The sequence below is a fragment of the Melospiza georgiana genome, chromosome 2 (genome assembly GCF_028018845.1).
Source record: "Melospiza georgiana isolate bMelGeo1 chromosome 2, bMelGeo1.pri, whole genome shotgun sequence".
In the NCBI taxonomy this organism is placed as follows: Eukaryota; Metazoa; Chordata; class Aves; order Passeriformes; family Passerellidae; genus Melospiza; species Melospiza georgiana.
The window spans coordinates 31,615,941-32,192,656 of record NC_080431.1 but is presented as its reverse complement, the minus strand read 5'-3'; the positions used below and the strand labels follow the sequence as shown (position 1 = coordinate 32,192,656).

At 40.2% G+C, this 576,716-nt stretch overlaps 6 protein-coding genes across 19 annotated transcripts; 2 read left to right on the top strand and 4 right to left on the bottom strand.

Moving 5' to 3' along the window:
- The first annotated feature begins 68,603 nt into the window (after positions 1 to 68,603).
- Positions 68,604 to 111,024, top strand: IPO5 (importin 5). Its single transcript, XM_058045254.1, has 26 exons — positions 68,604 to 68,747; positions 73,707 to 73,787; positions 79,097 to 79,289; positions 79,772 to 79,874; positions 80,101 to 80,197; positions 81,193 to 81,297; positions 84,498 to 84,620; positions 84,706 to 84,826; positions 88,300 to 88,387; positions 91,473 to 91,579; positions 93,953 to 94,077; positions 94,185 to 94,274; positions 94,365 to 94,538; positions 94,766 to 94,984; positions 95,438 to 95,521; positions 96,233 to 96,365; positions 96,459 to 96,580; positions 97,095 to 97,191; positions 97,671 to 97,843; positions 98,263 to 98,374; positions 98,960 to 99,015; positions 102,141 to 102,263; positions 102,840 to 103,059; positions 105,869 to 106,097; positions 107,545 to 107,686; positions 110,293 to 111,024. The coding sequence occupies exons 1-26, from the start codon at positions 68,664 to 68,666 to the stop codon at positions 110,377 to 110,379; spliced, it is 3,288 nt and encodes a 1,095-aa protein (XP_057901237.1). The 5' UTR covers positions 68,604 to 68,663; the 3' UTR covers positions 110,380 to 111,024.
- A 13,880-nt stretch (positions 111,025 to 124,904) lies between these two features.
- On the top strand, positions 124,905 to 326,423 carry FARP1 (FERM, ARH/RhoGEF and pleckstrin domain protein 1). Of its 5 annotated transcripts, none has more exons than XM_058019154.1 (27): positions 124,905 to 125,216; positions 163,691 to 163,886; positions 258,323 to 258,427; positions 262,975 to 263,017; positions 264,118 to 264,196; positions 266,625 to 266,722; positions 271,212 to 271,326; positions 272,487 to 272,634; positions 275,264 to 275,359; positions 275,913 to 276,076; positions 277,657 to 277,725; positions 278,453 to 278,516; positions 280,191 to 280,428; positions 294,600 to 294,787; positions 296,266 to 296,355; positions 298,518 to 298,651; positions 307,616 to 307,697; positions 310,336 to 310,573; positions 312,592 to 312,722; positions 315,739 to 315,807; positions 317,759 to 317,848; positions 318,950 to 319,032; positions 319,375 to 319,487; positions 319,981 to 320,144; positions 322,583 to 322,690; positions 323,691 to 323,842; positions 324,922 to 326,423. In XM_058019154.1, the coding sequence occupies exons 2-27, from the start codon at positions 163,716 to 163,718 to the stop codon at positions 325,001 to 325,003; spliced, it is 3,114 nt and encodes a 1,037-aa protein (XP_057875137.1). In that variant the 5' UTR covers positions 124,905 to 125,216; positions 163,691 to 163,715; the 3' UTR covers positions 325,004 to 326,423. The 5 variants fall into 5 exon arrangements, with proteins under 5 accessions (XP_057875137.1, XP_057875136.1, XP_057875135.1 ...); XM_058019153.1 differs by having other exon boundaries at positions 294,597 to 294,787; XM_058019152.1 differs by having other exon boundaries at positions 278,453 to 278,528.
- Positions 326,424 to 328,622: 2,199 nt separating this feature from the next.
- On the bottom strand, positions 328,623 to 381,834 carry STK24 (serine/threonine kinase 24). The gene is made up of 11 exons (XM_058018300.1): positions 381,517 to 381,834; positions 368,722 to 368,952; positions 346,374 to 346,430; positions 343,438 to 343,546; positions 343,156 to 343,313; positions 338,597 to 338,782; positions 338,207 to 338,352; positions 337,215 to 337,338; positions 336,207 to 336,275; positions 335,173 to 335,309; positions 328,623 to 332,824 (listed from the first exon to the last, which is right to left on the bottom strand). Exons 1-11 carry the CDS (start codon positions 381,556 to 381,558, stop codon positions 332,788 to 332,790), a joined length of 1,296 nt encoding a protein of 431 aa, XP_057874283.1. The 5' UTR covers positions 381,559 to 381,834; the 3' UTR covers positions 328,623 to 332,787.
- A 14,323-nt stretch (positions 381,835 to 396,157) lies between these two features.
- LOC131096858 (solute carrier family 15 member 1-like) lies at positions 396,158 to 437,923 on the bottom strand. The gene is made up of 26 exons (XM_058045499.1): positions 437,880 to 437,923; positions 431,744 to 431,850; positions 422,301 to 422,538; positions 421,898 to 422,127; positions 418,640 to 418,662; positions 415,660 to 415,744; positions 415,435 to 415,576; positions 412,824 to 412,943; positions 412,570 to 412,669; positions 412,245 to 412,335; positions 410,341 to 410,424; positions 409,174 to 409,256; positions 406,598 to 406,684; positions 405,529 to 405,618; positions 404,256 to 404,300; positions 404,126 to 404,155; positions 403,916 to 404,004; positions 402,652 to 402,733; positions 401,772 to 401,897; positions 400,346 to 400,495; positions 399,883 to 399,926; positions 399,127 to 399,237; positions 398,886 to 398,982; positions 398,317 to 398,463; positions 397,366 to 397,473; positions 396,158 to 396,413 (listed from the first exon to the last, which is right to left on the bottom strand). Exons 1-26 carry the CDS (start codon positions 437,921 to 437,923, stop codon positions 396,225 to 396,227), a joined length of 2,742 nt encoding a protein of 913 aa, XP_057901482.1. The 3' UTR covers positions 396,158 to 396,224.
- A 5,107-nt stretch (positions 437,924 to 443,030) lies between these two features.
- Positions 443,031 to 469,224, bottom strand: LOC131096857 (solute carrier family 15 member 1-like). Its single transcript, XM_058045498.1, has 23 exons — positions 468,279 to 469,224; positions 466,445 to 466,467; positions 463,448 to 463,532; positions 463,223 to 463,364; positions 459,951 to 460,070; positions 459,694 to 459,793; positions 458,900 to 458,990; positions 456,943 to 457,026; positions 455,803 to 455,885; positions 454,587 to 454,673; positions 453,239 to 453,328; positions 451,948 to 451,992; positions 451,818 to 451,847; positions 451,608 to 451,696; positions 450,332 to 450,413; positions 449,453 to 449,578; positions 447,553 to 447,702; positions 447,090 to 447,139; positions 446,345 to 446,455; positions 446,105 to 446,201; positions 445,510 to 445,656; positions 444,548 to 444,655; positions 443,031 to 443,930 (listed from the first exon to the last, which is right to left on the bottom strand). The coding sequence occupies exons 1-23, from the start codon at positions 469,222 to 469,224 to the stop codon at positions 443,742 to 443,744; spliced, it is 3,075 nt and encodes a 1,024-aa protein (XP_057901481.1). The 3' UTR covers positions 443,031 to 443,741.
- Positions 469,225 to 480,314: 11,090 nt separating this feature from the next.
- DOCK9 (dedicator of cytokinesis 9) lies at positions 480,315 to 575,979 on the bottom strand. 10 transcript variants are annotated; one of them, XM_058019040.1, is made up of 54 exons: positions 575,345 to 575,978; positions 555,935 to 556,051; positions 548,234 to 548,323; positions 546,421 to 546,503; positions 545,261 to 545,330; positions 541,180 to 541,275; positions 540,447 to 540,581; positions 536,728 to 536,902; positions 535,384 to 535,451; positions 531,447 to 531,521; positions 531,213 to 531,353; positions 530,670 to 530,870; positions 530,420 to 530,542; positions 527,937 to 528,019; positions 527,364 to 527,486; positions 525,564 to 525,643; positions 525,291 to 525,478; positions 525,111 to 525,176; positions 524,480 to 524,572; positions 524,110 to 524,233; positions 523,608 to 523,729; positions 522,156 to 522,242; positions 521,466 to 521,555; positions 520,074 to 520,189; positions 519,870 to 519,939; positions 519,609 to 519,734; positions 519,409 to 519,480; positions 517,028 to 517,174; positions 516,241 to 516,324; positions 515,520 to 515,631; positions 513,024 to 513,202; positions 512,138 to 512,254; positions 511,315 to 511,435; positions 510,664 to 510,797; positions 507,440 to 507,554; positions 506,500 to 506,566; positions 505,024 to 505,071; positions 503,156 to 503,292; positions 500,187 to 500,302; positions 498,352 to 498,489; positions 497,857 to 498,039; positions 497,126 to 497,239; positions 496,772 to 496,987; positions 495,019 to 495,076; positions 493,039 to 493,145; positions 489,654 to 489,776; positions 489,186 to 489,305; positions 488,498 to 488,533; positions 487,558 to 487,704; positions 486,566 to 486,776; positions 485,633 to 485,823; positions 484,352 to 484,452; positions 484,012 to 484,150; positions 480,315 to 481,542 (listed from the first exon to the last, which is right to left on the bottom strand). In XM_058019040.1, exons 1-54 carry the CDS (start codon positions 575,504 to 575,506, stop codon positions 481,420 to 481,422), a joined length of 6,360 nt encoding a protein of 2,119 aa, XP_057875023.1. In that variant the 5' UTR covers positions 575,507 to 575,978; the 3' UTR covers positions 480,315 to 481,419. The 10 variants fall into 10 exon arrangements, with proteins under 10 accessions (XP_057875023.1, XP_057875028.1, XP_057875030.1 ...); XM_058019045.1 differs by having other exon boundaries at positions 503,156 to 503,223; XM_058019047.1 differs by lacking the exon at positions 503,156 to 503,292 and adding an exon at positions 502,594 to 502,637.
- Positions 575,980 to 576,716: the final 737 nt, after the last annotated feature.

The window sequence follows — 576,716 nt, the reverse complement described above, 5'->3', positions numbered from 1 at the left end:
TTAAAATAACCAACCACAGGAGCCATTCAGGTAAGCAAAGTGCAGAAATTTTTCTGTCTAAAACTTCCCTTGTTCGCCCTCCTCCTCTCTGCCTGCTCTTTATTCCTCCAGCTGTCCCCTGGCTGCTTCTGGTAAACACATTCCCACAATTCCCATCATTGGTGGGGGTTTCAGCAGCACCTCCCAGGAAAGTCATCCTCACCCTCTCTGCCTTCCTCACTGCAGGGGCCAGCTCAGTCTGAATATTTCATCTTGGGTGAACTATTCAAAAAGGAGCTGGACAGAAAAGCTCATTAAGACTTTGTAAGAGCCTGAGTTGTGTTAACAGCCAGGGTGCAGGCAGTGACTGCTCCCTGCCCCTGAAGGAGCAGTGGGGATGCAGATTTTGGGGGGTTCCAGGTCTGTGTAGACCAGCTTAAAATTAGAGCCCATCTAAATCTCAGTGCTTAAATATGTTATTCACACATACCTACAGCTCTAAATGGATTAATAATTAATTGGCATTAGATAGGCAGTGCCAAACCACAGAAAGTTTTGCAGAGATATTTGTCCTAAAAATAAAAAAAGGTTTTCTTCATCCCATAGAAGTTCTCCAGCCTGTAGAAGCAGTTACAAAGAAACTGTCTTTAAGAATGGTGAAGACCAAGAAAGACCATGGGGCACTGGAGGAGTGATTCCCACAGGCAGCCTATACATCCTGCAATATCTGACCTGCACAAGTGCCAGCTCAAACCTGGGTCTGCAGTTTTAGGGTTCCTGCTGCATAGCTCATGCTGGAACTCATGCAAGGCACTCTCCCAGTCTCCTCTCTGCAGCAGGACAGGAATCTCTGTGTGCTCTGGGCAAACTCCACTTTTGTGGCAGTTCTGCAGGAATCTCACATCACCATGCGGGGATCCAAGAGGAAAATTTTACCTTGGTAACACTTAAACAGCAAAAAATAACCCTCAAAACAAGCAAACAAGCACACCCACAAAAAAAAACCAAGAGATCGAGAACAAGAAGGACAAAGGAACTTTTACAAGGAATAAACAATTAATATAACTCTTGATTTAGACAAAGGGGTAGAAACTATTTGGAGGCCTCTTGTCTCTTCCCTCTGCTGCCAGATGTAAGGCTCACTCAAGTACTTTTGTTTCTAACAAGACTTCCCTATCTGGCATGCAGCTGTGGAAACACAGACAATGAATTTACATGAGGAGAGCTCCTAGCAGCAGCTTCCACGCTTCTCTGGCAGATTTGTACAAACTGGATGACATTACCAGCAGCCAGCCACATCCTGCTCCAATAAACACTGTTATTTATTATTGAACTAAAGGGGACCAGCTCAGCAAGGGGTAGGGGACTGAGCACTGCTGGTTAGTGTGTGAAGTCAAATGTGCAAGTTTTACCCAGATCTGGGCAGTGACAGTGATAAATGTAAGGCAGAAAAAGACACAAAAAAGAGTTCCACCTTCACTGCAGAAAGCTGCAATTTGGGAAATCCATCTCAAAAGCACAGCAACTCTCATCATCCATCTTACACTTGAACTAACCCTACAGTTTACTTATGCTCTACGAGCTCTTCCATATTATTCCTCACAGAGAAACCACCATGCCTATGCCTGATGTGGAAGTTCAGACAATGGAGATGGCTGGGAGAAATGTTTCTCCCATGAGAAAACTGTCTCAAGTTGTGCCAGAGGAGATTGAGATTGGATATTAAGAAAAACCTTTTAATGGACAGGGTTATAAAGCTCTGGAACTGACTGCCCATGCAAGTGGTGGAGTCACTAACCCTGGAAGTGTTCAAAAACACTTGTGTGTTGGCCATGGCATTTGAAGGCATGGTTTAATGGTGAACGTGGTGGTGGTGTGAGGTTGATGGTCAGACATGATGAACTTAAGGGTCTTTTCCAACGTGAACAATTCTATGACTGCCTGGAACCTGCTAAGGCAGGACAGTCCCCACATCTTTGCCAACCAGAGTCTGGTGTGAATTTCCTGGAGCAGCCTTTGTCTAGCTGTATGTTATTCACAAGGTTCTTCTTTTTGCAAGGGAAGGCTTTGAAAATATGCAGTAGCACCATTATTTCCAGTCCTTACCTTCCCTTAGAAATATCATAATCCCTTCCACATTCTCACTCTTGGCTCTACTAGGCCGTGTGATGTAAGACATTTTTAACTCCATCCCTATGAAATCTCAAGACTTTTGTCTAAAGATTTAGTTCACATCTGCTTTTCTGTGAAATGGATAATGATGTGCCTGACAGGCAGTGGTTACATCACACAAGCAAGCTCTCTATAAATATTATATTCAACAGTGGCAGGAGAGAGCATTCAGAGAAGAAGATGTTGGCAAAGAGGTAAGCTGTGACACGTGGCTCTAACCCTTGCTCTGAATTTCAGTTTTCCATGAATATTGGAAATATTGGAATTGAATATTTCCATGAATATTCAATTCTGAGTCAGGAAAGCAAGTTGAAAATGTAGCTGACAAAGAGGGATTGAGCAACTCACGTGAACCACAGGGCTCCTCAGACCATGTTTTTATCTGGAACTCCACTCTCATTGCATTCATGCCCCACAGAGCCATTCCAATAAACTTATCCAACAGAATCCTTTCCTTCTGACATATCTTTTTTTTTTGCCTACTAGCAATATTGCCTAATTATCTCCTGCTCTTTTTCCAAGAAAAAGTCCAAGTGACTTAGCATATATATATGCAGGAATGTATATATAAATATATGCAGCCTGAAATGTTCATTTGGAAATGGAAAGAAAGTCTGCAAAGGGAAGGAGGTTCTGAGGTAGTGCTGTTTCTGTAGGGGAGGTAGTTCAGATGGCCATAAATACTCATTGTCACAGCAAACCACTTGTATCTATTCTTAAAGCAATGCATTTTTGTACATCTCTTTGCTACATTTTTTTTCCCCAGAACTGAGTTTTCTACCTTCCATATGAGGATGTCAAATGTAATAATTCCACCAAAGTCAAGAAATGACAGGTACAGATTCTCTCCTATCAGCCAAACCTGTCAGAAGACATTAAATTGTTTTCACATTAATTGTTCATTACAATTTTGGCTTCATTGTAACTTCCAGGTGTCCAACAACAGCTTTAGTAACTCCTCCAGTAAATTTTAGGAATTGAGGCTAAGCTGACTGGTTCCATCTTTTTCTTTTGAAAATTAAGTACAAAATTTTCCCATTCCTGATTTTCTAGGGCCTCAGTCTTTTTGGAGGAGCTCTTAACTATACCACCAACAACTCCTGAACTACTGGTGGTCTGTAAATACAATATGATGAATTTTATCAGATATCAGGAACTTGAAACCGTCTATCTTATGTGCACATTCTCTGTCCCCTTGCTGTTATCCCTCCTATCTTCAAAAAGGGCAAAAGGAGAACCCAGGCCAATGGACCTCATCTCAGTCCCTAGTGAGGTGATGGAACAAGTCATGATGGAAATCACTTCTAGGCACATGAAGGACAAGGAGGAAATCAGGAGTAGTTAGCATGAATTCATAAACACACTTGGCAACTAGACAAACATCTATGATGAAAAGGCCATCTCGCAGGTGAGGGGAGAACAGAGAATATTTTCTTCAGTAAGGCTCCTGGAACTGTGTCTGACAACCTCCTCACAGACAAGCTGTTGAAGTCTGGGCTGGGCAATCAACTCTAGGGGGCCTTGCTTGACCAGCAGCATTGGACCAGATGACCTCAGCCCTAATGTGACTATCTTAAAATGTTTTTATTTTAATTCACGGCAAAGAGCTCAAGATTTAACAATGAGCACCTTGGACTTGGGCTCCTGACAAATAGCACACTTCACAGGACACTCAGCTGGGTCATCAGATCCTCAAAGTGAGGACACCCAACCATTTTCACAGTTCATATTCTCCTAAGAGTGCTTGTGGTGCTTGATTGCAAGGGAACAGAACACCCTGCATTGGATGTAGAGGAGCTCATCAGGCAGGTGGCTCTTGTAGGGGAGAGGTTTCTCCTCTCCTGCTGATGGTGCTGCAGCCCCTACTAGTTGTTGTCTTTATTTGTCCTTGGATATCTCCACTAACAAAATCTGATTAACCCGAAAGTTTCTCAGCCTAATCTACAACCAGAGGGATGCATCCAGTGCATCCTCTTGCACTTTTTTCCCACTATTTCCATGAGCTCAGGAAGGGAAACTAGCAGTAGTTATATACCATTAGCTTTACAGTCCTCTTTGCTGCCCTTCCCAATAGTTTTTTCCCAAAGTATTTCCTGCAAAGAATCTGATAAACCATTTATTGCTCATCTCCCAGGAGATTCTCTTAAAATACTCCATCAGTGTTAAGCAGAGTGTCAGATTCTGTTATTGTAACAGTTGTCTCATGACTTGAAAACATTTGCATTATTTAGGAAAGAATCCAGAAATATCAACAAACAAAGCTCATACAGCATATTTTAAAAGCGTGTTAATTGCACAGGCATAAAGCATTCCATTGTACTTGGAAGGCTAAAGGCTGAGTGCTCCTGGGACTTCTTTCATGCATGCGTCAGGACAAGGGTGGGGCATGAATCTGAGGCCAGGCATAAAAATAACCATAACCTACTTCAACTCTGAAAACCCTGGAAATTTAATGTTCAAGCACAGAAATGCAGGGAGACAGTAATAGTCCAGTCCCATGCAGTTTGTCTCTTTTAGCTTCAGGGGCACCCAGCAGGTGGAACTGGTGGATGCAGCTCCAGGCTGTGGAGATGCATAGTCTCCTGCTCTCAGTTACTCTCATTTGCAGCTGCACACAGTAGAAACGTGGAAATGTCCAGCTGTATGCAAAAATGGACCATGATGCAAATATTCACAGAAGAGTTTAATACAGACATCTCATTTTAAATTATGCCTGCTTGGCAATATGGCCATCTTCCAATGAAGGCAAGGAGAGGATCCTGACTGGAAGCAGTGCTCAAATGCCCAGCACCAGCCTGTCTCCTCCATTTGTTTTATTTCAGTAGCCAGGAGTATAGCCAGGAGCTCCAACAGACAGGAGATCACCAAGTCTTCACTGAGACATGTATTGAAAAGTGATTCTTCAATAATATGAGGGTGAGAAACATTAAGTGGAGCAGGAGATTCTTGTAAAATTGCAGTCAGCCCCTACCCGTCTAGAAACATTAGAAATTTGTGAGTGCCCTAGTCAGATATTTACTGCAAGAGCTTTTCTCTCTTACTTTTCCTTTCCTGCCTAAATAACCTCAGCCTCTTGAGTGATTGAAACCCACTAAGAAAGACAGATGGCCTTTTGATAATATCTAATGGAATGTGTAATCTGGAATTCCCTCCCATGCTGAACTCTGTGACCCAGAATGAATATGTGCAAATTTCAGAATTCTTGTTGAATAATTAAATGGAAATATAATACAGTAATTGAGCTGTTCCATTGCAAACTTACACAGAAGGAGACTACTATTGGAGTAAAATTGAGGATTTTACATGGGCAATAAGTTCAGTACAGAATCATATGCAGAGTACATGAGAAATATATTCTAATTTTTAAGACAAAACTACATGTAAGGTAGTCTTCCAAAATAGTTAACTAATTGCATAGATTAGCAGGGTCATTGCTATACTCAAATGCATTAGGGTCTATTCTTTCAAATGCAATTAGGAGCATTCAATTTAAGGACCAGTCTAAATGGGCTCATTTTACTCCATTATTTCAATCTAGCTAAGAGTAAATCAGTGAATAAATCAACATTTCACCATTATCTGATTGTTATGGGATTAACAAGAAGCTGATATTACCAAGCAGTTCTTTATAGACTGGCACTCCACTGTAATAAGCCGTGTTCTGATTAAGCTCCTAGAGTGCGTCTGCACTATTTTATATTTCTGCATCTTGTTACGTGCTCCTAAAAAGTGACAGTGACTGAAGAGGTTATTGTACATAGCCCAGATAAAGTCTATAATTCTTTGGCTGCTCCACAGAGCATATTTGTTGCTTTCTTCAAGCTCCTTATCACAGTGTTTCTCCTCGGCATGACAAATCAGGCTTACTGTCTGTGTTTGCAAGCCTCACAAGCCTTTCAGTCCTCAAAATATGACTAGGAGGAACTAATGACAAGAAAAGCTTATAGCCCCAAACACTGGCTTCCTGAACTAGAAAAATGTTGGCTGTGTCTGCTAGGAATAAAAATGCTTTTCCCTTTAGGTAGATCCGCCCGTGGAGGGAGACACGAACCAATTACCAGCGTGTTCCACAGGTGTGAGCATCTGACAGTGTGCTGCAGGCAGGCTCCAACCTGTCACATACAGTACTGCAAGGATTCAAGTACATTCACCAGAATTTTTATGGAGGTCTTAATACCTACTCAGTAATGTCAAAGTGTTTGTCATTTCAGCAAAGAGGCTTCTTGTACAGGAGTGAATGAAGTTAACAAGAATTAGAGGAGCAGAGACCATTATCTGGGTGTCTGTAGAACATTTTGCCCCAACTTCCTCACAAAAGTTACTGCTCCCCATATAAGGTGTTTCCATCAAAATGATACCAGGTTATATAAAAAGGCAAAGGGAAATTTCTAGTGAAACTAGAAATGGGGTGCCTAAAATTATTATTGGGCTGCCTAAAATTATTATTATGAGCTGCCTAAAATATCAACAAGACATAATGAACAGGTTACTAGCTGTTAACATGTGCCTGAAGTTTCAGTCAGAGATGGCCAAAAATAGACCAGGAGACAGCTGAAATTTTTTTACAAGATTATTCTGCATCTGCAATATTAGCAAGGCAAAGGACAAGTGGACTTAAATTTTCTGGATGGAGCAATATCAGGTGGGTGCAGTAAATGCAAGCCCCTCCAATGTGATGTCAGAAACACCAGTAAACAAAGGTCTTTTCATATGTGCATCTCAGAGCAAAAACCTTTGTCACCTAATGTCCCTGAGAACCATGTTAGTGAAAACAGCCAACCCCTGCAACCCAGATTGAATTCACATACAGAAGAACAGTGCTATCTAGTTGCCAATAGCAGTGCTTCACAAAACAGTCTTTCCATCTTCAACCCCTCCATCTTTACTGGTAAGGACTACCTTCAAAACCATATCAAAAATCAGCTCCAGAAACTACTATTTCTGACTGAATATTAAAAGTCATAAATTCAAGTAGAATACTTGTTTTGCAACACATTAGACTCTGTATGATCCTTCCACAGAAGTTTGCTGACAGGATTATTCCTAATTTCCACTGAAGTTTTTTTTGGATCCAGATGGACATCACAGCACAGCTCCTGATCTGAGCAAAGACCAGCCACCTGAACTGCAGTTTCTGCAGACCCGGATTCCAGAGTGAGCAATTGGGCTGGGACCAGGAGATATCTGTGGATTGACAAGGAAAGCTGAATTACGGATCTCTTTCTGGTTCAGGAGTGAGACAGGTATCAAGCAGATGAGCTCTTTCTAATGGTGGGCAGATACAGACACAGAGGCAAGATTAGGAGGCCTTGGGAAGTTCAAAAGAAAAAAAGCCGCAAAGTTCTCGTGGGGTTTAGGCATCTTCCAGGCTTGCTGATGTCCAGGTCCAGGAGTAAAGGCCAAGACACACCCACACCCAAGGCATGGAGACAGTTACTGGGCTGTGTCCAGAGCTGCCCAGCCTTGCAAATACACTATGTGAAAGCTGATCACAACAGTACCACAAAAGATCTAACAAATAATGTAGACAGATCCTAGAGGAATCTGTCTGTGGTATTTTCAGGGTCCTCCATGGCAGAAAGGATATTATGGATCTGAGTCCATGTTCTTAGAAGGCTAATTTATTATTTTATGATATCATATTTTATAAAAGAATACTATACTAAAACTATATTAAAGAATAGAGAAAGGATATTTACAGAAGGTTTAACAAGATACTAATGAAAAACCTGTGACTCTCTAGAGTCCCGACACAACCTGACCACGATTGGTCAGTAAGTAAAAACAATTCACATGAAACCAATCAAAGAATGACCAGTTGGTAAACAATGTCCAAACCACATTCCAAAGCAGCAAAACACAGGAGATGCAATCAGATAATTATTGTTTTCATTTTTCTCTGAGGCTCTCAGCTTCCTGGGAGAAGAAATCCTGGTGAAGGGATTTTTCCAGAAAATATGACAGTGACAGAGGAAGATCTTATGCACATGGGGTGGTCCAAGCTTCAGACAATGTCTCAAAATCCTTCACCTCTGTCTTCCTCAGAAAGGTGACTATTTCATGTCATTCTTTGCCTTCTGCATTACACTGTGTTGTATCACTTTAGGATGCAAGGGCGCTGAATTTTCAGTTCTTTATTCAAGTTTCTGTGTTGTACAATGGGGAGAAAATGGAGAGGGCTCTTTCAGCAACATAACAAAGTGTTCTAAAACTGGATACTTTCAGAATAGAAACTATTTTGAGGAAAGATTTGCAAATTCTAGTTTAAAATATTTGTGTTGACAGTAGAAAGGTCAATAAAGAGCACAGCAATATAAAATAGAAATTAAATAATAGAAAATAGCATAAAATACTGAAATAATAGAAATGAGAGTATGCTGATAGGTAAGTATTGCTTTTACAGAGTAGAATATGAGTTCTCCCAGATTATAACCTAATTCTTGCCTTCTTGAAACAATATAAAGAAATAAATCATAACAGCCTAGAAACAGCTGCTGTCTTTAAAATAGGACAATACTAATTCAGAGGTGAAACCTTGCCTATGTTAACAAAAATCAGCCAAAGCAAATGATGCTGTGACTTAAGCATACTGAAGGGGAGATTTGTTGGAGCCAAACTGACCAAGTACACTGCCTTTCCTGCTCTGTTCTGCATAATTAACCATCCTTTTAACTAGACAAAAATTGATTCACTGCTTTATTGATTGATTGTTGCATTCATTCTCTCTTTCTGTTTTTTGTTTTGCTGCCAACTTTATCAGTTTAATTGCACAACTTTCTCCCTAAGTGATTTGTTCCCTAAACAACTCTCTCATTCACTGCTGAGCCTGTTTCTCACCCAGCTCCTTGTTCAGCTGAATCCCAAGCCTTCACCTGCCTGATCTTCTTGATATTTGTGACAACCTGTGGAGCCCCTCAGGGTTTAGATGATGGGTTGTGTTTGATGCTTTGGACATTGGGAGATTTGATATTTATTCTCCATGTGCCCGAAGAAAACTGCCTTGTACATCGACAGTGATCCGTTTTTGGTGTTGTGATAGAGAGCTGGAGCTATGAAAAGTCAGGGTAAAGTCTTTGTAAAAAGCCAGTGTTTCTTTGTTTACATGGATGCCTCTTTCAGACAGCACACTTGTCTACATGACAACTGACTGCTATCATACTGCCCGAGGTAAAACTGCTTTTCAAATCTCAATTACAGAAGACAGGCAAATCTGCTTATTGCAGGTCTCGGGGAGGATTTGCAGCTTTGACCTCCTGACTAGCCTAGCCAGGTGAAAAGGGCAGCAAAAGCCACTTAGAAGTTAAATCAGGTTCCTTAGGACCTTGTCTCTTTCAAGTATTTAATACCTCCATGGAGAGAGCATCCACCAGTGCTCAGTGCATCCTGTTTCCATGCTCAACTATCCTTTTTGGAAGACTTTTTCCTCTGTCTCCAGCCAGCATTTCCTCTGGTGCAGCTCATTACTGTTTCCTGTTCATGCTTTGCTGGGAAGGTGGGTTCCATCTTCTCCATAGTCCCCCTTCCAGCAGCAGATTGCAGCATTTAGATCCCACTCCTGTACACCACAGGCTCCAGCAATATGACAACATGGCAGAAAAATGAGAAACTGCCAACTGCTAAAAGCAATGGAAGGGGAAAAAAAGGTTGGACAAATCCAGCTGAGGCTGAACTAACAAAGCAAGGTACTGACAGATATCACACATGGGGAAAGGGATGTACTGGGAACTCGGATGGATGGATGGATGGATGGATGGATGGATGGATGGATGGATGGATGGATGGATGGATGGATGGATGGATGTCAGAGGACGGTGGGAATAGAGAAGATTCCCAGACTTTACCAAGGTCACTGATAAAGACCAGAATTACTAAAATCAACAAACCCAGGGATGCTGGGGAAAGAACAAACAAGAGTGGGTTGTTTATTTTGGAGGGCAGATGGGGAAGGGTAAACCAAATGTTGTGACTGGGAAGCTAATAGGCATCCATCAAAGCAGCCTTACCCAGAGGATGACAACCGCTCTGTTTCTGTGCCTGTATCACATCTACAACTTGCCCCTGTGTTCAGGGAGACTTTGAAGATTTCTTTGAATTCAAAGGAGAGGGAGACCCAGAGGGAAAGGAAGACTGATCAAACCTCTCAAGGTGCAGGAATTTTTCCTTTTCCTTTTATGATTTGTTACCACCAAAACTGAATCCTTTCAGCTGCCCTTAATCCCTTCCACCATCTCTTCAGTCCTTCCATTTTACTGCAGTACTTCAATTTTCCACCTATCACCCCATACTTCCCCTCCTCTTTCTAGGTAAATGCAATGACAGCACAAGCTATAACATGTCACACTTTTCCATCCTCTTGTCTACTGCAGTTAATACTCCCTCTTAGCTTCCTTTTTTAAGAAAGTGAGTTTTAGACAGTCACATTATATGTCTGCCAGTTTTCTCTAACACTTCTTGAACCAATTTGGCTTTTCAACTGAATGTGCAGCAGCTGAGGACAACCGAGTTCCTACAGGTTCTGGGAATGCTCACGGCCAGGCAACAAAGGAACCTAACTTAGTGCTCCCACTGGCAGAAAAGCAGACCAAATTCACACATTATTTATCACCTGGCAGCAGCTGGAAACCCAAACCACAGGAACAGCACTCCTGGCTGGTGACAGTGTTTGCTTGTGCTTACCAAGCAGAAGCACCATAGGAGGCATGAGGGACAGCTGGACTATTGCAGAGGGATAGCTTAAACAAAATGGGACACAAATGCATAGGAACTTCTTCTCAGGGTGATACATGGCTTTCAAATCCTTGAGAAGCTGCCCAAAATAAAAATCACATGAAAGATTTCCACTCAGGGTTTGACAAATGACCAATTGGAACCATTTATTTAAAATCAGATTTGTGATTAAAATCAAATTTAAGCTGTTTCAAATTTGTAATAGAGTTTTTAAATTGAAAATTAAATCTAAAATAATTTAAACCAGCACTATTGTTAATTAGGTCTTTTGTCTTAATATGAGAAAATAGCTACAAGCAATAGCACATTTTGTAAAATATGCATCCCTTTACCTGGAAAACGTGGCCTCTGAGTTTAATGAAACTGCATTTGGAATTAAACATGTGAATTTATTTATAAAACAGAAACTGTTTTATTTTGGAACAACTCTCAGTGGCAAAAACTCAGCAAGAATACAGCTTCATTGTAAAGTGCCAAGAAACAAAACCTGCTTGCACTGATTTCAATGTACCTAATGGATGCAGATCATTTTATTTCAAAAAGGAGCCAAGATCCAAACCAAGCCGGTGTCCTACACTCACATCTGAGCATCCTCAGGGAGGGATTTTAAAGGCACCTCAGTGATTTCAGCCCCAGCCACAGGTACTTGAGTAGCCCCAGCAGTGCTGGCCTTGATTCCTTGGCTTTCTGAAGGGAAGGAGATGCAGCACACTTCTGACTCACCCTTCTTGCAAGCACTTGCCTTGCGGCATTTTGCACAAATGTGTGGCTTTCTAAGGGCAAAAATGTCAGTGAAACCCTGACAGGAGCCAACGCTGTTTCTTTCCTCAGCACAAGTAAACGTTGCAAATGGGAGATTTCTGACAGAAGAGTTACTTCTCTGAGAAATGTGAAATTTTAGGAGGTGTTAGGAAATAAACTGAAAAGGCAGCCACAGGTCTAACACATTCAAAGTTAAAGATGATACAGTGTGAACATTTATAAACATTTCAACTTACAAATGGCTTAATCAGCAGATCAAATTTAAACCTTTTACATATCTTTCTTCCGCTGTTGCACTAGATTCACACCTTAACCTTCCAGGCTCTTCTGAGTTCTGTGCCACCATGTCCCTGCCTACCCCCAGTAAAACACTCCACACCATCTCCCTCAGGCTTTCTCTGAGCCTGCTGCTTCGTCCTTAGCAACCCCAATTTTGGAAATTCAGTAAAATAAATCTTTTGGAAAAAAAACATAGAAGACCACATATCTGTAACAGCATCTGTGCAGTGTCTGTGACACTTGCTGTTCACCATCACCTCCTCTGTACACAGGTTTGCCTCTGGATATGTGTTGTGCCCAACAATATTAACAAAAATATAATTTTCGCAAATTGCAAGACTCGGGAAGTTCAGCATTAAAATCAGTCAGCAAACACCATGAAACCCATGATCAAAGCCTGAGATACAACACAACTGATCTTGTCTTCTGCACAGTAATGACTAAGGTTCAGTCTTCCTTTTAGTAGTGGTCACTGTTATATGAGGAACATTTTCAGATGCTAGAGAAGGAACTAAGGTCCAGCCACCTTTGCGTGATTTCCTCCCAGTGGGGATTTGTCAAATTTCCTCCTGTGCAGGAGAAGCACATCCACCCACAGACCTGGCACAGGAGGACCTTTCCAGCCCAGCAGGTCCCCGCCCTCATGCATCCATGGCCGTCAGCCTGGGCAGTACATAGAAAATAAAAGTGGCTTCCAAATTTTGGTTGTTAGTAGAAAAAGAAGTAAGTAGCCAGTCATTTTAAAGACCTTTCTCTCTTGCTTCTCTATGCCTTTTGTGAAAAACAGATCACCCACTGGACCAGATGTTTACAAGCAACCCTTGCTCAGTCCGTGCAACTTTTATAGAAAAACTGAACAAATACATATGTAACTAATTCTTTGTCTTCTATGGGATTTTCTGATTACTGAAACAAGTTGGGGGTGGGAAGAAAATATAATTTCAGGGCCAAGTAGTTTTATTTGGTACATGTTGTTTTCCAAACAGAGAAAGTATTGTTTCTCTAAAATTAAGGACAGATTGAATGTTGTGTGAGGTCTAAACCAGGATGCATGTTCGATCATTTGAGGTTAGGGAAAAAGAGCAATAGGCTGTCTCTGATTAAGGTGCACCAGGCTTTTTCTTATTTTCTTTCATTTTTTTTTAATCTCCAGCTCTTCACAAAGCACACTTGTGTTCAAAACGAGATGTTTTCATAAGCAAGCCTTTGTGTACAGCAGAGCTTCAGCTGTATTTCAGAAATTAAGAGTCATCCATCTGAGATTCACTTTAATGACTAATTTCCCCACCATAGAGTTTAAAGTACAAAGAACAGCCACTGACTGGCAGAGCCAAGCTTTCAGTTGCCATGCAACACCCCTGTCGCAGGTTTCCCTTCATCTTCCAGTGCTTTTACTCCGGCTCTGTTCCTCATGGATGAAAGTTACGCAATGCTTTCTAGATACTTAACAGCAGATGTATTAAATTTCTAATCTGATAGAAACCAGACTGCAATTTTCTACTGAAAAAGTCACATCAATGAATTTAATAATGTTTTAAATTATAGTCTTTGATAGCAGAGTATCTAGTTTTCAAATTTACATTATGTGGATTTTCCTACCATGTGAATCAGCAACAACTCCCTTTCGTCTGTGTCTTCTTTTAAGTGCCTGTGGGATTTGGACAATATTTTGTGGGGAGAAAGAACCCACCCAAAGCTTTGCAAACCCACCTGTCCACACACTAGCTGGTGACAAACACAGAGCCCTTGGGGAGGCAGAGATGGATGCTGTGGCTCCTGTGATGATAACTAGCTGCTAGTCACCCCGTCCCCTTTGAGCTGACCAGAGTGGAGACACGGGCTGAAAACTCTCCATCTGTGTTTCCATTGTAATCAGGGTCAAGGGGTTTTGCCATCAACTTCAATCAGGTTTGAAGCAAAGTAGACATAAATGACTAGATATTTTCTAATGAGACTCTGAGTCAGAGTTGCCTATGCTGCTGCCTGTTCAAAGAATATCTTGCTATTTTGCAAAGAGCAATTTAGTATTATCAGTGGACTGTAACCAAAATTTAGAGCAATCTAGACATATTAATGGAACTATGCATGCATGCAGGGCTCCAGAGTAGCTCTGAATTGGCATAGGCAACCATTTCTAAGCACAACAAGCACCAGCCATCCAGAAAACAGTGCTGTCACATACATAAAGATGATTTTCCTTTCTCTTTCCTGCATGGATGAATGCACAAGTTCTCTTGTGGTGTTTCTGAAATCTGTTTTGAAAACGTAAGCATTTAATTCTATAAATTAGTGGAACAGTTACATAGGCTAAAACCAGGTGTAAATTTTGTCTTTTTGCCATGTTGATGAATATTTATAACTTTCGTTCTGCTGTTTGAGTAATAGAATTATATACTAGTGGGTTTTACAGTAAAATGAATTTTTGAAAATAGACTACTTACACTATCTAAATTATGTTCAAAAATAGTCTAGAAAGATGCTGCCTGTCTACTTATTTTCTTCTGGTTTTGACCTGATATTTATAACAAGTATTACCATGTGATGCATTTGTATGGATTCAATGATTTTTTCAATACAAATGTTAGGCTTTGTAAGGCATAAAAAGCTTAATAGGTGAAAGCCTTTTCTAAAGGCAATAGTGCTTTAAAACGGTTGTCATTTTATAAATTGGGTTTTGCTTTTTCTCACTGAAAGCTTCACTCTGCTGCAGAGGAAAGTGCAGATGAGTCAAGAAAACAGGATAATTTTCATTGCATTCAGAGTTTTTGAGTGAACAATAATGTGTACCCTGGTTCTGAGAAACCTGATGTAAACCTTCTCCAGTGTAGACTTTCATATGAGCTGTTCTGATTTTTAAGAAGCAGCTTCTCCTCCTTCCCCCTGATGTTTGCTGGCCCAGGCTGGATCAGTCCCAGAGGTTTTGATGGGAGATTCTTATGCCCATCAGTCTCACATATTTTCCCTGCTTGGCCTTAGGTTCCTGTGGAGAAGAAATGCCTGGGGGTCAGAAAAGGGCCCTGTTCATCCCTCACATGGCTGTACACCCAGCCCCGAGTTCAGACATGGCCTTTGCTGATTGAAAGACAAGGGGACTACTTTCAAAGCAATCCAAATCAAGGTGAATTACTTAGCTCTTTTTGTCCTCTTTTTTTTTTATTCCCTCACAGTTATTACTGGGTTTTTTGCTGTCCTTCTTGTCATAGTAAGGATTCTTATCTTAAAAGATAGTGCTCTTTATCCAGGATGCAGGAGAGATTTTATCTTTCTGGATATGCCATTGATGTCCTACCTGATTGTTCACCAACTCCATGAATTATATAACCTTTACGTAAGTTTAGGGAATCCTAAAATCAGTGAATGGCTTGGTTTGGAAGGCACCGTAGAGATGCCCTAATTCCAAACCTCTTGCCACAGACAGAGACACCATTCACTAGACCAGGTTGCCCAAAACCCCATCCAGCCTGGCCTTGAACACCTCCATCAATGGAGCATCCACAATTTCTCTGGCAATCAGTTCCAGAGCCTCAACACCCTCCCAGTAAAGAATTTCTTTTTAATACCTAATTTAAACCTATCCTCATTCAGTTGAAAGCCAGTCCCTCTTGTTCTGCCACATGCCTTTGTAAAAAGTCCCTCTCCAGCCTTCTTTCAGGTCTCCTTTAGTTATTGAAAGGCTGCTTTAAAGTCTTCATGTAGCTTTCTCTTCTTCAGGCTGAAATACCCCATCTCCCTCAGCCTGTCTGCATAGGAGAGATGCCCCAGATCCCTGATAGTGTTTGTGACCTTCCTCTTCACCCATTGCAACAGGCCCATGTCTTTCCTGCGTTGGAGACCCCAGTGCTGGATGCAGGTGGGGTCTCATGAGAGAGGAGAAGAGGGGCAGAATTGCACCCTCCAACCTGCTGGTCCCACACTGCTTTTCATGCAGCTCAGGAGATGTTTGGCTTCCTGGGCTGCAAGCTCTCAATGCCAAGACATTGAACTTCTCATCAACCACAAGTCCCAACTTTCTCTCTTCAGGGCTGCTCTTGGTGTGGATTCCCCAGCCTGTGTTTGTGCTTGGGATTGCCCCAACCCAGGTGCAGGACCTTGCCCTTGGCCTTGTGGAACTTCATGAAGTTCCCACAGACCCACCTCCCAGGCCTGTCAAGGTCCCTCTGGATGGCATTCCTTACTCCACTGTGGCAACTGCCCCACACAGCTTGGTGGCGTCGACAAACCTGCACTTGTACAATCAATGTTCAGCAGATAAGTCAGTAAGTCTGAGCATAAAATTTTCAGAAACCTTGCCTCCAGTTTGGGCTGACAAAACTGAACAGTTAAGTGCATTTGATAAGACAGGCTGATTATTTGACACAGGAGAGAGTGTAATACATAGGCTTTTCCTAAGGCTCATTTAATTTGACAAGGATCACTTATCTGCAGATATTTTTTCTTCCTCTGAATAAAACCACTACTTAAAATCTTTGCTTTATATAGTTTCCCAAACTTAGGATTCACTTTTACAACAGCCAGCCTGCTAGGTAGCTCTTATGGCTCTCCATCGCTCTGAGGGTCATACTGGGGTTGCTAATTCAACACCTCACAAAACAGAGCTTCTCACTTCTGCCATTTCCACCACTTGGTTAGCCTCTGGCCTCCCAGACTTGGGAAACAGAGGGATACCTGTGCACAAGGCAATCTGCATCCCTCCTGCACAAGAACAATCAGGGAAGATGTGTCCATCACAGCATTGACCCCTATCACAGAGCTGGTGGATGATCCCCTTCAGGAGCAGGGAGGGGATGCACATTGCCCTCATGTCCTGTTGCAGATGGGCCCCAGTCTGCCTTGTTCAGGGGTGTCAGCAGAGCCTGAGAGCATTCTGCCAGCCTTGCACAGAGCTATTGGGTTCAGAAGCACGCAGCTGCCAATGTTTGCTGTTTCCAGGATGCTAATCTTGACTTGAGAGCTGGCTGCATTCCAGCAATGCACAACATCTTTCCTTTCTCTGTAACAACAGGATGAACCCTTCAGCTTTACTGTGTAAAATGTGCCACTGCACACTGTTATGTCTGAGGGGGTTGCCCCACAACACCATGTCCCCCACAAAGATGGCAGCAAAACGAAGCAAACCACAGAAAGTGGATATGCCAAAAATAGGTGCACCAACCTGGCAGTCACAGGGTGCTTCCCATTTTTTTGTGATGCAGCAGGCTGTGTGAGTGAGATTTGGGCATCAGCATCTATGTGCATGCAAACATCCACCTGTATACATGCTCATGTGCTCAAGGACAAATGATTTTGGTGGGCACTGTTGCTCACAATCTTACAACTCCTTCCTCTGTCATACAAATAACATACCATTTTAAAATCCTGTGGTTTAGCCTTCTTTATGCCCCTTCTTTTTCAGGGAACCTTAGCAAGAAATCAAACTTCTTGCTCTCTGCTTAACCTCTGCCTAAGACTGGTAAGCAATTATTAAAGCTTATACTGAAAATGCTGAAAAGGAGAATCCCCTAAGTGTCATTTGAAATAATTATGTCAATTTAAACAATTGTAGTTAGAAATCAGTTCACAGATGTCTCTTTCAATGGTGAAACAAACAATTAACATTGGTTAATTTCCTATCAATCAGGTGAGAATTGATTCTGAATGGACAAGGAAGTCCATATTTACTGTGAACGAGAAACCAATTACATGAGGAGAATTAAATATGTAGCTTGTGAGACACTAGTGTACATGATGAAGGACAAAACAGGAGAGATATGAGGGTATAATGAAGAAGAATATACAATACTTGACAGTACAGAGACATATGCACATTACATGATTTTGTAAAAGAAGATGTGTAAACTAGGAAGTTATTTTCTTAGTTTGCAGTTATGAGAGCACATGCGTAGGCAAAAATATTATGGATAACTGGTTGGAACACTATAAAAAGTACCCTCAAACCATAGGATGTTGAAAAATGTATTTCCTTGAAATGTTGTTCAAAGCATCAGTTTTTAATTTTGCTCCAGTTAATAGTAAAAAATGAGAAGAAACTAAGATTGAAGTGGCTAGAATTCTATTTTTCTAAATATAGAGCAGAGAGATTTAATTTTCTACCTTGGACACCAAGTTAATACTTCAGTTAAGCTGTGGTAATGGTGGTAATCCTTTTACATAGACTTTTATAAATTTCTGCAGGTGATGCTTTTATATGGACTACCTTAATGGTGACACTGTAACTGAGGCACAATAAATATTTTAGTAACATATTTAATACAGGCAGTAGTAAAGGACAGAATAAATTATTACTTTTCTAGAATAGCTAATGGTACAAGAAACCCAGGTCTAAACAGATATTGCTTTTATTTTAGAATAAGCACTTCTCTTTTTCAGTGACTGCCCTTCACTTGTAAACATCAGGTTCCAAAGCACCCTACATGTCAGTCAAACTATTGTTTCCATAATTTGCATAAATAAATGTAGCAATTTGGTTTTGAAATTATACTTACATATATAGCTTGGCATGAGGGTAACATTTAGAATGATGGCAGCAACCTAACCCAGAGCAAAGACAGAAGAGAAACTGGGCATGGGGCTGTGGAGCTGCAGCAGAAGGGGCTGGTTTGCATATGCAGTGACATGGCCCTTTTTGCAGAGATGCTGCTGTCCACCCTCCCAGCAATGCTGCACTGCACTGTGGAAAACACAGTACCAGGAGTTTCCTGACAAACTGCAGAAATCTCATAAATCCACAAATATGATTGGGATTTTTTTTCTCCCTAGCATGTGTTTTCTTCTACGGATAAGACATTAAAAACTATCTACATGGAGTATTGCCTCTTAATATTGGGCTAAACTTTCTAAACTTTCTGTACAAGAGATCTTGGCAGGAGATCATTTGTAGAGAGAGTTTTTGTAGGAGATCTTTTGTAGGGGAGCTTTTACCTTGCTAAGTCTAGTGCATGAAGGTCCTGGTTGCCAGAGACACCTTTAGTAGTGATTTGCCTGTCAAGTTGACTTTATTGCTGCGGGTCCAAATATGAACTGTGCATTGGTGGCCAGACTTTCTCTCTTTATGAATGTTATTTTGAAGAAGAAAGTCACAAAACCTATTTATTATGATTGATTTATTATTTAAAATGTATCAAAACCAAAGTCTTGGCTATCTCATGTTTAAACTGAAAAGTCTTTTCCAAAAATAGGATCAGATCCTTCACTGCATTAATCACAGTGACAGCCAGGCTGTCCTGGTTTGGGTCGTAGATACAGTGTTGGCTTTTTTGACTTGCCTGGTGTCAGAACTGAAAAATTAAAATGCTGCCTGGGGTGTTCAAAATGATGAAGCAGCAAGTGTCTCCTCAGTATCAGCAAGGTCCATTAAAGATTTGCGCTGTGAACTTAATGTGAGAAAATGTGCATAGAATCTGAGAAGTTTTTTGGTTGAAAAAGATTATAAGACCTTAAACCATAAACCCAGCACTGCCAAGTCCACCAATAAGCCATGTCCCTATGTGACACATCTGCGTGCCATTTAAATACCTTTGGGAACTCGGTCTCTGCAACTAACTTCCCTGGGCAGCCTACCCCAGTGCTTAACCACCCTTTCCATGAAGGAATTTTTCCCAATAGCCAATCCAAAGCTCCCCTGGCACAACTGGAAGCCATTTCTTCTCATCCTATCACTTGTTGCTGGTGGGAAGAGGCTGACCCCCACCTCAGCAGAAGCCCCTGCCAGGCAGTTGTGTGGAGGTCTGGAACCCTGCAGGAGCAGCTGCTTGTGGCACTCTTTTCCCAAAAATGCACAGAGCCCTGCTGCAGGCCCAGCAGTGGGGACAGCCTTTGGAGGGGCTGAGGCACAGCAAAAAAGCAAAAGCACTGCATTGGCACCCTCTGACAGAGCAACAGACTCTGCTTATCAGCACAGTGTGGGCCTGACTGCTTCTGCCACAGGAGCACCCAAGGACCCTCATTTCCTGGGTATCAAGGCAGTTTCAGACAAAGACAATTTGAGCCCAGCCATTCATCCTGGGACAGTAATGTGTTCTCCATAGGGGTTGTATTCATGCTGACTGCTCCACAAGTGTAACAAAAAGCCAGTGTCTCCTCAGTAAATAGCACAGTGGGCAGAAACCACATCAGCCTGTTGCTAATGCTGTGTGGTCTAAATGCCAGTAAATTCCTGGGTTTTTTTATAGGTGTCAGTCACCTGTAAAGGAGAATTACTCTAAGAGTTTTTAAATGTACTCAACTTTCTGAAACACCACTTGCAGAAAAAAGAAACCCAAACTGGGTCTCCTAAGGAAGTCAGCTGGTCTAGCCCTCTGCACAGAGATTACTTGGAGGCTTTGCCATCATGTTTTGTTTACATTGGTATCCCCCTGGCCCTTGGTGCATTTGGATTTCCTGGGATTTCTGAGAATTACATTTGTTTTTATTTAAAAGTGTTTCATGAGGGTAGGGTGGACATTGGCTTCATAAGAACTGCTGGTTGGATAATTCTGTGTGCTTATGTTACGTCTGCACCAGTATTTATCTCTGAATAGAGGAGGTGAGAAATTGGAGAGATGGAATTGTTGGAGTTGTGAGGCCACCCGGACTATTCAAGGACATAATGGGCAGGGACTTTGAAGTGTGGGTGGTATTTTGCTTGGTAAATAGCTTTTAGGACCGTAGCAAAGCAGCCGTGAATAAAACATTTTTCAAGACTCCCTCCTGTCCTCCAAGTCCTAGTATATTTAAAAACCCATGTCCCCACTTGCTTAGGGGTTCACAATGGAAAAATCTTTGAGAATTGCCAGCCCAAACCTGGGGCCAAGAATGCCCCTCTTTACCACTTTGTTTTTTCAGAGGTGTTTTTCCTGTCTGACCGAAAGCAAATTTTTTTTCACCCTACTTATAGCCTAAAAATAGCAGACTAAGACATTTAAAAGAAGATGCTCTGATTAGCATTCAGTGGCATGGTCTGATGATAAGCAGCCTCAAGGGTTTTTTTGCAGTGCAATCCAGACTTCTCCATGCTCCCCAAATATGTGTGAAGAATGATAAATTTCCAGCAGCTGCAGGTCTTGTCCACCATGGCCTTACCAGCATGCAAGGAGCAACCAGCCCAGGGCTGCAGCTTCTTTGTGGCCTCCCTGAGTCCCCCTGAGCAGTTCCTGCATGGCCTCCACTGGCTTTGAGTCAATGCTGTAGGAGGGCCATCACAAGCTTTTTTGGGCTGCAGCTGTGCTCCAAAACCGCCCAGCATGATTTTAATCTAGTCTTCCAGATGTTTTTGCTGACATCAAATGGGCCAAAATGCCCTCATCTGCAAGCCCATGACTTCAGAAAAATATGGGGGTAAAGGAAGAGAGGAAGAAACAAATGAGTGCACACTCTTCCAGAATGCCAATCCTCCTTGTCTACACTGCACCCCTGCTAGTCCAGGTGAGTTCAGGAATGTATCTGTCAGGTTTCCAGATGTTTAAGCATGTCTGCTCAGACAAGTTGCTTGATGACAGTGCAAAAATTGTCCCAGTTATCCTGTGTCTCCTCTCTGGAAGCAGTTACCCTTGGGCTTTCAGCTTTTGTCACCAGTTGATTGCTCTGGGAAAGAAGTAGGCATTCACTGACAGAACATTGGCAACAGCCCAAGGGGGGCAAGGGCTGAGGTGTTGGTGGGATTTATCAGCACCAGTAGCTGGGTGGGGTCTCACAGGCATTGAAATCAGAACATTAGCTGATCCATTCTTGGACTTTGCTCCCCCAAGTCAGAGGCATCTGATGTGCTGATGCACAGCTACGGAGCTGCCATAAATTTCAGTCCACAGACAAGTTTAGCTGCTTTGTTTTTTTCTGATCATCTCTCCAGAGTAGTGGTGCTCCCCTGCTGGAATTTTCCTTCTTCCTCATACTTCATAATTGGTAGTTTCTAAGTTAAAAAGTTTTCTTGACAAAATGATTTGGGAGAATCAACCAAGACTGTTGGTTGTCGGTGCTCCTCTTTCTAATCTTTTACCAGTTCTTGGTTGTCTAAGTTAAATTAGCTTTAGTTCTGCGCTTTATGACTATATCAGGCACATATCCTGACCAACTAATTCAGGAGCACCCTATCTGAGTAAGAAGCTCAGGACTGAATTGATTTTTGGAAACAGTATTTCTCAGAACAAGCTTCTTCCCTTCCCTTTGCAATGAAGAAAAGGAGTGTTTTGCTCCAAATGGCTGAGCTGCCCTCTTGGATTAGGTGCTGCGGTTCATTTATTGCTTACTTCTCTTGTGCCTATTTAGTCTTATTTATAACAAATTTAAGAGTCTGCATCATTTTATTTTTAAATTCCCTCCAAAATCTGCAGTACTAATTAGAGGATAGTTATCCCAGCTGGTAACCTTTTATCTTTGCTGGATACTTCCATTTACCAGCAAGGCAAAAAAATAGATTACTGCCGTCACTACCATTACAGCAATCAAATGTTGCAGATTGCCAAACACAATTCCTCCCCCCTGCCCCCAATAAAAATCTTTTCTTTCAATGGGAGTAAATCTTTCCAAAGCACCTTTTCTTTCTGATGTGAATAAGTGTTTTGAAACAGAAGCATACACATGCCTATGTGACGTCTTTTTTAACATCAGATTTCTGGGCTCCAAGGAAACCAAGCATGCACACAATATGCAGAGTGACAGAGGACAAGGGGGGTGTTTTTATTGCACTACAGTGACACTCTTTTATCTATTCTGGGCTCATGGATACCATTTTGAGATGCCTACTGGTGGCAATACCATCACATTGGTCCAGTGTTAGGAAAATCATTATACTGCTTTCTGAGGTACCTCACAGGAGGCATCTCCTCCTGTTTGCCACAGGCCATCACAGGAGGAGGTTCAGAGAGGAAAAGCAGTGTGGACCTTAGGACTTTAGGAAGAATGGTGAGCACTGCAGCAGTCAGCACTCCCATCTTCAACAACGAAATTTGTGCTGCCTAAACACTCTGAAAAAAAAATGAAATTATAAATCCTCTTTCCAAAATACTTCCTGAGCAAGCCTTCTGCCATGTCACAGTCCCAGGACCAGCTGGCAGAGGGGATCCCAGGTCTCCAGGCTCATAGTGCAGATGGTTGGGCGATCCCCCCTTCCTCAGGACCCAGTTGAAACCCCTCCCTCTCCAGAGTCTCATCAGCTGCACTGTGAGTAAGTGCACTGTGAGTGCATTTTATTTGAGCAAGAACAATACAATGGCTGTGTCTGGGCACAGAGTAGTACAGTATTCACATCTGAGAAAGCTCTTCTGTTGTTGTGTTGCTCTGTTTTCTGATTGGGGTGAAGAACAATTCTGAGCTCCTTGAAGATGCTTTTGGAGCCAAAGTTGTTTTCCCCTGTGGTTCCGCCCATATGAAAATGGAGGAGCTTTTTAACCCAGCAATGAGCACAGGCAGGTCAGCTGCTCAAAACTCCTCCTGCCAGGAGGCAGCTGCCCAGGCTCCAACAAAAGCCTCCTTGCAACTAACACTTGGAGTGATAGAGAACAGAATGAGAATGTAAAACAGGGGTTTAAAATGAAGAGCCACACTCGAGCTTGGCCCTACAGTACCCCTGCTAAAGGACAGAAATTCGTTAATGTGCAATGCATATATCTACCCAGAGGTTACCTTTAACCATGAGCTTGAAGGAAAAAGCTGTAGTGGAAATAGAGAGAGGGGGGGAAAGCAACACATCTAGAATGTGCAGCACCAGTTTTAAGTATGCCAGGGAAAAGAGAGACAAAAAAATCTCTGTCCAAAAGAGTGAAGGGAAATAAAAAGGGCATTTACAATATCAAGCAAAAATTAGACTGCATGAGGATTCTGAAATGCAAATATCAATTTATATATTGGATTTTCTTTCATTAAAAAAAAACACAAAAAAGAGAGAGTTTTAATGTCTTGGCTTAAATGATTTACAAAGAGTAAATGAATATAAAAATCATGTACAGTCATTCATTCATGCATTCAAAATAATGAATAAAACTATTGATGAGGAGAAGAAAGGTCTGATCTAGTCTGATTTCCCATATAACACAGTCTGTTTATCCAGGCCATTAGCTTGTGGACTGAGATGTCCAACTCCTAGATGTGTCCCAATGCACATTTGGAGAAAACCCGCTCCCTTTCTTGGGACCTAGTAGCTGGAAGCAGACTAGACAAAGCTTTTTCTACATTTTCTCAAGAAATCCAGTCCAGAGAATGCTTGCCCTGTGAATCACATTGTTTTCTGAGTCCAAATAACTGTTTGTACAGCCCCTGTACTTCAGTGCTGGTTCAAAAGGTTGGTTCAAAAGCAGGATAGTGTCCTCTAGTCTCAAAAACTTTCAGAAGCTCCCTGGGACTCTTCCCCATGTTCAAAGGAGGATGGCAGGAGCTGGGTGAGAGAACACCTCCCTCTACCACACACTGCTACTTCAGAAATAAACAAACTCGGGTAATCCCAAAGAACAACAAATCTCCGGAAGGCTCCAGTCCTTTGACACCAATCAATACCAGAATGAACACGGCGCTCAGACACTGCTGCTGTGTTTTGCTGTGGTGTTTTTGGCACCTGCATTTCTAACTACCTCTCTCCTTGATTTTAGGTACTTTCACACTAAAAGAGTTTTGAGACTACAATTCTGAAAAGAGGTGCATGCAGATTTACTTTAACATGGTGAAGTACAAAGGACAAACAGTAATTTATTCAACACAGACAGTAGTGCCAGTCTGAGGCTTATTTTTTTTAATTCCTTATTGTAGGAAAAATGTTAGTTAATTAGGTATTTCAAGGAAATAGGCAGGCCTTGAGGAAGCCCTCATACTTGTCTGACACTAGAAGCCAACATTTATCATCAGCAGCAACCACAAATACAATTTTATAGCGGAGTTTCTTGTGTGCATTAAGTGGATTGTGTTTAATCCCTTGATGACATGCAAAATGACATTAGTCACTATCACTTATATAATGAATCACAAACACATCACTATAGATTCAGCCTCCATGAACACAGACTCTGGCTGTAAAGAACATGTTCTTTCAAATAAAGGGGCACTGGCTGCTCTGATCGGTGTGATGTGGAAGATAGAGGAGTTTTACCCTCTCTTTTATTATCCTGCCCATAGAAGAGTTTTACTGAGACAATTAGCAGTCCCGAAGAGCTTCTGCCCTTAAATTCTACTGGAAAAAGTTTTGTTTAAAAGCAGATTGTGCCTGTAACCTGTGCCTGTTACATGTGTCCCTTCTACCTCACAATTGTTCTGCTGGCGGCAGATGGCACGTAGGAACAAGAGCTGCAAAGCACTGCCTCAGAAATAATAGTCATTAAATCATAGAATGGCTTGCTTTGGAAGGGACCTTCATCATCCTCTGGCTTCAGGCCCCCTGCCTGGGCAGGGACACCTTCCACTAGAGCAGGCTGGTTATAGTACCAACCAACCTGCCCTCGAACACTTCCAGGAACAGGGCATCCACCACTTCTCTGGGTAAACTATTCCAGTGACTCAACAAAACCAGTGCAAGCAAGCTCTGTTGGCGCTGGCATGGGATTTAAGATGCTGGTTTGGAGGAGCTCAGGAGGGTTCTTTCAAATCTCTTAGTGGCTCACCTGTGTCAGCAACCCTTCATTTCTCTCTGGAGTCCTGCAGCAGTACAGCTATAACTAGCTTCCTCACAGCTCCTCAAAAGTTTGGGGGTTAAGAGCTCCTGCTTTTCATCTCAAAGAGTTCCTGCCCCAGTGTCCCCCACTGGCTTTATCCTTGTCTACAAAAAAATGAAAGAAACTAAAGTTCAGAGAAACTGGCACATCCACTGTCTGACTACCAGCAGCACAACAGGCTCAATTTCACAAATACAGATGAACACAGACAACTCCCACATTCTTGCCCAGTGCTCATTACCTTCCTGACTCACCAGAACAACTCAGAAATAATTTAGGGATTCAATAAACTCATTAAGTACTTCTAATTACAATTTAGGATGCTATAATCTGGTCCTGATTATTTGCACAAATTGAATCCTTCTGACTCATATCATACCTGTTTCTTTCAACCTGGGTCTTTACTTAGGGGATTTACATTACATTCTAATTGTACATACTTGAATTTTCTTATTCAAGACCAGTTTTTGTTAAAGTACCACAATAATTTTAAAGGTATGATTAATGGCTTGCCCTTTCACATTATTTGGTCAATGTCTCATTCTTTTCTATTTCTAAGACAATTTTAAAGCAGGATGAAAAGTGCTTTCATTGCCTTTAGTTAAAGCTTTTGCTGCTGTTGCATTTGCACTGTTATGAACCTTTAGTAGCTCTGTGCAAGGCACTTTCAAGAGAACATGATCTCTACTTTGAAAGGTTCAAACCTAAGGGCAGACAAAGAAATAAACTGAAGTTTAAATGAGGGAGACAAAAATACAGTCAACACACAAAGCAATTTGTTTCTCTGTAGCTGGAGGCTGTTTCTGAAAAAGTGTCAGAAAAAATTTCAGACAAAATTTCTACATATCCAACAAAATTCTCAAACACAGGATGTAGTGTAGTGTAGAGAAGGACTTCTACTGAATAAGAATGAACTTGAACTCATGAGTGTCCTATTTGCTGAGTTTGTACCATTCAGATTGAAGTCAGTGGGAGAACTTAAATTAAATGTGTAGGATACAGTACCCGGGGACTTTAGATAAAGAATATTCAAGTAGTGAAACTTGAGATTTGAGGTCTTCATGACACAAGTGAACACTCATTACCTTTAGAAAAATTGACCAATGAACTGTCTTGTGATGATGGATAAAAGTATAAGAATTGCTATCTAAGGCAAGCAGGAACATGACACCAGCAGGCTGATATGCCCTGAGCTAACAGTACAGACATTGTCCATAACACTTGAAAACCAAAAAGTAAGCAACCTAAATGCATTCTTTCAAGGTTCTTGAGATTTTTAAGTTGCTCTCAAGATTTGAAAGGTTTGAATCAAGAAGAGGAATTATCTGTGATGGATTGTCCAGAGAAAGAAGTAGGCATAGGCATGACAGATGCACCTTAGAAGACCAAGCTCTTCTGTCAGTCCTGGGGACAGCCATTGCCAGGCCACAGCAAGATGGGCCCTCTCATGCTGTTTTCTTAGTCACATTCCAGGCAATAAATGCCCAGCAAAAAAATCCCCCCAGGAAAAGCAGGCTGCAGGCCACAGGGGCTTTCTCCTTGTGTCTTTCAGCTCTAGGGAGAGGGCGTGCTCCAAACCTGCCCAGAGCCAGGGACCGCTTCTTCTTTGTGCTGTACCCTCTGAGACAGTTCAAGGGTCCATCACATGTCCCACAACCTTTCCAGCTCTTGGCTGAATGAGACCATTTCATGTTTTCTGGAATCCTGGCCTTGCCTCTGTCTCCTCTGCACTATCTACACTGGGTCCTTGTGAGGGATATCCTTCTAGGTGTGCAGTTCCCAGGGATCCCATATATCCCATATACCTCTATGGCCTTTCCAGTCCTGAGGAGAGGATTATTTCACACATCTTGCAGGCTATGCTCCTTTTTAGAAACTTGGGTAGGATATTCACCATTAAGCAGTAGTGCATTGTCACCTGATGCCCAGCTGTTATCTCCAGCAGACCCAAAGATTTTCCTCTTGGGCTGTTAACCTCTATTGCCTGCTCACTTGAACCTTCACTGCTGAAATCCTGATGATAAGTTATGCATGGAGCACCCTGTCTTATCTGATTTTATTTCCTCATTCTATTAAAATATAAGCTTATATAATACTTGAGGCTTCAAGAAATAATTTCATGTTTTATTGTGTAATCTTTTTACATTCTTTTTCATCCTTCTGAATTTGAATTCAGAAGTATAAACTTGGTCTATAAAAAGCCATTCCTGTCATAAGGAACAAACACAGTCCCCATAAAGGAAATAGAAAGGAGGTACTGGATTTATTATTTACTTTTCAGTTAGAATTATTTTTCCCATGCCAAAGAAACAGCAAATTAGTATAAGGGTGGGCTTGCTGGTACAATGAATCCAGAAAGCAAAAACATGTTTTGCTACCAGAACTACATGATGTGTTTTGTCTTCTCTCATCCTTTTTCAGGCTGAATTTCTCCACTTGCACTCAGGGTAGAAGCAAGTTATTAAATGGAGCCTTACTTACATAAGAAGCACATGACAGAGCATTTTAGCAGCTCCTGTAAGGTCGTAAAAAGGGGTAAGTCTCTATATGAGTAAAACAATCTGACTGGAAGACCAAATAGAAAGACAAAGATGAGATTTCAGATGCCTCCTCCTGTGTGTGCTGGTAATGTGTTTATTCTTTGAAATGGGGGTTACCAGCAGTGTCAGCCACACATAGACTGAGGGCAGATCAGTTCCAGTATAAGAGATTAGCATACTTTTTCTGAGGTTGGTGTGTTCAACCAAAAATAAAATGAAAAAAGCAACAAGAATTTGAAGTGTGTCATGAATAAATCTTTTGTACTCTCTAGCCCTTAAGCAAATAATTGAAAAGCAAATCTAGTTATGAGTCATGATATTTCTTTAACAATGAGAAGTTATTTTTGATGCCTGCAATGACATTATTTAGTTAATTACTGCAGACTCCTTATCCACATCCTATTTGTAAAGATATAGAAATGCACCAAAGGGTGTTTAAATTCCTTTGCAATCCATCCATAAGCCCACTTAAGGTACACTGCATTAGGTATTCTAACAAAAGGAGTTTTCAGGTGCTGTATCAAGCTGTCAGAGCAGTGCTGCTTTCTATACAGATTTTTAGCTAAGCTGAGAGACTGAAGCTCAGTAAAGCTGAGAGGCTCACTCTTGATTACATTGCACCTTGAAATCCATGGTTCAGCTGGTTTTAATTTTTTTCCCAGCACCAGTCGCAATAACATGAAGATGCTTTAAGGCAGAACGTGGAAACTCTTGATGGCTCTGCACAATATGACTGAAGAAGGATGAAACAGGACTGTACATCTGACCCATGGACAGCCCTTGGCAGTTCTGGATGAGCTGGTTCACAGCAGATTAGTAGTGAGGACTCCAAAAGAGTCTTCACTGTAAACAAGTGGATATTGGAAGAACTGAAATGTGTTTGAAAAAAACAAGGAAAATTTTGTTTCTGGTGGAGGGCACTTTAATGTTTGTGACATTTCTTATGTTGATCTAAGGTGGATGCCTCTTGCCTATCCTGCCCAGCATTTGGTAGCCGGGTAACTCACCAAGCAGTTCACAATGTTTATCACAGAAAACCTCTTTGGTAGAAAAAAGTCCATGCTGGGATAGAGTATAATAGAATAGGATGGAGTATTTCAGTTGGAAGGGACCTACAATGACCATCTAGTCCAACTGCCTGACCAGGTAAGGGATGAACAAGAATTAAAGCATGGTATCAAGGCCTTGTCCAGATGTTTGTTATGGCTGTGCCATAGCAATCCCAAATCAGCTGTTTGCTTATCACAGTACCTGTGAGTGCCCAAGTAACAGGGACTTCAGAATACCAGCACTTGTGAAAGCATATCTGTTGAGAGTTCACATGTCATTGGAGCTTTCAGGATCTTATGATTTTGCTGCTGACAATAGTATGGCTCCATGTACCCTACTATACAGTAGTCTCTTCAGAAATATCCCCAGGATTACATTTGTCCGCAGTTTTACTAATTTTTCTGTGATTGGGAAAGAAAAAAATTGCATGGTGGTGGTTTTGATCTAGGTAATAGCAGGCAAGAGCTAAAGGCACAAAGGCCTGAAGCTCTTGCAATGTGGTGCAGCAGTTATTGCTCGGACAGTCCTGGTGTGCTCTGCCAGGGGCAGGATAAGGTTTCTCTTTTTGACTTGTAGGTACTTGTATGCTGCCACCTGTGGGGGTGGTGACTGCCTGGAAGACAGGCTGGCCCTGAGCAGAGGTATGCAGTCACTTAAGACAAAAGAGTGCCATGTGTGTAAAACCAGATAGAGCCAGCTGCCTGCACAGTATAAGAAGATTTCTGTAGTATCCAGTAGCCTGTCTATCATGCAGCCTCTTGCAGGGAGATTGAGATGGGATGAGGACCCCCTTATCCACACCTACAGTGTCCAACACCTCCATCTCCTCTATGCCATTTCCAGGAGTGACCATGGCAAGTCAGTATGTCTGTTACAGCTCACCTCATTCCCTCTGTTTCCCAGAAAAAATAAAACTGCATACTGATGTCAGCTCCTTAGTTCAGGGGAAATAAGACTCACATATTGCTATGCAGCCAATAAACTCTGAGTTGACAGTGCTACAGGTTTGGAATCAGAGTGCCACTCACAGCAGGGGGGGGTGACCTTTCAATATAAAGCTCCATGCACATTCTTATAGGCTTTTTGGGGTCTCTTGTAACTTCTGTAGATGGTAGATCCTCTTTTGAATAGGGAGCAAACTGGCTGGAAAAGGCCCTATCCACATACAGTTTGGGCCACCTTTATTTCAGCTTTTATCACCCAGGAGGATGCGCTGGTCTATGCCTCTTTGTGATCCTCAGCGACTCCCCTGTCAGCTGCTCTTATCACTTAACTGTAGTGTAATCAGTTGTCACGTAGTTATGTGTTTATGGCATATACATTATACCCCCTTGGAGATAAGGAATGATTACTGACACAGACACCTTCATTAACTCGCTGACAGAGGAGTAATAGTGAGTACAACTGTCAAGGTAAAATGACAGGATATATCAGCATTAGGGTGATCAAACAATGCAGGCAAATACTCTCTATAAACATAAACCTGTTACAACAGCAGTACTTTATGACTTTTGGCAGCCACAAAGTCATCAATAAGATCCTAAAAGCTCCAGTGACATGTGAACTCATTCTCAATAGATACATTGTCAGAGCAATTTAATTTGCTTTGTGGTGGTGTCAGTCTTTGTTGGAGAAGGACCTTTCTCATCCTCAGAGTTCATTAATGGCAGTGTCAAAAACAGTCTTATTGCCATGACAACATTGAAGAAAGTTGAATGAAGGCTACTGGATAGCAGAAAACAGATATGCACGTGGCTGTACTTGGCAGGCATGTTCATACCAAGCAAAATGCTGTTCTTTCCAAAATGTATTAAGGTGCATTCAGTGTGCACAAGCAGCTTCTGAATCTTTGGAGTGTGTCTTTCTGGGATTATATTTTTTTAACACACACTAATCTCTTAATCATTTTTTTACCAGAAAAATAGGAAAAACTACTCCATGATTTATGCCTTAAAATCTGCTCGGAGTTATCACTTAAAGATGAAAGTACCTCTTGGATCTTTTTCATCCATCTCATGTTTTCTTTCATAGCAACAATGACCTTATTTATATCATTAGGCAGTGGTTATGGAGGCTCTTTTACTCTGCAGTTTAGTCACACAATCAACATTTGATAGAGTATTAATGGTAAACACAACTCTGGGTTAATGATTTTTACGGTCTAATTATTTTTTCTGCGGCAATGAGATTCCCTTCTATCACTTTGCAATTTTCTCTGTGTGAGACTCAGTGGCTGAAAAAGTGGGTAAGCCCAGACATTTGGTGTTCCAGGCTGGAGCAGTAAAACCCAGATACATACTGAATTATCCAAATTAGAATTGAACTAATTCAAATTAACTGCATTTCCTTTGTCTAAGCCATTGATTTCCCCTTATTCTTGAGTTCCCAGACTCACTTCCCCAGATTATCTGCTGTTATATATGTCGCTATCGTACTCTCACTTTTCCTTGTGTCAAAGGCAGACAATCTCAATCTTTTAAAACATGGTTTCTGCTGAATATTTTAACACAGTCCCAATCATTCCCATCACCCTGTGCTGAAGCTGACATAGATCTGCTTCATAGATTGTCTCTTGAGACTTTGAGCACCCAGTCCTGCACTTTGTTCCCCACAGAGTCACGCTGCCGACCACATAAAAGCAATGCCTTCTTTTTCCATGCCTTCACTATCTATGAACTTGTTTCATTCTTTGGACTATGGCTATGCACATCTGTCCACCACCAGATCCAAGTCCCCTTCCTAACCTGACACAGGCAGAATGGTGTAAGGTTAATGAGTAAATCATGTTTCCCTTCCCAATTAATAGTATTTTGCATTTGTTAGACACTGAGCTCCACCTGTCCTTTTGCTCCCTATTGTTCAGTTCTCTGGAGCTCCAAACAACCTTTCTCCCTCATGACAGGATCCAAGAATATTATTCCAGAGATCAGTACTTGAGTACTCGGCTTTAAATGTTTTTGCTTTATTGGAAATGGATTATTCTGATTCTTTATTTTCTATTTCTTGGCTTTTGCTCCCAGTCAATACATTGCTTCTCCAAAGAGAGACAAGACATGTTTTTACACCTTCTAAGGAATCTTTTAACTCACTTTTTGAAAATTAAAATTAATTTATGTTTAATTTTTTTTTACTCCTTTGCAGTTTTACATTGCATTACTTAAATATTCAAAAATTCTAATAGATTAGTGAGACGCAACTTGCCATTGCAGAAATTGGTGAATTGCTTTTTTCCATTAATACCTCCCTTTTAATAACTTTTTCTTAATGTTTCCCCTTTTAGAGGTGCGAGACATGATTACAAAAGCTACTTTTATAATTTTCCACAGCAGAAGCCTGAGAGCATTAGGAAAAGAAGAAGCAATTCCGGGCCAGCCTTTGATATGTCAGTGAGATACTATTCTGGTGCTCTTTGCTGGGTTCATCTAATGACTGCATGTTGATTAATCAAATTCTTAGAATATTAAGCTGCAATGCAACCCAATTCTGCTCATTGATCATCTACTCAAAACACATATTTTAATTCCTCACACAGGTACAACATAATTTCAGCACAAAATGCAACATGAGAAGCAAGAAAAGAAATAGGGTACTGAAGAGGCACATCGCCATTGAAAGCAGGCTCATGAGAAAGCTCACAGAACCCAAGGATCAGACTGAACATTGCAGATACATTCACATCCACCATCTTCCTTCCTCTACCCATGTTTCATCATTCTAATTTTGTCATTCTCTTTACCAAAGGGAAGGGAAACAGGTGTGTAAGACACAGCACCTTGTCTTGTTGGAGACAGACATCCCATTCACATCACCTGTGCTGTGCCAATGTCCTGCAGCACACCTTGGGTCTTGGTCTCTTCAGACTGGAGACCCACCAAGGTGTGCCACAGGGGTCTGAACTTAAAACTTTGTCTTAATATGTCCCACAAGTAACTTGTCATCCCTGCAAGTCCCAAGAATGATCAGCCTTTTCATGCTGACGTGTTGTTTAAGCACCTGTAAGAGACGTGTGTTCCTTGCTGGCCATGGGCATTCCTTCCGTGACAATATTCTGCCTTTCAAACTCAGGAGTATGATTTTCACTAAATATTAATCAGCCTGGCCAGTGAGGTCCTGACAACACAATCAATTATTTACCAAGTTTTCAGCCACATTTACTTACTATGGAGATGATGCCAAGTGAGCTGTGCATCAAGTGCTTTAGTTCAAGCAGCTCAGGAGTCAAGGGCTTGCTCTGTGTGTGAGCAGAGCGGAGCACGTGAGGGGGCTGTAGCCAAGGGATGTTTCTGCCTGATGGAAAAAATATCCTGAGCTGCTTCCAAAGCAACATGGCCAGCAGATTGAGGGAGGCAATTCTCCCCCTCTGCTCTCATGATGCCTGCTCTGGAGTGCTGCATCCAGCTCTGGGGCCCCCAACATGAGAAGGATGTGGATCTGACAGAATGAGCCCACAGGAGGGTCACAAAGATGGTCAGATGCCTGGAGAATATCTCCTATGAAGGCAGGCTGGGAGAGTTGGGGTTGTTCTACCTGGAGAAAAGAAGGCTTCAGGGAGACCTTTTAGCACCTTTCAGTGCCTAACAGAGGCTAACAAGAGAGATGGAGAGGGACCTTGGAAAGAGCATGCAGTGACAGGACAAGGGGGATGGTTTCAAGCTGAAAGAGGGCAGATTTAGATTAGATATTGGGAAGAAATTCTTTGCTATGAGGGTGATGAGTTACTGGAACAGGTTGCTCAGAGAAGCTGTAGATGCCCAGGGAAGTGTTCAAGGCCAGGCTGGATGGAGCTGTGCCACTTTTATTGTACAACCTTTTTTTTCACCTGAAAAATACTGTCTTATTTGATAAAGGTAATGCTGTAGATTTATTTTATTTATGTTTAATGCACGTCAGGTGGAGATTGTAGGAGTGAATTGAGGACTTGCAAGGGCTCTAAAAGGAGACTGAGCAGATTTTTTTTGACAAAGCAAGTTTGAATTATTTTTACACTGCTTCTAATTAAATCCTTGTTTCAGGTTTTCTACTACTTGCTTGCAGTGGTCAGGAAAGTGATTTTTTTTTCTCTTGTTAAAGTATAACTTGACATCTTAGTATTTTTCCTCCTCTCTTGGAAGTATGAAATGTGATCTAGCTTCAGAAAAAGGGTGGCAGGCAGAGTATATTGACAGTACTGAAAATCTCTATGTTTATATGTCTTGATGACTGGCTCAGGCTTGGACAGATACACTGGGTTTGCATGACCAAACTCTGGGGGCGTGGTGGGGAGTGGCAGGGGTGGCTTCTGTAGGAACTTGCCAGAAACTTCCCCCATGTCCAGCAGAGCCTGTCCTTGGCAGCTCCAAAGACAGATGTGCCACTGGCCAAGTCTGAGCCAATTAGGAATGGTGTTAATGCTTCTATGATAACACACTTAAGAAGAAGGGGGAAAACATCATGGTGTAGATGTGATTGTGGCCAGAGAAGAGCAGAGTGAGAACATGTGAGAGGAACAGCCCTGCAGAAACCAAGGTTAGTGCAGATGAGGGGCAGGAGATGCTGCAGGGGCCAGAGCTGAGATTCCCCTGCCGCCCCTGGTGCAGCCAGCCCATGGTGAGGCAGCTGGGACCCTGCAGCCCATGGAGGGCCCTGGGGATACAGAGATCCACCCCCAGCCCATGGAGGTCCCTGGGGACACAGAGATCCACCCCCAGCCCATGGAGGGCCCTGTGGACACAGAGATCCACCCCCAGCCCATGGAGGTCCCTGGGGACACAGAGATCCACTCCCAGCCCATGGAGGTCCCTGGGGACACAGAGATCCACCCCCAGCCCATGGAGGGCCCTGTGGACACAGAGATCCACCCCCAGCCCATGGAGGTCCCTGGGGACACAGAGATGCACCCCCAGCCCATGGAGGACGCCCACAGCAGGGCAGGGGGTGCCTGGGAGGAGGCTGTGGCCCCATGGGAGGCCTGTGCTGGGCCTGTGCTGGGGCCTGTGCTGGGCCTGTGCTGGGGCCTGTGCTGGGGCCTGTGCTGGGGCAGGTCCTGCAGACCTGTGCAGAGAGGAGCCCGCCCTGGAGCAGGTTTGCTGGCAGGACTTGGGAGCCTGTGAAGGACCCACATGGAGCAGGCTGTGCCTGAAGGACTGCACCCCGTGAAAGAGGGACCCATGCTGCAGCAGTTTGTGGAGAACTGATGCCCCTGGGATAGAATGACACTAGAGAAGTTCACAGAGAACTGTCTTCTGTGGGAGCAACCCCTAACCTGAAGCAGGGGAAGGACTCCTCTTCCTGAGCAGTGGGAGAAACAATGCATGATGAACTGACCATAACTCCCATTCCCTGTCTCCCTGCATTGCTGGGGGAGTAGGTAGATCTGAGAAGGAGGGAGGGGTAGAGGTGAAGGTGTTTTTAAGGTTTTATTTTACTTCTCATTATCCTGCTCTTTGTTAGCAATCAATTCAATTAATATCTTTACTTTGAGTCTGTTTTGTCCCAGTAGGTTTTGGTGAGTGATCTTTCCTGGTCCCTGGCTCAACTCACAGACCCTTTGTTATATTTTCTCTCCAGCTGTAGAGGTGAGTGATTTGTAGAAGAGAGGCTTTGGAGGGTTACAGGCATTCAGCCAGCTTCAACCCACTATGACAGGTCACCAAATCCAGGGGTAGAAAGGACTTTCCTTCCAAGTTAAGGTGACAGCACCACTGGGAGAGATGGTCCCTGCTTTTCTCTGTAGCACTGGCACAGTTCAATCCCCATCACTCTCTGGTCTTTTATTCCTTACAAATCAGCTCCTGCTCTAACAGGACAGGTCATTGGCTCTAGCCCTAGTTCTTTCCTTGCTCTTTTCTGAGACCTTTCATTTAATTTCTCATACTTCCACTTTTGTATTAAAGGTAAGGTTTGCTTGCAATGGCAAAGAAGATGTTTTATAGCTTTGTGATATCTGATCTGTGGGATACAAGGATTCTGCAAATCCTTGTGGATTAAACATTGACCAGATGAGGGCTTTTGATGTCAGGGCACTACACTGATGATTTAGGCAGTCCTAGTGGTCTGTGCCTGAGATGTCTTGCAGAACCGTGCAGTCATAATCCCCCTGCTTTTGGATGATGAGAATGAGGAGTTCACTATGATAAACACAGAGCAGAAATCACAAAATAAGCTCAGGGCAGATTTTTCCCAAACTATTCAGTGGAATTCTTTCTAAAAGATACATGCCTGTAGAAACTTGTTAAGGAGAACAGTCAGAGATTTCTCACCCCTGAATTAAGAAAAAATAGCTTTGTCATGGACTAAATGTTCTTCCTACAAGGGTACCATTGCAGAGTTACTTTTATGTTCATTCATGTCACTGGCAAATGCAGTGGTGATCACTGACTAGTTCCTCATGACCTCTCGCTGGAATCCTCAGCCTATACAGAGAATCCATTCCTCCTAGGAGCAGTGGCTAGACTTTATGTGGGATCCTTCAGGGCATCCTGAATGACACCAGATGTCTGATGAAGCAGTTACAGGCTCACATGTCCATAGACTCCACATTCACACTGGGATAAGTTATACTCTGTGGGCCTAAGTCCCACCCCTAGCTGCCTGTATTGTGTTGAGCTTTCCTGAAAATCCTTTCCCTAAAATGCACCATGAAAACAACAATTCCCAGCCTGCTCTTTAACTAAATTGGGTGTTTTGTTGCCCATCAGCTACAGTACAGATATAATATAAAAAGAAGAAACAAGGTAGTTAATAGGTACTCTGTCCCCCCCATTTTTCTGGATGTGGAGCACCAGGATATTTCTGTCTCCTTCATCAGCAAGGATCCATATGGATGCACCAGTTGCTTCAGAAATAATTGTCAGCTTTCCCCAGCTTTCAGACAGGCCCTATTTCTGGCCCCATGCACGGAGCAAACAGAAGGTGCCATCTAGTGTCTCTGAGCAGTATCCAAAACTGAAAGGAAAAATTGCTCAAATGTACATTTAATGTCTACTTTCTCACTAATTAACACAAAAGTGGTCTTCAAAATGCACAAATGTTTTCATTTCAGGGAGTTTTAAGCAAGACAGCACTTGTGTTTTTTCTCTCCTTTTGTCTCTCCACACTGTTTTCATCCAAGGTCAGAGCCTGAACTCAGTTCAAGACTAGGGTGTTAAGGAGTTGGATCCATTGATTCCATTTCATTAAACAATTTGAAGTCGTGCTAAACTAACTTTTTCAACAAGCCAGGGCTTGAAATATAGTTCTGCATATTACTCATAAACTTTTGTCCCACAGGACAAAAAGTCCTATTAAAAGTGGAAATCAATTTAGTCATTTGATGCCCCACAAAGAGAAAAGAGACAGTCTCAAAACTAGTAAAATAGACAGCAGAACTGCATCTATAAAAATACTTAAATCCAGCTTAACTGCTTCTGCAGGTGCCTTTGACAAAAAATCAGAGCTGAAAAATCCACTCTGCACCTGACAGCACCTTGGAGGTGTATTTGCAGCCACATGTCCATCAACACCTCAATGGCCAAGTGGCGTAGAGGGGCTGTGTGTCCTGCCCAGCCCTCACCCCTCAAAAGCTGATGGGATACACCCATCCAGGGCCACTCTTGGCCCCAGGACTCCCGGAGGGGCAGAGGGATGCTTCTGTCATGCTACAAGTAAGAATGGGCTGAGACTGTGTTGGTTTTGTTTCCATGTATCTCAGGTAACAGGAGGACAGGGTACAATCTCCAGACTGGAATTTTCATGAGATGAAATTGAGAAGTGCTGCAAACGCTGGGCTATGGCAGAGAGGCATGTGGGAGAGCGTGGCACTGGTAGCCAAAACTTGAGGAGGGTGCTGAAAGATGCCATCCAGCAGAAGTGCCCAGATCTGGAATGGGCAGGCCCACACTGCCAAAAGGTCAGCCTGAACCAATCCTTCTCAGGTCTCTTTTGGAGAAGACTGGTTTCTTGGGAGTGACCTAGGAAAATGGTATTTGAGAAAGCAGAAGTTTCTATCTGCATCAATAAGTGCCCCAGCCATAAGGAGCAACTTGAAGCACCTGGAAATTTACTCACAAAAAATATGAAGAAAATTCTGACAGCTGTTACCAGCTTTAACTCTGGTTCCTCTACAAGGAACCCTTGCTCTTTTTTCAGCAAAACTAGTAGAAAATATTTTATCACCTCAGTGAAACTCTTTGAGGGAGCAGCCATACATATTAGCTGTCTCTAACTGGCAAGGATCCTGCTACCTGCGAGGCTGAGATGAGGCCACAGAGGATGGGTCTCCCATCTGAACACTCAGGAACTCATGTTGCTTCTCACTTTTGCAGAGCTTAAGTAAAACAACGACTGCATGAAACAACAATAAAATGAAAATGAAAGAAATCTTTCATAAATGTATTTCTGCTTTTCCTCCTTTCAGGATTAACTCTATTGTAAAATGTCTGCCTGCTTTATAATGTGTTTTGCACAGGCTATAGTCTTAAAGTAATCAAGGATTTTTCTGTGAGAACAAATGCCATAAATTATTCTGCTTTCTTTCCCCCACAATTGTTAACCTTTTTACTTAAAATCTGAAATACTGAATGAGCTTACGTAATAGTTATAACTCTTCTTCCAAAAGTAAATTGTATATAGGGTACTTTATAACACATTTTACTCTGCAAATCTTTTCCTTGATTACTGGGATATCTGTGTATATAAATAGATCCTGCTTGTTTTGCATTCCTGATTCATTCTACAATGCCACCATCCAGTGTTCATGATGTTTCACTATCATTGGAAGGATTATAAACCCCTAGATATTCAACTGGCACATCAGAGAAGGGATAAAATAAAATAAAGCTTTGGAAGAGAATGTACCAAGAAGCACATTAAAAGGAGAGATGAGTTTGCACACTCCTGTGAGTCAAGTTCACTTGCCTTATCCACAAACTAGAGCAGGACTCCCAAGGGCTTAAAGCATTCAGTTGTCTTCTTTTGGGAGGCAAAGATCATGCATCTGTAAGATTACCAGAAGGGTCTTTCTATATCTTTGAGCCAAGTCCCCTGAAATCATAAGAAAAACATGCATCATACCCTCTGAAACTGATTGTACTCCTGCTCAGAGCCACTCAGATTTGCATTTCACTTAGAAAACTGTCCCCGAATGATTATAAGTTTTTCTCCTAATTTCCCAAATAATTGATGTATAGCCAGAATTCACAGGCTCTTTTTATCATTAATATTCCTTAATGTAATTATTCTTATTTCCTTTGCAGTCTCAGCAATCAAAGCTGGAAAAAAATCAAGAAATCATGTAAGTAATTTCCATGCCCTGAAGTGGAATTATCACAATACATTCATATCATCCCTGGAATTTACCAGCAACTGAAGGTCTCCAGCACTGGTGAATAAAATACAGATTTAGGCAACGTGCTCCAGACACTACTGGAGATATTTTTAGTTCATGTCTAATCTGCATCTTCCTTTCCTGAAAAATGAGGTTTGTTTTTCTTTGTCCCATCCAGTACTGACGTGGAAATCTGCATGGAAAACTTACTTTTGCATGCAGCCTTTGAAGACTCCTTTTTAATAGAATAAATAATACAAATTAAGTCTCTATTCTCATAAGCCACACTTTTGAGACATGTAGCCATTCTGGGCTGTTTCCAGCTGGCCTACATAAATATGAGCTGTGCTGTCCAAGAACAGACACAATACCACAACCAAGACCTTACCATGCTCAGAGGTTTGAAATATTTCAGTCTTTTTCATATATGTATTGATATAATGTTTAAATTTTTGAATCATTGTTCTGTTAGCTCCTGTATCATTTTCTAAAGAGCTGTTATATGGCAATTATTCCTTATCTCACTTGGAAAGTTACTGCAAATTGAACTGCATCTTATTTTCCACCTGATATCTGAGAAAACAAAACATATGCATTTAGGCAGCTGCTTTATCTGTTTACCAGATACTTTTTCTTATTTCCTTCAATTTTTTTTGAGCTCATTTACCTCCGTATCTGATTTAGTTGAAGAGCTGCAAAGGAATTAAGTTCTTTCAAGTTATGTGAAAATCAATGACTGGGTAAAGAGAAAAGATGGAAATTACAGCTCCTGCAGAGGTTCAGGCTGCACTCTGTGGGTTCACTGGGCATTTATTTTGCCTGGTCTGCCAGCTGATCTCTCCGCCTTGGCTAGTTCAGGGCTAGCCTTGTGTCCTGCTGCTCCTTGCCCAGCCCAGAGACGGAGAACATGGGGAAGAGCCAGCACCAGTGCAAAGCAGAGGTGAGAAATAATATGTGATGGTGGGAAATGGGAATTTACAGGTAGGGCAGAGGGGATGAGGGGAGGGCTATGCTCACATAATGTGCAGGGCAGATACAGGTATGCCAAATGAACCACAGTTCCATAGATTGCCTGCTTTTCAGATGGTTTCTCCTATCACCAGCATAGCAGTTTCTCTCAGGTTTCAGTAACTGACAAATTTAGTGAGCAGACCTCACCTCCTAACCCAAGACTTCAGTAAAAGGACAGAGTCAAAACTCACCAAGGACAGATGGTGCTGAACCCTCAGCTCTGCCCCTTCCCTGCAGGCACTGCAACAAAGATAACACTCTTCAAATACAATTTTTCAAACCAGTTTTGTTCCTATTCTCTTTCAGGCTGTTTTGGCAGATTAAGCAAGCAAAGCTTTCTCAGTTTCTTATTATGAAAGATGAGATACTGGTCCAGCAGTAGTTTCCACTTACCTTCATAGAGTGTGAGCGAGTCAGCTCCCAAGGCCTGTGATGGTGATTCTGTGTCATTGCCTTTCACATGAAAAAATAGCAAGAACATAATTTTTAAAGATTGCAAGACAAAAATTATCACTTTAACAGTCTCTCACAATTGATACCACAAGGACAACTGGCAAAACAAACCATTTAATTTAATTATAAAGACATGAAAATATTTTTTTCCTCTAGGAAATGCTGATTGACCTCTCAAGCTGTTTTCCAAGCAAGACACATTCCTCTAGTGCATTCACAGAACATATTCCACACCTGTTTTCATAATTCAATACTCTTTCTGCTCCTTATAACAGAATTCACTCAATGCATTCACTTATGCTCTAGTTTAAAAACAGCAGCTCTTAAAGCAGATACATGAAAGTGGGAAGGGCATGTGCTGCTGCTGGCTTCCACTTTAGGACAAACTTTAGTACCTCTTCGCTTGTGGATAAATTCTTGCCCTTTTGTTAAAATAGAAATCCCTCTTCCAAAGACCCCAGGTTTGGAGGTTTCCACATGCTCCTGTGCCCAAAGTCAAGGTGTTCTGTTATCACAGTACAGAGGGACAGTGGTGTATGGTGGAGCTCAGATCCAAGAAGATGAGCAGAAAAGCTGAAGACCTCCCAAGATCCACCAGTAAACCTAATGAAGGCAGATCTTGAATCTGGAAAACACATGATGGCTCTGAAACATGATAACCCATGGCATGGAAAATTTTTCACATAGAACCCGCATGCTAAGTCAGATTCTCAAGCATAGGAAAGGATGCAGAGAACAAGTTTGTCCCCAGGGTTCTGCTGCATGAAGTGGATTTCTAGAGGAGTACTGGTAGCTTCACATTTCTGGAGTGGATTGTCCTCTCTCTTCATCTTACTAATAATTTCACTCAATGCACAAGAGGCAGCCCTACTGCCTCTTACAATACAGTCAATATTTGAAAAATGTTTTCTGGTTTTCTTTCTTGTCTTGTTTCTTATTTCTCATATGCTTTGCATAATTGGAGAAAATTGTATATTTGGACTCAGAAATTTATCTGGGTTTTTTTGTCCTCACTGAAGTAGACTGTAATTCATCATCCATGATGTATCATTACTCACTGTAGATAAATACAAAGTCAAGAACAATAAAACTTCATAGGAGTAATGCTCGCTGTGAAGCAAAGGCATTTTAAGCATCAAGTAGCTGGTTTTCATATTTTCAACAATCTAAAAATCAAAAACATCACGACTCATCTATATGATGAGAAATATTTGTAAACACCAAAGACTTCTTGAGGGATTATAGAGCTCCCTCCTGTTTAATGAACAGCTTGCCTACTAATATATTAGACAGCCAATGCCTTCAAGCCAAAACTTAAATGTTCTCCTCAACTGCACTGATGTTCCATCTCTCTGCATACTCAAATGAGGATTTGGAAATTCTTTGCATTACCTTTTTTGAAGAGCCTATATCTGATTTGAACTTAATCTTCAAAAATTCAGATTAATACAAAGAAAAATGTGAGAAAATAAAATATTTTAATTTCAGGTAAGCTATGAATTATTATCCATCCATCTTACTATCCATCCATCTAACATTGTGTTTCCCTTTTACCTCATCAACAAAACGCTTCAAATTAAATCTTCAGCATAAGGTTTTGGGAAAACTAATGGAACATAATTTTTAAAAGTGAGTGTCTTATCTTCAAAGATGTTGATCCTTTAAATGGCACTATTGGTATTTAGTGCCTTGATGAAGTATACACTGGGACTATAAGCTGCATAAAATAAATTACAATCAATGCCTGTGTACTCTGTGACAAAAGCACAGCGAGCTGTGCATCAAAGAACCTGGGCTCTTCTGAGTTCAATAAAGAGAAGAACAGAGGATTTTACTGAATACCATGCATCAATCAACAATGCCACTACAGCCCTCTTCATTTAATTTAATTTACCCTTGATACTATTTTCAATTAACAAAAGGGCAGCTTTAAAATTTCAACTACTGTGTTGCAGAATCCTGGATATAAAACTAAACTGTAGCATGTGGGAATTGGTTAATGCTTTGAAAACATGGATGCATAGGCTTTACAAACCCACCAACTTTCCATACCTTCTGTCATAAGCACAAATTTAGAGCAGTTCAGACTCAATAGCATGAAACAATCACACCACTACAAAATGCTTTCCATGAGGAGAGGAAAATAGATCCCATCAGTTAAAGGAATATTTATATCACTGCAAATATCCCTTATTATGGCTCATGCAAATATCCCTTATTATGGGTTATGCAAATACTATTCGTTATTAGATTTATGGAAATAAGTGATTTGTTAAAATGAGTTTTATAGTTTCTCCAGGAAAGAGGAGATAAAGAAAGAATTGCTGTGTGCATCAGTGGGGCTCAGAGATCCAAAATGCTGAAGGAGAAAAACTTAAACTTCGGTGGAAACAGAAGCGAGGAAGGATGTGTTTGCTAGTGTGGGGAGTTAAGTGTCTCTTGGTCACCAAGGCAGATGAGACCAACACAAGTCAGAATTGCTTGCAACTATCCAAGAGTCAGCACTAGTGAAGGTATTCAACTGAGCCAAAATTTTTGGGGAAAACATAGCCACACATAGCTCTTGAGATGTTTTGGTTTGTTTAAGAGAGTAGAAGCAGCAGTTAGAGAAGATTTTTGCAAATCTTATCCTTACCAGAAGCAGAGGGTGATTGAGAATGTGAGACTGTGTGTGTAAAGGAAACATTTACATTCCCTAAGAAGGGAAGAGGCAGAAAACTTAATTAAACAGGGATTTCAGGGAGATAGACTTCAATAAGCGCAGAGAATTCACCAGTAAAATCTCACAGGTCTCATGTACAAAGAGAAAAAGGGGTCTCGGAAATTTTATCTGGGTAGACAAGCTGGTCTGCAAGTGACAGTTTCCCCAATGCAAAGGGAGGACAGGAGCTGCAATGAGAAATCAGTTTAGCTATGTTATGGTCTTTCCAATTATATCAAATGAGGGAAATAAGTGCATATCCATAGAAACAAGGTTGGATTGATTGGGGGTACACAAAATAATAGCATAAGCAATTAAGGGAAAAATCAGAAATTCCCAGAGGAATTTAAAAAAAAAAAGGAGATGCAGGCAGATAAATCCATCTGTAGAGATATCAAGTACCAAGAAGATGATGAAGAAAAATGTGGATCTGTTGTTTTATTGAAAAGACAACCTATTGGCAGACGACACCAGGGAAGACCAAATACCTTTCCATGTTTGTCTTCACACAAAGCAACAAATCAATTAGCTAATGAACCAAGAAGAGTGACAAATCACTGTTCAGAATAGAGAAAAGATGGATTGGAAAGCATTTAAGTAAGAAAAGTGTTTTTATAAATCAGCCAGGCCTCATGAACATTATCCTAGTGGATTACACAAATTGATGTGAGCAATCTTTGAGCCCACTTGGAGAACAGACAAGTTGCTGTAAAACTTGAAAGGGAGACTCAACTTTAAAAGGAGACAAAAGCAAGAATAAACACAAAAGAATAGCTAGTTGTCTTCAGTTCCCCCAAGCCACTGAAACATACAACCCAGTATCTTTAAGCATCCGTAAAACAAGAAAACAAATAACAATCAATGTGAATTTGTCAAGGACAAACATTAGGCTAAAATAGTTTTCTTATGTGGGTAGAGGAGAAATAGCAGACATATCACAGCTGAACTTGGAAAACAGAATTCTCAAAAATAAATGAACTACAGATTAAATTACTACAGCAGAAGAGCAAAAGTAATGTTTCTGCAGGGTTATCTTAGAAATAGAACTATCTATTACCAACTGATGAAAAAAGCAGAATCCTATCAAATCTGCAAATTAAAAATAAATACATAAAAGAAGAAAATAAGCTTTTGAACAGGGTTAGAATTCAAAGTAATTACTAACTGAAGAAACCTTTTCTAAAATAGCCTATGATTCAGCAAAGAAAAGTACAGAAGTCTACACTTTAGCAGGAATAATGAGTTGCAAGTCTGGACCAGACAGCAGGCCTACTAAAATCTGGCATTTCAGTGGATCATAAGCAGAACAGAAGTCAATGATGTTATGCTGTTGACAAAACTTTATATTCTACTGGGCCATAACCTTAGAAGTATAACCCATAAAAAAGTAATTAATTATTCATCTGGCCTATCTACACTGGCTAGTTCTGAGAAAGTACAGAGGGCAGCACTCAGAATGACCAGAGATATAAAAAACATCACCTATGAGGTAGGAGGTTGTTCAGTCTGGGAAGAAGACAATCTCAACTCAAGAAAGTCCCAAACTGGAGACAGAGCTGCCTAAAGGGAATACAGGAATGAATGGGCTGCATCCATAACAAAGAAGATACAGATTAGACATTAGAAAAAACCTTCTACCACTGAGGATACATAAGGATGGAAGAAGCTGTAGCAGGAATGTGAAAAATCCAGCTTATGAGATATTAAAGACTAGGTTGCATTACTGCTTGTCAAGGAACACTGCTGATAGGGCAGTTTGTGCTCTTGGCATGGGAATAGATTATATGACTTCTTGGAGCCTCTCCCAACCATGTAATTTTATGATTCCATGCTTCCAAGATGATGAGGCTGATCAAACAAGCTAATTAACATGTCTTCACACATCTCAATTCTAGCCTCAGCATTGCATCAGCCTATCTAGGAAAACAGCTCCAGCAGATTTACTTTGCAGCCACAGTCTTAGGGATGGTCTTTAATGACAGCTGACTCTGTAGAAGAACTAGTCTATGCCAACTCTGTAGGCAAATGGCAAGATTGTAGACTCCTGTATTGAGCCAGCCACCTGGAGCTAAATCCCATCCATCAGATCTTCAGGGCTGTGCAAGTCCCAGTGGCTGACTTTGGTCCCATGGGATTTGGTGCCCAGACCTGCTCTGAGCTGTACTTAACAGCTCAGTGAGGACCAGGCAGCTCCTGGCTGCTCCAGCAGCTTGGGGTTCCACTCAGGGACACTCTCTGTCTGGGCTATTTTAAAGCCAAACAGACTGCTACTCACTTTTTCTTTTTCTTTCTTTTTTTTTTTTAATGTCCATTACTTGACAGCTGAGAGCCTCATCCTATTATTGACTGTACACAGTAAGTGTGAAAAATAAAGCTAATTCATAAAACCATGGCCTAAATACATCTGAGTTTTCTTTTATACAAAAGCTGCTGAGTTACAGGTACAAAAGCATGTTTTGGGTTATAATTTTTACTGACTCCAGTAGGCGTGCTTTAATTTAGTAGCTGCTTGTATGTAATTTTTAAGCAAGTCAGAGCTGATTTCTAGGAAGGGCAACACAAATTTCTTTCACCATAAGAAAAGATAATTATACTGTGCGTGTTTTATTTGCCACTAGGTGGGAGTGGAACATAATCTTCTAGTTAATCTTGAAGCAGTATCAACAGAGAAAGACAAAGTATATTTTCTTGGCTGGTCACTAAAGAAAGATCATTCTGTTAAGAGAATCACTTCAGTGATTCATGGGTGTCAACACCTACAAGCCATGAGAACACTGAATTTTTATTTAAAACTTCAATAAAGTACTGATAATTACTAAGAAAACCCTTTGACTCCTACTTAGAATGTAAATTTTAAACTTTTTTTCAGTCAGCATTAAGAACTAAATTTACATTTTTTTTCTGAAACTTACACACCTATCTGATGCATTTCCAAGGAAGTGCCTTGAATAATATACTATTTCTCAGCCCTATCACCTACTGCTACTACTGCATCTCTTGTTAATATTGAGACCACTGCATATCTATATAAATAGTCTTCACACACATTTCACAATTTGTATACACAAATAGAAATAAAGCTCTTTTTTATTACATAAGGCCCACTTGTGGATTTTGATGACATTTATTTGCAATTATTTTTGAAAGCCTCTATGTTGTAAACAAAAAGGATGTTTCTTACAATAAAATATCCTGTCCAATAATCCTTCTGAATGTGTCTGTACCTGACTTGAGACAAGTACCCTTTTCTTAAAGCACAATATCTCAGTATCTCATTAGTAATCAGCAATTACATTATTAAACTGCAACTGGATCATGAAAAAAAGAATGAACCACAATCACAGGTTACAATCTTTTCTTCCTTCTTTACAAAGCTTAACATAAAAAAATAATACATTTAAAGATATTTTTACTATTTCTTGGAAAAGCACGAAGTTAAAGTATATGTTAGGAGGAATACACTAGAGGTTTCCATAATCATGGTGGTGAGGATGGAAAGATTTTCCATCACTCCTGTTGATGCAAGAGTTTTCTGTGAAATTAGTAAGGAGCTGATTTGAATAAACAAGAGGAAGCAACACAATGAAACCATAGAACACTGCACTAGTGATTGCAATGAAATAAAAACAAATTAGTTAATTATTGATTGATAAATACTCAAATTATGGAAGGATAAATCGGTCATGTTTTTGACTTTGATTTGTTGGGTGTTTTATGTTTATCAGTATTAAAAAACTATGTCTAAGATGGAAAAAACCCTGTAGCATCTATATATGGAACTAGTACAAGATGAAGGAGTGTATTTTCCCCTTGGCTTTAAGAGCATCTCAGTTCTTGCCTGAGCCTTGAAAGTCCAGCCCTGCTTTGGGAACAGCTCTGCAGTGGGATGAAGGAGGCATGGTGCCACTACAGGAAATGTCATCAGTGCTTCCCTTCCAGACTGAGCAAGGCTGATGGCTGCTGGGCAGGACAGGCTGATGTCTCACCACACTTCCACCTTTAGGGACAGCTGCAGGCAGACAAAAAGCATATCTGGTGTCACACATATTTGTGGCCTCCCTCTGCCATTCTCCAGGGTACAACTGGCTCTCTCTTGGTCACCACAGCCAGCTCCTGCCGTGTGTCCAGAAACTGCCAAAAAGGTACACACAGTTTAGCTGGGTTTCCACCAGGCAGCTTTTCCTGGTGAATATGCACAAGAGACAAACAGCTGGGGTTTAAGGTGTTACCAGGCATGACTATGCTCCCCATGAGCCATTGCCAGCCCAGCAGGCATCAGGCAGGTCGGGAAGGGTCAGTTCTGCTGCTCCATGTTCTGACCTACCAACTCCTCACTACAGTTGTCCTTTTGGATTGTATACTTCTCCATGTTGCTGAGGTTTGCCTCCTAAATTACTCTCAACAGCCCCACCTCAGCCTGCGGTTGTGCCTTCCTTATGCTCCATGATTTCACTCTCTGCTTTCCCATCCCAGTGGATGCCTGAGCCAGGGCTGCTCAGCTGGGACAAACCCAAGCTGGATTCTGGGCATTGAGGTCCTTGGGGAGGGGGCTCAGCACAAGGTAAAAAACAATGCAGTGGTTCCATCACATCCCATCTCCAGGCAGTCCCAACATACATTTAGCCTCCCTGGGACACTAGTGGGCGCTTCCGGGGTCAAAAATAGCAGGGATGACGCACACCCTGCTGCTCGTCCCCTCCCCAGCTGCACACCCAGCACAGCCAACCTGTGACAAGGGGATATAAAGCTGTTCTGCCAGCTCCAAGTAAAAAGTGAAGTGTCTTTGTGAGACAAAAATTTTTGTTTGTGATAAGAGGAACTTCTCTTTATGAGAAGGAAATTTTTCTGTGACCTTTTCCTCATGTTTTTGTTCCATGTGGCTGTACAGTTGCACAAAATTTGGTACCACAGAATTGCCCACAGCACAAAGCAGTTTCTTTTGTGACCAGGAGTCTCTAGCTGGATGTCATGGAAACAGCTTGAGCTCTTAAAACGAAGACTTTATTTACATTAGAAAATTGTTTACACTGAGTCCAGGACAGAGTGAGGTGAAGCTGCTAAAATACCTTCTCAGAGCTCTGAGGACGTCCAGTTCCCTACATTATGACCTGACTATTAATAATTTGGAAATAAAGATGCATCTAATTTTAATGAAATCAGAAGAAAGGTTTCAAAGCATACCCTCAAGACACACATTGGGTACTCCTGAGAGCCTGTGCCTCTGCAGTCAGTCGACATGACCTTGGACCCTTGACCCACAGGCACACTGGGACATGGCACCTGCCACACCATTTCTCCCCATCCTCTCAAGTGATGCAAGATTCCCTGCTCTCTTCTCTTCCCCTCTCCCCTTACATTCTTTTTCCAAGGAAGAATCCAGCATCCTCTCCCCTGCTTGACATTTTAGCCTAATTTTTGTACTTTGTGCTTGCAGCGGTGAGCTAATGGGGAAAGGGACACTTCCATAATTAGCAATTTTTAAGTGTGAGAGTAGATGCTTCTGGGACACTGTGACTTCTGTGCAGCAGAGTTCAAAATTATAATCAGGGTGACTGACAGAGACAAGGCGCGCTTGGGGACTGTGGAGGACAGTTAGTAGGACAGAGAATGCAGCGTATGCTGGCACCATCCCAGAGGAAGCTTCTTACCCAAGGATGTGTTTCATTAGGGTTGTATCAAAAATACAGGGCTTGTCAGCATGGAACAGGAATACACAGAGCCATGAAGAAAAGACTTCTTTCCCAGAAAAGCTTTAAATGCTCATCCTTTTATTTTTTTTTTTTTTTCTAGTCCAGACCTGTTTCAACACAGATAAGGCTAATTCTCCCCTGACACATATATACACACACCTTCACCTATATATCCTGGTCTAACTTGGAAATCAGTCTTGGTTTGAGCATGCTGTTGGACTAGATGGTCCTTCAGAGACTCTTTTCCAGCCGAAATTATTTTGTGATTTGATATTTTAAATAGCTAGAAAGCCAACCATTTTAGCTTTGTAGCCAAAGCTAGCTTTGTAGTCTAGCTATTGCAGCCAACCAGTTGGCTTTTAACATTGGTTTTTCACTCGCAGTGCCTTCATACAAGTGACAAATGCAATGCCAAGCAGTCAGAAAGCAGTTTCAGGTGTTTCACCATTGCCTCTGACAGCTCAGAGCACTCCCCAGCAGTTATCCTGGCTGGGTCTGTCTAATAGGGCCAAAGGGCAGGATCAGGGGCTGTCATCTCCAAAGGGATGATGGCTGCCTCCTGTTTGACCTATCTTCCTTTTATAACAGCTGACAGTAACCTGAACTGTGTTTCAGCTCAGATACTTTCTCTTAGCTGCTTCAAAAGAACAGCAGGCAAAGAGGAAAAGAATCTTACAAAACAGCTAGAACACTGTATTTACCAGGATGATTTTTATGCAGTGAGACATAATTAACTTTAAATACTATTTACAATTTTTGAAATTTACTCAGTTTGGTCAGTAATTCCATTTTTGCACTCAGAGGAAGTGCCCCTGGTGATTCAACTACTCTCAAAGGAAGAATGCAAAGTATTTTCAATATCCTAATGCCAGCCAACAAAACACTGATATACATTAGTTTGGAAATTATGGGGTGAGGTGTACAATAATTCTCAGGAAGAATAAGCAGGAATTCCAATTAAAAGTAAAATTGCAAAATACATCCAATCAAATTGTGCAAATGACAGGGAAATAGAATCATATATTTTACCTGAGATAGAGACTGCTACAGCTAGAATTGACAGGACAATTTTTCACATTTTGAAATAGCTCTGGAGAGAAAAGCTTTATTTAAAAAGTATTTAGGCCAGAGGTGCTCCTGGTGATTAGCTGCTTTGAGAATCTCAGTTACAACAATAAAGAGAGGTACAGTAAAAGGAGCACCTTAAATTATAATTTTACCCATGAAATAAGTGTACACAAGAACTAAGTTAGAATAAGCAGAGCAAACAGATTCACATGTACTTTGTGGACATGTACATTTAATTTTTATCTTACTGAAGAGGATTTTACAACACAGCAAAAGGAAACATTCTTTGCAATGAAGTAGAATAATGCAAAACTGAGGGGAAATGGTTGATCTTGAAGGCTCTTAGAAGGACCTGTTAATTTCAACACAAGTTCATATTACCTTGAAAGCACAGATGAGGGCAATCCAACAGTATTCAATTTCAGAGCGGAAAAAAAAAGTGCAACTAATCCTGCAACGAATTCACCTCTCCTGTGACCTCAGTGGGACTCCTGGCCTACAGGTTTAAAAACAGCAAGGAGCACAACACATTAACAGGGTATCAGTTTAACTTCAGAAAAAACACTAAATGCTGTGGTTAGTTGACCTTGTCTGGACACCAGGTGTCCATGTGCTGCTCCATCACTCTCGTTGTCACCTGGACAGAGGAGAGGGAATATAACAAAAGGCTCGTGGGTCAAGATAAGGACAGGGAGAGATCACTCACCAATTACTGTCTTGGGCAAAACAGACTTGGGAAAATTTGTTTCATTGATTACCAGTCAAATCAGAGTGGGGTGATGAAAAATAAAACTAAATCTCAAAGGCTTTTTGCCTCATTCCTCCCTTTTTTATGGGCTCAACTTAACTCCAAATTTCCTCTACCTTCTCCATCCAGGAGCTCAGAGGGAATGGGGATTGTGGTTAGTTCATCACATGTTGTGTCTGCTGCTCCTTCCTCCTCAGAGGGAGGACTCCTCACACTCCTCCCATGCTCCAGTGTGGGGTCCCTCCCATGGTCCTTCATGGACTTCTCCAACCGAGTCCTTCCCATGGGCTGCAGTTCTGCACCAATTGCTCCAGCATGGATCCCTTCCATAGGGTGCAGTCCTTCAGGAACAGGCTGCTCCAGCCTGGGTGTCCCACAGGGTCACAAGGCCTGGCAGCAAACCTGCTTCAGAGTGGGGTCATCTTTCCATGGGGCCACAGGTCCTACCAGGAGCCTCCTCCATTGTGATCTTCCCACATGGTGGTCATTCCACACTTCCCATGCAGTGCTCATTCCCTCCTTTGGGCACACACCTGCTCCAGCATGGGATATTCCACGAGCTGTAGGTGCATGTCTGTTCCACTGTGGACCTCCTTGGCTGCAGGAGCACAGCTGCCTCACCAAGGTCTTCACAACAAGCTGCAGGGGGATCTCTGCTCCACTGCTTGGAGCACCTCCTGGCCCTGTTCACTCTCCTGTGGGATCTGCCTGCACAGAATAAATTGCAAAGGTAAAGACAACTGCCCATGAATTAGCCATACCTGCTGTCAGAGAGATCTCTATTTTGGTGAGCTGTTGTTGACACAAGGAGCAAGTTGGTAACTCATGAAACATCCTCTCAGCTGCTTCTTCTTTCTCACAGAATTTAAGTGCCTCTGGAGATGGCAGTGTTTTTTCCACTGGACAAAAACCATATTTTCATTGCTTAGATGAAAGAAAATATCTTTGTGACTCAAAGCCTATAATTTCATGCAGATATATAGAAAGGGTAAGGACAGATTTGATTTATTAATGCTCTCTCATCCTCTTGTCCTTTGCCCAGACATGCAGTAGGGACAAAATTAATTTGCTTCCATGACATGCTCCTTCCAGGAGACTGACTTCATGGGAAGAAGGGGGAGTAGACTTGTAAAAGGTTCTTAGCATGCAACCACAACTGCTGCATTTCAGTCCACTGAGAATATAGAAGAGCCTGGTTAGCAAGACATCTTTCCTCCTTTCTAGTAAGTTACATCAAAACCTATTGTCATGCTGGGAGAGTTCTTTGGCATTTAATCTGGTTATTTCAATAGAGTTAACTTTACCAGACCACTTCACAAACTGATGCCTAAACAGGCTTCTCTGCAGCATCTCATACAGAGACAAGCACCAGACAGAGGCTCTCCATGCTCTGCATGGAGTCTATGCATGGATTCCTGCAGCACTCCACTTGCTGGATCCACTGATTCCTGCAATCCCTCTGCCAGGTTTCTGGAATTGCTAGCACAGAGACAAAGCTATGTGGCTTCAGTCAGCAACTTCTCCAAGTTCCCAGCCAAAGGTTCTGCCAAATCCCTCACACACAGTTTCCCAGTCCACCAACTTTTCAAGACCAATGGTAGAATCAGCAAGCAGGGAGGACAGCAGTCCTCCTTCTCCCAGCTCTCATGCAATGGGACAGAGGATCTCGACCCATCCTACCTAAATGGCATGATTACACTGGAAATCTATCATCCTAGGCTTTAACAACAGAAAGAAGAGAAGAACATCCTGGAATAATCCCAGAGCCAAGTGAACTGAATTGCCCTTGGGTGGCAGCTACTGCTCTTCTTTAAATAGATAGGAAGCCTGCAGTAAATAAACACCAGAGAGATGCTTTGTGGGGAGATCTGCCATGTACAAAAGGGGATTAAAAAGGAAGGAAAACCACCCAAGCAGGACACAGATACATAAGGGTTCTTGAATACATTCAGGACAGGACAGCAAAGCTGGTAAAAGGGTTGGAAGCCATGTCCTGTGAGGAGCAGCTGAAGATTTTGGGCTTGCCTAGTTCAGAGGAAAGGAGGCTAAGGAGTGCTCTTTTCACCTTCCTTTGGACAGGGAGTGGAGAGGGAGATACTGATCTCTTCTCCCTGGGATCCAGCAATAGGATGTGTGGGAATGGTTCAAAACTGTGTCAACAAAAGGTTTAGACTGGACATTTGGAAGCACTTCTCTACAGAAAGAGTGGTCAAATCCTGAAAGAGGCTTCCTAGAGAAGTGGTTGATGCCCCAGGCCTGGCAGTTTTTGTAAGACATTTGGACATACCCTTAACAACATGCTTTAACTTCTGGTCAGCCCTAAAGCATCAGGTAGTTGGACTACAGGATCAACACAACTCCCTTCCAACTAAAACTGTTCTATTCTTTTTCTACCATTACACCTGCTTGAATTGGCTTTTACTTTGATTTTTCAGATAGCATTTTGATAGCTAATTAAGACAGCTGACAGCTGATAGCATTAAGACAGCTAATTTTCTTTTTGTAAAGAATTGGCCATCTCCAGTTCATGCATAACTAATTTGTATTAGTATAAATGAGTGGGTTTAATTGCACTGTTTATCTAACCACTGTTTGTTGTCCACTCGACTGGGAAGAAGTAAGAAATGGTAGTCATACTCTAAAGTTTTTTCATGTGTAATGAAACAGCAAGCAACCCACACAAGCCAGTAAAACCATGCCAAATAAAACTATCACAGAATATCAAGTTTGGAAGAGACCTTCAAGATCATCTAGTCCAATCATCAACCATCACCATTTAGGAATGCTGCTGAATAGAGAGATTTACACATTATATTTGGTAAATAACATTGATACTTCATTTGGCAAATAAAAAACCATCTGGAAATGCAAATAAAGTGAATCTGGAAGGTGGTGTCCATATCCTCACCCCAGAAAACTTAAACACTTGCCACCATCAGTAACCATCAGTTACCCACCACCACCACCCCCCAAGAGACCCTCACACATATTTCATGCTGTTTAATCTCAAAGCAGCACACACAATGATAATTGCTCAGTGCAGTTTTTACATGTGGCATGGATATGTGCACAGTGATTTACTGTAGTGATTTCCAGTAATGCAAATTCATTGTTTGTGGTTCATTCTGTATGAGAAAAAAAAAAAACAAAAACAACATAAAAAATAAACAAACCCCTGGCATCAGAGAGGTTTCCTTTATAAATCTGTCTAAACTCAAAAACAGTCTTTCCTGTAAAGAACCTTTTTCATCAGGGAATCATTAAGATAGAGAATTATTTACCTATGATTATTCATTATTTAGAAGCCAAATTAAGCAACCCCATATCTGTCTCACTTCTTAAAGACCCTTTTATTGATTCATCCCCAAACCTATTTGTGCTGCTTCTCTCTTCTGGGAGGCTCAGTTAAGTGAGGAAGTGAACATTGCTTAAGCATCCTGAGTATCCACTCAGCCCAGTGCTCCTGGACAGTCTTTCACTTTTCCATTATAACAATGTCTCTGCTGTGCTGCCTGGCTGACACTTTCCATGATGTGCCAGAGGTCTGATTCACATGTGGCTCCATTTGTCTGGTACAAGGCTGCCTCACTGAAGGCTCCTTTTTCCAGAGTCTTGATGTTGCCTCTTTCTCCACCTAGCAGGAAAATTGTTCTTTCCCACCACAAAGCCACCCTAATCTGTGCTAGCAGCTCTACCAGGGCACTGTACAGCATTCCCCACAGGTAACAGAACATGGACCCTCTGTTGGCAAAGGCACTCTCATGATCATGCACGATTTCTCCATGTGAGTTACCTACCCTGTAGGAGGCCAGTTGCCATCAGACCTGCCATGCACTACAAACAAGTGAGTAGACTGCTGACAGGCATATGAGGAAACTGGTGACATTGCTGGAGGGAAGAGTAAGCCAGCTGTATGCACTCTGACTGGCTTTGGCATGGAAATAAATCTTCCACAGCATAAGATCTCTAAAAACAGAGATGAACCAAGCCATAGCATGATGCCTCTCCTATTGCAAATGCCATGAGAGAAGCAATGCTGACAGCCCTCAGAGCCTGATTACTTGAATCCAGATGGTTGGTAGTCCCAGAGGCTGTGCACATTTCTTAAAATCAGCTAACCCTCAAGATAATCACAGCGAAGCATTTCCTTGCCTAAAATATCAAGATGTGCTCATAGTCAAAGCAACCACACCTTGACTGTCATGTCTGCAGAGCTGCTTCCTGCTATCACACAAATTAGACTGTGGTTTACCTGAGAAACCAAAGTGCTACCTGCCTTGAGACTCTTCTAGTCCTTGATGTAGCAGGAAAATAAGTACCTCTTGACTGCACCCTCACACTTTCCTAGATCTAACCATTGAAAATGTTCTTGAAACATACAATTCACAAGCAGATGCTTTCATCAGACAACTCACTTGCTCTGCAGCAGGTAAGTCATTCTGAGACATGAGGGAACACTACTCAATATAACTGAGGAAGAGCTGCTGGTTGCCTGAACAATACTACCTACCTACTATGTAAGATACTGTTGCATCAGCATGCTGATTTCTTCCCTAGCATTGAGGACAAGCAGAGGTCCATTTCACTTCATAATCTGTTTTGGGGAAGGAGTGTTTCCTTCTGAGAAAGAACTTTGTGATACCCTCCAGCTGCTATATTCTTTAATTGATAGACAACCAACCCATCATGTTAACATTTTCCCATTAAGATCAAAATTTACCATATTAGGTCCAGCTTAAAATCTTTTTAACCTGGCACCCTCTCTGGAAATGAAAGCACATCCAGACATTTTATGGGAAATCAGAGAGTTGGAAGGAACTCTCAAGCTTCTATTTTTAGTGGTCCTAATGCCTCCAGTTTAATGTCTCAGATGTTTTGTCATCTTCCATTCACAGATATTCCAGATGAGAGTGTGGCAGATGCTTAATATTAGAGGATGATGTGCCCAGGGACAGGACATGTGTCTTACTGCATTAGGAGCAAAGCATGCAGGCAAGAAGGCAGAAGTGAGGACCTGCATACTCACAGACAGAACCCTAATGCAAGTTTTATCCTGCCACTTCCCTCCCTGAATATTCCCAGGGGTATTTAATTACTATATTTTTATTCTGGATCTTTGTTCATATTTTCCAAAACAGAATTCTATCCTCCCATGGAAGCACATTTATTTATGACTGTGGTGCCAAAGGAGACCAAATATAGCAAGAGTTGTGAAGATGGTTCTCTTCCTGTCCCTATTTCCATACAACCTACTTTCCAAGCTAGGCAAGGCTTGCCTAGAAAGACTTCTACAATTATGACACATCCAGGACCTGGAACTTGGGCTATAGCAGACAAAAACAGTGGCTGAAATATGTCCAGCATCCAAATAACAAGCACATAAAACACAGAGATAAAACATCACACATCCACTTTTCCCATAGATTTTCTCTCTACATTGCACTATATGCCTAAGGGAAAAATCTGGGGCAGAGTTTTTTGCTGGTCCAGCATGTCATTGATTTCCTTTGAGAATTTTTAAGAACAACAGAATGTGTCTGTCCCTGTATTTTTGAAGTATTTGTATCAGCAAGTTTAAAAAAAAAGTAAAAAAAGTGATCTGAAGAAAACAGAAAACAAGGAAAAACCCTGCAGGAGAGTTTTCTACAAATTTATCAGGCTTTCCTGCAGACTTTTTTAAATTTAGTTTTCTTACATTAATCTTTTAAAAACCCAACACATGTTCATCAATTTTTTCCCAACCATTTTATTAGACCATTGCCATGGCTAGACTTTAGGACAATAGAAATGCTGTGAGGAAACAAAAAATCAATTGGACCTTATTTACCAAAAACTATCAGAATTTAAATACCCTGTCCCACAAAAATCTTTCATTAGATAAACATGATCTTCCCTGAAAGATCTTAATTTATCTATACTGAGATTCTGTCAATATCAAGTAAATACTGCTCTGTTAAGGCTAATCAGAGGTGTGGTGATTTCTAAACCTTCTATTTAGATGGCTGTTACTGTTTGCCAGTATTTATTACCTGCAATAGAGCTCACTCGAAAGAGATAAACCATCCATCAATAGGACATGCCCCTTCAGCAGTTGTTTTATCAACTGCTTCAAGTATCATTCTTTTTCATTAACTGTGGCATCAAACATCTGTCTGTCTTTCATCTTTTTACAAAAAAAAACTGCCACAGCAAGCTACCATTGACACATCGCCCCTTGCAATGATGATATTGTGGTTTTTTTGGTTTGCATTACACTTTCCATTCTCCCTCACAGAAAGAAGGCAGTATATTTTACTGTAGGATAGCATGTTTTACTGAACCATAAAAAAAAATCCCAGTCCAGCATGCATTTTCAGATATCCAGCCCTTCAACACATTGGTTAAAAAAGAGTAAAATCCTTTTACTATTTACACTTATTTACATATTATATCAAAATATGCAAATGATAGAACCATAAAATGAGGAATACTACTAGGAAGCATACTCCTGTTGCTGTAGAAACTGAGCTTGATTTTTTCCTGCTACACCAGTGAGAAGTTAATTGAATGGAAATCAAAATCTTGGCGACTCAACATTTTAGGATAATTAAGGCGTAAGACAACAAAGAGATATTTGTTGTGATATTTGTTGTGAAATACTTTTGTTAAAAAAATACATTAGAAAATGTTTTCAGGTAGAGCTGGAGGGAGAGAAGGTGTTATAAAGGACAGAAACAACCATTAGAATCACAGAATCAATACAGATTTGAAAAGACCTACAAGATCATCAAGACCAATTTTTGGTTGAATACCACCTTGTGAACTAAGCCATAGCACTAAGTGCCATGTCCAGTTGTTCCTTGAACACTTCCAGGGATGGTAACTCCACGAGGGATGGTAACTTCCAGGGATGGTAACTGGGCAGGCCATTTCAATGCTTGGCCATCTTTTCAGTGACGAAAACCTAGCTGATTTCCAACCTGAACCTCCCCTGGCACAGGCTGAGGCCATATCCTCTTGTTTTGTCACTTGCTGCCTGGGAGAATAAACTGATGCCCTCCTTTCAGGGAGTGGTAGGGAGGGACCAGGTTTCCCCTGCTCCTCTTTTTCTCCAGGCTAAACACCCCCAGCCCCCTCAGCCACTCCTCATAAGACTTCCCTTCAGGACCCTCCCCCAGCTCCATTCCCTTCTCTGGACTCACTCCAGCTCCTCAATGTCCTTCTGGTAGTAGAGGGGCCCAGAACTGGACACAGAGCTCGAGGTATGGCCTCACCAGTGCTGATACAGGGGGACAATCATGCCCTGGTCCTGCTGGCCACAGGAGCTTTGATACAAGCCAGGATGACATCTGCCTTCTCTAGCACACGCTGGCTCATGTTCAGTGGCTGTTGATCAGAACACCCAGGTCCTTTTCCACCTGGCAGTTTTCCAGCCACTGTCCCAGCCTGTAAGACTGTATGGGGTTGTTGTGACTCAAGTACAGGACCCAGCACTTGACGCTATTGAATCTCACACCTCTGACCTCAGCCCATCAATTTAATATGCCCAGATCCCTCTGCAGAGCCTTCCTACCCTCCCACATATAGGCATTCCTGCCTGACTTAGTGTCATCTGCAAACTCACTGAGGATACACTCCATCCCCTCATCTAGTTCACCATTAAAGACATAAAGTATCTTTACTGGCCCAATACTGAGCTCTTGGAACTCCACTGGTGACCACTCGCCAGATGGATCAAACTCCATTCACCACCACTCTCCAGGCCTGGCCATCCAGAGAGTTCTCAACACAGCAAAGAGTGCTCCTGTCCAAGCTGTGGGCTGCCAGCTTTTCCAGAAAAATGCTGTGGGAGACAGTTCCAAAGGCTTTACTACAGTCCAGGTAGGCATTATCCACAACCTTTCCCTCATCCACTAGGTGGGTCACCAGGTTGGTCAAGCAGGACCTGCCTTTCCTCCACCCATGCTGGCTGGGCCTGATGCCTTGGTTGTGCTGTGCGTGCCATGTGATCACACTCCAGATGATCTGTTCCATAACCTTCCCAGGCACTGAGGTCAGAATGATTGGCCTATAGTTAGTTCCCCAGATCCTCCTTCCAACATTTTTTTTAATCCAGGCATCACATTGGCCAACCCCCAGTCACCAGGGACAGGCTCAGTTAACCAGGGCTGGTGATCAATGGTTGAGGGTGGCTTGGTGAGCTCTTCCAGCAGCTCCCTCAGTACGCTGGGATGGATCCCATCAGCCCCACGGAGCTGTGAGTGTCTCAGTGGCACAGCAGGGCACTCACTGCTTCCTCCTGGACTGCAGGGGCTCTCTTCTGCTCCCTGTCTCCGACTCCCAGCTCAGGGGCTGCCTGTCCTGAGGAAAACCAGTCCTTCTGCTAAAGACTGAGGCAAAGAAGGTATTAAGTACCTCAGACTTTTCCTCAGCCTTGGTTACAATGATCCCTCAGCATCCAATAAAGGACGGAGATTTTCCCTGGCCCAATTAGAATGCATTTCTTCCCCAATACCATAGATGATCTAAAAACATATTGTTCAAATTTTGATACAGAATCATAGAATATTAAGGGGTTGAAATGGACTTTAAAGATCATCTAGTTCCAGCCTCCCGTGCCATGGGCAGGCACACCTCCCACTAGACCAGGCTTCTCAAGGCTTAATCCAGCCTGGCTTTGAATATCATACGGGTTGAGGCATCCACAACCTCCATGGACAGCCTGCTCCAGCATCTCACCATCCTCACAGTAAAAAAATTCTTTCTGATATCTAACCTAAATTTCCCCTCTTTCAATTTGCAGCCATTACTCCTTGTCCTATCAGTACAGTTCCTGACAGAGTCCCTCTTGGCTTCCCTGCAGGCCCTTCAGAAACTGGAAGGCTGCTCTGAGGTCTCCACACAACCTTCTCTTCTCCAGGCTGAACAGCCCCGACCTCCTCAGCCTGTCTTCAACAGGGGAGATGCTCCAGCCCTCTCACCCGCCTTGTGGCCCTTCTCTGGACTTGCTCCAACAGTTCCAGGTCCTTCCTATGCTGGTGGTACTGGAGCTGGATGCAGTGCTCCAGGGGGAGCCTCAAGGAGCAGAGCAGAGGGGGAGAATCACCTCCTTTGACCCACTGGCCATGCTGGTTTTGATGCAGCCCAGGATTTAATTGTCTTTCTGGGCTGTGGGCTCACACTGCTGGTTTATGCTGAGTTTTTCATCAACCACCAACCCCAAATTTTTCTCTGCAGAGCTGCTCTCAATCATCTCTCCACCTTATCTTTGGCATAGAAAAGAATCACAGGCTCCAAACAAATAAATTCGGTGAGAGCACAAAGAACAGAGATACCTGAATTACAGATAGCTTATGTAAGATTTATTTGATGAAAGACAGCTAGAAAAATGTAATGTTAGAAAGCTGGAAGAGACAAAAAGAAAAACAAAGGACTTCCTAGACTTCTTAGATAAGTTTGGTATTCAGGGCAATTAAAACTAAATTAAACTAGATTAAACTGAAACTCTTTGGAGCTCAATATATCTTGCAGACTGTTCTCAGTCTCCATCCCTATTTTAAAAAATCAAATCTTCTTTTAATTAAACAATTTGACCTTCATTCTTCTTAGGGAACAACTTTCAGTTTCTACAGGATAATGAAAACAAGGGAGCAGAATCAATGCCACTTTGTACTCTATGTCTAACAGACCCTAGGAGCTACAGTCAAGAATGCAATTTAATAGCTGGAAGATATCACAACTATTTGAGACGAGAGAACAACATAACTTATAAATAAGAAGGTAATTAAAGCATGAGATAAATACAGCTGGTACCCCAACTACTGCTTAAATTTTATTGAACTCTACAACCTGGACTAAAACTTGCCATGTTTGTATCAAACATTTTGATTTCAAGCAGAGCCGTTAGGCAATCCCAAGAATGGAACTAAGGGACGGTATTTCCATTTTCTCACGTCAAGAAACTTTTACAAGCTTTTGTTTGAGACATGCCTTGTTGAAAGGCCTTGAAATTTGAACTGAAGAATATTTTGATGACATAAAATGTCCCTGGAAAACGTAACTTTAAGTTAGCACACTCTCAAAATATTGCTCAACCTTCAAAGAAAAAAAATCACAGTTTATGCATGCTGAATAGAGAATTGTTATAAACTTTTCCAAGAACATTTCAGCAAAACGTTGATTAAAGTGAGAAACCTGTGGGCCACTGTTGAGCTGAATTTTTATTCTGCAGGACCACATCTGAGCAGGCTTTGCCCAGATTAACCCCTGGAACCAATCTGTAGTATCTGAGAAGTACAAAAAGACAAGTTCAAATATCTACTCACTGGAAAGCCAGGCCGGAGGGAATACCATGAATTTGCAATGTTCTGTCTTAATCCTATATGATAGGTGTTTTTATTACCTTTTTAAAATAATATTTAAATGTATAAAATCTAAAATTTAAAAAATATTTAAATTTACAAAGCTAAGCACTTAGAATTTGGAAAATACCTGTGTTTCCTGTGCAAAGACATATTTTGGAAATCTTTTTTCCATTTCTGCAATTACTTACATGTGACCTCATATGATCAAGGAAGTACAAGGAAAATTTTCCAAAAACATAGCCAAAGGAATTTTTCCCCCTTAATTTAGCCCATTTGTAAAGACGTAATAATTCATATCACTCTCAACAGTGTAATTTGTGTTTGCAGAATCTATCATGGTAATTGCTGATTATTGCTTCTAGCTTTTCCTTTTAAATGCATCCTCCCAGACTCCAAATTCTAGCTTAGAGCCTTTCCTGTGATAAGCACATTCAGTTTTCATCAAAGGGGATGGAAATGCCACATGCACAACTTGTAATCTGCACTTGTGCTTGCCACTTTGCTCTGATCACAAGAGGTGATGTTTGCATAGCAAGGAGCATCTCCCCGTGCTTGAGCAACCCTAAACTATATTGGTGGTTTTGCCATTCTATTCTTTTACCATGTCAAACCTAATTTTCTACCTTTCTTGTCTCCATATGTTCGTCCTTTTACTTACCAAAGATTATGACTGACTGAATTTAATGTCTTTTTTTCCCTATATGGATTATTTAACAGTTCCTTTACAATGAGTCACATTTTCATGTTTTTCTTAGTCTCTTATTAAAACTACCCCTATTAAATTTGCAATTGACCTTTTCTTTAATCTGAAGATCTCAATGTGTTCTTTCAGAGGTGTGTTGAACCAGGTCAACAGTAGGTAAGCTGTTATAAAGATGTCACAAATGCAGGATATTATATGCAAAATTTTAGCAAGTGATTTATGAGTTAAGCCATAGAATAAATGAAATTTGACATTCAACTCATGTTTGGACACATCAATCTTTGTAATTTGGAAATGCACTTCATTATAATTATGTGCTTCCAGACTCTGCTTCCTTCCAATGGATTTGCCAGTTATAAGCCAACTGATATGCCAAATCAATTGACACTCTGTCTAATGCACAAACAATTAAAAATTTGATTCCTGCTGAAAGGGCTATTTTTCTACCAATATAGCAAAATGAATTGTTGAATTGTGACTATTTGAGCATCTCTTTTCTCCCATACGCATGGAAGCTGGAAGGAGAAAGGAAGTTATGCAACATTAAGGCAGAATCAGCTCCAGAGGGAGCAGGAATCTTGAATTCTAACAAGATGAACTAGATATAGCAGTATGGCATTTCCACAGTGGTTTCCATGATTTTACATTATTTCTGAATAATACCTGATGAAATGTCAAACCAGCTGAGAGCAAAGAGGCTTTTAGCATCTTAATACAGCAGACAGCTTTCAATTTTTCAGTAGGAGCAGCAAATTTTTTCGTGGGAGCTCAGCAGGTATTCCACAGCACCTTGTTCATTGCTTCAGAGAAAATATGACTTTACTATCATTCTGTGTGCTCATAAAACATGCTATACAATAAAAAATGTTATTGAGTAACTAATAGAAAGTTCTGAAAATGGTTGAGAATCTGTCTATTTCCTCACAGCTTGGCAACATGCTTGGAGCAGAGGGACTTGCCAAAGAAATAAATATGTAACCAGACCTGCCAACATTCACTGATTCAAAACTACACTTTCATACTGAATTCATTTTAATGTTATCAAGTTTTTCCCTTTAGGGATAAAGAACATTTACCATTAATATTATGAGACATTGACAAAAATGTCACTGCTATTTATTCCCTGCAGACACTGAATTTGTGAGTGAGGAAATGGTATTTCACCTAATAGCCCACACAGTGGCAATGTACTCATTCTGGAGTAATTCTGTTCATACCTTGGTTTTAAATGCAATACTCCCTTTCCATCTCAAGAAAAGCATCCTCCATAGACCTACATCTGAAGCACTGACAGGATCATTCATGCATTTTCCTGCTCCTTTCCAGGCTAGCACAGGGAGGGTCAGAAAGCTTCTTTAATCTGCTCAAAGCTTATGTTCAGATTGTCTTGTCAGAGGGATGCTTTTGACAAACTGCCTTAATAAAAGCAACAATACCACTGAAGCCATCTACAAATCTTCCGTAATAATTGAATTCTATAATATTGAATTCCATTCTAAGAAAGAAACTCTGTGAATGGTCAACTTTTGTTTGCTGGGGTTTCTTTTAGTTTTTTCTTTTGGTGTGGTTTTTTTTTTTTTTTTTTTGCACAAGCTAATTCCCTGTGTCTCTATATTAGTCTCTCAGAGAGACGTAACATCTCTCCCTACTCCTTATTGCTGTTAATGACTAAAACTGTATTATTTTTTCGTAATTTATCCATTTTTTTCAATTCAAAACTCACAGGTTTTCCACTCTTCTCAGCCTCTGTGTTCTCAATACATCAAATAATGCAGTTCTACGAACACTGGGTTTTTAAGTGTCGGAAAGTTGCCTCCTAAATTAACAAAATCAGTAATTGTCTGGAACTCAAAGGCCTACATTCATGATGCATGTAAACTACTATTTTTGTAAGTGCATGTGCAGCTTTGTGAAGCTTGGCAAGTTGTAGAACTTAGCATTGCTCAGGCTGCTCAGTAAATTATCTGCTTTGTCTTCTGACACAGCAGGCACAGCCTCTGTGTAGTATTATCTGTAATCCACACAAAAGCCTTGTCTCCTACTTCTTCCACTGTATCACTCTTTGGTAAAATGACCTGGGACAGAGCCCTGTTCAAGAAGTCACTTATCTCCACAGGTTATCCCAGCCCTTTACACTTCATTATTCTGCACTGTCTGGTGGTCTCTAGTGAGGTTAGAGTGAACTTTTTAACAGGTATATGTGTTAGGAAAATACTCCTAGACAAATATACAAGACATTCTGCTTTCTGGGACTAGCAAAATTTCATGTCAGTTCCTCAGTTTGATGTCCTCTAAGGGATATCTGACTTCAGTGAGAAGAACTGGGAGGAGGGAAGTACGGGATGCCTCTTTGCAGCTCTACAGGATGTTCAAAGCTTCTTCACAGGAGCTTTTCAAGCCTGCAGTGTGTAGGACCTAGAGAATAACCTGCATGTGGAGCTTTCCTGCCTTTGTAATTAAGCTTATTAACCATTTCAGGGGTTTCAGAAAGTTTCCACCCAAGAATTGTGGATCTCATTAGTGGTTGATAGCTATTCTCCAGACCCCCAGCCTGCTCCCCAGTCTAGTAGACCCCTCAGCTTGTGGCTAGACACTGTTGTATCACCTCCCAGCTCTGCCTTACCAACACAGAAAACCAGTAAGAAGCCACAGGTCAGGGTTTCTTGGAGCAGAATTGAAAGAGCAGCATCTCCCCCAGCACCCTTTATAGGTACAGGCATCCCCTCCCCATGCTTTAGGCACAGGAACTGACCTAGGCCCTTTGTGAGCTCCGAGCACACAAAATAGATAAACAGTTGAACAAGTTGTGCAAACTATAGTCCACTACTGATAGTCATTGCTGACAGCATTGTAATTCTTTGCCTCACCCCACACATTGGCCAGAGCAATTTTCAGGCACTGCCTGCTCTTTGCAGAGAGCTTGCTCTGCCAAGATAACTTCAAACAGCCCCCGCTAGAGCATAGCTTCCCACTGACATCAACTTACTCTGTTCTCTTGACTTTCGCTGGAAATCTGCCCTCATGCACTTTCTAACTCTTCTCTGGCCTCTGAGGCTGTCATGGTTGCACTTTTTGGTCATATGTAGAGTATATGGAATCCATATAGACCATCAACAGTCACTTTAAGCTTATGGTAGATCTCCTCATATGACAAAGCTGACCTGTTATTGTGCTTTGCAAATACGTTTGAATTTATTTTGCTGTATTTTCTTTTCTGCATCTTTCTTTATCATCATCTCATTCTTTGCTTCTGAATGTTGAAACACAGACATGTCAAACCCTTCACCCACAGAACAGCACCAGAAAGTATTTCACAAGAATCTGAGATGCCTTTCCTATTTTGTCATTTCACATCTCCTACTATTCTATAAGAAACATTATAGCATTCCTCAGGTATAATAAACAGTTTTCTAGCTTTCCGTCTCTTTATAATCCATTTGTATGCAGAGTTGTAAAGTTTAATAAATACTAAACTAAAAATTCTGCTTATCAAAGACTTGAATTTACAATTTCAGGGTCTGTCCAAGTTTTAAAATGGCAATAAAATTTCATTGGATAAACTACAGTTGAACACACATCTTGGGCCTGAAGTGTTTAGAAGAGGTCAAGGTAATTATTCTGATTTCTCCTGTCTTTTTTGATGTTTTTTAAACAGACTGTGGGAATCAGGCAATATTCAGTAATACCAACATTGCTGCTGGCTGCTTGGTGGCTGTATCTATTTAAGCTCTCCTCAGGTGCTTGTTCAAACCCTCCTTAGTGCTTCTTTGGTATAGTTTCTGGCTGCTTCCCAAGCTTCAAACTTGTCCTGAGTGGGAACGAGCACCTGATGTGGCAGACTCTGATCACATTGCATTAGTGACAACTTTGTTTGCTTAGGACTCTCTCCAATATATTAACTGCTTTTTACCTAGGTGCAGTTTTTAATCTGCCTTCCCCAAACTGTCAGGATTTGACATGGAACATCATTAATCTGCTGAGTTTACCAGCAGGTTCTTCTGAACCCAGTATAGGTGCTCCTTTCTATGCTTTGAATATCAGGGTGAAATGTATTCAAATGTATTCCTAGAGCATTACACAACTAAATTTATTGATCATTACACACACAAGAACAGAAACAGACACACATACACCCACAGAGAGACACTCTCACTTGGCTTGCACTAATGAACTGCATCAGGTCATTCCTGCCTTCCCTGCCTTCCCTTTCCAAGGGAGCTCTACTGGAATCTCATGTTCATCACTACTACTCAAAGATAATTTGACAACTGTTTTTCAGGTTTTAGGCAAATTTCATACACCTTGCTCTTTTTCAAAGACAACTAGGTAGTTTTTATATAACAATCCACTCCCTGCATCTACAGATGCAAAAACCAGCAGGAGTAAGAAAACAATTTTCCATATCCTGTGGTTTACATTCTCTTCCCAACCCCCATTAGATACTGTATTCTTTAGCTAACAATCCTACTACAGATTTAAGGTGAAATCATTATTAAGACAAGTCAAGATGAAAGCAAATACATTTATTTGTTTATGCATGGGAAGCAGACAGCGATGTTACTGAAGTTGATACAAACCTGTTTACAAGTGATAAAAAGGCAGGAAAACCATGCCTATTTCAAGAAGACATCCAAAAGGCCCTCCAGAATGTGTAACAAGCTGTACAAACCTAATCCACATAGCTGAGCTCTGAGGACATTTACAGGAGTGCACTTCACACTAGAAAGCATGCCTGCTTTTATATTTCATCTTCACTTATGGCCCTTCTGAGTTTTCAGTCAGCTTAAAATCATTCTCCAGCCCAGCAGACAAGATATTTCCTTCCTTCCTTCCTTCCTTCCTTCCTTCCTTCCTTCCTTCCTTCCTTCCTTCCTTCCTTCCTTCCTTCCTTCCTTCCGCCACTTCCGCCACTTCCGCCACTTCCGCCACTTCCTTCCGCCACTTCCTTCCGCCACTTCCTTCCGCCACTTCCTTCCTTCCTTCCGCCACTTCCTTCCTTCCTTCTCCATCTCTCCATCCATCCATCCATCCATCCATCCATCCATCTTTGCTCCACCATATCACTACCGGAGTCCTCCTGCTTTTAAAGCATGGCACAGCCAAGGCACAGCAGAAGGAGATCCTTGACCTGGCCAGCCACTCCCACAGCTGCACACCAAACAGCTGGCTGGTGAACAGCTGGCTGGTGCACCCCAAACAGCTGGCTGAACAGAACCCTCCACCAATGAGCAGGGTAATGCTCAAAGCCTCTCACCATGCATGTCACAAACCTGTGATATCCCCTGAGATCAAAGGGAATACTAATTAAGTTTTATTCAATCCATTAAAACCTCAATGGGTTGGACAGATGGGCAGAGAAGAACCTTCTGAAACTCAACGGGAGCAAATGCAAGGTCCTGCAGCTGGGAAGAACAACCCCCAGGCTGGGGGCTGATCTGCTGAGAAACAGCTCTGCAAGGAGGACCTGGCGATGCTGGGTACAACGAGCTGTCCATGAGCCCTGGTGGCCAGGAAGGCCAATGGTATCCTAGGGTGCATTAGGAAGAGCAATCCCAGCAAATCAGGGGAAGTTGTCCTGCCCCTCTGCTCAGCCCTGGTGAGGCCGGATCTAGGGTGCTGTGCCAGTGTTGGGCTCCTCAGCACAAGAGAAATATGGAGCTCTTGGAATGGTCCAGCAGAGCGGGATGAGAGGACTGGAGCAACTCTCCTACAAGGAAAGGCTGAGGGAGCTGGACCTCATCAATATCTATCAGTATCTGAGAGTGCCACGATGCTGGAGCCAGGCTCTGCTCGGCGGTGCTGAGCAATGAACAGGGACAACGGGCAGAGACCGACGCACGGGGAGTTCCACCTGAACGTGAGGATGAACTTCCATACCGTGCGAGTGACTGAGCCCGGGAACAGCCTGCCCGGAGAGGCTGCGGAGTCTCCCTCACTGGAGATATTCAAGACCTGTCTCCGTGCAATCCTGTGCCATGTGCTCTAGGACGCCCCTGCCTGAGCACAGAGCTCGGACCCGATATCACCGCGGACCCTGCCAACCCCAGCCGTGCTGTGACTCACAGATTCCCAGTGGCGGGACAGCAGCACGACGTCACCGAGCGCCGGAGGCGACGCCCCGCGATCTCCCGCGCTTTCGGTCCCTCCCCTTCCCGGCCCTCCCCTGCCCGGCCCAGCTCCGCGTCCCGGCGCGACCCCTCCCTGCCCGCGCCGCCCGACTGCGGCTCCGGCCAATCCCGCCGGGGCTGCCGGAGCCGCTCGCCAATCAGAGCGCTCCGCCGCCCATGCCTCCCGCCCCCGGCGCTGCGGCCCACCAATGACACGCGAGGAGACAAACCCCCATTGAGGGTCGGTTGAGCCGCCGCTCCCCGCTGCCCGCCTCGCCCCGAGCCGCCGGGACGTCAAAGGGAGGCAGGGCCAATCGGGGGCGAGGCTCCGTGCGCCGCGACCAATGGGAGCGCGGCTGGCGTTGCGGCCCCGCCCCTCGCTCCCCCGCCGGCGGCGCGGCCGGCGCTCCCCCTTCCTCCCTCTCCTTCCCTCTCGCAGCAATGGCGGCGACGGAGCAGGAGCAGTTCTACGCCCTCCTCGGCAACCTCCTCAGCCCGGACAATGCGGTCCGCAAGCAGGCCGAGGTAACGGGGCCGCCGCGTCAGCGGCCGCCGGGACGGCCTGTCAGACCCGCCGGGCCTCGTCGGAGGGCGGGAGGGAGGGAGGCAGGGAGGGGGGCAGGGAGGCGGCGGGGCCGGCCGAGCCCCACGTGTGAGCAGCGGCACCAGCTGCCGCCCGGGCGGCCCGGGCCTTGCCCCGGCCGGGGCGGCGGGGCCGGGCGGTGGCGACCGTTTCGCCTGGCGGGCGCAGGGCCCGCGCCGGCCCTCGGCCCGTGAGGGCGCGAAGGATCCCGTTACTCCCCTCGGCGCCCGCCCCGGCGTGTCCGGCGCCGCTTTCGCCGCTCGCCCGCCTCGAGCCCGCCCCGCCCGCGGCCCGTGTGGGACCGTCGCCAGGGGCTGCTTGTCCCCGTTGCCGGCTCCGCCTGAGCCGCCCGGCGTGACGGAGCGCGGCCCCGCGCAGGGGGCCCCGGGCCGGTGGCGGCAGCGGCGTGTGGGGGGCCGGCTCTCGCCGCCTCGGGAGCGGAGGCGGCTCCCGAAGGAAGGAGGTCAGAGCGGGTGCCCGGCGCGGTGAGAGCGCTGTGGTGTGCGCGCCCGAGGCGGCCCTCGCTGGGGCTCCGTGCCCCCGCCCCGCTGCGCCGGCAGCAGCGGGACCCAGGTCCTTCTCCCTTGCCGCGCAGGAGTTTGGTTTTTTAACTTCTCGGAACGGCCCCGTGTGTGTTCAAGCGTTTCGTCAGCTAAGAAGTATTTCACCCAAAAGAAGTGCTTTCAATATGCTGAGTTTCTCTTGTTATCAGCAAAAAGTTTTCAGACGTGTTGTTTCAGCTGAAATTCTTTGTGGCGGCTAAGCCACGTTAATTCTTTCTCTCTGTCATGCTTAAGGCTCCATTGTCAAGCCTGGTGGGGAATCTCTCCCGTTGAATTAAATACCAGCGTCTAGGTTTAGCATGAATTCCCGCTGCATGGCTGCATCGGGTCTTTTATCGCTCTCATCACTCCAGCGGTCAGCAGAGTTCAGCGCATTGTTTGGTGAAGAATAAAAAGCATTATTCCTGATGCTGCTGTGAAAATTCCTCAAATATGAATCGAGGGTGAGAAGGAGGCGAGACATACATTTTTAGAAAGCTAGCGAAGTTCGGTATTGATAACTGCACTTTCTAGAGTCAGCAAGAATTATTCCCACATTCCTGAACATAGAGCTGCAATGGAGGCCATTCTCTGGGAGCTGAATTTCTTTCTCTTCTCAACTGCCTACATATAACCTAAAAACATTTCTAAAATTTTTTGAACTTTATTGGAATTGTAACAAAGGAAGTTCGTTGTGCACCTGTGTCACAATGCTATGAAATAAAACATTGGGTAAGAACTCTAAAGCTTAGATTCTTAAAACTGGTATATTTTGTCTGAAACTTGCTTGAAACTGAGTTGGAGTTCTTTTTAATTTTCTTAAGTATGTATTTATTGCATATGCACTATGGTCAATCAGAATAAGAAACCCTAATGGGCATGATAGATACCAAGTTTTTCAAGTCTGTTAGCTTCCTATAAAAATACAAGGAATAGTATAACTTTTTACTTATTTATCTGCACTGAATTTGCCATTCGTTTCTGAATATTTCCAAGGTGTGCTGCAAATGATTTTATGGTTTAGCATCATTCAGAGTGGAAGGGTCCTCAGGAGGTCTGCCCTGCTCAAAGCAGTGTCAGCTATCAGGTCAGATCAGGTCACTCGGGGCTTTGTCCTGCTGACTCTTGAAAACCTCTAAGAATGGAGACTGCACAGGCTCTTTGAGTTACTCACTCCTGCTTGGCTTGTCCTCATTAGGACAGAGAGATCTGGACCTTCCAGTCTGAACTTCCTTTTTTCAATTTATGCCTGTTGCCTCTCATTTTCCCCCCCATGCATGGCTGTGAAGAACCCCACTTATCTTTGTGGTGGCTTAATGAACTTTCTCCTGGAAGCACAAATCCGTCTCTCTACAGTGTAGCTAGACTGATTTAAGTTGTATATTCCTTGAAGTAAGATTTTTTTGGATAAAAGTATTGCATAACCTTTAAAATATTTGCTTCCTAAAATCATACAGGACTCATACTTGGTTATAACATTGGCATAGTCCAGTCAGTTTTTCAAAGTGTACTTACTGTTGGAAGGTAATATTGAATACATAAAGGATTCAAATAGCTGCAGGTAAATTGAATAGCAGGTTTTCATTTGTATCTAGTGAAAACCAGTCAGAATGAGAAATGGATAGACAGAGAACTAAGCAGACTAAGCAGGTTATTCCAAATAGGTCTGGTCATTGAAATGAGAATGATAAAATTAATAGTCATATCCTGTTTGGGAGGATTGTAGTGAAAGATGTTAAAAAAAAAAAAGGTGAGGAAGAAAGCCTGATGAGTCCTAACTCAATAGATGTGTATGAATTTATATGTGTATAGTCTGCTCTTGTGAGACCCCACTGGAACTGTGTCTGCCTCTGTGGGCCTGCTGGAGTGGGTCCAGAGGAGGGTCACAAAGATGGTCTGGGGGTCTGAGCAGCTCTCCTGTGAAAGGCAGGCTGAGACAGCTGGGGGTTGATCAGCCTGGAGAAGACTGGAGGCACCTTAGAGCAGCCTTCAAGTACCTAAAGGGAAAGAAGAAAGGTGGAGAGGGGCATTTACAAGGGCATGCAGTGATAGGACAAGGGGCAATGGCTTCCAACTTGAGGAGGACAGGTTTAGATTAGATATATGGAATAAATTCTTTACTGTGAGGATGTTGAGGCACTGAAGCAGGCTGCCCAGAAAAGCTGTAATGCCCCATTCTTGGAAGTATTTAAGTCTAGGTTGGCTGGGGCTTTGTGTAACCTGGTTTAGTGGAAGGTATCCCTGCCCATGGCAGAGGGTTTGGAACTAGATGGTCTCTAATGATCCTTCCAGCCCAAAACATTCTGTGATTATGTGTATCAGCTAGCATGCTCATAACTTAATCTGACTAGTTGGCTGAAATCCTGGAGTGTTGTCTGTTGACTATAAAAACCTGTCTTCTTACTTGTGTGTCTGCCTTCTAATAGACAAACTTTTGATTATTTTGTTTTGGTGATTTTGTGCTCTTTGAAAAAGCATTTCTCGGGTTTGAGAGAACATGGGTAGCAAGTGTAGAGGATAGATACTTTCTTGCACTTGTTATGAAAGTTGGTCATGGTGTGTGAGAAATTTGTACTTCTGTATGAGATAACTGGGGAACTAATTGTAAACTTAAGGAACACAGTGAAATGTAGCAGGATCCAGCTACATAGTTAGAGGGCAGGCAAGGCTAGTAATAAGATGGGTAGGGCCAGTCTCCCACCAGCCCAGAGGGAAGGTTCTGTGTTTGGCCATGTATTCCTTGTGCCCCTTGGCTTTAGCATCCTCTGAATCCAGTTTACAGAATTGACAGAGTTATACCATTAAACAACTGCTTAGGTTGCTGCCATTTTTAGTGAGTTAAACAACTCAAAATAGAATTTTATGGTGATCAGAATTGACATGAGGGAAGCCAGCTTTTACTGTGCTTCAGTTGTCTGTGAAAGCATAACAAGTCTGTGCTGGGCCTGGGTTTAGGGACCCTTTGTGTTTCTGTGTTAGTTTTTGGATTTGTAGATAATAGTGCAGTATAAATATATGCATTCATGGAAGAGGTTAACCTGAGAATTTCTATTCTGACCCTAAACCTCGTTTAATTTTGCAGTCTCCATGAAATGATTAGATTAAATGCAGGGATTCATTGGGGATTCAGTCTCATTGACTGTGAGTGTGTGTTGGCAGCTAGGGAGAATATAAAATGTGGATTCACTTTGTGAAGAAGGCCTACTAGGAAGCAGGTACAGAAAGGGAGGAAGATGATGTCTAATATTAAATGCAAAACTGCTTAATTGACAATAGCAGGTATCCCATCAAGGTGGATAAGAGTTTGTTGGAGTACTGAAAGGAGCTGCTGCAGAGTTGGAAAGAGGAAGTGGGCCGGCAGAGAACTGATACAAATGAACCTGAGCTTTGCAGAATAGGCTCATTCCTTGAGTTCAGGATGGGATAATGAATTTTTGGAAAGGGTGAAGTAATTAATCTTCAAGATTGTCAGTAAAAAGTAACTCGGAGTTACTAAGTATAGAACTATTTCTAGATGTTATGAGGGGCTGCTCTTGAGCTTGTGATTCTGCTGCTCCTACCTACACGGGTTTAATATATTTTTTAAAAAACATTGTTTCAAAATGCACTCATATACCATGTTTTGGATAGCAAGAGTTGTTTTGCTGTGTTTTGACTCTAGCTTCTAAGTAACAATATAATTTAAAAAGGAAACATGTATAAAATGCATGCCAGGAGCATGTAAGACAATGTAACTGAACTTATTAAGCTTCTCATTTTGTTAAGAGGGTTTTCCTGAGGGTTTTCCTGAGGAGGAGACTAAATAGCTCTCTTTCTGAAATTCAGGGAGGAGTTTAAAAATAAGACATTCTTATACAGAATGTATGGTTGACACATGTGGCTGCCACATAGCACTGTAAAAGTTTTAAAAAGGTTCAAACCCAGAACTGATCCAATTTTTGGACTATACATTAGTCTGTGATTATTAACCTGTTGGTCACAACTCAGTCTCAGGCTTCCAAAGTTCTTCATTCTTTGATATGATAAAAGCTATGATGGATTCCCAGTAGGACATGTTTGTTGTATGTTGTATTTGTACGAGTTTATGTTCTATTTATATTTTGTAATTAATCTCCTAAGTGACCATGCATATGTAGATCATTCCAATATGGCAGGTCTTACCAGATAACTAAGATTTTACTCATAATTTTAAAATAGGTCTTACATTTTTATTTTGATAGGTTTCATTTCTTTTTTCTATGTTATTTTTTTAAAATTGAATGGATACTGATGTTTTTAAAAGGAGAGTCAATTCATATTAATGCTTAACACATGCTTTCTGATAAATGTTTACAGTGAGCTGCATCTCTTTTTGTGCAGGAGACCTACGAGACTATTCCAGGCCCATCAAAGATCACTTACCTCCTGCAGGCAATCAGGAACAATGCTACTCCCGAGGAGGTATGCCTCAATAACCTTGGATTTGTGCAGATTTCACGGGGACTTGGAGAAGAGGGGAAGAAATCAGTGCTGATCATTTTGGGATAAATGAGCAAGTTTGGTGTTAACTGAAGCATCTTCATTTACTGCGCATTTGTAGAGGGATCAGTCTTTTTGTCTTGGTTGTTGCATGCCCATTTCACTAGCTGAGACTCTGTGGTGCAGGATATTTAGTTTCAGGAAGAGTTTTTTTTATAAGCAACTGCTTGAGTCTCCATTGTTTTCTGTTGTGTGCTTTGCTCAATGAGTGTTATTTTCCATTAAGTGTATAACTACTAGGTGACTTACTGTCATGTTTGTTTCTTCAAGTTACGGTTGAGAAATGATTTCTACTTGGAGTCCTGTGCTTAACCATTAAACTTGTGTGTTGTCCGTAACTCGCAGTGCTTCTTAAGTCATCTGGCAATATTATGGAATGAGTGGAGAGTAGTCTAAATATTACACATTATTTTAATCTGGGCATAAAGTAAGGGTGCCTTTTAGTTACTCCTTAGTTTTGTAAGGCTCGCAACTGTAGCAATCATTTGAAGTACTTACTGGTAAAACTATTATGCGCTTGGATATGCAGAGCAGAGAAGTACTAAACTTTCAAGATATTACAAATTTTAGAGTCACCTAAGCAATTTTTGAACAATATTATAAGAGCATAAGTGTGCTTTTTCTCTATGAATAACAGCCTCTTCTGGCAGACTGTATTCAATTTAGAGCTAGTTGCCATTTGTGCTTTTTAATGCTAAGAAAGTATCAGTTTACCCATACTGATGCTTATCAATCTACAGTGTTGTGTTCTTCTGACAGACTCCTTCAATATTATACTAGCAACTGGAATCTAGTTTTCCTTTTTGCTCCTTTAAGATGTTTCAAATGATAAAAAAATGTAGAGCAGTGTTAGTACAAAGTATAAATAAATACTTGTTTTATGTGTTTGCTGATTTTATTCCCTTTACATCAGCTAAGGAAATAGCCCAGTGTAAAACTTAAAAATCTTGCCAATGACTTGGATTCTGACTTGCAAAGTACAAAAGAAACTTTTCACCTATAGAAGTTACTCTTGTCAAAGACATCAAAGGCTAACATTTGCAGAATACCTTGACATTTAACTTTACACACGGATTACTCGAAGAAAGGTTTAAATGTTAGCTCTTACCCTAAGTAAGCCTTAGGTGCTGGACTCAAAAAATCCTGATTAATAAAACCAGCAACCTCTTCCCTGTAAATCCAACTACTTAGTAGCCTAATTAGAGCCTAAGTGAAGTAATCCCCATGCTCAATCACGCTGCATATAAACACTGCATATGCTGGGAAGCATTCTGTGTGTGTTTAATGTGGTGCTGATATCAACAGGTAATTTCTGCATGTGTTTTATAGAGATCCAAATGCTGTCACCAGTGGATAGAGCTTTGGGCCTGGCATGTGTCCTCTGAGCACATTGAATGTACTGGTGCCACCAAACACAGGATGCTGGAAGGAGCTTCAGAACTTTAAACATGCCTTGTCCAGGCTATGTGGAAGCTGGGTTCAGATCCCTCTTCATCTTGAAGCCTTTGCATTGCTTTACCTCCTTGCAGGAAAACTAGGATGAAGAAAATGCCCCATCCTGTTTGCATGAGTTGTGTGTCTGTGTTGTAGAGACTACAAGACTTGTAGGACTATTCAGACAGCAGCTGGGGAAGTCCTGCCTCTGCAACCCAGTAGTTTTGGCATTTAAATGGAGAAACAAGGATGCAGATCATGCTCCCAAGTACTCCTTGTATTTAACATAGAAAACACCATTAAGCCAGATTTGGAATAACTCTTTTAACTAACTATGTAACAGGTTTTTTCCTGCCTAACCAGATGCCTAAGCTATGGAAATATTCACCTCTTTCTTCTGTTCTTATTTTACACTTTGCTAACAGCAAAGTAACACTGTTCACAGAAGTGGAGGGAAGCATGTGACTTAGCAGCTAGAACACTTCTGTGCCAGGTGATGTGCACGTTTGTACACCAGACTGAGGAGGGGCTTGTCCTTTCTTCCTGCATTTGTAGTCTCACTGTTATGAAATTTAGACTACTTTCCATGCAACTGCATTTTAAAGAGCTGTACAGAAAGATGATATATATTCACAGCTGAATTGATTTATTTTATTTGTAGGACTTAAATATTTTAGACTGTTACTTTGCAGTTTTGATTTACCACATAAATCTTTGAGAGGAGCAGAAGTTCTGCATTTTCCCCTTCATTTGTTTTTTCTTAGTTAACTCTGGTTTGGCAGGTTTTGATTGTGTCCTAATTTAGAGATGACTAGTAAAATAACAATGCTCTGTAAAACTGTTTCTGCTGTACTCACAGCCTTCTTGGGGCCCCTGACCTCTCCCAGACCTCTGCCCATATTGTCACATGAAGGGATGCATTTCCCAGTTTGAAGACTGCTGTTGTGGACAGCTCCCTGTTTAGCCTTTGGGAAGGAAGGCAGCCCAAAGATGCACCACAATTCTGCCTTTGAGATGTCTGTGGACCTTGGGCATTCTGTGCTTTGAATTCCACACAGGACTAGATCTCTGAATGACAAGTCCATCTTTGAACCATGTGCTAAATGTTCTTTACTTCCATCTCTGCATGTTTTCCTCCTTGAGGACTTGAACAATAAAACAAAAGTAAAATTCAGTGTGACAGTGCTACACAAGATAGTCAAACTTTTTGTTATAAAATATGTAAGGTTACATGGATGCTTTGAATATTAGTGGAGAGCATGGCATCCCAGATTGCTGTCATAATTCTGCTGCTGCCCTGCTCAGCAAATTGATTTGATTTTCTTATGCTTTATTCCCCTCATCCCTGAAATACTAAAATATTTTTAACACGCTATAAATTCTACTAATCACAAGCAGTATGCTGAAATTTGAGTATTGTGACTACTTTTTAATATGACTACTTATATTAATATAACTTTAACACTTCACTTACATATGAGCATCTCAGTAATTTAGACATGCAGAAGACCCAATGCTGGGAAAAAAATGTGCTCTCTTTATGCTTCATTGGTAGCTGGAATTCCTTCTTTGGGGATGTATGCTTTATATTGTTCCCCTCCTCATTAAAAGCTATTGCTACTAAATTGCAGAATTTTGAAATGCTATTTTAAGTACATATTTTGAAATACTTAAACTTAATGAACCTTTGGGGTCTGTGAAAAATACATATATTCTTTCTCAGAGTAGAGAAAACAGCCCTGGAAGTGCCATTAATTCAGCCATGTTTGTAATTAAATTGTCAATGATAGTTTTCTTATGTAAGTGAGTATCTGCTGAGGAAAATATGCCATTTTTTATTATTAGAAGTCAGTAGTCAGTTTGTCACTCCTTAGAACACTTGAATTTGCTTTGGGGATTTTGGAGATTGTTTTTTTTTTCCTAAGCTAGTAACTATAACCAGGAGATAATCCGTGTAGTGCTGGTCTTGTGTCTTTCTGCTTGCCTTACTGCTTGTGTTTTTACTTTGCAGTCAGCCTTTTTATCAGTCTTCCAATATTTTAAATTCTTCAGAGTTGGAAATTCTTATCCTTGTTTTCATAAAGCATGTAGTCTTCACCTCTGTTCCCTGACTGTCCCACCTGTTAGTACTTCATGAAGGAACATAATATAATGTGAGTTCAGTCATTATCAGGTGTCAGGAAATCCTCACTGAAACACGATGCCTTGAGTAAGGGAAGACAACATCAGAGTTTGTGCCCTCTGTAGTCCCAGTGAACTTGCTCCCTACTCAAGGCATTTCTATGTAAGTTTACCATACTAATGAAGAAAAATTTAATCTTTCCCAATATTGGTGCTCCAAGGGATGGGAGAAAGAAAGATATTATTATATTTTGGTACCATGAAGGTTTTTGGACGCATTGTTAGTGAGATTCCCACAGGCAGTGGGGGAAGAACATCCTTCTGAACTCACATTCCCCTATGACAATATTGCTGGAGAATCTTGGCTTCTGATGGGAGCTACAGCACAGGTGGGCACTGTGACTGTTCAGCTGCTGCCTTCCTTACATCTGCCAGGGAAGAGCTGAGCCTGCATATGTGGGGGCCTTAGTCCCTACTGGAGATGGTGACAAGGAGATAAGAAATGATAGAGTTGGATCCAGTTCTAGTCCTTTCCTTCTGCTGGTACAGAGACACTTTGTGTGCAGTACTCTTCAGCTGTACAGAAGAGAGCTGGGTAGATTATAAAAAGACACAGTGAGTCTGGAGACTGCAGAACATAAGAGTAGTATCTTGGGTTTTAGCAATACCTGATAATTACAGGGTATGTTAGAAGTTGACACTTAGCAGCACTTTGTGTTTCACTTCTATAGTAATGTCAGTAACACTATTGAGAAATTGGAATTGATTACTTTTGCTGCTCCTTGAAGAGTTTTGAATTTGAAAGCCTTATAAATGAAACTGTCATTCATTTGCACATTAAATAAGAATGTCTTAGGAAAAAATTGAGTTTGGATCATTTTTTTCTGAGAATTTAGCACAGATAAGGTTTTGGTACATGTGTTAAACTTTAGAAGTTTGGGTGGTGATCTTTAATTACTGTGTGTCCTTAAACACCAGTTGGTGAACATTCTGTTAAGTTATTCACTGAGCTTCATGTGTCTTTTTACCTTTACTGCATGTGTTGCTCTATTAATTTTGAATTAATTGTATTTTTTGCTTCTAGTTCTTGTACAATTGTAAATGAATATGGATATAGAAATGATACTGTTGTAAAATAGGTATATGCATCCAGGATACAAGAAAGTGTCATCATACACCTACAAAACACTGAAAGCTTTGGTTTGACTTGGATTTGGGTTTAGTTGTTTGAGAATGTGAAGGAGGGTTTACAGATTAATTATCTGACAAAATTGCCCCAATAAGTCAATAAGTCACTTTTTAATCCAGAAACACATGTCTGGATTATAATGACTGCATTAGGCCATTTAAAATAGAAAGAGTTCATGCTTTAAAGATCTTTCAATAGCATAGCTAAGTTCTTAACTTGCCATAAAATATTTCTGAGGTTCAGCTATAGAAAAAGCCTGAATACCTCAGTACTGTCATTATTTCTTTGAAGGGATGTAATTGTCAGAAACATGGTTGTAAGCTGTTGTTTCTTTAGTATCATAATTGTCATCTGTTGCTTGAGAGGTATTCCATTGACCAAAGAAGTCTACACCGTGGAAGTGTCATTTGGGAGCACGTGTGGATGTTCCCTTGCAGGAGCACGATGATCGTGTCAAACATTTAACACACACACTTCTCCCTGACAGGCTCGGCAGATGGCAGCCGTCCTTCTGCGCCGCCTGTTGTCATCTGCATTTGAAGAAGTTTATCCAGCTCTGTCACCTGAGGATCAGACATCAGTCAAGAGTGAATTGCTGCTCTTTATCCAGTTAGAAGGGCAGTCCACTATGAGGAAGAAAATATGTGACATAGTCGCTGAATTGGCCAGGAATTTAATAGGTACTTTATTGATATAAGTTGATACTGTAGTAAAATGTTTATGTATTGATAGTGGTTGTGTTTGTATCTCTGCTTAGGCTTTTGCACATGATGTGCTAACTAATTCCATGGCTTATAATAGAACCTAATGTTTGTTTACACTATCCTTGACCAGATGAAAATAAGATTCTTAAACTCTGCTTTTTAAATTGCTCAATTTTAGGTGAGATTGTATTAAGGTTTATAAATCCAGTTTTGTGTAAATTGTCATGAATTATGCTGAACATTGCATCAGTTTCTTTTTTTGAATGTTGCTATATAGCAGTAAACAGAGATCACTTTCTGTTATGAGTGTTTTTAGATTAAACATTTCACAATATTTTACATTGTGACTTAGGTACATCTTCAGATCAGGGAGTCAGTGATGATTGGTTTTCCTGCCCCACTGATATCTCACCATTCTGAAGTTTGCTTATCCTAAAACTTTGTTGTGTTTAATGTAGATGAAGATGGCAACAACCAGTGGCCAGAAGTTCTGAAATTCTTATTTGACTCTGTCAGCTCTCAGAATGTGGGACTGCGTGAGGCTGCTCTACATATTTTCTGGTAAGCTACATTTTTGTAGGATAGCCTAATCATGTGTGAAAATGAAGGAAAAACTGTCACAATGTAATTAACTAGCAATCATATTTATTTAATTTAGTTTCTTGTATTGTGGCTTACTTAACTCAAATGTGTACAGTTACAGTCTGGAACTTAATGGATAAGTTTGACATACTAGTTTAGCCTCAACTTGTGTCAACTTTTATTAATGGTTTGGTCTTATCCTTAGGAATTTTCCTGGGATTTTTGGGAATCAACAGCAGCACTATTTGGATGTCATTAAGAGAATGCTGGTTCAGTGTATGCAAGATCAGGAACATCCCTCAGTAAGACCTTTATGTTCTTTGGGGATTTTAGTATGTTCTGAGCATAGAAACTCAGTGCAGTAGTCTCAAACATCAAGTTTAAACCATAGATTTCAATCAGAGAATTGCATTACCTGAAAATGATGTACATATAGAGTTTTGACTGTGCCTGCTGCAAACCAAAGGCTCAGACCCTTGTGTGGTCCTAAAGCTGACTGGCTGCCCATATCTGCGTTGTTTAGGCCCAGATTCTTCCCTAGTTATGCTTGGAGAAACCCAGTTGCAGTGGCCCCAGGCAAATGGGGTTTGAGCCAGCAGCATTGAGGGGTCAGAAACTCCGTGTTAAATTCTCTTTCTGACCTTTGTGTTTAGCAATGTAAGTCTGTCATGTCTCTACATACAGTGTATGTAGATTGTACATGGTATGCCTCAAAATTCTGAATTCTGCATGTTTTGCTCTAAGGGTGTGTAAGCAAGCCTTGCTTTTCTGGAAGGCTTCAGATTAATTGATTTGTGCAGAGAATTGTACTTTGAAAATGTTTCTCTTGTTATGGAAAATGCTGGGCAAGGATAGGAAACCCTGCTGTGATACATGGGTTCAGTTTGCTGCTCCCCCAAGGATTACTTTTTCTGACCTTTGAAAGTCAACTGAATAACATTTTCTAAAGTACCACAAGTCATGCCTTTAAAGAGGAATGTCTTAAACACTTAGCTCACACTTCTTGAAAAATGAGACTGACACTTGCATGCACATTTGAAGTTTTGATAGAAGTTGAAAACAATAGGGTTTTTTCCTCTTTTCTTTCATAAAATGAAAACCACCAAAACAAAAAAGCTAAACTAGGGACTACTTGCTACCTCATATGATAAACTTTTTATAGGCAATGTAGATGCTGAAGGTCTTCATTATCACTTTACTTTATTTGAAGTAAAATTCATAATCCCATGTTAAAAGCTAACAGAGGCATGCTTCAGTACTAGTTTCCCACATTTATTTTGTCAATCATGTCTTTTAGATCAAGACTTTGTCTGCTAGAGCTGCAGCTGCATTTGTGCTTGCTAATGAGCTCAATGCTCCCCTTCTTAAACATTTTGCAGACTTGCTGCCTGGAATCTTGCAGGTAAGAAACCAAACTAGTTACTCTTACTGTGCCATTACTGGTATTGTCTATATACAAATGTATGTTATTGATCTGTGAATCCATTAATTTTTGCTGAGACCTGAATTAACTGACTCTTTTAGCCAGACAGCAATTGCCAGCAAGATGAAGTGGAGACTAATAAGCAATTTTGCAAACAGAGGATATTTGATAGGGTTTTAAGGAAAATAGCTCAATGCTGATCAATTTACACAGTGTTACAGAGATTAATGAGTTAAAATTCTTTGTAAGGCATATAGGTCAAAATCATACAGCTTTTAAATTAACCATGATATTGAAATACAAATATGGGCTACCCTGAGATTTGAAATAATCTGTAATTGGGGAATTCATGGACTTGTGATATCCTGTATCTCTTCAGTTTAAAGGAAAGCATAGAATTATTCTGAACATAGATGCTCAGACTGAGAACAAAAGTCTGTAGAAATGATCTTTATTGTTTGATAAATTAGGAAATTGCAAATAAAATGCCTTTTTAAGCTTCATGTATTTTCTGGGGCTGGATTACATCTCTTGGATGGATGAATTTGAGCCAAAGTTGAAATTCTGGTGTAAGGTGATTTACTTTTGCAGGGAAGCCTATTGTAGATCAAACCAGAGACAGAAATGGTTTGAGCTCTGAAGGCTGAAAAATTCACAGTACAGTTCCCTTTCTATATCAAGAAACAGTGGAAGCACTAAGTACCTATGATAACGCAGGAAGAGAACTTCTGGTGATTTTAAATAAGGCTAAATTTACATTAAAGACAGACTTCTCACTACAGTCAGAACAGCAGGTTCTTGTTGACAGTGTGGCTGTAAACTGCGTGTGCTTTGTGGCAAGCTGAAGAAAAATTTTGCCAAATCTAGTGGCATCTGCAACTGATGGAATTCTGCTTGATCTTAAATGCAAACTGAGAGCAATTTATCCAAATCACCTGAACTTGAAAATGGGCTGTAGTGTGTATAAGTTTTTTGATATTGAGGTCTCTATTTGGTGATTAGTCCCTGTCCATGCCTTTTCAATAACATTTGTTGTTTAAAAGTTGTAACTGCCTATGAGAGGACCTTGGCTACACAGTACTACTGTGTAAGTGGGGGCGAGGCAGGGTTTGGGGTGGTCATGCCATTTGTCTTGATGTGAGGCACTTAAAAAGTCTATGGGTTTTGGATTTCAGGCTAATAGCCCACTCTGTGTGCTATAACTTTCAATGCTACTCTGACACTATGAAGACACTGTAACAACACATGCAATTGGCTCACATTTTCAAGCTTCCTTTTGCTAATACAGAGCACAGAGCTGTGCTATGAAATCTGTCTTTTTAAAGTACATATTGCAAGAAGAACTAGATTTTCAGGCTGTGGTAACACAAGATGGATATGAAGATCCGAGTTTATAAATAGGAATGTGTTAGAATAGTGGTGAGTGACCTTTGGAGACAGTTGGATGCTTTTTTTGTTGCTGTTGAAACTAATTTTGTTGAAACACTGACGCTAAAAAAGTTAAAAATAAAATTCTGACTTGGCATATCAGTTCTTTCAGTAGAAGATCTATAATGGTTATGCTGGAAGTTGAACTTTCAAAACTGACAGTTGAAACTTTTACCCAAAGCTTTCTGTTGCAAAGGGAGGTAAAAGCAGATAGAACTTCACTGACTTCTTGGACATTGTTTGATACTATAGAAAAGTACTTTTGCCTTTTAGGGCTCACTTTTCACTTTGAGCTGCTTTCTTCAGAAAACCACTCTTAAAAAAACTGTCAGAGTTGCAACTGATATAAAATACAGTTTTGCAGAAAATTCCAGTAAATATTACATTGTCCTTTAAGAGAATCAGAGGATGTTATAGCTGTTAGACCAAAAGGCCTTAACCGTGACAGATTTTTTTTTCCCGGATTTTTCCACAATGTTTCTGGTACTAGAAGATGATGCTTCTGTTTTGAAAGTGTGGGTTATATAAGTGCCATTAACAAAAATGTTGAGTTATAGACTTAAATGTTAAAAATTATTTAGTCAGTTACTTCAAAAATGTTTCAACATTAAGACATAAAGTACATCACTAATGAAAATTCCTTTCAAAATCTCAGAAGTGAGTGTAAAGACTTTTTTCTTTGGAGCTTTGTTTCCTTCTGAATTCTAACACCACTGAGTAACAGCGTTCTGGTTTGGCACTAAAATATCACCCTGATCAGTTGAAACCAAGTTTTAAATTACTTTTCAGATTGTGGACATGAGTTAGGAAATATAGTTGCAAAAAGCTTGATTTCTTTCTCTCTTTTCCATGTCTGTGACTGAAGGCTGAAAGGTCTGCTTTAATTTGGTGGCTCTGGAGGGATGTCTGGAAAAAACTTCTTTAATCTTGTGGTTCCTGGTGTTTGTAAGCATAAGCTATTCAAAACTTATCTCACGTAACAGGCGAAAGGGAAGTTAGGCTCATTTTCCTTCTTTCAGGCCAAGTTACTTCCTTTTAAATGGATTTTGAAGTTGTCAGAACCAAGTGGTTTTGCATGTTGGAGCCTCTGATGTGTGAGCTTAATTCTCTCTGGTTGTCTGCAGTGTTAGATTTGAATATTGTGAGCCATAACTTAGTTGTAGAAAACTTTTAGTTTTGGATGCTGCATGTTATCCTGTTATGGGTTTATGCACACAGGTCACCATAGCAGGGTCTGACTCTGGGATCCTGCTGAAAGTTGGAGTGAAGGCTTCTGATTAATTGTATTGTGTTAGTTCTCAGGTTACAGCTTGAGCTGGTGCCTCCAGAGAGGGACCCCTATCCCAATTCACATCTCTCAATTGTACTTGTGTTGCTGATGGCCTGGTCCCCAGCCACTTACTTCTGGTTGGTGGTCTCTTGATTTCTCACTGGTTTTTTCACTGTTGCAGGACTGATCTTCTGATGAAGTTACTTCATTCTCTTGGAATTGTCTGCTTGATTCTTATCTTCTTCATTCAGCTTGTATCTGCTGCAATCAGCTAGTTCATTGTTAGAAGCATTAGCTTTAACAAAAAGTTTACTCTGGTCAGTTCTTGTGGCCTCAGGCTTTGGCTGCTTAGCTACTAATACTAAATGAGACTGTTCAGAGAAACAAGAATACAATTAATGAAATTTCTTCTATAACACTGGTCCTATTCATAATGTTGTTTGTTTTTATTTAATCTTATCTCCATCTTATCTTTTTATAGGCTCTAAATGATTCCTGCTACCAAAATGATGATTCTGTTCTGAAATCCCTTGTAGAAATTGCAGATTCTGTTCCCAAGTATTTACGACCACATTTAGAAGCTACTTTGCAGCTAACTCTGAAGGTAAAGCTAGGAATGTTTTTTAAGAATCACTTTTTCCACCCCAAAACCTCTGTTCTAACCATTTGCTCTAACTTTTGGGTTGTAGTTGTGTGCAGATGCCAGTCTCAGTAACATGCAGCGTCAGTTGGCACTTGAAGTAATTGTGGCCTTGTCAGAAACTGCTGCTGCTATGCTGAGGAGGCATACAAATATTATTGCACAAGCCAGTAAGTATTTTCCTCATTTTCTTTGTTGAAACAGTCTTCTTTTACAGAATTAAATTGACTTTGCTGTTGGTCAGTGGCAAAACCACATCTAACTGAAAGTTTGCTGGTGCTCATAACTAAAGAAAACTCAATTCAGTGTTACCTAACAGAGTAACCCCCTTCTATTATGACTCTTCATAAATTAATCTGTGCCTATGCAGCACCAAAAATTTGAATAAGCATACAGTGGGCTCTTATTAGATATTTCCAAGGAAAACTCTACTTGCATGCTTTTCAGCTGGCTTTGGAAAATTTTACTGTAACAAAAAACAGCATTTAGTCCTGAAGTTCTAAGTTTGGAGTTTGGTATGTAGGCCAGGTACTCTGTGGTGCTGGCAAGTCAAGCCTGAGGAATTCAGCATGTATGTTGAACATCAGTGGTTATTATTATCAGTGGAATTAAAAAATCAGATGCTGGTATAAATACATAGAAATAATCTAATTAGTCTATTTAACATGTGGATGGTAAAGTCTTTGAAGAGGCACTTTTAATATCATGCATTATTATTTGAAATGCTAAAAATAAATGTCTTCTGGGCAGCTCCAGCATCAGTGCTGCTTGCACTGGTGTTTCTTTGCCTTTTAAACCTTTTCTTTGACTAGATCAGGGCCCTGGCTCAGCAGCGTAGCCTGCTTTTCCCTCCCTGTCAGACTTGCATTTGTCTAAATTCTTGTTTTCTGAAACCTGCATAAAAGATAACTTTTGCTGTGTGCTCCACTCAAAAATACTACAAATTTTCTGTGTCCTCAGCATGAGGAAAGTTGTACAGATGTCACTAAAATTATAAAGCTTCTGTTGGAAAATGTTGCAAACTGAATGTACTTGGCTTAAGTGTTAAAAATATTGATGAGAAGTTCTGTCTGCTAGTAGAATAGTTTTTTTAAAGAAGAGGTTCTTCAGAACGTATTTTGGAATCTGTAAATTTTCAGAACACTCTGTTTTCACTCCATCCTGTAGCTTGTTGGAATTATTAACACTTGACACTTGCTGACCCCAGATCATTACAAGCTTCTTATTTGTTCAGGAGAGAAGTACCTCTTACCTCTTTAGAATGTGCTCCTGTTATTTTGGTTGCTAGTTGCTGTTCAGGGATGAAATACTTCTATTAAGATAAAGCACCATATGGGAAAGAAATGCCTTTCATTTGCAGTTCATTGTAAAGTTAGTCTTATTAATATATCATTAGGAGAAAGACATTTATTTTGCACAACTGGTAAAGCAGTTGTGTTCAGGGCCTGATAAAAAGGTAGCAAAAAGGGACTGCTTTTGTCTTGGCTTTGTATCTTAGTTTAAAAGGCTTTCTGTTTTCATTCAACTGAGAAGTTGCTAGATCCTTTGATACCCAGGACTAGAGCTGGGACTTGGGCAACATTGTCATCTTGTGCTGCTTTTACTGAGCACAGTGCTGGTTTAGGAGTGTGTGTCCTGTGTGCCAGTTAGCTGCTCAGGAATCCACTTGGATTAAGAATTCCCTTCCTGAGCTCACAGGATTGCAGAGAGTTTTATTGCTCTGATAAGAAGCAGGCTTAGTGGGCTCAAGCTTAACTTGTTTGTAAGAGTCTATATAGTAGCAGTAATTAAATTTTGAGGGCTTGTTGGGACAATGTTGAAATTTCTATGCACAGTCTACATTTTTTTAAAAACTCTTTGTGAAATTACACTTACTGGCAGTCACATTCATGCAAAACATCAAGAAGAAACAAGAAATTGTAGGTTCTAGATATAATGATGGCCAGAGCACGTTGGATGAGTGTGTTCTTAGCCTTGTTTGTTTGTAGCAGCAAACACTGACATGACTTTTTGGAGCCACAGAGCATTTCTGTTAGATGATGTTTGTCTTCCATATTCCATAGCTGTTGTGACAATCCATGTTTGTCATCTGTGTACTTATATGTGTCTGTGTCCGAAAATCTTCTGGACTGCAGTAATTTGATGTTTTTTGAAGTCTAATCAGTGTATATAAAACTGACATGTGGGCATCATGCCAGAGGGACCATAGTGTCTGTGAAGTTATCTTGATAGTACATAAGAGCCCTCTGGAGGTTTTTGTAGCCATAGGATATTTTCTATCTGAAAACACATACCCACATCAAGCAAATAAATCCATAATTTGATCTTTTTTGATACTTGCTCTACAATGCTATCAGTGAGCAATAGTTTTTTTCTGTCATCAGTTGACCAGAAGTTTCTCATCTGTCCAGATATGTGGTGGTGAGTTTGCTTAGAGTGTTGTCTGTGTGTTAGATTACAATAGTGTGGGTGTATTGTGAAATTCAGCAATTGCAGTATACTTGATCAGTTCCAGTAAATTCATTAGCAGCATGAACAGTGACTAGATGCCTACTGGTTTTTCAGGCAGGTTGCTGTAAAGGGCAGTTACCTGTGGTAGCTGTCTGTCTTCAAGACGTGTGGTAGGCTGTGCTGAAAAGATTGTTAAAGGTCAAAGGTTGAATATTTGATTGAAACCTTTCGTCTCCAGGTCAAAGTGAGACTTTGTTGCATAAATGATACTAAATTCAAACAACTGCTCTGAGTGATTGATGTGTAGTACAGGGTAAAGAAGTGCTTAAGAGCCCCTTACTTTGCTCTGGAAGTGCAAGGTAGACTTTTCACCCCTTGTGCTTCTGAAGGGCACAGCAGCAGGTAGACTTAGAGCAAACAAACCACTGTGCTCCTTGCTGTGACAACTGGTAAGAATTGCTGATGCTTATTGCATAGGAGTTTAATGCTGTGATAGAGATTGTGTAATAGTCTCTATAAAGACTTAGAATGAGAAGAGGAGAAGAGTGGACTGTCTAGAGATAGAAGAAGAAAACTGGTGGATTATAGTGTGCAAGATATGTTCATTACACAGAAGAAAAATTTGCATTAGGTGGGAAAAAGGAAATCTCAAGTTCTAAACCATGGCCTCATTGTAAGAGAAAAGCTTTATGCTAAGCGACCACTATATAAATACATAAAAAAATTTATTGTGTTAAAACTAAGGGTTCAGTAGTATTCTTTCTTAATTAATAGTCTCTTTCATTAATAAGTGTTCAAAGGATGATGCCAGAGTTTAAGGAAAACCAAGGAAGTATATCAGAGTTCTTAAGGCATATAATACTGTTCTTAACTGTTTCAAGAATATAGACTTTATTAAGGACTTTGCTTTTTATAAGATCATTGTAATGATCTACAAAAAAATTTTGAGTCTTGGTAAGTTATACACAAGACTTTGTTACTCTCAGTTTGAATGTTCTGGAAATACTTCTGTGGCAATCAGTTCTGGATTATTGGCTGATGCAGTTTGACAGACCTGACCATCTGCTACTGGAAGAAAAGCTCGTTTTCTTCAAAAATTTTTGAAAAAAGAAAACTTGAAATTCCTACTTTTTATTTGAGAATCTATTTTAAGAGATCAAACTGAGTTAAAACTGTTTTTTTTTTTTTTTAGTTCCTCAGATGTTAGCAATGATGGTTGACTTGGAAGAAGATGAAGATTGGGCAAATGCAGATGAGCTTGCAGATGATGATTTTGACAGGTAATTATGAAACCAGTTGTTTCAATGTGTTACCAAGGCTGTGGCTAAAGGCACATTTAAAGTGCAGAATGCAAATGCCTGTAGTGCATTACTTTTTCTTTATTCAAATAGCTATTGTAATTTTGTTCCTTCAGTCATGAGCAGTTTATTTGTAGGTTACTTAGGCAGTGTTCGGCAAGGAAGTAAATTATCTCAGTTTTCATATTTGCTGTAATTAGACAAGTTGCATGTCCCCATGTTTGCTGTTTTGTACTGTTGTAGCTTTTCAAAGCCTTTAGCTTTTGTTTTTCTGTCATTTATATTACTCAGTTCAGAAGTCAGTGCCTCCTAATCCTCTAAACTGAGGGCTAATCCTGAAGTTAGCTGGAAGCCATGTTGAAGCATATTGGCCTGTTCAATTATCCACAACCAATGTCTTTTTATTTTTCTGTATCTATGCCCTTGAAAATGTGGTGTTTTCAGAAAAAGGTGACTTTGGAAGGATGTCGTCATGCATGGCAGAATTCCTTGTTGGATTTCACCTAGACCAAAAATACTACAATTTTGCTATTATTTTACATCCCTTGGTACGGCTAGCAATAGCTTATCTTGCTGTGTGTTAGGCAAGGAAGATCAAAAGATGTCCAGTCATTTGGATTTGCTTATTCCTACATGCTTTGCAGCTTGCTCCAACTTTTTACTAAAATAGGGGTTTGTATAAAGCATCCTGTTACATTTACTCTTTTCCAGCTACTGTTAGAGTGAAGAAAACAGAAATAGGTGTAGGAGGTAACTATCCCCGCACTTGTATAAAGACATGGATGTTAATTTACCAGTCTAGACATTTCTTTGACATACCTGGTTCATCCAGACTCATGTAATTAGTGTTTTGAGACAATTTATCTCAGAACACTTACAGATTTCATAGGAAAATACACTAAAAAAGAGATGTTCATTTACCCTGTAAAGCAACTTCTGATAGATAGCAGGCATGTAAAAGACACCTGTAGAACTGATGTATAGGAATTTATGGAATAATCTTTGCCTTACTTGAAATAATCTTTTTAGTTCTCTTTGATTATGAAATTGAAAGTGAGCTGTCCTTTCTTCTCTCCCTCACATAGTAGACCATACCCTTTTAACCTGTTTCCTGAGTGCTGAAATTTTGCTATACAGGTGTCAGACACCACCACTACATTCAGGTTTGTTAAGTATTTGAATCTCTTCAGTGAATAAAATTTCAAGGGGGAATAGAATATTCAAGTTCATATCCTTATCAAGCCATTCAGGGTGTGGAAATTTATTCAGATGGCTTGCTGTAGGCAGCTTAGTAAGGATGCTGAATCATGCACTTGAGGCATGTCATTTTCTTTTTATTGTCAGCAGAGTAACTTTGTTCTTCTAAATACAGCTTAGCTGCCTATGAATGTTCTTCTAAATACAGCTTAGCTGCCTATGGATTTTGTAATGAAAATTTTCCTTTTCTTAGTTAGAAGTCACAAATAGTGAGCACAGATCAGAAAACAAGTTACTCTCAACAGCCTTAGCCTGAAGGAGCTCCTTTGGCCCTCGAAGTAATAGGAGAGCTTGAGGCTTAGGCACAAGCTGCTGCACATGAGCTGGTCTCTGGTGATGGTGTGTGTGAGGGCAGTTTTTCTTTCAGCAGGTTCACTCCTGGTGCTGCTATGTGCTTCCCACCATTGAAGCTCACCTTTGTGGAGAGCTCAGTGCATGGCTGATGTGCATGCTAATGTCTCCTTGTGTTTGAGTCCTTGTAGCTTCCTAAGAGGACTGAAATTTTTGTGCAGACCCAGGAGCAGGCTAATGATCATTGGGCTGTGCCCTAGTTAGGGTGTGTTCAGATCTGATGAATGGGGATATGAGTCAGCCTGCACAAAAGCAGCAGGGAATACTTTAGCATTTCCAGTTTTTTGTTGCTCCAGCTTCATAAAGGCGTGACATTGTAAAGGAGGAAAAGATTAATCCGACTTCCTCTTTTCTTGGAAAAGCCTTGCAAAGATTAGAGGGAGATGTGGGGTCATTTTTCTGAGATAAACTATCTTTATTTCTTAAAACTGAATGTGTGAATTAATGGTGGGAAGAAAGCTCAAGGAATGGAATTTCAGATGAAAGTGTCTGTTAGCTTCAGTGAGTTTGCTCCAGTTTAACCCTGTGTGCCCATGCTTCATTGTCCTGCTGGTGATGTGTCTGTTTTTATTTGAACATGACCAATGTGAGGAACAAATACAATGCTGTCAATATCTTTTCACAAACACCTTTGTTCACAACATGTGAGTTTCTAGATTATTTATGGCTTGTAATGAGACTTGGAGATTCAAACATGTTTCTGGCCCAACTGATTGAAACTGTAAAGAAGGGGAGATTGATCCCTTTGTGAACCATTACTCAGCTTTTTCATCATCATGGGTGTCCAGGATGGACTGTAGTAACCTTGAGTTACCATACTCCCAGCCATATCCAGACTGTAACAGTAGTTATCTGTGTCCTGGAAACTTTCTTGCTTTTTTATAGGGAATAATTCTATTGAGTGGAACAAATCACTTTGCATAGATAATGTTGGGCTATTCTAACTTCTGTAACTGGCCAAGAGTCACAAATTGCTCACCTGGACGGGATGTTTTCTGCCCAGTCATTGACAAGAGACCATGCTACTGAGTACAGCCATCCAAGAAAGGCCTCTTGTGTGCCAAAGTTTGAATTCTGCTGGTTCACCTGAATCATAGCAAGTCTGAACTGGTTTATGTTCTTGTGACAAAAAGACGATGGCCAATATTATTGCTTCATTCATTGCAAATTTTTTCTGGGTGTGTGTAACTGCTGAGAGATTCAGTCTGTACTTTTGGACCTACAGCTAATAAGACTCAAGCAGTGGCCTGCAGATAACAAATGTTTCAGTGAATAGTAAATAACTATTTTGTGGGTGGTGTGTGTGTTTTTAGATGTGGATATGGTGTATTTACTTAAAGAGGCTCATGTTTTCAGATGGCAAATTTTGAAGACTAGAACTGCAGGGAAGAGCTCTCTGTTGGACTGCTTGTTTTATTGTAGATCTCAAACCACTGATATTTGTGTAATCAATATTTAGCAATGCGGTGGCTGGTGAGAGTGCACTGGACAGGATGGCATGTGGCCTTGGAGGGAAACTTGTTTTGCCAATGATTAAAGAACATATTATGCAAATGCTTCAGAATCGTAAGTAACTGCTTTTTCTTTTCTTGTTTTTTAACAATTCTGTGCTTGCCAGGAGCTTCAATACCTCTTAAGTCTTTTTGTTTAGCTCCTTGATAGGTTATGACACATTTCCACTTTTGATGTCAGCAGCAAAAACTGTAAATGCTGTGAACTTGAAAGTTTATACTTTCTCTTAGACTGGTTTAATAAACTTACATAGAGTGCATTATAACATTTCTTCTGATACATGGACAGCTGAGCAGAGATGTCATAAAAACAATACAATTTTTTAAAAAACACTGGAAATTACATAAAAATAAGGGAAGAGTTGGGGTTTTTCTATTTCAGAATATTCTCTCTAAATCTCTAAACAGATCCTCTCACAGTACTTTAAGTTTGTCTTAAGTGCCACCTGTTTTTCTGTAGCTCAGTGTTTTTGCTTCTCCAGAAGTGCTGCATTTAAGTGAAATTTTAATGCATTACAGTTTGTAGAGGAAAACTTGTTTTTTCCCCCTGGAATTTGATGGACTGAGGTCAGTGGTAGTCTGTCTGTCTATTTGGTATGCTGATTTTAATACTTGTTTCATGAGGTGTTTCTATATATTCTTATCAGTTATTTTGGATGCTTCTTTTCCTCTTGAAATACCTGTAGTGCCTGCTCAGCCAATGAATCAAAACGTACTGTGTATTGCTTTCAAGTTCTTTCATTTGACCTATGGTTTGAGCCTTTGGAGTAGAAGATAGTGCTGAAGTTCTGGGTTCTGCCTTCTTGGTTTAAAACCCAGTCCAGAAAAGGCTGTTAGCATTTTGGGTATGGAACAGAGGTCTACTCAAGGTAGCACCAGCTGTGTGTGTGAACACTCACAAAGTCTGTTTGGAATTAAAGTGGTTTTTTTTGTAAAGAAAGTTTTATTAATGAAACGAGCTAACCTGACTCAGTGTTGGTAGCTTCTAGGATAGTAACTAACTAATTTTGTAGTACATTCAGAGAAATGTGGAGTCTGATAGTCACTGAAGGCCTGACTCCTGTAAAGGGGAGGTCATGCAGTTCATCCCTGATGCTTGTTTTCTTGTGGGTCAGAGCTGTCCATAACCATTAATACTCTTTGGAGAAGGGAAGTGCAGAAGATGTTGTTTGGATTGGATTGGAAGCTCTCACTGGTAGGGACAGAGGAAAGGTGAAGATGCTTAGATTAAAGTGTTGAGAGTACTCTCAGAAGTCAAGCTTTTCCTTCTCCTATCCCCTCCTTCTTACAATTATTTATTGAAATAATAATTTAAGACTTTGGAGTTGAGATTGGGTGGCCAGATGGTCCAAAGAAGATTGTGTTTCATTTTGTAGATTCATGAATTTCAAGTTTGGAATACATGCTAACAGTAATGCAGTGGGAGTGATGAGGTGTAGGCTTAACTAGGAACATCTAATGAACTGAAATAACACAAAATAAACGCTGTTTTTCTATTGTGCCTTCTGTCAAGATGATACTTCATTGCATCCTGGTCAGACAGAAGTTTGAGTGTCAGGATTCTACTGCTCTGAACTGTGATGTTCTTCATTCCAGGAATGTAATATGTTATTAGCAATAATGAAATATTGCACTATTTTGGGAGATAAGTTCTGTAACATGCCTTTCTCACAGGTCATTTGGTAAACCTGTTTATTCCTTTGGTTTTCTCTTCTGTAATCCCAATGATTTCTAGCACAAAGAAAGATTTTTATAAAAAAGAAAATAAATTAGAGTTTATCACATGTTGCTCAAAAAAAAAAAAATGAGAGAGGGACAGGCATGGAAGATTAATTTCAACAGTACCCACTACTCTGAGAATAAGCTAGTATGACTTGGAGGTGAGCAAAGTTTACATCATAAGTAGAATATTGTTGTTCCTACAGTTTTGGGAAGACTGCTGGAAAGTTTGATACCAATCATTTATTTGTTTTAAATTCAGGTACTGTTTGAGTCATTAGACCTTTTTCTTGAGGAAGATATGGGCTCTTCTGATCATACTAAAACAGAAAAAAAATGGGGGAGAAGGAAATAAAAATACTAAAAATACTGTCCTGATGTTTGCCTGGTCTGCTCATTTAATTAAAAATGCAGTTTCCAGGTATTAGTACTATGTATGTACTTGTATCAGCAGTTAAGAATTCTTTTTTCTAGGTCTGGATTTGGCCTGGATTAGACACTCAATTTTTTGTGCATCACTGGAAGTATGTATGAGGAAAACAGAAGAGTATTTAACAAATCAAGTAGATGCATTAACTTCCCTTCCATCTCCTGTTCTTCACTCTGCCTTCTCCTGTGTCCCCCAGCCCCTGCAAAGATAAGGTGATTCATCTTTGAGGTTCTTGGTAGTTTCCAAAATGAGTAACTCTTCATTTTTACTCTTCTGCAGCTGACTGGAAGTATAGGCATGCTGGCTTGATGGCACTCTCTGCCATTGGAGAAGGTTGCCACCAACAGATGGAGGGAATTTTAAATGAAATAGTTAATTTCGTTTTGCTATTCCTTCAGGATCCTGTGAGTATTGTTCTAGTAATTATTTCAAAATGTTTTCATTTCTGAAAATGAAAGGTGACTGCTTGTTATGACTACTTGTTAACTGCTTGAGGGAAATACTTTTTCAGCATCCCAGAGTAAGATACGCCGCTTGTAACGCTGTTGGACAAATGGCAACGGACTTTGCACCCGGGTTTCAAAAGAAATTTCATGAGAAGGCAAGTAGTAGAGTGGTAGGGGGAAAAAAGTGGTAAAATTATGTCCCTTTCAGAAACTTGTTGTCTGAAAAAGGAGTATTTCTTTTTCAGGTGATAGGAGCTCTTCTACAAACCATGGAGGATCAAGGCAGCCAACGTGTTCAAGCCCATGCAGCTGCAGCACTCATAAACTTCACTGAAGATTGTCCCAAGTCACTGCTTATTCCATATTTGGATAATCTAGTGAAGCATCTTCATTCCATTATGGTGATAAAATTGCAAGAGGTATAATACCCTGAAAAAATTGTTTGATGGAGGGTAACCTTGTCACATAAGCAGAATAAGTATAGCTGAACTGAGACCTCAGAAATGAGCCAGTACACATATCTGCTGATGCTGGTCTTAACTGACGAGAATTAGCATATGTGCAAAAGCAGATTTTCACATTTGGCATGCTTTTAAGTAAAATGTGTGCTTTTAAAATATAACACTTTATTCTTCTTCTTTCCAAGTTGATACAGAAAGGCACTAAGCTAGTTCTGGAGCAAGTTGTGACTTCAATTGCATCAGTTGCAGATACAGTGGAGGAGAAGTTTGTTCCCTACTATGATTTATTTATGCCCTCCCTAAAACACATTGTTGAAAATGCTGTTCAGAAGGAATTAAGACTTTTGCGAGGAAAGACTATTGAATGCATCAGTCTAATTGGTCTTGCTGTTGGCAAAGAAAAGGTAAGCTTAGATTTTGTATAATGGTCTAAATACACTTTTTAATGCCTTTATTTTTGTGGTATTAGTACTGAATTAATATAATCACTTGTTAAAAATGCAGCTGTATTGTTGCTGATTTCTGTGCTTGTCTTTGTTGCATTTCTGAGATGACTGTGTTGCTGCTTAGGTTCACAAATTTGCAATAGAATCTTTTTGTAGTTTAGGTAATTCTTGTCACACTGAAAAATGTTGAAAGCAAGAATTTTTTCTTCCTTTGAGGTTTTTTGGGTTTTTTTTGCCTTAAGAAAAATGACACAGCATCACATTTAGGCAGTGTCAGGGGCAAAATGTATGCAGTTCAAAGGGAACTTAGTTTTGTATATGGATTCCTGAAAAAGTTTAAGTGAGCATCAAAGTCTCTGAGAAGTAGCATCTTAATTTGCCTTTTAAAACATAGTTGTTTCCTGTATCTAGTTTATGCAGGATGCATCAGATGTTATGCAGCTGTTATTGAAGACACAAACAGACTTCAGTGATCTAGAAGATGATGATCCACAGGTATGTTGAAATTGTGTATTTACAGCTCATTGGTATTAAAAACATTCCTTGTATACATGATGTTTCTGCCCCTTCCCTGGCCTTTCAGGCTAATTGTCCAGCCTGTGTTACAAAACCTGACATTGAGATGGCCCTAGAATCTTTCACAGAAGTGTGGTTAGGAAATGAGACTTCCAGGACCTATATTTGCAGAAGAAATTTGAGCTTGCTGTCACCTTCTTATAAATAGATCAACAAGACTTGTTAAGCAGCTGTTCTAATGAGCAGAGAGCTATTTTAACTTGTATATTTGAAAACAAATACTCCTCTGAAAACATAGTACTGCAACCTTTTTTAGTTTTTGCTCTATTTTACCATTTTCAGGAATGTGGCTTGGCAGTATTGTTTAAATTTGGGAAATATTTCAGAAAAAATATTTTGTAGAACAGGCACTTTCAATGTAATCATGAATCTTACACTGTCACATTTTTACATGTATAGCAACTTTGATTGGAGGTGCTGTCAAGGTTTTGCCAGATTTGGGATGTCTTTTGATGATGCATTTTTATGTGGATTGCATATTGGATTACTTCTCTTTGAAATAAGCTTTAGGGACTGCTGACAAATTCTTTTCAAAAGTCCTAGTGTGTAAAGCATTTCCTTAATACTTTCCTTTTAAGTATGCATTAAAATAAAATGTGGGACATGAAAATTCTGCTTTCTCTCTTCTAGATTTCTTACATGATCTCTGCATGGGCCAGAATGTGTAAAATTCTTGGAAAGGAATTTCAGCAGTACCTTCCTGTTGTCATGGGACCTTTAATGAAGACTGCATCCATTAAACCTGAAGTTGCTCTTTTAGACAGTAGGTTTAAGATGATGTTTTGCTTGAAAAGCATACTGAAATAAATTATTTTGTAGTAGTTTTACATTATGTTTCCTTCCTTCCGTATAACAGCACAAGATATGGAGAATATGAGCGATGATGATGGTTGGGAATTTGTAAGCATAGGTGATCAGCAGAGTTTTGGAATTAAAACTGCAGGCCTTGAAGAAAAAGCAACTGCATGCCAAATGCTGGTGAGCAATAAAACAGTTTTGGTGATCAATGTGTTTCTGGTCAATCAAGTCTGAAGCCAAAATCTGCACCTAAAATATTTTTTGTCTCACGTGAAAGAGTGTTTTGGGTGATACTGCTTAGTTTGGATTACAGCACTTAGTTGTGTGTGGTTTACTTGATTAAAAACAGTTAATTTACTTAGGAGTGTAAATTTTTCTAAATGAATAGATGGTTTTTCTTTGTTAGCAAAACTTAAGGAATTGGATATGTTTAAAAGTAGTTCCTTTTTGCAAATATTGCTGTTTTGGAATTTGGTTTGAAAAATACATGCATGCCCTAAGAGTGAGAACTCATGCGGCTATCAGGATTTGTCAAATTACCACAGTTGAGGGAAAGGGAAACAAATTATTACATGTTTTTTAAAATAAGCTAAAAAAACCCTTGCACTTTTAACAATCTCCCTCTCACCTTTACATAGTTGAAAAATGTAAGTATTATCCCTTAAAAGAGGTATATCTGTGCTCTATTTTTCAGGTTTGCTATGCAAAAGAGCTAAAAGAAGGATTTGTGGAATACACAGAGCAAGTTGTAAAGCTGATGGTTCCATTGTTGAAATTCTATTTCCATGATGATATCCTATTAACAAATACCAATGTGAAAACAGAAACTCAGAATCAAGATTGTGCTTGCTGTTTTCCTAAATGAATTGAAAGTGTTAATGTTAAAATAGTCTGTGACTTTATAGCAGAAATGGTTTCAGAGAATGTTGGTTTACACACTATATTTTAGGCAATGGATTCCTATTTTTCCCCCTAGTTTGTTTTTTTTTTTAAATAAGCAATCAGTAGAAAAAGGAATATTTGTGTAACAAAGCAGAAAAGAACTTGAACAGCTTTTCTGTCATGGCCTGAAACAGGCTTGAAACCGCTTCTAAAGAGCAGGCAGTGTAATTTTCCTATGATTTAATCTATATATAATTAAGAAATCAAATGCATGGATTGTCATGAAATGAGTTTCAGGTAGAAAACCAAGAACTTCATCATGGTGGTGGGATGTTAAATTCTAAGCACTTTGTTGGTGTTGATTGCTGTATTTCCTTAACAATGGCACGTGTCCGAGTGGCAGCCGCAGAGTCGATGCCCCTCCTGCTTGAGTGTGCCAGGGTTCGTGGGCCCGAGTACCTCACACAGATGTGGCACTTCATGTGTGATGCTCTCATCAAAGCCATTGGGACAGAGCCAGAGTCTGATGTCCTCTCAGAAATAATGCATTCTTTTGCAAAGGTAACATTCTACAGATTTCATGGCGTTACTGTTTGTAGCTTTTTGAAATAAGAAGGGACAGTTTGGTGTTCCTTTAAATGGCTCAAAGAAATGCAAGGCTTCCTCTACTGGAAATTTGTTGTGACTATAAATGTTGTTACAGCTGATGAAAAAAGTTTTGTTTTGTTTTGTTTTGTTTTTTTTTCAAGAATAAAACAGTTACCAAAATTTTTTTATTGTAACCATGAGCAACTGAAATTATGGGTATGAAATGTACAGTGGTACTGTGCCTTACTTGTATAATTTGAGCATTGATTACAGTATGACTGTTCTTCTAATATTATTCCTGCATGTATTAATATTCTTTGTGTGCTTAGATTTCATTAAGGCTGCTCATGTTAAATTTTAAAGCTGAAAAACTGGTTGTTTTGTTTCACAAGTGCATTGAGGTAATGGGAGATGGATGCCTTAACAACGAACACTTTGAAGAACTTGGAGGAATACTGAAAGAAAAACTAGAAGAGCACTTTAAAAATCAAGAATTAAGACAGGGTAAGTTAACACAAATCCTGTTAACATGGGATGTGGCTGTTCTTTAAAGCAGAATTTCTAATTATTTCTGAAGACAAAAAAAACTGTTTCAATTTCACTGATTTGTATATTTATGTGAAGTAATTGGACTGTGAACTCACAGAATCCATGAGTTGTATTCTTAAGCTTGTGGAGGATGAAGATGGCGTAATTTTCAGCATACTGTGGTTTAATCAAAAGTTAATGGACAGATTTACTTGAGAGACAGTGCACTATCTATGGTGTTATCATTTCCCTGGGGTTTTTTCATCTGAAGTCTGCAGTTTTCTCAAAGCAATAGTAGTTTGTTGTTTCTAAGTTTGTGGACAAGCTGGTGTGTTTGTTTCTATTTCATGGGCATTTTTACACATTCCTTAACTGGACTATCCTGTACTTCTTCCTTTTCTGTGGAAGTTTTTTGAAGCTTCTTAAAAATGGAGAATTCCTGTTGCATCTTCAGCTACTGTTTCCTGTTTTCTAAATTTGTTTCTGCATAATTTTTCCCTTTCACAGGCTTCTTACGCACTTATAGAAAGGCAGTGGTTTAATTTTTTTCTTTTAATTTAGTGAAAAGACAAGATGAAGACTATGATGAGCAAGTGGAAGAGTCATTACAAGATGAAGTAAGTTAGTTTGAAGAATTTTTCTGCTCTACAAGCACCAGGATGGAATATTGCAAAAATATGCTTTTGACTCATTTAGGGCATAGTGCATCCTTAGAATTATTTCTTCATAGAAGAATCTTGTTACCATTGTCCTTCAAAACAGTAAGAAATGAGTCACACTGCATTTGTGAATTAGAAAATATGAAAGGTTTCCTTGTCTGATATGCTGAAGTAAGAAGTTCAGGATATAGCTTTTTATTTTCTTCATCTGCTCAAACAATTCTTGGATGACATTAATACTTATACAGATTTCACAGCAGATTACTTAATTACAGAATAAGCTGAGTTGGAAGGGACCCACAATGATCATCCTGCCTCATCACAGGGCATCCCAGGAATCACACCATGTGCCTGAGAGCATTGTCCAAATACTTCTTGAGCTCTGTCAGGCTGGTGCTGTGGCTGCTTCCCCAGGGAGCCTTGTTCCAGGGCCCAACCATCATCAGGGGGAAGAACCTTTTTCTAACACCCAACCAGAACCTTTCCTGACACAACTTGAGGCCATTCCTTTTGGTCCTGTCACTGGTCACCAGAGAGAAGAGATCAGTGCCTGCCCCTTCTCTCGCCCCAGTGAGAAAGTTGTAGACTGCAATGAGGTCATCCCTTAGGTCTAGCCTTGCTGACTTGCTTTTTCTTTGAGCCTTGCAAGCTGGGTGGCTCTTAACCTTGGGCCTCTATACCTCTGATCCCAAGACATCTGGTGTGTCATATCAGGAGCCTGTCTCAAAAAGAATAGCCTAAAACCAGAAAAGGACAGCGGGATAAACAGCTGCCATCCATCATGTGTTTGCTTATGAGGGAATACTAAAGTGACTACTTAACTACTTACACACGAGGGTACCAAAGTGAGTTAATAGTTTAAAGTGGAGGTGATTGTAGAAGAGATACAATAATTTTATTAAATCATTATTAGTATGGAGAGAGAGTAATAATGAATGGCTGCTGCTGTTTATAACACAAGACAAAGGGTGCTCAGTAAATTTAAGAACTAAGAAATTTTTTTGCTGTACAATGCAGGTATGAAGCTTGATCACATGAGTTTAACTTGGATTCAGACTCCAGAAATCACACCCCTATGTAAATACTGTCTTAAATAACAGTGTGGTTCTTGACTCTCCTTTTGGGCTTTTGAGAATTAGGCCAGCATTCAAGAGGATATATTTTTGTTTCCTCCAAGACCCTTTTATTTCCTCTGTGTCACTCTGTACTTAGAAAAATGCAAGCAGGCAGCAGTTTCAGAAAAGCTGAGTCCCTACTCTGCAACAGAGTTGCAAGGCGTTTTTAAAAATGTTCTAGTGTTTGCTGGTTGTTCTGTAAAGTCTGGAGAAAGACTTATCTGCATTACCCTGTGAAAGGAGGTGTGGGATGAGGACATCACTTGCCATATGGACAGAATTAACAAATTAGTTACGTTTGGATATACACCTTTGGTGTCAGAGTATGTTCATGTAGCCCTTACCTCAAGGCAGCAGAAATAGAAGAAGCACAGAAGTCATGAAGGTTATTCAAACAGTTATTCAGATCCAGCCCTCACTTCAGCAATAACTAAACTGCTGATTTGGTAGGGAGTGTGAAGCGTACACCAAGCAAGTGTTACACTCTCTTCCTGCATCTGTTATCAGCTGTTGGTCAGCAGGCAGTACCAGGCTAGGTGGACCTTGTGGTGTGCTGGAGCAGTTCTCTACCTCTTAATGTCATTGTGTGCATGTGCCAGGGCTCCTGCTTGAGCTGTGCCTTGATGGTGCAGAAATTGGCTCGCTAGGAAGGGTTTAAATATCCAGTTGTGGGAAGCTGCCTGTTGCACAATAAATAGTTACTAGTTTGTCACCAGAAGGTGAGAAAGGTGAAGGTCACTAGGGACCAGAAACTAGCTGTACTGTTTTCCCTGCCTGTTAAACTGGTTGAAAGGACGATACTGAGTGCAATAGAAGTTGCTGTAAAAGAAAGTTAAGAGTTTTCCCAGCATAAATATGTCCAGGGGATAATCCTCACCTGTAGATGTAACTTGAATTGATAGCTCTGAGGTAAGGTTCTTTATTTGACCGGTTTGTTATATTAACTGGGCAAGGTGAAAAATTTGAACAAAGGAGGAGAATAATATTTGTTATAATTTTGCCACAGTCTTTTATTACAAAGGCTATTATCCATTTCCTTTTCCACAAAAGCTTCTTAGGATATCCGTAGGGTACAGAAGAGGAAAAAGGCTTTTTGCCTTCTGTAAAGGGAACCCATTGAAGCGGCAAATTTGCACAAGACAGTTTTGTCTTGATCTGATTTTTCTATCTCTGAAATAAATCTAGGCAACTGAGTTCTAGCAATCAACTTAAGAAGGGTGAAAAGGAGGACTCCTGGAACTAGCAGTGAGTCAGTCTCACTCTGTGCCCAGTACAGTCTTTGAACACATCTCCCTGGCAGCAGTGGAAGACAGGGAGGTGATTAGAGACAGCTGATACAGCTTCCAAAATGCAAATCATGCCTGATTAATTTAGTGGGTTCTGTGATGGAGTGACTGTTGAGGGAGCAACTGATGTCATCTGCCTTGACTTCTGTAAGGCCTTTAAAAGGGTCCCACACAACATCCTTGTCACTAATACGAAGAGATCTGTATTTGATTAATTCAGCAGATAAGGAATTGATTGAATGGCCATGTTAAAAAAGTTCAATTCAGTGCCTCAGTATCGACATGACAGTAACAAGTGATGTCCCTCAAGATACTGGAACATGTTGCCTAGAGAAGGATGTGGATGTCCCATTCCCTGGAACAATCAGGGCCAGGTTGGATGGGGCTCTGAGCAACCTGCTCTAGTGGGAAGTGTCCCTGTCTGATGGGATGTGTCCCTAGCCATGGCAGGGGGTTTGGAACTAGAAGATTTTTAAGGTGCCTTCCAACCCAAACCATTTTGTTTTTCTATCATTCTGCAATTAGACGAAGAATTGAAAATTATTGAACTTTAAAAAAAGGTTTTACCTAAAAAGTCATAAATCAACTTTTTTCCATTAGTTTAGACACTTAGCACTTCATGTGACTTTCACTCCATTAAAGATTGTTAGTCTTCATGTGAATTGTATCCTTTTCCTTTCAGGATGACAGTGATGTTTATATTTTGACTAAAGTGTCGGATATTTTGCACTCAATATTCAGTAGTTACAAGGAGAAGGTACTGCCATGGTTTGAAAGGTTACTTCCACTAATTGTCAACCTAATTGTAAGTACCTTGTTTTCCTTTAATTTAAACATAATTATTTTTTCTGATGGGTTAATATGCCATCCATGCTGAAGTCTTAGAGAACTTGGTAGATAGAATGTAGCAATTACTGTTTTACGAAATAGAAGGTTTATTCTAGATCAAGGATGAAGTTGTTACCCCGTGCTTTCCGAGCAGGGTCGTTGCTGTGCTACTTAAAATCTGTGTCTCAAAGATCCAGGATCACTGACACACACAACTATTTTCAGAAATTAAATTTCCTTGAGACTGTCCAGTATCTCAAAAATGGATTTCGAGAGCAGGGACAAAAAAATGTTGCAGGCTCGTGGAGAAAAATTGAGACTGATACATGTAATGGAGTGTGAAACAGAGGTGCAAAGATGGACACCTGGATTTTGTTTCGTTCATGGTATTGCTGGAATATCACTACTGCAAATTACATGGTTTTAGGATTGAGTTTCACACCCTGAAGATTTTAACCAAAGCGTTAGACCCCTGTTCCTGTGACTGTTTTGATGTACTCATTGGCTGTACAAGGATTCGGGGTGTCTGAGCCGGTGGCTGTTTGTGCCGCAGTGTCCCCATCGGCCGTGGCCGGACCGACAGTGGGGGCTGTGCATCTTTGACGACGTGGTGGAGCACTGCAGCCCCTCGTCCTTCAAGTACGCCGAGTACTTCCTGCGGCCCATGCTGGAGGCGGTGTGTGACAGCAGCCCCGAGGTGCGGCAGGCCGCTGCCTACGGCGTGGGAGTCATCGCGCAGTTCGGCGGCGACAGCTACCGGCCCGTCTGCCCAGGTACTGCGGCTGGGGACGGATGGGAACGGCTCACCTGCGGGTGTGCAGGGCGACAGATTGCTGGCTCTTAGCTGTGTCACAGACAGTGATGGATTGAGTGATAAACCACCTCAGTACCTCAAGCTTTTATTGTGGCTCTGCTTAGTAGCATTCCTGTTGCAGCACTGACTGCTTAGCAAACTTGATTTACATATTCTTTTTTAAAATATGATCTGGCATGCAAATGTTAATTTCATAAAAACCATCTTTTTGATACACAGCTGTCTCATAGATGCTTTCTAGTAATATTGATGTGGTTACATATTAATGCAAAAGCCTTTGGATGTCTGGAAAAACTACACAAGAGACCTATATTAAGGAATGGCCTAGAATATGACTTGTGTGGCTCTCTGCTTTCTGATTATATAAAAAGGAACCTGATTTCTGTAAAGTAAGAAGTGAAATGAGTGTGAGAGTACTTATCAGCAACATTTTGTCTGCTGTCTGTCTGAATTTCTTTGAAACTTCAAATTCATCTTAAATTTAAAGAAATTATTGCCTGCTTGCACTCTTCTTGCCAGTCACCAAAGTTAATTTTGCACACTAAGTAGCACCCCTTATTAAAGGCTTTTTTTTCCTTTTTTCTTAATAAAATTATATAAAGTATGTATAATAGATACTTAGATGATATAGTATATCATCTAAGTATGTATTTAAAATATGTATTTTGCATTAATATTATATGAAAGCTGAATTAAGAAAATAAGAATCATCTGATAGGGATTGACACAAGTCTTGCCTAAATCAATCAGGGTTGTAATTTTCATTGTTAATGTAACTGTTACATGATAACAATCAGGATAAGGTGTCTTTTTAAAAAGAAAAGGAAAAGCAGTGTGGGAAGCCTTGCAATGAATCATTAAGAGCATGAAAAATTAGAATTGTCTAGACAGTTCTGATTTTGAAATTTTCTGAGCTTTTTAGCCTCTGTTGAAGTCTAACAGTCTTTTATTTTTCTCTAATTACACTTTATCTTACCCCACTTAAACTTTGTAAAATCTTTGATGCTTCTCTTTGTACTTGGGCAAATAATTCTTGATTATGCCCAGACACCTGGCTTCTCCTTAAGTTGAATTTTGGATAAAATAAACTTTCGCCTTTACAGTATACAGTTTATTAGCAGACACCTCAAAAGTATTCCAAATCCTTTTTGCATACATGAAAGAACTTTATGATTTATTGTAATAGATGAAGATATGCTGTGATTAGAAACAAATCCATGTCATGAGACATTATCTACCCCAGAGGTTTTGCTATATCTCTGAAAAACACCATGTCTGTGGGCTTTTATTTGTAACTTATTTTCTTTACTGGGTGATATATAGCACTGGCATATTGTTCTTTTGCAAGTTTGAAGAGTATGTAAATACACTTCAGAAAAAGCAGAGGTATTAATATAAGCATTTTTGGCAGTCAGTTAAAAATGTCCAGGAATATAGCAAGAACTTGTAAATGGCATGTGAGTTACCTGATGAAACAAACATCACAAAAACCAGATTTTGTAAAGGGCAAAGAAATAGGATGGAAGGGAACTACAGCAAAACAAATCACTTTCTCGACAGGGGTACAGGGTTACAATTGATGCAGCTGGCAAGGTTGCTTCTGTTATGTTGGTGGAAGAATATGATTAGCTGTTCTCTGTGAAAATTGTATCAATCAACTGCATGGATTTCTTCCTAATTCACATCAGTGGCCTCAAAACTGGGTGGTGCCAGATGTCAGAGCAGTCAGTCCTTGGAGAAAAGCTTAACATTGTACAAGATGGGTCTTCCATTGTCAAAAGGCTTTTTTAAGGTTTGTCTAACACAGTATCTATGTGAGAATGCATCTGTTTTATAGACAAGAGAAAACTTGTCTGGTAGGCTGTAGGGAGAAAATTATGCTGATTCATTTTGATGCCCTCCTAATTTTACAGTTTCAAGGACACAATACCTACAGAGTCATTCATTAGTATTAGTGAGTGGGATACAGATGAGATGAGATTTAGCTTCAGCAACCATGAAAACCTGAGGTATAAAATGCAGGCTCAGTTGTCCTGGACATTGTAGACCTCTCTGAAACAAACTCTGCTGTGGAGAATAGCCCAGCATCATTGTCCTGCATTCAGTATACATAAGCTAGCAGGTCTAATGTTTCTGTAGTTCTGTAATGTTTAACAGCTTTTCCACAGCTGCTGAATTCTTCAAAAATCTAATGCAGTGGACTTAATATAGAAAGTGGATTGTGCATTCTTTAACTGCAAAGCTTCTACTTACTCATCCAAATTCAGAAGTGAGAGATCTTACTCTTCCTCAGTAATTAGAGTTATTTTGAAGTGTACTTTCTGTACAATTCCACAACCTGCCTACTGTGCTGATAGAGAATTTCACAGCTTTAGTATTTTATTTTTAGCAGAAGAACACAAGGACAATTGTTCCTGCTTGCATGTAGTGTGCTTGGAAGCCTGCATGGACACTAGTAGCTAAAACTGTGACATTAATTGTTCTTTTAGAAGGGTGTGTGTGGTTACCCACACGACTGTTTAACAAAATATAATTGCTATTAACCTAGGAGAAAAACTGGCATATTTCTTCCATTGAAAGATTTCCTTGATTTTTATGATCCTAACTATGTCAAGTTGATTCACCAGGTGAGATTACTCCTATGACCTTTTAGTGGTGGGTGGTGTGTATGTATACATCTATACATATTTTATATACAGATGTGTGATAATAATAAAGTATACCTTGATTGTGCAGTTAAACTTTATTCTTGTGTTTTTAACAATTAGAGGCACTTCCATTGCTGGTGAGAGTCATTCAGTCACCAGATGCCAAAGCCAAAGAGAATGTGAATGCAACAGAAAACTGCATTTCAGCAATAGGAAAGATAATGAAGTTCAAGCCTGACTGTATAAACGTTGAAGAAGTCCTTCCACACTGGTTATCATGGCTTCCACTTCATGAAGACAAAGAAGAAGCTGTTCATACTTTCAATTATCTGTGTGACTTACTTGAGAGGTAAGGCAAAGTCTTCACACTAATGCAGAAAGTAAGCCTGTTTGCATGCTCTTTCCTTGCCCTCTTTTTCCAAAACTGAGAAACTGTGAGGTTAATCTACATGTGCTTTAGAGAAGATAATTAGAAATGTCAGAACTGAGCCTTCCCTGATGTTATTGCTGCTTTTTTAAACAGTTCCTGTTCTTGTCCTAAATAGTGTCTCTACAGCTGGAAAAAAAAATCCTGGCTGCTTTATATATCCATAATGACATAGGATCTGCAGAAAACTTTTACAGAAAATTTCAGGAAAACTTTTTGATACTCTGCTTACATATCAGGACCAGTAACTGATCAGGTTTTTGCAACCTTTTGCTTTCCAACAAAGTGAAGTATAAAGCAGAGAAATAATATGGAAAAATTCATTGTACAGTGCTGTCTCCCTTAATAATTATTTCAGCTATCATTGAAAGGATCTTATCCCTCAGTTTATTCTTCGGGTTTGTGCTCTTTCCTGCAGGTAAAATGAAAGAAAAAAGTAAACAGTTATTCTAGTGTGATGCACTTCATAAATGAGTGAAAAAATGTAGCCTCTGAGGTGTTGTGTAGTAAGCACATTCTGGCTGGCACTGTATTACATCTTAGGAGAAAAATATAAGGGAAATAACTTAGATTTCTTACAGTCTTTTGTATTTTGTGAATAGCTTGTATCTCTGGGTGCTTTATTAAGGCAAAGTCTCAAAATTGCAACTGAGGTCCCTAGATTCATTATAGAGCAGTGAGATACAGATGAGACATAACAATGCTGCCAGGTGCATGTGAACAGGAACATAGAAATTGGGAATTGCAGTAGCAGCTCACTTCTGTACCCACGTCTGTGCAGGTGGCTCTGCCTGGCTACCTGCTTCTCTGGAGCTCTGCCAGTCCTACATTCACAGCCTCTGCATTCCAGCAATGGTAGGTGGCAGGGCTGCAAGTAGATCCTGTGTTCCACACAGATTCCTGATTGCTAATACTCCTCCACTCCAGCATTTGGCTGGGAAAGAGGGAGCAGAACTGCTTGCTTGCTGTGTCATGGAGAGTGCTGGCAGAGAGCTGAAGTTACCGACGCTCCTGACGCCAGTAACACAGCGTCCTGGGAGGCACAGAGAGAGGAACAAGTCCTTTTAGGCAGGGTATTTCTGTCACACTGTTTACAGTTCCATCTGCATGGAACTCAGCCATTCTGTAAAGTTCAGAACTTCTTCCTGATAAAGTTTAGGCTGAGTAAAGAATCAGCTGGTTAAATATTAACAGAAGGGGGAACACGCTGTCAGCAGGCAACAAAGCTGTGCATACTTATTCAGCTGTGTGAAACTTAAACCTAACTAAGCAGCTTCAGAATAAGATCATTCAAAATCACTTATGTGTAAAGTGTTTACATTATTTTTAGATAACCATTAATTCCTTTGCAATATGTCTTTTGTAACAGCAATAACCCAATTGTCCTGGGTCCCAACAATTCCAACCTTCCCAGAATACTGGGGATAATTGCGGATGGTGAAATCCACGAAGCTATCAAACACGAAGATCCGTGCACCAAGCGGCTGGCTAACGTTGTCCGCCAAGTGCAGGTAAATAAATGCTTGCTTAAGGAGAAAGGGAGCATTTAGAGTCTGCTTGCAGAAGGAGCTAAACTGTTCAACCAGTTTTGAGAGCCTTATCTCCTTAGAGAATAAGGGTTCAACCAGTGATCTTGGAGATCCTTTGATGTTCCTTGAATGATTCATGATAAAACTTGGTGACATTTGCACTTGACTAAAATAACTGTAACTAACTTTCCTGCAGCAAGTTGGTTAATATGTGAACCAGTATTAGTTTTTGTGGGGGTTTTTTTCTGAGTCGGAAATTAGAATCTGGAGAGAAATCTGCATGTCCTTTTATCAGTGAACTGTACTGCAGGATTTGGTCCAAGATGTGATTCTTGTGAGGGTCACCAACACCTTTTGGTGACTTTCTAGTACAGCAGCAGCTTGGGATCTTTGTTAGATAACAAGTGCAAACCACAAGTTATTTTACTACGGCCCTTTTCAGTCCTGTGCAAATATAGGTGGCTGTTTGATGTTTTCCCTGCCTTTGGGGAGCTGCTGTAAGGTTTACATCCTTTATGCCATAATGAGTCACTTAAGGATGATGGGGATGTCCAGGTACTTAAACAGTGCTTCTCTACAGTGCTGTAAGTGATAGTGCTCATAGTGCAGATCTGCTCCAGGGCCAAATGTTGTTGGGTAGATGTAGTACTAATGAGAGAAAGGTGCCTGGCAAGCATCTTGCTCATAAAAAAGCATGGAGGATTTTATGCAGCTGATCTTCAATTATTATCTTTCTACCTGACCTGCTTTGGCAAAATTCAGGTTCAAGAATTTTAGAAACACTTGACATTAGAACTGATTCACCTGTATGAGTGTGTCAGCCTGAGAGATCCATTCTGTCTGGTAGGAAAAGTTGTTAAAATTCTGAAGGCATAAAGAGGAGGAAATTGAGCAAGTTTCAGAGTGAAAGTAGTGTAAGTGACTGCTCTAAATTCTGCCTGACAGATAAAAATCCTTGCTGTTGGTACTCAAAGTCTAGGAATGCACCTTTGTATTAGGGTTTACCTAATGCATTTGTTCACTTTACCTCAAATCATCAAAGTTTTTTTTTTAACACTACAGTGGCACATACATGTATAGATTAGTTGTTTACAACAATGTCTGGTTCTGGCCAGGATTGATAGAAACTTTAATGTGAGATAAGACCTCCAGCACTGGCTGAATGATTTACCTTTGGACTGAGGAGAAAAACATAATTTTTAAAGTAATGTCTTGTAAAAAATACAATTTTAGCACAGTGTTACCAATCCTATTTCTCTTCATACATGGTATTTTAACTTTAGTAAAGGTGTAAGAATTTGATACTCTTACTAACTGTAAGAGTCTTATATACTATGATAGGAATTTTCAAGGTTGTGGAGTTGCTAACAAGCTCCTACTTCCCAGATTCCAAGAGAATTTTTTAACTATCTCAGTAAGCTGTTTCACTGCCAGTGTCTAACATGATCAACATAGTCATTATTGGAATTGAGTATAAACTTCTTTGCTTAGGTATTGTCAGGCCAGAAATATTTCAGCATAAAGTATCAATTTAAATATGCATCAGAAATGCAGGAAGAGTGCATTTAATTCTACAATATTTCATCATACATTAAGAGTCTAAAATGCCTAATGGTATTTAAAACTAAACCCACAAATTTACATGTGAGAGCATTTATTTTTTATTTTTTAATACATTTTTATTTTTTAATCCATTTTTATTTTTTTAACTTTAAATTTTGAGAAAAGTGCATTATAATAGAGCTGAATGTAAAATATAACAAATATAAATTAAACATTTTTTTAAATTTTACTTAAATTATACAGTTATTGCAAAAGCCAATCTAAAGACCTAAAGTCAGTCACCTGGAACTTTTTTCCCTGTCATTATCCTAAAGAAAGCAGGGTGCCAATTGCTTCCAGCTTCTGTTGATAAGCTAATAACTACTTTTTCCTCAATCTTGATTAATATTCAGCACTTTCTGGCACCATTAGAACAGACCTTACTGATGGTGACTTTTAAAGCTAATGTCTCAGCTGAGGGCTGTGCTAGCACAGATGAAGGGTTTACATTCACCCAGACAGATGCTGTGCAGGTCTCTCTGGGAAGTAATTGACCTTTCCTTTCACTGCAGAGCCACACCCTGTGTTGGCAGCAGAATTTTGCACACCCTCATGTAGCACATCGTGCTGTAATCCCAGAGCTCACCTGGAAGCTCTGAGTGTGTTACTGCTGCACCAGTGCCCAAAACGCTCGTGGAAGAAGCATGATTCAGTTTTGCCTGAACATTGGTCTTTTAACTTCATTGCAAAACCATCAAATGCTTTAGCTGTGGTTGACACAGACATGAGTGCCATTTGTTAACCCACACAGTTGTTACAGGGAGTTCCCAGAAGTCCCAAATCAATTACTCTGCTGCTGTTCAGCCGTTTGGAGCATCTCAAGGTGAACCCGTGTAGCCCTGTGTACCCCTGAAGATTTCAGTCTCTTTGGCATGTGTATTACAGGACTAAGCTGAGTGAATGTTGAGCTTTGTAAAATAGCAAAGCTTAAGATGTGCCTTGGACACTTTCAGCCTGCATAAAGACGCCTTCTCATTTTTTTCTAGACATCCGGAGGACTGTGGACAGAATGCATATCACAGCTCAATGCAGATCAACAGGCAGCCATACAGGAGCTCCTGAACTCTGCTTGAAGGGCCTTAATTATCATCTGCAAGAAAACTAACTCCAAATAAACGTTTACCCTATTGTTTAGGTTTCTTTTGTTTCTTTTCTGAGTAAAACCAGAACTGTAGTGCGTGTAGGCCATTCTTCTGCAACCTCCAGGCAGTGGCAGCAGGAAGAAGCATTCTTTCAGAACGGTGTTTAAATCGGTTTCTATCCCACAACATGAAAGAAGTTTCCTGTAAACCCTACAATAGCACTGAAGAGTATTTTTCTAACGGTATCAGCCATCCATACGATGGTGAAAGGGAAACAAGTTGAATTTTCTCATTAGACATAAGACCTTCAGCAGTAGATGTACGTTATAACAGATAAACGTTTCTCTACATCTAGTGTTAATTGTATGAATTGGAGTGTGAGTCTTTGTAGGGTAGGAAGTGTCCTTCTGCCCAACAAGGTAGTAGATCAAAAGATGAAAAACTGAAGACCAACATCGAGCATGAAGACCTCATTGATCGCACTTTTGATTCCCAAAAACAACTTGTACAGTGACTCAATGAGGAAAGCTGTTCAGCTTCCAGCCCTTGAATGTGAAGTCTCTTTGGCATGTCTGACAGTCTCTCATTCACTCCTCAATAAATGACATTGAAACACAAGAAGCTTGTGTAGAAGTTCAGTGATGTGTGGTTCTTTTAATTTTCTCTTGTGAAAAGATGAAAATAACAAACTATACAAGTCACGATTTTATATATGAAACTTTGTATATTGTTGCCTATTACAGATTTTATGCTTTTTTGTTTCTTGACTTTTTAACAAATTTTTCACCTGAGTCTGTAGAATGGAAACTTAATGGCATTCCTGGTGTGACAGTATATATACATATCTTGACTTTAAAATGTTTTTCATGTTCAGATGCAGTTGCATTTCTTAACTTATAAAATGTAGTGTTGTACCAGCTGCAAATGTGCAACGTGATCTGGTAGGCAGCAAACCTGTTGTAGTAGCCTGTGTTCCGTTTAAAGCAATCATGCAGTTGACAGCCTGACCTGAAAGAATCAAAAAACCCTTCTCAGGTCTTTTCTGGTACGTCAAGAGCAATACATCATCTACCAGCAGACATAGGCATAGGTTACCTGATTTCTAACAAAGGTGAGTGAGGTTTTCCCACTCTGTTACTTCAAAACTGTTAATATATGCATTGATCTTTAAAAACTGAAGTTCTTACTGAAGTGTTCTTCAAGTAGATCTCAATTGTGTCTTGAAACATCTTTTCACAAAGAGAGTGTAAGTTTTCTCCCTTTATAATAAGAAAAGGTAGAATTTTACATGTAATAAATCCCTCTCGTATTAAAGAATAAACTTAGTTTTGCCTTTGAAAGTGTTTCAGAAAAGAAGATAAAGAATGAGGTGTACGAAAACCAGCCCAGAACTATTATACCCAGAGGTTTGTGAGACAAACTGCCTTAACCATAGAACTTGACAATGTAGTTTGTTTAGAGGCAGCTGAAATAGTGCAACAAAGTGCTGTTCCAGTTTTCATTTTGTTCAGTATCAGTAATCTCTTATTTACAGAAATTCAAGCATTCATGCAGCTGGAAGATGAATGCTTAGGACTGGATACCAGTGCTGTGAGAGAACTAGTAAGTCATGTCAGTTATCTCAAGCACTGGTCCTAACAATAACAATTTTGCTATACTCTATCATCTTTCTTCTTTGTGGGGTTTGGTTTTTAGGTATTTGTTATTTCAATTTCCCCTCAGTCTAAAACATGTAAATTTTGCCCTGCAGCAAACTTTTTGTACTTTTTCTCAGATCTTAAAGCTTAGATTTTTTCCCCTTTCTTTGGACTGTGTGGTGAGAATCGTAGCACATTTGGCATTTCCCAGAAACAGCGTCAGCTTTGGCTCTCTGTAACATAAGCAGCATTTGAATTGCTCTCCTAATGGACCAGCTGTAATCCTCTTGCCTTCCTTTTACTCAGAGTAACTGAGAACAAATAGAACCAGGGGATGGGGCTGCTCTGTGTGCTAGAGCCAGCACAGAGCATCTTTGTGCAGTTGCTTTTACCCTGTTAATCATTTGATCAAAGCAAAGGGCACTGCTGTCAGCCTGACAGGTAGGTTGGTTCTGGATCCTACCTGGAGATCTCTTCTTGCCTGTCCCCACTGAACTTGCCAGGGTTAATCCAAAAGCTTCTGTGGCATTTTCTCAATTTGCTCAAGCTTTAAACAATGCTTCCTTTCCATATTTAAAAGCTGTCTGGATCACTTATATTGGCTTTTCTGGTTCCTTAATAGGGAATTTTTAAGCAGTCAACTGTTCCTGTTGTTCATTGCATTTAAGTACTGTTGCCCAAAGAAAGTATAGTAGCAGAACAGTAGCTTAGCTGCAGCTATCTATTTAAAAAATAAAGTGACATCTTTATGAAGGAACCAAAGTAATCTTAAGCTGTTGTACTGATACGGGAAAGGTAGTTTTGATTCAACCATTTTTCCTGGGTATAACTCCAATCTTTTTTTAACAAACTGCTCAGCTGTTGCATGGGGTTGAGAGATGTACCTAGTGTGGTGTGAAGAGCACTGCAAACAATAGCAGTGTTTCACTCTGCCTGAACAAAGGAGGTACCAAATCCACCCCAGACATCCACACAAAAGTGCTCCAAGTTGCAGTCAGAAACAAAAGCACAACTAGAGAACACCATGCAGGTGTTCCGGGACTGGAGTTCCATTAGCCTGTTTAATAAGCACATGAGAGTAACTAGCATTCATGAGCACTGCTTTCAAAAGTAGCTCATCTCCCTGAATGTGGGTGAGTTTCCATCTAAACCCTCACCCTTTCTTACTGTTCTGAAGATGAAGCTGCTTGCTTTGTGTTTGCAGCTCTAGGTTGGTCATGACAGATAATAATGCAGATAAATGTCAAGTCTCCTTTACCTGGCTTGGTCTACAAGATCCTCCAGAGAATCTGTGCCAAATCTATGTAAGAAAGTGACTTGTAGCCTTCATGCTTACAGCATGGGGTTTGTGTACTGCTGAGGTACTCTGTCATTGCTTTTTTCCCTGCAGAGATTTCAAAGTGTTGCTGAGTGCAAGGGCTGGTATTCCCCAGCATAGAACAGTTGTTGTTATGCCAAATGTTGTCTGTTCTCTACACATCTAGATCTGTCAGTCTCATGTATGAAGTACATGCATGAGAGTAAGACGTGTTGCACAGTTGGAATTTTTGATGAAATAAAGAATTAAGGAAGGTGAATTTCCTATTGACTCTGTGTATGCTTGTCTGTATTGGCTATGCAGCTGCCTCAGGCTCTTGAACTGGTGCTTTGTTTTCCCTTAGTGGTATCTGTAGGGGTGCACACGTACACTGATTCTTCAATATACAATAGGGTGCTATTAAAAGTAATACAAAAGTCAAGTACTTGACACAATGTGTTTTTACAGCTTTGAAATATTTTTTGGACATCTTTATGGAGGAGCCTTATCCTTTGCTATTCAATCATTTGGTTTGCTTTTCCTTTGCTAACTTAGAAAATGCTACTTCCTTTTATGGGGCTCAATGGTACCTTAAATTCTAATAAATGTATTTGTTGTCTTTCAAGAAGCAATAAACAGGATCTAAGTGTGTCTAGTACAGGTCCTTTCCCCTGTTGGTTATCAGGAAGATGTTTGTGTTGCTTCAAGGAAGAACATCTCTCAGGACAGCTTAACTTCTGTTGAGATGTAGGGATATGGGCTCCATATTGAATAGCAGTAATGGGATTTGTTCAGGAAAAGGCTTCTATAGCATCTTCTCTAAAGCAAAAGAGAAATGAGGAATGGAGGCATACTCAGAATATGAAAGCTGTGTTTCCTGTCTTTGAATACTAAATGCTAACCTCAGCCACAGTACAGTTATTCCAGTCAAAATCTGGGTTTGTCTCTTGAGTTTTCAACCACTTTTGTGTATCAGAGTTATTTGCTTTTCAAAGGTAATATCTTGTTCCTCACAGCCCATGAGGCCTGAATGTTTGGTCTTTACATTTGTCACAAGTTCACAGATTTTGCTCACTGAATTAAATCTGATCTTTTTAATTACCTGGTAGAGAAGCCACATCACCTCTCAGCTCTTCTGAGCCTATTTAGGAAATCAGCATGGGAGTGGCAGCCTGGGATATCTCCTCCTGATGAGCAAACAAAGGATGCTCTGCAATTGCTCACTACCCACGGAGTGATTCCAGACCCATGTTCCTAAACCCAGATCAGCCACCCTTCCAGGTAACCCCCCTCCCAGTTTATACACTGTGGGCATGGCATTCTGTGGTGTGGAATATCCCTTTGGTTAGTTTGGGTCACCTGTCCCAGATATGGTCCCTCCCAGTTTTTGTGTTCCTCCTCATTGGCAGAGCATGAGGCAGAGGGAGAAACAAGTCCTTGACTTGGGATAAACACAACCTGGCAAAAACCAAAACATCAGGGTGTTATCAGCAACATTTGCATTCCAAATCCAAAACACAGCACTGTAACAGCTACTGGGAAGAAATTTATGCTACCCTAGCTGAAACCAGGGCATCCTGCAAGGCTGGGGTTAGTGTGAAATTCATTTCTTTGCTTAGGAGATAAGGAATTGCAGTTTCTGCTGTGGGGAGACCGTTTCTACAACCTCTGCAACAGATCATTTCCTATCATTCTGGTTCAGAGCAGTGATAAACTTTCTGCATGTTTTCAGGAAGGAAAGGTAGGACCTAAGAGGGACAAGCCAGTTTGGACTTTCATGATTTTGCTTTATCACTCCAAAGGCTACCCATGACTTCAGCTGAGGTGCAGGGAATTTTTGTGGCTGCTGAACCCTGAAATCAGAATATCTTTGAGTTTAGTCTTATTACCACTCTAGGCTTAAGAATAACTTGTGCTGATGTAACACTAGATGCAGACAGTTACATGTAGTGGAATTTTATTTACTTAAGGAGGTTTGTTGGTTTTGTTCAGGGTTTGTTTTGGGGGAGTTTTTTTGTTTTGGTTTTTTTGTGGGTTTTTGTTAGTTTGGTTTTTTGTTTGGGTTTTTTTGAGGGGTTTTTGTATGTTCTTGCCAGCAGAAGAGGCTCAAAGCTCCCCTGAGGCACCAGAAGAGCCATACTCATTGATGGAATGGAATTTTCTTCCAGAAGAGTGGAGAGGGTACATGTCAGCAGAATTTCCTCAAGGGATCACTATCCATGAGTATATAGTGAAATATTCCCAACTTAATGGTGACTGATGGGAATTATAACTTCAGTCAGTTTTGCTCTGAAGCTTGTTACTTGTCTCTCATTTAGCCAACACTATTACCACTGCTTGCCACCTACTACAGATGGCCATTGTGTTCTGATGGTGGGCAAGAAGCAAAAAAGAAGTTATTTTTTCAACTTAGCATTTCTCTACTATGTGTGGCTGCTTTTTTTTTCTATCAGGCAACAGGAAGTTTTACTTCCAATATATCTGAAGTACAATTTTTCATGTAATATGTGCTGTTAAACAAAATGCTGTTCCTCAATAACTACACAGGCCTATCTTGTGTCTGGTGGTGATAGGATTTGCTGTCAATTAATTAAAAGGTTTAATATTCAATTCATATACTGTCTTAAAAACCAATGCTAATCTTTCAACCACAAAAAAGCTTGGAATAAAATTCACATTTGGATTCAGATCAAAGAGAAATAATGTAACACAGGATATTGAATCAGGGAAGCTAACCTTGCCTATATTACGTGACCTAAATTATGCAACACCACCCATTTTTAAATACCTGAGAATAAAATGCCAAAAGAAATGTTTTACTGTGAAGTTTTGTCTGTTTAGAGAATTGGTATCCCTGGAAAAAAAAAAAAAAAAAACAAAAGAAACACCAAACCCCCCAAAACCGCAGTTTTTGTCAATAGCTAGTGTGAAGACCTGTGTGGATGCAGTGGTTGTGTTTCAGCAGTTTTGTGCTCCAGCTAAAGCTGCTTCTGGCCAGTAGATGGAGATGAAAGAAAACAAAGAGAAAGTGAAGTGTTGAATCAGTACAGGTTTAGTCAGGTCTTCTCCCTATCCCTGTTTCTCCTGTCATTAAAGAGTGTGAATAAAGTACGTGCCCATGGATAAATGCATTCCTGTAAAATGAGACAGCCATAGCACCTTTCTCCTTGCAGCTACAAAGCCAACCTCTGTTTGGAACCTGCCACCTCGCCTTGTCCTCAGGATAAGGAGGAATGAGTTTCATTTGGGATGCCTGTCAGTCTCTGGGAGCGAGCAAAAAGGAACAGCAGCTCTGCAGATGAGCTCCTGAGGCTCTGTATTAGCATCAACAATGTGGATTCCTGTCCTTAAAATGAATAAAAGCTCAAAGACATAGCTGAAGTGGCAGTGTGGTGAGAAAACACATTTCAAGTGCAAAGCTAAAAAGGGTTAACTGGTAAAGAAGTTACATTAGATTTTGAGCGAGGATCTTCATCTGCTCCTTTTTGCTATTAAAATACTGTATTTTGATATTACTGGGGGAAAACAAAACAAAACAAAGAAACCAAACAAAAGACTTCCACAACCTCAATCTCCAAACTGTTGAAATTGGACTCCTCTTATCATTCTTATGCCACTCTTATGAACTCTGAGTAGTTGCAGGACAGTGGTTGCAGGGGAGTTGGTGAATCAGGAACAATTCACTGTTTCTCATAACACAAGACTGCCCAAATAAAGTATAAAATAGGACATTTAAAACCAACAATATTTTTTCATGCACTGTAAATTCTAATGGATGTGTTTGGAAGTCAAAAATAGATTATTAAAACCAATTATTCAAGGGTGTGTGAATGGTTAATAAGCAAGGTGCTCCTGAGGAAACTACTTACTCACGAAGTCCATAAATCTTTGGCTGTCAGAAACTGGGAAAGTAGGCTAGGAAAAGATTACTCTACCTTTGTCCCATTTGTTGTTTTCTTTCCCTAGAGCTCCACTACTCCATCTTCTGTTAGACACCCAGTTCTCTGATCAGGCTTCACACAGCCCTTTGTACACATCCTTCTCTACAGCACTCCTCACTTTCCCCTCACTGGTTTTGTTTATACAGATCAAAACTCGCTGTCTTTGCATGGGGCTTTGGGAGATACAAATAATTGGTCACCCAGGTCATACAGGATCAACTAGAGCAGGATTCACTTTGTATAAAACACATCTCAGTGCTAATATTTATGGAGACACTTGCTCTGGGGCCTGAGAAGGAAAAAAAAGTGTTTTCTTACCTTGACACTTACATGGATTCTAAATAAAAGACAAAAGACAAATCTATAATTAAGTACAAACACAGTAAAATCTCTATCCTTTATTCTCTACACTATTTTGAAGGAGATAATGGATTAGTTTTTGTGTATTCAAATATGGCAAATCTGAAATGCTAAATATTTGTAGCTTACACAAAGGATTAAAGTGCAGTAGAAAGTAAGGCATGTGGTGAGAATCTGGCATTTCCTAGTAGAAGATTAAACCAGTTTAATATTTGGGCAGTTTTATGAGAACTGCAGCTCCTTTGTTACTGATCTGCCTCTTTAGGATGAGAGGTGACAGCAGGAAATAGGGATTAAGATTTCCTCTCCAGTGCCAGAGGGAGATATGGCACAGAACAGATGTGTGACACCCAATGTTGTTATCAACTGCAGAGAAAATATGAAGGGAGCAAATTAAACAGGCAGGGCTGAAGCAATTGGAAATATCAAAGAAAAGACTGCATTTCAGAATTTAAAAGCATAAGATAATAGGGAGCTTCTTTTTCATAAAGTTAAATTTAGTATGGACTATTATTACAACTCCTGGTGCTTTAATAGAGTTCCTGGGAACTATTCTGGCTAAACCTGTCCCATTTCAGCAGAGTGAATTCAATCCAATTCTATATTAAGCTCATGTCCATTTTGAAATCTAGTATTTTTTTAAAATTACATTTTTTTTTCTTTTGGTTCACTTGGAAATACCAAATGGTCACTAGAGATAACTGAGACATTTTTAAAGGACAATTGTTTCCTAAAGATTACTGATAAACTAAAAGTGATTGCTTTCTGTATTTCATTGTCAGAGTAAACCATGAATCTCATGTTTAAAATATTTATAGAGTGGAAAACTGCACAATAAACTGGAATCCTATGGGACACCAAAATGCTGAGGGGAATGAGACATACATGGCATGCAGACACTAACTGAGAAAACAAAAAAATCACACTACTACCAATGCACATAAGGGAATTTTTTTCTCTTAAGTAGGGTGGGAAAATTATCTAATTGGAAATAGTCATAATGAATTTTGACTGATGGTATTAGGTGGAAAAAAACAGGCACGGGAAAAACTCATACCCTCTGTACCTCTGACCTGCATCTCAGAATATGAAGATGGTGTAAACAAAAACTTTTCTATGTCTGTCTTCAGCATCAGAATCCAGGAAGCAGGATAGCACTCGTCACTCACACTTAAAAGCTACAGGCAGACACAGAGAACAGGTAAAAGAACATCTTTGACAGTGAAAGACCGGCACTGGGAGGAACATGACCAACAGTTCTGGACAGCTTTGTCAGCAAGTTGATGGGAGAGAAAGTGTATGCTGAATATACCTGACCTTTCAGGAAAAATTTCCTTCCTGATGTGAAAAGAATCTGTAGTAGAAAATAGACCATATCATTGTAGATGAATTTTCTCATCAGTAAAATGGAAATGATGCTTCATATTTTTTCATCTAAGTTCTACTTTCTAGAGCAGTTGTTTTGCTTACATTCATTGAAATTTTGTTTCTGAGAAAAACAATAATAAGCAGGAAAAATGTTTTTCAAGTCTCTAATAATTTTATTTTATTAAACACAGACTATGCAGATCTTGCTAAGCTTTCTACAGTGAAATGTTACTTCTGTAAATTATTTAATGCTTTTCACTTTCAGAACAGAAAGTTTCACAGATCCCTTTTGAAGAAGGGATTTCACTAATTATGTTAAGCACAGATAGAAAATTGATGGTCTTGTTTCTCTTCATTCTGTTATGCTTTTCATCTGGGACGCATAAAAATTACCACCCTGAGAAAACTGGGCTTCTGCTCTGACATTTAGGAATGGGCTGATTTTAGAGGCTGCCTTCTGAAATAGTAAATTAATAGACTGAATTGATGTTTGCTTTGACAGGTTTTACAGTTGCTCCCCACAGCCAGATTCAGAGGTTCTAGACACTAAAACAGAGAATATGACAATGGAGAAGACAATAACTGAGCCACCTGTTGTAACGACCTGTTGTAAAAATAAAACGTCTGCCAGCCAGCATGAAACCAGAAAGGACCCATGGGAGACCCTGAATGCAACAGAGCCCCAGATAAGGCTCCCCCAGCACTACTTTGAAGTGGGGATTATCCCAGAGGGATCTATTCAAACACACTGATGTGTTCCAGATGTATTCCCCTGTAGAAGGTCACAGCAAAAATATTGGCGGGAAGTGTTGAGGAGAGAAGAGATTTATTGTTTTCATGGGAATCTTTAAGTCTGATAATGCTAAAAGCCATGTTTATTGCTCTATATTGTTCTCATTTTCATATTTGCAAGGGCACTCATTTCAGCTGTGTTTAGTTATGGTATAAATTATAAGGGGCTGCAAAAATTGGGTGTTTTTTGTTTAAAACCATGCTTTTATCAGTCCAGTTATTTAAAAGGTTCTTCTTCATCATGCAGTTAATCAGTTTCAAAATAATTTAATAAATTCAGTTGCACTTTCCTCCTGGACAAGTACAACATTTTTTGTTTCTCTTTTGTTTGTTTCATTGTTTCTTTAAACAGATAACCAGTTTGCTCTGTCCAAAATTACAAAAACAATGGCAGAGAATGAACTATGATGCTGGGAGTTATACTCTAGGCTCTGAATTCTAAAGACACATTCCTATTTAAAACAACATATGTAGTTTTCTTCTCCAAAGTAGTATTGAAAGATTAATGTGGCCAGTTTGTATGAAATCTCTTCAGCTCTGCTAAGACTTTCCCTTATCACTTCTCTCTCCTCACCATGACAGAGTTTCTGATGAAAATACTGGTATAGAATATGCATTTTGTCATGATATTCAGTGTTCTGCTTCCCTTCTTTGGAAGAAAAGGTGAATGTGGATTGTAGGAGAGGAAGCCTGAATTTGAACAGCAAATTGAATTTTTTTTTAACTTAAGAAACATTTGTATTTTTCCTTGGCTTTTTTTTTTTTTCTTGAATATTAGGATATTTGTTATTTCATAAATTATTATTTTATCAATAATTTTAAAAATTATTATTTTTTCATTTATACTGCAGTAGTTGACAGTTTTGTCCATTAATGAACACTTTGGAAATGTCAGTGTCATTTAGAAACAAACATTTTTTTTCCTAACTTGGATTTGTGAGTGGGAAAAAGCAAGCACCAAAAAGGTATAAGATGATGCAGTCTGTGTAGTTTTGAGGAGTATAAATTGTTCACAAATTTCAAATGAACTTTCTAGCTCTGAAGTTTCAGAGACGATTCCTCTGTGAACTGTTGCACTGTTGATGGCCTGAGCACAGACACGCAGCTAAAGTAACACTCATTATCCTGAAACAGGCAAACTGGACCACACAAGGTAAATAGGACAATGTGCAACCGAGGGGATGTTGTTGGTGTGCTGAGGCTGGGGAGAGGAGCTTGTTACAGCTACTTGACATGCAAAATTCTCTTTATATAAATTCTTAGGGACTTGGGAAACTTGTAAGCACCATTAAAAGGCTCTCTCTTAATTCATGATATTATACGCCTTGAGCAGGCAGTAAACAAAATCTGTTAATTAGCTGGCTCTAAGTGTCTGAATGGTTCCTTTTCAATGTTTGAGTATTTCTTTCACATGGAAATCCTGAAATTTGAGCCTAGAAATTCACTCCTGTGCCAACTGGCTAAATACTTGGGTTTTTTCTCAAAAGCTAAGACAGTAGTACTGCTAGTACTATACACTATTATGAAAACTAAAAGACCACTGCCTCTTGCTGTAAGTTGAACATTGCCTTCCAATGTAGAAGCAAGAAAGACACATTGCTTCAACATTAGTAATCTTAACAGAATAGGCAGGGGTAATCTTAACAGCTGATCACTCTAATAATATTTCGAGAAGACATGGACAAGAATATATTGCAAACAAAAGCCTTTGAAATGTAGAGGGAAATCCAAATGCTACAAAATGTGTAATAAAAATAATGGTGGAAGATGGATAGCTCTGTCACATTCTTGCACTGAAATCAGCAAAAACTGATGGGTTACACAAGTTAACATAAAGGCATATGAGAGCCTAAAAGTGACCAATCAAACACCATAAGCTTGCAAGACTGAGTCCCAAACCACGTTTATGCAAGAACACACTGATAAATCTAGCAGGGAAGTATTTGCTGAAAGCATCTTTGAAACAAAATTTTAAGCTCCAGGGAAAATATCTGTGGAATGTTTAATGAAAAAGAATTACTAGACTTCTGAAATAGATGGATTTCACTTTGGGCATCATCTTAGCTTCTCACCTTAATGAAACATAGCAAAACATGAACTCAACACATATTGTAAAGCTCACAAAAGAGGCATAGATTTTAAGGTCAGAAGGAGCACTGAAGAATCCAGTATGACCTTAGTGTAAACCAGACCAAAGGATTTAATCCAAATACTCAGTGTTTGAGTCCAGTAATTTAGTTAGAAAAGCACAGAAAGGCAAACAAGCTCCTACATGGGAGGTGAAAACAGAAATTGCAAGTACTCTGCCTTAACTGCCTGCATACACACACACACATACCTTGTAGAGCCTCACAACATACAGGAGAAAGTGGTGAAAAAATAACTGCACATCATCCCAGGATATGAGAGCTGTGAAAAAGTGAAGGCTTTCCAGAGATCTGCGTTTGTATCACGTTGTAGCTGCTGCTATTTCTTTCCTAACAAGAAAAGGCAGAAGATGCAGAGATGCAGTCTCTCAAGATGACAGAACCCTTTAAGCACACTTCTCTCCTTCCCTTCCTTTTCCTTGGGTTCTCCTTTATCTGGTAAAGCAGAAACTAATAATCTGAAATCCAGTTCCAGCTCTTCTCTTCCTTTTCAGTGGAGGTAGACAAAGCTTGTCTTGTTTGCTTTCAGAAACATGAACTAATTAGAACCATTTTTCTAATTTCAGTGACTTTTCAAAAACAAAAGGCTTTTCTCTCAAATTCTCCTGGTTTTTTTTTGATGTACCAACAAATTCCACATCTTGTTCAACAGGGAAGAAATGTAACCTACTGTGCTACAGGAAACTAACAGCAGCAGTGAGGGCTTTTCTCAGCTATCACATCGGAAGAGTGCAAGATGCTGCCACTTGCAATTTACAAGACAGAAATACGTTTTAAGGAAAGATTGCTGTCTTCTCAGATGTTGTCATTGGCTGTCATTGACAGCCTTCAGAAGACGCAAGAATCGAAAGGTTAACTAAATAAACACGTGCAAACTTGCCCATGGCTGCTGGAGAACTGTCCAACACCTTACCAGCTTTAAGGTACACCACTCAAGGCAGTATTTCGCTGCTGCTTTTTGGAGCTTGGTAAGAAATGGTCAATAGCGGCAAGGCAACCTGTTACTTTTGTTCACTGCCGAGAAATGCCACTCAAACTTGGAAGGCATTGAAGATGACATCATACATTCGAATAAGATTACAACAACTCTTTTGTTAGGTGCGAATGAGGCATTAGCGATCTGGAAGTGTAGATAAAAAGCACCAGGAAATTCTAAATGTTAAGTCCTGCCACTCTTGAATAAGAGTTAAAGCTGCTGATAAAGTAAGAATTCGGGAAAAGGCAATCTTTTTATTATGTCAGTGGTTTTAATCACAGTTCCTATGGTCAGGCACTCGGATTAGCTGGTCCTCATTGGTCCCTTCCAACGAAAACACTATCTCTTCTTACTCTATTTCTATTCTATTTGCATTCTACGTTGTCAGAATGAGATGTCTTTCTTCTATAGACCGTTCATATTGCATGGAAGAAGTTTTGTGGGAAATAACATTATTTTTCAGGTATTGACAGGTAAGGCTGTCAAATTCCAGCTTTTAACTCAGTAATTGATGAACTTTTGATTAAGGTTTCAGGGTTGATTAGAGAAATTATGATTTCTTGATCTCAGGAGGTTTGCTGGCACATGCACTGAGGTATTTGTAGTGAGGTTTGTGCACAGAGAAGCCGTGCTGTTGACAGCAGAGGAATTTGTCTTTTGGAATTAAGCAAGGTCAAGGCTTGGACAAAGAAAATATAGAGATTGCATTATTTTTTTTCCTCCTGTGATTAAAAACTAGATAGCAGCATGGTTCCTCAAATAGCCTTTAAGCGCTAGTTGCTCAGAAGGTTTGCTTTACAAATACATCCTAGTTTAGCGCTCACTCCTGGGTCACTGAGAGAACTTCAAAGACCTGGAGGCTCTTCCCTGCATCACTCATTCGTGTGCACCACCCCGTCTTTTTCCTGGAAAAGCATGGGATGAGAGACCGGAGAAGGCTCAAAGAGATGCATGCTGTAACCCTTCAGGCATGCAAATGCAAGGGGGCGATTTAAGAGCTGCTGTATGCAGACAACTCTGCTGGCCCTAGGTGTGACAGCCTTTTCGCCGGAACTCCAGATCTGAGGGAATGCAGTCTCTGAGGAGGCGGCACCCAGCCCTGCCCTCTGCCCGCTCTCGGCTCCTTTCTTCTGATGTGCTGAAAACCGGCGAGAGGCAGAACCTGAAGCCCAGATTGCTGCTACTGGTTAAACTTTACTGATCTATGTTTGTCTAACGAGGACAAAAATAGAGTTTATGACAAAGCTGTACCTATAAATGTGAATACAGTTCACACACGCCCCGTCCTTTGGTTTCCCTGGCACCTCAGACAAGCGCTTGGGGCTGAGTGTGGAGGGACACCTCCCAGCACATGAAGCACGGCTCTGTTCCCTGCTGGCTCCTGAAGCCTCGCTCCTAGAACAGAGGAGCCGGGGCACCATTAATGCACACACAGCCCCTGAGGCACCGTCCTGGTTCCTCCTGCAGCACCCGCCTACTTCCACAGCCTCACGCCTGTCGGCGAGCAATTCCTTCTCTGAGGAAGGGTGGCGGGGCACGGCCCTCCTGCGGGGTGTCCCGCTGGCGACCTACGCCCGATGGTCCCCAAAATCCACAGGAAGGGACAGGGACCTCCGGGGCCTCCCGCTCTCCCTGCCCCGGGGCTGCAGCCAGGTTTAACCCTTCCCGTACACCGCGGCCACCTGGGCGCTGCTCGTCCCTGCTGGTGCCCGGGGGCGGAGGTAGAGCAGAATGGGGATATCTGGAGCCCCCCCGGCCCCGCAGCGGTGCAGGGCGGTGGTCGCCGCGCCTCCACCTCTCTCCGGCTCGGGCTGCCCGGGTACCGCGGCCGGGGCGGGCACCCCGCTCGCTGCGCCGCCGGCAGCGCCGATCCGAGCGGCCGCCGCCGCCCGCGAACGCTGGAGGGGGCTCTCGGCCACCTCCTCCCGCCGGCGGCTCCCCCTCCGGGAGGGGGCAGGGTTAGGGGAGGGAGGTGCAGCCGCGGCAGAGCGGCGGCGAGCGGCGTCCAGTTCCCGCTCCCCCGGTCCGCGGGCGGCAGCAAGACCGGCTCCTCCGCCGCCGCCTGCCTCCCTTCTCCGCGCCGGCCCGGTGGGCTCCCCGCGCTGCCAAGCCGGACATGGCGACCCTGCTCCTGCGAGCCCCTCGCTGTCCTCCTCTCCCTGCCGCCGCCGCTCCTGCCGCCGCCTTCTCCTCCTCCTCCCCGCGGAGCTTTTAATGGCTCGGACCTCCGGCGGCCAAGCGCGACTGCCCCTGCACCAGCCGCAGCGAGGAGAGCCGGCGGGAGCCCGCGCCGCCCCAGCCCCGCGCACGGTAAGGGCGGCACGGCAAACAATGGGGCCGGGCGGGAGCGGCGGCGGGTGGCGCCCGCCCCGCCGGGCACCGCGGCCGGGGCTGCGGGGTGAGCGGCGGGACCCGCCCGCGGGGCGGCCGGGGCGGGCGGCAGCCGGCGGCTCCGAGCGCCGCCCCCGGCACCGCCGCCCCCTCCCCGGGCGGTGACAGCGCGGCGGACACCCCGATCGGCTCCGAGTAATCCCATTACCGCGGGTAATCCGCGGGCAGGCTCCGCGCAGAGCGGCGCCCGGACCGCTCGCCCTTCCCCGCGTCCCTGGGCTACCGCGGCCGGGCGCAGTCCGGGCGGCGGCGAGGGCGGCAGCGCAGCTTGTGCCTTTTGTTTCGCCCCGGGCTGGGACCCGGCCCCCGGTGCCGGCGGCGGGGCGGGAGCCCTGGAGGTGCCGGGCGGAGTTGTAAGGACGGCCCGGGGAAGGGTTTAGCCCGGCCGGCAGCCGGCGGGGAGGTGCCGCTCCGGGGGGCGTGCGAGGGCAGCGCCTCCCTCCCGCCTCGGTTCGGGGCGGCCCCGCGGAGACGGGATGGGACGGGACAGGCTCCCGCTCGCTCCTGGCCAGGCCCACCACGCCGGGTTTCCCGAGTGGCTGCAGCGGCTGCAGCCGCCCGGTTCTCCCTCACTCCCTCCCTCACACGCAGGGGTGCGCAGCCTGGGGGACTCCGCACCTCTGCCATCACCGTGCCCGGGTCCAGGCTGGCGAGTTCGCCGGTTCCAAACCGAACGTTGCCTTCTTTTCGTTATGCTCAGCCTCAGAGAGCCGGGAGCCGCTGGGCAAAGTTTAGCGTAAACTGCAGCTTATTTCCAGAGCGGGAGCTCATGTGCGGTAGGCCTACTCAGCTTCTGTGATACGGCTGCTTTCTCTCTTTTCAATGCACGCGTAAACTCCTTGGAGTTGATTTAAAGTTGCCGGATTTGCTTGATTGCCGGCATGAAATTACTCTGTAGCGTATCTTTTTCGGTCACAGCCTTCTTACTTGGGTTACCTTCAAAGAGATTTGTCCCTCGAGTGTGGAAAAGTGGTTGCTCTAAAAGAGCAGCATCGATCAGCTGTTCTGTTATTCATATCTCTCAGATACCTTGACTCCTGCTCCACATTGCTTCCAATTCACAGCAAGCAGCTGATGCTGGAATCAAGCCGAGAAAAATAAATTTCTGGAGCAGGTCACTTAAGAAAAGCCCCAAAAGTTCTCTTTGAATTAAGATACCTCTTTCCTCTACTTTATGCAAGAATTGTGATATCTAGCTAATTGGTGGATCTGAGCCTTTTAGAAATGCTCCTGCCTCCCAGGAAAGTCCCAAATCCTCTTAGCTGTGCCTCACGTGTCCGACCTGCCGGGCTCTGGGAGCTCGGGGCTGGCTCACAGGACAGGACAGGACAGGACAGGAGGGGGCTGTGTGTGCTTTCCCTGCCGTGCCCATGAAGCGACCGCGCTCTTGGTGAGAGCTCCTCATTTTCCCCCTTTTGCCCTGGCCTTCTCCAGTGGCAGAAGTGCCCAGCAAAGGGTAACAACTCTTGTGGCTCAGGAGTCCCGCCAAATGTTTGTGCTTTCCAGTTGAGAACTTCATTCTTTTAGATACGGTTTTGCTCCAGGATTTGGCAGACTCTCTTTTTCTTTGTAAATAACTAAGATGAGGGGTTATATGTAATATATTGAATTACGGTGGCTATTTTTGAAATCTTAGACGTGGCTGTAACGGTCCAAACATGGTGCAAATTCTTCTGTCCCTATGGAATTAAGTTCAAATGTAGAACTGCAGATCCCTGTGGAAGGCATAGTTGGCAGTAGGGCGAGTTTGTCATAATGAGAAGGGGTCGAAAGTTGTATTTCTCTGCTTGTTTTTTTGCAATAACTTGTACAATCAATTAAATTACTGTTTTTCTGCACTCTTTTTTGAACAAACCAAACACACTAGGAAAGTGGACAACATATTCAACAGCAACGTAAAACTTCAAATAGTCAAAAGTTGGTATGAGATTGAATATGTAGTATCCAAGCTTGACTTTTATTTAATGGCTGGACTTCAAATTGGATTTTTTCCTTTTTTTTTTTTTTCCCTCAGGTTGACAGAGTTCATTAGTCATTTTGTAATCAATATCTTTAAGCATGCTACTTGTAACTAAACTTTTTGAAATGAAATTGTGGAAGATAAATGACCTGAGGGGAATCACCGCTTAAATGTGATGATTTGAAACAAGAAAAAGAAAGACTTGCCCTATGAGATGTATTTCTGCATTAAAATTCAGATAGAGAATTCTGAATTTGTAGAGTTACTCAGTAAATTTTCCCTGCTGATTTTTAGATTAATTAAACTTAGTAAAAAATCCAAACTTCCACTTAAAAAATTCATGTGTGATGATAATTAGCGAGTCTTCTAAAAAGAAAATATATAAAAAATTTTGACATTGATGAATACGAGGCTGCCAGTTCCGGCAGCTTTTTAGATAATGTATGCTTCATGATGGAGCTATGCAAAAGAAATGCTTCTCTGGTTTGAAATATCCTTACATTAAGTCTTTACTTGCTCTTGGGCATGCTTTTCTTGAAGGGCCTGGCTGCTGTGGAGAGTCCCAAGCTATGATGTGTTAGGGCATGGAGCTGGGGAAGGTGCTCCTGGGGTACCCATAGTGTCTGTAGGTTGTTGGGCAGAGAAACCCCAGGGTTCAAGAGTCAAATGTTCATCACCAGCTGAGCTGGTGCCCTCAGGTTTTACAAGGTAAAAGAGAACAGTGTTGGCTGTTCCTTGCTTGTTAGTGGTTGTCCTTCCCTCTTTCCCGAGACTGGAATTTGCAGTGCAGGGCAGTGCTCTGACCTTGGCCTCTCCTCTGCTCCATTTGGGGAAAAGCAGATCTGCATCTTGCTGACTGCAGCGGGGATCTGGATCCAGAACTTCCAGAGGATTGACTCAACTCATCTTTTCAAGCTTACGTTCATATTTAGGAAGTATTTTTTGTAACTGTAGGATTGGGTTACAAACCCTCATTATATACATAAACGAAGCTCTTGGTGGATGCTTTCAGCACTTAAACCTCTGTGTTACTAATCTTGGTTAAATTCTAGGGCTGAATCAATGTATTAGCATTGTGCTTTTCATGCTGTGCTGTTAGCATTCAGGACTAAGCTTACTGGGTTTGGTTTCTGGTTTGATTTTATTCCCCCAACTGTTTTTTCATGGTTCTTGTCTTTGCCAGTGCCCTTATTTTATATTGGCTTTTTTAGAAAAGCATGATGAAAATCCTGTTTATTGAATTTGGGTCCACCAACCGGTTCTGCTTTTTCTGTTTCTTCTTTTAGAAATTGGCATGTTTATTTTAAACGGCCCTTTCCAGACTCAGTTTCTTGACTTTGAAAGCTTGCAGTTTGTGTATTTTCTTTCTTTATATTTTTCCTTTTTTTGTGTACTTTTTTGACTGGCTGAGTAGATGGTGAAGTTTGTAGTTTACAGATGGACCACTGAACTCAGGCATAAGGGAACAGCTTGTTTTTCTGGTTGTAAAGGCTCAGAAGACTAATTACAGAGGTATAAAAGGTCATCAGGCTCAAGTCAGCTTTGAATTTGTGCAAAATGTCAGTAAATGTGGCCTGCAGAAATGTAGGCAAATCAGACAGATCAGTCTTTGTGGGTTGTGGGCACTATCTTCTTTGTCATCAATTGCAGCATGATGAGCTTTCTGACCTTGTCTGCAATGAAGCAGACTTGATTAAATGTTATGAGAAAGGAAAATATGATATGCCTTTTGGGGGATTTGAGAAGCAGGGATGATCCTTTGCAACTACATTTCTTTTCCCTTATTCTGGAAATATAAATGGAGGAAATTGTTCCTCATGCTTGGTTGTCAAAAAGGACTTAAAGAAAAAAAGAATGGTGTCTCTGTTAGCTGGTACTCAAACAAAATGAAGCTTTGTTGGCAAAGTTCAGGAAGGTGCTAAAGTTCTGTTTTCTGTTGATCTCATGTGGGAGCTGATTTTTGTAGTGTGCCCTTCAGTGTTACACAGTGAAGTCTGTACACCAAAATCTGGTTTTGTGTCGCTGTATAATACAGAGGAAAAAAACTTTCTCAAGCTGTGAAATCTAGATATTGAGACTTTCAGGAGATTTTTGTACAATACCAGTTTGTTACTAGGCATGAGGAAAACCGGGGAGTTGGGTGATATTTTGGTGTAAGGCAGGGATGATGTTTGCAGACATTATCTTTCTCAGCTTATAAATTGGGTGTAGTGATAAAAGCCCCTGGAACGTGGGAGGCTGTGTCTCTGAGATGCTGCTTCCCTTACTGGTGCCTATGCTCTGCTCTGGTGCCTGCCATTAAAATCAGGTTTTTGGTGTCAGCACTGGAGGTTGCTGACCCATGGCACAAGATTTATCAAATGTGTGGCAATGTTAACAATGACTTCAATCCCCATTTCCTTCCAAACATGCTGTCCTGGGATGGGGAGAAATTAATGGTTTGGACCTTGGAGGGTGACTGAATTTGCCATAATGGAACTGTGTTAAGAAGCTATTACACTCCCATTTGACATGTGATCCTGCTGTCTTGTAAGGCTCTCTAAATTGCTGTTTCAAGTTCACTGCCTTGTTAGGGGTAACAGAAGTGAAAAGTTATGCAACCAAAGGGGACCCCTCCTCCCCTAGGTATAGGTCTCCCCAGAGCATCTATTTCTATAACACCAGGTGTTGAGGTGTATAATACACAAAATATTACAGAAATTCAGCAGCAGGAGATGTGTCCCATGGCCAGTTTTATCTGAGGAAAAGCTGTGACTTTCTGAGCAGATATACCAGTATCAAGCCATCCTTGTTTGAAACAATTGTGTTTGAGCTCAGGCACAGTGCTCTGTGTACAGAGGGAATATGGCATTGCTGCCTGGGGACCTGGGTTATCTTCCACAAAACATTGCTGGGGAAGAACACACTTTTTTGTGGGTCAGAAGGTGACTCACTGGTAAACTGGAAACCCTAGCAGTAACAGGAGGGAGTTGCTATTGTTGGGTGCTTCCTTTCCTGCTCTGGGGTGCTGCTTCTGCTGGCCACCACTGGCCTTTCTGCATCTTTCATGGCTGATTACTGCAGGCCCAGTAGTTTGATCGCTGGTCACCAATAATACTGATGACTGTGTCTCCTTAATCAAGGGCCTTTATTTTCAGTCACCTGCACCACAGACATGGGTCAAGAAAACATTTGTCAGTGTATTCTGACAGCACGAAGGGTCTGTCTGCTGAGTAACCTGAGTGCATTTAACTGGCTCTTTCTGTGCCACATCAAGCATTTTTCTGTTGGTTACACTCTTCAAATAATTTATTTCTGTGCCTGGATTAAGAACCTGAGCTGCCGATGTTATGTGTTCACTCTTTCAACCTCGGAGTGTTATTTTTGGACGTGTCCCAGCCTCTGTCTCTCCCCTGAACAATACTAAAGGTGTTCTGCAGGGACCTTTGCTAGCCTAGCAGTGGAGCACTGGCAGGCTGCTCATTAGTCTTTTATGTCTCTCCTTATCAGCTTTACTGAGAAACTCCCTATCGCTTTGGTTGCACATGTTAGAATAATTAGGCTTCCTGTTCAGCAGGTTTGTGTGGCATTGATTTTGGCCTGAAAGTTCAGGGGAGGGGAAGGATACCATTAAATTATATGCAATAGGATACCATAAAATTATATGTCTTCCATAGTTGCCTTTTTTTCATTCTGAGTTGGGTTTAAAACATATTATTACACAAAGAGAGGCAGAAATCTCAGGCAGACTTTAATGCTACTTAAAAGGGAGGTGGTTTCCCTTGCATTAATAAATAAGTGAACATAAATCTTGAATTTCTTAGAGGAAAAGAGGATGTGATGATTTCACTGTTCAGTTGGAAGAGAGCTTCTCATAATTTGGAGGCTCTGGGATCACAGCAGGTATCAGACAGACTTGGAGCATTTCCCTGGCCACCCTGGTCTTCCTATGATTATGGGAAGGGAGGATGGGATGTTGTTTGGGGATTAAGTATTTTTTTTTCTGTCCATCTCTCTCGTATTTCCAGTTATTCTGGAGTTTGCTGTTGCTTGTGGCTTACCATCAAAGTGAACTTAATTTGATTTGGTTTTATTTTGTTAATTCTCTACAGTCTTATGATTGCAGTAACAGTGATTACAGCTGAGGAGTCTCTGACCAGCTAGTTCTCTGTATAATAGCAGTGTCTTTTTCAGATTAAGGAAAAGTAAGATTTGTTTAGTTTGTCCTGCCTGAGGTTATTTTCTCAAACATTCAGCCTAAAAAGGAAGGTAAAGCTCTTGTGAAAGTAAGAATGTACTGAAATCATGTTGATTTGTTTTTTCCTCAGGAGTTTCCTATTTTCCTGGAAATGGCTAGTGTTCAGGCTCTGAAAAATACAGAAAATATTAAAGGGAGAAATGGAAAGGGGGCATTCAGTTGCTGTACATTTTAGAAAATGAAGCGTTTTTGAACTAAATAGTCCCCTTGCATTTTAGAAGTTAAACTTTGTGTGAATCTCTGGGATTAGCCTCCTTAGTTAATATTAATTAATTATTTTTTCAATTTGAAGACCTCAACTCCTATTTTATCATGGTGGGAATTCCTGCTGAAAATCTGTTTTACACTGTGTTTGTAAGACCTAAAGCCATTGTGTTTGCCTTTAACATATTAAACATTCAATAGTGCTTTTTAAGCAGAGGCATCAATTAGTGCATGTGGGAAGATCAACTCTGTGGTTATGCCATTGTAGCCTGTGTTGTTCATTAGCCATTTTGGGTGAATTGATTGGAGTAATATGGAAAATAACATTGTTTAATGTTTTGGTGCAGAGTGCCATTTTCCCCTCCTGTGTCCTTTGAAATTTTGATCATAATTTTCAGTACTATGAAGGAGAAAATACTAGAAGCCATTAAAAAAAAAAAAAAACACAAAATACTAGAAGCCATTAAAAAAAAAAAAGAGCAAAAAGGAAAGTGTATCTACAATGTGAGGTCAATAAATATTAAACTTGAAGCTAGCAGAAAATACCTTCAAAATGTCTCAATAGCAAATAAATAAAAGAAAATCAAAACAGATGGTGTGATAGTATTGCAGTGGGGAGAAGAGCAAGTGACTCTACCATTTGAATGCAAAAAATGTTTTAAAAGGCATTCTAATTAAGTGCTGCTCACAGCTCTGCTTTTAATAGTAATATTTGAATACTGAGATAGGTCCCGAATGGTACAATTCCAAGGGTGTAGGATCCATTTGCCTAAAACATGTGAGTCGGAAGTGAACCTCTAAGAGAAGCATTTCTAAACAGACCTGAGAGAGAGGAGAAGCTTTTGGTGGTAACTTTGTGGGGCAGGCTTTTCCATCTCAATATTTTTTTTCACACTGTTTACAAATAAGGCTTGAACAGTAGTGCTGCGCCTTTGTTTTTGAGTGTTCTCTGTCTGTACCTCAGTAAACCGGCAGGCAGGCAGCTTCAGCCATGCCAGGCAAGCAGTGAAGCTTAATTAGAAAGTGAGTGGTGGGTAGAGGAGAGACTCGGATGCCTGCAGCTGCTGCTGGAGGTCACCTGTGCTGCCTGTCAGCTGTGCCTGTGGCATGGGCATGTGTGTGGCTGGTCCTGTCCGGAGCTGATGCGGCCTCCTGCCATCTAATTAGCAAATCAGTAAACAGGACAGTGTCAGGAGAGGGTCTGGCAGGACAGGGAGGGTGGGGTGGAGCCAGCAGCGCTGGCTTTTCACCCCACGGGGGCTGAGGGAAGAGCATCGCTTGTGTGGAAACCAAAACATCACTTGTGTGGAGACCAGAGCATCACTTGTGTGGAAAGCAGTGGCTGTTATTGGCTCTGTCACCACGCGTGAGCACTTCTACACGCTGGCTCTCAGGGGCAGGAAATAAGTGTGGCACTGACGAAGCCTGTTCAGAAAGTGACATCTTCATCAAAAACCTTGCCCATATTGACACCAAGCACAGTTTCCCACAGTTATCTGGGAATGCTCCCTGGAGCTGTGAAGTTGTGTGACTTTATCTAATGAAGTACCGAAGCCACGATGCAGGAGACGGATATCTGCATGATTTTTAACTCCTGCTGTCCAGCTTTTAAAATGCAAATCAAGGACTATTACACATTCTGAACCAAGAAATTATCCAGTGGGCAATGCTGTGGACTCAAGCATTTGTGCCTTAATTTTGTGTGCAGTGTGTGCGCACTGAGGCAGCAGAGGAATCTCTGGAGCAGTTTCTAGTTGTAATAATGCTTCAAGGATCATTTGAAGCAATGGACAAGCAACACTTGAGAAAACCCAACACAGGGAAGCCATTCCTGTCTTCCTGAATGAAGAGAATGTGCATGATGGAGGTGAGCTAGGGACTAATAGCAGCATTCTGCAACTATATGACTGCAATATTAGATCACTGTTGTGATGGAGTAGGGTGTGTGTATGTTTTTCTACATCTGATGAGAAGAGGGAGCTCAGAAGAATTTTCTTTTTCTGGAACCAGGATATGTAGCCTTTTCATTTTCTCTGCTTTAAAAAAACCCTAACAACCCAACAGTCTATATATTCAAGAAAATTCAGACATACATCTGAAAGCATTAAAACTGAAGACACTGTTGTTCTTAACTGAGTAATTGCTAGGCTTGCTTTGACTCCCTTAAATCCGTTAGTGGAATTTCTTCGGGCAGTACATAAAACTAGTAAATTTTATTTCAAAGTTCTTTTCCTCAAAAGTGAGAATAATGTTTGAACATACATGCATTATGTTATTATTTGAAATATTTAAAGCAGAAAATAGGTGATATAACGAGAACAGCCAATACACAGAGAAAGAATGACATATTAAAGAATAATTATTAAAAGCTGGAGTAGTTAGTTGTAGAGTTGGTGAGCTGTTTGAGCATGTACCACAATGGATGGATATAAGTAACAGCACTACATTTTTTTCCCTTCCTGTGTCATGTAAAGAAAATAACAGAGAGCTAGGGATGCCTCTTCATCTTTGTATTTGAATTTTCTGCATGATCAGTGTGATATGAGGATATTTAGAGCTGCGGGGTGAGATAAAGTCTGTCCGTCAAGAAAGCTCAAAAAATTTAATTCTGGGGTAAACATAATTCAATACAAAAAATCCTGAGGAAGGGTCTGTATTGTACTTTTCTGCCTGCCTTTGTCAAAACAAAATGCCTCCTCTAACCTGAACAAAGTTCTTTCCACTTAAAAGCACACCAGGATTTGAACTGATGCTTGGATATATGCCATGAAGGGAAAATGGTAGCAGTACATCTAAAAAATGCCTACAGAAAAATGTAAAATGTGCCTAGAAGTTTTAAAGCCTTGTATCTGTGGCAGTTTTTGGGCTAATCTTAGAGAAGAAAGAATTTCAGAAAAAAAGGTGATCTGAGAATGGGTCCATTTTGGCAAGGAAAATGGGATTTGGAGACACGGAAGAGAAAATTAATCAGAATAATAGCTCTAGCTCTTACAAGGAGAATGAGTCTAGTAATGAAATTAATATCTGAGAATTAATTATGAAACCAACCTTTTATATATATATATAGGTATCTCAGGACCTAAGATGTGTGCAGATGTGTCCTGTTGCAATCAGGTGACAGTTTGGTTCAACTCGGAAGAGTCTGAAATGCCTGAGAGCTGGATTGTATTGAATCAGAATTCAATTCAATGGGTATTGAATTCTGGGTAGAAGTTCCCTTAAGTCTTTTGGCAGTGTCTAACTTTCGTGAGATAAAATATGCTGCAGCAATTCCTGGTTTGCGTGTATATATGTTCACCAATGAGTGAGTTTATTTTAAGCATTAACTTGCTTGTTTATGGAAAACCCTGGAATAGCCTGTTTTTTTTTTCACTAAACTTCCAGGTTAAATTTAATTGCAATTTTGTCAGGAGGACAAGCTAGTCTGGTTGCTTTTGAATGTGTTTAAAGAAAGTTTCGTAACTCCTTCTTTGGTATTCCTCCAGTAAGGCCTGATCCTTTTTTTATCTACAGAGTTTAAAGCTTGAGGGAACAATAAAGACTCAAATCAATTGGAAGTAATTGCAACTAGATCATCAGCATAGTTTTGTTTAATTTACAGTGTTTATTTAGTGCTCTCCTGTTGAGGAAGTTTAATCAAATTGCTCGGGCTCTAGAGGACTACGGGGAGCAATAGCAACGGCCCAGGTGCTTGTATTCAGGGCTGTATCTTATTTATATATAAATATAAATAAAAGTATGTATATATACACACACATATATATATATATTTGTGTTTGAGAAACAGATTTTTCATATCTGGTGCAGTGGCCTGGAGTGTTTCCTCTGTAGCTAATCATGGGGACAACAGGGGTCCCACTTGGCTGTGTGCTTTCCCAGTGGTGCCAGTCTTGTATTCCATGGATGCTCTTCAGACATCAAGAGACAGGAGCTCTGCTTTTAATTTAAAGTCACACAACAAGATAGGTGAAAAGAATTCTTTAAATACAGTGAAATGAGACTGTGTTAGTAGCATGTCTCTGCTGTTTTGGAATAGCCTTTGCAATAGCCTTTAGAAGCTCTTGGCTCTGTGTTTATTGTTTGTACTTCTTGTTTAATTGTGCTGTGTGCTCATCTGCCCTCCTTGAGGGCTGCAGTGTGCCTGGTGCAGTATTTCACTGTGCAGGGCTAGAATCCTTAACCCTCCCATTTGAGAGTGTCTGTGCTCTGGGACAGCTTCAGGCTGTTTTCCTCAGGGAATAACATGTGATGGGGACGGTTGAAAAGCAAAAGTCTTGACCTTTGAACACACGGAATGTCATGGGGATTATCCTTACCCAGTGTGCAATTAGTTCCTGTTAGAGGGAAAAACACTAACCCATTTCTTTGTGCCAGTTTCTTTTGTCCACCCTTTAGTTCCTCCTCTTCTCCCTCCACGAAATTCCCATATGCATAGACTGTTAGTGTTTTAGCAGGATTTGTGGGATTTTTTTCAGATTCATTAATAAGGCTGAATTTCTTTCAGGGTGAAAGAAAAACCTGATGTCAACTGAGGTTCTGAGATTCTATTTCTGTATGTCATGTGTGCTGCTGTTGACATACCAGGAAGAACAATTCCACCTGTGTTAGTTTTAATAACAGTTTATTAAAAAAACCCAACCAAAACAAACCATACTGTTGCTATTGTAAGGCTGATTAGGGAAATGTATTTGAGCACTTGAAATTAATTAATCTATGGCTTTTCTACTATAAATAGAGGGAGAGGAGTTTGCTATCTGAAAAATTCCACTAATGAAAGTTGGATGTTAGTGATGCTACTCTTTTGGGGTGTTAAGGATTATTTGGTTTTCTCCAAACTTGGCTATATTGATTATTTGTTCAGTATTAACTTGTTTTTCTTCTTGAATTCTGTTCATGTTTTAATTTCTCAACTCCTCTTTTTTTTTAATGCAGTTACTATCTGTGACAGCATTCCATCATATTTATCCTTAATATCCCTAGAATTCATCATTTCCATTGATAAGGTAAATGTAGTGGAAGGACACACTGTGTATGTTTTTTAAGTTTCAGTAAGCTTATAGCCAAAACTTCTTCTGACATGGAGTCCTGGGACTTGTAAGCAGTTTGTTTATATCTTCAACAAAAGATTGAAAGTGCAAGTATGTAAGTTTTGAGTAATGCTCTTTTTCCATTAGTCCTACAGCTTTCTTAACAGTAAGGAAGGAATGCACATCCTTGGAGGCTCATCTGGCATTTTGATGGCCCAATAAAACTTCAGGTTTTTTGGCATGAAGCTTTTAAACGTAACAGATCTTGTATGTGATTGGTATGATTTAGACTCCAAATGGCAAGCCTAGATTTGGAGAGTTATCCTAATGGATGTTTTAAAGGCTTTTTTGCTCCCCTGTGGCTGAATACAGTCAGTTAAAAATGTTCTTTGTGATCATCACAAGATTCAAACTTAATGTTTTTAAAAAGTAGATTCAAACTTAATGTTTTTAAAAAGTTCTGTTCTTTGTTGTGTAAGTTCTGCATATACTTTGTTCTGTATGTATGATTAAAATGCGCTGATTTTGAGACAGTTATCAGCTATTAATAGAATATGACTATTAATGATCTGATTTATTTAGATATTTATTTTATTCAGTAGGTTTTTTCCATAAAGAGAAATAATATTCTTTTTCTCTATGGACTTACAACTCAGTATCTTTTTCTGTCATTTAACATGAGACACTTTGACCAGTAAACACTTACCTTTCACTCTATAATGGACAGTCTCTTACATCCTGAATGGTAATTACCTTTGATTTGATTACCATGCTTAATTATTTTCAGTGATTTGTGGTATGAGCTTTGTGATGATTCCATTGTCTGCATAACTGTACTTTCAGTTATTGACTAAAGGACAAGTTTTAGGTAACTACAGGCTGGAGCCAGTGTTTGTAGAATCTTGGCAATGGGCTTTTCTGTATCCATAATCTAGTTCAAGGGTGCTCCCTATAAGGACTCAAGTTTTTGTTCAGGCATCTTTCAGATGTCTGAAATACCACTACTTCCATTAAAAGGAAAAGAAAAATCTACTTCATAGTTTGTGGTCTTACTGTTGGGGATCTTTCCTGCTGGTAAACTGGTCTGCTTCAAACTGCTCTAGTTCCTTCCTAAATCTTTTATCTTCCCACTCAACTTGCAGACCACATCCCTTACATGCTCCCACAATTCTGCAGATAGTTTGCTCCCATTATTCTGCAGATAGTTTGCTCTCTTGCTGCTCGGCTGTGTCAGTCTCCTCTGTTCCCTGGGAAGCTTTTTCTCTGCCCTGGGTTGTCCATTTCTAGAGCAGGGAATTGTTACCCTTGGGACAGAGAACTACAGGAGGACTCACAGAGGAGGGGTTTTTCTTCCTGGCAGCTGGCTTTCCAGAAAGATCATGAGTAACCTACTTACCGGACCACTGGAATTAGATCTGTCAGTCTCTCTTCTGAATTTTAATAATTTTTATCTCACTGTTGTCTTCCACAATACAGGAAATATTACATGCATTTTCTTCCTTGAAGTGTAATTACTCATTATTTTTATGCCTAGCTGAAGCAGTTTGTGATTAATAACCTCAAGGTTCCCTTTTGTTACCATATGCTTAGTCATTTTATCTGTGTTAGTAAGGCATGATGACCTATTTTGGTTAGTATGTCTGGCTTTTCAGCTGCAGGATGATAGCAGAAGCATATCTTGGAATTTCTGGGGTATGCTAGAGACAAAATAGGAGAGTAAAATACCAGAAATGTTAGTGGAGCCTGGATTCTGTTCTGTAAGATGTTAAAGGCCTGTGAGACTATGAAAGTTTTAAAGGGTCACTCTTGTTTTTAAAAACTGTCTTTAATAAGGAATTCATTTATGGAATTCAGATCATTTTAAGACCCTTGAAGCAAGGCTGACTTTACTACAGGAATTCAGTAAGGTGTCACTGTGCCTTATGTACATTAACAGAGGTTCTCTGCTTCCTGGCAGTACTGAGTTACTGAGAGCCGCTCATTTTTTTTTTTTTTTTTCATTAGATGAATGCAACGTTGAAGGCTCCTTACTGAATGAATCCATTAAGAGAGCTGCCTAAAGGGTATCTAATTTTTGCAGAACGTGCAAAAAGTCAGAGTCACTTTGCAAGCTGAGGGATGTGGTAACATACTATTTATTTCCTTTAAAGCAATATTGCATTGGCTGCTTTGCTGGTTCTTCATGCTTAGAATTTACTAATTGTGAGGGGAAAGACTTTAAAAGAATTGAATACTCATATGCATACTTTTTTTCCCATTGCATTGTCTTCCATTTAAATAAAAATTCTTTTTTTTCCTTAACTTAGAAGACTTGATGGCTTCATAGGTGTTTGGTTTTTATCCATCTCACCATCTTATGCACTGCAGAGATGAGAACAGAGCCATAAGCCTCCTGAATTGTATACACGTAGTATTCCCTGACTGCTAACTAGTCCTAGTAATTGCAAAACTCTCACTTCACTGTCAGAAGGATGAAAATATCAAGTTCATGACTGTGTGCCTGCTTTGTCTAGTAGCAACCTTAGTGCTTTTTCTGGAAGTTTCGTTGAAAATTGACTTGGTGAACAAAGAAGTGTAATTCACTTAGAGGCTGTACTAAACCCAGGATCCATCAGAGCAAGCCCAGGAGATAATGTGGGTTTGGCCTCGAACACAGTTGATAATTGAAGGGCAGGAGCAGTTTATCTGCTGTCCATGGGATGCTCTTGCTGGCCTTGCTACATTCCATGTGCTGAGAATAGTGTGGTTTTCCTAAGCAGGCCAGAGGTGATCCAGGGAAATCTTTCTGTGAGAAGGGGAGAATTAGGGCTTGTGAGACACCAGCACATGGGGCTCATGTGGCATTTTTCTTTACATTTTGATCTCTTGCCTATATCCATCATCCCTTACTGCAGAAATGAAGTGTGTGGTAGTTTTTCAGTACTGTTGTACAGTTATTGAGCAGAAGGAGTTCTGGTTCTGTAATCTCATAGCCGCAAGTAGAGCTTATCAAAATCATTGCAGGGCTAGACAGCAGTCTGGTTTGTACTTAGTGTCTATTTTAACATAGTGAGGTCTTCAGGTCCTTATTGGTGTGAACCTTTTCTTCTACAAGTGGGCTGCTGTGTGCAGCTTGGCTGCTTGCACGCCTTCCAGGGATTCCACCTTCCTCTCAGCTCCCCTGAGGAGTCAGCCTCAACTGTTCTGTTCAGCTTGCAGCTGGTACCACAGTCACTGTTTCCTCTTTGGTACCATTCCGTAAGCACTTTGAAAGTTGTCACAAGTTGACTCTGTACAGTCTTCTCTTCATTTCCCAGAAACATCACTTTTTCCAGGCAGAAATATTCCAGGTGGTGTTTCTTGGAGGAAGCGGTTCCATGCCTCTCATTAGGTAAATGGGCTCTCTTCCAACACCTGCTACTTCTCTGTTTTATTCCTAGGTAATCATCTCCTGCATTCCTGTTCCTGCATTCTTACAGACTATTATTGCAGAGTTGGCAGAAAATTAGGATTATGTGCACGAAAGCTTGAAGCACAAAAAGAATTTCAGGTATCTAACTGAAGACATCACATAAATTAGGTGTCTCACAAGCTTAGTGTCTTTTAGATAATTAAGGAACTTCTTGATATTTCAGTATATTTGAATAGTAGTGAATAAAAAATTAATTACGATCCTAAAATCTGAATATCTTTATGTATCAGCAATCATTCTGTTTTAAATAACAGTCTTGTTTGTGGTAGTGTTTTGTGGTTTGTTTTTTTTTTTTAAATTTCCTCTGTTGCATTTTTAGAGTTGACTTTTAAGGCATATCTTAGTGATTTTAGTTCCTTCCAAATGCTGTAGTAAAATTGACATTTTGGTATAAAGAAACAAGTTCTTTGCTAATTTCTAAGACAAAATGTTTCAGAGCAGTTCATGTAAACAAGATGATATAACACTGAAAAAGTGTGTAAATGTTGTTTAACCTACTGGTTGTGGAAAAGGAGATATTGAAGTAAAGGCAAACACATAATTACATTGCAAATGAATCTTTGAGATTTATCAGCTGATGGAAATGGACTTCTAGGAAAATGGCAACAGCAGTTGTAATGTGAAATTTTGTTCCTACCTAATGTGTTTGGTGTTCAGTAATAACTTAAGTCCTCTTGTTTACCTTTCTTTCATTTGAACCAAAAAAATTATCTAAAAATACTTTAAAATATAATCTTGTGCTGTCTTTTAGATTGTTTGGGTGTTTTTTTGTTTTGTTTTGTTTTTTGGTGGGTTTTTTTGTGTGTATGAAGTGGGGTTTTTTTGGTTTATTTTTCCTTTTTTGACTTGACCAAGTTTCTTGTCTTGCTAGTAAAGTATATATTAAGTTGTGGAGAGGAGTGGAAAGGAACACTGCCAAGATGCAGACTACAACCTAAGGTTATCTTTCTTAAATGATATGAAGGACACTTGCATAAAAAGTTTGGATTTTGTGTGAATTTTTTTTGTTTGTTTTGGTGGAGTGTTTTTGTTTGGGTTTGACGTTTTTTTGTTATTACATGTGTTTTGCTGCAGGAAAATGACCAGTTCTTGCCAAGCAAAACTCATGATGCTACTGCTGCTAGCCCTGGTCTAGAAAGTTCAGCATCTTAGGAGATGCGTGGTACCCTTCCAGTGTGCTTGTCTCTGAGAGATTGTCACCTCCCCTTCCCCTGCAGGCTGCTTTGTGCATGGCTGCTTGTGAATTCAGAAGGGACTTGTCCCCTACTCATGGGAACTTCAATTTCCTCTGATTTCTCTTCTTGGGGGGGAAAATGAAATAAACTACAAGCAGATTCCCTTCCTAACCACAATTCCTGGAAACTGTATGCTGTTGTGGGCATGTTTATTTTCTACTTTTCTTTCTTGCTGTGATCATCTCAGAGTTTTGAGGAATGGAGCAGTCAGTTTATTTAAAAACCTGTTATAGCAAAATGTCATTTACATAAGCAACAGTAGATGCCTTCATGCTTCTGAACTCTCTTCTCCTTTGCAGAGACTCAGAAGATTTTTTTGTCAGTCTAATCAAAGGATACCCGGTAATGTTAGAGTTACATTTTCAGAAAGGCAAGACTGAAAATTCAAACGTTCTCATATACACTTAAAGAAGGGCTCTGCTTGAGCTTTCCTTTTCAGAGTGATCAGAGCTCAGTCCAGCGCTCAGATGCTACTTGTGTTTGTAGTCAAAGGCTGTTTTGCCTTCAGTTCTTAGTAAAGTTGAAGGATGAAAAAATGTTCTTGGTGTGTGATGGGGTTTTGCAGTGTTTTTTCATGCCCTTCTCCCTTCAGCCAGCTGCTTCTCTTGTGCTTACATCCAGACCTTAACTTTACCTGATTAAGACCTTTTTAGGTTTTGTTTGGATATTAGTTGATACTTATTTCCATTTCTTTGTAGTAGTGTTTGTTCGGAAAATACAAGGATCATAAGTTGCTGAAATTGGAAACATAAAGGAAATTTCAATTGGTGAAAAAACCCAAGATGGGTGAGTATATCTTAAGAATAGCTTCAAAGGATGTGAAATACATAGGAAATTGTTAAGGCTGATTTCTGATTGTTTATGGAAAGAGAAGAGTTAATGCTGAAAGCATAAGAACATGCAACAAGGTAAGAGAGGCCTGAGAGGGAAAAGCTGGCATCTTCCCTTGCTAACATAGTTTTCCAATATCTTCTGTTTGGAGTGAACAGTTGACCACACTAATGAGGTCTGGTTTTTCCTGAAGGTGTTATGCTTGCCATAAAAGTCCCAGGTGGTGGTGCATGACTGAATAAACATGATTCTGGGTGTGTATAGGAAAGTACAGATCACACATTTTAATGGCCTGTTTCTGTCCTGTTTGACTGGTTGCCTAAGAGTGGCTCCAGAATAAAATTTACCTGTTACTAAATGATCTGGAGTCGTATATTCTGATCTGTATCTAGCACTGGTAATGTCCAGAGTAGTACCAGGGAAACATTCATTCATGGAGACATGCCTCATTTTGTTTATTTGAAAACAAAGCAGTGCTGCTTTTATTTAAGAAGCAGTCTCAGAATTAGTGACAGTTCAAAGTTATGCAAAGAGGAATGAGGTACCAAAAGCTAGACTAGAGCTGTAGCCCAAACACTTTTGTGGTTTTGCATGATCTCTAGATAAGGCAGAGCGTCGTGGGAGCACAGTGTCACCAGAAGAGGCGGGGAGGCATTTGTGTTATGTTGATGCTCTGGATGAAGCTGCACACTGGTGAGTGGCACTGTTTTGAAATCACAGTGGAGAAGTAGAGGTGAGTCACTGAATCAGTCATTTTAGTCCCAGTTTTGAAATTTTTGGGATAATCACTGAGTGGAGACAAGTAAGCCCAAGACCATGACAAAAGAAGCACTAACAGATTTACTGTCATCTGGTAAGTGGTGCTGGTATCTCAAGGAAGAGTTGCCCAGCGGCATGATGCGTGTTGGTGGGTGGGCTTTGTTGTTTGACAAGCAGCTCAGATGTATCCCATCTCATGCCTGAGTTATTGTTGGTGGTCTCTCCTGTGCAGGAGGAGAAATGTGGGCCGCTGTTCTGTTGCAAGCCTGTCATGGGAGCCAGTAGGAACCAGCTGTGGATTTATGTGGTTCATGTAACCAGGCTGTACAGCTGAGAGTCTGGGCAGAGGATGAAGGGCATCTCCAGTCCCCCTGGCTTCAATGGTTTGTGCAGAACAGGAGAGCCACCACACGCTGTAGAATTTATGGGGCGGCTGAAGAGGCAACCCCATACAGTGTTGGAACAGACTGGTTGATTTCTTGGAGTTTGAATTTTTTTTTTTTTTTTTTTTGAGTTCTGTGTGTCTGCATGCAGAACATGAAAGTGTAAGAGGCAGTGTATGAGGCAGAGCAAGAATGCACAAAGCAAGAGAGAGCTTGTTGATTAGCCTGCTGTCTGAAAAGAGATTTCACGTTGGGAATTTCTGCATGACTGATTCCTCCTTCCCAAGGGAAGGATTTTCTCTGGGTTTCAGCTCAATCAGTTTTTCCCAAGAGAAATAACATACATACGGTCTAAATATTTTCTAGTTACTTGAGCTAAAAATGGGTGGTGATACTGAAAAATGCAAATTTACTTCTCTCTGGAAGCTCACTTTCTGCAAGGGAACCAAAGTTATATACTTTTTTTTAAGGTTCTTTAAGCATGTTTTTATCAACAGGTGAGAAATGTAACAGAGTAGCTACCCTTCATGTACTATAATTGTATTTATAATGTGGTAGTAAGGCTGTGCAAGTGGGTAAATATCTCATCGTATGAGTGGGTGCATAAATCTGTTAGTGCTTCATAAATCTCATCAAGAGGTCATTTTCTTGACATCTCCCAGATTCATAGTTTGCCTGACAGCCATTTTAGGGAGGAGAGCTACAGGCATGGCTGGGGATGTGAAGGCAGAACAACCTTTAATGCTGTTTTTTAGTGTCCCCGGTTTCTAAATCCCTGCAGAAGTACAGTGGCCTCTTTCTTCTTCCCCCTTTATCTTCCTCATCCCCTTCTGCTACTGACATCTGGGAAGTGTGCAACTTCTCAAATTACTTTCAAATTCACCAGCACAGGACTGTAATTGAGCTCAGCCACCTGAAATGGGGGACAGGAGCTCCTCTTGTATAACTCACCTCTAATGAGGTTTTCAGTACCAGGCCACAAAACAGAAGTAGGTAAATCAGATTGTTCAACGTAGGCAAAATTACAGACTTTCTACACCTAACCCAGTCCAGAAACATGTAGCTTAGCTGTGTTCATATAAGAGGAACATGATAAAACAAGTGCAGTTCTCCAATAGGAAGCAAACCTTTGTCTGACTTGTGGCTTCAGCAGGTGCTGCTTATGCATGTTCCTTTTCAAAAGAGGGGGTTTGCCAGCAATGAAATTATTTACCCTCGATATTTCCAGGCAGAGGTCTGGCTTAGCCCAGCATTTCACCTCTAATAATAGTCAGGAGTAATACATATGGGGAGAAGTGTTAGTAAAACAGTGATCCCTCCCAACTTTTGGCAGGCTGTAGTTCAAGGACTTTGAGCAAGAAAGTCGTGTCTGCTCCTTTGTTTAACAATCCTTGACAGACTTTCTTTTGTGAATACATCTAACTGTGTATTAATGTATTTTAAATTTTTGCCGTCATAACATCCTGTCACAATGCCATTAACTTTGGTATGGAAAAAGTCCCTCCTTTTCCTCTTGTTTTTAAACCAGGTGCCTGATAAACTTCATGTTATACTGCTTAATTCATTTATTCCGAGACATGATTTCCTATTTAGTTTTTCCATAATACCATTCATGGTATTATGTCTGTCATTTTATCCATCTTTCCTCCTAATCTAATTGCACTTGTTTGCTCAGTTCTCCTTAGGTTGAAGTTGTTTCAGACCTCCCATTCTTGGCACTCTGAATCTTTTCATGATCAGCAGAATGCTTCTCTGAAAGTTGCTTGGTGCAGCCTCTGTAGCTGCAGAGCTACTGTGGTGTTCTGTCAGGTGCCCCTGAGCTGCTCTCTCCTGCTGCTCCCTTTGCTCTCCCAGCCAGCACGGAGCTCTTCATCTGTGAGTGTGCAGTTCCTGACTTTAATTAAATTGTGGTGACTCCAGGGTTCCCGTTCCCTGTATTGGCTGTGACTTTGTGGTGCGTGTGAATAAATACCTGACAAATCTATCTGCAGCTCAACGTAGTGAGCTGACTTTATAATTTTGCAGCTTGCTCCATTTTTCACATAAATAATGACTGTATTGAGTAGCACAAATGCAAAATCAGGGCTCTAGTGAAAACTGACTGTATATGCCTGTGCTGTTTCTTTCAGTCTAACCAATTGTTAATTCACATGAAGACCTTCCATTTTATCCCATGACAATTTAATTTCTTTAAAAGCCTGTGGTGAGAGACATTGTCAAAGGTTTGTTAGAGATCCAAGCATGTTATACATATCATACATACCACATGTCCCTATATATGTCACAGCAAGTTTGCAAAAGAAGTCATGCCATGGTAACATTCCTTTGTCATGTTTATTTGCATACCTGCTGATCTGTTCCACAATTTCTATCAACTTTCTCAGGGTAGAAGTGAGCCTATAGCTACCAGCCTGTTGTTCCCTGGAGTTCTTTTATTGAAATTGGCAGTACATCCTCAGCTTTTTATGTCTTGTTTTTTGAGTTTGTCTTAGAGGGAAGCTGGGCAGCACGGTAAATAGTTCTGTGGTGGTATGTTGAAGTGCCTTTAAAATTTCTGGGTAAATAGCATCTAAGTCTGTTGGTCCTAAAGTCTGCTCTAATGTTGCTGTGGTTTTGACAGTCTTGTGCCTGTGCCATTTTCTTGCTCCCATACACACCCTGCATTTTCCTGAGTTTTGGGAGAGTGGTGGCCAGTTTGTCTCTGTTGTCCCTTGGCCCTGCTCAGTAGCTGAGCAGACTTTCCTTCTGTGCCCTGAGTGCTTCCCATGTGTGAAACAGGAGCTGAAAAGGAGGAGGTTGCTGGAAGGCAGCAATATACAGCCATGGAGGAGCACCTCTTTCTGCCTCAGTCCTAGTTTGCGTTGGCTTGAGCAGATCCCAAAGATGTGGCAATAATAATATATAGACTGGTATCAATTGGCATTTATTGCATGGGTAGTGTAGTTGTATGTAATCATTTACAGTTCTTATCACTCAGAAAAATCTCCATTGCAATTAAAAAGCTTACACAAGTGGGTTGTTTTCAAATTTTTGGATTGATCATGGATTTATTTAGTATACTAATGTAAACTGTTTTGTTTTGGATTGTATTCATAACAGGATTTAAATACAACTCTTCAAATGTTTAAGACATGCATAGAATTTCGGATCAGAATGAAGGGGAAGATGTTGATTGTTCTGAAGAGTTAATGCATGTTTTGATTTTGAAACAGTTCTCAATTGAATGTTTGATATTAATTCCTGCCATTTGATCTTCAGTATTTGTAACAAAGATCCTCAGTGATGTGCAAGCTCTGTTTTTGATGAGGATCAGACTTAGCCTGCCATGCCTCTAATGGCTTTCTGGCTGTTTTACTGCTTTTTACTTCCTGTAAAGAAAGAGGTAGTTCTTTGTTCTAGTCTTAGAGTACTTGAGGTGAGACAGCAGCACTCTTCTCTTACTCTTTTACTGACTTCATTTCCCCCTTTCTTCTGTCTTTGTGTACGTGGTTATTATTTGTTCTTCAGTTTGTGTGTTCCCATGGTTTTCTTTAATTGCTTTTTGCTCTGACTGCAGGATCCTTGCTTCTGTGTGTGTGAGGTTTGTGCAGCTGTTTTTATCTAGATTCTGCCTTCTTCAGTGGCTCCTGAATCAGCTTCCCTCCCCTGAATCAATTGAGGTAATGTGGCGTGGTGTTGCTTAGCAATGCTGGAAGCTGATACCGCCTGGGTGATGTGTGTGCTGGAACAGCACTGAGCAGGAGAGACTACCTGTCCTCTGTGCTCTGTGCAGAGAAGAAATCTTGCATTTTCTAATGTTTTCAGCACACTTACCTTTATGTGCTTGGGTGGGGTTTTTTCCTTTATGTTGCCGAGTAACAGTTTTAAAGACTGAGATGTTCCTCCCCCCTTCCTCCAGATCCACGCAGAAAACTTAGTAGCATGTAGAATCAAAATATAATTGGGGTGTCAGTCTTTAAAGAGCTGGGTATTTAATTAACTGTCTTGAGATAGGTATGTTTTCTGTCTTCCTCCCCCACGTACCAAGCAAAGCTGTTATGAAGGCAGAGCTGAGCTTTGTAGGATGTTTCAGCCCTCCAAAGTGGCATAGATTGGCAGCCAATCTGGTGTGCATGGCAGTGGATTAGAAACCAGGATGAATTTAATACCACCAACCACATAAGAGTATAGAATGAGCTATACTGGCAGTATAAACAGAGGTGTTAATGGAAATTATTAGCTCTGAAATATTTCTTTAAAATTGTTGAAATCTCTAATTTTCAGCTGTGGGATTTTTTACTCTCATTTAAATTGCAAAAGAGTGAAGTATTCTCTCTTCCAGCTTTCTTGTTTTTTTTTTTTTTTTTTGTTTTTTTTTTTTTGTTTTTTTTTTTTTTTTTTTTTAACAAAGCCAAGGGAGTATACGTTTTTTAAAATTTAAACTATCTGCTTGTTTTCTTTTTGTTCATTCTTTTTAATAAGAAGCATTAGAAAAATGACATATATTGGAATCAAATATCTTTGAGGCCCATTTTTACCAGGTGGTAGCTCTCATTTTCACACAACACCGAATAGCATGGGTGATAACCCCATGTTTAAGTTGTAGACTGTGATAACTGTGAAGGTGTTATTTTGCTCTTTAAAACCAATCAGAATTCAAACCAAAGGTTTTAGTTGAAATCCTGAGTGGAAGACAGAGGGGGGTTTTCTACATCAGCCTGGTAGGATTGTGAACGATGACATCTTTCCTTTCTTTGATGGCAGTTATATTGATTATATCTGAATAGCAGGGATAAATCTTGGTCAGACTCAATTTCTTTGTTTGTTTCATGCAATAATGTTTGTGCTTCAGTGAGCACAAGCCCACCATTCTTTTGCAAAAACTCTGTCTTGGAGTTGGAAGGCTTACAAACTCCGTACAAAGTTCTTACAAATTTTGTGTGCAGTTAGTGATTGGGTGAGCAATTGCAGCCCTCAGGTGCTTGGTACCTGCTGTCTCAGTGCTGCTGCCAGATCACCTGTTCCTCTGAGCCTTAGCCCCAGCACTGCACTGCTGATGGGGTGGGAGAAAGGTAATGGTGGGATGGGGACATGGCCCTCCACAGCTGGGTCATGGGAGCCCAGCCTGGAGAATGGATCTGGGCACTGAGGGTGCTCTTGATAAGGTCAAAATACACCCAGAAGTCAAGGATGGTGGAGGTGGAGAGGTGCTGATCAGGAGGCTGATCCCACCTGAGCACTGTTTATTTGGGCTATAAAGGATTACTTATGAGACATGGGATTGTTCAATGGGGTGGTCTCTCTGATCAGCTGCTCCTGCCTCTCTTAACCAGTAGTTTTCATAACCAACAAATGCATTTCCAGTAGCCTGATAGTTTATTCGTTTCTGGTTTAGACCATTTAGTCCATAGTGTGTACTCATTTATCTTCTCCTGTAAGGAAACAAAACATCGAGCTGGCAAGGGGATTTTATAGCAGGTTCATTGCCATGGTTTCAGACAGCCTTACAAAGCCTAAAAATAGATTCAGGAAAGAATATTCTCTTCCCTTCCCTGCCTCCCCCAGCTCTAACTAATTGGAATTTCCTTTTTTTGTTTGTATATTTTTGTTGTTGTGGGTTTACTGACTGACAGGTCAAGCAGATTTGTTTGATGTTTTGTTTTAAAGAGGAAAGTTCATCGTAGTTTCTAATACACTGGGGAGTGAGTTCCCTGGTAGTGTGCCAAGGCTATTACCCCCTGCCCCTGTCTCCTACACTTCAGGAGTGCCACTCTGGCAGACTGCAGCTCATTACAAACCGGTGTAACAGTCTGAGATGTGTGAGGGACCATCCTGGGCATAGCTTGGATAATTGTAACCTTGACATTGCCTTGTGCTGAGCAGGGGAAATGCAGAGAGTGCATGATGATGTGCCTTTAGCAGCCTGCTCTGCTGCCTGAACAGCATCCTCTTGCAGAGGCCAGCTGGCAGCTTTGCTGTGTCTCCTGCAACCCCACAGCTAGGATGTTGCAGACAGGTTGAGGATCATGGATGTAACTAGCAGGACAAGTTTTAAAATACTGCTTTGTGTACAGCAAAGCCTGGGCAGCAGCTGCAAGGGGCTAGGGAAGGCAGACTGGGTGGCCTCTGCTTCCCCTTCTTGGTGTCCTTGCTGAGACAGCACTAGAGCTACACAGCCTTGGCTGGCGTGCCTAGAGCTGGGCATGGCTTCACTGCCTCCGGATTGCAGTGTCATTTGTCTTTGAATGTCAGAAAAATGGAGGTGGAACACAGCTTGGCAATCAGTGTGGTCTCCTCTGATGTGTACTGGCTAAACTATGTTTAGCTTCGGGTTGGGCAGTTGAATTCCTCCCCCCCACACACCGTGGCCTTCAACAGAGGTGTTGACTGCTTCTGTTAGCAGGAGTCCTAGATGCTTTTAGATCTCTCTCCTCAGACAGGAAGGGCATGGGTTGGAATCACACCGATGCCTTGGATTTCCTGCATTGCTTCCTGTTGAATTGCTGGGCCAGAAGCTAATGGTGGGGGGGATGCTGTACGCAGTGTTCCACTCCTGAGGCTTGCAGTGTGCCTATTTATGTTGGAAAGCAAGTAAATAGCCCCACAGCAGCCTTAGCAACTCATATCTTTCAGTGTCAGGTTTTGGAGCAGAGGGAAAGTATTCTGGGTTGAATTGCAAAGGGGAGAAACCCCATGTGGTCTCTTAGTCGGTTTGGTGAGCTAGGTGTTGGTTCTGCTGATCCATTTCTCATCACCATTTTTCTTTGACTGCCCAAGAGAAACTGCAGTAAGTCTATTTGTTTATGTGTGTTGCTGCTGTTACAGGGCTTTTTCTTTCTTCCTGCTGCTACTTTTGTGGTCAGGGTGCCCTGACCTTCCCCAATAGGGACTGAATGGAGGAGGTCTGATGTGATGTCAGGTTGCAAGTATATTAGTCAATGGGCTGCAATGTATTGCTAATTCCTTCTCTTCTTGGTTTATTTACCTGTTGTAAATACTTTCAGACTTTCCTCTGTTTCTGAACCAGAGTAGTGAACTTCAAAGAAGTTACGTCTTCTTTGTCCATATGCTGTGTACGACAAAATTTGTGTATTTAGGAAGAAGATGGTACCAGATAGATAGGACTGCCTAAGGTACAGCTGCTATTCAGATGAGATGAAACCTTTTGAAGTCTTTGTTTTTGTTTGTGTGCTGTGTTGCTTTGCATTTGGCAGCTGCAACATGTGCCTATGTTTCCCTGCTCCTCCCTGTGATACTCTGCAGTATTTATATGTTTTATGTTTTGGCACCTGAAGAGCAGAAGAAGAGCAGCCCCCAAGTACAGATGAGGGAAATGTGCCTTCTCAGCCTTCCACAGAGGCAGGGACCTGCCTTGACTTGTTCATCACCAGTACAGGACAGGTGGGTCAGGCTGGCTGTGACTTTGTTCTGAAGAAATTCTCTTCCTCTTGGAGTGGAGGTGAGTTTGCCATCCCTTTGGAGGATGCACACTGGGATTTTCACAAAATGCAGGGGTTCATGGTTCTAAGGGATAGCAACGGATTGTTTTTACAGTTGATAATTTGTTTTCAATGTCCCAATCCAAACTCAAGCTGAAGGAGTTCTTCCAAGGATGAGAGCATGACTACCACCCCATCTGTTCAGTGATGTGCACCCTGGGGAAAAGTGCAGACATTTGCATGCAGGCCGGCCCAGATTGCAGAGCCCAGGTGTGTTAGTGACCCTATGAAAATATAATCCTATCTGATGCTAGAGGGGAAAATGTTCCATACCTGGTAGATGTTTAAATATTCTTTAGGTGCACCACCTTTCTGCTGTAGTGATTTAAACCCCTGAAAATATTCCATGTATGAAATTACATAAAATTAAACAACCTACATAATACTACATCAGAGTGCACAATAGATGGTAATTTCCTTCCCCTCCCATGTGTCCAATGCTGATGTTATTTTACATCCATTTTTCTTCCCTCCAACACTTCCAGCACTTCCCTGCTCTGCTCACTGGGCACCAGTGTGCTCCACATGGGAAAGCTTCTGTGTGTGCATGCTCCTGAAGTGTGCTGAGCTTTGCACAAGTACTCACCTCCTCCACTGAAAGATGAAGAGAGTGGGGTGTGTGTCTGTGTGTGTGACTGGATGGCTGGAATCAGAGACAGAGGGTGTATATATGAGGAGATCTCCGGTTGCTGGTGTCTCTATGGGAGTGGAGCAGTTGGGGGCAAGGTGAAAGGAATGCCAAAAGCAAATCCTACACTGTTTATTTTATGAGGTGTGATTTGAAGGCAGATGCTTCACTTGTAGACCTTGGGAATTGAAATACTCATATTCAGGAGTTACGAAAATTAGGGATAGTGTTTTCTGGACTCTCAAGGTAATGCCAGTCATGTGATTTGCTTTCTTTAAAGTTCTCATGAGAAGTCAACCCACCTTAATACTTGGAATATAATTGTAGGTCAGCTGCTGTTTAAAGAACATGATTAATATTGCAAAGCAGAAGTTCGTAATGTAAAGATGTAGTTCTCCCTTTTTGTGATTTACAACACAAGTGTAATTATTTAGTTGCATTTACCCACCTAGCAATCTTTATGTTATTTGTTGGGTGTGGAGGTAGTTCTCCTACCCCAGGGCACTGTTGTCTGTTGCACTGTCCATGAGAAAGCTCTCGTTCCTTGCTTTTGGCAGATGTTGAAAGGGAAGGGTGGCTCAACGTGGTGATGGCCTCCTGCTTTTAAGGAACTCCACTCAGTTCTCAGCAGAATTCCCTGCATTGTTAGAAGTTATTTAAACACCCAGAAAATGGTTAAACTCTTGATAAGCTCGAGAAAATCAGCAAGAGCTAATTTTCAGAAAGCCTCATGCTCCTAGATGTACTGTAGTTGTGTCTAAAGCAAGCTGTGGGCTGTGAAATACTTGAAGCATAATTTGGCCCTAAAGAACCTTGCTTTGCATGTACAGAAGCTCTGGGTTTTCATGCTGTTTGACCTAGATCAATAAATGGATTTAGACTCCCAGCTCCTGGTGAAGCCAATGTCTCCATGTCTCTTGGACACTTGGGTTTTCTGTCTGTAATTCTCCCTATAGGAAGTAAAGATATTGTGATGCCTTCTCCTGAAACAATCATGAAGTTAGAATAAGTGCTTTTTAAGAGTAAATCAGCCTTCTCTACAGAAAGATAATTGTTAATTCTGTCTTAACAGTAGAGTTCAAGGAGTTAGTTAGCCTTAAGGATAGATCAGGGTGGAAAAAAGAAGTCCTGAGTGCATTCCTGTAACTGTGCTTCCTTGTGCAGTGAAATAGGCAGAGTGGCCTTTGGCGGATCCAGGGAGGGAAACTGGTAAAGGTTATGGTGTGCAAGAACAGGAAAAGGGTAACTTGTAGTTTGATGACATGCTTAAAATGCAAACAATTCCTGATTCTCATCTCTTCCTTGTGCAGGATTCCTTTATTTAAAGAGGAAAATGAGAATCTGTTCTGTTTGAAGATGAAGGCTGCCATAGCAGCTCTAGGGTTTCCACCCTTCAGTGGGGATTTCTGGCACTGGGGTAAGAGATGACAGCAGTGGCAGCAGACAGTCTCTCTGTGCTCCTCTGTGCTGCTCTCACCCTGAGAGGGGGAGACCTCTGAGTTGTTTGTAAATGCAGGATAGGGCTGTTGACTTTGGTCCTGCCTCTGGAAGGAAATCATAGAATATCCTAGGTTGGAAGGGACCCACAAGGGTTCTGAGTCCAACTCGTGGCCCTGCACAGGCCAGCCCTGAGAATCACACCGTGTGCCTCCTGAGGATGTTGTCCAAAAGCTTCTTGACCTCTGACAGGCTTGGAATCAATCCGGAGGAATCTGTCAGGAATAAAACCTGATGTCATTGTCCATGCACAGGAAATAAGCTATTTTCTATTAAATGTGACATACTTCCCCCCTGCCTCCCCCATTTGTCTTGCCCTTCCTGACTATCCTTTTGCACTTTTTGGGACACCTCTTCAATTTTGGCTTCTTTTTCTCTTATCTTTCACCTGCAGTTTCACCTCCCTTGCAGAGTCATTGTCAGACACCAGCCATCTTGTCTGAATGACTGCCCCTTCCCCATCCTTGTCCAATTTTTCTTTATTGCATTTAGTCAACTTCTTCCTTTTTCCTGCCTTGTTTTGTGCACTGCCTAAAGATCCCTGGCTCCCTTCCCTGCCTGTTGCGCTTGCTCTCCCTCCTGTTTTGGGCCCTTGTCCCAGTCTGCTCCCTCAGGCCTGGCATTTGTCCCTGCGGCACTCCAGATGCACTCCTTTCGCTTCCTTGCTGCCCGGGCGCCGGCAGCCCGGCCGCGGCCAGCACAGGAAAGATGGGCTCCTCTGCTCCAGGGCCTGGATCTGCTCCAGAGCCTGGCCCTGCTCCAGTTGGGCAGCCATGGAAATGAAAGGAGTCTCGGGCTCCTCTGTTCCCGGGCTGGCGCGTGCTGGCCCGCTCTGCGGGCAGTCCTTGGCTTGCCACTGGGAAAGAGAGCGGCGCTGGAGCGTGCTCGGCCAGGAAAGGCTCCTGGGAGATCCTGGCTCCTTAAAGGTCTTTGCCTGCTGTGAATGCCCTGTGTGCTACCATTGGATATGGGTATAAAAACTGATTTCTGTGTTCAGCAGAATCTAAAGTTACGTGAGACTCAGGAGCCAAGAAGGGAATATGAGGAGTATAGGATGTTCTCCAAGGGAAGGAAGAGCAATCTAATACCCAGCGTGGCTGCTTTGCCCAGCACAGCAGTGTCCTCTGCCTTGCTGCCTTACTGGGAGCCTTGTATTGAGTGAGAAGACCTGTTAAAATCTTCCAGGCAGCATTCATGTTGGATTATTTGAAATGTATTATTTATTATGTGCCTCTTTCTGCTTGATCTTTCACTGTCAGCTTCTGCCTCTTGATATCTGAATTTTAAAAATGAATCCAATTCCTACACCTCTCTGTCTTGCTTGGATTGTAAAGGCTGTTTTGGAGTGTTGCTTCCAATGACATTTCAAGGGGTCATTGCAGACTGGTGGGCTGCTTTGGCAGTACTTCTGCTAACTCTTTTTGCCAATGCTGCAAGGAAGAGAACAGAACAGGAGAATCAGTGCTTTCCACTGTCCCCTTTAGTAGTAAAAAGTACAGATTCCACAGATAATACTCTTTCACACCTCCAAGCAGGTGAGTAATTAGTTTTGAGATGTAACAAGAAACCACAGGGATGTGATCTGTACTGAAACAGGTTTGTTGATAAAGAGACAATGGTGTGGTTGAGCAGGAAAGCCCTTTTCTAGGTGCAGCTTCTAAAGCTTGCTCTAATAGTGCTGTGCTTTGGACTGACTTGCATCAGTTTTCATTGTGAAGTGAGTTACAGTGGGAAAAGGTGTTTGTTCTGCAAACCTCATACATCTGTCTTAAGGGAAAACCCACCCTTGTCTGTCTCCATGCAGCATATATAATACTCACATTTTAGCCAAACATAAAATGAGGCTGTACCTGTAGTAACAGTATATCTGTGCATCTCTCATCTGTGTATCTCTGACAGCTGTTCACAGAATAAACACAGTGTTATCAATTATCTAAAGACACAGAAGTACCCTATCTTGAAAGATCAGGAGAGCTGTCGTAGGACAAGGCAGTGTCTGGACTGTGGTGCTTAGCACAGGTAGAGTCTTTCACTGATTGAAGTATTTGCACAAAGAGAAATGAGTTAGGAACCCACGGAAGTTTGAGAGTTTTGCAATAATTTTTAAAAGAATCTTTGAATTCTTTTAAAGAATATGTAATAGCATAATAATGGCATAGTTTAAAAACACTCTAGGGTAAGTATTATACAATCACACATCATGACCCATTTTGTCTCCAGCAGGATGCAAGTGAATATATTAAGTTATTTTCTAAACAACAGTACATGAAATAATTTTTTTCTTCATGCTACAAGTATTTCTTGCTGGTTCTGTGTCATTATTAAATGTGGTATTTCCTTGGTCAAGAATAATAAGGGCTCATATAAAAAGACTTAATTTAAAAAAAACCCAAACAAAACAATCATTGTATATTCAGTTATAACAAGCAGTTTTACAAACTTATAAAAAGTCTCTTTTGGGAGCAGACGTTTAAATATTTAAAACATCAGAAATTCTTTTCTGGTTTTATAGTGGGTTATATACTGAGTGTAGGGCTTTGGCCATAAATACGTTTTTCCTGGTGCACAAGCTATGTAATAATTTTGTGGGAGTCTGATCACAAGCTTTGGGCATAAAGGAAACTAGTCAAGGCCATTATGGCCTCAGTTTAACATGTTTGGGTATGCATCATCGGGGGCTGCCCAGTGCTGAGCACTGATGTCATTGCTGCTGTGGTTTGGAGCCGCTGGGCCATGGGGGTGCCCAGCCCTGAGTGAGCACAGAGTGGGCCCTGCAGCTCCCGGGCTCCTGCTCCCTGCTCGTGCAGCACACCAGCACAAGTGTGGGGCTGCTGGAGGGACACCTCTGATGGCTCTCAGCAGGAGAGAGAGCAGGGCCAGGCACACTGACCATGACGGTCTTCTGGTAGGGGTCTGTGTGCTCAGGGCAGGGAGAAGCTCCCTTGAAGGGCTGCTGAACGCTTGAATTAGTCTCTGGTGCTCAGCAGTTCTCTGGAGGATCTGGCTTGCATTTAGGCAGTGTGAATACCTCTACTGTATACTCATACTTGGTTCAGAGAAATAGCATTTCCCCTGAGCTGTTTTATTTCTCAAAACCAGGACTGTATCAGATTTTCCCCCAACTGCTGAACAGTAGTATTAATGTAGTGTGTTATTTATTCTTTTGACATATTTTTATTTCATGGAGAACGTCTACGTTATGCTTGAAGCTGGGTATGAGTTGCTGGATCCCTTTCAGAATTCTGTTAAATCTGGAAATAAATCAGATTACTTTGTTCTACTATAAGCACATTCGGCTTGGCTTTCACATGAGGTGTTGTATGGGTGAATGAGCCCAGCGCACTCCAGCTGGTGCAACAGCTTTATTTATGCAGAGTGATGGCATGAAAGGGTTTTGGGAAATGCTTTTAATGGCTTCAGGATTGATTTGTGCCACTATTGAACCACCAAACTGCCTAAAGTTCTTACCCACTTCATTTTGTTTTCTAGTGACAAACTGTGGGCTCAGGTCATGACCGGTTAATCAGGAAACTGTGCTGGTTGGAAACACAAGAAGTAGAGGTTTTCTTAGACTCTCCTTATAAGTTCCTAGCATTTACCATGTGGCAATAAAACTTCCACAGTCTTTCTGTTCATAATGTGAAATAGATTTTTGCCCACATGGTGTTGGTTTTATATCTCAACTGTAAAATGCTTTATGTCTTCATAAAATGATAGCATGTACTTTCTCACTTCTACAACACATTTTATCATCAGTGAAGGATTGGCTGGGTCACTTCAGCATGTATTTCATGTACTCTTTACTCTTAATATTTTTTCTCCAGTGGGTTTTTTTTAAAATCACATTTTGTTACTTGTACGACTGTGCTGAATTTCATTTTTTCATAGGTTTTAGTGACAGAATTGGCAGGTTATGCAAAACAGAAGGGGTGTCAATAAAATCGAGTATATAAGTATATGATATGTGCTTGCAGCTTCTTCCTGAGCATAATTTCTTATGCAGGCAGTTTTGTCAATGGGTTGAAAAACATCTAAGAAAGCAGGTTGGGAGTTTTACAGTGAGGAAGAAATATCTTCCCCCTGGCCTGAGAGAAAGTAGAAATTTTGTGGAAGAGGTGTGGTCTTGTCCAATTGGGAAAGCAAAGTGTCAGGGAAGTATTTTCAATGGAAAACAGTGTTGAACTTCATATATAAGTATGTTATAAACACATACATAGTAGTTAAATGGTGATGCAGTAACTGCAAAGGAAGTGGGAAATATTTAATTCAAGTTTTAACTTATCAAATAACAAATGAAGCATTTGTGTGGAAATACCTCCCTCTGGTCTATTAAGGGATTCACAGCTCCACAAGATCCCTGTTTTGCTCAGACTGTGCCTTTGGATGAGAAGGGAAAACATAGTTGGGTGAGAGTCACTAATTGAGCAATTGGAGCTAATCATCCCCTTGGCTTAGCAGATGAAACACTAATTTTCCTTCCAGGTGTAGGCAGAATTACCTGTTTGTACAGTGCCTTCAAGTTGGCTGATTTAAAATCTGAATTAAAAACTTTAAAATTGGCAGCGTTGGTTTGAATATGATGTTGGCATTCCTGATTCAAGTAAGTGACGTTGATCATGGTACAGGGGTGCCACGTAGGGGTAGTGAAGAACAAAGCGCAGACAAGTCTCCAGAGGTTGGGAAACAGTCACAATCAGACAAAAAGAGTAACTTTTATGAAGAGGTTTTTCAGGAGTTCCTTTGAGAGGGTGAGTGTAAGAAGTTTTGCTTACTTAATTGCTCACTTACATATGTACAATGGCTCTGCTTGCTTGTGTGAGGTGCAGGGAAGGAGAAAAGTTTTTTGCCTTCAGTCAGTTTCAAACGCAACATTGTCCAGAAACATAACACAAAGTGAATCAATATGTCTGCTGGCTTGTTCAATATCACTGATGGCCATCAAAAGTAATTGCAATGTTGTGGGTTGAAATAAAGTATTTGTAGACCAGATTGGCTTAATTCACGGAGCAGTCTGTAGTTGTGCTTAAGGGATGAGGATTTTCACAGAGGCAATTGGGAAAGCACAGATTTATCTATCACTGCACTTGTTGATAGATCTACTGACAGGTGTGTGGGCTGAGGAAAAAGGATAGCACACATCCAATTTGTGCAGGATGGGACCGTTCTTTGCTGACATCTGGCAGAAGAATTGGAATCTGGGACAGCTGCTAGTGCCACAGAATTGCAGACAGTTTTAGGACCTGAATGCAGTGAAGATAAATGAGTTCCACTTGGAAGCTGAATGGCCCTAAAGCCAGAAATGAATGTGGGCTCTCTGAATGCTGTACTGATAGGCTTGCAAGAGGTGTTTTTTATCCTGTACAGTCAAAAATGCTCATTATTCTGGACTTTGGGCCACATTATTGGCATACTGAATAGTTTGAGTTTTTAAAGCTTTGTTACTGCTCAGGTGCCTAAATTTGACATTGGTTTCAGGCTCAAGCTAGTTTGGTGTTCACTAAGTGTACTCTATTGCTTTACAAACCTGAGCACTTATTCTGTCCAGCTGCATAACCATCCCACAGAAACTGGGTCAAGGGATAAGACAGTGTTGTGTAGAGATTTTTCAGAGTCTGACCAAGATGGGCAACTTTGTAGGCTCTATTAATTTTCAGTAGAAATGATGAATTTTATTCTTTTAGAGATAGTGTTGCATAGTTGAGGGAATTTCTTACTGCTGCAGATTTTAGGAAGTCTTCAGAATGCTGAAGAATCTGATTCTAAGACTTGCTTCTGCAAGTCTCTGTCTACTTTTTGGTAGGCAGCCATGGTGTTTTCTTGAGCAGGAAGGTTTTTCAAGGTTAATTTTCTGCATCTTTAGGGACAGAAAAAAGATCAAAAAATAAATCTGTGTTTAGAAATAAAGCCTGGTTAAGGACTTCACCCTCCATCCCCTTTTCCACTGACAGTACATGTCAGTGGACTAGACATGACCTGTCTTCTTGACCATACCTCACACTGAGCTTTTCTACTTCTCACTTCATGAAGCAGCCATCACTTACAGTGTTAACCTTATCTGTTTTGAGGTAGAAGACAGTCTAACGGTACAGAAAAACTGAATTTTTATTGCCTGCCTTCTCTATCTGAGTACTGTGGATGTGAGCAGAAAGGGCAGACAAGAAACTGAACACAAGTCCCTTCAGCTGCAAGGTTGCCTTTAGAGTCAGACTTAGTTCTGCTGGGTGTAAGCAGAGAAACAGACACCCAGCACCTGTGTCTGTACTACTGCCCTTCAAGCTTGAGCTATTTTTCTATTAAGCACTTTTCCCATTTCCTTGCTTCTGCAAATGTGCTGGGTTTTATCAAAGAAATTATAAATTGGACTTCACTGATCCTTTTAGGTCCCTTCCAAGACAGGATATTCTGTAATTCTGTGATTTACATGAATAATTTAAATTTTTTTAATCATCATATTTGCTTTGTAGAGCTCTACCAGGGACTTGCACAAATTAAGTAAGATAATGCTTTGCAGTATAAAAACCTGAACTGTCTGCTTCCCATCATTTCAGCTGAATTGTCGTTTCAGTCTTCCTGGTCCTGTTGCCTTGTTATGCTATCATTGTTTTTTAATATGGGTTCAAGAGGCTTGATTTCATTTTTGTGTTAATTCTGATGTACTGATGAAAGAGCAGCATCACTGACCATTTATGCTGCATGTATAGAATTTTCTCTTACTGAAGGTGTACAAGTCTGCTCTGTGCTTTAGCAGGGCTATACTCACACCATCCCACTGTGCCTCAGGCTTCCCCACCTTTAAGAGGAGTGTCCTGAGCGCTATGCTTCCTTCTGTTTCTTGCTGTGGAAATGTGTCATAAAGGAAAGCAAAAGAAGTGGAAAGGGCCTGGATACAAGGTGCCATTCTCTCCCGTAACAGAAGTCTTCAGGCTTTGGGAGCCTCTTACATCAAATTCTGAGCCCTGGTCTGACCTAAAGAGCAGAGTAGGTGGGAGGCAGACTGGCATCTATTCCATCATACTGCTTCTGTTTTCCTCAGTATTTTGTAATTTTTGTAACCCTTTATTCCTGCCCCTGTTTTCCCTGCCCTAACCCCAACAAGTGCTGTTTATATTCACAGCTCCCTTTAGACTAAGTGAATTTGATACTTTTTTCATCCTGCCAGAGGAAAATATGTGGAAATTTTAATTGGCCAGAACCTTTCTGATGCTATAAAATGTGCCTGCTTTGAACATGGGGAACTGAGGTGGCATTATGCTGAACCACATTGTGGCCTTTGTCCAGCTACTGCATAAGAATCTACAGACCTTACATTTTTAATCTAAGCGTTTAGTATCTGTATAAAAGGGTTATTAATGTGTGATTAGAACAAAACAGCATCTCCTAATCTATCTAATGGCAGTTGTAGGGCTTTTTTGAGTTTTTCAGGTGCTGTAAGCAGGAAAGCTTTAGTCAGCCCACTGGCCTGAGAGCAGCTGGCTGGGCTTAGCTCACCCTGGCCTTGGATTTTCCAGCCTGCCGAGAGCTGATTTAATTTGCTAACCCAGCCAAGAACAAAACACTGAATTGTTTTGAGTTAGAGAGGTGCTGTGGCTCAGCCTGAGGAGGGTGAGAGTCAGTGCTCAGCACCAGCTGGGACTGTATGGGTGGGAGCTGGGAAGGAGCAGAAGGGGACAAGACTGCTCTGTGGGCAGCTCTGCTGTGTCAGTGACTTCTCCCCTCACACAGGTGAGGATACAGGTTCATTCTCTGCAGCAGGCTCTCTCCATCTTGCAGGTGCTACAGCACTACTGAGAACGGCACTGACATCCAGTGAGCCTGCAGCTGAAACAATAGACTTGGTTTTGGCCCTGGTTTCAACAGCTGTCAGAAAGAGCAGGCAGAAACTCCTAATTCAGAGTTCAGATGAATCCTCTTCTGTTTGCCACTCTGCTTCTGTATTGGTTGTCTGTCTCCGCATGTTTTGCTTAGAGCTGCCTATGCTAGAATCTGGTGTTCTGCTGCTCCTTCTTCTTGATTAACTCCTTCCCCAATTTACTGTTGTCTTTCTACTAGAGAGTCTTTGAATTTCTCTATTGTTTGTCCAGACCTGATCCATCTCTTCATCATGACAGACGTCAGGCATCCTGATCTCCTCAGGTTTGCTCAATGTTTGCTTAATACTCTGTGGTTGTATTCTGTGACCTTAGTTCACTGTCTCCTAGATCAAAGTGATATAAAGCTATACAGCTTGACTGATGTGCTCTGTTATTTTAGAGAGGGTAATTTTTAACACCTCTTACATAAAAGTGTAGTAAAAATATTTTGCTGATGTTATGACAGCAGCATAGTGAGACTAGTGGCATGCAGAAAAAAAACCCTAAATAACTTCCAGTGCAGCATGCTGATGTTTAGGCATATAGGTTAAAAAATGGAAGGTCTTCTTTTAATTTTCCAAGTAGCAGATGGTTGTGATGAGGGTAGCCTGAGTACAATAGTTCTTAGATCTTTTCTTCCAAATAAAAGTGTATGTTTTTAACCAAATGGTTAAATATATATATAAAGCAAGAATTTCTATATTACTAACTTAATAATATTAAAAAAAATAAGCTGTGTATATGGAGTGGTTCTGCTTGTACCTTTCCTCCATGATTTTTTTGGCTCCTAAATTTGAGTGGTTTTTATATGTTTCATAAAGTTTATTGGCCTGTCTGATTGTGTGTGTGGGCTACTGTATCATCTAGTCAGAAGAACATTTATAGAAGGATTCAGTGTCTGTAATATTTCCTTGCATGGATTGTTTAATGGTATCACTTGAACTGACTTGGTTGATTGCTGCATTTATGATTTAATGGAAAGAACATAGCCAAAAACTTCTATAGTAGCACAGCAGTTGTAGAGGTCCTGTCTGCCCTCTTGGCTGGGGTTTGTGGTGACTTCAGGAGAGCTCTTACTTGCACCAGAATCCTTGTGCACTTCTAGACTGGGTGCCTGTGCTACCTTTTTAGATGATCCTGTGTACTCCACACACAGGAAAAACAGATTATTTTCAAAGGGGCTTGGAGTCTTTGTACGTAGACCTTGGTGTCTTTTCTTCTGGAATTCCCGCCTCCAGCTGAGGCTTTCTTGTTGTCACTGCATGTCTTATAAAAAGATGTAATTTAATAATTTTTAAAGAAGAAGAAGAAGATAAATATAATTGATTTTATAGATTTTTGGATTGCAGTGATAATTGAGGAAAAATTTGCCTCTCTGGTAGTGGTTGGCATGTGCTTGAGTAAGTTTTGCTAGTGTCTCTCTGACCTTGATGGGCATGTTTGTGCTGAATCATTGCAAAAGCTTGCCTGCATTTATTTCTTCTCCTTCACTTGTGCCCATTGAGCTGTTATTTAGAAGTGTGGGATCCATAATTTTTTATTCCCTTCCTTCTCAGCTAACATTTCTTTTAATCCAAGCGCTGTTTTAAATTTTTTTACGCCTAGTATTTGCTGTGTAAAAAATCTGTGGGAACAGATTAGTCAGGATATGGAAGAGTAATGTGTAGTAAATAGTGTATCCTGCCAAAGACAGGGCTGTTTTTATTCTATCCTTATGGTGGGAACTAGTGTCTTATTACCTGTCACTGTTCTTTATAGAATCCTGTAGAACTGGTGTTGCATTCACAAATTCATAGGCTGTCTTGTCTTCCTTTTTTTTCCCATACAGGCCTCTCAATAATTGTAACCTCGGAGTTAAGGCCAGGCAGTGATTGGCAGTACTCTTCTTATGCCTCTGTTCAGCTGGAAAGTTACATTTCCATTTGTGCCCATCTGTGTGCTACATGCTTTGGTCATTGATCACTGTATAAAAGTCACGCAGAATGAAAATGCATTTACTAAGAAAGATAAATGGACAGTAGAAGTGGGTTTCATCAGAAACCCATCTGGAGTGTCAAAAAGCTGGGTAGGAAAAGTGAAATAAAATTCTAGTGTGATGTGTAACATTCAACAAGTAAAACTAATGGTGCTTGAATTAAAAAATAAGGTTAATGGTTGTGCCAATAATGAAGAATTTCCCAGTCAGGGTTGGGTTTTTTTTTCCTGGCCTTCCAGTAGCATGTCCTCACAGTTCTTGGCTAATCAGTGGGATCAGGCCAGGCCCCAGGTCTGTAGCAGCTCTGGTCCCCAGTGTATAATTGGTGTAATCTTGTACCCCTTGGCTTTCCCACTTTGCAGACCCTTACCAAGGTGGCAGCTGCAAAGTGCCAGAGAAGGCTGGAAGGAAAAAGTGCTGATGTAGCCAAGAGGGAATGATGGTCAGCAAGTGTTGAGTTGTCTCACTTGCTCTTCTCGCCTTCCTACCTTCTCTGGGAATCCTGTCTGGGGGTGATAACAGCCTGATTCATAAATAATTGAAAATGTACATAATTAATTAAAATCTGGGCTCTGTCGTGCTCTATTTCCAATGTGGTCTTGTTTACTTTTCCAGGGGAAAAGGAATAATTTTCCCTAGTGCAGTCTGTAGCCTATCAGCCTTACCCCAAGGAGGTGATTAGGCTGTGCATATTGAAAAGTACAACGTTTGTCTGATTTTCTTGTTTTCATGTGAAACATTAAGAAAAGAATTGTGATGCTCTTACTTGTTAATGGTCATACAGTTTACTACCTGCAAGCATATATAGCATGATGCTTATGTGCAAAACATCTTCCTTATGACTAATATGGTCTTCTTTGCCCTTATTCTTTTATCAGATATAAGAAACAAGTTTCCCTAAACATGGGTGAAACTGAGCAGAGACCAACAGCAGGATCCCGCTTAGGAGCTCAGGAAAATGCTGGGATCAGTACTCTGGAGCATGGACAGAAACCACCTATGACAACTCCAGGAAAACTTGTCTCTATCAAAATTCAGATGCTGGATGACACACAAGAGACTTTTGACATTCCGGTAAGGATGTGGAGGTTGGGGTGGCCAAAGATTATTCAGGCATTTCTGATAATACATATTCTCAAACCAGTTCTTTTTATTTCAGCTGTAATTCTTTGGCTAATGAATTCATGTTGCAGAGAAAATGGCTGTTGTGTATATCAGCATTAAATAGATCATGGTGCAATACAATAGCATTAAACAGGGAAGTGAACTGTAGATTACAGTTATTAATTCCTTTTCTGTTTGAACAGCTTCAGGAGAAGTTAAAGTCCTTGGTGTTTCTTTTTTTCTTCAAATATTTCATTAGTGGTTTCCTCTGCTTTTTGAACAGTGGATGTACTTCCTTGCTGCTGTTTTGCTCTTGATCCTGTAAATTGTAGATCTATACAGATTTTTTTGTCTTTCCTCTGGCAAGTCCTTGGGATATTAGCTTGGAATCATCAAAGTTTTCAGTAATTTATATCACTCTTACAAGTGCTTGGTGCTCTCACAGAAGTTGAGTGCAAGGAAAGAAGCAAAGCAGTCTCATCTAAAGTTTCTCTGTACTCTGTTGAGATTAATCTGGGTTTGTCCTTGTCAGGGAGACAGAGCTGCTACTGCTTTAGTGTGTGATCAGTGAAATCTGTTAGAATTAGTTCTGATACCAAGACCGATCCAGTTTCACACAATCTATCTGTTGGTAGCCACTAATGATTTTAACATGCCATGCTTACACAATTAACATGAAATGTGGTTGAACACTGCTGCTGTTATGGAAGTGTACTGGAATGTATATTTTTCAAAGTCTTCAGACTTCAGTGAATAGGAAAGTGGAAACCTGAGTTCAAATTTCATCCTTTGTTACTTGCATTTTCTGTAGCTATGGTAATTTTCATGCCTTCATTGGCTCAGATTTCCCTTCTGTAAAATGGAGGATCACCAGCAAGATACAGAGGTCTTAGACATACAGTGCCCTAAACTGTATGTTTAGGGAAAAATGTTACCCCCTGTATTAACATGAAGGAATTCTGCTTTTAAAAATTATAATTTAAAAAATGTTTATAATGTTTTTATGGCCTGCTTATGAGGTTTTGTTTGTCTGTTTTCTATGTGTACGTACAGATGGTTTTTGATCTGCTCTCTGCTGCTGTTTGTGATCCAACTGCAGCTATGTGTTCAGTCTCAGATTTGATTTTAGTGGAAGGTACATTCTCTGGGCAGGCAGGTTATGGGTGAACTGAACTGCCATCAAGTGAAATGCCCATGTATGTAGCAACTTGTTACACTTGTGTACCTTTCACAGTGCCTGTCAAATATCCACAGCAAACAGTCTTTAGGTAAAAAACAGTCTTTAGATAATGGTTGCAGCTCAAAAGTGTCGTTATAGTTTAAACCATCCAACACTGATACTATTTTGGTGCTCTTTTATATGATATAAATATCTCTATTATTCCAGAGACAATTTTGGGGTTTTTTTTAACCCATCTGTAGATACTAATTCACTGTATTTTGAAAATTGAAAAAGATGTGCAGACATTTCTTGATTAGGTCCATTTAATTAAATTGTTTAGAAGAAAATACAAGATTATGTAGATGCAAAGCACCCTGTAACTCCAGCTTTGCTTCTGGGAGTTTGAGAAAACAGTATTTTTTGGCCTTTAATATTAGAAGATAATCAGCATTTCATTTGTTTTTAACTTCAGCAACACCTGAAAGACCTGGGGATATAAACAATTTTCTGTTGTGATCACTTCAATATGATTGTTTTCAGAGACTTTTATTTCATAACGATCACTATTAAAAGAAAGCCCAGTTGGTTTGAAAGTCAAATCTTGTGGTAAAACATGCAGGATGCTTAGATACAAAATCTTTTACAGCAAATCTTTTGTAAAGCCTTTTGTCTTTAACCTATGCATAGTCGAATGGAGGAATACATGGTGTTTTCAGTCTGCTCTAAAAGACATTAGTTGTTTTAGTCCCATCTCACAAAAATGATTAAGTTTTGATGCATCTAAGTTGAGGTGTTTATTCATGTTGGAAACCCCATGTTCCTATTTATAAGCTTCATGTTTTTAGCCAAATCGGTGCAGTATACACAGAAAAGGAAAGTGATACCATTTCAACAAAATATTTTAGGAGCAGCAAGTGTGGCCGTGGGCAGAAGACATTAAACATACATGCCTAAGCACATCTGTGGGTTTGCTTTTCAGGGGAGAATTAAAGACTTTTTGCGTGGTTGAAGATCTGAATTACGCTTCCCAAAACCTGATCTGCTATGATTATGAAAATAATTTTGCAAATATGATACAAGTATAAACTGAGAAGAATTTGTGTTTCCTACAATTTCAGGAATTTTGCTGCACAAACCTTTCTGTGTTAGCAAATGAGCCATGCTTTGGGTGGTTTTATTGATGCTTGTAGTGTGTCTTGTAGGATGGTATAAAGTTTAATGATGCCTGTTTTTTATTTTCTCATGAAGTCTGCATAAAAACAGAAAGAGATGCTGGTGCTGCTTCCTCCTCCTGAGTTTGGGGGAAGTGGTGAAGTAGTTGGGACTGTCCATCTGTCTGATCCTAACACTGTGCTACTCCTGTTATACCTTAAGCACCACCACCCCATTAGCTGTAAGACCTTATCTATGTAGTATTTTTATAGGGTTTGTTATTGTTTTGTTTGAAAATTGTCATGGTTTTAGGTTTTTATTTCGTGCTTGTTTATTTTTTCTTGTTTATTGAATTTTGGTTTGGTTTGTTTTTCAATTATATTCCAAGAGACATGATTCAATATCCTTGCTCTTAAGCAACCCCTTCTCTCACATTGTATACAGATGACTTGTTACTATGAGTGCCAAATCCATCAGATTTTTGTCTGTTCTGTATATAAAAAAACAGGAGGAAAATATGGCCTACTTCCATTACCCCTCAGTGCTGCTGCTCTTTGGGCTGTTTAAAAGTAAAGTAACTCCAGTGCCATTTGAGTTTCTCAAGGAATATTATTCTTTAGGTGTTAGTACTTTGGTGCCATAAAATCATACCCTGTTTGGCTCACTGTATTACTTCTCACAAGAACAAAACTCCAAGAAGAGACATCCACATGCCTATATATGGACCCGTAAATTATATTTTTTTTAATAGGAAAAACCCCATATAGTATGTGGGGAGAGTTTGTATGGGAAACTTAAAAATAGAAGCCACAATGAAGGCATTTTCATCAATTGTTGTAAATGGAATATTGTAAAAGAAAGGGATGCATAAGAAAAAATCTTCTATGCTGCTTGCTGTTAACAATCAGTATTTTCTTGAAGAATCTTTCAACATTCCTACATTCCAAAAAGCTAGTGAAAACTTGAATAGATAGTCCTGAATCCTTTTACACATATCCATTTAGCTGGTTGGGTACACATGCTTGAAGGAGGAGGGGGAAAGGTAGGCATTGCTATTAAAAAAAAAGATTAGATGACTTCGACTTTGTATTTCCTGCCTTTAACATATAAGTATAAAATTCTTCAGTTACCTTTTTTGAGCACATTTTTATCTCTTCAGCTATGAGAAGACAAATTATGTAGAACATCTTTCCCTCTTTTAAGTTATTCAGCATTTTGTGACTGAGTCTCAGTATGTTTGTTTTTTTGTCTGCCACAAACTCTCAGACAAGAACTAGATGTCAGCTGCAGTTGGAGGTGATTAGTGCCTGAAAATCAGGCCATGAGTCAAGAGGTCATGACCTGCTGGTCATGATGTTGCATGCAAGTGTGGAATATATTTCTCCCGTTTTTTGTTTCTAATTTCCACTTTGGCTGTATTTACTGACAGATTGGTTAGATATGCTAAGTGGAGACTGCAGAGGTCCCAAATGCAGCATTCTGTTTCTGCCAGTGTTAGGCTGACTTATGTGATAGAATGAGCAAATACATTTCCTTTCTGCTAGGTGAGAGGATGACACCTTTAGCTAAAATTATTAATAGGAAGGAGGAAGAACATTTTCCACCTGTGTACACACAATGATAATCATATATAGAGAGATCTTGGGCATTTTGAAAGGTTGACATGTCAACCTGAAGACTTGCAAAACCCCACACTGCAAAACAGAGGTTGTGTGTTACATAATAGAAAGTGAAGATGTACAGTTCTGTACTGCTTGATTTTCCTCTGCTTTTATTTCTCACCTAAGGTAGTTGAAAGAGAACAGGATTGATTCCATAAAGCCATAGCAAACCTTAGATTTTCATATGTTTGTTCTGATATGATCTCCCCTATAGATTCAAAGCAGTTTAAGTGAAAACGGCATACAGTTTTTAAAGAACAGTAAAAATAGCTGATGATTGCATCTACTTCAGATCCTTCTGGGAAAAAAAACCCCTTTCATGTTTAGTGTCTGCCATTTATATTATATTTACTTTTATAGTTGTTTCATTGCCTGAAGTAATCTGTTTTAAAACTGCTCCTAAGTGCAGAGTCAGTGTAGTTGCTGTCTGGGTGATGCTGAAGACAAGACTGATTCTCTGGTGAGGCTGCCAGGATGATTTGGTGACTCAGACCAGGTTTCACCCTGACTGATATGATGCTTGCTGCTGATCATGTCCTGCTCTCTGGGTGAATGAAGCTGATGTGACTGGGATGATATATTGATGCTAAATAGCAATTGAGAGCTGTTTCTTTTTGGCATCAAAGGTGAGATCAAAGTATGTCACAGGAGGTTAGGATTCTTCTTTTGGTTAGGATCTGATCTCTTTAATTAAAACCAAACCAAAGTCTTCTTTATCGTGTCTGCAAGAGAATATTTGCTTCCTTTCTGTAGCTGTCTTTTGGAAGGACCAAAACGTGCTTGCCTGTCCAATTACTCAAGTTTATTAAACATCTGTTTTTTGTATTGTGTCAACTTCCTTTCCCTTTGAATATATTCAAGCTTTGTGAAATATGCAGGGTTGGAAAATGTCATCTGCTTTGGGGGATTAACACGGGTTTCTTAAGCAACAGGAGTCCCTTAATAGAAAGCAGGGTAAAGGTGTAATCCTCTGTAAACGTCACTTGTAAACATTTCATTTCAGTTTGCTCTTCTCTTGGAAGAGAAAAGCTTCACATTACTTGAGAATACAGAATAAAGACCAAATGGTCTTGGATCTACAGCTATTTATCTTCCACTGGAGTTTGGATGTAGTACCTTGGCAGGGAATTTCTCTGCCTCAATCTCAAATTTTTCAGAGAGAAGGACTTCATAATCCTCTTGGGGGGTCTGTTTCTTAAGGATTATGTTCTGGGTGAGGGTTTTTTTTGTTTGGCTGGTTTTGTTTGTTCATGCAGTCATATGGTGGTGGTTCATATTCCCTTTGTGGGGAAACATAGTCTGTTAACTGTGCTCCCACCAGCTTCAAGCCAAAATGTGTGCCAGGAAAAGCTAAATATTAGAAAGTCTCAATAGTTAATAACAAATATTACATGTGCGTTCTTATAAATTTCCACAAGTGCTGTGTTACCTATTAAATTCAAAATTTCAGCCACAGTTTTATAAATGTTTGAATTATTTTCTTTTACATTTGTGGGTAATGATAACTGCCTTGTCTAGGTATTTACATCTGTCCTCAATATGCAGTTATAACCAGTGAAATAAACAATTTATTAAAAAGAGCATGAGACAGCATGGCAATACAGAAAAGTAAAATAGTGTTTTATGCTTTCTTAGCCAGCTTCAACTTCAGTTCAATTATGAATTGCTTTTTTTTCCAGCTTAGGAAGTGAACAGCAGGTCAAATGTCAGTTATTCATCAGTCTGAGACTTTCTTTTCTTCTCGTGCCTGAAATTATTTGGCCATTGCTGTCAGACTATTTCCAGTGAATATCAAGCACTTAAATATTCACTAATTGTCACGCCAGCTCTGCTTGGTCTTCTGAAATTACAAGAAAAGTGATGATTTTTTTTTTAACCCTAAAACACATCAGTTGTATTTTTCTTAGCAGAATATTGTTAGAGGCTACCCAGTAAACTGATTTTTGTTGACAAATGTTTAGAATGTCTTTGTTGAAAGACAGGGTATTTTAGTGATGTGTGTTAATAATTTATGTGCTTTTCAAAGTGGGAGAGAGAATAATCCGCAAGCAAACTTCTGTAACCTGAGGCAGCAGACTGTTTAAACTGCTGATTTCTTTGTTAAGATTCTGTAGAATGAATAGAATAAGTGGGAATGTAATTTTAAGTGCCAACAAATCCAGTCCGTTCTCAGACTAGATTGATGTATTTGAATATATCTGGGAAATGCATGTAATTTTCTTGAATGAATTAGCCTAACTTGTAATCATGGAAGGCTTCTCAAGTATTGCCTTTTCACCTCTCTTGCTGAGCTGACTCACCAAGTCACGCAGCAGAGTGTGAGCCAGCTCAAAGCAGAGGATGGAGCTGGCTCAGGAAGGGCAGCTGTGGATGCAGAGCAGTTGTGGGAGCGTTTGTGGACTCTGCTGCCCTGACTGAAGGGCTCAGTGAAATGATGTTGGTAATTTTGGTAGTAGTGTCTGGCCTGTAAGTTGGTTTGCACTGTACTGCTGAGACTGAATGGATGATCCGTGTAGGGAGCATGGGCATCTCCCCAGTTACAGGGCATTTCCTTGGGCCACCTGTTTGGAGGTGGCAGATGTCCAAGGAACAGTGAGAGCTGTTTCCCATCTCTCCTCTTCAAACTGTACATGTGTGGGTGCCCAGTGGTACAAACTCTGATTTTGCTACCTCTGCGTTTTCCTGTTCCGGGGTGATGGGAGGGATGTTCTGCCTCTGGTCAGAGGCAGGAGGAGAGCTGAACTGCTTGTGTGCATCCTTCCCCTGAGACTGAGGTTCACCTCTTCCATCCTTGAAATTTTTAAAAGCTAGATGTCAGAGCCCCAGCTAATCATTTTCATCCATACTAGGGTGAAAGTATGGTACATTGAACAGACTGCTCATCATGCCTGTCTCAAATGTGTATTTTAGGAGGAGATTAATTGCTCTCTGGAGGTGCTTGTGTATCCCTAATGTTGCTTTTTCTGTTCTAATAGTAACAGGAAATCATAGTCTCATTTAGGTTAGAGAAGGACTTTAAGATCTTTGAGTCCAACTGTATTTATGTGGCATTTAACTATAAAACAGTATCATACAGTTTAAAAGGAAAAATACTGTGATATATTATTTGTAGATACAGTGTAGATGTGGATCCCTCATACCTGAAACAGATCGGCTGGATATCAAGATAAGGAACATCCTTACCACCTGCATGCAGTCAAATGACATGGATATAATGGTTGTCATCATCAATAAAACCAAGCAGAATCAGCAGCCAAGTTCTAGTTCAAATTGCTTGGTTTTGTTCACTTGCTTGATTTTGTCATTTGGTACCTCTTGTTCTTTCCTTTGTTGGCACTAGAACATGCCCCCTTATATTGCTTATCCTTTTTTTTCTCTTCCTCTCTGCAGCTCCTTTGGAACTGCTGGTTCAATTCCTTCCTATTGGTATTCTCCAAAGAAACAGGAGACAGCAGTGGAAAGATGCATTAGTCCTGGGTGTATCTCCTGGGTCCTTAGCAGCTCCATTCTGTGGTGATGTCCTTCTCAGTGCAGTATCAGCTCTCTCTGTTACACGCCACGTGCAGTGCTGCACAGGGGAGAAAGTGCTCATCACCTGGAAGGGCTGTATCTACAGTCAGAATTAGGGATGCTTTCTGCAATGGCATAGTCACATTCTCATTCATACTCAAACTTTCAGAGTGGGAGGAAATATCCAATTTTTACCTAAGATAATTTGTGGTTTGAAAGTGAAATTTGACTAGCTTAAAATTATCTAAGGAAACCTTTATAGCTAGGATGCAGTGATTAAAGCAGTGTGTCTTATCTTGGTACAGGATAAAGGCCTCCACCAGTTCCCAGATTTAAAAGCCTTCAGAAACTTATTAATATGCTGCTTACCTGTAGACTTATCTCCACTGCTCCAATGAGCTGCCTCCACCAGGCTGTGATTACAATACACACGCACAATTAAATGTTGTCTTTTGCATGCCAATGTGTAAATCACATTAAATGCATGGCTGAAAATGTCTGCCAAAGCTTTTGTGTGTATCTGAATCAGGCTACCGTGTTACAATCATTCTTGGATAAACATGTCAATTTTTGAATAAAAAATGATGCATGAGGCACACATCAAGTGCCAGATAACTCGGCAAATACAAACAGCAGTTGCAGAAGTAGATTACAATATCTCCTTTTCTTATCCCATCCCCAAAATGGAGGCTGTGATAGAAATTGCACAAACATAATGCTGCCAGAATATAAATAGCAAATGGTGAATTATGACTTAGTGCCAGTTTGCTTTTTGATGGCCTGTTGGCAGATGCAAATATTCATGCAGAGGACAGCAGCAGGGAGTTTTTCTTCTCATTTCTTTCACTGTTACCTTCTCACCTGGTTTTCTGGTTGAACCTGCAGTAATTGCTTCTTTTTTTCTTCAGTTTGCCCTGCTTTTATAATTCTGGTCTTGTTCTCATGCCATTATATTTTCATACGGTTCTTATTGAATTTACAATTATCTCCATTTAGTAGATAGTGGAGTACTATGTTTTTGTATGTAGATGTTGCTTAGCATTCAGGGGCTAGTTCTTTCTGCATAAAGGGGGACCTTTTGCTCTTCAGTGAACTCTTCACGTTTCATTGCTTCATTCCCTGGTGCAGAGGCTCAATTTTATTCCCTGCTGTCATCGCAGTTTTGTCCTTTCTTAGTAAACATTCACCTTTGTATCCTCTGTGTGGACAGGTCTAAGCATAGCTCCTTGTAGAGCTCTCTCTCTGGTCTTTTGCAAGGAGGACATTTGGGCAGAGCAGCAGGTCCTGGATCTGGAGTGACTGGGATTTAAGGAACACCTTGCTTTCTGCCTGCTGGCAGGGATGAGCAGGATCCTCATCCACTTTCCATTGTCTCTGGTTGATTTGAGTTACTGGACATAAGCTGGGTTACATTATATGGTGATGTCATCCAGGAGTCTCTTTGAGAGGGCTGCCTTTTGAAATGAATCTCAGATACAACCATTTTGGTGAACAGAATTGAAATAAGAGGGATTCTGCAGAATTAATTAAGGTAATACATGCAAACTGATGTAAAAGAGAATGCTTTGTCAAAGCTTTGATATAAAGATACAGGTCAGCAAATATAAAAGGACATTATCAAGTAGTTTTTATTACTGGATTCACACAGAGTAGCTCTGCAACCAGAAGTATATGTAGCTCAGTAATCTTTGCTGTTAGATGTTCCAGAGTAATTCAGAAACACCTCTGCAGTCAATGACAAACGTGGTGGCTGGCAAAAGACAGTGGTTTTCATGAAACCACTTGTATACTCACAGCATGATACAGAGTGGAAGGGGCTGTGCAAGTAGTCCGGTCCAGCTCTTGGCTCAAGGCAGGGCCAGCAGTGAGCAGATGGTCCCTAAGAAACATTTAGCTGTAAGAATTGAGGACTGATGTGTTCTTCTTTTACTCTGAGAGCCTTAGTTGGATTTCAGAGTCACCAGTTGAAGATCTGGCACTTTTAAGCCCGTGGCTTGTAGTTCTGAGATAGAAACTGTCAGGTTTTCTGTATAGCAAATGAGTATTTGCCATGCAGCCATATCTGTGGGCTTCTAAAAGAAATGAGGCAGTAGTCATTTTATAAATGAGAGATCTTACTTATGTTCTAGAGTTTGTCAGATCCTTCAGCTTTTCTTCGTAGATTTTTACTTCATGTCAAAGTGTGGGTACGTGTGCTTTGAAAGACTATGGGAGATTCTAAAAATAAAATTCAAGTGAAAAGCAAATGCTTCAAATGGCTGATTGTGTCACAACATACTCAACTCTGTGACTTTGCCAAAATCTCAAGAAGAGCAAGGTAGAAATAGCAAGCTGCAGGAGAGCAGCTTTTATGAACAGGAGAGACTTTAATAACTGCATCTACTTTAAAAAAGTCAGCAAACCCTTCTGAAGATCTCATGAAAACCTGAATTCACACCAACTTTGGAAGAGCCAAGTTTTCAGACTTTTTTTCATGTGAAGCCATTGGATTGCTGTTATTAGAGAAGTAGAATTAGAAGCAGGTAATCCTTTTGTTTCTCCTAGATAGGTAGGCTGAGTAGAGCCATTGCCACTTTTTCTGTGTCTGTTCCATGCAAGGAGTAACTTTGAGCAGATATATATGCCTTTGTAACTTTGAACAGGTATGTATGTATACCTTTCAGTGGAAAGGTCACTTTTCTGCAGAGCATTTCAGATCTGTGCTGCTTATGTTTCATCACAGGGAAGATCATATACACACAACTTAGCCAGGAGAAGTGACCAAAGGTTACTGAGGAAACGGTTCAGCATTTCCTTGGGCTGAGAGAACAAGTCTTTGAGGATTAGCTAACACTGTTGTTGCTTGTTTCACTGGAGTGATTGATTTCCTGTATAGGTATAGCTGTGAAGTAAATTCCAGGTATGTTTTGGACATGGTGGGGATATTTTTGTGTGTGTGGGGGCTTTTTTTTTGTTTGCTTTGGGTTTTTGTTTGTTTGTATTTTCTGGGTTTTTTTTTTTTTTGTTTTTAATTTTTTATTCCTTTTTTATTTTGCATTCAGCTTCTATTTAGGATGCCATGGGGGAAGAAAAAAACCAGAGATCAAGTCCTCAGCAGTAGTGTTTTACTGAGAGTTAAACTGAAGGTTAACTCCTTCAGCACTCAGCATTAATTCACTAGCTACTACCTGTTCAATACTTGAAAATGAAATTTGTTCATCTGAAAATAAAGCAACATGAAAGGATGAAATAACTAAAATAATTAATGCAAACTTTTTTTTTTAAATCTGTAGATAGCTTAGGTATTAATGTTTAAATTTCAAATTAGCTAGACATTTTAACAGAAGATGCTGACTAATTTTACTATGAATTATGATTATTTCTGAAGATACATAATTTGTCCTCCTCTCTCGGATCCATCTCATACTACTATAAGTACATACTCATACTCAGGTAATCCATTTGTCCTTTGTAGCCATCAGATCCCCACATTGATATCTCCCAGGTGAACAGGTGTCACCAATTTTCACTGTTTTCCTCTGTGGGCATTTGAAGGCCCCAAAGACTGGCTCGTGGTTGTGCAAATTCATTTGAAAAGGTTGTGCATGTGGAAGGCCATAGCACATCAGTGAGCTCCCTTCTTGTAGGAATGGTCCATGAATTCCTGGGCACTCGCTGCCATCAGCTGAAAACCACTGCACTGGGATATGAAGTGCTCGGGTGTGTATATAGCTCTGTACCTCAGCATATAAGTTGTTTTTAACTCTTCTTCTTTTGGCACAATTGTAGACTTATAGCCCTGAAAAGCATTGTAGGACCAAGTGGAGTGCCCTCTCTGTAAAGAAAATACCTTTGCCTTCGCTTTCAGGCTTCAGTCCAGGAGTGGGTTTCTTTTACATTCCTTTACTGGTGTCTAAGAGGACCAGATAATGAGCTGGAGCCCAAGGCCCGTGATTTTCCATGTTCCTTAGCTGTTGGCTGGATTTCTGGCTGTGATTTAGGCTGTTCTGAGGAGAGCTGACTGAGCTATGGCTAGCTCTGAGCAAGGGCTCATCCTGACCTGTGAGGCAGCGTGTCCATTTCTGGATGGGGTTGGAGTTGATCCTTTGTCCTCTTTTACTTGCAACTGTGAGGATACAGCCAACAACTGTAAGGATACAAGTGCATCTATAAGGATAGCCCTGGGGTACAGCTGAAGGTGTGGCAACATCTTCTAGCATGACAGATAGTAAGCTTGCTGACTTTTTTTCCTTCTTGCTTTTTTTCTGTTTCCTTGACCCTTTCTGATAAAATCATTTCATGGAAATATAAATACTACACTAAGAAAGGCTGGCTTAACATTTTGTCTCCCAACGTGTCACAACCACTCACTCCTCTGCCTTTCTCTCCTTATTCCCCAAAGCCCCTTTTGGATTTGCTGATGCCTCCTATCTCCACATTCTTTCTGTAACAGAAAGTTCTAGCAGTTTGCTTCTTCTTTTACTTCCTCTAAATGGATGAAAGTAATATTAATCTCAGCTTTGTAAGGTTTGAACTATTCTGTTTAAACTGCATCACAGAAATGGGCCAGTTATTATTATCTGTGATGATTGTTTGGTGATTGACTGACTAGAAGAAGGTGAGGTGAAGAAGAAGGATTTATTTAGAAAATGGCAAGTCTGCTTTAGGGGCAGATCAAGTGCAGACAAGAGAATGATGGAAGAAGGGTGGGATAGGTGGGAAAAAGGAGCCTCTGAAGATGCAGAAGTATAAAAAAACCTCAGAGTAGGAGGAAAGCATTGTGCTGGACTTGTACAAATATCCGACTTACCTGAATTCATTTTTTTGGTCTGTACTTAAACACTGGAGGTCTGGTGCTTTTGTGTCCTAAACATCACAGCGTGGCACAGTCACATGAAGGAAGAGCACTAGAAATCAACAGTGCAGTCTCTCAGAACCCTCACTTGCTCCTCTTTTTAATTGCCACCTATTGATGCTTACATACAGCAGAAAGTTAATGATGCAGCTCTTAGAAATTACTGCAAATTGCAAGTCTGTTACATTAACATGATTAATTTGAACTCAGAGCTGTACCTAAGATTCTGCTAAGGCACAGTTGCATATTAGAGCCATAAAGTTGTATGTGCAGCCATAATACAACTGCCTGCTCCTTTTAATTGTATTTGGCATTATCAATGTTGATGTCAGGAGAATGATCTTTTAAGAAATATACTGAATCCAAATTACAATAGTCTAAAATATATTTGTGTGAAGAAAATATCTTCATTAAAAATACCCAAAGTCGCCAGCTCAGCACAGGCCATTTCACATATCCCAGGACAGTGGAGAGTTGACTTCCAAAGTGGAACCTAAGTGGTAAATTTAACAGTAAGGTGGTGTAAATCAGCTTATGTCAGTTCCATTGCTTTTAAATATTGCAAGCTGCAGCAGTTTAAAAAGAAACTTAGGTTTCTGAAAATGCAAGTGATCAACAAAAGAGTGATTTGGGGTTGTTTTAATTTTGGAACCTGTTTGTTTGAGAGGCAGTTTAATGTTCTGAGTTCTCAGAATGGAGGAAGATTGGGAGATTTCTTTTCTCACCAGGCACTTCCTGCCACAGCTGCTTGAGTGAGTTAATCTACTTGGCTTCACATCTGTTCATTGCCTCCCTCCACTGCCCCCATCTTCACACCAGAGCAGGAGCCCTGTGGCTCTCCTGGCCCCTTTTTCCCATGCCAGGGCTCAACTTCTCATTTCCTAGGCTCCTGCCCTTATTCCAGCGTGTTGCCAGCTGCCAGGGAAGAGCTGCCTGGGATGCTGATTATTTATTGCTTGCTGTGTGAGTGCTGACCCTTGGGCAGCAGAGAGAGGAGGGTGCAGGGTGGCATCTGCAGGACAGGCTGTCTCTAGAAGGGCTGGGAAATGAGGCAAAGTGAGTAGCTGGAGCAAGTTTTCCAGCATCTGACTGAAATGACCAACAAAGTGATTCCAAATTACTGGAAAGGTGGGCTTCCTGCTGCCATGGCAACAGAAGTTCCAGTGCTGACTGAATTTGTTATTCATTAAGAAAACAAAGTAAGAATTGGCAAGTCCTACTTATTCTTCCACTATTTCATTTTCATTTTCTTAATGATAAAGTGTTTGAGATAGAGTCTTTGAAAGGGAATATTCATGTTTAAAACAGAATTGGAAATCTTTGCTTTTCTTGCAGTCTTTTCAAGAGAATGGAAATGTTTTCACCTTTGATACAAGAAAGCTTTTGTTGAGCCAAACTTGAGCTAAGTATGATGAGAAGACAATATCATATGTAAGTAGCTTGAAGGTTTTTCAGATTCGCCTGAACTTTCGTCTGGTGAGCCTTTGTCCTGGAGAGAAAATATTTGGCTTAAAGGTTAAGATGAATTAGGTGACTTTTGATTGTCCAAAGAATGAAGGCTGTGTTTGTACCCTCATTCCTGTTTCTTTGCATATGGTTCTTTCATCCATTCAGTCTGTGCTAGTCAAGGAGGAGGACTGTTTGAAGAAGGCACTATAGAGTGCTCTGTCTCTCATCCAGCAACAGCTGAATACTTTATGGAAGTATATTAAGTCCTTGACAGGAGAAGGTAGCCAGCTGGCTGCTGCAGCAGGATATTCTTGTTCTCCCTCACAACTGAAAAGGAGGAGTTGGCAGAGTGCCTGCTGAGCGTGCTGGGGAAGAGTAGAGGCACAGACTCTTGCAGTATTTTAACTAGGTGGGCTGTTAACCAAAAAAGTAAGAGAAGAAAGCACACATTTCAAGTCTGTCCAGGCCACCAACTGGAAGGTGGTAAAGGGCTGACTCTAATATGAATAATTACCATCCAAGAGTCTCCGTGCTTTGGGATAGCTCAAGAATGTGGTTACTTTAAGGTTTGAGGCAAGTGAAGTAACTACACTGGTGTTAGTTCAGCATGTGGAGTGGTGATGTCTCACTGGTTAGAATAGTGCTCTGACAGTTCTACAAAATTTGGAGTCTGGACATAATTTGATTGTCCTTTCTTGTCCTAATAAATACAGCTCAAGTCAAAATGTCTGTGTGGGTCACCAAAAATATATTGAAAAGAAAGGAATTCACGTTAAAATTGGCAAATTAAGGAAAGAGAGAACACAAGAACAGTGCTTGCCATTTCATTAAGGCAAGTTTTGAAACAACATGAAACACTATCCAGTCAATCGTCCATTTCCAAAAAGCAAGCAGGTGAAAACAGGCTTAAAGCACAGCGAATTAGCACAGAAATGGGTGTGTATTTTGGGTGTGGATGACCAAGTGTGCTGAGGTACAGGTATTTGAAACAAAACAAGCCTCAGGTCATTGTTTTATAGTCTGTTCTTCCTTGTATGCTTCCTTTAATGAAGTCTCCCAGGAAATGCTGTTGTGGATGCTCCATTGACTGATAAGTGGAGCTTCTTCTTTAAGCACTGAAACTAGTGGTCCAGGAGATGTTTTCAGTAATTTAATGACGGAATCCTGACCTTCTGTATAGACTCAGAGGACAAATCAGATCTAGGTTCTGTGTTTGTAAATGCACTTCAGTGACCTCCACTGTATTTTGGAACAGACCTTCTTTGGTTTTTTCCATGGTTGCTGAAGATAAAGATATTAACAGTAACTAGTGAGGCCTGTATGGATTTTTGGTGATGCAGTTTTGTGTGCTTAGAAAGTATTTGAAACAAACATCATAGAGGTTCAACATTCAACATGCACTGAGATTATAGAGCTCTTTGATTACACAGCCTTACTTACCTTTGATGTCCAAGATCTAGGTCACCATTTATGAAGATAACTAAATATTCACATGGTCTGGACTGACCTTTGAAAAGGCAGGAAATACTGCTGTGAATTGCTTTCCCCTAATTTACTTTTGATGGATCTCATGGGTAGAGTTGGAAAAAACACTTGAATGCTGGTATCAATTTACTCTCCCTTCCCAAACTGACAAAATTAAAGTAAGCTCTCATTCCTTTGTTCACAGTGAATCATATTTGTTAATATAAAAGCAGCCTAACACCACACTCTTTTGATGCCAAAATGAACTAGTTAGACTCCAGTGTAAGATTACAGGTTATTATAATAGGTGCTGAATTTAGTGCTATCTTATTGTCCACTTCACAAAATTAGGGTTATCTGGCAGTGTTTGATTCAAATAACCAGTCTGCCTTAAACACAAAAGAATCTTACAGAGCTGGGTGAACTGTGTTGTACATTCATCTGAAGTCTGTTTTTCCTTAACTTCCATTAGCAGCAATTGTAGTCATGCTGGGAGTAATTAAAAATATGGGAACATTTAATATATAAATGTAGATGCATGATGTAGATGTAACTACTAATTGAGATGTTGAATGTAACTCCTCGCTTCTTGTCAAGCATCGTGTGTAGTCTTTGCTTGCAGGTTTATTTTGCAGCTTGCAGCCCCACTTGAGCTGCTCATGGAGCTCCTCAGGCAAAGGCTGCAAAGAAGGTTGGGAATTTATTGTGCTTTTTCAGTTGTTCAGAGAAGAGGCAATGGATACATCTCAGGTTTCTCTTAGCAAGGTGAAGGAATTTCAGTCCTTGTTTTTAGACTTGCAACTGCTTGAGGCTTCAAAGGCCTCAAGCTTATGTGTGAAAGAGGAAAAGAGGGAAGGAGGAACACATACCCCTGCTAATCTTATGTTAACATAAACTGAAGGGTTGAAATCCCACTTGTAAGAAAGCAGCTGCAGTAGCAGAGAGGCCATTCAAAACATGCATTCACTGCTCTCACAAGCAGGTAGTGTATCATAAAGACCTTGGTATCCTGTTCAGCAGGATATATGGATTGCTTATTCAATTTTTTAAAAATCTGTAGCTCTTTTATAGTTTTGCTTCCAAGAAGACCAGGGTTTTTTTAGTTATAAATTTGATCTGCAGTTTGTTACTGAGTAATCTGTGTGTCATCTGCAATAAGGAAAACATTTTAAAGAATTTGTCATACATTGAAGAATCAGATATAATGAGAGAGGTTAACTTAAAAAAAAATTGCCTCTAGTTTCATTTGGAAGAAAAAAATAGGAAGCTTTAGTTGCTTGTTTTTACTTCTGGTCCAAGTGTTGGGAGCACTTAAATGTCTCTCTCTCTCCTGTTTTTTCTTACTCTGTGTGTTGTCAGACTTTTAATGTCCCCAGCTGAAAAAGGAAATTTACCAGGAATCCCAGTTCCGTCTGTTCCTTTGTACAATGGCACTTTCTCACAACAGGACAGCTACTTGAAGCGGAGCAAGAATGTTCTGCCAGTTTGTCACAAACTCTTGCTCACCACATGGGAAAAGCTCAAGAGCACATAGAAGAATCTTGGCCTTAGTCTATTTTTTGCCCTTTGTATGGGGGGCAGAGGAAGTTACAGACATGAAGCAGCACTTATTACTGAGTGCAGGAGCTAAAATTCTTTGTGGTTTCTGAGAGGGAGGTAGCTTTGCTGTAGACTTCTGCAACAAATCTAACTCTGCAAGTTGCATTAAAAGAATACAGTTTAAAGGCAGAATAAACCTGAGAATTACCAAAATATCTCATTTTTCTTCTACAGTTAGGTAACCTGTTTTGAATTCCAGATCACTGAGCATAGAATGGTTTGAGTTGGAAGGGATCTTACAGATCATATGGTTCCAACTCCCCTTTCTTGGGAGGACACCTTTCACTAGACAAGGTTCCTCAAAACCCCCTCCAACCTGGCCTTGAACACTTCCAATGATGGGGCATCCACAATTTCTCTGGGCAATCTGTGCCACAACCCTCAGAGTAAAGAAGTTCTTCCTAATGCAAAATCTAAGTCTACTGCCTTTCAGTTTAAAGCCATTCCCCCTTATCCTATAACTACATGCCCTTGCAAAAAGTCCCTCTCCAGCCGTCTCTCAGGCCCCCCTTTATTTCGTGAAGGCTGCTCCAAGGTCTTCCCAGACCCTTGTCTTCTCCAGGCTGAACAACCCTGACTGTCAGCTCTTTGTCCTCATAGGAGAGATGCTTCAGCTTCTGATCATCTCCTCTGTACTCCCCCTAGTAGGTTCCTGCCCCTTCTCTGCTGGGGACCCCAGAGCTGGATGTGGTGCTCCAGTCTGAGGTCTCACAACAGTAGAGGGGAAGAATCACCTCCCTCAAATTGCTGTTCATGCTTTTTTTTTGAGCAGTAGTTGGATTTTATATCAGTCAAACAGTTTTATTGGTACACTATTTAAAGAAAAAGTGAGAATGTGTGTATCAGTAAATGACATTACAGTATATTATTAGTATGTGACAGAATCACAGACTGACTGAGATTGGAAGGGACCTGGTGTCATCTGTCCAACCTTCCTTCTCAGGCAAGACCACCCAGAACAGATTGCCCAGGAACACATCCAGATGGCTTTTGAAAACCTCCAGGGATGGGGATTCCTCGGCCTCTTTGGGCAGCCTGTGCCACTGCTTGGTCACCCTCACCATCTCCAGGTGGCTGGTGGCTGTACCAGCACTCACTCTGCAGGGCCCCACATGAAGCAGAGTGCGGTAATCACAAAATAACTGTTTTCTCTAATTTGAGAAATGATGGTTGTTATAGCAGAGTTCCTTGCCAAAGATGAAGCATTTGCATTTATTTCTAGCAGTTAAAAGATATCTGCAGGCACTACTGTAATCCTCTGGGATGAGGCTTCATAAGCTACAAAACCTTTTGATAAATAGATATGAGGCTCAGTCAGGACTCTTTTCCCTAGAGCTATATTAAGCTTGGGTTTATCTCATGTGCCATTTGTTTGGGATGCTTTTATTCAATAAACTGTCTCTGATTAATCATAACATTTACTCAGACCCACTCAGTTTAATGTGCCTTCCTTTTTCCCCCCCAGCTTGCAAGAGCACAGCACTTCAGAGGGATGTAAGTGCCCCTGCACTGCAGAAATTCTTTTCTGAGAGTCCAGAATAGCTCAGGTCTAAGACTTTTGCTGCAAACATTCCCAACAAGAGTTTTAGTGAGTCAGAAACGTTGAGTTACTAACTTCATTGATTATTTTTGTCACATTAACCTTGACCTACTAAACCAGGCAGCAGTTGCTGGTTTGAATGCAAGCAGAACCGTAGCTGGCACCAGCAGCTATTGTGCTGTTCTGCATTCTCTGTCTGTAGCCAGATTCTTCTGTTTCACTTTGGTACCTGCTGGCATCTGCATACCCAAATCGTTGATTGGCAGGTGCACTGTGGCAGTCAAAAATATTTATGAAATGGATATGATTGTTAAATGCCTTTACAAGGGAAGAGAACCCCAAATGCAAAGGCAAGACAAATTATCTGTATAACTTGATACTATCAGCAGCTGTTGGCAAGGTCAGGAAAGTTATTAAAAGTTAAGTGTTTCTAAAGCATCTAGTATCCCTCTACCTGAATAATTTACTGTAAAAAATATTAAGAAAGTGTAAGCATTATTCTTTTGAGATATCTGCAGAACAGGGTAATAACAATTTCTCAGACTGCTCCTGTAATTTTTAAAATTGCCTTGAAATTTTCATGATTTAAACTCAGATGCATATACTTTTTCTTTAAATTAAAGAGATAGGCAAGTCTTTTTCCTTACATTTTATCCACTATCCACTTTTTTGCAACAAGGCGAAAAAACGGAATCTTTTGTTTTTAAAACATCTCTTCGTGGAAATACCCCATAAAGGGGTATTGACCTCCATATGAGACAATATTTGTTCCATTTTTAAATAAGAGGAAAATACAGCCAAACCCAGGAGTCTTTAGCTTTATCATTCTTATTCCAGTGACTGCCAAACCATTGGTTTCCCATGACAGATCTGGTTTTTTAATATCCATCAGTTACAATTTCATGAATTCTCACTGCTGGCAGTGACACACATGTTTTCATTTACTGCATTACGGGTATTCTCTAGACAACCAGTCTGTTGAAAAGAAATTAATTCCAGCAGTGAACTAAGATACTGAATTCTCAGCAGTTTATGAATTCATGTTTTTACATTGAGGCTATTTATATCTGGATTGAATTGATTTGAATATGTAACCAGGTGGTTGTGGTTATGTCTTTTATTATCCACTGGATTTGAAAAGCCAGCAGAGTGCAACTGCAGAATGGGAAAACTCACTAATTGCAGTTGGTAAATATAGCATTGTATGGTTGAAATCTCAGCTTGTATTTTCTCATTTCTGTTCATGACTTCAGGCATGATTAGCTTGAAGGAGTACAATATACCTTAACTAGAGTATCCTAAGTAAGGCATAGTATATACATTTTTTAGATCTGACTTATTTTAAATTTTTACTAAAGATGAAAATCTAATAACCTGTTTCTATTTTATTTTGTGATCCTCATTTAACCAACAATGAAAAGTGGCAACATTTTAGACAAGATCTTTTAGAGCAGAGCATAGACTTTATAGATAACTTGCAAAGCCTGTCACTAAGTTGCAGGTTCTTACTCAGCAGGGTTATGCTTTTTATCTTTGTCTTCTCCAATGAATATTCAAAATTGTTGGGTCAAGGAAGAAATGGGGTTATCCCTGAACTGGGTTTTCCATGGAACAAAGAAAATGAGAACTTTTAGTTGTTAGAGAATAAGCACTTTATCCTGTCAATTTTTTGAACTTGGAACTTCATTGTTCCTTTTAAGAGGAAACTTGCATAAAATGTGACTTCGTAATCATCATCTTCATGTCAGTAAAATGGAAAGGATTTTTATATCAAAAAAGTCTTGATTTGTAGTTTGAGAGGCTTCTATAGCAAAAACTGGAGAAAGTGACAAACTTTGAAGATTGTAAAGGCAAGTACATTTCACTGGCAAATTCTTTAGGGTTACATTAAGCCCCAGTTAGGTGTGTCCCTGTGCTGTTGGTCTTGACTGTAATATTTGGTCATTCTTGCTGTAACTAAACAGCACAGGGTATAGTAGTCATTGCTGAAATCTTTGTATCTCTCTGTCTCAGGAAGTGACTGTTTTGGAGGTTGCCTTTGGTAGGACATGGGTGATGCCCTTCCTAAGACTAAGCAGTTTCTGATTTTTGCACAAGAAGGGATTTAGGAAGATAGATATCCTGGTCTTTTTTTCCCTAGAGGTTGCATTGTAACTAGCCTTGCTTCCCTCTCAAAGACTTGTACTGTAAATTCACTGTTTATGATGTATTACTTTTAGTAGCTCTCTATGGACACAGGCTGCCTTTTTCAAGATGCTGTGTCTGGAATCAAAAAGTTTCTGAAGTGTTAGAAAATAATTGCAATTTGTTTGAAAGAGGTATGCAGGCTGTGAATCTGAGTACATGCAGGTAGCTCAGTGGTTTTAGTGGTAAGAGTATGCATAGCTGGAGGATTAGAAAACATCTGTTTTAGAAAGTGTTCTGTTGGTTTCTTTTTCACTATATTGGTTTTACAAATTCTTTTATCTATTGACTAATGTATGCATGAGGAATATTTTTGTAATCCCTTGTGTCTGAGGGGCAGCATCTCTATTGAAATGTGTTTCCCAGATCAATCTCAGTCAGACTATTCTCTTCTATCTTGAGTCAATATAGCAAGGAGAGGAAAGATCATGCAGTTTTATTTTTTAGGTGGTAAAAAGAGTAGAAGCTGTATGGTTGTTTTGATTTGGAAACACTATGATAACTTTATAATTGACTTTTTTTCCTGCTATCCATGGACAGATACATGTTGATAAAGCAATGCAAATGATTTTGAGAATACCAGTCAGGCTTTCTGTAGTCTCACTGCAAACACTGACATATATTTTCTCCAGAGAACATTGCATTGTATTCTAGTTTTCAGTCCACAAATTGCTGTATTTGAATGCAATCAGTATCTTTGTTACTCATTCACCTGCTCCTGTGTATGTCTTTCTTGGATTAAATAATTTCTACGGGAGGAATTTGGGAATGCTGGCTGTGCTTTCTTACACCTCAGCAAATAACACTTAATATAGAAACTGTGTTGGAAGAAACTTTTCTAATAAGAATAGCTGATATCTCAGTAGTGAATACCTGTAGTATACATTGTGGCAATGCAGAGAAAGACATCTGACACAGAAATAATTTGTTTTGAGGTTTAATTTATGTGTGCTTCAGGGAGCAAGCAAAGCCCAGCAGCTCTGACTTGTGCTGCTGCCAGGCCTCCTGGAGTTTTCTCTCCATGAAAAGCAGCTCCTGGCCTTGGCTGAGGCTCAGCTCCCCTTGGTGGGGAGCACAGGTACAGAAGGTAGCTGCCAAGATATGTCCACTCCTTCCATGGAAAATGCTAAATCAAGAGCCACAAGCCTCCACCACGGGTCTAATACACACTCTGTTAACAGCAGCCCTGAAATTGTGAGATGCTGAAGAGCATAGAGGAGTTATTCTTCATTTTTTCCTGGCATTGCCAGGAGGGAGGTCTGTAATTGGAAGAGCTGTCTAAGTTACAGTACATGTAGTGAAACCAAAGCTGAGGCTGGTGTAGGGATGGGGAAAGGTCAGAAAGCTGATTTGGGGATGAAAACTGGGCTGTTTCAGTCTGTCCTTGTGTTTCAGCCCCCTTCAGCAGCTCAGCAGTGTTGAATGGCAAGTGCACGTCTGGCATGCCCCAGTGCTTCAGACGGATGGCTGCAAGCAAGGAGCTCCTTACTTGTGTCTGGTCCTTCCTTCCCTCTGCCCCTCACAAAGCTGCAGTTTCTCTCCTGGCTAGAAGAAGAGCAAGTTCTGTCAAGTTATGCACTGCTTTCATGGTTCTGCAACCATAATCTCTTCCTGCTGTGGTGTTTAACGCAGTGACTTCTCAGAGAATACGTCCAAGAGCTCAAATAAATAAGTTCTCTGCAGTTCCAGAGATTCTCTTTGGTTCTTCTGGTCTCTGCAGGAATGCCAATAGACTCTTTATCTTCCCACTTTATCCATAAGAAAGTGTATGCAGGGCATACTAAAGCACTGCCTGGAAATGCAGTACAATATAGAGCATACACAGAGTGAAATTAGGTTGTTCAGAGCAGTCAGGTTTGGTTTTCTCCCAAATTACAGAGTAAGTATTGGGGGTGAGACGGGGGAAGACTCCCACCATAGGTTGATAGACTTCACATGTGGATACAGTTCTGTATGTGTAAAAAACAAAGACAAATATTCTCTAATAGATATCTGTGAAGTCCGAATCTATGAGAGCTTCTGTATTCTTACAGCTTTCTAGCTCCTTCAGATGCTTTAGGAAGGGAAAACAGTCTGGGGGAAATTGTGTGTTCATGAAACTGAAGAGTGATCCTAAGCAGCTCTGTGTAAAAGGCATCAATTGTTTTCACACCAATTAAAGACTAAATAGCCTATTTCATATTAGATAAGTCTAATTTTGTTTCTAATCAGGAAAATAAATATCAAAGCAGAAAGGGTTTTTTTTTCTGATTTCTATTTAGTGGCAATTACATCACATTTCATTTCAATGCACCTGTCTAGGAAACAACACATGAATGGAGCAGTTCTGAATCCTGCAATTGTTTTTGGAGTTGGTATTTTCTACTGCTACCACTGGGATTTAGAACAGCTTCTAACTTCTGAAAAATTCTTAACAGATGTACCATCTAGGTAAAAACACCATTCAGCATAGCTTTTTAAGAAAAGTTCTGCTTTTTCCAGTGCGTTATTGTGCTGTGTTTCTCTCTCAAAGTTAAAAGTCTCACCCTTCTAATGCTGTCATCAATGTCACATTTTTCTTCCAAATCAATCAAAACAAGCGTCCTTTAAGAAGAAAAATCAATTTAGTCTATTAATTAGCTGAACTCAGTATAGTGCCTGAAGGCCAGAATGTCATTTCCCATAAGATTTGCTTTCAAAATACAAACAAAATTGGAGCACTCACAGGTTGTCATCAGAAAGGGCTCTTAATACTTCAGAATACACTGGTAATCCTTATCCTACCTGATACAGACCTATTTAAATATTCTGAGTAAATGTTGTTGCATTTGTTCTGGTTTTGTTTCTGCCACATGGTAGATAAAGGAACTTTAGTCAGTCAGTGTAGTCAGTGCCTGGGCAAAACATCACTACAGCAAGCTACCAGAAGGTTGTATCTGATATAATGGATTACTTTCCTGTGGTATAAGGCTCTTTATTTTCTCATCCTTCAACAAAAGAGATTATAAAATTTAGATTACCAACTCATAAATAAAGGAAAGGAAAATGAAAAAAAGTTATTAAATTGAAAGTGGGTGTGTTGTAACTGTTGCTATATATTCATGGTTACCAGGGTTCCTGTCGATGAAAGCTGCTTGCAGAGTTAATACATCTTAGTGAAAATCTGCTTTACTGTTGTATCTTTTTGTTGACAGTAGTAAAGTGCATTGCAATGAACATTCAGAGTGATTTCTCTTCTGAACCTCATGGTTGGTACGTGCAGTGTGGAGTAAGTTCAGGAACAGAGACAGTAAATTCATCTCAGTGTAACCCTTTATAAGAGCTGAACTGTGCTAACAGCAGCCATGTAATGGGCTTGACAGAGTAGAAGGGTCCTATTCAAACAACAACAAAAAAAAGAACAAAAAGAGACCCAACAAAACCCCCACTTGATTAAAAGGTTTATTTGTCAAGAAACTTTACTTTCCTTCTTGCTTTCTTATGAATTTTAGGCCATGTTTAGGACTTCAGTGATTAACTCAGTATAATCTTGAGCAATGAAGCTTAGTTAAGGACTGTATGATTAAAGAAATAAGCTCTTCCTGTGGCCATGCCATCAGTGTAGTCTTTTGTCACTTTCTCTTCTCATATTGTTTGCAGGGTTTAGTTCTGTTGTTTGCCCTGATTTGTGTCTGTATTGGGCAGTGTTTTTCCAGAAGTTCACCTGGTTTGCACTGCTTAAAATAAGAAAGAAAGAAAACCTCAAGAGCTGTTTATCCATTAAGTTCGTATTAACCACCTGAAAAACTTCCCTCTAAGGAAATGCATCTGAATATAATTTAAGCAAAGTTCATGTTCTACAGCTGATCCTCTTCTTCAGGAGGATACCAGTGGGATTCTCCATAGCCACACAGGGAAGCTGGTGGGATTGGGACTGAAGAATCATTAAAACCATTCAAATATTAAAATCATATGCAGGTGGAAACAAGAAAATAAAAATGGAAACCACAATAGTTACAAAAACTGAAGCTTGTAACTTCTTCAACTTGTATGTTTAAAGAAAGGCAGAAATATTCTCAGGTTTGCCAAACCCAAGAGGTTAAACATGCAGTTGGGAAGACTTAAGAATGATGCCAGTAGTTCTTAATGTTCAAAAAAATCTTTCAAGTGTTTAAACTTTCTCTGACCTTTCTGGCAATAGATACATGTGACATTTTGAAACTGAAAAACTCAACTTGCAGAATATCCAGAATATCCACATGAGGATTCTCCACCTTTTCTCAGGTGCCTTCCCCACCTTGTCAGGGGTCCAAAAAGTGATGGCATCCTTCTGCCTTGTGAAAGGATTTGATACTGGGCTGACTCCTGTCCTCCCACATGGCTGGTGAGAAGGAGTTCAGGTTACTGTACCAAGTTCTGAATTGTGTCTGCTTTGGAAGTGATTGGCATTGGAAAGCTACCCTGCCTGTGTAGGAACAGTTTACACTGGCACTGTTAGAAAAGTAGATCACAGTCCTGCTACATTCTGACAGAGTTGGGGATTTTTCTTCAGTCCCTTTTGGGGAGCGAACTACAGCAAAAGAAGATAAACTTTTATTTAAAAAATAATGCCTGCATGGAGTAATGACCTATGGTGGTGTAAATGAGAAGTTTGTTCCACCTATTTCTGAAGTTTCCCTCTGTTTTTAAAATGAGGCTATTTTAATTCACTTGTTACTCTACTGGGTTTTTAAATATGCACAGTGCTTTTTGTTAAGGGTGTTTGCCTGACCCTGAATTTTTCCTGAACTTTTTCAACAAAAGTGGTTAATGAAGTCACAGAAATTCTGTTAAGTTATGAGGTGCTGTGCATCATCATAATCATGTCCTTGTTCATCTCCCTAGTTTGTAACAAATGTAATGCAAATACAGAGGCTTCACTGAATTTTAAACTAATTCATTTTAATATGTTTTATTCTGGCGTTGGGTTTTTTTTAGATTGTTCTGAGATATCAGTTTTGAGAGCAAGAGAGAAAGGCTTTGCTGTGCCTTTTAATGGTTTTGGTTTATTTGTTTGAGGTTTTTTTTTTTCCTAATGTCAGCAGAGGGCTGAAATTTTTGTATAGAGGGCTAAAGGGTTAGCTACTGTTTATCTCGACTTTAGCGAAGCTTTTGATACTTAACAGCCTTACAGATACTGGTGAATTATGAGACAAGTAAGTAGGTGGGACAGTGGACTGAAAGGACTGAAATGTGTCTGAGCTGCTGGTGCTTCAAGATCAGCAGCACAACATTCAGCTAGAGGCAAGTCACTGTAAAAATGCTTCTGAAGGGTTTGGATGGTGGGACAGGATGCACCCTTAGTAAGTCTGCAGGCAGCTCAAAATTAGGAGTGGTAATTAATGCACCAGTGGCTTGTGCAGCCGTTTAGATGCTGGCATTTAGACTTTGGCAGGCTGGAGAAATGGGCCAATGGGAATCTCATAAAGTTCAGCAAAGCCCTGCTGCTGGGAGGAATAACCCTGCACACCAGTACAACTGGGACACACTGACTGGGAAATGGTTTTGTAGAGAGGCCTTGGGGTCCCAGTGTATAACAAGTTGAGCATGAGTCAGTAATACATCTGTGACAAGGAGAAAGCTTTCCCCATTAAGGTGGTCAAACATTAATTACCCAGAGAGGCTGTGCTGTCTCCATCCTGGCAGGAGATACTCAAAACCCTGAGGAACCTGATCCAACTTTGAAACTGGATCTAGCTTTGAGGCTGGCCTTGCTTTGATGAGGTGGGAGGACGGCTGAACCAGATGATCTTCAGAGCTCCCATGGAACCTAAGTTATTTTGTAATTTTCTGATTGTAGCACAAATGTTATAAACAGTATTCCTTTCCCTGCAAATAGCCCCGGGGGAAGTTACAGGCAGTGGTCTTTCATGTTTGTTTGCTATAACACAAACTAAATCAAAACAGATGTTTCTGTGCTTTACAGTTTAATAAAGATTTTCCCACGTGTTGAATGTATTTAGACTAAAAATGTACAGTTTACTCTAGTGTCATCTTCAATGTTATATAGTTTCTTTGCTGCTTTCTGTTGTTTACACTGTGCCAAATGCTGTTCCAAGTCACTTTTCCATTTCTCATGGACAGTGTGTTTTACTCTTTTCCCCTGTAAATGGTTCTCCTTCGAAGAATTCAGTGTTACAGTTCTCCAGGACAATTGCTGGAGTTGTTATTGCAGTTCCCTTCCAAAAGGTACAAAGGCATTGTTGAAGGTGTTGCAAACCAAGCTCTCCTCAGTTTTTGTTGTGACTGTAATGGGGGAGAATAACATAATTACAAAATTTCTTCTTCACCACTCTTTTCCTCACCCCTCAGTGGAGCTGGATTGATCCTGCTTTCACCATCTAACCTGTGAAAATTTATTATAGACCATAAGGTGACGTTCCAGACTTGAGTCTGGAAAAGAAGAGAAAGGGCAAATTTCTTCTGAGGAGACCCTACTTTTAATACCCTCATAACATTATTGTTCTCTGAAATCCACTAAGTCTTAGTCAGTAATGTTAGATACTTGCTTGTGTGCAGTTCTCGCTCTTGATTATCTAGACATTTGAGTAGAATGAAAGTTCTGTAAAGAAAGACTTTAAGAAATACTACATTCATTGACTCAGAATCATACCTGAACTGTTTGTTTTAATCCAAACCACCCCGTGTCTAACAAACTTTCAGTCCATCCAGACCAGGACACCTAGTGATACCTTTAATTTGTGCTGGTCAGTGTGAGGGCTGGAGTTAAGTAATTAAGAAAGAATTATTCGAGGTCCTAATTTCCTGTTCATCTCCATAGAAGGTTAAGATTTTTAACATCACTGGACTTTTAACAATTTGCTTGTTTATTTGTTTTGATGGAAAATCACATTAAAATTACTGAGGTGCCTGGAGGAAGAGATTGTAAGGACTTTGTGTAGGTTTGCTCTATTTTATTCTTGTGGTTAAAGGAGGGAAAAAAGTTTTGGCATGTGGATTCTAGAAGTACTCTATGTGAAACTTTCCTGCTAGAGGAGGTAAAATGCTGATAATTTGGGATCCAGCAAGTACTAACTTTACCATGAGACATCACCATGAAGAAGCATCAGTTTGTATAACTTGTGTTTGCTGTTCCTCACATTGGGAATGTTAAGTGTTATTTGGAGTTACCCCCTGTCAATAAGAAAACTGATCCCTGGGTTTGGCAAATATTAACTGAGATTATATTTGCTTCTGAATAGTTTGTTTTATTAAAAGTTCAGCCTTGTGCATAACTCTTTGAAGGCTTTGGACCAAAATTTGTTTGGTGAAGGTGAAGCAAATAGATTCTAACATGTTGAACTGTAAGAAATTTTAAAACATTTTGGAAATCTGGGCAGCAGGTGATAAAACTCAAGAAAATATCCACTTTTGCTGGGGGGAATTGAAATCTAGATGTTTTCTTTACCCACAGTGACAAGCTGATCTGTGGAATGAAGAGGAGACATGCTAAACACCCGTGCACAGTCATGTCATTTATGGCATCCTGCATTCATCTGCACTGATGTCACCCTAGATTGTAACTTATTCTCATTGTGGACCCTGTAAATAAATTAACATTCATCTGTTGCTACATATAAATATTGTTGGAATTTTGACCCTTTGAGAAACCATTTTTTAAAAGATAGTATTTAAGAGCCAACACATTTTAACATTCCAGTTGGTATTTATGTTAATTTGAGCTCAATTTGTTCCCTAAGCTTTTGAGATGAGCTATTTTTAGCCTGGTTTCCTGAGGAACTGAAGTTTATAGGATGCCTGTATCTATCCATCTGCCTTCCACTGAGCTTTTTGAAGCCAGTGATCAATTATCTTGATTTGGCAGAGAGAGTGAGGTTTTAATGCTGCTAATCTCTGGCAGGTTTCATTGATAGCCTTGGTTTGTTAGAGGAGAGGCACACAAATACCTGCCCCATCCAAGGGAAAAGGTGTAAGGTAAGCTCACCAGTGGTGTTGTGTGGGGTTGGTGGGAAAACAGCTGGGCCATGACTCAGTGCTGCTTCTCACTCCTGGGGCAGTGAGAGAACATCAGCCTGGGCTGATGCTGCTGTGGCTGGGGGAACTGGGAATGTGTAGGTTGTGAAGCATGGATGTGGATGATCACAACTGGGTGATGATGCATGGAGACAAGGGTGAAGGACCCCCTGTTCCTGTGGTGATGGCAGTATGTGAATATGTAGCAAGGAATCTGTTGGACATCGGTTTTATTGGTCTGAAAACTATTTGCCTTTAACAAGGGAAGCTATTGTATGGACACTGTTCATGTCTCTGGAAGCCTGCAAAAACATATAGCTTATTTTTCCTGTAGGGAGAGGATTCTTGGTCATGGCACACAGGCTTTTTTATGGAGAATGTACACCTACAAAACAAATGATCTCAGAGTCCTTTAGAAACAAGTTGGGCTTTGTTTCTCCTTAGCCCAAATATAAATAAAGTTAGGCTTTATTGCTCTTCGGGAATCTGGGAATGGGTGGAGAAATGAGACATGGAATTTTAGTTATGAATGGTAATATGATTGCGGAAATGAGCTCTGAGCTCTCAGACACTACACCTAGAGATTATTTAAAAAAAAAACCAACAAACTTTCTAGCTAAGACTTTTTCAGTAGCCAAGGCTTTTCCAGTAGAGTTTGCTACCAGAGGACCGTTCTTTGGTTTCAGTGACTGAGCTTAAAATACTTACTTACTAAAATACAGCAGAGTGTTGGGGATTTTTTTTCAGGTGTTTAACATTCTTTTCTTCAGTATTTAAAACCTTTCTTGAGATCAGCATCTCTTTGTTCATCTATATAATCAATAGTCATAACACTTACTAGAGAAAGAGCATTTTCTCTCTATGGAAAGAAAAGTTCCATGTGTTCCTATGAAGGGAGAGTTAGCCCCAAGAATCATCATGTGGCCTCTGCAGTTGTGCTCATCATAAAATACAGGATGTGAGTTTTGTTCAAATGCCTGTCAGCTGAGATACTCTGCTTTATAAGCTGTGTTACCAGCAGTCTGTTCATCTTTAAATGTCCAAAAAACCATCTTGGGCTTTGCACTGCCATTTCACTTCTATGAATACTTTTAAACAAAAAGCAGGCACAGGACTAGACTGTTGCACTGCATTTGTCTGTCTCCTCCATAAAGCATGTATGCATTTATCTGTCTGCTTGCAGATAAGGTTGTACTGAAGCCTCCATGACAGGTGAACACTCTGTGCTTCAATCTGGTTTAGTAAGTTTTGGGTTACTTTACAGAAGCCATTTCTCGAGGAACAGAAAGTGTAGATTTTGGTTATAACGAAGTAGCAGAGCAAGACAAAAGTGTGTTTCAGTTTCTCTTCTTTAAAGCTGATAAGCTGATTATCTCTTCAATTTTCAGAATCCAAATCAAAACCCCTGCTTATAAGCCTTAAGTCAGCTTGTGTATCCATTCTACTTGAAGAAGGGCTGGATAATTTGTAACAGAAACTTAGAGATCACCCAGTAGTCAGCTGGAATGCAGAAAATGAGGTCATGCTTCTTGACCTGCAGTTGATTCTGCATTGGCCTGTTGCATTACTGACATGCATTAATAAAAGTCATTGCATGCACAGGTTCGAGCATTTGATGTTTTTGAATTTTATTTTTTATTACTGTTTATTTCTGCAGTCACACTTGGAATATTTATCCTAGTTGACCTTTATGGTATACTTTGTGTAGATTCTATAAAATACTAGCAGATCAATCTGCTGTACAGATCTGTCTGCAGTAAAGATCTATCATGATCTTGTATTATGAAATGTTACCAGTTTTGATAGTGACAGTGTATTAGGAGTTGTGGCTTTGGTGTGCCAACTCCTAGAGTCAATACTTACTTATACTTAGGTTGTGCTAGCAAAGCTGTTTCAGCAATGAAGATCAGGATGTAATCCATCCCAGTAATAATGCCCCTTCTCTTTTTTTCCCTTCTTCTTCCTTCCTTCTCCTTTTCCCTTTCCCTTTGTCAGCCTGCTGTTTTAGCTGAATCAATTCCCTGAATCTCTTTAACAGCCAGTGAATTTCTGCCACATATGTGAAGTTCAAGAGGCTAATCTGCAAAGCTGAAGCTTGGGACTCATTGAGAAGTGGGCTCCAGGAGCCTGAGACGTGAGGTCCTGACTGCCTGTGCTCTCACTGCTGGGAGTTTGCTCTGCTCTTGTGCTGTTGCATAGCCCAACTTGCTGAGCGACCTGTCACTGAAAGATAGTTCTGCTTGGAAAGCCTCTCTTGGTTGTCTTCTCCAGGCAAACATCCAGCTGTCCATCAGCTGGGTCTGGAGGTTTTTATTGACCTTCCTGGGGGAGCAGCAAGAGGTGGAAGGAGAGAGGTATGGGATTAAGCCAGAAAAGCTTTGGGAGGCTCTGACCCAGAAGAGCATCTGCAGCTCCTACCCTGGAATCATCTGGCTGTTTTTCCAGAGGAAAGGAAAGTGCTGAACAGTGTAGTCTGGGGGGTTTATACAGGGGCTGTTGCAGGATCAAGCAATTGGGGTGTCATGTGGAGCTGAACCTTACCAACAAGTACTAAAAAAATCTAGATATTGTATTAGTAGCAGAATTTCTCCTATCACTTTTTTGTGGAAACTCAGTTAACTGAAACTTACATTTAAATGCCTGTTTGAGAGTTCATAGATCAAATTACTAGTGTACCAACTTGAATTTTTTTAAAGGAAATTGAATATGCTGAATATACTAGTATTTCCTGGGCTGTCTGTTGTATATGTTCCATATATAACTTGGAAAAACATTTTTCACTTCTTTTGTCAGATAAATATTACTACAAGTGGATAAATAGTTATGTGCAAATACACTGGCAGTTTCATATAATTATAAATGTATGTGCTGGTTTGAAGGGGCAGAAAACAATATTTAAAGACATGCTGAGATCTGAGAGCTGAGTATTTACTGACAGCAGTAGTACATTTGCCACAAAGCTTGATGTAATGCTAGCAATGTACATGGGCTGCACACATTAGTACTTTGTGCAAAAGTAAGCATAAACATGGATGAGAAGTAGGAAAGTTTAAGGGTCTTAGCTTGATGTTTCCTTGCTGGTTAAGTGTCTAAGCATACTGTTGTTACTTTGCTTCACAAAGGAGCCTCACGTGTTTTCAGCATAGGATATGCATCAAGTCCCTGTCACTGAATTTCTGGCAATGTATTTACCTAAACTGTAATTTGTCCCAGAGTTCATATTTGAAGGCCACAGCTACTCTCAAAGCTGCAAAATCAGAATCAAATTGCATTTCTTTATCAAATACATCTTCCATATCACACACCTTTCCATTTCTCTCATTCTGGTTTTGGCTGCACGGAAGCTGAAGAGGCATTTAGCACGGTAGTGCAATGTAAGCAAGAAAGTTTGAAGCTATCAACAGCCACTACTTACATTTAATATCTTTACTGGAATCTTTACCCTCCCTGCTAGGCTTTAAAAATCCTTTAGATAATCAAGAGCTTAGCCAACAAAATTAATTGTATCTTTTTCCACTACAATACTTGCTGTTACAGAGGAAGAAGATAAAGAATCAAATATTTCTATTATTTTTCTTAGCTGTAGGTAATTTTTTATCATATCAAGAGCTATGCTTGCTAAAGTAATTGTAGCAAAAATCAGAATTTGATCAAAATTAATCAGAGCATAAAGTAGCTGTGCTAGGAGATTGAGAAGACATCTGTGTTCTCTTGGACCCCAAGCTTGGTAGATGATAATTAACGGGGAGGTGACTGAAGACTTTGCTTTCCTCTGCAGGGTCACATGAGAGGCTGGGTGTTGAAATGGATTGACTGTTGATAGGATTTGCCATAGTGGATCATGCTTTCAACTGTGTGCTTCTCTTCTAGCCTATTACAAACAGGCAGACTGGGCACAAAGGCTGCGCTGAAATATAGGTTAGCTTATATACAGCACAATAGTTAAAATAGCCTCCATTTCATGAGAAGTGTAGTCTGAAAGTGTTAATTTAATTTTATCTGCAAAATGGATCTGTTCAAATTAGAATCTGTATTGGGGTGTTTCACAATAATTTTTCAAATATTCCTGAAAATTAAGAATGGAATGAATGTTTGCATATATGTTAAAGAGATAAATTATAAGAGTTTGAAGCTTATTCTTTTGCATTGGAAAGCAGATGAAGTACATGGAAGGGAGAAAATAATAGCCCAAAGTTTTCTGTTCGTTATTTCTTCCTTCTGGAATGTGAATATAAATTGTTGGTTAGAGCTTTAAAAGCTGACAGAATGCATTCAGAGATTTTCAAATTACTTTTGGATTTGCTTTAAAAAAGTCCAGGACCTGACACTTCAACAGAGTTTAGAGATTGACAGACTATTTTTTTCAACTACCTTACATTATTGGTCTGCTTTGGCTGGTTCAGTAACTGAAATACCATCAGCATGGCAAAACAAGGTGGAGTTAGCAGAGCAGTGGAAGAGCAGGCTGACCTGGTACTGACCCTGATTTTTTCAACTGCAATGTTATATTCATGCTTACCTGTAGTGTCAATATTTAAGGGACAGAGATCCCTGGGGTGATGATAAGAATACCATAGTTACAAATGACAACAGTTCTGCATGGAGTGCTTTTCTGTCCATTCTGCAGGGGCACCACAGCCATGTGCTGGGTGCAGTTTTTCTGTACCTTATCATTCTTTTGCATTCCTTATGGGTGTTCAGTCACACAATTCACAGGTGCCTTTTAAGATAGTCAGTAATCCAGAGCAGTTTGATGGTCGTCCAGCTGTGTTGTGACTCTTGAGGCTCAGAGCAAGACCCTCAGCTAAAAACAGTGATGCCCAGTAGAAATGGGCATGCCTTGTCAGCTCCCATCTCCGTGTCACCAGAGGCCACGACACCTGGAGGGGCTGCTGAAATACCAGGCTGTGTCCTGGCCATGATCTGGTGAAGCACTCTAATCCTACAGCTCTTGCTAAACTGGGAGATACTGCCAGCTGAAAACAACATGAGTGATGACAGTGACAGAGAAAAGGCTTTTCTGACAGCTCATTTAAACATCCAGCGCATTCAGAGAATGTACAACAATGTTTTGTGTGCTAGATAAGGAATGGTGCTCTGAGAGGCTAAAACATTTGTGATCTGCTTATATGAGCACCCCAGTCCTTGCAGGATCTAAGAAGATAATTAGATAATAGGCTTCCAGCAGCTGCTTTTGTTGTATCTAGTCACGAAAAGAGAAAGAGGTGGCCTGTAGCATATCAGAAAGTGACGTAGGAATAAATGGAATTTACAGAAACAATCAAAAGGCACAGGTCATCATGGAAAGGACTGCATGCAACAACCCTAAACATTTTGATTACTCAGCATTATATTCTTGGCTCCATGAGACTTATTTTACCAGAGGACATGGTGACAAAACCAAGCAAATTGCTCTCAATCAGGGAAGATCTAAAGGCCAGGTTTCTAAGGGCATTAGAAGTCATTCCTGACAATGCAAATGATACCTCTTGTCCTAAATGCTTATGTTAGTGTGAGTGTTTTTTTTTTTTGGTTTTTTTAGGAGAACCAAATGCTAGTAGTATAGATGAAAAAAAAACCCAGTAAAAGTAATCAGTAGCTTCTTTATGCATCTGCTGCCTTTGTCTGTGTATCTACTTCATTTCTGCATCTCATGCATTTTCTTACAGAACATTTAGTTTTCAGAGATTAGATGAAAAATAAGAATATACTTAAGCACTGTTTGCCATCCTTTTTTTTTTTCCCAAAACCTTTCAGACTTTCTTTAGTTTCATTTTCACGGTTTTGTTTATTACTATCCATTTATTAGCTTTTCTTTCATTCCATTCAAAACTCATATGCATAATGCAGTCTCTCTGTAGGGCCCTTATTCAGAGTGTATTTAAGTCTCTTTTAACTCAGTTCATGGAAAGGGAATCTCTAAATTACATATTTATTACCATTTTGTCCCATTTCCCTTAAATTCTTTATGACTTCTTTGGCAAGCTTTAGGTTTTGACTTCTCTTAAGGCAATAAGTCCTATGTTGAAAAACTAGGAAGGCTTCCCACTTGTTAGCCTTCATAAACTAACAGCTGGACACTGAAGCACTGTTATGGCAAATGGGAGCACGACAGAGTTGTTTCCCACTGAAGAAAAGAGAATGGCAATGGTGCTCCAAGACAAAGCTGTTTAGGTTATCATGATAACTTTTCTAGCCAGCAGAGTTGGTTGAATAGAATTATCAGCTGCAGACACAGTAAATGAGGCACAAATCATGCTCACTAGGCTGGGTGGTTTCAGGGAGGAGGGTGAAATTTGCAGTGACATTTCTGCATGTAATAGAGCAAAGCTCTGGTCTGTAAAAAAAGGGAAGGTATCTGCTCGCAGGTCCTGCCCTGTGGTGAAAGCATAGAGAAACTTGGGAAAATTACAATTCTTGCAGTCTGTGAATTATCCCAGATCTCTGACTCTACACGTGCATTTGCTTCAGATAATTAAAGAAGCCGAAAAAATCATGTGCCTTTTTTCATAGAAATAATTTGTTATTTGAGGTGACTGGTGTCAGTGGGTAGCTACAAAGCGTGCCTTGTTCCTGGCGTCTCTGAGAGCTCCCTTTTCAGATCCACAATGATATTTTGAAGTTTGTGTCTCTGTTAGCTCCTGTCTCATGTCCCTCAGCTCCCTACAGCCGCTGCCAGATCTGACCCTGTTGTCCTTTGGGCAAACTCTTGTTGATGGGCCACGTCTTGTCCAACTTGATCATACAACCTCAGGAAATCATTCATCCATGTCTGTTTGCCCTGTAAACATTTACATTACTGTGCTGGGCTGAGCACAGGGGGCAACTTTCATTCTCTGCAGCCTGTCCATTGAAAAATGCTAATTCAGAGTGGTCTGGCACTGCTCACCTGTTATCTTCAGCTCAGATCACACTCTTGATTATTTAGATTCACTTAATGGCTGCTGTCTGAACTGTGTCTTCCTCTGTGCTCAACGATTCCTCTGGGAGCTTTACTCCATGCAAGTAAGATATACTGCAGTCTTTTTAAGAGGCCTGTTCTGTTGTCTGTATTTTGTGTGTTATAGCTCCTCAGGGATTCAACTGCAAGAGTTAAGTATTATGGTAGTGACTTACAGCATCCTGATGTTATGTATAGATCACTCAATTACATTTGAATGCCTGAGGACTGAAGAGATGCTTCCCTTTTGCAAAACCACCAGCCCAAAAGAGGTATTTTCAAATTAAAGCAGCCCTCCCTCAATTAAATTTTTTAAAGTCTATGCCCACTGTTGGGAAAGTATAATTTGTTTCAAATGTTACTGCACATAGTGTAGCCTTTCTTGAGAGCTGTATGAGAAGATGATACTTTGATCTGAAGTTGGATCACTTGGAAAAACATTTTCTGCATGAAATGAGGAATTGTTCTGCATCCTCAAGGGAAACAAGCTTTTTTTTCAGTCTCTCTTAATCCAGTACACAAGAAGGAGCATTTATTTCAGTCCAAAAGTATAAGATCTAGTCAGTAGATTACGTGAGTGTTGTTGTTTATCCGCTAAGACTGTAGGGGGAAAATGTGATAGTGAATGCTTGTCAGTGAGATCCTTTTCTCTTGGAGAACTGAGACAGAGCCTAAAGTAAAAATGGCATTTTCTTGTACTTGTGAATTTAAAAAAAATGTCTCCTAAAATGCAAAAGAATTTTAAATAAAACTTGCAACAGCAGGTTGTAGTAGGCAGAAATGTAAGTGTGATGGTGTATTTAAAAAAAAATATACCCCAAAGCTGAAGATTTCTTTTCTCTCAAGCAGAATAAAAGTAAATTTGCTATTAATATGGACAAAAATTTCACAAGTGCAGCTGAAGCAAAAACTGTCACTGACCTGATTGTAAAGATACAGCAATGTTTAAAAGTGTTCTAGGCAGGATTAATTCCCACTTAGAAGCAAATTTAAGGTTTAGAGGGGGCTGGTTGGAAGGAGACATACATAAATAATTGCCTCCTGATCTGGAATTTCCGCTTGGTTTCTGGCTAGCTGGAGGAGTGGACGTTTTTAGACAGGACAGCAGTTGTTAGTTTTTCTCATCATTAGCAGTCAAGAAGGTTTGTCCTTCGACTTGCAGTTCACTGAGAAAGGTGTTGAATGGTAAAAAATTGAGCTGTCCTTGAGTATGTTCTGTTTATGCAGCAAGCCACATCTTTTAAATGCATTATCTTAACTTAGTCATTAAAAATAGTTACCTTTGAGGGGAAGGAGGCGTGTTTCATCTACATTGTTTCATTGCGTATTCCAGACATATTTTACTACACATTTAAATTATTATGTAGTACAGTATTGATGTCCCAGATGCAGGTGTGGGCATACACGTGGCCACATTTGTAGCTCTGTAAAATGAGGAGAACAGTGATGTTAGGGACAGGCCTTGCTGGATCAAGGCCTGGGGAACAGGTTGTCTATTAGCACTGAAATAAGTACAAGGGACTTTCATTAAAAAAAAAAAAAAAACCAAACCAATCAGCTTCACCATTTTTTTGGTGCATGTTGGAGGAATGTTGGGCTTAGTTTGTTGTGGGCTACAGGTGCGGCTGCGTTCCACTCACGTGAGCCCAAGTGGCGCCTTGAGCTGAGTCCATGTTGTCAGTGCTGGGAAGGATCTGGTAGCCCTTCCCTCCCTGCCAGGCCTGGCTCCCACACCCTGGCTGGCCCAGCAGGGAGGGCAGGGGTGCTTCCTTTCTGCCTGGCTTCCAGGCCCCCACCAGCCCTGGCTGTCCCTGCCCATCCCAGCACTCCTGCACGGCAGCCCTGCCCCAGCCGTGCCCCTGCAGGGCTGCTCTCCCACAGCCTGGCATGGCAGTGGGCCCCCTGAGCTGGGCCCCTGTTGATGAAGGAGCTGTTACCATTTTCCTTCTTTAATGCCTGGTGGGAGTAATAGGAATTGAGGTTGTTTTCTGTTGTCATACAGTACTTTCAGTGCCAGGAGCCCTGCTTCTGCTCCCTTCATTTACTCTGAGTCAATGTCTGACTTTCTCCTGAGCAATTTCTGTTCAATCCTCCCCCTTTGTCTTCAGGAAGAAGTTGTCTTTCTCCTCCTCACCTCCCCCACACTCTTTAAGTGAAAACTCACAGGCTGGATTTCCACTGCTAGCAAAACAAAGAGAAGTTTAAGACACTTAATTATTGAAGATGTGCTGCAGTAAGTAAAGGGATTATCAATAGCAGAATTAAATCTTGGAGAGTAAAAAACTTGAAGTTCACGTGTGGAAAAATTAATGCTATGAGGATCTCAAAGCCAATTAAAATAAATCAGTGACTTCAATGAGCACTACTGTCTGCTGCTAATTAAAGCTGTTATTATAGTAAAAACTCTGATCATTAAAAAAGTTCTTTTCTATGTGGCAAGACACTGTTGCAGACACACTTGTATCTGCAGTAATCTACTTATTCATATTCTTCATTTAGTTCTATATTGCTAAAACTCCCTGGATTCTAAGAAAAAATGTGCCACAGTACTGTATACTTAAATATTGTGGTGTGACATAATCTAAAACAAGTAATGAACCAGAGGTGCAGTGAGTGACCACCTCGTTACAAACCTTTCTGTCTTCCCCATTGTTCAGCCTTTGGGAATAGGAATAATGACCATTTTGGCTGCAAATAATGTGCTTACCCAGTAAATTGCCATGAGAGAAGTCCCTCTGTATATATCTGTTTGCTTATGCCTCCCTGCAGGGCATAATGCATGCATAAAATCCTGCATAAGGAACACACACTTGGTTGTACATAAGATTTATGTAGTAAATTTTATCTATGCCTGGAATCCTTTTGTTATTAATGATTATAACTATTAGAGTGTGTGAGCCATAGCTGCCATTCCCACAGGCAGCAGTCCCTCACCCCCATCTTCACCTCTTTGCAGCAGCAAACTGAGATTTCCAGGTTTCTTCATCTTCTTCTTTCCATCCATTCTTTACTTTGCCTTATCACCAGTCCTAGCTCTCCCCTGTCCACTGCCCACTGTGGACTCTCAGCCCTGACATGGGTGGTATAATGCAGTTTGCCAGTAATGCATTGCAAACTATATTTGAAATGGTTTTCCTGGGTTATTTTCCACTTCTACCAGGGCCCGGCTATCAATTTGTGGGATAAGCAGCAATTCTTTTTCAGGTTAGACTTGGGGAGTCATTAGTTTTTTGCAAGTTGTTTTTGTGTCATGTTAGATTTTTTTCCAAAGATATATTCTTTTAAAGTGTTTAAAAAAAGAAGGTTCTAAACAATTACTGGTATTCTTCCTTCAAAAGCAAATTCACAGAAAGAAAGTTCTTTAAGGTTTTGGTTTTCTCTTGGTACTGTAAACCTGTGTGTTACAACTTACCTTGGGTACTCCAGACTCCTCTTGATGGTTATGTGTCAAATTATTCTGACAATGAAAGTGTCAGGGAAGATACCTGCCCTTCAAGAGACTTGTATGTGAGACAAGTACTAAAGAAATGGTTTTCTGATTGCTATGGGAAAAGTCAGGCATAATGCTGCAGAAGAAGAAAACCATTGCAGAAGTGTTTAGCCTCTGTATGTAGGAAGTGCTGACCATTTTCCCTGTCCTTCAGGCTTCTGATTGAGTTGAAAAATAAGTAGTACTGTGAAAATCAGAGGGATAGTGGGTGCTATCTTCACTGGTGCTCATTTACCTGTTGCATTAAGGCCATACTTGGTATAGATTAAAAAAAAAAATTGAGTTTTTTGAACATCAGAGGGTGTCAACAGCCAGTGTTCTGTTAGCATGGTCAGATCCAGAAATGCTCAGTATTTCTCTCTCCTGAATGTTTCCTGCATGTTTGGAGTGCAGATCTGGAGAGTGATCCAAGCTGGCTCCATAAATCTGTTGAGGGGTCCACTTCTCCCAGATCTTTGTCTCCTGGCCCCTCTAGTGGATGTCTGTGTAGGCAGTGTGTCTTTGCAGTGGGACATCGTGTTCTTTGGTGGAGTGTATTGCAAGACCTGAGAGGTAATTTTAGCTCCAACAATGGCCTTGTTTGGTGCCAATCTGATAAGAGCCATCCTGGTCTGCGGAGATCACAATCTACTTTATGCTTGGTGTGCTGTCAGTCTTTTGCATGTTAAAAATCAAATACTGTTTATATAAAGAAACAAAGTGGAAAAATAGTTTTGTTCCTGTTGAGAACTTGTCAATTTATGTTACTAAATGTCATGTTTTTCCTGCCTGCAATAATTTTTTGCTTCGTGAGCTTGCAGGGGAAGCACTGCACAGCATCTCGCGGAGAGGAAGCTGCTCATTCTCTGCCCTGACCTCGGAGTGTCTCCTGGCAGCCCAGCCTGGGCCTGCTTCCTATGGGTTTTCCCACTGCAGAGCCTTTCCTCTGGGGACCAATCACTCTGGGCCAGTGCAGCTTTTGCCTCATGATGCTCAAAGTCTGCTCAGTCTCTGCACAGCATGGGAGGCTTTCAGAAGCTGTTTGCTGAGTGACATCAGTGCAGTGGTTTCTCTCCTTTGGTGGGGAGAGCTGAGGATGAGTTCCCAACCACAGAGATGCAGCCTCTGGTGGTCCTGCCACCCACCTCCAGCTGGGTGTTTGGCAGGACGTGCAGCTGCTGAGAGCCAGCTGGCCACACCTCCCACATGGTCTCCAGCCCTGGGTGGAGAAGCACTGGTGGCATAAGGCAGAGGAGAGCAAGAACAGCAGTGCAGAAGGTACCTGTGCAGTCAGGGGTTCCTGCGTACCCTAGCCAGGCCCTAGGCTGCAGTCTTATTAAACCCAAATTCTCTTAATCCTTCAGCTCATGCTGCTCTATCTATAAAGCACCATTGCCTATTCATGAGAAGAAAAGCCTTCAAAATCTTATTTGCACACTTAAAGTCACTTCAACCCAGCAGTGTGCAGATGCTCTTGCCTACTCCCTCAGTACTCTGAGGCGTAGCCAGACGCTGTTTCTGCTTGTGCTGCAGAAACAGCTGGTGAGGAGGTCTCATGCTTTTGCTTCATCATTTAGTAATTAAAGGCTAATCTTACAGCTGCCTTAAATGGCAGAATGGAAGCTAGGTCTGCCATCTTCAGATTTTTTTTTTAATTAAATAGATTACAGTGCAGCATGCCTTGAAAATCCCCTTTTCAAATGTCTTCTTTGCTCTTTGCTTAATACGTATCCTGTGGTCTTACTACAAGTTGATGGACTCACAGCTTTAGATCTTTATATGATACATGAGAATATTTTACCAGTGTGAAGGAATGGCATTGGTGCTACAGGTCTGGTAATTTAGAGTCTCAAATTACATTTGTGTCAGTAAGAGCACAATATTTCCTTTACGCCTCTAAGGGAGAGGAAATTTAATTGAAAAGTCTTTACATTTCAAATATTGAAAGATGGTATAAGGGCTACATGAATTGCCTTAAAAAAATAAATAATACATTCAGTCCTTTTGCATATAACTGAGCATAATTATTTAGATATCCAAACCCATTTCTTGTTGGACAAAAACTGCAGGATTGAAGCTTTACAGTCCCTTGTTGAAAGTCTGCCACAGCATCAAGGTGTGATGTGATGAAATCAAGACAAGGAGCACGTAATGTGGCCTTTCTCTTTTCTTGTTTGGGGGGATGTTTGGTGCAGTCTATTCACCCCTCCACACCAAGAATAAATTGTCAGCAGTTTCTTAGTCTGCTGAGTGTGATTGATGTCACAGCAGTGTGTGGCGTTTCATTATTTTCTTCAGTATTCTTAAGAAGGTCTGTAGGAGAGGTGGATTTACCATAATGGCAGCTAAGTAGTTTAACTTAATCCTGAATAAACAAAAATATGCTCTCACCAAGGACCTGGCATCTGGTTCTGTCAGCATTTATTACTGCAAGGCTCAGAAGAGATAAAATTATCATTAGCCTTCACAGAAAGACTGGAGATATTTTGAAAGGCATGTACTTCAAAGCACAAACTAGCCTCTCAGAGAAGCTAGTTAGATACTTAGATGCCTGTATTAGTAATGACACAAGCAAAATGCTCATCTCTTCACTTGATTTGTGCTTCAGAGCTCTCATTTTACATGTTTGTGGTCCTTCCCCATGGGCCAAGGCTGGAATGGGTGTGTTTACTGTTGCACATATGTGCATTTACAATTGTGTGATTTTGTACTCAAAGGTTTTATCTACTTCTGCTTCTAAGGCTTCTGCTGAAATGTCTCCATGGGGGAAACTGTATTTAGTAATTAACTGAGGTTTGGTGGGGTCTGGCCATCTGGCAGCATGCTGCTGTGGATAAGCAGGCTGGGGTGCAGTGCCCATGGACTGCCAGGTCCAGGGGACTGTGTTCAGTGTCATTATTAACAGATGCTTGCATCAAATACCGGGGTCTGGGATTATTCAAGCTTTTCGACCATCAGTTGTAAACCTGTATCCATCAAAAACCCTAAACCCATAAGTACACACTTTGTTTATTGCAATAAGGTGTTGGGTTTTTCCATTGTTCTTGTTAGTGGTTTAAATAGTGAATATCAAACCTAGATTTCATTCCTGAGAAAGGAATTGTAGCGAATTGCAGAAGTATTTGAAAGTGAATTTGTAATAAAATAATAAGTTTAAAATTTACTCTAGATATTTCTTTGAGGGAAAACACCAGCCCACAACAACACTTGGATTTCAGTGAGTGGACTAATGCTTCTTGTAAGCTTGGGCTTAAGAGTCATCACTGCAGTTCCAGTGAGAGGGAAAATGTTTTCTGAAGGAATCTCTCTTCCTCCAACCCATGCAAGCTACCTCTTTTACAGCAAAGCTAAAACCTTTGGGACTCTGCTAGGAGCACTTGTGCAGGAGGATTGTTATCAGCTGTTGATTGCACCATGCATGCTGAAGCCTGGGTCAAAAAGGCTGCTCTCTGTGTTTTACATAGGAAAGCCAAATACTCAGTGGAACTTTATGCCATCCCAAGGTCGCATCTTCTATTCATAGCTGTCCTTCCCTAAAAGAAACTGATAGATAGATAGATAGATAGATAGATAGATAGATAGATAGATAGATAGATAGATAGATAGATAGACAGACAGACAGACAGACAGACATCTGAAAGCAATTCTGTCCTTCTGAAAGGCTGGAGAGATGTGTGACACAATCAAATTGCATCTTCACAGCAAAGTTTTCCAGTAATGTATTAGGTGAATGAGTTCTGGAAGGGTCAAGTTATCCACAAGAGGAAAAGATGACTTTCTGGTCAAGCTTGTCATGAACAACTATGCTTGATGGAGTGGAAAGTATTTTTATTACAAATTCTTCCAAGATTAGGTATTAGGGGTTTTTTTGAGAGAGTATCTGTAGCAGGAGTGTGGGTACTGAAAAATGGCTTGAACTCAAAAATGTCTCACTGCATCAGTGGACTTTAGTTCTTGCTTTCCTATTAAATTGAAATTAAAATTTGTTTCTGAATTACCTCTTTCAGAGAATGACCATAGAACAGAAATTGAATTGAGCAGATCAGAACAATTTGGATAAAACATTTGGAAACTGTGAAATTTCCTCCCAACATCTGAGAGCTCTCCAGTCTGCACTGCTTCTGTTTTCTTCTTGCTCCCAGTTGGCAGTACCTTTTGCCAGGGGTGGTTGAATTAAAGTCAATAGGCTAGATTATGTCCTGAGGACTTGACCCACAGTAACTGTGGCATGTTGCTGAGCAACCTTGCAGGGCTCCCAAGGAATGAGCTGTGCTCAGGGAGCCACAATTTACTGGGTTTTTTTTATTTTTTCCAAGGGTTTTAGCAGTTTGTTGCCAGTAAACTTCTACTTAGCTTTGTTCCAGTTCTTGCACAGTTCTAAACCTTAGCTGTTCTCCAGCTACCTGTCCAAGGAGAAGCAAATGGGGACCTGTTTCCTGGCCCCCCACACACTTACATTCCAGCAAGCAGCTACTTAGAGGTCTTGTTCAGAAGCCAGCCATCAAAATGAATCTTGACATTAGTTGTAAAGAAAAATTACAGACTGTGTTAATGTTATGATAAAAGCCAGACTTTTTTTCCCCCCCATGCCTACCAAGAAAAGCAACTTTTAAGCTTTCCTTTGAGCAAGTTATTTGCATCAAGTTCATATTCTGTGGTTCTTTCTGTTATGAGCTGAAAAGAGCCAGTTCTTTCAAGGCCAGATATACTGCTGAGCTTTGTGAGGGAAATAATTATTTTCAGAACAAAGTGACTTATTTCAGATCAGTGTGTCTGCAGGGGAAGTGGAGCTACTCCAATTCAGTTTATTTTTCAGCAATTCTTCCCATTAACTTCTCCATATCCAGTCCAGCATTTTCAGGAGTTGTGCCACTACCATTTAAATTTGATGCTTATCAGAAGAGTTTATAGAGCAAACCAACACCTTGATTAGAGAATGATGACATAAATTATCATTGAGACTCACAGTATGTAACAGGTGTTTGTCCACAGGCACAAATCAGTATTGTAAAGAGCTTACAGGGAAATCTTTTAATTTCCACAAATAATAAGCAAAAATTTTTAAGCCTTTCTTATGGAATCATAGAATATCCTGAGTGGGAAGGGACCTAGAAAGATCACTGAGTCCAGGTTCTGGCTCTGCACAAGGAGATGCTTGGACAGAATTGATAGGCTGAGAAACAGTGTGGCAATGGGGCCTTCAATGTTTCAAAATTATATTGCTGCAAACCCATGGTGCATGCTATTGATGTTCAGAGGGGGAAACAAGCCTCTGTAATATTCATGTTCTTACTGTTTATGTGAACTCTATCTGTTAGGATTTACAGGTAGTGACTGCTGTGAAGCTGCTTTTTCATTGTGTTAATGCACAGAATTTCATGTCTCCTGTCTCTCTGTAAGCTGCATAAACTTGCAAGAGGTATGCTAGCTTGTAAGAGTTTTTTTAAAATAGCTTTTTTGCTATTGGATATGAAATTTGCACCTGCAAAAGGTGAAATCTCTCCACTGCTGTCTTTCCCCTGAGAAGCAGTTCCAGTAAACTGCTCCAGATTAGACTTAGTAGTCTTGAGGGCCTTCTGTATTTGAACTTGACCTGATAGCACACTTTTTGTAGGTATTAGGTACTGTGACCTGTTGGGAAGGTGCAGAAGGGATCTCAGGAAGAGCCTTTCCCAAAGAAAGATTTGAAATGTATAAATGGGAAGTCAGGAGGCGTTTTGTTTAGTGATGCTAGAATTGCAAATTATGACTTAGTCTGCTCACTTTTTCTTTGCAAAACCTTTTTGTGTTTCTTGAATTCAGTAAAGAGGAAACAAATAGAAAACTGAATGAAATGAAATTACAGAAAAGACACAAAAGGACATTTTAGGCCCTGACATTGGCAAATTTATCTACACAGTAAAGGACTGCAGAAGTACTGATAGCAGAAATAAACTGAGCTCCACTGAGAGAGGACTTGGGGGTTTCCTTCCCCTGCACAAATTGCCTGGAGCTGAGCATGTGGGAGCTGCTGTTCCCTGCTCTGATCTCCCACTGAGGCACCACTGGTTTGGTTCCTAATGAACTATGGACTGCTGAGAGCCTGTTAAGCAGCTGGCTGTTAATCATTATGGACTCCTACCAGGTTTGGGTTTGGGAACCTGTAAATAATCAAACTGGGGTTACCTGTAGCTGTGTCTGCCTGTTGGTCAGTCATCCCCAGTGTCACACAGAAAATGGGGAGCAGCTGGCCCACATTCCATAGCAAGCTGCTGTCTCATTCCATGCATGTCTGCTATACAGTGCTAAAGCAGGGAGGCTGGTGAGTGTCTTCTTAAATGGGTGCAGTACTAAATGAGTGTGTGTGTGTGTAGTGGGAACAGGGCAAGAGACGACATTCACTGCTCAACTTCAGAATCTGTTTAGTCAGTCCTAACTTAGTTAATCCTAGTACTAGTACACTTCAACAAAATACTTGGGAAAAAAGCCCTGCTTGAGGCTCCCTGGAGGCTCTTTACTGTTGTGTTGCTTCTGTTCTATGTTCCCATCACCATTACAGTCTGTAGAACAAAAAGCCAACATGACATGGGGCTGGATCACAATTAATAGTCAGATAAGCAAAAACTGCAAGTGGGGTTCTTCCATCATGACATTTAGTGTGCTCCATGAGTCCATCATCAGGAAAATGCCAGGTATTTTTGGAAGACTGTACCACATCTGAATTTCTCTTAATTTGGCATTAAGAGAAATGCTGCTGGAGTGTAATGGCTGGATTTGGTGCATGGCACTGGAGAAGATAGCTGAATAATTTGCAGATGTCTCAGGAAAGAGCTGCAAGAATGAATAAGGGGAAAGAAAAAAAAAGTTCACTGCAGATAAAAGGAAATATTTTCAGAGAGAAAGCTTGAAGTGGTGTTTGGGTTGGGGTAATAGAGGAAACAACTTAATATATGAAGCATTCTACTGCAGTGAAGGAGAGGCAGTGCTGACGTGCAGGTGAAGTACAAGCAGCAGGTGGACCTGTCCTAAACATTATACAGGGATTACTCAACAGCAGGATCGGAGGTAAAAATGAGGATTTGGGACACCTGTATTAAGAAGCTGCAATTGGAAGTTGTTCCAGCCACCATCACAGTTTTTCCTTATGATTGTTAGAAAATTGTTCTTGTCACTCTGAAGCGAACCAGACCAGACCTTTTCCAACCAGGTCAGTTGGAAAAGTTTAGCAGAAGTTCACAATTACACCCATAAATTTTACTCCATATTTGCTTGGCAGAACTCCTCTGGGTTGTCTGGCTTCTGCAAGCTTAAAATAATTAATTGGTTTCTTGCTTCCAAGACTTCAGTCAAGCTGAGATTCACTGATTTGTGATGCCACCAGATACTGGAGTGTGGCTCCATCTGCTTTCCATGCAGAGGAGACATAAAGGAAATTACTAAGTTAAAAGCTTGGCAGCTGAAGAAATATTGGCAGCTGAAGCTTCCTTGGTGGTATTTCTTCTCATGTCCATTCTTTCATGTATGTAGGTCCTTTCTCTTCTCTGTCAGAGAAGAGACATTTCAGAGAACATAAACTGGAGGAGCAAAATAAGTAAAAGTAGCTGAATTTACACAGTTTGCAGAATGATATAAGGTTTTTTTTGGCCATATTGGCTGAAAGCAGATGGTGAGTGTCCCTCTGAAATCTGCTTCTGGCTGTTAGTTTTGGAGACCTTTCTTGACGGCCAGTGCTTGGGGATTTTTTTTATCAGAAAATGATTTGGTAAGCTGCTGTCTGCTGCTCACAATAGAGTATGCATGTCAGCATGGTGTCTAATCATGCCTTACTGCAGATTTGTTGGTATCCTGGCAGTCTCTCCTAAGAGACTGCCCACAGAGTTTGTTAACAAAAAAACCCCAAAAAACTGCATAAAGTAGTAGGGATACTTAAATCTTAAGGTGAGGGGAAGCAGATGTTTTTGGTGCAGCCATTACAAACATCTTTCTGATTAAGGTAATTGCTTGACACTACGTTATTGCAAAATTTTTGTTTTGCTTAGCTTTTTCAGCATTTCCAGAGAGATGGGGAGAGGGTTGTGTTTTGTTGGCATCTCCCCTGTGATTTTGCCACAGAAGCATTTTGTAAGTTACATGTATTTTTCTTCCACTCTCTGAGATGTAGATGTATTAGTTTATCTGTGCAAAGGTCCAAGTTAAAACATCTCTGAAGCAGAAGAGGATTATTTGGCTCTGTTTTTAAAGCTGTGGTGGAGGAGGATTTCAAGGGCATTATCACCTTCATCATTTAGAAACCTCTCCCCTCTGGAGAAGGTAACTTTACAGGAAGACTTTTACTCTAATAAAATAAAAGATACCACTCTATCTTGTATTGCTTTTTAATGATTCCTGTTAATCTGGTGACATTTTAGGAATTCTGCCTTTTTTGGCTTATTATTCTTAGCTAATGCATTTCAAACTCAGGCCAGTCTTAATGCAAACTCAACTTATGTGTAGAGTGAGTCCTGGCCTTAAACTTCTGAATGAACTCCTGCTATGAATGACACAGTATGTTTCTCTACGTATATAACTCAGTATGAAAATAAATATAGTAATTTGGTTATCTCTATGGTCAGTTGGTCAATGGTGTGATATTTAAGAATGAATAAAATACAACTTACTTAATGAATTGCATCATGTTACTTCAGTAATAACATGGACAACAATTGTAGTTTCTCTGTAATTCTTATATACAAAAGACAAATGGAAGTTTTTATAATTTGTTGTTGCTAGATTTTGCAGTACAATACAATGTACATTAGTGGAGGAAGGATGGAAAGGCAGGTTTTAATTTCAGCTTTCCATGTTGCACCAGGATAACGTAACACTGCTTGTAGTTCAGTGTGTGGCCCAGAAGAGACTTGATGTGAACATAAATACAGCAAAAAATCACAGCTGTCCCATGCAGGAATGCTCCAAAAGACATAGTTCAGAAACAAAAAAAAAAAAAGTTTGAAGTTAAATACTGCTCTACAAGCTCTGTACAATGTAATTGGCATCAGTGGGAGTTTGTGTGCCAAAATAAGTGGATGAGAGACTAAAAATATTACTTGTGTGTGTAGAGCACCTAGTGACTGGCAAGAGGCAATCTTGTGGCCAAGTTTTTATGTACTGGAAAAGTGCAGTCTTAAAACCACTGAAGTGACATACTCAACCAGCTGAAGAAGTGAAGCAAGCAGAATGTGACTTTCATGGTAGTTCGTGTTCAAGCTGAGCAAACTTGCAGAACTCATTTGAAAACCAATTCCTGAACACTCCTCTAAGCCCCAAAAATTTAGAATAAGGTCCAACCTTTCTCTCCAGTAAAATCTTTCCATCTTTACCAGGATACCTGCAAAATTGACTTTGCTACTCTTTCCCTTTTCAGTAAAAAACTGACATGCTAGAGTACAACTGAGCAAGGTGTGAGTGACTCTGTAGACACCTCCAGATACAATATGGCAACCACACTTTTGATTTGGAAGGCAATCAGGTGTTTATGAGTTAGGCTAAAAGTACACTCCTGTTAATTAGGAAGAGAATGGATTTTTAAATTAATAATGGCCCACAATTAGCATACATCTAGTGTAAGGTCTAGCCATAAATTTTAAAGGATTGTTTGCTGAAGTGAAAAGTTGTAAAGGAAGAAAAAGGTGTGGTGATGTAAACCCTAAAGTAGTGTCATCCTGCAATTCCCAATTTATCTGTTGTACATTTCAGAAGCATTGCCTTTACCTAAGAGCTTGTACATTAAACCCTCTGCCCTCAGTGTTACAGATTAGCTACTGCTTGAGACACTGGAAAAACACAGAAGTAAAAGAAACCAGAAGAATCTGCTGTTTTCACTTTACACAGTGTGAGTTATGATGCATGTAGGATGTCTGCATTGTTTAATACTTTCTGCATTACTGTAAGCAGAGTCATCCTGACAGGAGCAAGAGCAGGTCTGTGCTGTGTCCCACAGCCCAGTGCAGCCCAGTGAGATGGGGAAACAGCAGCAGCACTGCCTGGGGCAGCAGTTCCCACTCTGTGAGAGGAGGTGTCCTCCTCACAGAGAGTATCAGCCCACACCTCTGTGCTCCCCGTGGCACATCTCTGCTGGTGCCCTAATTAGCTGGGCTGTCATGTGGGTGTCACACAGACACATCTGTATCTTGAATTGGCAATGACTAAAGTTACTGTTTCCCAGTCATACAGGAAAATAAAATGGCAATTTAGCTCCCATGGTAAGTTTGCTTGTTGGCTCCTACAGGGTCCCTAATCCTGAGAGTTAGTGTAGCTCCCACCTACTTAGTTCATGCCTTAACTTCCTTTATATTTCACGTGAACAGGCTGCTGCTAGTCTCAAATGCTAGGTGTAGTGCTGGCAGTTTAGGCTGAGCAGCTCTTTGCTCTTTTGGTAATGCCTTAATTTTGATATTTATGAATTTAGATGCGGTGATCAGTTCCCACAATGATTTTGATTACATGAACTACTCACCTTGGGAATATGCTTTCCCAAAAGGTTAGCTTTCTGTGCAGTCTTCTCTCTTGTATCAAAGTCTTGATCTTCCCTAGGTGCCGCTGTGCATGAACAACACTCTTGTTCCTGTTAGGATGGGAAAGGGAAACAGCTGATTGCACAAATAACAAGTTGAGGTGAGGTGATACTAAGAAAATGAAGTTAGTTTGTTTCTCAGAAGGTGGTTCCCTAAATTTATGGATCTAAACAATAAAGTTGATATGTCTGTTTGTTCTGAATGTTCCTCCCCCAATGTAGTTAAGTACCTGTAGCTCTCACTGCTTTCACTGACAAGTGATTCTGATATTGCTCCAGTTTTATGTGAATTTTGAATTCCAAACTAAGCTACCTTCTGAAATTTTATCTGAGTTTCTTTGGTTTTACTGCATCCTTCCTGCTTGGCTTACACCTTCTTTATAGGAGGTAATTCTACAAAACAGGTGACCTTCCTGTGCTGAAAACTGAGATTTTTTCCTGCAGCGCACTATTGAAATTTCCTTTTGTTCTGTGTTTTGTCCCTGCAACAATTCCAATAGAAGATACAGGCACTGCACTTTTGACTTTTACAGTCTTGCCGTAATGCCATTGCTTTGGGGCATGTTGTGAAAAGCTTACCACATCCTTGTTCAGTGCCTGGATCTGCATTCCCACAGCAGAGAGACAGACATTCGCTCCAAGTGTAAGCTTTGGTCTGGTGTTTAAATATAGCTCAAATATTCAGAAGGATTTTTCCCTTCTCATGCCCTCCTACCCTTGAGCAAATCTCTTTTATGGTGCTGCTTTCCAGATGTTCTTGTGAAAAGCAGAGGAGAATCACTGGAGTTTTCATGATGGGAGATAAGTTGTGGGATTTTTTCCGTTAACTCTGCCAGGCAACCTGAAGTGTGAGATCTCAAAAAGTTAGATGTGCTTCAAAACTGGAATGAAGGAGAGGAGACAAATATTCCATCAGTAATAGGATTTCTTGATGTCTCTGGCTTGTTCTGTAAACTTATTTTTTATTACTCCTGTTTTCCATGCAGCCAATAACCACTGGTGCAAAGGTGAAATCTATAAGGATGAAAGATCTGTAGGCTTTGCATAGGTCATTTCACATTCTGGGTTTGCAATTGAATTTGTGTGTATAGCTAAATATAAATGTGAAGGTTTAGTTATGCCAGTCCTGAGACTCTAAGGCATGAATCCAAACCTAGGAGTTCAGTGGCAGGCTGCAAGCATCACGAGTTGTTCTGCTGTCTCTGAGGTCTTTGCAGGGAGCAGTGGAATACTAATGATGGAAACAGGACAAATCCCTCCAGAGTCGAAGTGTTCTTCAGTTCCTTTTCCGGCAATTTCACTCTTTGAAAAACTGCACCCTTTCCTTTTGAGCATGCCCTGGTTGCCAGAAGAATACTTCTAAGATAATATTCCTGCTACCTGGTTTGTTCCTCCCTGCAGTTAGAAGGGATGTAATGATAGTGCTCACCTGCACTATCCTGGCTCCTTTTTTTGCCTCACAGATTTTTAGAGACTGAATCGTGCACTGTTAAGTCTTGAGTTTTTCTCTGACTGTGTCTGTTTGCTAGGGTCATTGAAGGAATATTCCTGGTGGTATTCCACAACATTAGAATTTGAGTTGATACACAGCACACTCACACAGCACTACTTTTTTTTCTTGCCTTTTTGAGGTCAGAAATGTATGCCTAGCACCTTTCAAAACAGTTAAGGCCATGCAAGACTTCACAGTCTGCTTTTTACCATAGTTGCAATAGTCAGAAATAACATATTTGCTCAGAAGAGAGGGGAAGGCCACTGACTTACCAGTGTCAATTTTTAGCTTATTAAAAAATTTAAAATATATGCATTTGACTCTCTTTTTGTGTGGATGCTGTGTTAAAAGAGTCATCCAAGAGTTTTAGCCAAGGTGAGCACTGTCTACGTGAAAAGGAATGAAAAGGATAAAGCAGAAGTTGAGAGAAATGAGCATGTTGGATTTTGCAGATGGAATGGACCCATGTTGGTAATAAGGTACATAATTTATGTTTGACCTGTAAGAGTTTCTGCACTGAATCTTCGCAGTTTCTAAAGAGCTTTCAAGATTTCCTTTATTTCCTCAGGAACTAGCAGTTTGCAGCAGCATGTGGGAAATGTGGAGTAGCTGTTTTTGTGGCTCTTCACTATATGTTCCCAGAACAGCTTTCATGAAAATGAGGATTTCTGCAATGAATTCAGTACTGGCTTTCCTTCTGTCATTTCCAAAGTTTTAAGTATTTTCCAAGTGAAGTGGTAACCTAAGTCAGATAAATACTCCTTCCTTTGGTTCTGACCCTAACAGGTTCAGGTTATGTTATGTTATATGTTATGTTATGTTATGTTATATGTTATGTTATGTTTATGTTATGTTATGTTATGTTATGTTATGTTATGTTATGTTATGTTATGTTATGTTATGTGCCGTTTATTTCCACTGACTCCAAGAGGGAGCAGAGAGTGCACAGGATCTTGCCAATTCTGGCCTTTAAATTGCAAATGACTGTGGTGCTTTTGATGTTCAACACTCAGGGATGCCCTTCTTTTTACAGAGTTGCTAATTACCTGGTTCATTAAAAGTAGTAGTATATTGCTATGAATGAGAGTTAAGCCTTCCTTTCAAACCTAATGCTAAACGTCCCAAAAGAACAGTAACCTGATGTCAACCACCTGCTGATTTTACACCCAACTCACGTGAAAATTGGTGGTTCAGAAAGGCTCCCCACTTTTTATAAACTGTATTTGATGAAGCAGCTCTGACACCACAGCATATGTGCTTGACCTACTTAACAATTCAGATTTCTGATGTTTCATATGATGGGATTGGTAGATACTAAAGGGCTTGGAAGGTGATGGTGAAACACCACCTTCATTCTCTTCGTGTGTGTTCTGGTAAATTTGAATCTCTACTTCCCTCTAGCTGCTGTTCTGTCTCCATGTCCTTATTGTTGTGGGTCCAGCAGAACTTCTCGGTTTTTTTCTCACTTGCATGCTAGGTGTTTCTCCCTGTAGCAGTGTCTTGCCACCTGCTGTGGCTGCTTCTGCCTCAGTCACACAGCTATTGATGTTAAACAGGCATAACTCCCAGCTGCTTTGCTTTGACCACCATGCTGTGCTCTGTCAGCGTAGCAGCAGCTGTGCCATTTTGGCCTCTTGATAATCCCACACTGTAGCTCCTTAACTACACCTCAGAGCATTCTGTTTATCTCAGACTCTAGAATATGGCTTTGCATTGATACATGCTTGGCTGAATATCCATGAAGGTATTTTTGCAGCCCTGAGAAGCCAAGAGTAATCCTAGGCTCTGTAAAATTAGTGTGTTAGGTCCGTGCACACAGCATGTAAAGACTCTCAGATGTTCCCAGGGAGCTGAATTCCCATGCACCTCAGAGGATTTTTGTCAGAGCACTGCCAGAGTGATTTGCAAGAGTGAGAATTGATCATGCAAACCCTGTTTGGCAGAAAATAGCGGAGGTAGTACAGGTAATCTCACATAGCTGGTATTTAGATAATTTCTGCTCTGCTGCATGCTTGTAACTGAGTTTTACAATTTCTTAGTTGGTTTAGGTGGAAGACAGAACTTCCATGAGTTCAGCTACTGGATCAGTTCATACACTAGGTCTGATTTATTTACTGCTAGCTTAACTGCCTCATTTTCTTTCAGTTGCAAATAAAATGTGCTTAGAATAAGCCTAAAGATTATGAAAGAGTCATATGGGGCTGCCTATTTACAACAGTGAAGTAGGCTATGCCTTAGTAACACTATCAAAGTTGCAGAACAGTAAGCAAGAACATCAGAGTGGTTCAAAATTTATTGTGTAATTTCTAGATTCCTCTGCTGCTAAAAATGGTTCTAAGACCTAATGAAGGCTCCACAGATTAATGAAAATGTGAGCCTATTTGGTACATGGTCATTAGGTGGAATATGATTCATATCACTACAAGCCCTTAGTACAGCAGTGGCCTGCTAACTTTAAAAAATATTGAACAAATTACTCTGTTAATTTGCACTCTTGGTGAATATTTGAGACATGATATGTAAGTGTATGTACTGCAAGTACCATGTAAATTTTCTCTCACCATCTCACATTTCGTCCCCTGGATTAACGGCAGTGCAGCATAAGGAAATCTGTGCTCTCTTTTGTTATTAAGTGACTGGGGTTTATGAAGTCTGCCCTGCTCTGTGCTTGCCTAAAACCTTCCAAACTGGCTTTTCTCTTGCACAGCATCACAGCCATGTAGTTCTAACTCTGTTCTGGTGCCCAGCGATCAAGTACAACCGATAATCCTTTTTAAGTTTGAAAGCATCTTCCTCTTTGCCAGTGGGCTGGATGTTTACTTTTGTGGGTATAAGTTTTTGGCCTCCTAGAGAGGTGTGCTTGAGGAAGCAGGCACCTGGGGTAGTCTGTGCAGCCAGGTCCTGCCCCAGGGAGGAGATACAGGAGCCCAGGTGCCTCCTCTGCTGCAGGCTAAGTGGCGATATAAGTGAATATGTGAAAATACCTGCTGTTCTAGGGACTGGAAAAGTGTCCCAGACACTGCCTGGTTTCAGGCATGCCTGCTTTGGTATGCCAGCTCTGACCTTGAGGGCAGCCAGAGGGAAGGTGGTGGGATGTGCCAGGATCCAGCTCCCCAGGAGATCAGGAGCACAAAGGAGCCCAGCTCCTTGCATGGCCGGTGGGTGAGTCATGCATTAGAATAGATGGCATTTCAACACTTGCAGCCCTGAGTTTCCTACAGTGATGAGATCCAGGGTTCAGTGGCTGGGCTTCTGTGTCTCCCCACAATGAGAAACCCAGGCACATGCTCCTGGTGCATGTGGGCTAAACATTAAACATTAAAACATTGCACGTGGGGATACCATGTTAAAAGGAAAACAGCCTGGCATGGTGGTCTGCAAAAGCACTGTATAACAACAGCTCTTTTTTTTGAGATCTGAGGCTGTGACTTGAGGCAGCATGCTCTGTGCTGTGCTCATGGGAACTGAGCAAGGCCAGGGTTCCAGAGGTGTTCCCACTCCCCTGCATGCTGGTAGCATGACTGCCCATGGCTGATGGTCAGCTCTGCTTCCCACAGAAGCATGGCTGGATCTCCCCTCATCCTCCCCAATTGTTTGCCGTGGTCTAATTAAAAAAATTAACAACACAACTGTTCTGATTTAAAAAATAACGCTTCCTTTTTCTCCTACAGATCATGCCTGGATGAAAGTGTGCCATATAAATTCAAGCAACAATGGTTTCTTGCAACTGGCGTAGTTTTTGATGCTACGAGTCAGTTTGAGCTACTCTTGTCCCCATCATCTGTGTTTTTTTCCCTCCTCTTTCCCCTTCATTTATTCAGACCAATTACCAGTGCAGTCAGTTCTGTAAATTGGTTGCTGTTCCTATTGATCAGAGAATTGATCAGCCTATAGCCTAATTTCTCCATGCTTTTCCTGCCCCTGAGGTCCCTTTTGGTTAGCCTGTGCACTGAATGGCTCTGTGGGTGCAGATGACAGTGGCAGGGACAGCTGGGATGAGCCTGCTCCTTCCTACAGGAGGTCAGAGAGGACTTAGGTCTGCTCTGTTTGTGGGATTCAGCCTGGGGAGGATGGTGATGGGTCGTGAAACATGTGAGAGATTGATTTTCACCATCACTGAAAGCACATGAGTAACTACATCCAGTGGGGGTCAGATCACATGGCTTCATATCCTTAATGAGGGATTTGTTTTTTGTGTTGACCTCTACTGCTAATTAATTTGGAAAAGTTAACTGAGATGGCCCAAGTTTTTTAGTATTTTACTTGTAATTGATGACACTGCTCAAGGCAAAAAGCAAACAAACCCTTTATCAGTTTTATTTTATGTTTACCATGCGCACATAAGTGTTTGCTGAACTGCCCAGAGCTTGTGAGAACAGGAATGGGATGCGGAACACATTCCCCTCATAGCAGACCTGCTTCAAATGTTTCTGGTAGAAGAGCTGCACAGCCCTTTGCAAAGGGCCTGGCTTTCATTAGAAGGGTTTTTTTCACCTTTTCTTAGCACTTTATCCCTTGATTTAATATTCCCCACCACTTTACTCTAGCTGCTTTTATTTCTTTCAGAAGGAAGCAAAGAATCTCACCAGCTCTTCCATTTCTGTTTTGAAGTTGTTCCCTCATCCCCCACTCACCTCCCAGCTCATGGTTTGTAAAGGTGTTTATGTATGAAGTTACTATGGGAACACTTTTTTGATGAGAGGTTTGTATGACTTGTTTTACATATTCAAGAAGTAATTTCTTAAATATACCTTGGTGACATGGTCTGCAAACTGTGTTTTACACCAAGAGACTTTTCGATCTCTCCGACACTTAGATAAGATCTCTCACTTCTTAGATAAGAACCAAATTTCTATGGTGTTTATCAGGGCTGTTTTATTTGGTCTTTTCTAGCCTCCACATTAGTAAAGGAAGTTGAGGAGTTGAGTTAGAATGCTATTTGATACCTAGAGTTTTGTCTTCATTTGAAAATATGCAGCTTTGCATGTTTAGAACCCAAGTGCAATGCTGAAAAGGTTGTCCTATGGCAGCTTCAGCAAGCATCTCTTAAAATTGCAAGTTTACATTCATTTAGACTGCTTCTTAATTTTCTTAGCACAATGTGATGAGTAATTTTGTTCTTCAAAGACCTAAGCACTTTCCAGAGTTCATATAAATCCCAATTGTAAAAAATATTATTATTTCTGAGCACAGAAACTTCCTGGGCAGGGAAAGAATTTAAAAGATTGTACTGTTTTCCCAGACCAGCAGCCAAAACACCTTCTTAGTTTGTACACAAGGGAGGCTTGATGTAAAAGATGCCAAGGAAGTTATGTGGATGGATTCCCACACCACCTCTGCCAGAAATGTTTTATGGTTATTACTGCATTGCAAACAATGTTTACCTGTTTACTGTCATTGCTTCATTTGCCTCTTGAGTATTTTCTTTTCCTTCTGCCTGTGTTTCTGCAAGTACCACTGTCCTTTTTAACAACTCTTCCACAGTCTCTCCTAGGAAAGTTCTGATTTAGGTGAAAAGAGAAATCACAAGCTGTTGGCTGATAGCATATGGGGAAATTTAATTGATGCACTATTCTCCTTCCTTTGTCCTTGATGCTAGAGAGGTTTGCATGTGGTGAGCTGTTAAAATAATCTGCTCTGCCTTTACACAGTTTGTTTGCATTTGCTGCTACTATTAGCCACAGAAGCGTTCTATATTGTTAATGGTATTTATTTGGTTTTGGCATAGTACTCAGTTTAAATGTTTATTCAGCTCAAGATAAAGGTGTTTTCAGATTTCTGTTTTGGCTTTTCCCTTCTTTTTGTCTAAATCTGCTGGGGATCAAATCAATGCACTTGAATTCTGGGTTTTGTGCATTTTATCTTTGAAGATTTTTCCTGTACGGATAGATCTGGATGACTCAGTGTTCGTTTGATGGGCCATGTAAATTTTTTTTCATGCTGAGAGAAGAGACTTTTTGAAATTATGATGATTTTATTCTCTGTTAATAAATTTGCAGTATTATCTTTATCACCTTTAAAATGTTGATATTTGGTCAACTTCTAGCTTACATATTTGTAGCACTTCTGTTCCAAACTAGGTATCCTTCATGTCAGCCTTTTAGTTTTTATTTTGCAACTTTTTCTACAAAGGTGGAGTATGTGTCTTGTGAATGCTTATATGTGAATACTTTTTATGTGTATAACAGTAATCACTGCGTCTGGAAACTTTCTCTGTTGTAGAAGGGTTGTAGCCTTTGGGGGTTTTTTGACACTGACAAGCTAATTACTAGCTTCCTGTGGTTTTCTTCACAGGCTTCTGGGCTGGCTAAATAAGAGATACCAGCTTTCACCAGGGGTCTGCTCTTTGCCAGTGATAGGATTCTCCTAAACCCAGGGGAATGTGGAGATTTTGCTTCCTACACTGTTGGTGTTTTCAGGCAGTTGATTTTCTGTTAAAGCAGTGAGGCAGCGGAGTCCCTGTGATAAAGCATCTCTCTGATGTTTATCCAGTAGCTGATCTTGCCAGAGTGAATAGACCAAGAAATGGAACCTGCTCCAGAGCGACTCACTTGAGATGTCTCTGGTGGTGCCAGTGCAGTTGTGTTGAGAAATGAAGGTCATCTTGATCTGGTAATTTCCTGTTACCATTTACACCATGGTGTACCACTGACACGTATGTGTGAGGATCCAGATACATATCAGAAGAAACAACGGCCGGAAGGTTTTGATCCCCCTTGTTCTCTGGTTTCTGGAGTCTTGGAAAATCCCCAATTCTCTCCTCAGTGTCTGAAAAATAAGGACATATCCCTTTTTCTCTTTCCATCCCCCAGCTTTTATGGATGGATGATTGCAATTACATGTTGACTTACTGATGGTGAAATTTGACACAGATGAGTACAGTTGAAGGGAAGTCACTCAGCCTTTCTCTCTGAGGAGGCATAAGCAGCACTTTGAAGTTGGAGTTTGGAATGGGAATGGGTATTTATTAACAGGAGTGCAGGCTGTGCTCCCCACCCCATGAAGCCGAGGGCTGTAAGATGCCAGATGAGCTGTGGCAGAGCGCTGCTAATCACACACTGCCCGGGGTAAGCGTGTATGGATTGCCCTTGTAAATCGCTCTCAGAAATCCTTTTAACTGGATGATGGGCCTTAATTTTGTTTTATGACATTTGTTCTGGCAGGTCAGTAACTGTTTATGGATTTGATGACATTTCTGCTGTCGCAGGTGTCCTAACATAAATGTGTCCATTTGCTTAGTTGTCCTGAGAAGCCACGGGCATTTGGCAGAAGGCACGACCTGCTGGGATTTTTTTTTTAACTGAATTGCTTCCCTTTGTGGCAGTTGCTCTTTCTCAGATGTGAAGGCAATGAGCATCCCAATGGAGAGTAACAAGCTTGGGTGTGAGGAGCAAATTAATGTTTTAAATATTGTGACAAAAATCACTGCATTTCATTGTCTTTACACTAAAATAAGATGTAAAGATTTTTGAAATAGTGGTCATTTTGGAATATTTCCAATTAATTGTTATTTCTGGAGGGGGTTTTTTTGGATTTTGTTGTGGTTTTTTGTTTGTTTGTTTTGTTTGTTTGTGGGGGTTTTTTTTGGTTGTTTGCTTTTGGTTTCTCTTTCTTTGTATCATTTGCACTTTCTGTAAATGGTAGTCAAACCTTTTATTTCTTATGGAGCACTTACTGTAGACAGTATCACGCCATAATCTCCACTTACATTACAGAATTAACTTGCTTGACATAGATCCTCTGTTCCCTTAAGGGCTTTAGATTTGTGAGGAAGGATTTTGATTGTTTTTGTCCTGTCAGGAAGTTTTTCCACTTTCACATGCAAGTCATGAACCCTTTACAATTCTTTTACATGTGCAGCAGTGCAAAATCTTCTGAGTGTACGTTTCTCCCATCAGCTCAATTTCTACCGTGGTGCAGAAACAGTCCTGCAAGTCTTCTAGAGTACCGAAATTATCTGCTACTCTGGGAGAAAAAGCTTGCATGTGTTCATTTAGAGAAAGCTGCATTTCCAAAATGATGGGGTGCTTCAACCACCAATGTTCTGAGATTTGAAGAGCCTAGCAAAGAAAGTGGTTGTATACAACTGCTACTACTGATATAAACAGCTTTGCTGCTTTGTTTGGTTTTCCCTCCATCCGAAAACCATGTGTTTGATTGAAACAATCATGTAGTGACCTTTTATATATGTTACATGGCATGCCAGACTAGAACAATGATCCCAAGTGCCTTTCTGGCAGGAGGTCATTGACCCAGCAGCTCTCTTTGCCTTCTTCTCACAGCTGCTCAGAGCTGTGAAGGGATGGAGCTGTGGCAATACAGACTCCAGCAGTTTTCTCCCTGGGCCTTTTCCACCACCTTGGGATGGGACTGAATCTGCCAAGGTGCTCAGCAGGGATGCTTGCATGAGTGTGATGTGTGATAGGGATGTCCACATGCAGGTCAAGCAACAAGCACCTCTCCAGTCATGCCATAAAACTGGGGAGAAGCTGCAGAAGCTTGCCTGGCTCTCTGCAAGGAAAGCTCTTTGCCGGAGCTGTTGTCCCTGCTGTTTTCCTGATTGAGAGAGAACTGGTATTCACAGAAGAACATTTGATATTTTTAATGTCCGTTTCTGAGATGAGTCCAGAGCTAAATAACCATGTTTAAAGTTCTGAATGGATCAATGTCAATCTTGGGGAATTTGATAAATCCTTTTTTAGGTCAGCCCTTCTTGGGGCGACCTGTGCAGAACGGTTTTTTAGAACCTGTGGAGGCTTAATAAGCCAACCCTCTCTGGTTGGCCTGCTATTTTTTAATAGACCTGACAGTACACAGCGGATTTCTATTTCTTTTTAGCAGGTAGACAGCTCTCATGGCAGAGCTGTGCTTTCCTCTTACTTAGCAAGATAGTGGATACATGTTGCAAGGTATCCCCTTGCTGGCACGGTAAGGACATCTGAGGAACAAGGGGTCCTTTGAAATGCAGCTTTATCTCTTAATGTGGTTCTGCCTCTTTTCCAGCCTAAGTACTGCAGAAATTGAGCAGGACTGGAGTAGGCAAATGCTGCTAAAAGCATCTAATCACAGCCTCAGTCACTGGAGTACCTACTTGCTGCCCACTGTCCTGCTTCAAAGACTGTGAATTTTCAAGAGCTTGAGCTGGATTTCGTGGACCTAAGTGTCAGACAGAAAAACATTTGCTGTTAAAGTCGAGGGCACCCTCTTCCTGCCTGGAGCAGCCTGAGCTGGTTATGAGCACAGAGCTACTATTGTTCTGCCCTGGGAGATTGTGCTAAAAGCTTTGAAGCAGCGTTTGCATGTAGGTGTCCGTTTTCTAAGCAGTTTTCTTTCTTTCTTTCTTTCTTTCTTTCTTTCTTTCTTTCTTTCTTTCTTTCTTTCTTTCTTTCTTTCTTTCTTTCTTTTCTTTCTTCCTTTCTTCCTTTCTTCCTTTCTTCCTTTCTTCCTTTCTTCCTTTCTTCCTTTCTTCCTTTCTTCCTTTCTTCCTTTCTTCCTTTCTTCCTTTCTTCCTTTCTTCCTTTCTTCCTTTCTTCCTTTCTTCCTTTCTTCCTTTCTTCCTTTCTTTCCTTCTTTCTTTCTTTCTTTCTTTCTTTCTTTCTTTCTTTCTTTCTTTCTTTCTTTCTTTCTTTCTTTCTTTCTTTCTTTCTTTCTTTCTTTCTTTCTTTCTTTCTTTCTTTCTTTCTTTCTTTCTTTCTTTCTTTCTTTCTTTCTTTCTTTCTTTCTCTCTCTCTCTCTCTCTCTCTCTCTCTCTCTCTCTCTCTCTCTTTCTTTCTCTCTCTCTCTCTCCTCTCTCTCTTTCTCTTTCTTTCTCTTTCTCTTTCTCTTTCTCTTTCTCTTTCTCTTTCTCTTTCTCTTTCTCTTTCTCTTTCTCTTTCTCTTTCTCTTCTCTCTTTCTCTTTCTCTCTTTCTTAAAAAAAAAGGAAGAAAATGAAAGAGAGAACCCTGCCCCCTCACCTCCCAGCCTCTTTTCTTGGCATGGCTCTTTGACTTGGTAATTGTTGATTTTACAAGGTGTTGTTTATGCTTCCTAGTTTTTCTTTGGCCTGGCTATTAAACTTATGCTCTCTGTGTGGATTAAAATAGAGTATACTCAGTGAGTTAGTGCAGGAACTTTGCCATCACAGATAACAGAGGTGCGTAACATTATATCATGCAGTACCTTTTGTGGAGCATTACAGGTGATAACCAATAAACTGTTGTGTACGTCTAGCACCCACATTTTAAAACTCCTTGGTGAAATCAACAGGCTGCAATAAAAAATGGGCAGGAGTTTAAGGACTGTCATGCACAGCACTGCTGTTGTGTCTCAGCTGCACTGCACAGCTCTTGGGCCTCTTGATCCCGGCCTCTGTGAGTGGAGTTCATTAAAGTTTCAGTCTAGTAAGCTGTCAGTCTGAAAGGTGTCATCCTGCTCTACCTCTGCATAAATCTCAGTCAGGGGCTAGAGGACACATCAAAACTGTTTTTAATCTAGAATTTCAGGGCTGCTGTAGGTAATGTAGGATAAGCAATAATCCTCCTTCCTATGTGATTTTTCTCAGTCCGCTGACCTGCACCTGACTTGCATTGTATGGGGAGCAGCAGTCATGGATATCTCTAAAACAGTGAAGTTCAGCCAGTGTTTGAGAAGAGCTCGGGAAGAATTTCTCTCCTGTTTCACCATGTGATAGTTTCCTGTTCTCTCTTAGCAAAATGCAAGCTCCTACCCAAAGTGGAAGAGAGAGGCATCTGTTTACAACTAAGAACATGAAAGTCAGTGGGAGGGGGAAGGGTGGTATAGGAAAGAGCCTGGTGTGTCATGCTTTATTACTCTTATCCCTTTCAGAAAGCAAATCTAGAGTGAATTAGAGCAAATGTGAAAAGCGTGACCTTTCTTTCTTCAAAGAGCCTGTGGGGAACAGGGGGTGATTGAGCACTGGTAGAGAGAAGCTTCCTCTGAGCTAGTAAATGTGAGTTATTGGCCATGCAGGACAGGGTACCCCATGGTCTATTCAAAAACATGATTTGCTGTACCCAAAAATCAAAAAATAAATTCTGCAAGTGTAAAAAGTGGGAAAAGTGATTCCCCCTCTGTGGTTTTTCTATATTTTAAAATTGTGTTTGGATTGGTCCTTTAGTCTTTCACATGAAACTGTGAAAGCAAGGCCAGTTTATTTTTCTGAGTGGATTGTCAGTGTATTGGACAACATGACTCCAGACACTGAAATTTTAGGGGAATCATCAGGACATGTTTAAAAGGGTAAGTGCTGGCAATGTGGAACAGGGCTTACTAGAGACATTCCCTCTAGTGATTCCTTGAAATGAGCAGGAAAGACTTGAATTCTTTACTCTGGTAGTCTCTTGGATGGTAGATAAATGTGAATTACTCCCTGGGGTGAAGCAGTGCAGCTATGATGTGAGGGAGACTGACTGTGTTCCTGTTTGCCTGGGTGTGTAGTGTCTTAGGAGAAGCAAGGAGGAGAAAAGTGGAGGAGGTCACTGTCAGGAAGGGTGTGGTGCTCTTGCAGAGGTTGTGCTGACTTTCTGTAGAGCCCTCCAGACCTAAGCTGCCATTAAGTCCTTGATTTTAGCACTCCTTCGGGCAGCTGAAGAGGTGTCTGGAGGGAGTGGGCAACACTGGATGAGTTGCTGGTGTCTGATTGCGTGGGACCATTGTGAGCCCAGAAGGATTCACGTGGAAGGTTCCATGAGGGCCACAGAGGAGTGTCTCAGTCAGTCAGGGATTGCAGCATCTCATGGCTTCCCTTTACTGCATCCTTCTGTGGCCATATTATGGCCTTGCTCAGAAGCTGTGGTCTGTTGGTTGGCCTGGTAGTGCCTCACCTGAGGTGGGTGTCCCTTCTCCCAAGGAAGAAGAGACAGGATGAGAGGACACAGCCTCCAGTTCTCAAGTTTCACAAGGGGAGGTTTAGATAGGATGTTAGGAAGAATTTCCTTCCCAAAACGGTTGTCAAGCATTGGAACAGACTGCCCAGGATGTGGTGGAGTCATCATCTCTGGAGGTGTTGAGGAGATGTGTAGATGTGACACTGAGGGATGGAGTTGAATGGTGGACTTGGCAGTGCTGTTTTGGCCTTTGTGATCTTGGAGGAGCTTTCCAAACTAAATAATTCAATGATTCTATTCTTTGGCCCAGGTTTTGCCAAAATGCTTATCAGTGTTGCACTTTGCTGCCTTCCCCTTGCTCTTCCAGAAGTCCATGTCATCTGTGGGGATGTGCATGGAGCTGCATGGAGGGAGGTGAAAGTCCTGCCTGGCAGCACCTGCTCCATGGGAATAGCCACTGGATTGCCTGCAGGAGCTGCCTTCTGGCTCTTGGCCAGTGGGAGTGCATCAGGCTTGTGCCTGCTGGGTTGCAGGGAAGGGTGGACATGTGAGGGGGTCTTGCCAGGTCCGTCTGGGCAAGAGTGGGCAGCCCTCTCACACAGAACATGTGGAAAGGAGCAGGAACTATGGTAGTGGTAGGGGATGCACAGCCTGTGGAAAAACAGGCAGCAACAAAATACAAAGTCATTTGGAAGTTCAGTAAAGAAGCTCGAAAGAAAAAAATCAGTAATAACAAAAAAAAATAGTTTAGTAAAACTAGGGGGAAGAAAAGATACAACAAAATTAAGATATGCTTAAAAAAAAATTAAGTTATAAGGAGTTTAATGGATTGCAAGAGATTTTTGGGTGGGAAAAGAAATTATAAATAGTTCTACATACCCTTAATCTCCACAGTAGGCATAATATTCAACTGAGAAAGTAAAATCGGTGAAACGTCATTTTATGGCTAATAAATACTTTTTTCTGGGATGCTTATTAGGGATGTGGAATTAACAGCATTGAAAATGAGGCCATTTGCCACCTTCAAATGTAATTTTTTTTCTCCAATAAATAATTCAGTAACTTCTTATGAGCTTTAGAGAACAAGCACTAGGATGGCAAAGTTAAGTTCTTTATCATCTCTTTTTTGATCTCTGCTAAGTTCCTGTTGTGAGAAGTGTAAATTGTCCTTGAGTTGAAGCTGCTGCATGCAGCACCTAAGTACAGAGTGCTAATTTAACTGGGGCTGCACTGCCTTTGCAGCAGCCAGCTGAGGGGAAAGGGCAATTCTTAGGCCACACTTCACCAAAGCAGGATGCAAAGGTTTCGGTGGAGGGCAAAAGATCTGGTGCTCTTTCAGAAGACCTGAGGGTGTTGAGGATGTGTGGAAAATGCTAAGGAAAATCTGTTTTGAAAGAATAATGTGGAACCCAGCAGAAAAAAAAATTAAAAATAGACAGTGGGTGCAAAGCCCTGATGTGTGTCTGTGTTCTGCTTGTTCAGATGTGCCCAGAGAAAAGTTATCTGTAAATGGCAGTGTATGTTCTCTGCTGAAGAGGTGCAGCTGGGTTTGGCAGCAGTCTCCCAATGGGCTGATTAAGAGGAAAAAAGTGGTATTGCTAAGTGAAAAAGGAGGCCAGTAGACTGATCAAAGCACAGAGAAAGAAAAGTACTTTCACCAAATGTAAGACATTCACTTTCCTTTTTGTCCACTGAGCTTATTTGGGAAAGCCTTGTCAGCTTTGTGTTGTGGAAAGTGCACATCTGCATGTTTTGAAAATACTGCTTTTAAATGACACCTTCATTCTTCCATCTGATTTTTACAGTGTAGGCTTCAAAGCAACTCCTTAATTAATCTTAACTGTATTTAAGCCATAATGAAGGAAGATCTCCTTGTGTTCATCTTTCCAGACTGCATCATGGAAGATGAAGGAAGGTTCTCTAATGAGCTGTGGTGGGACCAGGAGACAAGATAGAAAGGGGAGAACCAGGGTGTCAGCAGCAGGGCAAATGTTTGCTAATACAGCCCTAAAATAAAGAAATAGTGCATTTTGATGTGTTTTTTCCAAGCAGCTTGGGGGGAAAATTTGTGTTTGATATAACAGAATTATTTTATTCATAAGGTGTAGATTACAAGGAAATAAACTATGGTGACCTTCTAGAATGTGTTATTTCTTTCTGGATTCAATAGGAAAAAGATCAGTGACATTTCAGTGTTCCTGATGTGCCATTAACAAAATTTATGTTTATTCATGCATTTTTCAGTTCACTGTTGAAGTACTGCGTACTTTAAGAGGAAGAGAAGTCTAGCATAATCCAGGCTGAGAAATGTCCCCAATTTTCTTCATTTCTCTTTGTGTAATGTGGAATTTTAGCTTCTTTGCACCCTACCTGAGTGATCTTCACACTTCTTAGTGAAGTATTTGACAGTAACCATAATTTTTTTTCCTCTTGACAGCTGAGTGAGGAACAAGATGTTTATCTCATTCGTTATGCTTAATTTATCATTAGATTCATATGATGTTGATAAAGATGAATATGAGATGTTTCCTCTTGTGCCTGATCTGCCCTTGGTGTGGTGGTACACTATGAATCCTTGAAAGGAAAGGGAACGGGAACTTTTAGCTGCTTCCTTATTTCTGAGTACTGCAAAGTTGCTAGTGCACAGTGCACTTGAGAGTTCAGTGATCAAGAGTCATGAAATGTGGTGCTCTGCCATTTTCCCTCCTTTGTAACTGTAGAATAGAGATGGCAAAGCTGTTCCAGCACGGAATTTTGTTTCTCATCTGTGGTCCTTTCTTGATAAATTAATAGCAGTGTAAGCAGGTACTAAACAGCTTGTGTTTGCTGTACAATAGGAAAAGAAGATGTAATACTCAGATTAATTAGCAGTTTACAGTCCCTACAAGCAGAATATCTATAAGGATTTTACAGAATTTTTTTTTCTTTTTTTTTGTTTGTTATGGTAGAAAAGGGAGTGACAAGGTCTTGTGAACCCATTTAAGAGGAGGGCCTTCTCAGGAAAGTATATACTTTTCAGAGGGAGCATGTCATGTTGCAGCAATGTTACAAACTTTGTGTTGAATATGGAGTTGGCTTTGCGTGATAAAAATCACGACTCTGTATGTCAGAAGCAATGTTTCAAGTACAGCTGAAGTATAACTGAATGTCTGCAATTATTTTTCTGGGCTCTGCAGGCATGTCTCCTAAGAATGATGAACTTCATCATTCAGCTTGAGAGAAACCGTGTCAGAGAGACATATAGTGAGGCAGGGAGGTTGTTTGGCACGCTGGGGTTGCAGAAGAGAAGCTGGCCCTGGAAGCAGAGTGTGCTGCTCAGAAAGCAGCTCTTCCAGTGAAGGCCTTGCCAAGGAGCCCCAGCCCAAATGACAGCCATGTGGAGCAGAGGGGAAATGATAAATTTGCTGATGTGTGAAAAAGCATGGCTCAGAGAACTGCAGGAGTCATGCTGTGAGTATGAGACATACCAGGCCTGTACCCTGCTTATGCTTAAAAGTTTTGATGTAAGAGAAGTAGGAATCTTCATTTCTGACAAAATGGAAGATAGTACAGGTTCCTGGAGACTGTTCTTTGCTCTAGAAGATGCGGGGAGTTTTATACATAGGGGTTGTATAACTCTTCGTGTCGCCCCTAGTTATCTTCAATTCCAAGTACCAGCCTAAGAAGGAAAAGAAGAAAACTCTTGTTGTTTTCAGGTAAGTGTGACTGGATGGGGGCTCACCTACCAGCTGAGGTCATCCCACCACAAGGCAGAGGGTTAAGCAGAAAGAAATAAGCATAACATTTTTAAAAGGGTCAACTAATTTTAGGAAAGCTTGCTTGTTATGAGTGGCACCCACATCCAGCAAACCTGCTTGGGTGTACCAAGGGTGGGCACTGTGCACAGAGCCAGGTGGAATGGAAGCTTGGGTAGGATAGTGGCCACAATCCAACTGTTCCTCAGAGGTCCTGCCACCAGCAAGGATCTAAGAGCACAGCAAACCTCAAGGCATATTTCAGAAACTCTTCCTTTTTTGTCTGGGTTTGATTCTGCCAAGTTGTATCTACCCCAGCCAGTGCTGGGGATCGTGGTTTCTGACTCTTTTTTTCCTGGTTCTTGACTCTTGGATTTTTTTCAAAATTATGATTCTGCGTGCTCTAAGAGAAGAGCTAGCAATGAACTGCACACATTCATGCCATTTATTTGCTTTGGTAGAGTACACTTGTCAAGTGACAGCGTTTGAGATCTACTTCAGCGCAGGAAAAGATTTCACCTTCTGATGTGAATGTCATCCTGCCAAAGGGAAAGGAGTGTTTTCCTCTGACAGATTGTTTCTTCTTGGTTAATCAGCAGGCAGACGGTACCATATTCACTTTACCTCTGAAGAGGTGACTAGACAGTTTAATCCTACCCAAAGAGCATTAACATTTCTACAAGTTTTTTGAGGGCAGGAAAATAACATTTTAATTAATACTCTCTTCTGTCCTTCTGAGGCGCAGAAGATTTGTGAAGATTTGCATAGATTTGTGTGAAAGTCTCCCAGGGAAGCTCTTTTTATGGGATGTACTGCCTCTGGGCTAGGCAAACCTCCAGGACTTTGGACTAACCTAGGAGCTGGCAGGGCTTATGCCTTCAGGGCTAGGAAGTACAGACAAGGGGAAAGCCTCCTGGCTCTGATCTGCAGTACAGTAAAGGTGAATTTTGGTCTCCTGTTCATGTGTTTCTAAAGAAATTGTTGTCGCTACACTCCATGTTCAGATTGTGTAAAGGAGTTTTCAACTCTTGCCCTTTTCTGGTTTTAGGGGCGATTCCAGAATGACTGTCAAGCACAAAAGTCTTCAGTTGTCATCAGTGTGAGGACATTCAGATGTTGGGCTTCCCCACACAGCACTCCCGGGCATTGGAGAGATGATACAACAAGAAGCTGCAGTCCCTGTTGGGAATTAGTAATGCAAGCTTCTCTGTGATGGAGATGACTCTTAATAGGATACAGCAGTGTAGTCAGAGGGAGAGTGAGAGGTTGAAACATGTGAATCTCCATGGGGATTTTGAACAATATCTCAGTTGGGTTTTGCATGCCTGTCTGGGTATATGCAAATGACAGCTTCAAAATAATTTCATTGTATTTCATTCTCTCTACTGCCAAAACATCTAATGCATCAGTAGATTCTGTGGTCATAAAGCTAAATCCTACATTAGTTTCAGACTATAAGAAGCTGAAATCATTAAGTCCTTCTAGAAAACAATGTTGGATGCAAAGAGAAAAGGATCATTTGATAATAATTTTCACTCTGTTCACTGTCTTCAGTGCTCAGTCAATCTTTTGGATGTTTTCTGGTGGGAGAAGGTGGATGTGTGCTTGTGTCAGTCCTTTTATTGCAAAGAACTTGATTCATTGGGATGGAGCAGAAGTGATTTTTGAAATAAATAAGTCCAAAATTGTAGAATAAAAATGCCCAAAAGAATGTTCTCATTGTGAACTTGAGCCTTCAAACACAAGCATATTGTAGAATTAACTGCAGCCTTGTTCCACATTCTGATACTGATAGGTGTCATGGGCCATAAATTAGACCTTCTCAAAACATAATTATAATTTTTCATGCAATGGTTCTGACAGTAGGCTATTCCTTGTTCAGATTTTAAGCCCTTTCTCAGCAGCCTGGTACCACCTGAAACTTTTCAAAGTACTTGCAACACAGTGAATGTTTCCCTCTTCTGATTTTTAGTAGTGTGCCTAAACTGCTGTGGTTGAAAGCTCGCTAAGACAATCTGCTTAGGGTAGAACATGAGCTAGGAAAATTTTAAAATGAGCTGAAAACAGCATTTAATAATGGAAAGTGCCTGACAACCCAACTGTAAATGGCAGTATCCACTTCTATGGCATGTGGCATGTTTTTCATGCACCATCTACTTAAAATAAGTTACCTAAACAATAGCAGGAGCCTTTGGAAGCTTTATAGCTTGCATACCTGGCAGTTGTGTCTGTGCTTGCAAGCGTCATAGCATCAAAACTTAATCCAAGCTGAAATGCTAGCACTCCACCCTTTTCCTCTGCCTCCAGTCTCCCTCACTGGTAGTGGCTGCCTAGAGTTTCTGTCCTTCAAATTTTTGTTGACAGAGTACTGTAAAGGCTAACAAAAATCCTCCTGCTGTTGGGCATATCCAGTTGATTTTTCCCGTATTGATGGTTCAGCACTAAATACTACATCCCTGTTGATTGATACCTGTTCTTCTGTTGGAATGCCGTTCTTTCCTTTTGTGTTTCTTATCCCAGTGAGGAAGTGGTATTTTACTGGGATTTGAGTATCCCTCTCTGTAGCAGAACTGAAGTGTACTCCCTCTCTGAAGTGATGGCTACAGAGTCCTGTGCTCAGGGGAGGACATTTTTGTAAGGATTTGGGTCCTGCAAGCACTGGCAGTAAACCTGAGAGCCTTCATTAGAAGCAGACATATTCAAATAGAGTCAAAAAGATTGTTTTATTGAAGAAATTTGGGTTGCAGTGATTTTGCATTACAATGTAATTTCAAATACACAGAACTTAGGAGAAAGATGATGAAGTGGAGGAAGAGTGGTGGTTACCAAAGCATCAGTTTTGTCGGGACTGGTTGCAGGCATAGTGGCCAGTGATGAGTTGAGTATTTTGTGAAACCTGCTTAGCTGGTTGCTTTCTAAATATGGCTACAACTTTTTAAAATGAGTGGGCATGACTCAGAAAGTCATTGTATGGGTTTAAAAATTCAGAGCACATCAGTGTGTTGCTGGATATTAGGTTTGATGAGAAAAATTAATTCACAGCAATGCCTGTGGTGGGTTGAGGAGCACTGGCATGCAAATTATTATGATCATTCTTTAGGAGGCAAAGAAGACATCACCTCAAGTTGCACCAGAGGAGGTTTAGATTGGATATTAAGTAAATAATTCCTCATGGAAAGGATTAACAAGCATTGGAACAGGTTGCCCAGGGAAGTGGTGGAGTCACTGTCACTGGAGGTATTTAAAAGGCATGTAGATGTGGCACTGGGGGATATGGTGTAATGGGGGACTTGGCAGTGCTGGACTAGTGGTTGCACTTGGTGATCTTAGGGAACTTTTCCAAACTATATGGTTCTGTGATTATGCAAGTAAAATTAAAAGGTTACAGATTTTAACAGGTGATGCTTAACAATTCTTGATTTCAAAGAAAAAATTAGTTTCTACCTTGTGAAAGCCAATGCTATTTATATTGTTGTCTGTTGAAAATAATGCTCTTTCATTAATATTTAAACTGTCTCCATACTCAGCATAATTCAGAACTACTGGACCTTTAAAATATGAATGTGATATACACAAATTAGAGACATTAGATGCTGTTGGCATTAATTATAGATTAAGGACTTCTTGAAGATTTTAGCAGATTTTTCTTCTGCTTCTCTTTTGTATTGTAGTTTGTTGTTCAGATTGGGAGGAAGACAGGCTGTGTAATTTTCCTCCGATTGTGCTTTCAGAAACAATGTTTAAAAAAATATGGAAAGAGATTTGAATTCTCATTTTCTGGACTGCAGACACAACAGGCTAATGCAGCTGTAGAGATGTGCTCAAGTAAGAGAGTTTATGTTATGTAAAAGTTATTTCTGAGTAATTATAAACAAAACCATGGCCCTTGGGATAATATAAAAACCATTACTCACAGAACAGTTGTTTTGTTACCACTAAAATATTTAACTTTTTCTTGCTTATTCAAGGTCAGCAGCTGCTTCCAAGGTCCGAAGCAGCGATTCTGTTATAATAGAATATAGCACAGTACTTGAGGGAAGTGGGTGGCTCAGACTGTCCTTGTGACCACCTTTCCCTAATGTATGAGCAGCAAATACCAACTAACATGAATTTTAAAAATAATCTTTTTTTTTCTTTCCTATTTTTTAATAATTACCTTCTAAAATACCTATAAATCTTTCTATTCATGGATGTGGCACTGGTCACTACTGGTTCTTTGTGGTAATTTTGTGTAACAGATTCTTTGGGAGGCTTTGACTTCACTTTGCCGGGCATTAGGCACGTGGAGAGGGACAAACAGTCCCATGTGAAATGGTGACAAGCAGGAACAGAGTGCTTTAGTTAAGTGTCATTTCTTGCACAAAGTAGGAACCCTGAACCCAGCCAGCTGAGAGTCAAGAAAGTGCTAGATGCTTATCTGTGTTTCTGTGGCCTCTAGAGAGCAGGCTGAGGGGGCTCGGCTTTGGACTGTGCCTATGAAAATGTTTGCAGTCATGAGCTCGCCTCCCTGCTCCAGAGGTCATGGATGCATTTTCGCACTAAACTTGAATTTGATATGAAGTATACTTGCTGTTGGGATGGAGAAAACCAAAGCCCAGGTCTATGCTTTGATGGAATGTATTTGTGAAGGGTTTAAAGGCTGATAATCAATAACTCCTGATTCATCTTGCCCATTAATGTAGTTTAGGATCAAGGTGGAAAAAGCTGAAGAATTTGGTTATGACTTGACAGACCTGAAAAACAAGACAAGTGTAAAACAAGAACTTATTCTTTTCCTACTGAGACACTGAAGGGCTATCTTGTATGTAGCCCGTTTTCAAAAGAATTTTCTAATGCCCCCAGTTTATCAAAGCTCTTGTAATATCTTCCCCAAATTTTGCTTTTGGAGTATATAAGAATGTATTCCTCTACGTGGTGCCAGCACTTGACCTTCTCTTTTTATTTAGAAAAATATTTTCTTTGAACAGTAATGGGGTGCTTGCTTAACCACTAATATGAGATAGTGCCTTCAAACTCATCAAGTATAATTTGAGTGTAAAGCTTCCAGCATGGCACCTACCTTGCATGACATTCAAAGCAAATTGAATTGTTTGTCACAAGACAGAGTGAATGACTTGGAGGTTGGATCTTCCCATCAAGGATCTAATCAAATTTTGAAGCATTTGTGCTCTGCAAGGAATGCAGCTGTTAGTGTAGCAGAGAGGATGGCTGGTTTTTATTGTGGGGTTTTTTTTTCCCTTCTAGGTGCACTTTGTTCAGGCTGTCAAGGTGGTGGTAAGGTCTTGCTGTGTCCTGATGGCGTACCCTAGGAAGAGATTCCTGCATCTCTGATGTGTCATGTCAAAGATGACAGGTGGTATAAAGAGGCAGAGCAGTCAAAGCTGGAGAAGTGTCAGGGAAATGTGAAGGGATGAGACCAGAGAGCCAGGGCAGCTGTGGAGGTGCTGAGAACAGGATAGCATCCACTATTGGTGCGTGAACCTCCTGTCTGCCCACATCTTCGAAAACATGAGAACTCTAAATCATCCTCATTACCTCTAGCAAATACTTGGGTTTGATCCTGCCTTGAGAAATTGCTCTCAAGAGTCTGCCAGGAATAATAGGAATTAATTTTATAATTGTAACAATTAATTTTAATATTACTGCAGTACATGCATCTCATTTGAGTGCAGATATGCAGGGCCAGTGTGAGTAAACAGTTGAGAGGTAAGTTTTCTTTTAAAAACAAATTAAGAAGTAAGCCTAAACCTGAGAAATGCAGGAGCTTTTACAATTAGCTGGAGTTTTAGGAATCTGTTAGTAACAGGATCAAGTTCATGGTTTGCCTCACTTAGAAGCATAATTTTAAAGAGTTTTTTTTAAAATTGGTTTATTGACATTTGCTTAGTAATGACTGATCTCTAAAGGAGGAGGAAGTATGACTGGCAGTGAATCAGGACAAAACCAAGGAAGAAGACCTCAAAACAGCTGAAAAACAAAAAGCATTGTGGCCAGGTCAGTTGGCTGGGTGAGAGCTTTTTAGCAACCAGAGGGCTGTGGTCAAAGCTCATAGCTGCTTCCTGCTTTAAAGTAGTGACTTTCAAGAACTCTCATTTGAAAGCTGAATGTTTAAATTAGCCATCTACACTCTTCCATTTTTAGGCATCATAGTGCTTTTGTGTGCTGAGTTTTGGACTCCTTCACACTTTGCTTCTTTGAATTGTCAACCTAAGCATGCAGAAATCATGAATCAGCCTCCCTCTGTCTCCAGTGGCTTAGAAACCATGAGATTTTAAGAAGTAACAGATGTTTTGTTCTTTTTATTTGCCTTCTGGTTTTTGAGCTTGGAGAGTTCATATTTTAAAAGTGTTTCACCTCAAACCCCAGGCTAACACTTTATTTATTCATTCTTCAAATGTAAAACAGATTCTCCTATCAGCCTCAGTAATGGGGACTTAGAGAAGAAAAATTCTGTGTTCATGAGAAAATGGTGAGTTGGCATTGCTTGGTTCCTTTAGGTTGTGTTTGGGAATATAGGATGGGACTTGATTTTCTGGGTTACTGGGAATGATCCTATTTTATTGCAAGCAGCCCTATTATATAATCCCATCTAAAGTTTGGCTTGACTACATTTATTTAAAGTACATTTCATTTCAGTCTCTTTAGTACTTAAGTTTACTACCCTGTATATTCCCTGTGGAAAACTTCTAGAACCTCACTAATGAAACAGTTAAAAATCTCTTTTAGTTTCTTGTCTGTATTTACTCATGGCCAGGGTAATACACATTTGGTATTGTGTTAACATCCTGCTGTAGCTGCTATGAGTGTGTAAATGAGTTTTATTTCTGCTTCTCCTTGCTTTCCTGACCCCTGGCTTTCATTCAGGTGTGGTCAACATCACCTTCATCATTGCAAACTGTGAGAAAATCATTATAATCTCCAATTGTTTAAAGCTTATAAACACAGTGGCCTGTCATAATTGTTCAAATGCTGACTCAGTTACATTAGAAGTTGCACAGTCTAGGACAAGATAAAGTTATTCTGCCCCTGGAAATCAGTGTAATCGAAGGTATGCATATGCTTTTGATTAACATTTCATTCTAAAGATTTAGTAGGATTTAATATGTGGAGTGATTTAATGGCAGTTTGAGGAAGGAGTGGGGAAGGTATGCTGCTTACCCCCCACGTGCTGTAGTCTAACCCAGTATCATGTCACTCGTGTAACTGGTGCTGTATGGAGAGTTGGAGTGGAAATTATACAAAAATTCAGGCAGAAAAGGTCTTCTCTGGAGATTATTGTCCCAGGCAATCATTGTAGATTATATCAGCTCACATTTCAGTCTAACTTTGAGAACACACTTTTCAAACTCGAATGCTAAGAATAGCAAATTAGGCTGACATTTTGGGACTTTGAGTGACGATTTAAAGACTGATTAAGCTGAAGGTCTGCACCTCAGTCACCTGAAAGATTTAGTTGGAAACTTGTCTGTGTCCTGGGCTTGTTTGATGTACGTACAGCAATGTCTGTGAACATATGGGACATTGTGTCAGACCTTTGGTAATTAGGGTTCTGGTGGATTAGCTCTATGGAAGCTTCTATCTTTATCTCAGACTTTCACCTGTGTGTCTCAAATTCTGGGTCAAGGAAGGTGAAAAGTGAGATGCCTGAAAGTGAGAAAAAACCTTTTCCATGGTTATTTGCTCTCTATTAATAAACAATCTTTTGATCATCTGATTCCTGAGGAATCATGGTTCCTAGTTGCTGGCAAGTAAGATGTCCACAGTGAAAGACACAGGTTTGAAATGGCAAAATGAAGAAAGATCATGGAATTTAATCACAGGATCATTTAGACTGGAAAGGACACTCAAGATCATCAAGTCTTGATGGCCAGTTTCTGCTTGTGCTACCACTGATTTAACTGCTCAGGCTTAGGGAGTTGTCTCCTAGGGAGATAATTCATCATTTAAATACACAAGCTAGTGTTTTTTCAAGCCCACCAATCCAGTGTGTTTTGACAATACCCAGGTTAATTGCATGGCAGTTTACAGTACCAGATTTTCTGGAACTGATTTGCTGAGTTTTTACCAAAAATACTTGAATCATAGTAATAGTGGGAGTTTATTTTGTTTTGCTTTTCTGGATGGTAATCATTATATGTAGAAACAGCAGTATATGATCAGACATATTGGATTTCAGCTGCATTTGTGGAAGAGTACTGATGCCTTTGTCAAAAATATATTTATTCAAGATATCTTGATCTCCCTGGATATATTTTTAATTATTTCTCTTAGGTTTTTTTCTGCTTCAAAACATTGCTTCTGTTTTGAATTGCAGATAGAGGATGGTAATAGCCTAGAAATTTTGTTCAAAAAGGCATAAGGTTTTTACTTTCTTGGGCATCAGTCTCTTTGATGAAAGACCCACCACTTTGAAGATCAAGTGGCAAACTAAAGAACATGGAAATATGTTTTAAATATGTTCTTTCTGTACATGCTTGTTTTTAATTTTATTCTGTTTGCCTCTCACCCAGAGTACAGTTTGTTTGATCTTCAGCTCTTGTTCAGCACAGGATTTCTCTAAAATCCATGTCTACTTCCTCCTCTCCCCTGCACCTTCAGTGAAGGAATACCATTACTTTCACATTTCTGTGATGGGTGTGTCACTAGAGATTGTAAGCAAAGGAGTTTTGGGTCCTGCTGCTGCTGAGGCTTGCCAGCCCTAGTGCAGGAAGGTGACAAGGTGACATCCACTTACAACCCAGCAGCACCTCAAAAAATTTGTCACCTATGTAAGTCCCTGCACCAGGGATTAGTTAGGAAGTTTATTGCCACTCTTGTGACAGGGTCTGGTTTTGCGCTCTGCGTGTCTGTGAGAGGAAAAAAAAATCAAGGTAACTCAGAAACTGACCATTCAGATAAGCTCAAGTTCTTCCTCAGATCTCCTGCTTAGACTTCTGTTCACCTCTTGGGGTATTTACAGTAAGTTTCTATGGTTTCTATGGTTTTGTTATTACAGACATTCAGAGTTTCGAGTTGAAAGTATCAGTAAACTCAGATTCAACTCAGAGCAGCTGTTGCTTTAGTTGTTTCTCTTTGTTATGGCACTTGGCTAAAAGGTTGGGTTTGTTACTTGTTTGTTTTAACCATATAAACAAATGTCAAGGGGAAAAAAGATATGCTTACGAGGCTGAGGAAATGCAATATTTATAATTTCAGTCTTGATATAATCAAAGGTTAATTTTTATTCTACTGGACATGAACTTTTATCTACGAGTAGACTGCTATGGAGTGGGAAAGGCTGGCTCTTCTCTTTGTTTCTGCATGACTTTGAAATGTGCCTGTCTGTGTTAGTGTGTGCCCTTCTGTAGCAGCACAGGCTACAGGTAAAACACATATGTGCACACATCAGAAATGAAGTTGAACAGCCAAATGAGTTTTGGCCCTTCTTCTTGTGAGTGTGTAGGGGAAGTTTTCAGAGAGGGCTGCCACCAAGTTCTAGTGCATTTTTGGAACCTCCTCCTTTTACCTCCCCTGTGCTTGTTCTTAAGGACACAGACTTGTTTTTCAGTAGTAGTAACTTCTGGGCAGAGTTTTCCTGTAAAGGCTGGTGCCCCTAACATGGTTGATGCCTTTGTGACCATAACCCATGTGTTTAAAAACCAGCCTTACAGTAGCCAGCACAGTCACTGAAAGGTTTATTTCTTAAAAGAGAGAGAGAGAGAAAAGTGTGTTGTCATGTTGCTGAGTGTGAAAAGCCTCCTGTTTGGTGAAATCAGTACTCACAAATTATTCCAGACATAGTGATGCTCTTGAGGTGGGAGACATTCCAAAGACATTAAGAATTTTTGGTTCAAGGTGTGTGGTTGTAAGAGATCTAAGTCTATAGTTCTGGGGTTTTCCAGTAAGAAAAGTGAAACTTCTCAGAAAAGTAAGGTAGAATAGTAAGTATGGAAAGGTGAGTCTGAGCACAAAATTTTTGGTGATATCTTCCATCAGTCTTTTCATAGGTATTTGAGAGTTTGAAAATATAATACTTGGTGTTGTAGCAGTGGCTTGGGATTGTCTGTGAATAGTAACCATTCTATTCACATAAGAACCATCAGAAATAGTACTATATCCTGTATGCTGAGTATTCCATTGAGTGCTCCAACTGCAGGATCGAGTCTTTAGTTCATGACACCTGTTGAAAACTTAGCAAATTATACTTTTCTTTCCAAAGCATGGTTTCTGGTATCCTAGCATATAATTGTTATTATATATTAAAGTGTTATTTTAATGAGTATTTAGAAGTAATAGGTATGGTTTTGTTAAAGACCTAGTTTTGGGGTTTTTTGTTTGTTTTTATTTATTTATCTTTTTATGGTGTATGGGCTCCTGTAATGCTTGTAGCTGTGATTTACATGCAATATTTCAAGCCTATTGTGAATCTTTGAAGGTCTTTCCAACCCTTGTGTAGGATTCTTGCCTTATACTTACTGCACAAAACATCTTAAATGTAATCACAAAACCAGATTTCACAAACCACTTAGCAGCAACATAAAAGGTTAATGTATGTTTTATGCTGGATTTGGAGTGTTTTAGGTCTTTTTGCAAAAAAATTCTGTCTGTTTAATACAGTATACTATTGCTGGAAATAACAGTAACAGTAAGCAGATTTTTGCCTGTGGCAAATGCAGTCATTAAAACAGGGCTATAAATCTCCCCTTGTATAACTGCATGCATGGTGTGTGTGCTGTGGATATTTTTCAGCCTGTTACACTAAGTGGTGAAGGGAAAAAAGCATGGCTACATGTATTTTCAGCCTAACTGTATAGCTCTATAATGGTTTTTAGAAGTTGTTTCTTCCCAAATCACTTATTGATCTATCAGTGTGACGGTGCTGCAATCAGAGACTGAGTGTATTGGTTACTTAATTGCTACTTTTAATTCATATTGCCAGTTCTTCACAAGTAGAAAAGTATGGCTCTTGGACAGACATGCTGTTCCCATTATTTGGCATTTATTTTAAGACCTAAAGCAGCAGCCTGTACATAAAGAGCTTGGTTTACATTTTTCCTATTTGACTTTCTTCGTTGTTTTTGAAGACCACTGTAATTTTTTTGCTAGCAAAATTTTGCCCATAGGGCCACATGTGCTCTGGAAAACACTGTGGGAGGTTCCAGCTGGCTGGCCTTGCAAGCTGCTCAATTCCTGAAGAGCATCTCCATATGTCTGCAGCGCTGGGGACTCACTCAGCACAGGTTCTCATCATCTTACAGGGTGCTTCTGCTAAGCTGAAATGTGGTCTTTATTCAGTAGGCTGCTCTTGGACTTTGAATCTCCTTAAAGCCATCACTTGAAGTCTAAAATAACATGGAACTCCTTCTTTTCATAGAAATTATTAAATCATTTAGGTTGGAAAAGTCCTTTTAAGATCATCAAGTCCAAGTGTTAGCCCAGCATTACCAAGTCCACCACTAAACCATGTCCTTAAGCACCACATGTACATGTGGTGGTCTTTTAAAGCTTCCAGGGATGTGACTCAAGCAATTCCCTGGGCAGACACTTTCACTGCTTGACAACCCTTTCAATGATGAAATTTTTCCTCATAGCCAACGATTTGGCCATTTGTGACCCAAGTGCAGGACCCAGCACTCGGCCTTGTTGAAACCTTCACCACTGATCTCAGCTCATCAATCCAGCCTGTCCAAATCCCTCTGCAGAGCCTTCCTGCCCTCCAGTGGACCAACACTGCTGCCCAACTTGGTGTCATCTGCCAGCTGACTGAGGGTGCCCTGATCCCCTTGTCCAGGGTACCAAACAGGGCTGTCCCCAGTACTGAGGCCTGGGAACCCCACTGGTGACCAGCCATCAGCTGGATGTGACTCCATTCAGCACCACTCTCTCGGCCCAGCAGTCCTGAGAGATTCTTACCCTGCAAACAGTGCACCCATCAAAGCCACAAGAAGTCAAAATTTCTCCAAAAGAACACCTCAGCATGCTGTAGAATGGAATTGGTTATTTTTGCTTTGAGAAAACTTGGGACTTAAAAACCAGAATTAGAAGCAAAATGTGGTGGTCAACACATGTAGAAAAAGGAGGATTTTGCTGTTGCTCATAGCCTGTGCTGTAGCTCAGCTCTGGGGACCTGTCCTTCTAGTAATACATTCTCAATCCTACTGTCTTTTTTTCTGCTCTGTCTAGTGTTGTCTTCTTCAGGCTTTTCAAGACCATTATCTTGCTTAAGTTCTCAGCTTTATAAAAATGTATCTTTCTTCTGTTTCCCAGAAAGGGAAATGCCAGATGTATGGTATCTCAGGCATGTGGAAAAGTTGCAAGTAAAAAGTATGGGTCCATAAAATCCTACCTGCAAAATTTTAGATAAGAAAATCTCATCTCAACTCAACTCAACTCAGTCTCATCTCAATCTCATTTTAGTTGTTTGAACATCAGATTCACAAGGAGTAAGAAAGGCTCTCCCAGTTGTCAGTGGGGTCAGAGTTGTGCCAGTGGGCAACGCACCCCAAGTGTGTGAGCCATCTCTCTCCAGATGGGATAAATTTCCTATCAGGATACCTCTCTCTTGTCCAGCTGTGGAGAGACAAGCTAGACAATAACTTTAGACACAACACATAACTTTCAGACAGCTGAATGTGGGTGAGTTAAATTCCACTGTGGCCACTGGTGCAGCTGTGGGAGTGCTCTGCATGAGCCCATCACTTGCCCCACAGCTCTGCCCTGCTGGAAATACATTGCATTTAATGCATTCATTGCCTTATTTAAAAGCATATTTAGGCACATTTGGGTACACAAGTGTATTTAGGGACATTTGGGGACACTGTTGCCAGCAGTTATGAGAAGTGAAGTGGATTTTAATGGTGTCATCTCTTGATCATAATTATCAGGAGTGGAGGAGCATTGGTTGTGCTTCTGCTGAAGTGCAGGTGATGGGGGAAGTGCAAGTCCCCACTGCTTTCAGGATGAATGGCTTTTTGTACAATGGCAAATATGTGGTCTGTAGAATTTTTATATTCAGTATTGATGTCAAACAGATCTTATGATTTCTCAAGCTTTTAAAATTACTCACTCTTATCCTAACCCTAATTATAAATCTCCAGCAAGGGCATATATCCAGATATATTCAGGATCACTCAAAAAGAAATATAAGCCTTTCCTTAAATACTTGATTTAATGTCAGGATATCCTGAAATAGCTGGTGGTGAGAGCTAGCCATTCATAATGGATGTGAACTACATTTTTTTTCAATTGAGAAATATTTGTCTTTAGTCTACTTACTTGAATTCAGTTTCAGAAGACTATTTAAAATATGCTGATTATATCCTCTAATATCTTTTATGTAAGCACTTATCTGTTTCCTAAAAGCAAGTAGACAAAATACGTCATGAATGTTAATGATAACAAGAAATAAGCACACCACCATATTCAAGATCATGTAATCCAAGGGGAGAAGCAAGGTAGCAATGAGATGAAGGCAAGCTTCATCTGGTCAGTTTTGCCTGGTCTGAGTCTTTCTCCTAAAGTACCCTTCCTTTTCACTTGACATGAAGGAATTCTAGGGCAACTGGATGCTTAATTGCTGTTAAATGGATAAATCTCAACTCAAGGCTCTGAGGGTCATGGGGGCAAATATATGCCCTAATAAATAATGGGAAATTGTGTGTCCTGGTTAGCATGTAACTGGGAGTGAAGAGCACTCCCAGTGCTGGGAAATCGCATTTCTTTATGAGCTAGAAGGAAGTGTGTGGGCTTGGAATGAATGGTTACTGACAGTGATGAGCATAACTCACCTTTTCCTGGCCTTAATTGTTCACAGTCTGCTTAGAGTTGTGATAGGTTGCATGAAAGGAATTATCTGGGAGGGAGTTGCATTCTTCCTGTGGATCACTTTCTCATTTTCAGCCCTTTTCTCTCTCCCTGTAGGCAGTGGAGAGAAAGTAGGGGCAGCTTGTGGCTGTAGGCACATGCCTGCATATGGGAGCAGTGGGGTGTTTGTCTGTCAGCATTTGTGCTTTGTTAAACTGCAGGTACTGCTTGCTTCCAGTGTTGAGATGGTGTCCGAGTGTGATGGTCCCACAGGGTGACAGCCACACACTGAACCTGTCCCTGGTCTAATCTCTGTATCATACTGCCACTTGAGGAAACTGTGCTTTGCTCTTGGAGCAAAATGTTCTTTAGCTACTTGTAGCACATACTAATTGCTTTGTAAGAATTTTAGTACCAGTAGAAGGGATGAGATGTAAGTTGCAATTATGACAGACCTCTACATTTGCTGTTATTTGCATGATTTTAGACCTGCTATTGTAGTAAAAACATTTTATCTTTCTTTGTGTTCTCTGGGTAGCTAGAAGCAGAACTGCAGCTGTTTGTTTGGTTAATAAATCCTTGGCTTGCCTGGGACATGATGTCCAACCTCCTCAGCTCCCCCCACTGTGTGGTCTGAAGGAGTCTCCCACTGGGGCTCACTCAGAAGTTTCTGCCTTTGGTTAGCTTGAAAGGACCTGTCAAGGAGTATTGATGATTTGGGAAGAATTAAAGAGCCAGAAGGATGCCAGTGACAGGTGTCTTCACTTACCTTTCTCATCCTGCAAAGCCTGTGCCCTTCTCCTGGCCAAGACCTTGCTTGATGTTTTAGTGTAGACAGGATGCCTCAAGCTGTTTGGTAGCAACAATTCAAGAAATACTTACAGTCTGAAAAGGCAAAATCTGATAGTATTGTCTGCTTAATGCCATATTGGGGTTACATCTCTCCTTAGTCCTGTGGTGGTTTTGTCAAACATTATTACACATTGTGAATAAAAATTAAGTCCAGCACAAGAAATATATTAGCAGTGATCATTGGTCAATGCTGATCATTGTGGTCTTCTGCAGACAAAAGTTCTTTCCCTAAGGAGATATATTCTGAGTCTGACAGGGTTGTCTGACTTTTCTAAGTAAATTATGATGAAGAAAGATAATTCTTGAAGCTGGTATCAAGACAGTGTTTTGGTTGAGATCACTAAAGTATGTATGTATGCTGGCACAGAACTTCACTTGAGGGCTGGTGAGAACATGGATGACCTACACATTTTATAAATAGGCAGAGATGAAATATATTTAGTAGGTTTCATACTAGGCATCTTGGTCATAATCACTGGTAGCACAATCAAGGGGAGAGGATTGTCCTGCTGTGCTCTGCTCTGCACTGGTGTAGCCTCACCTTGAATCCTGTGTGCAGTGCTGGGCAATGCAAAATAAGAAAGATATAAAGCTATTGGAGAATGCCCAGAGGATGGTGAGGGGCCTGGAGAGGAAGCTGTACGAGGAGCAGCTGAGGCCACTTGGTGTTTGCAGCCTGGAGGAGACTGAGGGGAGACCCCATTGCAGTTACAGCTTCCTCATGAGGGGAAGAGAAGGGGCAGACACCGATCTCTTCTCTGTGGTGACCGGTGACAGGACTGAGGGAATGGCCGGGAGCTGTGTCAGGGGAGGTTTGGGTTGGATATTAGAAAAAGGTTCTGCCCCCAGAGGGTGTTTGGGCACTGGAACAGCTCCCCAGGGCAGTGCTCACAGCACCAGCCTGATAGAGCTCAAGAAGCATTAGGAAGAATGTTCTCATGCACACGATGTGACTCTTGGGGACGGTCCTGTGCAGGGCCAGGAGATGGACTCCAGTAATCCTTGTGAGTCCCTGCCAACTCAGTGTATTCTATGATTGTATGATCCAATTATGTTGTTATCTTGTAAATGAAATGTATTGCTCTCACACAGCCCAGGAATCTCTAAGTTACTTGGGTATTAACATTAACAAATTATATTTACAAATGTAAATTTAAAATGAGATGTATGCTATCTCTAAAGACATAAGAAGTAGGGTTTCGGCATTAAGAAAAACCCACAAATTAGATAAAATCAAATCCTTTTCCAGCTACACACATTATCCTCAAGGTCAAATGGATTAAAACTCCTTGTGGAGGAATTCAACTCAGACTAAAATGTGGTCAGAAAAGTCTCATTGTGGCTGCCTGATGTTTGACTTTTGATAGCACATCCCCAAAGACTTCTCTTTGACGTACCTTGAACAGAGAATGCTTGTTTCCCACGAAGTCTGTTGTTGCTGATAAAGCTCATTTATATCTAAGTGGTATCTAATACGGCAGTGGTGGATTCTGGCCTCAAGAAAAAAACAGCTGAATGGCTCATTTGCCTTTTTAAACCTGCTGTGCCTAAAGATGTATTTTAGCAATTTTGTCCAAACCCCAAATCACAGTAACTAATTCTGTACAACACGCAGTTCTTAAACAGAGCATAAAAGAAAACATTTTTGCACAGTAAAACAAAATAGAATCTGTAAAAGTTGTGTTTCAGAGGCTGTGTTTATGCACTTGTGGTAGTAAGTGGTAAGGCTGTGTTTATGCACTTGTGATAGTAAGTAGTGATGCTTTCCTTTGATATTTGAGGCCTCTGTCTGAGTGACACAGAGCAGATCTCCTAGGAATCTCCTTAGCTTGAACAGTTGGTATGGCTGAATGAGCAGTGAAGCAGAAGGGTGTGCGTTGTTGTCTCTGAAGTATTTCACATTAACTGCAGGCATAGGCAATTCTGTAAGGTACACACACACACATCAGGAGTGGTGGGAAATCAGGTGAAAGCTGAATGTTCCACCTTCAACATAGGTAAAAGAAAAATCTTGCTCGCAGTCAGGAGGAAGCTCTCTGGAGATCAATGAGAGGCTTTTGCCTGGCTCAGACCATGTGCTGTTAACAGACACCCTGTACAGCTTAGAAATCCTGCTGGCCTTTCTTGCCTCTTCACCTCCTCCTGCCCCAGAGATATAAGCACAAATCCCTTCTTTCCCTGGTTTGCCATGAATTTATAAGCAGATCCCTGCTCTGGCTGTGCTGCTTTGCTGTTTGATGCTGGGTTGAACATGCAGGTCAGCCCTGGCAGGTTTGGATTTTGAAGGGGCTGGAGGTGAAGTCACTGTTTCTGCAGTGCACAGTGTCACCACTCTGCTTGTGCTCCCCCCAGTGATGGCTATGGCTGTGTGGTATTTGCTCACATAACTGTGCATCAGACTCCTACAGTCTAGAGGCAGTTACACCTTCCAGAGACCTGAGGTGACCCATGGATGGAATTTTTTGGGCGTTTGCTGTGTGAGGAGACACTTCAAGTTGCAGGCAGGCTACAAAGGAAGAGTGGGAAAGCTCCTGAGGATCTTTCTGAAAACTATGTAGTTATATTAAAAGGGAGATAGTTAATATTTATGTTTTCTTGAAATTGTGCCTTGACTACATCATTATGAGCTTCCTTTGAAATCTGCTGGTAGAAGCAGCCATTAATGTACTCTTACCATACCAATTCCCTAACTCCTACATCCACTCTAGTTTGTGTCCCAAACTAAAGGTGGCACTTTTCAGTGATGCCCAAAACAGAGTTTGTATCTTCCCCTTGCAAATACCCTAAGAGTATAGACAGTTCTCACTTCTTCTCATGTCCTTTGCATGTTTAAAAGACAGATCAGACTCCAAGTATATTCAGTTTTAAGGTCTTTCAAGGCTGCTTAGAGAAATGTTGAACACATTTCCTGTACATCCATCAGGTTGGTGACACAGGTCCTGCGTAACCAAACAAGAAACTCTTGTGTATTGGGGATTTGACTGGCAAAAAACGACTTAAAAGTTCTGCCTTTCAGATACTTAAAGAAGGGAGTGCTTTTGAGACTTGTTTTGCCCTTGCAAGTTTTGTTTCCATTAAAATGTCTTGTTGATATGCATTTTGCTCATTAGGAATTAATTCAGATCATCTCTATTTCAGTTTCACACATAAATTCAAGATTACTCCATGTCCAATCTGGAACAGTTGCAGAATGCTGCAGCCAAGCTTTTCTTTACAGAGTCCACATCAGTTTTGGAAGACAGGCTGATATCAAATGGGTCCTACAGAAACTCTTAATTTAAATTGCATGCAAGGTTGTCTTCCTTACCCTGCCTTGCACTTTGGCTGTCAGGGCACTGCATCCAGCTGGAGCAAAGCCTAGCTGAAGACAAAGAGTTAGGGTGTAAAATTATTACATTATAGCTTAGCAACAGCCACAGCCTGGAGGCTTTATCTAGGAGTGTCCTTTTTGGAAACTTCTGTATCCAGTTGTTAAAATGTGCTTTCCTGCCTCTGATAAAGTAAAAGGTAAAATATATACAGTCCTGGATGATGGGAGCTCTTTCAGAGATTAATAGTAATGTTGAAACTGATGGAAAGGTTTTTCCTGTTGCATTTGGTTTTTCTTTAGATTTAGGATTTAATATTTTCCCTGAACACCACTTATTTTTTGTTGGGGTTTGTTGTGAAGTTTTTTTCCAGGTCTTGGATGTGCATTTAAATGAAATTACTTTCTTCAAAGGATTTTAGTACAATCATGGTTGAACTAAAATGTATCCAGATAGAAATAATAAATAGCTGCTTTGCATCTCAACCTGATTTTATAGTAATAACTCCCATATTCTCATAACACTTCATATTCTCATGTTTCCAGTCTGTATATAAAGGTTCTGGTTTCACATTTGATGACTTAAGAATTGCCTACTCCTTCATTCTAGCAAAGTGTTTGTTTATGCGTAAAGAAAATGAGGAAAAATGACCAGGCAAAGAAAACAAAACAGAGAAGCAAGCACTTCTTAACATTAAAAAAAGAAAACTTGAGAAGGTGGTTAAATGATTTTTGCCTTGAAACAGAGAGAGGAGTGGTAAAAGTGGGAGGCAAGGGGTGAGGGGTGTCACAGAGTTTGGGTTTTTTATCCCCAATTATGCGCTGGCTGCTACGCTGCTGAATTACACTGAAAGCACTGAATGGTGCCATTATATTCCTTTTCAAAAGTTGTGGGCTATGAAATTCAATCTGAGGTATTTTTAATGAGTGTTCTGAGCCTCAGTTGCAGCTCTTCCCAAGAAACAACGAGCACAGTGTGCCCCTAAATAGTGCCAGGGCCGGGGGTTAAACTCATTCAGTTTTTTGCTTGCAGGGAGAGAAAGTAATATCAACATTTATTTGACAGGTATGTGCTTGGTTCCAGAGTTCAGCTTTAGTAAAACAGCTTTGCATAAAGAAAACGTTCTGAAAAATGAGGTTCTATCAGCTTCACATCAAACTCCCATCTAGTTTCTGAAAACAAATCTTGTGGTGTGCTTTCCAAAGCCAGTGCCCACAGTGCACAAGCTGGGCTTGTTTTGTGGGCATCCCTGTGCTGCAGAATGCTGGCAGCACATCCCTACGGGACAGCCTCGTGATGGAGGTGCAGCTCATGGCAGATGGAGACGTCTGCCCAGTTACACTCTTGGCTGTCAATTAAACATAGATAATTCACAGATAATCTTTGTTAGAGTGATGCCTGCTGTCTCCTGTGTCTCCACTAAGGGTTTTGGTGTCATAGCTGGAATGGCTTTGGTGTGGCTCTCTCCCTTATTGCCCCTCTGAACTAGACACAGCTTTTCAGTGACAAATTTTGAGCATGCACCTGCTTTTAAAAAAGCCATGTAGCACAAAAGTATTGTTGCCTTCCACCTTTCTTACATGCTGATTTGCAAAGTTGTGTCTTTCGGATCATGAGGAAGGCACTGTCTAATGCATCTGCCTTGCAACTCACACCAAGATCTTAAATTGTGATGGGCTGACTCTGGTTTTTGCAAGTCATCACCATGCAGTGTCAAGGCTCTGAGGCTTGAATACATCATGTGGATGTTACTCCTCTGAATGGAAAATTGTCACTTCCAGCAGTGGATGCTCGCCTTGCTAAGGGGATGAACAACAGCCACAAACCACTTTTAGTTTTGCTAGTAAAATTAGGCAGAGATGACTCAGCATTTACAGGAGCTGATTTAGGAAATAAGATGACATATTTTTAGTAAGTTTTCTCATTGTTCTTGTAATGCCTCACTTTTTTTTTTGTCCACACTGTGCATTTTAATGATGTTCAAGGAAGGTAATTTTAGTAACAGTGGTGCTGCCAGGAGTTTCCCACTGGAAGTCTAAGAATTTAATTGTTGGTGTGTGAAATTTTGCAACCTTAAATAGTAATTTAAAAGACTTGCTCTGCCACTGCTGATTTCCCACAAATGTTTTACACCTATCTCAAGGAAGTTATGGCTGTACTACAAGGAGCAAGGTTTGTTTTTTTCCAGAAGGACTAATTAGTTTCTGCAGAGACCTGGATTTAGGTTTAGGGGTTTTTAGCATTACTGAGATCAGCATTCACATTTCATGGGAAGGAATGCGTTGTCTCCATTGGGACAATGTATTAGAGGATTTTTAGGCAGATAACAGTGAAGTTTTCCAGTTGAATTCATAAAAGCAGATGTGATCAGAGCACCACTTTTAAATTGATAAAGTGAATTTTAGTTGCGTATGTGTGAAGTGTAGGATCTTGTAAAACCAGTACAGAAAAGTTAATACAAGATCACTTCTACTTTCTGAGAGTTAGATGCCAGCTAGTTAAAATGCTGTAAACAGAGCCAAAGGAACCAGTGAACCAGGAAACTTATCATGAAGTATTTCGTTAATGCTTTTCACCATGAGTAACATTTTGTAATAAACAGATGTGTCCTTAGACTACTGCAGCCAAAAGCTGAATATTTTTGGTTTATATGGTTTGTGGTGTTTAGCCAGTGAGTTTCAGTTTTTCTTTGGCATTGATGAAAGAGGGATGAATGTGTGAAACAAATTCTGTGGAATTTTGTCTCTATAGCTACCTGAGGAGGAAGTTCTTCAGGCTCCAAGAGTCTGCCCCTTTCTTCCTCTTTTTTCTTTACAAAGTGCTCCACTACCTTTGTGGTGGTTGCTGCTGATTCTGCAGTAACAAACATCTTGTGCGCTAGAAATTTGAATAATTGAAAGATGGCAAATGAAATCAGTATTAATATCAGTTTGTATTTGTAAGAACTGCAAAAAAATCAAATTATTGGAGGATTACACCTGGAGATGACACATTGGTTTGTGCCCAGCTCATCTCTCCTCCGTTTTTGTGTCCTCTCATGCACATTGAAATGGCATATATAATAAATAGAGTGTGGGTGGTGTTTGCCCATTAAGGTGCAAAGCTGCAATTTTATGAGCCAAATGAAAATAGAGCAAACAGAGGCTCCAATTCCATAGCTTTACTGTAGCGTAATTATGGAGATGTGCAGTTACCTGAGGATTTACTGTAGCTGAGTTTTGTGTTAGTCTTACTCTGCTATAAGAGAAAGCTCTACCAAGCAGTACTGAAAATAGCCTCATCATAAAACTTTTCATTAGCTTTTCTAAATAATATTTTTATTTTTTCTTCCACAGCATTTAACTATTAAGTTGGATAATTTAGTATTTACTGTTGACCTAAATTTTACTGTTGGCTATTTCTACTGAATTTGATTTTTGGGCATTGGAAGAGAGTTTAAGGTGCAAGAGCAGTCCTTCTGCTTCTGCCTATTTTAAAAAATATTTTGATATAAACCAGTTTGTCATGATTAGAAATCCAAGACCATGGTTGCAACATCAAATCCATATTTCAAATATAGAAAACTGCTGTTTTCTTCTGGAGACCATGCCAGAAATTCAAGCAAACGAGATGGTTATTAAACCCCTTCTCCTTGTAGTCTTTGCCTCACTAATTGTTTGCTATGTTGATTTTTGGTTAGCAAAGAAATTCCTAAAATAGTTGTTGTTGAAGATGGGTGGTGGGGGGAAAGTTTAACTTTGCAGCTGCTTTTTTTTAATGGTGGTAAAACATACCTGAAGTAAAAACTACCATGTCTTAAAATTGTGCTGTTTAAGAAAAGGTGCCACCACCACCAAAACTGACCGAAGGGTAAAAGGGTACATCAGAGACTGTGGAAGGCAGCCAGTGGCATTAAGGGAATACAGCTTATGTGGTGAGTGTAAAAGCAGTCCACTAAAATCTTGAAAGAAAAGAACCCTAAATAGTCTCATTGTACACACACAGCAGATGATCAGTCTGTTTTTACGGCAGCATAAGAGCCTATTCTGCTGCTGCTTCTGGCCTCAATCCGCCCTTTGATGGCATGTGCAGAGTCTGTGCAAAAGCACGTGGGATACGTGCCAGCAGTGGAGCCCTCAACTACACTCACATGGAAAATATCTTAAAAGGAACGAGGTGCCTTTAGGTTATCATAAAAATCTGCCTCTCCTGCAGCCTCTTTTCAGATGGGATGCATACCTGGTGGCTGCAGGTCCTCTGCTCAGAAGCAGGGCTGGGAGTGTGTGGCTGCTCTGTTCAAAGGTGTCGCTTCGCTGCCCTTCTTTGGCCTGGTGTGTAGGAGTGATGAATCACACTTCTTCCAGCACTTCTCAACTACCCAGTCTGAGCTGAACAGCCAGGTAAAAAGTAGCAAGCCCAGGTGTAAGAGTTATCTTGGTGGGCTAATGCTATTTTTGTAGTCATCTAATCCTTTCTATAGGATTAACACCTACACTTTGAAAGGGAGAGAGGAGAAGAAGGGCAGAGGGTCTCCAAGTCTCTTGGCAGTATTAGGTCCAGAGCAACAACACTCAGACCAGTGATTCTTGCCCTTAACCCCACCTTTCAGGAAATAGACTTTTGCTAAATATGAATTATGCATTTCATTTTATGCCAGTAAGGAGAACTGTTTAAAATATGAAATTTATCTTCAGATGCTGACAGCATTGTTCTCCTGTGAGTAGTTTTCGAGCCTTCTTTGAAGTATAAATTTCTGACAGAGTTATTTGTTTAAGAATCCTGTGCTCAATCTCATCTGTGAGGTTATTTTTATACTATTTGCTTATCACAAACAGTTCTTGGTTGGTTTTCTTTCATTTCAAAACTGTAGATATGTACACACTTTTTAACAGTTTCAAATAACTGAGAAAGTTGTGCTGTTAAGAGCGTGGGGTTGTTATTTTTAGTAGTGATTACAACTGTGTATGACTTCAGGAATAGTAATGAAGTTACTGAATGAAGTTTTCACGATCATTTCAATGCAGTTCTTAAATTGGAGTATAAAAATAATTTGGCAATCTGGTTTGGCTGATCTGATAAAAGGCAGATCAGTAGAACAGATTTTTTTAGGTCATCAACCCTGAAAGACCAAATATATTTTTAAACCTTGTGCTTAACTTTTGTGCCATATAGTATTTAAGTATTTGTAAAATATTTAGCATGACCAAATTTTCACATTTCATTTTAGACCATTAGAGCATCCAGAATGTGATAGGAAGAGAGCATCAGTGGAAGAAACGCCTGCCTTTATGTGGTGGCAGGTGTGAATTATGAATGCACCTTTTTCTTTAAGATTAACATAAAGGAATTATTGTCTCTCCTATGAGCAAAGGCAAGTACAAGCAAGTGTAATTAAGAGACCCAAACTTCTTTCTGACCCATTCCAGTTTTGAAGAAGAGAAGGAGAACAGAGTAGTCTTTGTTTCCACATGAAACTATTTCTTACTTCAACCAAAAATCAGACTTATATTTTTCAATGTTCAGAAGAAAGTGTTTATTTTATTTGGTTCTTTTAAGCTAGTATGACTGCTCAGTAATGTAAAAACAAACACATAAACAAAAACCTTTCAATCAAAGATCTTGTTTAAGCTGTGATAGGAGATAATTTCACTGAACAGATAAAAAATGGTGAAACCTCTATTTCTCTGTTTGACCATAAACATATATACTTTTTTTTTGTACATAATTAGTGAAATAATTGCTGAATTAACTGTGGGAGGTGGTGTAATATGTGCAAACATACTTCTTTTAAAGTTCTGGATATCTTGCATCGTGGCTATCAGATATAGCCATGTACTTTCTGGTTTTTTTTGTTTTGTTTTTTTTTTTTTTTTTTTTTTTTTTTTTAATGTATTGCAGTCTGTGTCAAAGAATGGTCCAAACAAGTATGTAGAGGGACATTGTGAAAAAAGGATTGGTGTTTACTAGAACAGGAAAGAATTGTTGAACCTGTAAAATATTCACCATTAGAAGATCATAAGCAATGTACTGTTTTGGATTTTGGTGGGAGTAGAGTGAGGCTGAATTGAGTAGGACTGAGGTAATAAGAAGACAGCAAAATATTGAATATATAATGCGTAAAGCAGGCTAGTTTGACTGGGTACCTTCATAGCTTGCAGCTAAATGTGATGATGCACATTATTCATAATTTAGAACTTGACGTTCCCTGAAAATGTAAAGCTACTTTTAAAATGTGATTTCACAGAGCTAAATGAAAGACCGGTTCAAAATGCACTAAGGAATAAGAATGTGTAGCTGGAAGTCATTGAGCTTCTTTTCAGTGTAATAAATTTCTAATATTATCTTGGTATAAGTAAATACCACATCAAGAGAAAAGTAGTAATTCTCTGGTGTATCAGTCTGGCTGGGGCTTGCCTCATCTCAGATGGCTCAAACAGATGTCAGGGCTCCTTGTTGTCAGGGCAAAGGATACACCTGTACTGCTCAGGAGAAGTTCCTGCCAGTGTGCTCACATGGCTCATTTAGGCTGGGAAGAGTTGCTCCCTGGAGCTGCAGTATTTTTCATTGGTTGTACAGGAATCTGGCCGTCAACAGAAACGGGAGCAGGGGAGCTTCCCTGCTCCTGGGGCTGCATGTGACCCTCCCCCAGCTGAATTCCATCAGGATACCATGCCCTCCTGGTTCCTTTCCCTTGCTGCCTCACAGGGTGGTGCTGTGCAGCAAGTGGTCTGGAGGTATAGCCTTGCCACCAGCCTTCGTTGCTTCCATGCTTCCATCTCAGTGACCCCCGTGGAGCAGACTGGTGCTGGCATGGAGCAGGGAAAGCAGCCAGGTTCTGGCTTATGCAGATGCTGCCATGGGGCTGTGGAGCAGAAACCAGTGTCTATGAGACCCAGCAGCAGGGCCACGCTTCATGGTTGGAAAATGCCTTCCAGGTTCTGTGGAAAACTTGTGTTTTCTCCTAGGCCTTGTAACCGTGCTGAAGTCAGGCACAACTGTTGACTTCAGATGATGTCATCGGCGTGGCACACTCATTCCTGAATGCTCCCTCTGTCAGCTCGTGTTTACTGTGCCCTGAATGACTCCTGGTTTGCTTCCATACCCAGTGCACTGAGCTTTTAATTTACTGTGTTTAAATTTTTTAGTAGGGATGTCATGGAACTACACTCAAGATCTCTCTGAAACCTTGTGTGTTCCTGCTTTTCTGGATGTTGTACTTCTTCTAGTCCTGCAAGAGTGGAGTTTCATCAGGCTCTAAATCTCAGCAGATTTTATATGCACAGCATTTCCTTTGAGGGAACTGTCAGATTTTATTTTGAGATACACTGATCAAAGATAAGATGAGTTTAGAATAATAATATTTACAAATACTGGAGTAAGAAGCATTTGATTTTATTGAGGCATACTCCAGAGAAAATGCCAAGTGACATAAATACTGCAAGACTGCTGTTCCATCGTTTAAATGCCTATAAGAAAAAAACCCTTGTGAAAACACTCAGCAGGTTTTCATCAGAGGCTTTTACTCATGGCCTGAGATCAGACAGCCAGGCTTTTCTCAGCTAACGTTGAGTGGTGTGGCTCTCTGCCTTTCTTCCTCTTGGTCAAAAATCTCCACTCAGAGACACTTTTTTTCCTGTGAGGAAAGATTAAGTTTGATCTTTGTCAGACAGAAATCCATCAAATACTTTAGCAAGGCATATGTACACACTCACTGGCATGTTACCATTCCTCTGGTTCTGCAGGAGCAGGAAAGCTTCTTGCTGTGAGGCTGACTGATAAACACATTCTTCCTCTCTCTAGCAGCCCCAGCCAAACTGTGAAGACCTCAGACTAGTCTGGAAGCAGGAGTATTTACTTCTAAATTATTTGTAGGTGTGTTTTCAGAGCAGTAAATAATATCATTCTTACACTGAGCCTAATGTGTTTAATATTCTTGTGTGGCCTGCAATGAAGTGCCCTTAGCAGGAAGCTCTTTCATTGAGATGGTGTGTGTATGTTTGTGCCTATGTACAGGTGGAGTGGAAGGTGTGGGAAGCTTTCTGTTAGAACTGACATGCCAAGCACAATGGTCAGTGCAGGCTGGGTGGTGAACTGTAGTAATGCTTTTGGTTTCATGAAGCTGGAGAACATGAAGTGGAGAACATGAAGTGAATGTATTCAAATATACTTGCACTTGAGGCTTACTTTGGATGCCATTGTGTCAGAGCAAAAGTGCTCTACCTATGAAAACAGATTTTTTTCTCTTCCTTCTTTGCATCCTCTTGGCATTTTACTCTGAATTACTTCAGCAAGGTTATAGTGAATGCTTAAAAATTAGTACTTTTATCAGTGATTGTTCTTTATTTTTTTTTAAAGTATTCACAAGGCTAATGTTTGCTACACCAAATACTATCAAACAGTTAATAGCTTGAATGCATATTGCTTCCTGGTGGCTCAGGTCTCTCAGAAGCACTGGGAATATGTTGGGTAAAAACCTGTTCAGCAAGGTTTTGGAGAAGTGAGCTTGGCTCTTCCCTTCAGACTTTCAAAACCAGCCAGCATTGAAGGGTTCAGTCATTGTGTCCTGCTTGACCAGGGTGACAGTGCTGCTCTGGTAGCACATACATCCTAGAAAATGTGCTTTCCCTAGAAAAACATCATCAATTTGGTTTCTCTGGTGTAAGCCTGACTACTGCTTATGTACTTTGCACAGTTCATATTAGAGAATGTTAGATAAAGTACCTTTGGAAAGATGCTTTTCCCACCTAGGGTATTACTCTAGTTGGGAAAAGCCTGTCTTTATTTTTTGGTATCCCAGTGAAACAGAGACCAGACTGTATTATGATGCTTTTGGGAGGGGGTGGGATTGAGCAGCTGCCCACTCTCAAGTAAACTATTGGTCTGGGCAGTGCCTGGAGATGCCAGGGCCTGGGCTCAAGCTCTGAGCTGGCCTGCCCACCTGTAATAGTTGTCTTTTCTTCACTTGGCTACTACTGTTTCGTTCTACTCTATTATTTACTGGGCTGAAAGGGAGGGCACCAGTCTATAGGTTGAGAGCAAATCCAGGATGTGATTGTTCTCTTGTAACAGCAGGGTTTGTGCAATTTAGTGGATTATTATTTGTTCTGAAGTGAGTGTAGACCTGTGTTTCAGTGCCTCTTGAGTTAAAATAGGTGCATTTGTCCAAGGAACAAAAATATTTGATTTCAGTGATAGGCCTTTTTATACAGAGATGGGTTTTTGCAGAGGACTTGCTGGTGAACTGTAATTTGTAGTATTTTCTGCAGGTGTGGATTTAATGGATGGGCTGATGAAAAGAATCCTTACAATCAGCAGAGCAGTGGCTCTGGGAGCTAATATTGGGCTAGAACATCTGGTCTTTATAGAGAGAAGGTTTTCAGTGTGTTTGACTCCTGCAAATTACTTGCCAGCTCTGCCAGGGTAGCACAGACAGGCCTGGAGCAGCCTCAGTGCCTCCCAGCTTGGGATAAGCACATATGAAGTCAGCACCCAGGGCTTGAGCCTGTTGCATATCAAGCAGCATCCAGCAAACTCTCAGTCATTGGAGTTTTGTATGCCAGGAGAACATCCTGGTTTCCCTGTGTTGTACACAGATGTACATGCACCACCTGACATTGCTTGAAGGGCCATGGGATAAAATAAAAATTCACAGCAGGAATAAGCCACAGTAGGCATAAGAAAACTGTATCCCAAGTCCCCCTCTTCTATTTCACAGTACTTTTCCCTCAAAAAATAAAAATGCACTGAAGATGGATTTGGAGCTGCCATGCATGGATGGATGGATATAGTCTTTAGCTTTAAAACTAGTGTAATTATTGTCCACTGCCCTTGGGTATGATTGTAATATCCACTGGTTTTGTTAACAGTTTTGGCAGTGTTGTTCGCTGAATAATTTCTTAGCATAATAATTTTTCTGCCACTAATTAAGAGCATCTTTGTAACCCTAGGCTTTGTTTTCTTCTTACAGCAAAGAGCTCCAGGGAAAGTTTTGCATGATGCCGTTTGCAACCACCTCAACCTTGTTGAAGGCGACTATTTTGGCCTTGAATTTCCAGATCATAAAAAGATGATGGTATGTAAAAGGATCATTTTCAGCTGGTTTTCATCTGCATGCACACTGTTTTCTCTCCTTCTGCTCCTTACTTGTAAGATATATTTAATCCTCAGTCTTCAAAAGGGAAAGGACTTCTAAAAAAGAATTGTTCTTGCCTAGTGGAGTTGAAGAAATGTTTTTAAAACCTGATTATTCCTGTCAGATTTCATCTGCATTGAAAGCAATGGCTAATTCAGGCACAAGTTGGGAAAGTGTTTTGTTTTTCTAAGTTGCTGTACAGAAGCCAAAGGCTGGACTGTTACAGAGCCTCAACTCTTGATTTTATAGTCCTGTTTGATTTGGAGTGCAGAAATAAACTTCATCTGCTGATAAAAAAGTTGCAATGATTGTGACAGAGTTCATGAAAAACATTAGGGGTAAGAAAAGGGATAGATAAAATATTGCAAGGTTAATAAAAAGGAAAGCAAATCCAAGGACAGCCCCAAAGATGGATGGGAGCTGTGTGGTACAGGCAGGTGTCCTGGTCCTGACATTCAGGAATCTTAGATCAGTTCAAGCATTGCACTGCCCATATCATGTACCAGAGAAAGCCATAGGCTGATGACTTCTTAGTCTTTAATGACTTTCTTTGTGAAGTTTGTTTTATTTTAGACTTATCATGTAACCTACTAGCACGGGTGCTAGTTACCTGGATTGCTTTCCTAGTACATTCTGATGTACATTGGATTTCTAACCTGTTAGTTGAATTTGCACCAGTAGCCTGGATGATCTAAAAGAGATGGTTTTGGGCAATTGATTAAAAAAAAATCTGTGTTTTTTCCATCTAGCTAAAATATGCAAAAGGAACAATATTTCTTGATGAACAGTAGGAATCTTGTCTGTCATGCCTTAGTGCAGGCACAGACATTAGACAATAGACATTAAAACAGAATGCTAGTGGTGATAGTGTTCTAGGCTAACTATAATTGAACAGGATTATTTTTTTAATGGATGTCAATCTTTAGAAGGGATCTGCTTCACAGTGTGCTGCTGGAATTACATAAAACACAGTTCACTGGAAGGGTTAGCATTCTGCCAGATACCCTTGGCTAATGCTTAAGGTAACTTGAGAGCTTAATGTAACTTTTCTCAACAGTGCAACTGTGCTCTACCATTGCAGCAGAGGGTCCATGTAGCTGTGTTAATAATGGCATTCTGGCATTATTGATGTATGTATGTAAAACTGAAACAAATCCTAACATCTTTTGTATATACAGTTGCTTTTTAGTTTTCTAGAAAACAGAGAAGGTCATTTGATCAACCTTCTCTACTTCACAGGTCATTAAGTTTTAAATAGATGACTGTCTGCATTTTGCTCAGAGACCTGGAGTAAACTAACAGTTTTCACTCATGTGAAAACAAAGTGGTTTATTTGCTTGAAGCAGAACACAGGAGAGATTGAGGTGCTGCTGCTGCCTGAGGCCCTCACGGTGGCAGGAATTGACTGGCTGGAAACAGACAATCACAGTGGGGGATGCAGGGCTCTGAGGAAGAGGAAGGTGGACAAACCCCCTGAAGCACAATGCCAGTTTGACCTGAAGGAAAATCCATGCATTGAGCATGGTAACTCAGCTGGCCCCTACTCTTGCAAAGGGAAGTACCAGCCAAATATCTGGGAGCACCAGTCCATGTTCTTGCTGGTTGGTCTAGTCTTTGCTTCTGAAAAATGGGGAGCTCCACAAACCTTGCCCATATCTATTCAGCTGTGCCCCAAGAATGGTGAAATTCAGTGGAATTAATGCCTTCAGCCACCTGAAAGCATCTCACAGGAACTCTGAGGAAGAAGATTTGATTATGAATTGTTGTTTCAATGTGGAGCAGCACTCAGAGTATTATTTACACTTAACTTATTGTAACCAGTTTATATGATTCAATTGAGGTGAATGTTCCCATGGGATTTAAAAATTTCTGAGTTTCATAAAGGCCATAATGTAGAATCAGGCATTGTGCAAGTAGAAAACCCTGCAGTTAATGGTATGTCTGAGAAATAAACCACACATGCATATTTTATATTCATATCATCTGAAGAGAATGAGTTGCTTTTCCAGTGTAGAGGGAAATGTAAAAGGAAAAATAAATATTTAGAGCATATTTGTTTGGATGTAATCATATGTATGTGAAGTCATATATTCACAATTTGGCTGTGTTTATTTCAACATGCAAGGCTCCAGATCTCATATCTGACATATTGACAGTGGTATGTCAAGTTGCCTGGGAGCTGTGTACATTCAAGCATGCCATGCTTGGAGCAGACAAGATGTGCATGGGAGATGATTGTGGAGGGTCTGAGCGCTCCACTTCCTGCTGGGACAAGGAGAAAAGCGAGGCACTGTCGCCAAGCCTGGGGTTTCACAGAGTTTCATCACACTTGATGTCTGCCTCAGTTCTCCAGCTGCTGAAATCTGGTCACCATCGTGGAATGCCAGCCTTTGTTTAACAAATAAATAATCTAGCCTTGTAGTTCTGGGGAAAATGAAAAACATTCATCTTAATTAAGTCATCGCATTAGTTTTCCTTTCCAGTTTATAAAGCAGTCTCAGACTGGTGGTGTTTGGGTACAGTGTGGGAGATGCATGATGCAGAAGTTTTGATTGCTTGGGTTTTGGTGACATTGTGGTGACATTGACGTTTTGCTCCACCTTTTTCACTACATGCATTTGCAGTATCCAGCAGTCTGTTCAAGGATGTTGTTACTTGCTTGTAGGATGACTGGGAAAGTAGGGAGAGGAATGGTGCACTTGTGTGCTTATGCTGTACCATAAACCACCTCTGTGGAGAAGAGAGGGGTTTTTTGGGGTTTATTTTGGTGGGTCTTTTGTGGGTTTGTTTGTTTGTTTGGGGTTTTTGTGCTTTGTTTGTTTGTTTGTTTTTGGCATCAAGTAAAATACATTATTCTCCTAATCCTGTAAATTGGTTATTTCATATTCAAGGTGTCTTTTCCCCCTGTCATTAAACTTGGCAAAGTCTCTGACCTTTGTTGCAGATTATGCACGTGTGAACTTTCTGAAACAAAACAGTTTTAAGTTATTCAAGTGTCAAAGTGTGTCAGGGCCAGTTTAACATGTGATAAAAACTGTATTGCTGTTCTTGGATAACCAAGTTTCTTTAACCTCTGAAACAAAAGAAAAAGACTTTCCTAAACTGAGAAACATAAGAAGAATTCCATTGAGTAACATTAGTGCGTGGGAAAGAGCAGGGCTGTGAGGTCTCTGCTAACTGGAATCCCTCATATTAGTAATGATAAAAATGGCACATGGCATTGGAGCAGTTACAGCAGTGATACAGGCCTGCTCCTGTCTGGTTTCTCAGGTGATTTGGGAAATGGATATTTTCAGTATGTTTCAGTCTCTGCATAATCTAAAATTACTAAAGGTCAAAGAAGTAATAATTCTAATACATACTCTTTTTCTAGAGGAACACTCAATTAATTTGGTTTTTAATGGCTTTAACCTTTGTGATAGTTCTAGGGTGTTCTTCCACAAGTTCCAGATGTCTTCAAGGGAGGCCCTGGGCAATTTAGTGAGATAACAAAATATAAATCGTGGGCATGGGTTGTTACCAGCTGAGGACTATGAGCTGTCTCCAGGTCCTGTGAATCATCTGGCTTTTACCTTCTGCATGATTGTCCCTTGGCTTTCTGTAACATTTTGCCCCAGCCTTTCTGACTTGAGACTGCAGGATGGGGGGGTAGGCTCTCAAAACTGTATTTCCACCCACTGCTTTGCTTTTGGAAGCTGAAGGGAAGACCCACACACTGTCCTGGAAAATGGGCTGTCAAGAGAACTACATGCAGAAGTTATGCTGTCCCCAGTTAAAAATGCCTGGGCCTGAATTTCCCAGGTTTATAGAAAAGAAAAGGTGTTCAATAGCTACAAAGTGAGCTTTCTCCCTCCCATGCCTTGTCCTGTTGTCTGCTCACACCTGTAAACTGAGAGGATATTACTCCTGCAGGTGATGGGAGGGAGGCTCCTTCACCTCCATGGGGCTCAGCAGCAGAGCTCCATATTTATGGCCAGACCTCACACTGGGATTCCTGGGTCCCCCAGGAATTGGGTTAGGCTGCTGCCATCTCATTTCTCCATTTGTCCAGCATTCCCAGCCTCTTAGGCAAGCACCAGCTCTATTCACTTCCCTTTCTCGAGATCATTCAGCGTTTGGAGCTCAGTGACAATATAGGACTGTCTTTTCCTAAACTCCTCATTTCAGTTGTTCTTTCCACAAAACTAATGGCTCCTAACCACATGTGCTGGGATTGTTGGTGTCTGGGGACAAGTGAGGGGGAGATTTCCTCACTGTTTCCCAGGTCTCTGAATCTCTACTGCTTTGAAAGCTGTGCCCATTCACAGTGCTGTTTCCTGAGCATCTCCCAGAATTTTGGAGAGAAAATCCACCATATATAATTAAGGAAAGCATAATGACCACACTGGAAAGAATAAATAGGTGACTGATAATCTAGGCATTGCAATTAAAAATGCTCCTCTGGTAGCTTGTTTGGATATGATAACACCACCTTCTTTTGTTTTCAGGTGTGGCTCGATCTTTTGAAGCCTGTTATGAAACAGATTAGAAGTAAGTACTTCCTTGTTGACATTTCTTTCCTCACTCTGAGAGTACTTGAATAAATTGGGACTCTGTCGGTTGCAGTCTTTATATTCTCAGCCTTCTGCACTAAGTGTTGCTGGAATTATTTTCTGATTCTGGCCTGTCCTTGAAAGATGTACCTGTGAAGTTGTGTCACATGAGCACATGAACAGGCTGACCCCATGCCAAGGGAGGCTGGGGTTCAGTCAGTCGCTGGGGGAGGCAATGGGGGAATGGAGGGAACAGCTTTGTGAAGAAAAAGAGTGCAGTAAGAGAAGGACTAAAGGAACATACACTGCTGGCTGCTAGTAGCAGGAATCAGAATAGAAGGAGCACAACAGGAAGACTTTTTTACTGGGAAGGAGCTGGTAGATGTATTGCCTCTGTGTGGAGATTGCTGCAGAACCTGGGATGTTTGGAGACCAAGAGGAGGAAAGAGTGGGGATGGGGGAAGCTACAGTGGGTGGTAGGAAAGAACAGGAAATTGTAAATAGCCACCAGCTCTGGAAAGAGTAGAAGTGAACACGGAAGGTTCTGATTATTTTCTTTCTCTGTCAATGATCAGCTAAGTTCTTAATTTATGGAGCTTTGCCATTGCGATTCAGTTTTTCTAGGTGTTTTTCTGGTCATATTAGTCTGAGTGTATGCTCTGGCAGCTCTCCCTCTCACAAGACAGGATGCATTGGTCCTTTTGTCACTGGTCATACTTGTAAGAATTGGAACAAATCTGCTGTTCTTAAAACAGAAATAGAAATTTGCTAGTGGTCTTCAAAAGTAGAGTGTATTTTAGCTCCCTCCTGTTCTGAAGCAAGGAAAGTAGATACACATATATTTTACTGGATCAACTGATGTAATTGCTAAAAACACACTTGGTTTTGGCAGAGTAGCCCTTGACCGAGTTACTGTTCTCTTTTATTATGTGTAAATTTTATTGGGCAGTTTCCAAATATCCTGCATACTAACAAAGGACACGAGGTTAGCATATCTGTATGCACTGCAGGTGATGTAAATCACCCCTTGTACATCATTGTGCATATTTGGCCAGCATGTTATTGATGTTTGTTAACTTCCTTTGCCATTTTCCCTAGGACCGAAGCACGTTGTTGTAAAGTTTGTGGTAAAATTCTTCCCACCCGACCATGCTCAGCTGCAGGAGGAACTGACAAGGTTAGTAGCTGTGTGACTATTTCTTCTTGTTAAATCTCCCATGGACGGAGGGGAGAAAATGGAATTTGAGATGTCTGGGTGAGGACTGATGACTGCCTCTTACTTTTAGCTTGGTATTATTTGTCCCAGCCTTGAATGCACCTGAAAAAACAAGCCCTAAGATTCAGCTGCAGTCTGTGCTGAGAGGTTCTGCAAAGTGCAGGAGTCTTTTGCATCCTTGCATGTGGAGTCCTGGGAGAGCTTTACTAACCCCAAGAAAAGTCAATTTGGCACCAGGGTTCTCTGTTTGGCATGATCAAGTAATGTATGGGCACCCTGGGGTGCCCCTTTTCCAAGGGACACGTGTGACTGTGCACCCCCATTTGGGAGAGAGCTGTTGTGTGGGAATTGCTGATTTGCAGCAGCATTGGACCCTGTCTGTATAACCAGCACAAATGCCAAAGGTCTGCACAGGTGGAAGTGTGACTTTGGAGATGGAGAAATGCAAAGGAGAAGGAATAAAATGAAAAATAAGAATGTAGAGAAAGATACACACATATGCAGACAGAGTACCTTAATACTAATGTTTAAATGCTTTTCAAAAACTTCATTTAAGCTTTGAATTTCACAATGTATTGGCACAAAAACTCCTAGTTCTCTGCGAGCAAATATGTGTACGAGGGACCCATTGAGGTTCTTTTTTTACTAGCAGGTCCTTCATTTATGGTCAGAAACATTGCTTTGTTGCAGTATTTCTTCATTGCAACTTTTCACTCTTTTTCTGGTCTACAGTATTATTAACCTTTAATTACATGTTTCCATTCTGATTCAGAATATTCACTATTCGTTTTTATTTTCAATCTTCTCAAAAGACAAAGTCCTCTTTCGCAGAGAGCTCTGGTGTCCTTATGACTTGCATTACAAAGAACAAGTCTACTTTTGTGATGTTCACTGTTTATCTTTGTAGTGTTTTTATTTTGGCAATAGAGCACTGGAATAGAAAAAAATAAATAATTGATATTGCTTGATGGCCTGGAAAGAGAAAAGTAGAAATGTGGGGTAGGAAGAAGGAGTATTTACTTGGCAAAGACTAAAGAATAAAAGAAACAGTAAAACGAATAAAGGGATGAATGAAAACTTGCCATGTGATATTATTAATGAAACAGATATTATTAATTTCTGTTTCTGAATAGATACTCTACATATCTGTTTCTTACTATGTAAACTGAAAATTAATTTTTGGTGATCTCTGTCTGTACCTGGAGATGTGTCTCTTAATCCTAATGACTTTTTTTGGTTAGATTTTAAATATGTATGCTAAGGGACTTGAATAGCTATAGATAGCAGTGTGTAGGATGTGAAAGCATGTCCATGGGGAACAGCTTCATCACTTGAAGAAGAAGAGACTCTAACATTTTTGTGCTATGTTCCTCCACCAGGGTGAACTTTGTATGGGTAGACAGATGTCTGCAGGTTTCAAAAGGATGTTAGGTATATCTGCTGTATTATTTCAGTACATACACACAAAGTACTTTTCTGTACTCCTCAAATCAGCTTGCCCTTTTCATTTAGTGCAGCTACATATTCTCATTCTGAAACTCACTGTTCAAATGACAGCTTTTGTCTAAATCTCTTAAAATCTAGTCTTATTAAAATTATTGAGATCCTAGTATGAGTTCTCCAGAGGAGCTGTAGTCTTTGGAAGGCTTGTTCAGGTGTGTCTCCCCACTTCAGGTTTCATACCAGCTAGCCCATTGCTAGCTCTTCTTTTTTTGGGGAAAAAATTGGATACTGAATGGAACTAAGCCAATTTTCTGTTGAAGCTAGAAGAAATTTAAAGGATGAAATAATGTCTTGGACTTCTGTTGTCTCTGCATTTAAGCTGGCAGTGTAGAATTGCCCTGCATGGCTGAAGTGGTTTGGAGGCAATGATAGAAAGGGCTGGCACATGGACAGTGCAGATATTAGGGCCACAAAGGTATCAGAGCTAGCTAGAGTAGTTTGATCAAGATGTGCCTCATTCCCAAGTGAGTGCCAAGGTGGAAGTTTAGAGTTCACTTTGTATTCTGCAAAAAACAACTGATAACTTTCAATCACTGGTTTATCTGTCATTTCTTCGTGGTTAGAAGCAGCCGCATTATCTCTTGCTGAGTACTGAATAGCTGTCACGTTTTCTAGCCCTGTCATATCTCATTGCTCTGGTTCCAAAAGGAGGGAGGAAGAGAGAAAAAGAGAGATATCTTGGTTCTTCAAAGCAGCCACCACGTACAGCTCTAATGGCAGTAATATACTATCTGTTGTGTTTTATTTGCCCTATAACTTAGGTAATTCAGATCACTTCTGTAGATTCCAAAGTGTGAAGGGAAGGTGCAGTCAAAGCCAGAATTGGGATACTTTCCCCTCTTTGCCTCCTGCTTTGTGTGACTCTTTGTTCACTTTTGTTTTGCAGGTACCTATTTGCATTGCAAGTGAAGCAGGACCTGGCACAGGGAAGGCTAACATGTAATGATACCAGCACTGCCCTCCTAATCTCACATATAGTACAGTGTAAGTTCCCTTTTTTCTTCTTTCCAGATGGATAAAAAGGATGCTTGGTTGGACATGCTTTGCAGGGTTACCTGTTTGTAGCTGCTGCAGGGGCAGGTTTAAGCCATATTGACAATTTATTGTAGCTCTGTATAATGGCATTCAAATACAGATAATTTACTATTTCAAAAAAAGAAGAATTTCTGGTCACTGGATTTGAATTCCAAAGCATTTGATAGGCTGCCAATGATCATTTAAAAAGTAGACTTTGTGGGCAGTGGCAAACATGTTGAATTCTACTGAAATCCTGTTTTATTGTACTTTGCATCATGTCAGTAGGGTATTCAAATTCCTGGAGATCTGTATGCTGTCTGGAGAATGTTCTAAATAAACATGCTTAGAATGCCAGACTAAATCACAGTCCTAAGAGGAAACTGATAGGGAAGAAAAGAAAACAATAGATTTGAAGCCTTTTTTTTTTTTTTAATTGCAAAATATGCACAATAACACTGTCCAGTAGAATCATACATTAATTTTGTTCATGACATCAGAGCTTCTTTTGGCTTCCACATAATTTGAAAGACAGTATATGTTTTCCCTTTCAAGACTTTATGGATACTCATCTTGAAAATAACATTAGGAAAAACCACTTAGCAGCAAGTATAATGGTTGTAATAGACATTGTTTTGCATGGTCCTTGTACTATTCCATATTGTGTACTTGCACTGAAATGCTATTGTATGGAAAGTGCAGTCAGCAAAGACATTTGGAAGCTCTTTGGAGGTGAGCAGATAAATCTCATGATTCTTTGCCATACTCTGTTAGAGTGTTAGGGCAGTTTCTCATCAATTGCTGTTGGAAAGGCAGGTGTTTTGTAGTTCTGTTTGCTGCGGTCATCATTGACCAGTGGGACTGAGTAGCAGTAAGATGCTGTGAAATTCTGTAGTCCTCATACCATTTTAAATTGGAGTATTTTGGCAGCACAGACTTAAAAAAATAAAATCCTTGACTAGTGAGATTTTTGTCTCTTGTTTTTTCCTGCTACAGTGTTCAGCAATCCAGCTGTATTTCTCTTCTCAGTTAAGCTAGTTCTAACTCTCTTTAATATCAGGCGATTAAAAAAATATTGATCATTTGGGGAAATTGAGTCTCAGCATTCTAGGAGGCTGAGTTTTCATAATAAATATCTGTGCACCAAAGAAAGATGCTGAGGAGCAGACACCCTAATGCATGTGTCTCTCTTCATTTGAGATACTGATTTATGATCATATTTGCTAGAAGACTCTGCTAGAAGTTTGCAATTGTCCTTTTTATTTGTCCATCTTGTGTCTCATGAACATTTTTGTGTGAAAATTTTCTCTGGTAAGATTCTATAGCTGTATCTTACTTGCATGTCTGTCTTTATTTATTTTGTCTCCAGCTGTTTTTTCCAATAGCAAAAGAAATATTATGTATTTGTCTGCAATAAAAATCAGAGTGAACAGATGATAAGAGTAATGGTATCAAAAGGGAAAGATTGAGAATGCAGGTTAGTTATTGTATGTCTTACTAATGCTGTGCCAGTGAGTGGTTTCCATGGGGAATATCTGATTCCAGGAGGCCCATATATTACGTGTGTAAACTTATGTCAATGTTATATACTGTTACTTATCATAAAATCACAATATGACAGCAAATAGGTTTCTGCTAAATTAGCATGTATATTACAGAATGATTTTTTTATTTGAAACATTCAATTTAAAGCCACCTTAAAAGCATTGTGAAAAGTGATAGAAGTGAGAGGACACTTGGGTACTGCAAACAATGCACTACAGTGAGTGTGTGAGGTATGAAGATGGACTGACCATGAGCCAGAGTGTGCCCAGGTTGCCAAGAAGGCCAGTGTCACCCTGGACAGTGTGGCCAGCAGGACCAGGGCTGTCAATGTCTGTCCCCCTGTACTCAGCATTGGTGAGGCCACACCTCAAATCCTGTGTCCAGTTTTGTGTTCCTCAGAAAGACATTCAGGTGCTAGAGTGTGTCCAGACAAGGGGAAGGAAGCTGGGGAAGGTTCTGGAGCAAAGGTCTTATTAGGAGTAGCTGAGGGAGCTGAGGTGGTTTAGCCTGGAGAAAAAGATGGTTGCGAGGGGGCCTTATTGTTCTCTACAATTGCCTGACAGGAGGTTGTAGCCAGGTGGAGATCACCCTCTTCCCCAGGTAACAAGTGACAGGACAAGAGGAAATTGCCTCAAGTTGTGCCAGGGAAGCTTTAGGTTGGATACTAGGAAAAATTTCTTCACGGAAATAAGAAATTTAAGCATTGGAATCGGCTTCTCCAGGAAGTGGTAGAGTCACCATCCCTGGAGGTGAAGAGACGTGTAGATGTGGCACTTGGGGTCATGGTTACTGGTGGACTTGGCAGTGCTGGGTTAGCAGTTGGACTTCGTGGTCTTAGAGGTCATTTCCAAAGGAAGCAATTCTATAATTCTGTCATAAGAGGAAAAGAGCTGAAATACAAAGCATTAGATGTATCAGAAGTGCTAATGCAGGCAGAATACAGCATGGTGTAATGCACTTGCCAGGTGAGAGAAAAAACATCAGCAGTGTAAATAAATCTGGCCAAATCACATGAAAAGATTTTTAAGAATAGTTACGTGTGAGGCTGACAATATTTGCAATATAATTTCCTCTCATTCTCGATGGAGTGCTACTAGAAAGTTATTCAAGGTGGAAAAGGAGAGTAAGTGGTAAATAAAAGCTTGTTGAGTACGAGGTCAGAGAGAACAAATTCAGAAGTAAGTTGAAAGCCAGGAAAACAATTTTGATAAAGGATTAGCAGTTGAAAAATGAGAACATTTTAAAAATAATGTAGAGTTGAAGAACTTGTCTTCTGTAGTGTTGACTCTGAAGAAAGCCCTACAGGAGGTGTGTTAAGCTCATCTGTGTACACAGACATAGGGGGTTTTGAAATGCTTTTTGAAGAGTCCAGGCCCATATTATTTGAGGTGTTGCAAACTTAGGTGGGCTTATAGCTTCATTAAAGAACAGAAACTTGCCATTTATTTGAGGTAGGATTAAAAACACACCCTGAAGATTTTTGAGACTGGGATGAGTAAAACTGGAAGCAGAGAGCTGTTTCTGAGATGGGGACCAATGGGACAGTTTTTAAAAAGGAAATTCTCAAAGGTTGTGTAGTATTTCTACCATTTTAAGGAATGATTGAGAGCAGATGGGGTGAATGAGGGGGTGTAATTCAGACAGTGTCAGTTTTCAACTCTTTTCCACCTCTGACCTTCTAAGTAAAAAATGTCATCATGTGTCTGCAGGCAGTTTGGGTCAAAAAAGCTACTGTTCTGTCATTCACAGATGCTTTGGTTCCTCATTTTCAGTGCCTGCACAGGCTATTGCTTCCCCTGTGCATTTAAGGTACATCTGATCCCAGATTGTCAGAAATACAGTGTTCTAAATGTGGTCTGAAGCCTTTCCTTTTTCTGAACAGACTTAGTTTGAGCAGAACTGGATCAAGGGTTCATTTACATGGGTGAAGCAGGTGTGTCTGAGCATGGGTCTGTCATATCCTGGGTCAGCTGTGCAACAACGTGTCTGACTGCATCCTGCTTTTAATTTGAGGTCACTGCATTTTAATTTCCCTGGCGTTACCAAGGTAGCAGCCTTTGTTGCAGCAATGTTGCTATTACTCCATCAGGTTTGCAGGCAGAAGCTGCTATGCCTGTTCCGTGAAAAAACTAATAGCAGTATTTTTCAGAGACATTCCAAGAATAGCAGGCAACAAGATAGTAATTTGGCACCCACAGATAGATTGCTTGCCCCTCACCCCCACACCTGCCAAAAAAAGGAAATTTCACTGAATGGACTGCAAAATGGAAGGTGGGTGTGCCATACAGTGTTGAATAACTGCAGCAGATGGGAGCAGCTTTGAGGAGGAGGGCGACAGAATGTGTCTCAAACTGCTGCAGAATTAGAGGAAGACAAATGTTTCAAAATCTCATGAGGTGGATTACAAGCTAGTGTTCAAACAAGCAAACAGAACCATCTTTCTGACTTTCTCTCAAAGGTTACCATGTGGAGCATAGGCCTGGAGAGGAAGCTAGTGCTTGGCTGCTCCATGGAGAGGCACCTGAGCACCATGAGAGAGTGTGAGAGAGAGATGGATGAGTTCTGCTCAGTTAGTGCTGCCCTCCCTGTTAGCCCTGCCCTTATCCCCCACACAAGCCAAGGTAGCACTGATGGCTTCATCTCTTCAGCTCTAATGCAACAACTAACTTAGTTGTGGTAGATGGGAGAAATCCTGGGGTTTCCTCTCACACATCAAATACTAACACAGAGAAGAGAGTAATGTGTGGAAGATAATGTACTGGGAATCTGAATGCATGTATAAAACCATGGCACAGGTTGCAAGGAACGATGTTTGCTACTCTGCCCTCCTCCCAGCTGTCAGGGGCTTTGGATTGACCGGATTATTCAGATGTAATATGGTGCTTTAATAGACTCCTCTTGAAATTCTCCACAGCTGAGATTGGGGATTTTGATGAAACCATAGATCGTGAACACTTAGCGAAGAACAAGTATATACCTCATCAAGAAGCACTAGAAGACAAAATCATGGAATTTCACCGTAACCACATGTAAGACTTCTTTGGTTTTGTTATTGGCCTTCTTTCCCTCTAGAGTAGTTCTAGTGGTAAGTATATGCTAGATCTGAAGTACAAAAGAGCTTTGGACCTCTGAGTTTCTCAAAGGTTGCTTCTCAAAAACTGTTAAAGCCTATGAACCTTCTGAAGGTTACTCCTGCCTTTTTCCCATCATCATAACAAGATGTTTAAAGCACAGTTGATTCGATATTCATTCAAGCGTGCTGTTATTTTACAGTCTATTTCATACAAAATGCTTTACTGCTGATTTTGTGCATGCAGGTATGATTGCAAATCACAACTGATCAGTCAGGCACTTCTGAGAGTAGTCCTTTGGTTTCAAGGACACTGAATGTTGCCTTTCAACCTTTCCATGCTGTGTTTTGAGATCGGTTGAAGAAGGGGTTTAGTGGTAGTTTTAGGAAAAGCACGGAGTACTTGCAGAATCATGGGGGAAGAGAATTCAAGATAATGATGCAAATTGGTATCCTAATGTCTGGAGAAAAAGCCTGTACTAGCAAGATGGTGAACAGAAGTACCAATAAGGCTTAGAAAAGTACTGTTTTAGCTGTCAAGATCACTTCAAGATGTGAACAGTTTCATTTTTGAGCTAGGTTGAGTAATAGATGAGTGGTAGTGATTTCTATGGCAGTCAAATCAAAGCTTTGCATAATTTCATCACAATTAATGATGGCAATACTTATGGCTTCACAACATTTATGGTAGGGTTTTCATGCCTTCTGTTTTACTTCATTTTGGTATTACAATCACTTTTACAGTGAATAGCATCATTACATGCTTCCATTAATTATTTTTTTAGGAATATGTCATGTCTTCTAGTGGAAAAAACAAAGAGAGGTAGTAAATTCTGTTAGAGCTAATGGTTTAAAATCTATCTGTATCAGATGTCTCAGAATTGGAGCAATCAAAATTTATAATAGACTGTAAAATCTGTGTATTCTTTGATATTTATTTAGAGTAAGTTGTTGTTCTAGCTGATAAAAGTCTGGGGATGTAGAAAAACCAAACAGACATTACACCTCTGACAGTTTTCAGTCTCTTTGATCAAATGTCTCTTTGTTCTCTGGAGGACCTCTTGATCTCTATTAAAAGGTGTGACAAGCTTGTGAGTGTTCTCTGTTTTCTTTCTCTAGGGGACAGACACCAGCAGAGTCTGACTTCCAGCTCTTGGAGATTGCCCGTCGGCTGGAGATGTACGGGATACGCCTGCACCCAGCCAAGGACAGGGAGGGGACAAAAATCAACCTGGCTGTTGCCAACACAGGCATTCTGGTATTTCAGGTTAGAGCCTGATTTTGTATGCCTTACTTCATAAAGCAGAGAGATTTCTGACAGCGGTAAGAATTCAGGAACTCAGCCATGTCTACAAGTATTCAGTTGGGAAAATACAGGAACTTCCAAAATTTTTGTAAGAATTATCTTAAACCGGTTACAGCTGCATTGGGTCCTTTGCTTCCAGGGCCTCCTACCTTATATGAATGCACAGTGTGGAGCTCCATCTGCATCCACAATGTGCTGTTCAAGATGCAGACTGAGCTGTGGCTCACAATTTGCAGGTTGGTCATGCTGACTTTTCCTACGTGTAGGAGCAGGAAGGTCTTGCAGGGCTGATGCATGTTAAAAGGGTGAGAAGCAGAGACAAGTAAAACAACAGACAGCTGGAGTCCATGCAGAAGGATGAAGGCAGTAAATATAAGCTCTCTGTAGTGTTACTTCTTCAAAGTTTTTACAGTTTTCTTGACCAGCCTTGGCCATTGTATCTTTGCCGAATCCGTGGATCTTACTTCTTTCCTTTAAAGATCCAACTGTTTTCCTTCTATTTTTTTCCTCTCCTTTCCTACTGCAGTCACTCTAGTACATATTCATGAAGCATCATTAGTAAATTTGTCAAATTCTCATTCTGCAGTTCCTCTTACGTAAATAACAAATTTGGCTTTTACAATTGTGAAGCTACAGGTAGTCAGCTGGTGTCAGCTGCTTTCACTTTAGATGCTTACCTGATTCTGTGCTAAAAACAGTAAGTAAGCTGTTCTTTAAAATATCCCTTTTTACAATTGTCAAAAAGACTATTCATTTTAACTGTTTTACTATAATTAAAATACTACTATTTTCAGCCTTACAAAATACTTTGAGTCCTTTCATAAGGAAAATAACAGCAACAAACAAGCCCAGGAGTGTCTGACCCAAATACTCCAAGATTTAAAAATACCCAGCCAAGCAAACAGCCAAAAAAAGGCAGCAAATTAAAAAGATCCCTGATTAACTAATTGAGTTGGTAGTGGAACCCCAAAACTGAAGCATAGGTTGAAACATGAGAACACTAGGACATTGTTAGAAATGCACATAACTCAAGCAAATGTGTGCTCAGGCCCTTCCCCTGCTCCCCCACAGCATTTTCGTCAGCTCAATTAATGAACTGCCAAGCCTTGTAAATTAAGGCTGTCTTCAAGGTGAAGGTGTGTGTCCACAGAGAGCAGCACGGACCTCAGAGTCCCAGCACGCAGCTGAGATCCTGCTGTGAAGTGTAGCTGCAGGTTGATGGCCCAAGGCTTGATTTGACAAGGTCTGAAGTCATGTCTACTAGCCTAATGTGTTTGGGACTTTCAAAACAGTTTTGTTTTGTTTTTAAAGTTTCTGAAAAACTTGGAAATTTTACTAGGTGAAGCTCCAAGACTGAATGCTTAAAAGGAATTTGGGCTCTGACCTGCTGGAGTCTGCTCAGCAATTGGAGTCTGTCAGTAGGCTTAGGGCTTCCTTCCACCACTTCATAGGTCAAGAGCTAAGTTCTTATTTTTATTTTGGTTGTAACTGATAGAAATTGAAATATGAGGATCTCATTAGAATGGCCCCAATGAAAATAAAAGTTCACTCACAAATGGCATAAGCTGTAGTCAGACTTACTTTAAAGTCTGCCATTTATTTAGAAATCAGTGTCAGTGCTGCTGATTATTTTAAGGAGATTAATTATGTGATTCTTAGACAGCTGGTTGACTTAGCAGAGATCATTACACTGTCATTACTCCTACAGCTGTCTGGTGGTGGTGCCCAAATCAACATGGGTTTCTGCTTTTAGCAATCCTGTAGTAGTTCTCTGAAACTTCTGTGCTGTGTTCTAGGAATGTTTGCATTGAAGTCTTCATTGAACAAACTGCTTTAGTGAATATTTTAACATAGCACCTCCAATACCTGCTGACATAGATTAAAAATGAAACATCTGGAGGGTAGGGGCTAATATGTAGTGGCTGGGAGTTGGAGTATTATAATTTCCTTCTTGCTGTTTTCTTATGGTATTGGTTGCGTTTTCCCAGAAAATCATTTTGTGGCTCTTCAGAGACAGATAATTTGTTTGAATTGCTTTTGCTTCTGGTGGTCCTTATAAAAGCTCAAAATATGCAGTGTTTTGTACTTCCAATACAAAACCTGCAGTTGCTTTTTTTCCCCCAGATTTAAGCAGTATTTAAAGAGATATTTATTTTGCCCTGCAGACATAAAAAGAGGGAGAAAATCTACTTCGTCAAAGTGAGGTGATGTGTCTGGATTCCCTGCATTCTCTGTCACTGGTGGAAATAGAGTGAGGCACCTTTGGAAGGTGATTTAGTCCACAGAAAATCTTGAGTCTGCATAGTAGCACAAGATAGCAAAATCTGGTCCACCCTGTCTTATGCAATAATACTGGGTTGGATATTTCCACAGAAACTAGTCCTGTATTGCAAGAGTTTAACCCTAAGTGCCTGCCTTCAGTCATTGCACCAGATGTTTATGGTTTGCATTGTCAGAGGATGAGTTATAAGAATTTCATCATTTCAAGTTAAGTGAACATATGATTAATTTATGACAAGCTTCTTTAGTGGTTTAGATTTTTCCATTTGGATCTGGAATGAATAAACCCAGCTGGCTTTGTTCTCTGTAGGGTCACACCAAGATCAATGCCTTCAACTGGGCTAAGGTTCGGAAGCTGAGCTTCAAGAGGAAACGTTTTCTTATCAAACTACGGCCTGATGTGAATGTAAGTCCTTGGCAGCAGTTGATGAACTTGACAGAAAGTTATTTGGTAAATTTCTACTCACAGATCACACGTGGTTTTTATCAGCTCATGAATATTTTAATTGCTTATGTTCACTGTTGGTATTGTGCACATCAGCCTGGCATCTCAGGTGAGCAGTCCTGGCAAAGGACATGTAAGCTGAGTCGATCATAATAGAATGTCCCAGAGTCATCTTCTGGTTGCAGCTCTGGTACTATATCAACAATTCTTAAGGTATAGCATGTAATCAACTTCTTCTCATTAACATTCAAACCACTGCTTTATCTCTGTCATATTTGCCAATGAAAGGAAGTTTGAGCAATAGCTTTGATACTGACAGGCAGACCAGCAATGTCTCAATGTTAGAAGGATAGGGCCTGTTAAGCATGAAAGCCAGTAAGTTGGGAAGAAGCTTTTGGGGTTTTTTTTCTTTATTCTTTTTTCTTATTTTTAGCATAGCTTCTAATTTGTCAATGCATTTCTCTAATCGGTGTTGCTGCCCAGCTTACATTGCAAATGCTATCCCAATTTTCAGAGTTCATTCCAGGACACCCTGGAATTCCTTATGGCCAGTCGAGATTTTTGCAAGTCTTTCTGGAAGATCTGTGTGGAGCATCATGCCTTTTTCAGGCTTTTTGAGGAACCTAAACCAAAGCCTAAACCTGTTCTTTTTTCTAGAGGTTCTTCATTTAGGTTCAGGTAAGACATGCATTCTTTCCACCTTTGTTGCCTCTCCATTTCAAAATCACATCCATAATGGTCTGAGATTAAACCTGTTATTTTCAGCTCACCTTTTTTACCTTGTGGTTTGCTCCTTTATATTTTCCCCTGCATCTTCTCAGCCAGAATTGTGCAAAGAACACTGTAGGGGAAAATCCTGCATTAATTTTGTAGCAGCTGTTGCAAAGTAGCTTTCTGAAGGTAAGATATAAAGTGTATAGGGTTTGACTGGTTTTGCACAAGAAGATTCACCTGTGTCCTCAGTAACACTAGCTAGCAATTTTTGGGAATTCTTTGAATCCTCTGCTCCTAGGATGGGGTCTTTCCTATGTATCAGAGTAGAGATTGTTGCATGTGCCTATGATAAACCCATATTTGTGTAATTCAAAGCAATGGCTTTATGCTCACAAAGGATTGACGTGACATGACCACCTCTGCTAAGACCAGGTATACCTGTGATATTGTTGGACCTGTAGGAAAGCTTTCAATAGTTAAGTTATTGTTTTGGGTTTTTTTTTTCATTACACTGGCAGAAGCATTATTGTAGATATTGCATTGTGTATGCCAGGGGGAAATCCTTTTATTCATACAGTTTATTTTGTTTGTGAAGCTGATACAAGCTGTACAGCCAGAAGCGCTCTTTGCTGAGATGAATGATGCACTCTAGATGCCTTGCATAAGAACACAGTGTATATACAGCCATTCTGACTCTCTTTACACTTTGTTTGCTGCCTGCAAAGTAAATTAACATGGAAGGACCTATGTTGGGTAAACAAACTATAACTTGTTAAGTTTCTGCCTGAAGTAAATGAAGAACTGTAGGTGCATTCAACTTACCTCAGGCTTTGGAAAGAAGGTTTTGGCTACATCCTCCACTCCCTGTGATCTCTGTTACTACATTCAATAACCTTTTCCAGTCCCTGAAAGCCTCTAATGAATTGGAAGAATTTGGCTCTCAGTTGAGCATTCTTGAGGTGTGGGTTTCCTGTGCTGCTTTCAGTTTGCTTTGGAGTTTATAGCTTTGCACAATAGACAGTGCTGGGCTTTCTCACTACCTCATGCCCTGTTGCAGAAGGGTAGAAAGGGATTTCCAGCCTAAATCTTTGCAAAAAGGTGTGTTTTATAGTAGCAACCAAGGAATGAAGTAGATGTCAGGGGTTTTATCTTGTTTCCAGGGTTTACTAATATCAGATAAGGCTGGTATTTGACTAAAAAGGATTCAATAATATATTAATTCATTAAAGGAAAGCTTAACCCCTGCTTCCCTTTCCATTGTAGTGATCTAGTACCCTATAGGGTCCAAAAAGCTGAATTGAAGCAGTTCTGAAATGGCTTCAAAAAGTAGCTTCATAGCAAAAAAAAGAGGCAAGTAACATGCAAAATGGTAAAACTCTGTGTGTATCTGACCAAGTCCCCTTCTGTATGATCTTAGCATGAGTTTCTGCTGATAGTGCCAAATACTTTTCTGGTTGCTGTGACTTAATATGCAAGCCAAATACATGGTTATGATGACCAGGTGTTATATTGTATTAAGTACTTTAACTCTGGTTTTCTTCCAGTGGTCGGACCCAGAAGCAAGTTCTTGACTATGTTAAGGAAGGAGGGCACAAAAAAGTGCAGTTTGAAAGGTGAGAGGAAATAAATTTATTATGCCAATATGTGAAATCCAAGAAAAGTCATGATTTCCAGTTAGTTATAGTCTGAGATCTTGGCACCAGCCCAAGGAAAAAAATTCCTTCTCTGCTGGTTTGACTGTTTATCACATGTGTAATATCCCGTGGTCCTGCATGTTTTGGCAAAAGTTTCATAACTTATAGTTCACTTAAAATCAGTAGTCTTCAATCTGTTTTTCAGCAATGAACATCCTGCTGTCACAGGTAACTTCTCCCAGTTTGATTTGCCCCCTCTTTGTTGGGATGTGGTTAATGTGTGTGAACAGACATATTCAGCTCAGAGTAAAACTGAACATAAGAAAAAGTACATCCAAGCTCAAGGGAAACTGAAAGTCTTCTAGCTTGCCAGAGCAGTTCTGTCTGAACTGATCATGTTCATGGTGAGCTGAAAGTAATGGCCAAAGTGCTACAAAGACCATGCCAGTAGCTCATTGCTTATGATTCATGTTTACCTGGTAGACCATTTTTGCTTCAGTGCTTCTCCCTTTTCTTACAGTGGTATGTTTGCAACACATAGCGCATTAAAACTTTACAGAAAGGACGAATGTTAATCTGTTTTGAAGCAAAATTTTATGAAAGCTGTTATTCAAAGGTTTTGTTTTAAAAGCATGTCTCTTGATTCCTGTTTGTAGAAAAAAAAAAACTGAAATAGCTCTTTATGTGATTTTCCTTTTATCTCCAGGAAACACAGCAAGATTCATTCCATCAGGAGTCTGACTGCACAGCCTTCAGAACAGCATACAGAGGTGCCAAAACAAGTCAGTGATGTTGATGAAACCCTGGAAATGAAATCCTTTGAAACATTTCTTGTTAGATTACTCTCCACTGATTGCTGTTTTAAAACCCTAGGAGCATAGTTTTCTGCTTGCTTACCATTTAGCTGGGAGCTAAGGAGCCCTGGGTGTCATAAGCTTTAGGTTCTGCTGAGTGAAACAGCATTGCTTTCAGACAAGCAGACAGATATAAATAGTGAGCTTGTCTGAGCTGTACTAATGACCATCTGAAAAATTGCAACCCTCAGTGTTGCTGCCAGGGCCCTTGGTTGTAGCTGGCTATTGCATCTGGGGAAAGTGTAATTACTGTTCTTTGCTGAGAGGTCTTGGTTGCCAGTTTCAAGGTGTTAGGTTAGTGTTAACCAGGTATTAACCAGGGAAGAGAACAATTATTTCCTCAGAAAATTGCACCTCTGGCCTTCTGAGCCATTACCTCTGGCAGATACCATATGTATTTATCTCATGCTGATAGCTGCTGTGTGCTGGGAGTTCACAAATCCAAAAGCCCAGTCAGTAGTGGTGAGGCTGCAGCAGCTGCAGGTTCCCAGGTCCCAGTGGGGCTGAGCATGTATTCACTCTAGGCACCCACGTGAATGCACACATACAGAGCATGAACACATGGCCACACATATAAACTCAGAAAACAGCACTCCCACAAGCACAGACAGTGCCAGCGGCCTCACCCTCTTCCACTCTTTGGCTCTGGTTTCTCCAGTTGCTGGCATCCCAAACACACACAACATATGGGCTGACAGCTCTCCTGGGACAGCCTCTAGAGGAGACAGGTCAGGAAGCTTCATTTTCCTGACTTGGTTGTTGTGGTTTCTCCACTTGCCAGTGTTTTCTGTGGAGATGAACCTTTGATCACATAACCTTATGTTAGGTAGAGTTTAAAATGTCAGGAGCAAGCTACTAGGTTAATGTATTTAAGAATGCTACCTGAACCTTCACCTTCTATGCATCACTTTCACTTGATATTCACAGGCTCTCTCCTTTCTGCAAATTTAGGAACTTTAGAGAATTTTGTTATAAATAGAGCCCATTTCAAATAGCTTGTAGCATTTTAATGTTGCTGAGACAAGCTCAGGTAGATGGAGCATGGCTGCTGGGCAGATGTCTGCAGAAAAGCCAGCATATGAGCCAGTGGCAGCTATGCTCCAGGGAGTGAATGTAGGGTGCTCAAAAGCCCACACTTGACTTTTTTAGTGTGTCTAAGTAGGCTATGCAGAATTTGGTTTATGTTTTTATCTTTTCCTTCGGGTTCTCAGAGTAATGTGCACTGGTTGATGCTTTTAGAGTGTTAGTGGCTGCCTTAGAGCATGGAAACTCCTCAAATACCCCTTTTTACATTATCACTGCATTGTATGCCTTCTTTTCCCTTGTTTAGCCTATGATTTTTTCTGTTCTTCCAGATAAGAAACCTCTTTTCTTTTTTTTTTGTTAATTCCAGTTTGTTTTAAGGCTTGGGTTACCTTTTTTCTTTCCAAGAGACTCCTATGTTGCTATAGATGTGAAGTTCTGGTGTGTAATTACATGCAGCCTTTTCCCTCTGGCTCCCATCCCTCCCAAACCTCTCCCCTCCCACCCTCCCTCCCCTTTTGTCCCTCCCTTTGTGTCCCCCTTGCCCTCCCTCTCTTATCTTTCCAGACTGCTAGAGCCTATGCAGACAGCAATGATGCTGCAGCAGTGCAGAGCTGCCGGCAAGGGAAGGAGTTGAAATCTTCAACAGAAGACACTGGACAGCACAAGAGCCCTTCCTTGAAGAAGAGTCCAAAGGAAGGCAGAAAGGTGGATGGAGCAGTGGTCTCAGCAGTGGAGGAAGAAGAGGAGCCTGCTAAGGATAGGATGCAGCAGAACAGACCTCAATCACAGCAGCCAAGCACAGGTCCAGCTTCCAGGGCTGCTCATGGCAGCAGCACCTCCATTCCTTTCATTGACTGCAGTGATGTAGATAGCGAGTATGATCTCCTCAGAGGACAAATAACCCGGTCATATTCCCAAACAAATGACAATTATGAGGGTGATTTGACCAGTGGTGCCTATATTCACTACAGAGACGAAAATCGCAATAGACCTAGATATAGGGACTCCTCAGCTTCTCTAAAGTCTTCCCAGTATGTCTCTGAAGAGTACCTTGATGATAACACAGCTAATCTCTCCTTCTACACGGGGGGAAGCCCCAGGATGCCAAGGCATAGCTCTCTGGTTGACGAAATGTTCCGAGGGCCGGGAAGCCGTAGCCCACTGGCCACTCCATTGCCTCCCAGCAGCAAAGAGTCCAGCCCTAACATGGGCCTGAGTAGAACTGGCTCTCAGGGCTATGTCTCAGAAAATGGGCACGACTGCAGGGTGAGGACTGGGGAGGAGGACAGCCATGCCACTAACTGCCACGGCTATTGCAGATATTCTCCAGGTTCTCAACGGCCTCGAGCACAGAAAACCCATAATCTGTGCAATAAGTCAGTCACAGATCCGTTTATCCTGAGCCAGATATCCTCAACCCCTGGGCAGGAGTATAGATCAGAGAGATACTGCAAAGGAGGTGGGGTGGCTAAGATGTCTTCTCCAGAAGGCAAGATGATGGCCAATGGTATGGCAGCTGGGGCACAGTCAAAGCAGAGCCCAGTGATGCAGTCGCTGCGTGCCAGTGGCATGATGGATCACATGGCTGCCATCCAGATGATGGAGGGCTCCACCAGCAGTGGGACAGAATCCAGTGATTCTGACTCAGAAGTCATTAATCCCTTCACTCACCCCCTGGTGTTTGGGAACCCCGTTGTGCTGAGCTCCTCTCCCATGCCTAGAAATAAGTACTCCTTTGGAAGCCTTCAGCTGGATGAGGAGGTAGAGGAGGATGTGTCTGTTGGCCTCAGTGATGAAGATGGTGTGCAGGTCTTCAGCTGCTAGGCACCAGTGTGTGTGAGACCAGGGGATACTGTGGTTGCTCAGCGGTGTGGTTGCATCTCCTGGGGTTCATGATGAGTGGCTGGTGGTAATTTCAAGTAGCATGGGCTATTTCAGACATTATTGTTGTACAGGCCAGCCAGAGGGAAAGGATGCTAGAACACAATAAGTCTGAGTGATGCTTAACAGTTTGCATCTCCCCTGAAAGGCAGGAGGAGAGGAAAATAGTTACTGATTTAGGTTCCTCCCTAAGACTTAATAACACTCTCCTCTTCTTTGTGTGAAGTCTTGTTTTAGATACATGTTGTAGCTGCTTTGATATTTGACTAGTTATTTTGACAAAACAAACAATCAAACCGAGTTGGTACATTGTGCTCTTTTATATGTCTGTAACAATCTTCTTCTCTCCATATAAGGAGAGCAACTTACGAGTGCCTCAACAGAGTTAGGAGAAAAAAAAATTGCAGCCAAATGCAGGAGCTTGATATTCAAGACCAGGACTTGTTGAAATCTTGAAATATGCTGGAATTTTTTTTCATAGCAACAATGTGTCTGATCTACTCTTCTTCATAACTCATTTTGTAATCTGATGAACTGAGGGTACATATCAGGCATGTATAAAATTTCAGTATTGTCTTTTTCTTCAGTGGGTTAAACAGGGTGATTTGATGATGGAGATTTTGAAACGCCAAACTCTTCCTTGGGCAAAAAAAAGAACAGGATGAAAGATACATTTCAAGTGAAAAAGACTTTGATCAAAACAGCTCTAATGAAGAGTGATATGAGTATTACTTGCAAGGCAATCCTTTCTATCCTTTATCAGTTAAATATAAAGATATATTGCAAGAATTTTTTTAATTGCTTATACTTTCAGTGAAATTATTATAGAGACATCCAAGTTCTGTGGTGGTTGTTTTGGAGATGGTGGCTGTTTTATTTTTTGCTTTGATCACAAAAAATCTTTATCTGTGCAGGATCAAATTATTCTGTCATAGGCTTCTTTTTTAGTAGTGCCACCTCAGAAATTTTTCATCCCCTGACAAGAGAATGATGGGAGTAACTGTGCTCCAGGGTGATGGTCTTCTGTTCTATCCATAGAGTGGATATGGGCAGAAGGACAAAGAGACTAATTCTGTGTATACTTCCTTTTCACAGGCTAGAACTATTGAGAATTAGGGTATCCTAATAAAATCTGATGTTAGTTTCTCCAAGTTAAGAAAGAAAATCCAGATGTAAGGTCCTCTTTATGGAAACTGTTCTACAGTTAATAGTGCTGGGAGACAAGGTGTGCTCTTTATAATTGGCCTTATTTTTAACTTTTATATATTTTTCTTGTGGAAGAATGAAAATAAATCCCAGAATTTTAACTGATGAACAACAGCATTGACTGAACTGCAGGTCACTCTCAGTGATCTGCATCATGCAGTTCATGCATGCAGCAATGATTAATCCATTCACATAAGTACTGATGAAAAAGCTAAAGGACTTTGTAAATTTAGACAATATAAAAATTTTCAAGATTGTTTTTACAGAAATTATAAAATAAGAGGTCTTTTTAATTTTTCTAATGTCTTGGTCTATGCACACTTTAACAAAGTTTAATCTGAATGAAGGATATTTAAAAATATACCTATTATATACCTAGTAGTTAGACATGTGTTGTTATATAATGGTTTGAAAGTAAAATATATCTTTATGTAAATATAAGTATTAACTCCCTCACCTCCTTTAGTGTGTTGGTTTTCTTAGAGATTAGATATCTCAGTCTTGAACAGGAATCATTTAAAGCATCTCTTTAGATACTGATATTTTGGGGACAGGGAATACTCTCATTTATTCCTGTAGTTAAAAGCATGAGTCTACAAACAGTGAGATTGATAATTAGGGAGAAGCTTGCTTGTATATGATTCTAAAAGAGGATGGTTTGTGTTTTGGATTTAGAATAGCTGTAAAATAATTGCCTTGAAGTTCACAATCTATAAGATGAAATATAAGTAGTTGAAGCTCACATCAGCAAATAGTGTGAGCATGGGGGAGTGGGTGCATGACTCTTCTTTTGATTTATTTTTTATTGCCTGTGCAGGAAAAGTATCAGTAGGTATAAAGTAAAGTAATAGCAGGACAGATTAATTAATTGCTTCTTTAGCCAGTAAAATTAGAGTTCAGGTAATGGATTTTCCACAAAAGGATTTACAGTCATTTCTGCTACTTTAAAAAGATTTCACATTCACTTTGGATTTAAATGAATATAAAATTTTATAAGTAGTGTTTGCTATTTTGCATCCTTTCAGATACTGTTTCCAGGCCTGATTCTTCTCTCATATGCCTACAAAGACATGAAATTTTAAACTTTTTAAGAACAGACCCACTGGGTAGCTGGAGTTAGCCTAGTTGCTAATAAAGTATCTCAACAGCTTTTCTTTACCCACTTCAATATTATCCTCAGAAATGCAATATGAGGAGTTTTCTGTCTTCTGGCATTTTTTCAGCTTTGAATGGTGAAGTAGTTGTTGTTTCAACACATGGAATTCTTCCAGTTAAAAGAAGTAAAGTTTATAAATGACATAGGAAATAATTTCATTTAGGATTAATTACTTCTGCAGCATTCTAATGCCAGTGAAGCTCCGTTCAATATCAGCAGACAAGGTTGTAATTAAAGCAGTCTGTGGGCCAAATTCCTCCACCAGACATGTGGTTCATGTCTGAGCCCTTGCCAAGAATGGTGAAGTGAGACAGGAGTTTTAAACTTATATTTTTAAATAGGATCAGGCCCCTTAGAGTTCATCTGGGAATTTGTTTCTGTGGGACAATCAAAAGGACCTTGCAGAAAAAGAGCAGAAACCTTTAGGGCAAGACTGCAAATGAGATGAGGTGGGGGAATTCTTGTCCTGGCTCACAAAGTGCTCATGGCAAGAGGAGCTTGTCAGTTCTAGTTTGTTGTTTCTTTATTTATTAATCTGAATTCACTTATTAACAAACATTTATCAATCGGAATACACAGGACAACAGCAGTGATCTAAGCGTACCTTTGTCTCAAGTATAGCAAGTAGTTACCGACAGAGTAACTACCAGATTCTCCCACCAATTCCAGTAGATTTTAGAATGTGGCTGATGGTAGTTTTGATTCACCATTCTAAAATTTTTATTGTCAATAATGGACTTTTCTGTCCCAAACTCACCAAGTGCCCAGATATCCTTAGGCAGTTGGTACAGATGAGGCCGCTGAGTCCCGGTGAGATTGAGCATCTATGTCAAGTCTGAACTGTATAGTCCTGCATCACCCATCTCCTGTCTTTCCAGAGGATGTGGAAGAAGCCTCTTGTTGGGTTGATGAATTCAGCTCTGTCCATGTAGTTGGGTAAATATGGAGGTGAGTTGCAAAAGCAGTTAGGGGTTTGTCTGTAATAATGTGCAGATCTAGGCAATCTCTGGATAAAAGGCCCTCATTTTAATTAAATTAATTCTTTGCTATTCCAACTACTTAACCACAATCAGCCATGCTCTACAATGGCAGTGGAAGGGTCATGTCAGACAATTTTGAGGTTTCTCCTATTCAGCAGCAGCTCAAATTTGTGATCTCCTCTTGGGATCTTCTGGAATTATTTTTTTTTCATGACAGCCTTTCCTAGAATCTAGTTTTCAAGTTGTTGTAGGAGCCAAGAACTACATAGGATATTCCAGGTATGAAGCTTTGGGTAATTGATAGCTGAATGGCCTAGACTGCACTGTTTACGGTTTAAGTCCATATCCCCTAGCAAACATACTCCTTGTATAAGGCAGAGAGGAGTGTTCTCTGAGATGATTTACACCAAATGCTGCCATGTCACCCATGGCTTACAGCCTGCCTAACAGGCACAACCCCACTAACCATTGCAGTGCCCACTGAATACAAGTTATATCAAGAAAAACTAAAGAGAAATTCTCATAGGTAAAAAATGTCAACATGTGACTGAAAGTTTTTAGGTTTGCTCCATTCTCATTTACCTTATATGAGCTATACAGAGCTAGTTATAGGCATATGAGCATAATGAAAGAATTGCATATCGATAGTTTAAAAAATTATATCAGTCTATTAGTTTTCTTCAAGATAAAAGGGCATGCAAAACTAGAAAGAATTTGCTCCACAGAGCAGCATTGGTAATGTTGAATGTAATCAGTAGAACCCAGTAAAGAGCGAAAAACCAATGTTTTGTGAATTAGTTCACTAAATGGGGCTAGTATTACTTGACCAGACTTCTTTGGGACCTGTATTTTCTCCCCTGAATATTTGTAGGACAGGTTTTTGTTTGCAGTGAGGCTTTTATTAGTTGAAGCAGCTCTGTTCATTCTGAAGGAAGGGCATTCATGCCAGAAGTTCCTGTTCTGACCTCTCTATCTGTACATGCAAGTACTTGGTGGTGACCAGAGAAAGTCAAATAGAAAATGGATGAGACAGATCTAAAAGCTCTTTATGAGCCCCTTTCTTTTCTTCACTAAGAAGCAGAGATGTTTTAAATTCTGTCCTCTTCAGTCCATGATAAGCCCACAAACACAGAATCTCTGTAATCACTAGAAGTTTCTTCTGGGCAGCTCCAGGAAGACATGGAAAAGAAGAAGAATAAAAAACATCTTAAGCACACAAAAAAATATCTAGCCCTATTTATTTGTAGTTCCCTTTGGCATAATGTGCTTTCCACTCTTTCTGTGAGTTCCAAGTCGCAGTAGAAAGAGCAAGGATTATGTTGATCAGTTGAACTGATGCAGCAGACCCAATTTTGAATTTTGGTAAAACGAGTGATTCAGATCTCATTGCTATGATCTACATGCAATTAGCATGAAGTGTGGTTATTTCTGGAACAGTTCTTTAACAGAAAAAAGGATGCCTGACCTATAAATTCTGTCAAATTCCGTGTTTGTTTAACTAATCTCATTTGTCTTAATGAGCCATTGGACTGCTGTCAGAGGTGACTTTAGAATGAAATTTTAATTGCTGCAATTTAACTTCTAATGATGAAAAACGAATTACCAATCAAAGTTTTTCCTGACTTCCACACATGTTTGAGGAAGTTGGGTGTCACAGCCTTGTGCACAGAAATGTGCATCACTGGAGAATCCCTGTCATTCAGCAGCATGGTTGTCACCAGCTGGAAAGAGCAGTGAGTGTGAAGGAAAGAGTTTCTCTCTTCAAGCATGTAAAAAAGTGAAGTAAGCCAAAATCCCTTTTAGTCTTCCAATAATGCTTCTCTCTTTCTCTGAATAGTGTAGTTTCCTAAGGCAGCTTCTGTATACTTTAGCTCATCTCTTTCCTCTTCATTTAGGGGATCAATCCTCTTCTCCATAAAATAGTAAGAGAAACCCTAAATATATGAGGGAAATTGAATCTTCTGGAACAATTTCTAATATGTAGGCCTTTCTTTTGTTAGCTGCTGTCAGACACAAGTGGTAGGAGAAGAGTCCTTTTCTCAGAAATCCAGCTGCTTGTTGGTGTCCCCTACTTGGTGGTGGTGATGGTTGTGGGTCTTCTGATGGTAGGTGGCAGATGCACAGTGTTAACATCTTGAGGACCCAAGGCTCACATCACCTGGTATGTAACTTTTCTCAAACGTGAGTAGCAGTGGACTCTGGTTTCAGTCAAGCTACGTCAGGTTCTAGAAAGGAAGGAAATTTAAATCCTAGGAAACTGACATCAGCAAGATTTTTCCTCCTCTGTTTCTCTAGTTTCTATAGTTACTGAAGTATGCCTAGACAAAGGCACATATCTTAGTTACTTATTTGTAAGGGAAATAATTGTTGTGCAACATGTGCATCCTGAGCAAAGGTGTCTTCTGTGTTCCTCCTCTATGGTTAGGCTGTGTGGTGCCATTGATATTTTTAAATACAGAATTTCTACTTAAAAATCAAAGGCATCATATGAGCAAAGTTCCTAGTTTGGGTGACATGTAGCAGTTTTAAAGAGTGTTTTTTCTTTTGTTCTAATTCTGTGTTCTATAAAGAGCATGTAGAACAAGCGTGGTTTATGTTGTTTGTTATTAAAAGCAGTGAGCACTTTCTTTTAAATGTTATGAGACCTGGAAATGCTTTGTGCCTGGCTAAGCAATGTATTCACAGGCACGTTTTCCACAAGTATGTGTGTAAATAACGGTGGTGTTATTACAGTAAAGGGAGCAAAGACCTTAGGATCATAAATTTGCATGACATAATGATAAATAGTTTGCTCAAGAATGGTTGGAGTTTTAAGATGTAATTTTCGTTGATGATTTTTTTTTTTTTAAGTTTTGGCCCCTGAGAACCATAAAAATCTACAGTTCACATTGGTAAAAATCAAGACTAAAGGCAGTAATGATACAGCTGTCACAGACTGAGCATGGAAGGCTGAAGGAAAATGAATGCTTTCTGATTCAAGAGCTTTCAAGCTTGTTAAAATTAGATTAGATGCTTTCTTTAAAATGCTGCAAATCTGGTTTTGAGAAGAGAGCAGGCTTTTGCCTTTGATAGTTTTCAGCAAGATCAGAGGTAGAGCTTTCTGTTTAGTTCAGAGAATGTTAGAGCTCATGTCTGTTGCTTTTCCATGAGGCACTTAAAAATATTTGATTCGCTGAATCCTTGTATTTCTCCTTTCCCGCTAAAAAGATCACCTGGGCCCACTAACAAAAGTATATAAGCTTGGCAGTGTTCACTTACCCAGCCCTTTCCTGATTTCTGTGTGTGCACATACATAGATTTTTTTAAAATAAATCTCAATTGTAAAAATTAATTTTTAAGATTGGCAGTGCTGGGGACTTCATTCTCATTTTTGTCATTTGTTTAATACCTTTTAAAAAGAAACACTTTTTGTTTCATTGTATGCACTGTTTTGTCAGCATGTACCTCTCTGGGAGAAAAAGCCTTTTCAATGTTTTGTCTATCCTCAAAGCATGGTATATCTTCTGTTCCTTGCATTGTTTGGAGCACTGTCTCAATGTCCTTTTACTGCAGAAATGCCTATTTTGTATTTGGAGTACCTGATTCCTCCTGTTACAGTGATCCTGCCTCACGGAGCACTCCTCGCCTCAGAATTAATGGAAACCCTCACCAGGTTGTGACTCTCAGGCTGAGAAACCACACCATGCTGGGGAGCAAAAGAGAAGAGGGGAGCGAGGGGAGCAGGTCTCTTTTCCAGGGCATTTGGGCTTCACTGAGCACAGTCAGTGCCCTTCATTCCTAATGAAGGCTGCACGCAGCAATCCAGGCTGTGTGCTCGTAAGCAGGATCACTGCACTCCTGGGGAGGTGTCTTGCTGGAATGGACAGTAGCTGTGGCATTAGCTTACATGGGGGCTGAAGGTTTCCAATTCTGTTGTGGCACTGAGTCGTGTTGGTTTAAAGGCAAACAAAGGCAAACTAACCCTAAGCCTGGGTACAAGAGGAAAACCTTCTCTAGGTCGCTCTATTTCTGTCTGGAGAGATCAAGGCTAGACAAAGGGCTGATGCCCAGTGACCTTGCATTCTCCCCAGACTGTAATGCTCACTCTTTGTTCTTAACATGGGAGGAGACCCTGATGTAGGCCAACAGCAGTTACTGTCTGATTTCACACTCACTGCTGTCTAATACTGCAGCACACCAATAAAGCATGGACCTTTACCAGCTGGAGAGGCTGCTGGCTACTAAACCAACACCAAGCCTGATGAGACTATAAGCATGTCAAGCCATTTAACTGTGTATGCATGGAATTAATTTCTTTATTATTATTATTATTTTTCGTTTCACCTGTACCTGAAGGCTTTTACTCATTCTAACTGGTATTTTGCTGTAAAACTGTCACTGGTTTATTTGTTCTGTCCAATTGCTGGCTGTTGCTTTGTCCTAAATATGAGGAAATTGGTTCCTTGAGAAGGTGCACCATTTTCCCAAATTCTGCTCACTGCCGTGGGCGTGCATTTTGCAGCTGTGACATCAAAGTGAACCTTTCTTCCTCGCAAGATCCTCTTCAAGCCAGGCAGAGTTAGTAGTTGTGTGACATTGGATTTCTTCACAAGTTTGTTTTTAATTCCTGTTTCTCCTCAAAATCTTTGGTATTGCATTCAGGGATGTTTGTACATTAATTTACAGCTGTTGTGTAACTGCTTTTCAAACTAACAAACTGTATCCACTGCTCCAGCTTGATTCATGTAATGGGGAAGAGAAGTGCAGCTTGATGAACTGGTTCCCCTCAAGCTTTTCTGGAAGTCAGTGGGATTTTTTTCTTACATTGAGGGAGAGCAGAGCAGAATCTCTATCCCATAACTCTTCAGCAGCATGACTGTGCCTGGTTCACAGCTGGGGAGAGAAGGGATGGACACCATTATCGAACTCTTCTTCAATCTGAGGTGATTGATCTGATCACTTTAGTGATTGGTGAAGTGCATATGAAAACTTCTGCTGCTTCATCTGGTGCTATCTCTCCCCCATGCCACATATCTTTTCTGACCAAAACATTTAGATGCACATTAGAGCTATGCAACCACTCTGAAAATGGAAAATTAAGCTTGACTGTGTGGCCACAGCAGTGGCAGCTCTGTCTGATACTTTCTTATTAAAGAGCCTTCATAAGTGATATGCTTAGTAATGACAAGGAGAAAGGGGAAACAACTTGGGTTTCATCTGCCAGACTGGAGGTTAGAAAACACTGATCAGACATTTAAGTTGAGTTGATGGGATGTGGATGTCACAAACCTCCCCTGACTGCACAGCAAGCCACAGAGTAGGAGTAAGAGAGAATAAGCCCTGCAACATTCCAGGTATTGAGAAAGGTGCTTTTCTGGCTCTTAATATGTTTTTAATTTCTAATAGTAATAATAACAACCTTGAGAACAGTAAAACTCTCAAGAGTTGACTTGATGATGACTTAAGCGGTATATGAAGTTTTCCAGCAGAATTTCAGTCACCTTTAATAATGTTTTCTCTCACTTTCCATAATTGAGTCATTATCACTTCTCAGTACTCCACAGAAAAGAAGCATTCCCATGGGCATCTTAACACTTCTGTACTCTTCCTCTCTGTTAAAAAAACACCGTGTATGAATGGGAACTGTTCCTTTTGAAGTAGATGCAGAACACTAAATGGCCTGAGTTTGTTATTCTGCAGTTTCAGGAAAAAAGGAATGGAGGAGGATTATCTTCAGGATACACTGAGTCCCATTTGTCTCCCTCACAAAGAGGGGAGCTCCCCTGTTAGGTTAGTTTCTAACCAGGGATTTCAAGTCATCTCATGCTGCCTGTGTAGTCAACAAAGAGGCAGCAGGCAGTTCAGGCCACCTATGGTGTGAATTGACCTCTGGGAGAGACTTGCCTCATCATGTGGAAAGTACTGATTTTAACTGGTTTTCCTTTGATATGAGCCATGCTTACAGCAGTGTCACTCAGCCCAACACTCCATGGGCACCACCCTCAGCCCCTGTGGGTTCACAGCTGTGTGTGACAGGAGCCAGGAGTATCCAGGGTACAGTGAGTGGGATGGATTGCCTCTGGTGGCCGAGGGCAGAGCCCAGACTGTCCCTTTGGCAGGGCAGCCACAGCTTGCCAGCACTCTGTGCCTTCCTGCCCCCAAACTGCAGCAAGCAACTGATGTGTATTTTGACAAGGGTGTAGCTGTTAAGTATTTGATTCTAGCTGCTGGCTTCTATTTGTGTAGCACATGGAATACGTATGTTGGTTGGGAGAGATTTGAGACACGTGTAAAGCCAGGAGGGTAACCCATACTTTCATGCCCTGTGGCCATGTAAAATGCCATTGTCGTTTCATAGATGTTTTCCCCCAAGTTAGATTTCAATCTGTCTTGAATAGATTTCACTTAAGTTTTGCTTCTTTTGTTACCTTCACTACTGCAGCACTTTTCTCTGGTGTCAGTGGAACTAAGAATCACTCCAGATATTTTGGCATTAATGGTAAAATCTGGCATGCCATGGTAAAGTGCATTCTCATTATTTGCCAGTGTCATCAACCAGTGTTGGTTTCTCTTCTTAAACCCATACTTAGAAAATAATTAAAGCACATGCTTAATAATTCCTACCCACTCCTCCAATGATGTAATTTTAGTGTACACTTAAATAATCCTCAGATAAACATTCTTTTGTGCTTTTTCTCTTGATTTGTGTGTATACAGCTGACTCCATTAAATTTGAAAGATGGCCCAATTCTGAATCTAAATAAAAATCACTTGAAGTATGAGCAAAGACAATTCCATGTTACCAGCTGCAAACCATTTAGGCCTCCAGTGTGCAGTAGCATTTGCTATCTGGCAAATGATATGCTAACAATCGCTTGTCAATCCATGAATCCTTTAGGGCAAATTGTAAGGGATTTCAGTACCTTGTAAATAGGATTGGTCTTCTCCCTTCTGCTTCTGTTTATATTCTGCAGTGTGTAGTTGATGAGTAGAGCCTGTATGAATATACTCTTCTGTGGCAGGAGAGCAGATGAAACACTTTGTTAATTCAGGTTATTTATTCCTCACCTCTGTGAAAAAGAGAAAGTGGCTTTGCAGCACTGCCATGACCCATCAGCATGACACATGTCCTGATTGGTGATGGGGGAGGGAAGAACCTCCATTTTCATTTCTTCATGGCTTACTGATTTTTTCACACCAAAACGAACTTGTTTCCCACATTTCCCAGAGCAACATCCAGTGTGTTGATATCTGTGGCTGTGTTGGTTGTAATTAGGCCCCAGAATGTACTAATGCAAGGACATTTTGAGGTCCTCTCATAATGCAGCCACTTTCTTATAACTAGTTTCAATTTTCACTTGTTCAGTGTATTGGCAGGTGGGGTCTGACTGAGCTCTTGCTTGCAGGTGCTGGTGGTTGGGTTTGGTCTCTGCTCCTGCCCACATTGGTACTAAAAGGGAGGATGCAGCATTTCAGCTTGCTGCAAAATAACTTTGAGAATGTCAGTGGTGCATTGGCATGCAGAGTCTTTCATCAGTTGGGTGTGTACACAGTGCTGTGAGCCACCAGGCACATTTTTTGTGATACTTTCCGTAATACTTTTCCCAGGTTAATGTCTTCCAACTGTAAGATAGGGTGTCTTTCTAATTCATTGTCCTTTTGATATTTTGTAGTTTGAAATACTTGAGTTGTACTGATAAAAGTTACAGTACATCAGAGCTTAGTTTTAGGATTATAGATAGGTAGATAGATATGTGAATATATCTATATCTTTCTATCACAGATAGGTGCTATTTAACTCCTAGACTGCAATGCTGTGAACTTCTCACAGAGGTGCAAATCATTTATTTGCTGTCATATGACAGGCATAGTGCCAGAATTTCTTTGTTTCCACGTTTGAGGTGATATCACTTTTCTTATGTCTTTTGTAATGTAGTTAAGTACTTTTAACCTTACAACCTTGCTATTAATCTGTTTCACTATTTCTCAATGATGAATTCCATTTCTTTGGAAAATACTGTATACAGTTGTGTGCTAGTGTCAATAAAATTGACATTTGTGTAACAAGCTGTGGCATTTTCTCAAATTTCACTGAACATTGATTTAGTGTGAAACTGTTGGTAAATCCTTTCTTGCTAGCTGTAATAATACAGACCTTTATTTCAAAGATAAATACTGCTTTGACTTTGATTTTTAATAGGCTACATAACTGTCATGATTACGTAAACTGATAACTGTGCTGTTTTTTCCTTCTCTTTTCAAAGGAATGATTTATAAACGTGAACTGCTTTGGAACTGGAAAACATTCATGTTCTAGCAATAAAGCTTGAGTTCTTCCAGAAAATAAATAGGTTCTACTACCGGCCTAATCATATTTATTTTTTATTACATTTACTGGAGTATCTCAGCTGTGTTTTTTTTAGCAACAGGAACTTTTACCTATCATAATTTAGGGAGGACATAATCACATGATAGTAAATTGTATTTGACCCTATTTATACACGGTGATGTATGTGCTTTACATTTCATCTTAGACAGCCTGTTGGCTGTGGTAGTCAAGAGCTTGTCACATTTTTTTTGGTTGGATTTTAATGTATGATGCCAAAATGGCACAGACTGTAAATGTTCTTCCACATGACAGATTCTTCTTCTAAAACAGGTTTAGATTGTCAGATGTATGGAGGAGGGGATTATTGGGAGAAGACTGGGCATTTTTGGCAAACTTTCTTTCTGTGCAGTCATTAATCTGGCTGCCTCCCAGAAGACAAAATTTGCTAATTTCAGTAATTTAATCTAGTGTATATGAATCCATGGAAGTGTAACTAATTGTCTAATTCTTTAATATTTTTAATCCAAAATGAAATGGGATTTTATATCTGTGAAAATCTGAAATTGTCATGCTTTGTGCATTAAAAGTATTGCTTTTCTTATGTAAATGTAATGCTAGCATTTCCATCCCAAACAATCAGAGGAGCATGGAAAGACCTACAAGGTATAATATACATCCTCGTGTTGTGTGTAGAAGTTGGGGAACTAGTAGTTTTCTCCCTTCATGTTAGATCTGACTGATCTTAGCAGCAACATTTCTGTAGAAAGTCATCCTTTTTCTCTAGACCTCAACTAGTTAAATTTGTACTAACTTGTCCTGTAGTTCCCTATGAAGTACTGATTTGAGTGTTTGAAGTTCTACCTTGCTGGCAAGAATGGCACTCCTGGAACAATTACTGTATTGTTGTATTTATTCTCTTTCTATAGAGTGGATTGCAATGGTGAAATGTTTTATATTAAGTTTATGTTTAGAATCATAGAATGGCCTGGGTTGGAAGGGACCTTTAAGACCTCCTAGCTCCAACCCCCCTGCCATGGGCAGGAGCACCTTTCATTAGACCAGGTTATTTAGAGCTCCATGCAGGCTGGCCTTGAGCACTGCCAGGGCTGGGACAGCCACAGCTTCCTGAGCAAGCTGTTCTAGTGCCTCATCCCTCCCACAGTAAAGAACTGCAGCTCAGTCATCTGTGCCTTGATTCCTTCCCTACAGAGACACTAATTTCAGCCAGTTTTATCAGCTAAAAGACACTTAACAGTCCCATGGTGAATGCAAGTGGATGCAGTTCCTCTGGCTTCAAGGCCATTTGGGCTAGTTTGAGGACCCTGGTGGCTGTGTCTTGTAGCATAATTTCACATACTGCAATTTAAGATTATAACTCCTTGTGGTACTTTCTTGAGAAAGCTTGTCCTAATTGATTTCTCTTTTGTCATTTTTCTTAGCAGGTTCTCTGACTGGCAGCCCTCACCTTTCAGAGCTTTCCATCAATTCCCAAGGAGGACCATCAGTGGCCAATATGACTTTATCTCCAAACTTGAGCCCTGATGCCAAGCAGTCATCTCCCTTGGTCAGCCCTTTGCTGAATGACCCGTCATGCATCAGGGCTGATGATGAGGAAGAGGTCAAAAGAAAGGTAAGGTGAATGAAGTTGGCCTTGTCTCTCTTCTCTTTGATGTGTTGTGATAAATCTGGGTTGTTCCTGTTGCTCCTGAGGTTCCAGGGAACCTCAGGACCTTGTTTGGATGAGGTCTCCTATAAATCTGAACTTGCTTTTAAGGAGTGGAGTTTGTTGTAACAAAACAGTCAGCTCCATTGTCTCACTGGAGAGAAAATTTCCAGGTGACAGAACGAAAAGGAGCAGTGTTGAGCCTGTTGTGGGAATATCCAACCCAGGCTCTCCAGTCTGTCTCTGCTGGGAGCACCACTGGGAATATCTGGGTGTGGGAGTAGAAAATGCTCTCTTTGAGCCACAGCCTGCAGCAATCAGCTGGGAGTGCTTGGCTCAGACCCATCATTGCAGCAAAACCATAAGGAAGCAACACATCCAAAACTGATTTCTGAAGATAAAGTGTTTGTGTGAGCTGGGCTGTTCTGGGTGCCTGCTGGCTCATTCCTCCACTGCTGCTAGGTGAGAGAGCTTCCTCTTGTCCTTCTGTAGCTAGTTTTTTCTCCTTGTCTTGGAGCATCTCAGGAGGCAAAAAGAAACTCTGATGGCTTTGCTGGGAAGTGGGAGTTTGTGTAAGGAAGATCTCTTTTCCCACTGTGCATATTTAGCAAGATGTGTGAAGGAAATTTGAGAAGAAGAAAATCTGAGACTCGGTTAATGGAGCCAGGACTCTGTGTGCCAGTCCAAGACAGAGCAGCCAGTGACTGTGTGCACCAGCTGATGATGGTTCCCTGGGGATGCATCCTGACTGGGAAATGCCCACACAGACTCCCTGGGCAGGGCATTCACAGTGTTTGCACTGCATCATTTGTCTTCGGGGAGAAAACAAAGGAAAAATATCTATGGAAGTTTTTTTCTTAATTTTTACTTCCTAAGCAACACAGAGGAAGATCAGCTGGGTTCCTTTGGCTCTTCAGAATTAAGAAATTTTAAATCTGTAGCCTAATCTAAAATCCTTCCCCTCTCCCACTGTTAGATTATCCAGCCAAGAAAATCTTACAGGTTTGAATTTTTTTCAGAAGTATTTTTCCTGTGGATTACCATCCTGATGACAAAACTTAACAATAATCAGACACAGATTTTTGTTGTTTTGTCAAATTTTACACTTGATTTAAATGGTCATTTATCCTGCAAAGGATTTTTTCATGAACTTCACAACATGTCCTGCTCCAGAAATAAACTGAAAGGAACATCAGCACCCCAAAGCAGTAGAAATCATCTTGGCAGAAAAAGAAGTCTCTCAAAAACCCACAGAAAGTCCTTGTTCTCTTGTGTTTGCAAGGAAGGGTTGCTTTTAGGGCTTCAGGGCTTAGGAACATGCAAGGATGAGTCACAGCACAACCACAAGCAAGGGTCACTGGTTTGTAACTCTCTCTGTGATTTATTATCTACATTTTTTTTCTCCATAAAAGCAGAGGAAAACCTAATGTGCTTGCAATTCACAGAGGTTCCCAACTGAGAAGGCTTACTTCATTGCTAAGGAAGTGGCCACCACGGAGCGAACATACCTGAAGGACCTTGAAGTCATCACATCGGTATGTTTGCTTGAGCCTGACTCACAGAACACGTGAAGCTCTGGGCAGGGGGAGAGTTTCCTCTGCTCCATTTAACATCCTCGTGCTGCTGTTACATTCTGCACTGAGGTTACTCTTTGCTGTGCAGGGCAGTTCTCCTCCAGGGAGGAAGTAACACGAGAATCAGAGAGCAGAGGTTTGCTCTGTGGTTAGTAACATGCACTAAGGAACTGTATCAGGTTGAGGAACTTGGGACACACTTCACTTATATTTTCTTGCTCTCATGCTTTGTGGTTATAATTACTAAAAATGCCTGTGGGTTTTCAATGACTTCTCTTAAAACTGAAGCAGCTCCTTAGGGGCACAGATAAATGTTTTCTGCCGTATTAAATGCCCTCCATTTCACATGAAATATTGCAGAATACCTGTTTGAATGCCTCTGATTTTTCAGAAATTGAAACTGTGTGTTAAATGAGTCATTCATCTGTAGCATCTGATCAGAGTGTGATTGTTAAAATCACCAAGGCAAATAGCTGCCATCTTTGCACACACAGCAACAGTCTTATTTCACTTCCGTGAATAATGTGTGCAAGATCTGCTCTGAAATAATCATTTTTCTGTGAATGGCACTGGGTCCAAACCCCTTCATGGCATTTTGGCCAGCTCCAGACCTCTCAGCTCTTAAATCACCCAGTGAGGTGCATTGCCCACTCCTGTGTTGAGTGTTGTGGTGAGGAGGACATGCTTCAGGGGAGAGTGTTGGGACCAGCTGGGAACCAGGGACACACTTTCTCCTCAGCTGCTTCTCTGTTCCAGGATCCCACGTGAGAGATGCAGCTGATCACACCCCAGCTTAGACAGAGCCAGTACAGCATGGTTTTTACAGGCAGCAGGGTAGCTGTGGCCTCACTGCTCCTTACCCTTGCTTTTTGGGAAGCCAGCCTGCTGAGAGAAGAGGCCAGGTTCTGTGGGACAGTTCTGCAGTCATTGCTGTAGTCTCAACAGCAGATATGCTGTTCTCATCTAGTGTTTCACCCAGTGGCAGCAGAAACAAAAAGTTGTAACTCTTCAGAGCTAAAGCCCATTTTCCACCCCATCCTCTCATTCTTGTGGCAGGCAGATTTGAATTTGCTGGATCACAAAGAGGGATGGGCCTGGTGGTTAGCATGCAGTTGTATCAGCTGTGCTCCACAAATGACTGGCCCAGGAGGCCACTGAAAATGAACAAGGAGCCAGCATAGCTGGAAAAGGAACAACTGCTGTGCATGAATTTTGAGACTTGGTAGATGAGCTTCAACTTTAGTTCTGCTTGGTGCTGAGATAAAGCAGGGGAGAGGGAAGCTTGGGAGGGATCTCTTTTTATCCCAGCTCTGGCTCAGCTCCAGCTGATGCAGTGTCAAGCAGGACTGCTCTAACAGTGTTCTGTGGTCCCAGCAGCCTTCTAGGCACTGCTGGAAGTCAACCACGGATAGCTGGAACCCCTCAGGGCAGTGAGGAGTGAGCAGTGTTACCCTGTGGAAGACAATAGGCATTACTGCCTTGGCAAGCTGCCTAGTCCTATGGTCTTGTGTCACCCATAGTCTGTTAGGGTGAAATAAAGAGAATTTGGAGCAAGGCTGAGCAGGAGCCTGTTTCAGTCCTTACAGTGCCTGTCACTGCCACTCCAGTTTTGTGATAGCAGTGTCTTCCACTTGCTCACTTTGCCAAGTGATGTCCTCTGTGTGCACACAGCAGCAGGGCCATGGGTGCTCACTGAGCCAACTCCTGCCAAAGGCATTTCAGACCAAACTCAGCAAAAAGAAAATGCAGAGCATATTTTTTTTCACTTTTACTGAATTGTTTACAAGTATTGTAATGCTCTTTCTCCTGCACCTGCAGCATTTGCAAATTCAGTTTGTATTGACTAACCAGTTTGGGTTTGAAAAGAATTTTCAAGTTTTGATCAGTGATGGCAAAAGGGAAGGGAGTTCCTTTTTCAGCTGTGCAGGGTCTGATCTCTGATAAGAGCACCAGTTCAGCACACAGGAATGTCAGGGATAGTCTGGGTTGTGTTCCTAGTGCCAGATAAATAAGATCCTTGCTTAGCTGTTAGGAGTATTTGGGTTAGGTACATAAAGACAGAAAATGATCATACCTTCTGCATTCCACCCACTGATAATTTTGCTTCTTTTTTTCCTTTGTAGTGGTTTCAGAGTGCAGTGAGTAAAGAGGATTGCATGCCTGAAACACTGAAAAATCTAATTTTCTCCAACTTCGAACCTTTGCACAAATTTCACACTGGTTTTCTCAAGGAAATTGAGCAGAGACTTGCTCTGTGGTAAGACTGTTGATTGTTATTTATCTGTAGTCTTTCGTGCTGTTTAGCATTTTTGCATTCCCTTTTTGCTAACTCCTTGTGATCTACTGTAAGGCTTAATGTGTGAAAGTCACAGATGTTGGTTATTAACAGACAGGGTTTATTGAATCATGCTTTGTTCATGTTTACTTGACAAACTCTGTTGTTCAGATATCTCAGTTACAGACATATGCAAATGAGATCATAATTCTGGCTGAAGCTTTCCCTTGCCAAATGTCAGTGTTTCTACATGGCAGCTCCTTTGAAGATCATGCTGCAAGCAAGGCTTATCAGTAATAAAGAGGGAAAGGCAAAGGACCAGGTTCTGTTTCTGTCAAAATAGGTACAGGCTGGGAGGATTTCACAGAGCAGCTTCTCATTCTGCAGCATCACAGCTGTGACACTCACAGGACCTACAGTGCTCTCTACAAATTGAAGGAGTGTTGGAAGAGGACACTGGGCTTGAAAATTATCTATTCCTAACACAATACTGACAGTAAAACATGGCATTTTTTACAAATAGCTATGAAGTGAATAATTCTTCCCTGGCAAGGCTCTTAATTCATTTGACCACTGAAATCTTAGCAGAGGCAGCAGCATAAGCAGAAGCCTTCTACTTGCTCTGATTAGACCTGTCTGGACTAGATTGTCCTGCTCTGTGTAGGCATTTTTTGTAACTTATCTTTGTTCTAGGAGCTGAGCTTTTCCCTTCTCAGTTAGAAAAGTGCCAATGAAAATCACGTGAAAGCAGAGCAGGCAGACCTAATGGGTGTTAATCAGTTTAATTAAGACGGGTGCCTCTTTAACTAATGAATCAAAACAAAAGCAAAAACACAGTCTCAGAGTGTGTGAGTTTAACTCTTGTGATGTATTGAGATAATTTAATGGGGGCACAGCACAGACCAGTGCTGTCCAAACCCACCCTGCACAGCTGCAGAACTAGCAGGTGTTTTCTGGGAGGAGGGGAATGTGGTACTGCCTCTTAGAGCTGACATCCTCACCCAGGACTTGGGTTGGCTCCTAGTATTTTATATATAAATAGATATATATAGATATATGTATATATTTCTATATGTTTTTATATATAATAACTAATATAGTTACTCCTAAGAAATGTTCTGCACAGCCTCCCTGCCTGTATCACTCTTTTTTTCATTGGGCTGCTGCTGGTGTTGATTGCACTGCCCTAAGCAGCATTTATTACAGGTTCTCCAAGAAGGCTCTTTAGGATGTTATAAAATACTCATTGTTTCTTCAACTTTGGTGTAGGATTAACAGTAGTTGGAGTTAATCCCCCACTAGCTGGGGTTAAGGTGTGTGGTGAGAAAAGGGAGATTTATGCAGTTAGTAAAGGCCGAGTTCTGCTCTCTGTCAGACCAGTCTGATCTGGCTGGGTGCTGACTCCTGGGCAGATGCTGAAATAGAGATATCCCCTATATCCTTCTGGTGACATTAGAGGTGGATGCAAACCTCCTGTTCAGGTGTGATGCTTTGCAAAAATTGGATAATGCTGCACTTCCAGCCTACTGTGGAAAGGTGACATTTTGATAAGTGGAGGGAAGGATGTTAAAAGAAAGAAAAAGTATTTAGACTTCTAGACTTTCCTTGGTTTTTACTTTGTTTCTCCTTTTCAGCTAGCTTATTTTAGAGCTGAGTAGACCTTCTAATTTTCAGCTTCTCCATAAAGTTTTACAGAGTGGTAAACCTAATTTTAAAGCTTCTAAATACCATATTTTAACTGCACTTACCCAGTGATTTAAAGTGCTGATCTGCTACAAAGTTACTTTGCAATCCAAATTTATGCCGAAATATTCTGCTGAGGTAACTGTGTCCCAGCTGGGCACCTCGTTCTGATTTTGTCAGCTCAGCTATTGCATGTCCTTCCACAGTTAGTGTAAGGCCACTGGGGTTTCTCTGCTGGCTGCTCTGAACCACTTGACAGAAGAGCAGCCACGTTCCTGCATTGTTTTCAGCCTGGATGCACCTCATGTAATACCCCTGCTGTAGACAGTGATGGTTGTAAAGTTCTGCAAGATTTGAGTGTGTGCCTTGGGAAGGAGGCAGCCCTGCTGACAGGTATTATTGTGGAGGTGTTGATGTTTCTATATAATGCCACAGATGCTGAGATAAGCCACAAGCAATAAACTCTGTCCTATAGAGATTAGTGTTTAATTAAAGAGTGAGAGACAAAATTAAACAGCCCCTCAGCATCCCCAAGAAACTGGTGGCAGTGTGGTAGGGAATTCCTTCAGCAGCACATTCAAGGTCACTTAGCTCAGTGCCAGATTGGTGCCTCTCTCTTTGGCCCCAGGAGTTTTTAAGGCAGAGGGCTCTGGCTGCGTTCACAGCTCAGGACAGGTCACCCCCAGCTGCCCAGCAAATCAATCATGGGCCTGGCTGGGCACAGCTGCAGGCAGGTGTGGGCAGGATTCAAGCCAGCTCATTTAAATCTGACTCTTCCATGTCAGCTCTTAAATTTCCAGGCAGGTGGATGGAGGAGGAAGGTCCTGAGACCTGAGCTTGTTCTGCATTTGTCAGAGGGTAACGTGTCCTACAAAAAAAGGGCCTTTGAATGAAGGGGTTATGGACTTCATCAGGCTGCTGGAAACCCCTAGCTACCAACATGTGCTATGGGAGCTTGTGAGAGAGAGAGAGAGCCTCCTGCAACCAGTCCTCTGTGTTCCCTAGTGAGTAGGATGCTGGGTTTTATCCACTTAAAGTGCAGTTCAGCCTGCTCACTCTACATAGGCACAAGTGCAGTTCTCTAAGGTTTGTTTCAAACTTCATGCTGCATATTGGGAGATCTAACAGGAGGTCATTCCCTGCTCTCTTAGGCCTTGCATCATATTGAAGCTGCTGCTGATGCAAAAGAGCTGTGGTGAGAACAGGGCTCGGGGATAACAGTTGTTAGATGTCTCCATGCCTTTAATTTGTGAAAACATCTATAGACTTTTAGTATTTGGCTGGAGGAAGCTCAGGTTGTGTGCATTATTAAAAGCATTTCTGGCTTGCTTGAAGGCTTCTGAAGTGTTTGAATTTGCAATCAAGGGCAGGCTGTTTGCTACAGAACACCTTAATGGCCAGGATCCTTTTGACCTGGCTATGGATTCTGGCAGGTCTCATCTGTTTCTTTACACAGTTCACCGTTTTTCTCTTCAGTGCTGCATTTCCTAAGAGCAGCATGTCTCAGTGTCCAGAGCCTAGTGACAGCTTTTAGTAAGTATGACATAGATTGATACTGACACCAATAGTCAGCTGGAGAATATAGGCAGTCAGTGCATTTTTCTCAGCCAGAGTTTCTTTCTGGCCATGAAACTGAGAAGATTCCTGGTGGTTTTATTGCACAGCATCCTAAGATGTGTGTTACCATGTTCTGGGCCATGTTTCCAGCCCTGCCTGTGTTGTTGTAAGGCCAGCAAAGCATTCCATGAATCTCCTCAGTTGCCCCAGCTGTGCTGAGCTCTGGAGGCTGCCCATGTTCCTGTGAGCAAATGAAACACCCCACTGGAGGCTGTGTGGTTTGAGGAGAGGAAGGAGGACCTTTGGTGGATGCAGGCAGGCATGGGGCTTTGCCCCCTCACACAGGAAGGGAAGAGAAGAGGAGAAGAGCAGGAACAGCACACATCAGGCTGTTCAAGTGCCAGAAGAGCTGCATCTGGCACTTGGGCATCCAGATGCTGGTCCTGGCTGCCAGGACTCCTCAGCAAGGCTTTGGATGCAAGGCCAGGAGCTCCAAAGCCTTTTTGATGGGAGAAAATATGGGAGGCATATGTCAGTGACTTTAGGCTGGCTCCTGTTTGCCAAGACCAGGGATATTTTATGGCTAGGAGGAAGAGGTGTGGGCAGTGCAGGCCGAGTGTGACATACTTCATCAGCTTCTGGGTGGCTGAATCTGAGAAGTCAGTTTGGAGGAGTTGGGTTCTACTCCTCCTTTTACCTCAGCTGTTTAATAAGCTATTCATTTGGGCCACAAGCACCATTTTCCATCCAAATAATTGAGCTCATCTTTCCACACCCCATTAAATGTATTGCAAGTTTCCACACTGATTTCTTTAAATGAGGACAGAAAGTGGCAAATAGAGAACCATAAGTATCCCCCTTTTCTGACCACTGAACAGCAGGGAGAGCAGTGCTGAGGCAAGCCAGGATAGCTGTTTCTGCCCAAGGATGCCCTCATCAGGTAGTACAAATCTGTGTTTAGGGCTTTATCATGGGCTAGGAAAGAAAAGTGTTATGTACCTCCCAGAAGTGCAGGCAGACTCCTCTTCTCCCAGGGAAGCTGCTAGTTTGACTTGCAGATCTTTCTGAGGAAAGCTGCTGCTCAGTGTTACCAGATGGGAATGTGTGGCTGTAATTTGCAAGAAAAAGGGCTCTTAATCTTAGCATATGAAAGGAGAAGGCGCAATCAGGGTTTGTGGAAGCAAAATTGAAAACCTCTAATAAAAAAGCACTCAGGGAGGTGTAGGAAGATGAGCCAAATGTTGATTTATTAACCATTTTTTGTTTGAGAATACTTGTGCTGAGGAAGAGCAGCCTGACAGACAGTTTATATAAACAAGGCAGCAGTTCTTATCTGCCTCCTCAAAGGCAGCGTGCAGGCTGGGGAGGCACCAGGAGAGCACTTGCACAAGTGTCTCTGTCCTGTGTACAGAAATGAGGTGTGTGCTGCAGTACAAACCTCTGGGTTATGCTCTGCAGATCCCTGAGACCAGGACATTGAGAGGGGCTTGGTGCCAGCACACTGGGCTCGGTTTTGAGGAGAGTTTTCATTGCTGAAGTCACTTCTGGGTACCTCTGGGGATTGAAGCTGTGCTACGCCCAAATTAACTGGAAATGGTGGGAGAGAAGTAGCACATGCAGGATCTGTTAGTCAGAGGTGGAGCCATGCTGCATCAGTCCTGTGGCTCTCCCAGCAGGATATGCCCAGGGTCAGCTCTGAGGCTGTTCCACAGCAAGGTGTGTAATGCTCTTGCATTTACAGCCCATTTTCATGCAGTGCTGTTACTTGCTCAGATTCCTTACATTTAAAAGCATTGCTGATGCATGTTTGCTGTAGGTTGGGTTTCTCCCACAACAGGGGTAGCCATCCCGAAGTCTTTAAATGTATGCACACCCTCCAAAGGCTTGGTTTGACTCTGGGAAGCTCTGATGGCTTCAGCAGTGTGTTTCTTAGCCTCTGAGCAGCGTGTCATGCACCACTCACTGCTGAAAGTGCAGCTGCAGTGCTGGCTGAAATGGGCAGGGCAGTGAGAAGCAGGGTGTGAGCAAGGAAAGGGGTGTTTGCTTTTATTGGCTCTTCTTTTCCAATTACAAAACATGCCTCTTATTTAAAAGGCAGTTGTAATGAGAAATGTTTAAGGTATTTTTTAGTATTAGAACTTTAGTTAATAATGGAGTCATAAAGAACTTCAAAGTGTGTAGGTGTTCAAAGAACCAGCTATGTTATTCAGGAGGGAGTTCCTGAGTATGTAACACAAGGTCACACATTGTAAATATAATTTGTTACAATTGATTTATTATTATTTTGGCTGCAATTCAAGGGCTGCAATCAAAGACTTCTGTGTTTGCCTCAAAAAAATCTTTATTGAGATATCTTTCTCTTCTTTTTTGCCTTTCCACCATCCCCATTGAATACCTTCTGATTGAGGGTACGGGCTGACTTGAGATTTCCTTCTAGTATGTTTTCAATTGTATACACTAAAAACATCATGTAATTAGAAAATCTGACAGGGCTGCTTGTGTAATCCCTGTAAGTCCAGCTGGTGCCTGCTTGGAGTAATATATATAAGGTAGTGTCTGAATTTCTTGCCAGGTGTAAGCAAGTCTTCTCTTTTCTTGCTATTGTACACTTGCATTGTTGTAAAAAGGAAGGGACTACTTGGATAAAAATGGGAAATGATCTTACAACGACCAATAACATCCTCACTTTTTAACATCATTTTTAGTGGCTTCAGACCTCCCCACAATGTCAGTGGAGTCAGGGCACATTATGCATGGGGAAAGCTGCTCCTGCATCTTCTGTGGAGATGGGCACCATAAATCAGCTCCTGATGAAAAGCTGTGAGACCCTAGGCCCTGAGTTTTTTCCCTTGTCAGTGGCAGATAGATACCATGTTCAAACAGTGACCCGTGAAAACAAGGAGTAAGAAGAACAATTTAGCCATTGATGCACAACAACTGAGCAGCTTCTTCCCTCTCAGCAAGCTGAGTGTTGTTATTCAAAACATACACCACAGGGAGAACTCTCCTTTGTGCTCCCGTGCTTTGGGCTGTTGCAGCAGCAAGACATCATCTGATATGTCGTGTGTTTGGGTTTCATTTTTATATTCTGTGTATTTGGATGCTCTTTTCTTGGTGTTCCTTGTTTTCTTGGGATTTGCATGTTGAGGAGCTGGGGAAATGGCAGTGTAGCTTGGGGTTTGCTCTGGGGTGCCAGCATGGAGCTGGGGCAGAGTGGAGGTTGGGTTTTAGGAGGCAGATGGGGAGCTCTCATGTTCCCTCATGCCCAGTTTCAGCTCTCCCTGCCTCTCTGTCCACATCACAGCCTGCATGCCTGTGCACCATCTCCAGTGGGAAAATCATCTCCTTTACAAGGGAAATTCATTTGCCTGGAAATAAATAACTAAAGCAAGAAGAGTGTCTGGAACAAGGAGCAGTAGGCAGCCATCACATTTCTGTATTTTCTCCTAAGAAAAGCCAGGGTTTATTTCTTCCAGCAGGATGCATCTGTGTGCTGCACAGGTCATCTCTGTCAGCCTGGGCTGAGGGCTCTGGTAGCATTCAGCTCTTCACTGCTCAGCCAACAGCTGGAGCTGGCTGGGGCTGTTGCTTCTGGGGACCCCCTTCTCTCTGTCTCTGTCACTCTGCCAAGATGCAGAGTAAGTTTTGAAAGCCCTAGAAGTCTGTGGCTGATGCTGGTGAAGGGGAGACTATTCCTGATGTGGTGAGATGCTGTGCAAGCACTCGGTGCTGGTGGTGCTGAAGAGGGTCCAGCAGGTCAGCTTTTAGGAAATAAGGACTTGACTGTTCCATGAACAGCCCCCAGTTCCCATTAATTAGCTGGGAATAATTAAATCCCAGCTAATTAATTATTAGCTCTTGGAAGCACTCACTGTGACTTTGGTAGGCTTGGGCTCAGCCTCCAACAGGCAGCTAGTAGATAGGACATTTGCACTGTGCATTCCAGCCAATCTGTACTGTAGCCTTCAGATCAGAAAAGCTGTGGCTGTTTAGAAAAAACAGTCTGTGATGATGGACTTAATATTTATCTTGGCAGTAAGTAGATAACTCTACATTTCATACTCAAAAAGGTACAAAACTGCCAAAGTCCATTAGATTAAATCAAATGTAGACACATGGAAAGGGATCCAGGTAGTGCCAGAGAATGAGAGAATAACACATAAAGCAAGAATTCTTGTAGAGATAATTGCTGAATACCACACCACTGCTGGCAGCAGCACAATTTCATCTGGCTGTGACACTTCTGAGCTTGTGTGTAGAGGCCCAACATGAACCATTTGGGAGGGGATGCTGCCTGCTGGCTTCCTGGGTGCAGGGTGGCTTTCCCTTGCTCCCTGCCAGGGTGGGGCTGCTGCCTGGGGCTCCCGATGGTTCTGGTTTTCAGTCAGGAAATGGATCTGCACCACTTGGAGCAGAGTTTTAGTGGCTGGAAGGTTTTATTTACAACCTCTCAGGAAATCTCAGTGGAGGAGCTGCTGGATGGGTGTGTCATGGGGGGAGGGAGGATTGAGGAACAGCACAGAGTGAAGATGATTTGACAGTCAGAGGCTTCCTGAAGACAGAATCTGTACTTTCAGTTTAGACATTGCTCGGGCATGATTTGACTATGGCAGTGTTTATATGAGATAACAGTTTTGCAAAACAGTGATAGTAATTAAAATTACCACTGACACAACCCAACTTCCTACCCCAGTGTAACCTTTGGGTTCAGAAAAAAAGCCATTAAAAATCTTGTTGAGTACTGATTTTCCTTGCCTAAATAGGCATGTGAGTGTTAACACACTAGGAAAACACACAATAGGAAATTATTAAAGACAACCTATGAAACTGGGTGATGTTCAAATGAACATGGAGTTGTTTATCAATGGAGTCTCTTGGAGAGGGGAACAGTGCTTCTCCCCACACACCTAGTGATTTTCTTTTGACAGCATAGCTTGATTGGAACAGGTCTGTAACAGGTTCTTACAGTCATGATCTTTCCTCCTGTATTTTCAAAAAGCACATGTTTGGTTGTTTGGTTTCACTCAGAGCGTGGTATCCTTGCCTGTCTCACACATGGATTATTTAGATGCAGGAATATCTTTTTTATCAGGAGCAGTGTTGCTCCCAAGTGCTGCACTCATCAAAGTGCAGCTGGCTGGGTGGGAGGCAGCACTTTGCATTTGTAATACCATAAGTGAAGTACTGAATGGAAATTCCTGCCAATATGTAAACACTTATGAGTCAAAGCCAGATGCTGGATGGATTTTTTTTTTTTTTGGCCCCACTGTCCCTTGCACAAGCAGAAAACTCTTCAGAAGAAGAACACCCCCGGGTCCTGTTCTGGGGTTCAGCCATCGTATCTGAGCAGAATTAACCTCCTGCTCTAAGGTCACATATTCTCATGGGACTCTGATGCCTTCTTTTTCCCCAAACCATTTCCAGCCTTCTCTGGTGTGTTCAAAAATGCTAGCAATTTTCCTTAAAAGTCTAATCCTTCTGTTAAGTGCCTGCCCTCTCTGTTGTCAGAAGTGAAAGGCAGGCTGGGTGAAGGGTGTACTGTACCTGGGAATTACAGTCTGCCAGGAAGATTCCTCACAAGCTTCTGAGCAAAGGAGCACGGGGGTCAGGATTTTAAAAGAAATGAGCTATTGAGTTTCAGTGCTTATAAGTGATTATGCAGTTTTGTTGGATGACTGAAGTGTGTGGCATTTCTGTTGCTGACAGGGAAGGCCGCTCTAATGCTCACATTAAAGGAGATTACCAAAGAATCGGAGATGTTATGCTGAAGAACATTCAGAGTATGAAGGTAGGAATGATCCTATAACTGCTGAGCTTTGACACGGATTAACTTCAGTGTGCTTTTCATTTTCTTAGGATGTTGCCTCTTGTGCTGGTTTTGCCAATTCTAATCAAGGCTCATGCTATGAAAGTTTCCTTTGATGACGTAGCAAGCATTTGGTGGATTTCCCTGGGATTTCAGAATTGCAAGCTGATTTTAGATTGTCCACCCCCTTTCCTCCACTCTCCTAAAAACAGAAGCAGCAAACACAAAAGTTCAGGAGTATTTCATTTCCAGTTGTTTTTTCCTTCAAATAAGAGGGCAAAGCATTGGAATTTGTGTGGCTGAAGAGACTGCTCAAATGCTGAGTGTGCCTATTTTTTCATGCAAATATTCATGTTAAGATATTGCAGGATTAGTGACCATAAGCTGGATATTGATTTGACTTGGAAAAGTTGTATTTGTGCACTACAGTGCCAAGTTAGGTGAAAGGTTTTTGAATCATGAGAATAGTTGCCTCTGAAGCCTTTAAAACTAGAAGTAAAACTGCACATATGAACCATAAATCCAGGTGTAATGTTCGGCAGAATTTGCAAGTGTTCTTAGTCTGGCCAGAGCAGTATTCTCAATGCTCTGCGTTACTGGGAAAACAGCATGGAATGCAGGCACATGTGAAAGCTCTACAGGTGTGTACAGTGGGGATGTAAGCTCCCCTTGCTGTAATGCATCCACACCTCCAGGTGTGGGGCAGAACACGGCATTTCACCTTCAGTATGCGGCTCTGCGAGTGATATTGAACTCTCGATAAATCTTTCCTTGGGGATGGCCACTTGGGCATTCTGCAGTTAGTAAATGGAGCAGCCTCGAGTCCTTGGCTGGAGGAAAGGGCACTTTAATCATTACAGCTCTCCCGAGATGTTGGCTAGGACTCGCTTTGTCTTTCAAAAGGACGGAGAGAGACGCGGAGAGCGAAGTGACGCACAAGCGATTACACGGCAGAGCAAAAAAAGGGAGCACAGAAAGCTCCAGTTCCCATCCCCAACACAGCCAGCCTTGTCACCAATAAGGCAGCCTCACTCTCTCTCTCTCTGCACTGTACTTAGCCAGGAACTGCTTTTCCCCCTCAAGATGTAATTCACATGCATTGGAAGAAATGCAGGGGAGACTTTTCTGCCTCCATCTCTGCTCTCAAGAAGGATGCAGCTCTTCACAAACTGTTTTTAGAGTACCGGAGAGCTTCAGACAGACTTTGCTCTTGGTATCTTGCAACATTATATCGTGTCTCCTTTGCTGTCTGTTGGTCCTTCTGGGCCACTAGTTTAAGGGCAGTGTACAGTCCTCACTGTAACTTAGACCTGGCAGCGTGCTTTCCCTTTTCCCATTTTCCCTTTCCCATTACATTTGCTTTGAGATCCACCACCACTGATCAAATGATAGGTAAAGAGACAAAAGCCAGTTTAACTTAAAAGAACTGTGCAAGAAACAGAAATAAAGTTAGTAAAAACTGTACTTATTTATCATGAGACCTGTTAAAAGATCTGCAAACTGATGCTACGTGTTTAATTAATATAGGAAAGAAGTTAAGAAAAGTAATTAATGGGCAGTCTCTATGGCAGCCCAGAGGGTCTGCTGTGTCTTTTCCTGAGTTGCAGGCTTGTAAAATGAATATGCAGTGTGTGGAGGAAGCAGCTTGGCTCTAGGGAAGGTATGTTTCTGGTAAACATGTCACAAATCACAGGAGAGAGAGAGCTGACTGGAAATGTGTCAAAAAGCACAAACTTCAGATTAAGACAGAATTTCTTCTCAAGTCCATTCAATTTATGCATTCAGTTTCTTTTTGCCGCTGCTTAATATTCTACTATTTACTGGAAACCTTCAGTTGGCTGCTCAGAGAGGCTCTGTACATCCTGAAGAACCAGTTTACCTTTTTCAAACCACAACTAATTCCCTGTATAAATTGTTTAAAAAAATACTGCTGAATTGTTTTAAGGGGGAGTTGTGAATACCTGTGATACTGAGACCTAAATGGAATTATGTATTTAATGCAAACCTCATTCATTGCTGGTGTGCAGCTCCCCTGCTGCCACTGGGATTATTTAGAGACTGCACAAAGGAGAAGAGGATGTAGTCTAAGGATGTGGAGCTTGTAACATACCCATTTCTGTTGGGCAACACCTCTGGTTTTGTGTTTGTTGAGTTTCCCAAGAGATGCAACTTCTCATTAATAAGAGGAGAGCAGAAGCCAGAAGTCCATTTCCCTGCATCTCTGTTCTCCAAAATCACCAAAGGGCAACTGGGGCATCTAAATCCCTTCATCCTTTTAGAAAATCCCATTCACAATTTTTGGCTGTCTCTATTGCACCTACTTGCATGATCTGTGTTCATGTTATCTCCTTGCCTTTGGATTCCTCACTGATAAGAGAGTTTTGTTAAATTATGTGCTTTAGTTTTCCTGGGAATGCAGAGGGGGTGGGGGTGTCTACTTCAAATGAGTAATGCCTTTTCTCCTTGGCAAGTGAATATCAGAACCATTGTGTTGTACAGCAATTTTGTTTGCAAAATCCCCACTGCTGTGCTAGTTGGATGTGTTATTGGATTAGGTATGGGCTGAGTCACGTCTCTCAGTGATTGTTAAGAGCCTCCTCTTTTCTTTCATGCATAAAAGCAACTGACAATTCACCTGCGAAAGCACAATGAGATTTTAATGGAGCTGGAGAATGGGATCAGGAACTCCCGCAAGCTGGAGACCTTCTGCAGAGATTTCGAGCTACAGAAAGTCTGCTATTTGCCTCTCAATACCTTCCTCCTCAGGCCTTTGCACAGGCTTATGCACTACAAGCAGATCATGGAGAGGCTTTGCAAGCACTACCCTCCAAGCCACATGGACTTCAGGGATTCGAGAGGTAAGAAAGAGAAAAGGCATCAGTTCCTGGAGCAGGGAATGACATCAAAATCCATTAGAGGTGTATGGCTGGAGGAAAGGAAAACATGTTTTTAAGCCTACATAAAAAGAGGATTGAGTTGCAAAATCCACCACTCAGAGCACCATAAGCAGTAGGATTAACAGAAGGATTCTCTTCTATACACATTGTGCCACAGTCTGGGCAGGTGCTTGGAATAGAATTCTGCTGGGGGTTATTAAACACACAGAAATGACAGCAGGTTCGGGAAGCCTCTTGAACTGAAAACAGTTGGAAGGTTGGAGAGAACACAGGGAACATACCATATGTGCTTGTGTTGTTCCTAGCTTTCCCTAGAGATCCTCTAATAACACAAAATACTAGCCCAGGTGAACCCTTGGTCTGACCCAGTAGGGATGCTGTTATTATGTCTTTCAGTGTTATTTGTCTTCTTTTCCAAGAATACAGTTTGCTCTGTTATCATTTCCGTGATTTGTTTCAGGAGCTCAAAGCAGCCGGCATGGGTTGATTTTGGATTTAGGGCTGGTTTTTTTTTTCAAACATGAAGAAATTGCCCTCCTGTAGCCTGAACTCACTGCCTGCCATTTCTTTCTGAGAGTTTGTTCTCCTTCCCCTTTGCATCCATCCCCCACACCTGTGTGTCCATTATCTTTGGTGCATTGGTGCAGATCCATGGAAGAACTCGGGCAGGGAGCAGTGCTCAGCACAACTGCTCCAGGCATAACATGTGAGCTGAGCTCCCTCAGATGCTGTGGGATGAGACTCCCAGCAGGCAGTGCAGGGAAGGCAGAGCTAACCTGACCTGTGGCAGTAGGAAATGCCACAGAGACCTGTGACACTGAGGGCTGTGTGACACTGGGGGGCTCTGTGACACGGGTGCTGGCCCAAATCTCTCTGCTCCCTGAATGATCTCAGAGAAGGCAGTGAGTAGTGCCTGCATGTCTTTCAGCCAAGGCTGGGGCGTGAGGATGATGTGTCCATTCTCCTCTCCCCAGATCTGTCCATTCTCCTCTCCCCAGAGAGTGTAGCAGGCTGATTCCTGCTTCACTTTTGAAGTGGATATGAACATAGGGTTCACAGGTGAAAATAAGACAACATGAGGACAGTGTGATTTAGAGACCCCATCACTCTGGGATCAGTTTCTTTACTAAGGTTTTGCAGACTCTTTTTAAAGGTCAGAGTCTAAAGGAAGCAAAAAAAAAGTTAATTTAATCCCAGAAGAGAGCATGTCTCCACTAGCAGGTGGGTGAACTGTGTACTGAGCAATGATGAAGGAAGGTGGAGCCACTGTTGCTGTTCATGGACTGTGGTTTTTTAACACAAATGGCTGTAGCTGCTCTCCTGGCACTGCCAGCCCATGTCTTTGGCCCATTCAGAGCCTGCCCACCCAGCCAGGTGTGCTCCCACACAGGATGGCACAGGGTGGTGTCCCTGGAGAGAATGGAGTAGAGCCATGATGTGACTCAGTGGTGTGCAGCCCTTTAGCTGTTCTCATTGATGGGACTGAGAACAAACCCCAAGATTGTATCATTTCAGGTGTTTGCCATCTGAAATGATGAAATAAGTGACACTGCCATTTCCTGCTCTTTTCAAATATGGACCTGACCCAATGTGCTGCGAGCAGGGGGGGAAATGCATTTTTTTGAAGCACAAAGAACATCCCTAGATTGATCAGAGTTGTAGGAATTTAAGTCCTTTATGAGAATCCATTTGTTGGTGCTCTGGATTGACCATACTCTTCTTATAAAGTTACTGTGGCTAAAACAGGGCAAATTTTTGGGAAATAGATTGTCTCTTTATCACAGCACTCCACCCCATCCACTGCATAAGATGATGTCCAGAGTTTGTGTGGGTTTTAGTCTGCCTGGGTAGCTTTATGCTGTAGAGGAGAGGAGTAGCACAAGAGGGCTCATGAGCTGGGTACTGCTGACAAAAGCCATATTTCTTCTTGAACATTCTTGTAAATTTTTAATGAGCACTTTATGGATTTGTCCATCTAGCTGCTTTGGCTGAGATTTCTGAAATGGTGGCTCAGCTCCATGGCAATATGATAAAGATGGAGAACTTCCAGAAGCTGCATGAACTGAAGAAAGACTTGATAGGCATGGACAATCTGGTGATCCCTGGAAGGGTGAGTAACAGAGTTGTGATTAAGATTTGATACCATTTCAAATCATTAGGTATGTTTTCAAAACCTGTTTATTAGGGGCACCTGTGAAATTGCCTTTCATCATTTGAACCTGTTTCTGTCACCAAAACCTCTCAGATGTAAACACAATAATGCCAAATGTCATCATTTAACCCCAGCCAGCAGCCAAGACCCACACAGCTGCTTGCTCACTGCCCCAACTGCAGGACCAGGTGGAGAGTCAGAAGGGTAAAAGCAATCAAGAGAAGTCATGGGTTGAGATAAAGACAGGCAAAGCAGAAGCCATGCACACAAGTAGAGCAAAACAAGGAATTAATTCACTGCTTGCCAAGAGCAGGCAGGTGTTCAGCCATCCAAGGTGAGCAGGGCAGGTGTAATGGGGACTTGGGAAGACAAACACCATCACCTCAAATGTTCCCCTTTCCTTCTTCATCCCCCCACTGTATACACTGAGCACGATGTCACATGGTCTGGAATGTCCCTTTGGTCAGTTTGAGTCACCTGTCCTGGCTGTGACTCCTCCCAGGTTCACATGTACCTCCAGCTCCCTCACCAGTGTGGCTGTAGGGAAAGCAGAAAAGGCTTTGGCTCTGTGTAAGCCCTGCTCAGCAATAACAAAAACATCTCTTTATCATCAACCCTGTGTTCAGCTACTTGTGCCCAGCACAAATCCAGAACACAGCCCCATACCAGCCATGATGAAGAAATTAATTCTACCCCAGCCAAAACCAGCACACCATAGAAAACAGCACCTTTAAAGCAGGAAAAGGCAATCCTCTGTATTAGCTTTTTATTGACTTTTAAAGTTTTGTCTTTTGTATAGATCTGGACTGTTTTAGGCAATTCCAAACATCTTTTATAACAGAGGCAGTAAAAGTGTAGCATTTATCACAGCATTCAGAGCCTGAGCAGTTGCACATGTCTTCTTCCTGCCCTTATTTTTTTTTCCCAGCCCCTGATGCTAGAGCTTGATAGATTAAAGGGGAGTAAGGCATTTGTGCTGGAAGAACTTCAGCCCTTTCACCATGCCTTGCTTTGAAACTCATGGCCCTGGGGAGGAGCAGTCTCTTCAGTCTAACTGTAACATTAGGCAATAATTTTTGAGACAATGTTGCCCTAAGTAAGCACTTTTAATTGTGCCATAAGAATACCAACATCTCCTTCTTACTTATCATGCCTTTTTAAAACCAAAAGCTCATTTCAGAACAAATGAGCCACACTGTAATATTTGTAGCCTTTTTTATTTTCTTAGGCACATGTATCTGTGTGTGCAAACTTGAGAGTTGTCTCTTGCTGAAGTAGTTTCCTTCCCAGTCCCTTGACTTTTGCGTGTAATACACAAAACCAGAGCTTGCAACGAGTTTGATGTGCCATTGGGAAGGCAGTGCTGAGCACAGGTATTTCTGCATTTGTGGCTGTTCCCCACTCCCTCCCTTTACCTTTTCCCTGTCTCCAAGCAGCTGCCACAGCTCATGTTTCTTTCTAGTGATCCACAGACTGTTCACATCCTTGGCAAGTCCCTCAGGACATTTCACAGCCTCTGCATCTCTCTATCACATGAAATTAAATGCTGTCATCGGGTGTTTTCTGCTACCCTAGTCTATTTAAAGTCTGAGCAGTCTTCCTGTCCTAGGAAGTTCAAGGAAGAGGCAGATGGGGGGCAGAAGTTGTTTCCCTGCCAAGACAAGAAGCATTGGCCACCACGCTCTGGCACATGCCCAGGCTGTTGCTGCTTCCAGCCCTTGGCTGTTCTTCTGGCTCTGACTCAAGTCCCTGCCCTGGTGCAGGCAGGGCTGGGAGGCAAATGCCACTGTAACCCCATCCTCTGCAGGCTGTCCGGAGCCTGTCTGGTGCTGCTGAGCTGGTTCCTGTGCTGCACAGGAGAACCCCCGTGGCTGGCTGTCCTTGCAGGTGGCAGTGCCCTGCAGCTGCACCCATGCAGTCCATGCAGTCCCCACCGCTGGCCGTGCTGGTGCTGAGCCTGCCTGGGACCGTTGGGTGCAGGGACATGGCCCCAGGTATGGTCAATACTCCTTGGTGGCCAACAGCAGCTCCCAGGAGCCTAGTGTGGCACAGGGATGAGCACCTCTATCCATTTTCCACCCTTCAGCCCCCGGGCAGTGCAGGTGGGGGCACCGGACACACCAAAGCAAGCCTAAGGCATTTGTGTTGTTTCTCTGAAAAGGCTGATCTGAGCCAATTTATTCCTAAGATGCAGGTGGTTAAGTGCTTTATACAGGTTTTTACATCCGCAATTATGAGTAGAATGACCTTAGAAAGACTGTGGTAAATAAATATGAACCTCTTAGCAGAAGCTGGAGGGAGTGACAGAAAAATTGTATTTTCATGGCTTTCAGAGAAATATAAGAGTGAGTTGCTGCATAGTTCACAGCAAACCTAGGAAATCCAGTGTTTTGAAATGTTAGATGTGCTACTTTTCCTCTATTTCCATCCCTAAACATTCTTAAACACTGTGGTTTGGATTAATGTGCTGTATTATATGACATGGATGGTGCTGGGATAACTCATACTGCCAGACAAATGTCTTTCTTTGTCTGCTGCTAATGGTGATGTTGTGTAGCTGGTTTTACACTGCAGTGAATGAGAGCAGTGTGTGCCATATGCACCACAGAAGATTACCAGTGGCTAACCCAAGAACACATATATATCATTAGTTTTTATGTTATTTGTGCTGTGAAAAATACTCATTAAAAACTGGGGAAAGAGGGGGCTGTCTGAAGGAGTTATTGTCAGGTAAAAACAATTTTGCTTACCTGAATTTTCTTAATATGAATGAAAGGAGTTTATCCTAAAGATACTTACAAACAGGAATCATCCTATAAATTAGATTTCTAACATATTTAATAAAATTAAAAGTCTTGGTCACTGAGAGTCAAGTCATTTGTATGACCAAGAATTCATATTTCTGTTTATATACTAAAAAAAAATCATAATTTCTACAGGAGATAAAGTTTTGTCTTGTATTTGTTTCCCACAGGAGTTTATTAGGCTGGGCAGTCTTAGTAAGTTGTCTGGAAAAGGTTTACAGCAACGGATGTTTTTTCTGGTAAGCAAGAAGACAATTTTTCTTTGTACAATGAAATGTAACTCAAGGCATCTACTAGACATAACTGTTAGACTTGAATTTTGAATTACAGTAAGTATTTTAAACAGCCTTATTTAAATTAACATAGCACATCACCCGTGCAGCTGGTTCTTAAGAACTTACATTTCTGTTCAAATCCAGTATTCTCTTTGCAACTACTTCTTACAAAGAGAAAACTATTTTTGATATGACAGTGTGAATATAATGATAAAATAATACCTCCTTGCACCTTGTCTTAAATAAAAGCAGCATCATTACAAAATGAAAAGTGGCACCACATGGGATAGTGATCATATTCAGAGAAGATAGAGTGACTCCTGGTGATACGAACAAAAATTCATATAATGCTCTCAGAACACATCACAGAACCAAATTTTTCCAGAAATCATCCAGTTCCAACACAAGTGCCCAGCATGTTGATGGATCTGCCTGTACTTGGAGATGCATTTTGCAAGTTTTGTACTAGGGAAGTTTGTCTCCTCCCACCACTTTGACGTTATGGTGATCCCACTCACTCTCTGATCCACAAGAGTCCACTGGATAAAAAGAGTCCTCCTCTCTTTTCTTCCCAGCCAGCTGATTTGCTCCAAACTCCTCAGGTTACTGCTGTTGTGGCCTTGGGACACCCAGCAGGGTGCACAGATTTTTTAGTACACAAACCCCTGAAGAGTCAGTGCGGTGTGGCAGAAGAATGCTTCTTTGGCTTCTTGTGTGCTAAAGGTGAAGGCAGTGGCTGTGTAGAAAAGCTTGTGAGTGTGCTAGATTTTACAAGGTGTTTGACATTTAATCTTTTAAATGAGCCAAAGATATAACCTGATAAATCTACCTGAGTAGGATTATCCTCAGCCTTTAAAGGCACTGAAGGGGAAGCCTCAATGAATACGGTGCCTGTTTTCTTGCATACCAACAGATACTAGATGATGCCTTGGTTATAAACATGAAAAAATCTGAGAACTAGACTCTCAAGTCAGTTGCTTTTACTGTCAAAGAAATCTTTTATCTGTCTTAAGCACCAGAATCTATTTGGAGGTAAAATCCCAGGTCAGTACTGTAGGATTCCAAATGCACGTATAATCATTGGCATAATTAAATCCCCCTCTAGTGGCTGATCCACAAAGTTTCACGAATTGCTGCTGCTGCATTGTAGAGGTCTGTGGCAAGAGCTCTGTTTCACACCACAGAGTGTGATTTTCTTGATGCAACCATCTGGTTTGAGAAAAACACCCTTTGACCCAGGTGGCCCAGTGAAAACATTCTGTTCATTTTATGGCAACAAAATGCAGGCAGCCATTTGACATGCTTTGGACAACTGTTGTTACTTGCAGGAAGCTCTACAAATTGAGATTTTCAGTCTCTTCACTTTGGTATTTTTAACATAAAACCATCTACCTGGAAAAAGGTCTCCCAGCTTCCTTCTGAATATGGGGAGTAAAAGACAGGCACTCTGTTTACAAGGGCTGAGTTGGACACACCTCTTGGGCTATCTTTTAACTATCTTTTAACTATCTTTTCTCTCTAAGCAGGAGAAAATACTGGTGAAGGACACACCTTCCACAGCTTCAAAGTGCAGCAGAGTGTGAAATGTATGAAATGTACTGCTCTGTTTCACTGCTGTTGTGGCTTGGTAGTTCTGACCCAGAGATCACAAAGGGAACATTAGAAGGCATTGAAAAATATCCAGTGGAAAATTATGGAAACATACCTAAACCTAGCCAGAAAGGAGGGCAGGGAAGATAACAGGTGCTAACACTAGGTAGTGGAATATTGTGGAAGCCAGTATTTTGGATTAATGAATTAGGAGTGCCATATAAATACCCAACTTTCCTGTATTCACTGTTCTCTTTTAATTTTTTTTTCACATACATACATGCCAGCCAACACCATTCTAATGATGCTTATCCTTGCTTTTCAGTTCAATGATATCCTGCTGTACACAAGTAGAGGCCTGACAGCATCCAATCAGTTTAAAGTCCATGGGCATCTTCCACTGTATGGCATGACAGTAAGTATTGTGAGAGCTTAAGGGATTCGTGCTTAAGTGGCCATTTGTGGTCCCATCTTAATTGCTTGACGGATTTCTACTGGGCTGAAAACAGCAGAAAGGGAGGTGTTCTCTAAATCTGCCTTGGGTTCAGCATCTGTTCCTGCAGCCTTCTGCACAGAGGTCATCACAAAGCAAAGTGAGCCCCCTCATATTTTGTGTGTAATACAAAGATTATGTGTAATACAAAGAAAGAATTTGAGCTTTCCATAAAGAGGAAAAGGCATTTTTGAGGGCTGCTTCCTCACAATACAGACTTCTTGAACATGATTCTTACAAGTAATTCATCCCCAATTCATTATAGATGCACACAAGACAAGTAAACAGTAGCAATAATCTAATTTCTATTAAAAAGGCATTTCCTAATGTTTTCAGTTCTGTATCTTAAAGCCAAAGTAGTGGGAATCTGGCGGCAAAATGTTATTTGGAGCTCTTGTTGCAATTCTTCTGGAAAACAGCCATTTCAAGCCAATAGCACTTATTTACCTCTTCTTGTGTTGTTCCAAAAATGTTTTTGCTGATTTCAAAGAGGTTTCATTCCCTCCATTATTTTCAATGGAACTTCTCACTGTTTGGTATCAATTCTTTGCTGTTCTCCTGAGAATTGAATTAAATTGTCACTACCACAGTAATTGATTTTCTCTAAACATTTGCAAGGTTTCAAGTTTTATCTAGCATTTCCAGGAATGCACTCAGTGGTCGGTGGCCATTTGGCCTGGACTTGCTCTCAGCAGAACTGTGCTATGCTACAGCTCCCAGAGCATTCCCAGCATTTAACACACCCTTTTGTACAATAAATCACTCTTCTGATAAAAATACTGCTATTTGCTTGGACACAAAGCAGACAAAGCCATGCTTTTTGTTCAAGATGTTATTGCAGAACTTACTATTTTTCCAGCTTGCAAGGCACTGTTTTTTTCCTCAATACCTAGCTCAAATTTGTTTGTGAGCATTACTCCTATTTTCTTTTCCCCGATGGTAAGAGCTCATTCAGTTCACTGTTTCACCTTAAGAAATATGTACTTCCTACAATCTGACTGCATTTGGCCTTTTACCTCTCAGATGGAGGAGAGTGAGGAGGAATGGGGAGTTCCTCACTGCCTGACACTACGAGGTCAACACCAGTCCATCGTTGTTGCTGCAAGGTAATTCAGTGGAGACAAAGTCCACATGTGAGCTGTGTTTCTCTGCAGCTGTCACAGTGGGACAGAGAGGCATCATTTTGTTTGTATTTGCTCATAAAACCATCTTCTCAAAGGTATATTCTTTCCTGAAAGCCAGTTGTTAAGAAAAAAGTGGATGGGACACAATAGAGTGGCAATTGTGCAAGCTGGAACCAAAACTAAGTAATCAGGGAGAAAAATGTAGCATCTTTGTGTGTCTGAATTTATTTATTTCAGTTTCAAATAACCTCAGCTTGTGTCTGTTTCTTAGAGTTTGCTTTCAGCTTGTATGAAAGTGAATAAAACCTGAATTTTCATTGTTAGTTCCCGCGCTGAAATGGACAAATGGACTGAGGACATCCAGATGGCAATAGACCTGGCCGAGAAAAGCAGTGGCCCTGCCCCAGAGTTACTGGCAAGCAGCCCACCTGACAATAGTAAGTAAATGCCAGAGTAGGTTTTATTCACTTTTGTCAGTATGATTGGTGGCTGCTTCTAAGCAAAGTGGTGAGAAGTGCTGGCCACAAGTCAAACTGAGACATTTGAAGTTGATTTATACACATGTATATGTATAGCTATATTGAGATATGTGCCATTTTAATGTTCTTGTTGAAGTTAGCAGAAAGTTTTATTGAATAGAGAAGTGACTTAAGCATAATGGTTTCAGGAACTATTTGGGCAGTGCCTGTCCTTGGAAGGTATTAAAAACACCAACAAAGCATGGTAGTTAGCCTTTAATTCTAACACTTGCAGAAACACATTAAATATATAAAATATAATAATCTATTTAAAGTCTGCACAAAACTATTTCTAAAATGGTGTTTTAAAATTAGTTCACAATACTGTGGACAGAATTGATTTGTTTAAATTTTCCAATTATATATGTTGTTGCATAGAGGAAGAAAGATGCTTTTTCCCTGCATTTCATAGAGTCTCCTGATGAAACTACTGTAGACCAGGAATCTGAGGACGACCTCAGTGCATCCCGCACCTCACTCGAACGTCAGTCACCCCACCGTGGCAACACTACGGTGCACGTCTGCTGGCACAGAAATACCAGTGTTTCAATGATCGACTTTAGTATTGCTGTGGAGGTATCTGCCTCAGAACCACCTGAACTGCAGCTCCAGGCTCGCTTTTCAATGACAATTTCCTTTTTGCTCCTCCTTAACAAGTACACTGTTCCCTTGTCTCCTCCTGGGAAGTTCCAGGCACGGTTATTAACCTGCCTCCTGTATTCCCAAACCATGGCATGAACCGTCACTCAAGCAGCACAGATCTGCTCCTGTAGTGCACCTCTGTACAATCAGTTAGAGCAGTAATTTTCATAGAAGCAACTGTCAAAAAAAAAAAAGCTGATGGCCTTTAGAATGTACAGCAGTTCAAACTGTCTTAATGCTTTCAGTTACAGAGGCATTAAGTCATTGCTCGAGCGGAAAGGATATTGTCTTTAGCTGCTGCAGCCAGAGTTTCAATTATGTGTATTACTAACTTACTTTCTTTACCTAGCCATCTTTTCTGGAACCTTGTCTCATTGCTCAGTCTCATCTGCTTTTTCTTTATTTGCATTTTCCACCTCAAAATAAACCCCTTTTTTACCACTCTGATCACAGCTAAGCCAATTTGATACACATTTGTTAATTCTGTACTCGACAGCCAAGGTGCAGACATTGTCTTTTCAAAGATTGAAATGAAAGATTTCTAGCTCAGTGTAGGTTTTAGGATGAAGTAGTAAGCCTGCTGAGGTGTTCTTCCTAAACCAAAGAGAGTTCAAGGAGCTCTGTGTACTTTATCACAGCCCTCAGCAAATGGAAATTTATGCTCTATGAAAATGGAAGGAGTCTTAAAGCTGAGTGGATCTGCACTCACATGGCAGCCCTCAAACATTAGGCCACCATTGCTCTAGAGAAGAGATACTGATGCAGAACACAGTGATGTAAGGACAAACATATCCACAGTTTGTGTAACTGCCTCTGTTTTTAAACAGGAGGTGAGTTTGTTGCTGAAGTATGACAAAATATTCACGCTAAAGAATGCTAACTGTAGAGCCTCATTTCTGTCTCACATAGGTGGGATTTTCCATTCTTCATATCCTTATATCCTGCAAGGGAGGAATAGTTCAGCACAGGACAAGGTCTCGTATTTTTCCCTAAAGCCAGAGGCCTTATTATAAACAGATATAGAACTTATACCAGTGACTCATTCTAATGATTAAAACATTTAGTTAGGCAAATCTAACTAGGTCTGAGATCAGTGTTCATTGTTGCTCATTTTTGTTCCTTCCCTGTGCCTCCAATGAACACAGAGCAGTGAAGACCAAGCCACCCTGGAGCCATGCGTTGTTCTGTGAAACATCTCCAGCTCCACTGCTGCTCCATGCGTGGCTGGGCCCGCTCATGCTCACCTCGTCCTGTCGGTGCCTCTCACTTCAGCATTATCGTTTATTTTCTTTGTGTCTCTCCCTCCTCTCTGTCTCTCTCGTGGTAGAAGAGCCTCTCTCTGTCAGTGACTGTTCCTCCCTACCTGCTGGACTGATCAGTGATCAGCGGCCTGTTTCCATTTCATATGTCTGCTGGTACCGAATGCAAAGCCTGTCCTTTTATGATATCCTCCAGAGTAATGAGGTAACAGAAAATTAAGGAGTACACCTGTAACTTAGGGCAGGGAGGCAGTTGTCCAGATATTAGAGAACAGGATGAGTTAAAGGAAAGGCTTTAATGCATATCCAAGGCTGGTGAAATGAATACTTCATTTGTAGTAGCTACACCAGGAACCCCAGATTTCAACTATTAAGCTTTACAGATTGTTAGCTTCTGCATTAGATAAAGAAAATGATGTAAACAGCTATTGTGATCCAGGCAAGAGCCCTACAGTCAACAAGGAATGGGAAATCCTTGATAATTCACTGAGAACCCCCTTTCATTTGCAAGGAACAATGATGCCTGTCTTTCCATCTTCACTATATGAAGAGCAGTTGCTAAAACCAGCCATTGAATACATGTACTTGGTTATGGCTGTCTCCTCCTTTATGTTAAACTATCCAAAATCCAGCTAACATTAAGGTGAAGAGTCTTTGTTTTTGAAATCTTTGAAAAGTACCATGTGAAGTCCCTCGGTACAGAGACCTCAGTCTCTATCTGCAATTCTAAAGTATGTCATAATTTTCCTTTACATCACAAGTTCATGTCAGACTTTCTGTTTCCATTCTATTTAAGTACCATTCTAAAAGAAGACAGTAGGATTAACAAGACTGAGGTTTAGTAACAGATTACCAAAAGCCACCTCAGTTGATAAAATAATTAGTGTAGTAGCTTTGAGTTTTTGGAAGTACCCAGCTGCAAACAAAAAAATATGTAAAGTACTGCTCAGCAGTAGAAAAATGCAGAAGAAATGTACGTCCAGTCAATTGAAGAATTTTCATTTACAACCAGGCCACATAAAACCAGATAAAAGCAAATAATTTTTCTTACAATAACTAGAAAGCTGCAGGCACCTTTCACTCTTTTACTTGACTGCTTTTGATCTGTTTCAGAACCAACTGTCTGGAAATCTGCTAAGAAAATTCAAAAACAGCAACGGGTGGCAGAAGCTTTGGGTGGTGTTCACCAACTTCTGCATGTTCTTCTATAAATCGCACCAGGTAACCAACTGGGCAAGTGTGAGTGGCTGGAGGTGACAGTGAGGGGTTCTTTTCCAAAGAGGCAGCTGAGAGAAAAGTGGGTATCAGTCAGGGATGCTGTGGGCTGGAGCAGCAGGTGCACTGGGCACAGCTGCACGCACAGCCTTCACTGCCACTGGCACGCAGCAGGGCTTGTTCTCACTGCTCCTGGCCCAGTTCTTTGCTGGAGCTATCAGCAGTCACAATACACATCATTCTTGAAAGCACAGCAGAGCTCACCACTGCTCAGAAGCTGTGGTAAAACTAGGCTTTTATCACTACAATTAAAAACTTAATAGTGACTTTCAAATTCTGTTTTCCATGACTGACACTTAAGCCAAACAAGAGAACAGTGGTCAATGATTTAATCTACCTGAGCAAACATCCTACTGCAAAACTAGGGGATTTCTGTTTAGAATCTCTTGGACTCCTGAATCTGTTTGAGCAGGGCATAAGCACAAAGTAACTCAAGTTGCTACATTATGCATTGTTATAGAAATCCTAAATGATGAAAGAAGGAATTGGAGGATATTCCACACGTAAGAGAGATAAAGAAATCGTTTGCCATGCAGTAACTGCACTTCAGCAGTGACCCTGCTGGGTGGCCAGCACAGCTCTAAAGGAGTGGGAATTTGCAAGCTGAGGATGAAGCTGGGTGGTGCCCTGCCAGTAGCAAATGATGGAGCATTATATTCATCAGTTTGAAAGTAATGAAACTCCAAGATATTAGCCACCTTTCCTTCAAGGAAATACTGAGGGGATCAACCTGCAGCAGATCCTTATGCAGAGGGTCTGTAATGATGACCAACTGAAACTACCAGACAATTTATCTTATTGCAATTCTGTAAATCTGGTATTTTTCTGCACATGTGTAGAAACACAGTGATCTTTAAATGAGGTTGTATCTGCTTTCCATTTACTTACGTGCTCTCTTTTGTTAAGGGCATTTGATCTCACAGCACTTCCCATCATATCTTTTCAGGACAATCATCCTTTAGCCAGCCTTCCTTTATTGGGATATTCACTTACCCTTCCTTCTGAATCTGAAAACATTCACAAAGATTATGTGTTCAAGCTACATTTCAAATCCCACGTGTACTACTTCAGGGCTGAAAGTGAATACACCTTTGAAAGGTAAGTTTGTTTTTGAGAGAAAATTTTTGTTAAATTTCAGGAGCATTCTTTCAAAGGTTAGTAGATACAAAGTTTATTAAGTAAGTTGGTTCAGTAATACAGGCAAAGTGGTTCAGCACAACTGGAGAAAGTTTTTAAAATTATGAAAGAAATTTTAAACCTGATACTGCTAAAATCAAGTGATTGGTTGTGATGATATGGAAGCAGTAATAGTAATTACTGCAAAACCTGAAATCATCCAGTCAAAATTGATCAGGCTGGCTGTATGGGGAGCTCCATGCCTCAGCCTTCAGGAAGCATGTGAACAGTAATCACAGGACACCTCAGTAACTCTTCAGAATAGCTTTGCTTCCTTTAGTACAACTGCATGGAAAAATCACACCTGAAACAAAATTACAATTTTTATAGAAGCAGCTGTTCCTACTACATATTTATGCCACTTCACCGTGTAATTTTTACACCTCCCACTGAACTTCAGGTAAATGGAGAGTCAGGGAAAAGGCACTAATCCTCCTAATTTGTGGTTTGTGATTGTTCATACAGGGAACTAATTTAGCTCTTTTATATTAAGCATGAACATGTCAAAAATCATGATGTCTTCATCAAAGAAAGCTGCTCTTAACCTTTAGCCATGTCAGTCCAAAACTATAAACAAGGCAAATTGTGGGAAAGTGATGATAAAATAAAAACACAAAATGTCGTTATCAGTTCTAGGAAAAAGAAGCAGAAATTGCAGCTAAAGTACATTTTTTTGCTCTCAGATTAATAATGGCTGGTCTCTATTGCTCGTTGCTTGGACCACTCAGGAAAAATATATTTGGTGTGTGCAGAGCAAGTAAAATCACTATTAACTTCACAAGTTTTGGGACCCATACCTGCTGTTTGGGACCTGCTGTCTGTTCTCTCTTACAGTTTTGGAAGTTGCCTTGAGACAGATTTAGGGGTGAAGTAGGAAGATGCTCCCGCAGGCACTAAAAATCAAACTGTACAACCAATAGCACAGACTGTACCTGTCAAGAAGCCCTCCCCTGGGAACTGACCTTCCTTCTGTTTGTGTCTGTCCTGCTGCCTGCTCACAGGTGGATGGAAGTGATCCGAAGTGCCACCAGCTCTGCCTCTCGCGCTCGAGCTCTGAGTCACAAAGAGCCTCACGCCTATTGACGGCCGCTGTGGTGATTGTCCAGCAGCTGCTGATTTTCTAGAGGACATTTGAAACTCTTTTTCTCCCTCCAAGTTTAGGAAAACTTACACTTTGGTTAAAGAAGAGAATTGAGTACGGTTTTGCAGAAACTTTCACAGCAAAACTGTTTTAAGTTCTCTGAATATACAAACTAGCTTACCATCATCCCAGTGGCTGCGGTTCATTTCATGTCTTGTATGTTGTCATTCTGTGCTGTTTTTAGCTTGTGCCAGTATTAAAATATTGTCCTTATTAGAGTGCCAAATGCCAAAAGACGTTTTGTTGCCTCAAAGATTGCACCTAAAAGAACTCCCAGATGACTGAAATATGAAAAGTTTCTCCTCTGAGGCAAACACTATTTTCTTCTCTTTTCATAAAAATATATTATTTTTTTTTACCATGTTAATCTGTAGACTGCTGGGCTTTTAAATGTAGATGGATTTTCACAGTATAGAATATAATTATATATACAGCAAGCAGTCTAACAGGAATGAGATAACTTTCAGATTTCATGCTTTTTCCCCCCAGTCTTTCTACATTTAATCTGCAACGATTTACTAATTTTCTATGTTTAACAAGGAAACAGTTGACAGCTCATTCTCATTTCCCTTTGGGGTCACAAATCCATGTGGTATAAATAAAGTATAGGGTTCTTACCTAACCATTTTTTTTGGTGCAAGTTGACCAAATCATTCATCTGTTGGCTTTGAAAAGTGAGTACTACTTGCAAGACGAAAAATTTTTAAAATAATCCAGTGCAATATTATTTGGGCTGTTAATGTACTGTGAATGGTTATGTACAAGGAGAAATTAAAGGCTGTGGTGACATTCTGCTGTTTGTTTTACGAACTTGAAAGAAAACCTGTATGCTACAAGAACTGCAGCTATTTGTGATTCATTTGTAGTGTTTTGGTAACTAAATTGGTCTAAGCTGGGGGGTACTATGAAGCCCCGAGTTTTCATCCTGCTTGCTACACATCCCAAATTGACTTGCAGTTTATTGTTGGAATTCAGTCTCTCCCTCTCTCCCCTGGGGCTCAGGCAGACAGAGAGTGACTCACACAACCTGCAGCAGAATTACCCATTTTGTATGCCTAGCTTCAACATCAGCTGGCTCTGCATTTTGGATAAATTGGTGGTGCTGAGAAGGTTGGCAGCACTGTATCTGCAAGGCTTAGATGCTTTCCCTTGTGTTCTAATAAACATTGTCACTAGGGTGATGTAAAACTTCCACTGGCAGAACTTTGCTGTGCTGGTAGCACCCATCACCATTACAGGCCTTGGAGGAAGCACGGTGCTGAGCAGAGGGGGCCTGAAGGTCAGTGTGGGAAAGGAAGCTGGGCAAGTTCTATCCCTGCTTTTTCTTCATCCAGCTGCTCGCTCTGTTAATGGCTTGTCTGTGTGCGATGTGTAAAATGGCTTCTTACAGCTTTGCTCACAACAAAAGGGAATAAAATACCTCACACCACCATTGTACATATGCCTGTTTCGAGACAGTAAAGTGTTCTTTCTGTTACCCCAACCCCAGACATACCTCTGTCCAAGATGAGGATGGGCTCCAAACCCTTTAGGACAAGCAGCAGTCCTCACGGCCAAATCCAAGCACATCCTGCCAAAGGGAAACTCTTTCCAGAGCATTTCCTTCAGCTGCAGGGAGACCTTCAGCCCCCTGGGCAGGCAGAGTGCTGCAGCTGCTCTTTGCCTCAGCTGGTGCCCCTGGCTCTCCACACCAGTGCAGTAATCACACCTACCCTGGAGCACTGCCTCTGGCTAAGATGTGCTGAAGGACAAACTTGGAAAGCAGGTAGGAAAATCTGAAGCCCATTTTCTCAGCTGCAGGTCCCACTGCCTTGTCCATGCTGAGCCTGTCACCCTGCCCTGTAGTAACATACAGGAATTCCAGTGCTTCAGGAATGTCCAGGAATGTGAGCACTGATCTGCACAGTGAGGAGAAGAGGAAAGAGCACAGCACAGGTGAACAACAACTCAGCTGCAGCCATACTGGTCTGGGAAAACAGTGCTGGAAAAGCAACAGCACTCGATGTTGCTGTGAAGTAAAATGCTGCAGACCTGGTCCTGCCAAAAATTGTTATTATTCAGTGGTAAAATAGTACCTTACAAGACAGGGCCCTGCCTCTTCCCTTTAGAAGTGTTGTCTCTAACAGTGAAAGGCTTTTTTTTAAATGGAAATTATATTAAGGGCCATGCCCTTAATTCAGCCAAACTGAATTTTAATTTAGAACCCTGGGGCTTGTTGAATAGAATGTTCATTAACTGCTGTCTGCTGCAGTAGTTTATTCTGAGCTCTCCAAAGAAATCAAGTACCAACTTTCCTCATTAAGTTTCATTTTTACACAAGGTGAATTTGGAAAATAAGGCAAAGACCAAAATGCAGTGATCTTTATTTTAACAGCAGAGACCAAGTTAAGCTGTGGGTGCAACTTTTAGAATACCCACCTAATCACCATTTTTACCTTTTTGTATTTTTCCTATAAAAAAAGTTGCACACAAGATTTTTTTTTCTTCTCTACTAGTGTGATTTTTAATTTCTTTTTAAAATGGAACAATTTGAACTGCTGCCACCTGTCAGCATTTTTCTAGGTGTCTATTCCCAGGGTTAACCCAAAACTGAAATGATAGTAAGAGAGTAAAATCAATTGTCATGATGCTCCTATCTTGGAAATGGGCAGAGTCCCCATGTGTGAATAAAACTCAATGTACTAGAAAGCTCTAATGTAGAACCACTTATTTTTAATCCTGATTCACATCATAGCACTGCCTGTTCAGCCCAGCAGGGCCTGCAGAGAGGGAGGGTCACTGTGTGCCAGGTCAGGAGCTATCACTAAACACATCTCTCTCAGCTGCAGGCAAACCTCAGATGGGGCACTCCAGGAGATTTGCTGCTGGTGCTGTTATTACTCACCATGAAATAGCTGCCAGTTTCCAATAATGGACAAATAAAAACAAAACAGGGATTTCATTGCCTCAGGAGGTAGCTCCACAGGCAAAGGGATCAAAAAAGCCTGGACTCCTGTGGTTTTTTCAACAAGATTAAGCATCTCCACCATTTATCTGCTGTCTAATTTAATCTCTGTTAAGATGTGTTTGATAATATACCTCAAACCTACCTCTTTTCAGAACATTTTATTTGAACAACACTGACACCTTAATGCCTTTGTAAATTCAGCTGAAACCAGACAAAAATGACAGACTGAAAGACAAGTCAGCAGGTAGGGGAAAACATGCTGTGATTGCAGAAATCTTGATGAAAGTCTCTGACTAAGGAGGAAGAAAAATTCGCTTTAGAGACAAAATCAGGTGTAATAGCCTGCCATTCCATCAGCCAAGAAAGAGGATCAAGAAAGACCTGAAAAGCCCAATCTTGCCCATTCTTTCTTTCTATACAGGACCAATTACATGGTCTTAGCCCTCAAAAGCACAGTTACCTATGTGCAGGCAGATGCACAACTCCAGCTGCTACAGCACAGGGACAACTGCCTGTGCCCTGGGGCACAGGAACGCTGGTAGGGGACAAAATAATTGGCAATGTGCCACACATACAGTTTTTAGCAGCAGAAAATAGTAATGAAGTACAACTACTGGAGTGCAGCTGTCACAGAGTTTGTCACCAGGTAAAGGTGCAATCCATGTAGTTTGTTGTGAGCACTTAATCAGTTTCACTGGGCTGGCAGGATGGAGGCTGCAAGGTGGGTTTTAAACCACTGCCATCTGCAAGTGCTACAAATTCTGATTGCCATAAAAAACCCAACACTGTTTAATGACCTTTCTGCATATCACTGCTGACACATGGGCAATAACTGCTCTGGAAGCCCAGAGAGTGTCCCCTCGAGGGAAGGGGCCCTGAATCTCATCTCACTGACCACTCATGTGGCAACATTTCATGAAACTTTTCCTTCTTTATTTCTAGGTCACATAGTTTACAAGGAGGTTTACTGTGTCGGTGTAGAGTGACAAAACTAAAATTGAAATACACGGTTATAAACAGGCAGCAACATTACAGAAAACAAGACACACGTTCATGGTCCTCTGTAATCATGCATTAGAGGTGGCAAGAAACCCTTGCATACTATTTGTCCATGGCATGTGCTCAGTGCAGTTCCCAGCACATCTGCACAACACAGCTAAAAACAGGAAACACATTTGTGCTATACCTTCAGCTCCTCCCCAGCAGCCTACAAAACCGATTTGGAATTGTCCTGATCTTTGCATGACACCTGTTCTTATCAGCACTCTGGATAATCTTCCAATGGTGACATTTTTAAAGGCAAAACACATTTCCTTTAAAGTCAGGTTAGTGTAAAACTCCTACAAACTGGTACCACAGAGTTTAAAAAGTAACACAGAATGTCACAGAAAGTAGTAAGACCTAAAAAAGACATTGCCCAACTACATTAAAAGCACATTAAGAGGCAGATGATGGGGTGCCAGGCTGCAGGAGGATGGGAACTCACACTGAGCCAGCTGCTTTGCAGTGAGGTGCCAACACACTCAGCCTCACCCTCCCTCTCCACCTGCCCCTTTTGCTCAGCAGGGGCAGAACCCCCCAGTTAGGGCATTCCACAAAGATCAGTTCTTCTTCTGTTGCCACAAACTCACACACAGTGATGGAGCTGCAAAGGAACTGTGACACTGCAGAGTGAAGTCACTGCTTTGTTACTACACCAGAAGTGTTCTGTGCCCTAGCACATCATCCTTCAGTAAACTGGCCAGCAACTACAAAGTGCAACTGCAGAGAAAATTAAGGTAAAAAAATAGATCTGAGAGTTATAAAAATGCAAGCCTTCAGTTCAAATAACTGATTTTATTGTTTTTAAACAGTGAGTTTATTTACTGCCTAATCATGAAATCCCTGACAAATAAGCAGTTCTACTAATTTAAAGGTTTGCATAAATAGGGATAGCTTGTCATTTAGTATAGTCAAGACTGAGAGAAGTACTACCTGCACAGAAAAATCATCAGTGCAACATTGTAACACAGACATGTTTTAAGCATGAAAAAAACCTCTCAAAAATATCAATACAGTTCTTTTCCTCTGAGAAACTGAGGTGGTGCTTCTTTCAAATGAAGCTCCTCTTCTGTTACCAATATAGACCTGATTTTTAAAGCATCCATACTTTTTAATAGCAAATGATTGTACTTCTACATTCAAGATACAGCACGCTTTTTTTCAGTGAATCTCAGTTTAAGATAGTCTATATTTAAATAATCTGTATATTACATATAAAAATACACATCTCTACCATAAATGAGGTCTTGTCTTCTTCTAAATGCCCAAGCCTTTTGGCCACCTGCCCTTACCACAAGTCTTATTCATCTTAAGCTCTGACACATCAAGCAAATTCTTCTACTCAGAGAAGTACTTCCTCAACATACAGTCCTGGAACACAATTAAAATTCAACTCAAAACACATATATATAACTTTTCAAATGAGTGTTCAAAGAGTGTAGCTAAGAATTTAATTCAACTTGCTGATTGATAAATTCTTGACATTCAAGCCAGCAGCATAAGTTTAAACTTCCCCAATAAGTCTCAGAGTTCTGTGCATCTCCAATTAAGCTCACTTTAATTTCCAGTCCTTACATTAACAGATGACTAGGGAACAGCTTACACTGATCAATTTACATTTCCAGTGCAAACACACCCGTTGATTTCCTTGTGCAGTCACAGCACAGGGATCTATTGAAGGCTGAATGTTCTCATATTGAGACATCAACAGGTAAATTTCCATTGCATTCTGATGCCCATTTCACAAAAGCAGTGCTAAATTTGTTTCCTCAAAAGTGAGCCTATCCATAACACTTAAGAGCACACTAAACAACATAATTAAAACTATTAATCTAAGTGGAGTTGTAAAACATTGCTCAGACTTTAGCATTGTTCAATTTATTTTAAATTTCCTTAGCCATAAAGGAAACCCATTACCTCATTAGGTTGGCAAATGAGTAATGCCTGAAAGCTTGGCCTCAAGATGAACACACACCCACATTTCTTCCAACTGTTGTTCCAACCTGGGCAGAAGTTTACCAGCTCTGTTAGCAAGACAGTGTCCTCTTACTGTTAAATTCTTAAATTAATAAATTAAGGCTATTAATATGCATAGACTAAGGGCTACCATGGTGATAGAAGTCCTGGAAGGAGACCTCACCAGCTTCCACAATGGTTAGAGTACCTGGGTTTCTTGTACCAAGCTAGGCAGATATGCCTGTATTTTAAATGTTAAGCCTTTCTGTTCCAAAGCTTCCATCCATATTTTTTTAAAAAAGTAAATATATTAAGTTACTTCACAGTCATGCAAAGCATAAAGTCATCAATTTCCTCATTAAAAGAAGGCAAAAATGCTCTCTTAGCTACTGGAATAAGAACAACCTGAATATAGTCTTGGTGAAACCAACCAAGGTGAACATCAGAGTAATACTGTGGGGGAAAAAAAAAATAGCAGCTACCTAATCAACTGTGCATACAACTAATGGACTAGTATTACTGCTTCCAACATCTATCACACCTGAAATCTGCTATCTAGAAGCCCTCACAGGAATAGTGGAAATCTTAAAATTCCGAATTTCAAGAAGTGACTCTTCCCTGGAGAAGCAAGCAGCAGGACCCAGCACACAGCACTTGGGCTGTTTCTCAGTCTCTCTGTCCAACATCTATCCATTCTGGTAAAGAGATGCACAGATCTAGGCAGCGAGACCAAATAGTGAATCTATGGATGATTTTTGTTTTATGCCAAAAGACATTAGTTTTAACGATAAAAATAGGCATGATAAAGAAATACTTGCCACTGTCTCAGAATGTACACCTTAAGGAGATATTTCAGTATAAATGAAGGGAATAAACATGTTTCACTTAAACATGTTCAGGTGAAAAAAAACCCCTGTGTCTGAATTTCACAAGCTTCACAAATATCTGTTACTAAAACTGAACTACTTCAGAATTCGCATTGGCACAGTTTGAAACTGAAGATATGAAAGAACTCATTCTCTAGGAAAAACAATAATTTAAATTTAAAGCTTTGAGAGACCAGGTGTATGAAATTTAAAACAACTAGAAGTAGTACCATAAACAGAAAGTGATGCTCAGAATATAAGCAAAAAGAAAGAAATGTTAGAGAAACAGAATAAAATTGTGTCTGTGCTGAGGTACAAATAGAAGGTTCTATAATACAGGATTAACTCTTTCAATGGCAAATACTTCACATACAAAAATCTAACTGAGATTCACTTATCACATAATTCAAACTTTACATGTAATAAAGGCAAGGCAATACTCAGTTATGGCCTGTCAAATGTTTACCTCACTAACATTATCTACAAAAGCACTTTACCATTTTGTACACAGTGATTCCTTATGCACACTGAAAGGCTTTCTTTTAAAAAAGACATTATATACATATCTGTACACAATTCCAACAACCATGCTCCATCTCTCAGTGGAATTCTTAAAGCAAGATACCTGAGGTTTCTCAATATCTTCAATTTCTCTATCACAAACATAAATATACATTTCAGATTTTACAAAAGGACACCTCCCTGGAATATGTGAATTATCATTTAAAAAAATTATAGCTTTAAGGAGCTGAAAAAGATTGCCTCCATTCAAGAGACTTCATTTTCACTCTTAGAATGTCCTTCCTCCCAAGGACTTTCCAGAGACTGAGAGGCAGAACAGCATTAGGGTGCACGCCTTCAGTGCAGACACCATGGCATCTCTGCTGTCTTGGGAAAGCCAGGAAGGAAGAGCGTGTCAGTAGGACGAAGAACTTCCTCCAGCTAGGGAATATCTGAAGAGGAAAAGAAATAGTTACTGTTGCAACTTTTAGAAGGGTGTTTCACAAGAAGCAGCAATGAAGTGATTCCATTTTATGCTGTTGAAGTTCTGGCCTTTTTCCTTACACAATGGCCCTCACTACTGCCACCACACTTTAAAGGAAGAGCCTTGGAACTGAACAACCCTGTTAGAGTATCACTGCTTTCCTAACAAACAGCAACAACCTGTGCTCAAATGTGTTACTGAGCAGCACTTAATGATGGAAGAACATTCAGTGACTCCAACTTCCCTACTCTGCAAGCTTACATCAAATCTTTTCAAAATATTACTGGGCCGGGACAACTCTATCTCTTGATCTAAGCAGATTCTTAAATCATCCAAAGAAATTTAAGTACACCTTTTAATAACAGTTAACAATTTAAGTTTCCAGTAAACTTCACCAAACATCCAAAATCAAAACTGGAGGGGGAAGGTAACTGGATTCACACACATTACTGGGCAGCTATTCTGAGGGTCCCAGTTATTTCATTCAGACAAGCTTACAAAATCCAGTTCTAACCAATCTTAAGGGGGAGTGAAAATGTAATCAGAAACTTGTTGTTGAAAACCTATCTTCAGTAATTAGCTACCAAATTGAGAGGGTATTATACTGAATGACCTAATGATGTAATAGAGCATACTTCTTGCAGCACTCAAACAAGAAGGAATCATTTTTTCAGAATTTGACTAGCCCCAAAAACCAGGCTTATCCCCAAGGGAAACCTACTAAGCTATGGAATAATTCAAGCTCATTTTTAGTGGGACTTCTTGCTATTCATTCTTTCACTCCCTTTCTGGAGTCATTATCCCATACTAGCTGGAATACAATCCCTGAAAAATAGAGAAAGTTCACCCAGATGTGATCCACTGACAAACATTCTCTATGAATAATTCTTTCTCTCCTAGAAAGAGAATAGAGTGCTTGCCTTCACTGCTGTAAGACATTATGACCAAGAAAAACAGTAACAGTCCAAGGAAGCAGAACAGAAGGAAAGCAATGCTAAACAGGTATATAAAGGATTCTGAAATCTTTCTCACGGGACAAAAATTATGAATGTTGTTGTTGTACTTGACAGAACAAGTAAGATGACTTCCAGCATCCCCAAAAATGCCTATGTCTTGGCACTGTCTCCACATGGCCATTTTCAGCCTCAATTGCAGCATCAAGTCTTTGAGGTTTCCGGTTCCAGGAAGATCCTGTACCAGACTGATAAAAATACGACACTGAAATATTAGCTGATGAAAGACTGGATTCAATTTTGGAACCCCTAATGGAAACAACTGAGATGGAAGCTCCAGCAACTCTTTCAAGTCTGCCAGGACCAAATGAGACAGGACAGGACATCTGGCATTGGAAGTAACCTTTCAGCACTAAAGATGCTGACTGGGCTTCATTCTTAACAGCCCATAAAGCAACAAACATGATTGCTTGCAAGTTTCTTGGCATTGGTTTTTACTGAAGGAGAAAGTGTCAGCCTGGAAATCCTGTGCTTCAACCTCAAAGCTGTGAATTCCTAAACTTTACCAAGCTGTGGTTAGAGACAGTGTGAGGAAGACACCTGCTCAGGGTGATCTTTTTCCATGTAGTGGGCCATGATTAATCATTGACATGAGTTTTTTCTAGTACCAAGCAATCCAATCTAGCTGCTGTGAATTTCACAACAGCTGTGGGCTCCTAGATTCAATGTTACATTTATAGCCTCTTCCAGCAGCAATTCTGAAATTTATACCTCTTACCTTTTCTTGTGCAGCATTTAAAGGAACAGAAAATTTATTATTTGTTCCTAACAAATTCCTAAGGAAGGTAGTTAGAAAATCTCATTAAATTTGGCCTTTTGAAGTAAGACCAAATACTGGTTTTGCAGGTGTCACCCATAGGCCATTACAGACTGTCTTGAATGAACAAGGAACCACTGACCATGTGAGTGAGGGAAACACAGACCAACTGAACAGTCAATTTCTCCATGTGGGTAAAAGAACCTAAGAGTGACACAGAGTGTTCTCTGCAACATACACCCAGAAACCAAGGAAGTGTGTATCCCTTACATGAACTGCAAAGGGAAAAGCCTGTCCAGTCTCATTTGACACACAATATGCACACCAACAGGATGAACATGCATATGTGCTATCACCCAAGAAATCAGAACTGCTGACAGGATCAGGTGTTTTTCCAGTAAGCAAACACAACAGCACAAACTGCAGGCACAAGCAGTTTTCTTCTCCATTAGAAACAAAAATTAATTCTTCAATTCAACGTAAGCCAAATATTTATAGAATCAGATTTGCAGTTTTCTGTAAGCCATACTGCAACAGTTTAATTACCTCTGAATCCTCTGCACAAGGTGTGACACCATGGTATCTGCAATGCCTGGACAAGCCTCTTCAGCTAAATAAACTGCCTTCCTCAGCTCTTCTATGGAATCTGTGTTACCACCACACACCTCACTCTTCTCTTTCAACTGAAAGGAAAGCAGGAAGAAATATATTAATGAGATACTAATAAATATTTCTATACACAATATAATGCAGAAGCTTGTTAAGAAGTGACCATCAGTGTTCACAATGTCAGCATTTGACTTTAATCATACACCCTCACATACTGAAGACTTTTTCAAGCAGAAGTTTGTCTTTACAGTACTCATCCAGGATGTCATTCATACTCACACGTCTTCCATCTTCACACATCCTTTCAACATGCTCACAGCCAAAAATGACAACAAAGTATCCCAAGGGAAAAAAACACTATTTACCCATAGCTGTTGGTTTCAAGATGTGCTTCCTATACTTTAGTATCCATACTTGCACACCTATGGTTTATACACATACATCTGCAGTCATTTTATCAACTTTTGAAATAATGGTATCTTCATAAATTCTTCTCTTATACTTCATATATTCTTTTTCAAAGTTGTTTTTAAGTATTTGGGGGGAGAGTATAAAAAATATAAAACTCAGAATGGGAACAAAAACCAGTTTTGAACACTGAAATTCAAAAGTGAAATTCTTGATGATCTGGTCCACAACGGTATCTTGGAACAGATCTTGAGCTTGAAATTTGTAATAAGATAAATACATAAAGCAGTGTCAAAAATAGAATGCTGCAACCCAAACATTTACACACCTTTTTCTTGTCATGTTCATTGCTTCAGGCCAGCATGGCTGATGTTACTACCATGCATATCAAGTACCGTTAGAAGCAAAATACAGATCTCAGAAGCAGACACACCAAGCTAAAACTTAACACAGCAAGTTCAAAATGGGTAGTAGCAATCTCAGGTATCATTCTATCATATAATACTTTCCATTTCTTTTTCAGATAAACCTTGGAATTGTTAAGTTTTAAAGCTATAACTTACCTCTGCAAATAAAGGGGATATAATTGTAGACAGACATTGGGATAGAGGCCTCTTTGGGATATCCTTTTCCTTTAAAGAAAAAAAAAATCTGACCAATTTTATTTTTGAAAAAAGCATCTTCATTGTATGCTAATTAAAGACAAAATGTAGTTCCAACATGCCACACTTTATGAAAGCTCTGTTTCCATATATGGAAAATGTTCTACAACACACTATTCCAAAGCACTGTGGAAAATAAAGGCTGAATTAAAATTTGAGACTGCAGCACCTCAAATACATGCAAGCTCAAAATTAGAAGGGAAAAAAAAAACCAAACCACAAACCAAAACTACCACACTCCCACAATTCTACTGAGCACTAACTAAGTCATAAATATGCTGATATTTAATAGGTTCATCCTGGATGATACAATATTTTTCTTCTATTTCTCCAGAATTTCTATTCTAATTCTCTAATGGAGAAATTCTAATTCTCCAGAGCCAGCAAAGCAACAACCTGCTGTGGCCACACAGCTTGCAGAAAATACAATGGAGCAATTCCTAAACATCCTATATTCTGGGTTGTTTGGGTTTGGATTTTTTTTTTTTTCTGGACACAGGCACATTTTGTTCTTTGCTACATTGTACTCTTTTTCCTTAAAAGACCAAAATGCCTTCTCTAAAACTCCGACCTAGATTTGCACTGTACTGGTTTTAGTATATTACTATACCGAATGAGATTTTAAAAATACAATACTGCCTCGTCTTCCTCCAGTGGTTTTATTTCAATCTAGAGAAATATTTTGGTACGTATTTTGTCAACTACAAAAAAGGACACATTAAAAGAATGCTCAAACTTCAAGACTTACTCAGAAAGTTTTGTGAAAGGCAACTGTAGAAAACACATTTTCAGCAAAAGTACTGGAAGTTTCACAATATAAATGCTTTTAAAGGCATAAAATAAAATCACCCCACTAAATTATTAAAGCAGAATTATCTCCTTGTATTATGAAGTCAATATGTTGAGCACCTTATTTCTTTGCAACTCCAAAGGCTGGGCTGCTCCATTCTCTAGATTCTTGGGGTCTTTTTCTCTTATTGTAAAGATCCACTCTTCTGTGTCACTCCCACCTGAAGCCTGACCATCTGCTTCACTTCAAGGGAAAGGAAAAAAAAAAAAATCAATTTTTATTACCTACACCTTACTGCTGATGTTCATTAAATGTACACACACTAAATACAAAAACTCAGTAAAGACCAAGATCAGGATTCTATTGTGCAGGTCACTACATATAAAGACAAGTATGAAAATTAAGGTAACTTTTTTTTGGGGGTAAATTAAAAATTTAAACCAAGATATTTCACCAGATTTAAGGAAGTGAAGCATTACAGATTGAAAACATTTTCCCAAGTCATATTAACAAGTTACATGAAGTGTTTTATTGCAATCTGAAAACTGGCTTTAGCAGAGTATCTCAACTCATTATAGAAAGGGGATGGAAATTAGAAATCTAAATTCTTGCCTAGAAAATTAGCTAAAAGACTGGAACTGTGGTCACTGGAAGGCATGAAGCCATTAATACTGTAAAGAAATAGCTGTAATGTCACCCAAGAAATAACCTGATGCTTGCCATTAGCATGCAGCCTGGAATTGCAGAGAATAGTTGTGTTTCCTTTACTATGAGGTATTTAATCCATTTGTGAAGAAGTTGTGGCAACCTCTTCACCTGAATCTCATTTGCACAGTGTTACTTGGCTGTGCAGCTTGAGACCTGGGCTCCTGTCTAGGAAGAACCCTGGACCCTACATAAAAAGAAGGTAGCATAGAATATGGGCCAGGAGAGATTTTCCTCAGTGACTGTTACTTGCACAAAATCCCTGCCAATACTAAAATTGAGATTGCATTCATTCAGCAAGGCCACTAAGCTGAAAAGCTGCAAATAACTGAATACAGCAATACATGTGCTAAAAATAACTCCTTGGCTCCTAAAGGAGGATATTTTATAGACTCCTCAAACTTACGTATCCGAGTCATCAGAACTGGAGTCGTCATGGCTTTGCTCAGACTTCCATCTCTTATGCCTGTCAATGAGGTCAGCCAAGTAAGATGTTTTCTTGGAGTTTCGTAAAATGAACTTGTGTTTTAGAAGCTCTTTTGCAGTAGGTCTCTTAAAAGAAAAAAAGAGAGAGTTGGGGTTTTTTATTGTGTTTAAGAGTTGAGTGACTCACTACAAAAACAAAGAAATCCAGAGTTTAGTCTTGATACAAATGAGATTTTAAATATATACAGTATCTAAAAATATACCTGTCACTTATGTCACACCATATTAGAGAAGCTGAATGACACTTACTCATGCAATCCGTGTAAAGCAGTCAAGTTCTCTACTACACACTGACAAACATGAAACTCACAAAGCTTGGGTCCTTGTTTAAGCAGGCCTCGACAAATTCTTTGAGGGATTTACTGAAGTTTCCTTCCAGCGTTGGTGGATTGTTCTTAGGAATGAGGAACAAAACTTTCATTGGATGCAATTCTGAATGAGGTGGCTCTCCTTTTGCAAGTTCTATGGCTGTTATTCCTAATGACCAGATATCTGCCTGTAAGAAAGAATGCTTTTAAGATGAGGTTGGAGAAAGAAAAGAAAGTGTTGGCTTGCTGCTCTGGTTTAACCAGCAACACACATCTGCTTGCTCACACCGTCCCCTGGTGGAATGGGGGAGGAAGAGAATTTGAAGGGTAACGGGAGAAAACTTGTGGGTTATGAACAGTTTAATAATTGAAATAAAATAACAATAATAATGACTATAATGGAAAAGAAAATAAAGAGAGAGAACTAACACCCAAGAAAGGCAAGTGATGTGAGTGGAAAGAGCTGTTCTCCACCAACAGAAAGATGCTCAGCCAGTCCCTGAGCAGCAGGGACTTCCCCCTGGTTTTATTGCTGAGCATGAGGCCATATGGTGTGGAATATCCCTCTGGTCAGCTGGGATCAACTGTCCTGGCTGAGTCCCTTCCCAGTTCCCTGTGCACCCCCAGCCTGCCCAGTGGTGGGTGAAAAGCAGGAGAGGCCTTGACTCTGTGCAAGGGCTGCTCAGCAATCAGGAAAACATCCCTGAGCTGTCAACACTTGCAGCACACACCCAAAACACAGCCACAAACAAGATACTGTGAAGAAAATTAATTTTACCCCAGTCACAACATCACACTTGTAAAGGTAGATTTTCAAGCTTTACTGTAAATAACTTCGTGTGCAAATTGGTTTTGTTACCATTGTTTTATGTAATTAGCCTCATAGCCCAAGTAAACAGAGCTTCTTGGTTGTCTCCACTCTTCTGTATAAAAGTTATACTAAGCAGAGTGTAAATTTTTTGGAAATCAATACTACTACACCAAAAAGCAATGGCAGAATTATTTTAAACTAGCATTTTATCTACCATATTCAAGTACACTCTGTAAATACGGGGTAAATCCAAAATATTTACATAAAGTGTTTTAACTTGCACAAGATTTTTCCTCAACATCAATTAGCTAGTACAACCCAGCTAGTACAATCAGAAGTTTAATACATTAGAATATAACTTCCCTGTAGTTTAACACTAGTTTTATTTATCATTCTTATTCACAGACTAGAGAAATGCAGTCTTGTACAGTAATATTCAGCTTTTTGGTCCAAGTAGCCTCTAAAAGTTTTCACCATCAAAATGTGCTACTCTTTCTAGGGAATGCTGTCTCCCTTGACACAAATCTTATTGCAAATCTGCCTGAAGTAATGTGAAGCAATGCACTGTAATTCTCTTAGGTTTTGCTGAAATCACAGACCAAAAGTCAAGAGAATGGATCATAAACCTGTCAGAAAGGTAAAATAAAAAAATTTTCACAGAAATGTCTGTTCCAAGTACAAGATACCAATTAAAATATTTATGTTTGGTTTTTTCCTGTTTCTTTTTAAGTGAAAGCAGAACAAAGACTTATTCTCAGGAAAACAGGAAAGATCTGACATAAGCTGTCTGGTTTTACTCCCAAACAGAGCAGTTGGAATTTTGATATGCTGTAAACAAAACTATTTCCAGGTACTGGACAGAGCAGAGATTTCATTCATCACTGCTGTCTTTACAAAGTACCCCTGAACCCCACCTGTGTCACCCCTGTGGATTCTCATGGTTATCCTTGACAGACTTATACACATCCATTCCACTATCACAGCCACAGTGCCTGGCCCAAAACAAGCTCCTCCTTCCTTGTTCAGACAGTATCCTACTGTTAAGAGCTTAGTTACTCAATTTTGCAAGTAAGAATGAAAAAAAAAAACAAAAAACAGAGTCAATTAGCATACCATTGAATTTATGAAATGCCATTTTGTTAGCCCATGTTACAGAACAGTTCCTGAGCACAAAGAATTACATAAGCACATGAGCCCTGAGTTTCATTTATCTTAATAAGAGCATTATCAGCTAAGCTCTCCTCAAGCCTAATTATGAGTAACTTCCCTCTAGCAGGAAAGCTTTTCTTGGTTACAAAAGAAAAATGTCACCTGTGAAGATGAGTCTTCATGTTAACAACTGAGCATTATTATTTCCAATTTATTCAGAATTTCAGTTTCTCAAGAGTGAGTGTTAAAGCCACATAAATGGATACTTTTCCTCTTCCAGACTTTCAGTCACAGGTGGAGAATGTGTATATGAAGTATAAACACCAAATTTACATGTGTTTGAGTGTACAGCCTTCCACCTGCACACACATATATGTATATAAATACTTCCTTTTCTCCTCATGTACTTATAAAACTACTGCTAGTGACCTTCCTCTACAAAAATGAAAAAAAATGTGCAACAGACCATGGCTGGTATAGTCATGCACACTAGACTCTCTGAAGTCCCAGATGGGTTTTGGAAACCCATCATCAAAAATAACTAACCCCATATTCCTCTGGAACCATATCCTCCCCTTTCACAGATAGGAAAGGAAGTACCAATTGCACATGTACCCAATTAGGCATTTCTAGGATGGACTTGACTGTGACAGTGAAACCCCAGAAGAAGCACAAATAGTTCTCCAAATGGAGAGGGATAAGCATGGCCTCGAGATGTGGTGACCGTCCATTCACATGTTGCAATTTTTAAAGTTTCAAATCTTGAACAGAAATTCTTCCATGTTCAGATGACAGTCACCAACTCACTGGTAACTACTATTTGCTGCAATACTGCCATAAGCCTTTCCTCTTCTAATCTAATGAGTAAAATTCAGTCTGGCTTTGAAGTTCTTGTAAGTCAAAGAAATAGGCTATGTGCAAAAGAAAGACACTTTCAAATTAAATATCTACTTTTTACAGTACAAGTTTTACAGTAGAAAGAACAGAGAAGTAGATATATGAAAATGAAGCATGTTAAGAAAACATGTTTTCAGATAAGACAGGAATCAAAACAGGAAGCAGAAGCACTGGCAAAACCTAGAGCCCTTTCAAGCTTTTATTGGGAATTCTCATCGAGTATCCAAGACTCTTATGTCCATATGCCATTGCAGACTGAAACAGCCAGAATGGAAAATGTAAGAGCTGAATCATACTTTGTCCAAGTGATGGTCACTCCCAGGAGCCAAACCCCAAAAAAACAGAAAGCCCAACCCCAACCAACCAAAAACAAAACAAATAAACTAACTAAAAATCCCCCACAAAAACACACAAAGGGAAAAAACAACTACCACCATTCAAAAAATGTTTACTCAACTTTAAATTGGGATTTGGGAGTTATTTAAGCTTCTGTAGGTTCCACAGTGTTTTGCTTGTTATAGCCTCTTTACAGAAAGATATCAAATAGGGAATTAAGCAATAGTACAGCCTAGACCAGAATCAGCCTTGGCAAATGGAAAGAAACATCCCAACCTGTCCCATTGCATGGAGATACAGCCAATCAACAAATCCCTAAAGGGAAATCAGAGGACATGGGCAAGGAAGATGAGGAAGATGAGCTCAGGGAAGAACATAAGGAAATACTGGTTATTGTAATAAAGAAAGTTGATCTTAACACAAATTGGGCTTGAGGGTGACCTTTGTTTCAGACCTACAGCTGCAGCAGCGGGCTGGGAAAGAGCCTATCCTGATGCATGAGTGTCCTGCTGAGCTAGCCAGGCCATGTGGGGCAGGGAGAAGGCAGGGGCAGCAAAGAGCTGTAGATGTACCTCAAACCAACAGAAGCATAAAAAACAAGTAACTAACACAAAGAACTTTGAAAAAAGCAATAGGCTTGAAGTGGCTCTAGTGGGCATATTCCTTCCTGGCAAGTAGGGACACACAGTGCCATACTGGTGAGAATACAGAGAACAGTAATGGAATCACATTGCTATTGTGACCCAGCTATGTATTACAATTGGTATTTTGTGCTTGTCTTGAGATTTCAGTATGCTGATGTGCCACTCTCCTAGATCAAAATCCTGTATATAGATAAATTTGGTATTTAATATCAGCACCTCCCAAATGGCAAATATGAAAGCACACGGTCAGAGCGGCACATTTTGCCAGAGATGAGTAACAGCCCTTTCAAACAACACTTGCACATCCACCAAATCCATATTCTTCAACTGTGTTGCTGGCTACTTTTTTTCTAAATGCAAGAGGAAGAATATTAACATTTTGAATATATTTGCACTCTTCTACTTTTTCTAAATATCTGCACTCTTCTACTTTTAAAACAGCCAAAAATACTCATCAATAGAGTGGGAAAAAAAGGTGATGAGATGCACTCATGAATATTGTATCATTTCTTGCCATCTGGATTGTCTTAATAAACTAGAAAACGTAAACTTTAGATACAAATTAGGAAACCTTTCCTCACCAACAGCTTTTAGCTGCTAGGTGTCATCTGAACACAGCCTCATACAGACACAGCCAAAGTTATTAGCTGCATTCTGAAGACCAACCGATGCAATTTGATTTAGAAAAAGGAAGGGACTTTAGTAATGCATTGAAGTACCTCACCTTTGAATCATATGCTGATTGCTTTATTACTTCAGGCGCCATCCAAAATGGTGTTCCCACGAAGGTATTTCTCTTTATCTGTGTATCTGTTAGCTGTCCAGCTACTCCAAAATCTGCCAGTTTTACTTCCCCTTGTTCTGACAGCAATACATTAGCAGCTGGAATAAAGAAGAAGAAATACCTGAAATGAAGATATTTGATACCATTTGACAATGTGAGGGTGCTCATACAGGTTTGCATGAGTTCTTCTGATATTCTTTCATCACAAATAAAACAATTTACCTTTAATATCTCTGTGGATTTTCTTTTCCGAATGCAAGTAATCGAGTCCTTTGAGTATCTCCCTCAATATTGTAGCAATCTGAGTTTCATCAAGTGAGCCAGGCTCTAACTAGGAGATGCAAGAAATGTTTAAATATGTATAAAAAAAGCACAAACAGAGAACAAAAATAACACTGTGACTATAAAAAGAAACTACTCCTTCTGCCAGCCCTCAAAACTTCCAATTTTCTAACTTCATAATGGGAGACAAAACAAAATACTCTTTTTTTAAAACACATAATTCTAAACTAAATGGCTTAATGAACAATAGGCAAAGAAATAATTTATTTTAAATATTATGTAAAATTTGTTAAAGGTGCCATAAAGACAGAGCCTCGAGTTTTTGCTTTGTGGTCAGATATACTATGCCTTTGAAAAGCATCTGATTGTTAACATTACACTGAACTTAGACGTGCAACTCCACAGACCCTATGTGGACTCAAAGCCTGAGCAAGAAGCTAAGACATTCAAGGTACTACATCCATCAGTCTGTGACTACACACTGCACTGGACTTTGAGAAACTCTCTAAAACTCAATTTAAACTGACAGGCTGAAAGAATACTACCTTTAAAACATTAACTTTTTTCAAGTAATACTGGAAATATAAATCTGCTAATTGTTAAAAGATTCCAAGTAATTTTTCTTATGAGAGGAATCAGTAACATTATATGATCCCAAAGTACTTTACATGTGATATGAATTCTAAAAGTGAGAATAACAGAGGAAAGAGAGACAATAAGGGCATCTTAAACCCTGTCCTTAAACAATAAGGGCATCTCCAGGGAGACACTGAAACTTTGTGTCCAACAGTTAATATTGGAAATATTCCACTATTCTAGTTTACTGCACAACAGCACTCACTGAATCACAATCAAAATGTTGTACCTCTAAAGCTTCATTCTGGGAGAAGGAAAGCATTTCAGATAAGGATTTTCAGATAAAAATTAAAAATAGTACATCCCTCAGAAATCCTCATGCATAGCAACAGAGGTAATATTTCATGTAACAATGCATTTGCTTTATCTTTGCAGCTTTAGTTATAATCTTATTTGCTTTTCCTTAGCTCTGATAATACACACAATATTACCACTGAAACCCACTAAGATATTCTCAAAGCTTTGCTCCAGCCAGGCTGTGAGCACCAGTTTGAGACTTGGTAACATGACACAGCACATCTAATGGGGGAAAACCTCTTATGTCAGCTTCAGCTCACCTTAGTGAGGAGGAATTACTGAAAACAGTAAATCTGAGAAGACTGGCACTTGTACCTTGGTCACAAACTTGAACTATACTCAAAGTTTGACCAAAAATGTACATGCAGTTGCACTATATGTACTTTTCCTTGTGAGGCAGGATTTCGAAATCATCCACTGCATATTCAAGTACAGAAAACACCAAGCTAGAATGACATGTGTGCACTCTGAACATGGAATTCAAGGATCTCGGTAATCCTTGCCTTGAGTATGAAAACGTGGCAAAGCATGCCAGGTTCTAGTTGAGAACCATAATGTGCATGTTAGAACTAGGAGAACATACACCAGAACATAAACTGAAAATTAATGAAGCACACAAAAGGTGTGCTTAGAGGATGATTTAATTTCTGGAGTGAAATTTCTTCAATAATATTTTAAGATGTGAACAAGTACTTTCTACTATTTCTAGGTAACAAACTTAGATAATAAACACACAGTGATCACACAAGTGAAATCTGTGAGATTTTTAAAAAAGAAGAAAATATGGAAACATGTTTTCATTCTGCTATCTTATACCTACACAAAGAAAGCAATAGCTAATTTATGAAATCAAACACAATTTCTAATTGCTCTTCTGTCCGGAAGAAAAAAGTGATCACAATAATAAATCCAGATTTTTTATCGTATCTTTATGGGGAACTTAACAACCACAGAACTCCTAACAGATGTGGAAGCTAAAGGTATAAATGCATTCAAAAATACACAACTGCAGGAAGCCCACATTTAACACCCACTCCTGTGCTCTGGTTGTCACCAGCAGAATCCCCTTACAGTGACCTTGCTCCTTTTGCTCTTTCCTCAAGCATTTATCAGTTATCCCATCTGACAACTGCAAACTCTGCTACAAAGACACTCTGCCACAGTTTGGATAACAATTTTCACATACTTAAAACATGCATTATTATTCCTATAATAGTGTTTTTCAAATCCACAGTGAACATAAGGAGGTGTGTCATTTGGGAAGGGGCCTGGGTGCTTTTTAATAGCTGAATATCAGCATTCAGTTACAGAAAACATGATCTGCACTGACCCCTTTGAATTCCAATTCAAACCTGGCTACTCCATCCCAGGTGCAGAATGAGGTCCTTGCTCCTGTTAAATTTCATACCCTTGATGATTGCACAGCCCTTTGGTCTATCCAGGGCTCCCTGCAAGGCCTCTGTACCCTCCATGGAGTCCAGAGCTTCTTCTGTTTCTCTGAAATATTATTTTTAATACCAGCCGAAATTGTATTTCTGTCTGTTTAGGCTTCAGAAAGACTTCAAACAAGGAACCTTTTGTTTATTTGTCTGAGGGAGGGGATGGTAAGGAAGATACATTAAAATGTATAAATTTGTATAAGGGTTGTGGTGGCAGAATTAAGAGATACAAAAAACTATTTTCAGGCACTAGTGCTCTCTGGCTGACTGAAGATTAGCATTCTAAGATGTTTATATCCTGCTTCCAATATTATGTTGCTTAGTTCCCTTCTACTTACACAAATAATCAGTCATGCCTCATGGAAAATAACATTTTTCTGGCATTGACAAATACTTTTATCCTTTCCTGAAAGTGAACATTGCCACAGCCAAGTGATCTATTATAGCTTCCGGAATGATAGGAATATAGTTACATGAGTAAAAAAAAATGGATCATTTACTTACTAGATCAAGGGCAGAGCCTCCACCCAGATATTCCATTATAATCCATAATTTTGTGTCCTGCAAAACAAAAACAAAAAAAAACAAAAACAAAAAAAAAAAAACCAAAAAAAACCAAAAAAACAAAAAATGCATTAAGGTTAAAAAAAAAAAAAAAGTTGTAACTTGAGTAAATGGGACGTTTCCCATTCTTTTTGATGAAGAAATTATCCATAGTTTTGAAACATCACTAACATTTAGCTGTTCCTCAAAAATATCTCTGGATTATTTACTCAAGAGTGTGTGCATGGAGAAGAATGCATTTCAATTTTAAAATTCCAATTATGGACACTCCAAATATCAAATAGTGTTACATATAACATATTTCCTTTCCTTAAAAAATATCTTGATTTTGTTGATCATCTTTATTTGTACAGATACCTCAAAATATTTTCTTTAATTAAGCTTGACTCCTGTCTAGTTTAAATTGAAATAGAATTTATTCTTCATTTTTTTGCACTGTTTCATTTTCTTGAACAGTCAAGTAGGTTTTCTCCACTAATGCTTATGCATCTGATATATGGTATAGAACTTTTGCACAGTTTTGTTTAAGAAAGAAGAAGCAAAGTAGTAATGAAGACTGTTTAAAATGACTATAACAACTTACTAGATGCAGATAGTAAAAGAAAAGCTAACAACAGCATCAAGCTACTATACTCCTAAAGAAGATCTGGGTACATATTACAAGACTGTTTAACACAAGATATACAACGCAGTGTGCTAAGAAAGACACTGGACCCAATCATTTCTTTCCACTGTTTGCAGCACGTTTTTCCCAAATACACTAAAGAGAAGCAGTTCACCTTTTCCTTACAGTACCAGCCTTAAAACACACAACAAAGCAAAGCCACAAATCTACTTCGTAGGTATTCAAATGAAATTGCTGCAGAAAACACACTGGTGGTTTAGTTTTTATGGTTATCAAGTTATTTTACACTTTGTTAGTTAGTTTCACCTCTATGGTATGCACCAAACTTTCACAAGACCTCTAGTATAATAATATAGATATCTCTCAGAGCAAGGAGCACATAAATAGCAACAATATTCATGTACTTTATCTGACAGAATAAAACTTCATGTAAAAATAATGGCACATAGCCAGGACACCTGACTCTGAATTCTCATCTGTAACGATGGATTCAAATTTTTAGAGAAGTGGTAAATGTATTACAGGACATAACTTCATCTAAATCCTCTGAGGGATTAAAATTTTAGCCCTTAGGACTTACTTAAGTCTTTAGGTCATTATTATATTTATACTTCACTGCATCAACCCCCTCTCTGGACTCCTGCTGTAGGTAAATGTGCATTTTTCCTACTCCCAGTTACACATACCATACTATTTTTAGATAAGACCCTGGATTAGGGTTCCTTCTTCATCCACTATTTTTAACACAGAGATTCAGCTAAATATAGATACCTTTCTTCAGGAATCAACTCACGCTATTTGACAAACACAGCCTTGTTAAAAATATTTCAAGAGAGCCAGAACATGCATTTTAGGAAGAAAGAGTAATTAAAAAATATATTCTTCCTCAGTACTGAGAGACAACACCCTGATAGTGCTTACTTCTTGCAGACACCACAAATATTCCACGAACTGTAACTCATCTTGATAGAGTCTCTCACAGTACTGAAATACTTGTTTTTCTGCTTAAACTTTTCCAGGTTTTTCCTGTCCCTTCAAGGCTCCAGGTCCTAGCAGTTCCAGAACAAGAACATTACTGAGATGTGTCTTATAGTGAGTCATCCCAAACTTGATCAAAATTTTGTATTTATATTTTGCTGATAAAATGTGTTTCAAAGCTACATGAAAGTTCCTGAATATTCAAAACTCACACTTCATTTTAATAGTAACTTAAACACAAAGAAGTCAACTATCACTACTTCCCAGTCCACTGAAAGTGCCTGGTTGGGAAAGCACAGGGTAAAGGAAGCAAGCAAACCCCTTGATCCTTTTCAAGAACAATGAAGAAAAGAAGGGAAGAAGAAAAAAAAAATGGGAAAAACTCCCAAACATCGACAACACCTCACACAGATGTCAACATGAGTTGTGTCTTCCCTCTTCTATTATCTCAAGCATTCAAAGATTTAACTCAAAAATAAGATGTAATTTCCCAAAAGACAAACTCTCTAGAATGCTAGGTACCAAATTCTCCAGCTGAAAACTAGAAATTAGAAGTAGAAAATAACTCACATAGATTTTAATTACACAGTTGCACAACTATATAACACAATTACACTACTACATGTTATATTACTCCTAGTCTTTTAAAATAAACATTTATCATTTTAACTGTTTTTCTAGTTTAACTAGTCTTTGCTCCTGAAACTTTCATCATCAGCTGCCTGAGGCCACATGTCTGAATTTACAATACAAAATCCACTAAACTCAGTAATTCTACATTTTAAAACAAATGAAGTATGGAAATACAATTAAGAAATCCATACACACACACACACACACCTGTATCTGTATCCCAGTGTAAAGCTAAGTAATTGCAATCTATTACAATTATGCCATCTTTTTATCTGGATCTCTATATTCAAAGTTAATTTAAATTTTCTATGGTTCCCCCTTGCCTCAGAAACATTACTCAACTTCATCTATGGTTTTGGGCTTTTAAAGTTTCCATCATTCATATGAAGTATCTGAACAGATTCATATGTTGTACTCAAACAAATTTAATTACTATGGTAGCAAATCTTATTATCACCTTTCTTTAATTATTTTTGGAATTTTTTTAAGCTTTGTATATAAAATCTGCATGTATTGCTTGACAAGAAGATGCAAGTAAATCCTTTTGGTGAGACAGCTGTAATGAATTTCTCAATATGTATTTCATTTTAGAGCCAACAACTGACTTTATGTCTGTGAGGGCTTGGAAGTCAGCCAATATACTGACTTTATGTCTGTGGGGGCTTGGATGCTAGGTACCCCCCAAAAGCACTCTGTCACTCCCTTCCTCACCTGGTTATGGGACAGAGAATAAAGCAAAAGGGTCATGGGCTGAGGTAAGGACAGGGAGAGAACAATCTCCAGTTGCCCTCACGGGCAAAGCAGAGTCAAAATGGGGAGATCAGTTTCATTTATTACTAGTCAAAGCAGAGTAGAAAAATAAAACCAAATCTTAAAACCCATTCCCCTTGGCCCCTTCTTCATGGGCTTGAATTTCACTTCCAAATTTCTCCATCTCCTCTCCTCAGTGGAAATGGGGATGGGGAATGGGGATCATGGTCTGTTCATCACATGTCTCTGTCACTCCTTCCTCCTCAGAGGGAGGACTCCTCATACTCCTGCCCTGCTTCTACAGGACACAGTCCTCCATGGACCTTCTCCAACATGAATCCTTCCCACAGGCTGCAATATTTCATGAACCGCTCCAGTGTGGGTCCTTTCCATGGGGTGCAGTCCTTAGGGAACAGCTGTGGGTGTCCCACAGTGTCCTAAGTCCTGTCAAACCTGCTCCAGAGTGAGCTTCCCACAGGGTGCCAGTCTCATTCAGGCACATCCACCCGTGTGGGTGGTGTGGGTGCCCCCCATGGGCTGCAGGTGGATCTCTGTGGTCCCACTGAACCTCCCTGTGCTGCAGGGGCACAGCTGCCTCACCGTGGCCTACACCAGGGGCCGGAGGGGAACCTCAGCTCCAGCATTTGGAGCACCTCCTCCCCCACCCCTTCTCCACCAACCTTGGTGTTTGCTGTTCCTCTCACTCGTTCTCGCTCCTCTCTCCAGCTGCAGCTGTGCAGGTTTTCTCCTCCCTTCTTCAATCTGTTATCCCAAAGGCACTGCCACAGTCACTCAGGGGCTCAGCCTGGGCCAGCAGCACACCCACCCTGGAGCCAGCTGGCAGCGGCTCTATAGGACTTGGGGAAAGCTTCCAGCAGCTTCTCACAGAAGCTGCCCCTGTGCCCCCTCAGTACCAAAACCTGGCCATACAAACCAGAGATAATGCCTTGTAACAATAGCACAAGGCCAGTACAGAGCTACTATCAACTGACTTTGGCATCACCATAGCAACAGGCCTCCTTCCCTTCTTTTCTGAGTATCTCTGGCATGCCTTACATTCCCTAACACCTACTGGCACTTTCCTTTTTAAAGCTGCCCAAATTCTTTTTTTGCTTGAACTTCTCACCCTCTTCAGTATATATTCTCCCTTTGCTCTCAAACAGAACTCTGAAAGACCTATATTTTCTTCCATAGCCTAGATTAGTAATTATATATTACACATAATCACTTATACTTTCAAGAAGATACTACATTTATATACTGACACTAGCAACATTCAGTGCTTCACTTTAAGATCTGAAACAAGAACAGTTTTCTTCTTCTAAGCATCAGCCACAACACAGCATTGAATTTTCTTCAAAATACAGTGAAGCCATGGTGAGTCATCAATCCAAATTTAGAATTATTATTTCTCTATAAAATTAGAAGCAGATTAATGAGGGCACATGGAATATTTCCTTTTTTTGCAGCAAGAACAAGGGGTTTTCCTCTGATACTATGAAGCTGAAGAAAGAAACAGCTAGAAGAAACTTTTAAAAGAGTTTCTATAGATCCTTTCCAAACTATGGTTGCTCTTCTTGAGGTCTGACTTCTGATTTTAACTCTGAAAGCACAGAAAACCTTACAATAGCAACTTCACCTCTGATGAAGTTTCCTTCATCAAGTTACTTCCATACCATGAAAGTACTTGCAAAATAAGTGCAGGTACAGTAGGTAAAGAATTTCTAGTACATAAAAATTGAAGACGGTACACTGGAGAAAAAAAAATGTCATCCACCAAAAAACTCCTATAGAATCTCAAAGGTACATTTTAACTGAAATCTGAGGAGGACAGAAGACCTACAGAAACAAGTAATCAAGATTACCATGTGTCCTGGGTTGGCTATATATATAATGCTTGTATCCCCAGTCATCTGTTCTGTTTATGCTGGATAATAAGTTTTGCTTGTTTTAAGTCCCTACAAAGTTAAAAAACATTTGAATAAATATGGGAGAGGCCTACCTTCAGAGATGCTTTGTATTTCTTTTATGTGGAGAACATACACATTTCTTACACAATGATATTATACAGGAGAGACCAAGCTAAAGCCATCAACCCAAGTACGTACTGATGAAATTGTTTCTAAATCTCCTTTCTGATGGGAAGGAGAGACTGCAGAGGAAAACCAAACACAGTCACACAAAATGAGGACTGGAAGGACCCTGAAGTAAGTGCACTGAATGACCTGTCCAATTTGAAAACTGTAGTAACAACAGTAAGCATACGTTGCTTTTTAAGTGAAGTAAAATCTCCCCACACCTATTGTAAGAAAGAGAATTTCCCAACTTGAATTCATTGTGAGAAAAGGCATTTCCCACCTTACATGTATGGTACACAAATGTACCATAGCAACAGAACAAAGTATATTTATAAACATGTGTAAAAACCTTGTTTAGTTATGGACACAAGCCACATCCAAACTCCACTTAAAATCTCTATTTGCAAGCATTAAAACACCTATGAACAATCAGAAGCTAGAAATACTATATTTGATTGAAATAACATGACAGATTTGCTAAATTGACCTATAAACAGAAATTTTACCATCATTGCATTAGAAGAATAACCTCAAATACAGAAAAACACAAAAAGACACAACTTCAATTGAAAAGAACAGACTAGTACCAAAACTGATATTCACTGCACAACTTGAGATGTGATAATTTGTTAAATTGATTTTTCAGTTATGCCAAAGTAATAAGGGCCAGGAAAAGACTCTTATATTTAAGTACTGATATAAATTTAGTATTGATATTTGTAATTCTTCAAGCATAAGAAAAACAGATTAAAAGAACCTTGAAATACACAATGCACACAACATGATAACTTCTCTAAATTGCATTTCAGCTGGAAGTAGTTACCATTACATGGAGATTTGTCTTCTGTTAATCTCGTATTTTAAAATCCAGAGAAGCCTGACAAGTGTAGTACTCAGAAGTTTTTTAAATACTTGCATACTGATTCTTAAATGCTCAACTTGAAAAACAAGATGCAGACATCATGTATCTCATCTTCCACATCTACTTTAAGCCACTTTTCCCTCCATGTGAGGGGATGCACTTTCAAGCAGCATCTGAAGCCCCTGCTGTTTGTCAAAGCCACCAGGTGGCAGAATCACGTAATGCCAAAGATGCTTTCACCAACCCAACAAGCACAATAAAAGAAGGGCCTCCTCCAAAACAAGGTGTGTAACCCACCAGAGACAGAAACACAAACTACCTGTCTAAAATGATTCTGAAAACATTTATGGCCCTGACACCCTTCATAATAAGAGGAAGAATGATTAACCAGGGAACTCTACCTTAAGGGATATAATAGTTCATGTATCTAAATTTTTCAAAGTGCCTTCCTTACAGTCATCAAGCACAGCTTCAGGCACCATTCTTACTTAACTTACTCTCCTTTCAATACCAAGCCACAACAGTAGCCACTAGATCATTATACATTATTAACAACGCTAGTATTTGAGCTCTTGTTATTTATTAACACACATGGACATTGGGAAATTTCAAAAAAAGATACAGATCAGGCACAAAAAGTTACGTTCTGTATGATGCCATAAATTATGCATTTGGGCAATGACAGGAAATGGCATTTATGTATCTGTGGTTCCTACTTCCAAAACTTTCATCAACAATAAAGGTCTGAAAACATGTATCAAGAAGCATCAAGACCTCCCAAACACTGTAAATGTCCTTGTCCTGGAGCTCATCCTATCATAACAAATAATACACATACAAGAAAATAATTATTTAGGGCTTTAGAGAGAGGACACCTGCGCATTGATGATTGCCATTACATCTGTGAAATTCATCAGGATTTGCAAACTTTCCACTAGCTCACTGTTCAATTTATAGACCCACAGATTATTATTAGAACTGACAGCAGCTGCCAAAATTGAGTTCTTCAGGAATAAGTACAAGATGGCTATTGCTGTTATTCAGCAAATGAACAATTTTGCTAATGAATACAATTCAGATCTACCTCATGGCCTCAATTCTTGTCATTTTTTGACTAATTTTAAATGTTACATATATATACACACACACATTATATATTTTTTACTCAATTTAAATCAAATCAGAACAACAGCCAGTGCTGCCATATGTTAACAGCACAGAATGAGTAGCATATCACTATCTACTCTTTCACTCCATTCTTTTCAGTACACAATCATTGCAAAGGGACAGAAGGTAAGCAATGCACCCCTGAACTTCAAGCAGCCTATCCAGATGCCAGTCTGATTGCTCAATGCCATAGACTAATTCTTTCAACAGACAGCAAGGATTTGACAAGGAATAGAATTACTGATACCAAAAGTCAGATATTCACATTAAGTTTCTCCAAAATCTGAACATTATAGGTACCTAATTCTGTTAGTGTTAATAAATAAAGTCCTTTCCACTGCAAATGGGCAAATCAATCCTATTACTCCAAAACTCCAGTCCTACAGCTGTTAAACAGTTTCAGGAAAGGCTACAATATTTTCAAAAGTTTTTGGAATTGTCTTCGCAGAAAACAAGGAAAGGAAAATAAACTTTCTATGTTAATTCACATCATCTTTCTAAGACATTATGGTTTGTTCTTGAAGGCAATCACAATATGCACTGTAATTTTTTTCTCCATAGCTGAAAGAACAGAAAATTTTTAGCCTCATTAATAAGGAATAAGAATATGACTATTACTCCAACATTTCCTATGAAGCACAGAGTGCTTCAATGTACATAATCTTTCACTTGAGCTTTTCTTTGACAATCTAATCATCTGCTAATCATTTTCTATCTAATTCCTCCTACTACAACAACATGAAATTGTATAGGTTAGGGTGTATTATTTGAAAGCTATTTGCTTATGTTATTAGAGATTTCATTAAGTAAAACCAAACTCTATTATTTTCTAAAGACACTTGTTTCAAAGCACTTGACAGTCAGATGGCATGGAAAGACAACCACTGATTTCAAAGAACAAGAAAAACTATTATTTATGAGGTAACAGCACTACACATACACAGGTATGCCACCAAAGACATCCCCTGGATAAACTGTCCTCTCCCTCCCCATGCTGACACAACTAACAATCCATGCTTTAGAGCAGAGTCTTCAACTACTGTCCCATTTTCTTAGAAAGGTGAAAAAGTATTGAAAAACCAACAGATGCCATGAATTAGTTATCTTTAACCTTGCAAATTAATATACTACCTTGGGATTTCGAGGTGTAAGAGGAGCAAAAGCAGATGGTAGGAAATACAGATTAAGATAAACTATTAATCACGAAAGCATGACTAAAAATCTTGCCATTCTAAAGCAGATCATCTGGTACACTACTAAAGAAAAAACACTTTAACACTATTAACAGTTAAAACTGTTACTAAAGAAAATGGTTAAAATTGATTTTGCTTCCTAAATGAACGACTGAGTTCTACTCTCAATTTGAAAGAGAAAGAATGTTGCTTTGAATATCAGCTTCTTCCAGGAAAAACTGACAATAGGAGTAACTACATTTACCTTTAAAAGGATTTTTTAAAGTATTTAATTCCAGAGTCTCCAAACAATATAACATTTCCCATCTATAGCTAGGTCACTCATTTTACCAGAGGAGATGTCCATCAACAGAGACTTTTAGACTAGAAAGCAGTCTAGCAATTCTCAGTCCTGTTTCTACTCTTCCTTGCTGAATTTCTAGAGAAGCAGACATAAGACCAAATTTATTTAGAATTATGTCCCCCACCCAAAAAGAAACCAAAATACACACACATACAAAAAAACCCAAAAAAACCAAAACCCCCCAAAAAACCAAAAACAACCACTTCCACTTTCACTGACAGTAAAAGGCAGATCAAATGAGGGAAGAAAAGTTGTCTTCATTTCCACATATGTAAGTGTAGAATTAGGCAGGACATTATTTTCCAAGACAATCCACTTGTTCACTACCTCAACATATTTGAATATACTAAAGCTTCCATAGTGTGAGCGCCAACTATACTCTCCAAATCCACGTCCTTAGAAAAAAAAAATAATAGCTGTTTAGCAAACATATGATCATCTTTACTAAAAGTCTACATGCCCAAATGTTCCTACTAAAGGAAAAAAAAAACAAACCAACAAAACAAAACAAAAAAAAAAACCCAAACAAAAAAAAAAAAACCAACACCAACACAGCAAGAACCTAGAAGGTTCTTCATTATGATTCCAGTAATATTCTTTGTTTTCATATAGTAAGAACATACTGGAACATATAATTTATATATATATATATATATATATGTACAAAATATGCATAATATATATTATCTGCTAGAATAAGAATGTGGAAATAAAGATCTAGAGTTGAGTATTCATACAATTCACCTGAATTAACCGGTCGATATCACCCCTGAAAAGTCTGCTTTTACAAAACAATAGATTTTAAAAAGCTACAATGGGCATTTTGTGTTTAAATTTATGATATCAAAGTAAACTTCTGTTTATTTTAAATTGCTTTCTTTACTAAATTACTTTTCCACAGGTACTTGGAAGGCTGTGCTTCATGTAGGTAGCATCTCTAACATGGAAAAATAATTCCAAAGGACATATGTCCCTCAAGGAGAGTAAAATGCAGTAATTTACTTCCACAGAACCTTTCTGGACTAATGCTCACTAGAAATTTAAGCACACAAAGAATTAGGTGGAAATCATCTTGTTTTAAAGAGCTAATTCAGAAATCTATTTTAAAACTGGGTTTTAAACTGTGTGAAGTAAGCAGCACTTAGTTTTGGCTTCTTTTTTTTCTTCCTCCAAATTTAACCTTAAGGAAAAAGAATTGAAAAAAGTTCAAGTTTGGACCTCATCCAAAATATGAAAATAAAAAACTAAGGGAAAGAGGGGAGCATATGTCTGAGTTATACTCCAGAAGTGTAGCACGTCTTTTTCCCTTCCACTGGGGGCACGTTGTTAAGCAAACTGACAGCAATGGACAACTTTGTGAATCTTAAGGGGGCTGCAAGCAGCTGATGAGGCCCCATAGAGTTCTCAAAAAATTGTCCCAAAGGAGCCATGAATGCTGGTAGTGCTGTAGTAAAGAATATTGCCAGGCTGGGGTGCAGGACTGACAAGTGTTTTGGCTGGGGAGCGTTTCTGAGGCGCTTACCTCCTTTGAAGTCTCTTGGCGTCAGGATGAATGCTAGCTGTCCTGGGGCTGCCATCCCTTTGAGGGGAGGGAGATACAGATGAGCCCAAAGGTTCTCTTCTAAACACAAGTCCTTACTGCAAGCTGGCCAAAAGGTCCCTGCAATCAAAGAAATCATTGTGGTTTTGCATGTGGCGCATTTATGTCCTTTCATCAAGGTTTGTCAGCCATCTAAAATGTTCAACCACAAAGGAAAAAATAAAGGCATCTGCTGGGTAGCCAATGCAGAACAGAAACTAAGTAAAGACAAGAACTGCTCGTCCCAGTTAGGACTCTCTGAAGTCCATGAAAAACACAGGTAACATGACACTTCAGACTAAGCAGAATCATCTCAGTAGACAGTATTTTACACATGTATACATGTATAAAAAAAAGCTGCTTGCCTTTGGAATCATTCTCCAATCCTCTGAAACTCCTGCCTTCTCCAGGTCTCAAGAAAAAATGTCACATTTCAACTCCTAGACACATATACTAGTCAACTCTACTATCTAAGGCAGCAGACCCTCTTCAACAATTACCTCTTGCAATCACCACAGCAGTATACAATTAACCTTTAAATGCATCCTTTTTGCCATAAGCTAGTAGTAGGAGAGCTTGCAGAGCCACTTGCTTGCAAAAAAACCCACAACAATGAATGTTCTGTCACAGTGCTGAAAAAAGATTCCTTCTGCAGAGCATTTAGCAGACTTTTGTGTTTGCATGCCAACATGCTAAAGCCACGAGCTACATGTTTTTCCTAAAGTGAGTCATCTCTAACAGTGTCCATATTCACAGCCTCCTTGGCACATTTCCTGGGCACATGCCCTTCCACCATAGAAATGATTCTTTATAGCCCAGCTGTCACTAGCCTAGGCATGTCATATTAAGCACATGATTTCCCAGAGCTGCAAATTAGTGGGCAATCTGGATCTGTAACTTTCTACCAAAGTACATTACAGTGGAAGCACAAAGACATGTATTTCTTGACTTGGCTGCAAAACCAGCTCCTAGCTAGTAAATTCAAGGAACTTGCACAACAACAGAAGAACAGCTCATATTTCACTTCATAAAGGAATGGGTAACCACTGCTCTGGAACACTAAGTGTACACAAACTCATACTCTTCCTCCTCCTACCTGCTTACAGCCACTTTCCCTTTCCTTGCTTCATAACACAGTGGTGGAAGAATGAAAAATCCTGCCCCTTACCACCACTATCCTTTTAACTGTAACATTTTTTATTCTTAGTAAGACTGACAAGATTCATCCTTCCCTTCCCTGTCTACCAGGCAGATAAGTACATCATAACCATATCTACCAAGTCATTGCCTTATGGGGGGGAAAACCTATACTGCTAACTGGGGTAAACCTTTTCCCAGGAAGTCCAGCAACAGAGTCACACAAAAATTAATATGTGTATCTCTCTAAGTGCTAAATTACTTATGTGGTCCTACAATAATCCCAACAGACCATCTACCCACCTCTTATAAACAGTTACCAAGACAAAAATGTAACCCATAATCAAAGCTCCAAATGGAACTGAATTTTACTGATACTGGTTATTAATGAACTGTACAAGGTCCCAAACAAGAAAATTGGAAGCAAAAGCAAATCAGGAAATGGGAACCAAAAGTAAATTAGTTCACAGAATTCTTTACCTCAGATAAATTGCATTATATCTAACAAAAGAACCTTGCAGCCAACAAATACTGAGATTAGCAATTTCCCCTCCACAAAAATGTCACTCTACACCTGTGTATCTTAAACCTTCCTCACTGGAGTAGTTCACATCAATAGGACGCAGGGGGTTTATAATTATTCCCTTCTCTATATCAGAAACAAAATTCCAACAAAAACATGAGGCACAAAACCCCCTTCTCCATTGCCCAAAAATACAATTGCTCTAATGCTTACATCCATTCCTGTTCACCCATTGCATCAAATAAAATTAAATATGAAAGTTACAAATCAGGTTTACTTCTTAGCTCAGATATCAATCCATTTATCAGTTTAATCATTTTTTATACCACTCACCACACCTTCCAACATCTGCACCCCTGTTTCGCAGCCTATCAAGCTATAACCCTCTTTTTGTCCCCCTTTTGCATTCACATGCTATTGAATTCCACTACTTCCTTCACAGAACACACATAGGCCAATCCTTCTTCAAAATCTTACTACTGATGGCATTGTACACATGTATCAACCCTACAATAGCTCAGGATCTTCAAGTCAGATTTCTGTCAAGCTTATCATTCCATTCCCAACAACACAATTTTTCTGGAAAGTCCTTATTATTTTCTACTTTTAGTCTTTACAAATTTTACCCTGACCTAATTACTGGTAAAAACACCTCATATTCACATAAATAATTTCCATTCTCCCTTCTTCTTTTATGTTTTTGTTTTGCTCTTTGAAGTTGTTGTTTCAAGGAACTACTGAAGGAAGCAAAAAGGGAGCAAACTCAGTACCTCCAAATGATCATTTTTATCCCAACTGTTATGCAAGAGCACAGAATTTAATAGTATAAAGAAAGAACCTTAGGAATTTGTTTGAAAACACTGGCTACTGTACACAAGAACTGCAATGTTTTAGAATTACTACAGTCCTTAAACCTATTAATTGGGCAACTTCCCTTTTGAAGTTCAGTATTTCTGAGTCTAATCAACTTTTTCCAAATAACAATTTCTCAGAGTTCAACATTCAATATTTAAAAATGCTTACTAGCACGTTTTGCGACACGCCATAATGTCCCTTAAGTGTAAAGACTCTTCTGCTTTTATACTACTATGTGTATACAGAGCACACAGACACTTAGAATAAGTAATTTGACCCAAAATGCTGCATAAATGCCAAAGTATACTTAAGTAAAAGAAAGTTAACTGAGCTATGCAGACTACCTAACACTCATATTCAAGTTGCAACAAAAACACAGTAACTATGTAAGAGCACCAGATTATGGTGCTATGGATGTAGGTAAAGAAGTTTTCAACCAAAATGTTTTAGAGGTTCATGAGAACATCAGATCAATAGGCTGGCAGCCCAGGATTAATCACATTCTAGATGAAAAGCATTGTACCATGAAGTGTATCTGAGAAAAAAAATGGGGAAACAGCCCACAAAACTAATGCACATAAGCCTAAACAGATACACATACATAACACATACACACACTCTCTTTTTTCAGCTCTACTGCTGGTTGGCTGATGGAAGAACCTCCACAAACAATGTATTGGCAGTGGGCTTGCATAAAACTTTAGACTAGTCTGAACCATCAGTGCACAATGCTCTAATCCTTAAAACAAAAGATTTAAAAATATAAATAAAAAATAGGTGGTTAGTCCTCTACCCACTCGGTGAGCTGAACCACTTCACTGAAAGTTCCAACAGCCTCTGTGGCCACTTTTAAGGCACAGTTGGACCTCCCCTTTGCAGCAACAGCAGCAAAAGGTTTAGACCCCAATGCCACATTAATACTCTCTTGTTAATTATTTCAGAGGCCTGCAGCAAGAAGTGTAGCAGTTAATGCACAAGTTACAGAAGGACATTTGACACAAGATTACATATGGCTAGAAGGCAATGCTGCGTCATCCTACTCTGTATAGTCAAACCAAATAAAGGGCTTCATGGTACAGCTAATCTAGAACTAAGTCATTACCAACACCTTTGGTACTTTTCTCACCCCCACCTCCTAGTTTTTAGGCCACCCAAGTCTACCATTTTTTAATTTTTTTTTTTTTTTGCACCTGACCTAGCATTTCGTAGACAGAACTCAGAACTGGTTGATCTGTCAGTGTTTGGGGTTTGCTCTTTTCAAGGCTGTTTTTGGTAGGGACAGGAGAAGACACCAAGGAAACTTGTCTCCCAGATGAACCAACTCATGATGCAGCCAACAGATCCAACACAAGTTACATGGCAGGAACAGGTAAGCAGGATGGGGAACAAGATACGGCTGCTGCCTTTTTTTCATATCTGTTAGATCTGCCTAAAAGCAGATACTGAGATGTGAAATTACACACATACCATACAGAGGTCAGCAATCACAGTGGTACAGAGGCAGCTGTTAAGGCCATCACAAGGACAACAAACATATTACTTCCAATAAATGATATTTTACATTAAGCTTTCTAATTTTTTATTTAAAACAAGATCAGAATAACATGATACAGTTAAGTACTTACACAAAATACAAAATATAGTTACTACAGACTCTCAGTTTTCTTTGAGATATACTAGGTGATGCTTCCCAACCTTGATATATACCTGTACAGTAGGAATTACTTAGCCATAAAAGGCTAAATGTGCAGAACTGATTACACTGATGAACAGCAAATTTCTGGAAGGCACCATTGTTTACTAGGCAGATTTTTCAACAGATGTGAAAAAATAGGGCAATATGATACAGATTCCAGAAAGTGCCAAAAATCCCTGCAACTGCTAAAGGAAAATACTGGAATAACAAGTTTCTAAAACTACAATTTGAAACCATACCTTTGAATAAAAACAATGCAAACTAGGGACTTTTTTATCATTAAGAGTGCAGCAAATAGCTACAGGGAAAGACAGTAGTAAGGACTATGCACAACAAAGGCTCAGAGTTCAAGGTAACAACTCTGAAATAAGAAGAGACCAAACTATTTTAAATATGAAAACAGAACTTCACAGAAAAAGAACATGACTCTAGAAACAGAGTTTATGGGTTCTCTGACATCCTTTTGCCTTTGTCTTATTTATGGCTACCATATATAGGGGCTCTATCAATGGAAGTCTCCTACTCGTTCTCTCAATCAGTAGACTGACAACATCTGAGAGCCTTTTAGAACTACAGAAATCTTCTTGCTACCTCCCTCTAAGCAGTCCAGCCAGATGGCATCTCCACATTTACTACAGATAAATGAAGGCAACACTCATTCAACTTCTCTGCAGGCCAGGGCTGCCTAATGAGAACAGAGGGTTACCAGTGATGCAAAAGAAGAGTAAGCATACCAGAACACAGGTTGGCTCACAGGAAAGTGGGCCTTATTTTGCTCCTAACACTGCCACAAGAACAGAATTTGCAGCCCCAGCCTTCTTGTCATTCCAGCTGCAGGAATTCCTAAAGATGAAGACAATTCCTTCTAGCTTTGGTCAAGAGAATGAAGAAAGCATTTCAGCCCTTCAACCCCTCATAAAATGCAATGATGACAACATGGTTGCAATTGTAGCAGGAAAAATGAAAGACAGGTACTTTTTCATTTAATCCTGCTTTTTTCATTTAATCCTGCCTAAATGAGTCCAGAGGACAACCGGTCTAGGGAAGGGTGTGGAGCATAAGTCACCTGAGGACTGCCTGGGGGAGGTGGGGGAGAAAAGGAAGCTCAAGGGAGACCTTATTGCTCTCTATAACCACCCAAAGGGAGGCTGCAGTGAGCGGGGGGTCGATCTCTTCTCCCAGGTAACAAGTGACAGGATGAGAGGAAACAGCCTTGAGTTGTACCAGGTGGAGAAATTTCTTCACAGAAAAATTTCTAGAAAGGACTGTAACACATTGGCACAGACTACCCAGGGAAGCAGTAGCCACCATCCCTGAAAGCGTTCAGAAAACGTGAACACATGGTTTAATGGTGAACAAAGTGGTCATGGTGCTAAGTTGATGGCTGGGCCTCATCTTGAAAGGTCTTCTCCAACTTTAACAATGTTATGACTCTATGGTTCTAACACCCAAAGTTCAGGGACTGCAGTTGCAAAAGTCAGCTCTGCCAGGGCACAAGCTGCTGCTGTGGGACTGGGCACAAAGCACAAAAATGGACCATCAAGAACTACTCACACGTTCCACTTCTCCCTGTGCTGAGGTAGCACCCCTGTCACAGGGGATTCCACACTCTTACGCAGGAAAAATCTCTGTTCTGTCTTCCACCCCAATAAGCACGATGAAACCTGCCAAAGGCTGCCTGCTATATCAAATGACAACAGAATGCACCAAGTCCATTAACTTCTGGCTGACTTTTAAGGTCACATCAGCTCAGAGATGCTCATAAATGTTAAAGTAAACCAGTTAAACCTGCAAAGCAAAAGAATACCAACTTTAAACTTATTGAAGTCCCACACAAACACCCACATTCCAAGTTACATTACCTAGGATATTCAACATGTCCACATTAAAGTTCATGAGTCTCCCAAAGCATTCAAGCTCAGGCTTCTTTAAATTCAGCAAATACTGACACACAAAAACCCCAAAAACCTGCTAGTGGCATAAAACCCACCTCGTGTAAGCTGTTCCAATATTTAATCTGTCTACCCTTTAAAACAGTACACTAGATTATGAGATGAAATTTGCTTATCTTGACCACTCAGCCAGTACATCTTGTCATATTTTGGCATAACTGGTTAGAAAGCACTAAACTCTCAGAAAGGGCTTTCCTATATACACATTGAGTCACTTCCAACCTTCTCTTAAAAAAACAAAACCTAGCCTGAACTTGAGTCATCCTCCTGAATACAGGTTTCCCAAACATTGAACTGTTCCTGAGAAGCTCTTTACTGACTGCATTGCAGTTTTCCAGCCCACTGTGAACTGGCCACGTTATTCTGAGAGGAGTGTCACTGATCCTGTGTATACCGAAGCCCTAACCACACAAGACTTTCTAAGGCTCAGCATCAGCACTGTTTACCAACCTCACATTCCTCTGATTACCAAAAATAAAACCACAGATTAATTTCAGAATCACCATTTTTCATAAAAAATTTTTTGTTCTGGCTGGAGTTCATTTGCCAGAATTCACTGTACTACAGAATTCAATTAATTAAACTTCATAAAAGCACTTTCTTTTTTTAATTAGGGTAGAATGTGTCACTCATAAAAGTTAACCAGAAGCCATTTTCTGTGTTCTTGCTGTCTATAGAAACACCAGCCTGACTTTCAGCAGTAGGTATATTACATCATAGACAGGAAATAAAAAGCCATACTGGTTTTATGTAACAAAAAGCCTAAAAATTATTGGCAGCTATCCTTTATGAACCTTCTATCACTGCTTCCTATAAACTTTTAAAAAATAATTCTTAAAATACGTTAATAAAATGGGAGGTTGTCTGTATGAATAAAGGGGGAAATACAGAGTAAGTTTATTCTTCTTAGGTCAATCAATTTAAACAGTTCAAAAGAGGGTATTCTCTGAAGCTCCACGGTGTGCTAGAAAAATATATTTGGAGGATGAAGAAACACAAGCTTAGAGATAGTAGTATTTTTTAAAAACATACTACAAAACTAGTTCAATACCAGTTTGATATCATGTGCACTTAGTTACAATGGAGGATGAAACTACTTATAGATTATTTGCTCTGCCATTACATACATATGTACAGAAGTCTAAGACAAAGAAATGAATTTTCAACATATACACACATATAAACACATCAATCTCAGCTTTTGACCATATACACTTATTAACCTAAGTTTGCAGTGTAATGTACATATACCTATATGCAAAAATGTCAAGGGTCTTTAACCTTCAGTGTTTTAAATATAAACAAAAATTAATTTGCTCATATATTTCTAAATAATAAAACAAGATCAAGAAATATAAAAACATTATTGAGTTATAATAAAGCTATCCTTAAAGTTATTAACAAAACTGAAGAAACATTACCAGAGAGGCATCTGAATCTTGAAAATAAAACTGATTTGAAACAACAAGGACAGGAGAAACAACCATAGAACCAAATCTAACTAAGCCCTTGAAAATTTGGTAAAACAGAATAAGACGCAAAAAGCAGAGCTGACAAGCTTCTAGACTGGAAAAGTTTTAGAATAAGTAGCACAGCAATACTTCCTAAGAGTTCCAGCTCAGCAAAACTCAGAAGAGACAGCAAATTTCAGCCAAATTCATAAGAAATTTTTAGAAAATTAACAAAACAAAAATAATCCCTAATCCATTACAAGGAAGAACGTGGATGCTGTTAACCTAAAATCTAAAGAAGTAAAAAGATCCAAAGAAGTTTCATTAATTAATTCTATAAGGATCTAAAAAACTATTCTTCTATCCATGGAGCATTTAATCAGATCATAGAGGAACAGATGAACCTTTCATTTGGAAGACAGCAAGGACTATTAACACAGATTTTTAACATACCATGGCAGACAAGGAATGGCAATCCCTGTAGATATCTGCACCCAGGTAAACCATGGAAATGCAATTTATTTTAAGAGCAACACTGCAGTTACTTAGTATATCCTACAGACAAAAGACCTTTTTTTCCAATAGAATGGAACATTAAGACATTGTATTTAAAAATACAATGCCCTTAGAAAAGGGCATTTCCATTTCTGTTTGATATAAATACATCTGGATTTCTGACAAAAAGGCGTACCACAAATAAATTTATATTCAGAATGACAACCTAAACTGGTACAACTTCACTATTGCTTTTGCTCTATCTGCATGAACTCTGATCACAGCAACTGCACACAAACCTCCAAAAACAGATGCACAGAACAAAGTCTAGAAGAAATGCAAGACTTGCTTTATGGGAGCAATAAATTGCCTCTTATTTAAGATTCATTGTGCTAAAGCAGTAATATTTCATATGAACTTAGCTTTTTATTTCATATGGCTTAGTTTTTGCAAATGAAAGAAGAATTTGCTATAAACACACTTTCAAAACATTCAAATAGGATATACAGAGTATTGCAGAGTTAACAAGGCTTTTGAGTATATCACACTATTCTAGGTATAACCTAAAAACTAACCAGTGCTTTTAAAAAGTTACTAGAACAAAGAAACTTCCATTAACTCATTAAACTGTAATAGTTATTTCAAGCTGTCCTACCATGTATATCATGCAGAAGGCACCAAGAGCTTGACAAGCTCTTCTCACATCATCTCAAGACAGCAAGAGGCCTCAGGCAAGCACAGTAGTATTATATAAGCCTTCTAAAATTCCAATCAACAGGTTCCTGAACACACTGGCATATAAAATCACCTAGCTTAATGGAAGAAGGTATGGAGTAACACAGAATGAAGAACAATATAAAGATTTCTCAAAGACAGATGATTTGGTTTACTAAAAAATAAACAAATATTTTAAAACTCAAGCCCAAAATATTCTGCCTACTTAGAGAAAGGATAGCAATTCCAAAAACAGTTTCAATCTGTCTGCCAAAGTAATTAATAGAAAATCAAATTAAGAGTTCCCTACAAACAGTAACTCTTTCTATCCAACATCCACCAGAAACACAGTCAACATGCACGAGGCTGCACAGACTAGAGGATGATAATTAGTGAAGTGGCTGGCAATATAAACTGAGATCCTACTGTTTTTCTACTTGCTTACTTCAAAGAAGTTTGTTCTGTGACAAGACATTATTATCTTTCTTGTAATTAGTGCTAAACTCTCCAATCACAGAAGAAATAATGTCTCCTAATCACTCAACACATGGAAAATTAATGTGTTGAACATTCTCAGTGACGGATTATCTGCACTGTCAGAAACAGAGCTAAAAGATGGTCAGACCCTTAGAACTACATATAGCAGTCCTGGCTTCCAAATACAAAAGAGATCTGCAGCAAATAAACTTAGATTTCTAGCCAAGAATATGAAACAATTCATTTAAATATTAATATAGTCCCTTTTTTGTGTGTGTGTATATATATGTGATGACACAATATCTCTATCCGATAACAAAACCTTACTCTTTTTTTAGAAAGAAAATAAAAATGCAAAATGTTTCTTTGGCAAAGATTCTACCACTTATCAGCATCACCCAGTAACTACCACACTAACAGCATAAAGAAATCAGCTTTTTGTTTTGAAGACGCAAAGTGCTGCAGTACCAAGTGTCTTACGAACAACACACATTCACAAAGCACTGAAGCAATGAGTACATGAGTAGTTTCACATTCTACTAACTGCAGAAAAAGCTGTACTTCACTGCACAAGTAACTGAGTCACACACAGCCACTATTGGTGCTGTATCTTACAGAGCTGACACAAGCTGAAAAACTCACCGGCTGCTGCACTGAACAGAAAAAGGGATATGGAAGGTATCAGAGGGTCCCCCTCACAACAATAAGCACAAGTATTCCTACTGACCCTTCAACCCAGCCAAACTCATTCAGGGTACAGAGCCTTACAATCTCCTCTCCCCTTCTACTAGGAAAAGCAGCCACAGCCACAACACCTTCAAAAAACATCAACATTCACTGACTTCAAATTTGAACGCTGGGTTTTCTTTTTCAGCCTCATTGTATTATACACATTTTTAAAACTAATAAGAGGTTTTCCCATCAGATTTTTTCTTATATTCGATTTTTTATCCTGTGGCACAAATGACACCAAGGGTAATCACATCCAATATTAGGGCTCCGGAGATGAGGGTCTGGAGGCCCAGGTAGTCTTTTCCTTAATTATGCCAGTTTGGATAAATGATGAGAGCAGAAATAGTTGGATTTACAAAGTAAACTGGCTGCACCACTGGTGCTGGCAACAAAATTTTGTTTTAGGACTCTGCTGATTGGAAGAGATAGAATCCACCTCATGAAACAGGTCACATAAAAGCCTTTGCCAACAGAATGGCCAACCTGGTAAAGTCAGCTTTGAACTAGGAGAAGTGAGAGAAGAGGAAAGGACTGTGTGACATTCCCTTGCAGCCCTACTGAGACACAGACACACTCAAATACCTCTGTGAAGAGCTGGCACACCAATGAAGGCAGTATAGGGAACGAGCAGCAGGGATTTGAGATCTCTGTGCAGTTACAAGGCTTTGATCTCACTGCAATTACCAAGACATGATGGGACAGCTCACACAGCTGGAATGTCACAGGGAAGGGCTACAACTGTTGAGAGCAAACAGACCAGGAAGGCACAGTGGTGCAGCTGCCATACTTCATCGAACTATCAGTCCTTGAGAGTGTAATTTCAAAAGCAGTGGTAGAAGCTATGAGGAAAACTTTATCCAATTTACTGTGCTCAATTAACTGCCTTCTGATGCTTCTGAGACCAAACCTAAACCTAACACCGAAGCCCAGCCCTGGTAACAAGTTAGCAGGTCAAGAAACCATTACCGAATTACTGAGAAGATATCCAAGCAAACTGGTTCAGAGCACAAGGAGGAAAGGAAAAACTGTCTCTCATTTGAGTATATCCCGCATCCAGAAAAAGTCCTTTTTTCTTTGGAAATTAACTGGCAATCTCAGAGACAGAGAGATAAAGCAGGGTTCCCCTTTCAGAACCTTCATGTCTTTGCAGATAAACAGAACACTTCCACAAAAGCAAAAGGAGACTGAATAAAGTATTTTTTGCCAACTTCTAACTTCAAATCTTGCCAAGACAACAAGCTCTTATCTAGATTCTCATCTCACTGTCATAAAAGAAAGAGCTGTTGAGATGGGAACAAAGTCTGCCCAAGGAATAAAGTAACACTAAAAGCTTCCAGATACTTCCACTACCTTCAAGAAATAATAAATCCTTACATCCATCCAATTAAAAACAATAACAAAAAAAGAAAACCTTAACAAAAGAGCAAACTATCTGGCACACCTCAAACTGAATCCTGACAATAATAATATGGCAGTGGGAGGAAAGGGAAACAGACTCATAAGACAGTTACCAGAAATCCCTTCCATTATTAGCTTCACTGATGTCTAATGTGCAAAATTATTTACTTTCAGATTTTAATTTTTAAATCACTCAGACCAAAGATGGGTTCAGTTTCCTCAGAAGAACAAATTAAGAGCTTAGAATGATCAGGGATCAAGCCCTGACAAAAATTTTCAAGCCTCACAAAACAGCTGATACTAATTGCTTTTAATGTTTTGGTAATTCAAATGCAGACTTAGGTTGAATTTTCTGAATTTAAATTAACTAATATTAAGAGAATCTAAACATATTAGAGCTCAACAAACTCAGGTTATTTAAAGGAGTTTTTGTACAGAAATAGCAATAGACAAGCATTTTTTCTTATTAAATTCTGTCACATACTTCACAAAATACAGTAACTCATTCTTTCTTTAGAGTTGAAAGGACAAAAATATATTTTTCTTTAACCAAGGTTTGACAAACCTCACCAACAAAAACAGGCACAACTGGATAGCCTGGAAAAGAATTACCTGTAAAACCAAATAGCCACCATCTGTGAGTATCTTACCTTTAAATAGGATCCATAATATTTAGTTACATATGGACTGTCACACTGACTCAACACCGTGATTTCTTGTTGGATGTCTTCTATTTCATCTTCTGCTTCTTCTAGGTCAATAATTTTTATAGCAACAACTTTCTGAGTCCGATTGTCAATTCCTTTAAAAACTTCACCAAAAGACCCCTTACCAATTCTCTCCAGTTTCGTAAACAGTTCTTCTGGATCTGCCTTCAGAGTCTGTTAAAAAGAAATATAAAGAGAAAACTCACCCACTATTTTTAACACAATGTGGTATTTTTAAAGGCAACAAACACTTCAAATTCTGCATATTCCTATTTATCTACCTATCTTTTTCTACCTCCATAATTGTCACATTCTTTCTAAATCCCTTATATGCACACACTGATACATTTATATTTTCCTCTATATAAAGAACAAATTTAACACTGTCCATGTGTCTGGGTTCTATCCTATTTGGCAACAGTAAATGCTGCCATCTCAATTTCTTTTTCTTTACCAATAAAGAGTATCCAGAATGGAAGATCATTACAAAGATTTGTTTTTTATTAAAAGGAAACAGATCAAACACCACTACCAAAATAAGTAAGCCTTTAGTCTAACCTTTTCTCTTTAAATTGGTTCTCTCCTAGATCCCAGAATCCCTCTTCTGTATTTTTCTCATACCTCATCCTTGCAAGGATTTTATTCACCTTCTTCAGTGCACAGAGCACTATTTCCTTTTGTTTGTACGACAAACCTCTTCAATTTTCTCTTACTAAGGATCACCTGCATGAATAGCCATGCTTCCTGCCTCTCCCTGATGCCAAGGTTTTCTCAATCAGGATTTATCTTTTTCTTTGTCTCTCAGTTGCATAAAATCATCCACTCCTAAAAAACATCCTGTTCCAGCTTTCTTGATTTGAGCAGTCACATAAAAGCCACGAGTGCTCACCTAAACATGCAAATGTAGGACTGAGGTGGACCACGCTGCCACATTTGCTTTTTCTCCACTATTAAGTATTCAGCTCACTACTGCTTCTCACTTTCAGTGCACAGATGGTAAGTTCCACAGTATACCTTCTTAATCTAACAACATGGAGCCTCACTAGCTAACAAAAAACACAAACATTGCAACTTCAGGACGGTTGGATGGTACGACCTTTAATGAGCTCTTCCAATCCAAGTTTTTCTATGATTAAACTGGAAAAGCCATAAATAGAGAAAATAGTCATAAAATTAAGAGAGATAGGACAGGATTACTTAGAATCTTGTGCTCAAGAAATAACATTAATACTTTAAAAGACTTCAGACGTGTGTTTTTAAAAGAATGACACTCATGCTAGCTAAGTGAAAAAACATAGTTCATAGAGAAAAAGGCTCATACAAGAATTCAGTAATGCCTACATAAGCATAAAACCACAGTTTATGCTTAGCCCAACTGTGTAGTAGCATGAAGTGGGGAACGAGAACTTCTAGAGCACCACTGACAAGCACTAAAACAGCATTGTCTTTAACAATTAAATTTAGCTTATATAGCACTTCCTACCTATACTTTTCTGCTCTCACATCTCAGAGTTACATAATTAACCCATACAGCTGCAAGAGGAAAATAGCCTAGAACACAGTTTCTCTGGAGGTATCTAAATTTCACAGCTGAAAGAGGCGTTTTGAGGACAGGTAGCTGGAACTGACTGAATCCAAAGATAAACCACTCAGTTCTCAGAGCGTTCCATCATCTGGCACAAACTGGGAGTCCACAACAACTTTTAGTACTTTAAAGTCAGCCATAAGACATCACTGCTTTCAGGTAATCATTCCAGGAACACATCATTGGTGAGATCAGCCCAAAGCAAAAACACTCTAAATGTACCTACTGCAAGGCTTCACCAGCCCCAAGAAATTCCCCTGCTTTACATCTTACTGATCCATCCTTTTATGCAAAGTCAGTTTTGGGAAATAAACAGAAGGCCACGGGGTTTTATCACCCTTTTGCCATTAAATGAACGGAGCAAAAGATCCACACCCCTTCCAGCAAAACCAGCTTGTTCCTCTGTTTATTTCAATGTAAAGAGAACAACACACTATTAAATATTACATACTGTATCTATATATGTATATGTTTATGTATCTCCCACTTAAGAAACCAGACCAGGGCACTTCATGTTTTCCCACAAACAGTCATCCCTCAGCGGCACAGTAACCCTTACCAACACTTCCAGGGACATAATTTCTAAGAGATCACTAAAAAACTACAAACCAAATTGTGCTTACTGGTTCTTCTCATGCTTCGCAGAATGCTCTGCTCTCAATATTCAAAGTCTTCTCTGAGAACTCCTCATGAATAAAAATAACCTTAACACCGGCATCAGATATTTTCCCTTGTGGAAAACAATTATCTGTCTACACTTTCATACATCCTGTGCTGGAATTTGAGATGATGTGCTGCAGAGAGATGTGCACATCTAATCCAACCACACAAGCCTTCTAGTTCCATTCACTAGCCACAGGAATCTGAGCATTACATCACTACAAAGGCATCTGGATAAACCACAAACCAATCCCAGTTGCAGCTGCCTAAAACATTCCATGTTTCACCTCCTGAGACTAAAAAGCCAGCGCTGCTCAGTTGCAGTGCACTGCAGTTGTTCATACAGAGAAAATGCAAGAGCTACCTGCCAGCAGCTTTTCTAAGTTCTGCTGGCTTTATGGATACACCTCCTATTTTCCCTTTTCCCCTTAACAGTCTATGACTATCATATATTAAAGCTCCTTGTTTCACAGCACCACAGTCTTCAGAGATTTTCAGGAACCTCACAGTTTCTTTTTTACAGTGTCAAGCTCTTGGGATTCTGGTGTTAGGCTGACAGTTTTATAGGACAACTGTAAAAGAGAATTAACAATTATAGAAAAAGTGAGGAAAATAACTTGCTGGAAGACCCAAGAAGAAGGGAACAACTGTTCGCTTGAATTTTTATAATCAAAATTTTGCAGCCATTTTGAAATGTTAATTGCTCAATAATAACACAACTTAATGGGATCAAAATCATTATCAATAATAATGTTATTTCAGAAGCTTCCTATGAAATGACTAATTATTAAACAAACAAAAAACCCACCCTTCCTTCCTAGTTCACAATTTTTGTAAATTCATTCCTTTGTTCTAAAATGTAACAGTTGTCATTCCTGAATTTTCTTCTGAGCAACCGGAGGCAGCAGTTGTTTCAAAAAACCCAAACAACACACTCTTGCTCTGTAAGAAAGGTCTCAGTTTTCTTCTCAAAACACCAGGTGTTTGAAGTGAGAGCCTTGAACCACTGGCAACCTGTGTTTTTGCAAGAACTAAGAGCTGGTTTCTTTAATGTCTTTCAAAAATATAGAGATCAGGCCTGCAGATACATAATGAACTGCTTGAATCTGAAAGTACATGAGTGGCCAATTCCCACTCTTTTTTCAGAGATCACATCTGGAAAGGATTCTTGCCAAATTTGATTTTCCTTGGTTTTGTAAATACTTTAAACAGAGACAAAATAAACAAATAGCTTTATAAATATTCTCTCAACACAACTACACAGAGAAAATTGCTTCCACAGACACTGTCACTATAGTCTTGCTGAGTCTATTCTTTGCAAACTTTACTAAGCACAGAGTTTATTCCTACTAATATTAAAATAATGGGAACTGATAAAAGAACCTTCATGTAATGGAGCACATCAAATATTGCTAGAAACCACAGATTGGAACATCAATATCTGCTGCAAATGGGTAAAGCTAATCACCTTCATAAAGAACTAGATCTCTACCACTACAACATTTTTTTTCAAAGCTTGTCACAGAATACATATAGTGACAAATCAAAAACAAGTTATGGAGTATTCAGATTGAATGATTCCAGAACTTTCAATTTCCATAGACACTTAAATTACTTTGCTTTTCATTTCAAATAGTTTTTCACACTTCTGAACACAAACTGCAACCATCTTGTCTCACAGTCCAGCTTGTTCAGCCATGCAGAACAAAGTCCTTTTCACCATAAGCAAAGCCACCATTCATCCAATAATTTGAGTAATCTCTCTGTACTTGTTCCACATTGGATTCATTACTTTTGACCTTAATCAGCCAGAAAAACATACTCCATTTAAAATTAACTCTTCTTTGGACCTAACAACACTGTTGCCTACTTCTACAGAATAAAAATAGTTCAATACATTTTCAGATCTCATTTGTTCAATTTGGTCTCATGGCTCAAACTCAGCTGCAGCCAAAAAAACCAAATTGCCTACTCCTAATGCTCTGTATTTCCAACTAATGAGCTCCCAGACTTTTGCAAAGGCTCTTTGTAATACTCATACTCATGACAAGCTGCACTTTATGCTGTTTTGTTCAGTAATTCCAATCCCCAGGGTTGCACAGTTCCTCAGCACTGCCTCTCACTTGTAACAGGTGCCTTTAAATTTTGTCTTTTTGAGGCATTGCCTTTTTCTATGCAAAGGTCACTTTTCAGTCAACAATTGTCAAGAACAGTCCTGGAGAAACCAGCAGTGTCACCCACTCTGACACCACCTCTGCAGTACCCTCTTCAGAGTAGGGTTACACACATCTTGTAACACATTTATTTTTATGAACCCTCAATTCTCGTCCCCACTGACTGTCCCTTAAAGCTCAACAGAAAACACTACTGTAATTCAAACTAGTTAGATCCAACATTACCCATAACCATTCTGAGAGAAGATACAGCTTTGAGTCTTTCTCCACATCTCACTCAAGTTCTTATTTCTAACATCTTTTTATGAAGAGTTGTTCCAGTTATTATAGAAAAGCATTAAAAATATTTCTCTTTAACTTACAAGAATTACAAAGCTTCTCCATAATCCAAGTTCTTCAGCCTAACTGTGATGGTACTTAGAGATCTGTTATGTATTTTTGAAGCTTGTTTGAAACAGACAATCAATCATCTTTAAACATCTCAATTTGCGTACTTTTCATTTCACCAAATCAATTTCCAATTTTTCAGTCCAATTCTCATTCCCTATCAAGACTGAGCCCAAAATACGATAATCTGAAGAGGTTCAGAGATTTCTGGGGATTGTTTAGCTTGGAAAAGAGAAGCCTGGGCAGCTGGAAATCTTACTCTGTGTGAATACCTGATGGAAAGGAGTAAAGAACACAGGGCCAGACTCTTCTCTGTGGTGTCCAGCAGAAGGACAAGATGCAATGGCCAGAAAGTGAGTTATAGGAAACTTCATCTAAACTTCCAAAAATAAAAGAGGAAAAGAAAGAAAAGAAAAGGAAAAAAACGAAAACAAAACAACAAACCACCAAAACAAAACAACCACAAAGCTAAAAGCCCAGGGTTTCTTAATATAAAGATAATCCTGTATTAGATTAGGGCTGCCCAGGCAGGCTGTGGATCCTTTGAGGCATTTAAAACTAGGCTGGAGTTGTCCTGAGCAATCTGGTGACTGCTTTGAGCGGGAGGTGGATAGATGTGCTCCACAGGTCGCTTACAATCTCACCTATTCTGTGATACACTTCCTATCACATGAAAAATCAGTTTTGCTGCTAAATTTACTGCACAGACATCTAATTTCTTCAAAATTGAGACACCATTGCTGCACATAATTTCTTTACTTTTTATCTTTGGTCAGACCAGAGAACAGAAATCTGCCAGAGAAGTTCACACAGGAAATTCTCCCACATACCCTGAGAACTTTGAGCCAAAAGCCAGTCAAAGTGACCAGCAGGCACAGTGATGTCATTCTCCTTCACGCAGCTCCCCATTTCAAGAAGGCACTGCAAAGGATTCCCTAGATCACCACTTGCAATCTTTCAAAAACCATTTAATGTCTCTTCACCTCAACACAGACCAGTATTAAGGAGCTCCCCTCTTTACTCTGATCCCCACAAAGCGAGCAGCACAGGGGACAGCAGTAGAGATACATAAATTTGGGTAAATTGCACAAATTCAAATCAGCCCTCCAACAAACTTGGGCTTCCAAAGCAGGGGGCAGGGAATAAAAAAACCTACGAGAAACCACCAAGACCCCAAAACACCCATATAAGATGGTTTTGCACCAGAGAAAAAAATACCTCCAGGAAGGAGAAGCCTCAAAGTTTGCTACCCAGCATTTCAGCTATCTCAGAAGCTCACAAGTTCTTGTTTTCAGCAATATATATATCCCATACATGAATAACTGAAACAACACACAAAATTATTTTCTGCAGTTGGTGTGAAATTGAAATACAAAAGAGGCAGTAAACAGATGATAATTGTTTGGTTCAATTGTATCAATCCCTACCTGCACTTTCAAAGAGCAGCCAACTAACACAAAAAGACAAAATATAATCAAGTATTTGGATTGATAGTCTGGGACTTTTAGATAAACAATGAAAAAAAAAAAAGACATTTTAGAAGCCTTAAAACTGGAACCAAATTTGAGCCATCTCTCAGTCTTATTTATCAATAATAAAGTAAAATGAGACAAACTACCATAGTCATCCTAAAATTATCATGAACAGCAACAACTAATTTATTTTATTTAAGAAGACAAATCAGCAAAACATTGAATGAGAGGTACAAAGACTAGAAAGAAAGCGTTTATCTGTAATAACTAGGTGTAGAACTAAGATCCAGCTCTTTCACTGAGAATTTGTCAATTATAAAAAGTAAGGCATAATTGTTTTCTTTTTTTCTTCATACACATTCCATATTTCTACCACTTTCCATCTCCAATACTATAATTATTCAATTCAGACACATGCTACCATAAGGAAATTGTTTTTATCTGGGAGAAATACAATATGCCAAAAATACAGAGAACTAGCAATAGCAATACTTTTAACTATCAAGAAAAAGGAACAACTGCCACCAATTCTGCTGTGAATCTTCAATGGGTTGAAAAAGGGGAGAGAGGAGGCAAAAAATAAAGCTGTATACCTTGCATCTCAAACACTGAAGGTAAAAACATTTAGCATGAATCACTGGGGCCTACTAATATTCATATTTGTCACACAGTTAACTCTCTTGTTCTGATTTCTACCTAGACTGAAACAGGGCGTAAGCACATTTCCAGCAGATGCCTAAACTCAGCCTATCATAAAAATATTCCTCGGGCCTTGTATAACTCTCTTTCCACTTATTTTCAAGGAAGATGCACTTGTCTTACATTCAGGATACAAAATATTCAATTTTTCATCAGTAATGCAATTATGTAAAGCATGCTTCCAGATTTTTAATTAACCAATACGTCTGAAATTTTCTGGTATTTTTCATTCAGAAAACTGCTTAGTGTACAACCCTAAGAGTTTAATACCAAAATGAATAGTTACCTAACTGTAGCCTGCTTCCAGAAAACATATTTAATTGGAATTTTTTCTGAGTTTTTAGTGCAACATCATGAAAAATTTTCATAACCTGTAGCTGACTTCCTCCCTTCCATCCATTACACCTCTGAACTGTAAATTACTGCAATTAAAAATCCCTCCATGCCTTGGGCACACACTGAAAGCAACACTCAAGTATCAGCAGCATGTACAGTACGGCAGTGAAACACAAGATGTATTTCAGACATCAAGAGAAAGATAGCTAAGGAAAAATGTCCCAAAAACAGTTCTAGAATAATGTCTCTCACTTATTTACACTTGCTAAAAAGCTAAAACTTCTGTGATGAAAATCACTCTTAATTAGCTAAGCTACAGATAAAAAGAAAAATTAAAAAGTAGCTCTTTAGGAAAACTCCATCATTACAACAAATGGCTGAATAAAGAATGCTAATAGAGGCAATGAGAAAGTTGCATTAATACTACTTGACAAAAATAAGGAAAATAGCGAATTTTAGTTCTACAGCAATGTCATAATTTGAGGGGAGACTCTTCTTGCACCCATTGTGTCTGACAGAAAACCCAGATGTCCGTCTCAAGAAGCTGCCAAGCAGAGCAACTGAGAATACAATAAATTCTCCCAATTCAAGGCTCACTTTTTATCAAGTTACACTGCAGAAGGCTCTTAGTTCTATACTAACATACAACCAGCACAGTCTGACATTTGTGCATACCTGCACATAGAAAATTACCCAGATCAACAAAGAGCTGACAAGTAAAACCAGCTTTGATTATAAAGCTGCATCCACACAAATTATTACTTTTAGGCACACAGAAAACCACTGAATTAAACAGTACTCCATAAAAGATGGATCATCACAAAAGCAATAACCAGATCAAAATCACTCACAGTCACAGAACGCCAGGTTGGAAGGGATCTCAAGGAAGATCTGGTCCAAACTTTCCCAGTAAAAGCACAGTCTAGGCAAGGTAGTCCAACACCCTATCCAGGCAAGACTTAAAATTTTGAGTCCAGCGTTGGGGAATCCACCATTTCCTCAAGATGGCTGATTGTCCTAATTGTGAAGAATTTTCCTTTTGTGTCCAATCAGAATTCTTCCCTGGTATAATTTGTAGCTCTTATCCTTCATCTTTACATGTGACTCCTAGTAAAAAGGGAGTCTCCATCTTCTCTTCAGACACCTTTGAAATATTGGAACATGGTGACAAGGTCTCCATCCTGGGCCATCCTTTCTCAAGGCTAAACACATCCAGCTCTCTCAGCTGTCCCATGCAAAAGGCTTCCCAGTCCTCTAGTTATCTTTGTGGTCTTTCTCTCAACCCTCTCCAGCTGTCCACATCTTTTTTTTTTTTTTTTTTTTTTTTTTTTTTTTAATAGAAGGGACCAAATTATTACAGGATGGATGCAGTATTTTTTATTATTATTAATTTATATTTGATGCCATGTTGACTTTGTCCATCAGTGTTCTGTGCATCCTCTATTCCCCTTCCCACCCCACCCACAAGAAAGGGAGTACGAGAAGAATTTAAGCAAATGTTGAAAATGCAGCCAAGATACATTTTCTACTTCAGAAACACAAAAGATGGCACTATGTAAAAGCTGACATCAGAGCTTTGTGCACCACCCCTAACACAAGGCCTGGTATTTAAATGTGTCTGCTGCCTCAGTGGCCTTTTGTCTCTCTGGGGAACAAAGATGCCAGCTGGCCAGAGGGTACCTTGCTCACACATGGAAGTGCCACAACACAGGGCCAGTCTGACTGGCCTGTGAGGACACCTGAAAGACACAGTTGCCATAAGCTGCATCTATTTACCTATTCTGGAAGGCCACACAATGGAAATAGGTTTTCCTGACACCCAAAGTGCTCCATACATCTATTAGATAGCCCTGAAACAGCCTTTGACTGCAGAGTGAAAAGATGCCCACTTCTTCTTCACCAATTAAAACTCTTCTGTCCTGGTACCCAAGGGCTGAGCTTGTCATATGTCACAGAACCATGACATCTGTATTGAGACTATTTTAAAACGGATTATCCAAGATCACAACGGTCCAAGGATCTGTCCAGTATTTAAGTGCTGTAAGTTACTGCAAAGTATTTGTCAAACTGTAACATAAACAGTAACAGTGAGCACAAACTCTGAAAAAAAAAAAAAAATCAAACTGAGGAAAGCTCATCTCCTACACAGACGCTGCAAATGGAAAGCAGGAGAAGTTAAGAGGCCTTTCCACAGTGCCTTTGATTTAACAACACAGTATTTTGCAGTCACCAAACACAGAGCTCATACAGGAAGCACTTAAAGCAGTTTACTGTAAAAGGAGAATGAGTTACAATAAGGAAGACAGCGTTACCTATAGTGTGTAACTATGAAAGAACAGCCATGCCGACCAGAACAAAGGATCCTCTAGGCCAGGACACTCATCCTACACGGCACAAAGTGCACATCTTGTGAACAGCACAAAAATAGACAAATAAACAGCAGCATTTCCCAAAGCACCCTTCCAGTCTCTGGCAAACTGACACTTTCTGAGCCTGAAATGGTGCCTTTATGCTTAAAAACCTTTTCTGTTCATTTGTCAAGTTCCCACTTAAATTTAGTTAAACTTCTAGCATTTCTTGAAGTAACACAGCTTGAATGTCAATGCTTATTTACATTTTGCATGAAGAACCTGTAGCTCTTGTACTGAAAATACAATGAAGAATGAATAAAAATAACTTGCTGCATAAACATTGTTATTGCTACAAAAACAACTAAAAAGGGAGGAAGATAAAAAAAGGAGTTTATCATCACACAGAAGAGGCTTGTCTTCAAGATGATGGAATTTTAAAAGCACCACAGGAATTTATTACCATAAATTTATAAACACAGTACTTGATTTAAAATACAGCTTCCTTAAAGAAGCTCCAGAAGCTTACCACAGCCTTGAAATGCAGGCCAGTCTGAAAATCAAGGTCGTATACACACGCGTACTGGAGCCAGTCTTGTGGGAATCTCACACATTTACAGGCAAACACACACTCTGCCCAGGCCGCTTCCATAAGGCATGAAGAAGCAAGACAACACATCCTCAGTTTAGTCATGGTGCAGCTTCCCCCTGCACACCCAAACTCACATCTGTACAGAGCCCTTAAAACAGCAACAGCAAAAACTTCCAGTCCGAACTTAAAGGGCACGCACAGAAATTTAGGTCAAAACCCAACTCTGTTTTTATTCAGGTTACAACATGCCCACTGTACAGCAGACAGCAAATCTCAGGTTTTGACAACCTTCCAGCACCATCCTACATTTCCTCCACAGTTTTTCATTCCTTTGGCTCACTCTCTACCCACTCATTTTTATGCATCACTCTTCAAACATTGATCAGACATCTTGTTTAGGGAGAAATACATTAATCCTTCATTCCTCTGCTCTACTGACACTACCGTGCTCAGGCCAAACAGCATTAATAAAGTGATGTCCCTCCAAGTGATTTTTTGGGGTCAAGAAGTCACCCTGCTCACACAAGCACAATGGGTGCTCTCTTGTGTGAGTACAGCAAAGAAAGCTGCACAACTTGTCACTGACACTGCTTCCACCGTTTGTGGCAGAAGCTGGTAGGTGGGGAGGAGGGATCACACCACAGAAAAAGGATAGTCCCGTGATTTAGGCAATTTAATTATAGCCCAGAGAACTAAGCTCGTTTTCTCTCTTCTACACAAAGTCCCAAATCTTTTTCTTATCGAAGCAGATGTCACATATTGTAAGTACTTTACTCTTTGAACATTTGTTTGGAAGTAAAATCAAAGAGAATTGTGTACTGAAAACAGGCCACTATAAAACTGCTATATATTCTGATAGACTGGAAAAGGATACAGACATGAACTGGGCACAGGAAATGAGTGAGCAGCATTCACATTGCTCACAGACTTCATGCTCTCACTTTGGGAGATCTCTGGTATTTTGGGTTTGTTTTTTTCAGACTATGAAAGTTCACACTTGAGCAACTCTCAAAGTAATAGAATTAAATTCATGAGAAAAATGACACCACTTTGAATAAAACTATTTGAAGCAAAGTCCCAAATGACATGGACTAATAAGAACTCTGAAGATCCACGCATTTAGTACAGCTAACAGTACTACAAACCAAATAATAAATCAATTCAATAAAAAGCACAGGTCCTCAGATCATAAAGTGACATACAACATCAGTACACTCATACTGATGGAATAATCTTCATTCTTTCACTTCCAAGCAGCTACAAATCTGATTTTTAAATGCTGAAATGTTATAGGCTCTGTCTCAAAGTAGGTAGTTGTCTTAGTTCTAGTGTGTCCCAAAGGAATAAAATAAAAAGCCCAAACAATATCCATAGTCAATTAAGAAACCCTCATTTCTCTGTCAATCAGCAAACTGCTTATATTTGGAAGGTGAACTTGAACTCCCAACAGCAGGACCTACCCAGCAATAAATTAATTAGCTCAGAGAGTGGGCCTACATAGGCTATGGGGCATCCAGTACTATGTATGAGCACATAATTCATGCTTTGCCTAGGCATGTAACATTTTCAATTCAAATTTTGGAATGAAAAGAGATTCATGACTTAGAATCTTGACTCACAATAAAACAAACCATGGTAAATCAATACTTAAAGCAAATGATGCACAAACACTCAATTCAGGAGACAAATTTGAGAGAGACTCTTACATGTCATTTATAAGTTGTTCCTTTGGAGGTAAGGGCAAGAAAGTTTCTAATCAGATGTGGGGAATATTAGAATAACAACACACAGATACCAATGACCTTAACGTTTTCCTAGCAGCAGTTTCCATTTAAACCAAGAAAAACGAGGTGGGGGGAGAGGCTCAGACTGAGCCAGCTCAGCCAGCATTAGTTTTTCAAATATATAGTTTAGACACAGAACAAACAAATTCCACCGTACAACAACAGCAGCTGACCAACTCTCGGGATCAAACACGGGAGACAAACACGATTCTCGAGCACTCAGCTCACAGCAGCACCACAGACATGGGCACTGCAGCATGCGCTGAAGGTCAACATTTCCAGGCCCTGCTTGTACGGACCGGCTGTACGAATGCTTGCCCTACGCACCTCAAACTAACGGGGCCGAAAATCGCGCACTGAGCCGCGGCTGCCTTCAGGAATTAAAACACCGAGCAGCAGAACTGCCGGCCGGGGGAGGGGGCCACCGGCTCGGCTCCGCACGCCCGCAGCGACAGAGCGGCTGCCGAGGACGGATGGAGGGAGCAGCGGCAGGCAGCGATCCACGGGCGGAGGGACCTCGCCCGGCGCCACGCCAAGCGCTGACAGCACGTTTCGTCTCCATCCCGCTCCTCTGGCCCCAGCCCCCGCGGCCGAGCCAGGGCCCAGAGGCGCTTTCTCCCCCCAGCCCCGGGAATCCCCCGGTTTACAGGCAGCCCGGCCCCAGGAGCGTGTCCGTGCCTGCCCTTGGGGCAGCTGCTCACCTGCATCCCCGGCAGCCCCGCCTGCACGGGGGAGTGAGCCATGGCGGCGGCGGCGAGGGAGGCTGGGAGGCAGCCGGGTCTCCTCAGGCGGCTCCAGGGCACAGAGCTGAGCTCATCTCCACGCTCTCTCACACACAGCACCGCCGTCCTCCTCCTCCTCCTCCTCCTCCTCCTCCTGGCCCTTCCCCCGGGCGAGCAGCGCCTGTGCGCCGGCGGTGGGAAAGGGGCCGTCCCAAGCCCGGGCTCTCCAGGCCCCCGTCACGGATGCAAAGGCGGCAGCGGCTTCCTCATCCCCCCTCCTCCTCCTCCTCCTCCTCTTCTTCCTCCTCCTCCTCCGGGCCGTGCCAGCGACACGATGACAAACCTGAGGCGAGAGGAGGAGGCGAAGGAGGAGGGGGCGGAGCGGCAGCGGCGGCCCCGCCTGCCGTGCGCGGTACCTGCCCGCCCGCCGCCATGGGCGCGGCCGCCGCCCCACACGCCGGGGCCGGGGCCGGGGCCGGGGCCGGGGCCGGGGCCGGGGCCGGGGCCGGGGCCGGGGCCGGGGCCGGGGCCGGGGCCGGGGCCGGGGCCGGGGCCGGGGCCGGGGCCGGGGCCGCTCCTGGGGTCTCTGCCGCCGCCCCGCGCCCGGGGCTCGGGGAACGCACCGCGACACCGGCGCTGCGCCGAGGGCTGCGGTGCCAGGAAGCGCTCGGCTCCCTGTCAGAAGCTGCAGAAGCCCCAGCCCGAAATGCCAGTCGTGCTTCTCCTGTAGTTCCTAAGCGGGAGCAGAGTGGGTCAGCACTGAGGTCCCTCCCACGCAGAAGTTCTGCGTACTTGCAAATCCCTTGAGAACTCGACAATGTTCTGTTCTTTGTTTCAACTGGAATTTAGCAGCTCAGTCTCTCTTCATTTTCCGCCCCGGCACAAAAGGCTAGGGAGTTTCAGGAGTGTTAAAGTTTTTGTAACCTGTCAGCCGGTGGGGCTGGGATCCGTAGGACAGCGAGGCTCGCTGTCTTTTCAAGTGATTTTTTAAAATAATGCGAGCATCCACTGCAACATAAGTTGCTTTTCATTAGATAATTCACTAGAGTTAGTACAAATCTCTTAACTGCAGGAAACATTTGAAAATAGTCTTATTGAAAAGTGGTTGGAGCTTCCATTGAAGTTTTTCCTATAGTTATGATTTTCTTTGTTGTCTTATGTGGGATGAGTTAATGCTGCACAATCTGGTTTTCCTGAAACTTGGAGATACATAAACGTTCCTAAGATGTCTACGTCAAAGTATTATTCAAATAAAATTAGCCAACAGCCTTATGCAGGCAAATAAGTGTGCCCACACACATGCATATTGGTGTTTTACCTGAGAAAATAAACAAAATATACCAGCCCTTGAGTACAGTGAAACAGGAAAAGATGATGGCTAGAAACTGAAAACTAAAATCTTGAAATTATTTTTTCAATTATTCATGAAGGAGTTTAAAATTTCCTTAATGCTGGGATGGAGTTGAGATTCTGTGGAGTTTGGCTTTAGGAAATATGAACAAGTTTCTACTGTTTACTGGTATGTAATTTTCAAAGAAATGTAAAGTCTTTTCTTTCAAATCAAAAATCAAATAACAGTCATGAGAATCAGTATCAAAAATCTCTATTTAGGTTGTTTTCCAAAGCATTTTTGCAATGCTCTTATTAAAAAAAAAAAATTTAATATCTCCATGGTTGCTCCACTGTTTGCAGTAATTTTTTCTGGCTTGCTAGGAAGAAAGTCAGTGGGCTACAAGTGAACCTCTTCTTTTGTCTCATGAATATCACTGAGCTTTTGCTACAACACATAATGTTAAAAATCCTCATTGAGAAAATGCCAGTTTTACTATTGTTTATGCAGTTTTATTTTGGGGTGGGTTTTTTTCCTATATATTATATTTCTATATATTTTTTCTATATATGCATTACAATACAGATTTTATCAGCTGCTTTACTGTTTCTGCAGTTGCACATTCAGTGTGGAGTCAAAATAAAAAAGGTACACAAGTCTTCTCTTTTGTATTATGAAAGGTATACAACTGTTATTTTCTGTCCATGAAAATAACTGAGACAATTAATTTTCACAAGGAATATACACTTGACTTGGTAGAGGTGATTCTGGTTTATCTTAATTCCATTTCTATGTCTAGGTTGTAGATTCTGTAGCTCTAGGCACATAAGGACAGAAAAGTTCCCTTGCTGCTCTGAAGTGACTTCCACCATGTAACCTCCTGGCCTGGGGCCATCATGAGGTCTTTCTGTTGTTTATGTATTATCGTGGATGTATTTCATCACAAGATTTTAAAGTTCTGCATTATATGTTCAACAAGATTCTGTGCCTGAAAAATTATTTTTTGGGCCGTGGAATAAACTCCGTGGGCAGATTTACTTGTCAAATGCAGGAAAACAAAGGAGCAGATTCAAAACTCTTCAGTCACAAACCAGATACCAGTCCAAGTTGAGTTCTAATGAAGTCAGAACAATTTATTAGAAGGTATAATATCTTGCCAGCTTCTAAATTTTGTGCTGTATTTCATGTTCTTATACACCTGCAATTTCTCTCAGAACATGTAGAAATTTTTAAAAAATAGTTTTGAATGTAATTTTAAAATAATGAGTTAGTGTGTTTGCTGTTCATTTTGTGAATGCTAGTCTTTCTGTCTAAATTTCATCTCCATCTCACAGACTAAACAACACAAGCCTTTCAAATTTTCCTGTCCTTTTCTCAACCTTTTGTGGGTTTTTAAAATCTTTTCTGAGAAAAAAAAAAAAGATTTTGTGCATTATAGTCCAAAGAAAGGCTAGTCTTGCAGAAATCTTTCTTAAATAGAATGATTACATGTTATGCTAGCCAACCATCCCAACACAATGACTGACTTCAAAAATAAACACTTCATATCATTAAGACAGTTCCCTGATGTATCTTTTTGAAGACAAAAGTTCCAAGCATTCAAAGATTCAATTTATTTTATGTATCAAATTCTCAATAACTGGTTTTCCTCCAATTTAACATGATACTTTGCATATGCACAGATTTTCTGCCTTGCTGGTTATGTTTAAGCCATAAATAATAACATTTCAGTCTCTAACAGTAAGATAAGAGTTACAAAAGAAAATATAATTGCATCATTGTGAAGACTGTGACTGTGAACTTCTGCTTATAAATACCTGTGAAGAAAAAATGTTTTCCTTAGTGACAAAGACTGAAACTTCTCAAATAAACAATGTAAGGTCATTGGTGTTTTCTAAGATGAAAGGTGTACCAGGAACCCAGCTCGTTTTAAATTTATAATAATAGAAGTGTTACTCTTGCCTGCATCACACAATGCACAGCAGCTTTAACAAGACTCTTCACAAATGACCTTTAAGAATTTAAGTGTTCCTGGGGCAAGAGGGGAGGTCCTCACAAGGGTCTCTGAAGATAGAGAGGAAAGAAAAAGACAAAAACCTTTCACAGTGGGGGATGTTAACAGTAGGCTGTCTCAACCAATATGGGACCCATCTTGCTCAGCATATCCATTAATGAGTTAGGAAATAGGCTAAAGAAATTGACAGTCTCATATTGCCAATCATCATGAGGGAGAAAATAAAACAAAGCTCAAGGAGTTGAAGAAAAATCTCAGAGTGAGTGACTGCTGATTGACATGCCAGCAGATGGGGGTTCGGCATGGAAAACGTGCTCCTTCAGCAGAGTAGAAGAATGTCAGAATATGAGTGCTGTGAATATCCTCAATGTGGCCCTACAGAAAAGCAGCTTCCTGGGGAAAGTTTATAAACATGAAATATCGAAATCAGTGAATGAAACACCAAAGGTATAATAATGCTCATTTCTGCACACTGAGTCATCCTGACTATGCTTCTCTTTTCAGATCAATGTCCAGTCCTTTCAGCTTTCCTTTCTGGGAGATCTGCTCAAAACAGCAACTTAGTCTCCCAGGAATGAGCTAAGGAACCAGACAAGGGTAAGATGCAATTTTATTTTTTTAAAAATGTGATAAAAAGCACATTTCCCTGTAAATAACAAAAAATATCCTTATGTTGTCCAGGACTGTTGTTTTCCCTGCTTTTGGTTGTGTATGCTCCACAAGATTAGTTTCCAGTGTACTTCCAAACTAGGCAGCAATGATATAGCTACGAAACATTGGAGTTTTCTCTGTTTCCACCAAAATTTTAAAATTTCAGCTTTCAATTTCTGTTGGAAAGGGTGTCCCTTCTACAAAGTTTGTGATGGAGCCTTTCTTCCTCTCAAGATGCCATGGGTAGCCCTGCAGCTGTGTATTTCTTCCAGCAGAGGAAGCTTGTGTAGTTTCAAAAGCACACAGCTTGCCTTCCACAGCTAGATTTGGCTGTGTATTTACGTTCTGGTTCAACAAGCCATTTGTCAGAAAATGGTTTTGTCAATTGCAGAAGTAGAGCTGGAAGTTCAAATAATGGCATTCTACTTTAGGTCTTATGAATGCTGAAGGGGAAAAATTTGGTTATTATGCTCCCCCCAAAAAAGCCTTTTTTTCCTATGTTTGTATAAAACATGCCATTTTGTATATATTTCCCTTCCTGCAGTGATGTTATTAAAATCATTCATAGAAAATGGCAGGTTTTTGAGATTCATAATAGAAGAAAATTCACTTTCTTGTAGTACTGAGAATCATAATGGGTAAGCCAGAATGAGGCAGGAAATGGAAGAAACATCTTGAGTGTTATATATTGTTTGTTAATAATGAGCAGAATATAAGTGCCTGAAAGTATTTTAGTATTCCAGGCAGACAATTAAAATTAGATGGAGACCTAGAGCCTATTAAGAAACATGAGATTGATTTTACTGTCCCATGCCTCTGCCCCTGAAGAGCATCATTGCATTATATCTTGCTTTTATAAGCCTTTCTCTTAGCCCCTTGTCACACAAACCAAACATATGCAAATGGAAGAAAGCATGCCTTCTCCATCTTCTTCTCACATTTCACATTTTATAATGGAGACATCAGTTCTTATCTCAGGTTAATGTCTGTGTAGACAGCAGACTAGCAAACTCTCTGGACTAAATGGATCCATTAAGGGTGACCTTTAATGGTTCTAAACTAAAATAGAGTCAATTTAGATTAGATAGAAGGAAGAAGTTTTTACAAGGAGGGTGATAAAACACTGGTACAGGTTGCCCAGAGAGGTGGCAGATGGATGCCACATCCCTGCAAACATTAAAGGTCTGATTGGACTGGGCTCTGAGCATCCTGGACTATTAGAAGATGTTCCTGTCCCCAACTGGGGGGTTGGACTAGGTGACCTTTAAGGGTCCCTTCCAGCCCAAACTATTCTGTGATTCTGTGACCCTGTAAGCATCCTGAGACACATGCCTTAGTCCATGGCATCACAAACCTGAGATGTTTGCTTGCAGGCTGCAGTTGTCCCAGTAGAAGAAGTTGCACTGTATCTCATTGATAACTGATAAGTAGCAGTCTTAAAACTGACTGCACTACTTCACTATTTTAATTCAAGGATTATCTCATTTTTTACTCTTCATTAATTTCATTATATACCAGCTGTTACCTGTAAAATCTTGTGTTGACAGAAGTGTATTGTATTCATCTGTTGAATAAATAAACATATTGATTCCTGCAAGCACCAGTTGTCACTCTGGGGTGTAGTTACCAAATGAAAATCATCATGATGTGATGAGTTTTTCAGAGTACAGCTTTGTGCTGCGTTTAATCCAACTTAACTGCAGTCTGCTGCCAAAGTGCTGATCCCACTCTTCCTTTCTCCCAGCCCTGGCTCCAGTCCTTGCATTAGCAATCACATGCCCGCTTGGTGATTTGGATCAGTTCACTGATCCCACGGGAAATGCATCCACATCCTGCTGGATTAGTGTCCTGTGGCAGCAGTCTCTGGGTGTCACACAGCAGGAACACCATGTGGAGGGAGGGAGGCCAGCACCTCCCATGCTCTGCTAGCCCACAGTTAGCTCAGATGAGCTAGGAGGTGAAACTCCATCCAGGATGTCCTCTATGGAGTGGGATGGTGGCTCCAGCCCTGTCATACCACAAAAGCCACCTTCTCAGCTTGCAGGAATGAGTGCTCCTGCCTGTGGTTTAAGCCCAGAGCTGTGTATTCATAGCAGTCAGTCTTCACAGAGAATGTACAGAAGGTAACAGTGGAGGAATGACTTTGTGGACAATAAACCTCTTCGCTAGGCAGACACCCTCAGCCTGCAGCCTTCATGGCCCAAAATTTAACACCCAAAAAGGAAAAGCCAGAAGTCAGATATCCTCAAAAAAAGTGAGCTTGTTATTTTGGGAAGGTTTTTATTAGGCCATGAGCTATCTTCTAGCACTTCTACCTGCCATCGTTCCCCCTAGGTATGTGTGGGAGACAGCTACAGCTTGTAACTGTGCCCCACAAAAATGCAGCTCCTGAGCATGTACCTTCCTACTCAGCCCATCATTCCCTTTCCATTTAGCCTTCTAAAAGTAATTACCCAGCAAGTTCTTGTTGTGCCCACAATGCTCTGACATGATCCAGCCATCTTCCACCTCCTCCTGCAGACCTCTCTCATTCACAAAAGCAGCTGCAACCTCCCACTTGCCCTAGACCTTTGGCAAGATCCCAGAGCCTTGCGCTCCCTTGACATCTGCAGCTGCCAGCTCACTTTTCTTCCTATCTTTTTCATGAGAGCAGGCTTCCTGGGGATTTTGGACTGAGTATATCTCTTCTGCCAGCTGAGGCAGTGGGTACCTGATGCTTTTATTGCAAACAAGAGCAGATCTTGCTGTTCCACATCAGCACTACTATTCTTCCCTGCACAGAAGCAAATTTACAAAGTGAGCTATGGTAGGCTTCTCTTTACACTTCAGTGTAGTAGCAAAGCTGCACAGTCTGCCCATCCCACTGTCTCCTGACAGCAGAAGGATTTGCCTCAGCATCACAGCTGCAGAAGGCCACAAATCTGCATCTTTTTCTGTTGAAGCTTAAGTGAGAAAAACACATATAAGCCCTTGAAACCACTACTAAGAATTACCATCATGAAGAAATACAGAGATGACTCTTCTAGACATTTTGCCTACAGACCTACTTGGGTAAAATGCACATTTCTGCTACACTCAGTGTGCAGAACTCACCTTGACAGTGTGTTCTTCCTGGATGAGGTTCTAGTTTCTTATCTGAATACTGCAATTTTGTCAGATATTTACTCTCAGTTCTGCTCATTCTGCATCTTGGACCTGGAATATATCCTGCCCCAAAGTGCACCTTCTACTCAAACTCTTCAAGGTGCGATTCATGACTTGCCCTACCATTCCCTTGAGAAACTCTTCAGTACCAACTCACAGGTACTGTGGATCAGGTATTGTAGACCATTATCTATCTATCTATCTATCTATCTATCTATCTATCTATCTATCTATCTATCATCTATCTATCTATCTATCTATCTATCTATCTATCTATCTATCTATCTATCTATCTATCCAAGGTGATGTGGTTCTGTCCACTGATACCAGTGCAAAGATTCTCATCAGTTTCACTGGAACTCATGATTTTTGATATTTGTAGGTCGTACAAAGGCTTCTCAGCCCATGGCATATCCTTCTTTTTACATTCATATTGGTTGACACTATTGTCACTGACTTATTTCCATGAGCAGTTTTCTCAAAGAATTTAATATGGCCCTATGCTTGCAGTTACTTGTACTTATGAAAGTAAAATAAAAATTTCTAAACTGTGCCTCACTATAGTTCAAGGTTTTACCATGTGTCTTCACATGATTCTTCCAGCAGAAACACAAGATCACTTAGCTTTTATGTTCTGTTAACCACAGAAGCACTTTCAAAAGATGCATCCCTGTGATTTTTATACACATGAAGGGTTTATATTTAATGACTCGAGTGTTCAACCAACTTCTTCAGAGATTATATTTAAAGCATTTCAGTTCAGCTTCAAGATTATATTCCAGGCTTCCCAACAAGTCCATGTGAAGATGAGGGTGCAGCATCATTTAACTGCTCAAAGACTGTCCTTTCCAACAACCACATCTTTCTTCAACACTGGCATCATTTCATGTTGACTTAATCTGATCTGGAAACAACACCTCTCCCTTACAGAGATCCTAAGCTGAAGTTTTCTCTGCTTTCCATGGGGCGGACAAAGTAGAGGACAGAGCAGGAAGGAGCAGCCCCAACAATCCTTGCACACAGGTCCTTGGCCCAGTCTGGAGATCTGGTTAGAAGTGCCTGAGGAGCTGTCATCCAGTGACTTTCCTAACTCCTTCCATCCCAAACCTTTGCCACTGAGCATCTCAAATGCCCAAAATTATTTAAAGTCCCAAATTATTTCAAGTATGTGATGCTTGAAATCTCCTCTGAGCAGTCCTGCCTCCCAGAGCTCTCCCATCCAAGTCACAATTCACTGCAATTTCCATCTGCTTTGACAACCTCCCCAGGCCCAGTTTCCTGAGGGTCCATCCAGGAGCTGATCACAATTCTCTCAACTCTTACAGCAGCAGCAGCAATAGCCCCACAAGCTATGGATGCTCCTTGTTGTCCTCTCAAGGATTATACCCAAAGCTCTTTTCTTAGCATGGCCAAGTTTAACTCTAAAGTTTGAAGGATAGCTCTAAAACCTGCATCTCTACACACTTGACAAATGCCAGGATGAAAAGTGCAGGGCTTAGGAGATGTCTAAAACTGAATGTCATGCAGGAATGAGCTGCCTTTCCAACAAACTCCCTTAATGGACAGTGTCTATCTGGCATGGCCTCACCAAGAACCATCTTGGAGAGCTGGGGCCCCTATCAAATGCAGTGATTATGGATTTTTGTTAACAACAGGGGTGGGTTAAGTAGTTGTACAACAGATTAACAATCTGGGAAGCCATCCAGGAGGCAGGATTCTGAAATCAGTGCATACTCACTCTGTCAGAACCAAATGCAGCCCAATTCAGCCCAAATTTGTATCCACTTAACGCTGAAGTGCCTACACATTCTGCTGTTTAACATGGTGCTGTTTTTTCTGGGGCTGCTTTTTTCTGGGGAGTAGTCTGCTGTGCCCACAGAAGGCAATATTGCTTTGTCTGACTGACATTTTGCTCAGTTACAAAAGTTTCTTGTGTCTAAACTTTCTTGTGTCTTGATTTCTTAGGGCAGAGTTTCATGCCTTGGGTTTGAGTCCTGCAGTTAAATTGCATCAAGCACAACATGAAGCTGTAGCCAGTGATTTTATCAACTTTTGGGGTAAGAGTGTTGGGTGCTGCAGCACAATCAACTTTATTCTTATTCTTTACTATTCTTCAACATCAAAGTCTCTTTTTTATAATACTACGTGGTATTTTGGCAATTTTAATAAGTTTTTAAAAGTTTATAAGAGAGGCAATTTCCACCAATGCTGCCAGAGACTCTCTCTTGGTAATATCCATCCAAATATTTTTATTTTTCTTAACATACAGCAGCCCTGTGGTCTTCAAAAGCAGTACTGATCTATGTGTCTCATATGATACAATAGTGATCTAGGTATTTTCATAGGGTAATCTGAAGCTTGTGATACCTGCGAGTGAGGAGTGATTAAGTGGGGGGTTGTTCTGGGTGTGCCTCTCCGTCCCCTTCCCTGCCGCTGTAGAGTATTTTTCTGCCACCTGCTGGTGGAAATTGAGTTTCTGGTGAGGGACCCCGGGCTACACTTAGGGAAGCTTCGCCTGAGCAGGGGGCCTTAGAATTGGCAAACAAAGAAAGGTTAAATGAAGGCAGGGAAGTGTCGTGTATTTTATATCTAGCAATGTTACCTGGAGTCTGTACTCACAGACTGGCGTTTCACTGCAAAAAGCCCAAGCTGGAAAAAGCAAATAAATCTTTCCTGTTAAACAAGCTGCCTCAAGGCAGATAGGAAATGGCTCTGGGCTTCTCTAATTCGTCCTGGTTCTGCCAAGCTGCCTGAGCTGGAAACAGCTGGCACAGAACAGCATCCTGGGTCTGCCCCCTGCACAGGGGTGGCAGCAAGTCAGGGAGGGAGCTGAGTTCATCACTTGTGTGCTGTGGGTGCTGGAGCTGCCATCTGCTCTGAGGCTGTAGCGGGGAAATCACGAGTCACACTTGCAATGAATGCATGAAATAAACATGCAATGAAAGCATGAAATAAAAACGAAAATCAGTCAACCAAAAGATGCTAAACCCCAGCCTGGGTTTCCATAACTCAATGAGGAATGTGTTGGTGAGTGACCATAGCCTGGTCCAAAACAGAGGGAGGAGATGATCAGTGGCAGTAACACCTTGCTTTGCTACAACAGAGAATAATGACCATTAGTCTCATATTCCTGCTCCCTGCAAGACAGAAAGTGAAGATGTGGAGAATATGGAGGTTCTCTTCCCACCCTTCCCAATTTCTATGCTCAGTTTCTTAAACAAAATCTCCCCCTCCAGTTTCAGCGCTCAGCCAGGCCCTACCACCTTGGGACATCCACAGCTCTAACTTGAGTACACTTGTGTAGCAGTGTTCTACTCCTACCCTCCCATGTTTGGGATCAGATTTCAGTAAAAATGCCTTCAATATAATGAATTCACTTAGGTGGTTACAGAACTGGCCTCAGGCAATCTGTTGAACTAAAGTACCAGCCTGAAGGAGCTGAAAAAATTGAATTAACCTTTACTTGAAATATTTCTTTGTACAATAAGACCTTTAGGAAATAGAACTCCTACCTAAGTAGAAAACATTTCCAATTTTCACTACCAAGGAAGGATGGTATGGGTCTGGGAGCATTGATTGATTGATTGATTGATTTTAAGTTTGCAAGGCTTAAATAAAATATTTTTTTCCCAACTGGGAAAGGATTTAAATTTTTTTAAAAAGCCCTTTATGGGCCAAGATGGAAAGAAGTTCAACCAGGAAGATACATTGCAGTCCTCTGAATCTCACAGGAGGAGGATAAAAACAATTTCACAAGAGCAGACAGCTGAAATTTCATCTTAATCTCGTGAGAGTTTTATTTGCCACTTAAAGCAGCAGCAGGTCAAATGAGGGATTGCAAGAGCAGGTTGAGAATCCGTGATGTCACAGTGCCTCAATATTTCGTGCTTAGCCCTTGGATAATTTTTATTCATTATTTTATTTAGTTATGCATCTTCCACAGTTTTGAATGTTAACTCCCCTCACCTCCAAAATACAGCAATAGAGTTACAGAGACAGAGATGCTTTCACTGCAGATGTTCTCCTTATGAGTGTTCAGGAGGTCTTATGACCATTTTGGCATTGAAAGGAAAACCAGCTCTTTCATCCCAGTGCATCTGCCAGCAAAAGCAAACCTGTCTGATTAGCATCTGCAATAATTAGGAAGTAGTTGCTGGCTAGCCAGTTTGGCACCCATCTGCAAGAAAGGTCGGAAGGAGGATTCCAGCAGCCTGTCAGCCTGACCTCAGTGCTTAAGGAAGGTTACGGAACAGATTATCTTGAGTGTGATCACATAGCACGTGCAGGGGATCAGGCCCAGTGAGCAGAGGTTTAGGAAAGGCAGGTCCAGCTTGACCAACCTGCTTTCCTTCTATGACAAGGTGATTCACCCAGTGGATGAGGGAAAGGCTGTTGTCTACCTAGAATTCAGTAAAGCCTCTTGTGGTGTTTGTGAGGGTCCCCAGGATGAGGTGAGAGATGAGAATTTGACTCCATGTTCTTAGAAGGCTGATTTATTATTTTATGATATTATATTAAAAGAATGCTATACTAAAACTATACTAAAGAAAGAGAAAGGATCCATCAGAATGATAAAGAAAAACCTGTGACTCCTCAGAGCCTTGACACAGCTGGACCATGATTGGTCATTAAATTAAAACAATTCACATGCTGGATAAACAATCTCCAAATCACATTCCAAAGCAGCAAAACTGGAAGAAGTTGAAGCTTCCCAGCTTCCCAGGAGAAGAAATCCTGGCGAAGGGATTTTTCAGAAAATATCATAGTGACAGCCCTCTGTCACTGTCTCCCACAGAATTCTGCTGGAAAAGCTGGGAGACCACAGCTTGGACAGGTGAACTCATTGCAACTGTCAGGAGTGGTAGTGGAGGGAGTCACCTCCAGTTTACAGGGAACAGTATGTTTAATATCTTTATTGATGGTGTGGACAAGGGGATCAAATTCTCCCTCAGTCAGTTTGCAGAGGACACCAAGCCGGATAGGAGTCCTGATCTGCTGTAGGGTAGGAAGGCTCTGCAGAGGGGTCTGGATAGCAGGGATCCATGGGCAGTGGCCAGTGGTATGAGGTTCAAAAAGACCAAGTACCAGGTCCTGCCCTTGGGTCACAAGCACCTGTAGTGCTACAGTCTGGGGACAAGTAGCTGGAAAACTTGCCAGCACAAAAGGACCTCGGGGTGCTGGTCAACAGCCAGCTGAACATGAGCCAGCAGTGAGCCCAGGTGGCCAAGAGGACCAGTGGCATCCTGGCTGGTTGCTTATTGATTCAGCAGTAGTGTGGCCAGCAGGACCAAAGCAGTGATTGCCCTCCTGCATCAGCACTGGGGAGGCCACAGCCCAAGTGTGCTCAGTTCTGGGTCCCACATTACAAGAAGTGGTCCCACATCACATTGAAGTGATGGAGCAAGTCCAGAGAAGGGCAGTGGAACTGGGGAAGGGTCTGGAGCACAAATCCTGTGAGGAACAGCTGAAGGGCCTGGGGTGTTTTAGCCTGGAGAAAAGGAGGCTCAGGGGAGACCTGGTCCCTCTCTACAACTGCCTGAAAGGAGAGTGTGTAACAGGTGGGCATCAGTTTGTTCTCCCAGGCAAAGGATGAGAGGAAACAACCTCAGGTTGGGCCAGGGGAGGTTGAGATTGGATGTGAGGAGAAATTCCCTCACTGAAAGAGTGGTTAAGCATTAGAACGGGTGCCCTGCCACCAGGGAGGTGGTGGAGTCACCATCGCTGGAAGCATTCAAAAATGGTTGAATGTGACACTTCACAGTATGGTTCAGTGGGCAGGGTGGTGTTAGATCTAAGGTTGGACTTGATGATCTTGCAGGTCTTTTCCAACCTTAATGATTCTGTCATTTATGTAAACACACAGCTACTCTCTGAAAAGCACAAGTCCTGTTTTGCTCATCTTCCAGTCCTCTCCCTCCTATACAGTCAGAGCAGCTGTTACACTCCCTGGGCTGTGGACTAAAGCCCACCTCTGGGGTTAATGTGGTTTATGCAGAGCTTTGACTCAGGACTAGGAAAAGCTGCCTCGTGTTAGTCTGCCAAAAATAAAGCTGGTATAAAATTCCCTTAAGTCCTCAGAGGATGGCAGGGAGCCAACAGCTCCTGTGGCTGTTACAGGAGACCCTCAGTTCCATTGGCTGGGGGACATGCAGTATCACAAATCCATGGGGAAGGCTCTCCCCAGATGACCTGAGAGACCAAGAGGGGATTACTGCCTCTGGAGTAACAGGACTATCTCTAACACAAGCAAAGGGGGCCTTGGACCTGCCTTTTCCAACTCCATTTGAAACTGTCTTCATGGGTGAGGGACTCTATTCCCAGGGCACATGGAGGCCCAGGTGCCAGCAGCTGCAGTGGCCCATGGAGCAGCAGTGTGAGCAGAACACTCATGGCTTGAATACAGATGTCTGTGTCACCACTTGCAAATACCAAAATGGAATTGCTGTAAAATAGGATGAGAGTATTGGAAGACAGGTGTGAAAGCAGCTGACAGTCTGGCCAGGCTACTGGAGGGGCCAGTGAGTCCCAGCTGCTGGAAAAGTGTAAGATGTAGACCCTAAAGAACAGGAATTACCAAAACAACATGCAGACCCCTGGCACTCCATAACATGGAGCTCAGGACTACAGGAGCAGGTCCTGTTAAGCAGCAAAATTTCATCTCCCCTAGCATAAATTTGGTGTTGTGATATATAGACCAGCCCTGAGCCGTTAGCTTTAAGTGATGGAGTGTGTAGATAAAGGCACCACAGAGGTGGTGCCTTTTATGGTATAGAGTTTTCCTTTATGGTATAGAGTTTTGTTACCATGCAACTGTAAGCCATGTTCTTAAAACACTTTCCTTATTTTGTTATTATGTAGGTTTTATTGCTCTTGCTTGTTCCAAAGTTCATTTGCTGTTATCATTTCACCTGAGTGGGCACTTCTAATATTAACTAAAGACATAACAGGAGTTAAATGGGTAGTTAACAGGCAGATAAAGCATTATGTTACAGTGCACATCCCAGTTCCTGCCACTTGGAACACAGACAACATTTTAAATCTGATCACTGCCAGAGCTTTGCTCCCATTATCTACAAGGAAGTACAAAAGAATTTAAGGCACGTGTGACCTGCTGTCTTCAAGTAACAGTGATGCTGGAGAGATCATGCAGAGAGCTTGGCTTCAATTGCTGTTCCTTGACAAGTCTTGTTTCCTTCACAATACAAAATTGAAATACAGTATAAAAAACACATCTTTTCAAAGGGTCCAATAGTTCCAAGTCAAATTTCAATATTATAATGCTATAATATTTAAGATTGAGGTACATTAAGAGTGCAACTTCTGCTGGAGTTTCTTCAGGATACCACATTCAGTACAAGAGAGAGACTAATATTTTCCTGTTGCTTCCCTAGAGAGGCTGCACTTTAGTTAGAACCGTTTTGCTTAATGTCTCCCATTGTACATGTAATCCAGAGTGTTATTACTGATACCCTGGGTTCCTCTGACTGCAGGAGAGTGAGTGGGATTTCCATGATTCCATGATTTACAGACACTCCTTGAATACAGCTTTTACAGTTGAGAATGAGCTTCAGCTTCCTTTTCATTGGTGTCTTGATCCTTCTTGTCTTCTTCCTTTTCTTCCTTGCTGAACTGGGCTTCAATCTCATTTGGATCAATATAGGTATAAAAAGAAGCCATGATAGCAAAAATGATGCAAACTACCAACAGCAGGGCAGCAAACAGCACATACTCTGCCCACTGCAAAGAAAAAAAAATAATGCAGAATTTATCCACCAATATTCACTTGAGTATTACACCCTTTTAGTATTTTCAGGAAGGAAACTCAGAATGTGAAACTGAGCACACATAACAAGTATCATATGGCTTACAGTATGAATTAAACATATAATGCATATTAAAGCAACTCAGAATTGAGGCTCTTTCAGCATTTCTATCTTTACTGAAAAAACAAAAATTCTGTAAATGCTGAACAACTCTGCAACATCCTTTTCCTGGAGGAAATGGGAATTGAGTGAAAGACTGGGAAGGAAACTCAGCTCCTTCCTTTTGGTCATATCTCTAAACCAGGCTGGCAATGCTTCTGCTTACAGCTGATCTAGTAACCACAAATGTGGGCAGAGATCAGAAAAGCCTCTATCTGAAAAGCCTCAATGTCTCTGTTTCATGCTCTTTCTGATTTAATTTAGCTTAGACTGGGGACTGCCAGAGCTGTTTCAGAAACAAGCTTTTCCCTCTCTCAGATAGCCATTTGAATTCATTACAGAGCACCACAAATAAATAGAAAATCTTGTACAACTGTCTTCACCAGGACAGACATAGTTTTTATGCCCCAAATAATGAGATTTTAAACCAATGAAGCCAGAAGAAGGGATGTGGCAAGGCTCTGGTGTGCAGGTGAAGGCTCATTAGCAATTAACAGAACTTTGGTAGGTTTTTTCCATTCATGCAGAACTTCAGCTCAAAAGTTCACAGACTTTCTATACCATGACAAAAAATTTACTGCAGAGATGCTAGAAACTGCTCCTTGTAAGCAAAGGGGCCTGGCAATAAGAATTAAGGATGGCAAGTAATAGGCAAGTAGAAACCTTTGCAGAAAAACAATTTGTTTTATCTGCCATCATTTCCCACTGGATTAGAACCACTTTTACCCAGTGCAATCTAACAGCACACCTACTGCTTGCACGCTTACCTGCTGTTGGATTGCAGATACCCCTGCCACAATAAGGACAATTATGTTACCAACAGCCACAGTCAGCAGCCATCCAGCCTGCAGCACTGACTTCATGTTAGATGGGGCCTGTAGGGACAGACATTTAAGTTTTGGTGGTATCATTTATTTTCTGATGCATTTACTGTAGTCTTTACCTTACAATAAACACTGTTTCTCTGTGGGAAAACAGGATTTCGTGGTTTGCTAGGTTTTGGTGGTGGTTGAGCCTATTTTTAAATTTATTTTTTGACATTAAACATTGCTAGAGAGCTAAACAGGTCCAGAGAAGGTTTTGAGGAGCAAGAGACCACTAGCACACTAACTGTAACACCTTTTACTTACACACACCAAGTAAGTAACAGGTGCACAGGTGTAATTTTACATCTCAGGAACATGTGGCACACATGACATGAAGAAATTGAGTGCATCACCTAGCAAATCACACCTTACAACATGTCCATCACTGCAGTTTCTAGATTCAGAATGAAGAGAAGAAATACACACAGCTACTAAAGTGGACTCAAGAGACAAAGGAATTCAAAGTTTTTAATTATAACACTAATAAAAGCTAACAAAAAGGCTGTATGGAGTAAACTGGTGGGGAGATGAAGTGTCACTACTTCCTCATTTTATATTTGAGAGCTCTCCAGTTTGGTTTTATTGCAGCAGTACAGTTGCACTTAGTTTCAGTAGAAATTTACATGGCAGGAGGAAATTTGAGTACTGTCAAGTCTTCAAATGATATAACTCAGCATAGGTTCATGGAAAACACCAAATCCTTGGCTAAACAGGGCCAACTTGCATCAGTCTATACAGTCCTTCTAGGAGCTGTGAGGGACATAGGGGTCAAAGCAGCAGCACAGAGTGGAATACAACGTGGAAGATCTTAACTTGCACCAAGATTCTTAACTCAGGAAGAGGAATACCTACCTGTGAGTATGAAAACTCCAGCCCAGTGACAGAGAAGAGAACTTCTGCACATGTAAGAAGAAAATACTGAGGGATCTGCCAAGCCATATGGACTGTATTTGGTGCAATATCTTCAAAGTGTGTAATGAAAAGGTTTTTTTCAACACACTAAAATTAAAAATAGCATGTTAGGAACAGTAATAATGAGTGTGCACAGTTAAGGCATTCTAAGCCATTCTATAATCATATAGAAAGTTCAGAGTAAATAACAAATATTGCACATGAAGCACTGCATACCTAGTTATAAAAAATAGCTTTTTTACAGCAGACTTCATGCAAATCTGTAGTGTCTAACAGGGCTAAAGGTTTAAGGCCATTAGTGGTGATCATGAATTCTTGCATTATGTTATTACTGTAACCATCCTTATTTTTATAGTTAACAATGGCTTTGTGTCCTGTTAAGGATACCAGAATTCTACCCAATGTACTTAAAGACAAGAGGAATAATTCTATAAGTGTTTTTTTAATTAAAAGAAAGTATCAACATGGAAAGGAATTCTATATTGTCCATGCAACAAGTGGTAACTCACATCATCAAGTGAAATGGTATAGGCAGCACCATATCCAAATTGCTTTGAATCAACTGTACAAGTGTCCTGAGGCGTTGTAGCCTTAATGGTATATGACCTGAAAAAGAAAAAACCCAAACCCCACAGTTCAGACCATAGGTGCTGTCAATTGTGTGCAGCACATAATTTAAAAAAGCTGTTTGCCCTTTTCCCAAGGACAAGTATGTGTAGGAGATCAAATTAGGATAAAGGAAATGCTTACCAGCCTGCATGTGGAATGATGCTGTAATTACTAACAGAAAAAGGTTCCAGTACGCCAAAATTCATGTCACCCATAGTAACATTGACAGGAAAACTGAAATTGTTTATGAACCTTTAAAATGGAAGAGTGATCAAAAGTGTGAATAAATACTACACAAAACATACAGAAGTCAAAGAATCCAGGTTTTACTTTCAATCATATATTGGCAGCACAACAAGTATCGAGTCTTCCCATCGAAAGCCTTTTTTTTTTAATCAATTAACATTTTGGAAAAAACTCTAAATCTCCTAGAAATGTAGCTAATACAAAAAGCCAATTAGATCCCCATCAGCCCACTGCCTCAGGAGAACATCAAAAGTGAGTCACTACTACAACCACTAGGAAATGCATCTGCAAGTGGGAGACGCAGAAGAGAAGCAGAGAGGGGAAAGGTAATCTTGGATACTTCTTATGCAGGATTATAAATGAGGTATAGATATGTAATCCATGCCATTTGTTCAATAAAAAAATCTAGGCAATGGAATGAAGCATACACTTCCAATTTTAGCTAAATTACACCCAAGCAGGTGTGCAAGATAACTTAAGTGAATGATGACTCAAACATTGTCCCATCCCCTAAAGCGTCAAGGGAAGTGTCCAGCAAGATGTGAGTTCCTAAAGTATAGAAAACTTTATTTCAACAAGAAGAGGCTACCCAAAGACAGATTGAAGAGAGTCACACTACCGTCAAAATTTAGACAACAAAAAAAGCTGTACCTGACAAGGCTTTTTCCATCTTCTGGTTTTGATGTGACATTGTCCTCTACCTAGTGGAAGAGACCATTATCAAAATATGTTCTTGGCATCAGAGAACAGCTTAAACATGCACTATTACACAGCAGTGGGACTTAACAGAGGCTTCAGAGCAAGACTCCAGACCATCCTCTTTAGGTCCCTACTAGAATACACATCTACTGGAAAACACTGTATGACCACACACCTAAGTCTTGGTGAAAGTGTAGTTGTCAAGGTACATAAGAAATTGGAATTTTTTTTTCTAAAGGACATCCTGGTGTACTCTCTGCAGCTTGCCAGTCTTACTGGTCCAGCAGAGACAAGGAGAGACAGAAAACAAGACAGTGGAAAAAATTGATCCAGAGCTTGTCCTCTGAGCCTCACACACTCCACACAGATCGTTGTCAGAATATTGATTCATATCTTAAGAAATAAGCAGACGTACCCAAGTAAAATTGATGTCCGTTGGAACCCATTTAAATGCCAAAGTGTAGCGTTGTTCCTCTTTCAGCTCCAAGTGCCTAGTTTTATTTTCATTTGCAGAAATTACGTTTAGTGATAGCAGTTTAGAAGTCTCAAATGTCATGTAGCCAGTCTACAAAGACAAATTGCAATGGATTTCTGTGCAACTGCGTATTTGTCTATTGAGGGAATGTTACGGGCTCTGGGAGGGTCAGAAATTTACACATGTTACTTCTGAAGTGCCAGAGATCATGAACATCCCCTCATTTTCATTTTTGATTTGTTTTCTACATCAAGCATTAATTCCATTTGATTGTGATTTTTTTATTAGTTTAATTTGTTACACAAGCTTCACAATTACATGAGCTTCCCACAAGCATTATGGAATAGCTGCTCTATTGTCCTATTTCTTGCTCCAGATAAATCAGGCTTACCATAACCACTGAGTAAAATTTTATTCAGCCACAGAGGTAGGACTAGCATAAGATGTGATGCAGTATTTTCCAAAAAAGCAGTAATGCTATGTTTTAAATATTCAAAACACATTTATTCAACATAAAATACTTAAACCATTAATAAACATGTTAGTGCTACACTAAAATAGGCTCTTTGTTTTATGGGATTATCAAGAGCACTTTATAATCCACATCTGGATGATAAAGTGTCTCTAATAGGGAATAGAGCATTCTATACCTTTCATTTTCAGGTGTGTACCATGGTACATAAATTCCCTGTCTGTATATAGTGTGGGTGCCCTTATCTTCTCATCACAACTCTGTTCCTGTGTGAGGCAAATTTGGAGGAGGTTGGACTAAGATCTCTCCTCTTCAAGGGAAACAGAGATGCAGGCTATCAGAGAACACACATTCTAAGTTTCGTTATCCAAACCATCCATCAGAGCCACCACATTTTGCTGTCAATAGAACTACCAATGCTGTGCTGTATTGGAACCTGAATAGTTCTTTGGCAGCAAAACATGAAGCCTAATTTGTGATGTGGCTACAGAAGAAGTTCCCTGTTCAGGTAAGTCATTCCTCACAGTAATAGCAGCAACTCATTAGAGCTGAATGGACATTAACTGCAGGAAGGGGCCACGTTTAGGAAATGGAGCCTTTTTAACAAGAGTGAAATTTTCATCTAGTTCCAAGTTACTTAAGTTTATTGTCAGAACTAAGTAGTAATACTTCAAATATTAACATAGTTACTATTTGTTCAATCGCTGTGTTTTCATTAACAGTTCATTACACAATTAAAAAAAAAGAAAACATTAAAATTATTAGCGTAAACATGTCCTAGAAAACAATCAATTTTGAACCATTTGTTAGAATTACTCTGACTTACTCCATTCATTTTTTTCAGCCTAATTAATTTTAATTATTTTTTAATATTCCACACCTGCCCTTACTTACTTCTGTATTAGGTGCTACCTCCACACTCTGAAGTTGAGGCTGGAACTGAACTGTTGCAGGAACAGCACCCAGATTTATTAATTTAATTTGAGTTTGCCCAGCTGCAGGGAAGACTGGATTGTGGTTCTATAGGACAGAAAAAAAAGTAAAATCAGTGCTCAAGGTCACTTGGAAAAATTACTATAATTACTGTAATCTTTAATATTTCATGTTGAAGATGAGCATTTGCCAGCTGCTCTGTGACTGTCTGACAGAGGAGACTGGAATCAGGTTTTGTTACTAGTCTCATAAGTTGCCTAAGGAAAGATGTCTCTCATCCTCAAGAGACACCTCTAGATGGCTGCTCAGATCTTGGGATGCAATGGATCACCACCCAGAGGTGTTGCCAACATCCCAGCTACAGGGGAAAATTCATTGGGCTCAGGCATGGCAGCTCCCTTTGGGGCAAGGAAGCTTAGGGGAGACAAATCCTTCCTTCCACAAGTGTCATCTTTGCACCTGCTGAGATGATGCTTCCCAGACTGTCACACTTCACCTCCAGTCTAAATCTCAGAAGAGGTCAAACATAAAAAGCTGCCCTCTGGTGGGCCAACCAAGTGTCTGGTTTCCAGCTTTTAGTCTCAGTTTAAAGAGCGAGGTTGCCTTTAATGCATGATCTGTATTAACTGCAATGTGGTGTTTTGCAGAATGGTGTTTGTTGCTTGTTCATTTTACTATGCTAACAACAGTATTGCAATTTATTTCCCCTCCCTCTACTTCTATGCTTATATGATTGGCTCCAAATTTAGCCTTGGTACATTTCCGCCTTAAACACACCTTTGTTTCCCCCGAATTAACAGCTAAATATTAATAGTAAATACTTGCATGTGGCTGAACTTACATCTATTTGCACTTGCACGAGGGCAGCAGCAACAAAAGCCATGGAGCCGAGGAACATCCCCACAGTCATCTTCTTCAGGGGCCTGGCACAACAAAAGACACAAGAGATTCAAGACAAGTGACAATTCAAAGCTTCAGCTACTTGGTTTTTTCTTTCCACTCTGGGAAACTCAAATGGCCACAACTAGCACATTATCACATTTTGGAGGGCTGATGTTATTACAGAAAGTGTTCTGCTAAGCTGGGAACCTCTCAATTCATAGTCAAACTATCAGGAAATACATCTTTCCTGCAGCATCCTAACAACCTGTTACTCTGCATCTGCTGGGCTCAAACATTGACTGACCATGATTATTAGGTTCCTGAAAAAATCTGGTTTTGCAGGAAGAAAAACCCCAATCCAATACAGTTGTTAGCTGTAAAACAAGAAAGAGGCAAGAAGATATACCTTTAAAAACAGAGTAACAGCTTATCTCCATATTGCTATGCTTAAATAACATTGAACAAAAATGGTCAGGGAAATTTGTCAAATTAGGAAACCTCTACTGGCATGCATTTAAGCTGTAAGGATAGATTTAGAGTGTATGTGTCATTTGTGGCATCATTTATCCAGTTCAGAATCTGCACAAATGAATGACAGTGTTCCCAGCATAGCACACACCCAAGATTTTTAACAACTATATGGAAAAACAGCAGTGCACTTTAGCTGTTTGAAAATTATCTGAAGAACTGTATTCTCTTCTGCCTCTCCAAGCATTCTTGCAACTGCCAGACACTTCATTAACAACATTGAAAAATAAAGTGGAATACCCCCAAAGCTTCACCTAGAAGGATTCAGTAAGTCAGTCTCCCAGCTGAGACTGAAGAGGAAATGTTTTGTGTCTCAGTTGCTTTTTAGCCCAAAGCATGACAAATGCCAAGGATGTATGTTGTCTTTCTACCTCCTCTGTTCTTCAGGAGGGAGAAGGGGTAGATATAAGGGATATGGAAAGCAATCAAGACCATCTCTCCTGCAATCAAAAGATTTTGTCCTTAACTGAAAAACATTGTCACTCTTCTCTTAGATTCTCCTCTTATAATCTGTGATGCCTCTACATACCACTTGCAGTATTCTGGGTTTTTTTTATATTTTGTTGAAATATTAAACCATTTTAAATTCACTTCTCTTTCATCCTTGCTCTTTTCTTACATTAAGGCTGGAAGAGCCAGTTACAGAAACCAATAAAATGAGCCTCTCTTGAAATCAGTTAAAAACATCAACTTACGTAAAATTCAGCTTGCATTTCTTGATTAAAGGATAAATCAACGAATCTGCAACTGGGACCATTATAACAATCAGGATTGGATTCACAATCTGGGGAAGATGAACATGAGAAAAAAATTAAGTATTTTTCAAAGTGCTTTTTTTAAGTGAGGGCAATATGTATACAATCTTTAAGAAGTACTTGAAATTTGTAGATAGAAAATTAGCATACCTGCATTTGGTCTGGTTGAATTTTAAAACCCTGGTCAAGAAAAAAGAAATAACTTTTAATATTGTGACAACAAATAAAACGGGTCTGAAAAGTGGTAATTAAAGAAAAAAATGAATAAAAAGTAACCTACAAAATCCCCATTCATTGCTGTGGCTTGCAGTGTCCATCTTGACCCCTTAATAAGAGAAGAAAAAATTAGATGTCACAGTAAATCAATGTTCTCAAGTTCTTTTTGAATTGTTTTCATAAGTGAAGTGTTGGAAAAGACATGCAATACAAGAAAAAGTAAAGCTAGCTTGCTATGGGAGTATTCTTAGTCTTCAAAGCAAACCTTGGAACAAGTTGGCCCATTCCACTTCCTTTACTTGTTTTGTGAAATACAGCAGAGAAGAACTTAGATGCAGCAATCAGCTGGAGAGAGGGCAGGGCCATCCTGTGCAGGGCACTGCTGGGTGCTGGGCACAGGAGCCAGCCCAGGGCCCGTGTGCCACTGGCCTGAGCCCCAGCAGCCCCCACATCCCACTCACCCATCCTTCCTTCCTTCCCAGAGGCAGAGGACAAGCCAGGGCCTGACCTGCCTGGAGCCCCCTGCCCCAGAAACTGCCTGTGCTGGGACAGGCGGGGCAGACTTCAGGCCTGAGCCCAGGACGGGACAAGAACGCTACTGCTGCGTCTGTGACGAGATCCTTCAGCCAGCCACAACACAGCACTGCCCCAGATATTACCCTGGGAATGAGGACTGAGCTCTGAGTTTCATAGCAGGAATTCAGAGCTCCAATTGCAACAGGTCACACTGGCAGCTACAGCTCACAGGCACTGCACTGGAGCAGTAGGACCTGGGGACTCTGCAGCAAGCTCCCTCCCGTCTGACTTGGATAAGGCTTTTAAGCCCTGGTTCTCTCTCAAGCATCTTCCTAAATTCCTACTTCAGTGCTTCACTCTAACTGATGCTTTTGTGGGTCTTGAGCACCCAGTTCACCAAGTGAATGGGACTTACAGGATCACACTTCTGCTTGAAGGTGTAAGGTATTTATAACAATGTGTGAGTGATTAAGCATCCCGATCATTTAAACCCTGGTTCTCCAGCACATTAACACAAGCACCCTAAATTTCATCTGACAACTGACAATTGAAGAAACATTAGTGCTAAGAGAGCTTTAAATTACTGTTCCATCCCCTGAGTCCCAGGCTGATACAAAATTTGGAGAGGCTTCAGTCACTGAATCTGTCCTGGGTGTACTCAGATAAACCAAGATTGCCCCTGGCTGCAGATCATCCTGTACTGACATGACTCAGTGACTACTCATTGCAATGAAACAAGGATAAAGAATTTGTTTTTCCATACTCCCATAGAGACTGACATGGCACAGCTCTAGTTACCAAGTCAAACCATTTCTACTTACCTGTTGGTCAAAAACTGCCCAGAACATGGGGAGAGGGATGTAAAGGAAAAGCACCCTCAACACCATCTTTATCTGAGCAATCAGTCGTTTCTGCAGAAAATAAAAATCACACAAGAGGAATTGGTTCAAAAAGAAAGGGGATAAAAAAGAGACAGTTTCAGAATGCTACTGACATGACAGCAACAGGTAAAGACCCATCATGTAATGTTTACCCACACATTCAACTTTGCATGTTGTGGCTATATCTGATGACTTCTGTTAAAACAGTACAAAGTCTGCTTGTGTGTGTGGGAAGGGCTGCTGGTTAAAGGTGACTGATATCAGAAAGACTTGGGCCTCTTTGCACGTGCACTGATGGCAGCATGAGATTCAGCACTTAGTGAAGTGGGCATTTGAGCAATAGGCAATTGAGGAATTTCACGTAAGAACAAAGCATACAGGCAAAAGGAAAATAAAGGTGACAGGTTAAGGTTTGTGCCGCCATTGGCAACAGGGCAGAGAGGATAGTAAGTAAGGGACAAGTTGGGAACTATGGCATACAAGGCTTTGAGAGTCATGATAAGAAATTGTACTGAGTTTGGAGGGGATGCAGTCTAAGTGTTTACTCACTTAAACTGAAATTCCAAAGCATAACTCTAATATTTCATACCAAGAAAAGTATTATGGCCCTGTGCATGAACAATGACAGGCAGCATCACTTCCCTCTTCCCATCTGCAGCCATGAGATATGGGAAATAGAGAAGGAAAGATAATGCTTGCTCTTTCCCTAACAAAAAAACTTAAATGTTTGTATTTGTTTGGCAAGGGAAAGAACTTTTTTTGTCTCCCTTGAATTTCCCTGGACAGCCTACGATTACACAGAGCATTGAGTCACACAGCTCTGCTTTCTCCCACAGGAGCTGAGGAGATAACCTGCAGTGCCAGGAGAGCACTGAGGTTTGGCCAGGTCAGCTACTGAATGATGGAGAGGCACAAAACTATTTGCCCAGTGCATGAGGCAATGGATCAGAGCAGAGAGAAGCTGAGGGTCAGCAGATGTCACAGCACAGGAGGCTCCCCCAGTACTTACATCATACTTGTCACTTGCCCAGTCCAGCCAGTGCTCTCTCTTGGGGAACTCCTTGCTGCGATGACGAAACCTGTTTTTGATGGCAAACTGAGGAGAGACAGAATTATGTTTAGTGGCACTACACATACTTAAAACTACAAACTGGTTTGTCATTAGAGATGATGCTCCTGGCTTCTTGTGTTTAGAGGGTGCTAAAGGTGACTCAACTTTTGTTACCCACTCCAGTCATCTAGGGGAACGTTGTTTTTAAGGCCTCACACTGCATAACCAGCAGAGTGTGCACTTGGGGTCAGGTGAACCAAACAGCTCAGAGCAGTCCCTCTCCATGTGGGTTGCTGTGAGGAGCTGGAAGATGTGCCTTCCTCAGACTTACTTATGTACAGCAGTAAATAGAGTAGTGTCATATGCACAGGTTTTCAAGGCTGAATGGCTGTAGGAGAGAAGCTCCTATGACAAGCTCCATCTTGTAGGTATGTCTCACATCTTGACATGGAATATACATAAATACGGTCCCAAGGAACTCCTAAGATTTTTCTGCATGGAATAGCATTTACAGCCAAGCTGGGCCTTAGGAGCAGCACTCTAAGTAATGGCCAAAGTCACCTACAGAGATTTGGTTTTGACAGTGCTTACAAGATAGGCAATAGGCTGAGCTGTATAAAGATAGCAGATCTGTAGGCATGTGTTGATTTGGCACAGCCTGACTTTTAGTAGTGGGGGTATGCCATAGCTTCCACCATGCCTGACAGAGCCAATCTGTGATGGATCTGAAGATAGACACACTGCTGGCCCAATTTGAGAGGTTGGTAATGCCTCTGTGATGACATATTTAAGAAGAAAGAACAGGTCACATGCAGTTTTTTCCCCACAAGTGGGGAAGCACCATGTTGGCACTGCCCACAGCAATACACCAGCTCGGTGTGGACCCTGCCTAACCACTCCTAACTAACTGCACTGCCAGCGGAAAAGGCAGGAGTGGTGAAGCAGCTTCACCTTCCCAGCACCCCACATGAAGAGAGACATTAAATTGCCCCAGTGCTGCCATGGCTGCCAGTACACATACAACAGTAGTGGGACCATATGGCAGATGGTCTCACAAGCAATTCCCCGAAGTGGAACCTAGATAAGATCAACTTCTCTGTGCTTCAGGATCCTGCAACAATCCTTGAATCACTGCAACTTGTTGACAATGGTACCTACAAGCAACAGTTTTTCTTCTAGTCAGAAAAGAGAAGGCAGTGAGGACATGAGGCAAAACAACATGGCAGCACCAGGGTCAGTGGAGAAGAAAGATGGGGAGGAAGTGCTTCAAGCATCAGAGCTGAGGTTCCTCTGCAAGCTGTGGTGAGGACTATGGTAAAACAAACTGTCCTCTTGTAATACATAAAGTCCACGATGGATGCAGAGATCCACTTGCAGCCCATGAGTAAAGTAAGCCCTGCTTATACGGGAGCAGGTGAATGTTAGAGAAAGCTGTGGTCTAGTGGAAAATCTGAAAAGAGAGAGAGGGCCCCTGCTCCCAGAGATAAAAAGAGTCCTTGCTTCCAAACTAGAGCAGCCTATCCTTAAAAGACTGCACCCTGTGGATGAGTGACCCATGCCACAACCAATTTGGGATGACTGTTTGCCTGTGGGAGGGACCCCATGACAAAGCAGAAAAGAGACTCCTCTCTCTGAGCAAACAGAAAAAGATCTCAAATAATAAAGTGACCAAGACTCCCACGCTCTGTCGAACTGTGCTGTCAGTGAGAAGGAGGGAGGGGCTGGGGGGCAAAGAGGTGTCTTAAAAGCTTATTTTTGCTTCTTATTGTCCTCTTCTGACTCTGTTGATAGTAAATATATTTTATACCTTTAGATTTGAACTTGTTTTGCCCCTGGAGTGGCTTTTTTCCCCCCAGCCCTTGTCTCAACTCAAGAGCCCTTCTTTGATCTTTTTCCCTCTCCTTTGCCCAGCTGTAGCAAAAAAGCTAAGCAAACTATTGCCCTGCGTGCCTGGCATTTGGCCAATGTCAAATCACAAAAATGGAAAATGAAGAAACTCTTACATGAATAAATTTGACCTCAAAGTTGAGGCTCTGCAAAGTTGGGACACGAGGTGCTATTCATGTAGATTCCACTCCTTTCCTTGCAGGATCACAATGATGTGCAACCCCCAGAATTTCCTTAATGCAGTGGGGATCAATAAAAGCATTGTAAATAATACTCTTTTAATAAGTAATAAGTGTTTGCTGATAAGATGCACTAGTAGCTCTGCTCTTGACTCAGCTCAAGGCATGTTTGTCTCTTTCTGCATAAAGGGGCACAAGTGTGGAAGGAATGATTCCCACAACTTGGGATAAGATTTTACATAACAATGAAACCTGATTTTGTTTCCTATGTGCATAAATACACATATAAATCAAGATATGCATAAAAAGACACCCTAAATGTGGATGTATCAGTATGAAGCCTTCTGTAATAAAGCAAAAACCTTCAGAAACTTTCCTCATATTAACACAGACTTCTCAATTAGGCACATTTACAGAACAGCTTTAGGAATGGCTGCCAGGGGTTTGGGGAATGTAAGCAGTACTTACTCCAACACATTTGGAAACTTCAAGCATTACATTTCCTTGTGGTTTAGCTTTCTTGTACATTCTGCTTCCAATTACAAACACAACTACAATATGCAAACAGAAAAGCAACTCAGGATTAAATTCAAATAGTGGCAAGTAATTAGGTATGGAAACTGCAAGCCAAGGAAGTAATCAGGGTGGGAATAAGCCTCCCAAGAAGCAATGCAATTGCCTACTCACATGCTATCATACAGTAAGACCAATCAAATTAATACCAGCAGATTGCTTCTATTCCGGACAAAAACCTAAATCTGGAAACTCCCACAGTAAGTGCTCCCACAGTGGGAGGTTTGCTCAACTGAGGGATGGTCAAAACGAGGGCATCTAGGACCTTGACTCTGGCCTTGCTGTAGGGGCTCCTTTTCAGGAGCTCACATCATGCAGGGACACACAAGGCTCTGCCTGAATGCAGGACTGGCCAAGGTGTCCTCTGCTCCCAGGCACGTTGCTCAGCCTCACCATCCCACACACAGGGCAGGCACAGGCAGAGCCCCACAGCCACCATCCAGCCTGGGCCGGGCTCACGGGCAGGGTGAGGGCACTGGCAGCCAGGTGGGCTCCCTGTCAGGACCATGAAGGACAAGGACCATCAGGGATACTGAAGCACCTCATGGCACCCCCAGTTTGTTGGGCAGCAGTAAGGCTTGGGGAGTGACCTGTAGCACAGCTGGTAAAAATGCAGGTGTTTGAGAAGTACTGACATATCAAATACGGGATTTCTCCAGCTCAGGGACAATTAGTCACACAGTTTATAATCCTGGACTAGAGACAATATCCAAAACACACATTTTCTGAGAGTTCTCACCCTGCATTCAAAAGATCAATTTGTACAGACCAGTAATCCAAGAAACATAGCCAGTAGTTTACATGATGTACAGAATTCAAGCATATATTCATGCCTCAGCCCAGCCCCATCCAACTCTCCTGGTAAATCAGACTCTTCAGTAAAAGTGAGTACATCAGATTAATCCCACCCACCTTCCCAACTAGGAAAAAAATTAAGTCAAAAATCACAGAAATGATCAGGTATTGGGAGAGGTCAATACCTGGGAATTTCTATCACACTGTCATTATTCTGAGATTATCATCTAATTACCAAGGCAACAGGATAGCAAGAGATTCACCTACCCAAGGCAACAGCCATGAGGATAGCAGGAACTCCAAAAGCGAGGGGGTAACATTCCTGTTTGCTATGAATGCCACACTCTGAAGCTGAAGTAAAAATAACATCAAATAAAAGTCCCAGTCAGCACTGCTGATGTTTTCCAAATGGTTTCTGGTCTTTGCATTCACTGAAAACTCTTGGGGGAACAACAAATCAGTCTACCAACGACCTCAGAGTGAAGGATCAGTATCCAACTTATCTCTCAATATTGGAAAGGGGATTTATGCATCACAGAACAGTTCAAGTGGCAAGGGACCTCAGGGCATCATCCAGGCCAAGTGCCCTGCTCAGCTAGGGCTACCTGGAAGCAATTGTCTAGGAATGCATCCAGATGGCTTTTGAGCATTTCCACAGATGGAGACTCCACAACCTCTCTGGGCAGCTTGTGCCAATTGCTGATCACCCTGAGAGTGAAAAAGCATTTCCTGATGTTCAGAGGGAACCTCTTCTATTTCAGCTTGTGCTCATTGCCTCTTGATCTGACAGTGGGTACCACTGAGGAAAGCCTGGCTCTGTCCTCTTCATTCCCCATCTACTTGGTTAAAATGCCCCCTTTGCCTTCTCTTCTCCAGGCCAAACAGCCTAATGCCTCTCAGGACCTCCTCACAGGAAATTTGCATCTAGTTTTACACTGAGACATGAAGAATTACACTAGAAGGGTCAAAAGCGTGTCCTTAGTGAGAAAGGAACTAGATTACAAAAGTTTTGGGCCAAGTTCATAAGCAAAGATTTTAGTGACGTAAGTGTAGCTTGTTGAAACAAAATCACAATCACCAGCCCCCTCCCCTCCTTGGCATTAGTCACAGATTTGACTCCCACTGACTTCAGCAGTATAAAATAAAAGACTAAACAAAATCATTACATTCTTTACCATACTTCTTCTAAAAGGAAAATTAGATAATATGGTTGGGGAAAAAATGGTAGCTTGCAGATAATTCATGTCTTGATTTAGTTGTATAAGTCTTCTGGTCAAACCTTTCCGGGCTGAAACAGGTTATCACTTCCCTCAGCTCAATTTGTCATTTTTTTTCCAAGGAGTTTTTCACCCTGTATCCGCAAGGAAGTAAACTACATGCTGTGCCTCATGCATCTATCCTTTTTTTATTTGGGAAAGGATAGAATTTGCATTAAGCAAACATCTAAAACTCTTCTACAGAGTCTTTTCCAGTCAAGAAATCCAAAGGCCAGAAGTTCAGCCCGGTGCTTTTTGGGTTATTCCAGAATTCACATGCTGTTTCCTTGCTTTTGGGAAAAGCAGCCTTGTGAAACTGCTGGCAAGTGCATCCATACAGCACCATACAAGCTTGCCACAGAAATCCATATGCACATAGGTTAGCAAATTGCTGGGGTTTGCTTAGGATCATGCTATTCTTCACAAGCAAAAGAGAACATAACTTTCTTATTTAACAAGATGAAAAATTATTTACTTCTCACATGGATTAATATATTCCCACATGCAGAGATGCTTCTGTACTTAGCATGGGCACGTTTCCAGAGAAGAAGGCTCTCTCCCCGCTTCCTTTCCCAGGAAGCAATACAATTCTATCAAGTGTGATACTCCACAGGTATTGGAAGATGTGACACATTTGTACCTTAGTGGAATTACAACGTGCAGTAGGCATACAAGCTGCTAGCTCCAGCATGTCTTTTCAGATCTAGCACTTCTGGCCCTAAAGGCAATGAAGGTTTTCAACTGGCTTGTTTTTGAGAGTACCTCATCTCTGAGAAGCTGGATGACACACTGAAGACTATTTGCTAGATAAGTCCAGTGTGTCAGAGAACAGAACCTGAACTTTAACTGGACTGGACTGCAATCCAACACACCTTTTCTGGTGTTTAACAATCGTCAACAAACATGTGACCTTACCTCTGATAGTTGGAGTGATTAAAGTAGATAAAAGACTTCCAGCATTAATGGACAAATAAAAGAGAGAGAAGAAGGTACTTCTTTGCTTTTCCTACAGTAAAAACAGGAAGATGTTTAGAAAGGCTTAGCCACAACCACCTTGATGTGCCTAGATCAAAAAATCAGTGCCATTCAGACAATTCAAGACAAATAATTTACATGCTCCTTCTTCAGCTCCTCAGGAAAAACCATTCATCTATTCAAACATGTATAATATAAGAGTACTATAATAGTCAAACATTAGTTAGAGAATCTGTATAACTGAAAATCTGTAAGACATTGTTACCTGATCATCCTCAAACTGATCTCCACCAAATGCTGACACACACGGTTTGATCCCACCAGTACCGAAGGCAATAAGGATCAAGCCAACCATGGACAGAGCACTGGAACAAAGGAGAAAAGAAAAACAACCCCATCATTTTGTGTTAGTTCTTAGCATACATAATAGACTGGTTGAACGACAGTTGAAATTCAAGTAACATAAACTTAAGTTGTCCCATCTTGCCTGGGACAAAAGTTATGTACAAGGTGACTCACATGTTCACTGCGATAGCATCGGGAGTGCCATCTTGGTTGTGATCCGTCAGGTCATTTATGGAGCCTACGGACAGCACTGTCTGCCCAATGGCATAGACAATGGACAGGTAGAGAATGGTCCTGTTGTCAAGACAGAAGATACATTTTATTCGATATGTTAACACACTAACACAAAGATAATTCCACAGCTAGTGCAGACTTTTTGCTTACTTTAAAAATTCCTGGTAATGAAAAAAACTAACAGATACAATGAGTTATGGACTGAACTTGTCAGAAGCCACTATAAAAATCAGGTCACATGCCACAGCCATGGTATTTATATTATTTTTATTATTATTATTCTATGTAGCCTTTATTTAATAAGGTAGCCTTTAATTAATAAAGGCAGGATAAAAAATGGATTCTATAGGTATCATTAGGTCACAGTATCTTAAGTGGTTGCCTTTTTAATGACCAACTCAAGAATGCTATTTTCATATTTTTATATGCTGAAGTTCAAATAGACTACTCTGCAAAACTAAAATCTGCAATTTACACTGATTTAAGTAGCATTAAGCATTCCCTATGCTATTTTAGATTTTAGTTGCAGGACTACAAAAAAAAAAGAAAAATCAAAAATCTGCTTCAAACATGGCAATACCCCTGAAATACTGTTGTGAACAAAAACTCTATAACACCACCTTCTTCACTGTAAGTGTACCAACATTTTTACACTCAGATCTGAGTAAGAGCTGCATTGAAGAGTGCAGGCTGCAGGCTTTCAGCCTGACTACTTTGGCCAGGAGGAGCCTAGGGCAATAGTACTGCATAATTACCAAGTCTCCCACCCTGGCTTTAGGGTCCAGTCCTCTTTTCTGTAAGTAAAAGCACGTTCCATTTTCACTTTGTTGGACCCTAAAGCTGGACACAGCTGAAGTTTAATCCATGTTCGCTTGTGTCCTTGGGTGGGCCTCCATTCAATAGGCACAGACACAGGTCTCCAGGTTGGAGGAAAAGCAGGAGAAACACAATGCAATGATGTGAAATTATTAAAACCCCAGCTTTCAGGAGTGGTCCCAAATCAAGTGCAAGGTAGGAGAATGAAGGACAACGCGCAAAGACCTAGAACAGCTATTTGACATAGGCAAGAGATCCTCACAGCAAGCTTGGAGTAGCGCCCTGACACAAGAGGGAAATTGAGCAAGTTCCTCTCACTTTAAACAAGGTTTCTCTGACTTAAAATAACCTCATCTGTAGTGTAGTAAAAACAAAATCTATAAAGTGGGGCAACATGGAGTCTGCTCTTTAGTGGTATTTAATAGACACAGCTTAATGGGGTGCGCTTTTTTATAGCACTGCCACAGAGTTACTTTATTTACCTAGCAACCTGGGGAAAAGTCTCCAATTAAAGTTGAAACTGAGCTAATCAGGAGTGAAGCTTCAGGGTTTTATTTGTGAGGCTTATAAACCCATTGCAAAGACTTACATAATTGACAGTTTCTGTACTAATTTCCCTGAGAAATTCACACCCCACGATCTGTGAGCAGGTCCCGTGACACTTCTTGACAGGCATTGCACCAAGTACATGGAATATGGAAGATTGGAGCCTCTCCTTTAAGGGTCCTTAACAGTGCCTAGGTTACTCCTCTTCCACTTGACATCATAGATTTTTTAATAATTCTCGTTTAAGCTTTCCTCATGACACCTTGCTGCATTTTTGGGTGTTAATACCTAATGGCATATCCTAAAGCATGTTTTCTCTTGTTTAAGCCATCCTAGCAAGCTCCTGTTAAAGGTCTGGGCCTTTCAGTTGCAGCACGGGCATATCCAAGTACTAAAGGAGAAGAGAAATGAGCTCTGGAAAGTTTCATCTTGATAAAACATGAAAAAGCCAAAATAAATTTAAAAAATAAACCATAGCATGTAGACAAGCAAGTGCATAATATGTTTAGGCTGCAATCTGTAAGACATCCAGCTAGTTGCAGTAAGTTTACACTGCTCAGAGCAGCTGCACAGAGCTCACAGGGCTGTGGTTGCAGCCCTGGGCTCCCAGGGGCTGTCCCTACAGCGGAAGAAGACAGTGCAGCTGACTGCACAGCACACCTCTAATCTCTGGGAGACCTTTGGCAAGGTCTTACATTCATGGCTCATAACCCTCCATAAAATCTTTACTGTGCTTTTTCTCAGGCAAAGTAAACACTTGTAGAATCAAAACATCAGGAAAGGAGAGAGAGATAAAGGTGTTGGAAATAAACTGGTCACATTTCAAAGCACTGCAGTGGTACTATCCTGACCAGTATCTATTTTCACAGCTTGGTGAATACTCTCCTTAGTTTTGCTTATGTTTTGCCCAGGTGAGAGAAAAAACATGCAGTATGCTCAGAAAGCAAAATGTTACCACCCTTAACCAACTAGCAGATCTGGAACATTAGTTAACTCACAGTGCAGTTTCAAGTCTGAGCTGAATCAGTGAAAACCTCATTCTCTGGTGAAATAAAACAAACTATCCTGGAGCAGGCAACACCAGCTCTGAAGCTGATGTTCACAGCTGCAGTTTTAGGTGATGATTTAAGTAATACCAGTCTCAGGTGAGCTTTCAAGATCTTTGGCTGCTTTCTGAGGAAGCACTCACTTAAACTTTCCCAGCCAAGAGTCTGCAATGATGGCCCCAAGGATCGGCGTCAAATAACACAGAGCAACAAATGTGTGGTAGATGGCCGTGGCAAAGTTGTCATCCCAGTGTAGGAAACGTGTGAAATACAAAGTGAGCACAGCTGTAGGAAGAACAACAAAACAACAGGTTAAAAAGCCAAGTCAGGCCTGGGCAACACTCAGCAAAAGGAGACAAGGGACATACCTTTCATGCCATAGTAGGAGAACCGTTCGCAGAACTCATTGATGACAATGAAGAAAATGCTCAAAGGGAAGCCAAAGCAGAGCACCTGGAGGCAAGAGAGAATGTGAGCTCAGAGCTGTGCAACCCAGACTAACGCTCTTCACTGCAACCCACAGCTCAAGCAAGCTCAACATGGACTCAGTGGGAGTGGGTAGGTACTCAGGGTCTGGAGGTTGCAAAGGCTTCTGAGGGATGACAGGATTTTACCTGAACCAAGAGTCAGTTGTCACTTTCCTCTCTTGGTCCCCAGAGGTCTGCACACCTCTCATTTTGCAAGAGACCTTCAGCAATGCTAGAAATTACCTACAAGTGTTGCACTATGCATATTTGAGGTCTCCAGCACCTAACCCTTACAGCAATCTTGACTGATATCTCAAAATATACAAAAAGCCAAAATGTTTCTAGAAAAACAAAAAATTAAAACCCAAGACCAAACAAAAATGCACCAAACCCCTGCAGTACACCTGTTAGAAGCTCAGGGCTATTTTTAAGCACCTGTAATTAAAACAAATACACATTTAAACTTTTCATTCAGGCAAATCCCTGAGGAAAACTACTTATCCTTAAAAATATTCTGCCTGATGAAGAATCCTTCATTTCTTCAGACCTGATAACAAAACAGACTTTATTCCTAACCTGAATTGGCATGGCTTTGGCTGCCAGGATCAATGAGCCTTCACCTGCTGCAACAGGCATGTCCATGATCATCCTCATGCAGTTCTTGCCATTGAGACAATGGTTTAAGAGCATACATCAGGTACAAATCTGACATGGTCACTAGAACTGTAGCTTCATTTCTGATCACCTATTTAGCTTCATGGAGTGGATGAATATATAATTTTAAAAAATATTACTGGGGATGTAATTGAAACATAATCCTACCTTTTAACGTTTTTTATGGGTTTAACTCTGCAAGCAGCAAAGAATCAAATTTTAAAGACGTTTCCAGAGGCAAAAGAGTTCTCAGTGCTCAAGTTTAATTAAAAATGGCATTGTTTGAATTGCAAAAGTTTAGGAATTCAATTAATCTTTATTTTGTGTGAAACAGGAAGAAGTTAACTTTGCATATCAAAAGGAAAAAACATACACGGAAATCATGCCTGACACAAGTAAATTGCAAGCCACTGTCTCCAGCAAAGTCTCAACAAACAACGCAACACTTGGAGACCTGGGTGCTACAACAGGCTTTTTTTGGGAATCCTACAAAAGAAATAAGAGAGTGGCAGGAGCACTGTTGACTAAACTCAGTCGTGAGGATGCCTGAGCAGCCTGAGCAGCACTGACCTTCGCTGTTTGCAGAACCAAGTACATACTGCATATCCTACCCATGGTTTGATAAGCAGGCTTCACAGCAAGAACCCCATCTCAGCTGAAGCCAGTGCCAGGTGGGACTCCTCTAGCTTCAGAGAACAAAAAATTTTGAGCCCTAAATAGAAACTTGTGACTCTTGATTTATCACATCCTCCATGGGCTGAAAGAGGTGTCTCCAAAAGAAGACTATTCACATGTATCCCAAAATTAGGTAAAATTCATTTGAGCTTGCACATTTCCTTCAGCTGAAGGCAGCAGGAGGTTTGGACAACTACTCCCAGCTTGGATACAAGTGCTGGAGGGCTGGAGCTCACCCAGAAGAATGCCTTGTGCCCCAGCCACACAGCATTCCCCTAAGCCATGCAAATGGCCACGGGATGGAGAGTCACACACTGAACTTTTGGTTCAGCACATGTTAAGTTGGTTACTGAAACCCAGGCTGTGTGACTTGTAATTGGGAATAGCCCAGGTGGAGAGGAGGCAATGTCTGTTCCTGAAGCAGAACAAAGACCTCCCCATGTCTTTTCTTGCCTACAGAGGGAAAGACAAAGCAGTCCTGGCCCAGGAACTGGTGGGACCCATCTCCACCTGAATTTCACAAAACCTCACTAAAATCTTTTGACCACTTGGGGTTCTCACAAACCTCTCCAGTGTTTTGCCATCACCCTACACATGACCTTATTCTTTAGGACCTTGTTACATGCTGGTCTGGGGAGGTCACAATGCAGCAAGGCTAGATTTTTGTTTCAAGCCACCACTGCTTCTGTGCCTGGTGGAGCTGTGCTGCACTCCCATGCTGGCACAGCAGCCAGCGGTTGGTTTTAGTGGCTGCCCCCAAACTGGAGGGGGTCTGCATGTAACAGCTGGAGCTGAGCATGGACAGGGCCATGCAAGAGAAAACTACTGGGTCGTTCCCAGGTGATAGGCCTTCTGTTTTTCCAAGTTGCTACAGACAAGAGACTATACAATTAATCCTTGCTAATATATAATGCGTGCGTGTCCTTGTTTTGCACTGTACTGTCCTCTGTTACAATATTCATGTGCCCATACACACATCTACCAAAACCTTTTCTGTTGTTACCCTCATTGGTCAGGAAGCACCAGATCCACCACCAAAAGGTAACCTGAAGGTTTTATATGTTTTATAATGCCCTCTGTAACCTCACCCTGCCCTGGGGATGCCACCGCCCTGCTGCAGAGCTCTGACTTTGTCTGCTGAGGGAAAGTCTGGGGAGTAAAATCTTGTAACATAATAAATACAAAGGCAGAGCTAGGGCTGCTGAGACACATGTGCTTAACAGTTCAAAGATTCAAGAGCAGCTGCAGTTCAAAGATTCAACTCAGCTGCAAGAAGGATGGGCTCCAGGGACCGATCTCCACCTTACCAACATCCGCTCAGTCAGCAATGGCTCTACAAACATTTTATCAGGGTGGTGAGCAAATTAATGCTTAGCTAGAATTTAATAAGTTACTAGGCTGCTTTTGCACATTTGCCAGTAAGTCTTTATTGCATACATTTAATGTATGTTTATAGGCTTATTTTTATTTTGGGTACTGCGAACATTACCAAAACCATGTAACCCAAAGAGAATCAGTAGAGCAACTTTTTATGTGGGAAAATAATACTTACCGACTTGCCGGTAGTTTTTCCACCTGTGGAGGGAAAAAACCAAAATACAAGTCAATTGCAACTAATAATACTGCCTTGAAACCAATGGAAGATTCAAAAAAGGTTCAACTCTAAATAACGAATGAAATGTAAACACAGTACAGGTCAGGGTGAGTAAATTTTCAGTTTATTAAAGGGAGACTTTTCTCAGTTATTAGGCAAAACTTCACTCGACAGCCTTTGGTTCTTCAGAGTGTGCATAAACTCCCACACTGCCAGGAGAGCCTCAAAAGGACTGAGGAGGCAAAGCATCCCATGGCTGCTCACCACACATCATTCAAGAGGGTGGTAAACCAGCCACCCACAGATGATGAGTGCAGTAACAACTCACACTTGGGGATGTTACCTTCAAGGCAAGTCAAGATTAAAGAATAGGTTCAAGATGCCCTGCCAGGGATGGAGGTCAAGACCTGAAAAGGGACTTACAGAGAACAGAATATAAAGCCCCAAGTGAGTGATCCACTTTAGCAAGCACTCCCATAACCTGAACCCTTAACCTGGGAAGACCAGAAAGAGCAGAGGGGTCCCACTGAGGGCAGCAAGAGCAGACAGCTGCTTGCAGCCCAGAAGTCACTTCCAGCTGCTCTTGGCAGGCCTCCTACCCCTGGCAGCACTCCAAGCAGAGCCCTGCAGGGCTTCCCCAGCTCAGGAGACAGGCTTGAAGGCTGAGCTTTCACTGTGTCAGATAAAGGCCCCATGCCCACATAGTGGATGCCAACATTTTATACAAAACCACATGAGCAAGCTCATTATCGTTAAGATAAGACCAAGTACAAGATGTGAACTTTGAAATCCTTGCTTGTTAAACAAGTCAGGTCATAATATATCTATAAGGCCATAATACATCTTATAATGCCTCAGAAAAGTATGTCTGTGAAAATCATTATTTAGTCCATAGTCCACAACAGATGAAAACAGCTGACAGCAACACTGTAGGTTTTGACACAATATTAAATTAAGTAAATCTTCAGAAATCACTGAAAGAGATTATTCCAATTCTTTCCTTCACTGCTGTGGACAAGTACCTTCACAACAGAGACAGTAGTACTATGCAGGTGATTCAAGAATATATTTTCTTAGGGAGCAAGCAACATTCTGAAAGTGCTAACAGACCCAGTTCAGGGCACATGTGGCTACACGAGTTATTGAAGTTATTGGCAATGTCCCTTCCACAAGCCACCAGAGAAGATACACTGAAGATACCAAGGTGTCAGCAATAGCCCATCTTCATAGCAGCTCCTTGGTTATTTCCACTTGTTGGCCTTTCCAACACAATGTGCATCCCACTGCCAGTTTTTAATAACATGCACAGAGAAAAACAGTTTGGGCAGCTCCCTTCTGTCTCTTGGCTAAGTCTTGGAAAAAAATATTTAGGATCTGGTTGTTGCTTTGGTTTGGGGTTTCTTCTGCTTTCCTAATAGCAAAAGTATCACCTCTGCAAGAAACCTTACCCAGAGAAAATCACAGAGGCAAATTTTTCAGACAACATCATCTGACTTCAATGTTTAAGAGACACAACTATTTCTAAACATTTTGACTTCACCCCTCTATTCTCTATTCTTGTTTTGCAGAGAGGGTTGGGGATACTCCAGACACCATTAAAGCAAACCTTTCAGCACAGGCACCTAAACTGAGGACTCCACTGTCACGCAGCTTCAGGGTCTGACCTACAAAGCACAGAGCACCCACAATCTTGCATGACAAATCTGAAGCTTGCTAGTGGCATGTTGGAGCAGTCCCTCTTTGGGGCAACCTTCAGCCCCTCTTATTTTTTCCCCACAAAGAACGACCCACAGAACTGCTCATTTTCATGATACCAAAATACCAAAGAGCTCCACATTTCTCACAACAAAGCTTGAATCAGTTGTTCAATTTGTATTCCTTTAAGACATTTAGGGTTTTTTTTAAGACATGTAAAGTCAACAACCACTCAGTTCTTGGCTTCAGCACCACATCTAAACGATTATCAGTGTGCCATTCTCTGCATCCCAACCTTGCAGGTCAGGTGGGGCAGCCTTACAGCTCCAGCCCCCTCCCACCAGGGTGGTTCCTTCCCTGCAGCCACAGAGATGCAGTGGATGCTGCAGCCCTTGCAGCTCACAGTGTGTGGCACGAGATGGGAGCACACTGCCTTGCTCCATGCAGCCATCACAGCAACTCTGCCTGGATGAAATGCTTCCTGTCTGTGGCCACAATAAATCTGTACACACCCACACTGTCACCTAGGATGTTCCTGCCTCCAGAGCAAGCCCACAGTCCTACACCTGACCTGGGGCACAGACAAGCCTAGTGCCTCTGCTCCCTGGAGCAGCCCTACAGCACCTGCACAAGGATGCTGCTCCCAACAGGACATCCCCCTCCAGGAGTCCCTGCTTCACTCCTTGCTACTCCAGAAAAACACTCACACAGAAACTATCCAAGCAAATCTATAAAGCAACAAGCTGGATATTAAATGGGCAGACACAGCTGCATCCCATTTCTTTCTCTTCAGAGAACTCTTTCCATTTTTCTGGTTGTCTGCCCAAGCCAGCAAGACCCCTGGCAGCACCATGGACATGTCCTGCCTGCCCATTACTACGGCTGCTTGTCCCCCAAGATTTGTTTGCTGAAGATGCAATGGCACTTTCTTGGGTTCATTTTCTTGTGGGGTGCAGAGTGGGCATTTCAGGTTCCTTCCCTGTGTGAGACAAGGTTTCTCCAGCCCAGCAGCTGCTTGCTGTGAGAGACACCCATGGAATGGACTCAGGCACTGCGGGACCAAAAGACCAACAAAAGGCAATGGAGACATACATCACAAAAAAGTTGGGTTTGCACCTCTATTATTCAGTGTTCCAGTTTAGACAGGAAAAAATCTTCAGGATTAATTAGATAGATGGGTTCTGCCCTTATCTGAATCTTCCAGCTATTTATCTAGGTATTTAAGAACCACTAAGTCAACCCTAGGCAAACACTCTCAATGAAAAAGCATTCTATAACATCTGCAAGGAACAACACCTTTAACTTGTGCTCAAATCTCAAGCTCCACATGCCTTACAAGTGTAGTGTAGGATAAACCTTACCGGCTCAGCTCTCAGAGCTTGCAGAGACCGAGGCACCAGCTCTCGCCTCTCACTCGGGTTTCAAGGCAGGCTCGTATAAACCAGGATACAGCGTTTGCTGGGGGAGAGCTGCCCCGGAGGGAGAGTAGAGAGCCAGGAGTAGCCGGGGACTTCCTCAGACCGACACCGAGCAGCAGAGGCAGCCCTGGGCGGGCGAGACCCTTGGCCACGCTGTCAGCTCGGTCACGGCACCATGAGCCGGCTCGGAGGGAAGCGGCGGGAGGGATGCTCATCCCGGGCCGGCATCCCTCCCGCGGGCCGGGCACCGCCACCCGCTCCGGGCTGCCCCATCCCGCCCCGCCCGCCACACCTACCCATGTCGCCGGCGCGGTCCCGCCGCAGCGCTCGGGGCTGAAAGGCGGCAGGAAGGCAGGGAAAGAGGGAAGGAAGCTGCCGGGGGCGGCCGGGCTTTAAGGGCGGCGGGGCGGCCCCGCCTGGCCCCGGGTGCTGCGGGGCGGCGCCGCGCAGGTGTCGGGGCGGGAGCGGAGCGGGTCGCGCTGCCCGGGAGCCGGCCCGGGGCTCACCCGGCCCTGAGCCGCCGCCAGCGGCCCCGGCTGCCCCGGGAGCGCTCCGGGAGCCCCGGCGCTCCTCCCGCCGCCGCTCCCCTCACGGCTGCCAAACCAGGGCTCTCACCTGTGCCCGGGGCTCGCTTCGCCCTCCGGCCGCCAGCAAGCACCGAGACAGGGCCACCAGCTGAACCGAGCGCCCTGCACTGCTGCCAGCTCCACCTTGTCCCTCTGCTGTCAACGGCGTGAGGGAAAACTTAGCAAGCAAGTAAGGGAAATTATACGCTGTGTGGAGAGCAGCTTTCTGCCTCGTTCCCTCCTCTCGAGCCAAGGAAACAGATCTCCTAGGCTGCTGCAGCTGCCACCGGTTTCTAATGTTCTCTGACCTGTGGCTCCAGTGGACAGATGCTTCTGAGAAGCTGCCTGGAGAAGATGTGGATGCGTCCCTGGAAGTGTTCAAGGCCAGGCTCAATGGGGCTTTGAGCAACCTGGTCTAGTGGAAAGTGTCCCAGCCCAAAGCACGGCATGGGAACTAGAAGAACTTTAAGTTCTTCTAATCCAAACCATCCTGTGAGTCTGTGTTTCTATGACCACTTTGCTCATCTCTTGGTCAGTCCACAGCAGACATCTGTCCCATGTGCCATTTGTGCCACAAGCCATAGGGAAAGCTGGGAGAATGCACATCAGTACACCATGATGTACGTTTCATGCACACACCTTACTGAGCCATGTACATGGAATAAATGGATGAGAAGTTTAGCAGGAGCAGGAGAGCCAGAGTGCAAGGCTGAGCAGAAGAACAGCTAGGGGAAGCTACATGTTACCAAGGCTTGAATGACCTCAGCATGCAGAAACAGTAAAACATTAACTGACATTATCAAAACAGAATTTTCTGAAAGAAGAATGAGCTCCTTCTTTGAGGCTTGAAGATACAGTGATACACTCTAGTTTATGCAAGCAATCCACTAGCATTCTCTATGGCATGCACTTAATAATTACCTGGCTGCTGAACAGGTTCATTTTGTCTTGGGTACAAATCAAACAAGCATTGCAATGCATTGCAATTTGGAATATCTACAGTCAGCACTTCAGCTGCTAAAGGCTGCTCTGATTTGTGGTCCAGAGCTACAGCTGATTCTGGATTTCTTCAATTGTATCTGTATGGGGGTAATCTACTCAAAGGAGCTCTAACCCCTTAGCTGTTACCTGTACCCTTGAATGTAAAAATTAGTGAATAAATTCTTCAGATAAAACATGAGTAGGTGGTTATAGCTATATTTATAGCAAGTTCTCCAGTAAGAAACATAAATCTTGCTGTATAAGCTCCACTGACACAGCTGATGCTAGTCATGTATCACTTCTCAGTGGGATATACATATATGGCCACACAGCACAGGCAGTGTTGTGTTTCTCTATTATGGTTACTCCAGCAAAACAAGCAATCTGTAATGCAGCAAAGAATGCTGAAACCTCCAATGGCTCATTCATCTACAGAAATAATTGAGATATGAACACCATTTTCTGTTAAAGTATGGAATTAAAGATGCCATTTCTTTCCTGAACAATGGGAAACTTCCCATTCCATGACCAGTGGTGGTAAAAGGTTCGTTCCCAGGCACATCTTATATAGACCCATGCATTTTGTGAAAACAAAGAGTAGGCCTTTGATGTTTCTTCCTAGAAATCAACATACAACAGGAATTCAGATGCTAAAGAAAAACATCAGTTTTCTCAAAAATTCGGGATAAATGAGTTAGTTTGATCACCCTGGCTTTCACTCAGGTTATCTTTCTATATTTAAGGTCTCTGTTAAAGTATTCACCCGGCTGAGTACACACTTTAATTTGTCCCACAGCGAGAGATAAAAGGACACACAGTGGTTTCACAGCTGTTTCTGAGGTGGATTGGCTTCTGTTGTCCTTTGGTAAGCAGATGCCACAGGGTTGACCACTGTGGAGCTATTTTATGGTTGTACTTGTTGTAGGGACAGAATTTATTCTCAGAGGATTAGCTTCCCCCTCAGGCTCTCTTTTAAGGAGTACTCAGTGCACAGCAGGGCTGTTAAATAGCAAACAAAAATGCAGAAACACATTTCTGCTTTTTTTCTGCAAAAACCTGAAGTCACAGAATCATATTTTCAAGGTGTAATAGAATACTGTCCTGCTTCTTCCACACAAGACCCTACACTCCACCATCTCGTGGTCACCATAACCAAGACTACTCCCAGCTCTCATATATCAAACCTGTCCTACTTTCTTAGTTCAAGGTCCACAGCACAGGTCCTTAATGACTCTTCCACCACTTGTTTTCAAAAGTTACCATCAGGGCTCTGCAGGAACTTCCCAGGCTATGTGTGTTCCTGCTGTAATGATCCTTCCACTGGAGGGATGATTCCACATATTGCTCAGTTAAAGGTTGTACCTTGGTCTGTAAGATTGTTTCCTTGCATCTCCTAGGAAGGAAGAATACAATCATTTCAGAGGGGCTGGTGAGGTGAGTCCATAACATGGAATAATTTATAACAACTATTCATTATTTAAGGATGAACAACCTGACTTGAGACTGAAGTATTTTAAAGAAAATGAGGGCATATTAATATCTGTTCAGATTACATGTTATTTATAAATATTAATAGATGTTTTTGATTCATTTTTTTAGATTGAAAGAATTGTAATAAAGAATTTGCAGGGGTGTCCAGCTCATCATGGGATGGTCAATATTGCATGGGATGCTGCAAACCGAGTGAGGTTCTACATTCATTCATTCTAAACAAAGGCTAGTGGATCTTGTTCTACAGCCACAATCCACTGGGCTTTCATGATGGTAGTATGCAAACACTAGCACTTGTCACTTCCCAGTAACTACTCCTCCCAAGATAATACATCCTTCCAAGAAAAGTTTATTCAAGCTTTCCAGATAGGGAATGTCAGGGGGAAAAGTGATTTTTTTGCTCTGACTTTTCTCATGCACTGTGTCCTGTTTTGCAAGCAGAGCAAATAATAGGTGGGACGGTCTGGAGGAAAAGTGGACTGCTTGGAAGGAGGGCACCTGGGGTCTCTGCAGCAGCTCAGGTGCTTGCAAGCAGCAGCAGTCCAGCTACTGGGCACCGTGCAGGCACAGTGACATGGGTTGGTATTTGAGATGCTCACTCAACTTTTGTGCAAGGAGCAACTCTGGCCCTAAAACATATGCACTTGCTTCTTCAGGAGTTTTCTAAACCAGAGCAGGGACATGCAGAGAAAGAGGTTTCTACCAGCCCAGCCTGCCAACCCAGCTCAGCAGCATTCAAAGTAATCATCTCCACAAAAAGGAAAAGAGTTCATGTGCTGTGGCCCACAAGGAACTTGGCTTTTCTGGCATGTCTTTATGTACACACGCTGGATGTGGGTGGAGAGTAAAGCAGGGGAGCGGGAACTAGAGCCCAGACTTGTATCTAAATAAAGTAAATGAGTGAATTCTACTTATCTGGAGCTGCCAGGCAAAAGCAATGGCAATAGTCTTTGGCTCATTACCAGTGCCTGTGACAACATGCAGAGTTAACTAATATGGCAGATGCAGACCTAATGAGTTCATGGTAAACAATACATTGTGAAGTCACTCCTGCCAAGATGTGAGTTTGTTCCTTTTGTTTTTGCCGAAACATAACTTGAGGTTGATAACTCTGATTGTTTCGCTTTCATTTACACTGATAACATTGTTTCCTTGGTAGTGCCAGATTTACCCTGTGTCCACTTCTTTTTATATCTATCTGCATCCTGCCAACACCTTTGCTGCCGTTTCCTTCCATGGGTTTTTCCCTTGGGGAATCTGAAGGGGAACTTTTGTGCAAAGCCTGGATTTAATAGGGAACCTTAGTTCTGGAAATGTAGGTCTGCACGGAAACCAGCTTTAGGTAGCAGTTGCAAGGAGGCATTCAAAATCTTCACTTTGGACTTAGAGATGTGACATTCCTTCCAGCCCTGAAAGGCCTTTGTGGATCCAGCCTTCAGCCTGGGCCTTTGCACACAGCCACAGCCAAATGTGAGCAGTCATTGCCTTGTACCTTTGCAATGCATGAGGCATGAGACAAGGAGAACAGAAACACACACAGTAATCCCAGATTGATGCTGATTTATGGTCAGGTGTTGGGCAACCCATCTCTGAGGCCGGGAGATTCTCCCTGCCAAGGGAGGGCACTCCCAGCAGGTATGTGGGGTAGACAAATAGGAGTGTTAGCATAAGTATTAAGGGCAGCTGGCAAGGGAAGTAGGGCAGAACAAAAGAGCTCCTGATTTACATACTCCTTTCTACTGCAGATAAACACCTATTTCTACCCTTGAAGTATGTGACTGTATTCAAGAAAAAAAACAAACAAAACAAGTGTATGAGTATCCTTCACCCAAGCTAGGATTCAAGCCTTTCAATGGGCGCTGAAATTTTTTTTTTTTAATTATGTACCTCTGCTTTTCTTCATATTAAATTTGAATTTCCTGACACATAGCATCACCCTCTCTCACGTAAGGCAGTGCAAGGATGCTGAATGTTGTTCAAAGCACCTTGAAACCATCCAAACATCTCTTCAATAGTCTTTTTAATTTGTAAAGCTGCATTGCTATTCTTCTGAAACTTTAGATCTGTGGGATGAGACCTGACATTTTTGAGTGAACTTTTTATCTTCTCATTGCATTGTGTCTGCTGAAGTTTCAGTTCTAGCATATTTTTAGCCAAGTTGTGTTCAGCTTTTTTTTAATAAGGAAAGCACATGAGAGTGTCAGCAACACAGCAGCTGCTAGGTAGAGCTGGCTGGATTATCTTGTCAATTTATGCAACCAGCCCTACAACATGATTCATGTTGTTGACTGGACCATGCAAGTACAAGTGTCATCTCTTGACCAATCTGTGTTTTGACCCAAGCAGATGTTAAAAGACTGGAGTTAAACTGACACAATATTTAGGAACTGATGTGAGATTTTAAACTTGTGAAGATACTTAAGGGATTATTTTTAAGGGATGCACCCAACACACACCACCCACCCACCCCCCCCTCCCCCCCCACATCTGCACACCACCCTCAGATAAATTATCGTACAAGATTGGATACTCACATTTTCAAGGGAAAGCATCTTAACATCCTTTGACATTATACGTAATTTTTGAAGTGGGTGAGGCAGCACTGATGTACAAAGCATACCTGACTACAGATGACATCAATGTCCACAGTGAAAATAACACATTTTTATCTGAGTTCAGATAACTGGACAACATAATTTAATTTTCTAAAGACAAATTTTCCAGTGTGGAAATTCTGCAGCTGGAGACCAAGAGTGACACTGTCTACCTATTAAAGCCCTGTTAGAAGTTTGCAGATGGATTCATTCCTCCTGAAGTGGATTTTCATGTTATTTCCACATTCATATTTCACCACAGGTTACAAAGCTTCCTTTTTTTCAGTACCCAGAGCTGTCCTGTGTATTGTTCAGATTTAAATGAAAACTTCCACTGCAGTACCTGACAGAATTTAACGTGCAATTGGATTTTAACAGATTCACTTATCTTGCTGCTCTCTCATGAATTCTCTATAAAGCCAATTTTTGTATTTCATCTTAGAAGTCTTGGTCAGTTCTGTTGCTATTGAAAGATCACAGCATCCAGGACTCAAATGGAATCATTCACCTGTGCACTGCAGTGCCTTGAGTGCTTCCCTGACTCTTTACCTCTCTTTGGCCTTTTCCAGTAGCACCTCTAACATTCTCTAAGTAGTCTCCTTATTATTGTTGTGATATTTGTCCAAATTAGCAAAAAGATGTGTTAGGATGTTATTGATCTACGTACTTGCATTCTCACTTTCTTTGTTCTTGACACTCCGGAGCAACTGATTCCCAATAAGCACCACAACACAATCCAATTATTTTGTTCTGTCAGCTTCTAGAAAAGGAAAGTCCTCTTACTTTCTCATGCTTAAAAAGCCCAGGATCTGCTGTTACTTTGCAGGAAGTGTAAACAAATCCAATAGGTCAACCCATTTTCCTCTTCCGAGAGTGGGAGATTTTGAAAAGAAAGAAAGAAAAAAAAAGGAACCCCAAACCACAACAACAGAAATCCAACCAATGACAGCTTTTTCCTTCTTGCAAAGGCAGCTGGGTAAAATGCATTCAATACAAAGGTTACAATATGGCAGCATATAAACCACCTGAAATTACATAATATATTTCATAAACTGAAACTGCAGCACATAAATAATCTACTTGTCAGCATAATATGTTGCTGGGTCACTTGCTGCTTCCCTCACTATAAAAAACTTTTCCAAGGAACAGGAAACTGTCTTCCAAGAGGAGTCAGAGAGAGAAGAGAAGCAGCATGTTTACATTGAGCAATGCTGTTACACAGAATTACCTAATGAGGAGCATACCTAATGACACAGAAAACATTTTTTAGGAAATCATCAAGAATTTTACCATGAAAGTTAATACTTTTTCTAAAGATGAAGTGAATTGTGTTCATTTTAGGTATTTCAGCAATTGCATTTTTTCTTTGGGAAATCAGTTGTAAGGGGCAAAGAGTACCAACAGGTTTTTCAGCCTCTACCTACAAAAAACTTTGTAAATACAGTCAGATTAATCCACTTCTTAGGATGAAAACTTTGGAGTGTGAATTTCAGAGGAAATCCCACAGATACTTGAACATATCCAGCAAGAATATTTTCACGTCAGGACAAAAGCAAAGCCTGAGAGCTTACTGATTCCTCAGAATGGCTGGCCATGTTCCTGCTCAGGCTAGACTCGTTGTTGGAATACACCCAGCCATTTCTTTCTTTTAAGCACGTGTTTATTCATATGTGTTGAAACATATTCCCTTTGTCAGAAACGTCTCCTGGAGATACCAACAAACAAATGTTTGTCTGTGGCCTTGTAGCACATTCCTCATCAATAAGTAGCATCAGCAACACAGAAATTTTAGTTCTGTAATGAAAATGACTGCAGTTCTGGTGCTGAAAGCTATCCTGAAAAGAGTGAACAGAGACTCCCTTTCTGGCAGCTGAGGCTGGAAACATCTATTTTCAGATGTTTTAAAGAACCATAATCCTGGCAGATGGGTTCCTTTCCATCAGTGTGTCTTTTTATCTTCCTCTCATAAGACTGGAAACCAAATTGCCATCTCTCACTTTTTGCCTAAAATCTCTTTGCTGAGGGAAGGTTGTAATGGGAAGGAGAATAAAACATGTTACATGATTGAGGTCTTGCAGTCTCTGCTTCTTAGAATCACGGAATCTACCCATCTTTTAAATACCTCCAGGGATGATGACTCAACCACTTCCCTGGGGAGCCTGTTCCAACATGTTACAGTCCTTTCAGTGAAGAAATTTTTCCTAATATCCAGTCTAAATCTTCCTTGTCACAACTTGAAACTATTTCCTCCTGTCACCTGTTACCTTGGAAAAGAGACCTCCCCCACCTTGCTGTAACCTCTTCTCAGGCAGTTGTAGGAAGTGAGAAGGTTTCCCCAGAGCCCCCTTTTCTCCAGGATAAATAATCCCACAACCCTCCTCCAGTCCTCATGGGATGTAGCTTTCAGACCTTTGAGCAGCTCTGTTGCCCTTCTCTGGAGGCACTCCAGCACCTCAATATCTTTACTGTAGCAAAGGACACAAAAGCTCAAGGTTCTTCTGGTAAGCATGACTGCTAGGTATGAAGATGGTAATGATCACAAAACCCACCACTATTTTTATAGTAGTTTAAATGTTTAAAGACAATATGCTGCCTAATCAAAGGTTATATTTTGTATATTAAGCAAGACTTAATTCTCACTGCTTTCTGAGCTGTCAAAGTTTGCAGAGTGTGTAGTTATTTTTTGACTGTGCAGTTTTATAAATGAACAAGTTTTACAGAAAAAGCTGTTATTACTCAGTCAGTAACAGGCCTAATGGGTTGAAAACAGGGTCCAAAACTCACAGCTTTGCTATTTCTTTCTTTGCTATTGACACACTGACACTTCAGTGAATCATCTAAACTTTTCCATCTCTAAAAACAGAACAGCTATGAATCTTTGCAGATATCAATCAGATTTTCACACTTAAAATTTGTACTCCTTTACCCCAAAAAAGCTATATAACATGATGATAAAATATCAAGTCAAAACATGTATCATTCTAAAATTCTTTACAATATCATTCTAAAACATCAAGTCTGCTTATAAGGAGATCATCAGTTAGCACATTGTAAATCCAGTGATCCCACACACATGCTACATGAAAACCTTGAAAAAGAAAGATTTCAAATTGCTCAACCTAGCCAACAGATACACTACACATGCAGGAAATATTTTCTATAACAGAAGCAGTTCCTTCACAGTGCAAAAGCAGAGCAAGATTTCCCTATAATCTATAATAAAGAGCAAAAAAAAAAAAGGAAAGGGCATGCAAGCAGAATTAATTGCTCTATTTTTTGTTTGTTTGGAAACTGATGCAGAACAGATTAGCTTGCATGTAGTGCTTTCTTCCATAAACAAGCAATTCCATTTGGTCAAAAGCAAAGCTGTTTAAAACACTCCTAGCTAGCTATGGGTAAAAGCTCAGAAAAAAAGTAGCCTAAAATGGATGTTATTATGGAAAATTATAATAAATGTTTGTTATTGTGGAAAGCCCTTAAGACCCTTGAACATTTTAATAACAGGCTGAAAAATCATCTTCCAGAGAACAAATGTAGCATCAGCTTCTGAAACTGCTTGAACTGGAGTGGCTGAGAACTGATGCTTTGTGTATCAGAAGTTAATCCAGGCTTATCCATCCAAAACTGTTGAAGCTTCAGACGAAGCAAGTACTAGAATAGGGCCCACATGTATCTGTTTCAATACTGGAGTTAAAAACTCTTAAGTTCCATATTTAACCTTGTATATTGTTACAAGAAACCAGTGCTTTATTAATAGCAGTCTCTAGGATATTTAAAAATTCTTTTTAACTAACATAGTATTGGTCAGAAGTGCTTTCTTAACCAAGTCCTGCTACTGCTGCAGCAAAACCTTTCTTTTGCTTATGGTAAAAAATCAAGTATATCCAAGCAGAAGTGGTTTATCTGCATTCTCTCCATAAGAAACAGAAATGCCTTTTTCATTACAGCGTACATCCTGAATTGTTTTGTACTTTGAAATTTCCTTTCTGATAAAATCACGCTGCTTGTCTGTTACCACCTCTGTATACTTATTGGTGGGTGCCAAAAAGAAGCACCCCCACATACATTAAGCCTCATATTGAAACAGATAGATTTTATTTGGGTTTTGAGAACATTCTTAAAAGGGGATGAGAAAATATGGTTAAAGAACAAAGTATCATCCTCTTGCTCCCATATCCATTCATTTACAGTTCCTGGAGACAAGGAGCAGTTCCTGCATTCTACTAAAATGACTTCCTATTCTTTCTGTTATCAGATAACCCGAACTTCTAACACTGTCTCTCAGCCATAGGTGGTTTTGTTAATATTCACACTGACCTTTTCCTTTATGGTTCACTTGGTAACAGCTGATGCTGGGTATCTGCCTGGGGCTTGAAATACTCCATCCAATAACCCTTGAGGAGTTCCTCTGAAGGCCAACAAACCTTTCCAGAAAAAAAATGTTAGTGTTCAACTGAACTCAGCTGAGACCCCAGAGGTTTTTTCATAGGGCAAATATTGCCTACTACAGAAAAAAATCCCAGTATGTTCAGAAATCTTGTGCAGAGATGGATACTGTCCCACCAAGGATCCTCACTAACACCCCCATTTGCTGCATGGGGTTATTAACAAGAAGGAAGGCACATCTCTGGTGCAAGATGCCCATGGTCAGAATGGACTGAGGTGAGATTTAGGACACCATTCTAGTACAAGTTCAACATATTTGTGTCTAGCTCACCTTTAACACGATGAGCTGAACCATGCCATATCAACAAGATGTTCTGTCTGGTGCTGACCATGGCTATTTTTTGAACATCAATGCTGCTGACATGTGCTTTGAAAGAGCAGCTGAACACAGAGAGGAACTTTGGCTAAATGGCTTATCCACAGGGAAGAAAACTACCTTTTGTTTACCCCTGGAATGCCCCCAGATCTGAAAAGAATGCAGATGACCAAAAAAGAGTGTTCAGGAGTGTTCAGTTCCCTTGCAGAGGGACTGGTGAGGAGAAAGACCAGTGGACTTTATCTAAAGGAAGTAATGATACAGACAGAATGAAAAACATTTCAGCAGCCAGGCTGCCGAAAATGAGCTGACTCAAAAGTGGAAAGGTCAGTCCAGGCAGAAGGGACGCGCTGCACCTGACTTATCTTTTCCCTTCTCATTATTAAATATGTATTTTTCACTCCTGGTGTTATGCAATGCAGTTTTACAGTATGAAACCATTGCCACATCCTCCTAACAGGTGCTGCCACATTTTGTATCGGGGTGAAGCTGGAGTCATATTAATTGTGTTTGAAATTACTTGGGATACAGAGGTGTCATTTAACTTTCACTGTAGTGCCTCACTATTTTGGGGTTTTTTTAACAGCAGTTTGACATATCTGGTAACCAGAACAAACAGATGGAACAGAGATGATGAAACACAGCCAGTCTTTCATGTAGTGATTCAGTTCTCCTAGCAAGGAGTTTTTAAAGACTTAAGGTTTCAGTAAGGAAGAAGACAGGCCTGAGGCAGGTCAGGAAGCAGGATGATCCCTCTTATGATCCTTGTGGGTCTCTTCCAACTCAGAATATTCCATGATAGTAAGATGCTAATACTGCCAACAGAGAAATTAAAAATTTATCAATTATTCTTAAATATAGGACCTGAAAAATGGTTCTAATGACAACTGTATATATTAATTGCATGCAATACATAAAAAAGGGAAACAACAATTTAGTGCAGGTTTTGGGCAGGAATTTGTAAACTTCAATGGCAATATAACATATCCTGCTAGGAAATAAGGGAGATCTGTTCACATCTTAATTTACATATAGTGATATAACGAGCTTAGGATAGAGTCAACCTCATATATATTAGTCTTAAATGAAATGAATAAAAATTAATTAAAATATACAAAATAAATGGATTAAGAAAATGGTGTTGAAATAGGTTGAAATGTTTTCTATCAAATATGTAACTGTTTGACAAATAACTCTGATGTAATGTCCTGTGTACTTGACTTGCAATTTGGTAGAAGGCAAAAAAAAAGCCAGAATTAAAGACTTACAAGCTTTAGGAGGACCACACCTCAATAAACAGCTTTTACAATTAAAGAAGACAACAAAGTATACTGCAAATTTTGTCACATACTTATTATTTAAATGAACTCAGTTTGCAGTACAGCCCCACTCAGATATCTGGTACTTGAGCCAGAACAAGAATGGCTACAAGAACTTGCAGCCATTCCTAGGACATGCTATATGAAGTCTGAACAGTTTAAAAATGACAAATCAGGACACAAGACACATCATGGGTGAAATTCTGTTAAGGAGTTCCAGCTTCTAAGAACTTCAGCCCAGGACTTTGTTGCTTTTGACAGGATGAGACAAAATACAACTTTGATGCTGCACAGACCAAATGACACAACTGTGTTGCAGAAGCTGATAAGTACCACCCAAAACTGAGTTCTCGTTGCTACCTGAAAAGCGGAGGCAGCAAAAAGGAACAAGATTGTAGTTCTAGAGTATTCATGCAAGACAGTGTTCTCTCAAAAAAGCATCCTAGGAATTTCTTCATTTATAAATTTTAAACCACTTCAAACACTAGAAGTATTAGGATGTAGTTGCCTGGAAACTGCTTCCCCAGTACTTGTGATACAAGTTTCTGCTGTGATAAATGCCAGGCTGAAATCTGGCTGTTGAACACAAGTCTTGTGGTAAGTATCAATGTGCTGTCCTGAGTTAAAACCCAGTCAACAAGACCACTTTCTAAAATTATCATGTTACAGATTGCATTCCTCTGTTTTTCCAAAACATTATTATAAAATAGCCATGAAACAGAATAGGTTAACAGTAACTAACATTAGCTTAAGACAGCTAATAATTTCAGGATTTCAAGTTTTGGTTTTAGCACTTCGACATAAGAGAGACCACTAGCTCTGAACCAGGTTAACCATAACTGAAATAAAATTGTAATTAAACAACACTGCATCAATACCTTTGGTATTCAGCACAGTTGATAGTGCTTCATGTAGTTGTTGACAAGGATTAAGAATCCAATTTGAATTTCTAGTCTGAATTTGCCTTGCTTCAGTATCCAATCTCTATTATGTCTTCCTTAACCAAACTATAAAAGCTTTCCAGCATTCTCTATTCACTTAGAAAAAACTGATTTTGGGTTGTTCACCCCTCAAATTTTTACTTGGTAAGTTGAAGTGCTGTTCCTCAGATCTCCTACCACATATTCCTTGAGTATGGATTTTTGAGGCCCTTGTATCAATTCTTCAGTACAACATTCCAAAACCTCAGCCCCGGTGTTGACCCAGTAAGAGTGGTTTAACAGTGGTTTCAGAGGTCAAGGGATAAAACCACCACAACACATTCTGTTTACATCCACTTCCTGCAGTAGTTCTCTTTGCCACAGAATTACATTAGATGTTTGTTTATGGGAAGCTCCATGTTCAGAAGATTCCTTAAATCCATTTCATTGGTGCTGTTTACCAGGACATAACATGTATATTTAAGTTCTTTTCCTGTTCCTAGAAGCATGACTTTGTAGGTGATTACACTAGCAATAGACAATAGCATACTATGTTTAGAGGTATGGTGCAATTAAAACAGAAGAGACTGACTTTTGTTTACATGCAATTTAAATAGGCAGGATTTTGTCACATTTGTTTCTGGAATGCCAGTGAAAATGTTGAATAATACCACTATGACACCAATAGGTTTGGGAAATCTTGTAGAAAGATTGTCAATGGTCTCTAAAACTAATTGCCAGGCTGCACTTCAACGTTTGGACATAGGTGTGTTATAAAGACCTGTCCATGCCACACTGCTCCGGGGAGCTGAAACAAAGACATTAAGAATGGTTTCAATGAAGTATGAGTGAGAATTATTTATGTGAAAGCACAAGCAGCAGCACAGTTTTAAGGAACAGCATGAATTGATAACTGAGGACATGACTAAGAGCAATTCAAGTAGTCAATGCTGAGAAATGTGCTGTTTACATCAAGACCAGGAGGACTGACCTCTGATAAGGCCATGGTAGGATGATTTGTCAGCAGAGGACCCAAGCTCTAATAGCAGGAGGATGGCAGCAGGGTTCCAGCATAGTGCGTGCCTACTGCTTCTTACCCCAGCATGGAAAAAGGCCAAAAAGTTACCGAAATGAGGAAACACATACAGGTAACAACCCTCCCTATGATTTATGGGTGATGAGGTAAGCAAGATTATGTTGGAACATCACCTTCTACAGGCTGATGGATACAAATATCTGGGTGGCTCTGGTATTTTTATCTGCTATTTAACCCTGGCAGGCAGCTCAGCCCCACGCAGGCACCTGTTCATCCCCCTCCTAATGGGATAGGGGAGAGAACTGGAAGGGTAAAAATGCAATAACTTGTGGGGTTGAGATAAACATAATTTGCCAAATAAAACAACAACAACAACAACAAAGAAAAACAAACCCAAATCACCACCATGCCCACCTTCAAACAAACAAACAAAAAAGTAAAAAGCTAAAAAAGGGCAAGCAAAGATAAAAAAGCCCTAAATCAAGAAAAGTGTTGCCAAAAGCCTAATTGCTCATCAGTGACAGATGCCCAGGCAGTCCCCAAGCAAATGCTGCTCTGGCTGACCTCCCTCCCCTACAGATTAATTCCTGAGCTCAATGTCATATGGTGTGGGATGTCCCTATGGCCATCTGGGATCAGCTGTCCTGCCTGTGTCCCCTCCTCCCAACTCCTTGTGCACCCCCAGCCTGCTCCCTGGTGGGCTGAGAGCAGAAAAAGCCTTGACTCTGTGCAAGGGCTGCTCAGCAACAGCTGAAGTATCCCTGAGTTATCAACACCGTGCCAGGCACAAATCAAAAACAAAGCCCCATATCAGACACTGTGAAGAAAATTAACTCCATGCCTGCCCAAACCAGCACAATGAACAAGTTCTCCACTGCCAAGGAAGAACCCCAGACACATGGCACTTACTCAAGGGTCACCACTCCTTTTCTCCCATGGGGACCCCCAGCCTGCCTGGAGTAGCTGCTTTGGCATGGGCTCCTTGGTGCTTGTGAGCACATGGGTGTGAAAACACAGCTGGGTGAAATCTATCAGATTCAACATGAGGGACTGAAATTGTGTTTAAAATAAATACCAAGTTCCCTTTCCTTCTGGCCTTGAGTTGAATTTTGCCCCATTAATTTCATCCTGCATCTTTTTCTATAAGCATATTTTACTATTGGCTGTGAGCCATTTTCCCCTGCAGATGTGCCAGGCAAGCTAATCCTCCAGTTCTGAGCCCACATTTTAACAACACAGCTCTTCACCAACACATCGCTGCCTTGTGCTTTACCACCTGGTGCATTCCTTCAGTTCTGCTTCAGTTCCTGCGTTTTGGAATTATCAGGATCTCCAAAACAGATAACAAGCAATTTTAGTGTAGTGTGTCACCTCCCCTATTTTATCTTTCTCAGCTACGAAAGAAGAAGAAAAAAACCCAGAATTTGTCTAGGTACATTCAAATAATTTTTTTCAAGGCTCTATTGTCTATTGTGTATGTGTTTCTTAAGTCTCCTAGCACACTGTGATGAGAAAATATTCAGCTGTTTCAAATTATGGATGCAGAATAAGGATCCAACACTGCTGACAATGAAAGAAAAAAGCTTTAAGCAATCTAAAAAAAACCCTTCAACAGGCTCTTGTTGATAAAGAGATTTTTTTCTTTTCTGTCACAGGCCTTTAAAAAGTCTAAGTAGTGATGTTGACAATTTTTCCATCTCATTACACCAGTTATAAAAAGGGTTGGTTCCCCTAGTGCCTTGTGATTGATTACTATGGGTAACATGGCTACTAAAGCTTCACTAAATGGAACACAGCTCTGGCCTTGACCCTCCCCAGGCAACGTTCATGGAGTTCTGAGAGCTATGAAATGACCAATGAATTCAACAGTTTTGCTGAACTAAGGTCCTTTCCTTGCAGTTATCTGTGCATCCTTGGGAACTTCTTATCTCTTCCTTTTACAGTCCACACCAGTGATAAAAATCCAGGGTACTTACCAGCTCTGTCAGAAGTTTCACTTCTATCTTGGTACTAATAATGTTGACTGGAGCAAAATGGTAGAGTCACTTTCTTTTCAGACTTCTTCCAGGCTTCAGAATCCTTTTTTTTTTTCCCCAAACATTAAATGCTAACTCAAAAGCTGATGTGTGTATTGTAAATCTGTGCGTTTACTGTGTACCTGTGTAAGATCAGTAATTGCCAGCATATCAGGAAAATCCAGGTGTGGAGGACACCTGCTTCTGGAGTGCTTTCTCAAAGCTGTTTCTTCGCCGATTTTCCAACCCGCCCTAGCTCAACTGGGGGGAAAGCGGGGCGTGAGTGCGTGAATGTGCCGCAGGCTGAGATTGTTTATTGGTGAAGAGAAAGATGACTGTGCTAGTTTATTTCGTGTTTAACATGCGCGGGTTTTGAATGCGGGGCTCGCCGGGGCACAAACGGGACAGGTTCCTCGGAGCGGCCGGGGTGCTCGGCCAACGCCATGGCGGAAGGCGGGGAGCGGCTCCACCGCCTCTGCTCCGTCTGTGGAAAGGGAGGTCCTACACCTTGGCAGGCTGAAGCGGGCCAGTCCGAAGAGGGGCTCAGCTTCTGCTGTGAGAAAGGCAGAAATTTTGCGGAGTTTTTTCCCTGGGTTCTGAGGCAGGGGCGAAAGAACGGCCCAAAGTCACGCGGCAGTACCGCGAGCGGGGAGACCGCATCGCCCGTGAGGGAAGGGGGAGCAGCCGCTCTGAGAGGGGCCGAGGAGCCCCGGCTGTTAGCCCGGTAACAGCCGGCAGATGAGCCAGGTAGCGAGCCCAACCCAGAGCCGCCGCTGTGCCGCCGCTTTTCTCCTGGTCTGGCGAGGGTGGAGCTCGGGACCGCGACCCGGCCTGCCCGCCGCCCCTGGGCCCGCCCATGCCGCCCACAGGGGCCAGGAATGTGAGAGCTGTGGGCGGGGACGCGCTCCCCGGGGGTGGCGCCGCTTCTGCTGCGGCGGGGCAGGGGCAGAGTTGAGCCGAGCCGCTCGGGGGAGCTGAAGTCTTGTTTGAACGCGAGAACGGCTCCATGGCGGCTTCCGGAGTAACGAGCTTTGTTTCTGTCCTGGTTTAAGGCAAATTTGGGAGAAAGCCTCCAAAGGGGGCCCTTCCAGGAAGCAAACCTACACGGCCCCTCCCCGCAACCGGTTCGGGAAAGATTCCTCGGAGAGAAGTGGAAAGAACCCGTCTATTTAACAGGCACAGCACCCCCAGCACACAAAATGAACAACACCGGATGACACCACTCTTTCACCGCTCTGGAGGAGATGACAGATTCAGAAAGTCTCTCTTGGGGGTGGTCGCTCTCTTATCAATCCCTCCGGTCCTGGGGCAGCTGCTGCAGCCACAAGGGGCAAACTCTCGGTGTTTCCCAGGTCCCAGTCCCGAGCAGGTTCGAGTGGTTCCAAAAAGGGTAAGGAAAAAAAGAGTCTAGGGGAAAATTCGGATCAGGGCCAGTCTTGAAGGCACAGAACATAATACCCAGCATAAGCAGAACACACGAATGGGGATACAAGCATCAAAACGTCACCCTAGGACGGTTTCAGACGGAAACCGAACGCGGCGGCGGGAGGGAGCCCGGCGCCCCTCGTGCCGGGTGTGTCCCCGCCGCGGGACCGTCCCCGCGCCGTGTCCCCGCGCCTGCGCTAGGAGGCGCTGTGGCCGCAGGGAGCCACGGGCAGCGGGCCGGTCTCATCTGCGCTGCGAGGCGCTGCTCGGAGCAGCCGCTGCCGACACACCGCTCAGGTCAGTAAACAGAGTCCTGTTTTTATAAACCCCCTCAGAAGGGAAACTAAGTCAAGGTACTGTAAGTATTGTTAGTGCCACAGGAGTAAGAGAAATGAGACCTTTCTTCCAAACTTTAAAATATGAATTAGGACAACGCCGCGTGATTTATCAGTTTCTCTGTTCTTCCAAGAAGGGTCTATTGGAATTTTGCAAAAAGAGAAGAATAGCAGATAGTTTAAGGTGGTTTACTGTATTAAATTCTAAAACACCTTCTCCTGCACTCCTGCAAATAAGGAAAAGCCAAGGACTCTCTGGTATGAAGTGGAAGAATTCTAAAACAGGGGAAAAGAGCCAGCTCACCAAGACCATCCTGCCTGATGAAATAAACAGGGCAGGAGACTTTTTCTCCTTTTAATGCCTTTATTAAAAGTGATCAGCTCAAGGCTGAGAAGCTCGACGGGTCCGCAGCTTCTCTGTCAACACTCCCAGGGTGACTCGGAGGAGGAATAGAGCAGCTTTGTCCACTAGGGGCAGAGCCGGGGGTCCGTGCCCCAGAGAACAGTGCGTGTAGCCCTGCGTTTCCCAACTTTGTAGTTTTCCAGGCTCGAGTCTTGGTTCCAGCTGAGGTCTATGCTCAGGGCAAGAGGTAACAAAGGTTTTCAGCATCTCTGCAGATTCAGTACTTTGTTCCTCACGTCCAGACATCACTCTAATCTCTTAATTCTGTATTGGCTCGTGCTCGTTGTTTTTGGGGTCTTTTCCGTAAGTTTAGTGGGGTTGCTTCCCAGGGCATGCTGGTCTCGAGGCTATTCGGCATTCTCTCTGATGCACCCCCCCCCTATATCTCCTCTCACCTTCCGGGGAGAAGGACAACTTAGCCCCAGGCAGGGCCATAGCGATACAAAAGGAGCAATTAACGAGAACTACCGGTGATTACAATAACAGACAGGTAGAACTTCACCTTGGCAGCATCTGGTTTAACTGGTTCTGCAACCCTTTTTTTTTCCAAAAAAAATTGGCAGATTTTTTATTTATAACACCTGAGGTTTAAATAACAGCCCAGTTCTATTCAGAAATCAGCTGGCACAAGCTGGAGAAGGCAGCAGTTAAGAATTGCAGCATCCAGCTAGAAGCCAAGAATTACTGCATCCAACAGTTGTATCCAACTCACTGTAAGTTTATTCTGTGAAACTATTAATGAGTGTTAATTTCCTACTAGCTGCAAAATTGTTAACACTATTATTGACCTTATGTAAATCAGAGTGACAAAATTAATAAGGATTTGGTTGAAATTTGAAAGCAACTCAAATTCTACACCAGGTGAACCTCAAAGGAGCTCACTAAATCTTGAATATGTCTTTAGTACAGTCACTTCATCGTTACCAAACTGGATAAAAGAAGTATTGATAGTAGCTGTAGTTATAGTTTGCATCTGTATGATAACAATGGTGTGATTAAATATGGAGTAGAGACTAGACAAAGGAGAGTCTTGTTACTGTCCAAGAAAGGGAGAAAATATGCTGGGGTTTTTTTACCTTTAATACCTCCTCTATATTCACTGTATTCCTTATGCATGGAAGGTGTACAGTATAACTTCTTATTGTAACTTAGTTCCAGCATTTTTCTAGGCAGGAAGAAAAAGCAAAATTCAGGATCCCTATGCTACCTTAGGTCTCCCTGACTACTAAAGTTGAAAACAGCTCTTTGAGACACATTTTCATAAACAAAGTACAGCAAGTACCAAGGGAGGTCTCCAGAAAAGGGGCTTTACCGGAGGGGGAATTGCATCACCACTTGTCCTCCTAATTTTCATCCTGATTTTTGTCAATTATGCTAATTTCCTAAAACCTATAAAACTGTATTCATCCCTGTGGGAGTGGGATTTTGTGGACATTTTTCCATTTTTCCAACTGCTTCTGGAGGGCTTCAAATAAGGATCCACTTTTACATTACTTCCTCTGCTCATTTTATCTTGAAAGCGTGTTGATTCATTTCTAGGTTGAAAAAGGCATCAGAACACCAAGCCGGATGGGAGTCTTGATCTGCTGTAGGGTAGGAAGGCTCTGCAGAGGGGTCTGGATAGCAGGGATCCATGGGCAGTGGCCAGTGGTATGAGGTTCAAAAAGACCAAGTACCAGGTCCTGCCCTTGGGTCACAAGCACCTGTAGTGCTACAGGCTGGGGACAAGTAGCTGGAAAACTTGCCAGCACAAAAGGACCTCGGGGTGCTGGTCAACAGCCAGCTGAACATGAGCCAGCAGTGAGCCCAGGTGGCCAAGAGGACCAGTGGCATCCTGGCTGGTTGCTTATTGATTCAGCAGTAGTGTGGCCAGCAGGACCAAAGCAGTGATTGCCCTCCTGCATCAGCACTGGGGAGGCCACAGCCCAAGTGTGCTCAGTTCTGGGTCCCACATTACAAGAAGGACATTGAAGTGATGGAGCAAGTCCAGAGAAGGGCAGTGGAACTGGGGAAGGGTCTGGAGCACAAATCCTGTGAGGAACAGCTGAAGGGCCTGGGGTGTTTTAGCCTGGAGAAAAGGAGGCTCAGGGGAGACCTGGTCCCTCTCTACAACTGCCTGAAAGGAGAGTGTGTAACAGGTGGGCATCAGTCTGTTCTCCCAGGCAAAGGATGAGAGGAAACAACCTCAGGTTGGGCCAGGGGAGGTTGAGATTGGATGTGAGGAGAAATTCCCTCACTGAAAGAGTGGTTAAGCATTAGAACGGGTGCCCTGCCACCAGGGAGGTGGTGGAGTCACCATCCCTGGAAGCATTCAAAAATGGTTGAATGTGACACTTCACAGTATGGTTCAGTGGGCAGGGTGGTGTTAGATCTAAGGTTGGACTTGATGATCTTGCAGGTTTTTTCCGACCTTAATGATTCTGTCATTTATGTAAATACACAGCTACTCTCTGAAAAGCACAAGTCCTGTTTTGCTCATCTTCCAGTCCTCTCCCTCCTATACAGTCAGAGCAGCTGTTACACTCCCTGGGCTGTGGACTAAAGCCCACCTCTGGGGTTAATGTGGTTTATGCAGAGCTTTGACTCAGGACTAGGAAAAGCTGCCTCGTGTTAGTCTGCCAAAAATAAAGCTGGTATAAAATTCCCTTAAGTCCTCAGAGGATGGCAGGGAGCCAACAGCTCCTGTGGCTGTTACAGGAGACCCTCAGTTCCATTGGCTGGGGGACATGCAGTATCACAAATCCATGGGGAAGGCTCTCCCCAGATGACCTGAGAGACCAAGAGGGGATTACTGCCTTTGGAGTAACAGGACTATCTCTAACACAAGCAAAGAGGGCCTTGGACCTGCCTTTTCCAACTCCATTTGAAACTGTCTTCATGGGTGAGGGACTCTATTCCCAGGGCACATGGAGGCCCAGGTGCCAGCAGCTGCAGTGGCCCATGGAGCAGCAGTGTGAGCAGAACACTCATGGCTTGAATACAGATGTCTGTGTCATCACTTGCAAATACCAAACTGGAATTGCTGTAAAATAGGATGAGAGTATTGGAAGACAGGTGTGAAAGCAGCTGACAGTCTGGCCAGGCTACTGGAGGGGCCAGTGAGTCCCAGCTGCTGGAAAAGTGTAAGATGTAGACCCTAAAGAACAGGAATTACCAAAACAACACACAGACCCCTGGCACTCCATAACATGGAGCTCAGGACTACAGGAGCAGGTCCTGTTAAGCAGCAAAATTTCATCTCCCCTAGCATAAATTTGGTGTTGTGATATATAGACCAGCCCTGAGCCGTTAGCTTTAAGTGATGGAGTGTGTAGATAAAGGCACCACAGAGGTGGTATAGAGTTTTGTTACCATGCAACTGTAAGCCATGTTCTTAAAACACTTTCTTATTTTGTTATTATGTAAGTTTTATTGCTCTGCTCTTGCTTGTTCCAAAGGTCATTTGCTGTTATCATTTCACCTGAGTGGGCACTTCTAATATTAACTAAAGACATAACAGGAGTTAAATGGGTAGTTAACAGGCAGATAAAGCATTATGTTACAGTGCATATCCCAGTTCCTGCCACTTGGAACACAGACAACATTTTAAATCTGATCACTGCCAGAGCTTTGCTCCCATTATCTACAAGGAAGTACAAAAGAATTTAAGGCACGTGTGACCTGCTGTCTTCAAGTAACAGTGATGCTGGAGAGATCATGCAGAGAGCTTGGCTTCAATTGCTGTTCCTTGACAAGTCTTGTTTCCTTCACAATACAAAATTGAAATACAGTATAAAAATACATCTTTTCAAAGGGTCCAATAGTTCCAAGTCAAATTTCAATATTATAATGCTATAATATTTAAGATTGAGGTACATTAAGAGTGCAACTTCTGCTGGAGTTTCTTCAGGATACCACATTCAGTACAAGAGAGAGACTAATATTTTCCTGTTGCTTCCCTAGAGAGGCTGCACTTTAGGTTAGAACCGTTTTGCTTAATGTCTCCCATTGTACATGTAATCCAGAGTGTTATTACTGATACCCTGGGTTCCTCTGACTGCAGGAGAGCGAGTGAGATTTCCATGATTCCATGATTTACAGACACTCCTTGAATACAGCTTTTACAGTTGAGAATGAGCTTCAGCTTCCTTTTCATTGGTGTCTTGATCCTTCTTGTCTTCTTCCTTTTCTTCCTTGCTGAACTGGGCTTCAATCTCATTTGGATCAATATAGGTATAAAAAGAAGCCATGATAGCAAAAATGATGCAAACTACCAACAGCAGGGCAGCAAACAGCACATACTCTGCCCACTGCAAAGAAAAAAAAAACAAACAGTAAAACAATCCAGAATTTATCCACCAATATTCATTTGTCAAGAGTATTACACCCTCTTAGTATTTTCAGGAAGGAAACTCAGAATGTGAAACTGAGCACACATAACAAGTATCATATGGCTTACAGTATGAATTAACTATATAATGCATATTAAAGCAACTCAGAATTGAGGCTCTTTCAGCATTTCTATCTTTACTGAAAAAAACAAAAATTCTGTAAATGCTGAAAAACTGTGCAACACCTTTTCCTGGAGGAAATGGGAATTGAGTGAAAGACTGGGAAGGAAACTCAGCTCCTTCCTTTTGGTCAGATCTCTAAAACCAGGCTGGCAATGCTTCTGCTTACAGCTGATCTAGTAACCACAAATGTGGGCAGAAATCAGAAAAGCCTCTATCTGAAAAGCCTCAATGTCTCTGTTTCATGCTCTTTCTGATTTAATTTAGCTAAAACTGGGGACTGCCAGAGCTGTTTCAGAGACATTGAGTGACACAGAATGGCACTCAGAAAGCCATTTTAATTCATTACAGAGCACCACTAATAGCTGCTTTTACCCAGTGCAATCTAACAGCACACCTACTGCTTGCACGCTTACCTGCTGTTGGATTGCAGATACCCCAGCCACGATAAGGACAATTATGTTACCAACAGTCACAGTCAGCAGCCATCCAGCCTGCAGCACTGACTTCATGTTAGATGGGGCCTGTAGGGACAGACATTTAAGTTTTGGTGGTATCATTTATTTTCTGATGCATTTACTGTAGTCTTTACCTTACAATAAACACTGTTTCTCTGTGGGAAAACAGGATTTCATGGTTTGCTAGGTTTTGGTGGTGGTTGGGGCTTTTTTAAAATTTATTTTTTGACATTAAACATTGCTAGAGAGCTAAACAGGCCTGGAAAAGGCTTTGAGGAGCAAGAGACCACTAGCACACTAACTGTAACACCTTTTACTTACACACACCAAGTAAGTAACAGGTGCACAGGTGTAATTTTACATCTCAGGAACATGTGGCACACATGACATGAAGAAATTGAGTGCATCACCTAGCAAATCACACCTTACAACATGTCCATCACTGCAGTTTCTAGATTCAGAATGAAGAGAAGAAATACACACAGCTACTAAAGTGGACTCAAGAGACAAAGGAATTAGAAGTGTATAACTAAACACTAATAAAAGCTAACAGAAAGGCTTTATGGAGTAAACTGGTGGGGAGATGAAGTGTCACTACTTCCTCATTTTATATTTGAGAGCTCTCCAGTTTGGTTTTATTGCAGCAGTACAGTTGCACTTAGTTTCAGTAGAAATTTACATGGGAGGAGGAAATTTGAGTACTGTCAAGTCTTCAAATGATATAACTCAGCATAGGTTCATGGAAAACACCAAATCCTTGGCTAAACAGGGCCAACTTGCATCAGTCTATACAGTCCTTCTAGGAGCTGTGAGGGACATAGGGGTCAAAGCAGCAGCACAGAGCCACCACTTAAAAACAATACAACGTGGAAGATCTTAACTTGCACCAAGATTCTTAACTCAGGAAGAGGAATACCTACCTGTGAGTATGAAAACTCCAGCCCAGTGACAGAGAACAGTACTTCTGCGCATGCAAGAAGAAAATACTGAGGGATCTGCCAAGCCATATGGACTTTACTTGGTAAAATATCTTCAAAGTACGTAACTTTAAGTATGCTAGCAAAACACTAGAAGTTGCAAAAAGCATGTTAGGAACAGTAATAATGAGTGTGCACAGTTAAGGCATTCTAAGCCATTCTATAATCATATAGAGAGTTCAGAGTAAATAACAAATATTGCACATGAAGCACTGCATACTTAGTTATAAAAAATAGCTTTTTTACAGCAGACTTCATGCAAATTTGTAGTGTCTAACAGGCCATTAAGGCCATTAGTGGTGATCATGAATTCTTGCATTCTGTTATTACTGTAACCATCCTTATTTTTATAGTTAACAATGGCTTTGTGTCCTGTTTAGGATACCAGAATTCTATCATCTATACTTAAAGACAAGAGGAAATTAAAGGATTAAAGACAAGAGTAATAATTCTACAAGTGTTTTTTTAATTAAAGGAAAGTATCAACATGGAAAGGAATTCTATCTATATTGTCCATCCAATAACAGTGTCAACTCACATCATCAAGTGAAATGGTATAGGCAACTCCATATTCAAGTATCTTGGAAGAAACTACACAATAGGTCAGAGCCGTTGAAGCGCTAATGATATATGGCCTGAAAAAGAAAAACCCAAACCCCACAGTTCAGACCATAGGTGCTGTCAATTGTGTGCATTATATATTTAAAAAAAGCTCTGTGCCCTTTTCCCAAGGACAAGTATGTGTAGGAGATTAGATTAGGATAAAGGAAATGCTTACCAGCTTGGATTTGGAAGAATGCTGTAATTACTGACAGAAAGAGGATACAGTTTTCCAAATCTGATGTTGTCCATTACAACATTGGCAGTTAAAGGCAAATTGTTTATGAACCTTTAAAATGAAGGAGTGATTAAATACAACAAAAAACCTACAGAAGTCAAAGAATACAAGTTTTACTTTCAATTATATATTGGCAGCACAACAAGTATCGAGTCTTCCCATTGAAAACCTTTTTTTTAATCAATTAACATTTTGGAATAAACTCTAAATCTCCTAGAAATGTAGCTAATACAAAAAGCCAGTTAGATCCCCATCAGCCCACTGCCTCAGGAGAACATCAAAAGTGAGTCACTACTACAACCACTAGGAAATGCATCTGCAAGTGGGAGATGCAGAAGAAAAGCAGAGAGGGGAAAGGTAATCTTGGATACCTCTTATGCAGGATTATAAATGAGGTATAGATATGTAATCCATGCCATTTGTTCAATAAAAAAAATCTAGGCAATGGAATGAAGCATACACTTCCAATTTTAGCTAAATTACACCCAAGCAGGTGTGCAAAATAACTTAAGTGAATGATGACTCAGACATTGTCCCATCCCCTAAAATGTCAAGGGAAGTGTCCAGCAAGATGTGAGTTCCTAAAGTATAGAAAACTTTATTTCAACAAGAAGAGGCTACCCAAAGACAGATTGAAGAGAGAGTCACACTACTGTCAAAATTTAGGTAACATAAAAAACTCTACCTCACGAGACTTTCTCTGTTTCCTGGTTTTGATGTGACATTGTCCTCTACCTAGTGGAAGAGACCATTATCAAAATATGTTCTTGGCATCAGAGAACAGCTTAAACATGCACTATTACACAGCAGTGGGACTTAACAGAGGCTTCAGAGCAAGACTCCAGACCTTCCTCTTTAGGTCCCTACTAGAACACACATCTACTAGCAAACACTGTATGACCACACACCTAAGTCTTGGTGAAAGTGTAGTTGTCAAGGTACATAAGAAATTGGTAATTTTTTTTCTGAAGGACATCCTGGTGTACTCTCTGCAGCTTGCCAGTCTTACTGGTCCAGCAGAGACAAGGAGAGACAGAAAACAAGACAGTGGAAAAAATTGATCCAGAGCTTGTCCTCTGAGCCTCACACACTCCACACAGATCGTTGTCAGAACATTGATTCATATCTTAAGAAATAAGCAGACTTACCCAAGTAGAACTGATGTCTGTTGGACGCTCTTTAAATGCCAAAGTGTAGCGCTGTCTCTCTAGCAGCTCCAAATGCTCAGTTTTATTTAGAGTTGCAGAAATTATGTCTAATGATTGCAGTTTAGAAGTCTCAAATGTCATGTAGCCAGTCTACAAAGACAAATTGCAATGGATTTCTGTGCAACTGCGTATTTGTCTATTGAGTGAATGTTACGGGCTCTGGGAGGGTCAGAAATTTACACATGTTACTTCTGAAGTGCCAGAGATCATGAACATCCCCTCATTTTCATTTTTGATTTGTTTTCTACATCAAGCATTAATTCCATTTGATCATGATTTTTTATTAGTTTAATTTGTTATACAAGCTTCACAATTACATGAGCTTCCCACAAGCATTATGGAATAGCTGCTCTATTGTCCTATTTCTTGCTCCAGATAAATCAGGCTTACCATAACCACTGAGTAAAATTCTGTTCAGCCGCAGAAGCACTAGCATAAGATGTGATGCTGTATTTTCCAAAAAAGCAGTAATGCCATGTTTTAAATATTCAAAACCCATTTATTCAACATAAAATACTTAAACCATTAATAAACATGTTAGTGCTACACTAAAATAGGCTCTTTGTTTTATGGGATTATCAAAAGCACTTTATAATCCACATCTGGATGATAAAGTGTCCGTAATAGGGAATAGAGCATTCTATACCTTTAGTTTTCATGTGTGTACCATGGTACATCAATTCCCTGTCTGTATACAGTTTGGATGCCCTTATCTTCTCCTCACAACTCTGTTCCTGTGTGAGGCAAATTTGGAGGAGGTTGGAATAAGAGCTCTCCTCTTCAAGGGAAACAGAGCTGCAGGCTATCAGAGAACACACATTCTAAGTTTCGTTATCCAAAACATCCATCAGAGCCACCACATTTTGCTGTCAATAGAACTACCAATGCTGTGCTGTATTAGAACCTGAATAGTTCTTTGGCAGCAAAACATGAAGCCACAGAAGTTCCCTGTTCAGGTAAGTCATCACAGTGTCAGTCCTCACAGTAATAGCAGCAACTCACTAGAGCTGAATGGACATTAACTGCAGGAAGGGGCTACTTTTAGGAAATGGAACCTTTTTAACAAGAGTGAAATTTTCATCTAGTTCCAAGTTTCTTAAGTTTATGGAAGTTTCTTGGGAAGACATGTAAAAAAAAAACTGGTAATACTTCAAACATTGACATAGTTACCATTTCTTCATTCACTGTGTTTTCAGTAACAACTCATTCCACAGTACGAAAAAAAAAGGGAACTCATTAAAATTATTGGAGTAAAAATGTCGTAGAATAAATAATAGAATAAAATAAAGGTAATACTACAAAAGCATTGGCTAAAACTGACAGAACCAGAATTGGATCTGACACCTTGTCAGCCAGGTTGGTGGTAGCAGTCTGATGAAATGGTAGCTACAGTCATTGTTGGAGTGATGGGTGGAATTCTATCTAAGCAGTGATCCTGTAGAAGGTCTGATCTTTCTAGAGGTCCTGTTATAGTTATCAAGCTCTTGTCCTCAGGGAATCCAGTGATTCTTGTGGTGTTCTGAGCCTCTGATTACAACCTGGTGGGAATGCTTGGTTCACGATGCTTGCACTTCACAATGGTGTGATGTAATTTTATGAGTCATGCAGTGAGATTCGATGGCCCATTAGCACAGATAGCCTCTGGAGGGAGCTATCAGGTCTCACTTGAGGAGAAGATAAAGAACACCTCCCCACATGTTTTGACAGATTATGAAGATGGTAATAGAATACAGACTTTCAGTTACATCTTACATCGTAACCTAAAAAACTCCCTTAGATTTTTAAAGTTTTAATTAATTTTTCTTATTTATTAGAATGTTTCTCATCTGCCCTTACTTACCGCCTCATTAGGTGCTACCTCCACACTCTGAAGTTGAGGCTGGAACTGAACTGTTGCAGGAACAGCACCCAGATTTATTAATTTAATTTGGGTTTGCCCAGCTGCAGGGGAAACTTGATAGGTTTTCTATAGGACAGGAAAAAGGTAAAATCAGTGCTCAAGGTCACTTGGAAAAATTACTATAATTACTGTAATCTTTAATATTTCATGTTGAAGATGAGCATTTGCCAGCTGCTCTGTGACTGTCTGACAGAGGAGACTGGAATCAGGTTTTGTTACTAGTCTCATAAGTTGCCTAAGGAAAGATGTCTCTCATCCTCAACAGACACCTCTAGACAGCTGCTCAGATCTTGGGATGCAATGGATCACCACCCAGAGGTGTTGCCAACATCCCAGCTACAGGGGAAAATTCATTGGGCTCAGGCATGGCAGCTCCCTTTGGGGCAAGGAAGCTTAGGGGAGACAAATCCTTCCTTCCACAAGTGTCATCTTTGCACCTGCTGAGATGATGCTTCCCAGACTGTCACACTTCACCTCCAGTCTAAATCTCAGAAGAGGTCAAACATAAAAAGCTGCCCTCTGGTGGGCCAACCAAGTGTCTGGTTTCCAGCTTTTAGTCTCAGTTTAGAGATTGAGGTTGCCTTTAATGCATGATCTGTATTAACTGCAATGTGGTGTTTTGTAGAATGGTGTTTGTTGCTTGTTAATTTTACTATGCTAACAACAGTATTGCAATCTATTTCCTCTCCCTCTACTTCTATGGTTATATGATTGGCTCCAAATTTAGCCTTGGTACATTTCCCCCTTAAACACACCTTTGTTTCCCCTGAATTAACAGCTAAATATTAATAGTAAATACTTGCATGTGGCTGAACTTACATCTATTTGCACTTGCACGAGGGCAGCAGCAACAAAAGCCATGGAGCCGAGGAACATCCCCACAGTCATCTTCTTCAGGGGCCTGGCACAACAAAAGACACAAGAGATTCAAGACAAGTGACAATTCAAAGCTTCAGCTACTTGGTTTTTTCTTTCCACTCTGGGAAACTCAAATGGCCACAACTAGCACATTATCACATTTTGGAGGGCTGATGTTATTACAGAAAGTGTTCTGCTAAGCTGGGAACCTCTCAATTCATAGTCACACTATCAGGAAATACATCTTTCCTGCAGCATCCTAACAACCTGTTACTCTGCATCTGCTGGGCTCAAACATTGACTGACCATGATTATTAGGTTCCTGAAAAAATCTGGTTTTGCAGGAAGAAAAACCCCAATCCAATACAGTTGTTAGCTGTAAAACAAGAAAGAGGCAAGAAGATATGCCTTTTAAAACAGAGTAACAGCTTATCTCCATATTGCTATGCTTAAATAACATTGAACAAAAATGGTCAGGGAAATTTGTCAAATTAGGAGACCTCTACTGGCATGCAGTTAAGCTGTAAGGATAGATTTAGAGTGTATGTGTCATTTGTGGCATCATTTATCCAGTTCAGAATCTGCACAAATGAATGACAGTGTTCCCAGCATAGCACACACCCTAGATTTTTAACAGCTATATGGAAAAACAGCAATGCACTTTGGCTGTTTGAAAATTATCTGAAGAACTGTATTCTCTTCTGCCTCTCCAAGCATTCTTGCAACTGCCAGACACTTCTTTAACAACATTGAAAAATAAAGTGGAATACCCCCAAAGCTTCACCTAGAAGGATTCAGTAAGTCAGACTCCCAGCTGAGACTGAAGAGGAAATGTTTTGTGTCTCAGTTGCTTTTTAGCCCAAAGCATGACAAATGCCAAGGATGTATGTTGTCTTTCTACCTCCTCTGTTCTTCAGGAGGGAGAAGGGGTAGATATAAGGGATATGGAAAGCAATCAAGACCATCTCTCCTGCAATCCAAAGATTTTTGTCCTCAACTGAAAAACATTGTCACTCTTCTCTTAGATTCTCCTCTTATAATCTGTGATGCCTCTACATACCACTTGCAGTATTCTGTTTTTTTAAACGTTTTGTTGAAATATTAAACCATTTTAAATACACTTCTCTTTCATCCTTAGCTGAATGCTTGCTCTTTTCTTACATTAAGGCTGGAAGAGCCAGTTACAGAAACCAATAAAATGAGCCTCTGTTGAAATCAGGTAATAATATCAACTTACGTAAAATTCAGCTTGCATTTCTTGATTAAAGGATAAACCAAATAATCTGCAACTGGGACCATTATAACAATCAGGATTGGCTTCACAATCTGGGGAAGATGAACATGAGAGAAAAATTAAATATTTTTCAAAGTGCTTTTTTTAAGTAAGGGCAATATGTATACAATCTTTAAGAAGTACTTGAAATTTGTAGATAGAAAATTAGCATACCTGCATTTGTTCTGGTTGAATTTGAAAACCCTGGTGAAGAAAAAAAGAAATAATTTTTAATATTGTGACAACAAATAAAACGGGTCTGAAAAGTGGTAATTAAAGAAAAAATGAATAAAAAGTAACCTACAAAATCCCCATTCATTGCTGTGGCTTGCAGTGTCCATCTTGACCCCTTAATAAGAGAAGAAAAAATTAGATGTCACAGTAAATCAATGTTCTCAAGTTCTTTTTGAATTGTTTTCATAAGTGAAGTGTTGGAAAAGACATGCAATACAAGAAAAAGTAAAGCTAGCTTGCTATGGGAGTATTCTTAGTCTGCAAAGCAAACCTTGGAACAAGGTGGCCCATTCCACTTCCTTTACTTGTTCAGTGAAATACAGCAGAAAAGAACTGAGATGCAGAAATCAGCTGGAGAGAGGGCAGGGCCATCCTGTGCAGGGCACTGCTGGGTGCTGGGCACAGGAGCCAGCCCAGGGCCCGTGTGCCACTGGCCTGAGCCCCAGCAGCCCCCATATCCCACTCACCCATCCTTCCTTCCTTCCTTCCCTGAGGCAGAGGACCAGCCAGGGCCTGACCTGCCTGGAGCCCCCTGCCCCAGAAACTGCCTGTGGCTGGCACAGGCGGGGCAGACTTCAGGCCTGAGCCCAGGATGGGACAAGAACGCTACTGCTGCGTCTGTGACGAGATCCTTCAGCCAGCCACAACACAGCACTGCCCCAGATATTACCCTGGGAATGAGGACTGAGCTCTGAGTTTCATAGCAGGAATTCAGAGCTCCAATTGCAACAGGTCACACTGGCAGCTACAGCTCACAGGCACTGCACTGGAGCAGTAGGACATGGGGACTCTGCAGCAAGCTCCCTCCTGTCTGACTTGGATAAGGCTTTTAAGCCCTGGTTCTCTCTCAAGCATCTTCCTAAATTCCTACTTCAGTGCTTCACTCTAACTGATGCTTTTGTGGGTCTTGAGCACCCAGTTCACCAAGTGAATGGGACTTACAGGATCACACTTCTGCTTGAAGGTGTAAGGTATTTATAACAATGTGAGTGATTAAGCCTGGTTCTCCAGCACATTAACACAAGCACCCTAAATTTCATCTGACAACTGACAATTGAAGAAACATTAGTGCTAAGAGAGCTTTAAATTACTGTTCCATCCCCTGAGTCCCAGGCTGATACAAAATTTGGAGAGGCCTCAGTCACTGAATCTGTCCTGGGTGTACTCAGATAAACCAAGATTGCCCCTGGCTGCAGATCATCCTGTACTGACATGACTCAGTGACTACTCTTTGCAATGAAACAAGGATAAAGAATTTGTTTTCCCATACTCCCATGGGCACCTTTTCTCTCTGGAGACCTCAGAGTATGTAGATTGACACAGTACAGCTCTAGTTACCAAGCCAAAGCATTTCTACTTACCTGTTGGTAAAAAAGTGCCCAGAACATGGGGAGAGGGATGTAAAGGAAAAGCACCCTCAACACCATCTTTATCTGAGCAATCAGTCGTTTCTGCAGAAAATAAAAATCACACAAGAGGAATTGGTTCAAAAAGAAAGGGGATAAAAAAGAGACAGTTTCAGACTGCTACTGACATGACAGCAACAGGTAAAGTCCCATCATGTAATGTTTACCCACACATTCAACTTTGCATGTTGTAGCTACATCTGAAGATTTCTGTTAAAACAGTACAAAGTCTGCTTGTGTGTGTGGGAAGGGCTGCTGGTTAAAGGTGACTGATATCAGAAAGACTTGGGCCTCTTTGCATGTGCACTGATGGCAGCATGAGATTCAGCACTTAGTGAAGTGGGCATTTGAGCAATAGGCAACTGAGGAATTTCACATAAGAACAAAGCATACAGGCAAAAGGAAAATAAAGGTGACAGGTTAAGGTTTGTGCTGCCATTGGCAACAGGGCAGAGAGGATAGTAAGTAAGGGACAAGTTGGGAACTATGGCATACAAGGCTTTGAGAGTCATGATAAGAAATTGTAATGAGCACGGAGGGAATGCAGTGTTTACCCACTTAAACAAATATTCCAAAGCATAATTCTCATGTTTGGTGGCAGCAGCTTTCTGGCCACAGAGAGCAACAGACGACTTTCCCAGGCATTTTCCTGAGGAAGGCTGTGAGAAGATCAGAGAAAGAATGAGAAACAATTCTTATCTCCACTTGCTGCACCTGTTGTTGTGCACGTGTGGAGTGTGTTACAGAGATTTGTTTACCCAAGGGTGATTTCTTAATTGGACAGTGGATGATGTTTGGATTGATTGACTAATTATGTCAAAGCTGTATTGGACTGTCTGTAAGGGGATGTGGATAGGATAGGAATAGGATAGGATAATAAAGTGATTGATCAGGCTTCTACAATCATGGAGTCAATGCTAATTATTACCAAGCTGGGGTCCTGTGGCTGCCAGGAAAAGTATTTTGGCCCTGTGCATGAACAATGACAGGCAGCATCACTTCCCTTTTCCCATCTGCAGCCATGAGATATGGGAAATAGAGAAGGAAAGATAATGCTTGCTCTTTCCCTAACAAAAAAACTTAAATGTTTGTATTTGTTTGGCAAGGGAAAGCTCTACTTTCTCCCACAGGAGCTGAGGAGATAACCTGCAGTGCCAGGAGAGCACTGAGGTTTGGCCAGGTCAGCTACTGAATGATGGAGAGGCACAAAACTATTTGCCCAGTGCATGAGGCAATGGATCAGAGCAGAGAGAAGCTGAGGGTCAGCAGATGTCACAGCACAGGAGGCTCCCCCAGTACTTACATCATACTTGTCACTTGCCCAGTCCAGCCAGTGCTCTCTCTTGGGGAACTCCTTGCTGCGATGACGAAACCTGTTTTTGATGGCAAACTGAGGAGAAACAGAATTATGTTTAGTGGCACTACAAATACTTAAAACTACAAACTGGTTTGTCATTAGAGATGATGCTCCTGGCTTCTTGTGTTTAGAGGGTGCTAAAGGTGACTCAACTTTTGTTACCCACTCCAGTCATCTAGGGGAACGTTGTTTTAAGGCCTCACACTGCATAACCAGCAGAGTGTGCACTTGGGGTCAGGTGGACCAAAAAGCTCAGAGCAGTCCCTCTCCATGTGGGTTGCTGTGAGGAGCTGGAAGATGTGCCTTCCTCAGACTTACTTATGTACAGCAGTAAATAGAGTAGTGTCATATGCACAGGTTTTCAAGGCTGAATGGCTGTAGGAGAGAAGCTCCATCTTGTAGGTATGTCTCACATCTTGACATGGAATATACATAAATACGGTCCCAAGGAACTCCTAAGATTTTCTGCATGGAATAACATTTACAGCAAAGCTGGGCCTTAGGAGCAGCACTCTTAAGTAATGGCCAAAGTCACCTACAGAGATTTGGTTTTGACAGTGCTTACAAGATAGGCAATAGGCTGAGCTAGATAAAGATGGCAGATCTGTATGGAGAATGAAGTATCTCATGCATGAATAAATTTGATCTCAAGGTTGAGGCTCTGCAAAGTTGGGACACGAGGTGCTATTCATGTAGATTCCACTCCTTTCCTTGCAAAATCACAATGATGTGCAACCCTCAGAATTTCCTTAATGCAGTGGGGATCAATAAAAGCATTGTAAATAATACTCTTTTAATAAGTAATAAGTTTTTGCTGATAAGATGCACTAGTAGCTCTGCTATTGACTCAGCTCAAGGCATGTTTGTCTCTTTCTACATAAAGGGGCACAAATGTGGAAGGAATGATTCCCACAAGTTGGGACAAGGTTTTACATAACAGTGACACCTGATTTTGTTTCCTATGTGTTAAAATCCACATATAAATCAAGATATGCATAAAAAGACACCCTAAATGTGGATGTATCAGTATGAAGCCTTCTGTAATAAAGCAAAAACCTCCAGAAACTTTCTTCATATTAAGACAGACTTCTCATTTAGGCACATTTACAGAACAGCTTTAGGAATGGCTGCCAGGGGTTTGGGGAATGTAAGCAGTACTTACTCCAACACATTTGGAAACTTCAAGCATTACATTTCCTTGTGGTTTAACTTTCTTGTACATTCTGCTTCCAATTACAAACACAACTACAATATGCAAACAGAAAAGCAATTCAGGATTAAATTCAAATAGTGGCAAGTAATTAGGTATGGAAACTGCAAGCCAAGGAGGTAATCAGGGCGGGAATAAGCCTCCCAAGAAGCAATGCAATTGCCTACTCACATGCTATCATACAGTAAGACCAATCAAATTAATACCAGCAGATTGCTTCTATTCAGGACAAAAACCCAAATCTGGAAACTCCCGCAGTGGGAGGTTTGCTCAACTGAGGGATGGTCAAAACGAGGGCATTTAGGACCTTGACTCTGGCCTTGCTGTAGGGGCTCCTTTTCAGGAGCTCACATCATGCAGGGACACACAAGGCTCTGCCTGAATGCAGGACTGGCCAAGGTGTCCTCTGCTCCCAGGCACGTTGCTCAGCCTCACCATCCCACACACAGGGCAGGCACAGGCAGAGCCCCACAGCCACCATCCAGCCTGGGCCGGGCTCACGGGCAGGGTGAGGGCACTGGCAGCCAGGTGGGCTCCCCGTCAGGACCCTGAAGGACAAGGACCATCAGGGATACTGAAGCACCTCATGGCACCCCCAGTTTCTTGGGCAGCAGTAAGGCTTGGGGAGTGACCTGTAGCACAGCTGGTAAAAATGCAGGTGTTTGAGAAGTACTGACATATCAAATATGGGATTTCTCCAGCTCAGGGACAATTAGTCACACAGTTTATAATCCTGGACTAGAGACAATATCCAAAACACACATTTTCTGAGAGTTCTCACCCTGCATTCAAAAGATCCATTTGTACAGACCAGTAATCCAAGAAACATAGCCAGTAGTTTACATGATGTACAGAATTCAAGCATATATTCATGCCTCAGCCCAGCCCCATCCAACTCTCCTGGTAAATCAGACTCTTCAGTAAAAGTGAGTACATCAGATTAATCCCACCCAGGAAAAAAATTAAGTCAAAAATCACAGAAATTCTCAGGTACTGGGAGAGGTCAATACCTGGGAATTTCTATCACACTTTCATTATTCTGAGATTATCATTTAATTACCAAGGCAACAGGATAGCAAGAGATTCACCTACCCAAGAAAACAGCCATGAGGGCAGCAGGAACTCCAAAAGCGAGGGGGTAACATTCCTGTTTGCTATGAATGCCACACTCTGAAGCTGAAGTAAAAATAACATCAAATAAAAGTCCCAGTCAGCACTGCTGATGTTTTCCAAATGGTTTCTGGTCTTTGCATTCACTGAAAACTCTTGGGGGAACAACAAATCAGTCTACCAACGACCTCAGAGTGAAGGATCAGTATCCAACTTATCTCTCAATATTGGAAAGGGGATTTATGTATCACAGAACAGTTCAAGTGGCAAGGGACCTCAGGGCATCATCCAGGCCAAGTGCCCTGCTCAGCTAGGGCTACCTGGAAGCAATTGTCTAGGAATGCGTCCAGATGGCTTTTGAGCATTTCCACAGATGGAGACTCCACAATCTCTCTGGGCAGCTTGTGCCAACTGCTGATCACCCTGAGAGTGAAAAAGCATTTCCTGATGTTCAGAGGGAACCTCTTCTATTTCAGCTTGTGCCCATTGCCTCTTGATCTGACAGTGGGTACCACTGAGGAAAGCCTGGCTCTGTCCTCTTCATTCCCCATCAGGGATATTTCTACTTGGTTAAAATGCCCCCTTTGCCTTCTCTTCTCCAGGCCAAACAACCTAATGCCTCTCAGGACCTCCTCACAGGAAATTTGCATCTAGTTTTACACTGAGACATGAAGAATTACACTAGAAGGGTCAAAAGCGTGTCCTTAGTGAGAAAGGAACTAGATTACAAAAGTTTTGGGCCAAGTTCATAAGCAAAGATTTTAGTGACGTAAGTGTAGCTTGTTGAAACAAAATCACAATCACCAGCCCCCTCCCCTCCTTGGCATTAGTCACAGATTTGACTCCCACTGACTTCAGCAGTATAAAATAAAAGAAAAATCATTACATCCATCACCATACTTCTTCTAAAAGGAAAATTAGATAATATGGTTGGGGGGAAAATGGTAGCTTGCAGATAATTCATGTCTTGATTTAGTTGTATAAGTCTTCTGGTCAAACCTTTCCGGGCTGAAACAGGTTATCACTTCCCTCAGCTCAATTTGTCATTTTTTTTCCAAGGAATTTTTCACCCTGTATCCGCAAGGAAGTAAACTACATGCTGTGCCTCATGCATCTCTCCTTTTTTTATTTGGGAAAGGATAGAATTTGCATTAAGCAAACATCTAAAACTCTTCTACAGAGTCTTTTCCAGTCAAGAAATCCAAAGGCCAGAAGTTCAGCCCGGTGCTTTTGGGTTATTCCAGAATTCACATGCTGTTTCCTTGCTTTTGGGAAAAGCAGCCTTGTGAAACTGCTGGTAAGTGCATCCATACAGCACCATCTGTGCAAGCTTGCCACAGAAATCCATATGCACATGGGTTAGCAAATTGCTGGGGTTTGTTTAGGATCATGCTATTCTTCACAAGCAAAAGAGAACATAACTTTCTTATTTAACAAGATGAAAAATTATTTACTTGTCACATGGATTAATATATTCCCACATGCAGAGATGCTTCTGTACTTAGCATGGGCACGTTTCCAGAGGAGAAGGCTCTCTCCCCCCTTCCTTTCCCAGGAAGCAATACAATTCTATCAAGTGTGATACTCCACAGGTATTGGAAGATGTGACACATTTGTACCTTAGTGGAATTACAACGTGCAGTAGGCATACAAGCTGCTAGCTCCAGCATGTCTTTTCAGATCTAGCACTTCTGGCCCTAAAGGCAATGAAGGTTTTCAACTGGCTTGTTTTTGAGAGTACCTCATCTCTGAGAAGCTGGATGACACTCTGAAGACTATTTAAGTTCTTAATAGAAGACTATTAAGTCTTCTATTAAGACTATTAAGCTAGATAAGTCCAGTGTGTCAGAGAACAGCACCCGAACTTTAACTGGACTGGACTGCAATCCAACACACCTTTTCTGGTCCTTAACAATTGTCAACAAACATGTGACCTTACCTATGAGCCGTGGGATGACTATAGCAGATATGAAACTTGCAACAGCAGTGTTCTCATAAAAGTAAGAAAAGAACTTACTTCTTTGGTTTTCCTACAGTAAAAACAGGAAGATGCTTAGAAAGGCTTATGTTGTATTGCACAAAATAGTTTATTTAGTAGTTGTTTTGCACTGGGTGATGGGAAGTTTGTACTGGGTTTGCTATGTCACGGAGATTGTTATTCCCCCTTCCTCATCACATGGTTTCTCGCCATGCCCTCCTTTCTACACACCTGGTGGTCTGTCCCATGGGTACCCCTCCCCTCGCCCCTCCCCAGTGGCATCCCAATGGCCGCAGTCCTCTTTCCCGCCCCCATCCCCTTGGGTATAAAACTCCACTGCAAGGGTACCACACCCTCCTTTCTACCTGGGTGGTTGCTGCTGCCCAGAGTGTGGTGTCCCAAGCCAATAAACAGGATACTTGTACCCACGTGGAGAAGAGCGCTTCTCATCTCTTACTTTCTGTCCATGCAAGTCCGTGTGGGCTTGGGTTCGAGCTAGCCGGATTGGACCCACACAAAGCCCAGAGCCCCAGGGATTACTGCAGGCTTAGCCACAACCCCATTGATGTGCCTAGATCAAAAAATCAGCGCCTCTGTTTTCAAAGTTCAACATAAATAATTAACAAGCTCCTTTTTCAGCTCCTCAGGAAAACCCTGCAGTAATGCACCTGTCTAAACATGTATAATATTAGAGTACTATAATAAAACATTAGTTAGAGAATCTGTATAACTGAAAATCTGCAAGACATTGTTACCTGATCATCTTCAAACTGATCTGCACCAAATGCTGACACACATGGTTTGATCCCACCAGTACCTAAGGCAATAAGGATCAAGCCAACCATGGACAGAGAACTGGAACAAAGGCGAAAAAAAAATAATATAATTTTGGGTTAGTTCTCACAGCATACATAATAGACTGGTTGAAAGACAGTTGAAATTCAAGTAACATAAACTTAAGTTTTCCTGTCCTTGACCAGCCTGGGAGAAAAACATGTACAAGGCAACTCACGTGTGCACTGCTACATTATCAGGAGAGCCATCCTGGTTGTGATCCGTCAGGTCATTTATGGAGCTCACAGTCAAGACTGCCTGCCCAATTATATAGACAATGGACAGGTAGAGAATGGTCCTGTTATCAAGACAGGAGATAGAGTTTCTTAGATATGTTAACACACTAACACAAAGATAATTCCACAGCTAATGCAGACTTCTGCTTACCTTAAAGATTCCTGGTAATGAAAAAAACTAACAGATACAATGAGTTATGGACTGAACTTGTCAGAAGCTACTATAAAAATCAGGTCACATGCCACAGCCACGGTATTTCTATTCTTTTTATTATTATTATTCTAGGTAGCCTTTATTTAATTAAGCAAGGCATAATAACAAATGGATTCTATGGGCATCACTAGGTCAGAGGAAAATACTTATATATCCTCAATGGTTGCCTTTTTACTGATCAACTCAAGAATTCCCTTTTCATCTTTTTTATAAGCTGAAGATCAAATGGACTACTCTGCAAAACTAAAATCTGCAATTTACACTGATTTATTTTTCTGTGTTATATTTCAGTTGCAGGAGTAAAGAGAAAAATCAAAAATCTGCTTCAAACATGGCAATACCCCTGAAATACTGTTGTGAACAACAACTCTATAATACCACCTTCTTCACTGTAAGTGTACCAACATTTTTACACTCAGATCTGAGTAAGAGCTGCACTGAAGAGTGCAGGCTGCAGGCTTTCAGCCTGACTACCTTGGCCAGGAGGAGCCTAGGGCAATAGTACTACATAATCACCTGGCCTCCCCTTTTTATGGTCCAATCCTCATTTCTGTTAGTAAAGGAGTGTTCCATTTTAAGTACACAGCTGAAGTTTAATCCATGTTCGCTTGTGTCCTTGGGTGGGCCTCCATTCAATAGGCACAGACACAGGTCTCCAGGTTGGAGGAAAAGCAGGAGAAACACAATGCAATGATGTGAAATTATTGAAACCCCAGCTTTCAGGAGTGGTCCCAAACCTGGTGCAAGGTAGGAGAATGAAGGACAATGCTCGAAGACCTAGAACAGCTATTTGACATAGGCAAGAGATCCTCACAGCAAGCTTGGAGCAGCGCCCTGACACAAGAGGGAAATTGAGCAAGTTCTCCTCACTTTAAAACAAGGTTTTGCTGACCTAAAATTGACCTTGCCTGCAGCAGAGTAAAAAATTACATAAAGTGGGGCAACGTGGAGTTGGCTGTTTAGTGGTATTTAAAAGATGGAGTTTAATGGGGTGGGTTTTTAATTGCGCTTCAAGAGAGTTGCTTTATTTACCTAGCAACCTGGGGAAAAGTCTCCAATTAAAGTTGAAACTGATCTGATCAGGAGTGAAACTTCAGAGTTTTATTTGTGAGGCTTACAAACCTTACACTACAAAGACATTCATAATTGGCACTGCATTGATGGCACACTGTCGGGAGTTTAGTTCAAGCATGGCTTAAAGAAAAAGGCCATGAAGGCATACAGTGAGAGAAAAGTAAAAGGTAGTTGCAAAGCAGTTCCAAAAGCAGTTCCCAGCCTGATTTCTATAAACAATTAGACTTTCTCAGGCATCACTTTATAAACAATAAGGTTCTCAGACAGTCTTCCCATAACAAGCAAAACATCGTCTCTGGGAAAAGATGGCACCCTGAGAACAGATGTGGAAGTTTTGGGAACCTTTCATATCACAGTGGGAACACTGGTTTTGTTTTGTGTAAACAATTATCGGTATTGTAAAACAAAAGGAGTGGTTAGAGTTTTCTCTGTTAGCCTATTATAAACTTGGATTTTGGAATATGCATGAATTTCGTTAACACTGTTATTTAAAGTGGCTGATCGATCAATAAAGTTGAGTTCGATGCATTAAAGGATGGTCGTTCTCCCTTCATCTCAACAGCACACAATTAAACAATAACTGTGGTTTCTGTACTATTTTCCCCAAGAAATTCAATCCAATGATCTGTGAGCAGGTCCCATCACATTTCTTGACAGGCATTGCACCAAGTACATGGACTGTGGAAGATTGGAGCCTCTCCTTTAAGGGTCCTTAACAGTGCCTAGGTTATCTCCTCTTCCACTTGACATAGATATTTTTTAAAAAATTATTGTTTAAACTTTCCTCAGGACACCTTGCTGCATTTTTGGGTGTTAATACCTAATGGCATATCCTAAAGCATGTTTTCTCTTGTTTAAGCCATCCTAGCAAGCTCCTGTTAAAGGTCTGGGCCTTTCAGTTGCAGCACGGGCATATCCAAGTACCAAAGGAGGAGATGCAAGGTCTGGAAAGTTTCATCTTGATAAAACATGAAAAAGCCAGAATAAATTTAAAAAATAAACCATAGCATGTAGACAAGCAAGTGCACAATATGTTTAGGCTGCAATCTGTAAGACATCCAGCTAGTTGCAGTAAGTTTGCACTGCTCAGAGCAGCTGCACAGAGCTCACAGGGCTGTGGTTGCAGCCCTGGGCTCCCAGGGGCTGTCCCTACAGCGGAAGAAGACAGTGCAGCTGACTGCACAGCACGCCTCTAATCTCTGGGAGACCTTTGGCAAGGTCTTACACTCATGGCTCATAACCCTCCATAAAATCTTTACTGTGCTTTTTCTCAGGCAAAGTAAACACTTTTAGAATCAAAACATCAGGAAAGGAGAGGGAGATAAAACTGTTGGAAATAACCTGGTTACATTTCAAAGCACTGCAGTGGTACTATCCTGACCAACTAGCCTGCAGCTAAAGTCACTAAAGACATCATTTGGAGAAAGAATTCCTACTCAGCAAGACCCCCTCACTGATCTGTCAATTCTGAAATCACATAGTGTTTTAAAACTTATTCTAAGGCCCAGTTAACACCAGACAACACAGTAATTCACTATTTCATTGGCCACTTGCAACAGGTAGATAGACTGCCCTATGTAATTATAAATCCCAGTATCTATTTTCACAGTTTGGTGAATACTCTCCTTAGTTTTGATTACTTTTTGCCCAGGTGAGAGAAAAAACATGCAGCATGCTGGGAAAGCATGTTATTACCCTTGACCAACTAGCAGATCTGGAACATTAGTTAACTCACAGTGCAGTTTCAAGTCTGAGCTGAATCAGTGAAAACCTCATTCTCTGGTGAAATAAAACAAACTATCCTGGAGCAGGCAACACCAGCTCTGAAGCTGATGTTCACAGCTGCAGTTTTAGGTGATAATTTAAGTAATACCAGTCTCAGGTGAGCTTTCAAGATCTTTGGCTGCTTTCTGAGGAAGCACTCACTTAAACTTTCCCAGCCAAGAGTCTGCAATGATGGCCCCAAGGATCGGCGTCAAATAACACAGAGCAACAAATGTGTGGTAGATGGCAGCAGTGACCCTGACGTCCCAGCGCAGGAAATTTATGCAATATATAATGAGCACACCTGCAGGAAAAACATCAAAATAACAGGTTACAAACCCAAGTCAGGCCTGGGTAATGCTCAGCACAAGGAGACAAGGGACATACCTGCTGTAACAAAGAAGGAGAACCGTTCGAAGAAGTCACTGTTGATGATGAAGGTGGCTCCCAAGGGGAAGCGAGAGCGGGGCCTCTGGAGGCAAGAGAGAATGTGAGCTCAGAGCTGTGCAACCCAGACTAACACTCTTCACTGCAACCCACAGCTCAAGCAAGCTCAACATGGACTCAGTGGGAGTGGGTAGGTACTCAGGGTCTGGAGGCTGCAAAGGCTTCTGAGGGATGACAGAATTTTACCTGAACCAAGAGTCAGTTGTCACTTTCCTCTCTTGGTCCCCAGAGGTCTGCACACCTCTCATTTTGCAAGAGACCTTCAGCAATGCTAGAAATTACCTACAAGTGTTGCACTATGCACATTTGAGGTCTCCAGCACCTAACCCTTACAGCAATCTTGACTGATATCTCAAAATATGCAAAACCCAATGTTTTAGAAAAACAAAAATCAAAATCCAAGACCAATCAAAAATGCACCAAGCCCCTGCAGTACACCAGTTAGAAGCTCAGGGCTATTTTTAAGCACCTGTAATTAAAACAAATACACATTTAAACTTTTCATTCAGGCAAATCCCTGAGGAAAACTACTTATCCTTAAAAATATTCTGCCTGATGAAGAATCCTTCATTTCTTCAGACCTGATAACAAAACAGACTTTATTCCTAACCTGTGCTGACATGGATTTGGCTGCCAGGTTCAATGAGCCTTCACCTACTGCAACAGGCATGTCCATGGTCATCATCATGCAGTTCTTGCCATTGAGACAATGGTTTAAGAGCCATCAGGTACAAATCTGACATGGTCACTAGAACTGTAGCTTTAATTTCTGATCACCTACTTGGCTTCATGGAGTGGATGAATATATAATTTCTAAAAAAATTAGTGGGGATGTAATTTAAACATAATTTGACCTTTTAACCTTTTTTATGGGTTTAACTCTGCAAGCAGCAAAGAATCAAATTTTAAAGACATTTCCAGAGGCAAAACAGTTCTTAGTGCTCAAGTTTAATTAAAAATGGCATTGTTTGGATTGCAAAAGCTTAGGAATTCAATTAATCTTCATTTTGTGTGAAACAGGAAGAAGTTATCTTTGCGGATCGAAAGGAAAAAAACCTGAGACGGAAATCATGCCTGACACAAGTAAATTGCAAGCCACTGTCTCCAGCAAAGTCTCAACAAACAACGCAACACTTGGAGACCTGGGTGCTACAACAGGCTTTTTTTGGGAATCCTACAAAAGAAATAAGAGAGTGGCAGGAGCACTGTTGACTAAACTCAGTCGTGAGGATGCCTGAGCAGCCTGAGCAGCACTGACCTTGGCTGTTTGCAGAACCAAGTACATACTGCATATCCTACCCATGGTTTGATAAGCAGGCTTCACAGCAAGAACCCCATCTCAGCTGAAGCCAGTGCCAGGTGGGACTCCTCTAGCTTCAGAGAACAAAAATTTTGAGCCCTAAATAGAAACTTGTGACTCTTGATTTATCACATCCTCCATGGGCTGAAAGAGGTGTCTCCAAAAGAAGACTATTCACACGTATCCCAAAATTAGGTAAAATTCATTTGAGCTTGCACATTTCCTTCAGCTGAAGGCAGCAGGAGGTTTGGACAACTACTCCCAGCTTGGATACAAGTGCTGGAGGGCTGGAGCTCACCCAGAAGAATGCCTTGTGCCCCATCCACACAGCATTCCCCTAAGCCATGCAAATGGCCACGGGATGGAGAGTCACACACTGAACTTTTGGTTCAGCACATGTTAAGTTGGTTACTGAAACCCAGGCTGTGTGACTTGTAACTGGGAATAGCCCAGGTGGAGAGGAGGCAATGTCTGTTCCTGAAGCAGAACAAAGACCTCCCCATGTCTTTTCTTGCCTACAGAGGGAAAGACAAAGCAGTCCTGGCCCAGGAACTGGTGGGACCCATCTCCACCTGAATTTCACAAAACCTCACTAAAATCTTTTGACCACTTGGGGTTCTCACAAACCTCTCCAGTGTTTTGCCATCACCCTACACAGTGTTTTGCCATCACCCTACACACGACCTTATTCTTTAGGACTGTGTTACATGCTGGTCTGGGGAGGTCACAATGCAGCAAGGCTAGATTTTTGTTTCAAGCCACCACTGCTTCTGTGCCTGGTGGAGCTGTGCTGCACTCCCATGCTGGCACAGAAGCCAGCGGTTGGTTTTAGTGGCTGCCCCCAAACTGGAGGGGGTCTGCATGTAACAGCTGGAGCTGAGCATGGACAGGGCCATGCAAGAGAAAACTACTGGGTCGTTCCCAGGTGATAGGCCTTCTGTTTTTCCAAGTTGCTACAGACAAGAGACTATACAATTAATCCTTGCTAATATATAATGCGTGCTTGTCCTTGTTTTGCACTATACTGTCCTCTGTTACAGTATTCATGTGCCCATACACACATCTACCAAAACCTTTTCTGTTGTTACCCTCATTGGTCAGGAAGCACCAGATCCACCACCAAAAGGTAACCTGAAGGTTTTATATGTTTTATAATGCCCTCTGTAACCTCACCCTGCCCTGGGGATGCCACCGCCCTGCTGCAGAGCTCTGACTTTGTCTGCTGAGGGAAAGTCTGGGGAGTAAAACCTTGCAAGATAAGAAATACAAAGGCAGAGCTAGGGCTGCTGAGACACATGTGCTTAACAGTTCAAAGATTCAAGAGCAGCTGCAGTTCAAAGATTCAACTCAGCTGCAAGAAGGATGGGCTCCAGGGACCGATCTCCACCTTACCAACATCCGCTCAGTCAGCAATGGCTCTACAAACATTTTATCAGGGTGGTGAGCAAATTAATGCTTAGCTAGAATTTAATAAGTTACTAGGCTGCTTTTGCACATTTGCCAGTAAGTCTTTATTGCATACATTTAATATATGTTTATAGGCTTATTTTTATTTTGGGCACTGCTAACATTACCAAAACCATGTAACCCAAAGAGAATCAGAAGGGCAACTTTTTATGAGGGAAAATAATACTTACCGACTGGCAGGAAATTCTTCCTCCTGTGGAGGGAAAAAACCAAAATACAAGTCAATTGCAACTAATAATACTGCCTTGAAACCAATGGAAGATTCAAAAAAGGTTCAACTCTAAATAACGAATGAAATGTAAACACAGTACAGGTCAGGGTGAGTAAATTTTCAGTTTATTAAAGGGAGACTTTTCTCAGTTATTAGGCAAAACTTCACTCGACAGCCTTTGGTTCTTCAGAGTGTGCATAAACTCCCACACTGCCAGGAGAGCCTCGAAAGGACTGAGGAGGCAAAGCATCCCATGGCTGCTCACTACACATCATTCAAGGGGGTGGTAAACCAGCCACCCACAGATGATGAGTGCTGTAACAACTCACACTTGGGGATGTTACCTTCAAGACAAGTCAAGATTAAAGAATAGGTTCAAGATGCCCTGCCAGGGATGGAGGTCAAGACCTGAAAAGGGACTTACAGAGAACTGAATATAAAGCCCCAAGTGAGTGATCCACTTTAGCAAGCACTCCCATAACCTGAACCCTTAACCTGGGAAGACCGGAAAGAGCAGAGGCGTCCCACTGAGGGCAGCAAGAGCAGACAGCTGCTTGCAGCCCTGAAGTCACTTCCAGCTGCTCTTGGCAGGCCTCCTACTATTACAGCACCCTGCATGGGGTCGCTGGAGGTGAGAGAGAGACAAGAATCTTGTTTCTTTATCAGAAGGCTGGATTTATTGATATATGATATATAATACATTATAACTATACTAAATAGAAATAAAGAGAGAAGTTGCAGAGCTGCTAGCTAAGCTAAGAATAGAAAGAAAGAATCTCTAACAAAGTTGCGTCCAGGGACTCTGTTCCCAGCTTGCTCCTGTGATTGGCCTTTAATCATAAACATGGGAACATGAACCAATAACCGGTGCATCCTATTGCATTTCACAGCAGCTGATAACAATTGTTTACATTCTCCTCTGAGGCTTCTGCTTCCCAGAAAATGCAGAAATCTGAAAGAAAGTATTTCTGTGAAAAAATGTCTGCGATATCTCACCTTTCTAAATTGTATAAATTAAAAGAAAAATGATGATGTGAAATGAACAGGAAATTTCTTCACCTGTAAAATATACAATACTAACAAATCACTAAAACAATCCTACAATCTAAGAAAATGCAAAAACAATGCAAAGAGAATTCAAGTCCAAGCAGCTGAGTTTCAGAAACAGTCCATGAGCTGAAGTTGTTTCTTTTGGACATCTGAGAGTCCTTTTTGGTCTGAAACAGACTTGCTGCAAAAGAATCCCATCAATAGTTATCAAAACCCATTGACAGTCTTACAACAATTTCAAACAATTTCAAACAATTTTGGAATGTCTTTTTCTGGCCCTTCAGTGCTTCAGTACTTCAGAACTGCTGCCCGCTATTTTCAATCTTTTTTATTTTTTTTTTAATTTTTTTTTTTTTTTTGATCGAAAAGCAAAAGAGCAGCAGCAGAGCAGTGCCAGAGAAGGAAAAGCCCTGGGGGCCTGGTCCATGATGGACCAGGAACCCCAAAACTGGCCCACAAAGGGGGACCAGGACCGGTAGGAGAAACTAGAATTCCCAGAAACATCAGGAGGCCACGCAGTGGGCCCAGTCCAGGAACTTCCTGAGCCCAATGGCCCAGGCCAAACCCATAAAGCAGGCTCTGCATTCCCACAGGCCTGCACCCTGCTGCCAGCACAATGGCAGCACGGGTAGTGAGATGCTTCCTTTCCCCAAAACCACTGAGGCATGCCAGCAGCAGGGAAATAGAAGCCTTCCCCAGAAATCCCATCTGGGGTCTGGAGATGTTTGTTCCCCACAGCAAACCAGCTATGGTCTCCTCCAACTGTGCCCTCTCCCTCTGCAATGCATCAGGTTTGTCTCTCATCCGCCCCGTGGCATCATCCCCACCCCCTCCAGGCTGGGGATCAGAGGCAGAACTCTCTGGATGCACCTGCCCCCCCATGCCACTAGGGCACAAAAGAGGCGGCAGAGATGAAAACCTCCATGGGACAATCCCCAAAAAACCACCCTCCAAACTGCCAAGAATGCTGATCTTAAAAACAGGGAGACGGGCTGCCCCCAGAGTCAGCTGGCGGGCAGCCCCCGCTCCACGGAAGGAGAGACCCCCCACCGGGGCGGCTGCTACAGCAGCCAGTCCAGGATGGTCCAAGTTCGAACAAGCCACCGGTTCCAGGGCAGTCTCTGACGCTGACACAGAGGACAGAGCCTCCGACAACGGCAGAGCCGCTGGGGCGGCCAGTGGAAGCAGCGGGGGGGAAGCCGGAACCGGGGAGGGAATCACGCTGAGTGTAGGAACAGCCACGGGCTGCCCCGAGGTTTCCGCGGGTTCGGGACCGTCTCCAACACCGTCCTGAACAGGGACCGTCTCGGCTTGAGGCGGTGGGAGGGCCGGTGGAAACGGCGGAGGGGCCGAAGGAAGCAGCAGAGGGGACAACTCCTCCGCTGAGCCGGAAGCTGGAGACATATCGTTGTCGCTTAGCAACAGAGCAACCACAGGAAGTGCCTCTTCTGCCTTCTCAGACGCAGGCGCTGGCAGGGGCAGGGAGGCCTGTGAAGCCGTGGGCGGGACCGCCTGGAGAGGCGGAGACGGGATCGCTCGGAGAGACGGAGCTGGCAGAGGCGGGGAAGCCTCAGAGACCGGTACCGCCCCTATCTCTGAACGAGGCGGAGTCTGAGAGGCCAGCCGTGGCAGCACCGTCCACTCCCATCCCCCCTGCGGGGGAGAAGGTGGGGGAAGAAAAAGCTCCATCTGCGCAGGCTCCGGAGAGAGAGTAAAAAAATCATCTTCGCGCGGTGAAGTTTCAGCCCCCCCCGTGACGAAGCAGGGGGGGTGGGAAGCCCAAACTCATCCCCCACCGGGTCTTTTCCCGGGGACGGTGGAAACGGAGTCTGCCCATAGCAGTTAGAAATCCATTGAAAAACAGCTGCTCTGCGTTTAAGAACTGGGAAGAGCTTTATAAATGCTGGGTAGATAGGAGGCAAAAGACGCCCCTCCCTCCAGACGAACTGGATAATGGAATTCAGGCATTCCCAGACGAAAACATCCAAAGCATACAGGATATCAGTAAAGAACCCAAAAAGCTTTGCCCATCAAAAGAACTCATAGAGATCTGTTCCTGACAGAAAAAAACCATCTTCTCTACACCAGTGTTGCCAGAGGGCAATAAGGTTCTCCTCTGAAGGAGTAAAACGAACCACGTTCTCCGAGGGGTGTGTCCCCCATATAAAGAGCCATAATTTTCTCGCGGCTGAACCCTCAGGGATAGAAAAGTGAACAGTACCATTTGAAAAAGTCCAGCTTGCTCTGGCCAGCTCTGCAGGTATGCTGCTCTTGTCTACCATGTTTCCTGAAGGTTTTCCCGAAGAAGGTTCTCTTTGTGGTCAGCCTTGGCTGTGAACTGTCCAAATCAGGATCTTCAGTTCTTCAGCTCCTGGCTTGAATCCACTTCTGTGGTCGCTTCAAAGCAACCATCAAATGCTACACATACAGGATTTTTACCCAGTGCAGCAATTTTGCTCCTCTGGTCTTATCAAATTAATTTCTGCTCTGACACGAGGGGTTACCAAATATTACAGCGCCCTGCATGGGGTCACTGGAGGTGAGCGAGAGACGAGAATCTTGTTTCTTGATCAGAAGGCTGGATTTATTGATATATGATATATAATACATTTATTGATATATGATATATAATACATTATAACTATACTAAATAGAAATAAAGAGAGAAGTTGCAGAGCTGCTAGCTAGGCTAAGAATAGAAAGAAAGAATCTCTAACAAAGTTGTGTCCAGGGACTCTGTCCCCAGCTTGCTCCTGTGATTGGCCTTTAATCATAAACATGGGAACATGAACCAATAACCGGTGCATCCTATTGCATTTCACAGCAGCTGATAACAATTGTTTACATTCTCCTCTGAGGCTTCTGCTTCCCAGAAAATGCAGAAATCTGAAAGAAAGTATTTCTGTGAAAAAATGTCTGCGACATCCTACCCCTGGCAGCACTCCAAGCAGAGCCCTGCAGGGCTTCCCCAGCTCAGGAGACAGGCTTAAAGGCTGAGTTTTCACTGTGTCAGATAAAGGCTCTGTGCCCACATAGGAGTTCCATAAACATTTTACATAAAACACATGAGCAAGCTCGTTAAGATAAGACCAAGTACAAGATATGAACTTTGAAATCCTTGCTTGTTAATCAAGCCTGGCTGTAATACATCTCTATAAGAAAGATATATTTGTGAAAATCATTATTTAGTCCACAATCCACAACAGATGAAAACAGGAAAATACTATTGGTTTTGACACAATATTAAATCAAGTAAATCTTCAGAAATCACTGAAAGTTATTATTCCAATTCTTTCCTACACTGCTGTGGACAAGTACCTTCACAACAGAGATGGTTGCAAGTGATTCAGCTATGCAGGTGATTCAAGAATATATTTTCTTAGGGAGCAAGCAACATTCTGAAAGTACTAACACACCCAGTTCAGGGCACATGTAGGTACATGAGTGTTGCAATCCTGGATGCTGATAATATTAAATTTTCTGTGCTTAAAGGCACAGACCCACAAGAGAACGCTGCATTTGACCTGAGGTTGTGGAGAAGGATTCCGAAATTGATTGATAACACTGGGATTACAGGTGTGTAGTTGTTTAGAAGTGTGCAATTTCACAGGGTGGAAAACTTAGAGTTTGGGGTTTTAGAATACAGAAATAAATATGAAGCAAGATGGAGGTTTTAGGATGGAGGCAGGTTGTTCGTCTTTACCTTCGTCTTCCTTCTTCTTTATGGGTTTGTCTGCTGTTTTTTAATTGGGCAGAAAAGTCCGCATAGTGGGCTTCAAGAGATCAGTTATTCGGTTAAAAGGGAAAATAATCTAGGTGTCCTTTCTTAACTTGATACTTCAGGCTTAAAAGGCCTTGTAACAAGAGACTGTTAGCCATTTGTGCCTTGCTAACGACAGGTTGCTGAACTCATGGTTGTGAGACTGTTTTACTGATAAGAAATAATAAACACCTGAGTCTGAACATGAACAACTGTCTCCAGTGCCTTCAATCCAGACCCAGAGAAACGGATACATGAGTTATTGAAGTTATTGGCAATGTCCCTTCCACAAGCCAACAGAGAAGATACACTGAAGATACCAAGGTGTCAGCAATAGCCCATCTTCATAGCAGCTCCTTGGTTATTTCCACTTGTTGGCCTTTCCAACACAATGTGCATCCCACTGTCAGTTTTTAATAACATGCACAGAGAAAAACAGTTTGGGCAGCTCCCTTCTGTCTCTTAGCTAAGCCTTGGAAAAAAATATTTAGGATCTGGTTCCTAATAGCAAAAGTATCACCTCTGCAAGAAACCTTACCCAGAGGAAATCACAGAGGCAAATTTTTCAGACAACATCATCTGACTTCAATGTTTAAGAGACACAACTATTTCTAAACATTTTGACTTCACCCCTCTATTCTCTATTCTTGTTTTGCAGAGAGGGTTGGGGATACTCCAGACACCATTATAGCCAACTTTTCAACACAGGCACCTAAACTGAGGACTCCACTGTCAGGCAGCGTCAGGGTCTGACCTACAAAGCACAGAGCACCCACCATCTTGCATGATAAATCTGAAGCTTGCTAGTGGCATGTTGGAGCAGTCCCTCTTTGGGGCAACCTTCAGCCCCTCTTATTTTTTCCCCACAAAGAACGACCCACAGAACTGCTCATTTTCAGGATACCAAAATACCAAAGAGCTCCACATTTTTCATGACAAAGCTTGAATCAATTGTTCAATTTGTATTCCCTTAAGACATTTAAGTTTTTTTTAAGACATGTAAAGTCAACAACCACTCAGTTCTTGGCTTCAGCACCACATCTAAACGATTATCAGTGTGCCATTCTCTGCATCCCAACCTTGCAGGTCAGGTGGGGCAGCCTAACAGCTCCAGCCCCCTCCCACCAGGGTGGTTCCTTCCCTGCAGCCACAGAGATGCAGTGGATGCTGCAGCCCTTGCAGCTCACAGTGTGTGGCACGAGATGGGAGCACACTGCCTTGCTCCATGCAGCCATCACAGCAACTCTGCCTGGATGAAATGCTTCCTGTCCATGGCCACAATAAATCTGTACACACCCACACTGTCACCTAGGATGTTCCTGCCTCCAGAGCAAGCCCACAGTCCGACACCTGACCTGGGGCACAGACAAGCCTAGTGCCTCTGCTCCCTGGAGCAGCCCTACTGCACCTGCACAAGGATGCTGCTCCCAACAGGACATCCCCCTCCAGGAGTCCCTGCTTCACTCCTTGCTACTCCAGAAAAACACTCACACAGAAACTATCCAAGCAAATCTATAAAGCAACAAGCCGGATATTAAATGGGCAGACACAGCTGCATCCCATTTCTTTCTCTTCAGAGAACTCTTTCCATTTATTCTGGTTGTCTGCCCAAGCCAGCAAGACCCCTGGCAGCACCATGGACATGTCCTGCCTGCCCATTACTACGGCTGCTTGTCCCCCAAGATTTGCTTGCTGAAGATGCAATGGCACTTTCTTGGGTTCATTTTCTTGTGGGGTGCAGAGTGGGCATTTCAGGTTCCTTCCCTGTGTGAGACAAGGTTTCTCCAGCCCAGCAGCTGCTTGCTGTGAGAGACACCCATGGACTCAGGCACTGCGGGACCAAAAGACCAACAAAAGGCAATGGAGACATACATCACAAAAAAGTTGGGTTTGCACCTCTATTACTCAGTGTTCCAGTTTAGACAGGAAAAAATCTTCAGGATTAATTAGATAGATGGGTTCTGCCCTTATCTGAATCTTCCAGCTATTTATCTATGTATTTAAGAACCACTAAGTCAACCCTAGGCAAACACTCTCAATGAAAAAGCATTCTATAACATCTGCAAGGAACAACACCTTTAACTTGTGCTCAAATCTCAAGCTCCACATGCCTTACAAGTGTAGTGTAGGATAAACCTTACCGGCTCAGCTCTCAGAGCTTACAGAGACCGAGGCACCAGCTCTCGCCTCTCACTCGGGTTTCAAGGCACGCTCGTATAAACCAGGATACAGCGTTTGCTGAGGGAGAGCTGCCCCGCAGGGAGAGTAGAGAGCCAGGAGTAGCTGGGGACTTCCTCAGACCGACACCGAGCAGCAGAGGCAGCCCTGGGCGGGCGAGACCCTTGGCCACGCTGTCAGCTTGGTCACGGCACCATGAGCCGGCTCGGAGGGAAGCGGCGGGAGGGATGCTCATCCCGGGCCGGCATCCCTCCCGCGGGCCGGGCACCGCCACCCGCTCCGGGCTGCCCCATCCCGCCCCGCCCGCCACACCTACCCATGTCGCCGGCGCGGTCCCGCCGCAGCGCTCGGGGCTGAAAGGCGGCAGGAAGGCAGGGAAAGAGGGAAGGAAGCTGCCGGGGGCGGCCGGGCTTTAAGGGCGGCGGGGCGGCCCCGCCTGGCCCCGGGTGCTGCGGGGCGGCGCCGCGCAGGTGTCGGGGCGGGAGCGGAGCGGGTCGCGCTGCCCGGGAGCCGGCCCGGGGCTCACCCGGCCCTGAGCCGCCGCCAGCGGCCCCGCCTGCCCCGGGAGCGCTCCGGGAGCCCCGGCGCTCCTCCCGCCGCCGCTCCCCTCACGGCTGCCAAACCAGGGCTCTCACCTGTGCCCGCGGCTCGCTTCGCCTCCGGCCGCCAGCAAGCACCGAGACAGGGCCACCAGCTGAACCGAGCGCCCTGCACTGCTGCCCGCTCCACCTTGTCCCTCTGCTGTCAACGGCGTGAGGGAAAACTTAGCAAGCAAGTAAGGGAAATTATACGCTGTGTGGAGAGCAGCTTTCTGCCTCGTTCCCTCCTCTCGAGCCAAGGAAACAGATCTCCTAGACTGCTGCAGCTGCCACCAGTTTCTAATGTTCTCTGACCTGTGGCTCCAGTGGACAGATGCTTCTGAGAAGCTGCCTGGAGAAGATGTGGATGCGTCCCTGGAAGTGTTCAAGGCCAGGCTCAACGGGGCTTTGAGCAACCTGGTCTAGTGGAAAGTGTCCCAGCCCAAAGCACAGCATGGGAACTAGAAGAACTTTAAGTTCTTCTAATCCAAACCATCCTGTGAGTCTGTGTTTCTATGACCACTTTGCTCATCTCTTGGTCAGTCCACAGCAGACATCTGTCCCATGTGCCATTTGTGCCACAAGCCATAGGGAAAGCTGGGAGAATGCACATCAGTACACCATGATGTACATTTCATGCACACACCTTACTGAGCCATGTACATGGAATAAATGGATGAGAAGTTTAGCAGGAGCAGGAGAGCCAGAGTGCAAGGCTGAGCAGAAGAACAACTAGGGGAAGCTACATGTTACCAAGGCTTGAATGACCTCAGCATGCAGAAACAGTAAAACATTAACTGACATTATCAAAACAGAATTTTCTGAAAGAAGAATGAGCTCCTTCTTTGAGGCTTGAAGATACAGTGGTACACTCTAGTTTATGCAAGCAATCCACTAGCATTCTCTATGGCATGCACTTAATAATTACCTGGCTGCTGAACAGGTTCATTTTGTCTCGGGTACAAATCAAACAAGCATTGCAATGCATTGCAATTTGGAATACCTACAGTCAGCACTTCAGCTGCTAAAGGCTGCTCTGATTTGTGGTCCAGAGCTACAGCTGATCCTGGATTTCTTCAATTGTATCTGTATGGGGGTAATCTACTCAAAGGAGCTCTAACCCCTTAGCTGTTACCTGTACCCTTGAATGTGAAAATTAGTGAATAAATTCTTCAGATAAAACATGAGTAGGTGGTTATAGCTATATTTATAGCAAGTTCTCCAGTAAGAAACATAAATCTTGCTGTATAAGCTCCACTGACACAGCTGATGCTAGTCATGTATCACTTCTCAGTGGGATATACATATATGGCCACACAGCACAGGCAGTGTTGTGTTTCTCTATTATGGTTACTCCAGCAAAACAAGCAATCTGTAATGCAGCAAAGAATGCTGAAACCTCCAATGGCTCATTCATCTACAGAAATAATTGAGATATGAACACCATTTTCTGTTAAAGTATGGAATTAAAGATGCCATTTCTTTCCTGAACAATGGGAAACTTCCCATTCCATGACCAGTGGTGGTAAAAGGTTCGTTCCCAGGCACATCTTATATAGACCCATGCATTTTGTGAAAACAAAGAGTAGGCCTTTGATGTTTCTTCCTAGAAATCAACATACAACTGGAATTCAGATATTGAGGAAAACAGCTGTTCTCTCAAAAATTTGGGATAAATTAGCTAGTTTGATCACCCTGGCTTTCACTCAGGTTATCTTTCAACGTTTAAGGTCTCTGTTAAAGTATTCACCCTGCTGAGTACACACTTTAATTTGTCCCACAGAGAAATAAAAGGACACACAGTGGTTCCACAGCTGTTTCTGAGGTGGATTGGCTTCTGTTGTCCTTTGGTAAGTGGGGGCCAGAAGGCTGATCACTCTGGAGCTATTTTATGGTTGTACTTGTGGTAGGGACAGAACTTGTTCTCTGAGGATTAAAGTTTCCCAGTAAGGCTCCCTTTCTAAGAGAACTCAGAGTACAGCAGGGCTGTTAAATACTCTGTTGTAGTGTGTTCATTAAGTTTATTTAATTCCTCCCCCATTTTATGTATCTGCTCCCCCCCATTTTGTGTAAAATGGTTCTGCCGTCCTCAGTTTTCCCGCCACAGCCCTGCCAGTTCTATTGTCAATCTGTTAGGTTATATAATTCCTCCTCCCCTTTTTCCCTTATATGTATGCTTTTTCTCCTCCCTGGGCCAGTCAATCACCCCCCACTCCACCTAGTATTCCAGAAGCTTCTCCTCTTTGGGAGTTGTGGTTGGCTGTGGTCCCAGGGCCCCTCCCATACCTGGTACCTATTGGGCTCTCCACTATGTCATTTGTATTAAGTTCATCCCCTCTTCTCCCCCTACTGGTCTTCTGTAAACCCCTCCCGGGCCCACTCCTTCCCTTTATAACCCCTAAGCACCCTTTGTTCTTGGTCATTCGCTGGGACATCGTGGGCTTTCCAATAAACCAAGTTTAGCCCCCCTTGGCAAGTGTCCAGCTCCTTCCTTCTCGTCGTTTAGCAGCGATCCAGTCTGCAACCAGCACAGCCCGAGGCCTTACGACGCCGAGGGGCGCTGGCAGGTTATGCAGCTGGGTGTCAGCCTTAACCTCAGCTAGCCGGACTCTGACCTTCTCTGCTCTAGAAGGCTAGATACACGCCGCTGCAATACTCAGCAAACAAAAATGCATATCTGCATTTCTGCTTTTTTTCTACGAAACTCTGAACTCAAAGAAGCACATTTTCAAGGTGTAATAGAAAACTCAGGCAACAGAACTTTGAATAATTAAGCATGTTTATCTATGAGGGATGCTCTCAGAAGCCTTGCTGGTTTCAAGGTAGACAACATCCGCTGCTGTCCCCTCAAACCCCCAGGCAGTCATGCTATCAAAGGCAATCAGGTTGATCAAGCAAAATTTCGCCTCGTTGAATCCACAGTCACTATTCCAGATAAGCTTCTTTTCCACCATATGCTCAGAGATGACAACCAGGATGAGCCATTTCATCACCTTTTTGGTGACTCAGGTGAAGTTGTGACTGCCTGGTAGTTTTCTGGGCCTTCCTTCTTTCCAATTTCCAAGACTGAATTGACATTGACCTTCCTCCAGTCCTCAGGCACCTCTCCTGTTCTCCAAGGTGTTTCAGTGAAGGAGTAGCTTAGCAGTAACATCTGCCAGCTCCCACAGCACTCATGGGTGCATCCCATTGGGGCTCATGGATTTGTGGGCGTCAAGTTTGCCTACTTGATCTCTAACTCAGCTCTCTCAGTACCAAGAGAAAGAAAATCTGGAGACAGGAGGACTTTCTTGGCTTCACAGTCTGGGATTCCTGAGGGCAGGCTTTAGCAGTAGGAACTGAAAGAAGGCATTCAGTAACTGCTCCTTGTCTTTTGTCACTAGGGCGCCCACCTAACCCAGCAGCTGGGCACATGTTTTCCCTAGCATTCCTTTTCCTACTGATGTTCTTGAAGAAGCCTTTCTTGTCCTTGATTATATTAGGGTCATAGTCCTTCTTATCTCATCCCTTCATACTCTGACATTCCTACATTCCTCCCAAGAGGCCTGTGCCTTTTTCCACATTCCATAAACTTCTTTATTGGTTTGAATTTTGCCAGAAGCTCCTCGCTTATCCATGCATTTTTCCTCCCTCCTTTCCTTGATTTCTTACTCAAAGGGATGCACCAGTCTTGAGCTTGGAGGATGCGATGCTTTATAAGGGCAGGGTTATCGGGGTCTGTCTGTCCCTGGCAAGCGTTGGTGTCACGGATAGAGGAGCCCTGCTGAGTACTGCCTGTCCAGGTGCCTCAGGCAGGCTGCCAGCCACAGGCAATCTTAGCAAGCAGCTCAGCTCTTGAAGTGAGATCAGCTCTTTGGTGAATTCAGCTCTTTGCTTGCTAAGTGCTGTGGCAGACGCAGGGATGACAGAGGAGAAGAGCTGTACGAGGTTCCACAGATGTGTCTTTATTGGCAGCCTCTGCGAAGGGCGGCAGTGACAGCTCTTCTGCCGAACTGGGCAGAGGCAGGGGTTCATATAGAGTGTAGGGCTTTTGGGAAACAGTCCAATAGTAAGGGTCTAGGTGGATATGATCTGTGGTCTTACAGAGACATAACAAGGGTGTGAGGTGGAAGAGGGGTTTCTTGGTCCAGCCATCACGACTAGGCATTTCTTATCTTAGGCAACTGACCCCCAGGGAGGCCTTGCAGGCCCTGTGGCTGCTACAATGCTCGAATATAAACCCTTGGACCCTCCTACCTTGCCCATGGGATTCCTCCAGGTAGTCAAAATTAGCTCTCCTGAAGTCCATGGCTGTAATCCTACTTACTGTCCTGCTTCTTCTACACAAGACCCTACACTCCACCATCTCATGGTCACCACAACCAAGACTACTCCCAGCTCTCATATCCCAAACTTATCCTTCTTTCTTAGTTCAAGGTCCACAGCACAGGTCCTTAATGACTCTTCCACCACCCATGTCCAAAAGTTACCATCAGTGCTCAACTTCATCCAGCTGCTCCCTCGATCCTCTGCAGCAGGATAGGAGACACAATCAGAAGGATAAAAGTGAGAACATTTGTGGGTCCAGATAAAGACAGTTTAATACATAAAAAAACAAAACAAAACCAAGATGAAAAAATTATGCAAAAAACCCTCAATTGCTTGCCAGCAGCTGACCAATGCCCAGCCACTCCCTGAGCAAGTGCTGTTCTGGCAAACTTTTTCTGCAGTTTTTATTGCTGCACATGACACCTATATGGTACAGGACAATCCTGTGCTCAGCTGGGGTCAGCTGTCCTGGCTGTGTCCCCTCCTCCCTCCTTGTGCACCCGCAGTGTGATCATTGGTGGGGTGAGAGGCAGAAAAAGCCTTGACTCTGTGCAAGGGCTGCTCAGCAACAGCTGAAACATCCCTGAGTTATCAATGCTGTTTGCATCACAAATCCAAAACACAGCCCCATACCAGCTACTGTGAAGAAAATTAATCAAAAACCTGCACAGAGCCCAAGTCTTTATAAATAAATTAACCCACACTGGATAATTAATTTACATGCTACAGAAGTAACAACAGAGAAGGGTACAGGTTGTACAGAAGGAATTATTCAGGAGGGAAATGCCCCCATTTATTACTATGTATAAAGCTTAAACAGTAGAGGGTGTGTTCCCTCATAGAAACACATCACAAGAGATTAAGTCTATAGACATGTCATTTATGTGTTAATCATTAATGATTTAAATGATTTAAGCCTGTGTAAACCTACAGCAATGTCAACTACAGTTTGCTGATTTCCATAGGCCAAGGTTCAGCAAAGCAGTTACACATATATTTAGATGTATATGTGCCTCTGTGTGTGCATATATATGCATATATATATATATATATATATATATATATATATACACATATATACACATACACAGAAACATATTCACTTCTGAATACATACTACATTTACAGGTTAGTTGTCAGATGCATCTTAACCCAAGTGAGGTCTCAGTGCAAAAGGGAAACTGTCAGTTCTGCTCCCAAGGCAAAGCAGAAAAAGTCACAAAAAATGAGGCAATTAAAAGAAGCCATCGTGATACACACAATAGCTCTTAATACATGGATACAGAAATCTTCCTGAGTGGCAAAACAGCTTTACAGGATGTATTCTATATTCTCCCAATAATGAAACACCTTTTGAGGTAGGTGTTCCTACACCTATTTCCACAGATGAACAGAAGTGTGAAGCATTTAGGGCAGAGGAGAAGAAAATGCCTCTTACAGCATTGTTGAGTTCACTGTCTAGAAGTGTATGATTTTTTTTCCTCTTGAGGGAAAGAATTTTAAACAATGAGAAATTTTGCTTCAGAAACATAGAGAAAGCAGAGTATATGCAGCATTTCACTGCCAAGATGAGCTGCTTTAGAAAAAACCTTTGATGAGTAATGGCAACATATGTGTTTCACACTGTGCTACAGAAAAATGACAGCAAACCTTATGTCATAAATAAAAGATGATTTCTACTGTCATGTGATGAAAAGTTTTGAAGACTTCCTAATATTAACTGTTCTGGTGAATAACAACCTGTAATTACAGTAACATGGTACTAGAGTCAAATGCAAGGGACTCAAAACTGATGTCTCAACTAATAATTTAGTTGCCTTTACTGACAAGGAATATGAAATAAGACCGACAAGTGTCTGCATCTCATACGCAGGATGCAAAAAGACATTTTTTAAATTCAAGCTTTCATTTTCCCCAAATGTCAGGAGTGAATCTAAAACAAAAAAACGCAGCACACAGTGAGAAAAGTAACTACTTTTTTTCTTTTAATATAGATGTAGTACAGAATGTTTAATTACAGCAGGACAGTGCTTCCAGTTAAATAAAATTAAAAACCTTTATTTTCCCCAAATATAAAATTACTAAATTAATGTCTTAAAAGAATAAGAATATGGAAAAAGCTTTAAATTATACCACCATTTACCACAGTAACCATGATTACCAATTACATACTCCATTGCTTTGGCAAAAAAGGTTTTTTTTAATAACTGCATATAAACCTAACATAGCAAAGACTGTATACATCTTTATATTGCACTTATTTATATACAGGGATAAATGAACTGTAGTCTGCATATACTTGGAATGAGCAAATTTTCAAAAGAAACTGAAAGCAGAATGGTAACAGCAGGTATGAATATTAAAAAAATGCTTAGAAATGTAATACATTTATGTACAGACTGTACGGACTGTATTAACAAACCATATGTACATAACAATTTACTACTATTGATATTTTAGTATAACTCAATGTTCATTAATACAGACCTTTGGTTGTATTTAGTTGTTCAGTAAGACCTAAGCTCGCATACCTCCAAAATGCAACAAGGTATAAAATAAAGAACAACAATTTGCCAAATGGTACAAAAACTACTATTGTCAGTTCCATTAAACCCCAAAAACTAGTGTCTCTGTCTAGCCCCAAAATAGTTCTTGTACTTGGAATCTCTATGTGCCATACACAAAAAGAACACCTGAATGTTACATATCTGCAAAATTACATCCCACAACACCTTTTTTGTAATGTGCAATTCATCTTAATAATACTTTCTAACGAAAAACAGAAGCTAACTTCATAATTTTCCAACACGCACTTCTGCAATGACATTGTGAACACTTTTAAATTTTACCAGCAAGATTAAAAAATATATATGTGTGCCTCCCTTACTCTAAAAGACTATTACCAGTAACTGCTATTTGCTAAGTGTGCTCAGACATTTGTATGAACTACGCATTTTGCATGTGCCCAACATTTAGCTTCGAGGTCATCCTGAGTTTGCACACAATGAAGTAAATCCACAAACTTCAAAAGAAACAAACATACTTTCCTTTACAAAACAATCATGCAACTGAAGAAGAACTGGGCATCCCGTGAACTGTTGTGCTTGTCGGAGTCCCACTTATGGCGTTGAAAATGTGCAGTGAGTTGGGCATGACACTGGCCTTTTCTTCCACTGGAGTAATCTTAAAATGAAAGACAGGTATTTACCAAAATGTTTCAAAATGTGTTACTTATGTATTTATTTTTATGTTTCAAAATGGCACAGGCATGTCTAAAACAGCTAACCAATTTCTTGATGTGCTGCTCATTGACTCAGCCTACTAGTACTTTTTCAACTGCACAAAACTTTTTGGAAATGGTTACTCTTTTCGGCCATCTCCTAGATTTAGGAGAAGTTACTTCTCCAATATCAGTTCTCCTAACTCACTGTCCTCTGCAGAGGATGCTTGGACAGTTTCTATCATTCCTCCTGTTAACTTTCAAAATGAGTTTCATAGTGACAACAAGCTAACTTTTTGCCCTTTTTTGGTTTTCCTTTTTTTGACTTAGAGGTATGATTTGAGCATTTCTCACAAAAACTATCAAAACATTGCAAAGATTTCATTCTTAACAGCTATAAACAAATTGATGCTAAAATTAGAAATACCACAAAAAAAGGAATTATATACAGATTAGACAAACTAATAGAACAGAAGTAGAGAAAACTAATTACCATCCCATCTGATCATATTGGCAAGCAGCAGAGGAGAAAAAAAAAATCTGTTAAGATTCTTTTATGCATTTTTATAACAAATTTTTTGCAGTTCTTAAGACCTTGTATGGTTACATTACAGCTAATAGTTTATTCAGTGATGCAAAGCTCTTTTTCCCAAAACAGCAATAGGCAGATACATAAAGGAGACATTTTAAAAGATTTAAGTGAAGACCTTCATGTTTCTAAGCCTTCAGGGGAATTATCAGTCTAACTGACAAAAAGCCAAAACCCTAAAGCAAAACCACCAACAACATAGCATGTTTTAATTATGCACAACTAATTACATTTGCATAAGAACACAGTAGTAGGCTTATAGTACATATTAGTGCAGTCAGTGCTGTTCTTTCATATTCTGTTCACAGTATCTTAAGAATATCAGTTGTTTGTCTAAATGTAAACCAAGAGAAGTAGGGGCAATGTGATTTACACCTGAAGTTCCAGGACATGCTTTTTCTTATCACCAATCTTTGGAAACTCACACATGTTAGCATTTTTTAAACGTCTACATCTTCCACTGAGTTCAATGTACTTTTTCTTCTGTACAAATTTTCATTATATTCTTTTCCTGTGCCAGGGAAATGCTAATCTTGCATTTATCATTAAATTCTTTGACCAAAACACTTGCCTGTCCTTTCCAAAGGGGTATTATGTATTGCTGTCTAATTCTCTCATGTACCTTGTTCATCTCAATCAGCTTTCCAATCAGTTATCCTCCATTCCAAATCCTCCTCTGCTTATCAATAAATCACATTGAAATATAGTCCAACTTCTGCTAGCTAAGCAAATTCTTTTTCTGTTCCACAAATCTTTCAAAACTGTTTTCCTCTACTACTGTTTTTTATTAAAAAAACAAACCCAACCACATAATTCTGGAATGGTATCACTATCACTTCCTATAAATTTTGTTTCACAATGTCTTTTATTGATGGTAGCTAAAGAGTTATGTCATAAGCTCTTCTCTGTGACAGGATATCAAAATAGGTGAAGGAAAATAAAGCCAATGTGCTTCATCATAATTATATAATATCACACATCATAGTTATATAATATCACAGAGCTACTCAGAACACAGTACCTGAGAAACCACATTGGGAAATAATGGAAAGCAAGAAAGCATGTGAAGTGAGCTTTAGACAAGTGGCACATTTTTGAACAGAAAAAAGTTCCCCATAAAAGTTTTGGGTACCATCTAAGCAAAGGTCGAATAAAGGCAAACCTCTCTTAAGAATTATAAACCATTCTATGTTTCTGGAAAAAGGTTTTAAAAGTAACAGTGCATGAAAGAAAACAGGGCTGAAGTGATGAATATGATGAATAAAAATGTCAAGCATGCAGGGATCAAGCACTGAACTTCAGCTCTTCCTGTCCTCCTGGAAATAATATCTTTTCCTTTGAACTCATGAGACATTTCTACCATGGAACCCAGATGCAAAGGTTCATCTCATTCCACAAAAGTTCTGGGTTTCCATCCCCACATATTTCTAGCTTGTCAGTATTGGACTTCCCTCAAGAAAATGTATTGGAATATCTCTTGAAAGACATTTAACTCTTTGTTGCAAAAGCAATTATTTACACCTCCAAAATCGAAGAAGAAAAGGCTAAACTTGCGGATGGTATATATTAACTTAATTACATTTGTTTTATCTTTACTGCAGTCTTCCTTGCCTACAAAAAACTAGGCTGGGAATACACAAGCAAATATAAATAAAACCAGACTGGGAAATACACAAGCCAGAGAAGTGAAGGTCCACCATCTCATGACAGGCTTATACTCCCACAGAAAGAAAAAAAAAGAAACAATCCTTTTGTGTAAAGCATCCCATACATTTCCCCTACTCTTTCCACATTATAGTTACATTCTGAATGATAGCATGCATAATTTCATTTCAGCACATACTTGTTCATGCATTATTTCAGAAAGCTCTTTTGCCATTTCTCTGTAGTTTGCCTTCATTTCTTCTTGATATTCCAACTGATCTTCCTTTATCAGTCGTTCATTTACACCCAGAGCATGCCCACAGGCTTCAACAAATTGCCTGATTTGGAGAAAATAAGAAAGTTCTCAAATAGAAATCCAAATGATTGATTTAAAATGTCAGCTTAAAGTACGTTATTAATGAATCAGAACACTTTAAAAGTTGCAAGTTTCAAAAGGAATTTTTATGAGTCTTGGGGAAAAAGGTCCATTTTTTCCCTCTCTCCCCTCCCCAAGAATTCCCAAACCTTCCATGCCATACCTAAAAACTTCTTTTAGGAGCTTTACTTTATTGTCTGGATATCTTTTGGTGTTAGTGTCATCTAAGAAAGCTCTTGCATATGCTAATGGACCAGCATTAACCTAAAAAGAACAAGAATTTAAAAACAGTCAGATATCAGACGTACTGTCTTAGCAATGACAGGCCCTACAGGCATTTATTGCATTTGATTTTCCTATGAGAATACATTGATTTCAAAAAAGCTGGACTTAGAAAACAAGAAAACTACTCAAGATGGAGCATTAAAGCAGGAAAGGTCTCTCCAGTGCTATAAACCTGTCCTGGCACAAAGAAACCACTTCAATGATGTGGCAAAGTAACTGCAGATATTGCCAATCTGTCATCTCTGCTATGAAATGAGAGTGGGAGAATGAGATAACCTACTACTGTTTGGTCTGTGTATCTATTGAAAACAGATTTGCAAGCTGAGAATTCTGCAAAAACCCGCAGAAGTTTAATTGTGCTCTTAGGGCAGCTACAGGAGAAGTGGTTTCAGTGACTTATGACTCATCCTTATTATTCCTTCATATTATCAACAAGAGCCTCTCCCTTCTCATTCCATAACACCAGCTTACCACTTACTGATTCTGGAACCTTGGTTTGGTTTTTTTCCCTTTTCTGCTGAATGAGACAGCTGGTCATATCAGATGACTGAACAGTTTTTTTGTTTCCAATCAATTTAAAATAATAGAGCAGCACATTTGTCACTGCATTTTTTTGAAGATCCTTTCCATACTGACTTGTACATGCTACACCTGCTTCAGGTACCCATTCTGGTGAATCTGATGGCTTCTTTATACATTCCACTTCCTGCTTGCCTCAGGCAAAAAGGCACACACAATGAGATTTTCTATGGTTATTTTTTTCCTATATGTTATCACTCATTCTTTATCTCCATAGGGCTCTTACAAAAATGTCCTAGACCTACTGTGGGCAGACCTACAGCTAGACAAAATATGCTAATTTATCTTCAGGTTCATCTATTATCTTCTAGCAGTTTCAGCTTTTCACCAAAATCTGGTGGGGCTTGGAATGCAACATATTCCAGAGATGAATCTTAATTCTTTTGTGCAACTGTCTCTGATCAGTTGTTTATATTAAATACTTTTATTTCTTTTCCTATTCATGGAATAACTGCAGACAGTGAGCATTTTTCTAATTTAGGACACTGTTGAATGCGCAGAATAGAAACAAACTATAAAATGCTACTAATATAATTTTTAAAGGACAGAAGCAAATGAAACTTTATGGCAAAGCTCTTACCTGAACACTGACACTTCCCTGTAGCTTCAGCTGCAATTTGATCATATCAACTTCAGCTGAAGAGCAAAGCTGCCTAAGCTCTGCAACTTTTTTACTCATTTCATCAATGGCTACTTCAATGGGGTTTAAATCAGTGTGGTGCTGGTACATCACTGGAATGCGCTTTTTCACATATGGGAAGCAATGTATGGCTGTGGACAGAAACAAGTTTAACACAGTCAGGAAAAGATTTTTTAATAAGGTGTGCTTTGAGAGAATCTTACGCTAAATCTCATTTTGATGTAATCAGCTGCCCAATTTAATAACTTATATAATTATAAATATTGCCAAATGGACCGGGAGGCAAGACACTGAAATGCAAATATGCACAGTGTTACATGGATTACAGCAAAGAAAGATCACTGTCATTACTGCTACTAATAACCACCAGAAAAAACCACTGGAATTTAATTTAATGGAGAACTCTGAAAAGAATTGCTTAACATTCACAAATCTCAAAGAAGAGAAGAATCAAAAATAGCGAAGCTTTATTTTCTATTTCCTCACAAGTACTGGCTATGGACAGCTATAAAGTCACTTTTTATTATAAAGTCACTTTATTATTATAAAGTAACTTATTTGTTTTTACAACTATATTAATACAGAAACTCATACTTAACAGAGACAAAACACAAGATAGTCTTTTTCTAAGAAAAAGGAAAGCCAGAGTCCAGATTCAGAATTCTGAAAGCTTAAGGAAAAGGAGATAATTATTTTGAGGATTCCTCACTGAAGAAATCAACCTGGAAAACCTAGTTGTGGCCAAAAATATGACAAGGATTTTAGCTGATAGCTATAAAGGAGTTAGTTAAGTGAAATGAAAAAACCCATACAGAACAAAATAAGACCATTTGAACTAATGCTTCCAGTGAAAGCATTCCATTCCATCAGTACCTGTCAAAATAGTCCTTCGCTTACACTGCTCCTCTACCCCTCCTTGTCTTTTACCACCTTGAGTAAAAGGCATCTCAAACATGAAGCGACGAATGTTATGAGTCCTTTCAAAGTCTGTTTTTCTCTCCTGCAGCTCCTTTTCTTCAAAGTATGGAACTACATGCGTAACTTGAATATATGCATATTTTGAATCTAAATCCTTAGGATTTACCTTAAAAACAGGACAAAAAAAATCAAATAGCTACATTGTGAATAAAGTGGATCTAATAGTAGTCACACAACTTCCAGAAATTAAATTCGGTCTCTTAACCTCTAAATTATTGAAAACATGGGAAATGTTCATGCTTTCACAGGAGTTTTCTGTATTCAGTTTTTAACTATTAGGAAGAAAGACAGCCAGATGCATTACAGTGCACTGTGGATTTTTTGGTTTGTTTGGTTTTTGGAGGTTTTTAACCGCTCATAATTATGAAACCCAGTCCTTTCATCAAGTCCTCTTCTCTTTTTAAAGTTCCAATATTGAAATGCCCACCATTTCTGCATTTAAAGGTCAAAATGCACAGAAATTTTTGAATCAAGGATTCAAAAGGATCCTTATCAAGGAACAAAAAGAGCCATGAAATTATACTAAGAGGAAGTCACCATAAAGTCTAAGGGTGAGGTGTGGAAAAGGGAAGAACTTCCAAACAATGACTGTGCATGAATGGGCAAGAAATATAGCTAAAGTTAACCCAGAATAAGATCATAATCCAAATTTGTTCTAAGATACAATTACTGTTTTGAGAGGTAACACTACAGAAATTAAGCTTTTTGGTTGCTCTAAAAGGCATACTTAGTAGGAGATAACATTCCTCTTGTGCCTTTCCAACAGCAGAGCTTTTAGATGCAGGTGTTTGTGTGCCAAATGAGAAACAGCCAGTGAGTCCACAGTATTTCAAGTAAACTAGTGAAAGCAGTATATTATAATTTTTTAGAGAGAATAAAGATCATACTTTGCCAGAATCCTGAATCATTTTGACATTTTCAGCTCCAAATTTGTCAGAGTAGAGTTTCTGGAGTCTTTGGGAAATTTCTGAGAGAGGTGTGAGTTTAGGCTCTTTATAGATATATTCCTTTCCATCTTCATCCTCAAAGAAACCCTGTAAAAAATAAAGTAATAAAAATCTTGGGGAATAAAACATAAGGGAAATGACTAAGATGGATATAATGTGTGTGGTTCAAAGGAAATATAAACATTTAACATTAGTATTCAAGCAAACATAAATAGACAGAAATTAAAATCTAAGTAAAAAGATTTTCTAAGAGAATAAAAAAAACAACAGAAAAATGTAATTCTCTACTACAACATGAGCGAAAGATAATGGAAACACAGAGTTTAAATTTTAAAAGTTTGTAGCAATTCTATGGTGTGACAAGCCTTTGAGATAAGTTTCTTTCACTTTTACTTAAAAGTGAACTTGCAGCACTGTTTCACTTGCCAAAATTGGTAGTCTTGCCCAACAGGACTATCTGTTTCACAAGTGACTATTTTGGCAGAAGTTTACATTAAAATAATCTGAAAATTTTCCTTAGGTAGTTATAAAAAATTCCACAAGATGAAATATAATTATGCAAAGATCTTAATTTTATGATGTACTATTGGTATATACTTCTTTATTTTATTACACACAGTACTGTTTTTAAAACCTCACCTAAATGCACAATACATGGAAAGTGAAACAGTTCATTGGTTTAAAACAACAAGCCATGTTGAGTTCATGTTTGAAACCAGAAAATAAATATTTTTGTCATAAATGAAACAGACAAAATAGAAAAGCACAACATATCATGTATAAACACAGGCTAGATTGACAAAAATACCCACACCAAACTAAGGTGAAATGCAGTAGTTGGTACTGCATTGCTTGCTTTGTAAGCAGTTACTGTAATTACCTCAACATCTGTCTCACTGTCTGTAAACTGGTATTGCTATAAAGTCATAAAAGACAACAGAATACATGTAAAATTATACTGCTCAGAGTATTTTACAATTCTCCATGCTCAGCTGGACAATTAAGCAACTGGGCTATGCATGTAGAGAGTGTTTTACTGGATACTGCGTGATACCATAGGGATACAGAGGCATTCTAGACACGGACCAGAGGATGTGAAGCTGCCCAATACACAGCCAGAAGTTTGGTTTGAAGCATGCAATACTGATGCATAGAAAAGAGTGATCTGTTCTCTAAATGGAGCTTGATGTTACTTTTGGACTTGCAATGGCTATTAATGCATACCAATCTAAGAAGCAGCCTTGCAAACCACACCGTAGCACTACAGACATTAAGTCAATGCATTGCTAAAAACTGACATTACAGAAAACTTACCGCTGCCTTAAGGTAGTAAACAAAAGAAGAAAAAAGGAAAAAAGGCAAAAAAATTTACTGAGGAAAATTATAAGACTTTTACTGGAATTGATAGATGTTTTAAAAATAAGTTACTGATGGTGTTTCTTTATTTCATATAGAACACATTCCTTGTGCGTTTTATATCACTGTATCAATACAGATGATGAAAGAGTAAACCTTGCAAAATAAATTCAGGCTTTTTTCACTGCATAGAGCAGGCCAGTGAAAGGAACACTCACTTGTCCAAAGAATGCTACCCTGAAATAAGTTCCCAGCAGCCTCTTGCCTGTATGCATAACTTCAGTAACTTTGCTGTATGCTCGATGAAGGGTGTCATATAAGTGAGCAAGCCTCTAAAAGTAAAAGAAAACAATAATGAGGGAGAAGAACAAAGCACAACTTTCCTATCTTAAAATAATAAATTATGTCCTTGTAGCCAGTAACAACTGAAAACATTCTTTTATTGAATGGTTGTATTAGGTTTAGCATTTGTATCAGGATGACAATATGTAAGACTAGTTTTTAATTATTTATATTTAAAGAAAAATAATTATTTAAAATGAAAACAAACATTCCAACACATTCAAACTTCAGTTACAATTTCAATACTCTTATTATGTGATGTACAATGTGCCATGCAGTTAGACTTGAAAATTCAGGATTTTTTTCTTGCTCAAATTTACATTTGATGAATTAAGTACCTCAAAATCTCTCCGTTTTTCATAAATGGGAATTATAAGCTTATATATATCAGCAATGAGTTCATAGCGTTCTGCCTTCCAGAGTCCATCAGCACACTGCTCCAACAATTCCATCAGCACATCCTAGATTTGGATACACATTTAGAACGATTCAGTACTCATCAAAAGCACAGCAAATAATTATACCAAAATTCTTCCCAGTGAAAAGGGAAATCTTGCCTCAAAACAGAATTATGTACACTTTGTAATTTAAGTTATTGTGGCCATCAAAAAATGCTAAAAGGAAACAAAACAATACAGAATGGTCTGAGGTTACACACATACTCCTCCTATTTAGAAACAGCATGTATCTTTTGGATATTTTTGAAACTTCTTTGGACCTTCTTCTACCACTCTTGCATCACAGTGGTGAAGCCAGAAGCTGGAAAAGCTCCTTTCATGCTTAGAAGCTACTCTATTCCACCTCCTTCTTCCCTTTGGAAGGGGACTAAGTCAGCTTAAAGACATCACTAAGAAAATCAATTTTTAACACTGCGAGCACAGACTAAAGAATGGTACCCTTATCCCTTATCCTGTAACAGACCTTAAAATACTTCCTCCTTTCCCCCAGTCATTTTGGGGCTGTACAGACTCCTCAGTACCTCCATTCTCAGCAGCCAAGTGGTGACAAGTGACAGACCAGTGTCACTGCTGGACCACAAGGGCTGTCCACAAACACTGGTTTATGACACAAGTCTTAATTCAGACACCAGAGGGCATCCAGATGTAGCAAAGTAAAATTTTGTTTACAAAAGGAAAAGAACATGAAGAGCACAAGCTTCAAGCAGGAGAGCTGATAGGAAGGAGCAAAAGAACACAACATTTTTTGAGCCACATGTCTCAATATTTATCCATTCTCATGGGAAAAGTTCCATATATGCAATCAGTTTCCCTTGACACCTGTGAGCACAGCCTCTTGCTCTTGCTGGTGCTTCTCTTGGAAAAGTCTGATTCTTCGCCTAACCACTTTAGGAGTTGGACTTTCTTGAGTTTCTTGACACCTGTCTTGACTTTTGGGGGTCAGTGCTGGGCACAAGGTTAGAGATGGGGTTCCACAAATGCCAGCATAAAAGGGAAAAGAACTCCCTTCCCTCTGCTTCTTGAGTCAATCCTCTGAAACACATCACAGCCTGCATTGGCTTTTGTTTCCACAAAGCCACACTGATGATTCCCATCCAACAGGCACTCCACTAGAAACTTCCAGGTCTCTCTGCAGAGCTGCTGCTTGGCCTGTACTGAGATTTTTTTTGCTCTTTTTTTTTAAAGGTGCAGGGCTTTGCACTTGTCTTTGTACAGCCTTGAGAGGACACTGTGTTCCTGCAAGGCTCCTTCCTTTACCCATCTGCAAATCAGGACAATGCCTCTCATGGAATGTCACAGGCAAACAACTGTTTTGGTGAAATGCACACAGTAGCCTTGTTAAAAAGCAAAATCCCAAATGAACTTTCTGGCTAGCTTAGGTAACCCTGACCTCACACAGAATTCTTTTAAAATGAGAACTAAATCGAGAATCCCAAAATTTCAATTTTTTAAAAATGAGAATCTATGGAAGTCTTCAGATTTTAACTAGGAAGAGGTTTTATAAACTGGAGAGTATGAAAGATATTTTAATCCCTTTAGAAACATGAAGGGATTCTCTCTGATCTTCCAGTACTTGTAAATGCTCCTTTAGAAATTAAAATAACTAGCAAAAAGGGAAATATCAAGTTTTAAGGGAAGAAATTCCATATGGCTTGTTACCATGTATAGGAAAAATTCTCATCAGAGCATCATTTTGCTAAGTAGTAGTAAAATACAACTTGAACAATGTTTCTGCTTTTTCACTTCTGTACCAAATTGATCTCATTTTTTTCTCAGACAATACAGTTCTGCTTACTTATGAACACACTGAGGAAACACTCCATTTATGAATATGTTCCTGTTCATGAAGGAACAGGCCTACCTGTTCTGAAGCACTTCTGAAATTATTTTTAGTCTGCTAAAGCCAAACAGTTCTTCCCTATTGTTACTCTTATTATTATTACTATTTCTCCCCTATTATTCCTTTTCCCATGTTTCAGCTAACTTTCAGAATTTATCTGAAAAATAGTAATTTTTTTCAATATTTCATCAGTTAGAGTACTACATGGTTAAGTTTAGAAAGGGTTGCATGCAGGGAAAAATTAAAATTGGCTTGGTTTGATCCTTCTGCAAGCTGTACAGGCTTATATTTTCACTCTTGGCTTACTTCCGTTCCACGGAAATACTGAGAGATGGAAATAAATTTGTGTAGGGTTCAATGACCCAGAAAAATCAGTATATTCTTTTTGCAGGGAGTGACTAATGAAAACGAGAATAAAGACATTCCAATTTTTTAAAAAATGCATAATAATTTAACTCTGACAAATGGTCTGGCAGGAAAACAGTGACAGAAATTTGCAACAAAACTTTCCATCAGCAGTAGTCACTAGAATTCCTGATCTTCAATAACTTAGAGCAGCTTGCATTTTGCTTTGAGTAGCATGCTAAAATTCATGCTGGATCAGAAGAATCAATGATTTTAAAAAGAGAGCACAAAAACTGAAAAAAAAATACAACCAAAAACCAATTTGTACACTCAAGTAATATTGTCATACAGCTTTACCATACACTAATTAAAACACAAAAGAAAATATTTTTTTTGGTACAACTACACTTACAAACCAGAGGGTTTTCCAACATGACTGCTGCCAATTATGGTCTGCCCCTCTCTGCCACAACTATACCAGTAAATACAAGTGCAGACAGCTTTTCATGAGCAAGATTATTAACATTTTCATATAGGCTGCTCACTAGTAAAATTTACTGTAGAGTTTGCACAGATGGATCAGCAAACACACAAGGAGTGAAACTTAAGCCAGAAGAAACACATGGACACGAGTCTGGTGTCAGTAAAACTACTTTCATTGTTATGGCATATTTGCTTTGGGAAATTGTAAACAGCAGAAAACCAATGAACACATTTTCATGATTTCTGGTGGAGTAATACTCTAAAGCCAAGTCAGATTTTGCTAACTCTAATAAGTAACCCACATTAGTGTTCATCCTGTCAACTAGAATAAACCCCCAATTTGCTTTTATTCCAGAAGTGCAATAAAACGTGAGTTGATGTGCTAGCACTGTATTTAAAATACATGCATACGGTAAATTCTCTAAATCTGGGCCATCTCACGGAATTTTTTTATTTCAGCTTTACGGTACAAATATCTGATCAGAAAACAATTGTTGTATCCCTTATATCAGTAATTCTCCAGACTGAAACATAAAATTTGGAAAAAACCCCAGCCTTTCCATGTATGTAAATTTTAACATTTTTATGTTTACTTACTTCATTGAAGTGAACATCTTGCATTCCAACATCCTCCATCATTGAAGCCTCTTCATCTATATTTGGTGTGATTACTCTGAAAGCAGTACAGCCTTGCCTAAACATCCCTGTCATTGAAAAAGAAATAGAGACTACTTTCATTTTCTCCAGCAGGATAACATTGGGTCATTTTGTGATTCTGGATAAAGCAGAAGTCATGTTTAAATATACCTATCACCAAATAAAGGAATAGATCAGCTTCCCACTGCATGGTTAAAATACAAGACCTTACATTACTGTGAATGTAGAAATGAGTTTCAAAAAACCCAAACACATCACATTACTGTGAATGTAGAAATGGGTTTCAAAAAACCCAAACACATCAATGTCTGGACCCTTACCTACCAAACTAAGTACTGTCTGAATCTTCCTACTTTATCTTAAATTTGTGTCTAATCTACCCCATCCTAAGTCTAAGGTACTCAAGGTAACTTTTACAGTATTTAAACTGCCATGAAGTTTACTTACTGAACTGGACTTGAGTACAGGGGCAGGACCTGACACATACTTTTTACCAGTCTGAACAATATGAATGACATTAGCCATAAAAATATGAGCAAGGGATGGCAAACCAGATTATTCAAACAAAGAAAACCAGGAAAAACTAACAAAATACCAATCTAACTTCCTTTACTAAAAAAAAAAACCTCAACAAAAATGGAGTATAGAATGTTCCAACATGAAACCCATGTCTTTCACTCATGCTGTTTAGATATTTTTGATTACATTGGACTGCTGAATTAAGAAAACAGGATTTTCTGTATCAATTAAAACCTCAAGGGCAATCAGTAAATATTATGGAAGCTTAAGGGTTTGAACATATTTATTTTACAACTCATTCCTCCAAAAATTCTTGCTGCTCAGTGAGGAGTTCTGACCATCAGAGGTTTTACTGAATGATTGCCTCAAATGCAAGGAGCTTTTCTGTTCTTAGAAATACCACAGGTAGGAGTCTGACTCTCTGTATTACTGAGGGGAAATAAATTTTATATGACAGTATACAAAAATAGCAGAACACCCAAAGGAACTCACAAATAAATAGAGACTATCACTAGTTCTCAGGTATCATCAGGCTTCCAACTGGACACAGTAATTTGAATAAGCAGCTTATTTCAGATTTGGTCTCAGAGAAGGTTCTGAAATCACTGGGGTAAAGAAAATAGACTATACACTGCAAAAGCATTTGGTGAGAAGCACAACAAGAATAGAGATAAATCATCTTTTAGACTCATGATTTTACTTCATTTTGAACTGCCATGCAAAGGCAAAGCTAAAAAGATGCAAACATGAATTTGCCCACAAATCCAAAACACTATCTCAACATCATAATCAGTTTTAACAGGTTCCTGAAATTTTCAAGAGAGCTCTTTTTATTAATTTAAGTTGAATCTCAAATCCCTGACTGAGAACTCTTCTGATCCTGTAGATGAAAGGTGGTTTTCTACCCTATCTCAAGGGTCATCAGACTCCACTTTTACAAAAGCTGCTGGCACAAAATATACCACAAGGTGAAACAGCCTGAGCACTATTATCCTTGATTGAACGTCTGAAAATTTGTACAAATTTATTTTGACTCCTCTGGCAATGCCAGGTTTCCCTAGAGGCAGTGAGAGACTGCCTCTCTCTCTACTGCTTGTAGAAACAAGAATATTCACAGATAACTCTGCTTTAGAAAGGATCTGATTTGAACTATTAGCAGCTCTGGTGTAAAATTAAAATTTTTACTTTCCAAAAATTTTACTTTGCCTTCACCTGAAATGCTGCCCCTTAGATATGCAAGTTTACTCTTAAGTATGTGAGTTTGCTACCTGGTTAGTTCAGAATTTTTTTCCCTAGTGAACACTGAAATACCTACAACTTCCTCAAGGAAATGATTTATTTTCCCAAATTATAATAATAAAATATATTCGAGTACGTTAAAATAATGTTCTGAAATCATACCTTTTCGTGTGAGATACTCTGCAACCAGTGCTGCTACATGGACATAGCACATTGCTGCCTAAAACAGAAACAGTAACAGTCTTTTAAAATACAATTAAAATGGGAATATTAAAAACAAGGTATATATGGAGAGCAACAGTATGAGACAAGTTCTTCAGTTTTCCTTTTTGCTGCTTTGCAGGAGATATTCTGTGACTACTGCAAGAGTTCTCCACCTCATTTATGTAAAGCTGTAACTCTGCAAGTGCACTTACTCCTTCTTAACCAGAGCCCTGAGTGGCATGGACAGCAGCTCACACCCCAAGAGTGACCCTGGGTCACAAATCACAAGGTAGGAACATCATGCTGTGACAAAAACAAGTGAATCTCTCTTTTGGGGGGAGGTATTTTAAGTGTTAAGCTATTAATGATTCTACTCAACATTTGGTAGCCCTTCTGCTAACGTGTTTTGTTGGCTTTTTGGCTCCTGACCAAGAAAAATGCAGAAGAAACTGGTGGTGACAGGCCATTTGAGAGCAGCAAGAGAGACATAACCAATGAATGGAATTTGAAGGAATTGATGCAGTTTGGAAAACAGAAAAAAAAAAAAGAGGGACAGAATAATTTTCAGATATCTGGGATTTTTTATGGATTTGACACTGACCACTTTTCTCCAAAAAAATAAAAAGATTTCACATCCTTGTTTTATTAAAAAGGCTTAGGCTTTCAGCAAAGTAACTATCAGTTGAACAGCTCAAATATAGAGGCTGCACATCCTCAAACAATGGAAGTGAAGGAAAAAGGTAAAAATCTGCCAGAAATTCTAACTCCTTTGCCTACTTTGTATTGAGTTGGACTTGATGATTTGCAGACATCTTCATCTAATTGCACAGTCAAAGATTCTAAGGTTTTAACAAAAAAATGAAAAACATAACTGAAAAGGACTAAAAGACCTTGTCTTCTCCGACAGGTGAAGCTGTTCAGTTCAAGAGACAAGCTAATAACAGAGTAATGTGTATTTCTTCTGTGTTGCTACCACATAGAAGAAGAGAATTCTAGTACAAAGAACTGAGTTGGGAAGATGGCATCTTCTATTTCTTGGAGATCTTTACTTGCTCACATGATGCTCATTTTAACAGATGTTTATGAAATGCAGTGATTTCACACAAAGCAATTTACTTTCAGATGGAAAAAACTTCTAGAAAGAGACAAAATTAATCTGTATCCAGTTAAAGTGTTAATGTCTCATTAAGACATATAACAATCCCCAATTCTGCTTTTTGCTAGAACTATTTTAAGAGCACAGTAAAAACAGAAAGCTTTCCTTTTTTTCAAATGACACAAAAAATTATTTGTCAGTTTTAAGAACATTAGTAGGTTTTTTAGTAAGCAATTTGGAATAAAGTCAAGCTAATTCTGTAAAGGCAACTGGAGGAGAATTCAAGGAGTAGCTTTAAGTGTTTAAACAAAGATATTTTTAAGTAAAAGGCCTCTCTTCCATGGCTTGCATTGTGCATTCCATTCTTAGTAGTGTGTCAGTTATAGCAGTTAAACATGTTCCTTACATTAATAACCAGAAATTACTTACAGATGTACTTGGACAGGACAAAAACTTATCAGCTATTGAAACCAATCCAGCAACAATTCAAAAATTGTTTAAAAGACTTATTATGTTACATGCTAGCAACTACATATAGTACATTCCCTTTCTATAAAGAGAAGCTTAAGCTTATTACAGGGCTAAAACTAATTTGTTTTTTTTTTTTTCTGTTACCTCTGAAAGATCTCCATTTTTAACATGGATCCTTGCCATGCTGTCTAACCATGTCTTCCTCAGTTCAGGTGTACTTGCATAGGACTTTGCCAAGCTGTACTGGAGGTCTACAAGCATTTCTGGATCATTCTCATGTTCCTTCATCTGAGCTGTAGCCATCAGCACGGTACGAATCCGTTTGGTTAAATCCTTAACATCAGAAGGGAATGTAGTGTGCTAAAACATGCAAAAGTCAGGTTAACTACTGTGTTTTCGTAGTCATTGCACAACAAAATGATAAAACATAACTGGAAAAGATGCTGTGAGAGTCTTCAAGCATCCTTCCACAGTATGGAAATAGGAATAAAAACAGACCTTAATAATCCTGTCGTTATTGGCACAATTGTTGATGATGGAAAGAGACTGCTGAAATCTAGTTCCTCCAATTCCAACCACATCAGCAATTAACTGGCTTACTGAAATAATAACCTTGACAGAAACAAACATCTTGTTAGTGCATATTTCATTAAATACCCTTGAGATGTACCTCTGAGGCAATTACAAAGGAAGTTTTGTTCTCTTTAATTGAAAAATCATTCTCCTAAATAAAATAATGTTTGGGGGTTCTTTTCCAATTACTTGTACAATAACATAGGATAAAACAGGCTTGTGTAAATTCAAGACACATGATTGACTGCTAGGTGAACTAGCCAGAGGTCATTAAACTAGCAAACTACTGTTCCCAGCTTTGTCAAGACACACAATTTTCAAATTATTTGCACTATTTTAGACTTCTGTGTGCTTGTTGCTGCATTCTTTTCCTTCTTCAGATGCAACAGGATACACCATTTAACAAACAAAATAACATCTAAAAACCAGAATGCTTTCACTGACAAATAAAACTCATTTCCTACAAAACACAGGGTCATCCAACTGTTTCTAAGTATTTCCTTGTACTGAATATATTTTTATGGCCATCTTCTTACTCTGAGTACCAGCCTTGCTTGAACCCCAAATAAATTATTTTAAGTCCACCTGACAGGGCTTTGCACACTGGTATGCAACTGTGTATGTACAATATTAAAAGAAAAAGAAAATATACTAACTTGCAGATGTGTTCGAACAAAAGACTTCTTCCCTGTGTAGTCAAAATTATTTCTCATCAAAAAGTACAGTAACTGTGAAGCTTCATTTCGAATTGAACTCAGCTTGGAATTACAGTACTTCAGAATTTCGTAGCATAGTGCAGAACACATATCAGCTCTACCTTCATAAAATGTAGAAGGAAACTGAGGAAAAAGAAGAAAACAAAAAATTTATTCATTAAAACTAGGGTCAGATCTTGATAAATTAAGCATGTCAAGAAAAACACAAATATATTCATATCCTCAAACTGTGGAAAGAGCAAGAGTTAGAGTAGGTCATGACACAAAACAATTTTTACAGCAAATCAAAGGACAAGCATTCCACACTGTTGAGATCAGATCAGTCCATAATCACCAATTTTATTTTGGTACGTTAGTTCTTAAATTCTTATATAGTATATTGTTAACTAAAGAACTGGACAAGTACTTGAAGATGAATTTTTTAGAACTTCTTACCTTGTAAATAAGTGCCCTTAAAGCACTGAATACGTTTTTCAATGCTGTTTCAGACTGATTCTTTTGAAGGAAGCAGAGGTATACATCAAATACTTTCTTCATCAGTGGATTATGTCCATGATCAGTCAGTAGCTGATTCTTTAAAACAATAGCAAGGATTCAGGAGTTTTGTACAGCAATACATTTATACTATAAGATCATATACAGATCGTCAAAAAGCAAGACATTTAAAAAATACAACCTCTATGGCATTACCAGGATGTTTAATAACACACACATACCTGAATTCTAACTACGTATTTCTAATGCTTCATTAATTTTGCTTATAAAAGAAGTGTTGCCTTCTGAATAGGCTTATAGAACATGATTGTTTTTATCAGCTGTTAATTAAATCCATTACTATTAATAGCTTTTTGAGGGGCACACTCAAAGTATTAACAGACTTTGCTTACAGTGGCTTTAGCAGCCCACACAGGGGAATTTTCTCATAGCAGTATCTCCTACTACAAGGTGATTCTGCCCCTTCTGCAACTGCCCTGGGTGCACTCCACTCTTTCTTGTCATCACTGCATAAATATAGGCATATATAAAGGAGTGGAAGAGGCTGGGTTCAGACTGGACATAGCAGAACCTTTTCTACAAGTGAGGATGTTGAGGTAATGGGACAGGTTGCCTTGGGAAGTAGAGGATGCCCAATTCCTTGAAAGGTTTTTTCAAGGCCAAGTTGGATGGTGCTTTGAGCAACCTGGCCTAGTGGAAGTTGTCTATGCCCCTGCAGAAGGATTGAACTAGATGATCTCTGGAAGTCCCTTACTACCCAAACCATCATTTGACTCTGATTTTATATATTTTAGTGCAGTTTATTGAATAGAAGCTCCTGATGGTCCTGTTTTATTTGGATCTTTAAGACTAGTCTGGCATACTCTTGCCTACCTTCTCAATATACAACACAGATAACCTTGAAGGATTGTCATTCCAAGCATGATGGGTTGATAAATGAAGGAATAGTGTTTATTCCTCTTTAAACCTTTTTAGCTAGTTTATTAATTTTCAATTCTGCAACCAGATCTCTGGACAGAACTGGCTCTAAACTCTACTGAATTAATTACCAGGAAAAAAGGAAGCTTATTGAAAATAAGCTCATGTTTTCATAACTAGATTAAAGATAAGACACTAAATTCGTATCTTCAAGCAAGAATCTGGATACATGCCCCAATTAAGGAGAAACAAGCTAGAGTCTTTTTATGTCTTTTTTATGGCTTCGATTTTAAAGTCTGGAAAACCTCAGAAAAACAGCCAAGAGGGGTAAGTAAGTGGTGTGCTATATAAAGATTCCACAGGAGAGCAACAGCAACTGATACAACTAAAAGAAGACTTATTAGTGGACAAATGGAAAAAAGTTACAGAAGAGGAACACACAAATCACTATTAAGGAGTGCATTACTATAATAAGCAGCCAAGTTCAATATGAAAGTCTGAGAGTATCCAATTATGGTTTTGCCATAGATCTTTCACCTCACATGGCCTTTAAAAGCCACTTTTACCACTAATATTAGGTAGACACTAAAGCTCCTAGAACTATTTTTAAGTTAGGCTGAGGAAGGAGCTTTTCCCATAGATTACTGCTGGTGTATGATGTGTAGCTGAAGCAAAAGCATTTTTCTGTGAGATGTTATCATTTTTTCATGAAGATAATAAAATACAATGCCAGAGAAGCTAAAAATAGCAATGCTATTTAACTAGACTATAAAAATATAACTTAAAAAAGAGTTTTAATAAGTATTTATTCTCAAAGATACTTATGGGAAAAAGTTAACACCAAGTCATGAACAAACCTTAAAAGCCATTGTGAATAATGACAGAGTGTCCAGAATTGTAATGCAAACTTCGGTGGCAACATTTGCTTCAAGTAAAGACTGGTGAAGGACATCTGCATCTGAATGGCCATAGCCTACAGAAATTCCAAATGAAGTGTAAGTGCTGGATACACTCATTTAAATGTTTCTTATTTCCAAAAGACTTGCTGAACTAGGAAAAGATTAACAAGTAAAAAGCCTGACAGAAGTTAGTATTCAATACAGGAAAAAAATTCATATGCATTTCAATAGTTTCAAATATGGTCAGACAATTATTCTAACATAATTTGCACAGGACTATAAAACATATTAAGTAAGAATTTCAACAACAGAAGCATTAAACAGCAGTTAAAAACTATGTGATATTTCATATATATGTGCACGTAGACACAAATGTGTATATATATATATATATATAGCTACACAGTTATATATATATATATATATACACATATATACACACATATATTGTGGTAAGTACTGCAGTAGGATGAAGTTACAGCTGAAAATATGAAGTTTTGGCAATTTAGTGATGTTACAATGGTCTCAAAGTTAATCACAAGTCAACCAGGATATAAATACAAAATAGTAAGCGTTGAAGGAATACAATCCCGTACTTATATGCAATTTACCACCCCAGTAATGAATTCTGCTCTTGCAGCAATACATTGCAATGTCTCCATATTTAATAAAAACATTCTATCACTTCTAGCTCCACAGTGAACTTAAATAATTTTAAAAACATATCCTGCCTCAGCACTGATAATAATGTGTCACTTCTGTTCCCTAACACTGGTCATGAAGCACCAGATTGACAAACGTGACTGGGCTGCTTTATAAACATTTGGTCTGGGTCATGTTTATATGTCAGATTTACAAACAACTCAGCATCACTAAATCAATCACAAGGATGACAAACCTGTTGAGATCAAGCAAAGAACAGAAGCAATGCCAAACTCTTTTGTAATGACACCTGGCCACTTCTTTCTGCACCTTCTTGCTTCCCTCTCTGAACTACACACATATACCCATAACCACCAGTTTCTTGAGATTTATACATTCTTTCTTTAAGCACAAAACTATACTGAAATTTCTCAGAGATGAAAGGTATCATCCCTTTCAGTTATGATAGGTATTGAAAAGGTATATATGGAAAGGTATTTCAGCTTCATTTCTAGCTTAGGTGGTTAGAAAGGGAGAAAATAAGTTTATAATTTACACTAATAGACAACTATCTTGCCAAAGAATCTTGATTTTAGAAACAAGTAAAGCAACTATTTCCACCAGACACTTCCTTTCTTTATGTATCCCACACAAAATATGTGCAAGATTATTCAAGCTCTGAATGCTATTTTGGATACATGACAAAGGCAGACTGACAACTAAACAAAACTGTAAGTTAACAACAACAGAACAAAGATATAAAAATCAATTTCATACTTCATGTGGTTTTTACAGCAACATATTTTCAATTTGTAAAACCTTGGTCAATACAATGTGTACTATCCTGATATTTATTAACTGTCCATTAAAAATCCCACCTATTATCAGTTTAGACAAAGTTACCTGAATAAGACACCTTCCTTCATAATTTCCTTCAGTTGGAAAAGAATGGAAAGTTTCTTTTTACATAAGCATGCATTTTTTAAAATCTTTCAGCTCATTGTTTCCTAAAAAATCAGTAAAAATTGCCAAGTTCTGAAAGCATGAAATCTCTTTGCACAGAGAGATGTTATCTGTTTCTCAGAGGTTTTTTTTTTTAAACCAGTCTTTATCTGCAAATTATTATACTGTACCAAATGTGTAGCTACGTAGTGTAAAGGCTTTCTTTTCTGTATCAACAACCATGTAGAAACTATGACAATACAGCAGTAGCAGACTGATTGCAAGGGAAAAAAAAAGTAATTTCCACATACTGTCTGACATTTTAAAAGCAGGCAATTGCATTTCTTACATTTTAACAGATGTGATAATGCATTTCTGAATAGAGAGGTTTTGTGGGAATTTTTTTTCACTTTTACACAAGACAATGTAATAAATCTTGTGCAATTAGGCTAAATTTTGCTTTGTATTACAGCAAAAGAGCTAAAAGATTTTAAGGGACAGTTAGATATGCTTTGAGAAATCAAAGAATGAACACAGTGAAAATACAGTTAACTCAAGTTTTACTGCACACAATCTTCAATACCAGTGTTGTATTTTACTGAATTAGTCAACAAGTTTCATTGTTTTTTGAAGCTGAAATTTGAGAAATGGTGCTTTAGAATACTTTACATACAGTATATTGCAATTTAGAAGCAGAATGTTTAAAAAGACAGGCCACAAGCAGATTTAGTTTTCAATACAGCAGTCTATACAAGCTGACTTCAACCTGATTAAATCTTACCATTGTCTACAGAAATTCCAAGAATACTTGATATCTTTCTCACACTGAAAACAGAAAAATCACTTCATTATTGGACGCTTTTTCACTTCCAGACAAACTAAATCATGGGCTCGCAATCTTTGTAGAAATTCTAAGAAACTTATTTCTCCTCAGGGGATGTCAAAACATGGAGATATGGTCAGAATACATATATTTAATTTGAGACTAGTAATTTATAAGACCACATAGGAGAAGAAAAAAATTGAAGCTCAATAAAACAAATAGAAAAAAAAAGTCAATTTTGTAACTATGCGCAGCACAAGTGTGATGCGTACATAACTAAAAGAAAAGATTAAAATACAGTTTTAAGATAGACTTGAGTTAACCACGCTCCATGTTATGGCAGCACCCAGCAGTGATTGATCCATCACAAAGCAGAGAACAGACCATGGACTGCTTCCAGCTATTCGTTTGACCTGGAACAGTAAAAGTCATTGGGATGCACTGGTGTGGCTCTGGGACCTGTCTCTGGTGTTGTGGTACTGGTTGAGGATGACAGATGTTATCATGTCATGAGACTTACTGTGGTTAAAAGTGAGAGAGTTATCCAGGCTGCTCAGCTGCTGCAATCTGGCATGCATCATTCCTGTTCTGTTACGGGAAACAGGCAATGTCTGAGATTTTCGATCATGAACTATGGATCCTAACCCCTCCTGGTTCCTGCAAGATGGGTGAAATGGGATAGAAGCAAAAGTTAGACATGTCAAACTGCAGCAAGACAGGAAGTGCTGTTAGTTAAGCACAAGAAGTTTTATAGAAAGAATTATAATGCAACCTATTCACTGTTTTCTTTATAAAACAAAAATAGGTAGCTCAAAAAAAGCTTCACAGCAAACTCTTCCTTAAAACCTCAAAGCATGAAAGCAAAAGCACACAAGCAGTCACTCTTGAAGTGCTAAATTTACTTCAGAGCTTTCAAAAAAAAAAAGGTATTTGCAAACATAAATATTCTGAAAATATTCAGAACCCAAAACTGAATCCTCTATTTTAATTGAAAAAAAATTAGCAAAAAAGTTAGGACATATAGCAGTAAAATTAGAAAGCATGCATGCAACAGGAGAGCAGGAATTAACTGAGATAGTATCATATACTTCTTACCCAAGCAGGAAGGGAGAAGAGCCATAGACTTTGTTAAATTTGCAGCAATCAAATGAAGAAAACAGAAAAGTGATCTGTGTTAGCAATCAGTACAGGCTAACTTCCTACTGTGTACCACCACCAGAGCTGATGAAAAATGAAAACCAGTGCTTGACCTGCAGAATTCCCTGTTCCCTCTCGTTCTCTGTCATTTGTGTATTTTAACAGCACGTGCATTGACTGTGATATACTTCAGTGTAGTGACAATGTGAAAGACATGAAAGTTACATTTACAATTCACAACACCAGATGCTTTCCATAGCTCAGCACTTTCAACATTAACATGCAGCACACAGACCAGGTGATGAGTAAACAAAAAAGAAGTGTAGTAGTGTCCTCTACAAACTCATCAAACAAAGCATTTGGAAGAATTTTATAAAAAACCTGAGAATTATAGACTCCTGTACATCTAAAGTTTGATGTACATTTGAACACAAAGATGACAATCAAAACCTTAAGAAAGCCAGATTTATTTTTGAGGTTTTTATATTATGTGAACCTTTTTTTCCCCCAGAAAAATCTCCAAGGAGAGAGTCAATTCTGTAGAAGAAGATTCACATTATCTAAATTAAAACCAAAAAAAGCTAACATCATAGTTAGAATGTATTACCATCCAAAGTCAGCAACAAATTTCTCACTGAGTTCAAAAGGGCCAGTATTTTAACTGCATCAGTTTAATTATAACATTACCATGTCAACAACAGTGTAAGGTCTATAGAAGTTGCTATCTTTTACTCCATTAAAAACACTTTGTATTTAAAAAAAATAATGCAAAGATATTAAATTAATACAAGTTTCTGACTCCCAGATTTTCTTCATACCTCAAATTTAAAAACAGCAGTGTTGGAATGTTCACTACTTACCTTCAAGTAAAAACACTAAATATACAAAATTTCTGAAACATTTCAATTTACGTGGTTTTATGGCCAACTGAATAAACAAAACATTATCAAATTTCTTTCCCAATGACATTATTTCAAGGAAAAAATGCTGTAAAAGATAGCATTTAAGGGATGGATTCTAAAGTCATCATTAAAAAACAGCTCACAGAACATTCTTAAAACAAATACCAGACTTCCAGACAGGATACAGATTTGTTAATATGGTAACCAGCTACTTACTTCAAAATCTTATGCATCATTCCACAATAACTCTTCTACTTGTGCAATTTGCTTGTTACAGAGGTTCAAGGCATATCTTACATAGTGCAATTATTAACAAACAAGACAGTGAAATTTAAATTCCACACAGTACCTGGCTATGTATCGTTTCCCCATGTACTGGAACTGATGTAAGCACACTCTGCAGAGAACACAAGTCAGAGAAGCCACACTTAAAAAAACCTTTTCTAGATTTATGTACACTGGAATTATTCAACAATTACTGTTAACTTTAGACTCTTGCATCATAAAAGTTCTTTATTTCTACCAGCCTTAAAATTCCCTTCCAGACCCCAAGCCAAAGAAAGGTAAATGTGTCAGTTATCTACAAATGGACAACAAGACAGGACAACTAACGTGGAAGAGAGAAGCAAAGAGATAACCAGACATTGCCTATTTATACCAATTTTGTAAATTGTGTGCAAGCGTTCAAAATAGAGGCAAAACATTTTGCTTCCCCCCACCCCAGCCTAAACTCACTTAGCTACAAATTGGATTTTTTGTTTTGTTGGGTTTTATTTAAGGTCTCCAAATTCCAGGATAACAACAGGGTTTCTGGAAGAACTATTTTCAAAAGGGAATATGCTTTTAAAACAAGATGATGAGAAAGACAAATTACCAACAAGAAATTTTAATTAAAAAAGTAATCTATATTACTGGTAAGTGCACAACACTAATGACTAATTAACTAGAAGTCATATTTTCAAATCAAGAGAAGTTTTGTGGGTGGAGGCTGTAATCCTGATTTTATTTTACTTTTTTCACACTGTAAACATTTATTCCAATAATACAGAAAACAACACAACATCCCTTGTTCCTTCAGTAAGATGTCCTGACAGTTCTTCTTTAAAGTGTAAAGCCAAAATGAAAGCCAGTTTCAGGCTCTGTCTTCCATGTGCCAGCTGAGAATGAGAGTACAGACTGCCTTACTGCCTCTTCAACTCAGCTTCATTTTTTACTGAGACCTTGAGTAGCTCAGCTGCCTCCAACCTGCCTGGGCACAATGGTGTTTGCCTTCCCCGGACTTGTCATTCTGAGCACAAAATAACCTCAACTCCTCCTTCTGAGATCTTCTTGTCTTTTAGACTAGTGGACTCATACTGGACTACTGGACTCATCCTGCACCTATTCCCTTAGGGAACAGCAGAGGACACATGAGGAATGCTAGGAGCACGGTTCTGAAGTTATGCAATTCAATCAGTTTTGCTACACAACCATGTATTTGCTATTGAACAGCTGATGTTACAAGACACAGTTTAATGCAGAAGGGGATCAAGACAGTTGGTTCCTCCTCCCCGAGCACTGCAATACTCTGAGCACTGCTTCTTGTTCAAGAACCTCCTGAGATCCCTTCTGGATAGTCTGATTCCAGAGACTACCATGGACTTGGACAGACATGCAATTGGGGACATCAAGTTAAGGACTTCCAAACAGATCAGGACAATATTATTTAAAAAAAACCCCAAAACAACAACAACCAAAAAGCATTTACACATGCTTATATCCACACTCATGTTGTTCACAGAACAGCAAAACATATAGCTGCATGACAAGCACAAAAAAAACTTACTCTGTAATGGTGAAAAAGTCCATGAGTTCAGATTTTGTAGCCTTGTTCCAATATGTAAACAATGCATCTAGGAAAATTATTAACAATATAAAAGATAACAATTACTATTTGAAGTTTTCCTTAAAACTGATTATACAAATGCTCCTATCAATTCTCCAAATGAGCTTCTGCAATATGATATTAATTAATAACTCATAATATTCCCATCCTAGTTCATATTTTACACAGTAGTATTTGTGTAGCCTCTAGTGCCTACAGCCCTATAACAACGCAAGACTTCAAAATATTTCAGACTGTTAGTCCTATAACCTGCTTCTTTACAGATGGGTCCCAATTTTTTTTTTAAATTAGAATTAATTTTTTTTTTGACCACAGACAGGGATGATTCCAAGATGTATGATCCTAACAAACAAGTAAGATGTGCCATTCATGCCTTATTTCTATACCTCTGTAACCTTTTTCAGGATAACATGACTCTTTCAAAAATTCAATGGATCATCTCACAAACATCCCAGGAGAATGAAGAAGCATTAACATCTCCATATTCCAGAAATGGAAATATATACAACAATCAAATCATTTGGTTCCTTGTAATACAGCAAGTTCTGCAGAACAGAGCCCAAGACACTTTTACAGAACAATGAATTATTCTTCACCTCTGTTTTACAAACCAAACTGTACCATCACACACAAATGTTCACTTTCTTAAAAAGTCCTAAAGTCCTTTAGTTGACCTCACACTTTGAATAAATAATGAGTACTTAATGCTTACAAGGTTTCAGTCAGAGTTTAATTTGAGTAATCACACATATTTGTAAAATGCAGCACATCATGGTACCTACACCTAAAATATTCTGCTGATTTTGAGAAGTTATTGAAATAACAGGCATAAATCCAGCAAATGACTTTGAATTTATAAAAAGCAGGAGGAATTACCTACCATCTGACATGCTTCTTAAAATATGAAGGAAACACATGAGCAGACTTTTGATCTCTGCTTGGTCAAGTTTGTCATATCGAACAACAGAACTTCCTAAAGTGCTGCTCTGCTGGTTCTGAAAAGAAACAGATGCATTTTGGCTGAAGAGTTCTTAAACTGAAAACAAATTAAATTGTTTTCAATTGCTGTAATAATTCCTGCAGCAGAAAAAGGATCTCAGAATGAAGACAAAAATGTTTCATGTAGAGACAGGCCACTAAAACACACATTACACACACCAAGTATACCAAATTAAGCCTCTTTGCTTTGCTTGTTTTTAATTCCTTCTAGGTATAATTTTTTTCCCCTAGGAGCAAAAGGAAAAGTCACCTAGGAGTGATTATTGAACAAGTTAATTATACCTAGGTATTCACATTGTAGAAATCAAGCCTGCCCCTTCTGCTTAGATCGAATACTTGAAAACCAAATGCTACTGTTAGGTGATACATCTATGCTCCTTTGCTTTTCAAGGGACCTTCTGCTGAACTGTAGACAGGACTGCCTCTACAAAATTTGTTCCATTTAAAGATATAAGAACCTCAAGAAAAAGATACATGAAGGGCAATAATATGCATTCTGGAAGACTTACTGCTACTAAGTAACTTGCTCTTCCCCTCCCCTCCTCTCCCAACATACAAACAAATAAACCCAAACAAAAGCAAAACCCTTTCCCTTTTTCATTTTTAATGTAATTCCTGCACTTGTGGGAAGTTTATCAGCAACCCACAATACCATAATCTGTGCAAAAAGATAAAAGCTCTATAATTGGTCTTGCAAAATGTATACCACCAAACAAAATGGAAAACTAAAAATTGTAAAAATGTATAAATTGAACTTCGGGCAGAGACTTGTAAAAGAATAATTTCCACACAGTCTAGTGTTACAAAATCCTCAGTCTGAAGCTTTTATAGATATACTGCATAAACTTCTGTTTAAAGTATAAATTATGCCCTTCATAGTGCCTAATTCTAACATCCAATATGGCACTTATGCAAATGGAAAATGAACCAGACATTAGTTTTCTATAAAGTCAACAGTCTGGTATAATTGATCTGTACAACTCTTACTATAAAAAAATTTACAAATACAAAGGTAGACTCAACGGAGAAAAGCACTTGGTTTCATAAACAAAGCAAGAAGTGACATTAGAACAACCCTTCCTGGCATACTCCTACCTGAAAGCAGGAGACACACTAACCATGAAGGACTATTTCACAGCAACCATTCACTGCTGAGCCCTTTTTATGCATTCTGTTGCATTAAAGAATTCTTGTCCTAAACCAATCTGTGAATCTGGTACCAATAAATATGTAAATCACATACTAGTCATTGAATGGATGCACAGTGAAACTGAATGTGAAACTATGATGAATAGCCAGAAGTTACTATAATTTAGGAGGAGGTGGACACTTCTGTGAGCTCAATTATTGCAGATTCTAAAGACCTCAAAAAGACCTCAAAAACTGTTTATTTTGAAATATCTCTGGTGCACAAGGAGGTGCTACTCTACAGCTTTTTGGATGCCATGGCAGGCAATCAATGGGTGGCAGAGCAGAAACAGAATTGTGTTTCCTACACTTTAAGAAACTGCCCAGAGCACTAGATAATAATCCCACTAAGACTGTTTAAGATACATACAGATAAAATAGGACTATAGCTACTTCATTTAGAATCATGTCAATAACCTAAATAAATAAAGTATACACATATTGAAATAGGAATTGATATACTTCCAGTCTATTCTGATTCCACAAGCATAATACTACAGATTATTCTGAAAGAAAATTAGAACAAAAACATGGCTCTTCACTATAATGATATCAAGCAATGAGCAAAAACTTTGAAATAACATGCACTGAACAACTGATCTACTAGAAAGAAAGTTCAGAAAGCAACAAATAAGAAGCCAGGATTAAGTATTATTTGGGGAAAATATCAACAGCATGCAAAACATAAATCCTCTGTTACCTAAGTTGGCAGACCAGAGTAGAATTTTCAAAGGCTGTTGACTCCTTTGAAAACCCTTTTACTTGGTGAAAACACTACACGTTAGTAATCAACAACATGACAACTAAGTAATAGATGACAGCATTGCCATTTAGCAACAGTGTATACCAAGGTATTTCTTTATTACCTTGGTCAATACCAAAGAACTTTCAGTTCTATCAAAGACTCCAAGACTCAAATTCTGCAGTTATTGAAACTGATTGGATTTTTTATGCTTGAACTAGATCATGTGCATGTACCCCAGGTTTAACATTTGAACATATTTCACATGGTCAAATTGCATATATTGGGTTTGAGATTCAACTGTTGCAAAGAAGCGGCAAAACTACTGACCACACACTTCACTCAGAAGCTTAACTATACCAAGCACAAAAACCAGATACTTCTTGTAACTGAAGAGAGAAAGCAGTATGCAAAATGTTCTCTGGCAAAGCTGGGATTGTCAGAAGTGAAAAATCCATAGTGACACGGTTTTTCTTTGGAGGGTGACAATTCTCCTCTTCTTCTCCACCTGGGCGCAAAGCATGAGCAGAGTGCCTTCTGAGAAGCTTCTCTCTCTGCCCCACGAAGGCATGTCAGGGTCAAGGGGAAAAAGTCAACATGATGTGACTTGCACAACCAGAGCTAAGGAAATGAAATGTGATCAGCATTGACACAACCTGAATACCTCATAGCTACCGCAGCCAGAGCTCCTAATTTGTAACAGCTTTAAAGAAATGGTTTGGAAAAGTCAAACTAACATAAAAGAAATCACCCAGAGAAAGAACAAAAACTGGTTTTTTCAACGTTTTAAAAATGCCAAGTACATTGAACATAGAAAAGGATGGAGTGATGGTCTCCAAAAAATCAAGGAAGCTGTTCTAACTGGAATTCAATCCTCTCAAGCGAAATTCAATACACTTCATCTAGTGCCTTTCACTAGCAAAGGAAACAACAACTGCTTGCTTTTGTCCCTACATTGAAAATCTGTTTGCATTTTTTGTGAAATAACTCGGTAAATGCAATGCAAAAGGAGTTCACAGGATAATTATTTCACAAAAAAATTATATAAAATACTGCTTTGAAGTTATTCTAGAAAGCCCATTCACAATGGAGATCAGAGAAGTAAACTTCTATGACACTTAGGATAAAACTTTAAAATACACTTTTAGGATTCATCTTGGTTTGTTTTTTGTTACCTTGTCAAGAGAATTGCTCTTGTCACTGTGTCTTTCTGGGAGACTGTTTCCTGAGTCTGTGCTTATAAGAGAGCCTCTTGAGTCAGCATTCCTCACACTATTTATATTTGGAGTTGATGTGGTGTATGGGGAAGCTAAAAAAAATAAAACCACAACCTCAAACAACATAAAAATCTCAAACAATACACACAAGTCACTCCATAGTTCAGTCAGACTTTTAAAATCACCATATATTTTTAAGAAAGCAAATAATTAATTCCATTTACTTACTTTTAATGAAGACAAACTTATTCCAGAATTTCAGCAAAGTATATATGTGTCTTAGGGTGTCTAAGCACATACCCACAGACTTATGTACAACTATGTAGATACATACATAAAAAACACATGTAGCAATACATACACACTTCCATGAAGAAGCATGTCTATTTAATAAAAAAAAAAAAAATCAACAAACTATTCCCATTTTTTATATCTATTTAACTGTCACCTTGGACAGGGGAAAAAAGCAGCTCTGCTCCAGAAAATAGCTTTAGTTTCATGTAAAATAGCAAACCCCAAAAGATCCCAAAAGACAGATTTTATGTACAGACTGAAAAATTAAAACAGTTCCTCTTTAATTATTTTATTTTACTTTTTTAAAGTGCTTACCAATGCCAGAGATAACACCAAACAGATCTTTAGGAAGGTTGTTATCCAATGAGTTTCCTGATTTTTGTGGTGTTACTAACTGACTTGCAGTTGGCAAACTTGGCGCATCATCCTTTGTGCTCTGTTTGGTAAAGAGAGGAAAATGTGATTATTTCCCTATATTAAGGACTTAGTGAATATGACATGTCTTCTAGGGAAATGTTTGTTAAGTATTTCTTCCTTATATTTTAATTTCTATTAAATAAGCTCAAAATAATGGAGATGTTCACATTTTCATAAGCTTGGGATACCTTAAAACTTAAGATACCTCAGGAAACATTGAAGAAATGAGTATTCTGTTGAATTTGAAACACTATAAAACAGATATTTCAAAAAGGCTCACATTAATTTTATTTCAAACAAGCAAATATTTGGAAGATGCAAATGTTGGAAGAGTTTAGGAGATTTTTTTCTTAATACTAAATGGAACACAAGAAGATAAGGACAGAAGTAAAATACATGAATAATTAAATCGCAGATTCTATAGCTGTGTGCAGCCATATCAATATATACCCTTCACAAACTGCATTTTAATTAATTCTCCTGTAGCCCTCTTGCACTATAGCTCTTTCAGAATCACACTCCTTTAGGGTTAAGTTCTTCTCTAATTTCTAGAAAATTAACAATCTTTCTCTGGTCCATTTGTTTCAGTGCTGGACTGCGCTGAAAAATTGCAGAATTCTGAAGCTTCTGAAGCTCCTTTTTTTGCCAGTGTTTCATATACAGGTTACCAACAAATTATGATAAAAACAATTCAGAATACCAAACAGAAATTGTCACTTACATTGCTGGAAGGATTAACAGGAAATGGAGACACATCTTTCACATTGATCCGCTGAACATTTTCTATGAGCAGACCAAAGAGTGGCAAATACATAGTGGCTATTCTTGCTTGATGGCCCTAAATAGAGTTTAACAGTTCATTAAAAAACTACAGTTTTAATTTTTCATCACCAACTAGTTTTAATCTATTCACTCCTTAATTGCAAAAAAAAAAAGCACTTAATAAATATTTGCCAAGCCAGAGCTCACATTCATAAATGGCAAAAGCAGGGATCATCACTGTATTTCATTCTAATTTACAAAAGATCAGCAAATTTTATTTACTGTCTGAATAAAATGCAGAAAAACTCCAAAAATTAATGTCATTTCAGCTAAGACTAACCAAGTAAATTAATGTTATGTTAGCTCGATGAGTTAATGATACCTTTCATTAAAATTTTTTTGGCCTCCCCACAGTACTGCTGATGTTAAAAAGAGTCAGAAAATTAAAAATCACTCAAATTACCACCATGACTTGTAGTTTTCTTATACCCATTTCATAAATAATAGATGATGGAAGGACAGCTTCAAAATACTAAGAGCTAATATTTTATGAAATTAAGATCTTGAAACACACTTGTGAAATTCTGATTACTTTAAGCACAGCAGTTAAAGTACACTGTGCTAAAATGCAAATCCACACATAATTATATTAAAAGGTGCTTTGTCATTTAATTTGGTAAAAAGATGGAATTTGCAGATTGGTCTCAATACAGTTTTCATTACAGCCTGGGCAGAGATAATTTTGCTGAAAATTAACAAGGGTTTCTTCTATGAAAGAAAAAACTTTATAGGTGTGCACACCTAAACTTTATTATTTTGTACTACTAGCATAGCAATACACTTACCCTGGTAGCATATCTATCATCAAAAGAGTGCTTTATCATCAAATTCTTGAGCACACTAATGGCAATCTGCCTCACATCTCTGAATTCTTGTAAGGCATTGCCCACCTCCCTTAGAAGCAGTCCAACCAAGAAGTGATTTTTACAGAATTCATCAGTTAATGAATAGTCCAGCTGAAGGTCTGGAAGTAAAATACAAATTTCACATAAGGAATGGTTTTATTTAAATCAATTTACCAATCAACTTAAGGCTGAAGTAAAACCCAGCACATCAGACACAGCAACCTGCTCCCTCTATAAAGTACCTTTTGTGTAATAAAAGAATCCAGTTTATTTTATGTACTGAGTATATGACATCTTTAGAGAAACTTCAGCTTGAAGGGCTCATTTATTAGAACATATATATGTTTACAATGTCAGCTGAGGAGGTGAAGAAGAGTTTCTCATGTTCCCTGTCATTGCTCAATACAGTGATCAAAAACGAGATGCTAATCTCAAAGCACTTTCATTTTCCAAAGAACCCTCTCAGTAAGGCAATCCCTTAAGTCAGAGAGAAGCAGATCTGAGACAGCACAGCCATTATACAGACACACTACAGGCATTCCTGTAACACACTTAAGAGCCAGTCACATCACCTGAGACATCTTTTGCTCAACACACCAAAACAGAGCCAGAAACACTTCTTATAAAGGTCTTCTTTCCTGGCTGAACTCCTAGCTCCCAGGGAGCAATTTATACTCTTCTTTATTGTGCAATCAGAAACACTGTCTTCTCTGGTTTTGCTGTTTTTTAAGGTTCCCTAAGCCAGCAGCTCATAGTCTCTCTTTTCTATGAAAATATTTATGCAGTGTTATTATCCAAGACACTCCCAAAGGCTGGAAAAGCCAAAGACAGAAAGAAGTTCTAAGCAGCTCTTCAGCTTGTGGTCTCAAACCTTGCTTTATCTTGCTCAACCTTGAGGAAAGTGTTAATTAGTGATATACAACTTAACTAACTAGCAGAGTGTACTGAATAAATATTTCAGGAAAAATAGCCTATTCTACAAAAATATGTTAGGCAGGTTTACTTGTTCCTTGTAAAAGCACCTTCCTTGCTTCTGTTTAGTGATTTCTGCTGTAGTTCAGTGCCTGGAAGAAATTAATGTGTCTTCACAGCCACAGAAGCAATAGCAAACATATGACTTGTTTTGGCACAAGACTGGATGTACCAGGAACCCAGCTGGGCTGCACAGAACTTTCATGACTGAGCTCCTACCCACACTAAAAAAAAAAACAAACACAAAAAAAACCCACCCCACAAAGTGGAAGCAAGAATGAGCTGCAAAAGAGGGATACAGAAGTATTCAGGGAGAGTGCCAGGAAAGCCAAAGCTCAGCTACAGCTGACACTGGTAATGGACATCAATAAAAACAAGAAAAGCTTTTACCACTACATGAGCATTAAACCCCTGAATAAGGGAAACATGGGATATTTGCTAAATGGGGATTGTGATTTAAAGACAGTGGGCTTGGGTAAGGCTGAAGTACTCCATAGCTTTGTCACTTTATCCTTCTCTGACATGAGACTCAGGCCTTGACATTCCAGAAACTATCTTCAAGAAAGACAATTAGTGCCAGTGGATAAGGATCAGGTCAGATTGCTCACTATTACCTTTGTTAAGCCATGGTGAAGTCACCTTTGAGCAAGTGAAGGAGAAGAGTGTGACTGGGAATGGCCAAAATAAATTTTTAAATTTTAAATCAAGTTTTAAGACTGCACTGTTGTAAGGGGAGAATAGCAGATGTTGACATGGTCATTGTATCCAAGCTGGGACATTTCAGTCTAGGTGAAGAGACACTCAAATTTGAAAAATAATTATGTGGATCACTCAATAGGTGGAGGTTAATGGTTTGTACCCTATTTGGAGACAGCTGCAAGAGGAGTTTCCCAAGGACTATCCTACTTATTACTACTTCATCAACAACCTGAAAGGGGAGATGGAGCACATCCTCATGAAGCTTGTGGATAGGTACAGTCCATTTGCTCAAAGGGCAGAGCTGCATTTCAGAAGAATCTAGATTCTACAGAAATGGCAATCAAAATCCATAAGGAATAATGCAAAATTCTGCACCTGGGATTGAAAAAATTCCTGCAATGACACCAGCTGTGGAAGGACTAGCATTTCTAGAGAAAGGAAGGCCTGACATGGTCAAAGCAGAAAACTGGGCTACAGACATACTCAAGTCCCTTTAAATCTGAATGAATATATGAAAAAAAGTTTACCATGTCTCTCTTTGGAAAGACTACTCTGCTACCTAAGTACTTCCTTTAACTTTCAATGAAAGGATTGAAACTTTAGACTTATTAGCAATTAGACTTATTAACAAATAGACTTTAGACTGTATTTAACAATTTCAAGCTTTCCATCATCTCGCAGACCTGAAGTTACACCGTGTACACATCTAATAATAAAAAGCTGACATACAAGAAACATGCCATACACTACTTTGGAAGAATTTACCTTGGTATCTCTGAACTCTGCCTTTTCCAAATGGCATTGGTAGATTCAGTGGTATATAGTGCTCATGATTACAGACTACACGAAGAAATTCAAATTTGAATTCAAAAAGAGCCTGCAAAAAGAAAGTATAAGTTAAACAACTGATGTAGTGATTTGAATAACATATTAAAAACAAATTTCTAACACAAAAGGCTGATTCGTTTCAGTCTTGCACTATGTTAGATATAGATACCTGTCAAAGTTCCACATGTCAGCACAAAATAAATCCAGAATAACTCATACTTAACAACTGTTCCTATTTACTATTCCCATTGTCCAAAGTTTACAACCCTATTATGTATTGATGTAAGAAAAGTTTGGATACACAGCAGAATCTCTTTGGGCATCTGATATGTGCTTTCCCCACTCCAGTACGTGTAGCTTACAATATTCAGTATCAACTCTTCCAACTTCACACTTCTTGCACTCATGCTTAAAATTTCTGCTTAGTGTGGCACCCCCACACCCCACTACTTGTGAGATTCACACACTCTAGTGTGCCAAAATTGCACCTGAAGATGGGAATCAAAATAGGAAACACTGCTTTGATGGAAAGAAAAATGCTGTAGGCACAGAGCAGGGATTTCTAATGTAACTGGGAAAAGACTTCATGCAGGACTTTATCCCCATGCATCAAGAAGAGACAACACTTAAAAATAGCTTGCTTAAAAACACTGAGTACCTTTGGATCTCCTGGGGCAAAGCAGCTGATGTAGTTATTGATCTGCTTGAAAACAAAGCCTCTATCCATAAAAGTGAAACACCTCTGGGGAGAACAAGCAAAACCAAAATAGAATTGATTTATTACTGTCTCTGCATTCAGTAATTATATTTCTGTATTTAACAAGTTTATTTTTGAAACACATTCTTGACATTTCAGTTTGAATATAAAAAACAATAAAACAAGCAAACTAAATACATGTATACATATATACAATGTATATATATTATATATGAATATCAAATTTTCCCTTAGGAGTGCTGATCATAAATCACATATAAAAAGCAGTTTGAAAAGAATCTTGACAGAAATGAAAATGTCATGCTGCTAGAAGTTTTATCTGCCATTTCAGTTCCCATCCTTTTTTATCCCTTGTAGATATTACTGGCCGAAAAATGAAAGACAGTGAAATAAAATGCATTCAAACAAAGCACTGCTGAAAACTTTTGCAGGATCTGAAGGCAACCCAGATGATATTTTTAAAGGAACAAAAAAGAAAAAGCAAAATACATTTTGAATAAAATACAAATTCATTTCTTAAATTACCAAATTTCTGAATGGATGTCATCTTGTTTACAGAAGATGTAAATCATACTTCAAAGCATTTTAACATGGACATAAAACTATATTTAAAAGGCTTTATGCATGTTCAGCTTCATATGAGTTGGCTTTAAGATTTCATAACATCCATACAGAAGCAATATTATTTAAAGAATAACCACAGAGTCCAAATCTCTTGTGTACCTACTTTTATAAAGGCAGCCAGGCTGTGGTTTGCATTTTTTGAAGCCTCTGGATTGTCTCTGTACTTCTGAGTGATGTGTGGCATTAGCATATTAACAACTGTTTCCACTGCATGATGAAAGGAGGCAGAAAATCTCTGGTTTCTCAACAGCTAGAAATTAATTCAGATACAATATTAAATATGGTTTATAACACTAGGATATATCAGAAAATTTACTTTAGATAACATATAGATAACCTGACAGGGAGAGAGGAAACAGTTTTCGAATTTTCTCATTTTCTAGAGTGAGGGATCATTTGTTTAAAAGAAAATATTATAACATGCACTAGCATCTATTAGTGAAATTCAAGCAAGGCAGTCTTTGATGGCATAAACCACATGTATAAAAGCTCCTAACTGTAATGCATTAATATTTTTATATACTGCAATAAACAACACAAGCTTAAGAGGGAATATTTTAATTTCACCCTCTCCAAAGCAGACACCAGCTGGTTCACATATACTAATTACATTATCAGTCTTTCCTGTCTTGGAAAAAACCCCTTTTTTGCTGTTCTGTAACTATTATGGTAATGACTGCTTTCATCAGTGAGGAAATTGTCATCCATGCTTCTTTCTTTCTTTCTCTTACTCCTCAGCAACTTCAAAATCTCAGCTCTCCAGGCATCAGAACCTTACTCTCTGTGTTTTTAAGTTTCCACAATCAGAACTTCTTTCTCTTACTTTTTGGTAGTTTGCCAATTAGCTTAAAAGATTTCCTCTTCATTCATCATTTCTTACTTTCCACTCACCATCTACATTATCTTCATCAATGACTTTGTACACACTGACAAATATTGGTCAGTAAGTGCTCTCCAGCTTTTTGGCACTGCAGGGTCTCTTTTATTTCTCTACATCTTACAACCTTTACTACAGATTCTGTCTTTTGAGTAAAGAGATTAAATGGCATATGGTATGAGGCTGATGACATTGACAAAAATTGTTTCAATTGTACAGTCATTATCTCTTTAATTTTTGAAAACTGAAAACAAAACACCCATGTCCAAGTACTTTTATTTAAATAGTTTTTTGAGCTACATTAAACACAACATTGCTAAACAGAACAAGTAATTGTCAAGGTCCCACATAAATCAATGATTGTATAATTTGCTTCCATTGTGTTTGAATTGTGGTCCAAAACCTCTAGCTTTAGTTTAAAAAAAATTTAAAATAGATATTAAGGCTGAAAAATATCCCTTTACAAATATAAACAGTACTCATGCAAGAAGTAACAAATAAGAAATAAAGACTGTGTTGGTGGGTATGCATGTGTCCTACAACACCCTTGTAGCTCTGTCTTTGCTGGACAGTAATGAAACACAACCCTTGCTATAGAAATAATTTTGTTACGCAAGAAATGCATCTTTTTATCAGATATCATAAGCAGGAAACACCTGAGTGTATGTTGCATTTATTACATTATCTAGTAAGGCAGAAAAAATCTAGCTAAGTAATTTATGTTTAAGGGGCTTGTAAATCAAGAAGCAATATTCAGGGGTGAGAATACTTGTGAACTGTAGAAAGTTCTTCTCTCTCTTTCACATTACAGAGAAGGTGACAATGAGGCTCCTTGAACTGAGACTCAAACTCTACTGATGATACCACAGAGTTTTAACTGTAGCACTATAAAGCTTTTTTTCCTGATCATTGCACAATTATTTTTCACTCACATACTTCAGACTTCCAGATATATTCTAAATATACAGTGAAAATAGTGATAACAATATCACAACAGCCCATTATGTTACTCACATGAAACTATGTTGTATACTTGAAACTTTCAAGATTTGTTTCAATCCAGAAGTAAATACACTAAAAAGCTGTCACCAATGCAAAAAACACTGCTCACAGGCTAAGCTTGTAGACAAATGCATTTCTAAAGTTTTAGCATTCTCCTTCCAGCGCAGGAAATAACACAAAATTAAATATTGACACTTTTTACTACATCCAGAGGACTGTAAATTTCATGACTCACTGTTCTCAGGGTCATTTAATATCAGAGCTACAGTACTGCTCAGGAAAAAGCCCACGTTTTTTGGATACTGCTTACATCAAAGGCTTATCTACTGCTCCCAACTTCTTTGTACCACAAGAATAACAAATTCCTAATAGAAAGTCTGGTGATTTTCAAAGACTGCTCTACTCTATGGACTTTAAGTGTTTCTATTCTTTAAATTAATGTTAAATCCAGACCTGTAGTTTTTTCCATCTAATATTTAAACTGATTTTTCCTGCTGCCTCTTTCTCTCCCTTTCTTTCTAATATGCAGTAAGAAACATGTGACTGGAGAAAGAAGAGACCATACAGATCTTCCTTTAAATATTTTTTTGCAAAAGTTGACATACCTTCACTTTAGAGTTTTCTATCAAATGTTGAGCCATTGACTTTATCAGAACTTCAAAGAAAAACCACGAATACTGCAGAGGAAAGAAAAATTCAGTAAGATTGCCACATGTGTTCAACAACTATTTCAGTACACTTAGTTCCTGTTCTTCAGTTATGACTAGGTAAGAACATACAGTAAAAAGTACAGTTCAACACATACCTTAAGCAATTTGTTGCTTGTAAGAAAGTCAGCAGATGGCTTTAAAATTGTTGTCATTGACTTTGTCAGCTCTTCATGTACTGTCTTATATTCAGAAGCAACATAAGGTTCTGCTTTATATGCATACTTGGGGAGGAAAAACAGAATTAAATACAGAATTATGGCATAATAAAAAAGAATTGAAATTAAATAGGTGCAACTGAATTTAAATATGTTTATTAGGGAAATAAAAAAGGAAATATTCAATTTACTTTTACCTACCTTCACATAAGATCTCAGGTAGCTATCCAAACCTTCTTCATGACACTGAGCAACAATATGGATAATAACCCTAAACAGAAGTCAGAAAACAAGTAAACCTATAAAGAAATCTGTGATTGCAACAGCAAAAGTGCCACTCAATTACAGATTTATGTGATAACCAAATCATCATGCAGACTCTATGAACCACTTAAAATTCTTTACCTTGTCACGTTGACTGCAACTTCCTCTTGAGTTGCTCTGGTGAGAACTCTGAACAACTGGTTTAGAACAGTTGGCAGGAAAGCGATCATCACATGGCCCTCCATTGCATGAAGGCTCTAAAAGAGAGTGGCAATACTTCACTCCTGTGTGATTTAAGTGCTGTTGATTCAAATTCTGAAACCAAAATATTTATTGCAAGTCTTCTTCCAAAAATACAAGCTGCTTGCACCACTTGGTGTTTGCTACCAAAAATACGGCGTAGAAAGCAATGGAGGATATTTTGCAATATAAATATTTAGTAAATGCTTTCTACAGGAAAGTAAATTAGGGATACAAATTAGGTGTTATTAACAGCATTTTAGAAGTACTTATTTGTGTTTCTCCATTGAAATGCACTCTAGGTAATGATTCAGTGAAAAGTCTGTCCATGTGCCCAACAGCACACTGAGACTGATATTGGTATATTTTGGTATTTCATCCACCAATGCAAACATCTAGCAAACAGAAGTTCCACAAAAACATGCAGATTTCTTGCCTGAGCTAAGTGCAATACTAATTACACTAGTTACTGCTAAGCAATAAACTAACAACTATGTTAAAACTGAGGATGAACTAAAATCCCTAACTACTTAATGGAAATTGGAGACAGTGAATTATTAATGACAATTTCTTCCTGATATGCCTTTGCATTCCATCACATGCAAAAGGTCCTACAGACATAATCACCAAACAGAAAAGGCAGTGCATGAAGCTCATCCTACAAAGTATTATGCCAGAAACTTCCCTGGAATTAAAGAGGATCTGACAAAAAGAATGTATTTACTGAACGTGCATGCAGATAACAAATATCAAATGTTCCATTTAGTGTTGGGTGTTAGGCAGCTGTCTTGTCTCTGACTGTTTGCCTGCATATCCACACTATTCAGGAGACAAAATGGTCTTTCATCCTATGTGATCTGTGTCAGAAAAAATTGAAGTGGAAACCATTATTGATCTAATCACAAAAGAGAACTGAAGACCCAACAATTATGACCTTCTAAGCAAAATTTTAGAAAAATCAAGAGTTGTGATTCCTTACAATTTCCATACACAGTTCAATTTGATTATTTTGACAAAGTAAGCCCATTAGTGTTTTGAAATTACCACTCATAAAGCTGACCAATACTGTCTCATTATTTCTTTGTGGTTTCCTCTTACATTGCAAACTGTCAATTTATTTAAGGCAGAAAGTACCTTTGTGGGTTTTTTCCACAGCATATTCCATTAATATGAGTCATAGTCACAGTACTAATCCTCACACTGAAAAATGAGACCTATAAAATGTCTGAAGCTCCAAGGCTTTGCAAAAGCATGAATGAATTATACAATCTGTTATTCACTGCCATTTTATACCTTCAGATATTTCACAAGATCAGTTCCTAGTGCACGAGCTCCAGACTCTGTTTTCTGACAGTACTGAAAAAAATTATGCAAGTGCTGGTCCTGTCAAAGACAAAAAGAACAACAAATTAAACAATATCTAACATTACAATCTATAATCTATTAAAATTATTTATATGCATAAATACATATCTTTGTCCATAGATTCAATTTTCAAAAATAATAGCTGAAGTGCACTATTCTTAAGACTTATTAAGTCTTTTTTTTTTTAAATGAAATTTCAAGTGTTTTTTGAATACCTACTATACAAAATGCCCCCTATATTTGCTTCCTACTGACAGAAAACAGCATACTTAATTATCCCAACCAATCATAATATGTTTTCTATGAAAAGGTCTAACAGAATTCATTGCTCTGCAGACATGCCAGGAAACTGCTTTTAGACAACTATGACCTCTCATCTAACTGGAAAATTCAGACTGGAATGGATGACAGGAGACAAAAGGCTCATGTTTTGAATAACTTCAGTTTAAGATCTGTTTTTCACATCTGATGTAAAAGAAAAAGACCATGAGAAAAGCCCAAGAGACAAAAAAGAAATGAGCACACTGAGTTTAAGAATCTTCCCATATATTGTACATACATACTATGAACATATATCATTTCTAAAAATTCTCTAATTAAATTTGCTTCATAACTCACCTGTGTATACACAGTTGACACCAGATGAGTGGATATTTTTAGCAGTTGTTTGCCTCCATCTACCCATTTAATTTCAGGACCAGAATGCTGCACACATACATGAGGGGGGAAAGTAAAATAATGTAGTAGTATATTAAAATAAAACAAGTAACAGTACCATTAACAACACTTCTTTCAAAAAGAAAAAAACAGGTTGAAGAAATGCAGTGTGCAATGAATAAAGTCATAAATAAAGCAAAATTATGCAGGCAATATTTCCAAAAGCATTTATGAAGCTTAAAATGTACTTTACAAGTCCCACAGTATTTTCCTCGGTGGCTAACAAAATTGATTCTCTGCAAGTCACAGATTTTGTGTTTCTCCTAAACTCTGCAAAGAAACTTCTGACTAGAGAGAAATATTTACTAGTTTTCTCAGAAAAATAACACAAGGATTTCCACAGGTACTCACAAGGTTTAAATCTTAACATGTGTCACTGACAGGTAGTGACACTGCCAGTCCTTCCTTCTCATCCCATTTCCAAAGAACTGAGAATGCTGACCCTGATATCCAGTTAGGGAGAGATTTTATTGCTAAATCTACCACTAGTCATATTGGTCCTGATATTCTACCCATGGGCATGAGCAGAGACAGACAGCAGAGGCATAAAGAATACACCTACAACGTGAGAGGATGAAAGATGTGAAGGAGACAATGGCTGGAAAGCTTACAGCAGAGTTTAAAAAAGAGCAGCTGGTAGAACAGGAGGAGAGCAGCAGCTCTCGCTGTTGATTTTAGGTCTCTTCCTCCAAAATTAGTCAATTTTGTCTCTGCATTCAAACTTTGTCAAATTCCCTATCACATTTTCATTTGTATTCTCCTTGGTATGATTTTTATGACTACAATTATGCAAGCTTTCTGCTTTGAAAAATACAACCATAAATTTTACTTGTGAAGTATAGAGATCACAAAAATCAAGATGTGAGAATAAGACTTGTTCAGGAATAAAGGACTTACTGAAAGGAGACAGCATGAAATGCTAAAAAAAATTTAGTAAAGGACTTCAGATTATTTGCATACCTTCATAAACTCAAAATAATTTTAAATGTTTAAAAATCACTGTAACCTCTAGTTAATTATTACTACAGAAAAATGAAACATAAGCATATTTTAATTGTATCAGCTAAATAACAACAGAAGTAAGCATGTAACAACTTTCTGACTTTTACAAGAATTTGACTCAACCTGTCCTAATACATTTTTTTCTGTCTCCCATCTCTCTTTGGGTTTTTCTGTGTTCTCTAAGTTGGACTAACTTTGACTTTTGCTAAGCATTCCATTTCAACTATAAAATGAAATAAATTCTATTGGAAAATTACTTAAATCTTATCAGCTGACTGATTACAACCAATCTTTCTCTCCACTAAGTTTGGGTTCTTTTTTTTATGATTAGAGCCATTTTCTATAACATACCTTTCCAATACCCACTTCTTGATAGCTAAGGTAGCCCGAGGGAAGATTTGCTGACACTGGGATTTGCTGCTCATTGGTGACCACTCTTCCATCTTTTATCAAAGGAAGCCAAGAATACCCAACTACAGAATATGAAAGGCAAGTAATTTTAAATATTATGAAACTCCACATATACCCTTACAAAAAATGTCTTAACAAATAATTCATGTAATTCATAAAATAGAAAATGTTACTGTAAAGGCCAAATGATTTGAACTCAACTACAAAACATTGAAAGCACAAAGTAACTGTCACTGATTTTGAAAAACACTGTACATTCAAAGGACACTCTAAACCAAAATTTGAAACATTTAAATTAGAAGATATATTTTATTAAATCTTTCAGTCAGTCCTATGTAATTAGAAAGCATTATATAGATCACAAAAATTATGGGTTACCAGATAAGCATACTTCAAAAAAATTCACTAGCAATGACTGAAAGTAAGGCATTAGTGTACAAACCTTGTGTTTCAACAACATCTTTCTTCTTTGTACTCCCTTTGCTTGAATTATCACAGCTGACATGGTAGAAAGTGAACAACAAATGGTGCTTTTCATGTAACTGAGTGGGGAGCTCTATTTTAATCTGAAAGGCAAAGAAATCTCTGTAGAAGTTTGCAGCCAGAGCACTGACATGTGTTACTGGTTCTACATTTAAAGAGTAATTCCAGATTACATGTTATTTGAAGCTAGACCACAAATCAAACATACAAAAATTATAAAAGAAAGGGGACCTGATTTAACTGAGAATTTTGCAATCCTCTAATATTTTCTTGTAATTTGAAATTTACATTGTAGCTGACCTGGTAGTTTCCTCAGAAAGGCAGCTTACCTCATCATAGAACTCTGGATTTTGATGGTGATGCAGAACAGCAGCAAATGCACTTCTAGTAAATACTGGTCCACCAGGCCTACCATAGATACACTAAGAATACAGAAAAGGAAAAAAGAACAAAAAGACCCTGTGATCCTTTTTTTACTCTCAGCTTAGGATGTCTCACCCAGAATTTGAAATATTTTAACTTTAAATGTGTTTAACTTGGTTTCTTTACATGATGTTAAGTCTGCCTGCTGTGCAGTAGAGCTGAAACTGTGATCTCACTTCAGGATGTCTCTACATTTCTCTACTTCTGGTCTTCCAGGCATCTTTTATACACGGTGATAGCTCAGAAAATAGAGTTTGGCTCTGCATTTGAAATATATCTTTAATGTTTTAACTTACTGGGGAGCAGGTATAAGCTACCCTTGCTTGCAATAAGTTTATTCCTAGAATTTTAGTAAAAAAATTTTAAAGACATTAAATGCTCTGAGGACTCTTTAGAATCTCTTTTATCAGAAACAAGCAAGCAATCCAGAAGTTACTCTCAAGCCACCATCCCAAACTAGATCAATTAAAGTACTACTGTTATTTAGCTAACTGCTCACTATTTCCTTCTATCAGCCACAAAAATGAAAAGACTGACCTTCAAAGGCAAAGAATCCTCTTCATCAGAATCCTTGAACTCAACACACACTGCAATATTTCTAGCCTAAAGCAGTAGTTAAAAAACATAAACCCAAGCAATTAATCATCACAGAAATAAATATGTAAACAATCTTAACTAAACCTGAGAAAGAAACTGGTGCAGGTTTCCTCTACTCACCTTTGCAAAAGACTTTTGACTGTCATATTTTAAGTGCTTTGGATAAACATAAAGATGATTGTTGTAGATGGTAAAAGGCTGAGTGCATTTTGGTATACAGGGAACAAACTCCTCTATTTCAAATGCTGTGAGTGTCTTGGTACTGTTTTCAAACTGTTTCATGGGAATGTATGATGAGTTAACATAATCTGAAAATACATTGAAAAAAAACAAATAAAGAACTGAAGAGGAAAAAGCCCAAATGTCCATTTAACAGTGTTTGTTAATACTTACTTGGAAAATCTGGTGATACATTGTCAATTGTAACATCCAGATTTCCTAAAATAACAGGAAGTTTGGCCATCTTTTCAGGTCTGTAGGAAGGGAAAAAAAAAAACAAGCTCTCAAAGTCAGACTAAATGCAAATCAGATGCCAGTAAAAAAAGATAATAGGAAACAGAGGCAAAAGTAATATCCTGAAATAGGAGTATGAGAGGAAAGGTGGTTTGAGGGTGCATGACTGATCTGGTCTTCCTTTTTGCCTAGATGCACAGTTTTCTTTTCCTTTAAACCCTCAGGAAAAGAAATAAAAAGACACAAGTGTGTCAAAGGTCACAGAAAAGCATGACTTTTTCTTTCTTTAAATTTAAATGAAACACCTTTTCAAAATTAAGTTTTGCCATGTAGTAACTCATGGCAACTATCATTTGCAGCCAAGAGGGAATCTGTAAGTTTTAAATCTCAGTGGTCAGTGATAAGGGTTCATGGCAGTAGGATAAACCTGGGAGAAGAGAAATCAGCAAGTTTCTATCTCCTGCTTTATCCAGACTAACAATTCACCTTGCAAAACCCAAGTATAGATGTTATGATATAGCTGCTTCAGAAACATGAAGTACAAGTATTTTCCATGCCAAAACAAAGCAGAACCCTTTATTAAAGACAGTCAGCAGCATAATTTTTAAAAAGTATTGCACAGCAAGTGGACGCAAGGTTTTCCCAAAAAGCAATCCCATGCTGTGAAGCAAACTTGTGGTTGGATTTGGGATTCTAATTACAACAGATATGCCTTAGACATTAGAACTCCTTTCCTCCTGTATTTCCTGTGAAATACTGTACATGGTTCCACAAACAGGATGCTGCAATAACCAAAAGCACTCCCTTAACTCACAGAGTAGTGTGGCAGGCTAATTTACTGTTTGTTTCAATTCCAGTAATAGTGTTTATGGCAAGGAGTACTATTATTGTCTGTTGTAATATCACACGCTTTTAATTAAACTACATACTTATAATCTCAGTTCTACTATTTAATTTAAAAAACTTTCTCTACAATCTCAAGTTAAATATAATATTCTCTTAAAAAATCAATACTTAACAACACAAAAAAATCTAAAATTCTCAACAACTAGAGTTCCAACAGAGTACCAGCATACTCCACTGCTACATGAAGTTCAACAAAACTTTTAGCCCCTTGCTAAAAGTGACCTAAAATATCTATTGCAAACCTCATCTCCTCATCAGATTTGCTAAGCAAGAAGAAAGAAACTGTAGCTCATTTTGTGCTTAGTGATTGTTCAAGTTAATACTTATAAGCCTTGCACACAAACCAATAAAATCTTTAGGAATACTTGGTAAAAATGTTCTGGTTTTTAGGTATCCTGAGACACATTCCCAAGGAAGGTGGACTGGACACTTGCTTGAATCCCTTTCCCTGAGAGCCAGCATCCCCTGTCCAAGGTCAGGGAACAGATGATTTCTGCTCATACTTGTTTTCCTTTGAGAAACAGATGAGCATATTGTTCAAACATAACTCCTAGCACAGAGATACTTCAGGATATGACAGCATGTTACATGTGGGATTATACCTCAGTCCTGTTCACAGCCCCAAACCATGTAAGAGAAAGATCTGTAGCTTGTTTGAAGGCCTTAACTATATTTACATAGATTCTATATTTGATGTGAAAGACATTTATAAATACATACATCAAAATATTAGATGCTCCAGTTCAAGACCATAAGATAATATTGTGTGGGTTAGGAGTGGGGGGTTTTAGGTTGGTTTGTTTCTGTTTTTTCAAGTGGGAAAATCCAACTTACTTCCTGAAATCTGCTAACAATTTCAACATGTCTTCATTTGAGAGTTTATTACTGTCTTGTCTGAAGAGTGCAGAAAATCTTGCACTTTTGTCCAGGGTTCCTGAGGCATCTTTAAACAACGTCCTGAAAGTAAAAATCCTGCTTTTAGCTGAGTTTATGAAAGTGTTGAAATTCATTTCAGGAATTTTTTTAATTACAAATCAGAATATCCTGCACCATCCTTCATTAATATTCACTAATTTAATATTTTACTTATTGTAGGTGAGTTTAACATATAAATAGCTCAGTCTAACAAATAACTGTGAGCCATTTCATCCTTAATAATGTAAAAAATATTGACAACAGAAAACAGCTGGTAATATCTACAGTTTGAATAATCATGTATGTTTATAACTGTTTTCCTACTACAGAGCTGAAGTACAAGGTTGTTGGAAATCTTGGGCTAATTGAAAGCAAAAGAGGAAATAATTTAAATAGCACATGAAGTTTTACAAGAAGGGAGACGCAAAAAAACCATGTTAGAGAAAAGTTATACAGAGAAAAAAAATATAGATTGACAAGATTTGTCCTCACCTAGCTGCCCAGGCAAAAGGCATTCTATATTGACCTAATCTCTGGCATGCCTGCTTAGCATTCTTCAAAACTTTCTGTGCAACCTACAAGGGACACAAGAAATAGCCATATTTGAAAAGATACGTTTTTCTGAACCATTAGTACTCAAGAAAAAACCCACACATTGACACTGATATGAATTAGAAAATCTTCTTTAGAAGACTGTAGATTAATCCTAAGTATGTGAAGGAAAAGACAATTGATAATGCCTCTTAACTATTTATTTGAGGTTAAGCACATCCTGCTGATTTCACAGCACTTCATGGGTGAAAACAGACCCATCTACATTTCTGGTACAAAATACTTAATTAAGCATGAGAAACATTATTATACACAGAATATAGACTGAAAGCTAGAGCAAAATTAAACTGCTTTTAAAAATAAAACTCCAACTTAAAAAAACCCCCAACATTTCCCCTCTCACTTGCTCCCCCACCTATATCCAGCACTCACCCTATCTACCAGAACACATTCCAGCAGAATAAGTAGTACAATATCCTGCAAGACTTGTACTACAAAATCTTCCCCTACAAAGTCTCTTCCACACAGACTATTGGAAAGAATTGTATGAAGGTGACATGGACAACCCTGTGTATGGACACTGCAACACTGCTCTCATTAAAAATTTAAATTCTTGATTTGGTTAACTTTTAAATGAACAAAAAACTCCATCATACAGAACCAACAACTACAACAATCAGAAGCTAGAAACCCATGGGTCTGAGATGTTCAACACCGAGCTGAACCACTTGGGCTTCTCTTTTCCAGAAATCAGCTTTTCCCATGTGTTCATACAGAGCAAAACCAAGTACAGACTAAAACTTCCTGAATATTATCCCTGATCTGTGCTGTTGATATTGTAAAGAGGTGATTCTACTAGCGTGTTTGAAAGAACTCTCCATTACCCTTTCCTGTAAAAAAAGGGGAAATAGCACTCGGAAGCATAAAACCTTAGTAAGCAATGACCATTAAACCACTGTATTCAACATTAAAGGGGAGAAAACGTGTTTTGGTTTTTTTTGGCTGTAGAAATTGCTGCTTCCATTTTCCCTTTTTCTTGTCCAGACTAGTAATTTTGCAGGGAACTGGAACTCTCTCCCTACACTGACCCACATGGACGCCTATATAGCTGGTACTGTTCTAATTTGTTTCAGATTAATACAATGCAGTCCCTGAGAACAAGAACAGAAGAAAATTTCAAACTAAGCATTCATTGTATAAAATTGTAAGTGATTGAATGCTAGAAAGCATAAGTCAATATAACCATGAGCATTCTCATTGTCCACTCCCATTGTACAGGACAACTACAAGTCCAGAACTCAGCATCACATGTGGGAACACCTGGGCTTTTTTAACCTCCCCACATGGCTCAGGCCCAAGCACACCAAAATCACCCACACTCAGTTCAGGTTTTATTTTAACTCAGAAACAGTCAACATCAAAACCAGACTCCTAAAATACAAAGCTGCTGTTTTTCCAACAATAGCTGGGGGGGGAAAAATAACTCACACAATCCTGGAAAAACAAATCAGTAGGCTGATCTATATTAAGACCAAGTGAAAAATACATGGTTTTTTACATGTAGCTCAGCCAGCATCAAATTTCTAGAAAAGAACACTGTTGCCCTGCAGAGACTGAAAGTTAACTGTTTCTTCTTAGCTGAAAACAGGCAAAATGTCAACAGTAGCTGACACTGCCTACAAAAACACTTTTCTTACTTTTTCTGGTATGCTGGTCTGGCTATTTAAGCATAACTGTGAATCAGAAACATTGAACTTCTGCCCCTTCACTGACAAACAAGAAGTAGCAACTAACAAAACTTTTTGTAGCTGTTTCAGAGAACATCAAAATGTTATGCCATCCTAGATTCCTGGAAACTTAAGATGTTCCAGTGGATAATTTCCAGAAGTGATTTGAGTGATTCCAGAAGTGATTTATCAAATCTACAAAGAATTTTATACATAAAACCAGAAGCTTGATGATCTCAATTGTTCTGGAGGAAAAAACCAGCAAGAGTGCAGATAAAGTTACAGTAAACTATTGTCACCAAAAAGTAAGACAACAAAACATCAACTGTGTTACACTAAGTAAGATGCATTAAAGAAGGAAGACACAGTTATGATCTACATTAACATTTCACTGTTCAACAATTTTCAACTCAACTTTCACACTGAAGTCCAATATTCTTTTGTCAAAACAGTTTACTTAAAGGCATTCTAAAAATTACATTGTCACAATTATAAAAAGTGAAATAAATGTTTCCAATAAAATGTTCCTTTATCTAGAATGTAATAATAGTTACATGAAATAACTACAACTTACTAAATCAAATTATCCAGTTACATGAATTTACTATAAAACAACTAAGGTTTTGATTTATATTAATTTGAAATCAATCTGGTTTGCCTCAGCATTTTTTCATGCCACAGAAGAAAATAACATACCTTTGATGAATCTGAACTTTTCATGTATGGCTCAGCACAATGTGTAATACTTCCCTGTAACACCTTTTCTATTCTAGCCACAAGGAAAATGTCTGTATGAGGACATGTGACTGAGAATATACCCTAGAGACAAAACAAGAGATAAATAAAGAAGGAAAATGCACATTTTACATCACATAATAGAAAGCAAATGAAATCATGCAGGAAACTTGCATCCAAAATCCTACTGGTTCAGGTTCCTAACTCTTACCTGCTTTGGATATTGCAAGACTGTTTCATGAATGTCCTGAATTCTGTGTAAGCTGTCACCACTGCCATTCATCATTTGTTGAGAAGCACTGGACAGCATGTGCCTTACTGAGGCGTGGTTCAAATCAACGTGGAAATCTGCTGAAATCTTCCTGTTGTTTTTAATATCAAATAGTGACAGTGTGACAAAGAAAGGTTCTACCTAGACATTAAAAAAAATTAAAAATCAAGTGTCAGTGCTGGGTGTAGGAAAAAAAGATAAGTAATATTTTCAGGAACACATATGGCCATCACCCTACGTATTACTGACAACGTGTAAAAGACACTGAAAGAAAAATTTTTTTCTCTCCACCATCCAACAAAAATATTAGCAGCAAAGTTAATTTATGTAGGATTTAGGCCTTCATTGTGATTTAAAAGAGCAAAAATCCTCAAAATATAAATTTCTCAATGACAATGAATCCCTGTCATTAAGGATAGTGCCAACCAAACATCAGGATGTTTATTTCCAAATTAACTGAAAGTAATTAGATTAATTATTTACATTTGTTGTTGGTCCTTCTTCATTTTCTGCAACGCAGCTTTGCAAATTAAAAGATAAATCATTACACCTTACAAGAATTTTTTTTCCAAATTTCTCTTCAAATGGCTTCACTTCTGGTTCAATACTAGAAAAGTCAAGTTTCTATAAAAAGAGAAAAGAAAAATTAAGGTAAGCTTGCTTTCATCTCAAAAGGATCAACATAAAACACCCCTGCTTCCTTGTAAGAAATCTAACCTGTGCATCTGGATCCAAGGCAAAAAGTTTAACTCTGCTTTCAGTTTTCAGCTTGATTTCTGCTTCTCTGGTGCTCTGTTCAAAACAAGAAAATAGGTCTTGATATCACACCATTAAAGTGAGCTTTAATTTCATGCTTTTTTCTGTGATGTTCAAAGCTCCACACATTTTTGATTCATGCATTCATTTCTCCCTTGCTGAGCTTTGTACCTCCTGAGTTTACACTGATCAAACATGACTAAGCACAAAGTGAGAGCCTCTTCTCCTAATGCTTCTTTCCAGCCTGGAAGTACAAAACCTTACATCAGCAACATATAACCTTCCATGCTCATGAGAAGTACACTTCAGTGTTATTTATATATCTGCCTCCTCAAACAATAACTTCCATAATCCTATTTTATTTAAATAAAAACACATAGTATGACTGCAGGTTAAAGCTCAGAGCTATCCTGAGACCATAAGATTGCTGAGGAAACAACAGATCACCTAAATTAAGAAACAGCATCATAGCTTGCTTTCTGTTTTTTCTTTTTGTTGGTTGCTTTTTTTTAACTTTTCTTGAGCTCTACAGCCAAAGAAGTGGTTTTCCTGTGGGCAGGTGGAGAAAACCCAAAAACTTCCAAAAGATAAACCCCTCACATTTAAAAGTTACTTTGCAGAGTTCACTGGGATTTGTGGACACCTATCTTTAAACAGTAAAACAAAAGTGAAATGGAACAAAATAGAATGTGAAGACTGATGGTATACATAGGTTACCTTTGTTTGAAAAAGGAATTATTTAAAGAGCATTCTAGGATTTTTAAAGTCACAGGACATGACAAATGAACAGATGCATGTACCAAAATTACCCATGCAGGAGAAATGCCATTCTTAAAGCAGCAGCTGGCTAAACAAGGATACAAAATATTACATTACAGGCAGGTGTTCTTTTTGGATCAGCCTGTATGGGTTAAAAGAAACTACAACCCCAAATGCTCATCACTGGCCAGAAGCAGGAAGTGATCTACTGTCTACATCTGCTTTGCTGGAGACTGAAGCAACTTCTACTCAAGAGAAAGAGTGCGTCTCAAGAGAAAGAAAATCAAAACAAAACAAAAGAACAATCTCTAAGAGCTCATAACCATATTTTTAGGTTGATAACAGGAATTTAAAAAAATAATTTGGCTCAGAGGATGTATTACAGAAGAGAAAATTCTGAGGTACTATTTTGAATATAGATGCTCCAATGGTTTTCATTTACTTTACATTGCTAACTTTAACACAAAAAGAAGAAAAGAGGAGAGTTGCTGTGAAAGAGACGACCCAGATATTCAATACCAGCACAGTACTGGCAGAATTAGCTTGTTGAACAACTGGTATAGTTAGGAAATACAGGAAATGTGAAAAAGTTTAAGGATGGCAAGAAAGTTCTGTGCATGTTTTGCAAAGGTAACATTTAGTGGCAAGAACTGAGGAGGAAGATTGCCCAGCCATAGGAGCCAGACAGAAATTGCTTCAGCTAAAGCATCTTGAATAGTTTTAGATTCTTTAGTGTTTTTTGCAGGAAGACCAGATGATTATATGCATGTTTGACTGACAGAACAGGGGCAGTTGTCAGAATTCAAGAACTGAAAATGCATGAACCTGTTACCTGTTACCATGAACTCTGTCTACAGCACATCCGTGGCTCTGTGATTTTATTTCCTCATCTGTAAAACTGAGACAGTATTTTCCCACCTCAAGGTATTCTGGGACCAATAATGGTTAAGGAGGTGCTTGGGATCATTGATCATGACAGTCACAGCTACTTCAGAGGTCTAATTTATTTTAAGATTAATAAATGCAACAAAAACAAACAACCCCAATCAACCACAAAAAAAAAAAAATCTACTACAAAACCCCTGCATTCACTCCTGGTAGTAAAACTGCAGATAAATGGAACATGAAATAGGTAGGAAAGACAGATTGAGACAGATGTGTGTGCATCTATGCACTGAAGTGCAAAGTACAATCTTATTTAGTTTATGTTATGAACAAAGAGCTGTTGATAGAAAAATGAAGGCTTGGAGATGTATGTACTCACAAGGGTTAAACCCTTCCCAGGAAATCTGTTTTTTCCCCTACTGTCAGGTGCACTACAATCACCCCTGAAGGAATTTCTCTCTCCTCATAAGGATATGAGGTCAGCTATTGTGAAATTTTCCTCCTAGAACTAACAAAAATAATAGAGCAGCTATAAACTATTCTAAAAGAAAGCCCAATGCCTTGCAAGGCTTCCACTGGGGAAAAAAGAACCAAATCCAAACAACAGCTGAAAAGACAAGGCAAGATAGAATAAAGGACAAAAAATCCTCCAAACAACACCATTTATATATAACAATCAAGTTAAGACACAAAGAGTAATGAAAATGGGCAGAGTTTTCCCTGTAATTTTCCTCAGGAAAAAAAGGGCTAGGAAAATACATTAGAGGAAATTATTTTGAAAGGCAGTGTTTAGGAAAGGTGAATTAGAAGGGAATGGGAAATTAAAAAAAAATTGAAGGAAACAGAAATGTAAATGAGTTATAACAATGGAATAAATAATAATAATAAAACATGGAGTGCTTAAAGAACTGAGCAAAAATAATATTCTAGAAAATAATGATCTTTAAGTGCTGCATGCTTCTGATTCAAAAGTTACGGAAACTGGAGTACCAAAACTATATGCAGTCCTGAAGTAAAGTCCCCTCTGTGAGGAATATGGACCATCAGCAGTATAATAACTGACTGGGAAGAAAGAAAAATCTTCCACAGAATAACAGCATCTAATTTTGTATTTATTTCTGAAACAAATTTTCATGGCCTTATGCAAATATGCTATTTGATGCTTACAGCTATTCCTAGGAAGCTTTGATTATATGCACCACAATCCAAATTAACTTCCAATTACAGCCATAGCTGGAGCTAGATTATCACATAAGAGCTTTTTGTGTATATGTGCTAAATTGATTACAAAGCAGTAACAGAAAGAATTAAGTCAGCCAACCAATTTGGGTGCTAAAAGCTTGTTAATGTATTCTGACTGGATCCTTTGATATGTTAGCTACTGTAGTAAATAGAATTTGGTTTGCTTATTCTCAGTTCATAAGCTGCACTACTTTCAGGAAGAGTTACTAGGTCAGACAGATCCTTTGGAAAAAAAGGAAGAGCATTCCAGAGAATGGTCAAGCAGAAAAGTTTCAACACTCCAGGCTGTACCACACAGAAGAAAGAGTAAGGAAGTCACAGGAAGGAGTTCGGATTCTGCACCTTCAATAAAAAAGGGCACCAGTTAAAGTTCTTGGGTGATTTAACAAAAATTTCTCCTTTACAAAATTCACAAAACAAACTGCAATACAGAATCCACTGATTTAACTGAAAGTCTGCAAATGGGCTGAGGAAGAGTTACTGTTATTTTCTATTTGGTTCCATTTTAATTCATGCTTGTTTATATCACACTTCACTAAGAAAAAAATGGAAAAGCAAGAACCATGGCAACACAGGAAACATCCACGGACCTGCCAGTTCATTATAAACACAAACATCTTAAAATACATTCACTTCATCACTGCTATTAAGCTGCCCTGGATTTTTAAGTCTAAAAATAAAACTTGACTTTAGTACAGCTAGATTTCTATAGAAACACTTTAACACTTACCTGAATGCAATAAACCAACACAAAATAGAATGAATTAACGAAATAAGACATGCTGAATTTAAACAGCATATTAAGATTTATATAGGAAACTTCAAGACAGTATCTTGTTTCCTTCCAAAAGCAGAAAATAATGAAGCTCAATAACCACACCTCATAAAAGAGCTCCTAAGCTTTCCAAGCACCACAAGCTACAAGCCAATGCCTTACCTCTACTGAAAGTTCATGTGGCTAACTTATGTTTAATACTTTATATCCCAAGTTGACATTTACAATATATATTACCTTGGCAATTTCAGGATAGTAGTTATCAAAACTACTTGATGAGCTTTCCAGTTTGCTTTGTTCATCATCTGAAATTATAAAACTCATTTTAAAATAAATATAAAAATTCCAACGTGCTCACAAAACTCCATAGCAAAAGAATTTCATCTTTTTTAATCTCCTGCTCCCTCAAAAATGACAACCATTAGCATAAATAGTTTGTGGACAACTGCATCATTTTGATGCAGTGATTCTTGAAAGATGTAACTAGTTACAAAAAGTCATTAAAATACCAGTTACTTCTAATCTGAAAAGAATACATCTTTAGTTTTAATATCTGCATGAGGTAAGCATATACTCAGTGCACAAACTTACATTACTCTTTCCACAATGCATTGTAACTTGATTTCAAAACAAGTTCCCTCTGTTCATTAGGTTCCCAGCTCTACTCACCAACAGTTACTGGATTTACAAAGCAGCCATTCAGTCAGCTATAAACATCTTGCAGTGCTAAGGTCAACTAAGGACCACAGACTAAAATGTCTTTCCCAGAGAAAGATGCTTCTCCTTTTCAGATCTGCTTTTGTTGCAAACATCACACTAAATTCTGACAGTCTTTGAAGACTGTGATATCTCATTTTAAACTCTAATGATCCCTTTTGGTACTTTGTACTATCTATAAAAAACCATCCTTCTGTAATATCCTCCAGGCTCTTTTGGATATACATACACTTGGGTTCACACCAGTTTCTCTCCCCATCCACCCTCAAGAGGAAAAGTGAAGGAGAGGACATTCAGATTTTCCTTTTGTCACTGAAATACTGGTGCCATACACTGCATTCCTTACAGATACCTGCCTGACCCATTCTTAAAGGGCTCCAACAGAAAGGATTCTACACCCAAGCAGTCTATTTCAATACTTGCAGGAAATATCTGTGGTCAAGGGAATTATATTTAAATTCAAGCCCCACACTGTAACCACCATTTCTACCTACAGTGACCACAGAACAGATTATTTCATTTTCAGCAGCATTTTACACATTCCAAAACAAGTCCATCCTAAGTTTTTTTTCTTAAGCTGCCTCAGTCCTGATTCTACATTGTGGGTTCTACTTTTCTAGACTTAATCAGTCTCAGAATTATCTTGTGGACTTGACTCAACTGGAATCAATACAGAACAGTACTGTTTTAATGCCCAAAAGGTTAAAATGCTCATCAGTTGAATTGGACAGTAAAAATGCCTGCAATTTTTATGCCCAAAGAAAACAAACAAAAAATATTTTGCCACATGAAAGCCCTTGTTTCCAAAATGCATGTAAGGAGACATGGTCACATAACATTAGCCTTGCTGAAAACCCTGCTTACCTTCGTGGGACTCGCCATTTCTTTTTTCTTGCATTGCAGCCTCAAAGTTAAGCTGAAGGATTTTGTTCAGAGTGTTTATCCACTCCTCCATTTCAAGTTCACTGTCTGCAGCTAAAAGGAAACTACTCTTGTCTTGCATCTTGAGCTCAAATGCGAAACGTCTGACTTTATTGTTCTATAAGAAAATAAAAGACCTGTGTAGCACTTCACATGCTGTCTAACCACTATCAAAGGAAGTTGCACATATTTCAGATACTCTATACAAAAATACAGTTTGATATTTTGAAAAAATGTGTCATAATGACACTTTTTTGCTCTGACATTTGACCTTTTGAAGTTATCCACAGCACTGCAACAAGTGCAAGTAGGAAGGAGAACAGCCTGTATTCCAGTTTCCAGTCATCATTCTGCTTGCAATCATTTTATAAAAACCCAAAAGATCCCATTTCCAAATCTTTACGTACTTCAGATCACCTAGAAATGAAGCTAATTAAGGTCTACTGAAAAAACAAAAGAAAACAAAAAGCATGAAAGACTATTATATTTGAGTGACAACTGTTTGCAGACTGGGATTTTATACTGGAGGTAAAATTATAACCAACATAACCCCAAATGCCCCAATACTGTTAGTCATATAGATATACATAAAGTTGTGAATCAGTTCCTCCTTTTTTCCTCAACCATTTCTGTCATCCTTCTCCACACAATTTAAACCAGGGTTTCAAATGCTACTTAGTCTGACTCATGTTTCTGGGAATGAATTCAGAAGTCTTACATGAAAATTCTATATTATCATCAACTTAGTTTTACAAATTGATAATGCACTAGAAAAACACTAAAATAAACAGTAAGGCAGAATTAATGGTTGGGGAATTTTTTTGTTTAAGTTAAATGAAATGCCAAATTACATATTAGTTTCATTTTTATCTCTGATTCTTCGATTAACTACATGTTGACAAAACAGTCAGCTTTCTACCAAAGCTGAGTTTCTGTCAAGCATACAAACAAAAGTGCAGATTTCAGACAGCCCTAAGGCAATCTTACCAGTTGAAGTCAGTGCTGAAATAAATGAAAAACTCTGAGAAAAGTAACCTCTGTGTTTGACAGTATAAAAGCTTGACACAGGCAGTAGATGTCACAGATCTCAGATTTCACAAAACACTGAATTAGAGCAACCATACCTACACATGTGGCTGAATGTGTGAATAGATACACTGCATATATTATGTGTTACTCATCTCTGATCAGAAAAGTCTCTATAGAATTTAGTACTAAAACAAAACCCCCAACAAAACAAAACCAAATCTGAAAACACCAAACAGAATTCCAGGAATTCCAGTTTCTTCATTAAAGTTTGGGGGAAAAAAAGAAATCCACCCAAAACAAATACCCCAACCAAATAAAAACCCTGCTATTGCACAAATTTAGCATTCCTCTTGATACAAGTTCTGATGAAGCAGCATATTCTGGTCTAACTTCAGGCCTGTAAGTGAAGTCAGTATTTTTCTCTCAGGCATCTACAGTCTTTGAAAAAGTAAGTAAGCAAATGCACTGAATGAACTCAGACCAGGGGAGTGTCATAGCAATGCAATAGGAACTAACCTCCCCTCACTGAAAAGACTGACTCTGAAACAAGGAGTCTCATTCCAAGAACAAAATCTTGTAAGCATAACTACCTGAGAAAAACCATTCCTACGAATTCCACATCAGACTACTTCAAAGTAAGATGGCTGGGTCTTTTTTTCCTTTGTTTTCCTCTTCTGTTAAATGGAAGTGCAATTTCTACTGTGTAGATACCATTTTTTTTCCCATATGAGTTTTTAAATGCTAATTCAACACCAACAGTAAAACAATATGGTTTGCCAGAAAGGATACAAGACATAAGACAATAAAACTACATGTCTGAAATTGGGACAATATTTGATAGTTTAAATCTGCTTTTTTTACTTGCTCCTCACCAAAAATTCAAGTGAAGAAAAGAGTTATTTCCAAACCCCTTTATTCTAGCCACTGAATAACTACTTGGCTTCTTGGAAGTGAACATTAAATGGTTTTGACTTTGCACATGATGCTAATTCATAACTAGTCTCAAATTTTTACACGCAGTTTTGAAGACCAGGTACCAAGATGATCACCAAGGGTACTGTACAATACAGTACAGCACTAGAGACTTAGCCAACTATAAATTTTAAAGCATCCAAAGTACACTTTTACTTAGAGATGACTGTATCAGCCCTACTTGCAGAAGAACAAAAGAAACAGTAATACGTTGTTTGTTTTAAAAAGCAAGCTTCTGGCAGAGTCTGAGGAAACTTGAGGTTAATTGGATTGAACTACCAGAACAGAAAGTATGGAACAGCATGAAAGCATGTGTGAGGAAAAGAGATTTTCAGGTTTTAAATCCCATAATGAGAGAACAGTTAGATGTTAGAAGGGGCCTCTGGTCGTCATTTCATCCAACACTCCCTCCTCAAGCACAGCAATTAGAGCCATTTAGCACAGGATCGTGGCCAGGGAGCTTTTGAACATCTCCAAGGATGGAGACTCCAAACCTCTCTGGGCAACCTGTGCCAGTGCTTGGTCACCCCCACAGTGAAAAAGTGTCCCCTGATGTTCAGAGGGATCCTCCAGTGGTTCAGGTTGTGCCCATTGCCTCCAGCCCTGTCACTGGGCAGCACTGAGCAGAGCCTGGCTCTGTCCTCTTTGCACCCTCCATCAGTATTTGTATTTATTGATGAGACCTATTGAGTGGTTTAGGAACCACTTTTGTGTTTGTTGGCTTGTTTTAAAAACACAAATTAAATTCACTTCAGTGGAGCTGGCCAGAATTGTATTTCTAAGGCAAAATATTTCCTGTAAAATTATATATATAACTTGCAATATGATAAAATTTATTACAGTTATAAGATTTTAATAGAAGTTACCTATTAAATGTGTATCCAAAAGACAATATTGCAATATTTGGGTGGATAAAATCCTCTGTAAAGCTGTTTTATCTCCTTGTGTAAATCTCCAAACAACTTTATGTTACAAAAATATTATTTAAGCAACATATTTTCATTAAACTTTGCCTATTTCTTTATTTATTGTACAAGTTAAAAAAAACCCTAAGAGCCATGGGGTTTTTCCAGGTATGCTGTGCCTAACAGAACAGTTACATGCTGTACTATAAATATATAACAGAATCACAAAAAAAATGAAAAACAATCTTTTCTTTGGCACTTGCTACTGACAAACATTTTACCAAGCCCTTAACTTTTCAAAATAAAAAAAGCACAAAAAAGTAACATTAGAAAGGTCAAACGAAAGCATCTGGAAGGGTGTTTGAATTCAATACAACTCCCGCAACAAAAATCCCACACAAGAAGCTATGAAAAACATTTTACAGCTCATGCAAGCACAAAATCTAACTGAAATAAACTTCAATTTTATGCTGTCATTACTTGCCAAGTTTGGGGTTCTTTGTGCATTTGCCTTAGAATTTGGTTTGCTAAATACTTGACATCAACCAGTAATTTATGTTCTTTTCAGAAAGATTTCAAAAATTCAGCCTCCTGCCCTTTGAAATCTTGTTCACTGCTTTGGCAAGATGCAGCCTGTCAACTTGTTTCCCTGCATAATAGGTACTTATCTACATTCAACAACACTAATCTATATTTTAAATAAAATTTCACTTGCTAATAAATATCAAATTAATTGGCAAACAGGAGAATAATTACCTGAACCACTCCCATGCATGAATCTAGAAATATTGATCCTTTAGGTTCTTTTGATATTTTTTCATCTTTGTAGAAATTGAGATTATAGGATCCATCACCAAGCTGGATTAAGTGGAAAAATCTTCTTTTAAATGACTAGTGAAAAGAAAGGAGGGAAGAACAGTGACAACACAAGTATCAATTAGCTTCACATTGTATACTCAAAAGTGCTATTTACATAGTAGGTAATAGAAAATAAGTTTTTATTTATAGATAACATAATCAGTATCTGCAGAAAAGAAAACAGAAACCATTAATTAAAATAAATAAGTTATGATATCTGCAGCAAGACTGTACAATACCATTTGACAGTATTTTTGACCTATTGAAAGGTATTTAAAACTGACTCTATAATATACATAAGAGGCATATTAAAAAAATCATAGTTTTACATAAAATACAAACAAGTAAACCCTCATCAATATTACACAGTCCCTTTTCCACTAAAATCACACCAGGGTACAGTTAGGAAAATGTAACTCCTCCCACATACTGGATTTTTCAGGTCTTTTTTTCTTCTGATCTACATAAGATAAAAGCAAGGTTTCATATACATGAAGTACATACAAGCTTTCCTCTTTCTTTTCATACAATGTTTTTTAGAACTAAAGCACAGATTGACCTCTCCAAGGCCCAGGGATATTGAATATCAGTGCTCAGGTTTTTGTTATATGTAAGATATTCTTAAACTTACTCTCATTGTCACACTGATTGCACTGTTCATGTTGCCTTTGTACAGCCATCCTTGTTTTGTTATTCCACCCTTCTGAGACCCAAGAGATGCTGCATCCTGGACATGAAGAAAGTAATACAGGGAAATGAAGAAAGAAAAAAAGAAGAAAAAAAAAAAGGTAAGTGTTTGCATCACAGTCCATGTAGTATTTTTCAGTAATTTCAGAAGTAATTTTAGAAGTTGGAATAACTATGGCCATAACATAATGATAATAATGTACCATGAGTCCCTGAAGAAATTCTATAGCTTTTCCACTATTTTATTTAAAGACCTGGCATGAGATTGACCTCATCTAACTTTTACTATGTAATCTGGCCACTTCTACAGGCTTTATCTACAGCAAATCCAGCCTATAGATAGCTACATGTTAGTCAAGACAAATCCCAATGAAACAGGGGAACGAGCAAACTTAACGAGTCAAAACTTAAAACATTTGCTTACATTTACCTTGTAACCTTTTCCATAGAGTGCAAGAATTTTCACCAATTTCTATTGCCAAAAAGAACAATGCAAACACATGCTTATCCAAAACTTCAATCAAGATTTTCAAACCATTTTGCTTTACATACAGTACTTCAAAGATATTACTTTCTTAAAAATTTAGAGAATTAATTCTTGAATTAGGTCTGCCCTTTTACAGATCAGAATCAAAGCTCTGCAGAGAGAACAAGACTGAACTTGGCAGTGATGGCAAGTTCACAAACAGCAGATCCAATGCAAGCATCACACATCACACCCACTGCCTATACCCCACATCCATCTGCCAGGGGAGGGAACTGAATGACTGCATCTAAAACCTTAGGATGTTAACAACTACCAAAATGCAGCCCTCTGCAATCAAAACAGATCAAAAAGACAGATTTAAAACTGCCACAGAATAAATATTAAATCACCAGTTCCAAGTAATCTTTTAGAGTACTATGAAGCTGGTGTTACCATGGTTCCCAGATGGTACAGGCAATTTTGAAACAAAACTACTAATGAATTAGACATGTAGGAGAATTTTCATCCATATAAAGGAGAAATACTCCTGGTAATTTTTTTTTACTGAAATATTCAGAATTAGCTGAGCATCCAGCTGAAAACAAAATCACAAAACATCCTCGACTACCTCAAGTATTTTTCTAATTCCTTTTTTTGGCTGTTAAAGAAAACATGCAACCTGATTATATAAGGGGAGAGAGTCACTAGTTCAACAACTGAACATTTAACCAAATCTTGGAATAACATTAATTTCTTTCTGGAACTGAATCAAGGAACATTCTGTAAAATGTTACTAGGTAATTTATTTACAGATTATTTAGTCTGTCTAGCTTGCATATTCGTAAGCATATACACATGTGAACTTCAAAAAACTGTGAGCAGAAGGCAAAAGATGCATCAATCTGACCTTTTAAAATTTACTGTCAGCTTGGGACTATTGAAGTTAGGCCCAGTAAAGATGACATGGTCATCAACCATCGGAGCATCTGATATAATGGCCCAAAGGCATAGACCAGAAATACTCAGTAAATTTTCATGTGCCCCAAAGAGTCTCACTGTCCAAGCAACACAGTTATCATTTTTCCATATTTTCAAGTCATTAGCCTCCATTGTTCTTCTATTATTTTTCTTCTAGAAGAATAAAGATACAGACACAACTTAAAACACTGGGTTTCCAAATATGACTCTATATGACTCTTCACCTCCCCTGGCATGAGTTATCCCCAAGGAAAGGGTGGGTTTAAATCACCTTTACAAGTGTAAGGCCATGAGTAGATGATGAGTTATTGCCAAAACCTGGCACAAAACAGCGAATGCTTTTCTGCAATTGCACAAACCATGCATAGGGTCACCTCAAATTACTAAAATTCATTGATGACCTGAGTTAACAAAAATAAAGATTTAGCTCTATTAAGACTCCAGTTCCCAGTCTCTGAGGTGCACATTTCCCAGCTCTGTTGAGCTGCATGCTGTTCTCTAGCAATAGAACTGAGCGTCATTTGGGCCCCTCTAGTTACAGCATTTCTTCTGTCAGGCAGAATTCCTGCCTGGAGAGCCAAAAAGCTACTGAATCTTTCCAGCTGACCATCTGCTCATACAAAGGAACCCAGGACCCAGTTGTTAACACACCACTCTCACACTGAAAACATGCTTCCTGTTTCCAACTGGTAAGGTAATTTCCTCACTTTTATCATTGCTGCTGCACACTGTGCTGCACTTTTTAAAGTGATCTTTCCCACAAACTTGGCTCCAAAGTTTACTTCAACAGCAACTGTTTCAACAAAAACAATCCCATATCTTGATCCCATACTGGATTGAAAAATTCCATTTGCAAACATCAACCTGATGGCTTGATAGCCTGAATTAATTTTGCAAAGGTAATTTTCTCCTTTTTAATGATGTGTGATTAAACTAATATTTATCTGATTTTCCTGCAATTTTTAATCACTTTTAGCTTTTTGTTTTCTATGATTCTCTTAATAAATCAGCTTTCTTCAAACACAAACAAAAGCAAAACAAAAGGACCAAACAACTTTCAATCTAAGGTTTGCATCTGTGCTTTTTGGCATAGAAAGATATTCATGTCTGAAACAAACACCTCTGGCATTAAGTCTTCCCTTGATGAAAGAATTTATGTTCCCCCACTCTATTGTACCACTAACTTCCCTCTTCCTCCCAGCATGTCCTTTTCTTGTGTTTATTTTCTAAGTTCCTCAAAGAGCAGCAGAGCTCTCCTCTAGTGACTGTACTTCTGAAAGAGACACGCTGTTCCTGCCTGTTCTTGCAGGACACAGGCTCTCCTCTCTACCTATATTTCCTAATGAAACACATACTACCTGCTAATAGCCAAATAATAGTTTTTCAATGTTTAACTAACTCAACCCATAATGTATTTCCTGGTAAGAATTATAGTAAATTATACATCCATTTAATTTTTAGTGTTTAACTCACTGTTTTCTAATACACTTCTGTTGTCAGAAATATTATCACAGTAAATAATGCTAAGTCTTTTAAATGTCAGTATAATAGTAATCATAATTATTCCCATCCTACAAATATGAGGTTTTGGATATAGATGCATAAAGTCATTTGTCCAAATATCACAGTGCAGATTAATAGCAGTGCTGGATAAATATCAGCCTGGGACTCTCTGCTTGGGAATCTATCTACTCAGATGAATTCCCCAAACAACTTCTTCACATTTAATCCTTTCATTTCATATGCAGCAGTTCTGAGCAATTCTGAGGAATTTAGAAGCAAAGTAATTGCCAAGAGGTAAAAAAAAAAAAAACAAAGAAGAAAAAATATTTTATTTTCATTCTTGTTTGAGATGGAAGAGTTCAAGTAACTGTAAGAAAAGGTAACAGCAGCATTTAAAAACATGTTTTGGAACAGGGTGTAGTAAAAAATAAATAAATCACGAAAATAACAGAGGCAGTTGCTGAAAAAAAAAAGTCTTTGGCATTCTAAATATACTTGAAAATTGCTTGATGCTATACATCTCTCCTTTCCCTAAGCCAACAACACCAGAGAACGTATCTAGGAGTTTTAGTCAATTTTTAAAGCCTTTGTTTCCATGACAGCTCCTCAAGTCTTATCCTGTGCTCATATTTGTGATGAATTGATTTTAGCTCACACTGTATGCTATCTGTCATGCATGCTGAAGTGTGTGTGCTGTTGCTGTGCTGGAACAGATTCACCTATGATTTTATTCAATTCCATGATTAAACTGCAGGAAACACTTCCCTCTGGGAACCTGCCTACATAGACACAGTATAAAACAGATTTTATGACAGCTGAAGGATTATATGTCACCAAGTACTAAAACTTCAATTTTATTATCTGTCAAAACTTTTTCTAGCTCACCTGACAGATCTCCAGAGAACAAGGTTATTTGAAAGGAGACAAGAAAAATAACTGATTTGTTTCCCAATAAGGTGGTTCAAGCTAATCTCTGTTTTCATGTACTGACATCAACACTTAACCAAACTCACAACCACTACACACCCAACATTCCTTAATGAAAACCACAGAAAGTAAGGAATTGCTATTATCTCACCTCATCTTTATCTGCTTCTTCATCCACTTCATATAAATGAACAGGAAGCTTGTCTGGCTTTGTCCCTTTACTACAAGAGAAAGAAAAAGCTTCTGAAGTACTAGGAACTTTGTGATTAATTACATATTTTATTGATGCAAAAATTTAGATGTTCTTTTCCTACTTAAGAGGAAAAAGCACAAGAATGACTAGGTAAAAGCACGTAATTTTCATTAATTCTACTTCTTAGAAAGCAATTTTCCTCATTTGTACATCTGGCAGCCATGTCCTTTTTGTTCTGCTTGTTACTGTGCTGAAGTGTAACTGAAGAGAACAGATGCCTTCTCATTCACTGCACTCCTAATATCTTATCAGTAAGAATTCATACCTGCAACTACTGGCTCCTTGCAGGACAATGCACTTTTTAAAATTCCTATTGTGGTTTCTGTTCAGGGCAAGTGAAAACCAGGTCCTGCCTTGTACAAAACCTGCGAGAAGATCAGAACTCCCCAGAGGGCAAGGCAACTATTTCTTAGCTGATAGATGCAGGAGAGCAATCAGGGAAGACACAGATCTTCCAGAGCTGGGGCATTCAGGGTATTTAGCTACTCTTAGACATTCTGAATTAAGGTTCTAATCTCTATACTCTTCCTACAAAATTTTGAAAAAGTGGGAAAACATTTCTCTAGCAGATGGTTTAGAAAGTTTGTAGCAGATGTTGGCTAGGCTTGTACTTTGAATCATCCTTGTGAAAACCTGCTCCAAACATCTCAGTTAGGTTCTATTCCCCAAGCTCCTAAAGGAGTTCCAAAAGCTGTCTTTGAAACAATGAAAACAGGATATTACCATTTTAGGTTCATCTAAACATTAGCCTGTTCAGTTATCTTACTTAAAGTCACATTGTCAATGATACAATGTCTTGCTTTCACTTCCCTGTTAACAAGCCAATGTTATGACAGTACCTTCCCAGCAAATGGTTTAGCATGATATTACACATTCAAGTTCATCAATTCCATCCAACAAGTCTTTATCATCTCTGACCATTAAACATGGATATAGCATATTTCAGTTTAGATATTATACATATCATACTTCTCAAATAAATAAGTCTATATTAAATGCAAAATTCCTCCACAATTTCAATTTATCATACCACTAAACAAACTACTTAACATACTTACTTTGGAAGCTGTCGAAACTCTCCTGAGTAATCTTCATATCTATAGTTAACAATATGCCAGTCTGAATTGTAGGTTTTGATGCACTGTTTAAATGAAAACCAAGTATCAATATTAACTGGAAGAGGATTAAAGGCATTCAATAGGCACAGGACAAGAAAATCTCTTAAGATATGTCTGTTTATGAACTATTATGGTTACATATCAATCTCTGAAAATTCCGTACACTTCCTTTCTTTTGCAATAGTCTAATGCAATATAGGTTTTTGGAACAAGTTATATGTTTCAATGGAATGTTATGATCCATGCTAGACATGTATTTAATAAAAGCAGAAAATGATGAATGCACTCAGCATCTGGATTAACCATCTTCAGTTGTCCAGAAAGTTAAACCAGCATTTTGCTGAAGCTGAAAACATGGCCAAGTCTTTAGAAAACTCAGCTGAAGCTGAAAACATGACTGAGCCCAAAGACAGCTCAGCACAAAAACAGATACCTTATTAAAATAGAATGTTCAATTGTGCACATAGTGATACAGAAAGCCAAAAACATATTTTCCTGAATTTATACTTCCAGTGCAATTTAATTAATACTTAAATTTAGACTGCATGCTTGCAGTGGTTGAAAAGCAATTATGTCATTAAGTTCTGATCTAGATCACAGGAAATACCACTTTACTCCACCCATATTGTTACAACATAAAAGTACTGATTTATCTTGGCTTTGAACAAAGTAACATAAAATTGACAAAATCTGTTGACAGAAACCATTCCATACAAAATTTTATGCAACACAATAAACCTACACATACACAAACACAACATCCAATAAATCGTAAATATTTTCTTTGTATTTCAAAACACCAGTTTAATACTTGCCAAGCAATTGTTTCAGCAGAAACTCATTAAACTCTATGAATTACCTCTAACACTCCTTCCTCCTCTTGTCTATCCTCTTCAAATTTATCTCAGAAATGTTTAGGTTAGGTATTAAGGGTATTTATCAGTGTGGATAAAACACTTTGATGTACATTCAGCTATGTGGACTCCTTCAGTTTTATTAGAGTTACAACAGACATTTACTTGTTTCAGATGTTAAAATATCAGCTTAAAACATATCAGTAGAAAACACACAAAAAAAAAGGAAAAACAATTGAACCTTTAATTCCTTAAAGGCCTCAACAAGACAATAAATGAAGAACAGTCTCACAAAACCAAAGGAATGCCAACCTAAGCAAACAGTTCTGAGAAACTTTAGGGTTGAGGACATTTTTTCTACATATAGCATACAAGTTGAACAGTCATAATGAATTTTGGCCTCCAGAAGTGTTACAGTTCTGGATACTGTTGTATCTTGTACAGTTCTGTTCCAGCAATCTGTACAAGATTATTTGAAACAAAGTAAGAATAGCTAGTGTGAGAGACTTTATCAGAAAAAACAAGTCCCAGTGATTCATTCCAGATTTATTGTAGATCCAATATTATGCATTGAAATCACCCACGTTCATCTGGAAAAGCCAAAAGCATAATGAAGTGGAGGAGAACCATCTGCAAAAGCCAATGACGCAAACAAAAGAATTAAAATCTATCCCGTAAAACTTCTTTTCCAGCCACCAATGGAAAAAAATACTGGGTTTTAATACTGGGTTTTCCTGGAAATTCTGCCTTGAAATAATTGACAAGTGGCAATAAATCTTTAGTTCTTTTTCCAGGGCTTATTTTTGTGTTTGTTTTAAATGGTAAATGAAGAAGAAGAAGAAAAGCAAGTCAGGATTAATATTGTTATTGCGCACAGTCACATGCAACTGCAGTATTACCTCAGTTACAAACAGGCTCTGAGCTTCTTTCTCTGCATTTTCAGGAACTGTTGACCGAATGTATCGACTCTGCCGCTGCAATAATGCTGTCTGATGAACAACAAAAGCAGTTAATGAAAATTGCAATTAAAGGGGAGATGACACACTATGGCCACGCTCAGTTACACCACTACAATGAAGAAAAGCTCAGCAGAAAACATCCTATGAATATGATGTTTCAGAATAGCCAATTAGTGAGAATTTTCTTTCATTCAAGTGACATGTTCCTTCTTTCACAATAAGAGTAAGACTGGAATCAGTGAGGAATAGATGCCATAGGACAGTTTATTCCACTACATTGCCAACGTGCGGAAGAAAATATTAGAAAAAAATAATTCCACCGTGACAACATGACTCAAACATTCTGAAGACAAACATTAAGGTAGTGTTATTACTGCACATAAATACTTTCATTCAAGGAAGGTAAGAAAACCATACCAAAATAAAAGAATAATTGAACTGCAGATCTCAAGTGATAAAAAATGAGACTAGCACTGTTTAAATGCAGGTTTAGACAGAAGGTGTGGATCACTGAAGTAAATACATATTTCAGCCTATCAAGTCAGAACTTATTTCTATCCTATGTCAGAACTCAGAGAGGCACAGGAAGGCTGCCAGAGAGCAGGAAATATCTCTGTGACTATGAAATTCTGCTTCTCAGACCCGTGCTGAAGTAAGCCTTAGGATACTTTACATTTGTAAAGTGAAAAAGATGAAAACTTAACAAAATCTTCTGGATCACAAATGAAAATAACCACATAGCAATAGAAGTTGTTTTTGCACTATGTGGAAAGGAATCTCACAGCTTAGGCCATCAAAGGTGAGCAACAGAGTTTTACACAGCCAGGGCCTGGAAGGGGCTTGTGGTCCCTCACCTGTTAGTTACAGGACTCCACACATCCAGGAAGGATCAGATAAAAATGTGACAAGAAAAAGCTCCCCATGTTATATTGAAAAACAAAGGGTGCATAAGTACATTAGCTTAACTTATCTCTGTTGAGAGTCTGATCCATAAGGTGATTGATTATCTTGGTCATTACCAAAGGCTCACTCCATTAACTGGGGAGGGCATTTAAGTAAGAACATTCAATTACAGTAAAGATTGAAAAGGAAAAAAAATCCCATAGTCATGGTCAATTCATTCATCTAGTCTAGAGCACTAAAAGTGACAGTGCTGATTTCTTGGGCGGGAGAGGTGGGGAGATATTAAAAGCAAACACCACAAACCCCAAAATATTTCATGGGACCAATAAACCCGGCAAACTACAGTTAAAAGACAAAAAAAACCAAACTGCAAGAAGATACATATTTATATGCTAACAGCTTTTAAAAATGGAGTTTTCTTAATTCTAGAAACATCTTCAAATCATATTAAGTATTCATTTTCACAAGCTATGGAAATAAAAACTTCTATTAAGAATAGAAACTTCCTTAAGACCAGAATTTCTAGATACTATTCCAATGAAATAGTCTGATATTTTATGAGAAATTATTTATACTTTGTATAATGTATAAATATTACATGCAGTATTTATATATATTCTACAAGCATACAGTTATATTGTGCTTTCCTAAAAAAATATTATTTTAAGAAAAAACAGAGACTGAGGTGGTATCTTACCAGGCACTTTTCACGGGAAACTCATGAACTCGTCAATCAAATTAACACCGTAGCATAATTTGGTAAAATTGAAGTTGCTGAACATACTTTTAAAATGTCTGCTGCAGTTACGCTGCTAGACAACTTTCAATACAATATTAGGGGCTTTTTTTCTAGTTGTTCTCACATAATAAGATTTTTGTCTTAGTACTGTCTCGATATCAGTGACAAACCAGAAGCATCTGACTTGTCAATTTGTTCATATTAGTAATTGTCTTAATGCATTTGTCTCCTTCTCAGCACATCCATCAGCTGCAGTAGTGTGTCAAAGAGCCAGGAAATGCAATGAGTAAGGTACTCTGATTTAGAGCAAACTCCTAAAAATAATTACTTAAGCAGCACCACAATATTCTATAAGAAAGCATGCACATAAATACACATTATATTCCAAAATAAAAATTAGAGAAGGAAGGATTGTTTTCTCAACAAACTCTCTTCACAACTACATTGGCTGAACTGTTCTGTAGAAATGAAACTTTTCAGCTCTCTAGGTATGAGTGATCATTTGATTTACGGTAGCCTCAGGAACCATAAAGTGTTTGTCTCATGCTCTCAAAGAAAATTTAAAAACCCTTTCAATTAGTCAGCTGTCAAAACTAAGGAAGGCCACTTCTAACACGAGCCAGGACTCACACGCACTTACTGAGGCACACAGTGAACAGATTTTTAGTGACACAACTTCCTGACTGAGTCCCAGGGATTTAGGGTGTGTTGAGGTCTCAGAACAGAGAACAGCAGCAAGAACATTTTCCCAAGTCAACCAAGGAGTCCTCACTACCCAAAACTTGATGGAATGTAGATAGTGAACGTGTCCACAAGGAGAGCAGACTGCAATGAATGCTCTTTCTGCCCCAAGGTTGTGTTTGCCAGTGAGACTTACCACAGAAGCTCATGCTCCAGATGCAGAGACAGAAACTGTTTTAAAAGACTCAATGGAAAAGATGGCAAGCTGTGAGATCCTGGCCTTAAAATAACCATGTGTCAGAAGTGACTTCACCTTTGCATGGGAAGTGTCAGATCCTTTGTATGGGAGGTGTCAGAACCTGTATTATAAAGTAATTTCCAAACTAAATTGATTTAGAACAGTTGGCTAAAGTCTTAAGGAAAAACACCAAAGAGATTTGAATAGGAAAAAGTAATAGAGAAATTACTTGGAACATTTCAAAATTAGTTATTTGAGGAGTTTAATTTGTGCTCTCTAAAATAAGGACATTAGTTGGATTTTTTTTTTGCTTTTCCTCTACTGAAGATGTGCCTTCTCATAGAATGACCTGGATTTAGTTTTACTTCTGCAAAGTTGGCACAAGATCTATTTTCAGAAGTACTTAACTTGCATTAAATTAAAGCTGAGAGCTTTAAGTGAAAGTGTGTAAAATCCAAATGGCTCAAACCCAGAAATAACAAAGGTGAAATGATGTCTAAGCTAAAGCACCAAGCTGCCTTCAAAATAACACTGTCATAACTCTGCAAAGACAAATTTAATATGGGTAGGAATGCACTCACATTTTATTTGCTACAAGCAAATTTAGCCTGAATTTGCATCATTTGACAGGACGAAGGGGAATGGATTCAAACTGAAAGAAAGCAGTTCAGATGAGATATTAGGATAAAGTTCTTTACTGTGAGGGTGATGAGGTACTGGAACAGGCTGCCCAGAGAAGCTGTGGATGCTCCATCCCTGGAGATGTTCAAGGCCAGGTTGGACAAGGGTCTGAGCAATCTGATCTAATGGAAGGTGTTCTTGCCCATGCCAGGGAGTTAGAACCAGATGATCTTTAAGGTTGCTTCCCACCCAAATCCATCTATGGTTTTATGATTTCCTTTAAAAATTGAGGTAGTATGCAAAACTTATGTATTTTGAAAGGAAAAAAAGCACAGTATTTAGATAAAGGGTGACTTATTGCCAAGTACACACTAGTACTGTTTGGGTTAAGGTTTCTTTACTCACTGTGCAATTAAGATAAACATCCCCAATTTTGCAGTCATTGAGCATACGACTTCAACGTGACCACCACCATGGAGGTGGCCTGTTTTAAACTGATGCTATTTTGTTATGAAGCCATTTCATTATTGAGCAAATTACTGAAAGTCAGGTGAGAAATTCACAGGCAGCCATGAAGAGGCACAAGCTTGGACACAAGAGTATCCAATGGATAATTTACTGTTACAAAGGAGATGGCTGCTCCCACTAAGAGGATAGAAGAGGGATAGCCTTGAAAATCTGGCAGCATTGTTGTGACTGGGAGAAGCGAGAACATTAATAGAGATGTTCCAACAAGTGGCAGAAAAGTGGTCCTACCATCATAACTAACAAACACATTGTATAGGCAACAAAATGAAAAGGAGGATAAAAATGCTGCTAAAAATAAACAGACTGCAAAGCATGAACAAAATTTAGACACCTCACTTACTAAGAATGAAAGCAAATTCAGGGATGCCAACAGCAAAACATGTCTCCAAACACAACATGTCTGCCCCTATAAATTTGTTGAGAACAAGGTAGGGAGTAACCTGATAAGTGAATTCAGTGCAGAAAACTCAGAGCTTGAGCTTGTGAAAAGCAGCTGAAACAATCTTCAAGGGGTAAATTTAAAAAGACGCAATATATGGAGATGAAGTTGCTGATTAAGAGCTCTTCTGGTAACTACAAAAAAGCAAATCTTTCTATTATTTAGATATAATAGCATGAAGGAAAAAAAAGCTTGAAAGAAAAAACATTACAAGCCAAATTTTGGATTTGAAGCTCTGCACAAAGCAGAACAGAAATCATGTTCTTATGAAAAGTAAATGAACTGCTATCAAACATATATAAAAAGAGAGAAAACAGGTTTCATAACCTCAGCTAACCACATTTGGGACAGCAGCAAATGCAGTTAAGTGGAAATCTGGACAGATTCCTGTAACTAGATAGCTGGCTGAGGAACAATCCTTCAAACTTTACCAGTTTTCCAAGACTGGAGCATTTTCTGAGCATTTTGAGCATCCATGCTCAAATGTTTCTTTGGTAGTGATTTGAGCTTAGAGCTGCTTCTGACAACATGTTCAGAGAACAGTCGTACCTGACAGAAAAAGAGCTATTTTCCCCTTTTGTGTTGTTTTTTCCCCCCCTTCTCTCACTAGACAATTTTAATCTGAGGAAGAGAAAAACAGAGGAAGAGAGGAAAGCTATATATGATCCCAAAAAAGCCAGTTGCTGTGCTTTTTCACTTCTGATATGGACTAAAACTTAATATGGGTGCTCCTTTAATACAAGCTTCTCACCCCTAATAAATTAACTTTCAGTTATCTAACTGCATTACCTGAAAAAATCCAAATCAAGCACAAATATTTCTTTCCTATTTCTCCCTAAATAATTTAAACTTTAACATAAATTCAATGGTGGTATCATCAATGGTGCTGTTTTGAAAACATGCATCTTCTTCTGTAATCTTCCAAGAATTCTGAAAGTCATATCTAGTACTGCAAGATTTGTATTTCCCATGCCATTTAAGTGCTAGTTTTAGGGCCATGCTGAAAAAAATAGCCTCACTTTTAATGTTATTATAAATTAACCCTGCTGAGCTTCCTTTCCAGGCAAGGGTTTTTACATTGTAATCAATTTAACCTAAGTGTGAGGAAGAACTTTGCAAGATAAAAACTGAATGCTCTGAAAGGAAATAGCTTGAACAGGTTTCTAGACAATGGTAGGCATTTCCACCTATAAACAGTGCTAAGTGTGTTTACAGATAGTTCTAAATGCTCTAGTTCACTATTTAAAATCTTTCTTGAAGGGGATGAAGCCAGTATCAAACATTTGAGCCATGGCTTACCCAAGAGCTGCTCATACACTGAGTGACAGCCACAAGTTAAGATAGAGGAATTAAAAAATACATGTGAAGCTGAATGGTAAATACAGAAAATATGCCTTAATTTTTTTTTAATTATTCAAATGATACTGGTGACTGTGTAATGACTAGTGATTTCAAACCTGTAAATATGGCTATGGAAAACTGAACAGGGTTAAAAGGTTTAGCTTTCAAATAAAAATAATAAGCACTTAAGAGTTTTCTGTTCTCTGACTTGGAAATATTTGCTTAATATATTGAATGACAGATTTAAATGTTTTGTGTTGTTGAAAACAAGCTAGATAGATCAAAGTAGTGCAGAAGAGTCATGTGTACAACAAAAATATTTGGAGTTAGTTTGTGCCAGCAAGTCTTTGAAAGAAATAAAAGTTTGATAATACAGTTTGATAGCACAAACCTGTCTTCATGTAAATCACATATAAAATGAGACTGCCAAAACTGGGGAAACCCAGAAAATTTATTCAGATATTATACTCATGAGGGATAAACAAACAGGAAAACTGACTATATTCCAAAACTGTGACTACTTGAAGGAAATCTTCTGATGTAACACACACTTTAATGCCTGCCTTGATGAAAATCTGACCACAGAATCCAAACAAAAGCTATCATAATTTATGACAAAATTCAGTCTTTCCTTCTGAAGGATGAGACTGAGCTATGGACTAGCTTCATTCATACAGGCCTGAGGATAAGAATTGCAGGAGGTCAGTAGAAATAGCAGTTAAACACTTCAGCCATAGCCCCAGACTGCTCAGACAAAATGCCTGAGGATATTCTTGATGGCTTTGTTTCCTCTCCATTGATAATTCAGAGCTGCTCACTGGAATGACCCTGGTAAGTGAACCAGTCAATCAGATAAGGGCACACTTAGCAGAAGTAGCCTGGATTCCTTTTCATCTGTGATACTGAAGAGGCACACTGCAGAAGGGAATTTTGGTGGTGTAGCCTGCTCATGGTTTTCAGTCCCAGAGCCAACACCAGGTGTAGGGTATCATACTGAGAGATTCCATATTCAAAACTTGTCTCAGTACAACATCCTTTTCAAGAAGTTTTACTCTATAAACTTCCATGTGTGGCTGGGAACACATGAAGCCCAAACTCCTCTCTAAATAACTGTAGCTTCCCAAAACTCAAATTTTTTAGCTGAGAGTGGGAAGACTACAAGTAGAGTTATTCGTGTCAGAATCAAAGAAGTCCCCAGACTGTATTAAAAAGAGAGTCCAGCTGCATTCAGGTAAACTCTATTAGGCCAGAGAAAATTAATGACAAATTCAAGATGTAATTTATAGGATTTCAGATGTCCTTCTGTAGAAATATACCAACTCATCATCAACTTTCCCCACATTAAACAAACTTAGCTTCAACTACTTGGTTAAATAAAGTTAGTTTACAGATTGTTCAAATGTCTGTATACTTTTCAAATAGACATTTTGATTACAGGTATGGGCATGTGGACAAGAGACTTTCCTCACTATTTACTCCAACCCCAGTGTCTAAGATGCTTGGTAGTTATCCTAACAAGATCTTCAAGAAGATTTTTTAAGAAGTGTACTGAAATAAACTATATATTTCTATAAACATCATCATTAAAAAAAATATAACAAGATTATCCCAAAGCTTGGTTCAGTCTGGCTTAATCAAGTCAGAAACTCTGTTATGTAAGGGGTATTTTACTAGAGCACAGTTTAGGCTGGGATGATGCAGCTAAGAGTAGCAGACTGCATTTGAAGAGGTTCATGTCTTTCACTATTAAGAATGGGAGGAAAAAATCAGTTTAAGAATTAAAGAAAGCTGATTTTTTGTTTAACCAGCCATCACATCATTTCCTACATTGGAAAGGGAAGGGGAATATCTACAAGTGACTGATCATTTACTTCAAAAGGCAGCAAAATTGTTGAGTTGCAGTAAGTAGATCTTATGGTCAGATAAGGAAATTGTGTTATTTCTTCTGTACCCAAAAGAGTTAATCAAGCAGGGTAATGGGACCCACAGCAAAGATTTTCTGCAGATTTTTGGAGCTAAAGAGAGTTAAGAAAAAAAGAAATAGGAAGTTATCACCTCATGGCTCCTACTACTAAAAACCTGTGGTAAAAAATGAAACCAACCCCAAACAAACAAAAAACCCCACAACAAAACCAGGGTGGATTAAATTACCTGGAAGTCATCATAAGGGAACAGTAGCATCTCACGTAGAGGATCATTCAAAATCTGTGTTTTCCTCTGAACAATGACATTTTCATAGTCTATCGGTTCTATAAGTTTTGGCTTTGCCTACAGGAAAAAAGAAAAAATCAAAATAAATTCAGGTATATTGAGGGAAAATTACAATTATTGACTTATTCTAGAAGTTACTCTTTAAAAGCTTGGCAGGATTATATTGCATATACATCAAAAACATACAGTATTCAAAATGCAGACTTTGTCATGTTACACCATATGGGGAAGTGCAAGTGACAATTAGAGACAAGCATGCTGATTGCCTCAGAACTATTTCACAAAATCCAGTAAACCAGAGCTTATTAACATAATCACATATGTATTCTCACTGCAAAAAAAAATTATAAAAAAATTACTAGTCTCTTATGTTGATTGTTGCCTTTGCTTGATACAACCCAGAAAGCTCTGATTTGGGTTTAAGAGGAATGAAAACAACCTTGGCTCAAAGACTGAGCTGTATTTTAATTCAGCAGTAACCTGCAGCAGGGGCAGGCTAATTGACATTCCTCCTTCTTTCTATTTTTTTTTCAAAATTCCCATAGGCCATCTACTTCCCTCCTAATTGCACATGTAGCTTTCCTCAGTAAGTGTGCATTGATTCCACATTAAAACCTCTTTCCACAAATGAGGCATTACAGCTGCCCCTGCACAATCAGACAGAGAAAAACCTTCACCCTGCCAAGCATTCTGTTAAGTGGTCAGATGGCAAAGCAGGTTTAGACAGAGCTCTGAACAAGGCAGCTCTGCCTTGGAGTGTGCAAACTAATGCAAAAATGGGGTTGTAATCCAGCTTGAACTAAAATTCAGCATCACAGTAACTGACAGAAAATTACATTTTTTTTTCAAGCAACAACTACAAGAGACTTTACAAATTATACTTTCTCAAGATCAGTGGTACTAATTTATAGGCAAGGTAAATTAAAGATAATTGTAGCAGAAAGACCAGCTTCTGTCATCATTATAGGTAAAATGACAAGATAAACTTTACATATTGTTTAATATAACTCATGACAATAACCTTCCAAATTCTAATTGTCCTACACAGAACAAATATCTTTATCAGTAACTGCTGTTAATCACTAGTATATTAATAATATTCCTGAGAAACCCTACAGGTGTTTTCTCATCCAAAAGCAAATCAAATAAATTTGTTTGTCAAGGAATTAGGAAAGCTTTGGTCAGAGAAAGTTACCAAAGTTTTCAGGGTTAGTTCACAGGCTATTTAAAAGCTATTTGAGATTCCCCCATATGTACCACACAGTAGTTTTATTGGCAAGAAAAATGTGGAAGCATAACAAAGCATAACAGCTGAAGAGGCAAAAAAAAGCAAAGTCTCGAAAAATCTACCAAAAAATATGAACAAAATATGGCTTTGTTAAGAAAAACAGCTACCATTTACAATCACACAGGAAGCATTTACTAGAAGTTCATTCGCTATATAACAACACACTCAGCACAGACCAATACTTCCAAGAGACATGATTATTATGCTGTGTTTGACATCTTTCTGCTCAGATGAGATGGAGAAAGGCTGCTCAGTTCACTCCATATTGCACTCTGACACCTTTGGAGAGCTTCTCACCTGAACCCCAGCTCCTGCCTCATCTTCTCCTGTCATTCATGAACATGAGTTATCACAAAGCCAAGAACTAATGTCAGTGTCCATCAGAAAAGGCTTAAGTTTATGTTCATGCACCCTTCTGCAGCTTAAATGGTTGGACAGTTTAGCTCAGAAAAGCATAATGCACACACAACCTAAGAAAATATTATGTTTCCTCTAATGTACTAATTTACACAAAATATTTTGGTTGCAAGTTTGCATTTGAGTGCTCAGACTGCTGCAGTGAATCCCAAGCTAATGAAATGATGTGCTCCACACTTCCTTAACACCTTGTCCACCCAACTATTTGAAACATTTCCTACATACTACAGTTCCTACACACTGCAAAATTACCCCTTCACAAAATTTCAGATTGAGCACCCCCACTCCAACAGATTGTCATAACCAGCTCTGATTCCAAATAAACTGCAGTAACTTCACCTCTTCCAACTCTTCACTAAGGCAATAACTGTCCTTTACAAATTTTCTTCCTTAAACACAGAGAGATAACAGAATACAAAGAGCATTTCAAACTTTACTGGTCTATAAGTGAAGTACAAGGCAACACATCAGCCAGAAAACACAACACCCTTTGCTCACCTTTCTCTCACTTTCAGTGTAACAGGTCTCTCTCCACCTATCCAGGCAAGCAAGATGCCCACCTGCCAACCACTGATCTTGAGCTCCTATGGATTACATTCTTTCTTACATTAAAGCAAGGTTCAGAGACTACTACAGCAATGTGGCCCAGTCACTCCTTTTGGCCAAGTTTGCCCTTCCCATGTGACCACTCCTTCTCAAGAGTTTGTCATGAGAAATTACACACAACATGCTATGGTGACAGGTCGGTTTGAGAGTGGTGCAGGATGACTGACCTTTAGGAGAAGCAAAAATAAATACTGCAAATTAAACTGTGCAGAGAAGAACCATTTGATTTGTGGAGACAGTCTCTGCAGTGAGCTGAAAAGGCTTGGCTTCACAATTGCCTTAAAGCAATTAAAAGCAGGGCTGACACCAGAAGGACCCTTCCCCTCTCTCGTGGCACATTTCTGAGAAGTGGCCTTCTCACACAAAGACCAGCAACTGAGGCAGAGCTTTTGTGACAGCTTAGGAGGTGATCTGGCTGGGGAGAATTCCTTCCAACCAGGGGCCTTCCCGTCAGATTGTGTCTGAAATGCTGCTCAGATGCTGTGTGACCACTTGCGGCAATCTGGGGAGCTTTCCAAAGGAAAGAATAAACACGTGCTTGATCAATATTGTCAGAAAACTCACAAAGCAGGACCACTACTATCTGAACTAGCAAGTGGATAGATCACAGCCCCAATTCCACAGCCTGGTAGCAAGGGAAAGCTGTCATCTCAAATGGGTAATTGTAGGGGGATAGAATATAAGAAAACAAAGGTAGACTAGAAAGTAATCTTATCTCTTAAGGAGTTGCAGCTGAGCCAATTATTAAAGATTAGGAGCAGGCCTGACTTTAACAGGCCACAGCTGTAGCCAATAAGAAGAAGAGTGCTATAAAAGAGTGGGGTGGCTGGTTGAAAATGGACCTGGAGTCAGTTGACCATTGTGAGATGAAGGATGAGTCAGTGCTCTGAGGAGCTGCCTACAAGAAACACCAAGGAGATATAAAACTCTTGCAATATGGAACCTTTGCAATATAATGACAAGAGGTAATGGATTTTGACATGGTGCTGCCCATGTTCAGCACTCTCATCCACTTCTCCCTGGTGCTAAAGAGCTGTGTCCATCCTCCTGTTAATACTCTTGGGAAGGTGAGAGGTGAAGACTACAAGAAAGCTAGCTCTGGCTTCTCTCATTTTACCAGCAAAACCAGAGGAAAGGGATTACTTTTAAAGAACATGCAACTAAAATTATTTCATGGGCATGCAAACACACACACACACACACACTTGTCTAGCACAGCTAATTCAAAACCCAAAAATACAGCTTTCAAAATCATCCAATTAATTGCAAATGCCTCTCTTCGCCCTGTAGTCACAGAACTGGTTTACCACAACCATCAAATTCATGAAAAGAAATCTTTAAAGAATATAAGCTTTCCTTACATTTTGTTTGCATGCTGTAAATGCAAGATTAAAAAGAAAAATCCTCCCTCATGAGAAGTTTTTAAAAAATCTAAAGCTCACTGGAGCTGAGGTCTTAAATACAGACTTCTCCTATTTAATCAGTGAGGTATTTGATTTGCAGAAATATCATTTATGTAAAAATTAATGAGGAATTTGCTTCCTTGGGTTTCTCCTAAATGTTACTCATTTCTTTCTTAGTCATTTTTCAGATTCAAAAGGAAGAGGATGTTTTATCAGTTTGGACCAGATATGAAAAAAGAAAACAATAAACAACACACTGATACTGGCGTTTAGCCAGACATAAAACAGCACAAGGAAGCAGATTCTCTCTCAGGCTCTTCTACACTTAAAAAAAAATCTGGTCTATTACTTCATGTAATATAAAAGAAAATATGGTGGGTAGTTACACGATTGTTAAATACGATTTATGGACCAGCAGACACAGATAAAACTCAGCCCAGTTAAAACGGCAACATCAAATTTATAGGCACTAAAAGTCAGTCTTTACAATAAGGCTTAACTTTTCCTATTAATCTGCAGCCAACAACATTTTTATTTCTGTAATCTAGGAAAATGCTAAGAGCATAGGTGTTCATAGCTGGTCCTGAGCCAGCCAATGCTCTATTTCTGAAAGATAACAGAGCAAATTTTCTGCCATAACATTTTGGGGATTGTCTGAGTATTATAAGCATGGAAACTTATCAGAAATAGGAAATACTTCAAAACAGAAGTATGACACCCACACAGCAAGCATTTTAATCTGTCAGAATACAGTATATATATTTGGACAAACAGTATCAAAATTCATCAGATAAAATAATTTTTAAGCTAAGAGTTCAGTGATTACCTACATTACACATTACAGAAAAAAACCCACAGGACATGTTTTCCTTGCATGCTTAAATTGAGACAATTGTTATTGTCCAATTCTCTTCTCAGAAAACAAAAGATGGTAAGGCTAAACACACTGAATATTGTTAGCCTCCTGCTACAAAACATAATTTACCTTATAAAAACCTGCTTGGCTTATACACCTGCAAATTAACAAGTTCCCATAAGGAGTAAAATGGAGCTGCAGGCACTAGCAGGAAGCAGCATATAAATAGATGAATAGGTGTTATGTATTTCTTAATAGTGGCCTGAGGAAAGCCACTGTGGACATGCAGTAAGATTATTTAATACTAAACATGGGTAACAGCTCCATGTATCTTACTGTCCCATAATAAACAGAAAATAAATTGCCCAGGTTGAGGTTTTAAAAATTAATTCCAGAATTTATTTGTATCCCAGAGCTTACTTTTAACTATTAAATTTTATTCTGCCAGCAAGTTTCCAAGCAGAAAGATGACCTCCAAAAGATCCAACTTCCCAGAAACATTATCTGTTTTGATAAGCAGTTACTACTTGTGACTATCAAAATGCAGCTGGACAGCAGGAACACTCATCCAGTAACTTCTACAAGAGCTAGCACAACAGCAGCTCATCCCAAGCAGGGTTTTGAGGCACCACCTGGAAAATCTAAATGTTTTTTCCATGGGCTCTTCTCGCTTGTTAACCTCAAGGGCAAAGTTATGACACAATGTAATTCAAATCACAGGAACACAAAGGAGCACACACATACTGACACACTGGCACTGAAAGCAGCAGATGACTCTGTCTGTGAACCCACCCACCTAATCAGGAAAAGTTAATTCTGGCACAGCACTCAATCAAATAACATTGTTTCAATAAAACATGTGAGTCTTACAGTTATAGATACCCAGCTCCCTCAGTACTCCAACAGACTCTCAGTGAACTACAGTTGAAAAAAATTAAATTAATATGACATAAATTGAAAAAAAACCTGTTGCTTTCTGATAGCTGATCCTATCCCATCTTTATAAAGAATACTTAAATTGAGTGCTAGGCAAATCACATCATATTTGCACAAAAGAAATACATCCACACTTGAAAAAATATTTTAGGCAATAGTAAATGAGAAGTATTACTAGAGTAAACCAGAAGCCTACTGTTTCATATGCTTTTGAGGATTGCTATCTAATGTAATTCCCAGGTTTTTTTCTAATATAATTCCCAGGTTTTTAACCCAGGAAACAAGTTCTGCTGTTTAGAATTTGTTACAGCAACTAGCAACTTTGTCAGTCTCAGTTATTTCCCCACTGCACCCTGCATCAATGACAAGGTACCTACCTTCACTGTGCCAGTAAAAATTTACTGTAACAATTTACTGCAACATCACAGCCCAATGAAATAAAAATGGACGCAAATGTCAATGTCAAATGAAACATATCACCTTACTTTTTGCTTTGAGCCTGGCAACACACTTGCTGCAGGTTACTTGCACCACTTCTAACTTTGCCCAATAACTAGACAAAAGGGATCTATAATTATGTTATATATACATTTGTGTATATAGATGTAAACACATTAAGAACAAAATAGTAACTAAAATGACTGTGAAGAGATTTTTAATGTGACCTATCCAAAACCTAAATGTTCTTCCCTTTAAATATTGACCTTTGTGTTGAATGCATGCAGTTAATCCAAAAAATTAGAGAAAACACTGGAGATGTATTATTCCATGAACATTAAATAAAGTAGTATTTGAGGTATACTATTATAAAGAGGTACTTAATAAATGGCAATAAGTAAACACAGTATTGTGTTATACTTTTTCTTCCTTCTTAAATAAGTACATGTGCCTTGCTGATTGGCTGCAGTACTCCAAGTATCTGCAGGAACACTAATATCCTCTCTGAGTATTCATGGGGGAATAAAAACAATTCTAAATAAAGTTAAACATTCCAAAGGCAGGAAAGCACACAGAAGATTAGCTCATATTGTACTGATGAAAATCTGGACCAGAAATCAGAACACACCCATCCAAAAAAATCCCACAGTCTACTAACAACTCTCTGAATAGAACAAAACCCAAAAAAAAAAACAGTGACAAGGAAAAGAAAGTTTGTCTTACTAGCACACATGTAAGCTTTCAGTTATATACAGTAACAATTCCCCAAAAGTTACAGATGAGTATTACTAAATACAAATGGCCAAAATGTTTTAGTTCAATTCTTAAATACATAGCATGAAGCTCAAATAAGAGGGAGGGGAGACATTATAATTTGAGGATCACCCCACTAACTTCAACTGCAGTCAGACAAATAAAGAGAGGACCACCAGCAGCAGCAATTAAGAATGAAATAATACCAAATTAAGTTGAAATTTTAGTAAGAACTGTCAAAGTACTTCTTTCTACTGAAATACAAGTGCTAGTTTACCAATTCTCTTTTGAACAGAGTTGGCAGATTTGTTGCAGCTCACTTATTATGTTCTCTTGCTGTACTAATAAAGTCCCAACACAACTAAGTGTCTAGCAGTGTTTCAGATAAAATAGTTCTTATTTGATTATTTCCTCCATAGACAGAAAATGTTCCTTTTCCTTCACTGAAAGCTATTTTAGAACTTTAAATTCCTAAATAATTTGCATTGAAAGAATTGAAAAATAATTCCTTTAACAGATAGATAGATACTTTAACAGTAGTAGTCATTAATTATTTAGATAGTTCTTTGATCATTTAAGTAAAATTTAACTGTTACACACACAGTTCAGGAAGTTCAAAGATACATTAATTAGAAGATGTCCTGGGCAATTGAAAAACAGAGGTGCTAGAAAGAGTATTAAAGCATATGTAGTTTTCATGCTAGGTTCAAAGAGCTGTACAAATGTGCCAGACAGAAGAGACTGAAAAGCAGCTAGTCTGAAAGCCAAATTCCAAAGTCACACTCAAAGAGAACCAAATATCTGATAAACTTGAACAGTAAAAATCAATTAAAAAGGCAGACAACCCACAGAGAATCAAACCTAAATCCTAAATGCAAATTATTCACAAGTAAGAATGCTGGAACTTCTCAACTGCATCAGATTAAGAAGTTTTTCACTGACAGAAAGGACAGGAATTATTAAAGGGAAGAGACAGCTTGTTTAAAGAATTCTTACCAGCACAAGCACAGGACTCTCTCCTTGCACTTCGCAAGGACCTGCATCCTTGCCTTTCTGTGGAGATTCTACAGAAAGCTCTTTCTTAGGATTTCTGATTGTTCTTGCCTGCATTCTTTCATTGAAAATACAGACAGCAGCAAAACTGTATGTTTTTTGGCATCAAAGTAATCCACATGCCAGTGATTCAGCGAAAACAAAAGCTTTTTCCCTGGCACAAGCAGCACAAAGCACAAACTAGTCTAACTTCTCAGCTGCAGTTTGCTAAATCTGTTATGGTGGGAATGCATGACAGACAAAGGCCAGCCCCTAAACATGTTGTACTCCTCTGGGGAAGGAAAAAAAAAAAAAGGTGGATCCATTTTAACGCCTTAAGGTTATGAGCCAAACACAAAAGAGAATGTGCATATCTAAAATTACTATGTAAAACAGGCTGAGTATTTTACAGCATGTATAAAAATCAAGGCTTCAATAATTCAAAAATATTTTAAGTGTAAGAATTAGTCACTTATAGACAACTGTGTCTTTTTAGAAGCATGAAACCCTAACTATTGTGCTTTTTAAAATTTTTTGCAATAACGTCACTTACTCAGGTGCTATCAACAGTCCGCCACTAAGCAAGGACATTCTCCCTGAGCAGATACTCTACTCTTTTTTGGGGGTAGAGTGGGCATGACCTTTTTTATCTTAGTGCTAAATCTGTATTAAAAGTTTCACTTAACACCAAATTGCCTTCTCAGTAAAAACCTTATATACTCTACAAAGATATTAACTCAAAATAAAATTCAAAAAACTTAACTCTTCAACTACCAGTATCCCTCTGTCTCTTTCCTCTCTTCAGCCAGTTAGCTCACTCCTGTATTGCACATTATTTGTGCTCATTCCTCATTCCTCACAACCCTTCAACACTGTAGGTGTCCATGACAGATCAACATCCAAAAACACAGAGAAGACAATGCAAAAAAAATCTTCATTTTGAGAGAAGGCAGTTGGGAAGAAGACACTTGTGCAGCCATGAAGACCAGCCAGCCATCGCTCGCTGCCTTTGGCCAGTACCAAACGCTGCAGGGTGTCAGCCCTGCCTTGTAACAGCTTGCAGAAATGTCTCCTGGCCTCAGGACATCCAGGCTACAACAGTGCTCTGTGGCTGCTCTCTTCCTGCCAGTCTTTAATTACAACATAAACTCAATCTCAGAATTCACAGAATCACAAAGTTGGAAGAGACCTTCAAGATCATCCAGTCCAATCCAAACCCCAATACCTCAACTAAACCATGGCACCAAGTGCCACATCCAGTCCATTTTTGAACATATCCAGGGATGGTGATTCTACCACCTCCCCGGGCAGGTGACAAGTCATGCTTCAACTTTGCTTTTTTTAACCCAATCTATTCTCTTACCACAGCACTACTTATAGTCACTGTTCAGCACACAAATGCAGTGGCAAAATAAGAAGCAGCATTTTTATTGGAATAGTTTCTGTGCAATTGCAAAGGAATTTTGTAAGCAACCTAGCTGACATTTTTGCAAACTTTTAAGGTTTGACTACTCCAACTTCCCCACACAGTAGTTTTAGCTAAATTCTCCTAGGGAAAAAAAAAGTGAATGTTGATGAGCAGTTTTCTCCAGGTTTCGAGAGGAATATTTTGGTTTTCCCTTTGTTTCTTTTCAACACTAATGAGTTGCAGCATCCAAGTTCACAAACCTCAGTAGCTGTATTTACCAAGCAAAAATACATCTGAGAGAAAATTCAACTCCCCAGAGAAACGCATCCTTATTTTAGACTCTGTCTACTAAGGAACCAGACAGCTGTGGAAACTAAGCCACCACCTTCATTCAGTTCTCAGTTCTCTTGGGACAGTTAGTTATCTCAATTCAATATAACTCACATCCTAAATTTAACTTGGCATAGACTTTTATCTATTCTCTAGTAGAAGAGAAAGACACCTTAAACTGCAGAAAGCAGATGAAGTTGTGGAGAAGCACAACTATCCTACTTTATTGCTAGTATTCTTAAGAAGGCACAACTTGAGGCACAGGTTTCTTATTCTTCAGACCTAACATAAGATGTTGATCTCCCTTCCTCTTCTTTCCACTCTCACACTTGTGTAACATATTCCTATTTCAGCCTGCACTCATGAAACTGAGTCTGAACAAGTCTGAAATTGTGTCCACAATGCAACTACATTTCTAAAGAGTGGACAGAAAGAAAAGATAACATTTATTTATTGCCCAGACAATAATGATTGATTATGTTTCTGACTTTTTCTCTAGGAAATACAAGTTCAATTCACGTACTTTTTAAGCTGCCTCTCTCATACTGAGAAACTAAACTCCAGAAAGCAGTACTTTATGAAGCTTCATTAAGAGTTAAGAAGGAAAGCAGCAGTTCAGTCAAATTTACAAAACAGATCTTCCTGTGTAAAGCAAGGTACACAATAGTTCAAGAACATTTAGTTACACTTTTTATTTTGCACCAGCCCCCTTTGTTTCCAGAGAACGGAAGCACAGAACAGCTTAGACTAAATTACACCATTACTTGAGGATGCAGCTGCCAAACAGGAATTTGTTTCATTGAGATGGTCTGCAATTATACTTAACTGCAACCAGAAATGCACAACCTTATTATGCAAAAGGCATTTGTGAACACTCATACTAATAAAGGCCTTAAAATTATATACATTGCAAGTAGTATTTCTGCTTAATTTAACAATGCATTCTTCTTCTAAATGGCAATGTTATTTTACCCTGGTCAGGTACTTCTCCTGAATGCATCTGGATTACTTTAATTCAGTATAAATGTGATTTTCTTTCCCTGCCATTCTCCCTACTCTTCTCCAAATGTGATGAGGGACAAGAAGAAAGCCAACAGGCTAACATTTTTATAACATCAGTTTAAAGATATAGAAGCTATTTTTCTTTATGAATGACTCATGTAATTTCTAGCTTGCATTTCACTCACAGATACACCAGTAGAAGAGGTTCTTTCATGTAACAAAAACAGAAGTGTGAGGCAGTACCTCTGGAACTGTATCCTGCATGAAACAGACCTTAACTGCCAAATTGATGTGTACTTCCAACATTCATTTTCTGTTGAGGATTTAGTGATTACCTCAAGGATTTAATTAATTTAAAAATATTTAGGGGGAAAAACAAACAAACAAAAAACCACAGCAAAAATATCAAAGCAAACCAAACAAACAAAATCCCAAGAGATATTGTCTGTTCAGGCATCACACTGTCAAAATATTTAAGCTACTTTAATAAAGTAGTGTATTGAAACAATTTACCAATAATACAGTTAAATTCAAAAAGTGAAAGATGAAAACCAGAACTTTAGGATATGATGAAACTTTTATAATCTTGTTACATGACTTGTAGTTTTAACCTCCTTAACTGCAATTTTTAAAAAGTAACAAAAAAAATACTCAGTTTGTTGCATCAGTCAGTTAGTTACCTCAATAATGATCAACAGAAAATCCAGGAATATAGTGTACACAGAAAAAAAGTCACACAAAAAATGTGCAAAAACTGACTGCATTTCCAACATGGCTTTCAAAACTGCAGGAAATTACTGGCTAGAGACCTATCTGCAAAATAACTCACATTATTATGGAAACAATGCAATTCATCTTTTTACAAACATTGTGGCTTGAAGGACTTCACATGGTACTTTTAGCAACCATAGTTTTCACAATGTTTTCACCACTTCCAACAGCCAAATATTTGGCTCTCTTCTTGCATCATACAGTCCTAAGGAACAGCCTAATTAATTACAAAATTACATAGGTAACAAACTTCTCAGTAGTTCTGGCGTACCCCAGTGATTCATCCAGCCAATCTGCTGCCCAAAAGACAAAAGATTTGATTCCTTCAAATCACTTTTCACTTCAAGAACTTACTTAGCTAATGCACAACATCACATAAAAAGTGAGTGATGATAAGAGAACAGGCAGCCTATGAAAACTTCCTCTGAACTTTAATGGAAGAAAAGATGACTACCCAGCCTCTGTGTAGGAGCAGCCTAAAATCTGAGGAGTTTGGTTTGATGGCCCTTCTTTTGCTTCAAGTCCAACTTAAAGTCTGCATCAAGGTCACTAAACCTACTAGCTATAATTACAGGCACCAAACTTGCCTCTATAAGCTGTTCTAGGGAAAGAACTGTCCCTAACCTATAGCAGTCAGAGGAAGAGGAGTTAGAACAAGAGAAGGAATAATATTACTGTAGGTTTGCATGTCCTGTATCTGGAAAAACAGAAGGATTTTATATTATTTGCTAAAACCCTACACATCTTCTCTGCTCTGTGGCTACACTCTCTACTTTGTGTCTCTAAATTCCCTGGCAACTCACAGCATCTCTTAAAAAATAATTCAAAAATGAGAAGGATAGGTAACTGGAGGGGGTTGATGCTTTGTTTTGCTAGGGCTTTGGGAGTTGGGTTCCTTTGGTTGGTTGGTTTTTGGTTTGGGCTGGATTTCTAAGGCAATAGCTCATCTGAAAATATGGACCCACCTTAGCAGTGTGACAAGAACCATTAAAAGCCAGTACTTCTTGCTCTCCTCTGTATTAGTACAAGATATTCCAGCACTGCCCTCCCACACCTGGCAGCTTGCCCTGCAGCTGCATTCAAGGCTAACATTTCACAAGTCAGTGGAAGATTCAGTGTTGCAGCTATACATATCTCAATGCTGCCAAGTTTCATAAGTGACCAACAGATAAGGGCTTCCCTGGAAGAACATATGCACAAGTTCAAGAAAAAGGCTGATAGTAGATGGAATGCAGCATGCAATTCACCTGGCAATTCACCTGGCAGTTCCCTGCCACCCATGCTACACTCAGATGAAACAGAAAAAGTCACACAAAACTCAGGAAGACTCCTTCTATGGTAAACACTGCAAATGTGTAATTTGCAGTCCCACCAATATGAACATTCTCATTTGGAAACAGGGATGAGAAAAGAAAATGTCTAAGACACAGACAGGAGCGTGCTGCACATTATGCAACTTCTCATGTTCACTTTCTTTGGCAAAGCAAGAAATAAGCCTATTTCACAAGAGGGAGAACAACAACCACTCTTTGTAGAGGTATCTCTAAATCAGTATGAATGATAAAATCTTAAATTTTGCATTGAAGGGAAAATTACTCTCAAAACACTACTTTTAGGGAGAGAGTTAAGGAGCCTGGATAGGACAGAAATGCTGAGATACTACACAGAAGAGATCTCAATCATGAGTAGGTTGCATCAATGAAACAAATGTGACACCCATGTAGAGGTCTGTATTACCACTCAAGAAGCTGAACTAAAAAAGCCTTTCTTTTAGCAGCAGTATAAAGTTAAAGGATTCTTGCAGTGAGCACCTCTATTGGACCCACAGTGATTCTGCAAAAAGCTTTATTTCACAGAATAAGAATTTGGCTAAAGTTGTCAAAACAGACATGGCATATCTCATTATATAGTAGCTTAGTTGGGGCACTCTTACATAGTGACAAATAAAAACCAAAACAAATGTAAAATCACAGCAAAGCTAAAAAAAAATACAGATTAACATTTGTCCATGTCACATATCTGCATACCATTATCTATGAAGTATCAACTTGTGATGCAATTAATTTCATACCATCTTAGTAGGAATGTTTTTGGGCAAAACCAGACTTCCTTAAGGTCCATGGGGAAAAATAAAAGAAAACAAATCAAACAAATAGGAGATGTCAAGATCAAAACTGCACTTCTGAATTAACTGTGGTCCTGACATATGTCCTTACAGACAGGACATACACCAGCAGACTGACTGTGGGAACAGTATTGGATTAAAGATGGCTTTTTCCTAACTGGACAGGACCTTATGACTATCAGAAACTAACAGTGCAGAACAGACACACAAAAAGTGGATCAAACCCCCAAGTCTGACAATCTCTCAAATGGAAGTAGTTCTGTGCCAAACAAGCTTGAGGATGGGGGAGGAAGGGGAGGCGTGGGAAGGTGCCTGGAGGTGTCCAGGCCCAGGTTGGATGGGGCTCCGAACAACCTGCTAGGGGAAGGTGCTCCTTTCAAACCAAAGGATCCCATGATCCTATGATTTACTTTAGTTGCATTTAATTTCATTACAAAATAGGGTACCTACATCTATAGATGAGTCAAATGAGCATTCAGGCTGTTCCTAAAGCAAGTGGATAGAAGTATTAATCAAGAAAGAGGAGCAGAGGTGTGAACTCCTTTCCATATGCTCATGAAGTCTACACTCTAGTCTTAAAAGTCCCACCTGTGCAGCTTCTCCACCACAGGAGTCTTCTTCTCATTCCTTAAATCCATATAAAACTTTACAGGGGGGTTTCAGGAGTTTTTTGTATGGGTTTTTTAGGGTGGTTTAGGGGTTTTTTTGGTTGGATGGTTTTGTTTGGGTTTTTTGTTTTGTTTGATGGGTTGTGTTGCTCTTTGAAGGTTTTTAAGCTCCACACATTTTGACTTCTTTCAGCACAAGATACCCTTCTGCTACATTCAAAGGGAACATGTTTTCCACCTGGATGTAAACTGGGGCCACATTTTTGGGTTGGGTAGCACATATCTTTCTGTGCTAGTCCAACACATTTTGTCATTGATGAACAATGGATTATGCATGCAGACTTGACCAACTATCCTGATTTTACCCCCAGGCCTGAAGACTTTTTTCCTGGAGATAAAATGCTTAACCTTATCTTCTGCATGCCAGGGCACTGAGTGCTTGCCAGCCTGTTTCCGATAGTCCTCTCATGCATCTTTCAAAGATGTGTATTTGATGTAGGTACTATGCACTTGGTGCATATGTGCTGCAATTTCCCCTGCTGAGAGGGCAGAGGGATATGAGGAGATGGACATTCGAGCATTCTTCCCAAAGGAATCTCATGAAAGGTCAAAACAAAAGTAGACTACAGAAACCATCAGGAGATTTAGCCAAAACTACAAGTCAGCACATCAGCCGCCAGGTTTTTATTCAGGCAGAGCAGTAAGATGAAAGGAGATAAAAGAAGTGCTGTAATTCAAGTGACCCATGAAAAACCCCATGCCACAGTTAGATGCTGTACTCATACATATCTGTTTCCTCCTCATTAAGAGGCCTAATGAAGCCTAATGCTCCCCTTGCTGATGAATAAAAGCCACTGGTAATACAGTTACAAGGTGAAGCAAGTTATGAGAGTGCAACAACAGACTAACTCGTACAAATTGTCTGCACACCATTACAGAATTGCTGCATAAGCTGTTTGAGCATATTAAAATAAAACAACTTCCACTTACTCAGCACAATTACTTCCTCAGAACTCTCTCCTTTTATATATTTCTACTAAACCTTTCTACCTCATACAAACAAGTTGATATTTCAATTTGCAAATTCAGACAGCAAGAACACACCTTAATATCAGCTGTTCAGTAAATGAAGGCTTTAGGGTTTATTTAAAATACAACACATTAAATTAAGAAGAATCTTTCTTAAAAATTATACATCTATAGTTCATTTTGAAACCAAAATATCTGCAACTTGAGTGTCTCCTGTGGAGTTATTTCCAGAATGATGTAGCTCACTGCTGTCATTAGTCAATCTTCCCACATGCCCAGACTTTGGTATATCTTAAAAGATGTCACAGCTTATAAATAAACCAGATGACTCATGAGCAGCACAGGAAAAGCAGTCACCAAAAAACTCAGGAACACCTAATGATGATGCTGCTGTCTGTCAACTGGTGACACAGACTAAGACAGTGCAGCTACTAAAATGTAGCAGGTTCTGTTTCCAGCCAACACCTAAATCTACTCCATTAAAAGCTGTGCACATGCTATTTCAAAATGCCTCACATTTCTTTTCAGAAATTGTGTAAGAGCAATTTAAATAACAGATATTTTCAACACCAGACATAACAAATTTAAAGACTACTTAAAATTATCAGGCCCCATCTTGCACAAGCTACAGCCATCACAGTAACTTAAGTAGGTTTACCAAAGCACAAGGTTCTAAAGCTTAATGAGAGAAATGCCAGCACTGGATAGGCCATTAAAAGCAAACTGAGCAGAAAGCATTGCAAGCATGGGGAAAAAAAGGAGTTGTTTGCTGCAATTTTCAGACAAATATGTAAAAAATAAGTGAATGTCCTTCAGTGCAGTCTGTCTCACTGCAGAATTTTCCAGCTCTTCCATAGAAGCTCTTCCCAGCTTCTTCCATCACTGAATACTTCAATGGGCTTGTTAGCAAGCCTCAAACTTTTAAAATATTGCTAGTTCTGCTATCACCACATTATTTACTCTTGCTCATTTTCCACCTTTATCAACCACCCAAAACAGCTGTTTATGACCTGACTTGTACACTGACATTTGACTCTGAGATAATGTTTGCTTATACAGTGATAACAAAAAAACCCCCCAAAACCAAAAATAAAATACCTAAACAAAAACAGAATATGAATATAAAAAGAAATAACATGCAATATTGTTCTGCAGATTAATTTTTTTTTTAATCACAGGAAAATTGAGAAAAATTAAGTAAATAAGCATTCAAGCTAGTATTCTGAAACTATATCCTTTAACTTACTACAAAATTAAGCCCATTGAAATGTTTTCTCAACACTTACCAAACATAAATATGCCCAAGATGAGCATTTGGGGAAAATATAATTTCATTAATTTTGGTGCAACTTTTAACAGTATTTCAAACTAAATTTATAATCTTTAATTAAAATAAAGATCCTTATACACGTGGACCTAAAGACCCTACAAGACCCCATGTTTTAGCAATACAAAGTGACAGGTTAGAAATATGCCTGAAGCTAAGCTATACCATTTTCATTGCAAGTTTGAATGACATGAGATGGACAGAGATAAACTGTACTCCTGAGAACACATTCTCACATGGGCTTCATTTTATCTTTCCTTCAAGCAATCAAAAGAGCAGGTCCTCTTAAGACAAAACTTTAATTAGATTTAACTAGACTTTAGATTTAACCTCCTGACATCTGGGTTAAAGGGTAAATAACAAAAACATATGCTAAATCAACTGCCTCTGCCTCCTTACTTTCTTCTCAGAGGAGGTGATTTTTTCTTCAAGTGGAGCTACTTCCTGAGAGTTTCCTTTTCACTGGAAATTTTCAGGTTTTCAACATGGATTTTACAAGAGGATCAATGTGTTGTTAACTGAAAGGAGTCCCTGAAATTCACTGGTGTTTTGACAGTAGCTCTGTATCAGGAGATATTTGACCCAAAGTGACTACACAGACATAATAGGAGGTACAGCCAAACAGGCTGAGCTAAGGCATTGCAGCTCAGATATGTTACAGCACAGACAAAGAGGTGAAACCACACACCCACTTGCATCTGTTGCAACAATCACCAAAATAAAAAACAACACAAGCAAGTGACACTGCTTTTGGTGTCACTCTTGGTCTTGGCCATACAGGTTTTCTTCAGAAATGAGATTCCTGGAGCCTCCACCTCCATGCACAGCTTCTTGATGAGAAGTAACACAATTTGTCCCCCTGAAAGCCACCACTTTGGAAGGGAAAGAGCTAGACGAGCTAGCTTTCATAGCAAAGCCTACAGACATTATGTAATGAGATAAATGAGTAATTTAAGAGATACAAGTCTTATATACTTCGACAAGTTCCATAAAATCACTTGTCACTGTTGCCAGGATTGCAGTATCTTCCCCCTCCTCCCCATTCTTCAGAGAATCCCACTTCCCAGCCTTCAGGGCTAAATCTGTAGGAACTGCTCCCCAGACTCAGACAACACCTAAGAGAGCAATAGTCAGTGCCAGTTCTGATTATCAAGAGCATGACCTTTAAACAAACTACTGTTTTTTTCTTGTAAAACCTTGACTTTTATTTGTCTGGACTACGCTGGTCCATTACAATGAGCAGGAAGTCATTCTGACTCCTTGATTCCGCACACTCCTCCACACTAACATTCAGGTATTTTCCCCAGAAAATATCTTATCTTAATCCACTACTTCCAGTTAAACCAAGCTACCAAAGCCATAAAGGAAAATTCAAAAAAATAATGTAATTATTTAAAAGCATCTAGACATTTTGGAATTGGAAAAAATCCAACTCCTCAAGAGACAGATGTAGAACTTCAGTTGCAAATGGCAGCTTAAGCATATCTTGCCAGTTTGTATCAATTCTGAAGGACAAAATTAAAGAAAAATAATTGCTGGAACAGTACCATGTGAAACAAAGAAAAAATATATACAAAAACATTTCACTGCATACTCCAAGTTGCAGTAAGTCATATTACATTTAAAAAAAAGAAGTATTTCTTCATTCACTCACCTAACTATATGTAGAATTCCAGGCCAGTAAGGGTGTTAGGTCTTAAATTCAATGGGTTACCAAAGTAATTGAAAGTACTCATTACACAGAATTTAACAAATTTCTAACAATATTCTGTATGAGGCTAACTTAAAAATGGCTAACAGTGTAAAAAGGCTTCTAATACCCAGAGGAAGCCATTTTATTTGTAATATCAAACTATATTAAGCAAATGCAATGCTATCATGAAGGGTAATACACATACTATAAGTTATTTAAAGCATCTGAAGACAGCTCAGATTATTCTGTGTTCTTTCCTAGAAGCTTGTGTGTGTATCCATGAATAGAAATATACATGTGTGCATACATATACATATGTATAAGTAGACAGATTCACACATATGTGCAACCACACACCTGTTTTTTCCCTTAAATTTCAGTTCAGCAAAAAAAAAAAAGGACCTGAACAGCACAAAGGCAACAAAAGCTTTATGAAATTTCAAAAGACTTTCCATAGCTGCAGTTGCACAGCATGGTTATGCCAGCAAGATAACAAGCTCAAAATCTGTCCAGCTATTTCAGTGTACCACGCCCCTCTCATCCCAACTACCGAGCCAGTGACAAAGCAATTAGCAAGTAAACTCAAATTGGTTTGAATTAATATTAAAATCCTTAACTAGCCCAATTGTGAAGCAAGTTATGCACATTAGTTAGCTCTTGCTAAATGTAATACACCTGACGCAGGACCACGTCACAAAGCTGGGGGGTACAAAGACCACAGTCTCACTTTAAAGCCTGGTTTCTTTACATCAGGAAACACCTAGAAAGCCTTTCAGAGCAAAGCAGGTTCAGGAAACAGTTATTGCTACCTTTAACCATTTTTTTTTCCTTCTAGAATGCTCCTGTATCCCTTTCAGGAAGTTAAACAGAAATAGAACAGTTAAACCATTTCAGAGAAAAAAAATACACTCAAATCCATAAGAAAAAAATAAACCTTAAATGCTGGGTTATTGTTTCCGCAACAATGCCTTCCTCAGTTTTTTCAAATAACATAACCATCAGTTGTTCCTCAGTCCAAGTGCCAAATACATTCCAAGAGTATGTTTAGAAAGATCTAAGAGCAGACAGTCTTCTACAACAATTACAGAGTGGAAACTCTTCAGAGCTATCATATAATGATACAAGGAATATGAATCTTAAGCTTTAACATTACAGCTGCATGCACACATACATAACATGCCACATACATGCACTAACATCCTACAATATCAGGACAAGATACATATCCATGTCTGTACATAGCAGATGTTAAATAAACATGCTATTCTGGTTTTAGTTTAGCTTTCAATTAGCAGATAAAATTATTAATGAAACAAGTTTTTATTTACCAGGAATGAATGAATCAATATTTCTGAATCTTCATCTGGCAAGCTGAATGCTGTGTATTCAAGGGCATTGTTTTCCCCTTGCTGTTTGCATATATAACCACAGTTTCTCTCAAAAACTGTACGAATGCCTTTAAACAGAATCACACTTGTCGTGCAACCCATTCCCAATCTGTTGAATTTTGCATTTCTAGCAGCCCTGATTGCATTTGCAGAATGTCTTCTTCCGTTGCTCGACTCGAGTAATTTTCCTGTGCTTTGCAGAAATATTTCTTTGTACAATCCTCATTATGTCCCACATTTAGTATGCTCCTCGACTAGAAACCATCAGCTACTGAAATGTAATCCTATTTGCTTAAGCCAAATACTGCCAAAAATCCAGCAGCTGAAGACAAAAAATCAGAGGGCGATGAAAAGCAGAGGATACCTCAGCTGTAGAAGACAGGAGGCTTTCAGCATGTGCTGCACTCCACCAGAGAGATGAAAAGATATTCCAAGGGGTTATGGAAAGAGCTCCTGTATTCAGAGATCCTCAGAACATAATCAAAGATGAAAGGAAACTGCAAAGATACTGCTGCAGTTTCTGCTGCCAGCCACAAAGAATCCTCATCTGCTGCAAGAAAGCAGGCTCCCAGAATGCTTAGCACAGAGTTCGTACTGGCAAACACTTCTTTACTTGACCTACATGTGCTTTTTAATGTCTGAAACAAAAAGCTTCAATATAAAACACTGGAAATATGAGGGGGAAATACTAAATCACTGCTGCTTTGCAAGGAAAACAGCATGCTATGTACACTTCTTTCAATCAAACCTGTACATCCGAGCATGCTATTATCAGTTCAGGCAAACCACAAGGGAGCTGAAGACTGTCTTCACTTTTCCCTTTCTTTCTTACATGCAAAGTGATCTGTCAGTTCCCACCTGCCAAAAGCTGAATTTACCAGTCCTTGACTGCAAATAATCAGTTGCAATTGCAATAATTGCAATTTTCTTAATCACAAAAGAAAAGGAAAAACAAACAAAAAAAGGCTATCTAGTTCAGATCAACATCCACCTCTAAAACAAAAATATAGAATGAAATTTAAAATACATATATTTCTTGGTTTTATAGTGACTCACACCTGTACTGACTGAAGTTATCACTACAGGGTACTAGTTCACATGCTGCAACAGTATCTGTTGTACAAGCACATAAATATCTTTAACTGACATTGAGAAGAAATGTCAAATTTTTAAAAGTACTTTTAAAGGTAAACAATTTGCAAAAAATAACTGTCCCAATCCACATCACAAGAGTGCTGTGTCACCCTGTCAGAGAGTGCTGGTGAGTTTTATATTTCTGCTAAACTGAAAGCACTTATTTACTTACCAAATT

Excerpts from the sequence above, each read along its gene's own strand:
- IPO5 (XM_058045254.1), top strand. The coding sequence starts at position 68,664 with ATGGCGGCGACGGAGCAGGAGCAGTTCTACGCCCTCCTCGGCAACCTC. Across the intron at positions 94,275-94,364 it reads AAAAGAAATTTCATGAGAAG|GTGATAGGAGCTCTTCTACA; the intron begins GCAAGTAGTAGA and ends TTTCTTTTTCAG. Across the intron at positions 95,522-96,232 it reads TAGAAGATGATGATCCACAG|ATTTCTTACATGATCTCTGC; the intron begins GTATGTTGAAAT and ends TCTCTCTTCTAG.
- FARP1 (XM_058019149.1), top strand. The coding sequence starts at position 163,716 with ATGGGTGAAACTGAGCAGAGACCAACAGCAGGATCCCGCTTAGGAGCT. Across the intron at positions 307,698-310,335 it reads AGAACATTCAGAGTATGAAG|CAACTGACAATTCACCTGCG; the intron begins GTAGGAATGATC and ends CATGCATAAAAG. Across the intron at positions 315,808-317,758 it reads AGCAACGGATGTTTTTTCTG|TTCAATGATATCCTGCTGTA; the intron begins GTAAGCAAGAAG and ends CTTGCTTTTCAG.
- STK24 (XM_058018300.1), bottom strand. The coding sequence starts at position 381,558 with ATGGCTCACTCCCCCGTGCAGGCGGGGCTGCCGGGGATGCAG. Across the intron at positions 338,783-343,155 it reads AATCAGCATATGATTCAAAG|GCAGATATCTGGTCATTAGG; the intron begins GTGAGGTACTTC and ends TCTTTCTTACAG. Across the intron at positions 337,339-338,206 it reads AGTTCTGATGACTCGGATAC|TGAAGCAGATGGTCAGGCTT; the intron begins GTAAGTTTGAGG and ends TTTCCCTTGAAG.
- LOC131096858 (XM_058045499.1), bottom strand. The coding sequence starts at position 437,923 with ATGGCGTTGGCCGAGCACCCCGGCCGCTCCGAGGAACCTGTCCC. Across the intron at positions 404,301-405,528 it reads GGGCAGTTTTTGACCAACAG|GGGTCAAGATGGACACTGCA; the intron begins GTAAGTAGAAAT and ends TCTCTTATTAAG. Across the intron at positions 404,156-404,255 it reads CAGCAATGAATGGGGATTTT|GGTTTTAAAATTCAACCAGA; the intron begins GTAGGTTACTTT and ends TTTCTTGACCAG.
- LOC131096857 (XM_058045498.1), bottom strand. The coding sequence starts at position 469,224 with ATGGAGCTTTTTCTTCCCCCACCTTCTCCCCCGCAGGGGGGATGGGAG. Across the intron at positions 447,703-449,452 it reads AGGTAGCACCTAATGAGGCG|ACTGGCTACATGACATTTGA; the intron begins GTAAGTAAGGGC and ends TTGTCTTTGTAG. Across the intron at positions 447,140-447,552 it reads CAGACATCAGTTCTACTTGG|GTAGAGGACAATGTCACATC; the intron begins GTAAGTCTGCTT and ends CTCTTCCACTAG.
- DOCK9 (XM_058019040.1), bottom strand. The coding sequence starts at position 575,506 with ATGGGTTGCACGACAAGTGTGATTCTGTTTAAAGGCATTCGTACAGTT. Across the intron at positions 513,203-515,519 it reads CAGAGTTCAGAGATACCAAG|ACCTTCAGCTGGACTATTCA; the intron begins GTAAATTCTTCC and ends TTTTACTTCCAG. Across the intron at positions 495,077-496,771 it reads AAAATGGAGATCTTTCAGAG|GCAGCAATGTGCTATGTCCA; the intron begins GTAACAGAAAAA and ends TTTCTGTTTTAG.